Here is a 576,716-nt window from a genome sequence, read left to right on the forward strand (position 1 = left end):
CAAAGACAGATGGGCACATTTTTTTTTTAATGTTTTCATTGACATTAGAGAGAGAGAGGAAGGGAGAGGGAGAGAGAAATAATGAGAAAGAACCATCAATCAGCTGCCTCCTTCATATCCTCTACAGGGGACTGAGCCCAAAACCTGGGCATGTGCCCTGACATGGAATTGAACCGGTGACCTCACGGTGCATGGGATGGTGTTGAACCAACTGAGCCACACTGGCCAGGGCTGGGCACATTTTTTCTAACTTTAGATGTGTGAAACAGATAATTGCTCATGTCCTATCTGTTCTAAAGCTTAATATAAAGAGCACATTGAGGTAGGAATCCTGCTGACTATCCAGCCGTGGAACATATGCTTTGAAGTTTTCTGTAATAAAGGTGAGAGTTTGGCTGCAACCCAACTCTCACCAGGTCCTCCAGTGCAGGCTCATTTTCAAGATGGATCTGCCAGCATTAGCAGTTGCGGACTGTGGCTGCAAAAGAAAGTTCTTTGCGGTGCAAAGTAAACTGGATCCTATAGGGTCTAAATCCACGACCTTGGCCTCGTTAAGTGTGCTCCAACTAGGTAAGGCAATAGGCCCAGATGGTAACAAGATGTAGAACACTTTGCAGAAATCACTCTGTACTTTCATAGATCGGAGATGACTTCTGAAACGGAATCTTTGATGACATTTGTTATTTCACCCCTAGGTACTTAGTCCATGGTTCTACAGAAGCGAAAGTAGGGAGACAGATGGTCAAGCTGGAGGGAAGGAAAAGAGAACAAACATAAAGGGAAGGAAAAAATGTCAGGATTCTGGCCAATGCCCAGCTATGTGAAATATAATAGAAAGCTTATAAATCTCAAAGCTCGAGAAACGCAAGCATAGACATTAGTTGCTGCAGTGCAAAGTTTAGCCATCAAAATGAAATACCCTCCTTCAGAAGAACACATTGTCATAAAACAAAATACAGGATACAACTGGTTTGGTAAATATTCATGAGAGGTCTCCAGCCATGAATCACACTGTAAAAGAAAATGCGAAAACTGAACACTTAAGATGAATTCCAAAGTTACAGGCATCAGGGGCAAGGCCACTGATGGGCGAGCTGGGGATACCTCCAGCAGGGGACACGGAGCTCCGTCCAACCCCTGTTACTAAGGACATTTCGGGGCCAGTCTATAAATAGTTCCCTGCCATTGGCTCCATCAGAATGAGGCTCTGCAGCACTGCTGCGGCTGTGTGTGCAGCTGAGGACTCAATTCTAACCATGTCTGTCTTTCTGTCTTTTTGCAGAAAGCAAAACAGAAAAATAAACCCCACAGGACAGAAAACGGAATAAAAAGTTGATAGATGTGCAGCGCAGGACTGCAGTGCCTCTTTTTCACAGAAACAATCCTGAAACTTCTGCAGCTATGAAAATAATGCAGACATTATTCCTAAGCAAGACAGGGGGTCAGCTGTGATACTTTCAGCATTGGCATCTAGTGCCTCCTTTTCATGGGCCCATGGAGAAGGGATTCATATGGTAATCTAATATCTAGTATCTCCCCCTTTGTTGAATAAACTCTTAATTCCCTTGCAACTCTCTTTCATCCAAAACCTTCACTTAACAGAATTTTTGTCTTTGTCAATATTCTTAGTAAAATAAATTGTAAACTTCCTCTCCTACACACCACCATTTTGGTTTCCTTTCCCCCACTATCTGTTTCTGTTTTCTTTTGGATGTGCTCCCACCAAACAACTGAGTGATTTGAAAATATCAGTTTATTTCAATAGATGTAAACATCAGTTTGGGGGGAAAATAGCTGTGCTACAACTTACTGGACATCATTCCAGCAGGGAGTTTTGATCAAAATTGCTGCATTTAGAACCTTCTAGCCTAATCGTTAGTAAATGCATGGATGGCGTGAAATTCATTTCAAGGTATGTCCCCGGTCCTTCCTGCCTTTGGCACTCTCCTACCCAGAGGTCAGTGACCGCATCCTGAAACCCACAGGATCAGCTCACCTAAGCCTGCTTAGGGTATGTTGCTCTTGCCTTTTCCTCTTCTGAAGCAAAATTTAACTGTTTCCCCAAAGCTAGTCTGAAAATTCAATGCCAGCAAGGCCCATTGGGATTCCTAAGCAAATTATAAAATTTTCTGTAGGATTATATATGCAAGAACAGCCAACAAATGTTTTAGAGGAAGAATAATAAGGGAGGAACTTGCTCTACAGAACGTGGAAAAGAGGCACGCAGCTACGTTAGTTCAAACGGTACGCGGGTGTCGGCGAGCAAATCGACAGGCCAGAGAACAAAGTCCAGATATACAACTGCGTGGGTGTGTGTATGTATATATATATATTTAAAATATGAAAAGGTGACATTTTAAATCAGTGGGAAAAGTTATTGGACAATTGGCTATCCATCTATCAAAATAATAGCGTTGTATTCCTTACCACACACTGTATACAAAATTAAACTCAAATGATGTGATTAAATGATCAAACATAAAAATTTAAAATATACTGTAATAAAATATAGGAGACTAATTTTATAAACTTCAAGTGCAATAGAAGAAGACAAGACTAAGCAAATAACTTAATAGAAAAAACAGAAAGAATCTGAGCCTCTAGCTTATGACGGATAAGCACATGAAAAGATATTCAGTCTCACTAGAGGTCAGAGAAATGCAAGCTAAAATGAAAGGAGATTTTGTTTTTTAGCTACTATAGTGGCAAAATTAAAGACTGATAATCTCTAGAATTACTGATAGTTTGGAGAACACACACACACACACACACACACACACACACACACACACACACGCCCTCCTCACTGACCTATGCCTAAAGACTTTGTAATGGCTTTCCATTGAATTTAGAATGAAAAGGGTTTCCATTCACCTGGTCCCAGACCCCACACCTTCAAGTGTATAGCTATACAGATCTGTGTCTCCTTTGAATATACCAGTGTCTTACGACTGTCCATGTGCCATCCTGCTCCTATTCCTCTCGGCTCTCAGATCTGTACTTGGTTGGCTGTATTTTCATATGTCATCTCTAAACTTAATCATCACTATTCAGTAAAACATTTTCCTCCTCTTTTTCTGACTTCTCTGGCATTAATTAAGCATTTTATATTATTCCATTTTATCTCCTCTCTTAGTATATCACTTACCATTCTCTTAGTATAATCTTTCTTCTAGTGATGCTCTAGAATTCTTAATATAAATTTTTAATACTCTAGTTTCACCTTCATATAACACTATGCCACCTCACATGTAGAGTATGTGGAAGGAGTAATCCAAATTCCTCCTTCCTGTTCCTTGTAAAAATGTCATTTATGTCACTTATCAATATTATGTGATCATCCAATGCATTGCTACTCATTCATTTAAACAATTATCCTTCAGTTCAAGAGAGAATACGAAAGATAAAATATATTTTACCATCATTTATGTCTTCTCCGATGCTCTTTTTTTTTTTTTTTTTTTTTACATAGATCCAATTTCTGACCTATATATTTTTCTTCTACTTGAAGAACCTTTAACATTTCTTACAGGGGGTCTGTTGTTGATTAATTCTCTTAATTGTTTTTTGTTTGGTTGTTTTGTTGGCTGTTTTTCTGAGTCTTTATTTCTCCACTTTTAAAGGATAATTTTGTTGGATATAGAATTCTAGGTTTGTTGGTTTTTCTTCCAATGCTTTAAATATTTCACTCCACTTCCTTCTTGCTTTCATAGTTTCTGACACAAAGTAAAATGTAATTCTTACCCTTGCTCCTCTATAGGAAAGATATTTTACAACTCGAATTTCTTTTTAAGTTTTTACTTTGTCTTTCCTTTTCTGCAGTTTGAATGCGACATGTGTAGGTGTGGTTTCTCTTTGGTGTTTATCTTGCTTAGTGTACTTGGAGTTTCCTGGATCTGTGGTTTGTTGTCATTAATTTTGGGAAGCTTACTGCCATTGTTACTTCAAACATTTTTCTGTTCTTTTCTCCCTTTCTTTCCCTGCTGGTATTCCAATCATGCATAAGTTACACCTTTTGAAATTGTCTCACATTTTTTAATGTTCTATTCTATTTTTTCTTTGCTTTTCTCTTTGAATTTCAGTTTGGGAAGTTTTTAATGACCTATCTTTAAGATAATTAATTCTTTCCTCAGTTGTGCTGAATCTACTAATAAGGTCATGAAAGACTTCCTTGAATTATGTTACAATGTTTTTTATCTAACATTTTCTTTTGCTTTTTTCTTATATCTCTCTGTTTATATTACCCATCTGTTCTGATATGTTGTCCACTTTTACCAGTAACATCCTTAACATATTAACCATACTTATTTTAAATTTCCTTTCTTATAATTCCAACATCTTTGTTATCTGAGTCTGATGTGAATAAGTTCTTTTGTCTCTTGAGACTATTTTTCTTGCCTTTGTCATGCATTGTAATTTTCTATTGCAAGCTGAACTTATTGTACTAGGTAATAAGAACTGAGGTAAGTAGGTCTTTGGCGTGAGGATTTACATTAATTTGGCTAGGACCTTGATTGTGCTTAATGTTTTCCATGGTCAAAGGCATCAAGTTTCTCTAATGTCCTTGTTTTTGTCTCCTCTGTTGACTTTGGGCTTCTCCACAGGGAGAATTTATGTCTTGTGGCTCTTTCCACTGTATTTTATACTGTAATACTGGAGCTCTGTTACTGGGGGTGATAAGGTGTGAGGGAACAGAAACATTCTATAACCTTGTGATTAAATCTTAGTCTTTTAGTGGGCTTGTGTCTCTGGTCTGTGACCTTTACAAGTGACTCTCCAGTGGTATAGCTTTTACTCCTCCCTACCCCCCAATCCTTCCCCAGGCCACAGCACTCCTAATTTATTTCTTTAAGACCCTGATTCCTGTTTGCTATGTGTTTTTTCACCTTTAGCTGAGACACGAAAGCTAGAGGGCTCCAGAGTGTCAGGAATCTAAGATGCAGCACTAGCACAGCTGCTCCCTTGGAGGTTGGGCATTTGTTATGAAGAAGGCTGTGGGTGCATTTCACAAGGGTTATACTTCCCTTTCCCTAGGCAGAGCTTTGAGGAGACCTTTCTCAGATCTTCATTCAGGAGGAGAAAGAACCTGGTGGGATTCATGGAGAAGATGGCCAAAAACTGTGGGAGATCCTCTAAGAATGTTGCCCCCAGTAGAATTCTTCTCTCATGTTAGTCCACACTCAGCTTCCAGCAATTCATCAAAATAATCACCAGTTTATGGCTGCAGAAGATTCTGCAGGCAAAAGAGGTGAAGATGGCAGGGGCTCAGGGGTGTTGGGAAGAAATACAATAAAACTTCATTGAAAAATACCAACAGGAATGCTAAAATACTGACTATAGGTCAGAGACAAAAATGGATATGCCTACTGAAAATTTGAAAGAGGCTTTCCTATATATAACATTTTGTTTGATATGAGTGCAAAGTTACCAAAATATCAAAAAGAGTACAGGGTGCTCATATATATATATTCCTAAATTAATCAATTGTCCACATTTTGGTTGATACATATATGTGTGTATATATGTACATACACACATATATAGTTTTTTCTATATTGTTTGACAGAAAGTTGGAGAGCTGAAGCCTTTTTATCTCATACATCAGTGTATATCTCCTCACAAAAAAATAATCTTACATAACCACATTACAGTGTTCAAATTCAGGAGATTTAACAGCGATACACTATGCAATACTATTCTATAGTCCATTGTCCATAATCAAGTCTTGCCAATTGCCCCGATGACAATGTTTTAGGATTACCCATCGCATTTAGTTGCTATGTCTCTTTAATCACCTTAGGGAGGGAAGGGCTTCAAATACGTGGGACTAATGGCAAGCTGGGGGCGATGGGATTACTTTGGAGAAAAGTAACTAGGGATGGAGAAACACTGCTTGGAAGTTTAAAGATGAAGCAAAAGAAAGACAATAAAAGAAAATAGCAGTTGAAATGATTGACAATCATCAGAATCGCAAAATGAGAAAACATCGATTCATAACACTTATCACTGGTTAAGGAAACTGTACTATACCAACAGAAGATGCGTTTCATGTAAGAAACCTAGAATACAAGGAGCCCCCTAAATCCCACCTATATACACCTGATAGTGCTGATTCAGGAAAATATAAGATGAAGAGAAAGCTACTATAGGAAGAAACTTTAAATGAAAATAAAAATGTCATGGCTAATGGAAAGTCCCCATAAAAATCAACCAGAAAGCCGAGGAAAACTATAGTAAGTGCTCCAACTAAAACTACCTTTTTAAAAGACATCTGCAGGCGGGAGAAGCAGCAGCGGCCAGGCAGCCCAGGTTCACGAAGCCACTGGGCCAGTCGCCCTCTGGCAGGAGGAGCCCAAGAGGAGGTTGGCGAGGTTGTCAGCCAAACCTGCTCCTGCAAAAGTGGAAACGAAGCCCAAAAAGACGGCAGGGAAGGATAAATCTGCAGCCAAAAAAGTGCAAAGGAAGGGAAAGGGGAGCAAAGGGAACGCAGGCCCAAGTGGACAACCAGGAACCTCAAGAAGATCTACCTGCGGAAAACGGAGAAACTAAAAACGAGGAGCCCAGCCTCGGAAGGAGCAGGACAGAAAGGGGCCAAGTCTATTAATATCGGAAACCAAGTCTCATCCATGGTCCCTGTGTCCCTTCTTGTACAATCCAGAGGAATAGTTTTACCAGCTCTTTGTTAATGCAAGATTTTTAGTAGCTGTAGAAACATTTCTAAGAAGGAAGGAATTCTACCTCATCCCTTTTTTTTAAAGTGTAAATGCTTTTTTTAAGAGGTAGAATCATTGGCTGGTTGTTTCTTTTTTGGTACAACCGGAAAATAGTGGAATATTGAATGTGGGAGGCTGTGGGAGGCTGTGAATGGGTGTCAGCTTAACATTCCATAGATGGGTAGTTTTTAATATCCTGTAATAAAAATACTATGTGACAATTTGGAGTCAGTTGTGCGTTTACTATGTCTAGAACATTTTAAATTACTTCTATTCCCAGGTTTTTGGTAGAATTGTTTCTAAAGAAAACCACTCCTTGGTCTTGGCTCTCCCTGTGAGAATGTTGTGCATCTGTAACATCTTTGTCCAGTTTTCCTGGTAACTTTGTTAATGTGCTGTAAAAGATCGAAAACTTGATTATGTAGTGTATATATATATATATATATATATATATATATATATATATATATATATTAAATTGTGAAGTAGTGAGACTGATGTAACGGCCTATCAACATTTGAAGATATTGGTACTTGATACTCTATTAAGGGAAATTAGCCTCCAAATTTTAAGCTGGAAAGTCGCTGGAATAACTGTTTAGAAAAGACTCACAACTACATGACTTTGCATTTTTGGTACATATGTTAAGAATTGTGTACAAACTGAAATGTCTCTGTACTTATTCTCGAAACAAACAATAAAATCTCAATTATGAAAGAAAAAAAAGACATCTGCAAATTTAAAAAAAAAGTATTAACCAACTATTCAAAATCCCAGAACCGAAAGAAGCAAGACGATGGACAGAGTGGAAAGTCACCATCCAAATACTAAGAGGAAGGAAGCTTCAAAAGTGCCTGGGAAATGCGGCGAAAGTGCAAAGCGCCCACGGCTGCGCCTGGAGAAACGGGTCTGTTGGGGTTGACAGCAAAGTATATACTAGAAGCTCTTAGGCTTTGAAACTTTTAGAGTTAACACTTTAAAGATAACAAATACACAGTCAGGGCCTTCTGGTAAAAGACCAAGTTACTGATAAAATATTAAGACAACTTGCTAACACCACACAAATCAAGGCTAAGGTGAAAAAGCAGTTCTAAGTGTCAAGGGGAACATTGTCCCATCGTCACATGATACCTTCAAATATTTTCCAAGATTTTACATGTCCCCCTCGAAACTTGCTGTTCCCCATTCGAAGATAAGTGCAATCCCAATCCTTCCAGTCATTTATAAGATGACTTTGTTGAATCCCTTAATGCCCCTGACCCTCTCCAAAACTGCCGTCCAGCTACTCCACGCTCCTCAAGCCTGACACACAGGACAAACGCTGCCCTGCCCAGGTCCCGCCTGCCCCTCCCGAGAGGCTGCCTGATCTCAGACACAGCTCCTCGGCCCCTGGCCCCCGCGTCGCCTGCCCCCTGCTGCCCCGGCGTCCTTCTGCCCTTGCCTGCCCACCCTTCCCCGGAGCCTGCCACTGCTTCGCCTGCCTGGGTGGTGGCAACGCACTGAGGCTGCTGGAAAGAGCTGCTCTTCCCTTCGAGGAGCCTCAGTGCTCCAGCGCCTGCCCTCTGTCCTTCCCTGTGGGAGGAGGCGGGTCGCTCTGGTTCTCCCCGTGACCCTGCGATGAGAAGTGTTTCTCAGGCCTCCTGGGCGCAGCGGCCAGCCTGCCGTCTACACGTACGCGGTTGATGCCTGTCTAGGGCAAGAGGACAAGGATATCCTACCTCCCGAAAGCCCCGCAGGCTCCATTACTCGAGGATTACAAGCTGCACTCCAGGGTTTTCTCCAAAACTAGGATCTGCCCGAATTGCCCATATCGCCTCCTGTCCGCACCTGTCCGTCCTGACCATACATCAGAATTACGTGTGAAATGTCTTAACACTAAAGACGGCCTTGCTCCAAGGATTCTGATTCAGTAAGTCTTTGTTGTTGTTTTTCAGCTCACGAGTGACTTTTTATCCAATGCCTGAACCGAGAACAATGCCCCAGGCCCTGGAGTCTTGCTCGGCCCTCTGTTGGCTGTGCCATATGGGAAAGCTGCTTAAGGAACGTGAGCTTCAGGTTCTCACCTGTGAAATGAACTATGAACAACACCTCTGCTGTAGGGGGTCTTAACAGAGTGTACGTAAAGCAATTAGCACTATATTTCACATAAAATTAATATTTAATTCACGGTAGCTACCTCTCAGCATATCATACCATGCAAATAAATGACTACTTAATCCTATCTGGTCTTCCTTAAAGACTTGCCCCACTCAAAGGCAGAGCTAAAGGCTCTCAAATCTAGGTTCTAATAGTACTTCATACTCTTGATTACTGTGCTTTTCATAGAATTGTATTATAAAAACCTAGCAAACAGCCCGGCCGGGTGTGGCTCAGCGGTTGAGCGTTGACCTAGGATCCAGGCTATCAGGGTTCGATTCCTGGTCAGGGCACATGCCCGGGTTGCGGGCTGCAGCTGATCAATGACTCTCTCATCATTGATGTTTCTCTCTCTCTCTCTCCCTCTCCCTTCCTCTCTCTGAAATCAATAAAGATATATTAAAAATAAATAAATTAATAAATAAAAACACCAAAAAAAAACAAACCTAGCAAACAAATATTTCTCTGAAAATTTTAAGTGAAACTAGTATTCCTGAAATTTTTAGCTCAGACAACTGTGTTTTTTTTAAATTTATCTTGATTGCTAAAAGTATTACAGATACCCCCCTTTCCCCCCATTGACCCCCCTCCACCCTACCCCCTCCTCCTCCTCAGGCCTTCCTTTTACAATTGTCTGTCCATGGGTTATGCATATATGCATATAAATTCAATGACTAATCTCTTCCCACCCACCCCCTTCCCTCTGAAACACATCAGTCTGTTTTTAATATCTATTCAAACTTATCTGTGATCTTTACTAAGAACTCTTAGAAGATTATATAAAATGACCAAAAAATATCATTCCCTAAAATATTCTTTACTTAAGAGGCCAAATCAATAGCTAGAGAATGAAACTCTATTTAAACATAATTGGTAAGCTGTTTGAAATTTTAATTCCTTGTTCGGTTTTTCTTTTTGTTTCTGTACCAAAAAGACAAAGAAGAAAGAAGACCTCTTTATTTTAATTGCAAATCCATCAAATAAATTATTGGCAGATTCACTTTTGTTGGATGAGCTAATGTAATTTTCAAAACTCCCAACTGAGCTAATGTGATTACTCTCAGTTCCCATTAACTAGGGGTCAGGCTGGGCCAAGCTTCTGCCCCTGACCTCCCATAAGCTGGGGTCGATACTGGAAGAAGGGTTGGCAGCTGCTCAATAATGGAAGTGTCCCAGTCATCAGAGTATATGAAGAAAGGCAAAACTGTGTTGACCCGGCTCTCCCATCATTTACAGAATATCCCAAGGGACATACATCAACATCCCAAAGAGAGTAAACCTCTAATACCAGAGCTAGAAAAACTTTCAAGTTCAACTCTCTTTTGTACACATGAGGGAGTTGGGGCCTAGAGAGGGCAGACCACTTGCCTTAGGTCCAGACTGTGGCATGACTTCCTCCAAACACCCTGCCAGAAGGAGGACTTTCTGGCAAGAATGCAGCTGGGCCTGGTGTGGGCTCCCTTGAAGGTGCTCTGCCTAGGAAACACACTGTGAACTTAAAGACATGTTTCTTCTGTCCTCTCTCCAAAAGGCTAAGAATGATGAAAAACTTCAAAGGAAGATTTGCCCTGGCTGGTGTGGCTCAGCTGGTTGGTGTTCATCCCATACACCAAAAGGTGGCGGCTTTGATTCCTGGTCAGGGCGCCTAAACCTAGGTTTCAGGTTCGATCCCCTGGGTGGGGCACATGCTGGAGGCCACTGATCACTGTTTCTCACATTGATGTTTTCCATCTCTCTCTCCCTTCTTCTCTCTAAATCCGATTTAAAAATTAAGATTTATTTGCAATGGTTTTTAAACGATTAATATGTTCATTTTCTGGATTATTATGTACCATGCAATATTCTCATGTCTTTCGAGAACAGAAAAGTATTCTACACCACAGAATATATTTGCTCCTAAACCGAGATGGGTAAGCCCAGTTCACTCTTCCCTAGTTCTAAGCTTCTGTGAATAAAGGAGCTCCAAAGATGATCTTTACAAAAATGGTTGGCTTTGACAGGTTAAATATGTGAAAACACTTAGCCCCAAGGGTAATTTGAACACCTCACTCTGCATACGTACCACTCTCACAGTCATTGCTTAGCACTCAGAACACCAAAATAACTTCTCCCACACCTATTTTTTTCTCTCCCTCTGCCCTGGATGCCACTTTCTTGTCTCTCTTCCCACCCTTCTCCCTCTCCTAGTCTTCCCCATATCTCCGTGTGTGTTTCTCTATTACAAAATTTGTCCCAATTTTGTCAGAGATTAGCTAATATATGCCTACCTATAAGTCATTCTCATACGTAATTTATGGTGAGCACAAGTACAAAATAAATTTATTAACTGTTAAAACTTAAATGTTGAGTTTTAAGTAAAATTATCAAAGAATTGTATTTTATTGATGAATTTATATCCACAGAATTTGACCAAAGAGTATTGGACTTAGAGGGAATGATTGCCACGTAGGAAACCCCCAGCGGCAGAAAGCCAGGATCGTAACATTTGATTGATGAGTCCAATATTAGTTTTAAAATTTAAATCAGAAAGAATTGATCTTGATGAAATTAATTCTGAGAAATAAAAATGAAAATGGCTTAACTGCTCTTTTTTGAAAATCAGCCATGGAATTAAGTTGATTTAACACAATTTACTACTGTCTTAAAATGTATCCGTGGAATCGTGACTAAAATGCTTGCATTAAAGTGGGTAAGTCATTTTATTCTGTACCCCATGAGCAAATAGCAATGACAGTCAACTTGAAGACTTATCTAATAGTAACTCCACAGCTTCTAGTTGGGGTAGGTATTACCATCTTCAGTAATAAGGATATTCCGTTTTTAAAAGTACCCCATGCACGCTGTGTTCTAGAAGCATGTGGCAGCCCTGAATGAAAGATTTCATTCATGACTGAGGGACACAAGCAGGTCCTCAGATCGCAGTGCATAACTTAGCCTTACACACTTTACATGCCCCTTATAAAGTGAAACTGTCGTTTCTTCCCCTACGTTGTGGTTAGTACATAAGCTAGTGTCTCCGCATTCTCCCTGGCTTTTCACTGAGTTACTGAGAAGGCCCCAAATAACTTCATCAAAACCACAACAAAACTGAAAGGACCTGCATCTGTAAGGAGGCTCCCAGGGAACAGTTTGCTGGGGTCTCCGTCAGCTGCGGCTGCTGTGGAAAATGGCCTAGGTCAGTTGACAGGTGATGCATACGGTGAGTGTGTGCATGTATGTAAATGTGTGTGCATTATATTTAAATGTGGGAAAATACAGGGAAACAACAGTGTGCATGTGTATATGTGTAAGCGTGTGTGTGACATGTACCATAATGTATGTAACTGACATGCACATAGATCTGCAGAAACGTACACACTTGGCAGTGGGGTCAGGCAGCCAAAGGTGACTCTGAGAGAGGGGGCTTTGGGGCAGGGCAGGGGCAGAAGCGACGCCCAGGGTAACAGGGGGGAGGCAGCTCCGAGGGGTATGAGCGCCGGGACGAAGCTAGCGATGTCTACGTATCGAAGTGAACATGGTAAGTCTCAGTGAATAACTTGCTGATTATTTGCCTCCTGATCTTATAAGCTCAGAGCCTGACATAAAAGCAGCCACTTTATCCTAGGCAAAAATGGAATATTGGAAATTTTCTACTCAATTATGCAAAGGATCCAATAGCAATGCAGGCAGAGATAACAAAGGGGAAACAAGTGTATGAAGATGAATGGCTGAGCCTGGGGGAGAAAAGCCACCCACCCATGGAAGGCCCCAGGCAAAGCTGTCAAGGTTAAGAATTTTGTTTCCAGTTGCCTTTCATCTCTCTCTTTTTTTAAGGAGTACTACTTTTTTTCCCTCCGGTTTTATTAAGAAATAAGTGGCATGCGTCACTGTATGTTTTAGGCACACAGCACGATGATTTGATTTCCATGTATTGTGAAATGATTACCACGGCAGGTCCAGGGAACATCTCATAGAGATGCAATAAAATGAAAATTGGAAAACTGTTCTCCTTTGATGAGAACTTTCAGGATTCACTCTCTGTTACCAGACAGCAGCATCAGCTGTGGTCACGGTGTACATCGCATCCCTAAGACTCATTTATCTTGTAGCTGGAAGCTTGGGAGATTCCTCTTCCTTGCTTCCCCAATTCCACCTTAGTGCTCTCAGCCTGTCACCAGGGCCACCTTTGTATTTTATTTCCAGTTTTATATTTTTTTCCTTTTTATTGAATTTATTGGCGGTGACACTGGTTAACAAAATTATATACAGGTGCACAATTCCACAACATATCATCTCGACACTGTGTGGTGTGTTCACCGCCCTAAGCCAAGACTCCTTTTATCACCATTTATCCCCCTTATACCCTCCTCCACCATCCCCCAACCCCTTCCCACTGGCAGTCACCACCACACTGCTGTCTGTGTCCATGAGATTTTCTCTTTATTTTTCTTTTATGCTCAATCCCCCCACCCTCTCCCCAAACCCAACCCCCCAACCACCAACAGATCAGAAGCCCTGGCTGAGTGGCTCAGTTGATTGGAGGGTCACTCAGTATACCAAAAAGGTTGTGGGTTCCATCCCCGGTCAGGGTGCATATGAGAGGCAACTGATCAATGTTTCTCTCTCACATCTCTCCCCCCCTCCCTCCCTCCCTCCCTCCTTCCCTGCCTCCCTCCCTCTCCTCTCTCTCCCTTCCACCCTCTCTCAAAAAAAATAAAAATAAAAAACTCAATAAACATATTCTTGGGTGAGGATAACAAATAAATAATAAAAAATAAATCAACAAACAAGTGCTGGAGAGGATGTTGAGGAAAGGGAATCCTCATGCTTTGTTGGTGGGAATGCAGACCTGTGCAGCCACTGTGGAAAGCAGTATGGAGTTTCCTCAAAACACTAAAAATGGAACTGCCTTCTGGGAATTTATCCAAAGAAACCCAAAACACTAATTTGAAAGAATATATGCACCCCTATGTTCATTTTTACAAAAGCCAAGATTTGGAAGCAGCCCAAGTACCCATCAGTAGGTGAGTGGATAAAAAAGCTCTGGTACCTTTACACTATGGAATATTACTTAGCCATAAAAAAGAAGAAAATGTTACCCTTTATAACAGCATGGATGGACCTGGAGAGTATTATGCTAAGTGAAGTAAGCAAGAGAAAGACAAATACCATATGATTTCACTCATATGTGGAACCTAAATGAACAAAGTGTACTAACAAGTAAAACCCAGGTTTACATTTTAGAAGTGGGATGTTTGCATGCTAGAATAAGAAAAAGGGTACTTATGGCTGTAATTTATTTTGAAATGCATCCAAAAAATAAGATAGCCCTGGCCAGTGTGGTTCAGTTAGCTGGAGTGTCATCACATACACCAAAAGTTTATGGGTTCAATTCCTGGTCATAGCACAGGCCCAGGTTTGGGTTTGATCACCAGAGGCTCGTGAGGGAGGCAACAAATCAATGTTTCACTCTCATATCAATGTTTTTCTCTCTCTAAAATCAATTTTAAAAGTAAATAAAAAATAAGATGGATTAATGGATTGATTAAGAGATAGGTAGCTGTATAGATGTGTGATAGAGTCAGTATAGCAAAATGTTAACTTCTAGGGGTGGGGAAAAATGTATATACACTATGCTTTATATATGAAACATTTCCTAATAAAATGTTGAAAAATTGTGGGCATTTTGCTCCAACTTTGGCCATGGAAGCCTCCTTAATTTTGGTCCTGAGTCCATTTGACATGAACCTAGTGCCTTCAATAGCTTGTTTGTTATTTGATATGACAAGATGTTCCAGGCTCATCTTGTTTATTTCCTGTCCCAACCCAGAAGCAGACAATTCAGTGGGAAATAGTATTTCAAGACAACCTTGGTGCTAGGGATACTCATTTGACTTGGCTGAACATTGTTTTATGGACCCTTTCAGAGGACAGAGTTAAGACAGAGATAGATGGAGAAAGAGAAGGGAGGCAGGGAGGGAGGGAGAGAGAGAGGGAATGAGAGAGAAAGAGAGAGAGACAGAGGGAGAGAGAGAGAAGGGGTGGAAGATTGAGTTTTTTCATGTTACGTTGTGTAAGTTCTATATAAATTTTGGGTATTAACCCCTTATCAGATGTATCATTGGTGAGTATATTCTCCCATGCAGTGGGTTGTCTTTTCATTGTAATATGGAGTCTGTCCTAGAAAATGTTCCGTTAGCACTTGAAAAGAATGTATATTCTGCCACTTTGGGATGAAATGCTCTGAAGATATCAATTAAATCTATGTGATCTAGTGTGTCATTTAAGACCACTGTTTCCTTGTTGATTTTCTGTATGGACCATCTATCCACAGATGCCAATGGGCTGTTAAAACCCCCTGCTATGGCTGTATTACTGTCTGTCTCTCCCTTTATGTCCATCAAGGTTTGCTTCACATACTCAGGTGCTCCTATGTTGGGTGCATAAATGTTTACAAGAGTTATGTTCTCTTGTTGGATTGCTCTCTTCATTATCATTTAGTGTCCTCCTTTGTCTCTTATTATAGCCTTTGTTTTATAGTCTATTTTGTCTGATATAAATACTGCTATAGGGTCCACTTTTCTGTGAACAGTGTTGAAAAGCAGAAAGAAATATAAAATATATATTTTGCCCAAGATTGAAGCCCTTGTGGGCCTACTGTTCATACGTCATCATGTCCTCAGAACTAGAAAGTGTTCAAATTTCATGTAACCTATTCATTTACAAGGTTAATAATTAATGGGAAAGATGTTATCTGAATATACATTTTAAAATGCAACAGATGCTTTAAAAGGGTATTATTTCCTGCACCAAAGATATAGTCTGACTTAAAAATTCATGTATTAAATGTCAGCTTTAAAGTGTCAGGACAGCTGTACACACTATTAAATGCTGTCAGAAGTAAAAACAATCCACAGTGTGCACAGAATTCAATAGGGACCAAAAAACAAAAGAGGAATGGAGGGGTGGGAGGAGGCACTTTTGACATTAATTTCCGGAAATATAAGAAACAGCTCTTTTGCAGTAACGTGAAAAAGTAGGCTTTTCTTTAAAATAGAGCTAATTTATGTTTGTTATAGAAAAAAAAAAAATGAGAAAAGTAAGAAAATTTAAGTCACAAACAATCACATGAGATAGCAACTATACTTATTAACGTTTTTATAATTCTCCTTTCACACGTAATTCTATGCATCTAGAAACCCCACAGTATCATATATTTTATAGCGTGATTTGTACATTATAAAATATCATAAACATTTTCTGAATTATTCTTCTAAAACGTATTTTTTGAGTACAGCCTTCAGTTAAATAGATGCAGCATGCTTTATTTACACAGTACCTATTCTTAAACGTATATTGAATATTAACTACTTTTCTGTTATATTTAATGTTACTCTGAACATCTTTTCAGATCAGTTTTACAGGCTTTCATAATAATGCCATTAAGCCGTATCTTTCAATCCATATTGTATGGTGACCTAATCCTTTGATGTACTCAGGCCAGTAGTGATTCTATGGTCAAATCAGTTTAGACAAGAACTTTTTAAAAATATATTCTCTTGAAGATCACAACGTACCTTAGCACATTTAAAATTCTGACAAATTCTCTTGCTTAAAAGCCTTACTTATTTGGCCAAATTTTTTAAACCGCAGAAAATCCTTCAAATTCATGTGCACCCATTAATATGCCTCAGAAATGCATATCTTAGACTTCTTAAAAGTGAATAGTAGAACTTTTTTGTAGAAGATTCTTTAATAATAGATATCATGAGCCTTCAAATGGTCCTACATTTTGACCCAGCAATTTCGCTTTTAAGAATTTGGGGTCTGGATGGAGGTGGGTTACAATAAAAATAGAGTTATAAAAATAAGAAAGGGTCTACAGTATAAAAGAAGGCCTCTTTGTCCAAACTAATGATAGCAATGAGAATTATCACTTGTTTGCCTTTGTCAGTTTGATAGGTGGCAAATTGTAATGTTTTCATTGGTACTTCCTGTTTATTAATGAACCTGAATTGTTTCACATTAATTAAAGATGTATATTTCTTTTCCTTTGTGCAAATTACTTATGCATGACTTTTGCCTATTTTTATATTATGGAGATCACCTTTTCCTTTGCTTGTTTTAAAGTCCTTTGCATATAAGTAATATTACCATCCTTCTATCTTACGTATTTTAAATGTTGTCTCAGATTTTTATTTTTCAATTGTGTTTATGGTGTTTTATAATCATATTTATTTTTTTATAAAGAAAAAAAATAGGAAAATTTTTCATGTATGCTTTCTGCTTTACTGTCTCAGCAAAAGGATTTTCCCATCTAAAAATCATATAAAACTTTGACTGTTAAGCTAATATGGAAGATTTTCGCAAACAAATCAAGTACAAGAGGAATATACTGCAATTAATATGTTTTCTATAAAAAGAACTTATATGCCAAAAAAGAAGCAAATACTATAAAGTTTCTAGGAATGAACTCTATAAAAATTATGCAAGGCCTTTATGGAAAATACTATAAAACTTTATTGAAAGGCATAAAAGGACTCCTGAATAAATTAGAGATATTGTGTGCTATTGGATAAACAAACTCAATATCATAAAGGCCTCAAACTTTTTTATTAATCCATATAGTTAATTCAATTCTAATAAAAGTCTCAAAGGAACTTATTAATAGAACTTGACAAGCTAATTCTAAAATTAATTTAGAAAAGTAAATGTATAAGAAGAGCCAAGATAATTATGAAAAAGGAGGAATGATTTGCCCTACCAAATATTAAGATGAGTTATAATATTATTATAGTTAATGCATAGGACTAGGCAAATGAATTTTAATACGATAATAAGTTCAGAAACACGTATATATATACAAAATTGTAGATGTCAGCCATCGTCCTTTCCTGCCTTTGGAGCTTATGAACAAAGAAGTCATGATAGTGGGGGTAGAAGTCATATGCGATCAGTGACATATTCTCTCCAAAAGAGGCCATTCCAAATTATATTCTACTGAGGAGGATAATTTTTGAGTATTTTTAAAAATCAGATAAATTATTTCCAAAGTGATATTCTTCCTCTTCTTGGTGCTGTTTACATTCATTTACTTGAAATATTTTAATAAGTATTTAAGTTGTTGGTATCTTTTTCTTTATTCCCTCCCTCAAATAGAGGAGTATTCCAAATCACTGCTGACAACAGCAAAGCTATTTGAATTGGCCTTGTTGTCACTGTCTCTCTCTTTTTTTAATTGATTTCAGAGAGAGGAAGGGAGAGGGAGAGAGAGAGAGAAATATCAATGATGCGAGAGTCATTGATCGGCTGCCTCCTGCACGCCCACAACCTGGAATCGAAATGTGACCTCCTGGTTCATGGGTCAACACTCACCCACTGAGCCATGCCAGCCGGGCTGTTTTATTGTCTCTTAATGCACCAGTTGTTGAGAACCTTCATCAAATCATCACTGGAGGGCAAGTGAATGTGTTTCACTCCAAGTCAAGTTTCTGGTTCATATTAAAAGTCATTGTCATGGTCTCAGTTATCCTGAGGGGAATTTGGGATAGTATTATACCATCTTCATGGGGGAGAGAGAGAGAGAGAATGAACCAGAAGCTCAGCTACACTATAAGCTTCAGAATGTTGAAAAATTGAGGGAACCAGAAAGAGATATTTAAGGAATTTGTTTCCAGGATACACACCGAGTTGCAGAAATCACCAGGTTCAGGGAGGGGATAATTTCGAGCAAGTTGGTGGGGTTTTTTGCAGGACAAAAAGCTACACAAAGGAAGTATAACCTATTTCGTGTTCACAAAGTGGTAATGCAGGGGACTTATGAGTTACAATAAGAAACTGTATCCTTGTCCCACCTTAATTATTCAGGAAGCCACAAATGCCACAGAAGTGGTAAGATGCTCTCAGCAGAGTAAAACTATCATTTGTGCACTCAGCGGCTCAATTAGAGAAACCATTACACCAGATAAAAGCAGATTCTCATCAATACGAGGCTGCCGGTGAGGCCTCAAGCATCCCTATTTTCTTGGACCCACATAAATCTGATTAAATGCAGAAAACCTGGGTTACACCAGACTCTCTGCTTCCTACTAAAAAAAACACAGGCTGAAATTTTGCTCAAATAATAATCTGAATTAGAGGACAAAAGGAGAACAACTGGAGAAATAAAAAACCACTGAGCTCTTAGAAATCATGTCTTCAAACCACTTGCTCTTCATTTGAAGAAACTAAATTTTTTCACAGAATTAAAGCATTCTACCTCAGTATATCAACAAACAACAAGTACTGCCAGAGATGTGGAGGAAAGGGAACGCTCATGCACTGCTGTGGGAATGCAGACCTGGTGCAGCCACTGTGGAAAGTAGTATGGAGTTTCCTCAAAAAATTAAAAATGGAACTGCCTTGTCACCCAGGGATTCCACTTCTGGGAATATATCCAAAGAAACCCAAAACGCTAATTCAAAAGAATATATATGGACCCCTATGTTTATTGCAGCATTATATACAATAGCCAACATTTGGAAGCAGCCCAGGAGCCCATCAGTAGATGAGTGGATAAAAGCTGTGGTTCATTTACACAATGGAATACTACATGGCTATAAAAAAGGAGGAAATCTTACCCTTTGGGACAGCATGGATGGACCTGGAGTGTACTATGCTAAGTGAAATAAGCCAGGCAGAGAAAGACAAGTACCATATGATTTCACTTATATGTGGAATCTAATAAACAAACAAACAAAATAGAAACAGACTCATAGAGACAGAAAACAGATACTGACAGCTGTCAGAGGGGAGAGGGTTGGGGGGCTGTGTGAAAAAGATGAAGGGATTAAACAAACAAAACAAAAACTCATAGACACTGACAACAGCGTGGTGATTGCCAGAGGGGAAGGGAGGTAGGTGGGGGAGGTAGAAGAGGATAAAGGGGTAATAAATGGTGATGGGAGGAGATTTTACTTGGGGTGGTGAACACACAATACAAAATACAGATGATGTATGATAGAATTGTACACCTGAAACCTATATAATTTTATTAATCAATGTCACCCCAAGAAATTCCAAAAAACTAAAATTTTAAAAAGGAAAGACAATAAGGGATTTTAAGTCTTTAAAAATTAAAAAAATTCATTACAAATTAAAGAGAATTAAAGTGCTTTTCCTAAATATTGATAGTTAAGAAGTAGAAGCAATAAACAGTAATTATAGTTTTTAGATTATGCTCTTATTAGACCCACAGACAAAAAAAGGACATATAATCCTAAATGAACAAAAATCACTACATAAACCAAAATCAATTGGTACCCCCTCATCTGCTGACAAATAGATCCAGGGAACAGCAAAGAGAGTACAGAAATGCACCTACTTATAAAGACACCAAAGCAATTCATTGGAGAAAGAAAATTTTAACAAATGACACTGAAACAACTAGATATCTACATGATTGAACCCCAACCACTATCTCACACCATACACAAAAATTAATTTTAGGTTGTTCATAAACCAATGAAAAAGCAAAAACACTAAAGCTTCTATAAGAAAACGTGGAAGAATACCTTTGTGACCTTGGGATAAGCAAAGACATGGGTCCCCCAGGATAACCCAGGATCATCTCCCCATCTCAGGGTCATCTGATTGGCAACTTTAATTCCATCTGTCACCTCAATCCCCCCATCACAAAGATTAAGATTACAGAAAGCACAAATCATAAAAATATATTGATAAATTCAATTTCATCAAAATTAAATACTTCAGCTTAACAAAAAACTATAAGAATAAATAGGTAAACCACAGACAAAGGGGCAATTTTTATACTATGTATACCTAATAAAGAACTTTTTCCAGAATATATTAAGAATCTCTATACTTAATAGTGAAAAGACAACCCAATTTTTAAAATGGGCAAAAAACTTGAATAGACGTTTCCAAAATAAAGATTAAAATGGTCAATAAGCACATTAAAAAGGGCACATCATTCATTGTAAGAAAATTTCAAACTAAAGCCATGGTGAAAGAGCAGTACAAACTCAGCGGAAGGGCTAAAATTTTAAAAACTAACAGCAGTTGGTCTGAATGTTAGGTAATCATTGGATTTGGTTAACCAGTAGCAGTTGGTTAAATGTTGGCAGGGACATGGAACAACCTGAAATTTCATATTTACATTACTGTTGAGAATATAAAATGACATTCTGCAAAACTGTCAGTCAGCTTCTCATAAGTTTGAACATATACCTATCCTATGACTCAGCAATTCCAGGCCTGCCTATTTTCCCAAAGGACATAAATACAAATGATCGCAAAAATATCTGTATAAGAACACTCACAGCCGGTTCATACATCATACCCCCAAACTAGACATAGCCAAAATATCCATCAATAGGAGAAAGAAGAAACAAATTGTGATATATGTATTCAATAAAGTATTATCAAGAATAAAACTGAGCCCTGCTGGCATGGCTCAGTGGTTGAGCACTGTCCCATGAACCAGGAGGTCACAGTTCGATTCCTGGTCAGGGCGCTCGATCCCCAATAGGGGGCGTGCAGGAAGCAGCTGACCAATGACTCTCTCATTACTCATGTTTCTATCTCTCTCTCCCTCTCCCTTCCTCTCTCTGAAATCAATAAAGACATATTTTTTTAAAAAGAATAAAAATGAACAATGTGTGAATACTTGCAACAACATGCTTAAACCTCAAAAAAAATCATGCTGATCCAAATAAATGAACACAAAAGAGTGTAGAACCAGAGAAACTAATCTACAGTAAAAGAAACAAAACACTGGTAGCCTGTGAGCTCGGAGGGTAGCAGGGATTTTAGGAAAGGGGAATGAGGGAATTTCTGCAATGATGGAGTGTAGGTAGCACATGTGGATGCATCTGTCTGCTGAAGATCTATGCTTTTCAATTGTAAGCAAATTTTGCCTTACTAAAATAAACAAAATGTTAATATGGTTTCTCTTTTTATTCACATCATTAATTATTCTAAATCATGTGTCAGTTCATTCTTTGTCAAAGTTAGACCATGACTTTCTTGTACAGCCTTTTGATTTTTGATGCATTTCTCGTTGCCTTTTTTTTTCTCTTGAAGACAGAAAGACCTGTGCCTTCATCATATCCTTAAGATGGCCCACATTGAATATACAATATACTAAACTGACATTAGTGTTGCATGCATTCATCACAGGACTTTGTGTTGTAATTTCCTTCCATTGTATATCAGGCTTGCTGCACACCTGTCAAAGTATGATTTTTTTTTTTAATTGCACTACTGGTTCAGGCCAGGCCCACTGTGTCTTAGATGTGGCTTCACATTTCATAGACTCATTTTTCATTCATCTGGAGTACAATCTCAAGCAACATTTTAAAACTGTATGAGTAAAATCTTTTAAATAATTGCATTCTGAGGAAAAAAATCTACTTTGATCTTATAGTGGATTGATAATTTAGAAATGTATAGAATTTTACAAAAATATTTTCCTTTAAACCCTAAATATTTTTTCTTAATCTATGACAACCAATAAAATCTGATTTTCATTTGCATGTAGGTGAACTGATTTTTCTTTATTTTTTAAAGGGATTTCAGACAGCTTATTAACTTTAGTAATTTTAAAATTTCATTTATATAGGACTACATGTAGACTGAACTTCAAATTTGAGATTATAGTAAACAGATTTAGAAACTGAACACTTCCAGCCGCAGGATCCATCAGACTTTAAGGTCCTCAGAACATAAAGCATTTAATTTTGTGACATTTCTTTCTTTTTTTTCTTTTTTCTTAAAATATCTTTATTGATTTCAGAGAGAGGAAAGAAGAGGGAGAAAGAGAGACAGAAACATCAATGATGAGAGAAGCAGTGATCAAGCCCGCACCCCGGGCATGTGCCCTGACCAGGAATCGAACCCCGATCGCCTGGATCCCAGGTCGACGCTCAACCGCTGAGCTATGCCTGGCCGGGCTGTGACATTTATTTCAACAAAGAGTATTGAAAATGTATTACATCCCAGAAATTACTTGAGGAACTTGGGATATAAGAGTTACATGAATGAAAAGTTAAAAATGCTTGCTCTCCCTGTCTCCGAGTTTATATTCTCGTAGAAAGAAACAGACAATAATCCATAAATACAACTGAAACATAAATAAGCACATCAAAGATATAAATATATGAAATAAGTATAGAGCATATTAGAAGTTGATAAATGGTATGGAGAGCAATGGGCAGAATACAAAAAATTGGGAACATGAAAATCTGCAATGGCATAGATTGAACTTGCAAATAGGGAGCTCAGCACCATCTCTTTAAACAGTAAAATTTGAGCCAAGACGTGAAGAAGGTAAGGGGAGATCTAGAGGAAGAACATAATAGGCAGACTAAAGAGTTATTGCAAAATCCCGAAACAGTATAGACCTGGCATGTTTGAGAAGCAGCACGGAGGCCAGAATGGCTGGAAGGGGGCATGTAGAAGAAAAGGTAATAGGATCTAGTATGCCTGGAATGGGGCTTGGGGGGAGAGCAAAGCATTTAGGGCTTTTTTCGGCCTTGAAAGGTTTTTAGAATAAGAATGATATGAACTGGATTATGGGGGGTTTTTTAGGTTTTTTTAAAAAATATATCTTTATTGATTTCAGAGAGAGGAAGGGAGAGGGAGAGACAGAGATAGAGATAGAAACATCAATGATGAGAGAGTCATTGACTGAGCCCGCAAACCAGGGATGTGCCCTAACCGGGAATCGAACCCTGATCGCCTGGATCCTAGGTCAACGCTCAACAGCTGAGACACGCCCGGCCGGGCTGAATTATGTTTTTAAAGAGCCAACCTGGTTGATTGATCAATGAATTACAAATACAGGGTATCCCCCAAAAAATGTATACACACTTTAACAGCTGATAGCTCAGTTTTGAAAATGAAATGTATTTTAATCAACACTGCCTTTATAATTATTCAAAGTGTGCGTAGACATTTTTTGGGACACTCTATAAATCGATATCATATATATTATACACATATATCTGTTTTCTTCCCAAAAAGATACTTCTGATTATTTTCTGCCTTTCAGTGTAAATCCCCTATTTAATATAAATGAAAGGATACCTGTAATTTACTCACAAACATCTCGTGACTCTCTGAGGCGGGCACCACTGTTCCTGGTGTTGAAGGTGCTGGGGAAACAGATTGGAAAGGTTGCTTCTCTTCTGAGAAAATAAAGAAGTAATAAAACAGTAAATAAATCATAAAATCATCGGTTATAAAAAATATGGAGGTGGGGGGAGTAGAAGAGCTAGATGAGGTAGGAAAGGGACTTGACGGCCACTTTCGAGGGGATGGCTGGGAAAAGCCACTCTGAAAAAACAATTACGCTAAGACCTGAGAAGCTGTCCGTCTAATGGTCAAGGGAAGAGCAAAGGAAAGTGCTTGTGCACAGATTTTAAAGCAAGAAGAGTAAACTTTGGTGAAATAACTAAAAAATCGCAGTGTGCTAAATCACATGGGCTACCAGGAACCTGGCAACTCGGGTAGAGGCCAGATCGTGTGGCATTCTGAACTAGCGTCATAGTGAAAGATAGGGTGTGGGTAGACTGACTGCAGAACAGGCCCGGGAGGAACTGAGCAAGGGACGCCTAGGCTTTTACACTGAGTTAGTCACATACACCTTTCGTTCTGCGTCATGCTGGAGAGAAGGCGGCTTTCATGCCTGTGGAATCTATTTGGTAAAGATCTTTGCCTATGGCATGGTCTGAGATTCCATACAGTGGCCTATCATGAGCACTTAAAGCTCCCTAGAAAAACTCCAGACTTAGGATTTTTAAAGAAAGCAGCTTCTTTTTGTTCTTGCCTCAGAAACTGGGACAGCATGCCCTAGGTTTGTTTGCCAGGCCAGTGGCATCACAAGTGAAAAGGCGAAAAGTCCATGCAATCTAATGAAAAGAGAACAGGAGAAAAGCAGAGCGCAGCAAAGTCTCCATTTATCCAGTATCACTGAGGGACAAGTGACTCTGCGTAAACAATCTGTCCAGCTATCACTGAACTGGGCAAGCAAGACCTCCAGAGAAAGCGGCCCTTAGATTAGACGTAGTTCACCTCTTTTCTTAAACAAAGCATGATTTCAGAGTCAGACTGGTATACAGGCGACTGCTGTATCCATGAGCCAAGGCCCTTGACTTCTCAAAACCCCCATTTCCTCACTTACAAACAAAATAATGTATCTACCTCATGTGTTTGTTGTGCAAATTACATGAGCTAATCTGTAAAGAACCTGTGCATAAAATGTCAATACTCTCTGGTGGCCAATGGCTATTTCGTGATGTCATCTTTGGAGGAAAAAGGCATTGTCAAGTTGCACAGGTAATAAAAATTATGTGGCTAGAATATAATGTGATTAAGGAATCTTTCTTTAACAGCTGATGTGCTAAAGAAAATCACAGAAAATCCCCCTAATACCTTTTACCCCTTGCAACAGCACGGATGAACCTGGAAAACATTATACTAAGTGAAATACGCCAGTCAGAGAAAGACAAGTACCATATGATTTCACTCATATGTGGAATCTAATGAACAAGCTGAACTACCAAGCAAAATAGAGACAGGCTCATAGAGAGCAAACAGGCAGCTCTGGTGCTGGGGCGGTGGGGGGGATTGAGCAAAAAAGAAAAAAAGAGAGCGAGAACTCATGGACAACAGTGTGGTGATGGTGGGGGGGGGGGAGTAGAGGTGGAAGAGGGGATAGAGGGGATAAATGGTGATGAAAAATAAATTTTAATTTAAAAAATAAAATAAAAAATGAAAAAGGAAGTGAGCATTAGCTAAATAATTATTTTGTACAAGCCTTGTGTTTACTTTGTTGTATGGATTTTCTATTGTAGGTTGTATGGTCCAACTAGCATTGTCGCCCTCTGTTGCTGGGGGTCCTGAGTGGCTTAGCCCTGGGCTTCCCTCTAGGGGAGACCCTCAGCACCCAGTCTTTTCAAGGACTATCTACTTGAAATTCTTACTCTCCTTCTTGGCTATTCCAGTGTGACCATTAACTCTGACTCCCAAACCTTCAGCTGGAACAGAGTCCACTTTCATGAAATGCAGAATGGATGGCACCTTTTCCAAAGGAAACTCTCAGCAAAGGCCCCAGGAGAGCAAAGGACGTTTTCTCTTTGTCAAAAATCCTTAAACATTGATTGATGACATGCTGGGAGATACAGTCACCTTGTGACTTCCCTAATACCATAATGTATTTAGTTTGAACCATGTGGTAACCCTGTCTCTCTCCGTGAAAATCCTAAGACATATTACTACTCAATTTTCTCTCTCACAAAAGTTAGATTCATTTTCCAGGAAACTACACCTGTTATTATTATTGTTTGCTCATTTTAAAATTACCAAGGCTTATCTGAGGAAATTTAATTGGTGAAAAGGCCATCTGGGTGCTTCTTTAGACTAATCCATCACAGCTGCATCCAACCAAGGCTCTTAGTCACAATACCATGTGAAAGGGAACCAAGAAAGAAAAGAAGACTTCATTGTCTTTCATAATTTCCAGAGGTAATTCAGTTTAAAACAATTCTATTCTCTTTTAGAGAACACATTAAAAACAATAACACTGCCTTCTTTCCTAATAAGATCTTATATTTGAGTCATTGCTTTTAATTTTCCAAAGTGCTTCCCTACCCATTATATGAGTTTATGTTCAAAGCCATAGAATAGAAAAAGCAATATCACCCCTATTTTATAGATTAGAAAGTTGAAACAAGGGAACACTACAATAACCCTATGTTCACATGGACGGTTAGAACCAGGCTAGATAATTTATTAGAACTTCCAAAATAATTTTCTCTCTTAGACCACTTATTATTCCTGTCACATTTTTCTATTTATATAAAATAAACTATTCCGCCTGCATTCAACAAATATGTATTTGTTGAGCACCTATGATTTGACAGACACAGAGCTAGGAAACAGAGATACATTGGTGAAGACAGATAACTTCTCCACTTGCACGAAGCATACTCTTTGTGGGAAAGAAAAACAAGACAAAGTCCATTTTAAAAACAGAAAAAATATCAGAAAATACTAAGGGTATGTTGGCAAATAACTAGGCACCATTGCAGCCTCGGTGGTCAATGTACCACCATCTTCACAGTCCCCCGGGTTGGTAACCTCAAGCCCTTCATCCCTTGCAGTTCACATCTTGTCTGCTGTCATGTCATCTCCAGGCAGGACATGTAGCTGCTTGGCCTTGCTTACGTGTTCCTCCTCTCCTCCAGGCCCGTGGGCACCGCGTTGACTCAAAGACCCTCAGCCCTTATCAGGTGGACTCCCCAAAGCTTTCTCGGCTGGTGTCATGGCCTCCAATACAATAAATGGCCTCTCCCTTCCAATACAACTTTTTTATTTCTACCAAATTGATCTTTGCAAAACCCACAGAAAAGTCTTTATCCCAGAACTCAAGAACCTACCCAACCTGATGTAAACTTCTCTCCGAGATGTCTTTCATTCTAAGCGCAGGAAACCACTGGCCCTTTGCTACCCCCACACCATCGTTCCTGTCACTGCCTCCGTTAGGATTCCCCATCGCCTCCTAGCCCTTTTCTGAAGCCTGCTCTTCCAGGGCCAGCTCCAAAGACCCCGGCTCCATGAATGAGTGAGGAAATGCATGAATGAATGAAATGAACTCTGGTGACCCCTCTGCTCTGCTCTGGTCATTCAGTTAGACTGTGGCCAGTTAGCATCGCTTGGTTTCCCATGCTGCCTTTTGCCTAAGGGGACCTGATTTTCTCCTACTCCTCCATTGGCATGTAGGACATTTCGGTTCTATAATGTCCCTTCGTCATCTCAGCCTGTCAGCTGCCAACCTCTGCTGTCCTGCCTTCCCGTTCCCCGGTGCAAACCCGCTCGCCCCGACATCACCGGCCAGCTGATGGCACCTGCCCTCCAGGAGAAGGTCGGGCTCTGGATTCAGACCTTACCTGGCAATGCCGTGGGACTCCCATAAAACTCAAACAGATCTCTGTATTTGTGTCCTTTCAGAGCCTCCTGTACTTTTTATTCCTTTCAGGCTCAACAAAAATGCTTTCGAGAGCACATGAATGAAAGAAACAGGGGAGCGTGATGCATCGTTTCTACAGGAAATCAATGGCTACTAAAAATATCCCCCATGAAATACCCTGAATGAAGCACTTCTGGTCTCAGCAGAAGCCTTTGGGGAGCTCACGGGGCTTTGGCCGTGAAGCCTCATGGGGATCATTCCCAAAATAGAAAGGTATTTTTTCTCTCAGGCAGTGATTTTGCTTAAATTGTGTGCTGCAAAGAATACCTAGATTTTCTCTCAGACAGGAAGATTTATGGAGAATGTACAGTGTTAAGCTGAATCCTCTCCTGATGATGCTGCTGGTTTACCACAGTGGGCAGAAGGAGCTGGTGAATGTTATGCCCACAGATTCACAGACCCCTGTCCCCATCTCCTCGACCCCACTATTTCCCTAATTAACCCTCTCATTAAGTCTCCACAGTGGCTACCTCAAAAGTTATCAACTCTTGTTAAATCACCTGTCCACTTGGCTCTCAGAACCCATCTTCCACCTCACTGATAAAATAGGCAGAAATTCTCTCAAGTGTGCGCTGCCCCCCCTCTGGTTCGTGACCGGCCTCCACTGCCACCCTTCCCTTCCTACCCTTGCTACTGAGGAAGAGTTGCCCTGTCCTGTCTAGAGCTCACCCCCCTCCTGTTCTGCAGATCCTAGGCCCTCCTTTGGAGGATGTGCTTCATCAAATCTCTCCAAATCTTTCCTGTTCGCTGCTTCTATTAGCATGAGGAGCCCATGCTCAGCTCTCACACATACCGAAGGGAAAATTCTTTGCAACCCAGCTACTTGAAAGAGCTACCTCTATTCCGTCTCTCATCTTCTCCTTCCATCTCTCATCTCTGAAACCTGGCTTCTCCCCACTGCCCTCTGGAGTTGCTCATGCTAAGCACTGCACAGTAATATGTGGCTTGATACTAGAACACATCCCCGCAAGAAGTTGTTGAGTCAGGGTGACATGGCAGGGGAACACCACCAGGCAAGGGAATACCCCCGAGAGGGGAATGAAGGGAATTGACACCTGTGCCCAGCGGAAGTCCCTGGGAGGCGCTCGAGAACCGTTTGGATATCTTCCAGGGACACCCAGGATGACTTGGGAGAATGTGGACTTTTCAAGGCTGTACTGTACGAGCAGTTAGGCGTAACAGCCATGAGATCTGCCTCAAACCTGTTCACATGACCCAAGTAAGAGGACTCAAAGGACAGAAAGGACCCTATTTATGTACGTTCACCACAACTAATCACAGAACAGTTGTTTTTCAAAATACCTATTAACATCCTGTGGGAAAATGTTCCAAGATATACCAGTTCGTGAAACTGCTTGACTTTCAGCCATGCTATTTCCAGTATGCATCATTTTTGTAACTGAATTTATTGGGCTGACGTTGGTTGATAAAATTATATAGGTTTCATGTGTACAATTCTATATACATCAATTGTGTATTGTATTGTGAGTCCACCACCCAGAAAGTCTCCTTCCATCACATTTATCTCCCCTATGCTCTCTTCTACCTCCCCCCACCCCCTAGCCCTCTCATAATCACCATGCTGCTGACTGTGTCTATTCTGTATCTGTGAGGTTGTTTTTCCTGTTGTTCTTTGCTTTTTCACCCAGCCCCGCAAGCTCCCGCCCCTCTGAGAGCTATCAGCCTGCTCTCTATCTATGAGTCTGTTTCTGTTTTGTTTGTTAGTTTATTTTGCTCATTAGATTCCACATATGAGTGACATCATATGGTACTTGTCTTTCTCTGACTGGCTTATTTCACTTAGCATAGTACACTCCAGGTCTATCCATGCTGTCGCAAAGGGTAATCACTTTTATTTACACACTGGGTCTCCAACATGGTCACTTGCCCAGAAGACTGTTGGGTGGCACCATACACATAGATAAGCCCCATCCTTGCCCCACTGATGGGGGTCCCTAAATGACACTTCAAGTATGGCACTTCTTTTAGGGTGTCTTTTTACCCAGAAGGCACCTCGGGGCCTCATGCTAACTTGTAACTAGGAGGTACAGAACAGAAGCACAGTGGACCGAGACAAACCAGTTGTAGAGTGAACCCTTCTTAGGCCCGAACTGGGTGTCCTGCTATCCTTACAACAGGGACTGAGCTATTGATTGCAACTCTTATTTCCTGTTGGTTTCAGGAAGTCCTAACCCAAATTTACAGCTCAAATGCACCTTTGCTGTCCTTCATGGTTCAAAGTTATGTTTCTTTTTTTAAAAATGTGGTCATGGCTTTCCATTTTTATTCATATGTTCCTGATATTGTTTTCCCTTTTTTTGCATAGTTTACCCATTTTGTGGCACATGCTCTTACTGCACTCTGCCATAGACCAAGTGGCCAGGGTCCCCAGGACTAGAGGCCTTCTTTCAGTCCATTCATTGCATTCATCTCTTCCTTCCATAAAATAAATTCAGTCCCTTCTCACCTATTAAGGTCTTTGTTTATGTTATTGAAACTGATTGTTGTAAACACCCACTTCTCTTATATGCCATCGAGAATGATTTAAAAGGGAAAGTAAATTAATAAACCAATATATAACACAGTGTTGGGGATTTAATATACGAGTCCTTTCAGGAAGGCTAGCACACAAAAAAATTTTAGGAATTTTGTTAATGGAAGTTAAGTAATTGATGTAAGAGATTCAGGAAGCCAAGGCCTTCCCAAAACTCCTGAGAAAAAGTCTCCATCCAGTAGTTTTCTTAACTTGCTTCTAAATCCTAATGTAAAAGCCAGACCATATCAGCATGTTTAAAATTCTTTTAATAAATAGAATATTGCTTCATTCTTTTCCCTAATCCAGAGAAGTAATTACATGCTGCAGTTTATGAATCACACTTATGCGCATGAATTGAGAATGAGGGGAAAAATAACAGTTTTGCCAAATTAGCAGCATATGTATGCAAAGAAATTCACAAATTACAGTAATTATTCTGAACATCTGATTCCAGAGAGAGTCACATCCAAGTAATAGAAATAGTTGAAGATGAATAACTAAGAGTAAATCACATTGACTACAGCATATATATATTAAATTTTCCTTAATTCCATGTGCACTGCCATCACCCCATCCCAATGACCATGAGCATTTGCTGGGTTATGCAATTGCCCATATTTAGACTCTTTTCTTCCTTGCAGGTTCCTTACAATCCATTCTCCAGAGAGAATGCAGAGTAAATTTTCCAACATGAATTGTATTACATCACTCCCCGGCTTAAAATTCCACAGTGGCTTTCTACTGCACTTAGATTTAAACCCAGACTCCTGCATATAAATTATACTTTAATTTTAAAATTGAATATGTTCCTGTGAATACCAATACAGCTGGAATTTTCAATTTTTGAAAGATATTTGAAATAACAACAAAAATTCAAAGCAAGCACTGCCAACTGCACCCTCCTCATTTATTTTTTCTTTTCTTCCTCAGTAAGAGAATTCTGATTTTACTCAGGGTGGCTATATCTGGCTGAAAGACTCCATTTTCCAGCTTTTCTTGAATCTAGAGATTGCCAATTATTTGTGAACAAAAAATGCTGGGCAGGAACTTTAGAAATCTGTTTGTCCTTGTGTATTTCCTCCTTTTAGCTGCATGGAATCTGATGCTTTAGCTGAAGCTCAAGAAACCATTTTGGGGCCATGAAAGAAAGAGTAGAGAATTTCAAAGACCTCGAGCTTGACATTTTGAGTCATTAAAGAGTGAGCAACTACCTACCTCTGGGCTTCTTTTATTTAAGAGGTTAAGCCCATATGTTTAAGACACTGGAACAGGGTCTTTTCAGGCATCTAGGCAATTTGAAACTAATATAGGTACATAGAAATGTGTCTAAAAAATAGTGACCCTGTGTCTCTGAACTGTGAACTTCACATGTGCTTCTCTGCGCCTTTACCCCCTTATTTGGAACAGAATGACTACAGTGAGCTAGAGTTGATTATTTCCTTTTTTTCACAGAGAAGACTAGATTCTCCACCACTGGAAATATGAGGGGATTTTTCTCTGGTATTTACTATGAGAACTTGGTAGAGCTCCAGGAGGTAAAACTCATAAGTGTAGAGCGCCCCCCTCCCCCCCAATGACTGGGTCCACACTGAGCCTCCAAAAACTTGTTCATTACATTTCAGATTTCCTAACCTGACTCTGGTTTCTGTGGAGTTTGATGCCTATGGGCTTCTGCTCAGGTAAGCTGTGATTTTTCTGGAGTCTCCTGTCAGTCTCTCCAATTTGGAGGGCAGCAATTTGTCCTGTGACTTCACTTCTCTTATGCTTCTAAGAATAGTTGTTGATTTTTCAGCTTATTTAGCTCTTTACCTGTAGGACAGAGTAACAAGTAAGCCCCCATCCTAGTTAATGTAAGTGCCGTGGCAGCTCAACCAGTTTCAACTCTAGTGTTGTTCTGGGCTTCCTTCCTTCTCCGTGAGATTTACTAAGATATAATCACAGAATTACTCCCATGTCCTGACAGCATCCAACCCAGAGCAAAGCCTGTGTAATTAAACCCTTCCCAGGATCACCTAATACAGAACTAAATCTTATATTAAGTCCTTTCTATCACCATCCTACTGAGACATCCCATGGCTCTCCATGGTGTGCACTCAACCACAGTTGTGTTCCTCGTGGTCTTGGAAGGAGGGCATTGGCAGTAGCAAAAGTATTTTTTAAATGCATAAGAATAATGCACTGAAACTTTAGGGTAGTTCTTACATCTAAAGAGGGAGAAAAGTCTCTAAGGAAGAGACTTTAGGTGTATTTCAATGTTTTATTTCTTTTAAGAGAGAAATCTAAAAGGTACATGACAAAACAAATGTATCTCTTTCTCGGTGGAGGAAAACTAGTAATCTCTTCTATTAGTTTCTCTGTTTCTTTTACTTTAATTGTGGTGAAATACACATATCATAAAATTTACCATCTTAACCATTGTTAAGTGTATAATTAGTTCAGTGACATTACTTACACACATTCACATAGTTGGCTACTATCACCACCATTTACCCACCACAAAAAAGTTATGGTACATATACACAATAAAATACTACTCAGTCATGAAAAATGATGATATCTTACCTTTTGTGACATCATGGATGAACCTAGAGGGCATTATGCTAAGTGAAATAAGTCAGACAGAGAAACACAAATACCATATGATTTCACTTATATGTGGAATCTAAAGAACAAGATAGCCAGGCCGGGCGTGGCTCAGCAGTTGAGCATCGACCTAGGACCCAGGCGATCGGGGTTTGATTCCCGGTCAGGGCACATGCCTGGGTTGCGGGCTCGATCCCCAGTCGGGGGCGTGCAGGAGGCAGCCAGTCAATGACTCTCTCATCATTGATGTTTCTATTTCTCTCTCCCCCTCTCCTTTCCTCTCTCTGAAATCAATAAAGATATATTTAAAAAACAACAACAACAAAAACCAATGAGATAAATGAAATAGAAACAAACTCACACAGAGAAAAGACTGATGTTTAGCAGAGGAGAGCAGTGTTGGGTGAAAAAGGTGAAGGGATTAAGAAGTACAAATTGGTAGTTACAGAATAGTCACGGGGATTTAAATTACAGCATAGGGAATATAGTCAATAATACTGCAGTAACTATGTATGGGACCAGGTGGGTACTTGAAATACCAGGGGAACCACTTTGTGAAGTAGATGATGGCCTAACCACTATGCTGTACACCTGAAACTAATACAGAATAATACTGAATGTCAACTGTAGTTGAAAAATAAAAAAATTAAAATAAACTGGGGAAAAGATCTGAAAAGACATTTCTCTAAGTAAAATATTAAATGGCCAATAAACAACAACAAAATATTCTTTTCATCTTGTAAAACTGAAGCTCTGTACTTATTAAACAAGAACTCCCCATTTCCCTCTCCCTTGCAGTGCCTGGCATCCACCATTCTACTTTCTGTATCTATGAATTTGACTAATCTAGGTATCTCATGTAAGAGGAATCATACAGTATTTGTCCTACTTCTTGACATGATTGAAGTATATCATTATTTAAATTAAAGTTTTGAGAAATAGAGTAAAAGCAAAGGTCTCCCCAATAACACCCTAGAAGAAATCAGTTTTAAGAGGTTTTTAAAAAATATTTAAGTGTTTGTATTTAATACATATCCTTCCAGACTACACATAGAGGGCTCTGATGGGACAGATGCTTCTATTGGCTTTTGTATCTTATCTTCACGTTATAATTATCTAGCCGCCTCACTAGCAGACTCTGCCCTTGATTACGGAGATGGTGCCTTTATTTCCCTTTTTCCTTCCAACGTCAAGCACGGTAATTATCACATTACATTTATTTGTGTATTGAATAATTGATTGAACTGTTCTAAGATGTTTGTGCTTCGAAACAAACTTCAAATTATTTTTGAAGTATATGATTTGTTGCAAATCATCCGTTTCAAGTCATCCTGTTTCATTTTCTTTGTTGCCTTTACAATAACTTCAACTATTCTTGAAGCTTCATTGGCACCAGAAAATTCCTCCTACCTACAAAGACAAGCGTTCATAATGCTCTCCCTTCTCCACAGCCTTATTTTGCTGCATCAAGCATTTGAAACGTGAAGCAGTTTTCAGGCAGCTGTAATTGAGGAGATGCATGGCTGTTGAAGTTGGGCCAGTGACCACATTACCGTAGTCATAACTCAGGCAAAGCACAGACAAGAACGACTTCTTAGACAAAAGGCTTATCATTCACTAACTATTTAAGGCAATTACTTCCTTTATGCTTCCAACCTGCCATTGCTCAGGATGCCAAGGAAAAAGAAGTTATTATAATGGATTACAAACTCAAACTCAAGGGAAAACGTTAAATTAAAAAAATAAAAAAGAAATTAAATTTTTGACTACTTAAATACATCAGTAAAAATAAGTCCAAATCTAGTTTGTATCTGAGATCCAGTCAATGTGGACCAGTGAAAGGCCACGTGCTTTGAATGGAGAAGACTTGAGCCCATGTCCCTGGTTTGGCATGGGACCAGGGGCCATTCCCATAACTTTGTGAACACTTGTTTTCCTCAAGTGAGAATAGTATCGACCTCAGAAGGATGTTAGAGGATTAAATGAGAAAAGGTAATGTCAACATTTTTCATATACTGTCATTTAGTCTACAAATAAGAGTTCATATTCATTATAAGAATTTATCAAAGAAATGTCCTGAACACCAGGAAGTGGGGGTGTCCGAGGGTAAAGGGATGTGTGTCGAACTCAGATTTCTGTATGTTTAGGAACATCAACTTCTGTGGTGACAAAGCACTTTCACCTCTTATATAATCAGGAGGGACAATATGGTGACATTTTTAATGATGTGCCCCTAAATTTATAAATGCCCAATAGATACCTCATTGAGATAACAAGTCTAACATTCAGAATTTCAACTGGGCTCTCAACGCTGTTCTACAATCCTACTCCAGTTCTTTAGTTGGTGACTGTAGTAAACCTTCTGCATTCTCTTCAACCAACCTTCCCCCCCCCCCCGAAAACTGCGTCAATCTCTGCAGATGACCTCACGTCAACTTCACAGAGAAACTGGAAATCCATCAGAAAAGAGCTCTCAGCTTCCCACCACCTGCTTGCAAACATACGCCCTATCTACATCTGTCCCCATCCTTCTCGATTCCGAGCAAAGCCAGCTCCCTCTTCCCAGGTAAGGCTAGACCCTCTGTGAGTGCTCTCGGCCCATTTCCTGAGAAATCACACCCTCAGTCATCTCCTCTGCCCGCGTCCTAACTCGTCTCTGCTTCTTCCCTGCTGGTCATTGGAATAGGCCCAGTCCTACCTCCCACCTTACTCCCCCTTCCATCACCACTCTCTCTCCCCTCTCATTTCCTCAGCCACATCTCTGAAGAGAGTTACCTGTGCTCACCGCCTCAGTTTCCTCACTTCTCCACCCTTCCACAGCCCCCCAAAGCCCGGCTTCTGCTCTCCACAGCTCCCCACACTGCTGAGCTGGCAGGGCCCCTGACCTCAGCTCAACTCCTCGGAGCCAACCCTTTACTGCCCTGCCTCCTGTGAGAAGTTCCACTCCCGGGGAACCTCTGCCTGTCTGCACAGTCTTTTAGTTTGTCCTTTCCAGGTCCATATTTTAAACTTGGAGTTTGTCAAGACTCAGCTGCAGGGCTCCTTCCTTCTCTTCTCTGCGTTACTTCCACACAAAGCCAGCCCCTCCCGTATCTCTGTCGGCACCCACATCTCGACCACCTGGGAACATGCATCGCTGGATCCCATCCATGTGTCTGGCTGCATGTAGCCGCCCGGTGATCTGCACATATCTGCCCGGTGATCTGCACATAGCCGCCCGGTGATCTGCACATAGCCCCCCGGTTATCTGCTGCAGGTTGGAGTCCGCAGAAGCACACACTGAGGGAGAGCTTGGGGTGTGAGATGGTCTTTAGAGATCAGTCCCCTGTGAAGGGAAGGGGGAGGAGGGAAGGCTGATCTGAGAAAGAAGTCGAACATTTAGGTTCCCCTCAGTCATGTCAACAAGCATTGCCCATGAGAGCGTCCCATCTCGCTGAGTCACCCGGTGTGACTTTAGTGAGGCAGTTCTCAGGGGTCAGGCACACCCTGAAGTTGCTGACAGCTGATGGCTCTCTGCTGATGCCTTGCTCCCCCTGGAAGCATGCCCTACCACAGTATCCTACAGACATTTTAACCCCAGAACAAAAACTGGGCTCGTCCCCCCAAAACTTGTTCCCTCTCTAGCGAGCCTGCGCTCTGGAAACAGCACCCCCATCCATGCAACTGCACACACCGGAAGCCCGCTAGTGACCCTAATACTGCTTCACCCTAATCCTAGTCCTGTGTCTCCTTAACTAGTGAAACAAGCTTGGAACTGGCCTCCCCACATCCCTCTAAGCCCCTCTAGCCCTTTCTTTATACTGAACCAGAGACAGTAACCTTTTTTAATTAATCTTCGCCCAAGGAGTGAGGATATGTTTTCTTGTTGATTTTTAGAGAGAGTGGAAGGGAAGGGGGAGGGAGGGAGAGAGAGAGAGAGACGCTGATGTAAGAGAGACACATTGATTGGTTGCCTCCGCCACATGCCTGGACCAGGGCCAGGGATGGAACTTGTAACCCAGGTTCATGCCCTTGGCCGGAAATCGAACCCACGACACCTCAATGGGCAGGCCAACACTCTAACTGCTGAGCCAGACTAGCTGGGGCACAATTGTTTCTTTAAATCTCTCTCCCTACAGAATGTAGGTTCCAAACATGTAGGAACAACTTGTCTTTTTTTAAATTTTTCAATTACAGCTGATATTCAATATTATATTAATTTCAGGTGTACAGCATTGTGGTTCAATATTTATATAACTTACAAAATGATAACCCAGTAAGCCCAGTACCCACCTGGCATCACACTGCCAATTTGTACTTCTTAATCCCTTCACCTTTTTCAGTCAGCCCCCAAACCCCCTCCCATCTGGCGAGCATCAGTTTGTTCTCTGTACCTGTTTTGTTTATTTTGTTTAGATTCCACATATAAGTGAAAGCGTATGGTATCTGTTTTCCTCCGTCTGACTACTTAGCATAATACCCTCTAGGTCCATCCATGTTGTCAAAAGCAGTAAGATTTCATTTTTTAATAGCCAAATAATATTCCAATTTGTCTTCATTACAGCTGTTTTATCAATAGGACTTTGTACACAGCAGACATTGGATAAATATTTGATTTGAATGACTAAAAATAAATAGCATCTTCTAGTAGTAAGTATACATTTTTAATGACATTTTACTGCAAAACCAGGACTATGGATCTCTGTGACACACAAACCTCACCTTATAAATATTCCTTATTCTTAGAAAATGCTAATTACTATGGTCTGAATATTTGTGTCCCACGAAGTTCATAAATTGAAAACCTAATGGCCAAGGTGATGGTATTAGGGGGTGGGGTCCTTGGAGATGATTAGGTCGCAAGGGTGGAACTCTCACGATTGGCATTAGGGGTCTAATCAAAGACACCCACTGAGCTCCCTGGCCTCTCCACCGGGGAGGGAACAATAAGAAACCTGTCACCTGGAAAAGGGCCTCACCGAACCATGCTGGCATCCTGACCCCAGACTTCCAGCCTCCAGGGCTGTGAGAAATGAAGTCCTATTGTTTATTCGCCACCCAGCATATGGTACTGTGTTATAGCAGCCTCAACAGACTGAGACACTAGAACATGACTGGAGGAGGAAATATATTTATGTCCCAAGAATGTTAAACCTGCATCCCAGTCCCACTTTCGTGGCAACTAAGTTCAAGGGGAAGGAGCCCCAGCACCTGAGTCCTTGTTTTCTCGTCTGTAAATTAAAGTAGACTCTGAGTCTTCTACAGCTTTGAGATTTAAGCTTCTATGTGATCTTGGCCCATCAATTCAATCACTTTTTCTGGGCTGAATTCTACTACCAGAAGGAGCCTCTGATCTAATATGAAATCCCCAAGAGCAGGGACTTTTGAGGCTTTTCTGTGTGGCATCGCCAGTATCTAAAAAGTGTCCAGAGCACAATATATATTCATGGAATGTATGAATGGATCTGGCCCTGAGAATCCAGACTTCTAGCTCAGAATATTAAACCAGCCCCTTTTCTATTTTTAGACTTTTTGAGAGCAGCTTGAAAGGTGTGTCACTGTATTTAGATACTAGTTAGGTATGTTAGTAACAGGAAACTAAAAAACAAGATTTTTCATTACTTAAGCTTTTTTTCTAAAGGTATAAGTACTACATGTTTTCTAGAAAATTTGGCAAATGCTTAAGGGAAAACACAGAGGTCATTTAATAAGTTATCGCACAGACATAACAAGCATTAGCATTTCAATGAGTATTCTGTATTTTCTTTTCTAGTATTTTTAGCTCTATTCTATTTTCCAATCCTTCAGGCATCCATTTTTATATTTGTTCAATAAATTCTTTCAGATGGTTAACCAGCAGCATTTACTGAATAATAAAATACATAAATGTCACCCTGGCTGGGTGGCTCAGTTGGTTGGAGCATCATCTGGTACACCAAAGGGCTGCGGGTTCAATCCCCGGTCAGGGTGCATACGGGTGGCAACCAATCGATGTTTCTCTCTCTCTCTCTCCCTTCCTTTCTAAAAATCAATGAAAACATATCCAAGGGTGAGGGTTTAAAAAACAACAACACAAAAACACAAATGCGGGTTAATTCATCACCTCCTCCTGCCCACACATGCTCCTCCCCATCACCATTCCCCCTGCGACCCAAGACAGAATCCCAGGAATGAGCCTTACGTTTCCCACTGCTTCTTACTACATCCAGTCGATCTCCGGGTCCTCTTCAACATCACCAGGGCAAGCCAAACAGCCTGCCGGGGGCCCTGCCCAAATCCCCAAGCCCGTCTCTCCACATTCTCCCCCCTTTCTCTCCAGCACCGCTTGGGCCAGATTGGACTCCTCTGCCCTGCCCTCCCTGGGCCCTGAGCCTCTGCCCCTGTGGCTCGTTCATTCGGGAATGCCCTCCACCTGGCTGCCTCCCGCTTGCCCTTCAGGCCCCAGCTCAGATATCACTTCCACAAAGGAAGCTTCCTTAACCCTCCAGGCTGGGTTAAGAATCCCATCTGTTCCTTGTGATGACTTCATTATACCACTAACGGGATTCATGTTTTCTCAGTTTATCTTGTCTGTCCACCCTGGAGGTTGTATCTTGACATCATTGGATTCCTCATATTCATGATTAATATCTCCTAAACTTAGCGCAATGTCAAACACAAGGAAGTTGTTCAGAAAAGCCCGTTGGAATGAATGAAACTTTCTTTCCTCCGCTGATTTGTAATTCTACCTTTCGGGTAGACTTGAAATGGTATGCACGAAGACCTGTTTCCTGATCCTGTTTTGTTTAAGCTATGCCTGCTTATCCTTGCACCAGCATCGTGTTATTTTAATGAATTATGGCTTTATGATGCATTTTAATGTCTAATAGACAGCCCTCCCACACATTACTCCCATTTTCTTGCCTGTTTAGTCTGTTAGATGACCTTGAGAGCTACACATTAGATTTTTTAACTCTTGTAAATTTCCTTTGGTCTTTTAACGGTGTTGCATTAGACCTAGGAGAAAAACAGTATCATCTGCAAACAATACTTTTATGTCTTCCTCTGAAAATTTTATAGTTCTTGTAAGAACAGAAGAAGGCCTTTCGCTTTCTTTGCTAGGGACTTCAACAATTTATGAGAAGCACCTGGTTAATTAAACGACAAGATTGTTGGCTCCCCTGATTAAAACAGCTCCTCTGTTCAAACTGCAGGACAACATACGCTACTCTCAAGGCTACACTCCTGCACCCCCTCCTCCCTGCTGTTTTCACAGCTCAGGGATAATTCGCACCAAGGAGCCTCTAGTTAACAGAAAGTTCCCTCCCCACTCCCTTTCACACAAGCCCCTTTTGAACTCCTCATAACTTTTGCTCTAAGCTTGTTTTACAGGGTTGGAAAAAAATACAGATAAGGCACCTCCTTAGGACATCTGCCAGACTGTCCCTTGGAAAGCAAACAAACTATAACTTTTCAAACCCCCCCCCCCCCCCCCCCCCCCCCCCCCCGTGTCTGCTCAGCTTCAACACAGCAACACAGTCCCCCTCCTTCCTTGTTGCTTAGCAACAGCCACTGCTTAAAAGAGAGGCCACCATTCCTTCCCCGCCCTATGTTGACTAGCAATACACTGGCCCCTTCCTCCCTTGGAAAGGAAAATAAACTTCCTCTCGGCATCTCTTCTTTTTTTTAATATGTCCTTATTGATTTCAGAGAGAGGAAGGAAGAGGGAGAGAGAAACATCAATGATGACAGAGTCATTGATCAGCTGCCTCCTGCATGGCCCAGACTGGGGATGGAGCCGGCAACCGGGGCATGTGCCCTGACCGGGAATCGAGCCACATCTCCTGGGTCCTGGGTTGATGCTCAACTGCTGAGCCACGCCCGGCCGGGCTGCATCTCTTCTTTTAGTTGTGAATTCTTTCACAGCCCACATCACCGGCCAAACCCTAGCAGTTCTCATTTCTCTTACTAGGGCTACTGCACTGGCTATAGCTTCAGGGAATGATAAAAGCAGTGGTGATGGTGGGTATCTCTGGGAAAGTCTCTAACTACCTAGATTGTATTAATATCATAGGGTAAAAATACTTAAGTAGAACTAATTATTACAGTTCTACATTAAATAACAAAACTATTTAAGAGAAAATAAACAGGAACCTAATCTATCTAAACGGTCTTTTTATTCTAAGGGCTCTGCTCTTCCCTGAGAAGCATAAAAGAATGAGCTAGTGTTCCGAAGTAAAATAGCTGAGGGCAGCTAAGCTTCTCACCCAGCTTCAGATTTATCTTCCTTTCCACCGCTGACCTATAGGAAGAAAACGTTTGATGACCTTGACAAGAATGGTTAATAGACATTGCAGAGTTTTTGTGTGTTTTGTTTATTTTGTTTCTGAGAATGAAGGTTGCAGTTCAATTTGTCCACAGCCTCCTAGAAAGTTGGAGGCCAATCCCCAGTCTTTGTTTTAGAATAACTTACAAAGTCAAACTATCATTTACTGAGCTCTTAGTTCAGGAACCATGCTTAGTTGTTCTGCATCTATTGCATCATTTAACATTTTATTAATCAGGAATTTTCAGAGAATACAACCAATAAGATATAAAGGATATATATATATACTTATGCATATATATTACATACATGTGTGTTTAGGTTAGATATGTGTGTATAGGATATGTGTATGCATATATATGTATATATACACACATACCCTATTTCTATATAAACAAATCTATATATACTCATATATCCCTAACACAGACACATAATAAAGAGATTAACTTTTAAGAAATTGGCTTTTACATGATTGTGGTGACTGGCAAGTCCAAAGTTTGTAGGGCAGCCCAGCTGGCTGGAAGCTGAGGCAGAATTTCTATGTTACAGCCTTGAGGCAGAATTCCTTCTTCAGTGTATGTTTTTTCCTCTCTTATTTTACTCTGAGCAGCAGGACAAATCAGGCCACACCTTCCATGTTTTGTCTGAAAATTTCCTCAGTTAAATATCAAGATTCATCACTTACAAGTTCTAGTTTCCACCTAACAATAGAACATAATTTCGACAAGTTTTCTGTCAATTTATAACAAGGATCACCTTTCCTCTGGTGTCCAATAACAGGTTTCTCATTCCCACTGAGACCTCATCAGAAGCACTTTAATGTGCATATTTCTAGCAACATTCTCTTCACAATTACATGAATATTTTTTTCCTAAGATCGTAGAAACTTTGTCGATAGCTTTCCTCTCTTCTTTTTGAGCCCATGCCAGAATTGCCTTTAATGGCCATATTTTCACCAATAATCTCTTCAAGGTAATCTTGATTTTTACTATGGAATGCCTCCAAATTCTTTCAACCAATACCCATTACCCAATTCCAAAGCTGAGATGTCACAAGAAAGCTGGGAGAGGGCCCCTGCTAATAGCAAGACCAGGATTCATTCTGTGCTAATGAAGAAGACACTGACCCATCCTGAGAGGGCATTTGGGCTGCTCATTTGACGTCTGAAAAAGGGACCAGATAAGTTGCCTCCCAACTCTGATATGTGAAGATTTGATGGTGCTCCAATGAACAAAATCACACAAATTGTATGCTTAGTACCATCGTTGACAGCATCTTCCCTGCCCCCATATTCTTTTGGTTTTTCAATTATGAGTAGATTTCCTCCAGACTCTATTTCCAAGGTAGGGGGAGAAGAGAGCTAACATGGTCCAAACACCTGCTAGAGAAAGAAGGTAGAGCAGCAAGGGCCTGGCGAGGGTTATCTCATTAATTCTCACCACAACCCTATGAGGTAAGTGGCATCTCTCCCATTTAATGGACAAGGAACTGAGGCTCAGGGACATTAGGTAACTTAGTCAAATTCTCAAGGTAAGTGGAGGAATCCAGATTTTATCACCGGGCTGCGTTACTCTGAACTCCAGGGGCTTTCCATTTACTGTGTTGCTTACCAAAAATATGAACTCAAGCTGATCTGGAAGGGAGAGCAAGTAGCTGATAATAGCAGACCGTGTGACCTCTTCTGAAGACATTTTCACTTTCAGCAGCCTTCATTAAAAATGATAGCTAGTGACTTGAATGGTCAGAGAGGCAATGAGAGACCCTGAGCCAGAGCCAGCCAGCAAAGCTGCCTCAAGATTCCTAACCCTCAGAGATTAGGTGAGACAATAAACATTTGTGTTTTTAGCTGCTAAAATTTGGGACAACCTGTCACCCAGCAGTAGATAAATAGAAGGGACCTATGGAGAGTAAGTGACTGGCCCAGTGCAACCCACAGATTAGCAACAAAATAAGGACCGAAGGCCAGACCCCTTCACTCCCGGTGCAGTGCCCCTTTTATTTCCCCCAGTTGGCTCAGCAGAAGGCCCAGGCCCCAGCCCGCAGACAGCATTTCCACTCACTCACATTTTCCCCAAGCGAAGGGAAAAGATGGCTCACGATGCACAGTCGAGTCAGGATTAGGGGAGAGATGGGGCTGCGGGAGATGGGTGTTGGCAAATGAGAGGCACCCCTGCTTTAGCTCACCTCTAATTTGCATCCCCTGAAGCTGAGTCCGTTTCTCAGGGGGATGAGCAGATGGAGCGTCATTACCTAAGATGCTCCAAGGAGAAGGGAGGAGCCCCTGGCTGCAGGGAAACAATGGCTGCTAATGAACTTAATTATTCAACACCGCTCACAAAAGAGCAGCATTCCTAGAAAACCTGTCTTCTGATCATCACGGTCTCCAGGTCCTTGGAATTTTATGTATCTTTATTGCAGACCAACTAGTCAAGCCTCAGTTAGATCTAGAGCTATTCACATTCAGTACTGCTTAATTGGTCAGGGTCTTTAAAATAATAATTCTAGTAGATATTCCATTTATAAATCACAGGGGGTGGAATTTATTTGCAGTCGCCAAAGGCAGCTAGATGCCACTGACGCCATAAAACAACCCTTTGCAAATAGCTGTTACCATGAGCATTTCTTTCTTTCATCGTATGCACATCAGGAAGTACAAACCAATATTCGTCTTTACAAAATGCAACATTACTGTGTGGCTATCTTTAAGAGGAGATGGGCTAGTAAACCAGGAGTTTGGGGATGATATAAATTCACATCTGCAAAATGTCTGCCTGGAAACTATTGATTTTGCCTTCCCTGAACAGCCTATTAATGGAAACATTGTTCTGATGCTTCCCAGGGGGGCTGCAGGAAATCATTACTGGTGGGGCCTGCTGCTTTATGGGTCTTTGGAACGGGAGCTTTAAATACAAACATAAAATGTGAAAAGGAAGGATGTGACATGCGACTCCAGCCTACCTGGGAGCTGCTTTTAATCACTGCCTATCCCCCGGTTGATTTCTCCAGGCAATTAGCCCAGGGTGTCATTCTGAGAATCTTTAAATGGCTCCTCCTTCTGAGGGACATTTTTGCAAAGTCAAATGCTGGATTTAATTTCTTTTTATCTGGGCTCCACCCCACCCTACCCTTTCCTCCTCTCTCCATAAGCCCACTTTCCCTCCTTCACCAGCTTCTCCCAGGGTTTCTGCTCTCATGGCACACGCTGGGCCTGGGCGGCCGCACAGAGCTCTCAGGGTGAGACCAGAGCCAAGGCCAGACTAGCGGGACCCTCTGCTACAGAGACCACCTGCATGGGACAGGTGGGTGGGACAAGGTGCCATGACCAAGGCGTGGCATAATCAGAAGGGGTTCAGGTAGGCCCAGCCCAACCATACCCACTACAAGGGATTCCCCAGGACCTTCCCAAACCTTCGGGTCTGAAAACACCATCGCAGCAACGAGGGTGTTGATGACAAGGCCAGGAGGGTACAAGCAGCACATTTTGTTGAGCACTTGCTCCCTCGCTTACTCCTTACAACTCGGGGAGGGAGGGTCTGCTGCCCGCAGTGTACCAAGTGGGATACAAGTTTCCTTGGTCACGTCCATTTGAATAGCAGAGCTGAGATTCAAATCCAAATACAATGTCTCCACACCCTGGCCCTAAGCCACTAATCTCCTCTGAGGGGTCACAGCTCACCTGCTTTGCTTTTGTTCACCGTCAAGTTCACAGGAGCACAGGCGTCCTTAGGAGCCTTGAGGCCTGAAGGAGCGTTTGGATGGTTAGGCGTTGTCTCCTACTGAGCCCTCTCTGTAAGCCTGAGCCGCAGCCGGAGGGAACAGGCGTCATTCAGTATTTAATTACAAAGCATCTACTTTGTGTCCGGAGCTGTGCTGTGGCATGTGAAATGGAAATGAAGAGCAAGGACACCGGGGCAGTGGAGAGATGGGCAATAAATCTGCTGTCCCAAAAGTAAAGGCCTAATGCACCCTGGGCAAGGCCGTGGAGGACAGGTGTCAATGCCGTGAGGGACCCCAAAGGGGATATGATTGCTATGAGGGGGGCGGAGAGGCCTCCCTGAGAACTGAAGGATGAGCAGGAGTTAGGAGTTAACCAGGAAGGGTAGGAGAAAGGGAACAGCATGACCGAAGACCCCGAGGACAGTGGGGATTAAGGTATTTGAAGAAGAGCCCTGTAGCTGATGCTTAATGAGCAAGTGGGTCGAGCAGCAGGAGGTCACTTGGGGTCTTAGGGGATTCTTGGTATCCTCCTAGGTGACATTAAGAAGCCAGTGAGACATCCTGGTGTGGGAGACTGTTACTATTTGTACTGTTAAAAGCTCACAGGGGTGGCCATAAGGGGATTGGGGGAGGGGGTGTGGAAATGGGGAGAGCTAATCCTACTTTATTTGATTCCATGAAGGAAGGGAAGGGCTGCCCTACAAATTACCACAGGCTTGGTGGCTTAAAATAACCACAGAAATGTAACCTTTCAGAGCTCCGAAGGCCAGAAGTACAAGACCGAGTGTCAGGAGGGCTGTGCTCCCTCCAAAGGCTCTAGGGAAGCGTCCTGCCCCTGCCTAGCTGCCGCTGGCTCCTGGCAATCCCTGGCCTTCCTTGGTTCGTAGCTGCATCGCTCCATCCTGTCTCTACCCTCACTTGGCAATCTTCCCTGTGTGTCTCCTCTGTGTCTCTGTGCGCAAATCTCCTTCTCTTTTCCCTTATAAAGACCCCAGTCATTGCATTTAGGGCCACCCTAATCGGTTATGACCTCATCTTAACCTGGTTAAGTAGAGAAGCCTGAGCAAGCAATAAATATTTAAGTTCAAGGGCACCAGTGAGATTGGCAAGGAGAACATATAACAATGCAATACTATCATCAAAAAAACTCTTTCAACACATTTTGACACCATCAGAAAACATGCTTGTTGAGTGAAAGAAAAAATGTACAGAAACTATATATACTGTAAGAGGCCAATTATGTTGGATGTAATATATATTAATATAAATATATAAGCAACTTCATTTTTATCTACATGAGAAGAAAGAATATTGACAATTACTGATAGTGGCTATCTGACAGCCACTTTTGTTTCTTGTTTATGCTTTGCAGATTTTTTCAAATTTTCAACAATTGAGTATGTATTTTTTAATAAAAAAATTTTAAGACAAGTGGTAATTTAGACACAATGTGGCTGGAATGTGAGGTGTGGAAAAGAGAAGAGCACAGAAAGATAAAGCCCAGCCAGCGTAGTTCAGTGGTTGAGCGTCTCCCTGTGACCCAGGAGGTCATGGTTCGATTCCCGGTCAGGGCACATGCGCGGGTTGCAGGCTTGATCCTCAGTGGGGGGCATGTAAGGGGCAGCCAATGACTCTCTCATCATTGATGTTTCTATCTCTCTCTTGCTCTCCCTTTCTCTGTCTGAAATCAATAGACATATTTTTTTAAAGAAAGAAGGAAGGAAGGGAGGGAGGGAGGGAGGGAGGGAGGGAGGGAGGAAGGAAGGAAGGAAGGAAGGAAGGAAGGAAGGAAGGAAGGAAGGAAGGAAGGAAGGAAGGAAGGAAGGAAGGAAGGAAGGAAGGAAGGAAGGAAGGAAGGAAGGAAAAGAGAGAGAGGAAGCTAAGTGGTAGCACTGAGCCTGGGCTAATTGCCAAACAAGGCAATGTACCCTTCATCTTGTGTGCAACAGGGAATTCTAATGGCCTTGAAAACTTGAAGTGGAAGGTTTCTATCTTGGAATTTAGTTAGCTATTTTTCTGACTGTAGAAGTAATATATTCTTGCCCTAGAGAAAAATAGACCTACAGGAAATGACATATCCACTGTTAACATTTTCCAGTATTTCCTCCAGTACTGTTTTCTGGACCTATTTTTTGCAGATTAGATAAAATTTTAAACAGTTCCCTTTTTTAAATTTGCCATAATATGATAAATCTTTCAAAATGAATTCGAAAGCCCCTGAAAGAATAATTTTATTGACTCTGCAACTGGCTAAACTGTGGAGATAACCTGATTTACGTATTCTCATTTTCATTTTTAAATAAAATCTAAGTAGTGCTGCAAGAAACATCTTAGTCTATAAATTTCTATCAGAACATTCCTTAAGCACCCAGTATATGCAGACACCGCGCTTTCTAAGGGAACCAAGTGGAATGCTCCGGTTTCCACCTGGCAGCAGGCCTGCTGGGCTCCTGTTAGGCAATAATGGCATCTGCCCAGCAGAGGGAACTCTCTGCACACTTAAGCCTTAGTCTCCTTGGCGCGGAGCTAAAACAGCAAACTGGCCAAGCTACCCACAGAAATGTTATCTTAGCTCCGCATTAGCTAGAAGTTGGCAGGCCCTGGGAGCCATTTGCAAGAACTCAAGTGCCCTCTGCAGCATTCCCTGTCTAGGACACTGGAGCTTTCTGGAACCACAAGTTAACATTCATCTGTTTTGCTCGCCCCTTCCTCCTCGGTGTCTGTCTACCCAGGCGCCTGGCACACGCTGGACCTGTTATAAATATTATTGTGTAAATGACAGAACCAGACAATCTCCCTGAAAGGCTTTGGGAACCAGAATGACTTGACGAGAAGAACCGCTCTTCAGCTCCTGAAGGCTCGTCCCTGGAGCCTAGTCTCCCCGCGGGATCCGCTGCGCTGGTCCTTCTGCCCCGACAGTGGGCAGCGTTCCTCTCTGCAGCCTCTTTCCCTCGGCTCTCGCGGTGGGCAGCGCTGCCTGCTTCGAGCTCTTGGGCCATGTGAACAAAGTCAGCCGGCTTATGGATTAGCGATCATGTTCCTATAGCCTGAAAAGCTATTTATATAATGCAGAAGACACACAGCTAGCAAAACCATCGAGGAATATTATATAAATTTCTATCCCCTGCTCTCTCCCTTCCCTTCTCTCCCTACAACATCCTAACAAACAAAGACAATCTCTCTGATACACACAGGGGAGTGAGGCTTGTTTAGAGCATTTAGAAGACCTGCAGGTGCTAAAGCTATTGAAGCTCTTTATTCTAATAGGAGGCTTTGGAAGACCCAAAGTAAAGGGTCTTTTCTGGTATAATTTCAGGCATCACTGACAAGCCTGTCAGGGAGCTGTTTGTGAGAGAGGAGCTGCTCTTGGCTGGGGGTAGCAGACCACACGTGGACTTGCCAGATTAAAGAACTCTGAGCAGCACAGACTTATTGCCACGGAGCCCGCAGGCCAGCTTTGTCTTAAACAGGTCAACTAGATTTAATTTCGAGGCTTGCAATTCATCCAGGAATTAATGATACCAGCATTGCAAATGCTCATGTCACACAGGTTTTTATTGTTAAATTGTGCCTGTTAGTAACTTTTTCTACCCTGGTTTAATTGGGGCTCAAATACTAAAAGGCAAAGTAACTTTCAGAAAGCCAGAACTTGCTATGCCCCATTTCCTTATCTCTGAATTTTACAGGGTTTTTCTAAACGATATATATTAAGACCTCTTTCTCGGCATCAAGGCAGATTTGGGACCAGCACACTGTGTAGGACACTCCACCCCACAGCATCTATGGCAACAAGGACAGAGTGACCTGCCACATTAGTTTCCTCAGGCAAAAGGGAGCCCGAGCGATAGACTTCTTGACATTCTTTCACATTTGCCTAGTCTGTTGTTTGTTTTATTGCTTATTTAAAAAACTAAAAAACTCTCCTTGGTGTTAGCATGGCTTCTTCTGTGTATGTATTTTTGGGCCTGCTGTTAATTTTTTTCCAGTTACGGTTAACATACAATATTATATTAGTTCCAGGTGTACAATATTGTGATTAGTCACCTACATAACTTATAGAGTGATCACCCTGGTAAGCCTAGTATCTATCTGACTCCATACACGTTTATTACAATACCATTGCCAGTTATAAATATTGTCACGGGGATGTAAAGCACAGCATTTACGTCTTTGATCTCCACAGAATGCCAGCTGCCAGATGTGAAAATGTTTAACAGAAAGTTGTGGCTAGCTTTAAGCTGCCTGTTCCCCAAATCATAGGTTCCTGGCACTGCAAAAAGGTAGATTCAAGACCACCTGATCTGAGTTTTCATGTGAGAAAATGGAGAAGTTAAATGACTTGTCCCAGGTGATTCAACTAGAAAGCAGTTTCTGTAGGCATCCAAATAGCTGTCTTCTAATTCCAGAGGCAGGGCTTTATTTCACACACCACTTCTGTCTTCTAAGTTGTGGTGTGGGGAGCACACAGTGTGACTGAAGAGCGCCTGCATGTGTGCTGTAGGGTAAAAGGCAGAAAGAAGACACCACATGGAACATGCATGGAATTACACTCACCTACTTATCTCTGTTCATCTATGACACAGGTAAGTACAGCCGTCAATACCCACTTTGTTCATTTGTTAAAAAAAAAACACAAGGGGGGATGGCGGGGTAGGAGCCAGACTTCCTCAGTTTTCTTTTTACTTATAAATACCAGATACATAGTAATCCCTCCAGCCATAAATATTTATTGGATCAGCTCAGTACCAGGCTGAATATGTCTTTTGTGAGGTCCTGGAAGAAATCTTGTCTACATGAAGGCAGGACTAGACCACAGACTTAGTATTAGAAAAAAAAAATAGGACTCGAAGCATGAAATAGGACACTCAGATTCTAAGCAAGGTGATTAGAAAAATGATGGTGACATTAACAGATAAGGGAGCATTTGCTTCCAGGTATTGGAGTGTTACTGGCCAGCCGATCACCCAGAGGAGTCTTAAGCAGCTGAAGGTCAAGATTAATTGCTGAAGGTCTATCCATGTATCTATAAACACGTAAAAACTATTTTATAACTTATATTTTACTTCACAGTCTTAAGCCAATAAAAGTAGGTTTTGAACTAGCAAACTGGGTTCCAGAGTGTAAGCCAAGCTGTTCCCCTATAAACCCAGATATATCTAGGTAGAGGAACACATTTTTTTCCTTTTGGATATTCTCTCTTCCCTCAGCTCCCTAACCCAAACCGCCTAGGAGAGGAGAAGTCAGGTGTGTAAGTCTTATAATATTCAGGGTTCATTCTAATCAAATGATCATTAAGGGTCTCCTGTTCCAGGAATTCTCAGATGACCACCCAGTCTAGGGACCTTTAGGCTGGTGGAATAATTCTAGAACAAGAGAAGTAGCAGATAAAAGACTGCACCACCGTATTTCCAGAACAAAACTGAGCATACAAAGCAACGTGGGTCTGGGGCCCATTCACACCTGAGCTGCTTACCCCGCAAGGCATGGTGTGCTTCTACCCACCTACCTCGGCACAGGAGGAAAGGGTGTTTGGTCTCTAATAAATGAGCGAGTGAGGTAGCAAGTCACAAGCCAGGTAAAATCCCCACACGTCTTCCCAGCCCCCCCTCACATCCACCCTTCCCCAGGCGCAGACACTCCCATACTTGATGGTGTCATTTGACCCATGTAGAAGGACCTAGAAGGAGGCTGAGGGTCCAGCCGTATAGGAATGAGCCGGGAAAATACCACCTGTCTTCTTTCTGTTGTTCTAACTCTATAGTACTACTCAGATCACTGTGGCCTGAGGAATCGGCATGGAGAACAGCTTGTTCTGGAAACACCCTGTGTTCCAATTCCAGCTCCTTGGCTTACTAGTTGCAACATACTTCTTGGAAGCTCAGTTTTCTAATCTATAAAATGGGAACAATACTGACCTTATAGTGTCATTTGGAGGATTAAAGCTAATATGCGTAATACACACAATACAACTGAGCATCCTATATGATTGCTGCCAGCTACAGAGTACTCCAGCTGCCATCCCAATGTCCACCTTCTCGTGGTTTCTCCAGACACAGGCCTGGTCTTACTTGTTTCTGACTTTCCAAGGGAGACCATCATGTCTGGCATATCAGTGGCTTTAAATTGTAGGGATGTTCTATATTTAGTCTCTTTTACTTTCTGAGGCAAGCCTTCATTTATCATCAGAAACGTGTCTGGCAATATTCATATCTATGCTGGACACATTGCTAGCGTTAAGCTCGGAGGCTTATGGGAAAAGCTCACAGCTCCTGGCCCAACATTTTAATCATTGTGGGACCCCAGTGAACAGTAACTGACTGGTTGAATGAGTGAATGAATGAACACATCTCTGTGAGGCTGTTTGTGAAGATGAAATTTATAAAAATCATCTAAGAAATGATTCAAGCAATTATGTGGCTAAAATTACCAATAGCCGTGAGTTGAAGAGTTTTTTTTTTTTTGGTTTTTTTTTAGTTTTAGTGACTTAAATCAGCACCAGGCAAAGAAAGAGCTACAGAACAAACTGAGTACATTTTCCTTGTGAGAACTGCAAGCTATCGCAGAATATGGTGGACAATTACCAAAAGTGGAACCAGAGGAGCAGGACACTAAATGAAGTAACCCTCTTACAAGAGAATTATTATTATAAACTGGGGTGGAAAAACGGGATAAGTAAAAAATAACTCAGTGTTTCCCGACTTTTCATTAGAGTCCAGGGAGAAAGAAAGATACCAGTATTTCTGGGCCTGACTGTCCCACACTGCGATGTGTAATGAGGTAGGTAGTGTGACCCCAAGAGACGCGCCTGCATCTTTAGTAGTTTTTTATTCATTCACTTAAGAAAATAGTTTTTTTTAGCTCAAATGTAGACTCTCCTGTCGGCAGGGGTTTTTAGAGTGAGCTAATGGCCTATCTAAGGCCATTTTATTGTAATTATGCCAAAATTCAATTAATCTCTCAAAGAACTGTTCTCTACCATGTCATTCCAGGAAGGAGACCGCTATAAACCAGGGGCTAACCAAAGGTGGGGCCCAGGGATGGTCAGATTGCACTCTTGTTCACCAACACTGTCAAACCCTGTTCAACTGTTCCCCCACCCCAAGGCGAAGTTAAATCCTTTCACAAGTGTGGCTCACAAAGTGTTGTCACTGACAGAGTCTGAGTGCTTCCAAATCACTTTGGAAATATAAAATGTGATATAAATGCTTAATTTAAAAGAATGACATGTGACACGGTTGCTATTTTCACTACCTGTCTAACAAGAACCCACACACATTTTTTTTTAAACGACTGAGTTAGGAGCCAAGAAGGACTCTGAGCCAAGATACCAAATGCTGCACTTTGCTTTCAAAGGCAGAACATATCAGGACCCGTCGCAATCGTCCTTGCCACCCAGGAATGGAGCAGCTTCCTTGAAGAAGAAAAAACAAAATATGAGAGGAGAGGAATGCCTCTCCTCTTAAACCTCTTCTGGAAACAGAGGTTCCAGCTCCCAGCAACTACCTCCAACAAGTGTCATCAACAGTCACTGAAGGGCTCAGCTCCCCTCTGCACAAATCTCTTTAAAGTAGATCCAACGCCTGACTTTAATGGAAGCTCAGCAGAAATGAAAATCAAGGGGGCAATCAATGAAATTAATGATGGAAGGATTTTCCTTTGGGACCCACATGGTCAAAATCAGCTGTTTTCTACATATTGATTAAAAGAGATCAATGGAGGGATCTCATTTTTTTCTCCCCTAGCTTCCCAGTTTACCACATGATCACCAAACATTAATTGGCCATTGATTGTGTATATCAAATGCTGAAATCCATAAACATCCCTGTCATTGTTTCCAGCTTACTTTAAATCATGACTCTGACCCTCTCTCTGATTTTGTTTAACTCAGTACAGTATGTCTATTTATAAAGAATTTTCTGTGGGGGGCGGGGGAGGGAGGAAGATACAGCAGGTTAAGGAGAGATCTTCCACTGCAGTACCGAGGTTTGTTCACATGTGGGATATAAAACAGGAGCCAGGATAACCACCGAGTCCTCTGATGTCAGCAACAGTGCTGCAAGAACATACAGAAGAGGGGAGAGGGGGCAGCACAGTCTTCACGATGAGGCAGAAACTGAGCTGCGGGCCAGTGGCAGAGTCGGGCGAGAGCTGAGTCGTGGGGGAAGCATTCAGGGAGAACAGAAGGCCTCCTATGAAAACTTAAGCACCGCGCCCTCTGTCCACCCAGTTCATCAGCACCTCACTTTTGGGACCTGCTGTGATGGGGAGCACCTTGCTTTGGCACCCGGCAGATGTATTTCCAGTCGCAGCTCTGCCGCTCTGAGCCCTTTGAACTTGGCTGACCGCTTGGCAGAGCATGTGTGGGGCCCTCTTTTCCTATGCGGGGCTCTGATATCTACCTTGTAGGCCTATTGAGATCGTAAAACAAGGCGCGCGCACAGCTAGGAAGCTCAAATAACATTAGTTCACCTTCACCTTAGGAGCACATCAGCAGTCACATCTGTAGCAGAGACTGTTATTTATCCGCCGGCGCCGAGCCCCTCCGGCCCCTGCAGCAGCAGAGGTGTCGCTGGGCCTGCGGCGGCCGAGCCAGAGGCCGCACTTGCCAGCAGCCCCGGCAGCTGCTTGGCCTGTGTGACTGCGCCTGCCACTGGCACGCAAGCAGAAGTGGTGCACGCCTCTCCCAGAGCTGGGTTTAGGAGAGCCTGCCTCTTTGGCCTCTCCCTGTGAGGTAGGACGTGGATTTGCCTGAAACCCACCTCTGGCCATTGCAGGGGAGGACACTGCCTCAGCAGGCAGCAAGGAAACAAGTTGCAAGGAACCGAGAACTCCCCGAAATGACCGTGCGGAGAAGAGCAGGCTACCTACCCTCCAGAATCAGCACAGCGAGGAGGAGTGAGTTTCTTTGTTCTGTTAGTCACTCTCATATTGAGCTCTTTTTTTTTTTTTAATGTTTTTATTGATTTCAAAGAAAGGAAGGGAGAGGGAGAGAGAGAGAAACATCGATGATGAGAGAGAATCATCGATTGGCTGCCTCCTGCACGCGCCCTGCTGGGGATCGAGCCCGCCGGTAACCCGGGCATGTGCTCTGACCGGGAATCAAACCCGTGACTTCCAGGTGCAGGGGCCGACGCTCAACCACTGAGCCACACTGGTTGGGCTCATATTGGGCTTCTTGATACATCAGCTTAGCCTTTTCATTTACCCTTGGAAAAGGTAGTCAGTCTCTTTCAATTAGCCCCACTTGACAGATGAGCAAACAAAAGCCAAGGGAAGCTCAAGGTCACCTGACCTGGCAATGCTATCCCGTCACCGATTCCCAGAGCCTTAGTCTTCGCCTGTGACGACGTTGTCACTTCTTATTCCTGAAGCTGTGAACAGAAGAACCGCTTAGATTTGGGTGTTGATGAAAGTTTGACAGGGTTGAGTATTACATTTCAAATATAGAATCATGAAACTAGATTTTAAATTAAGCTGCGCATTGAAAGTGGCTTTCATAATTGTTGCTATTATATATTTGTTGCCGCTGTAAAATTTCAAGGCGCACCACGGCTCTGAAACACGGGGCAGAAATGTTTGGCGCTGGGGGTAATTTACACCCATGATGTAATTAAATGGGAGGCAATTTGCACGTTACAGTATTTTTTCTGATAATAAAAATTACCAAAAAAAGGAAAATGAAAAGCTCTGGCAGGCCTAGGAGGTTTCTGAGTGTTCTGGAAATAAATATTTTAGACAAATGACATTGGGAAAGAGGACTTTCTAATCCCTTTCTGGAGTCTTAGCAGTTTGCCGAGAAAATAATAAGCTGTCTGTCTGATATTTTCATATGAAGCATGCTGTGATAACTGTTTTCACCCCCGTATTATTTTTGTTCATACGTATTTATAAGTTTTCTCTGATTCTCACCTATTGATAGGATCTGCCTATAAATAAAAGATCTGAAAGGCATAACTTAAGCACATAAACAAGAATCCAGGTGTTATTTTAGCAAGAAAATTAGGATTTATAGTTATTTAAAAAATTTATTGGTCATATTCAACACCTGTATTGTGGAGAAAGAGCACTAGACACAGGGTGGCACCCTTTTCACCATCTAAACACGTCAGTCAGGTATTTCAGTTCTCTGTGTCTCGGTCTCCTCTTTAAAAAAAAGAGACGTATAACATCATCTCACTTGGCTGATGGGAATCTTGAGCAAGATGTTTATGGAAATGGGCCCAGCATACAGCAGGAGCTCAATAAACACTTGCTTAGTTGTTGAAGCCTAAATATAAAGAAAGGGCTAATCTAATGACGGCTGCCATTCATTGAGCATTGCTCTACAATAGCTCTAAGAGAAAATACTGATATTATCCCCATCATAGTACTTTCATCATAAAGATGAAGAAACTGATGAATGGAAGGAATTGGTGGCTGTGTCTAAATGTGTCTAAATTCACAGTCAGGAATTGGTGACGGTGGGATTTGAACTCGGGGATCCAGTAGGTTTTGTAGGTAAGCCCCAGGCTATTCTACTTCATGCCACCCAGAGGCTTCCTCTCCTGCATCTCAGCCAGTGGAACTTCTGCTTTGTGCTTTGCCAGACACATGGCTGGTGGCCCTGAGATCAAAGATTTGATCTATGTTCAATGCTGAGTGCACATTTACAAAGGTACATGTTCTTTTCATTATAAGTCAACATTTTAGCTCCTGAAACTGGTACAAAGAGAAGGCATGAAAATCAGAAAAAAGACAAAATGGGAGTAGCCTGCCCTGTATAATCCATTACATGTGTTACCCCCACCAGGCAACTTTCTCTTTCTGTTTCTGTATGCGTGAAATTTGGGGGGTGAGGGAAGGGAGCGTGTGTCCTGTTAAATACATTCACGTACTGCAGCATTTGAAAAAACAAATTTTTCTGTTGTAGTGACATTGAAGTATTTGGCTGAAATCAAGCATCCAACAGCATTCTGATTGAATAGGTTTATAACCATCTGGTGAGTTAAAGCACATCCATGTACTTCTCTTTAATCAAGGACAAGTTCCTGTCTCTCTGACAAGTCTAAAACTCTTCATGGAAGGGTCACCAGATATCCATGTCTTTAATCTGTCCTGGTACAGGGGGAGCGCCTACCCTGCCCAGCGCTATGCCAAGAGCTGTGGAGGGGAAGAGAGTCCTCATCATAATAACAGTAGCAACAGCTGTCATTTATTGAGCACTGTCCAAGGCACTAGCACTTTACATACAGTATGTCATTTAATCCACAAAACCCTGTTGTGAAGTAGGTACTATTATTATTGCTGCTGTACAAATGAAAGGAATGAAACGTGGATGGTCGAGCTGTCCTTTAGAGTGGAAAGTAGGGCCATCCCTACTGGGCAAGGAAATCAACCACCTGGAAGACTCCCCAGATGCAGGGTGTTCGGTGTGGGCCAACTCCCTCTGCCTCTAACCACTAAACTTAGTTTCCCTCCCATAATTTACAGAGTGGGGGGATGCATTACGTTGAAAAATGGTCCCTCACCAAATATGTCCATATCTTATTCCCCATGCCTGTGACTATGCTACTTACATGGCAAGAGAGATAATGGAGATATAATTAACTTAAGGATCCTGTTATAAGCTAAATCATGACCCCCTAAATGAAGCCCTCTGAACCCGAGTACCACAGAATATGACTGTATTTGAAGATAAGGTCTTTAAATTGGTAATTAAGTTAAAGGGGGTTATTAAGATGGGCCCTAATCCAATCAGGCTGGTGTCCTTATAATAAAAAGAGGGGAGAGGAGAGAGAAAACATGGAAAAAAGAGACACCAGACACCAGACATCAGACATGGACATGGACACAGGACAACCATATGAAGACCCAGGGAGAAGGCAGCCATCCACAAGCCAAAGAGAAAGGCCTCAGGAGAAGCCAAACCTATAGACATTTTGATCTCAGACTTCCAGCCTCCAGAACTGCGAGAAAATCAATGTCTGTTGTTTAAGCCACACACACACACCCCAGTCCGTGGTTTTTGTTAGGGCAGCCCTAGCAAACTAAAACAGATCCTAAAATGGGGAGATTATTCTGGATTATCGAGGGGGGCAATGCAACCACAAGGGTCTTACAAGAAGAGAGCAGGAGAGTCAGAGTGTGAGAAAAAAATATGACACAGAGCAGAGGCCAGAGAAAAGAGATGATGCCACATTGCTGACTTTGAAAATAAAGGAAGGGGCCGGGAGTCTGGGAATGCAGACAACCTCTAGACGCTGGAAAAGGCAGCCCTGCCAACACCTTGATTTTAGCACAAGACTGATTTTGGACTTCTGGCTTCCAGAGCTGTAAGATAATAAATTTGTGTTCTTTTCCGATACCAAATTTGTGACAATTTGTTACAGCAGCCACAGAAGAGGAACACAGGGAATGACATCACATCTACCTGTTCCTCCAACCCTGCCCTTCCTATGGCAGCCCCTGCCTCTGCTCACCCATCTTTCTTCATTTACACCTCCCTCCAGTCTCGTTTCCTGACCGCTTCACTGCCTCCAATCAGCTAGAAGATAAATCTCAGAGTCCTGGTGACACAGGAAGCCTTCCATGGTCTCTCTTCTGCTTCTGTCTCCAGCCTGAGCTACATGCCCCCTACCTTGTCAACCTTGGCTCTATGCCCTTTCCATCCTGGGCTGCAGGTCCCCTCTCTCCCACCTGGACTGTGTGTCTCCCCTTCTCCAACCAGCGCTACACGACCCCATCTCTCTGTCCTGGGTTACACAGGCTCCTTTCCAGCTGAGGCCACATCACCCCCACCCCGCCTCCTTCTTAGTCACCTGCTGTGCTTTGAGCAAAGTGTGTTTGCCTTGGCCTCGCCTTGATGCCTTTGACGGCTTCCCCCTCTTTCCTTCACCTAGCACTTCCTACGAACCCCTCAGGTGTCACCTCCTCCAGAAAGCTCTCCCTGAAGTTCTCCCACCCTTCTCACCAGTTGGTTTAGCTGCTCACCCCCCCATGCTCCACGATGACACTCGGTCTGTCCCTAGCATAGCTAGAGGTAGCAGCCCCATAGGCCCTGCATGGAAACTCTGACTTTATTTGCCTGGACCCCCCATGAGAATGTGCTCCTCCAAGCGAGGAGCCCGCCTTTCATGTAATCCCTCAGTAGCCAACACAGCGCCTGATACGGAAAAGGCTAGTGTTTGTTGAAAGTGGTAGGGGAAAAAGTAGGGCTCCATCGACTTTGTCACACAGCAGATATGGATTGGCACTCACGGTCCACAGGCCGCTGTGCCGCTCACAAGCGCATGAAGGCCTGGTATCTGCCACTGAGAATTTGAAGTTTAGTCAGACTATTGTGATGTTATTTCAACGTGCAGTATATGGTAGCACCTAATTAGACACGAGCACTGAGCTTCAGGAACTGCGGGGAAGAGATGGGAAGGAGAGAGGAGTGGGGTTTTCCTGGGACCAGGTCATGAAAGTGTAAAGGAGGCTGGAGACCCCGAAGCAGAAGCTCTCGTCGATGTGACGTGGGATCTTCACAAAAACCTAATGACTTGATCATGATATGAACACGCCCTTCATTCAAGCAGGCCCACGGATGTCAATGTTACGAGTTTCCAAGGAGGCATCCCATTTCTAAGGTATACGGAGCATGACAGAAAGATAGGGTCCTGTAGGCTAACAGGAGGCAAGAGAAATCATAGCAAACTCTATTAAATGAGTCACAGTGGCTAAGGAAGGGTTTTCATCATTAGGCATTCAGTTCCTAATAATTTTATGTAAGTCAAATCCAAAAGCCGATTGTTATCATGACTAATAATATAGGACACATGCTATTTCTTTTCAAGGTCAACTTTGTTCAGGAAAACAAAATGAGGAATTCTCTTCCTTGACCCTATCTAATAAAGCAGAAGCCAAAGCAGATTTATACGAATGAAAATAAAGGTGAGTCAGAGCACTTTATCTGATAAATGGCAAAAAGGACTTGTCTCCAAGTAATCTATATACATATGGTCACCTAACCCTGATTTCAGCATATAAATACAGGATCAAGAGATTCACTTAAAATTATTCACGGCTGTCTCTTCACTGTTTTAATAGATTTTAAAAGCTGCTTCCTTGCCAGCCATCCTATTGTAAACCTCCCCCCACGAATACTGTGGGCTGCCAGGAGCCATGGTTTATCATTGGATCTCTCAAAGTAGATTTAGTTAGAAGAATTTCACATGTACCCAAAATTGTGAACATATAATGATTAAAAGATTTTCTTTTAAATTTAAATGTATATAAATATTTGGATGTATTAGTATGAATGCTATGATGATAAATGAAGGTATAGTACAAATTAAAATCTAAAAACTAAACCAAAAGTACCTGTAAACATGAATAATAGATACCAGATAAAATAATAGATAAATGATTAGAGATATTATCCACAAATCAAGAGCTAGAATGAATGAGTTAGATGTCCTTCAAATTACATAGAACATTAATTTGGGTTGAAAAAATAAGAAAGACGCCTAATTCCAAGTTTTAATTTTTAAGTATCTTTAATAAATGAACAAGCCAAGAAATAATGTTCATCTGAGGAAATATTAAAATGTTTTCTTTTTTATATAACTAGAAAAAAGGCAGCAAAAAGATTGCATAGTGTATATCCTGGATTTTTTTTACATGACCTAACAGTTGAACAATTAGCTTTTAAATAACATTTTTAAGACTGATGGCATGGCCTTCAAGGCCATGTTCCACCACGGGGAGGGCCATCCTCCCTCCAGAGCCTGGATTCATATCCCAACTTCACCATTTCCCAGCTGTGTGCAGTGCTTTGCCTCTCTGTGCCTGCATAATCCATTGCTTATTCCTCAAAATGGGGACACTAATAGTGTCACCTTACAAGACTGTGATGGTTAAATGAGATAATCCAGTAAAGTCTTGGCATAGTGATAGGCATCTAGTAAGCACTTAATAAATACCAGTTATTGTTATATTACTAAAATCTGCCACTGTTTAAAATCATGCTGATTGAGACTGGCTTTGCTGCCTTACTAAAAGAATTTTTTAAAATATTAGTACTAGTGTCAGAAGACGAGTTCTGGTCCTGTCATCACCACTTACCCAATGGGTGGCCATGGACAGAGCTTTCAATTTCATCAACTGTAAAATGAGAATAATAATTTGCGCTCTACCCTGTCTACCACCAGCGCTCGGGCCAGATCACAAGTGGGGCTTTTTCTGTTTGCTTTGCTTCTTAGATGTAAAGTGTTATGAATGTGTAAAATCTGATGGTGGTGGCGATGATGATGGCCTTTGGATTAAGAGTACCCATTAAATGTAAAGGAATGCAGAATTCAGGCCTGGCGAGGCCAGCTTGCAGGTCACCACTTCTGACTGTCACATCACCACCTTCAACTTCACAATGACACTGCTCTCCGTAACACAAGGAAAGAGAGGCATGGCAGAAAGACAGAAATTAATACACAGACCCAATCAGGCTTCCTTAATCCACTATCATTACCATTATATTATTGTTATTATTACTTCACCATTCTTGATCTAAAGGGCCCTTAAAAAATCTTTTCTTAAACAGGAAAATGAAAATCAAGCAGTTGGCTACAACCCAGGTCTGATGGCATACAATACCGCGTTCCTTCCTCTAACATAGCAAGCTGCATACTCAGATATATTTACTTTACGAAGCAGGGTATGGAATTATATAAGAAGAAAGATCCATCTATATTTAAATTACAGAGAAAAAAACAGAAGAAAATACTTAGTTTCTCTGCATTTTGTAAATTTCCACACTAAGCGTATGTTAGTTTTAACCAAAAAATAAGTGAGCAAAAGGATTCTAAATTATATGATGTTTGTGGCAATCTAAGTAAAAAGAGAATGTTCTGACAGCGAGCCCATTTTCAGAGGATTCTGAAGAACACTGCTTTTCCGAATTGCTGAGATCAGAAGAAAGAACCAGTCCTGGGACACTGAGACTTCATCATTAGGTGGGGCTTTTATTCTGACTTTATGTCCTTGGGTTTAGCTTTCTTCAAAAACTTGGTCCAAAGATACTAGATCATTGATCTGCTCCAGTTTTACAAAGCTCATTTTAATTAAGAGTTTCTAATAAAATCATTGTGTCCCTTGCTAAGCCAGGCCTTGGTCAGCTTGGGGTAAAATATGCTGTAAATATCCTAGGGCTGCACTGGTGCAGTTATGAGCAACGCAGGGTTTTAGGAATCCAGGCATTTATCATCCAGATCTGCCCCTTTACAGATAAAGCCAACGTGTCCCATTAAAATCATGCTGAAAACTAATACAGCAGAACTGTTTTGTTACGCACCTACTGAATTTTATTTATAGAGTCACTTTTAGAAAGGCTATCTTAAATACTTTTTTAAAAAACTAAGTGTCCTCTCCCTCTGGCTTTTACAGAACTGATTCGAGGTGGTGGGGTGAAGGCATTACACAGCAAAAAAAAACCAAAAAAATCGTCAAGCTATGTTAAAGCTAAAAACGAAAACTTTCCTCCTTAAAACACAAAACTTCCAGATATAGGATTTCAAAGCTGACTAAGCTTATGTTTGGAACAGTATAAAGATATGAAATGTTTTTAATTTTTTAAATACTTCAATTAACTTTTCATAAAAACAGTCACGGACAGCAATAAAGGGCAATATTTAATGAACAAAAATGTTGGCAAGGGAAACAAACACCATTTCATTGGTTAATATTAGAAAAAGAACACTGAGGTTCAGACGGACTTGGTTTAATTAAAGACAACAAGGACACGTACATCCCAATTTGCCTGACAAAAACCAGCCTTTCCTCCCTGAGGATATTGCTATTTTGCTTTCAACATCTCAAATCCAAAAGAACAAAAGTCAAAGCTGCTTTCAAAGTTTGACATCCCTCAGCTTAGGTAGAAATAAGTATTTTAGTTTCCATTTCCCTCATGTTCCCACTCCAGGGGGCAAAGTCCCTAGCTCCCTGCATCAACAGCCCCTTAACTAATTAGCAAAGGGCGGTTTCTAAATAATTGTTTATCATGCGTTCTAACTTCAGATCCCAGGCACAGGGATCAGGTTTAAGACATCAGAGTAAGTTGAGAGAAAGTAAGATCATCTACTCTTAGATTCAACCTACCAGAGCTTCTTGCTTGCTGCCTGGTTCCCACATCCCATTTTTGCATTTTTGTGTATCAAACACGCATTCTTTAAAATGTAAGGAAATATTGAAGAAGGAAGAAAATGCCCAACTCTTTATCTTTCTAACCTTACTTTTTGGCCAAATAAACCCCTATAAGATAAATATGAATAAGTCCCTTATACAAAAGATATTATCCTTAGATAAGACCTGGGAAAAGCTATCTCTTCACTACAAAGTTAACCTTCTCACTTTACTGAAGGAACACATAGTATGCTCTGGGTTTCCCTATAAAGTGATTCAAAACACACTGCAACTTGGGGTACAACAATCGAGAGATAATTTTCATTATAAATGTACAATTCTAAATTGACATCTAAATCGTATGTGTAACTTACCTATTTAAAATAAATTATAAAAGTATCAGAGTCAAACTCAACAGTGCTGTAAATTCAGATAAATCCTTAGGCTTGTTTCCTTTCCTAATCCTTTCAGAAGATCCCATAGCCTTATTGCCATCAAGGTAAAAAAATGCAAAGCTTTGTATTTCTTTCTATGGAAAATATTAGCATGATAAATGTTCTTCAAAATTATGAGACAAAGAGGGAAAGATGTTATAGATTTTTTTAAAAGTTTTCATACTACATTCACTGATGAGCATAACCTTCAAGTCACCTTCCAAAATCATGATTAAAGTGCAAAGTCTAATACAAAAGAAAACATTTTGATAAATGTGGAACTGGATCAATCATTTTTTAAGCCATGAGAACTTTTGTTTCTTTAATAAGGTGCCTGTCATAACTCTGCATTACCCTGTTGTGGTCAGACTGAACAATACACTGCATGTGACATTGAAGCTACGATTTCAAGCTATAGAGTCTAGACACTCACTGAATTTAGTTTGAGCAATTGGCTGTTATTTTGTTTGTACACAATGCTTTCCTCCTTCTGTAACCAGATGGAAGCTTAACAATTTCTGAGCTAGTTGAGATACAAGGCAAAGCAGGCTCATTGTGAAGTTAGACATGTGTTTCCTTGTAAATGTCTCTCTGCAGAGTCATTTCATTTTCAAAGACCTGAAGAAGACTAACTGCAGCAGCCTGCCTGTTAACCATTTGCTCTTTTTACCGAAAGTACTGTAAGTGTGTATGCAACATGAAATTGCCAAAAGGTTTTTATGTTTTTTAAATAAAAGTAGAAAGTAATAAGTGACTTAAGCATAATTACTGCATAATTAGCATGTTGGCCTTGTCTGATCACATCTTTCTCAGAGTCCAACCTGGAGACTGGCAGTACTTAACAAAAGGGCAGGGCAATTCCCTCCGCCCCCCCTTTTCTTTTCTTTTTCCATCTGAAACCAGAAAATCCTGTTTGCACGATATTCACAGGTCAGTCCCCTCACTCTGTCATCTGTCTCTCCCAACAGCTTGAGACACGGGTTCTCTTTGCCTGAAAGATAACCAACCCGTCACACAGCAAACTAGAACAGCCTTCCCCCACACAACCTGCAATGCTGCAGTTTGACATTAACAAACCAAAAGTAACTCCCTAAATTAACCCCTGCTATTTTAAAATACAAGTGGGCCAAGAGACCTTATAAAAATAAAATCTAAAAATAAAAATCTCTAGAAACCCAGGCTTTTTCTGATCACTTACTGATTGACATGATCTCATCACTTAATAAAACAGGGACTAGAGAAAGCATGCTGTGAAAAGAAAACATGAAGTCTGGGGTCTCTGCTTCTCAGAAGCAGTGGTTCCTTCTCAGCCACAGTAAGCATTTTGCCATCACCGTGCCTGTGGCCCCAGCAAACATGGTCATGAGTCCTGCATGCTGCTCCTCACTTGGTCTTACAGTATCCTGAACTTTTTTACCCTGAATTCCCCCAAAAGACATTTTAACAGTTAACATTGCACCATATAGCAGGATGTCTGATGTAGATTCCTCGTTTAAATAAACATGCTGAAAGATATGGAAAATCTATTCCAGATTAGTCATTAAAATCTAAATAGGGAAATATATTACACTTTAAATGGAGAAAAAATATTTGGTTTTACTCAAGGTTGTGGTGAATCTGTGTGACAACTTTTAAATTAATTTTAAATTAATTCAGACGCTTTTCAATCATCGCAGTCGCCCCCAGGGAGCACTGAACAGAAAGATGACAAGGCAATGGGTTGTGTTCAAACTTATCAACTCTATTTCCCTGGACTTTTCATCTCAGCAGATTTCAAATTCCCCTTCCCAAGGAACATTTGACCTTCAAATGTCAGGCCCTGTATCTCTTGATTCCGCGCATCCGTCATGTTAGAAAACTCAAACTGGGCTACAAGTTGAATGAATTTTAGGTGTTTTCAAAATCTGCAATCTAATCATGGTGCCAACCCTGCATTGCAGAGAAATCTTAGTGTGCGATTCCAGCTTGACTCCTGCAAACAAAGTCACTACCAATAGGCTTTCGTTGTCTTCGCCCGGGGACGAGAGGAAGGAAGCCCCCAGGGCCGCCCCCGGCAGCCCCGCGGGCGCCGAGCCGGGGCGGGGAGCCGGCGCCCGGGCGCTGTCCGAGGTGCTGCCGGCGCCACAGCGAGCCCGAGCCCGGGCGCCTTACCTTCTGCCCCCGCGGAAGCTGCGGACGTCCCCCGAGCGCTAAGCCACACAGAGCGTCCTACCCCACTTTTCACACAACCCCCGCCCCGGCCCACCCGTCCTCTTTGTTCCCTGCCCGAAGCCTTCAGGCCGATCCTTTCTCAGCGTCTTTTTGTCTTTTTCTTCTAGTCCCAACTCGCTCCCGGAGGTCTGCTTTAAGACGAAGGTGGGGGAAGGGAAGGAGGCGCGGGGAGGGGGGAGGGGAGGCTGTTGGGGGAGGGGAGGAGGGGAGCCCGGCAAGAAAAAGGTCCAGGAGGAAAGGGCTCGGAGGAGGGCAGGGAGAGTGGGGCTAAGGGAGGCTGAAAGTGGGAGGGCGAGGAGATGCCCAGGAGCAGGAAAAGTGATGACGCATGGAAAATGGGTAACGGGGAAAGTAGCGGAGGAAAGGCAACAGAAGAGAAAGCCGTGGGGTGCGGCGTGCAGAGAGCTAGGGGAGAAGCAAGGTGGCCAGGGGGTGGGGAGAAGAGCTGCCCGACCCGCGGGGAAAGAAAAGACAAAGGAAGGGCGTGGCGCGGATCCTGGCGCCCGGGGTGAGAAATGCAACCCGAAAGTGGAGAGAAACGGAGAGAGGGGCTGGGGGGGGGGGGCAAGTGGTCTAGGAGTAAAGGAGAACCGGGGGAGGGGCCAGGGCCGAGGCTGCAAAGTCGGGGTGCGGGGTGGCGGGGGCCCACGCGGGGCCGGGCGCTGAATCACCGCTGGGCCGTCCGTACCCCCTTCCTCCCCACCCCCCTCGGCCCGGCACCCGCAGTCCCCGCCCCCTCGGCCGCCGCCTCCGCGGGGCGGGGCCGCAGCCCGGGACCCGCCGCCGCGGCTATAAATGGGCTGCGCCGAGGCCGGCAGCCGCTGTGACAGCCACACACCCCGAGGCCTCCGCCATGAGCTACACGCTGGACTCGCTGGGCAACCCGTCCGTCTACCGGCGGGTCACCGAGACCCGCTCGGGCTTCAGCCGCCTGAGCGGCTCCCCGTCGAGCGGCTTCCGCTCGCAGTCGTGGTCGCGGAGCTCGCCCAGCACCGTGTCCTCCTCGTACAAGCGCAGCGCGCTCGGGCCGCGCCTCGCCTACAGCGCCGCCGTGCTCAGCTCGGCCGAGAGCAGCCTCGACTTCAGCCAATCGTCGTCCCTGCTCAACGGCGTCTCGGCGGCGGGCGGCGACTACAAGCTGTCCCGCTCCAACGAGAAGGAGCAGCTGCAGGGGCTGAACGACCGCTTCGCCGGCTACATCGAGAAGGTGCACTACCTGGAGCAGCAGAACAAGGAGATCGAGGCGGAGATCCAGGCGCTGCGGCAGAAGCAAGCCTCGCACGCCCAGCTGGGCGACGCGTACGACCAGGAGATCCGCGAGCTGCGCGCCACCCTCGAGATGGTGAACCACGAGAAGGCTCAGGTACAGCTGGACTCGGACCACCTGGAGGAAGACATCCACCGGCTCAAGGAGCGCTTCGAGGAGGAAGCGCGGCTGCGCGACGACACCGAGGCGGCCATCCGAGCGCTGCGCAAAGACATCGAGGAGGCGTCGCTGGTGAAGGTGGAGCTGGACAAGAAGGTGCAGTCCCTGCAGGACGAGGTGGCCTTCCTACGGAGCAATCACGAGGAAGAGGTGGCCGACCTGCTGGCCCAGATCCAGGCGTCGCACATCACCGTGGAGCGCAAAGACTACCTGAAGACGGACATCTCGTCGGCGCTGAAGGAAATCCGCTCCCAGCTCGAGTGCCACTCCGACCAGAACATGCACCAGGCAGAAGAGTGGTTTAAGTGCCGCTACGCCAAGCTCACCGAGGCGGCCGAGCAGAACAAGGAGGCCATCCGCTCCGCCAAGGAAGAGATTGCCGAGTACCGGCGCCAGCTGCAGTCCAAGAGCATCGAGCTCGAGTCGGTGCGCGGCACCAAGGAGTCCCTGGAGCGGCAGCTCAGCGACATCGAGGAGCGCCACAACCACGACCTCAGCAGCTACCAGGTAGGAACCGAGGCTGCGCCGCCCGCCTGCGCCAGCGCCAGCGCCGCGCGCCCCCGACCCTCAGGCGCGCGCCCCGGCGCCTGCTCCGCAGCGCTCCCTGGTGACTGCGGGCCAGGGCTCGGGAGCGCGACGCACGCCCGAGTTAGACGCGCAAAGCGCCCTCGCCCCTACCCAGCACCCCCACCCTCCTCCCCGGCTCGCCCTCTCCAGCTTCTAAGGGCCCTGACCTTTTTTCCAAACGCGCTTCTTGTCCCCGGGAGTTCTAGTGTTTGCATGCTTGCGCATTTCAAGTAGGAAGTTTGCCTTCGGGTAGTTGACAGAGCAGCAACTTTCAGACGGCTCCTGCGGAAACGCGTGTATTCTCCGCTTTTCCAGCCGCGAGCGGAGGAACCCTCAAAATTAGCTTCAGTCCAAAGGGCTCAGATGGGCAGGGCCAGGTCAGGCGTGCGGTTTCCCCACGCACGTTTGTTTCCTGCCGAGATGCGTTCTAGATCCCCTGGGCTCAGCGAATGGTGTGCTCAGGAAATGCCTTATTGACCCTAGTTTGTATATTTAAGAATCCCTTACATTTTGTTAACAGGGGGAGGGGGAGGGGTGCAATATTGGAGGGGTAGCGAGTGGTTTGCGAAAGAAATTGCCGTTTGGGCGGGGGAGTCGATGAAGACCCTCTGTCTGTTTCAGGACACCATCCAGCAGTTGGAGAATGAGCTTCGGGGCACCAAGTGGGAGATGGCTCGTCATTTGCGAGAGTACCAGGATCTCCTCAACGTGAAGATGGCCCTGGATATCGAGATCGCCGCGTACAGGTACGGGGCTGCTGCGGACGTGACCGAAATGCCGCACTGCGGAGGCTGTTCCCACAGCGCCTCCTCACTCCCGCGTAGCCAGCAGGTTTCAGAGGCTTCAGTCAGCGTCTGTTTTCCTTTCTCATTAGGAAGAAATTATTCGAAAGAATTGCAAATGTGCTTCTACCGCTTTTTATGCAGCTTTAAAAGAGGAAGCATTAGTTGAAATTGTTATGAATTACACGAGGGGGTTGGGGAGGAGCTCAGGTAAATTTAAATGCTTACGCTTAAACTTTTTACTTTCGTGAAAAGTGTTTTCCGAATGTCTGAAGGAAAAACGGAGTTTGAGGATTTAATATTTCATCTGTGGCTTCGGCTTCTCAGTTTGACAATGTCAAGGACAAACACCCAGACATTCAATTTCTCTCTTTCTCTGTTACAGCTTACTATTGCCATCGTCTGGCTGAGAATAGATATAGATTGAGATATTAGAATATATATGTGCATATATAGCTATATAGATAATTTAGATGTATTATGTTTTACCTTAGACTGTATAATATAGATTATATGTCTTTATATAGGTCATGTATGATATGTATCCACATATATTTAGATCTAGAGATATAAATCTATAGATCTAAATCTTAATGTAAGTAGATTTACATCTATAGATGTCGATATACAGCCAGAGAGAGAGAGGAGATTATAGGTCTACTAACTGATGTCACCTTGCTGTTGACTAAGTTCACAGGACAAAATAATTGACTAAACAGTTTTTCTACCACCCATAAGGTCATTATAATTTTATAAGAATAAAGTGAACTCACAGAGTTATCTTACTTTTCAGGAAAGCTGAATAATTGAAAAGCCCTTTATGATTAACATTGCAGATCAATTTATAACTTGATACACCCATATTAGCACCTAGCTGTTTATAGGCTGAGATAGAGAGAGGTTTGGATATGGGTGTATAAAGAGCCTGAGTTCTGATATATGCTCAATACATTTTTTAACATTATATTTGCTGAAGGAAATTTAGTGTATATACATCCCGAAAGTTCCAGTTCTCAGGAAGATCACTAAGGTTTTTTTGGCCACCACGGAGCTTTTCAATATACTCATGTGGCACCAAAGGGACTGACGCAGCGAGGGGGACTTGCTGGCTGGGCCTGATGAATGGGCCATTGGCAGTGGTTAGTTACTGCAGCAGGGGCTTGGCTAAGTGGCCCCAGAGTATCTGTCACGGAATATGACACAATATACCAGTGAAATGATAATAAGATATGACACGCCGCCTTGATGGAATCCTTGATGGGATTCTACTTATTCAAAGGTACCTACTGCATCCCCCGTTATGTGATGAAGCCCAGGAGGCCCCATGAGGTTTTAACTCCGTCTTGTCTTCCTTGATGATCTCCTTAGGAAACTCCTGGAAGGCGAAGAGACCAGGTTTAGCACCTTTTCAGGAAGCATCGCAGGGCCGCTGTACACACACCGGCAGCCCTCGGTCACCATATCCAGTAAGATTCAGAAAACCAAGGTAGAGGCTCCCAAGCTGAAGGTGCAGCACAAATTCGTGGAGGAGATCATAGAGGAGACCAAAGTGGAAGACGAGAAGTCGGAGATGGAAGAGGCCCTGACGGCCATTGCCGAGGAGCTGGCAGTTTCCAGGCAGGCAGGGAAGGAGGAAGAGCCCCGGGAAGCCGAGGCGGTGGCGGCCACCACGAAGTCTCCAGAGAAGGGCACGGCGCCTGCCCTGGAAGGGGAGGAAGGCGGAGAGCAGGAGGAAGAAGAGGAGGAGGAGGAGGAGGAGGGGGCCAAGTCAGACCAAGCCGAGGAAGGGGGATCCGAGAAGGAAGGTTCCAGCGAGAAAGAGGAGGGTGAGCATGAAGGGGAGACTGAGGAGGAAGGCGAAGGAGAGGAAGCTGAGACTAAGGAAGAGAAGCCAAGCGAGGGGAAGAGGGAGGGCGTGGTGGCCAAGGTGGACACGCCCGAGAAGGCCAAGTCCCCCGTCCCAAAGTCGCCAGTGGAAGAGGGGAGGCCAAAGGCATCCCCAGGAGCTGGGAAAGGTGAGCAGATAGAGGAGGCAGGGCAGGTGCAGGGGGCAAAGAAAGCAGCAGCCACGGAGGCCGCCAAGGAGACGAAGGCCGAGAGCAAGGACGCGCCGGAGAAGAAGGCGGCGTCCCCAGGCAAGGAAGAGGCCACGCGGGAGGTGGTGACCATCACCAAGGCCGTCAAGGTGAGCGTGGAGACGGGCGCCAAGGAGGAGAGGCCTCAGCAGCCCCAGAAGGAGAGAGCCGAAGAGGAGGGGGGGAGCGAGGAGGAAGGCGGGGACGCAGGGGCACAGGCGTCCAGGAAGGAAGACATAGCCATCAACGGGGAGGTGGCAGGGGAGGCGCCGGGGCAGGAGCCCCAGGAGAAGGGCAGCCAGGGAGAAGACATGGGCGTTGTCACCAACGGGCTAGACCTGAGCCCAGCAGATGAGAAGAAGGCGGGTGACAAGAGTGAGGGGAAAGTGGTGGTGACCAAAAAGATAGAAAAAATCACCGAAGGGGGAGACGGTGCTACCAAATACATCACTAAATCTGTCACTGTCACTCAAAAGGTCGAAGAGCATGAGGAGACCTTTGAGGAGAAGCTAGTGTCTACTAAAAAGGTAGAGAAGGTCACTTCACACGCCATAGTGAAGGAAATGGCCCAGAACGACTGATAACTTGAGGCCGTTCAAAAGGTTAAGCCATATGACAATTTCAAAATGCATGTGATTGACAGCTTCAGCGTAGAACGGGTTCTCCCATGGGGGCTCCAGACATTGTATTTTACCTTGTGCAATATGAGGGAACTGCATGCAAGCTCAGGTCGCTCCCTCCTCCGTCTTTTGGGGGGTTCAAATGCATGATATTGTATGTACCCGGGGAATCGGCCAATTTCCTAAGCTGCCGGAAGGGGGGCACTCAGAGGGGGGATGTCTTGAGATGTATTATGCAAAGAACCAACTGAGCCAAAAATAAATGAAACACAGAACTCTCCTAGCCTTAAGAAAGCTATATATGAATAATTATGTTTACCTCACTGGTGCATTTAAAATGGACTTTCTTTCATGGGAGAACCTCGTTGACATGCACAGTCTGCAACCTCTCGTTGATTGATGTTAAACGTCACAGCAGTACTTGCTCAATAAAGGTCATACTGGAAACATAGTCGATGGCTTGGTGTTAAAGTCATTTCAAAGGGAAATCTTCACTACCTGACCCTTTCTTTCCTAGGAGTACATTATTTGGGAGATTATAGGCAACCTGTATTTCTTTTCAGTATTTCCCTGAGAGTGAATTCTGGGAAAACATAATCACTGAAAGCATTTTCAGGTGTCAGAATCTTTACTTAGCCTAACCTTCGTCCCAAAATTTCAAAATCATGTTTTTTGGAATAAAAAAACACATCAGATCAAAAGGTAAAGATGGTGGGATAGAAGTCTTCAGTCTCCAGGTGTTTCCATCACAAGCCAAAACACGGAGAACTTCAAGGTAAGAGGGACATATAAAGGAGTCGTTACACAAAGGGCCTTGTGGCATTTATAACAATGTCCAGAAGAAGCAAGATTGAAACCATAATATGAGTACTAACAAAAAATATCCAGGCTCAGATGTTTGGTTCTGATACACACGCACACGCACATGCACACCAGCAGCACTGATTCTTTTTTTAATTTTTATTGATTTTAGAGAAAGAGAGGAATGGGGGAGAGAGAGACATGGATTTGCTGTTCCACTTATTTATGCATTCATTGGTTGATTCTTGTATGTGCCCAGACCCAAGACCAAACCCATAGCTTGGTGTATCGGGATGATGCTATAAACAACTGAGCTACCCAACCAGATTCTTGATATGGTTGATGGAGATTTATACTTTAAGTATTTTATCAATTGGGAAAATAATGTCAAAAATAAATAAAATACCTCACTTAGAAAGAAAAAAATAGATTTTCTGATATTAGCACTCTAAGTGCTTTTAAAAAAAATTTTTTTTGAAGCCTGATCTTGACCAAGGAAATAATGCAGATCCCTTTTCAACGTATATCTGTTCTAGACCTTGAAAACTACTAATTTATTAATACATTATTTGTTCCAAGTTCATATTTTTTTCCTTATCAATAGGATTACTCTAGTAATATAATCCTGGATATTCTTCTTAATGGCTTTTTAAAAAACTTTTGTTTCTAAATATACCCAGGAAGCTCGTTGCTAATGTCAATATTTGTAATTTTCTCCCAACCTTCAGCCAGTTGCCCACCCTCATCACTTTTGATATCTGCATATCACTTGTACTTACGTTTTATGTTACAATACTAATTTTTATGAAGCAATAATATCCATGACAACCAAGGTGAAACATGATTTTTAATTATCATCAGCAAAAACTTACTCTAGCTATGTAGAATTAAAAAGTTACAAGGAGAATACGTATTGGAAGAATACAGGATAGCTCTCAGGATGGAGGGGTGACTCAAAGAGGCAGATGTTGGGAAAGACCTACCGGGACAGCCCCAGGCACTGGGGTAGCAGGAAGCAGCGTGCGGTCGAGGGGCTCACTGAGCTCAACACTTTGAATCACTTCCTTGGAAGTTCTGAAGCAGAGCATACACTTGCCCGACACCTGGGCCAGCAAAGGAAGAAGCCCTCTGACTGCCAGTCCCGCTCAGACTAACACCAAGGATGCAGCAGTATCTCCCCACAGAAAAAACGGAACTGTTATCTGACGTGGAAGCAGGAGCTGGATCTATATGATAAGTTAGTTGAATTTTTAAATACCTACTAATAATATGTAGCCATTACTATAAAAATACTCATCTGTCTACTACTAAAATCATCTCATTTACCAGTGCCAGCTGCTGAGTTTTCAGAGTTTAGAAACCCCTTCGAGTAGCATACATTATTTAAAAATGACAGGATCAATCAGCAGCCCCCCCCACCAAGGTCAGCACTAGAGACTTGTTCCTTTAGCTCCTAACTCTGTTTTCAACCATCTCACCTTTTTTCCATGAAAGAAAGAATCTAATAATACTTCTACTGTTCTTCCTTCTTGCAATATAATAGAACAACCTATCTTTGATAGGCCATGCAGGCATTTATAAATGCATCAAATCACTTGGTTGATTCATTAACTTAAATATTGATTGTAGACTTGGGCCTGGGAATACAATGATCTTTTCTTCTGGAATTCATTAATTGTGTTGTCAATGCCAACTGTTATACTACTGTGTAAAGATGAAGCAATTTGAAATTCATATTTCCAAATATATTCAGTGAGAGAGAGAGACTATATTTAAAACTAAGCACAAACCTGCAAGTGTTTAGGAAACTAGAACACCTTTTCTCTGACTACCATCAGCCCCTGGCTATGATGACATTAAGCCTTTGAAAAATACAATCTACATTTCCAGTAGATTGCCTTAGAGATGTTATTTCATTTTAAATATTGTAAGAAGTACCAAAGCTAATTAGTTCTCAGTTTTTAAACATAAGAAAATTGAAGCACAGAACATTTAAAAGAAAATAAAATAATAAAGTAAAGTAAAGTAAAGTAAAGTAAAATAAAATAAAATAAAATAAAATAAAATAAAATAAAATAAAAAACTTTCTCTGGGTCACACAACTAGTAGATAATACAGTCGGGATTTAACCCAGACTTCCCAGCTCTAAAGCATGTACTTTTAACCCCATATAACTACACTGCCCCTCAAACCCATGCACTGTGGCCCTCTCACTTTATAAGGAGGGTCTGCTGTGTTCCCTTCCTCCTCTCCAGGCTGCGAGAAGTAAAACAGAGTTATGCCACGAGTCTCTCATTTAATATGCTTACAACTCTCTTCACATGTTAAAAATTATGCAATGGCTCTGTCTGAACCATAGAATAAAATACCCAGACACAAAATAAGTGATTTCTTCTACTACAATAGCTTGCGATGTACAGAAATGCAGCAAACGCTTTTCTCATGGTAACTTTAATAATCAATGGGAAAGAAAAGTTATTTTGGGCACACTGCCTTCTATTGCCAATCAGTGTTCTAAAACATTGGGATATTCGTTTCCACAACAAATAGGTTGGTTGTTCCAGTTTGGCTCAAGTTATTTTTTCCTGGTGGTTTATGTAACTTGCTTGAAGGGAAACAGAAACTATTTCAAGTGAATTATTTTGATTAAATCTATACAAGATTTGCCCACTTCCAGGGCTCCTCAGAAGTGTAGAGCTTTGGCAAAAGCACTGGATTTGAGTCCAAGTTCCAAGTCTCAGGTCTATAGACAGTAAAAGTGTGTGTCTTAGGTCCATTATATTATTCCTCAAAGCTCCTGCTATAGACTGAATGTTTGTCTTCCTCAGATTCATATATTAAATCTTAATGCCAAATGTGATGGTATTTGGACTTTGGAATTTTAGGAGGTGCTTAGGTTTTGAGGGTGGGGCCCTCATGAATGAGGTTACTGCCTTCAAAAAGGAGACCCCAGAGAGCTCCCTTGCCCCTTCCACCAGGTAAAGACACTGAGAAGATAGCCACCTATGAACCAGAAAGTGGGCTCTCACCAGACACTGAATCGTGGTACCTTGATCTTGGACTTCCACCCTTCAGAACTGTGATAAATAAATGTGTGTTGTTAATAAGCTACCCAGTCTATGGTATTTTGTTACAGCAGCCCAAACTCTCTAAGAAAGCTTCCACTTTCTTATCTGTAAAATAGGAGTGTTAACACACTCTTCAAAGGGCAATTAGACACGTTTGGGCAGTTCTAATAAAGCATGCCTTGAACATAACACGTTAGAAGTTTGGAGAAATTTGGATATGTCTCTTCCACATGCCACTCACGGTAATCTATTACTATCATAGCTTGAGGTGCAGTTTCCTTCGCTGGGCGTTATTGTCCAGCTTAATGGCCATGCGCCTGTGAACGCAGTTACCCGTGTCAACCCATTGAGTTCGCTCCTGTGGCATTTAGAATGAGCATTATAAATGGAATCAAATCATGTGTCATGACACTTGGAGAGCAGATATCCAGCTCCACTCTTCATCAGCTGCCCATGAAATAGCCACCAATGTTTATAAAGTTTCTCACTTTCTTACTGACAATTAGAAGACTGCTTCGCCCTAGATTCCTTGTGAGAAATTGCTTTTCATTCTCAGGAAGACACATGGATCTCAATACCCTCATTAAGGGATGCAAAAAATAAGGCCGAGAAAGAAGCGAAAGAGATCTTCCAAAGTACCTACCTTCTCCTTGAACTGGTGGACAGAAGGGAACTCTTACTGGAGAGAGAAGAAAAACTTGTCAAAGAACAGGAATAGTTAATAATGCTAAAGATTTGTGCCTCACCCACATTGACATTCTCTGAAAACTTGAAATTTCTTTCCATTTCCATCCTTTTGCATGGCACTGGTCAGGCAGAGCCTTGGTTTCATATTATCTACTTGGTTCTTCTACCAGCTCTTCGCAGACAACCACAACAACCTAGGAAGCACAATGTATCTTTTAAGAATGCACATTTTGGTGTGTGATCAGTCTCTGTTTTTAATCTTAGTTCCAAACTTTTTAGCTGAGTTACTAAGTCAGGAGCCAGTCAGGAGAAAGAAAACATAAAAACATTCTAGAGTTTTCAAACAGAATGGAATTTAATGGAGGGAAATGTCATGACAAAGTTAAGGAAAATTGCGAAGCCAAAAGGAAATGCCCAAGAGGCAAATGAGGCATGGCTGAGTGTTTATACCCCAAAAGCCAGAAAGCCAGGAGATATGTTGAGGAAGAACCATATCAAAGATAGCTAGCTGGTCACATCCATCTCTATGGCAATGACAATAATTAAAACACCTAAAATTTGTATATTTCTTTACAGTTTAGAAAGTAGCTTCAGATACATCATCCTGCTTAAGCGTCACAATATGTAGAAGAGATATTGTGATTTCTTTTCAATTTGCAGAAATGGAAGTTCAGAGAAACAGTTTATCTACATGAGAGGAAAGTCATGCGTTACTGAACCTTTTTAAAAAGAAAAAATATTCTAATTTTTAAATTCTAAGTGTAACATATAGTCATTGTTGAATATTGGTGGCATTGTAGAATATTCACCCATGTCCCCACTATCTTAGATAATAATTATATTGCAGCATATTTCCAACTTTTTCTATGCATGAATTTGATATGGCTGTGACCATTCTGAAAATATCATTTAGCGACTCACTTTTTTGGTAACAACATATTATAAATGTTTTCCCACTTTATTTCAAGGTCATCACCATGATGAGGTATAACATGGGCGCTATGGACACTTGGCATTTTTTATATTGCATCATCTTTCTGCAAACAGCTCCCCCTTGTCTATGGTTACCATAATCCATTTACTCTGCTTGATTCAGTAGCTTCAAAACCAGAAAACTACAGCCCCAAGCCATTGACATTATGAAAATAAATATATTGGGTTGACAATAATAATCTTTATTATTATTATTATTATTACCCTTTGCCCTTTCTTGAAGATCAAACCACCAAAGCATAATCAACAGATGCTTGTTGAGCACCCAGTTCATGCAGGAGCCATGTCAGCTATAGGACCCAATGAGTTAATATCTGATTCTTCCCACTTAAATCTGAGTCAGTGGAAGCAATCTGTGGGGAGGTTGCTTTTGGTTTAAAAGTTGGCATTAGGCAAAGGTCATGATGTAGGCGAGATAGGCTTGAGAAAAAAATTCAGAACAGAAAACGGTCTAAGAGACCAAGGAAGGATCAGAAGAGGCAGGAATTGTACCATCACTAAAGAAGGAAGCCTGAAGGGAAAGAACCGGCAATGGAATTTGGTGGGAGAAGCAGGATCTTACTGATAGTCAAAAGTACACTCATCCCTGTGTGGCCTCAGGCATGTCCCTTCACAGATTTTCAGAATTCTGAGGCTGGAAGGGATACTATTCTCATCATAGTTACGTTTGCTGCATATTTATTGTCAAGAACCAGGCTAAATGCACTTCATGGGTTATCTTATTAAATTTCATTGTCATATAAATAGAAGGTGAAAAAATCTCTCCTAACATAAGAAAATGGAGGTAAGGAGAAATTATGTCATTTATCCAATGTCTCAGAACCAGTGTCAGAGACAAAAATCATACCAGTTCTCTCTGACACATGCTCTTGACCCTACACATCTAGTTTAGTCCAACTCCTGTGATCCTTAGGTCCATTTAATAACAATCTGCCAATATTGGAAAACCTCCAGTGATGGGGTCTACTGTCTCCCAAGGCAGACCTTTGAACAGCTCTGAATTCATTAACTCGTTCACCCATCCAGCAAGTATTTTTAAGCGCAAATAATTTATGGGACAGTCCCTGGGAATGCAGCAGTGAACAAACTCAGTTCCCATCTTTATGGAGTTTACATTCCTGTTGGAGAAAGAAAAGAAAAAACAAAAGAGAAAATATAAAGGATTCAGAGAGTGATAACCGCTTTGCAGAAAAATAGAGTAAGGAAGGTAGGAAGCGCTGGGTGGGGAGAAAGGAGTTGTTATTTCCTGTAGGGTACTTAAGGATGGCCTCCGTAATAAATATATGAGGTATTTTATATATACGCAGGTATCTATGAGAGATACACAGATACATGAGAGAGAATCCATTGAAGATGGAAAGAACAGCAAGTACAAAGGCTCTAAGGCAAACCCTTGTTCAACATGTTTGTAGAAACACAAGGCGAGCGTGGTGGGAAGAGAATGGACTAGAGGGAGGCAAGGCTCAGAAAGAGGTGGGATCTGATCAAGGAGGCCCTTGTAGGCCACAGGAAGTGGAAAGCTTTGGAGGGTTTTGAGTAAAAGAGTAGCACAGATGTATCTAGAAAAAAATCACTCTCACTACTATGTTGAGCATAGGTTGGACAGGAGGAGTTAAAGACAAGAGGCCCAGTTAGGAAGCTATTGTAATAATCGGGGCATGAGATCTGGGTGCCTAGAATCCAAAAGGCAGCACTGTTGATGGTGAGAAGTGCTAGGCCTCTGGCCATAGTCTGAGAGTAAAATCCCTGAGATTTGCTGATGGAGAACTGTAGAGAGTAGGAGGCAAGAGAAATCAAAGATGACTCCAGAGCGCTTGGTCTGAGAATCAGGAAAGATGGAGTTTCCATCTATTAATCTCTGGGCAAGACCTTAGAAGAGGGCAGGTTCAAGGATGGCGTGGGGAAATGGGAAATTGCCTACCCATGAGACATTAAGGTGGAGATGGCATCTCAAGGGAAACCAATTGTCATTAACCCTATGCTCTTATTTTACCTGTAAAATATGTGGATGCATGTTCTCCTAGCTCTCAGCATTGTGAGAAAAGTAAAACACACTATCGAATTTTTATAATCATTGCAATGACAAACTCAACTACGAAGAATGAAAGGAAGGCACAGATGGGGAATTTGTCCCCATATGGATGGTGGGATGGGGACAGAGGAGAAACAAGCCTGATCACATAGATGAAAAGCGAATGTGAGGACTTGAAGGGCGTAATGTGGCCGCGGAGATGATGACACACTTGGGCTGCTTGCGATCTCCATGGGATTACTCAAGTCTTTCAAAGCAATTTTCTTACTCTGATGTTTCACAATCAAGTACTTCCTGGCTGGAAAGATCTGCTTTTATTCCTTAGGAGTAACGATTGATAATTTGCTTGCTCTAGAGCAGTGATTTTCAACATTTTTAATCTCATGGCACACAAAAACTACTAAAATTCTGCAGCACAACAAAAAATATATTTTTTGCCAATCTGACAAAAAATAGGTATGATTTTGATCGATTTACAAATAATAATAATAATAATTACCTACTCTTTTTGCTCCAAAGTGACTTTTTTAAAAATCAGGTGCCTATACTTGTACATAAAGATTTCTGGTACCAAGACTTAACCAACCAGATGCAACCTTATTATGCAACATGGCCAATAAGATGCACCTCTGTTATATGACCTATATATTTATGGTTCAAGACAGGGCATTCACATTGGATGGCTATTGTTGTGTTGGCTGTTGTCATTTTTTATTTGACACCCTAAAGGAAAAGAGATCAGTGCCCCTGAGTAAATAGTCAGGTATTGCATGTTTTAAAATTTTTTGTGGCTCACCGGTTGAAAATTGCTGCTCTAGGTGGAAGCATCTGACTCTTATTTCATGGTCCTCTAGCCTTATGCTTCAAATCGATGTCCTACATGGGTGTCTTGGGAGAAGGGGACTATTACAATAGACAGAGCTCTGGACTCCGTGTTGCTGGAGTGACAGCTCATCCCACCAAGACGACAGCAGTGCATGGCTGTCATCAGATTGCTCTCCACGCTGGAATGGCAGCTTCCCCTCTTCTAGGGGAAAGAGCACAATGTGAATTCTCGAGATATAAAGACAGATTTACTCCATTAGTTCACCAAAACTGAAAACTAGGCAGTTAAATTCAGCTTGCTTATTTCAAAGGCAAGTATATTAAGAGGAAGAAAATTTCGAGTGGTTTCTCAAACTGTGCATTTTTTTTTACATGAACAATTTATTGTTGATCTAAAAAGCAAAAGACGACGGATGAGGTTCACAGTGCTTGGAGCTTCCCTGATGCAGTCACTTCCTTCCAAAGCAATGGGGGACCCCTGATAGAACTATTTTATGTGTTAGCTATTAAATCTTCAGTAATAAAGCTGAAAATCCCAGAAAAGGGGGAAGAAAAGGAGAGACGGAAAAAGAATTCCACGGTGAATGATACTGACCTGTCCACAGTTGGACCACTGCTGCTGTAACTGAACACGACTATTATTCACTAACCTGCACAGTCTACCGAAATCTGGGCCATCGAAGTAGAACGGAAATAATAATATTATTCCTGAGGAGGCAGTACTATATAACGCAGGTAAAATACCTGGAGTCTTAGAATTTAGTTCCAGCTCTGCTACAACCAACTACATCAAGTTCCTGTACCCTCTGAATCTCAGGGGCCTTGTATATAAAATAAATTTCTTAGCTAGCTTCTGGCTTTGGAATTCCATCACCCTACATTTTGCAGTCACGGAGACCTTTCTTATAAGGGCTTAGAGGATTGCAGCAGAGAACTTCAAGGCACTAGCAAGGTTTGTGTGTCAAGGACTGAACTTCAGACACACACATCTGACCACCGCCTCAAGTAGACCACAAAACCTACCCTTGGTGTTGCCCTGGCTCCAAAGCCTGTTGCATCTTCAATCTCCCCCATCTTACTAAACGAGAACTTCACTCTCCCCATTTCTCAGATTAAAAACTTTGGAGTCATCCTTGACTCCACCCATTCTCCCACATCCAGGCTTTCAGCAAATTCCATCAGCTCTACCTTCAAAATATATGCAAACTCTACTCCCCCCCCCCCCCAGCGTAATCAGCCAAGAACAAATCCTGGTCACTACCCACACACCTTATGTCAATAACCTCCACACTTGCCACCTTCAGTTATTCTCAACACAACAGCCAGAGTTATTCTTTACAACCCAAGTCCCATGTGCCGGGGCTCTGCTGGGAGCCCATTAACCACCAGGTAAAACTGAAAAGTCCTCCCAGGTCCGCAGGACCCGGTCCTCAGCCACCCACCGCCTCTCTGACCTCCACTTCGCACCCGGTCCTTTTTGTTCCGGCCAAACCAGCCTCTTCATTCGTATTCCAACCTTCCAAGGGTGCCCCCACCTCAGGGCCCCTGGATCGCACGTTACCCATTCATTGTCTGCATGGTTTCCCCCCTCACTTGTTTCAGGTCTCTGCCCAAATGTTACCTTAACAGAGAAATCTTCGCCGCCCAATTAACATCAAATTGCATACTCCTGACCAAGGTGGCTGGGCTGGGCCGCTTGCTGAGGAATCAACGCGAGGCCAGTGCAGGCCGGCCTGGGGCTGCGCTGGCCCTCCCCCTCCCCCTCCCCCTCCCCCTCCCCCTCCCCTCCCCCTCCCCTCCCCTCCCCTCCCCCTCCCTCTCCTTTCTCTCCAGCTACCACCCCCACCAGGGCATCGCCACAGCCTCAGAGTCCGGCTTCTTCGCTTTAAAACCGAACACAGCGCTGCTTGGTCTCCAGGCCAGGCCTCGGGGGGGGGGCACTGCTTAGACTGACTGCGGGTGCCCCCTTCCCTTTTCCAGCCTGGTCTCCAGCGCCCACCCCGGCCCTGGCTGAGACGCCTCTAGGCTTGCAGAAAAGCCCTACAGCGACCTTAGTTTCCTGGAGAGGACCGCCCCCCCCCCAGCGCGCGCCCCCTCTTTCCGCGGCCAGGACAGGAGCCCAGAGCCGCGCGCGCTGCGCCCCCGACGAGGGCTCCGCGCGGCGCCTGCCCGGGGACGGCGAGGGCGCAACGCTGCGCGTTCCGGGGCGCGGAGACCCCGAGAAAGATCCCGCGAAGGGAGGATTCCGGGCGCCTGCCCCTTTTCCTTCTGCACTCGCTCCCCAAATTACTGGGCTTCCGGGGGAAAGTGTGTGTCACCCCACCTGCTCTAGTATTTTAAGTCTTGGAACTTGGCCCTTTGCGGGGCTGCTGTCTTAATCGCCACGGAATTTGCAATCGCCGCGTTCTGGATTTTGCAAAGACCGCTGGGGGGTGAGGGGGCTGGTGCTGGGGGGGGGGCGCTGTCCGACGCGGGGGGCCCGAGGGCTGAGCGTGACCGGGGCTTTCCCTTCCCAGGAAGCACCCTCGGGCTCCGCCTACTCCCCGCCGCCCACCCCGCGCTCTCCGCCGCTCCCGGTCGGACGGAGAGGGAAAGACAAGGGCTCGGAGCTGCGGGGCGGCCGGGGCGGGGCGGCGCCGAGCGCGCGGAAACCCGGGGGCGCCTGTCGGTGGAGTCGCTGCCGTAGGGAAAAAAAAGAAACGCGGCAGCAGCCGTTTCTAGAGCGTTTTTGGTATTTCAAAGACTTTCCTCTCAGCTCATTAGATTCGCACAGGTTTGGGGGGCTTGTTGTTTAAATTACACGAAATTAGGACGATCCCTCTCCCCGGCGTCACCCTCCGCACCGCCCAGCGCGCTCGGCCTTTGGAAACCCCGCAGAGGCGCGCGCGGGCCCGGGGTCGCGGCTCTCAGACCTGGAGACAGACGCCTTCATCTACAAACAGAGCTTCGTCTCCTCAGGAAATGTGCCCTGGGGTGGGTGAAAGGAAACACTCTTCTCTACTCATTTTGCTTAAATTCTTCCCGAGTTTGAGCCACGCGTTGTTTGGCCAGCGGGCCGGGGGCGGGCGCAGGGCTGCCCCTCTCCACCAGCACGGGGCCCGTCCCGCCCCCTCTCCGAGTTACCAAGCTGGGGACAGGGTGTCCGTCGCCCCCCAAGCACGCCCAGGGTGACTGCTCTGCCTGAGGAGTGGCCATGTGTTTGAGGGCGCTGGGTCACCCCAGGAAAAGCGCCCGGGTGCTGCAGAAGCTGGAAGCAGCCTCCGCGCCCTGGTGCCTGGGGACTGACTGCCGAGCTGGGCCGGGGGGCGGGATAAAGCGGTTCCAGAAGCGCTGCTTGTTTTCTAACGTCCACTGTCAGGCGGGGCTGGGAGGAGGCCCGAGCTTGAACAGAGGGCAAATCGGGCACGCTGGGTCCCGGGTCGTTTCTCCATCTCAGGTGCTCCTGGCAAGTCACGAAAGTGTCCCTCCGGAGGCTTGGCTCGCGCCCTTGGGTGGCTCCCCCCCGACACTTCCTTCTCCCATTAAGTGCGTGGGGAAGGGGGCGCTTTCATTCCCGCTGAGCCGCCCTCAGATCTCACACTTCTGACACCAGACTTTCCGTCTGAAACTGTGAATCATTGGTGGCTTACAGGTGAGATTTTCTGCCACACATCCTCGTGTGTGTGTGTGTGTGTGTGTGTGTGTGTGTGTGTGTGAACCTCTGCAGTAAAAAGCCAGGGTTCTCCTGTAAATAAACTGTTAGAAACAACCAACGAGTCAGAACGAGCAGGTCGTTCCTTCCTCTCAGAGATGACTGAGTAAAACACACCCAGGTTTTTAACACAAGGTTTCTGTTTTTAACAGTGGGCTAGATACAGAGTCAAAGGGGTGATTAGTTTTGCCGCATCCAAGCGGCCCTGCCAGTTTTTGTTTTAATGGTCACATCAGGAAATGGCCTATACTCCGCATGAAATTATGAGGATGTAGGGTGGTTATAGATGGAAAGAATGGTATTTTGCTACTAGCAAAGGGACTGATGGCCACTGATACACAAATGAAAATGTCTTTAATAGCTAGCTACAAGAAACTCGAGCCTCTCAGGTACTTTTTATAAAGCCGCTACTTGGAATCAGCATAGCTTTTGTTTATGAGAAGTTTCCCACTTAAATTCACGTGTGCACTCTATCAGAACCTAAGGTATTAAAAAAATCTAAGGTGTCAACTGTGATGGGACTGACCACCTCACAAAGCAGTAAACACTTTTATTTTTCTCTCACAACTTACCATAAGTGATATACTAGCTGCTACAATATTTATCCCAATTAATAAAATAATTCATCTCGAATGAATTAATGCAGGAAAACTAAGGTCTTGAAGTATAGCTGTCAAGCTTTATAGGAAAAAAATGGGGATTTATATCAGGAGATATTAAAATGTACATAATACCCTTTGAACATGTAATTCTATTAGAGGAGTTACTAAAGACATACTTCCATAGAAGGACAAACACGAAGCTATCCATGGATAAAGATATTCATTGCCAAACTGTTTATAATTGTCATGAACATTTTAAAACTTACATTGGGACACCTAAGCAAGCAAACGTGAGTACACTGGTTAGAACAAGGAATATATTTGAAGCTGGAATTGTTTCCGAATCTCTTGAACAGATAATTGTTGTTCATAAGAAAATAAAAAAGAATCACATGCTCACTATCTTCTGGTAGTCACCAGTGATCTTCGCCTTTTGATATGTATGTCCTTTTGTAGTTTCCTCTCACACTGAATCAGCCAGGCTGGTCTCTGTGACCAAGAGAATATAGTGGTGATGATGCTGTGTGACTTTCAAGGCTAGGTCATAAATGACATTGCAACTTCTGCCTTGGTTTTTTGGAGGCCTTGCTCTGGAAAAGGCCAGCCGCCATGTTGTAAGGATCCTCAAGCAGCTCCGTGGAAAGGCCCATATGGTGAATAAACTGCCATCCAAGGAGGTGAGCCACCTTGAAAGTAGATTCTGCAGGGCTAGTCAAGCCTTTAGATAACAGTAACTTCAGCCAACATCTGACTGCAACCTCATCACAGACCCAGAGCCAGACCATTCCAACTGAGCCACTCACAAATTTCTGATCTGCAGAAACTAAGAAACAATGAGTGATTGGGTCGTTTTATGTCACTAAGCTTTGGAGTGATTTGTTATGTAACAATCAAAGACTAATACATACTGCATATTAATTTGTTGAAATATTATGTAGTTACCAAAAATAAGATACTGTTTACAACTTTCCCTCTTCACGAATTTACTCTGTTAGTAAAAAAAAATGACCTCAAAGTCCTAGCTGGTGTGTCTTAGTGTTTAGAGCATCCACCTATGCACAGAAGGGTCTCAGGTTCGATTCCCAGTCAAGGGCATGTACCTGGGTTGCAGATTCCATCCCTGGTCCCAGTTGGGGTGCATGTGGGAGGCAGCCAATCAATGTGTCTCTCTCACATGGATGTTTCTCTCTCTCCTTCTCCTCCCCCCCTCCCACTCTCCCTAAAAATTGTAACCAGATAGAAGAATAAAACCATGGGAACCAACATCCTGAAACTGGATAATCCTTGAATAGAAACTTTAAATTCAGCTCTGTTTATAAAACTGGCTCCTGCTTTCCAACAGCTTAAAATGAAACAAAAGGGATTAAGATATAGACATAAATAATCAAAAGGCTTAAAGAAAGGCTGGGGCATCCCAAGTAACTACAAAGGAACATTGTGAATGTAAATATACCCCTTGAATGATACAAGGACTGTTGTAAAAATTCCAATTGTGTGAAAACTCCCAGGCCAATATCGCAACACATACCTGTGAAAATAAGCTTTGATTTCATGAAGACACCACCCAAGGTGGACTGCAAAGGAGACAGTGGGCTGTTCCAGTGAAGGGCATGGACTGCTACAAACTATCTGTGTGACCTTGGTCAAGTTACCTAACCTTAATTCCTCATCTATAAAATGGAGGTGATAGTCATACTGGACCGATAGCAGTGTTATAAGAGAGGAATTGATGTGTTAATACACTTAGATCAGTACCTGGGACATAGCAACTATTCTGACAGCACTAGAATTTTCGTGTGGGGGAAAAATGAACCAAGTTAGTTGCTTATCAATGTACTGCTAGGAATGAAACTTGACACTAAGTTTAATAATTCCCTTTAAGTGATGGATTTTCGTGTGAACGTAATAGTTATATGCATGTTTCCCATTCAACCATTTACTCTCAGCTTGTAAAAGATTTTTAGATTTTGAATCATGAATCTAGAAAGGATCTGAGACATCAACTGCTGAACCCTTTATGTAGCCGAGACGGTCAAAGTCAGAGTGGGCATCCAGGCCAAAGTGGTAGGGGTGGGAGTGGGAACGGCTGTGCTCCATAACACACAATGCTAGAACCCAGGAGAGACACTTGAATCTTTGCTCTCTGCTCCTTTCACAAGGTATTGACTGGACTGCAACTGATTATTGACTACTCTTGGCTTTCTAGTCATCTCAAAGGCATTTTCATCTACCAAGAATTTTTAATTCAATCAATACTTATTGTGCTCTCCTGTGGTAGGAACTGTGCTAGACGCTAGCTAGGGGTTAGATTGTGAGCATGAGGTCAGACTGCCATACTTCTGAAGATCACACGATAGCAGGGGATGCAGACATTTATCAGCCGATCATAAAAATAGACGCTGATTGCAGGTGTGTAAAAATCTACAAAGTCTACACGATCTTGGGGACATATTTAATAGAAGAATTTGGCCCAGTCAGGAAAGGCTTCCCCAAGAGAATGACAATTAAACCTAAATATGGGCAAGGTTGAGGGAAGGAAAGAATAACCGAGTGCTCCCGACAGATAAATCAGCACAAATCCTGTGGTTGGTGAGAGAGCAGAGGGCCAGGGTGCAGGAGCTGCGGAGGTGAGGGGAACAAATGCACGTAGGAGGGGGTCAGAGAAGTAGTTCAGGGTCAGGGTATGGCAGGCCTTGAATATCACCTTAAAGAATTTAGTTTTTTATTAAAATAAATGGGAAACTATTGGTGGGGATGGCATGGTCAAAATTTTCTTTTCAAAAGATTATCTTACTGTAGAGTGCTGATTGAAAGAGGCCAAGCCGAGGGAGAAATTTAGATGGATTCAGGATATGTAGGCAGTAGAGTCAATAGAACCCTGCTACACAAAGGAACTGGAGGACAGAGGTCATGATGTCACGCCCAGCCTCTGGTTTGCAGAATTGGATGACTGGGGACTAGTGTCATCAACTGGAAATACTGAAAGAGAACTGGAGCTTAGGAGGGAGCAGAAGGAAGAGGGGTAGTAACCAAGGTACCAAATTTGAGGGGAAAAAATTAAAGACTTCACAGCCATTTAGTTTAGGTTTTTTTTCAGTATTTTATTATGGCACACAGGATAGATTATGGTAGTGTTCTCACTTCACGTAATTCTCAAACCAACCAGCTGTTTCCATTTGGCTCAAGTTACTTTTTTACATGTAATTTGCATCTCTCCAAGATTTACCATGTGCAGCATCTCATGTTTAATGAACATAAATGTGAAAAGCTTGGTTTCTGAGGTGACTCCTAGTCTTTACAGAAGCCAATGTACTGAGCATTCTCATAGGTTCAAATCCATAGCATCATGGTAGATAAAGCAATATTTTATTTATTTACGTGGTGAGAGGTATGTAACTAGAAATAGGTAATGTGAAGGGATCAGATAACTTTAAATGGAGACTTTACTTCCAGGTTAAATTCATTACTTTTAAAAGTTGTCTAAGGAACAAATATTAAACAAAATCAGCTGACAAAGCAATTGTGTAAGAACAGAAGCAGAACAGCAGGTAGTCAATCATTTCATCAACATTCCACATCAAGTACAAGTGCAAGAGCTCTCATGACTGTAAGGTGGACAGAGGGGACCAGTGGGGGTGTATCTGATGCAATGCCCAACCAGTTAGAGCTATCGCTGAAATAGTGACTCATAACAATTTCATTATCTGTATCTGTAGTTTCTTAAAGTTTTAAAACGGGTGGCATTCGATGCTATTTACTTGAGGCAACAGAGTTAAGCTAGCAACACACTGAATCATGAGCTCAGGATTGCAGGCAACATGTTTGCAATGACAATATCGAAATAACTTTTGATATTCCTATTCTCTCTGTCCAAAATTATACATTGATAAAAAAAATTATCTTTTTTTTTATTATATCATTTGCTTGGTTTTCAACTTCTGCCCATGATATTTAGACAATATAGTTTAATGTGGCTATAATGCTGGACAGGCAGGACTCATATCTAAATTGCATTCTTTTATTATATAGTATTGTTTAAGTCACCTGTTTACCATAGAGTATACTTATCACATAATTTCAGAATTGCCTCCAAGAAAGTCATTCCCAACATTATATAGTACATTTTATGTGGGCAAAGTAGTTATTTATAAAAGAAAAAGAATCCTAGAGATTCCCATTTTACTCAACTTTATTATCAGTAAAATTTTTGAGGGGAGAGATTTCATGAATGATCATGACCTAACTGTATCCCTCAGAATTACCAATTAAGGGGCAAGAAATACATTGTCATTGTTAAATTTTTGACTTAAAAAATTGGACGTCAATAGTCCACTTGTATATGACTTATACTGATGCCTTCTTTAAGGTAGTTTAATTAAGTCAACAACCACAGCAAAAAAAAAAAGTCATTCGGTATAACTTTATTTACTATTTATTGCACATAACTCGAGGTCTTCCATTTCTAACCACCAAAGGTTCAGAGGACTATTTTTTCCCCATGAAGTTTAACATTAATATCAGTGAATTCCTTTATTCATGTGTTTTTATTGTAAACATCTGAACAATTCACATTGCCACAGATCCTGAACTCATAAGCGTGGACCATGCACAGGCCGGCAGCAAGCCAGGAAGCCTCTCTGCAAGCAAACAGGTACTCGGCATAAGGAGCTAAGTCACAGCACAACATTGAATGTCCAACCTGAGTCATCTCAGAATTTTACATATATTGACTTCTTAATTCCTATAGTATCGGGAACTCAACTGCTTGGTTGGTGATGGGGTTGACCTGGTTTCGGGAGGGTTCTTCCTGAAATAATTAAGGAAAGGGGGGGCTCAATCTTTCTTCTTGGTGGCCTGCTCCTCCCCGGCACCTTCATCTTTTTTCTCAGCCTCTGCTTCTTTGGCATCTTCTTCACCTTCACCTTCACCTTCACCTTCTTCACCTTCACCTTCACCCTCCTTTGCGTCCTCATATTCTTCCTTGGCACCTTTAACACAAAAAGCAAGCACAAACTCCAAATCCAGGGTCGGTTCTGTCCCAATACACCCGCTTAGGCTTTGGGGGGAGATCAATCACCAACAGAAGGCTCCCCAATAACCTCTCGGCTCTCCTCTCCCCAAACACGTGCAGCTGAGGGCGTCTCGGCCATTGCTTCTCGGCACTGGAAGCCCCCTCCAGGACCTCGGGATTTCTTTTTTATTATATGCTTGGTATTTATTTTTGCTCTTTAGGGCACCAGGCCCCTGTGGTCAGTGAATACGTTTCCACACATTTAGTAGGAGTGAGGAGAGTGGAAGGAGGGTGTTTCTAGATGCACGTCTCAAAAAGCCACCAATTGGGGAGAAAAAGGGACACCTGTAATATTTTAAACAAAAATAAAATTAAAAAAAAAAAGCCACCAAGCTAAGCAGAGATGTGTCCTTCCGGGTGGACAGCCAGTTTGAGAAATTACTAAAGGACACATGGGTCATTTAACATCCTGGACTCACATCTGAATGGAGCTGCCTTGGTGCAAGCAAGGCCTCAGCCACCAAGCGCCCAGGCTGAGCGCCCGCGACGCTGAGGGCCTCTGCTTTTCCTCCTACCTTCTTCCTCTTCCGTCCCCTCCTCTTCCTCAGCCTCCTCCTTCTCCTTCTCCTCCTCTTCAGCGTCCCCTTCAGAGGGGGGCTCGTCCTTCGCTTCCTCGGCTTTGGAGGCCTCGAGGGTCTCCTCCACCTCGATCTGCTCCTCCTGCACGTGGCTGGTGTAGTAGGAGGGGAAGGAGCGCGCCGACATCAGGTAGGAGCTGCTCTGCAGCCCCCCGTAGGCGGAGCGGCCGAAGACCTGGGAGCTCTGCGAGTAGCCGCTGGCTATGCTCCCCACGCTGGTGAAGCTGAGGCGGGTCTCCTCGCCTTCCAGGAGCTTCCTAGGGAGGCAGGGGCAGGGGGCGGTTAACAAACACGAGCCCGGGAAGTGTGCTGAGTGACCGGCTCTGAGCCCGCCACTCACCCCCTTCCCCTAATGCCACCCTCAAAGGCGAGCACAAGCAAGAGCAGGGCTGTGGGGTTATCAAAACCTAATGATGGGAGATGTGGCAGAGACCAGGACAAAAACAGCACCACCAATAAATAGTCCTATTAAATTTAAAATGTAATGGGAGGCTGGAAAACAGGACTCATTCTTACAGGGATACATTCTTATATACTTGTCTAAGCACGTTCTTGGCAAAAGCGAAAAAGCAAATAGTTACCTCAAAGGGTTATTCTTGAAGGTTTCTAATTCAACAGAAGTGGAATCTGATCTTCCTGAGCCGGAATGACCGCGGCCTTTGTCCCTCAGTGTTCACCTACCTGTAAGCTGCAATCTCAATGTCCAAGGCCATCTTCACGTTGAGGAGGTCTTGGTACTCTTTCAAATACCGTGCCATTTCGCTCTTTGTAGTCCTCAGTTCATTTTCTAATTTGTTGATTGTGTCCTGTTGGAAGACAGAAAAGAAATCCAAGCATATGCTCCTGCTGCTATCATTTTACTTGTAGTGTAGCTGCAAAGGCCTGAGCTTAATTAAACTCAGAGTGCACACCCTAAGAAAAATCTCCCCCAAATCAACTGCCTTTTCTCTTTTTTAACCTTTCCTTCCTTGCTTAAAAAAAATAAAAAATAAAAATATATCAGCTTCATGAAACATGAGATGACAAAAAAAATTTTTTAATGATGCAAAAATTATATGAAAAAAATATTTTTGTTTCATTTAATTAAGTCTAATGACCATCATAAAATGCCTTGAAGGAACTAAACTGATTTTTTAAAAAACTGTCTCACATTCATTGGTTAACTTTATCCAGGTCACATGCAACAAATGCATTTCTTTATAGGAGAAGGAAGTAGGTTGACAGAAAATATATATATTTTCTTTAAAATATTTTCTATGTAGCTACATAATTTTTTTCTTCCTTCCCAGAAGATGGAGATCCTCAAAAAAATAAAAGTCTTACTGTGACTACCATTACCTACTACGGTTCTGAGTATTCCTGTCTACCTGCTAAGGTAAAGGAGTGGTTGGTAAAACTAATCAGAAAGCACGCTGGTTGGTCACAGGTAGCCGGCAAAACTAATGAGAGCTCTTCGCTGTATTCATCCATCAAATGGTTCAATCCACGCTGCAGAGCAACTGGTGGCTAACGCAGGACAATAGAGAGCCAGGCCAGAGGCAACGCCCAGCTGCCACCCCACGCCTGCCCCACCCCACCCAACATCCTGCAGGGCTGGGCAGCTCTAATGCGGAACATGGATTTCATTGCACCAAGCACAACTTCCCAGACTGCAGGCGCGCCTCCAACCCCCCCCCGCCCCCCCCAAGTGCCCCACCCCTCCCAGGCAGCCCAAGAAACCAAGTCCTACCCCTCTAACAGCTGGGTGCAGAGGCCTCAGCTCTGGTCTCCACTTTCCGGGCGCCCCCTCCCCCGCCCCCACCCCTCGAGGCTGCCGCCCCTCCCCCCCCACTGGGCTCTGCCTAGGGCCGCACCTGCATAGCACTAATGTCGGCGTTCTGCTTATCTTCCAGCTCCTGCAGCTGCTTCTCCAGCGCTTCGTTCATGCCCCGGCACGCTTCGATCTCCAGGGTCTTGGCCTTGAGCAGGCGGCGGCTCTCGGACACCTCGTCCTTGGCGGCGCGCACCGCGTCGGTGTTCTTGGCCGCGCTCTCGGTGAGCACGGTGAAGCGGCTCTTGAACCACTCCTCGGCATTCTGCATGTTCTTGGCAGCCAGTTTCTCATACTGGGCGCGGATGTCCTTGAGCGCGGCGGAGAGGTCGGGCTTGGAGGACACGTCCATCTCCACGGAGATCTGCGCGTACTGGATCTGAGCCTGCAGCTCGGCGATCTCCTCTTCGTGCACCTTCTTCAGGAAGGCGATTTCGTCCATCAGGCTGTCGATGCGCTTCTCGAGCTCGGCGCGGGCGAGAGCCGCCTCGTCGGCGCCTTTGCGCGCTTCCATCAGCCGGCCCTCGGCGTCCTCGCGGTTCAGCACCTCTTCCTCGTAGCGCGCCTGCAGGTTGCGCAGAGTCTCCTCCAGCCCCTCTCGCTCGCCCTGCAGCGCCTGCTTCTCGTTGGTGGCGTCTTCCGCCGCCAGGCGCAGGTCGCGGATCTCCTGCTCGTACAGCGCCCGGAAGCGCGACGGCTCCGAGTGCTTCTGCCGCAGCACCAGCAGCTCGGCCTCCAGGACCTTGTTCTGCTGCTCCAGCTCGTGCACGCGCTCGATGAAGCTGGCGAAGCGGTCGTTGAGGTCCTGCAGCTGCGCCTTCTCCTGGGTGCGGATCGACTTGAGGTCGTTGCTGATCGCGGCTACCTGGCTCAGGTCGAGGTTCTCGAGGCTGGGCATCAAGGAGCTGGAGCTGGACGAGTAGCTGCGGCGCACGGACAGCGAGGAGGAGACGGGCGCCGAGTAGCTGGAGTACGCGGAGCGCGCGGTGCTGTAGCCGCTGCGCACGCTGGAGATGTGCACCCGGGGCGTCTCCACGTAGCGCCGCTTGTAGGAGGTCGAGTAGTACGGCTCGTAGCTGAAGGAGCTCATGATGGCGGTCGGTGCCCCTCCGGCTGGCAGCAGAGACGGGGGCCTACGGAGAAAGAAGAACGGGGGGTGGAAGGGAGAAGGGAGAATGGATGGCTGTGTGCGGCTCGGCGCGCTCCTGCCGCCCCTATTTATACGCGCGGAGAGTTCTGACGCAGCCGGCGATCGATCACGGCGCGCCGGCCAGTGGGGGCAGCGCTGCTGCAGCCGCGGCGGATTCTGCGCAAAAGGAAGGCGGGGCGAGCGACCGCCGCCGGGGTGCGGCTGCTCTCGGCCACTTTTCTCTGAGAGAGACCCCGCACCCCCTCACTCATTTCCTTTCCTTTCCCTTCCCCCACCCCAGCCTCCTTGCTCCCTTGACCTCGTATCACCTAGATTCTCATGTGTCCCCAATAACAAGTTCTCACTTCCTGCTGACATTTTAGTTTTCCAGATCCCGGGGCCGGGGAGACATCCTCTCCCCCCTAACGCGCCCCTTCCCCACCGGGAGCCTCTGTCATCACCCCCCTCCCCCCCCCGCCGTGCTTATGGTGACAGTGCAGTGCCTCTCTCGGGCCCTGGAGATACAGATGACCGTCTAAGGCGGCAGGTCTGCGGCAAGTATGGAGGAAAGTTTTCTATGTCTTTGTAGCTGTTTCTGGCACTTTCTTTAATACTCTTCCTTTCTCCCGGTTATTATTATTATTTTTTACTTTAACGCGCTGCTTACACACACACGAAACTGCGGCACTGCAATTGTTGACCCGAGCATTTCTAAACCTTTAGAGCAGTTAGCATCCGCCTTTCGGTGCTCCGAGATTTTTCTCATTTATGAAGCCTCCAGTGCGCGCAGCGTGGTGAAGCGAGTAGGCAAAAGGAGAGCCGGCCGAGAATGAGTTGGAAACCTACCGGGGAGGAAACTGCGGAGGCAGCGGGGAGCTCCCCAGCAGGGACTTCACACTGGAAACACAGCCTGCCTCTCCATGGAGCTGAGTCCCTGCCTGACACTCCCAGCCCCGGCGCATGCAAGGCCCCTGTCCTTCTTTTTACACCTGTGCAGCACCCAACCTGAGGATTTCACCCAGCCGTGCAGGTGGCTGGCTGCGAGGCGAGCGGCTGCTGCCAGCCGGGGGCCCGAGGGACAACTCAGAGCCGAGATGTCTCGTTCTGGGGAGGACAGGAAACAGCTGCGTGATCCTTTCCCCGGGTTAGCTCCTATACACAGGGAACAGGTACAGTCAGGAATCCATGGAATTTCTTTAAGAAACACCCAGAGACCTGAAACGCTGCGCAGGGCGGCATGCACCGTGACACTGCCCTGCAGTTTGCAGAGCACGTTACGCGTTAGGTTACGCGATCCGCCTTCCTGAGCGGATCGAAGACGTTTGCACAGGCTACCTAACCATTTTCTAAGCAAGCGGTTAGTGTTCGTTTTATTTGTATAAGCGTGGCATTTGACATGTAACTTACTGTTGTTGTTTTTTAAGAGGCAAACTGAGGAGAAACATGGTAACAGTTTTCAAATAGAGAAGCCGGAATTGCTTTCGTGGTGATGCTGGGAAGATGAAGTGCTTGCAGCAGCCAGCACCACAGTTGCACCGGAGGTACTGCACTGCTCCCCGGACAGGACAGGACAGGACAGGACAGGACAGGACAGGACAGGACAGGACAGGACAGGACAGGAGCGGGGAGGGCTTCACCTCTGGGCTTCTCTGCAACTCTAAAAAAAACCTGTAATTCGTATACCACACCCTCTTCATGGTAGAGGGAAAGACTGCAGCCCAGAACTTTCCGGAGGTGGGGCTTCTGAACCATCTCTACTGTCTGAATAATGCAACTTTAGAAACAATAACTTTGCTAGCTTATATCTATCAAGAGGTCCATCCACAGTCACTCTGGGGTGTCACGCCTAAGCCATCAGGCGGTCCTGAATTTTGCTCAGCCCTTGCAGATGAGATAGGGCACTTATCCTGATGACTTTTCATAGCCCAGATGTCCTTGGTCTCCCCACTCATCAGTGATTAAACAGTGGGAAAGGCTTCTCTGGGGAGGCTAAGGGAGGTGGGAGAGAACCTAGATAAGCCATATTTTTGTGTCTCCCAATTACTTACATGTGGATGAAAAGTGGCAGAATGTATTTTTTTTTAACCTGCTCTATGTGAACCACATAGTTTCACACTCACTGCATGTGAGTCTGTCCACACCACACTCTCAGGTATTCATGAATTCCTTTCCTTTGTGCCAGCTCCCTTCCTTCGGAGTTTCAGGTCACCCTCAGGAATCTTAAGTCCATCAGCGATTTTTTTTTTTTTTTTGGCCAGGGCTCCTGGTTAAAGTCTTTGACTGCAGAGAAGGCTGCCCAGGAAGAGGGAGGGGCTGATGGATGCTGCAGGGGCGGTGAAATGCTGCAGAGGAAGAAACCTGTAGGGCACCTGCTGCCGTCCTTGGGTAGCTGAAAAGGGAGGCACACAGGAGTGAGGAAGGGTGGGAATGGGGCTCCGAGCCCTTGGATTTTGGGAACTTGATGAACAGGGAGCAGAGAGAGGGGCAGATGACCCGTATTTAGGAAAGTAGATCTCTGGCTGGCTTTGGCATGGCCACCTCAGCCTAGCTTTCGAAGGGCCCCTGAACCCCTCCCGTGCCTGAGTTTTGGTGACTGTCTTCAGCCTTCTTCTGCTAGGTGCCTGCCTCTTTTAAAAAATACTCTGTCCATCATTCTCCCTTTTAAATCCTCTTTGCAGAACTTTGCTCTGAATGCCCACGTGGCATTTACTCTGTGTCAAAGCAAAGTTAAAATGAGCAGCTTTTAAAAAATCTTGACTTTTCCTTCCGCCGAACCATCAGTGTTATCTGCAGTGGCGTTGCTCTTTCTTTGGAAGGGTGTTGGTACACACTTGTGCGTTTATCCTGCTGTGAGCATCCTCTTTACTAACAGGAAATCGCTCGAGGGCTGCCAACAAAACATACTCCTAGGAGACAAAGATTATTTAGAACACAAATATGGAAGTATATTGATGAAATTTATTAATAAAATTTCTCCCAACCTGGTTATCCCTGATATCTCTATAATCCCCTGTGGGACTGTGTGAGATAGGTTTGTTTAAAAGTTACATATTACCCCAAAGCTCATGAAATGTAACTCTTAAAACCACTGAAAAAGTTTTCCATCTTCTCCAGTGCCAAGAGTCAGAAAGCTTCGTTCAGAGGGATGGGGCCCGGTGCCTTCTCATTATTCTAAAATGCTCTGGCACCGCAGGGAGCTCTGCATTGGCATTTGCTGTCGAAAGCTCAACTTCAGGGTGAAATTCTTATGAGGCAGGCCTCATGGAAAGCACTTGTCCAAAGAACAGGAGAGCAAGGTCCCCCTCAACCAGTGAGCTGTGGGAACAGTCCTGGTCCAGAACAGCAGGTGGGTCTCCATTCAACTCACCATCAGGATACATCAGTGTGAGCAAGGCTGCCATCAGTTTGTGGATGCAAGGAGGGATGAAGGGTATAAATATATGCAGGACACCTACCCTGTGATGGGTGTTTATTATTTAATAATTACAAAATCCCCATGATGGTTATTATTCAGAGCAAATAGCTGAGGCCCAGGGAGGTCAAGTAACTTGCCAACTCACACAGGTCCTTCAAACCTAAGCTGTATCTGCTTCCAGTCTGGGTAGTGCCCCCTGATTACACATACGGCAGCCACTGGCGTTTGCCGCTTCCGTAGGCCTCTGTGGAATTTGATAACTGCGCGCCACAGTCTGCAGAGTCTGGTGTGTGAGTGGTAATCCTCTCACATTTGGGGGACACTGATATGAACCGATTTATGCCGCGAGAAAATTATTGATGACCATGTTCAATTTGCACAGCCAGTGGTGGCAATAAACTGTATATTTGTAGGTGTCTGAAATGTCCCAAAGTAAAATTAAAAGGAGCCTACCAGTGGACATGTCATGTTTTCAACATTGCTCTAAACATTGGTTTGCAAAACACCTTTTCTAGAATTAGTGACCTAAAGTGCAACTTAGCTGATCTAAACTCTTTCAAATAACTGTATCATGACGTCCACCTTTTTTTCCTAAGTAAAATACCTTCATTTACCACTCTTATAAATAGACTTTTTTTTGAAAAAAGTGACCTTAAAATTGCCATAAAGAATAAAAGATAAAATGCTGGCACTCACCATCTCATTATTAGAGTTTATCATGCTTTGTACAAATCCTTAACTTTTTAAAAAGAAACATGAGTAAAAGCAACAGAAAATGTATAGTATATGGAAGCCGGAAATATACTTCCTCTCTGTTTCATGTAACCGGTTTATTATTTCTTTGTGTATTATCTTCACCATAGGAATCCTCATCAGGCATGAATCTCCCATCCCTTGGTGATATGTCTGAAAGAAAACTTTCCCCATCGTAATGTAAAATATGGCTGATCTTACAGGTTCATGTTGTGAAATAATGCACCACAAAGTGTGCTATGAGGCTATATGAAATTTAGATTGCAGCAGGAAGGAGGATGTCATCTGAATAGATTCAAATTGAAAAGCATATTTATATTCAGAGCACGTGTACAGTATTAGAAATGACGGAGACTTGCTGCTGTCCAAGCAGAATGATGTTGGCAGGTTCCGACCCCTAAATGCCTGCTCCACGGCACTAGCCAAGGTGATGCATTTCCCCCAGAGGCCTGCTCCACAGTGCCTTGCCCTTAATCACAGCCATGAGTCGCAGAGGTAAGAGAGTATGCTGGGGATATTAAAGGGCCCAGTTCGAAGTCATTTCAGGCAGGTCACCGCCAACCAGTCAGAACCAACAGTACTAATCCTGTTTACTGAACTGTGCTTTCCTGACTGCAAGGCGACACAGGCTGCTTCTGCAATTTGGGGACTAACTGGCCTCAAAAGCATCCCACGCGGCACCTGGGTTTCTCTGCTGACCTTTACAGTGGTTTAATACATCAGTCGGAGGAATGCGAGGTTGACCGTTTGCAAAAAGAGAGGAAAAGCATTTCCGTCTGCAAGAGACAGCCTCGCAGCCTTGGGGAGCCCTCCGGGCCGCAGTGCGCTGTCTCGCCAGTGCTTCGCTGCTGCACGCATGCAGCAGACGCGGCTGCAGAATTGCAAATGGGCGGATCCCTGGATTCCGGCAGTAAACCAGGCAGGCTTCTGGCAACAGCGTATAGAACACTGGCTTTGGTAAGTTGAACACGTAAGAGACTGCGGGGATTAGAAAAGTGAAACCTGATTGTGTGTGTCTAAACGGCTCGTTGATTGATTAAATAACTCATACGTTCATTCATCCGTGGAGTCACCACCTGCCAGCGGAACCCTTCTGATGTGTACAATTGCTGTGCAAGCGCCATGGGGTGGGGGTGGGGCGGGGAGGGTGCAGTGCAGGGAGCCCTAGCACAGTCCTTGTCTCCAGAGGGCTTGCAAAATACCTGAGCACTATAGAAAGACCAGCTACTGATGCACACAGCAACATGGACGACTCTCAGCAACAGCATGCTGATAGTGAAAGACGTATTAGGTAAAGGTTTCCTACTGTATAATTCCACTTATATGAAATTCTAGAACAAGTGGACTAATCTGTGATGGAAAAAAATCAGAACAGTGGTTGCTTCAGGAAGTGTGAGGTGGGGGAGGACGGAGGAGGCACAAGATAAGGGAACTTAGTGTGGCGAGGGTGTTGCTCTAGCTCTCGAGAAGCTCGGATTGGGTCGGTGTATGCATCTGTCAAAGTCAAATGTAACAGGAGCTGTGCGTTTCATTGCATGTAAATTTCACATCAACAGAAAAAACTGTAAACCACACACACACTTATAAAAATAAATTAACAACATAAAAAATAATAAATTGCACAAGTTTAAAATGTATAATAAAATGATTACAGGGGTACAGAGGACTTTGTAAATGTCCATTCCTTCTGGCTATCACTGTCATCTTCACGATGATCATCACAGTGATCATCACCATGATAAGCAGGGATCGAGTTTAAATTTTTTGTTTTTAAAAATAGGTAAGCAGGCAAACATACAGGCGGTATTTCAAAGAATTATGCAAAAGTTAACTACTAAAAGGCACGATCCTGAGAGCTGTCTCAAAGAAGAGAAAGATGATAAAAGCAGTAATTGCTGAGATGCGAGAAAATGAAGAGGTGAAGCGAATGAAATGAATCAGCATTCCCGAGGCCGGCTACTATGCCACACGCCCTGCGCGGGTATTGTGTTTAATCCTAACAGCGGCTCTCTGAAGTGGATGTCCTCCTTGTTCTGAAGATGAGGAGCTGTTGCCTTCCTCTTAGTCTATTCCAATTTTGCACTAAGGGTAGTTTTTAGCAATTTTACATTGTTGCCTCATATTGAATTTGTATCAACTTAACAAAAAACTTTGAAAGTTAAAGGCTATTAATTTATACTGTGGCTTAAAAAAAACAAAACACACATAGAAATACAACTTTCTTTTATTCCCATTAAATCTAATCTTTAATATAGATACTTTTGGTCCATTGTTCAAATCTGTTGTAATAGTTTTAAAACCTTGCAACTTTATGTCAAATTAAATAATGAATGAATGTCCCAATTTAAAAAAATAATAATAACACCATTAGAAATGTGCTTTATATGCTATGCTTCCTAGACTCTTGGGATTGGAAAGTAGTATACATGTTTTCTACCCACGTCCACAGGCTTTTTCATCTTTAACAGCTCTTGACCTTAGCTTTGGTTACCCCCTTTTGTGGAGTGGATTCTCCCTTGCTCTCTCTCCACACTGCAGCCACTGGGCATAACTGCCAACCAGAGCAGGAATTCCTAGGGAGGCAGAGGCATTAGTGCCCCAAAATGAGCTTTGGTTTGTCAATTTCTGAATCTCACTACTCTCAGATTGCTTGTCCACGTGATCCTTATGGCATTGTCACATAACAGAGATGATAGTGGTGACATTTACAAGGAGAGCTAAAGATTCCTGCATGTTTCTGCATTATATGGCTCGCTCCCCGCAGCAGTCCTGTGTTACAGACCTTGCTTTCTAGATAAAGATGCTGAAAGGTCTGCAGAAGTAAAGGGATTGGTTCCCAACCACGTCTCCTGTAACAGTGGGGCCAGGGCTCTCAGCCAGGTTTCCTGCCATCAAAGTCACTGGGCATCTTCCCTCTAAATCAGACAGCGTCGCATGTACAGCTCTATCCGTTTTCAGATACTTTCATGTGCCCTTCCTCGGATTAGGAGAGCCCCAGTTGCTTCCACTTTCAGATTGGATACTTGATGCATTACTACTCAAAGAGCCTCATCTCTTAGCTTTGACTACTGTTAAAATGCCAAGGAAAGAGGTAAGGGTTAAAGCTGGTATCAGTCCTTCATACCTAAGATTAAATATGATGTTGATAATAGCTTTTGAAATAATAATATTAATAATAATAAAAACAGAGAGAGAAAGCTTGAGGACCTTGAGCAGTGAGCATGGGGTAGAAAGGGGGAAAGGATAGAAATGCTACTGGAATGAGGTGGATGGTTAGAGAATAAACCAGAATGGTGGCAGGGCTGGAAGCAAAATACTCCTCGCAGACTTCCAGTTCACCATGCCTTTAAAAGTAAAGGCCTCTATTTCCTTCCACACATCCACGGTATAATTTGGCTGGGATATCATCCATAGTAGTTACAACCAATTAATCGGAGGATCGCCAAGACGTATTTAAATCAGGAGAAAGGCCCAAAGCTTTATTTTGGGGTGTCTCCTTTCAACTGGACTTTGACCGAAGAAATCCTGTGTGTTGATAGGCATTCATCTGAGCGTCTCAGCTCTCACATACTCCAGGAAGATGCCAACCGACCAGGGAAAGGACAAACGAAATAGCGCAGAGAGGTAACCAAATACCAGGTAACCAAACCAGAAAATGACTGATGGGAAATGAGATCGCAACCCTATCACTTAAGAGGGAAAGGAAAATTTGCATTTACTAAGCATAATTGTGTGCAATAATATTAATGATAGCTTTGTGTTAGGGACGGTGCTATGTCACTTACTGGGAGAATTTCATTTAATTCTCAAGAAATCCTGATGAGTTGGCTGTTAAAGTCATCCTCATTTTAAAGATGTGGAAACTGAGGTTTAGTTAGACTGGAGCCTCAACCATATACCTAAAGAACTCAGCTGTATTATACCAGTGAATCCTCACAGAACTCCAATGAGGTATTATTTGCGTGCTATGAGGAGGAAATGAGGTTCTGGGAAAGAATATTGGTCAAGGTCATACAGCGGGGTCAAGGTCTGTCTGAATTCTCACACTTCTCATGATGACCAAAGTGAAAGAATGTTTTTGAGAAATGCAGTGCAAATAAGAGCTCTCACTCCTTTTTTTTTTTTTCTACAAAGTTTAAATTACTATAGTAGTGCAAGAAAATGCTACAATAATCAGCGTTGGGGATGCTCAAATCACATACAAGTAAAGTAATCCATATAATGATCTATTAAGCAGAGTACTACAGACACAAACCAAGTCAACACTCTGCTTTATTAGCAGCCTCCAAAAACAGACATCCATCACTGCAAAATGTTGTAAGAACCAAATTGCATTTGGGCGTCTCTCTCCAGATACAGGCTGGATGTCGTACTGCTAACTAGCAATTCCTTCTATTATTATATTATCTGGAGAGGGAAAAAAAGCACACTGAAAAAGATTCCCGCCTCTTTCAATGTCACTCTGTCTTACAGATTCAATAAACTATGCTGCCAAATCACATTAGAGTAACAGCTGTGCTTTAGAGTAGGCCTGAGATATTTCAATTGGCAAAGTGTTGTCTCTTTCTTATGCCAAGAAAGCCTTTGCCCATTACCCTGATTAATACTTACTTTAGAAGTTATCCAAATGAAAATTTCCTTCCAGATTCGTTTCCAAATTTAGAAAGATTAATTAAGTAAAGAACACAGCTCTGTCCTAATGTACAGATGAGCGGGAGGCTTGGCTCCCTATAAAATTCAGAGCTGTCCAAAGGTGAGAGAGACGGCTCTCGGCACAAAGCAGTAGCAGTTCAGAAGGAAATCACTCCACTTCTAAGCTGGCCTTCACCCTGCATGGCCTATTAGGTCCTCTGCTAACCGGGTATTTTCTGATTCAAAAGTATTGAAAGGGTGAGAAGCACCAGCTGAGCTCTGACGGGGGAGCACTCGCACTCGGACCTTAACAGTGATCAGCGGTCCTGGAAGAGAGCTCCAGGGCGCAGCAATACTCCCCAAACCCGGACTTGCTCATACCTCAGTTCAGGCATGAACCAAAGACAGAATATAAGCAAAAGCCAGCACAGGGGGATTTTTTGAGGGAAGAAAGGAAGAGTTACTAACTGAAGTTTGCGGGGGAATACGTATCCGCTTATTTGCATTAAACGCACTTTTCTTACAGAATAGAGGTAATAGTCACAGCTGAACAGCTCAGTGTTTTTTTTCAATTGAATTAGTTCCCACTCACCTCACACGACAGAATCCCTTTTCTCTCTTCTGACTTTTTCTTTTCATAGGCTGATTGTGAAAGAAGGGAGAAAAAAGGCAGATACTTCTCTTATTCTGGCTCCAGAATTAGGTGTTGAAACAGGGCAAGTATTAGGTCTATTTACATTTCACTTCTAGGACCCAAACCCCAGCCTGAAGGATAGAGTCAGTCCCTCGCCGCCCCCACCCCTCTCTTGTCTTTGGTTCCTTATGTCCTTTTAAAATTTGTGTACTGCTGGTTTCCGTTTGAAGAACCTAAAATTTTGAATTCAGTGGCCAAGGAAGAGTAGCTGGGGTTTAGGGGTAGAGAGAGGGCATGCAAACAATCTCAGGGTATCACTCTGGTCACCATCCTGGACGGGTGCGTGGGGCCAGCTGTTACTTCCAAAAAAGGGGGGTGGGGGGAGGGAGAGTCATCTAAGTCAGCAAAATGTAGCAAGTATCATTTTTTTCCATAAAACTAAATTTTCTGGACGTGATGTTGTTCTGTGGATAACTTTGAAAGTCCACAGAGCTTTGGGAAACAACACAGAAAGGTGGGGAAAGCGCTGGATTGAGGTTGAGGTGTCCAACCCTAGATCTAGCTCCGCCACTCACCGAGTGCCACTGTCAGCAAACTGGGCCACGTGTTCCCCTGGGGGGGCTGGAGGAGTTTCCAAGGGGCTCACAGGCAGTGCTGAGGGACTCGGTTTCACATCCCGATGGCCATAGGTAGTCTTCGGTGAAATCTAGCTGCTTGAGAACTTGTGCAAATTCTCCTGTCCCACCTTCACCATAAATGGAATGAGTTAAATCTGCAGCAAGAGAGTTTTTACAAAAATGCATTTAAATCACATAGGAAGATAATTTTACTGTTAACATTGTGTGGATACGGATGCATTGAAATGAAAAGTATTCCTATTCTAGCCCTTTCTAAGTATAATGAGGTATATATCAAGGTGCCCTAAGTGAAAAATAAAGAGGTATAATTTATAGTCATTTGATAAGACTTGGTGAAGCCCTTTTGGTATACTTCCAGGAATGGAGGGAATAAATTTCTTTAATCACCCAGAGGTACACCCTTATGCAAGCTAGGTGCTTTCCAAGACTTTGCTTTTAACGAAATTAAAGGAGTACTTAATAGATTGATTAACTGATTGATCATTAAAATATTTTTTTACAATAGGTCAATAGGTGCTTTCTGGGTTAAAATTTGGAAAGATTTCAGTTATTGAGTGACTTTGCTAAAACAACATAAAAACTTCTATTCCTGTATACTTATATTCTTATAATATATTTATACACACACAATTGTATACATTTATTCTTATTTAGGTAAACAAGATTTCTCAGCAAATTTTTATTTTTTTAATGTTTTAATTTAACTTTATTGTTGAAAGTATTACAAATGGCCCCTTTTTCCCCCATTGATCCCTTTTACCCTGCACCCCCCATCCAGGCCTTTACTACACTATTATCTGTGTCCATGGGTGATGCATATATGCATCTAAATTCTTAGGTTAATCTCTCCCCTCCCACCCACCCCTGCCTTCCCTCCGAGACCCCTCAGTCTGTTCCATGCTTTTATGTCTCTGGGTCTATTTTGTTCATTGGTTTCTTTTGGTCATTAGATTCCACATATGAGTGAGATCATGTGATACTTGTCTTTCTCTGACTGGCTTATTTCACTCAGCATAACACTCTCCAGGTCCCACCATGCTGTCTCAAAGAGTGAGGGATCCTTTGTTTTTACAGCTGCATAGTATTCCATGGTGTAAATGTCCTAGGAGACGTTTGATATGATTTCAGTCTTCTTGAACTTGTAGAGACTTGTTTTGTGTGCTAACATGTGGTCCATCTTTGAGAATGTCCCAAGTGCACTTGAGGAGAATGTATATTCTGCAGATTTGGGGTGAAACGTTCTGTAACTGTCATTAAATCCATCTAATCTAGTGTGTCATTTAGAGTCGCTCTTTCCTTGTTGATTTTTTTGTCTGGAAGACCTATCCAGTAAAGTCAGTGGGGTGTTAAAGTCCCCTACGATGATTGCATTGCTGTCGATCTCTCCTTTTAAGTCCTCCAGAAGTTTATTGTTTTTTTAGCTTGTGTGAGTCTTGGCTGCCTGTTTGAGTTTGTTTCTATGTATTAGGTAGATCTGCTAGGACCCCCAGCCTTTTGGATGGCCTGGTGCAGGCCAACGTCAGACGCTCTTGGTGACTGGCCTTGAGTACCCTATTTGAAGGTTTCCACACTCCACTGCTTGGGGTTCCCTCTGCTGGGGCTTGGTGCATTTGGAAAGGACCAAGATGCACACCACTTTCTGCTTTTCCAAGCCCTGGGTCCAGAATCAAATCAAGCACCCAGAGGCTGTTATTCAGACTCTTGATGAGCCTCAGGCTGTAGAGACTCCACAGGGTGGGGCAGCTGATTATTATCGAGTCTCTTAATGAGCCTCAGGCTGTAGAAACTCCACAGGATGCACCAAGAGGTTTTCCAACAGGGTGAGGCAATTGCTTCCCTCCGCCACAGAAAGCTGCTTGGACAGTAAATGTCCCCTTGAGAAAGAGGTCCTCTGCTGTATGAAGGAATGACTCAGCACAGGAATCCAGAAGGCTGTCCTCTGAGCACTGTCCCCCGAGCCAGCACCCCTGTCTACTGTCACGAAGCTCCAGCCCACACTGCCCTCCCTCCGCCGGAGCCCAAGGTGAGCAGCTGCACAGGAAACCTCGGCCCTGTAAGAGGGTGCGGGCATTTCCAGTGTCTCCCCCTGGCAGACAGAAACCCGGCTGCTTTTCACAGCCAGATGATGTGGGCACCTTGCTCAGTCCTGGCTCTCTGGGCTGGGAAGCCCCGCCTGGGGTGTAGGCCCAGAGTCCTCAGTGGGAACCCCCAGCTGAGCTCTCCCTCCGGCCCTTCAGCTCCTGCCTGTGGGAGCCCCGCCTGGGGTGTAGGCCCAGAGTCCTCATGGGAAGCCCAGCTGAGCTCTCCCTCCGGCCCTTCAGCGGCTGCCCGTGGGAGCCCCGCCAGCCCTCTCAGGCCTCCGCACTTCCTCCCAGCCTCTGTGTGGTCTCCGCTTTATGTCCCTGGTTATGAGGGTGCCTCCAGCTCGGCTTCAGTTGGTTTTCAGGGTGGTTTTTCTATATTTTAGTTGTAATCCCAGTTTGGTCCCGGGAGAGTGTCAGTGTAGCTTCCACTCAGTCTGCTGCTGTCTTGTAATCTCTCAATTTTTTTATTTTATATGTGTGTGCCTGTGTGTGTATTTTTTTGAGAAGAAGGAATAGAATTATTTCATTATTCATTCTAGCAATCAGTACCGTTCATTCATGGGTGGATGGGTTAATTAAGAGGCCCATTGCAAATAGAAGTTCATTCTTTGTTTTACTGATTACTTATTAAAACTTAGAAGCCCATTTTGAGTAATGGGGCACTAATATTACTTGTAATCATAATTTGACCCAGAAAACTTTGTAATGCTTAGATGCTTACGATTACATGAAATGATATTTAATTTAAAATTCTCATGCCTGTTTTTGTGTGGAGAAGAATGGTAGAATTATATATAGTACACGCTTTACAAGCATTAAGTATACTATGTTAGGGATACACTAACGTGGAAAAGAGTAGTGGAAATGCGAGTTCAAGGAGAAGAAAGGAACCATAAAATTGGTGAAGGGTAGTCCTGGCCAGTGTGGTGTGGCTGGCTGGAGCATCATGGTGTGCACCAGGAGGTCTCGGGTTCGGGTTCAGATTCCGGTCAGGGCACACACCTAGGTCGCTGGTTGGATTCCCTGGTTGGGTGCGTACAGGAGGCAACCGACCGATGTCTCTCTCTCTCTCTCTCTCTCTCTTTCTCTCCTCCCCCCCTTACTCCCTTCCCCTGTCTCTAAATTGGTCAAAGGTAAAGAAGAGCTTGATGACGCCTTTTTTAAATGCATGGTAATGGCCCGGCTGGGTGTGGCTCAGCGGTTGTGCATCCACCTAGGATCCAGGAGATCGAGGTTTGATTCCCAGTCAGGGCACATGCCCGGGCTGCGGGCTCCATCCCCAGTGACTCTCTTGTCATTGATGTTTCTGTCTGTCTCTCTCTCCCTCTCCTTTCCTCTCTCTGAAATCAATAAAGATATATTTTAAAAAATAAAAATAAATAAATGAATGGTAATGGGTAACATGCTGGTTTTGTGTTTAGATTCCATTGGATATATTTAAGAGTGTAACTTATTAAGCTGTATCATTCAAGGTGAGTTCTGTGGAATTTCAGCCCAAATGCGTTCTAAGTGCGTCATTCAGCTCACGTGCGTCCTAAGTGCCAATGAGATTATTATTCCTTGACCAAAAGACGCGATAGGACTGTATCTTTAAATCACTGGGCATATGGATTTTTTCATTTACCTTTTGGCCAGTGATTTCTAACTTACCCGTTGGACAGGGGATGTGGTTCTGTGTGGTGTTTTGGGCAGTTATATCATTTGTTAACAACTGATTTATGACACAGCGTTTGGTCAATGTTATAAATGTTGCATTGACCCTTGAAAAGCGTGAATATCCTCTGTTTGGTGGGTATAGCATTGTGCATTTATCCATTCGACCCATGCTGGCAATTGGATTTTCAAATCAAACCAATAACAACAGCAAAAAAAAACAAGTGTTAAAAATTTGGGCTGTCAGGTTCTTTTTATATACTTCCAATGTTTGCCTATGCTAATAAGCGCATACAGGTGTAGAGCTGTTACATCTTTCTGGAAAACAGCTGCTTTTTTTCGTTGTGTATTTATAGTCTTGACTCCTTACTAATCTCTCCTAACCAGCAGACAGCCTGATTGTGTTCTTTTTATTCCCTCTGACAATCTTTGGCTTTTAGTTGGTAGGTAAATTAAGTCTATTCACGTTTATTATCATTGCTGATATACTTGATTTGTTCTTACATCCTATTTCATGCCTCCTGTTTACCCTGCTTCGTCTCTGCTCTTTTTGTCCTGCCTGCACTTGGAGTGGGTCAAGTTTTCTTTATTTTCTTTTTCTCTCTTTTCCGTTTTGAAAATCTGAAACCCTGCATCTTTCTCATCGGGTGGCTGAGGTCTCCCAGCAGTAGAGCTCCTGCGGTCTAAGCTTAGTGGGTGCGAGGTACCTGCGCTGCCACTGATGCCCACTTTCCAGCATCCCTGCGCTGCCCACTGATGCCCACTTTCCAGCATCCCTCGCGGACGGCTGCAGATGGCTTTCTGTTCCCAGCTGCATCGTTTCCTCCGTGAAAATGCCCGTGCAGTGCGGGGAAGGGACCCTGGATTTCAAGTGCAAAGCCTTGTGTTCACACCCCAGTGCCACAGGTTACTAAGTGGGGGGTCTTGAACAAATAGCCTTCCTGAGTTTTTAACTTTCTTATCTGTACACAGGGTCAAGTACCCATATAGATGTGTTGAGAGGGTCAAATAGGATCCTGTATATAAACGATCTGTTCCATTACTTGGGTAATAATAGTCAGATAAATCATATTTGAGTTTTCCTGTTGGTTTGTTTTATTTTCAAAGTCTTAATATTGAGTCCCAAAAGGTCCATTAAGAATCGGTGACTTTATATCCTGATTCTTTTGTAGGGAAGGGTATATTGTTGCTTATTTTGTGTACTACCTATCATTTCATTTTGGTTTTAAGAAACTAGTTTCCAAGCTACAAACTTGTCTATCATCTGCTACAGGGACTGAGGTGTATGCTTAATTGATGCTTCCTTCTTCCAGACCAGACTACAAACATTTCCCCAGCTATTTATGAAGAACTCGTTCAGACCAGTGGGATCTTTTTAAGACGTTTGCTATATCTCAAAAAGTACCTTAAACATTCTTTCTGATGGGCACAACTTCTCAAAATGATTAAAGCAACAAGACCAACATCTAGTGGTGAAATAAGTACACTGCAGGATGAATTCCTGCCTGTAAATGTTAGCAATCGTCCCAAACCTTCCGGAGGGAGGTATTTGCTTACAAAATCCAGGATTCCTGGAGTTACCCCACAGCGTTAGATTGTTAATGATAGAATTCCAGGTTTTTTACTATTAAATAGAGGACACTTGGAGGGGGTGGAGGGAATAAGGGTGCTTTTTAGTGCTACTTACATATATGATAAAACATATGATTATCCAGCTTATTTTTAAGAGATCTCCAGAGTGAGAGCTGCTATACCAAATTTTAGGGGAATTTTATATCCAGTGTAGAAGATCCGGTTTGAATATCATTTATAACTTTACTGATGCTCCCAGCATGCAGCAGAATCGTTACTGCTGCAAATAAATTTCCAATGTAAAAGTGAGCTTCTAATCAGGTAGTTAATGGCTTCATATATTATTTTTACAAGGCTGCCTCAGCAAATAAATCTGTTTCTTCTGAATCTATAAAACTCATTAGGAGCACTTAGTGGCACATTCTTTATCATTTACATCTCAGGATGCATGCAATTGCTCCACAGAAGCCATGGAAGGTTAAGCGTAAGACAGTAACTCTGAGACCGTCTGAGGGGCCCCGGTCACGCCAGCATGTCCTCAGTGACCCTCGCCTATCTTCTCTCTCACCCTGGATTTTCAGAATCCTTCTCAGATACGGTTTGAGGATCATTGTGCGGGAGTATTGGGAGCAGGGGGGGAGTGGAGATGAAGCCCTCCATATATTCCTGTGAAAGCCCTCATATATTCCTCTTTAAATCTCTGAACCCTGACCTTTCTGAAGGCCCATGTACAGTGTCCCAGGTTCTCAAGGAGAAATGAGATGAGTTAGATGACTCTAGTCCTTTGATAGATAAGTCAACAGACTTGCTCACAAAAAGGTGGCAGGATCCCTGAACAGAAAAGAATTAGCAGGCCTCCTGGCGTATTTTTCTCCTCCTGTGCCTGAAAACATTAAAGCAGCCACTTGAACTAATTATGGTGTGATTTGAAGCCAAACACACAATTTGTGAAATTGCAGGCATGGTAATAAAATGAAGTATTGGGTTACTGAAGCATTGGATTACTGGAGCATTAATTTTGGGAACAGAACTTTTGACAGGTTTCTCTGTTAATGCATTTTTTTCAATCTCCAGTCAAGCTGCGAGACACCAGTGTCCCCACCCTCAGTCTAGGGCTTTGGGTGACTGGGAGTGTAGCTAATGAAAAAGAAGCCTGGGCTTCAGAGCCAGCCAGGCTGGCTCACAGCCAGTCTCTCCTGCTGCCCTCCCTGTGACCCGAACCGGGGCACTTAACCACCCTAAGCCTTTGTTTCAAGCCCATGACTGGAGCTGACTATAGCACCTCCTTCAGACGGGGATCGGGAGAGCCAGCCATGCATAGAATGCCCAGCACAGTACCTAAGCCTATTGAAGGCCTCAATAAATGACAAACATGATGATGATAAAACCATGAGGCTTCAGTTACAATCTGGATTCCCAACCCCCACCGAACACACCATGACCGTGAAATATCAGCTCCATAAAAGAGGAGTCCAAAATAGGGTGCCATTCTCAAACCTACAATTTGTAGGCACAAGGCACTTCTGTGGAGGACAGGGACAGCATTATTGTCACTCCCCCAACCCCACCCCCCAGCTATAATCAGTCTGTTACGTGCTGAGTTCAGTGACTCAAGGGTGTGCTGTGATCTGCACTGCAGCTTCTTTCCATTGCACCAGTAGTTCTGTTTTTGACAGTCCTGGCCATAGTTCCTGCGCCATATCTCAAGTTGGGCTCTCACTGCTACCCTCTCAAGTCAACAGTGGTGGTCGTTGAGGGTGGGTCTAAGGTAGGAGTCATTCCTCAAAGGTATAGGAAAATGCCGACAGAGTGAAATGACGAAGCATTCTGCTCTTCAAAAAAAGTATGTACTTGCAGCCAAGGATTTAAATTGAGCATATACTCTACGAGCCTCTAGAAATGAGACATTAGATCTTGGCACATTTCTGTTCAATATTCACTCAACATCCATCAGCATCTACCATGTGCCTGGCTCTCTGAAAAATACAGATTTTTTTTTTTATTGATCTTAGAGAGAGGAGTGGAGGGAAGGAGGGAGGAAGGGAGAGAAACATTGATGTGAGAGAGAAACATCTATCGGTTGCTTCCCACACTCGCCCCAAGATACAGACTTAGTTTGGACTGTTATTATAGAATACCATAAACTGAGTGGCTTAAGCAATAAACATGTATTTCACAATTCATTTTACAGTTCTGGAGGCTGGGAAATGCAAGATCAAGGTACCAGCAGACTTGGTGTCTGGCCAAACTTACTTCTTGGTTTGCAGATGACTCTTATTGCTGTGCCCTATGACAGAGATGGAGAGATAGAGAGAGAGAGAGAATCCTCTCATGTCTCTTCTTTTTTTAATTCTTTGAGCATAATTTTTTATTGAATTTATTGGGGTAACAATGATTAATGAAATTATATAGGTTTCAGGTGTACAATTCTATAATGCATCATCTGTATATTGTATTGTGTGTTCACCATCCAACTTTAGTCTCCTTCCCACACTATTGGTCCCCTCTTTACCGTCTTATACCTGCCCCCGCCATCCTTTCCCGCTGGCAATCCTCATAATGTTGTCTGTGTCTCATAGATGAGGTGTGTTTTTTTCCCTTAGTCCCTTCACCTATTTTACCCCCCCCCCCGCCCCGACAGCTGTCAGTTCTCTGTATCTATGAGTCTGTTTCCATTTTGTTAGTTTATTTTGTTCATTAGATTCCTCATGTAGGGGAAATCATATGCTATGTGTCTTTCTCTGACTGGCTTATTTCACTCAGCATAATGCCCTCTAGGTCCATCCAGGCTGTCTTACATTTAAGTCTTTCATCCATTTTGAGTTTATTCTTGCATATGGTGTAAGGACGTGATCTAGTTTCATTTCTTGGCACGTGTTTGTCCAATTTTCCCAACGCCGCTTATTGAAGAGACTGTCTTGACTCATGTCCCGCCTGGCCAACCCCATATCCAGGCACTGCCGACTTAGCTTTCTGCTCTGCTCTGCGTCTGTGAGGAGTAAAAGAAAGGAAACAGAGAGTAAGAAATTATAATCCTCAGGTAGCTGCGCGTGGTGAGGTAGGAGGAGGATTTGGAGACCAAGAGAAAGAGATAGGTAGGGCCCTGGATGGTTTGGCTCCGTGGTTAGAGCGTCGGCCCGAGGACTGAAGGGTCCCGGGTTCGATTCCGGCCAAGGGCATGTACCTCGGTTGCAGGCTCCATCCCGGGCCTCAGTCGAAGTGTGTGCGGGAGGCAGCCAGTTGATGTGTGTCTCTCACATCGACGTTTCTCTCTCTCCCTCTCTCCCTTCCACTCTTTCTGAAAAGCAAGGGAAAAATATCCTCAGATGAGGGTTTAAAATAAAGAAGGTAGGAAAATAATAGGCTCCTAGGAACTTGTGGGTACTAGAGAAATGCAGTGGGTAAGGTCTGTCGATATTTATTTTATAAGAATTGTGCGCACTGAAACCTCTCCTGTTTGTAAGAAACAAAACAAATATGACTGTTCTAGTTTGGACCGTTTTCATGCTATTTATTTATTTAATCATCACCCGAGGATATTTTTTCCATTGCTTTTCCGAGAGAGTGGAAGGGAGGGAGGGGGAGAGAGAGGAGAGAGAGAGAAACATCGATGTGAGAGAGACACATGGATTGGTTGCCTCCAGCATGCACCCCAACTGGGGCAGGGGATTGACCCTGCAACCAAGGGACGTGCCCTTGACTGAGAATCGAACCCAAGACCCTCTGTGCTGAGCCACATCAGCCAGGGCTATTTTCATGCTCTTTAAAAAAAATCTCCAACCCAAACCTGAGGAACCACACAGATGGTTCAATCTCCAGAAATAGTTTACTTAGAGTTGTTCATTTTGTTGGTGATTTGAGCAGTTCGACCATGTCGTAAAGATGCTAAATTGCTCCGTGTCTCTGCTCTGCCAACCTCAGTGCTGAATTCACCCTTCACTGGCAGCCTTACAGCAGAAACAATAACCACCCAAGAAAATAAGACCGTCTCTGCCTGCGGCTCCCTTTTAGGGAAGAGCAAATTGTCCCAGTTGTGCCCCAACAGACTTCTCTTCATATTTCACTTGCCAAAACTGGATGACCTGCCTAGGAGAGGATAGGGGCTAAGAGCATAATGCCTTGGTTCAAATGCTAGTTCTACCACTCGAGATCTTGACAAATCACCTAACAAAGCTGTGTCTCAGTTTCTCCATCTGTAAAATGGGGGTAGGAATAGTACCTACGTCATAAGGTTGGTGGTGGCATGTACCCAGCTTAAAAATGATGTTACAAGGCCTTCTTTGTAAATAGGGATACTCATGGGACAAAGTCAAACGAAAGAGGTATACTTGGAATTTGTAGGCTTAAGTGAGGCTTTTGGGACAGTTCCTTAGAGATGGGGAGGAAGCTCAGGGAGCATATGCTCCCTCCTCTCCCAGCTTGAAATACGGACACAGTGCTGACGATGAAGCAGCCCCTTGTGACCACGAGGGTAAGGCCGAGGTAACAGCAGAAAACTCAGATCTGACATCTTCAGCTGCTGAAAGTGTCAGCAACCACCACCCATCAGACTTTTCATTACAAGGGACAATTAAACCCTTACCTTGTTTGTCATTGTTATTTGGATTTCTGCTACATGCAGCAGAATTTAATCCCTAACTAATGCAATGTCCTGTGTTATTTTCTATTTTTTGTTTTACCTTATTGATGTGTTAAAGTTCTTCATGCATTTTGTTTTAAAAAATACGCAGAGTAACTTTTTGTCCATAATACGTGTTGCAAATCTTTGTTCAGTTTGTTCTTGTTTTATGATGGAATTCTTTTATTATTTTCCCAGTTTTACTGAGATATAATTGACATATAAAATTGTATAAGTTTAAGATACACAACACAGGGATTTGTTGTATATGTATATATTGTGAGATAATTACCATAATATATTTAGCTAACATCCATCACTTTTTGTAGTTACAGTTTTTCTTGTGATAAGAACTTTTAATGATCTCATTTATATGTGGAATCCAATGAACAAAATAAACTGAACAAAATGAGACAGGGGCATGGATACGTGGAGCAGACTGACAGCTGTCAGAGGGGAGGGAAAGTCGAGGACTGGATGGAAGGAGGTGAAGGGATTAGCCAAAGAACATACACGCGTAAGCCAGAGACAGGCCACAGTGGTGATGGCCCGAGGGAGGGGGGGAGGGCTGCGTGGAGGGGGAATGGGGACATCTGTAAAAGTGTCAACAATCAAAATAAAGTTTAAAAAACTTTTAAGATCGACTCTCTTAGCAACTTCTAAATATACAATGTGGTATCGTTAACTACAGTCACCATGCTGTACATTGCATCCCCAGAACTTACTTATAACTGACAGTTTGTACTTTTTGACCACCTTTACCCATTTCTCCCACCCCTCACCTCCTGCCTCTGGCAACTATCAATCTGGTTGTTGTATCTGTAAGTTTGGTTTTCTTAGATTTCACATAAAAGTGAGCTGCTATAGTATTTGTCTTTCTCTGACTTATTTCACTTAGTGTAATGCCCTCGAGGGCCATCGCGTTGTCACAAATGGCAAGATTTCCTTCTTTTTATGGCTGAGTAACATTCCATTGTGTATTTGTACCACTTTTTATCCATTTATCCATCAATGAACACTTAGGTTCTTTCCGAGTCTTGGCTATTGTAAATAATGCTTCAGTGAACATTGGAGTGCAGATATTTTTTGGAGGTAGTGATTTTATTTCCTTTAGATAGATATATACCCAGCAATGGAATTGCTGGATCATCTGGTCGTTCTATTTTTAATTTCTTTAGGAACCTCCATACTGTTTTCCATAATGGTTGCACCAACTAAAATTTCCACTAATAGTGCACAAGGGTTCCCTTTTCTCCACAACCTCGACGACATTTGTTACTTTTGTCTGTTTGATGAGAGCTATCCTAACTGGTGTAAGGTGATAGCTCACTGGTTTTGATTTGCTTCCCCTGGTGATTAACGATGTTGAGCACCTTTTCATGTACCTAAAGGTCCCAAGGGATTTGCTCCTGGTCCTATGGCTCTAATGTCCAAGAATGCTCACACCATGAGTGCCCAGGAGCCATCTGAGCTAAGAGTCTGGTGGCATTTTATCTAAACCAGGTTACTGCTCTGTGGCTGCAACCACATTCGAGGGTGGTAGAGTCCACTTCTAGGGCTTCTGCTTTCAAATTGATGGGCAGCATGGAAACAGAACCTTGGTATTTCTCACCAGAAGGGTTTACTGTCTCCAGAGTAAATCCTGAAGATGCTTCTGAGAAAAACTGAAAGCTTTGGTGTTATTTATTTAGACTCAAGTGAATTGTGCATCTTCTGGCTGGGTTGATGTTATGTACGCTCTTGCTCACAGTGTAATGAGCCTTATAGAGCACCTGGGATCAGAATATTGGGTGCCCTCTAATTACCTAAGGATCAGTTTTCCTGCTGTGAACCGCAGATGCTAGGATAGCGGTAATAAAGCTCCAAGGATTGCATTTTCAGTCAATTATTTTTGATGATATGCTAGGAGCTAGGTCATCAAATTGAAATCCCCCTGGACGCAGTGGAAATTTCTCATAATGCATTCTGTGAGATCAGGGCAAAGGCCTCAAAAGGATATGCTGTTTTTTGTATCCAACTCTTTTTTTCTGGTTATAAAAATTATGCATGCCTATTGTAGACATTATGGAAATGTATATAGAAGAGAATATTATGGTTAATAGATCTTCACTCAAATAATCACAGTTAATTTCAGTAGGTTTTCTTTAAATGCATATATGTTATAATCAACTGGGGATATAACAGCGAATTCTATACTAACTATAAATCTATGTGGTACTTTCACTTAATTTCATATCAAAAGTGTTAAAAACAGTTTATTTAGAATTTGAACTCAACAAAGAGCAGATAGCATTGAAATGAATTACATAGACTCTACTATGGATACCTGGACAATATGATATTAAACTAATTTTACCACTACTATCATTGGAAAGTAATAAACCCAGATATGTCACTGACATACTAAGAAAGTGGTCTCAGAAAGAGTGATAGATTGGGACTGTCTCAGTACATCTGGAAGTATCTTCTGAGCCTAAAAATAATGGGCCACATTAGCGAATGCAGAACAGTTATTTGGCTAAATTAAACTTCAGCTACTATCAAGAGACTCATTCCAAAATGGGAATTTTTAAAGTAATAATAATAGTACCTTATTAATTATTTATAAAGTAATTATATTTGAGCCCCTGCTGTTTCCATCCATCCAAATGATACCGATACTGAGGGTGAGGGAAGGAGAAAGTCGCTATTATAATCTCACTTTTCCATCAAAGATAGTGTTTTTCTAGGCTGAGAGTTGTTCTCAGCAAAAGGTATAGCCCAAGATTTTTGTATCTCTTATGTAGATGTGCTTTGTATAGACTGTGTTTCATCACATGTACTTTGCCAGTTTCTGACATTCTACTACGATGTTGCAAGCCTTTCTTTAAATCCACAGCCAAAGCATACACAGAGCAGATGGGGCTGAAGGAAGCGAGAAAACCACACACGTCTAATCAAGGATGACATTAGTGAAGACCAGTGGCAGCAGGCATTAGGTGTGAGTGCTGTGGATGAAATTACCATTTACTTTCTGTCAGCTGAGACAAGCCGAGTAAATGAAGACTCCAGTAGGCCTCTTGCCTAGAAAGCCCAATATGAATAATCCGGAGTACATAACTGCCCACTGAGGCACCAAACCACCACCACCAACGAAAACAGGCAGCCAGCTCTCTGATACAGAAAAGAGGCCCAGGAGTCAGAAGCTGATTTTGGTGTCACACGCATGCACATACTTGATAAATTCTAAGTAAATGATCATAATGATCCTTCCAGACTCTCTTAAATTTACAATGAGTGGGAGGGGAGTGAGGAGGGGATGGGGCTGAATGGTAATATACACCTAGTTCAGAAACTTCAAAACATATACAAGTAAAAAATCTTACTGCCTAAAGGAAATCAATGTTAATAGCTCAGCATAATCCCTTCCAGATTTTTTAATCATACATAAATGTTTAAATGAAATTTTACCCACATTCGGATTATGCTTTCTATAATTTCATATCCTGCACTTTAAAATTTCATATTATATATATTGAAAAGTATATCTCCAAGTAATTAAATATTCCATGACTCATTTGAAACACTTCTTAATATTCTTCCACATGTATGAATTATAATGTGTTTAATGTATCTCATCTTGTTGGACATGCAGATAGATTCCAGGTTTCTTATTAGTATTAACAATGTGGCAATAAATATCCCTAGACATTGTCAAAGGTTCAGAAATAGCTAAAGTAAAACCAATGAATCACTGAAGTGGTAATTGGTAAAAATTTATTGTGCACACACCAAAAAGACAGTTTGCAACTGGGAGTATTCAGCCAAAACACGGAATGAGGCTCAGGGGTATACCTCACAGAGCAGTTTATATAATAGTAGTGAGGAAGCAGTTCCTTCCCCATGATTGGTAATTAAGCTAAATTAATGACTAAACTGGTTTTGTCTGTTCTGGGAACCTTCAAGGCTAGTCTCCATTTGCTTTTAACAACATCAGTGTTTGTACTGTCCTTAGGATATGTCCCTAGACCTTTTTTGTTCAGTGTATATGAATAATTTTTAAGTTCACATTCCCTCCAGCAGATTATAAAAACACCCAGTTCTCCAAATTTGCACTAATATTGCACATAATAATTATTTAAATCTTTGTTATTTGATAGGCAGTGTACATAGTATCGCTGCTTTACCTTGTAGTTGTCTGAATATAGGGTGTTAAACCGTTGTTTTTGCTTTCATTCGTTGGTCGTTGTACCCTTTTCTTCCTGGAAATAGTGCATGTATGCCCTTCCCTTCTCTTTTGGGTCGTTAGTTTACATCTTACCAATTTCTAATCAAATCTGTCTCTTCTATGTGTGGCAAATAACCTATAAATGGACAAGGGTTTCCCCTTTGTAATTCACTTTATCGCTTTTGCATGCAGGAGGTAAGATAGATCTCATCTTTTACTAGGTGGTTACCTATTAAAATAAATATACACTCACACACACAGGCACACAGTGCCCGAATTCAAGGAACCCTGCCCTTTCGTGTCAGCTCCTGCTTGGCTCTGTCGCATCTGGAAGCCTCAGATTCTGCACCCAGAGCAAGCCCTGATCAAGTCCTTTCCCTAAAGCCTGAGCCTGAGGCCTGAGCCTGAGGCCTGCGCCCCGCACCTCGGCCCCTCCCCGCTGCTAACCACGCGCAGGCTTCAGGCAGGTTCACGCTATTAAACCATCTGGGGTTAAACTAATCTGACGCCGCGTTCTGCCAGCGATGCTCTCCTCTGCCTGCTTGAGATATAATAGGAGGAGAGCTCCTGTTTTATTCTCTTGAAAATTTAGACAGTAAGAAACACTCGTTCTAAACTCTGGCCTTCCAAGGGAAGCCTAAAAATAAACACCCAGATTTCAATCTCAATAAAACTATCCCTAAGTCATGTTTTAAGCAAATACAACTGTGTGGTTTAAGATAAGGTCTTACCTCTTTCAGCTTTATTTTCCTCGTTTTTATAGTGCAGACGATAAACCCTGCTTTCCACGACAGTGGTGATGGTTAAAGGGCCTCAGTAAGTAAGTAGGTGCTGAATTTGAATTTAAGGGAGGCTGAGGAAAAGCAATGGCAGCTACGACGCTTTAAATTCTAGCCTGGCAAGATTGAGGCCCTTTGTTCTTTCCCGAGTCTCAAGGCCCTTCCCCGGAGTGTAAAGCACTGGGACAAGAACCGAGGACTCTGGAATGATGTGCTTGCCAAATGACTTGAAAACTTCCAAAGAAGAAAATTCTTAGAGAAATAAAAAAAAAAAAACAGGCAAAATTGGTATATAAACAGGAAGTCTGGTCTCCTAACTCCTAAATCTGCATTCACTTGTCACAGAAAATAATAGTAGTTAAGATTTATCCAGGACTACAGAGAAGATTTTTATGGTTGCCAGATGGGAGGGGGGTGGGGAGGTGAAAATGGGAAGGGATTAAAATGTACAAATTTCCAGTTAGAAAAACAGTTACAGAGAAGTACAGCATAGGGAATATAGTTAATAATATTGTAATAACTATTTATGGTGTCAGATGGGTACTGGACTTATGGAGACATCACTGTGTAAGTTATATAAACATCTAATCGCTATGTTGTACACCTGCAACTAATATAATATTGTATGCCAACTGTAACTGAAATCTTAAAAATATATATTTTTAAAAGATTTATCGAGGGCTGACCCTGTACTGGACACTGTGCTAAGCATGCAGGATACGCTCTCATCCTCCCACCAGCCTGCATGGGGTCAGTCTGGTTATGAACACTATATTACAGGTGAGAAGACAAAGACTTGCCCAAATGCAGATTACCAGCAGGTGATGGAAGGGGACTCGATGCAGGCCTGACACCGGTATCCAATCTCCTAGCAGCTACACAGGCACAGCTGTGCGTCCTGAAAGGCGTATGGGAGCCATACTAGCTGTCATCAGACAAGACCACACCTCCCTAACTTGCCCAGCCATCCATGAGCCAAGCCTCAGCAGGATTATTTACAAGATGTTCCAGCAGGAATTTCTGCCTCCCAAATACCTTCTCCATTTCATCTTAACGATTCAGAATATTTCATATTCTGGGATCCAAACCTTTTTAGTTCAAACTCAGATATATCTTAAAATATTACTGGCCCTGTTAGAGTTTCTATTTTGATGTAGGTTCCCATGAAGGGGTAAGGGACTGGTATCAGATTTTTTTCTTGAGGAAGAGTCTGACTGTGTGATGGGAAGAGTCTCTGAGGGAATAAAGGGCAGATTAGAGGAGCCAGGGATCTCCAAACATAAAGATAAAAATAATTTAAAGATACCACAAGCTTGCTTTGAACTGTCCTGAATAGGACATATCATTTTGTAAAATTATTAGAACCAATTGGCAATTTTCTGTATAAGAATTAATAGAGAAGAGAAACGTATTTCTACCTTACTTGAATGGCTTTCATTTTTCCTCTTAATATGGGATATCCAAACTCCTTAATTAAACTTCTTCATTAAAATCTTTGGTTGAGCCCTGGCCGCTTTTGCTCAGTGGTTAGAGCATTAGGCTGTGGACTGAAGGGTCTCAGGTTTGATTCCAGTCAAGAGCACACACCTTGGTTGCAGGCTCAATCCCCAGGGGGAAAAATCTTTAGCTGATTTGTGGTGTTTTTACGAAAATGGAAATATATAGGAAAAGGAATTTTTTGACTACTCCCTCTTTGTGTTGCTACTGATCCCAGATAATCTTTATTTCTTAATACTCTTTCTGGAAAGTGTCACAACTGAGTATATTAAGACCTCGTTCTATGCTTGAAAACACAAAATCATCAAAAGGCCTTTCTATTTAACCTCATCTCTAGTGCAAACCAAATCTGAACAACCTCAGTGGCCATATTATGCATTAAACTCGGTTTATCTGTTTGCCCCCCCTCCCACACTAGCACCCATGTATTACAGAGCACAGAATTACAGTAAAATTTAGGACATTGCTCAGGGCCAAATGCATTATTTTAGCCAGAAGGTCGACATTACAAGACCCAAAGGAGTGATGACTATGGGAAAAATATCTTTCAATTATTGGTGTACTGTCTTTATGCTTATTACCAAAAAATAAAGAAAAAGTAGGCCATGGTCAGGGTTCCCATATTTCTTAAAGTATGTACATGCTTCTCCTAATCTCTGTTTGATTCCATAAAGCCGTGTGGCTGACAGAAGCACAGCATCATTGCCTCTAAAACTCTGACTCATCAAAACAATGTAAGAATACAGAAAGGAGTAGGTCAATTGACGAGCAAAAAGTCAGTATGAAAACTTAGAACTTGAAGCCCAAATGCCACGTCCCTCATCAGCCCACTACAGCTGAACAGCACAGCTCCCACTTTCCAAACCTGGACGCCACTGCATTTACTCTGGCAGCGCCTCTCAGCTGAGCTCACCCTCTTATCGCTGACAAGCGACCGCCTGCAGCCGGCTCATTTAAGAAGAAAGCTTTTAGATGGATTAAAATGTCAGACACCCGGACAGTTTAAATTGAGAGCCAGGGATGTTTTTCTAAGTGGGCAGCTCCCTGCCGCATAATGACGCCCCCCGCCCCCACTCCACTCTCTCCTCAGTGGCAAGAAGAGAGACGAAGTGGCTGAAGGATCATAAACAATACATCTCAGCCTGTCAAAAGCAATTGTCTGAGCGGCACCCAGGCTCGCAGGAGGAGCACTGCGTCTGTCTTCATCCAGACTGCACATTAGGCAGGATGCTCTTTTCCAGCTGCTCTTGCCTTCCTGCCCCTCAGCCTACCTGTGGGCCCCCATGGCCCCCATGTGCCAGCTGGATACCCGAGACACTCTGCTGCAGCAGTTTCACCGCCCACTTCCCTGTGCCACTCCTTTCTTCCTCCCAGACACCTCCCCATGACACGGTGTGCAGCACAGGGAAAATAGTCAATAATACTGTAATAACTTAGCACGGTGACAAATGGTTATTTATCATGGTGATCACATTATAAGGCATATAAATGTCAAAACACTATGTTGTACATCTGAAGCAATTATAATATTTCATGCCAACTATACTTTAAAAAAATAAATTTTAAATGCACTAACCCCCCCCCAAAGACATTTCCTCGTGATTAACTTACCTGTAATACTAAAAGTGTTCACATTCTTTTACTATTAAAAGCTAGTATTGCAAAATATTAGTTCATCCTTCCTCCCAAAGGGATGTGTGTGTATGTGATAAAAGAATATCCCAGGCCATAATTAGAAAAGAAAAAAACTGAATAGAAGAAAAGACACAGCATGGGGAATCCAGGGTCTTGTGTGCTCAAGTTAGCCCCTTAACTTGGCACAAATGTCAAATCATAATGTTGTATACCTCAAACTAATAAAATGTTATAATGTCAATTAGATCTCAATGAAAATTTAATTAATAAATTTAGCAAGCCCCCTAACTTCTCTGGGCCTCAGTTTCCTATTCAGGAAAGGAGGCGATTGGATCAGTCTCCAAGGTCTTCAGGCGTATTTCGGGCTAAGGGAGGAGTATCAGAAGTACAGTGTCCTTTCTGCAGTTCCTTTGTCTTTACCGTGTAACAGTGGCAAATGACTTCCATGCCTGCCCATAACACAGGGGACTGGTCTCTTTTGAAATGTACATACTCAGGTGGGTCCAATTTGCAACCTGACTATGCTATCCTCTGGTGACACACCTTTTGATTAGAAATGTGGCAGAGGAAAGCAGACATCAGCTTGCCTCCACGTTGTGCCAGGGAGAGCCCACAAAGAGATCTGAGATTGGGCAGGCCATTAACAGGCTACAGCCCAAGTTCATCTTTTCCTCCAGAGACATTATCTCATTGGCAGGTCTCGCCAGAGGCTGAAGTTATGTCTCATTAAGAGTCTCCCTGGCACTGAGATTCTGCTTTGTCACTGACACCCATTTAGTTTATAGTTCTGCTATGTCATTGGGCAACCTTTTCGTAGGGACACAGAAAAGGGGAGGCTGCGATGAACAATTCAAGGCAGAAAGGAATGAAAAGAATCGTGGGGCCTCAGAATGTCCAAGTTAGTGACAGAAAAGGAAAAATCCAAACTTCTGTATTTAAAAAGGTGTGAGGGTCTGGGGCTGCAAAGGCAGGGCCTGGGGCCTGTAACAATGAGGGAGTGAGTCACCCTTTCTGGGCAGGGCATAGGAGGAAAGAGGTGATACAAAGCATTAAAAGACAAGTGGGGGAGGTTGGGCAGGGATGTCACAAAGCCCGGGACCCCACCCTTATGGAAATAAAGAACAGCCAGAGGAATCCTTTGGTGGTGACATACATCTGGATAGGAAAGGAGGTAATCGATTTTTTCTCCCCCCTACAAATTCTTGGCACCAAAAGCAGGCCCTGGGGATAAATGTTTAAGCAGGCTGGGCTAGACAGTGGCATAACTTAGAACTGGCCCTTTCTTATATATAACCTTTTCTATTCACTGGATTGACAATGAGACCTGCAGCCTGACAACCAGTGGCAGACAAACGGAAAGTTAGCTACGTGTCTCCACAGCCTTTCTTTTGGAAAAGTTTCTCGGGTTCTGTCTTCCCTGAACGCGTGAAGCTGTGTTAAGGGCGTTCTCCAAAGGCCGGGCGTCTCCCCCCTGGATGCGGGCGCGCAGCCGGGCTGCAGGCGCGGGCTCGGCCCCGGGCCCTCGCGCTCCGACGGCGCCTCTGCCGGTGGGACGGCGTAGGGCGCGGAGCCCCGAGCGCAGGTGCCGGCAGGGACCGGCTCTAGGGCGTCGCCTGCGGTTTACCGGAGTCGGAGTCACCCGAATGGCGCTGTTTGATGCAAAGTACATGCGGGAAGCCTTTGTTTCACATTCTTTCTCCCCTCCCCGCGGTGCGGGGGCCTGCGCCGGCCCCCAAGCTTTCTCCCCCTGCGCGGGCTCGGGGGCGCTGCGGACAGAAGGTCAATACGGCTGTGACTTTCCCCGAAGGGGTGCGGGGCGGAGAACTGAGCCCAGGCGGGAGGGGGGAGGGAGGCCGAGCCAGGGGCGTGGCGGAGGGTGAAGGGCAGTCCCGCGGGCCGGAGGGGCCGCTCTCTTTGCAGCCTTCTCATGACCCGGGGGATGGGCTGCTGCCAGGCGGGACGAGCCAGCTGCGGGGCGGAAGGGTGCCCTGACCTACGCGCGCCCAGGGGCGCAGCGAGGATGGCCGGGCAGCTGCGCCCGGAGCCCGCGGCGCGCTGGGCCAAAGAGAGAAGGGGTGTTCCTTGGTCGCAGGAGGCGTCAGCGCGCGAGTGACACGTCTAACTCCGGGGAGCCGGGGCTCCGCGCCCTGCCGGTTCCCCTACCCCGTTCCCTGCCACGGAGAGATGCTAAGTCATCCTGTCCCCTCCGCAGCGCCGGCACCCCGCTGCTCTGGGGACGTGAGGAAGGAGAGGGAAGGCCCCCAGCAATCGGAGGCCCCGACTGCACCTGAAGTCATTCGCGCGCCTGGGCAGGGCTTAGAGTTACCCCTGGGGAACAATCTCGTCGTTTGACTGTCGGAAACGGTGCGCAGAGGGGAAGGGCTCCCCGAAGGGCCGGCCCCCTTACCCTAGCTAACCTTGCTGCGCTCAGTTTGCATTTCAACCTCGAGATAGTCCCTGGGCTTCTGCCCCTCTCCCCATCCATGGTTTAGCCCAAAGCATCTTTTCTGACCATCCTTTATTATTATTTTTTATCTTCACCCCAGGGTATTTTTTCCATCGCTTTTCAGAGAGAGTGGAGAGACATCCCCGTGCCCTTAGCCGGATGGAACCAGGGACCCTTCTGACGCTCTAACCATTGAGCAAACCGGCTAGGGCTCCCTGACTACTTTAGAAGTCGTTCCGCGGTTTCCCTGGGTTGAATTCCTCTGCCTCTTCTCAGTTCTCCCCTATTTTCTCCTTCCCGTCACCCCACCCTTCACCATGCAGGGTCAGGCCCTTGGTTACTGGTGCAGGCTCCGGCTACACCCTGGAAAATGTGTGCTCTTTTGTGCAAAAGGCTGCAGGAAGGGCCCGCATTCTGCATTCACTTCCCAGCGCGCGCGCGCACACACACACACACACACACACACACACACACACACACAACCCCCCCCCCCCCCCTTCTTAAACCTCACAGTGCTTTGGCTTTGAGGAGCGTTGTGGAGTGTCTACTCTTGAGGTTGGCAGCTCCCCAGGGCTGACCAGCGAGGTGACCGACGCCGGCTTGGGGCCGGAGGAAGGAGCCGTCGGGCCTGCGCTCCAGCCCCTCCTCGCGGGGACCCCGGCCTGGGCGCCTCTCTGTGCGCCGGGTCACCCTGGCCTTTCCGAGCGGGGCGTGGGTCAAGGCTCTCCTGCGGTACCCACGGGCGACCTAGGCCCTTCTCACCGCATCCTGAACTATCCAGACCCCCCCCCCCCATTAGCCTGACCCTTTTAAACCAAGGAAGAGTGGGAAGAGCGCAAGCCGCTGGCGCAGGAGTGGCCGCTGGGGTGGGAATGGGGGGGGGGGTAGGCTGGAGCAGGCAGCCCCCGCGTTTCCAGCCCCCGGCCCCTTCCTCCGCTTTCTCACTTCCACTGAGTTGGCGGGTCCTTTCAGGCTCCCGAGCCTGCGCATCAGTTTTTGCGGGCGGATCGAACAGTTTGAAATGCACGGCTGGTCCTCACAGCTCTGCGGAGAACAGTCCACACTGTGGCTGTTTAAAGCTCTTCTGTCTGCCCCAGGATTCAGAGCACTCTTCTGCTTTTCTTACACATTTTCACAAATGACTTTACATTTTTCCCCTGGATTGTTAGGGATTATTTATAATTCCAGGAATTCTAGGACTGCGGAATCAATTTTATTTATTTTTTTAGAAAGTCTGTTCCTTAGAAATGAGTACAGCGTAGTGGTTGGAAGCACAGACTAAAACCCCATGGTCTGGACAGGCTCTGACTGCAGATTACCATCTACTGGAAACTACTTACCCTCCCTAGACTTTATTTATTGTTTTAGTCAGAAGGTGAGACCTAACAATAGCACGCACCTCACATTCCACTGAGGGGTTGAACTAGATGTGTTCAAAATGCTTAGCACAGGGGCAGACAGAAGGTGCTTAATCAACGTTAGCTCTTATAAATATTAAGATTAAAGCCCTGGCCCGGTGGCTCAGTTGGTCGGAGTGTCATCCGGTGCACCAAAATGTTGCGGGTTCGATTCTCCAACAGGGCACATACCTAGGCTGCAGGTTTGATCCCCAGTTGGTTGCCTAGGGGAAGCAACTGATCAATGTGAGATCGGTGTTTCTCTGTCTCCCTTCCACTCTCTTTAAAAATCAATTAAAAAAAAACATATCCTCAGTGAGGATTAAAAAAAAAAAAGGAAGGGTGAGTGAAAATTTGACTTCCTGAACTAACACCACCATTTCATTCTTAGCTTCTCCTCGTGGATGCTAATTTCAGTCTAGGGAAAATCGTACCGTGTACTGTTTCTCCCACTGGGGCCTGTGGGAAGAGGGGGAGAAGAGAGATGACCCTGAAATTTCCCCCATTAGAAGAGTCCACAGGGGCTCAACCTAGGAGAGTTTCGTTGGCTGAACCTTTGGTCACTTGTGATGCCAGCTCTTTGAATCATGACTTGAGCCCTCAGGATGGCACTGCAGTTAGCAACACACACTTCCCAGGTTGCATCTCGTACTGATTGTTCGGCTGGAAAGGGTCCGCTTCCACTGGCTGAGTATCCTCCAGCGCGCTTCACGCTCCTCTTGGTTAAGAATTCTCTGTCCAAACATTGGCAAAAAACGTGTCAGTTGTTGCTGTCTAATGTGGGGAAATGTGTGTGTTAGACAAGGGGCATAGCAGAGCCCCTCCATCCTACCCAGTGCCCTGGAGATATAAAATTGAAGAACACAACATACCTGCTCTCGAGGAGCACATAATCATTCAGGAAGGCCAGGCATGTGCGAGTGAAAAGAAAATACGCCTTCGAGGACAACATAAGAGAGCGGTGCAGGTGGTAAGAGCTCTAGGTGTTTAGATGGGAGGAGCTACGGAAGATTTCATGGAGAAGGCGAGATTAAGCAGAGGGATGGGTAAGCTTGACAGGTGGACTTCGGGAGATCTGTGGAACACCTGACTTGCGAACAAACTTCCGTGTATTTGCGTATTTTTCTGGAAAGAGGGACCACAGATTGCACAAGGTTTTTCAAAGCGGCCTTTAACAATCTCAAAGTCAGAACCAGTACTGTAAGGGCTAGAGAATCATCAGCTTTATGATCAGTCTTATAGCAAGACACCAGCTGTCTTGAGTTCTTTTTTTATGAATTATGTATAAATAATTCAAATGCAGTTAATTTCAACACTCTGGGGAGAGTGCCACTGTCAGCGGTGGGGCAGACACTGGGGACAGAAAGGTCTTTGGGCACTTCTGACACTGGGGGCAGGTGGCTGCCTCATTCTGAGCCAGATATGCTCATGAATCCAGGAACCTGGGGACTCCACTAGGGAGCCATGTCTCTTGATTTGGGAAGCGGTTGTGGTAGTTCCCTGGTAGATGTAAGTGAGTAATAGTTGACCTATGTGTGGAAATTGAGAGGTTTTCACCTTGCTCTCTTCCTTTCACTCAGGGCACTTTCTGGGGGACTGCAGTGATCTGTAGCTCCTGAACCTTCTAAAATACCTTATTTAATATCATTACCTTCCCTTCCCCTGCGCACAGCACTCCCATCTCCCGATTTCAAACTTCTGTTCCTAGGAGCATCCTGGGATGCTGCAGTTACTCTCCAGCTTTCCAGGATAGTGTCTATTACCTGAAACCCGAGAAAGCCTTTTCTTTAAATCCAGATCAAAGCAGAGAGAAACCGATTTGTAAATTCCTTTACCGAACTTGATGTGTTATTTTGAGCTGGGAACCGATGGATGGGAATTGACTTTTGTAGTGAAAATGAGACTGGAGTATTTAATATTGTTCCAATTTTCTGGTTACACTCAAGAATGAATCCTGACACACTTCAATGACTCATCACCTCAGAGAGAAAGAATAAATTTCAATTCCAGGAAAGTTTTGCTTCACTAGGAATTTTATAGAAAAGTTCTGTTTGTTCCCGTTTAAACACTGACGCAGGCAACCTGGGTTTGCACAGGTGCCCATTTTTATTAAATTAAAATCACATGAAGCAAGTCTACTTTGATTTCCAGGGTTGGCTTTTTTCTTCTCTCCTCTGCCTCCTTCCGAGAGAAAGTATCTTCCGACAGGAAGCCTTGAGCTGCTTATAAATTCTCACTACCACACAGGAACACATTTCACTACCGAACAGCGGGGAGAGTAGCGAGAGCCTCTCGGTTGAAGGGCAAAGCAGAGACATCTCAAATGGTTTAGGAATTTAATCTTCTGCCCTGATACAATCCCAAGAATACTGTACTCCTGAGGTTTTCTTTATAGCCAGCTACTGCTTACTGCGGGAACAAAAAGAATGATGCCAAGGCAAGCAAGGGCAGCACGGTCTGTTCCTAGCGTCTTTAAGTTTCTTTCTGTTTTGCTTTGGTTTTTTATTTTTTATTTTATTTTTTATGTTTATTGTTGAAAGTATTACAGGTGTCCTCTTTTTTTCCCATTGACCCCTTCTACCCCGCACCCACCCCCACCACACTATTGTCTGTGTCCATGGGTTGTGCATATATGCATATAAATTCTTTGGTTAATCTCTCCCCACCCACCCCTCCGCCCCCACCTTCCCTCTGAGATCCCTCAGTCTGTTCCATGCTTCTATGTCATCAAATCTATTCTATCCATCAGTTTATTATGTTCATTAGATTCTATATGTAAGTGAGATCATGTGATATTTGTCTTTTTCTGCCTGGCTTATTTCACTTAGCATAATTTCCTCCAGGTCCCTCCATGCTGTCCCAAAGGGTCCGAGATCCTTCTTTTTGACAGCTGCATAGTATTCCATGGTGTAAATGTCCCACCGCTTTTTTATCCACTGGTCAACTGATGGGTTGCTTTGGTTTTTAAATGGAAGAATGTATCTGGTGCATAATGGAAGCTATTTACTTAGCAGGCCCTGCAGTATTGAAGGTGGCCTGGATTGAAGGAGCTCTCTGCTTCTTAGGTAATTAACAAAACCATAAAGGGGCCCTGCCTGGGACATTGGGTTAGTTTGCCCTCAGGAATGGAACATACATTATTCTTAATGGCTGAGCTATGGTTCTGTTAGAACTAAAGTTTGTCACTAGGGGGGAAAAATGACACTGAGGGAATAAGAAATGGACAACCTGCCTAAAAGGGACTGTGTCTGGATCTGAACTTGAGCCCAACTGTGAAGCAGCAAAATGTTAGCTTTCTACCTCCAGCCAGTGTTTCTTCTTCCATCCTTGCTATTGGGAAATCTTACCCGCTCCACTCTTGACACAAGCTTGCTCCTTTCTCTAAACTTTCCTGTGTCTAGGTCACATTCTGTCAGTGGAGAGAGAGAGACAGAGTCTCTTTCCTTTTGGGTGGAACCTGAACTCTGACAGGGGTAGAAAATTCCTAAAACATATTGATAGCAAATTGGCTTAATTTTCAACCCACTGTGACCTCAAAAGGAAAAATAAAATTGAAGGGGAGTTATGTGGTCATTTAAGGTTAGTAGAAAGGCCAATGAAGGAATTTGTTTGGGTGAGCTAGAAAAAACTTTTAGGGCCCCTTGGCATCAAATGACCCAGCTAGTTGACTGCATTTCCGAATAAAGTATGTGTGTCTGTGTCCAAAAATATACCCATAACAGCCGTTTAGCATGTAGGTTACACACAGGGACTTTGAAGCCAAATAGCCGAGGGGTCCAATCTGCCCCCATCACTTGAGCAGATGATATAGGACAAATCACTGAATCTCTCTGAGCCTTACTGTCCTCTTCTATAAAATAAGACAAAATGAGAGAAAATTTGTGCCAAAAAATTTAAAAGGCACTTCATAGTGCTTTTAACTTGTAGATGTTCAATAATTGGTAGCTATTATTATTATATTCAACACAAACTATCAGACAACTGGTCCATGCTCTGGTTGTCCCATCTGCCTCTCACCTCATTTCACATGCCCATCCCACTGCGGTCTTCATTCTGTCCACACCGGCACCTTGCTGCTCCTCAAACTCGTTCCCACCTCAAAGCCTTTGCCTTTGCTATTCCTTCTGCCTGAAATGTTCTTCTCTTGAATATCTATGTGATTGGCTCTCCCATTGCCTTTGGGTTGGATCAGTGATTTTCTCCCTGACCATCCTTTGAAAACAACATGTCTCCCTAGCCTCTATGCTCCCCAAACACCTTCCCCTGCTTTATTTTTCTCCTTAGTACTTATCACAATCTATACTGTTATAAGTTGAATTATGACCTCCCTAAACTACCTCAAAATGTGACCTTATTTGAAAATAGTTTCATTAAAGATGTAATAAGTTAAGATAATGACATATTTAAATAGGGTTGGCCTCTAATCCAATATGACTGTCATCCTTATAAAAAGGGAAACTTGGACTCAGAGACATGCACACAAGGAAAATGCACATAAAGATTGGGGTGATGCTCCTATAGGCCAAGAAACACCAAAGATTGACAGCAAACCACCGGAGGCTGAGGGAGATAAGTATGGAACAGATAGATCCTTCTCTCATAGCTCTCAGAAAGACCTAACCCTTCCACACCTTCATCTCAGGCTTCTAGCCTCCAGAACTATGAGAAAAATAAATCTCTGTTGTTTAAACCACCCAGTCTGTGGTACTTTGGTATAGCAGCCTGAGCAAACTAATGCATATACTATTTTCTCCTTTGTTGTGTTTCTCCCCTGATTATATTGTAAGACCCCTGAGGCCAGGATCTCCAAGGAAGTAAGAATATAAGAGAGATGAGGTTCGAGAGTTGGTATCACACACCTGTAAGGTGACACCTACTTAGACTGAAGAAATAGCTTAGAAGAAAAGATAGCAAGCAGAATTTCATTAGAAGGTGGAGTCAAGATTAGTGACTGAAAAATAAATAAGCTTTAGGCTAATATAACAAGTTGGAAAAATATGGTTCATTGGGCAAGGTTAGAAGTGTTTGGGTCTTTCTCAGACCCAAGTCTTGGAAAGGCTGATCCCCCAGGAGGAAATAAAGGACTTGACTGTACTTCCAATTCACAAAGCCAAGCTGGGGGAAGAGAAGCTCTACACTGAGAAAGAAGACTAAGGAGCTGGTTCTGGTTGGCACTGAGGGTCTTAATGTACCTCTGATAGTGCTGGCATGCATCAGCACTCTTCAACCTCAATGCCACTGGTATTTTAGGCAAGACAAATTGGTTAACATCCCTGCCTCTTATCATCTAAACACTAGCAGTGCCCTTCAGTCATTGTGACAATCAAAAATACATGCCCCTTCTGTTGCCCTCCCCACCAATATGCATTTCCAAATGCTGCCCCCTGTTGAGAACCAATGGGCTAAAGTGAGAAGTCTTCAGTGTACCAGACACTAGCTATTAGGTTGGGGAAAGGAACAGCAAACGCAAGGCAGGACTCTTCCAAGGAGAGGAATGTGGCACTCAGCAGACTGTTCAACTAGGAATATGGGGGCAGAAATGACAGTAGAAGTCATTCACCTCTCATTGGGTCCAAGGTTAGAGCATAGCAGATGTGAGTCCTAGACATGGAGCTAGAGCTGAAATACCCTGGACTTTAAGTTAGGTCCAGATTTGTTCCAGAAACTGAAGGTGGGGGAGAACCTGTAAGTGGTGAGCAGGTGAGGAAAGAGAAGGGACCCAAAAGCCGAGTACAGCAGGCAGGTAGAGAATTTAGGAAGCTGAATCTCCCTGGTTGCAGCCAAGAACAGAGTGAGAAGATCAGATCATCTTGTTCCTGTAGGCAACAGGAATCCTCCTCCCCCTACCTTCTCAATCCTGGCCCCATTCTCTTATTCATGCAGAAGAGATCAGGTCTTTACGAGCAGGGGGAAACAAATCACAAAAGGGCCATGTGCTGGTGGGTGGGTACATGGCCCACCCCCTTTGCCTGGGTGGAGCAGGTTTGCTGGCAGACTGCACATGTATGTGCCATTGGTGTGCTTCAGCTGCAGCAGGCAGTACTAGGTGGTTCTCTCCATCATCTCCCAGAGCCACTATCCAGCTACTGAAGTCTCACCAAAACATGGGCCCTAGAGCAATTCCCCAGCTTGTTAAACCCCAGGAACAGGTGCTGGGAAGACCACCAAGGACTTGAGAAAAAGAATACTGGACCCCAGACTGAAACCAAGGTCACTAGTTCAGAGGCCAACTTTGCTGTTCTTCCACCCAGTCCCATGAAGAGATGCTGGTGGGAGGAAGGGTAGATATATACTTCCTCAGTCAGGAGAAGAGACAGCACAGCACAGGCCAAGGCCAACGACTTCTGGGTTACATTTTGAGCTCTTATAGAAGATCCTTTCTAATTAAAAGACTCTTTGCAGGATATCCTAAAATTAAAAGGCCCTTCGTGTAGTAGATGCAGGGCCCTGCTTACCTTATACACAGGACCGTTTCTGGCTGTTGATTTCCATTTAATATTCCTCATACGCACTGAGCTGTTGTGTAACACACTCCAATGGGCTATTCTCCACCCCCCATGTCTTTTTATTCAAAACTACTCAGTGAGCGAGAAAAACAGAACATAAAATTCTCCCAGTGTTCCTTTGGTCAATGACTATGCATTTATATCAGTGCTTTATGATGGGGACAGAATGTCCTTTAATACTTCCTGTCTTCTCTTTGAAAGAATCTTATCAGAGAATATGCATTTACCAGAATTTGGGGGGAAATTCCAGATGAAAATCCTGATCATGTTTCCGAGAAGAGCAGAATTATACCTTAATATTCAGCCCATACCCTGAGAGAGCATTACATTAAGGCAGACCTTCATGCAACTAATAAGTAGTCTTGTTTTTAAATTAGGGAGCCATGTAGTAGTGCGCAGGGCCAAGCATGCCTCAGCCTCCATCATCTGTTCTGATTTGCAAAGTGATTAAAGAGAAATTTAGAGACGAGACCAAAGATTTTTTTTCTTGGACTCTGCAGGATGTACAGCATGTCTCCTTAGTACAATTTTTCTTCTCATCGATCATAAAGATTCAATATTGTTTTGCAGAGAAGAAATCTTAACACTTCAGTTTCTAGCAGAAAAAAAAAGTCCAAAGTCTTAGTTATCTCTGATTTCTCTCTCCCCTCTCCCTCCTCCTCACTGCATGGGACTTCCCTTTGGGAGTGGGTGGCAGTGGCAGGAAGGGCAGCTGGGGAGTGTGAGAAGGAATGGCCATGGGAAGTGCTGCTTGCTGATGCTTTGCAAAGTAGGCATCGGGCTGGCTTCTAGAATCTCAGACTGGTTCCTAGTGTGGGCTACAGGACTCTCACTCTCGCTCACAGCCTTCCCATCTTTACGTGAGGGAGTTAGTAGAAAATCACTCAGTCGCTGCATTCTGTGAGTCTAAAAGCCTCAAACTTTCTCTCCAACTTATGCTGCAAGTAGGGTTCTGTGTGTGGGGGGGGGGGTTCCCACACCAAAAAACCCCACAAAAACGAAAAGCACTGTTCCCTACTGATTTGCTGTGCATGGGAGAAACAGGATCTGGTTTACTTAGGGGTCAGAGCCACAGTGGGAGCTGGCATCTCTGTGCTGTCCATCTGGAGGCTGCCTGCCTTGCCCAGGCCTCTGAGTCCTGAGCCCTGTGGAGGGTGACTCAGGCGTTTCTGTGGCTCTCAGTGTTCACTGCAGCGCCTCTGCCGCATCCTCAGGAGCAATAATGAGCAGGGCTGAGCTGGTAGCTGGCGGTGAGATACACAGGCCATCAAGCAAACCATTAGCTCTGCAAGAGCAGCCGCCTCCCTGATTATGTAAATGACCCACCTCATTAGGGTAATTTACAAGGTACCTTAGCAATCACCAAAAATGTTAGAGCTGGTGGAAGTCTTGGGAACCAAGCCAAGAGATTTACTCATTTGGCTGTTGAGAAAACAGAGGCCCAGAGAGAGAGAGTGATGTCCATGCTCCAGATCCTACTCCTGGCTAGTAGCAGGGCCTGGGCAGAGCCGAGGGGTCTGCATTCTGGCCCCTCTAGTGGCTCCTTCCATTATAGGTGACGCCTGCCGATGAAATTCGGAGCATGGCTAGAGCATTAAAAGGACAGAAGACGGAGAAGAGGGGAAGTTGCCAAACTGCGACAGGGCGACAATCTGTACAGCGGTGGCCTTTTCAGCACACTCCTGTCAGGGTACAGGAGATAGATAGAGGTGCTGTAGGAGGACTTTGGAAGTACACAGACCTGGTGTCTCAGCCAAGCTAAGCTCTGTCCTTTCAGCTTCTTTTGTGACTTTGGCCAATTCCCTTTCTGAGTCTCAATCTGAGTCTCAATTTTTGAGTCTAGAATTTCCTCACAACCCAGAATTATTGAAAAGATTAAAAAAATAATTTGTGTGAAAATTATCTGACAGGTAGATGATAAACATTGGTTCTCCTCTCCTTTCTTTGTAACTTCCTGTCCTCTCTCCTTTTTCTGTTTTAAAAGAAAAGGGTGATACGATGCTACTTATGTATTTTTCTACTGTGGGACAGTAGCAAAAATTATATGGGTGTGTGTCCTTTATCTGATTTTGGGGTTCCCCCAAATGGGTCCTAACATTTAGAACAGACTTTCTATGCCAAAATAATAGCACTGCTCTCTATTAAATTAATAGGACGTTTGTATACAAATCTGTCATTATCATGAAGTATTTATGATGGAGTACTGGATGATGTCTCTTACATGGGATTATCAGCATCATCAATGTAGTCATGATCATAGAGAACATTTATTAAAATCATAACTGCAGGCAGATATAAACAGAGAGCCACACAGATAAAGATTAGGCCTATTGCCCAAAATATCCCAAGCAGATATGGTCACTGGCCTCTGTGATCGCTCCACATGGTCACTGACAAATCACAGCGTAAGCCTTAGGCGCCCTTTTAGGACATTGACATAGTGTAGGGATCAGTCATTTTAAGTGACACTGCATGAAGGTGGACATCCTATCACTGCTATTTCATTGACTGGAACCATAATGACACATAGTGACATACTCACAATATTTTCTCATAGAATAAAATGGACTGTTTGCCAAAAGGAAGCATGCTCTGCACTCATGGATGCTTCAGGGCCTTGCATGGGAAAGTAGACAAGGCTGTTTCATTAAAATCGAGCACCGAGTATGGAGGCGGCAGCCACTAGCCGCCAGCACTATTTTAAGTGCAGCGAGGAGTATGGAACAAGCAGGAGACAGTTCTACTCACCCTGGACGATCCTGGTGATTTCCTACTGTGCAAAAGTAACAGCTGCTCTTCAAAAAACGCCTCTCACAGCCTCAGGCGGAGGCCTGGCTATGATATCTTGATTCGCTTATTTCCTTCCCTCGGGCTCCACGACCCCTTGAACGAGAGCCTGCTGTGGACATGAGCCTATTGGATTAGTGTGATTGCTTACGTGTCTTCCTCATTAGAGGGGCAGAAAGCACGTCTAACTCCTGTAGTGAAGGCACCACTTGAACCTACCATTTCAGCGAAGGAGCAGGGGCCCCGGGGAGATTAAGGTGTGGGAAAACACACTAAATTTTCAATAGGAAATTAAAGTATGGGGAAAATGTCAATGTTTGGTATGATCGAAACATAAATTGCAAAGGAGGCAATAATGAGAGGGAAGAATGGAGAAATAAACAGGGATCAGAGCAGGAAGGCCCCTATATGTCTTGCTAAGAAATTTGGATTTTATCCTGAAATAACTGAGATTGAGGGACACATTTTAAGCAGGGGAATGACATGGTCATGCTTGTATTTTTAGAAGAATGGCTCTGACGGGAAGGGGAGGAATGAATGAGGGGGAGGGGGGTAAAAGTAAAGACAAGGAGAAATCATAGCGATCATTGAGGCAAGAAATGATGAGACCCTAAAGTGAAATTGGGAATATTGAGGTAGGAAAGTATTCTACATATATTAAGGAGGTAGGCTAGCCAGGCCTTTATTACTTTTTTGATGGTGTCTTAGTCTGCTGGAGCTGCCATAACAAAACACAGTAGACTGGGGGGCTTAAACAACAAATTTATTTTCTTACAGTTCTGGAGGCTGGAAATCCAAGATCGGGGCATGAGCATGGTCAGGTTCTGGTTTGTAGTCAGCAGCCTTCTTGCTATGTCCTCACATGGACTTTCTCTCTCTTCTTTTTTTTTAAAGTGTGGCCTAATTTACTTTTTTATTTTATTTTATTTTTTAAAAATATTTTTAAAATTGATTTTAGAGAGAGAGGAAGGGAGAGGGATAGAGAGACAGAAACATCAGTGAGAGAGAACCATTCATCGATCGGCTGCCTCCTGCACGCCCCCTACTAGGGATTGAGCCGGAAACCGGGGCATGTGCCCTGGCCGGGAATCGAACTGGTGACTTCTTTGTTGATGGGGCCATGTTCAACCCCTGAGCAACACTGCCAGGCACTCTTTTCTCTTCTCTGATAAGGCGATCAACCCTATCAGAGTAGGGTCTAACCCGTATGACTTCATTTAACCTTAGTTACTTCCTAAAGAGCTCTATGTCCAAATATAGTCACATTGGGGTTTGGGGCTTGGGACTTTAACATATGAATTTGGGGGGACACAATTCAATTCCTAGAAGATGACAAGGAGTCAAGGATGGCTTCTAGTTTTCTGGCCTGGGTACCTACATGGACAGGTGCTATTCACCGCTACAGGGAACACAAGAAGAGAAACAGTGACTGGTTTTGATGGGAACGGCAACAAGTTCAGCCTGGAACACAATGAACTCGAACCATCTGTGGGACATCCAAGTGGAGACGTCAAAGGCAGCTGCGTGAATGCGTCTGGCTCTGAGACAGAGGTGGGCTGGAGACCCAAACCTGAGCAGTCAGGGCGAATCCATGGGAACAAAGAAGGAAACCAAGGAAAGCGATCGGAAGAAACAAAGCAGTGCGAACACCAGCCCTTAGGGTTTCTAGGTGACTGACGCAGGCAAAGCACAGAAAGAAAACCAAGTGAGTGTGGTGACTTCAAAGTCAAGTTTGGGAGATTTCAAGAAGAATTGTGCGTTCAAGAGGGCCGAATGCCCCAGAGAAGGCAAGCGAAAGACACGTCCATTAGGTTTAGAAATGACTGAGTCATTGGGGGCCTTAGCAAGTTCTGTTTCCTTTGAGTAATGGGCAGAATCTGGGTAAAGACACACTGAGAGCAGAGAAAGGGGAGTGACTGAGACATCTGTCCATGCCGGTTAACATCTGTCCAAATACCAGCCCATTCGGAAAACGGCTCTATGACCAGTGATTAGCCTGCCTTTTAGTTCTTACACTGATCCTTCATTTCTCTAACTTCCCACAAAGACCTTAGGAAAGACTTCATCAAATACTTGGCCGAGCTCCAGCTGCTCGCAACAGCTCTGCTCCAAACTGTTCCTTTTTTCCACTCTCCTCCAAAAAGAAATGTTCACCTAGCATTACGGTTTTAATTAAGCACACGGCCCCCCAGTAAGGACAGATGATTGCATAAGTAATTCCACGTGTCAGCTCACACAGGGCCCATGTCAAGACTACCAGCCTAACGTTTTAAGAACCCGCAGGATTGACCCTTTCAAAAAGCAGAACAAATTTTGTTCATCTCTAATATTCTGTACCTCCACTGATTCCAAGACTAATGAAGAACACTGGAAGTGCACATATATTCTTGCAAAGATAGCAGTTTATTTGCAAGTCCTCTTAGTACTCTAAGAAATAATACTTTTTTTGGCAAAAAACAAAACAAAAAAACTTGGGACTTTAATTTAATTAGAAGCAAATTTGGTAAACATGTTGGGGTTTTTTCCGATTCTTTTTTCTTTTTCTGCTTCAGTGTGGATAATTTCTATTTGTGACTTTACTTCAAGTTCACTGATTTGTTCTGCCGTAGCATACAATGTGCTCTTCAACCCATCCAACGATTTTTTTTAATTTCAGATTTTATATTTTTCAGTTCTACGGGACCCATTTGGCTCTTTTCCAAAGTTTCTCTTCTGAAATGCACCTCTTTACCCATTATATGTATTCTTTCCTATAAGTTCTTTCACATATTTTTAATAGTTATTTTAACGTTTAAAGTCATTGCTAATTCTAATGACTGGATTTGCTTCTAATGACTGCTCTTGTCTTGGTGAAAGTTTACATTTTCTTTATGTGTGTCTCAAAATTTTTTTTTTACTCCTGTGGTGTGTTAAAAAGAATGAACACTGTAATATTATACCTTTCTATTATATTTTTGTTTTGTTTTCCAGGGAGTGAGAATATTTTTCTCTCTCTGCTGGTAAGTTTGGGGGAAAAGGGATGCTGATAGCTCCCATCCCTCCTAGACCAAGATTGGCCTGGAGCTGGACCATAGTTTTAACTAGATTGAGTCAGCCTCTGATCAGCCCGACCTCCAGCACTACACCCACAGTCCAGGGGCTGATCATTTGGGATATTATCAGTACAGTATTTGAGCTGGGAGTGGGTTGGGCTTCCATTTCAGATAGTTTGGGTTGATCTTTGGAATTCAGCTCCAACAGAGCTCCAGAATAGTGTTTGAAAAAGAAACTGGTCAAAATGGAGTTACTTGTGCTAAATTGATTCACCAAATCAAAACTTTATAACTAACCTAATTGCAGTTTCAACCTCTCCCAGGAGTGGAATTTTAAACCAATCAGTCTGGAATTTCTTGATCAATCCTAGTGAGGCAATCTGCACGGTAAAACCCCTGCCATTCCCTGCCCCCCAAAAGATGATCTGGCCTAGAGGTAATTATTTTCTTTTGCTAACAACTCCCTTGCCTCAACCTTCTGCTTATAAAAAACTTGCATTTTGTACAACCTGGAATGGCCCTTCTCGTTGCTGGATGGGATGCTGACTAATTCATGAATCACTTAATCCAATTAGATCTTCAAATTTACTTGGCCGAATTTTGTTCTTTAACAATACAAACCAATTTCTGAAAATGCAGTCTCTCTGCTTTTCATCTTTTCACCACTGTTGCTTTTCTTGTAAAATTTAGGGTGAACATATGAGGGGGAGGAGAGGGGAATATTTATGGACCAGGTGGCTTGATTTGTTTGGTGCTCTTTCAAAGTCCAACTCATCCAAGGAGCCCTCGCTGTCACCGAGGCTTGGGTGCTTCCTTCCCATCCATGCAAAGATTCCCCATCCATGGCTGGCTCGTTCTTGCCTCCACTAAACTGGGGTGTCTACACCAAGGCTGGAAGCACCTTCAACCCCTCTCATTGAGAAAGGAGTGGATTTTCTCTGCACATTAGTTCACCGAGGTGTCCTGGCATGCATTGCCCTTCACTGGTTCCATAAAAAACTATGGTTTTTCTTTCATCTGCTTTTCTTTTTCTCTTTCTTGTACTTGTAACCGAAAAGGAATGTCATTTCTTTAATATGACATTTTCCTTAATTGGAGCTAATAGCACCATGACATGCTATGTGTCCACTCCCTTAATCAGGAAGCCCTTAGGACATCAGGTTCTGGTCAGAGTCAAACTGTCTTTACCATAAAGTCTCGGGTCTGTTGATCAAGGGAACAGAGTGTCTGTCAAACTAAAGGTAATATCTTGACCTCAGGTGTGTTTCGGGCCTAGGTCCATGAAAGCAGAACAGCCCGACCAACCACCCCCACGAAACCAGACAGAACAAGGCCGTGGCTGAGTTAGGACCTGACACAATAATTAACTGCTCCCTACACTCGCCCCAACCAATCAGCAGAGCCCACAACCCCAAATCCCTCAGTCACCAAGATTAATGATTTTTCACCCATATAATCGATCCCCTATTGGCCATCAAGGAGCCAGGTTTTAGAGCAGTAGCTCGCCTGTGTCTCTGGGCTTGGCACCATTTCCTTAAATAAACTTTGACTTTCTTTGCAGCGAGCTCCTGTTGACCTTTTTTCTGGGCTTCGATGCACCTCGGCAAACACACCCCTTCAGTTCAGTAACATACTTACCTTAAGAGTGGAGGTCTCTCACATCCTTCATCGGAACTGGAAGCGAACCTGACTTTGATCTTTAATCAGATAAAATTATTTGCAAGTCATGTAAGAAACTGGAGGCACTCCACGAGTATTAGATTCAGATACAAAAAGTCTTTTTCCCTCACCCCACCAGCCATCAGTATTAATGAATGTTTTCGCGTGTTTTTTAAGATTCCTTTCATTGATTGTTCGAGAGAGGAAGGGGAATGAGAGGAAAACATCCGTGTGAGAGTGAAACATTGATCGGCTGCCTCCTGCACGCCCCCAACTGGGGATCAGACCGAAACCTGGGCATGTGGCCTGACCAGGAATTTAACCAGCAACCCTTTGGTGCACGAGACGACGCCCAGCCAAGTGAGCCACACGAGCCAGGGCTTGTGTTTTATGATCTCTAGCCTTAGGCACTGCTCGTTAGCTGACTGTCTGCATTTGGGACCTGGGTCTAGGAAGTTGGAGGCTGGTGGAGTAAGAGCTGAATGCAGCCAGCGCATCTGTGCTGCCAGGAACGTGCGGTATGGACCAGAGCAGAATGCTGTGGGTTTAAATTAGGTGCAGAAGATGTATTACCTTAACTGGGCTTTTGAAGTGCTTTCCCAGTAACTTAGTATGGAGGGGCTGGCAAGGAACAGCAGAATCAGAGTATAATTGAACACACATATTCTTAGTAATTTCCTTTGTCCGCATGGATACATTGAATAGATTATTTATATTTCACTCTATATTGTAGGTTATCTTTCTGGTCTATATACTATTAGGTTTTAAAAACTTGATATTAATTTTTTAAAAGACACTAGAACCCATTAGGCAGACAGAAATATCCTGACACCTGGTTGAAGTGAGTAGCTCTAAATAGGAATTCGTCTCAGTTGGTGCAACCCTATGATAATAGCTACAGCATATTTTTCCATTTAAGCAATTTAACCACATGCCGGGTACTGTACCGACTGTTTAGCATCTTGAGTACCCATGTGACCTCGCCAGATTGGTAAGTTTCATCGTCATTTTACATTTGAGGAAACTGGCTCAGAGAAGTTCAATAATTCATACGCTTGATAAATATTTATGGAACACTCACTATTTGCAGGTTACATTTGATGAGTAAGACAAGTTTATAATCTAATGGGATTTTTAACATGCCTTTCTTCCCCTTTTGAGTTTTGTACTCTATGAAAAATTAAACACAGCAAACAGAGAAAGATCAAAATGCCAGCAATATTATCAATTAATCCTATTGGGTTTTCTGTCACCTGGTCACTGGCCCTGCTGGACAAGTGCAGGCCTTTCTTCCTTAGGGACGTGCCTCTTACCCCAGGCACAGAGCAGTTGCAGGACCCTGTTCCTGCCAGCAAAACAGCAACAGAGAAGAGAAGGTCACTAAGGACTAAGCCACACACACTCAGTTCTTCCTTCCCTCCTCTCCAAGCTGACGAGTCACTAACTCAGAAGGGAAAGAGAGAGGAGCATGAAGATTGCTCCACAGAAGTACCTCCGGGGGAAAACAGGGAAGGATATTGCCTCCGAACATAATCTAGTGTGAAAGACAGACATGAAACAAACAAAAAATGATATGTGCGCTTAATTCTGAGTTTGATTTCCTCTGGGAAGCAGAAGAACAGGGTACTATAGGGGTGTATAATAGGAAAACTTCTCAAGACTTCCCAAGGAAGCAATATGAAGGTATAAGAAGCATCTAGGCAAAAAGGGGGAGAGTGCTCCAGGCAGAAGGGAAATGCATGTGCTAAGGCCCTGAGGCAGGAAGCAATGTGTGGTGTTTAGAGAACCAAAAAACCAGTGAGCTAGAGGGAAGTTGTCAGAAGAGACTTGCTATGATCTGAATGTCTGTATCCTTCCAAAATTCACATGTTCAAATCCTAACCGCCAACGGTGATGGTGCTAGTAGGTTGGGCCTTTGGGGGGTGCTTACACCATGAAGGTGGAGCTCTTATCAGTGGAATTTGTGCTTTTATAAAAAGGGCTCCATTGAGCTCCCAAGTCCCCTTCCATCATGTGGGGACACAGCAAGAAGGCGCCAGCTCTGAGGTCCTCATTCAACTATACTGACACCTTGATCCTGAACTCACAGCCTCCAGAACTGTGAGCACTAAATTTCTGTTCTTTATTAGCCACCCAGGTGTTTTGTTAGAGCAGCCCAAACAGACTAAGGTGAGGCCGCAGAGGTAGACAGAAGCCCTACTATCCTGCAGAGCTTTATGGAGTGTCAAGGATTTTGAATTTTATATTAAGGGCCACGGAAAGTCATTAAAATGTTATAAGCAGAGAATCGACATCATTAAAGTGCCCAAAATTATGCAGCCTCTGCCTACGTAGTGCTTATTGACTGTTACTAGATTAGAATTTTAAAAGAGCTTCAAATTTTCTTTGTAATCAGGTACTAATTCTTTCCTCTCGAACCTTCTAACTCAGGCTCTGTAAACTCACAAGTGAGCTGAGAGCTTGGAGGATAATTTAGTTTCCTGATTAAGTGCTGTCCGAAGTGGCTTCTGTGTGTTCTGGAGCTTCCACAGATTCATTTTCATTTAACAGGCTAGCCTTCAACTAGCTATTTTATTTATTCATGCCTTCCTTTTTAAACTTTAATTTAGCCAAGCATTCTGGAAGCCAGATGTGCTTGTGCTTCTCAGTCTGTGATTTAGCTGGTCTGCCTTTGCTGATAACATGCTCCAGTCCATCAACATCAGGGGAAATCTGGACCTGAGATTCGCTGCTACAGCGTCCCTGACTTCACATGAAAACAGTTCCTTCCAGCAAATATGCCCTCCTTTGGGAAATTGCCTTTGTGCAAGTTTGATGCCTCTTTTTTTCAACATGATATAATTCTAAAATGTGGGTAGTATCTAGTATCCGAAGGATCCTTTTTAACCTGGATGAATCAATCAGTTAACCATCTAGGATTTGTGGGACATCTATTAAAAATAACACATCTGGATGCTGTGGGAAATGTAGGGGAAAAGGTATACATTGTAAGGTTTGCTTTAATCCTGCTCACATTCTAGCTGCGGGAGAACACACATACATAAAATGATAACTGATAACACAAGGCAATAGGAGATACTTGCCAAATAAATGACAATAACCCCAAGTGCTGGAGGAGTGCAGGGGACTGAGAAAGCCTAGAAAGGGAATCTTTATCGGGGAAATGGGCCGAGAGGGTGGGTAGGAGTCAAGGGGCAGCGAAGGTGGCTCACAGTCTAGACAGAAACAAATTCTTAATCAGAGGAAACGGTGGCCTAGGAGGGCTCAGGGAAACAGGTTTGAGTGAGGCTGCGGTTGTCTGGAGAAGAAATAGGATTTAAATGGCAAGGGGTCTTGAGGTCAGATTATAAAGGACGCTCCCTGTCAGAACATGATTAGATTAATTCGCAAATCACGTTTTAATTGTGATGCTCTTAGAAGTGGAAGCGGCCTTAGAGATGATGTCGAATCTCACTTTTTAAAATGAGAAAATGAAAACCCAAGATGGATGTTTTACATCAGTTCTTATCGCTCCATATTTTATATTTCCATTCCTCCCAAAAAGCTTTGAGTTATTTCTAGTTTTCTAACTCATTACTTTGGGTATGGTTCAACCAAGCAGAAAAATAATTTCAGAATAAGCTCAGAACTTCATAAAATGTTGAACATGAATGTGGCAAATGCCGAAGTTATTTGGTTGGCCCGAAGTTTTTAGTATGCTTTATCAATCTTTCATCCCTAGGTAAGCTGCAAAAAAAGAGATCTTCTGTTGAAGCATACGCTGATGACTCTGACTCATGAAGGGCTGCAGGGCTAATGGGAGCCCCCAGATTTTTCCTGTGTCGGTCTAGGCAGATCCACCCCCACAGTCATTTCATCCCTTCCCCTGGGAGCACCAGCCGTCCTACAGGGTTCTGTTTCTTTCCCGCCTACCCTTTGAAGACTTAGTCATCCATTCTTCCTAAGTGTATAACTTAATACATTTTGAAAAGTGTATCATTATTTTGATCACGATTAAGAACATGTACATCATGCTAGTAAGTTTCCTCCTGCCCCTCCCCAGGGTGGTCCCAAGGTCGTTTTGATTCTAATCACTATCCATTTATTGACTATTTTTAAATCCATATAAAGAGATTCATATATTGAAATGGAATCCGATGCCCTGGCTGGTGTGGTTAAGTGGTTAGAGCGTTGGCCTGTGCACCAGAGGGTCTCGGATTCAACTCCAGGGCAAGGGCATGTACCTCTGATGCAGGTTCGATCCCCAACCCTACTCAGGGAAGCATGAGGACTGAGTTTCATGACTCTCAGGTGTCAGTGATGTATTTGTTTTAGCCCTATAGGATGGCATCCTGACATCAATCATGACTCATAATTGGTATGGACCTAATCACATTATAGAGACCCTCACTACTTCAGCTATACTCCTGGGAATTTTCTGTTTTCAATAAGATTATAAAGGGCTTGACATCTCTCCTTTCAAGTTACAGATCCATGGAGCCATTGCTCCTGCTTGCATTAGAGAAGTTCTATCTTACACATGGGACTGTGGATTATATCCCAGTTGTCAGCACTTCCTGGAAATGGGGGACCCCAGGGCCATTATTCTACATCATTGGCTCAGATGCTATTGCTATGAAATACATTACTTATTAATATCTCCATCACTGGGTTTTAAATATTTGGAAAGCATGTAGCATACATCCAATAGAGTCTTAAAAGCATGCCTCATAGCTCATAGTCCTGGGCTGAGTGTGGGCTGAGAGGAATGTTTGTTCTCACGTAGTTGGCTTCCAGAGTTCTGCTTTCTTTATGAGGTAATCTTGACATTTCTGTTTCTATTGTAAAAAAAAAAAAAAAAAATTACTGAAGAGAATATTGGAAGGGGGAGTGAAGAGGAGATCATAGAGGTTTTTCACAATGCAATTTTGAAGAAAAGAAAAGAGATTGAGCAGAACGCTGGGACGGTATTCCAATGGAGAATACAGACAGGTCTGACACCTGCACAAAAGGGTCTGATGTAATCAGGGAAGAACATTCTGGTATGTTTAGGTGGGTATGATGCAGCGTTCTCGTGAGTTAACAGAGCTAGCCCGGTGTATGAGGCTTTGAGAACTGCTGATTTCCTTCTCTGTGTGCAAGCATGGAGGACCTCCTCTTAGAAGCTACATGCAAGAAAGGAAGACATTGCACGCTATTGCATACTGAGACCAAGTTTCTTCAGATCTGGGGGTGAGAGTAGAGGTGAGGCAAGAGCTAACAATTTCCACCTCATCAGAGCAGCCTTCGACCGTGGATCATGAGACGGGCTGTTGTGGGACTGCTGTTTGGGTTCTTGCCATCTGACTGAACTTCTAGCAGAAGGTCTTGACTGCATCCCAGAAAGCATTTGCTATTTTCCGCTCTTTTCAATTAAGCTTTTCTGGGAACCTCTCTCAGTTTCTTTCCAAGTCTTATACCAACTCTTATTAGCCTGTGACCTTTCCCCCTGTTGGCTTCAACCTCCCAATGCTACCTCACCCCAAGAATCAGCTTTTTTATATAACACCCCACCTTGGATCAGCACCAATAGTAGTTGTCCACTGATGTCTGAGCCTTGGTCCAGCCCCAGAAAAAATCATTTAGAGTCATAAGAGGTCCCATTCTGGGGTGGAAGTTGAAATGGAAATCCTAGAGATGGAGATGATGGCTGGAAAAGCCGTTGAGCATAATTAAGAGCAAGGCAGATATGTTAGGGTAAAGAAATCCTGGAAGTCTACAGTTCGCATCATTAAGTGCATGGACTTCTGATGGTCTATGTCAGAGATCAGCAAACTTTCTGTCTGCATAAAATTGTAGATATTTCAGTGTGTGGGCCATATGGTCTCTATCACAGCTATTCAGCTCTGCCAAGGTAAAATGAAAGCAGCCATGGACAACGTAAACAGATGGCTGTGGCCATGTCCCAGTAAAGCTTTTTTTATAAATACGTATCACATGCTCTGCCATTTATTAGTTATATGACCTTGACCAAGATAATCTCTCTATACCTTAATTTCCTCATCTGTAAAGAAGGATACTAATACCTACTGCTCATATTTGTTTAAGGGACTAACGTAGATATGAAACACTTTGTGCAATGCTTTGGCACACAAGCAAAGTATAAATGGTAGCTGTCACTATCATGATTATAATCATTTAACCATTCTTGTGATCACCATCAGATCCAGAAGAGGCCAGTTGTACCAATTTCTCTAATTGCTTGAGCATTTCTTTTGCCTTTTACTTCAGGTACCTTATGTCTCGTCCTTTCTGGCTAGCCCCAGTCTCTAACCAGATAATGCCTTGGTCAAAATTAGCCAGAAATGTGTTGTCCTTGGACAGTTCTAGAAAGCCTGGCTATGCCATGGGACACCACCTGGTGGCTATAAAGACATTGTTATTAGCATTGAAAATGGGTGCTTCTGCTTATCAGTGACACACTTGCTGACTTTCTACTTCCCAGGAACTGGAACCTTCAGCCTATGTTAGTTGCCCACTCTCAGAGTTGGCCTTTCACAATCCTCTGAATTCCTAGACCTATAATGCCATCTAATCTTCCCTCAGCCTTTAGACATTGGGTCCTTGCCTGGGTGTATACTTAGATTTTCTACTCCTGTAGTGTCCTAGACCAGGGCAGGCACTTACTACCAGTCTGGATCCATCAGCCGGAAGGTGGTGTCCATTCTGCTCTAAGTGAGCTCTCACACCCACCTAGTTGCAACTTTGTTCTCAACCTCACTGCTGTTCGTCCCACTTTCACCTGGGTTTTGGCCTGTTTCTCTACCTACTCTCTAATTTCTCACTTATGTTGAAGGTCTGCTACCTTGAACCCAAGGAACCTGTCTGCTGCCCTCACCGGCCACAGAAGTTTGAATTATGCGCCCCTATGCTAGTCTTGGCTGGAAGAGATCAATCTCCTGACCCCATCCAGTGGGAGGACAGATGGGGATGGGAGTAGTTATTCCAGGTTACATCCCTTTATCATCTCCTCTTCACAAGGACACAAGATGAAGTGGAGATGGCCCACCAAGCTTTCTTAGCTGGTGAAGATGCTAGAAATGGAATCCAAGCCTTTTCCTTTCATTAAAGCCATCAGTTTAAACTCATGGTTATAGAAGGGAACTGCTACAAGCATGGAGAACCTAGCTCTTCTATACCAAAGGGGTTTCCAAGTCATGGAATGTTTCTGTCCCAGAGGCATCGTTCAGGAAATTGTCCAGCTGGCATCTCTTAGATCCTCATGGAAAGTGGGGGTAGTTTTCCGTTCCAGGATCAGGCCCCCAGTTCTATATGCTTGAAAATTTGATGTTTAGCACACCAGAGGCCCTGGAACTCCAGGGTTCTGTATAATCAAAATCACAAGAAATGTGTATATAAAAACTAGATTGTTCATGCATTCATTTGCACTAAAACATGTAATTCTTTTTTTTTTTAATATATCTTTATTGATTTCAGAAAGAGGAAAGGAGAGGGAGAGAGAGAGATAGAAACATCAATGATGAGGGAGTCATTGATTGAGCCCACAACCCGGGCATGTGCCCTGACCGGGAATCGAACCCCGATCGCCTGGATCCTAGGTCAATGCTCAACCGCTGAGCCACGCCTGGCTGGGCTAAAACATGTAATTCTTAAATTCCAAACAAGTGATAGGAGTATCTTTTCTCTGATAACAAATCTGCATGATGAGCCAAAAGTATAATCAGAAGAAGGAGGGTGGTGTCAATGGGATGATTCCCAGGTAATGATGCTGAGATGGCCTGAGGGAAGGAATAGCTCCCTGTACAGACTGGATATTCTTGTTATCCTCTGGATTCCACGGCTAGAGACCTACCACCCATGTTTGCTTCTCAGATTCAGCCTTCTTTATGCTCTCATTAATGTCACCCCAACACCCCCCCCCCAACTTGCCTTTGACATATCCATTTAGTCAATAATTAACCATTGGTGGTGGTGCTATTGTTGTTGGTTGTGTGTGTGTGTGTGTGTGTGTGTGTGTGTGTGTGTAAGGGGGGTGGGTGCTATCATTACTGTTAATTGGATACCAGACATAGGGCCTTGGAGGTAAAGAACCGGGGTTTGGGTAAGAAAACTAACTTGGAGATAAAAGCATTTCAATCAGGACCTTCTGCAGGTAGGTATTTAATACGTTACTTTTTGATGGGATATACTGCAGATATAAATTTGAAGCACAACTTATGCATTTTGAGATCAATGGAGTAGCAATGTCAACTAAAGTCATGAGAATGGCACGAGCCAAAGGAAGAGCAAAGATTCGGTCCAGGAAACCGAGGTGCCATGAGAATAGTAGTAGGAGAATCAGAAGAGTCAAGTGTAATGAGAACCAGGGGAGAGAGTTTCACAGAGACTAGGCGGGGCTAGAGGTGTGGGAGGGATGTGGGAAAGGAGAGTGAAACAATAGTCAACTCAGCAGAGTCCAGGATAATAAGAGCTAAGCATCGATCGTGTGATTTATAGCACCCCTGGTGTCCTCAAAAAAGAGCTGCTTTAATAAAGTAACAAAACCATTGGTAACCCAGAGGCCAAGGGCTAAAGATTAAGAGTGAGACAGGGAGGGACAGATGCTTGTCCTTTCACAGAAGCCTCGATAATCAAGTAGGGTGGGAATGGGGGTGCAGAGGCCGCCTTCCTTGGGGCCTTGTGGGGCGTGGGACACATACCCGGCTATTGCCCCGCAAGGAGACATTTCCATCCGGGGCTGGTAGGTGTGGTAACGATCTAAGTTGGTGGGACCAAGAGTCCGAACACGCAGCATTAGGTCTCCGCAGGAGGAAAAGTGAAGCCAATAACCCGAATGATAAACACTGAACAAGTAAAGTGCTGCTTAGCTGTTTACAAAGTAATTTAAGGACTTCGAGAAATAAGTACTGTAATTGTCTCTGTGAAACAAGTTCGATAGAACAAGCAGGCAGAACAATTAGCAGATCATAACACAAGCGCTTGCGTCTCTAGTGCAATTTGTTTTACGTGTCGCCAATTTATTGTTTTACCTGTCGCCACTACCTTGATTAAAACACTCGGGGGCGCCCCTGAGTGGCGTGGAAGCTGACACTCGAGATCAATCCCTGCCGTTTCACTGAAATGATGAAATCAAGGTTAACACGCCGGCTTCGCTCCCGCGCCCTTGCTGATGAGTTGGCTGTGGCTGCTAAGCACGCAGGGCTCAGAAAGCTCCTGAGGATTGTCAGGGAAGCGTGTCGCCGGGTTAACAGCTTTTGACCTTGGAAGTATAGGGGGATGTGACGATTCCCATCTTCTATTTTCCTGCTGAATAATTCTCTTTCACAATAGAGGATTCGTGAAAACCCTACACTTTACAATGGGCTCTTTGTTTTTCCTGCATATTAAGTTGAGTTGAGGCAAAAACCCGGTGTTGGACATGCAAAGCGGCCCACGGTAGAGAGCAGGGGAGTGAGAGCCTGGGGGGAAAGCTGGGGGTGCACAGGGAGAACGGAGGGCAGGGCAGAGGGACCCAGGAGGGAGAGAGAGAGGGGCCAGCGGATCTACACAAAGTGCAGAATTAGAAAGGGAGCAGGACGGTGGATCTCCGCCCTCTTCCCACGCTTTTCTCCCGCAAGCCTTCTTGTATTTTCCTCTTCTGTTCTCCATCTGGACTTTGCAGCCTGGGGTCCTCAAGACATGTGCCAGGCCGTCCCCCGTGACCTGCAGAACTCCCTAAGTCTCGGATGACATCAAAGTCACAGGAGAACTGCATGAGAAAGAAATCCTCTAGCCCTGGCCGGTTGGTTGGAGCGTCCTTCTGTGCACCGAAAGGTTGTGGGTTCGATTCCTGGTCAGGGCGCATAGCTAGGTTTTTGGATTCGATCCCCAGTCGGGGTGCGTATGGGAGGCAACCGATCAATGTTTCTCTCTCTCTCTCCCTTTCTCTCTCTTTCAAATCTTTTTTTAAAAAATGAGAATAAAAAAAAAAACGAGGAAAAAAAAAAGAAATCCTCCAGTCAGTGACTAAAATCTGCTTCAATATTAAATGTCTAAAACTTGTGCTTTTCACAGAAGACAGATACACCACCAATCGAACCATATGTGTGGTCCTTTAGGCTGATCTGGGCTTTTTATTCAAAACCAGCCGAGGATCATCATTTCAATTCCAGTCTTAGCCCTTGAAAATGTCTCCAAACATCCAACTAGAGGCACCGTAAAGTATTTATTTAACCTTCCAGCTAGGACTTTGCAGCAAATTGACTAGTTTTTTTCTGTACTAAAAGGTACTAAATGCTCCCACCAGTCATCAGTGGCCTTTTTAATTTAATTCAGTGTCACCAGAGCAATTCAGGCCAGGAACACAACACTTTCCAAACCACTGCTTGCCTTGGTGTCTCTGTGTAAATTATTCATACGCTCCTGACCCGGAGCTGGCGAGGAGGGGAACAGAATGGGTCAGCAGTTTTTCCCGGCGAAGCTGTGCAGAGAAGAAAAAGCACCAGTGGAGAAGCGCGAGGCGGAAAGATCCGTATTCTTTACTGAAGTACTTCATTTGAAACCACAGATTGGCCGACCAACTTCTGGAATTTCCCTTTAGAATGGCCAGACCACAGCCCAGAATAGGTGCCCTTCTGTTGCTGCAGGAGACAAAACAATGCCCTGAGTGGCGTCAGACCCAGGTGAGCCCTGTGCAGGCTCCTTCCCAAAAGGAGCCTCCTGCTTTTCCTGAGAAGCGTTGCCTCCTGTGCAAAATTGACTGTCTCTAGGATCCATACACGGGGCCCAAACGAGAGTAAGAGAACAGCACAATGGGACTAAACATGGCCAGCAGGTCTCAGGAAAAATGAAGGATGTGTGATGGACGCCTGGGGCCTGGTTTATTTGCATATAAGAGCCTCGTTCTGGAGCTATAATACAAAATTTCTCGGAGCTTCTGAGCTGGGTTCATTTAGGGTTCTCTTAGGGATGATCAGGGTGCCATGAGGAATATCCCCGGCTAAAGACAGAGCAAGGCAAAAGGTCTACCTTATGCTAATAGGAGTCCAGGGACACGTGCCCCTTCCAGGGAAACAAGAACGAGTGATAATGGCCTTCAGAGAGAGGCTCTTCTCATGCTCCTTAGAGCATCTTCTTCAAGGGGTCCGGTCCTTATTCCCATTAGAGGTGATTATGAACACAAAGCCGCCTCCCAGCTGGAGCAGGGGCTCTGAGGAGGAAGGCAAGAGCCTCCAGAGCAGCAGTGGGAGTGGCAAGTGAGAACACACAGTTTCGTGAGATGACATTTATTCATGAGTTCTTTCAGTGACTCATTCAACAAACCTGCTTCACAGGCCTCCTCTCGTGTAGGAGGATGCATTCTCCCAGGAGGATGCAAAGAAGCTTAAGGAGATGTGGCCCCTGTCCTCTGTGAGCCCACAGCCCAGCGAGACAGACGCTGTAGAGTGGTTCTCAAACACTGGGAGGTGTGTGAGCCACACACCGGGTGCCAGCGCAGCCACCAGGCAGACCCGCCGAGGGGCCAGGGAGGACTCCCCAGTGGGAAGGGTGCTTGAGATCATGTCATTGTAAGTTTTCTTTTGAGTTCTCAAAATTATACTTTCATTATCAAAATCTTCGGTACAGAATAGCACCATGAAAAGTGAAAAAAAATCACTTGCACCTAGAGACAACACCTTATTTGGTGTAAATCCCTTTACTCCAGTATGTGCCTGCACACGTATTACTCTACATGCTGGTTTCAGTATTAAAGTCAGAGGCACCAAGTGACACATGCTGAGCTGGGGGTGGGACACTAGAGGCAATCTGATATGTAACTGTGGGTTAGTCATTTAAGCGATCTGGCCTCAATTCCCTCCTCTCTGCAATTCAAATGTGTGCTCCCCGGTCCCCCTTGTCCCTGTCCACTCTCCGAGTTTTAGATCCCTATAGTCAAGTGTAGTCCATTTAAAAGTGGCATTGTCCAGGCAGGTAAAAGGGAACTTATAACTCAGTATCCGTACATGACATATTAAAATACAGGCATTATGTATATAAAGATGAAGGGGACTATATTTTATTTAACTGTTTCTCTTAGACTTAATCCTCTGTAAATAGCAACCTGAGCAAAGTGCCATTTAGATAGAAATGAACTACTATTGTGTTCGGATGAGATAACTTCTAGGGCAGGGCTCCTCTGAATTGTGTGCTGAACAAAGTTCACTGTTCGGAGCAATCTCCCTGCTTCTGCCTGACAACCTCGGACAGCCTCCGACAACCTCCAGCCTGCTGCAGCGCTCGGCTGCATGTCATTAGATTAGGTATCAGATCTCCTGCAGGCTGGGTCCTGCACGCAGCAGTGGCCACTTTGAAATTTCAAGTTGTTAAGAGGAATTGACTTCAGCTTGAAGAAGGTGATGGATCACTGGAGCTATTAGCTAATCACATAAACACAGGCCGCCATCTGTGCCCAGTTTCTTGGTCTTAGCAGACAAGAAGTAGTGAAAACAAGGGTGCGCGTCCATGGACACATTTCTGTTTGCCCTTTGCTTCAAACCTTGTGGGTATGAGGATAGATAAAAGGATACAGGTTCATGGCACATGGGAGCGAGCCTAGGCCTCCATTTGGCCTTTTGCTTGGGTTCCTACCAGCTTAATCTTGATGATCAATCAACTCCTTTCTATTTTCGGTACTTAGGAAGCAGAATTGATAAAAGAGACTTTGATGTAATAAGCCTGGGCCTACACAGCATGAAGTCAAGTTAATCTAGGTGATTTGATGAGCAGCAATGAATTGCTTAAGAAACGTAGTGCACAGTCTTCCGAATTTCTTGGGAAACTGAACGTTCGGATATGGCTACCTCTGGTTTATTCATCGCCTCCAGTGACGCTGCAGAAAAGCCCTTTACAACGCTCACCACTAACAAATGCAGATGGTTTTCCTCTGCGCTCAGCTGCATCTGGAAATCCTTGGCAATTAATCCCGCCAAACAATGCTGGTTTTTTTTCCCTTAGGTCTAATGGGATTTACTGTCTTTTACATACATCGTTTTTTATGGAGGATGGCCCTCTTTTAAAACAGGCAGCTGTAGGCTAATTTATTATACTGGTATTAACTTGATCATCTCACTAACAATTTTTATAAAGCTACCCAGATGCTTCTTAGAGCCTTTTGAATATGTATGAGTTGAAGAGTAATTATGTTTATGTAGGCCAACTGGTCACCTCCCCACATTTGGTTAACAGCTACGTGGGCCTAACAGGAGACTGGATATTCGATTATTTCTTTGTAGAGGAGAAAGGAAAAGAGACAGAGTCTGATGGATTTGTAGGGCTCTCTATAGAAGACATATTATGGCCTGAAAGCACTTAGAGGCCATGAAGTAAGGGAGCCTTCTGGAAAAACCCATCAAGTTGTTTTTTTATCCATGTAGTCCCAAACCTTTTTATTCTGAACATGGTAAATTGAAGACCCTAATGGGACGAACCACTGCCTGTCTCCCGCTGGCCAGTTCAGTTTTAAACACAGGTCGCCATCTGTGCCCAGTGCCTCTGATCCAGAGATGAGTTTCTTTACTGTGGAGCTAATATTTTTCTCTTATATTTCCGGCCATCTTAAGTAAAGGTAATTAAAAATCTGAAGGGATGGGGTGCCATTCTCAGGTCATCAATATCTTCAGGCAGAATTAGACTAATGGCCTTGAACAAATCGATTAACTCCATCATTCTGAAGTACAGCATTCACCAACTTGTAGAGGTCTTCTCCTGGGAATTCAGTCTGCAGGCAGAATCAGCTGCCCTTTCCAGGTGAATCACTTGGCTTCATCAGTGGCTCTGAAGACATTCCTTGAGGAGGACATCTGGGGACATCCACGATGCCTAATGCGGTGAACTGGAACTCACAGCATCTTGCTGCTTGTAGGTAGTGCCTTGAGTGCTCACTTCTGGATGGTAGATGAAAGTTAGCAGAACACCCAACCCCATGAAAAGTGTGTTCATGATAGAATATCCACAGGAGGCAGTGGCAGAAATTCCCAGCATTTTTCAGATAATAAGTCACTCTGCATTGCCTAGAAGCCTTGAGTATAAAGGGTTTAGGAGGACTGCCCTAGCAATATAGTCCTTTATTGGAGTAGAAAATCTTCATAAGCTAAAGAGAGGGAGCTAGGGTAGGACATGGGACAGTGGAAGAGCTAGGGGCTAGCAGCTTGGAGTCCCAGCTGACTGGGCTTTAGATCAACCAGTGAATCAAAGACTAGAAGCAGAAGCAAGGGCTAGAACCCATATTTTCTAAAACTAGGCTTTATTTTTTTTATTTTATTTTTTAATTTAAATTTAATTTAATTTTTTAAAATTTTATTATTGTTTAAAATATTACAGATGTCCCTTTTTCTCCCCAATTACCCGTAGGCTTTATTTTTTAGAGCAGTTGTGGGTTCATAGCAAAATCGACAAGTATAGAGGTTTCCCATATACCACCTGCCCCCACACAGGCATAGCCTCCCTCACCAGAGCTGTATATTTGTTACAAGTGATGAACCTACATAGACACGTCATTATCACCCAAAGTCCATACTTTACATTAGGGTCCGCTCTTGGTGTTGTGCATTCTATGGGTTTGGACAAATGTCTAACGACATGTACCCCATTGTAGTATCATGCAGAATATTTTCACTGCCCTAAGAATTTCCTGTGCCCTTCCTATCTGTCCTTTCCTCCCCACATCCCTCGCAACCACTGGTCTTTTTGCTGTTTACATAATTTTGTCTTTTCCAGAATGTAATGTAGTTGGAATTATATAGTATGTAGCCTTTTTCAATTGGCTTCTTTCACTTAACAATATGCATTGTCTCCTCTATGTCTTTTCATGACTCTATGGGCCATTTCGATTTAGCACTGAAATTGTCTGTTCGCACCAGACTCCAAGTTTTGGAGATTATGAGTAAAGCTGCTGTACATTTGTGTGCAAGTTTTTGTGTGGAGATTGTTTTTCAGCTCCTTTGAGAACTCAAATTTCTTGACTCCCAGTTGAGTTCTCTGTTCATAATGACTTGGATTTCCTCTTATATCACTTCCCTATGGAAGCCCATGACTTCCAATTTCACTCCCTTTGGGTCTATGACATCTTAAATTCAATAGGTCTAAAGGGTCAGAAGAGAACTTCTGGTCACCCATTCTAGATCCTTTATTTTACAGAAATGAAAACCAGACCAGAGAGATTAAAGTGTTTGCCCAGGAGACATAGCTGGAAACTGGGCCTCTGACTCCTGGGCTGATGTTATCCCCCACACAGTGCTGCCTGCATCCTCTGCAAAAGGAGTTACAGTTGTCTGTCTTAGGGGCTTTTAAATAAAGTTACCTGTGTGGGATGCTGCAAATGTGTTCCTGTATGAAGCTAAGGGGAAGGGCCAAGTGTGGAGGATCTCACCCAACAAAGGCAATTTTTGTTACCTCTTTCTTGAATGCTATGATAGTATCTCATTTTATTCTTATGGAGGCAGATAAGACAAAGACTTCACTCTTATTTTATGAATGAAGAATCCAAGTCATAGAAAGCGACATAGCAGAACCAGGGCCAGAGTCTTCTGCCCCCTGGTGCAATGAATGGGGCAACACCTGCTCCTTCCTAAAGGGTGAAAGGAAGAAACTTCTTCCCTGAACCTGATAAGCTAAAGTGTTCTCTCTGTGCATTTGCTGGAAGGGGACCTCTTCCATGGAGGAATCACAGCTCTGCAGATCCCCTCCCTTCCCCTAGCTGCCAGCTAACTGGATAAACATGCTGTATATGTTGGTGTTCAAGTACCTAACCCATGGTACTGAAATCATTTGTTTATAGGTCTTCTCTTAATTAGACTCTAAGACCCATAAGGACAAAGCCACAAAGTAATCTATCAGTAAATATGTGCTGAATGACATATATGTAAGATCTAGAAACTAATGTTTTTGAAAAGTGCTAACTGCTAGAGAATTAGGATAAAAATGGGATTATTTTATAACTGTGTTTCTTCCAGTTATTTTGTGTGTGTGTGTGTGTGTGTGTGTGTGTGTGTGTGTGTGTGTTTGTAGCCCACATGAGTTCGGAGGTATCTGGAGAATCATAATAGCAAATCAACGAGCTTTGTGTATTGGAAGTTCAGTCCTCTGAAGTGACTCATTTCTTCCAGAAGAATCTTCTTTTTGTGATTGACAGGTAGTGAATTCCTGTGAGCTAATGCACACATTCCCCCATGGTCTAAGGAGATAAAGAGGTTCTCTCTGAGGGAGGACGTTAACAATGGCTCTTTCATGAGTAAATGCAGAGAGAAGACAGAAATAGGATTTGGACTTGTGAAAGGTGGTAAAGGGAGAAACAATCAACAAGCATTGAATTTGTTAGAAAACTTTCAGTCCCCCCTCTATTGTTAGCTGACTATGTGACCTTGGGCTCTAAGTGGTCTTTAATATCCATTCTAAGTACATTAGCTTAGAGCAACAATGCATTTCTTCTCATAAATTACTATCTGAAATTCTCTAATAGGATTTTTTTCTGTTGTACTCAGCGATAGCATTTGGTCCTTGATCCAACAAATATTTCCTGAACACCTGTTATATGCCAGGCCTTGTAATATCACCATATTGTAACCTCCCCAAAGGCAGGTTCATCTTCATATTTTCTGCTGTCTAATCCAGTGTCACTGAGGGCTTAGTAACAATTTGTTGGGGTGAGGTGAATGGGCTAAGCTTAGATATGCTGTGACACTTTGCTGCATTAAGACACAGCACAATTCTTAGAGACAAACAGGCCAGAGTTCAAATCCCAACTCTGTCACTTACCAGCTTGGAGACCTTGGGCAAGTTACTCGACTCCAAGGTGCCTTCGTTTTCTCCATTGCAAAGTGGGATTGATCATTCCTATCCCATAGGGAAGTTGTTGGGATTACACTGTGAGATGGTCCTCACAGTATCTAAAACAGTAGGCTCTTAGTAAATGGTGATTTTTTTTTTTTTCTAAATTCATCAAGGTTTCTGGGGTCCTACCTTATAATTACAGCGTTTATCTTGCAACTTTCCTCTGAACTACTGTTGCTCTGGTGCTCTGAAGGGTTAGCCCAATTCTTAGAGGCTAATTCAACGGGAAATATGCCTCAGACATTTCACTGCTAAGGTAGCATAAAAAGTACCCCGGTGCGAGGGAATTGCACTAACCTGGGAGTCAGGGAACTGCATTGAATCCTAGATCTGCCACTGCTAGCGAGCTATTATTAGTAAGTTACTTAAAATTCTCTGAAACTTGGCTTTACCGTCTGTAAATACGGTAATCCACAGCATTTATTACTCACTTTTCATTCAACAAACATTGACTGAGAGTCTTTTTGAGCGGCAGGCATGGGAATGCAGACGAGACTGAGGTGGTTACTGTCTCTTCGAGCCCATCGCCTAGGGACACCGTAAGGCCCAGGTCACCAGGTGTTACACGGCAAACACCTGGCGCGGCTCTGTGTCTCATACACACCCGCTGAGCGCGATCTGCGGGACGGAGGCTCCTTCAGGCCGGCCTGCCTCCCAGGCTCGCCTGCCGCCTCAGTTCCAGGAGGGGAACCTACTGTGCCTCCTCCCACGCTCAGAAAGAACAGAAAGCGCGGGGTAGAGACGCCCTCAGCTTTCTGTCTTCTCTAGTCAGCCTCTCGGCTTCAAGTCAGGCAAGTGATCACATAATTCACAGGAGAGGGCAATCCCATGGAAACCCAGGACACTTAGCCTAGTTTATGGTAAGGTCGGGGACCGCAGTGAACCTGAGCTGCTGGAGAAACAGGGGCTGCAGGGCTGGGCCTTTGAATCTTGCTTCTCAGGCTGGGCCAGCGGGACTGGTACCCTTCAGGCAGAGAGGCAGGAGCACCCGCCAGGGAAGGGCCTGGGTCCGAGCCACTGCAGGTGAGGAGTCTGCAGATGGCAGACACTAGAACGCTAATCTGTTTAGTGGGGCTTGGGGGGGAATGGGTACAGTGCTGGGGACGATGCTGATTTCTTAAAACACAGTCACCGTATCAGTTGATCATATTAGTTGCTATTGTGTAGGCACCCTTGGTAATTTCCAGCCTCCTTAATGAAAATCAAATCCTGATCCTTCAAGATTGCAAATGCGAAGGAACTCTATATGGAGTGCAGGTGGGGCCTAGGCCTCAGAGCCCCTATCCCTGCCACCGGAGATTTACTTGCCCGCGGGGGCTTTCTCGATAATTGCCCATCTTGGAAGATTGACGCAAACCTCGTGCGTTCCATAGAAACCTAACATACTGATGACAGATTCAATAAGTATTTATCTGTTCAATCAATTAAATTTGGGAGATAGAGGATCTTTATGGGAGTCCAAAAATGTCGAGCAATTCTGGTTTTTATTGACCTTAGGGAACCCTGTAAATCAGTAGTAAATTAGTACCTCAGCTCTCAGCTCCAACTGACCGTCTTCATCACCCTCATTTGTCACAGAATCCTCTATCTCTGAGGAGACAGGACAATGCTTCAGTTGCTCTGTCAGCATCAATCTTTCTCCTCTGAGTGCTTTGAGCCTGAAATAAGAATCGGTGGAAGCAAGTTTCAATCCAGAAGACATGGGGTTTGAAGGTTATTTATATTTCATATTATAGAAGTTAAACCCTATTAAAGGCTTGAAGTGGTAAATAAGTATTTATGTTTACACTTTTTCTGGGGGGGGAACTAGTCAATATACAGTCATAATATTCATAAGTTTTGTATCACATTTCCCCCCACAGCTTCTCATAACACCTAATTTTCTCCCTTGGAAATTTTTTATTAGAAGCTTTTTATTTTTTTATTTTTTAGCGCGGCATACCAGTGCACTTCAGATTTCTAGAAAATGTTTAAACTCCCACTCTTATGATACTATTGTTTAAACTGTCCTTTATTTTTCTTTTACCATCCAATTCCATGGAGTTCCCCCAGTGGTGTCTCTAATTCTTTCTGAAAGGTTCACTTCTAGGTCGTCTTTTCATGGGTGCTTCAAAGCAAGAGGTCTTTTCCCATCAGCTTCCGAGCTGTTGGCATTTGAGTACCTTTTGGACCCACCCTCTTTCCTCGGTTCCACAGCGGAAACCTTTTCCTCTCTCAGCTCAATATGGACATTGAGTTCCCAATCCTTAAAATAATTATATACTTTTTTTTTAGTCCCTCCCTCACCTGCAACAGAATCTTCTAAGAGAAAAGTCAACTTTCATGTAACATAGAAAACACTAGGCCAGAAATACTGGACCCAACGTCCAATCCCCCGCCTGCCATTTGTAAGCTGTAAGAACCTTCGCAAGTTATGTAAACTCTTTGAGGCCAGATTTTTTTCACATGTAACAGAGGGGAAATACTCTTCCTTGCAGTTGTTGAATTTAGAAAGATACCTGTGCCAAAGTACCTAAATGTGGTTCAGGGGACACAGTGGTCAGAAAGTGGACTAAGGTTGAGCACACGCAGTCGGATTTCAGGACCCACACGTCTCATGTCAGGAAGACCCTGGGCCAACGCTGCTCCCAGCTCTGCGTGCCCCTGGCCTAGGGCAGGGAAGGAAGAGGGCTGGTCTGCACTGACTTCTTTATGAGCGCCTGGCCCCATGCTGAAACTTCTAACCATGTTGCTTTAGTTAATTCTCACAATAATACTGCCAGAGGAGTGTCTTTACCCTCTTGGTGCATGTGAGGTAAATTAGGTGGCTCATAAACTCCCGCAGGGCAGGGGTTCAGGAGGCCGGTGCGCTGCATCGACTCAGAGTTTGTCTTTACTGGAGCGCAGGGGTACGTGGGAGGCAAGATGCTAGGTTAAGAGAAGGTTGAACTCAGCTCCCTTCATCTCTCCCTTTAATAAAATCCCTCCTCTAGCCTTTCTATCGGATCACACATATTGAGGGCTCGCTGGGTGCCAGGCACCGTGCAAAGCACTTCCCTGGATCATCCCATTTGGCTCACGAAACAGTGCTATGAACATGCGCATTGTTACCCCATTTTACAGGAGAGGCAACTGAGGCACACGGGCGGTGTGCTTGCCAGTAAATGAAGGCAGAGTCACACACTCATTCCAGATCATTGCATTTCAAAACAACATCAACCTCTAGCTGGTTTTGCTCAGTGGTTAGAGCGTCAGCCTGCACACTGAAGGGTCCCTGGCCTTGATTCCTGGCTAAGGGCATGTACCTGGGTTGCAGGTTGATCCATCCCGGGCCCTGGTGGGGGCACATGCGGAAGGCAACCAATTGATGTGTCTCTCTCACATCGATCTTTCTCTCTCCCTCTCTCCCTTTCTCCCTCTCTCCCTTCCACTCTCTCTTAAAAAAATCAATGGAAAAAATATCCTCGGTGAGAATTAACAAACAAAAAAGCCAGGGTCTTATCAACCTCTGTGGAATTATTATACTGGGACCTGTATTAGTGTACAGGATCTACAGCCCTTTTCAAAGGTTCTCAGAGAGGTTAGAATGAGCTTGAATACTGGTGGAAATATGGGAAGCATTTCCCCCTGTAAATAAAACTGGCTCTTTATTAGCTCATTCAGGCCAGTCAGGGAAACGTAACCTAAAAACACCACCTTTTGGCCTTATACAGATTGTGGCCCTGGAGGCCGAGCCCCTCCTGGACCCCCACTGAAAACCTGCTCTGGGTTGATGCCAGACTCTTCCAGGCGCAGCTGGAAAAGGAGCTTGGCCCGAGGAAATTAAACGCTGGGCCCTCAACAGGGCGTGTCTGCTGCAGTCTCCACTGCAGTAAGCTCTGGATGCAACAGCCCCGGACGGGCCAGTGCTGCCCCAGTGCCTAGGCTGAGCCCAGTGCCCACAGGTGACACCCCTACAGCCAGCAGCCAGCAGGGCCACCCCTGCGCCGCTTAACTCTGGTTATGCCATGAGCTCCTGGTACCTATAAATCAATCCATGGACAAACTCTGCTTTCCTTAAACAAGACTTCAGACACTAAGCAATTAATCAGAGGGCAAGTTCCAATGAAGAACAAGGTTATGACATGGAAAGGGCCTTCTAGAGTCAGGGTCTTGTTCAAAACGTCCCAGCGATGTTGGCTGTCGTTCCTCACACAGTTGTGTGCACAGGGAGGATTTGCCTGTACCCTCTCCCCCTCCTTTATTTTTTTGACCCAGGGATATGTTTTTACTGATTCTAGAAAGAGGGTAAGGGGTGGGGGAGAGAGAGAGAGAGATCAGTTGCCTCCAGGATGTACCCCTATGGGGATCGAATCCACAGCCTTTTTCGTGCACAGGATATGCTCCAACCAACTAAGCCACATCAGCCAGGGCCCTGTACCGTCTCTTGATCAGTGCCCTCTATGTTCTTTACATACAGTTCCCCCCTTTTCAAGAGCCTGCTGTCACATAAAGATAAACAGACCACAACACCAATGACGTGCTTTCCTTCCACCTTGAAATTCCCCCCACCTCCCAGGTCTAACAAAGGTGACAAACACAGTGGAGTGATTTAAAATAGCAGGTCTCTACGACAGCCCCATGTAAGCTGCTAAATATTACTCTACTGCATATCACACCCTAAAAGAACATCCGAAAGAGGAACCAGAGCTGCCAACATGTCCCTGTTCCATTGGCTCTCACGTTAGCTCGTCAAGCACTCGTCACAGGAGAGCTGAATGTTCCTGTCGGTCCCAGGAGGCCCTAACATAGAGTTCCTCCCCACTTATTCCTTTATGATGGAGGCAAAACATGGGGCAGAAAGGGAAAAGGTGAGGCTCTCACACGCTTTTGCTTTATTGGGGCGTTTGCTTTCAGAGGATTCATTCTGCAGGTGGCTAGAGCGCCCTTAGAAAAAGGGGCAGAAGATCGTGGGGCCTCGGTATGTTTGCCCGTAAGCACAGTATTTGCACAAACGTTGCCAATGCCTCCTTTTCAACTTAGGTTTACTATTTGGAGGCTTCTGCCACCTTATGGTCAAATCGCACCAAGCACAAAGCCTGGGTTCGCTCTCCTTTTAAAACCTGCCGGACTTGGCTCTTGAAGCAAAGCTGCGATATTCCTCCGGCGAGCTCCCATGCCGAGGAGCTATGAGAAAATATGGTATGTCTTGTTTGGCTTGAAGAATAAAATTTACAAAAAGAGCACGGATTGTTCGAAGATGTGTTTTCCAAGTCTTTTGAGGAAAGACTACTGGTTTCTTCAGTACTTTGTAAAAATAAAATAAAAAGGAAAGTGAAGACAGCAGGATAGTACAGTGATGTTCCTGTAGACAAGCTGCGTGGTGTAGACGGTCTCAAGTCTCAGATGTAAGGACTTGCCAGAAAATCGAGCGGGATCTTTGAAGCTATAGGAATTTGAATTGCTCAGGAATTCACTCGAATTCCCTGTTTCCCCACCCCCTGGGTCCTCTGCGATGTAGGCCAGTCTAATCCCACTCGTAGGCTATATAATCAGAACTAGACCCCGGGCACCAAGAGCTACCAGGTTGCTTTCTGCTGTTCAGTCCTTGAGGCCCTAATCTGCATACATTTGCAGTGCTGACTTCAAGACACCCTATTTGTGAATCAAAAGAACAAAAGTTTTTGCAGACTGCTGCGATTCTCAAACCAAGCATTCACAGCCAGAAAAGTCAAAAAGAGGATTTTTAAATCGCCACAGAGAGTGAAGAGGAGCCCTTGGCCCCTCGCATTTGGAGCACTTATAGGGCTCTGAAGTGACAGAGTGAGGGAGGAAGCTGACCCGTGCCCCTTCCCTCTTACCCTTGGCCTTTTGTTCTCTCTTCACCTGCTCACTGTTGGTTACCGTGGCAGGAAGCAGCTATCTAAAAATACACCCACCCCATTCCCTGAAACCAGAAATCTCAGGAGTCTTCATTCATCTCCATCATTGGCTTGTATCTGCATTTCCTCCAGGATACAAACAAAATGCACCCACCATGAGGCTAAGCAAATATATCACAGCATCTGTGATCATTACAGAAATATTTGTTTCTCACAGAGATTTTCTTCTCTTAGAATTTCTGTCCGAAAGATGAAAGCCCTGCCCTGCTAAAGCTTGTTCATGTCACCAAGCAGTGACTCTTGTGTGTTCTGCTGGCCGTTCCCAGGTGGGGGGTCAGGGCACTAGCTCAGATACACACATCTCCACAAAAACCCTCAGCTTCCTGATCTTGAGCTTAGGGGTGTCCTAAACATCTGTGTTAAAAGATTTTTTTTTCTCTGCATCAGTTTCTGCCTCAGAAAAACAGCTGCGATTGAAAGAGAAAATTGCACCGTGAGTCAGCTAAAAAGTATGTGGGGAACCCAGGGCCTCTGCAGTTCATTTGGATCCATCTAACTCACGATCCGAGAGTGACATCTAGAGTTGACAAGGTAAAGACCAGCTCTATTCCCTGGTGATGGCACCAACATGTGTTCATACTCATAATGACTTCAGTTGTGTTGCTTTACGCGTGTACACATAAGTTACAGTCCACAACATCAGTGTACAACAAATGTCCCACTCCCCCCCCCGCCAATCCCAAATAATTTGATGTGATCCACCATCCCATTAGGTTGTCAGGAAAATTCTGTGTCGGGCATCATATGGGTTCCCCTGTACAACTCTCAAACCCGTTGCTTGAGGAGGGCTCAAGAGCCTTAAACAGTACACGACATTTAGGAAAGTGCCCTCCACCTTCAGCCCAAACAGTCGCCTCTGATTTGTTCATAGTCCAGGATACAGACAGACGAGGGTTTGAATCCCACCTCTGTCAGCTGGGTGTTAATCTTCCTTAATCTCAGTTTCTTTTTCTATAACATCATTGCATCTACCTCTTATGAGGACTGAATGAGGGAAGGGAAGGGAAGGGGGGGAGGGGAGGGGAGGGGAGGGGAGGGGAGGGGAGGGAAGGGAAGGGAAGGGAAGGGAAGGGAAGGGAAGGGAAGGGAAGGGAAGGGAAGGGAAGGGAAGGGAAGGGAAGGGAAGGGAAGGGAAGGGAAGGGATGTAACTGACACAGAGTAGGTGCTCAAGGGGTCTTTTCTTTCCACATTTCCCCTCATAAAACATCTGCCTCCAATCATACTGTGCTTATTTTTTCCTGCCTGGTTCCCAGCACTCTGCTGGGGGTACTGCCAAAGACCTTCCACTTGATCAAACTCTACAGCAGCTCCTCTGAGCCCCTTTTCCACTGGGCCCTGTCCTTGAGCATGTTCTCAAAATCTCAATTATTGTAGGAATCCTGCTGAAAGTTAGTTTGGCCAGAATCCCCCACCCTCAATATCTGGTCACCCTCATCCTCCACCATCCCCACAGCGATACCTGACCACCCTGGCCTGCCTTCAGCAAGAATCCTATTAGCTCAGTTTAGCAAAGAATGACCCTGCCCTCTTAGTAATGTCCTACCCACTGACTGACCCCTCTCCCCAGATCCTTGTCTAGGAATTCCCACTTCACCTTGGCATAGTTGGAGTGGAGCCCAGTCTCTCCCCTATTGCAAAACCCCCTTTGCGGTGGTCCCCGCACCTACCATGGCAGTCCTAAATAAAGGCTGCCTTCCTATTTTAATCCCAGGATAATTTTTATTTAACAACACCCCAGAGAGAAAAGTCACAAACTCTTGAAGTACTTGTAACATTTACACACAGAAAGGACAGTTATTAAAGCTCAATTTTATCTTCAAAATATCCTGGCCCACCGTGTCTGCTTCTGTGCCGTTGGAACACAGACTCGACACATCCAGGGTGAGCCTGTGAGTGATGAAGTTCGAAGAAAAATTGCTTTAAACTGCCGGATGCTTGGGGACCTGAGACGACCGGGAAGTATAAATGACTGTGGAGCAAGAATCTGTGCCTGCTCCTGCCTCCAGATGACGTAGTCGGTATAGAAGTGAGCGTTCCTCATCCAGAAAATGTGAGTCTGGCCCTGGGCAGGCATTTCAGCAAATCACCAAGGCAGCACCAGCAGGCACCAGCAGAGTATTTAGGAAGGGGGTTTATTTATCTCCATCAAAGCTGGGTGCCTGGTTTTCTTTTCCGACAGTCTGAACATGTTCTCTGACACTGCAAGTCATTTTGCAAACCCAGAAAACAGTGAACATGGCCAATGAGATGTATCAAAACCGAAGCAGTGGAAGGGAGGGGGTGGAGGAAACCCCTCCCGTTTCACTTGGCAGTCTTCTCTCTCGCCTAGCTCCCCCTGACTCATTCCCCTAGAAGAAATTAAGTCTTTGACAGAGAACTACAGAAATTTTGGCCAGGGAAATTGTTAGAAATATGTCATGCATTGGACTAAAACTGGATGCCTATAGCCATGAAATCAGTACCAATTAATTATATAATGTATTATATTGTTTGCTAATTGTTACCTGAGGTCTTTTCATTAGTCTTAAAGGATCGTGTTTTCTGTATCTTATAACATCCATAATACCTACAGCAACACTAGCTGCACAATAGGTGTTTGGTACTTGTTGACTGGTGAGTCCCACCGGCGACATGATGCATGGGAAGGGGAGCCCTGAGGAGCACCGCTGTGCGAAACAGCCCCCTGAAGGCAGCGCAGGACACCAGTTTGTGGTCTGTTTGATAGCAGGGCCTTTGCCTTGTTTTTGCCACAGCATCTAGCAAGCTGGGTATATAGTAGCTTTTCAGTAAATGTCTGGCTAGTTGAACTTAAGTCATGAGTGACATGGAGATAGGAATGACAACTCAGGTTTGTCACACCTCCTAAGTGTTCTTTAGTTCCTCTGAAAATTGGGCTGAGAAACTAAAGAATTCATCTACTGCAAAACCAGTATGTCAAACCCACCTTGAACTCTGAAGAGACAAGCTATAAAAGAAAATGATGTAAATGAATTCTTCCAGTAGGCTTCCCATGCCCGGCCAGTGTGACTCAGTTGGTTGAGCCTCTTGGTTGAGCACCTTCCCATGCACCAAACGTCACCTATTCGATTCCCTGTCAGGTCACATGCCCTGGTTGCAGGCTAGATCCCCAATAGGGGGCGTGCAGGAGGCAGCCAATGGATGTTTCTCTCTCATCCATGTTTGCATCTCTCTCCCTCTCCCTTCCTCTCTCTCTTTAAAAAAGAAAAAAAAATCAATAAAAACATATTTTTTTAAAAAGTAGTCTTATCAAAGCCTCAGGAGGAAGATAAGTCTCAACTAATATGCATACTGTTTACAAGAAAAACATCCCTCCAGCTCCTTCACCAGCAAACTAGAGCTGTTCCAAGTATGCACAGCACCCAGGGTCGTCGTACTCTCTACATGTTCCTTATTGCCCCGATCCATATACTCATATGGATATAAACTCAGTTGCTATAACAAAGACTCCACAACTTAAAAAACGGCTTGAGCCACATTAAAGTTTATTTCTCTTTCATGTAAAACACCAGGAAGGTACTCCAGGGAAGATATAGTGGCTCCACAGTCACGAGAGTCTCAGGCTATTTCTATCATCTTTCTCTACTATCCTCAATCTGAGGCTTTCATCTTCAATCCCAATATAGCTGCTCCAACTCCTGCCATCACAGTTGCATTCCAGGCAGTGAAAAGAGGAAAAGGAGACATTGAAAACATGCCCTTTTCCTTTGGGAGCACAACACACAGATTTCTCCCATCAGTTCCTCCAGAATGCAGTCAGCATTCTCACCTAGTACAAAGGAGGCTCGAAAGGCTGACTTTTTCTTCTGCTCTGGGCACAGTTAAAATTTAGGGGTTCTATTATCAGAGGAGGGAGGTAGGAATGCATACTGGGGAACAATCATTAATTTTTGCCATATTAGGTCTATTGTTTAATAATCTAGCTTTTCCTGGGTGATATAAAAAAGTGATTCTTAAACTTGTCTAGGAGGTAAAGTACCCGGGACCCATGGATCAAACATGAGATGCTCGATATCAATGTTTCAAAAATTGTCTTCCAAGAAACATTGGTCCCACAGGACAGATTGAAGAAAAATATGAGGATAGAGTCAGATAACTTTAGAAATGCTGTAACTCCATTTTTTCCCCTGGAGCTATGTGGATATATTCTCATTTTATAGACTGAGAAAACAACTTAACTTTGTTTAATCTGGCCTTCCCGAAATGTATTTGACTGAAGTCTTCTTCGTGTAAGCCAAAAATCCCGCAGAATTAGTATGCTGCAAAATACACATTGGAAGACAGATTTAATTTCATCTTCTAAACTAGGAGCGACTTTACCAGCAAGAAATATGACTGTTAATTATAATGATTTTAAAAGGACAACTATAAACTCTAGTGTCCCAAAACAGAAACACTCCCTCAAAGGAAGAATGATTGTGTTTCTGAGTCTCTTTCTCTGTATTATATATACTGTGTGTGCATGTTGCGTTTTCACCCATTGTATCCCACACGGGTAGTGGGTACAAAAGGTTTTAGTAAAAGTACAAGAGAAAAACTTACAAAAACTCTACTGATTGGTTCAGTTCTTCCAGGAATTAAAACATTTCCCCACTAACGTGTGAATGAAACAGCTGAGCCCATGCCATGGAATAGTCTGTGGGAGACTAGCTTGAAAATCAACAGGCTTTTAAGACAACTTCTGTATTCAAACACATGTAACCTGTCTGGGGAGCCCACAATGGCTAACCCACAAAATACAGCAACTTTGAGGGGGTTTTCACCCGATGTGCTGGTACTTCACATATGTACCTACTTGCGATTGACTCTTGCCTCTCAATAAATAGCCGCCCATTTTGCTGACTCATTCGATAGGGACAGAAATTTCAGAGGCTGACTCAAGTGACCCCCCACTAAGAACTCCAAGTGTTTGCATGCTTCATTCACTGAGACATGGTTCCCCCCACCTCTCTCTCTCCCCCCCCTTTCTCCCTCTCCTGCCCTCTCGCTCTCTCCCTCTCTCCAATGTATCAGAAGTAGCAATATTTTCAATATTCAGATTGCATGGGCCCTGACCACTCTTGGTTTTGGAGACCTGTTGACAACTGTCCTCATTAAATGGCTCAGTCCCTATATGATTCATTTCAGTGAATATTTTCTGCTTGTATAAGAGTCAGCCCCCCCCCACCCTGGGGGAGAAGACAAAGGTTTCCCGGGCTGGGAGGCAGGAAGACGGAAGGAGCCAGAGGAGGGGGGCTGGAGCCTCCTGAGCTGTGAGCACCATGTGGAGAGGCGGCCTCAACGTCAAGAGAGGTGGACGCCACTCAGACAGGTGGACACCCCCAGCTGGCAGCACCAGGAGGCTCAGGTCTCTGTCTCCGAGACCACGACCAACCCAGGGAGACCGGCCTGAGTCCTGTGCGAGCAGCACTGTCCTTTTAGGCCAGACAGGGCACCATCCTGTCCACAGCAGCCTGCACGGGGCCTTCACGTTGTCTAACAGAAGGGGCACCTCCTCAGATTTCAGCCACCCATGTAAACCTTACTTTAGGGCAATGCCCATTTCAGGGTCACTTTAATCACCCAAAACAGAGGGTGACGCCTTGGACACTCACAGAAGGCGGAGGAGTTGGGGGAGGGAGAGTCCCGGCGCCTATATTTTCATGAGACTAAACAGAGCTAGCTAGAGCGAGCCGTCACCCTCACCAAACCCCTTCCTAGGTACACTCCACTACCCACACACCATTACATGTCCTGATAAACTTGGGACAGGTCTTCTGCTCCGCTGACCCTTTTTCCAGAGTGGGGAACAGACCCCCCAAGTGCACAGACCAAAGACAAGGGGAATCCCCAGCATAAATGGGAGGACTGAGGTAAGGTGAGTGGCTACTTGAGCAGGAATGTAGGTTTAGGCGGCCAAAACAGAGTCATCCGCTATAGCCTGTCACATCTTGTTCTTATACTTTAGATTTGCCCAGAAGAGAGGAACTTTTTTTCCTCTCAAATTCATATTCACTGCCCAGAAGCTCTTGACCTTCCTGAAATCTTTGGTAAACAGCTATAGTCAGTGAACAGTAATGGCAGGACACAAAGAAGATGCATCCCATAATTGGATGACAAGGTCAGGAAGGGTCCTCTCACAGAAATAATTGGAATTCATACAGAGAAAAGGAATTAGCGATTTGTATAAATATTTCCAGTGTGTCAGCCTCATTAAGTGATATTTTGCAAATGTGCTGGGGAAAGGAATGTGTCTCCCACAGATCTTCAAAATACCAATGGTGCCTGCCCCGGGCCTTGCCAAGAAGGCAAAGATAAGATACATTGTGGGTGGTGCCTGGAAGAAGGCAGGAGGAGAACTTATGGGGTGCTGGCAGTGTTCTGGTTTTTGATCTGGGTGTTAGTTTTCAGATGTATCCAATTTGTGAACAACCGTTGAGTTGTACACTTAGAATGAGGGTCCTTTCCCACATCTCAAGACAAAGTTTTAGAAAGAAGAGCTAGAGAGAGACACTCTTGTAAATAAAGCAACAATTCAGTGTCTAAATATCTTGAAGCAGTCCTTCAATGCTAGACGTTGCTGATCATTGATAGGGAATGTGGACATGTGTTCATTTGGTAGTAGGGAAGCTTTGGGTTCATCCAAGGCTTTGTGGGGAAAACAGACCAACAAATGAGTGATCTGGCTATAAAGTGGGCTTCGCTCAGACAAGTAAGGATGGTTTTCTCAGGTTCCTCACACGCCAGGTACACTTCTGGCTTCTTCTGATCAGGTGCCACCCTCCCCTGCTGGCTTCAGGTCCTGACTGTTTCCCGGGCACTTTGATACCATTGCCCGAGGGCTGAGTTGGAAGGCCTTCATGATCTGGCAGCACAGATCCACAGTCCTTCACTCAAAATCCTCAGGGCCAGATATGCTTCAGAACTCAGACATTTTCAAATTTTAGAAAGCTAAGACAGAGTCCATCTCAACTTTTCTGAAACCAGGAGATGTTTCCTGCCCTATTGTTTGGGGAAGAGTTGGGACTCGGTTAGGAGGGCGTTTGAATTAAGAATTACAGCCCTTTCCTGCTCAGGAATGAAGAGTTGGGGAGAATGTGGAGCTCAATTGCTCTGTCTTCACGTGTGCAGAATTGCATTTTTTCAGGTTATTATCGGACTGGCTGGGAGGAGGCTCTGAGAGGGGAAAGTCTGTTTCCCTCTCTTCAGGCCACAGAAACAAAACGAGCCTGAAGAGGTGGGCATGGTCAAGGCCATCCCATTGGCGATCCCTGGGGCATAGTGCCTGGCCAAGGGCTAAGGACAGAGCTGGTCAGGGGAAGCCCCTGGGAGAGGCATGGCCTGAAAACTGTCAGGAATGATGTCATTTTAGATTGTTTGGGGGTTTGGGTTTGGTTTGGGTTTGGTCTGTACAGCTTAGTAATTCCCTGAGCTATCTCTTCTCATTTTCGGAGGAGAACACTGAATCTGCCAAGAGAATACAACTAGAAACCTAAGTGCTGGAGCCTGAGCCTGAGCCTGAGCCTGAGCCTGAGCCTGAGCCCGAGCCTGAGGTGAGAGAGGGTCCGATGGCTGCCGTCCAGCCCCTCCTATCTACTGACTGGAACAGGCAGCCAACAGTTTGCAGGGGATTTTAAAGGGAAAGATAAATTCCTGTTAAAAAGAAAATAAAAAATCAGTGGATAATGACTTGGCACTTATAGCAACGGGGCAGCATGTAAACCAGAAGAGAAGTGAGAATCACAGAACAAGAGGTCTAACTTCTGCCTGGGAGACAGCGCAGGGAGACAGTGTGACGGCACCGGGAGGCTCCAGCTGCAGGACCCCGAGGATGGGTTTCAAATCGGCCTCCACCGCCTAGCATCTCTGGTGTGGAAGAGCCCTAGAAAACTCGCTTAGCCTGTTTCCCCACCTAATATAAATACACTTACCCCTGTTTCATGGGGCTCCTGCAAAGGCCAAGATTGCTTATGTAAGGTTTTTATGAAATACCCAGTTGAATTATTATCTTTTAATATATACCATGTATTAATATTACATACTAATATAATGCATAATATCATATTAATAAATCATCATTGCTATCATTTACACACTAATTAAGATTTATGAGAGAGCAATAGGAACGCAAGCATCCAGGGCTAGATGACAGCCAGGCGACCCTCTGGTCATCAGGAGGAAATGAAGGCAGAGTAACAAGAGGTGGCAATAGGGGAGGTCCAGAACAGGGCTTGCTTTTTTCAGTCTTCTAGATCTACCGTGATGTATGGGCCTGGATTAAATGTTTAGGGCAAAACAGGTGAGTGCAAAGGAAAAGCTGGCAAGTTCATTTCAAATTCACTTGCTGCCTCTCCTTCATCCTAAAATCATGACATTTCTCTGCAAGAATCAGATTTCACCCAGTCACAATGAGTTTGCATAGAGAGAAGAAACCAGGTGAGCTAGTCGTAGTGAATGAACTTCCAAACTGGCTTTACAGTTGAGTGACACTGCTCGGATGGGACAGACCAGGGGCCTCTGGGCAAAATCACTTCCACTGTGCACTACACAGCAGGCATTTGTCACGAGACCTCAATGCGAATGGCCCCCCAGCCCTGATGAGGCTATGTCCCTGTTAACAAGAGCACATCCCGCTGCTCTGAGAACTAGAAACAGCATATGCTTCACGACAGCATCATTTTGGGGTAAAGGAGGCACCGTTCTGACTTTTGTTTGTCCTGCTCAGTCCTGGAAATCATCCCCCCAAACTCAGGCCTCCTCTGGTAAATCTTTACTCTTATGAATATTTGCTTTAAAATTTCTTTGGGTGGCAAAGAAAAGGTCACACTTTCCCTAATTTTTAGCTGTTGCTGTCTCTGTGCTTAGAAGGATGACATTTTTACATTCACCAAAGTGTCATTTAATGAGAATGGCAAGATGGGCTCCAGAAAATAAATTATTAATGAGAACTTTTTCTTCTCCAAGGAAATTAAATGAATAGCAAGTAGTCCTGTTATTAGATTTTAATGACTTTAATTTCTTAACACCAACTGGAAAGAAAATAACCAGTGTTATATTGTGTAATTTCTGCTAATAGTAATAATAAAGATTTCATCTATAATCTTATTATTCAGTGAGTACATTACTAAGCAATTTACCAGAGTGTGGGCTGAGGATCGCGAAGTCCCATTTGCTGCAAATGATACAATGCGTTGCCATGGTGAAGAACTGGTCAAAACAGGATGATGTTCTGACTCATTTGATTATCTGATATAAAGGAAGTAACTTCATTTTTATAGTCCAGGAACTTTCGGGGAGGAAAAACACAAAGAATATCTGTAAACTAAAAATTCTAAAGCTCCGTTCCTCAAACTTGGCTGCAGACTGATGTCATCTGGAAAGTTTTAAAATATCCTGAAACCTGAGGCCCATCCCCAGAGATCCTGATTTAATGGGTGTGCAGTGCAGGCTGGAATTTGGGACCTTAAAGATCTCCAGGTGATTCCAATGTGCAGCCAAGCTGGAAAAACTCATTCTAGATGGTGTCACATCCTCCCATCCAAACAGTACAGTAAAAATGAAGCTTATTTATCACATATTTGTGATTCAATATATTTTTTTAAGTTTATCTTTATTGTTGAAAATATTACAGATGTCCCCTTTTTACACCCATTGATCCCCTCCACCCCACATACATCCCACTCCTACGCCCTCCCCAGACCAGTGTCTTTGTCCATGGGTTATGCTTATAAACACATAAGTTCTTAGGTTAATCTCTCCCCACCCACTGCCCCCCTCCCCACCTTCCCTCTGAGATCCCTCAGTCTGTTCCATGCCTCTATGTTTCTGGATCCATTTTGTTCATCAGTTTATTTTGTTTATTATATTCCACATATAAGTGTGACCATGTGGTACTTGTCTTTCTCTGACTGGCTTATTTCACTCAGCATAATACTCTCCAGTTCCCTCCATGCTGTCCCAAAGGATAAGAGATCCTTTTTTACAGCTGCATAGTATTCCATGGTATAAATGTGCCACAGCTTTTTTATCCACTCATCTACTGATGGGCACTTGGGTTGTTTCCAGATCTTAGCTATTGTAAACTGTGCTGCTATGAACATAGGGGTGCATAAGTTCTGTGTGATTGGTGTTTTGGGTTTCTTAGGATATATTCCTAGAAGTAGGATCACTGGGTCAAACAGCAGGTCAATTTTTAATCTTTTGAGGAACCTCCACACTGCTTTCCATAGTGGTCGCCCCAGTCTGCATCCCCACCAGCAGTGTACCAGGGTTCCCCTTTCTCCACACCCTCGCCAGCACAGGTTGTTTGTTGATTTGTTGATGGTGCCATTCTGACAGGTGTGAAGTGAAACCTCATTGTGGCTTTAATTTGCATCTCTCTGATGATCAGCGACGTTGAACATTTTTTCATATGTCTCTTGGCCATCTGTACGTGTTCTTTGGAGAAGTATCTATTTAGGTCCTTTGCCCATTTTTTAATTGGATTGTTTTTCTTCCTTTTGTTAAGTTGTATGAGTTCCGTATATATTTTGGATATTAACCCTTTATCCGATGTGTCATTGGCAAATATGTTCTCCCATATGTTCTCTCCCTTTTCATTTTGTTGATGTTTTCCTTTGCTGTGCAGAAGCTTTTCATTTTGATGCAGTCCCATTTGTTTATTTTCTCCTTAGTTTCTCTTGCCCTAGGAGATGTACCAGCAAACATAATTCTATGAGAGATGTTTGAGATTTTGCTGTCTATGTTTTCCTCTAGGAATTTTATGGTTTCATGTCTTACATTTAAGTCTTTTATCCATTCTGAATTTACTTTTGTGTATGGTGTAAGTTGGTGATCTAGTTTCATTTTTTTGCATGTACCTGTCCAATTTTCCCAACACCATTTATTGAAGAGACTGTCTTTACTCCATTGTATGTTCTTGCCACTTTGTCAAGTATTAATTGACCATAATGGCATAGGTCAATTTCTGGGTTCTCTATTCTGTTCCATATTAATGAGGGCTTTGTTTTAGAGTAATTATATTAGTGTGTCTAAAGACAAGATAAAAATAGAGAAGTAGAATAGAAATAGAACAGTTAATAGAATACATCACTTGTTAACATTAAACTATTAACTTGTTTTATATTATATATACCTACTACTATGATATATGCATGTAATAATAGAAATATAGAAAGACATATAATTCCAGAGTTGGTAAATATTTACATTCAAATAAACTTTATGAGAACTTTATGAGAATGTCTGGTACTTATGCACTTTGGAGAAAACCAATTGCCCTCAGCTACAAAATCAGGCTGTGGCCAGGGAGTACATGTGGTCTTGAGACCAGTGGAGGCAATTAATGTGTCTTTCAATCAAGTCTGAGTTATTTAGCGTCTTTGCATTTCATGGGTGCAAACTATGATATAGATGTTAGCAAATGACCCCAGAAATACAGAGATTTGGTCACAAAGAACATAAAATTTAAATCAGTTATCATCAATGAGAAAACAACACACTGGTGTCAAATTTCATACATTCATTCATAAAGCATTTTTTGAATACCTAGTACTTGCAAAGCAATGAGATTTATGAAAGTGGAGGAGTGAGAATTTGAATTGTATGTGTAAAGTTTTATGACTTAAGAAGGCTCTGAGGCAAATATGGGTAAGTTATAACATTTGTTCAATATGACTGGTTAACATATATCTGCTATATTATTCTTTATACTTTTCATATACAGTTGACCCTTGAATAACACAAATTTGAACTGCGTGGGTCCACTTAAACGTGAATTGTTTTCAATATATATATACTGTCTGCCCTCTGTATCCTTGGGTTTCATATCAGCAGATTTAACCAATCACAGATCAAACATAGTATTTTTGATCTGAGGTTGGAAATCTGCAGATGAGGAGGACTGTCTGTGTGCATTGTTCTACGCTATTTTATATGAGGGACTTGACCATCTGCAGATTTTGCTATCCTGGAACCAATCCCCCATGGATACCAAGTTAAGTTTTGGGAGATGTGAATTTTTGATTGTGTAGGCGTCATCACCCCTACTCCACTCAGGTTCCATATTCTTATGGCCCTGCCATTTCCTCCAGCCTCTTGGTCCCTCACTGGATCCCCAGCATCCAGCTGGCATTCTGGGGAACAGAGTGGAGGATTGCATGGGGTTTTCCTGAGCCAGACTTTGGACTGGCACACAATGTCTGCCTGTATTCCATTGTCTAGAACCCAGTTATATGATCAACCCTTAGTATAGACTGGAAAATGTGATCTGGCTCTTTGTCCAGGAAGAACAGGAAAAGGGATTGGTGAGTATCTGCACACAAAGGCAAGAAAACAGAAAATAACATTCCATGTAAGGAAAAGAGAACAAATACAGAAGGGTGGAACTTAGGTAGGCTGGAGGTGTTCAGCTGACATGTACAGAAAGGATATGCAAGCTGATAAAACAATGAAATACTTCTGAACTAGTTGTAGAGGGCCCCAGCCCCAGCCCCTGGTATCCACACGGCCATCCCTGCTGAAGACTGGCTACCTGGACCTCCCTGACACAGCAGTGCTCCTGCAGGACCCTCCTCCAGCACTGTGGTCCCATCTGTTTTGACTGATTGGTGCCCAGGCTTTCCTAGCTGTTACACATTTTGAGCAACATCTCTAAACATAAGATTCTGAGAGGGACTTGGAGGGGTGGGCTGGAGTCAGTTCACGGGTGTCCTCAAATATCATGCTTTCAAGTTTGGATTTTATTCATTAAGAGGGAGGAGAGTATTCACAGATTTTTTTGAGTAGCCAACTAATATGATCAGAACTCTGTTTAGAAAGATGACTCTGGCAACAGCTAATTTAGGGAGATATGAAGAGAGAGCAACGAGAGGCAGGGATTAAATGGTCTTTGTAAATGAATGACACCCTGTTATTAAAACAGCAGGGAGGCCGTGTCTAATTAGTTATTACCATTATCAAGCTTTGGGAAATAGGGCCAGCAAACTATATCAAACCAGACCTTATTACTTTGTTCTAATTATCAATGTTTATAGCTGCAATGGCTATTGCTATGTGTGAGTGGAAAAATTATTCTGATATATGTCCGAGGGCTCTCGGGCCAGGACTTGGGGGTCGTGGTTGGGTCACCAGCTCCTATGCATTGCCTCAGTTATCTCTGGAAGGGTAAGAGCCAGCTCTGTCCTGCCTATTATTTGATGGCAGCATCTGGAATGTCCCCATCCCCATATTTTCCCTACATACCCACACCCAAAAGCTAAGCAAACGTATATATGCACACTCACACAAAGCTACTTGCTCCATTTTTTGCCAGCCTCCCTACCCCAGAGAACGGACATGGTTTTCACTCTTTCTAGCTTTCAGGCTGCTTGCCTTTGACTTAATCAAGGCCAGATCCTGCTTACTGGGCACTCCTGAGGCCATATTCCACCCCGCTCGCCCCAGACCTTCCCATCCTTCCCAGGCCCTGGAAATGAACTGTGCCTTCCACCTTCACCTGGGCTTCATCTCGAAGGTCAGCCCCTCCTGGGGCTGCGCGCTACCCCCAGGGCCCTGCTGGCATCGTGCTAGTGTCCCCCGCCTAGGTCAGCACTGACCCTTCACTCTGCGTGTCCGTGTGATCCGTGCTGCATGCTGAGGTTTGCTTCGTCTTGTGCCCTTTTCGTCTGAAGCTGACAGGAACTACCTGTGGGCGAAACACCTAGGTTCTCACCAAGGACTCTGGTTGGAGAGAAAGATGCGCTGGCAGAGCCCTGGACTGACAGTATGGACTCTAGGGACCTGTCCCGGCTCTCTCCACCTCACAGTCTGAGTTCCTCTGCCTCGGTTTCCTTCTCTGTCAGTGTTTCCTCCGACTCTGTCCTGTGGGACATAGTTCTACAGGGAAATCATAGGTGACAGGGGGGTGCAAAAGTGTATGAGGAACATGGGGGTGCTTTGTAGATATATAGACTTAGGAGACAAGTTAAACAACAGTAGGCTTCTCTACTGCAGGAATTATCAGAGCCTTTAATATGCAAAGAAGCTCTGTAATAATCTGAAGAAAGATAGGATACATAACATTAATCCAAATTATTTGGCCATGAAGTACTTTTTGTTTTACGCATTTTGACAGACCAATGTTCCAAAGAACCCAGATTTTGCCTAAATTGATCTCTGGTCCCCCTTCATCTCTTAAGAACCCCTCAGGCAACGTGACCTCTGGAAAACCTGTTGCTAGTCTTCTTCTGATTTTCTATATCATGTCATCTCTAGCACCTGTGGCTCGTCCCAGCACTCATCTTGAACTTGGGTATGAGTCATCTCTGCAGGGTGCACGGGCTGAAATATCACTGCACCTGCAGCTTGGAGCCCACCACTTCCCAGAGTCAGAGCAACACTCCATTCATCCATCTTAGATGTAGCGCTTTGCTCTCTGAGCCGTCTCCTTGTAGCCTTCCAGCTGTCACATCGCCCCGCTCCCCGCACCCCCACAAATTTCCTTGCCACCATTCTGATCTCCCTGTAGCCTCCCCGTGGCCACAGAGTGACCTGATGAAATACAGTTCTTATCACAGCACTCTCCAGCTTCAATCCCTTCCACAGCTCGCTCTTATCTACAGGATGAAGGCCAGACCTGTCCTAGGACGAGACATACATTTTGGGGCCCCTCCCTCCCCCTGTACTCTCATCCTGCAGCAACACTAAACTATATCACACACACACACACACACACTTAGGGCCGTTTCTTGCCTGCAAGGATCGCCCCTTTGCCTGGAAGGGTGCCTCTCCTTTCCTCCTGGATAAACCTTCCTTTTCATCCTTGAATTTAGCTCATGCCCTCCCTCAGGAGGCCTCCTCCATCACCCTCTTCAGACCAGTGGGGTTCTATTACCACATTATATTGCAATTACCTGTTTACATTTCTGTCTTCCCTCTTCCCCCCAGACTGTCTCGCCCTATGTTTGTATCCAAAGCATTAGCACTGTAGCCAGCACACAGGAAGCCCTGCTTTAAAAGCTTGTTGAACAATCTCATGAATGTTTTCACTCCGTCAGTTAATTGAAAGAATTGGTGGTTGAGAGCCTCTAACGTCTAACCGACTTCCCTATTCCTAGGCAACCCCTGATCTCTTCAGTGCTGACTGTCTCTCCAGTCTCATCTGCTACCCCAAGCTGAGCCGCAATCATGTTGGCCTCTTGGCTGCTCCTCTAACATTTCAATCTTCCCCACCGCAGGACCTTTGCATGTACTGCTCAGACTGCTCCTGCCCCAGGTCCCTGCGGAAGTCACTGAGCAGACATTGCAGTGTTATTTGTTTATTGTCCTGTTATCTGCCTCTCACCTCCTCCATTGGAATGCAAGCTCTCGAGGGCAAACACTTGGTTTTATTAACTATTGTATCCCAGTGCCTAGAAGGGCATCCAGCACTTAACAGATGCTTGTAGAAGAAGAGGACTTCCTCTTCTATCACACAGTCTGGCCCAGGCTGCCAACTGTTCCCCCGTTACCCTGTCTCTTATTATTTTACTTAGAGGGTCCCAGATTTTTAGCCAGACACCTGAATATCTGGATTAGAAACCACATACAGCTTCCATTTCAGTTGCGTGTGACCACTGGGCTAAATTCTGGCCTGTGAGGTGTAAGAGGAAGAAACGTGCGTGAGGCCTAGGATGTGCGCCTCAGGGGAGCTGCCGTGGTCCCTCTTCCCTCTGTTCTCCAACCTGCTAGTGGGAACACAGACGTGAGGACCAGGGCTCCGTCTCCAGTAATGAGCACACAAGGTTCTTAGACCTATAAACGTATGATGTATGTTACCGTCGTAATATCCTTGCCTGCCCATTTAAACCAGTGGCCCATGAAAGCCGGGACGTTTATTTGAATGAGGTTCCAAGATAGTTTTAAAATCTAGGCTTTACTGCCGGCAGGGCCAGGAGGTTTCCGAAGCCTAATTCCCAGTGACTGCTAGAGACCCTGCGTTCTCAGTTGCCTTCACCCCTAATGCTCCTGACATCAAGTAGCGCAGGAAAATTCTCTCTCCCTTCTTGTTCGTGAACGTGTCCTGAAGCCATAGCTGCGCTCATTTCCAGAGAATCTGTGCTTGGGTGAAATAATAGCATCATTGTCAGAGTCCAGTGAGAACTAGAAACCACAGTGGGCTTTTCCAACAGAGGGGATTTAATACAGGAAATCGGTTACACAGGCGTTGGAGGGTTGAGGCATTTGTAACTGCAGGAAGCAGGTGCCACCTCCAGCGCTGAGGGAAGACGAATGACAAGGCGCGATACCAAAACTTAGCAGCTCGGAGGGTGGCTGGCTAGGCGCTGGTTAGACTGGCGGGCGCTTCGGTTTCGGAGGGGCCGCGCGCAGCTGCTGCAAAGGCCTCCAAGGCTGAGCGCGATGCAGCGGGCCCCAGGAGTACTGAACGGAGCTGGGGCTGGGGCTGGCGTTGCTGCTGGGGACATGCTGATGGCAGCTGGAAGCAGGAAGGAAACCTCCCTCCTCCTGCTTCCCATCCCCGCTGGAGCCCCACGTGGTGACATGGCCTCAGGCAACAGGATGCGGGAACCTAACAGGGTCCAGGGCGTCTAGTTTGCACAGTCCCAGCCCTAACATCGGGGGGGGCACCGTGGGGTGGGCTCAGGGCCAGGAGTCCATAAGTGGACAAGCAGCACAAGTGCTCCTGTCACATGAGTACCCAGTGGACTCATCACACCCACCGATGATTGAGGCTCAACTCCAGGTGACGGATGTGAACAGTCATTGAAACTATTGAAGGGGAGACCCGCAAAGGTTGACATCCAGCACACCTTTTAATGCTCATAATGAGGCCTCCTAGCCTGTGTTTTCAGTTTAATATTATGATTTTCTTACCCTAAAGTAGAAGCTGATTTATATATAAACCTATTCTTGGACTCACTTTTCTTATGCCCTTATTAGTGATGATCACATAAAATTATTTCAGACTATAAAACTAAATATGCAACTTTTGCAACACTGAATATATTCAGGGAAAATGTGTAATTTCAGTTACTATGTTAGACTATCAGACATAATGTGATTTCTGTTCCAACCCTTTGCTTTATAAACGTGCAATCTTGTGATTTCAAAGACCATTCTGGTGCAAAGATTCGAGCATGTGAAAACCCGTAATAAATCCAGGTTGATTCTTTTAAAAGAGTTTATCACTGTGACTAAAAAATGAAAAGCAGATGGTAAATATTTGCCTGAATTGGAAAAAGAGTCTGAGTCCAAGAGCCCAAGGCCCAGTTCTTTTTGCTTTGAATCACCAAGCAGTGCCTCTCAAAAGTGTTCTTAGTTCAATGCCTCAATTACACAGGAAGAAAGTGACTTCAACCTTAAAAGTTTCTTTGGATTTGATGAGAAATGAAATTCCTCTGGGCCTGGATCCACCCGCCCGCTCTCTGTACTTCTAGAGCACTGTAATGGATCTACATGCATTGATTCTAGGATTTACCGTTAGTTCCTGGGCTCTGAGGGGTCATGGTATAGAGAAAAGTTCATAAATTTTGCTCATCATAAAAGCTTTATATAAATCAGGGCATCTTTTTTTTTTTTTTTTACCAGTATCAGCAGCCATTCTGACAGGTATGCATTTTAAAAGCCTTCTTTAAAATACATACATATATATGTGTGTGTGTTTTATTGATTTTAGAGAGAGAGGAAGGGAGAGGGAGAGAAAGAAACATTGATAGGCTGCCTCCTGCCCGCCCCCTACTGGGGATCCAGCCAGAAACCTGGGCATGTGCCCTGACCGGTAGTAGAGCCCGTGACCTTTCTTTCGGTGCACTGCACAATATGCAACCAACTGAGCCACACCATAATAGCCTTCTTGCCGCTATTACTAACTCAGGGAAATGAGTATATAAAATGAAGAAAACCCTAAAATGGTCAAAGACAGCTCAGAAGGAGTGCAAATAAAATAACAAGACAAACACACGTTGTCCTTCAAAACAGTCCCTGTGGGAGAGCATGCACATACGTGAGCAATGCTGCCATTTGCAAGTGTTTGGGTGACCATCCTGAATCTTTTTTGAGCCACTTTGAGACCTGTAAAAAAAATCATTTTAATCATTTTCTTCTCAATCCTTGTTTTTTTGTGACCAAAGAGCATTTACTTAGCTCAGTGTGTTACCAGGTTTGGTTCCAGTAACTTTGGGATATTCCCCATTTTTAACAGCTATCTTAGAAGACACACATTGTACAGTTGATCCTTGAACAACACGGGTTTGAACTGTGCAGGTCCACTTATACATGCTTTTTTTTTTCAGTTGGCCCTCTGTATCTCTGGTTTTCCCCTCAGCAGATTCAACCAAGTGTGGGTAGAAAATAATATTTTTGATCCGCCGTCTAGAATCCAGGATTTGAGGGCTGACAGTACGCATTGTTCTACATCATTTTATATAACAGGCTTGAGCATCTGTGGATTTGGGTATCCTTGGGGTATCCTGAAACAGAGGGATGACTGTAGTTAAGTTTTGGGGGAGTCAGAAGTTATACATGATTTTCAACTGTGTGGGAAGGTAGTGCCTGTAACCCCCAAGTTGTTTGAGGGTCAGTGGTATATCTATTGTGAATGCTTGTAAAAATGGGCTTCTTGACTAAAACAATTCCAGAACAGAAGTTCCAAGGTATTTTGCATCTTGCCTATGATCCATGTGTTAGTTCCTTGTACTCCTGCTCTGAAAACAAAGGCAATCTGAAGGTTCAGATCCTGGGATTTTGTTAAGGAATTGGTCACAGTGTTTTACAGATCACATACTTCAGCAGTGCCTTTAAAAGTGGAATAACTTCAACAGTCTTCCTTGGCATTTTGCTTTCATTACATAATTTCAATTTTCATTTAAATGAGATGTTTCTCCAGGATGAGTTTCCCGATGATAGTATGACATCCAGTTACACTCCAGAAGGTTCATAATGAAGGCTTGCAAACTTAGAAAGCCTTTTGTTATTGCTAAACAAACACTGGAAGGTAACCAGAGATGGCAGTGGAATAATCTCTCAACAAGTCAAGCAACTACCAGGAAACCAACAGGCCAACAGAGGGAAATGCTTCCTAAAAGTAAATCTTGGATGCTGATGGCATCTATTCTATCCCTTTGTATTAGTCTGCTCAGTCTGTCATGACAAAATACCACTGGCTGCATGGCCTAAACAACAGGAGTTCATTTTCTTACAGCTCTGGAGGCTGGAAGGTCCAAGATCAAGGCTCCAGCAGAGTTCGGTTTCTGGTGAGGGCTCTCTTCCTGGCCTGCAGAGGACCACGTTGGCTTCCCGTGGTCTTTCCTCTAAGTGCACGTGGAGACAGTGAGCCCGGGTATCTCTTCCTCTTCTTACGAGGGCACCAGTCCTCTCTGATTAGGGCCCCACCCCTATGACCTCATTTAACTTTTATCAACTCCTCACAGACCCTGTCTCCAAATAGTCACATTGGGGGTTGGGGCTTCAACATATGAATTTCTATTTCAAACACAAGTCCATTTCGGAAAGTATTTACGAAGTTAGTATTGTGAGCTACCTGGATCCTCCAGGTCCCCTGTCAGAACTGAAGACCTAGTTTCAACCTCCCTGCCATTCCACCTCCCCCATTGCCCATGGAAACACCCTTCCTGTGACTGAGGTATCTGCCATTGTGGTTCCTGGTGGTTGGTAAGAGGCCAGCTCATGATCGGAGGCCCACATTTGGGCAATTGTTTTCCCCGGGCTCTGGCAGCTATTGCTTGGACGTGGGAGTAAGCTTTAGCCAATTAAATGATTTCCCCAGAATTACGCTCTGGAGTAAGTGAGGCAAGGAATCTGGACCCCCAAGGGAGACTCCCTGGTGGTGGTGTCAGCAATGGCCTGGCTGCAGTGGTGCTTGCTGTAGGGGCCCCAGCTGGCTTCCCCAGGACATGCTCTGGGGCTCAAAACCCTGCTCTCCTTTGCTATTATATCATTTCCATTTTCTCCAGCCTCCCTGTCCTTTCTGTGCCCTCTCTAATACCCTTGTAATGAATTTCATTTCTGCTTAAACTAACCAGAGGGGAGATCTGTTTGCATCTAAGAAGACCCAACAGCACACACCTCTGGTTCTGATCACTGGAATGGAAGTGGGATTCTGTGCCAGAAGAATTATCAAACAAACAGCAAACATCAAATAAAGAAGTTGGACACAAACTTGATTGGGAACCAATTAAAATATAAATGCAAAACAATCCCCAAGCGATTTTTTCTTTTGTCCTTGAGGCTTTGTGAAGGTCAGAGAGACTTTTCAACAATTTTCAACAGTCAACTTGAACCGCTCCCTGCATCCGAATCTCCTGGGCTAAGAAAGGCGTATGTTTTGATTTGCTTGGCTAGTTCTTGGAGCCAGTCTCTGCCATGTCTCACAGAGGCCAAGTACCTTAAAAACAAGCACAGGTTGCTTCTAGAGTGCAAAACTCAGCCAAGTTCTGAGAAGTAATTTCTTCACAACCTGGTGTGTTCCATCAAGTAGATGCCCAGGGGTCCCCTTCATACCATGTGTGTCAGGAACAAACAGGCTTCAGTGGATGCCAGAAAACAAAGACATTTTGGGAACAATTTTAGGGGAACATTCCGAACTTTCTAGCACCACAGGGCCTAATTTGCTACTATATCAAATTTCAGCAATGCTAACTTCAGAGTTTTCCAACACCTGCTGGTACAGCCTTCCAACTTTCTCTAACTGAGTGGATAAGCAGGGAAAAGATAATGTACTGACAGCTGGGTCTTCAGGAAACAGGGAAAAAGATGTATTGTTCTCTTTCTCAGAGATGAGCCCACGAGAAACTGCATGAAATCTCTACATTTTCACACAAACTAATTAAAACCACTTGAATCTTACCTCATTAGACTGATTTCATCTGAGCTAAACATATGCAGAGACTCCTACAGTCAACACGATTAAAATAACACAGGATATGAGGCTAGTGTCATTGCCAACTTAGTAGTTGGGCCCCTCTTTAGCAAATATGAGTGTTTCCTGCCTCACTTGACCCCTGATTTAAATGAAGGGCTTATACCAAAAGGTAAATAGAAAGAATTGCATTGCAGGTAGTGAGTTGACCACAGTGGATAAACAGGTGCTGACTACTTTGATCATAAAAACAAATTATTCAGCCCAGCCAGCATGGCTCAGCAGCTGAGCATCAACCATGAACCAGGAGATCCAGGTTCGATTCCCCGTCAGGGCACATGCCTGGGTTTCGGGCTCGATGCCCCGTTGGGGGTGTGCAGGAGGCAGCCGATCAATGACACTCTCATCATTGATGTTTCTATCTCTCTCTCCCTCTCCCTTCCTCTCTGAAATCAATTTAAAAAAACCCAGCATATTAAAATAAATACATAAATAAATAAAGTCAGCGATGTGTTCCCAAGGCCTCAGGCTTTCACCACTTCCTTTTAATCATGATTTTCCATTTCATTCATTTTGTATACTAGCAATTTAAAATCACCAAGCTCCCCCTGAGGATTTCTGAATGCTCCTGACAGTGTAGCTGGCATTTAGCCCCTGGTGCGTGGGATTGGGATTTGACCTCTGTCCCGCGCTCTGCCTCCCATGGACACTCTGCCTTCTCCATCCCTTTTGTCCCCTTGCCTGCGAGAAGGTTTCCCGTTCGTGCTCACTGAATAACCCGACGAAAATCACCACTGTCATCTTCTGCTCCTGGCTTTGACCTTGTTCTGTTTCCTGTCTCCAAGGATAGGCCTTTGTCACAGTAGGAAGCACAAGGGGGGATTCTGGCCAGGACAAGCCTGTGCCTCAGAATCAAGGTCACCACTCACCCACCCACATGCGTGGGGTGGGGGTGGGGTGAGGTGGGGTGGGGCCCGCTGCTGGGGGGCAGCATGGCTGAGAACACGGAGAGGGGGGCTTGCATGAGACAACAGTGAGGCGGGGGACAAGGGCAGGACTGGGTCTGTCTGGAGGAGGGACAGAGAACCGACGGCCTTTCACCCCGACTCGCTTTGCCTCACTGCTCTGGTTCCACGGCTCCCCCCGTGTCCCAATGCCTACCAGGTCTTCACGATGTCCAGGTCCTCGTGGACATCGTGGCAGTTTCACTGCCAACTCCCCGATCCCAGCCCATTTCTCCCCTCTAATTTCTGGCATCTGGCTCTGGCACCTTGCTTCCCTCGTTGCTCAGAACATTTCTCATTCTCAAATTCTGGCCTCTGAAGCTGTCTGATGGCCCCGTCACTGCAAATGGTTCTGACACTCTTCTGAGCGGCGACCACGCAGTCCTTCGCGATAAAGCCTTCTACCGCGCCTTAGGACCGTGGCTCTGTGAAGTCGCATTATAAAACCCTGTAGGTAGTTAGATGCCCTTGGATGGGGCTGTGATGTATGTGATTCATGCCAAACCTCGCATCTCAGTGGATTGTGTTAAGCTAACTTTACTGTATCATTTGAGGGATCTTTTCGCTGACGTGCAGTAATAGGCTCCCCAACCAATCATCCTCCTGGAGCATATCTGAATTTTCAATAACTGGGTTAAAATATTACTTTAAAATGCATGTCTCTTGAGGCTCTTTCACAATAACAGCCATAAATCTCACAAGAAGTTTGCGGGAAGAGCAAGTGGCCCCTCAGCAGCTCTGCAATACACCCCCGGTGTTCCTGCCACGGCTCCTTATTTGCCATGTCTGTAGGCGTAGTCTTAGCTGCCCTGTGGCTAAATTTCTTCAACTGCGAGGTACTTAAAAATTCCTCAGGGCACACTTATAACCCTGTTAGAAGAGATCATTCAAAAATATTTGAAAAGCACTTTTGCAAAATGAAATGCTGAGTACTAAACTGGGAAGCATGACACCACTCCGAAGGCAAATAGACAAAGGAGCAGTAATTACATTAGGACGAGTTGTGTGCTTTCCATCCAAGATCAAGTACAGCATCTGATACGCAATGCAGCAGCCTTCCATCCCGAAGAGTCCTGGAGTTGAGCAAGGACTTAGATTCCTGGGAAGTTAAAAACCATGGAATGAAAGAAGCAGCCTCTGCTCAGAACTAAATAACCCATCTCCCGGGGAACGTTACGTAGCAGTCGCCCTCATCGGCCCTGACTGCAGCAGGACCGTCCCCTGTGGACTTGGACGCATGAGCCTGTCTCCCTGTGTGCTAAGCTTCCTGTGTGCTGTCTCTGATGCTGCTGGACCACAGCCACGCTGGGATTGAGGAAATCGGCTTTGTGTAGTCTACTGCCTTCAGTGTGCTTGGCAGCCCACAGAACACTCCCACATCCATTCTTTCCTCTGACTCTCAGGGCAGCTCAGCAGCTAAACAGAAGAGATTGAAGTCACAGGGACTCCAAGCCGAGGCACAGGGCCCCCACTTTCCTAGCATGTCACAGAGTCAGCAATGGTGGGTCTGGGTCCCTAATTTTAAGTTCACTGCCCTTTCCCCCAGGCCTCCCTTGTTTCAAGTTAAATATCTTCTCTCCTCCAAGGGGTCCAGAGAAGGGACTTTCCTTCCCTATTTTTCAAGGAGACATGAGCTGTTTTTCTTCTCGGCATCTCTTCCCTTTGGGGAACTACCCCTTCTCTGTTTTTGATGGCCCTGATGTCAGTGTCACTAAGAGGGGGGTCTCAGAGTCTCCACAGCTGAGCCAGAGCCTCCCAACACATGGTGTATCTTGAATCGGTGACTTGCCTGTGGAAACTGAGAGATGACAGACTTTCCACTATTCACTGGAAAGGGAGAGTCAGCTTGTTTCTGATTTTGAGATCTCCAAAAAGTCCTGGTGCTGTCCTTCTTGAGGCTAGGAATTCATATTTCGCTTAAATCACTAGACTACACTGACCTCACTGATTCACCTCCATTAATGCCATTTGTCAATTGCACTGGGGAAGGAAAATCCTTGAATTTTAAGTCCTAGAATGGCAAACAAAACAACTTTAGTTTCTGGGAAACATGTCAGAAATCATTTTTCTTGCAGGCAGGAATTGGCCTGGCATCAGTAATCAAAGTTTATGTCTGTCCTATAGCATCAGCAGAAAAGTCCTCACCAATCTCTCAGGAAATGGTAACACTTTTCGGACCGGCACTTGTGGAAGTGCAAATACTCATTAAACATCTCTTTGTCTTGACTGGACAGATCTAAACAGGTTTCCAAGCCTAGACTGACCAGTACCCCACGGGATCTTAAATTACTACCTTGCCAAGCATTTTCAAAAACACATCATGTTCTCCAAATTTTATTTGGCCCAAAGGGTTGGCATACATTCAGTTTCTCTTCCATTGCTCTTGGAAATCTTCCCCCTTCCTGCCAGTGCCAGTCTTGAGCAAAAAATGAGAACCCAAGAAAATGAACATTTGTTTTCTCCAAACTCAGTCCCTCGCTAAGGCCATCACCTGTTCCTACCACCACTCCCCCATATCAGAGCTTGCTTCCAGCAGAGAAGGCAATATCTATTATTTATTCCACAGCACATTTAAGGTTACCTATCCGGAATATTAACAGGCTCACTTTCAGCTGTCAGCTGGCAAGTAAAGAAAACATTGTGAGGGGTGGTGCTGGCCCCAAAGAAGTCATACTTCTTTATTTACAGACCAAGGCTGATGTCACCTTCAAAACTAGCCTGAGAACACAGCATCTGAGTGAAGCCATCATGATCTCTTTACATGCAAGGATCCTTATCACTCCCCCCAAAACATAGAAAAATCCAGAAGCATGTTAGATTAGGTCTTCTCTAGGTCAACTCTTGTTTCTTTTGTGCAAAAGGACAAAGTTGTTTTCACAGTAAAAGCAGAGAGACTCAAATAACAAATAGAAAGGGAGGCAGAGATTGGGTTCTAGCCTTCGCTTCTGTCCATGTAAGCAAACCACTTATGCTGCTGAGCCCCATGCCCCTCACCCTTCAGAGGCATATCCATGTGTGTTATTACCGGCCTAAAGAAGTAGGGTGGTCATCAAATGATTCCAGGAGCATTTTCCATTTTGGTTCATTACTCTAGGTTCTGATCACTGTAGGGGAAGAAAATTAATTGTCCTCTACCCTCCTAGGTTCTTGGCTGAGACACCCCTGTCATAAAAAGACAGATTAACAGGCCCTGGCCAACGTGCCAAGAGGTTGCCAGTTCTATTCCCAGTTAGGGGACATGCCCAGGTTGGGAGGCTCCATCCCCAGGAGGCAACTGATAGATGTTTCTCTCTTTCCCTCCCCTTCCTCTCTCTCTAAAATCAATTTTAAAAAGTGTTGTGTTTAAAAAAAAAAAAAAAGATTAACAGAGAAAAACAAATTTAATTACATATGGATGTATAGGAGCCCCATAAAGATATGAAACCCAAAGAAGCGACCAGAGCAGGAAGCTCTGACACAATGAATTTGTGAAGAATTGACAAGACAAAGGGGTGTGGGCTAGAGGTTGTAAAATCATGAAGAAGTAACAAGATTTGTTTATACAGCCTCCCTCAATCCTAAATTTCTTCTCTAGTGATAGGGATGCCTTTTACCCTCCTGGTACAGGGAGGATACCTTTCACTTGGGAGATTTACTTCCTGCTTTTGGGGGGGGGGGGGGAGAATCATAGTATCCTTCTTGCACTGGCTATTTCTTAAGTACAAATTTTTAATTCAAAATAATCAATATTCCAAGTGGCATATTTTGGGTGACATATTCTGAAACCCTACATCACCAATTCCAATGCATGAGGGGTTTTTCTTCACACCAAGCAATTCTCAGACACTAGCTATGTGTTCTGCAATTCAAAGCAATTCTGACACTATCTACCTGGAGATAGCATCAGATTCCATAGCTTAAGGGTTCAGACCTACAAGGCTGTCCCCCTTCCCCATTTCAGAGGCAATTGCCAGTTTAGGTTGATAACTGTGCTTCTGTCTATGGGCTATAAATTAGAGGTTCCCACAAATCCCTTTTTGAGTTCAATTAATTCACTAGAGCAGCTCACAGGACTCAGAGGAACATTTTACTCACTAGATCATGGGTTTATTATAAAAGGACATAACTCAGGAACAACCAGATGGAAGATATTCATAGGCCTAGGTATGGGGAAAGGGCTCAGAGCTTCCACACCCTGTCCCAGTGAATCACCACGTCTGCTCACCAGAGGCTTCATTACATGGGCACGATTGATTAAATCATTGGCTATTGGAGATTAAACTCAATCTCCAGACTGTCTCCCCTCCCTAGAGGTTGTAGGTTGGGGGCACTGACAATCCCAACCCTCTAATTACATGATTGGTTCTCCTGGCAACCAGTCCCGTCTAGAGTTTCTTTCCAAAAATCACCTCATAACAAAGACACATTGATTTCTTTCTACACTTAGGAAATTATAAGAGTTTCAGGAGCTCTGTGCCAGAAACTGGAAGAAGGCCACATATATATTTCTTATTATAAATCACTATATCGCAGGGACTGACTCATCAAAATCACCATCTTGAGAAAAAATTTTAAAAGTACAAATTTTTACTTTGGTTCTCCTGCAATGGTCTTAAGAGTCCCAGAATCACCAAACTGTGTCCCCATAACTGTATACTAAACTGAAGCTCAAGAATTTTTATAGGAATGCATATATATTCAGCATGAAGTGAGGTAAAATTCACTTGTTCGATATCCAGTGAAAATTTACCGAGTAGGCAAAGACAGCAAAATATGGCCAATAATGAGAAGGAAAATTGTAACCCAGCCTACACTTGTAGCCTAGCAGGTTGCCTAGCATAGATTAACCTTTGTTTAGAGTCTGTAACTTTGCCTCGATTATCCTATAACCCCACTTGATTGCTCTAAAATTTCTAAGATCTGTGTAATGCTATCTTATAATTTGCTGAAAGTCTCAAGGAAAGACCAAGACGTAGTCCGATTTTGCCCACCCCTGTGCCACCCCTGACCTTGATGATTGCTGGAATTGCTTTTCGGGGACATGCCCAGAATATTTTGCAGAACCAGGGGGTGAACCAGCTGACACCACCTGAGACCAGCTGGAGCAGCCTGAAGGACCCTCCTGTGACCCCCTCATAAACTTTCCTCAATGTACCCCCATTATAATACTGACGTCTCCCCCGGGGCCGAGATTCCCAGCCTTCTGAACACGCAGCGTATGCATCGCCGAGCCTCCTGACTGTGCCCGCTCTGAATGTCCCCACCTACACAGGGAGTGATGAAGGCTACCTGATGTTTGCGCATGATTTCCCCTAATAAAGATGGGTAGATGCTTCGGTCAGAGACATACTGCTCCGGGAATAATCCCCGCTGTGCCCTTGCTTGCTGGCTTGCCATAAAGTTGCTTCTCATAAAATCATCTTGGAGTTGTCTTTTGGCTGGCAACTGCTGAGCATTCAGACCCAGTTCTGTCCGGTAACAAAATAAACCAACTAAAGCCAACACAGAATTGATACAGATATTAGAATTAGTAGACAAGGCCATGAGATTATGACTGTATTCCATATGTTCCAAGAGTTAGAGGAAAGAATGAACTTATTAAGTAGAGATGCAGAGACAGAGAAAACAATCTTCATTAAGGAAGTAAAAAACTGGTCTTTTGTAAAGATCAATAAAAATGATAAACCTCTAACCTAGTGATTCTCATCTGGGGGTAATTCTGCCCTTCAGGGGACATTTGGTGGGTCTGGAAACATTACTGGGTGTCACAACTTGGGGTGTTGCTGGTACATGACAGATCGAGGCCAGGAATGCTGCTAAACATCCTGCAGAGAAGTCTCCCCAACAAAAAAACTATCCAGCTCAAAATGTCAAGACTGCTGAGGTCGAGACTGATCAGAGTAAAAAAGAGAGACCACGCAAATTTCCAAGATCAGATATGAGAGAGATGACATCAGTACAGATTTTACAAATATTAAAAGTACGGTAAGCCAATGTTATAGAAACTGTATGCAAATAAGTTTGAATTTTACGTACATTAGAAGGAGATGCAATCCCGCAACACGCGGTGACTTTTCGGTCAACAGATGGAACACACATACAGTGGTCCCATGAGGTTACAATGCAGCTGAAAAATTCTACTGCCGACTAATGTAGCATCCCTTTTCTTTCATAGCTATCTTAACATAGTAACACAAAGCACTGCACAAATACTTACTGTTGTATCACAATTGCAGACAGTATTCCGTATAGTAACATAATGTACAGGTTTGCAGCCTAGGAGCTATAAAGGAAGAGAATTTGTCGTCCCCAAATATGTCTCTTTGGCGTGAAGATTATTTCAGGCTGGTTAATTTTAAGAAACAGCACACATGTGAAAAGCTCTGAAAACCAAGTAGAAGTTACCTTTTGTAAGAGACATTCACATTTGTAAGGGAAACCTTCATTTGTAAGGATGTCTCCCTCACGGTACCACAAAGGGGGGGGGGGGTGACCTTATCTCTAGAGACTCTTATCAGTGCAGAAGAGTTTCAGTGACTTGAATCTGCTTAACAACCTTAACAACCCTACCCTGGTTTACTCTGCTTTTCCTGGCAACCTCCCGTAACTGACTCTCTCCATCCCAAATGTTTTCTTTTGTCTCCAGTTGAAGACAGCAGTTAAGGTGGTCGCTTCAACCATTTTGGCAAGTTATTTAGTTTCCCTGAGTTTTTCCCATGTATATAGAAAGTATACATGTTAATAAACTTTTGTCTGTTTTCCTTCTGCTAATCTGTTTTTTATCATAGGGATGTCTCAGCCAAGACCTCAGAAGGGTAGAGGGGAAATTGATTTCCCTTCCCCACAGAGCAATAGGCCATGCCCCATACTCTGGGTGTGCACAGGCTATAGAAACCATCTAGGTTTCTAAAGGTGCACTCTGATGTTCCCATAAGGATGAGATCACCTAAGGACACATTTCTCATACTGTATTCTGGTCTTTAAGCAGCACATCACTGTATTCATTACCAAAAAAACCCTATATTTATACTATCTTTTCATTTAGATGTGTAATACCTTTGCTAGTAGTTTTTATTTCTTTGTGCATATTTGAGCTACTGTCTAGTTTCTTTTCATTTCAGCCTAAAGGGCTTATTTATTTATTTATTTTAAGGCACATCTGCAAGTGATTAATTCTTTAGTTTTTGTTTATCTGGCATTGTCTTAAATTCTTCTTCATTTTGAAGCATAATTTTGCTGGATGTAGAATTATCAGTTGATAATCATTCTTTTACTTTCAATATGCCACCTACTCCGTGGATTTTTTTTGGCTGTTAATATTGTTGTAGTCGTTGTTGTTTTTCCAGTGTTCTCATTGCTTTTATGGAGAAGCAGACTTTCAGAGGCCGTATTTTGCCATTTCCAAATTTTTTTCCACTTGATTGTTAATCTAATTGTCAAAATTAACAATAAAATTCTTATAAGAAATTTTACTATTTGAGTAGTCAAACATTTCTTTAATAAGACGTATACGCACACACACACACACACACACACCATAAAGGAAAAGTTTAACAAATTCAGCTACATGAAAATTAAATTATTCTCTTCACCAAAGACACTGAGAGTAATGTAGAAAAGCAAGTTTTTCACTAAGGGTGAAAAAAGGTATTTGCAATGCATGTAAACAGCCTCTTGTCCAGATTACGTATAGAAATCTTACAAATACATAGAAAAATGCAAACAATACAATAAAAAGGGGGGCAAAAAGCTTGAACATGAATGCCATTTTAAAAAGATATTCAACTGACTGATAAACATACGAAAGACACTAGATTTAATTTGTCATCAAGGAAATGAAAATCGATACTACAATAATTTCCTCCTACACAAAGAGCAGAATATCTAAAACTAAAAGGACTGACAATGCTAATAGTTGAGGAAGATATGGAACAATTACAACTCTCACACACCGTTGATGGGAATTAAATTGATCCGCCACTTTCGGAGGGTTTTGGGCAGTACCCAGTAAATCTGAGCACATGCCCACCTCACGGCTCAGCAGTTCTCGCTTCCGAGTACATAACCGCAGAAATGCACATATGCGAACAAAAGTCATCACCTGGGAAGGGCATACACTGTACGTGAGAAAATAATCTCAGAATGACCAATACCAACATTCACTCTAGTAAAATTACTGAATTTTATAGGGGGGAGAAATCCTTTGGACATCCAAGCAAAAGACTGAGTTGCTTAAAGGGGAAAAGCTATCTGATTCTCATCAGATGTTTCAACAGTGATACTTTATGCTAGAAGATGCAGTAACATATGAAGACATTCAAGGGGGAAAAAATGTAAAGAATGAGAAGATGTGAAGAATTTTACTTCTAGCCAAGCTAATATAAAGGACAAAAAATTCTTATCAATATTCAAGAACTCGGGAAATAACTGTGCTAATGAGTAGATTCTTTTTAAAAATATATATATATCTTTATTGATTTCAGAGAGAGGAAGGAGAGGGAGAGAGAGATAGAAACATCAATGATGAGAGTTATTGATAAGCTGCCCCCCCACATGCCCCCTGCTGGAGATCCAGCCCGAAACCCTCCCCCCACACTCCCACCCCCCCACCTCCCCACCCCCACCCCAGGTTCCTAGGTCAATGCTCAACTGCTGAGCCACGCCCCACCAGGCATGGGTAGATTCTTGAGGAATCTGCTAGGGAGTGAATTTCCAACCATCCAATGACCTGGGAGATTTGGATGTAAAGACTATGGTTGAACGTTAAATACATAGTTACACAGGGGACTAAGACCAGGTGAGGGTTATAAGGAAGTAAATACAGTAGTCATGGCTATAGGTACTACAATTGTTTTTTACTTAGGAGGAAATTGGGGAGAGCAAATACACAAAAATAGTTTTAATCTCATTGGCCTTAGTCCACTGCTGCTTTATCCTGGGACTTTTACATGCATGATGTAGGATAAAGCAAGTAAATGCTCATGCGATAGTCTAGTTCTGCTCTTCTCTATAAGCCTTGAGAATTATTCTGTGCGGAAGAAAAGATTTAGGACAGAAGAGGCTAAATAAAAATCTTACAGTCTTGAATTTGAATCGAAAGCATTAATTTGGGCTCACGAGGTTTTTCTTAATGTATTTTTCCTAATTCTGTCTACTGACAAGGCATAGGAACAGTGACCGAGCCGGTAGCAATGAGCGCCCCAGCCCTGAGGGCGGCCTTGGGTGACAGTTACATGTGTTTGCCTTATAATAATTCTTTACTGTAAGCCTAAGTTTTATGTGGTTTCTATATCTGTGTTATATATAACATATAAAGTAAAAATTAAAAAGAAGCCAGGGTAGCGATTAATTTTAGAGAGAGGAGTTCAAAGAAGGCATGAAGGTGGCCTTGTCCTTTTTGGCCTAAGTGGTGAGTGTATGCGTGTGTGTAAAAACGTGCCAGAATAAACATCCATGACTTGTTCACTCTTCTGTTTGTATGTTTTACTTCAGTAATAAAAGTTATTTTAAAAATAAAAGGAAGAAAGCATAAGCGAGTCTTCCTTAGCCACTGCCTAATTTACCCTTCATTTATTATTTTAGGAAATGTTGCCTTTTGGTCTCATCTGTGTGGTGGGAGAAATACATAGTTTCATACTCGATTTAGAAAGAGTCCAGATGCTGTTACATTATTTAGTTGGCGCTGTGGGGAAGTGTTGCTTAACGAGAGGCCTTCAGTGCCAGAAATTTCTTTGCAATCTATCATGTTAAACGGCGATGATTTGTGTTTTAAATTTTGCTGAATGCTTTCTGTGGTACTATCTGCATTCTCATTGCAAACCATGAGAGCTATCTGCAGGGAATCTGGGCCTTTCCTGTTTCTCGTTTCCTTCATTTGGGCAGATAACATCACAGTGTATAGAGAGAGGACCCAGTTATTTCCAAATCCATAGATTTATCGGGGCTGGGAAATGTCAAATCAGCACCTGAATAAATAAAACACGAGCCCATTAGTGCAAGCTTATGTGACCTGTCAGCATCATTAGGCTTTGCTGCGCACAGAAAGCCAGCTGGTGTGAGGCCCTTAATAATGATGGCATCTCTCGAGAGAGCCTAACAAATCCAGGCTTTGCTTTTTGAATAAGCATTCTGGTGTTTATTTTCCAGGCAAGGGTCTCACTTCGTTTTCAGTTTGCTGTAATTCAAACCCTCCCCTCCTCGGAGTCTTCCCGTCCTGCTGTGAATGGGTACACCCAGCTAGGTTCCACGGTGGAACTCAATCCCTCGGACCTAACACATGTAACGACTCAGAAGTCACAGCATCTTCACCAGACCTCACATCCCTGAGGTTGGTGTTCTCAAAGGTAACCTCTGCAGGGACCCCCTTAATATTTACTACCTGAGCTTGTGTTGTAAAGCTAACTGTGGACGAAAAGGGGCCACATGCTGAACCTGACTAGCTCAGGGAAGGCCTGCATGCATGGTGGCCTTGCAAACTCAGACACCTACAATAACCACAAAGGATGGTCTGAAATTAAAACCTTTTAACTAAAAAAGCAGTTTATGGTGGGTAGTCATGTCCTAGGCTGGTATCTTCCCTGACAAAGGTCAATCTTTACCTAAACTGAGCCTGTCTATTGCCTTTTTGCAACGATAACATGTCGTTGGACTGTCAAGGTAATTTTCCTTTTTCTGGACCCCTCAAAGCACAGGCACTGCTCTGCAGAGACCACGAATCCCCTCATTTGATTGAGTTAGTTGCTGACTGTTAACTGTCCTGCACCCACCTAAGTAAAAGAAATGTGTCTATCATTTTACTTTTTATCCAATCCCAGAGATTTCCCTGCCCTGCTTTCTCCCACCTCCCTCATCTGTCACCAGAGAATTTCTTGTAACACACTTACAACTCCTCTTTTGATTGTAATGTATAAAACAAAGTGTAAAACTGCCATTCTTCGGAGCATTAGTTCAATTCGTTGAGGTTTTGGCTTCCAGGCAATTGTAGACAGTTTGGCTCAAATAAACTCACAAAATTCTTCACAGATTTGAATGATTTCTTACGTTAACATAACGAGTTTATTCTCTCAAACAAAGCGGTCCAGGTCAGGGCACATACCCAGGCCGCAGGTTCGATCCCCAGTCGGGGTGAGTGTGGGAGGCAACCGATCAATGTTTCTCTCTTACATCAATGTCTCTCTCTCCCTCTCCCTTCCTCTCTATCTAAAATCAATAAAAACATTTAAAAGAAATAAATAAATTAAAATTTAAAAAATTTTAAAACCAATGTACATACAGCAAAATAGAGGCAGACTCATAGAGAACAGGCTGACAGCTGTCAGGGGAGGGGGACAGGGTAGAGAAATTGAGCAAAAAATGAAAAAAACAACAACAAAACCTCATAGACATGGACAACAATGTGGTGGTTATCAGGGGGAGGGGAGATGGGGGAAGGTTGAGGAGGGTACAGAGGGGATAAATGGTGATAGAAGGAGACTTGCCTTGGGGTGGTGAGCACACAATACAGTGTACAGATGATGTGTTGTGGAATTGTGTACCTGAAACCGGTATAATTTTGTTAACCAGTATCACCCCAATCAATTCAATAAAAAGAAAATAATAATAAAAATATAAAAATAAAATAAAATAAAAATACTTTATTGCTAAAAAATGCTAACCATCACCTGAGCCCTCGTGAGTAGCAATCTCTTTGCTGCCGGAGGATCTTGCTTCCATGCTGATGGCTGCTGTCTGATCAGGGTGGGGGCTGCTGAAGGTTGGGTGGCTGTGACAATGTCTTAAAATAAGACAACATTGAAGTAGATTGTATCAATTGGCAATTTCTTTGTAGCATGTGATGCTGCTTGATAGCATGTTACCCACCATACAACTTGTTTCAACGTTGGGGTCAGTCCTCTCAAACTCTGCCACCACTTTATCGACTAAGTGTGTGCAATGTTCTAAATCCTTTGTTGTCGTTTCAACTCTTCACAGCATTGCCACCAGGAGTGGAGTCCATCTCCAAAAACCACTTTCTTTGTTCATCTCTAAGAAGCAGCCCCTCAACTGTTTATGTTTGATCATGAGATTTCAGCAATTCAGTCACATCCTCAGGCTCCATTTCTAATTCTCATTCTCTTGCGATTTCTACCACGTCCGCAGTTACTTCCCCCACTGAAGTCTCGCCCCTCTCAAAGTCATCCAGGAGGTTTGGAACCAATTTCTTTTAAACTCCTATTAATGTTGATATTTTGACCCTTTCATGAATCACAAGTGTTCTTAATGGCATCTATAATGGTGAATCCTCTCCAGAAGGTTTCAATTTACTCTGCCTAGATCCATCAGAGGAATCACTATCTATGGCAGCTATAGCCTTATGAAATGCATTTCTTAAATAATAAAACCTGAAAGTCGAAATTATTCCTTGATCCATGAGCTAAAGAATGGATATTGCACTAGCCTGCATGAAAACAATATCAATCTTGTCGTATGTCTCCATCAGAGAGCTCTTGGATGACAAGGAGCGTTGTTAGTGAGCTGTAATATTGTGAAAGGAATCTTTTTTTCTGAGCAGTAGGTCTCAACAGTGGGCTTAAAATAGTCAGTAAATCATGTTCTAACAGATGTGCTGTCATCCAGGCTTTGTTGTTTCATCTACAGTATAAGGCAAAGGCAGAGTAGATTTTGCATAATTTAAGGGCCCTAGGATTTTTGGAATGGTAAATGAGCATTGGCTTCAACTTAAGGTCACCAGCTGCATTAGCCCCTAACAAGAGAGTCAGCCTGTCCACTGAAACTTTGAAGCCAGGCACTGACTTCTCTCTAGCTATGAGAGTCCTGGATGGCATCTTCTTCCAATTTAATGCTGTTTTATCTACACTGGAAATCTGTTGTTTAGTATAGTCACCTTCATTAATTGTCTTAGATAGATCTAGGTAACTTGCTGCAGCTTCTATATCAGCACTTGCTGCTTCACCTTGCAGTTTTATGTTGTGGAAATAGCTTATTTCCCTAAACTTCACTCTTCTGAAAGAATATATGCACAAAATTTTTCATTGCAAGGTTGTTTGTAATAGGAAAGAACTGAAATTGACTCAAATATCCATCAGTAGAGTACAGTGATTAAATTACAATAATCCAATAAAATATTGTGTGGCATTTTTTACAAAAGGAAAGTTTCTGTGTACTGCTTCAGAAAAATCTCTGATATATTAAGTTCACTAGGGCTACTATACCAAAGTACCACAAGCTACGTGTCTTAAAACGATAGAAACTTATTGTCTTACAGCTTTGGAGGCTAGAAGTCCAATATCAAGGTGTTGGCAGGGCCATGCCTCCTCTAAAGCCTCAGGGAGAGGCTTGCTTCCTCCAGCTCCTGTTGGTGGTCAGCAGTCCTTGGCATTCCTTGGCTTGCAGCTGTATCATTTCAAATTGTTTGTCACCACAAGGCGTTATCTCTATATGTCTCTGTCCAAATTTCCCTCTTCTTATAAGGACACCAGTCATATTGGATTAGAGTGAACTCTCATAACCTCATCTTAACTGGATTACATCTTCAAGCACCTTATTTCCAAATGAGGTCCCATTCACAGGCCCTGGGGTTTAGGGCTGGCTTCAACATATCTTTTGGGAGGACACATTTCAACCTAGAATAGTGCAGAATAGTATAGTACGCTGCCTTTTGTGTAAGAAAAAGGGGTAAAATACATTGCTAATATTTGTAGAGAAACTCTAGAATAAATCACAAGAAAACAATATACAGTTTCATTCTGATAAGTGGGACTAGGGCAGGTATAGGCACAAATAGAAGTAAGATTATATGCTTTCTCACATTGTTATTTTTTAACTAGTGCATATTTGCCTATTTAAAACATAAAACAGTAATTCAAAAAGTCACCGTGAGGTACTGACCTAGTGTGACTTCAGGGGCGCCAACTGCCATGGCCAAGCACACACACCGGTGTCCCGGAGCCAAAGTCGTGCCAGCAGCACCCTTCACAAGTCCCCAGGTTCATCGTTCTGATGGGCCCAGCAGCCTCCACACCAGTTCATCAGCAGCAAGAGAGTCTGAATAGGTGGCGATTCAATATCAGAAGGACATGACAACTGGAGGTATCTTTATGTGGCTTTTCACACTGCAGAGACCTCACCTATTGGTAAGGCTCAGAGGACTTGTTTGTGAGCCCACATCAGATACTCCTGGAAAACTTCTAGAGATCATTGGAAAGGACTTTGAAAGGAAAACGGCTTACAACAGAGAAATGCTGTTTATTACTGTGAATGTGATCCCTGGGGTTGAGTCCTATCACTTCCTAGCTGTGTCACCTTGGGCCGGTGGCTTAACCTCTCTGTTTCTCTTTCATCAGCTATAAAACAGGGATTCCTTCATATTTCCATTTCTGTACTCCTTCTATAGGCGAGTACGCTTCCCCCACTTCATGTCAGGCTCAACGGTAGGAGCTGTCTGAGGAACTGGAGAGGAAGCGACGGGCAACATGTCTGAGCAGAACTTTGAAGAACCGTTGTACAGTGCAGCCACCGCCCTTCTGTGCTGAGACCAAAGTAGAGGCTGCTCCCTGCCCTTGAAAGCCGGAGTGGGGAAGAGCTGCAGGGCCAGAGCCGCCCACACCCAACAGAAATGTGAGTCAGAAATGAACCTTTGTTACTGAAAGCAGGAAAGCGAAAATGTGGGGGCTGCTTGTTATCACAGCCCTACCTCGCCCAAACTGATTGACGTGTAGTACTAACGCAGAGGGTCGTCGTGAAAACCAAATGAGTTAATTTGTAAGCAATTAGAAGAGTGTCTGGCACAGAGTTAGCACCACAGGCCACCTCATTTCATTGTGCTTCGCAGACACTGCGTTTTTCACAAATCGAAGGTAAGACCCTCCACCAGTAAAAGGATTACAACTCACTAAAGGCTCAGGTGATGGTTAGCATTTTTTAGCAATAAAGTATTTTTCAACTAAGATATGCACATTAATTTTTTTAGACATGCTCTTGCACACTTAATAGAATACAGTATGGTGTGAACAGAACTTTTATATGTACTGGGAAACCAAAACCTATTAGAGGGTAATGGAGGGGAGCCCCCACCTGCCCTGGTCAAGGCCATTTGTTTAGAAATCAGTGTGACCACTAGTCAGCAAGATTGGTAAGAGGTCACAGGACAGTGCCTAGGAAATATAGGGCATAGCCCTACTTCAGCCAGGCAGGTAGAAGGCCTCTCTTTCTTTATCAAAGCTCTGGGTGGTCTCCTCCCAACCCCCCACCTCCAAAGCCAGGACTTCTGCTAAGCACATCACTGACTTACAGGGACACTGGATACTATGACCCGATGACCCAGGAAGCACCACAACTCTTGGTCTTACTGGCGGTCATTTAAAAGAGGCACTCCTGACCCCAACCCCTCACCTCATCACAACTGTGTGTAACTCAAGTGACCTGCGACCTTCCTCCCACTGAAGCAGGGGTAAGGAGGCAGTGACGGGGCAGGTGCCGAGCCCAGCTGGGAGCTCTGAGGCGTGGTCTGAGCAGGGGACAGGGACCTGAAAGAGTGCATTACAGCTGCTTTTTCCAAATTTCTCTACAGAGACCCTTAACAGCACTTGAGGACCTGCATCTGTTCTAGGCCTCTACGTGTTGCTGTTTCTCCTGCACCTGCTGTCTCACCCCAAAAACTACCCCTTTTCCAGCCAGTGGAATTGCCCTGTTAAGAACTGGAGTGAGTAGACTTTGCACTGCTTTGTTCATGGAAGAAACACTCATTCTTAGGAGGAAAAAAAAAAACCACCCACCCACTTGGTAAATAAATACCAGGCCAAAGCCAGTGTTTAGTCAAAGGGATATGACCAGGAAAGAAAAGCCCTTGATCTAGGGACAAGATGTTCCCCTTTACAGAAGCGTTATTGGCCCTGACTACTTTGGCTCAGTGATTAGAGCATCGCCCTGGGGACTGAAGGGTCCCTGGATTTGATTCCGGCCAAGGACGCGTGCTTCGGTTACAGACTTCATCTGGCACCCCAACCCGCGTGGGGGAGGCGACCAACCCATGTGTCTCTCTTACATAGATGTTTCTCTCTCTCTCTTCCACTCTCTCTGAAAAGCAACGGAAAAAATATCCTTAGGTGAGGGTTAAATAAATAAGTAAATGCCCTTTGAGGTGAAATCATGGACATGATCATCCTGTGTCAGACGGGATTTGGTTCCATCCTGAAGGAAAGAAAATCCATAGCAACAGTGGCATAAACAAGAAAGCACTGTTTCCCTTGTACATAAACCATGCCTAGGAAACGTGGCCCACGCGTCCAATTCAACGACTCTAGACATCAGAGACCCGAGATGGTCACTTGGCTTCTGCTTCAAGCTTGAAGATGACCTGCAGTGACGACGAAGTGTTCTGGAGCTCAGTAGTCCACCCGCAGCCTCCTGCCAGCCCCTCCTTCAGTTATTTTGATAGGGCCGATTGCCTGTATTAACTGTTTTTTTCCCTTAAAAAATATGTCGACTGATACGATTTTGATTGTCCAGAACTCAGCACCTAACCACAAGCATTTTCCCATTAGGTCTGAGTGGTAAGAACTCACTTTTCAGCCCGGCTGGCATGGCTCAGTGGGTGAGTGTCGACCCATGAACTAGGAGGTCACGGTTTGATTCCCAGGCAGGGCACGTGCCCGGGTTGCAGGTTTGATCCCCAGTCGGGGGCGTGCAAGAGGCAGCCCATCAATGCTGCTCATCACTGATGTTTCTCTCTCTCTCTCTCCCTCTCCCTTCCCCTCTCTCAAATCAATAAAAACATTTTTTTTAAAAAAATTCACTTATGAGAACCCAGAAGATCCAATAACCTTTGTCTCTTCAGAGTCAGAAAGAGAAAGGAAGCAGCTAAAAGACAAACTGAAACGCCAACTTGCTAAAAGTGCTGTTATAATGATATTCATAAAAAGTAATGTAGTCAATGTTTATATAACTTATTTTAATTTTACAGTTACTCTCATTAAATCCTCACCAAATATTTTTGGCCTGTATTACTGTGTTTGACAAACCAAAAAGATAAACTTTAAAGAATTTAAGAGATTTACCCAAGCTTAACAACAATGGATTAAAACCAGCGTCCTCAGGGGCTGGAGCCCAGAATCTGCCCTCCTCCTGCCCCCAGCATCCCTCGCTTCCTGGAGTTTCACGAGGCACCTGTCTCAGTGTTGGAAATAGACCGTAAGGACCCCATAAAATCTCAGGGTGACATACGAGGGCACGGAAGATCTGAGCTGCGTGACATGGTTGGATCACTGAAGAAAAATCTAGCCTTTGGTTGCAAGTTTGCCTTTTTCTAAACCAAAGAGGTTCTGCCGAAAGCCACAGTCTTGTTTTCTAAGTGAGGTGTGCAGGCCGCTGGGCATAGAGGCCAAGAATTCTCCAGATGCTCTGTTTCCTGAGATATTTCGCCTGCGGCTGGTGCTCTTTCTGCCTCAGTTTCCATCAGCATCTCCTAGGATGCTAGGCCTGTAGTCATTATGACAGTTTTGTTTTTAAAAAACAAGCAGCAGCCCACCCAAGTCAGCACGGCATTGCTCACGACAGCTAAGAGGTGGGATCGATGGGTGAATGGATAAAAAATGTGGACCATCCATACAACGGCATATTCTACAGCCTTAAAAAAGAAGGCAGTGCAGTCACACGCTACACCATGGATGAAACTTGAGGACATCATGCTCAGTGAAATAAGCCAGTCACAAATAAGCCATTCGCTGCAGAATTCCACTCATCTGACGTAGTCAAAATCATAGAGATAGAAGATAGAAAGGGCTGGAGGGAGGAGGAATTCGTTTCAGTGGTGCAAGTGAAAGTTCTAGAAATATTTACAGCAATGTAAATATAGTTAACACCATTGAACTGTATACTTCAAAATGATTAAGAAGGTAAATGTTATGTTGTTTTTTTAACCACAATTTTTAAAAAAGGAAAACGATTAGCATCCCCCCCCCCCCCCACACACACACACACACACGAAGCGAATTCTGCAGGCGAGAGGCGGGATGCTGGCCCCGAAGTCCGTTTCCCAGCTTTGAGATGCCAATCTAAGCTGTAACTAGGTAACTAAGCCGTAGCTTTTGTGTGCACATGCTTAATCCTTTCGGAACCCACTGTTGAGGTTTCCAACTCTTTACAGCTGGATTGAATTAAGCGCTGTGGTTGCCAAATCTGCGGAGGAGAAGAGAGGAAAGGAGAGGAGCCCGAGCAGATTGCTGGTGGCTCACAGCGCACAGCGGGCGCAGCCCCAGAGCTCTTCCCGGCAAAGGCGCCGGATGAATCTTTATCCGATTGAATCGACTGGACCCTCATCGTCTCTCGGCTTGACTCTCGATTTCACAGATGTTCTCCTAAGAACCAGCCACGCTGCCCTGGAGTCCCCAGCTGCTTGACTGTCATCGGCTTCGACTCCGTGTGACGCCAGCTGCCCGCGCTGCTCCTGGGTGCGTGCTGGGCCTGGATCTCCAACCTCAGCTTCTCCAGTAACTGGCTCCTGGGTGCATGTTCCGAATGTTGCTTCTCTCCTTCGCGTGGATTTGCTCCCCTGCCCGGGTCTCCATCCACTGGCCCCCCTCCCCTACTGGAACCCATCGACTGCGATACTGTTCTATTTCCTACACTCCTTCTCTGTTTTTGTTTTCAAACCTTGGACACAAAATTCCATTACATTTAGCAATAGGCCCTGGGATTCATCAAAATACAGTGCTAGGGGTTCTTAGCATCCGCATAGGATAACCAAGAAAGGTTTGATAAGCCATCTATACAAATTAAGGACTAATAAGCCTTTCTTGTCCCCTTGATAGAAATGCATGGTTTTGGAATCCTCAGCCTAAAGGGATGCCTTTCAGGGGAAACCTGACCCATTTTCCTAGTTCTAAGCCGAGGTATGCTGAAAATATTCAAGTACAAGTCTTTACTGCCAGGCGTGCAAAATAACATAAAGGCACATAAATGCCCCAAACTCGACAAGCATTATTAAAATCAGAAAGGCCACCCAAAATAACCGTGAGACCCTCCTCTTTGCTCTAATAATTTCTCCTAACAGTAAACTGAGGCTGAAGTGTTGGAAATAGCTATTCTGAATCATCCTCCAAAAGGTAGATCCCAACAAACATAGCATAAAAATGCAGAACAGCGGCCTGAGGCTGGCTTCCGGCCTGACAGCCCATGTTCTAAGCTGCCTCTCAAGCTCTGTCCTGTTCATCTATATGATGGGGATAAAAATGCTTCCTACCTGGTAGAGTTAGGACATGTACATGAGAGGACCTACGTGAAGCTCTCGACACAGTAATTCTCAGCCCATACAGTAAGTCCTCACTTAACATTGTTGATAAGATACTGGAAACTTTGGCTTTAAGCAAATGACATGTAACAAAATCAATTTTACCAGAGGCTAAATGATATAAACAAGCGTTAAATTCCTACATTATATTTCTGGTCATCAAAATAGCACCATAGCCCTGGCCAATGTGGCTCGGTTGGTTGGAGCACCATCCTGTGCACTGGAAGGTTGAGAGTTCGATTACCAGTCAGGGCACATACCTGGGTTGCAGGTTGGATCCCCCATCCGGGTGCATATGGGAGGCAACCACTTGATGTTTTCTCTCATATCGACGTACGCCCCTCCCTCTGTAAGAATCAATTTTAAAAAGTTAAAAAACAAAGCAAAACAAAAAAACCCAGCAAACTTCTAAATAAAGACCCAAAACACTTCTAATAGTTATAAATGTGAAATAAATGTGAGTTATACACACATACAATACAGATTAATACCAACAAGTAAGATAATGAATTTTCAACCCACTGATTCTAGTTCAGGATCAAGAGCAGCCAGAGCCTGTTCCAGCAGCAGCTGTGCGATGTGGGACCCCACCCTGGATGGAACCCCCTTCCGTCGCAGGATGCATCACTCACACCCACACTCGCTCAGACTGGGGCGATTCAGGCACCCCAATTCACCTCGCGGGCACATCATTGCAGTGCAGGAGGAAACCAAGTCCTAGGAGAGAGCCCACGCAGACATGGGGAGAACCCGCACGCTGCGCACAGACTGTGGCCCCAGCCCAGAATGATTCATTTTTTCTAATTAACATTATAACGAAACGATGTTATTTGAGTACCTGCTGTAGTAAGACCTGGGTATGTGGAAATAGTGAAAGCAACATGAAACACATGCTCCTGCCATGAGAGGCCAAGTTTTAAAAGACTCAGAATAGTATTGTCATTGGATAGCTGCAACTTGTATTTATAACAGCAGGTGGCACTAGTACCATATTTATCAATCTTGACCCTGAAAAATTTTTTTTTTTAAGCATTCCTTTTCAGTTTTCTTTTCCAGGAATAGCAGCATTTCCCCCTTAATCTTTTAAGGTTTTGCTATTCTTATAGTCTTACGCTATTTGCAGTAGCATAGCATGCATAGTAAATTATTTCTATTAAAAATGCAGACACAAATTGCCATGGGCTGATTTTATTAAATTTTAAAATTTACAGTCGACTCTCAAACAACACAGGCCTACTTATACAGACTTTTTTCAATAGATACTTGTGAGTGCTTTCAATCCACAGTTGGGAGTCTGTCGATCCAGAGAATCAACTGTATACATTGTTTTATATCATTTTACAGAGAGGACTTCAGCATCGGTGGATTTTGGTATCTCCAGAGGGTCCTGGAAGGAAGCAATCCCCTGCCCACACTCAGGGACAACTAAGTTTCTGGGGAGTTAAAAGTTATACACTGATTTTCAACAGCGCGGGGATTGGCACCCCTAAGCCTGCATTGTCCAAGTATTTTGAAGTTTTGCCCTCTCTCTAATGTATTATCTAAATTTGATTGTATTTTTCTACTATGAGCATTGAAACAAGAATATTTTACATCTGTGTTCTTCTTTAATCCTAAAATAGGCTCAAACCCCTTTTTCTAGGATACCATAAAATAATGCATTTATTAGAAGGAATGTTTGAAGAAAAGACTTTGAGCTCAGCAAAAGGAAAACTACCAATGGGTCGTTCCTAAATTGCTTGATGGATATGTTCATGGTTAACTTTGCAGCAATTATAATTATGTTTCCCAATTCAATTTGTGTTGCTCTCACCAGTATGTGTATTTCCCATTGCCACTGCCATTGCAACTAATGGCAGGTCATTCTCCAGCCCAGCAAGGGAAGCTACAGTGTGACCTTGTTTGGGTGCCTGGGGCTTGAACTGTAACCTGGCTCAGGGCTCCTTTGCATCCCAGGGTTTGGAGATTCTCTAAGAGTTAACCCACTTCCCAAAGGAAAGATGCTGGCTGACCCAGAGCCAGCTTCAGGCAAACACGGGCTCTGTGCGAAATGTGTAGGTGTAACCACACCCCAAAGTCTCTCTTTCAACCATGATTCTGTGATCAGCACACGAAGGGTGGTGTTGACCGCGACCCACCACAGGGGCGGGGCTGTCAGCTCACCCCGGGCTGGGAGGTGAACTCTGAGAGTCCTCGGCCTTTTAGGGGAAGCAGCAGCAGCAGCAGCCTCAGGGAGGGACTCAGAGCGACATGCGCACCCACTGCAAAGGCCCATCTCACCCGGGAGAGTACAGTCCGCTACTGAGAATTAGGACGATCGGTCGATCTATTAAAACTTTTCTGTAGCCAATGAAATAATTTTAAAGCTCAATTCTCCTCTGTATTTAAAGATAGATGGGTTTAGAGAGGAAACTGAGCTTTGCAGACACTGAAATATCATGCATTACAGTATAGCAGTGAATTCGATGACAAGGTCCTGATATATTTTTTTGGCCTATGACATCCCCTTACGTGTACATCAGAATAAGGGGAAAGACTTTGAGTCTTAAGTATATTGATAGCATTCTGATCGATTTGAAAATCTTCGTTGTTGATCCTGTTAGCTGGATAAATCATCAGCAGATAATGACAGTTTGGTCTCCTCCCATTCACGCCCTGCATTTCCTTGCATTGGAAAAAGCAGTCTCTGAGTACTGCTCTCACTCCGGTGTCAGAGGATTTCACTTTTTATTTCCGGGGAAGGGAATGCGGGACAATTCCTGCTGAAGTGTGATGCTAACAGCTGGTTTCCAAAATATCCTCACCATATTGAGGACATGCACCCTCTGCTCAGTTCACTGAGAGGCGGAATCAAGAACAAATATTAATTGTATCAAATACCTTTTGTGCATCTCTCCAGAAGACCATTTAGTTTTCCTCTGAGAACTTTCGATGAAATAAATTCTCTTGATAAATTTGCTATTATTCTAAAAGCCCTTGTACTTTTAGAATAAGACTCAGTCAGTCATTCTGTATTGTTCTTGTTTACATTTTTATTTATTTATTTTTAGTTTTTCCTTTTAAATTTTTATTTATTTTTCTTTTATTATTATTATTTTTAATCACCTAAGGCTATTTTTTCCATTGCTTTTCAGAGAATAGAAGGGGGGGGGGGAGAGAGAGAGAGAGAAACATCGATGTGAGAGAGACACATCGATTGGTTGCCTCCCACACGCACCCCAACTAGGGCCAAGCATCGAGCCTGCAGCCGAGGTACAAGCCCTCGGCCAGAATCGAACCTGGGACCCTTCAGTCCGCCAGCCAACGCTCTAACCACTGACCCACACCAGTTAGGGCTAATTTTATTTATGGATTTTTAGAGAGAGAGAGGAAGAAAAAGAGAGAGATCAATTGGTTGTTCCACTTATTTATGGTTGCTTCTTGCATGTGCCCTGACCAGAGGTGGAACCCGCAACCTTGGTGTATCAGGAGGATGCTCTGACCAAATGAGCTACCCGGCTAAGGCTTATTTTTAGCTTTTCAATCGCAGTTGACATACACAGTATAGACCTGGCTCCTTTATATCCTTAGATACAGGGATTCTATTTGGCTAGTCTTTAGGCAGTTCTCAGTGATGGTTGTTCTGTAATTTACTTGCAATTAATTGTAATTTTTGTTTTGTTTCGCCATCATTGCCCTCTCCAATTTAGTTGCAATGTTTTGTTATTTTGAGAGAGAGGAAGGGAGAGGGGGAGAGTGTGAGAGTGAAGCATCTATGGGCTGCCTCCCACAAGCCCCCCAAGGGATCAAGCCCTCAACCCAGGCCTGTGCCCTGACCAGGACTTGAACCAGCGCCGGTTTTGGGTATGGGGTGATGCCCGACCAACCGAGCCACACCAGCCAGGGCTGGTTGTCATTTTAATGTGGTTGTGAGAGTGGGTGAACACAGCTTCTCACCTCCTCAGTGATCTTGCCCAGTCATCCATTCGGTATTGCTCTTGAAGAATTCAATAATATTTTATTTTGCATCTCTATTCAAAACTGTATTTCTATAAATACAAACTTGTATTCATAATTTTCTTCTGTATTTTAGTGGGGATTTCTGCCAAGGCTATGTGGTTTCAGAAAATAAATTAGAAGGCATTCCATCTTCTTCTATGGAATCGTTTATATGACAGTCAATGGATCTGTTCTGTGAATATACAGAAGTATTTGCCTTTCTATCTAGGCCTGGCATGTTTTTTGAATGTAATATTTCCACCATATTTTCCATTTCTTCTATGCTGTTTGGTCGGCACAGGTTTTCTATTTTGGCTCAGTTATCTTCATTTACATTTTCCTAGTGAATGCCGTCTTTTGTTGTGGTTTTTACAACTTATTAAGTAAGGACTGCACAGCACAGTCTTACGTAAATTTGCCTCTCTACCTCTGTGGTCCTGTATCCTTTGGCGTTCCTAACTGCGCGTATTTGTATTTTTCTCTTATTCTTAAGTAGATGCCCTGCAGATGTACTCATTTTATCGGTGTGCTTTTACCCCAAATGCCTTGCAAAATATTAAGTAATATATGCTGTTCGAATCCTCCTGTTGTTCACGTTCTAGGTAAACAGGATTTTCCTGTCTACAGATAATGCTCCATTCTGATGAATTCTAACATTTGTGCCCAGACAGTGAATTACAACAACAATTTTACAAACAGAAAGACTGAAGTGAAGTGAGGCCTTTTTAGCAAATCCCAGGGTTTCAAAATCGATGCCAAGAGCCAGCGCTCACTCGGTGCTTGAAGTGTGGGCCATGCCCCAAGTTGTCCTGGGCAGACTTAATGGTCAGATGATTTTTAAATGGAGCTTTCCTTCAGAAGGAACATAAGTGAGTTTATTTCTCCTTCTAGACTTGCTGCTCTGTGGTGTGAGTTGTTTTGTGAAACAAACCCCGAGGCATAGTTTTATGGCAGGGAAGGGCTTGTTTAAATAAGAACATTATGTCACAGGAGCATGACTCAAGAAACTCACTCTGTAGGATCCCCGGGGCACTGTCCTCCGAATGCAGCTGAGCCAGGTGATTTCTACAAAGTATTTAAAGATACCTTGTTAGCTTCATGAAGTGAGTTTAGGAATACTGCCCAAATGTGACCCCAAACAATCCTGGATGAATCTGTACCTTGAGACTGAAGACCATTCAAAAAGAATTACTTTAATTTTGTACCCTTTGACTAACACCTCACCATGGATCCCATGCCTCAGGCCCTGGCAACCACCATTCTCCTCTTTGTTTCTATAAGTTATAGGCATTTTTACAATTCTATGTATGAGATCACACAGTATTTGTCTCTCTCTGTCTTATTTCACTTGTAAGTGAAATAAGGCACTGCATAATGCCCTCAAGGTCCACCCATGTTGTTGCAAATGGCAGAATCTCCTTCATTTTCATGGCTGAATAATATTCCATTTAGAAGTCTTCTTGTTCAATGGGCACTGAAGCAAATGTTTGTGTGCTATTGTCTTACAATGGTTTACTTAAGGTTTTTATTTATAGTTTCTATCACTCAGAATAGAGTTCAGAGGGGCTATGCCAGTATATAATTCCCCCAAACAGGCACTCACTGTTCTCAGGAGTGCCCTGTCCTCTGATTTCTAGGCAACCTTTAGGACTTGGTGTCCTCTTCCGATGACTTTTCTTCCCGGAGCTGCTCCAAAACTGCTATGTAACAGGCTTCTGGTGGGAAGGCCCCATGTCAGTGCCTCCCTTAGTATCTCGCTCCTTCTCCCGGGGGCCCCCAGCCTTCCCATCCACCTCAAAAGGTGGCAGTCATGGTCTAGAGTAGGGGTTGGTGAACTATGGCTCTCAAGCCAAATCCTACCCACCACCTGTTTTTGTACAGCCTGCAAGAATGGTTTTTACATATTTTAATGGGTGAAAAAAAAATTTTAAATAATAATATTTCTGCCCCGCCGGGCGTGGCTCAGTGGTTGAGCATCGACCTAGGATCCAGGAGGTCATGGTTCGATTCCGGGTCAGGGCACATGCCTGGGTTGCGGGCTCGATCCCCAGTTGGGAGTGTGCAGGAGGCAGCCGATCAATGACTCTCTCATCATTGATGTTTCCGTCTCTCTCTCTATCCCTCCCTCCCTCTGAAATCAATACAAATATAAAATAATAATAATAATAACAACATTTCTCCTGACTGGCATGGCTCAGTGGTTGAGCGTCGACCTCTGAACCAGAAGGTCATAGTTCGATTCCCCATCAGGGTACATGACCCTGATGTGCTCAATCCCCAGTAGGGGTTGTGCAGGAGGCAGCTGTTCAATGGCTATCTCATCATTGATGTTTCTATCTCTCCCTCTCCCTTCTTCTCTCTGAAATCAATATAAATAAATAAATAAATAAATAAATAAATAAATAAATAAAACATTTCATGACCTATGAAAGTTACATGAGCTCTGGCCAGGTTGCTCAGATGGCTGGGCGTCGTCCTGTGCACCAAATGGTTACTGGTTCAATCCCGGGTCAGGGCACATACTTAGGTTGCAGGTTCAATCCCCGGTCAGGGCATGTACAGGAGGCAACCGATTTATGTTTCTCTCTCTCTCTCTCCCTTCCTCTCTTTCTAAAATCAATAAACATATCATCAGATGAGGATTAAAGAAAGATAATTACATGAAAGTCAAATTTCATGTCTACAAATAAAGTTTTATTGGGACACAGCCACACTCACTTGTTTACATAGTGTCTAAGGCTGCTTTCCTGCTACAATTGCAGAGGTCAGTGGTTGTAACAGAGACCGTATGGCTGCAAAGTCTAGACCCCTTAAGTTGAAAGTCCACTGACCTCTGGTTTAGGGTATGAATCCTGAAGCCAGTCTGCCTAGGGTTTGAGTTGATTTCTGCCACCAACTAATTATGTGGGCAGTATGGTAACATGTTCTGAGCCCCAATTTCCCCATTTATACGGTGGGGATGACAGTAGTTCTATTTACCTCATTAGGTTGTATGGGGATCAAACAAGTTGATTTAGATTAGTGCCGGACTCAGGCCCAAATTACAGGCCATAAATGTCCGTTATTATTGGTACATGACAGCTGGTGACCATGGAAAATCTGTCTGGTATCAAATTAAAGTTCTGGATCAAATGTTAGTTTCTTAACTGACCTCAAAGTAATAGAAAGAAGAGTCTGCTGAATATGACAGTCATCTAAACAATATATAATAATGTCACTGTTATGAAAGGGCTGTAGAATGAAACTTCTCTCCGTCAAATTTAGGCATTTAACTTCCTGCCTTTCTATGTAGTTCAGGAATCTCAGCAACCAAGTTGCTTTATTTTGTTTTGAAGGTTGAAGAACATTTTCTAATTTTTCATGTTCCTGTTTGGTCATTTCCCATGTAAATATATAATTTTATATGGTCTTAATCATATTATGGCATATAGGGTTTAAAAATTTTCACTATGCTTACATCATAATTTTTCCACATTGCTGCCCAGTTCTCATCATTTCTTGGTTTAAAGGTTTATGATGATAATTTTTCAACATATATAGAAAATTTTCAAAATATGTAGTTTTTAATATATATTTTTTACTTTAAAAAATATTTTAAAAAATAGTTTATTGGGTTTTAGAAAGAGAAAGGGAAAGAGAAAGAAACATCTATGGGCTGCCTCCTGCACACCCCCTACTGGGGATTCCTCCACTGGGGATCAAGCCCTGGGCATGCGCCCCAATGGAGAGTTGAACAGGTAGACCCTTGGGCACGTGGGAAAGTGTTCAACCAACTGAGCCACACCAGCCAGGGCTACAAATACAGTTTTTAAAAAATCCAGTCATTTTCAGTCCTTCTCACCTGAGCATCAATCCAGTTTTCATCCAACTAATGACTTCATATCGCTCATGTTATCAGCGTCTCCCAAAGGTGGTGTTGGAGCACATTTAGGTATTTGCAGCAAAGAGCATTCTAGAAACAAAACAAAAGCTTTTTGCTGTGTTCATGGAAAGGGTGAAAGTGCTTACGAAGCACGAATCTCACGGTGTTGGGGATGAGGGTGTGAATAGCTTTAGAGCCCTGACCATCTGCTCCCTCCCCACTCATCAGAGAAACTGCACATCCCAAGCCACATGGCAGAGCCAAGGGCAGACCCAGAGATGCTCACCACCCAAGTCATTTCTGGGGCAGAGAGTAGACAGTGACATGAGTTCTTGACATACATAAAACAGTGTTTCTAAGGCTGTAGAGATCTTTGTCAGTCTACAGTCTACACAAATTACAATGTGTCACTGGCTCCTGACTTACATAGAACCACCCCGTCCCAAAGCATCGCCCTTAGGAGATTGCAATAACACTTTTTGTGTGTGTGTAGTTTTAGCAACTACACTCACTCATATGTAGGATCAAAGAATGAGCCTCCTTTATCTAGGAAAAAAAATAAAGACCCTCTTTAACAGAACCCATAGCTCCTCTCAGAGAAGCCATCTAGTCACCCAGACTTGGCAAACAAAAGTCCTGGTAATCAGTGGAGGAAGTGAAGCGCTTGGCAGCTGTGCCCCCTTCCATCCATTCTCTTAGAAACCATTGTGAGGGACAGTCACAATATTCATGTCAAATGAATATCTCTCCATTTCCTTCTCCCAGGCGCCTCCAAGCAGAGCTCACAAGTGCTGGTGGATGCATAAGTGTGTTTATATCTGGGTGGGTTTTGGAGTCTGAATATCTCTGGTCATAAATACTCTTAATGTTTCTTCTGAAAATAAATCAGAGGAAAGGATGTTTCTGGGAATCAAGCTGTTATTCCACCTACCCATCTGATTGACTCTCTAATTTTAAGCCTCATTTTAATAAAAGACTTTGAATAGCTCTGCTTTTATGAGTTTAATGGACTTTCCTATTGGGATTTAACCGTCTGATATAACAAAGTGGGTGGACTTCAGTCTTCAGAGGAAAAAGAATAAACATACTGAAAGCTGTAATTTGAATTTTCCATTTTCCTCCAGCCCTCTTAATGCAATTATTGTCAAACTTGAAACAGCCAGTGCCCAAATATAAACCTCAAGTTTTGCAAAAAAACAACCACCCTACAATGTGAGGGTGGGGTGAATTGCTGAAATCATTTTGGTAGAAATCCAGTTCCACTGGATGAGCATTAACACTCTGATATGTATTAAATTTAAACTGTACCAGTGGTTAAAGAACAACGGACATCCAATTTTCTTGAACACAGATGAAGGAAGTTTGTGAAGCCCCTATCCCATAATGCAAATGCTTCAGCCCCCAGAGGTATGAAGAAGTGAGTCCTGAAGAAATACCGAAGGAAAACTTCAGTACAGAACAAATTAGATATAAAGGGTGAAGACAAGGTAGATATCACAGATGACAGAGAAAATGGCAACTCTATCAGTAGCTCAAGTCCAAAATTTTAGAGTCATCTTTGACCCATCTTGTGTCTGGACCCAAGGATAAGATCCAAGGTTTGTGGGCCCAGAAATATATACAGTGTGGTTCTTTTTTTAAAAAAGCATTATTTTGGGGACAAACTTTCCAAAAACAAATGCTGAGGAAAGTACCCCGAGGGGTCCAGAAGCCTCAGTAAATTCCCCTCTGCCCACACAGCCTTCCTGTCGGTTCTACCTTCAGTGTTTGTCAAGAATCCAAACTCTTCCACCTCCCCATCCTGAACCCAACTACCTTCATTTCTTGCCTGAACTACTGAAATAGCCTTCCACCCGTCTGCTCTTCCTGCACCTTCCCTTGTGTTTTTAGTCTGTTCATGCCAAAGCAGGCAGATTAGAACATGTCCTTGGTTGGCTCGAAACCCTCCAAACTTCTCCTAGTAACAGAGACAGGTCCTTACCGTGCCTTTCACAGTAGTCCTGCTTCACCTGGTCCCACCCCACCTCTGGGACCAAGTTTCCTTCCACTCTGCCACTTACTCACCTCTCACCAAGGATTTCTTTAATGTTTTTGGAACCTGCAAAACATGCCTCCAAGCCTTTGTATTTGTGTCTCCCGAGCTCAGAGTACTTTCCCTGAGATCCTCTCTTCCTTCAGGTCTGTACCCTTCTATGTCACTTTACCAGAGAGGCCTTCCCAGACCCTCGGAATCCCTCTTCCATCACTTCCTCTCCTTGCTGTGGAACTTTCTCTTCAGGCCTAGCCTCTGTGGGCATGCCCTAGACTGCAGCTCATTGAAGATAAGGGATTTTACTTTATTCACTGCTGTGCCCTGATCTCAAAACAACGCTTCACATTTCATAGGCACTTCATAAATATTTGTGGAAAGAAGAAATTACCTAATGTGGGGAATTAGGTTAATTGTGATAACACAGAAAGAGAAACCATTTTGGGGGAGATGGTGGGATTCCTTTTGGATGTTGTCTAAAGTGACAGATTTTTACTAATGAAATCTTTGAGAATAAAAACCTATTTGTGGATGAATAAGTGAGCCTAGGAGTTACCCACCAGGATCAGGGCTTTTTTTTTAAAATTTCAGACCTGGTTCTGCAAAATGTTACCAATGTTAAAATGCACGAACTCTTCAATCGAGTTTCACTCTATTTTACTACATGTTTATCTTCCTTCCTTTTCATGTTCCAAATCCTTCCATTAATTTTTTGGTTTTTTTTAGAAAGAGTGGAAGGAAGGAGAGACATAGAAACATGATGCGAGAGAAACGCATCCATCGGTTGCCGCCCGCACGCGCCCCCACGGGGCGGGGGTCGAACCTGCAACCGAGGCAGGTACTGTCCTTGACCGGGAATCGAACCCGCGATCCTTCAGTCCGGGATTCTAACCACTAGCCAAACCGGCCGGGGCAGATTTTCCTTCGTGTGTGCAGTAACAGCGTCTCCCCCGCCCCCATCCAATCTTCATTCCTGAGGTCTCTCCAGGAGGAAGTGCGCTTCAGGAGGGCACTTTCAGAGGTCGCCGACGGGAGCCTAGGGCCGTTCAGAAGAGCAGTCCCTTTGTCCCCAAACCGTGCAGTCGGTGCGCGAGGACACTGGGGTGCGCCGGGCCCCCTTCTCCGCTGGGTGGTCCTTGGGCGGCTGCAAAGGGGAGGTGTTGGCGCGAACTCTTCCCTTGAGCACGAGGGCCCGAGTTTCTTCAGCTGGGGGGGGGGGGGTCCCGATGTTTTGGGGATACAGGATTTCCAAGTTAGGGCTCTCCACATGCTCTCCCCCCACGGCTCCCCCGGGCAGCCATCCGATGCTTCTCAGGAGCCCGCGTCCCCGGCCCGGGTCCTCCGTTTCCCAGAAGACGCGCTCCGGCCCTGAGGCTGTGGGGGCGGCCGCAGGAGACCCGCTCCGCCCTGGCGTCCCGCTCCCGCTCCCGCTCCCGCTCCCGCTCCCGGGACGTGCGAGTTCCCGGGGTGGGCGCCGCGCTCATCTGCTCATTCATTCAACAAGTATTTATAGAGCGCCGCCGAGCGCGGGCGCTGGGGTGCGGGGCCGGGGCGAGAAGCTGCTCTCACTAACTCGCTCCGTGTCCCCCGAACGCGCGCGCCCGGGGAGCGGACCCCGCTGCCCTCGCCCACCCGCCGCTCGGCCGCCGGGCCCCGGGGTGCCCAGCGCCCCCGGCGCAGCCCTCCCGACGGCCGCGCGGTGAACCCGCCCCGCGGACCCAGCCTCCGGGTGGAGAAGGCGGGCGGGGTGTGGGGGGAAGCAACCCCCCCCCCCCCCCCGGCGAGCCAGACCCCAGTCTGCCCCGGGAAGCCGCCTAGGGAAGCGCGCCAGGCGCAGCCGGAGCCCGAGCCGGCCCCGGGCGGGCAGAGCTGGCGGGAGAGGCTGGTCCAGGCGCGGAGGCGGGCGGAGGGCGCGGCCGCGGGAGGGGCCGGGGCGGCGCCGGGAGGGGTGCGCACGGCGGCGCGGGTGTCCGGCCCAGCAGGTGACCGCGGGCCGGGCCCGAGCCGGAGCGAGTCCCGGGCGGGAGGCGCGGAGCAGGGCGGCGCGGGGCGGCCGGAGTCGCCGGCGGGGCGGGCGAAGTTTGCTGGAAATGGCGGAGGAGCCCGGGGCGCGCAGGAGCGCGGCGGCGCGGCGGCTGGCGCCCGGGGAGTTGTAGCTGCGGTCGCCGCCGCCGCCGCGGGGCGAGGTCGCCGCCATGGCCCGCTGGATCCCGACCAAGCGGCAGAAGTACGGCGTCGGTGAGTGCTCGCCGAGGGCGCGGGGGCGGCCCTGCCCCGCGCGAAGTTGCGCAGCGGACTCAGGGCGCAGGGGGCGCGCGCCGGGCGGGGACCGGGTCCGGCTGCCGCTGCCCCCGCGGCGCAGCCCGACTCCCCTCCCGCGGCAGCCGTGCGGGGCGGGCGGGCAGCGGAGCCCTCCGAGCCCGCGGGAGCGGTTACTCCGGGTTTGGGGAAGCCGCGCAGCTAGAAGTGCATTTGGCATCTGGGCTCCGGGACGGGACAAGTTGCTCGCGAACCCGAAGCTCCAGCGCTTTGCACAGTGGAAACGTCAGAGGCGAGGGCGCCCCGCGGTCACCCCGAGGGCTCCCGGCGCCGGTGCTCGCCCCGCTCCTGCCCAGCGCGCCGTGCGCTTCAGGAGTTGAACCGGCCGCGTTGGGCGGTGCTGCTCGGGGTCCCAGTGCTTCTCTGAAGCTCCAAAGTGAGGAGCTGGGGATGGAAAGCCCCCTCCCTTCGCCGAGGGCCTGGGGTGCTGATTGCAGCTGTAAAGTGAGTGGGAAACTCAGGTCGTGGTGCGGACGTGGTGGGAGAGACAGGAAGCGCGCCTCAGGCTTGGGAACCGGGGTGGGGACCCCTAGGGCTCACCTCCTGACGGAGTGTAAGGAGAGGGTCTAAGACTGCCTTCTGAACCCCGAGTTCCGCCGTGCGATCGGCCGAGGACATTTTATATTTTAAATATGGTTGATTGATTTTAGAGAGAGAGAAACATCGATTTTGTTGTTTCACTTGTTTCACTTGCTTCTGCGCTCATTGGTTGATTCTTGTATGTGCCCTGCCCTGTCTGGAGATCAGACCTGCAACCTTGGTGTCTCCCCCCCAACGCCCTAACGAGCTGAGCCACCTGGCCGCAGCTCAGTGAACATTTTATTCAGGAAATTGTGACAGGTCCCCTGCTGGGCGCCTGGCGTTCATCGCGGCGGTGCTGGAGGGTCCGGGTGACTAGCGGAAGGGTTGCTGCTGTGTCGGTTGGGGGGGGTGGGGTTGGTCCAGGTGAAAACCATGGCCCTCGTTTTCATCAAGGATTGAGGTGGTTCAGGTCTTGTGGGAAGACTGCCATTAGCTGGGGACTTTATGGTGGCAATTAGATTTCGGAGGGATTCCCTAGTATAAACACAGAATTGAATCATCACTTCCTCCCAGGGTCATTCATTTGGCCTGTTCATAATCTAATCTTTGATTTTACTCCCTTCCCTGCCCCATTTTTCCTCACCTCACTCCTTTCTAGGGAGAGGTCCTGAACCTAGCCTGTGTTTTCTGATGGCAAAGTCACTTTCAGAGATAACTCTTAACATCTCTAGGTTCTTTTCAACTCTCTAGCCCTGAGTCAGTTAATAAAAACAAACAAAGCCTCTCATATTTGCTGTTATTCTTAGCTTGTGATCGTTTATGTATTATGCATGTGTGTGTATGTATAACTACAACTATAACTATAACAACTATAACTATATAACTATATAACTAACTCTATGTGTGTGTATGTGTGTGTGTGTGTGTGTGTATATATATATATATATATATATATATATATATATATATATATTAGTCATTGTGTTCCCCTATTCCAAAACCTTTTTTATCTTTGAATTTTTTTTAGAATCCTTGCACTCTCCTTGGCTACAACTCAGAAATGGCTAGGTGTTGTTTGTCCTGCCCCAGACCACGAGGTCATGACTTGGTCATGAGGCTTCAGACAGGGACTCATAGTCAGGTGACAGTAAGTAGCCAGTAGTAATGGAAGTAAAATACTCTATAGTGGATGGGATTCGTTTAAAGCATATTGAACAGTGCCTAATTGTTACTTAGTACTTACAAAAAGGTTATCTATTCTAACTTTAACAGGATAAAAGCTGTTTCCAAAACTGCTAGGACTTTGGCGTAGTTAATGCAAACATAGCTCCACAATGTGATTTTTATTGAGACAGTCATAGGAGCAAATATGATATGTTCTCCTTTTCTCTTTATTTCCCTGTCATGGAGTCAGGTTACCTTATTTTTAAAATTGTATTGATTGATTGATTTTACAAAGAGAGGAAGGGAGAGAAAGGAAGAGAGAAATACCAATTTGTTGTTTGACTAGCTTATGCACTCACTGGTTGATTCTTGTATGTGCCCTGACTGGGGATGGAACCTGCCACCTTGGTGTTTCCCCCAACGCTCTAACCAGCTGAGCTACCTGGCTCAAGAAAAGTATTTGAATTGCGTTTCCAGGGCATAGGTGGTGGCAAAATTGGCCCTGGACATCATTTGGGGCACTCATTTCACTGGCCACAATAGATTCTGATTAATCTGTGTTTGACAAAAGGACCCACTGTTAGGACAGATAATCTGAGAATAAATCTCTATTGTTTATTCGGAAAGCACATTGTTGTTCATATCACCTCCGTGCGTAGAAGCCTTCCTTGGCCTACAGGGTAAAGTCTAAACCGAGCCCAGCTTTCAAGGTTCAGTATATCTTCGCCAACCTTATCTCCCCCGGCTTCTCTCATTAACCCTCCCGTGCAGACACTGCCCTCCTCACTCTTGTGCAACATTCCATGGAAAGTCCCTCCTTTGTGACTTTGCTCCCATGTGCTTGTCCCCTGTCCAGGGTGCCCTCCTACCTTCTGCATCCCACAATCCAGACTTTTCCTCAGGGCTCACACCTTCACACCTCTTCATCACAGTTCCATACCGTATTCATTACATACCCTCTTATCCTTGGGTTCAGTGAACCAGAAGGTTATGGTTTTCTGTCCCTGTCACTCACAGGGTAGACTAGGTATAGAGTGCGTTTAGTAACTGCTTGTCCTTGGTGGTGCGATGATGCCCTAAAGCACTAGCCAAGCTTCTGTGATGATTTAAAGCAGTTTTCCCCCATTAGGTTTTAGCATCTCATTTTCTCCAGTATGAATTTTATTTTGTTCTGTTGTATGGTTGACAAAGTGACAGCCTTCTGTCTGTCTTTATTTTTGCAAGTAGACACACGAGGTATGCTGCTGAGAAACAAGGAAGCATAGAATAGACGGACTCGTTTAAGTATAATCGGAAAAATTGGCTTGTTGGTCTTTTGGGGGGGGGGGGCTGTTGTCACTTCTGAGTGTCTGCGAAACAGATTTCATTTCCAGGTGAAGGGAACCATGTGCTGGTCATTTTGAAGCATTTGGATGACTCAGGGCTGCTCTGTGTGAGAGTAGCACTTTGCTCTTGCTTTGAATTATGGGCAGTGAAGCCAGCAGTCTCTACTGCCCTGTGTCATCTTGGTGCCACTGTTGGCTGTCCCTGACATAGCCTACAGGGACTGAAATGCAACCTGTCTGGACTTTCTTAGTTCTTAGACATGGCATTGTTGGCTCAATCTTTAGCAGTAGGTGGGACTAAATGACCTATGTGTGCTGTTTTATCAAGTGAGAGGACCAGAGGGCCTGCTCCTTTAAACGTCTGGTCCCTGCCCGGCCGGGCGTGGCTCAGCAGGTGAGCATCGACCTAGGATCCAGGCGATCAGGGTTCGATTCCTGGTCAGGGCACGATTCCTGGTCAGGGCACATGCCCGGGTTGCGGACTCGATCAATGACTCTCTCATCATTGATGTTTCTAGCTCTCTCTCTCCCTCTCCTTTCCTCTCTCTGAAATCAATAAAGATGTATTTAAAAAATAAATAAATAAATAAACGTCTGGTCCCTTAGTACCCAGGTGTGCAGTGCTCAGTGCTGAGAGTTTAGGAAAAGGCGCTCTTCCCCTCAGCCATGGGCAACTCTTTTCTTCCTTCCTTTTTCTTTCTTGCTTTCTCTTCTGTTATTCTTTCTTTCTTTGTTTCATTTGTTCTGTTTGAGGATACGAGGCTATAAACACTTTCACTTAGATTTTAAGCAAAGATTAATGATACATATTCAGATTAGTCAGCTGATTATTGGCACATTTACTTTTAAGTCCGTTATTTCTCTCAAGAACAGGCCCAGATTATGTTGATGATGGATTCTTTGCAAAGTAATTCATTGTTGTTTGCTAGGATTTGTAATACGTAGTTTTATAATGTGACAAAAGGTAGCTTGGGGGAGTATTGGCTCTCACTGTGAGCTTTTCAACCCTTTAGCTGTACTAGGCCCCAGGAGTCCAAATGTATTTGACTTTGTAGATTCTCAAATGCTGGTGTAAAAACTGAAAGCAGACTCTTGGCTAATTCTCTCAAGTGTATGTGGGTTTCCTCTCATTTCCTCCCCACCAGGGGTACCACTGTTTGGTGTACTCTAGCTGGAGGGTTAGAGCTGGGAGGGGTCTCAGAAGGTAATTAGTCCAGTTCCCTTTTAAAGAGAGGAACTTGGTGCCTAAAGAGATAACTGAACACCAGGAGTCCTTACCTTTTTGGTTGCCTGAACCCTCTTGGCCATCTGGTTAAGCCGATTGACCTCTTTGTCAGAATAATACTTTTAAGGGCACAAAGTCAAATATGCAGGATTAAAAATGAATCAAGTTGTGTTGAAATACAGTTGTCAAGATATTTGCAAGTGTGATATGGATATATATGTGCTTCCCCATTAATCTATTAAATAACAAAATCTAGTGGTAGGTCTAATAACTACCATACTTTTGAATTAGTGCTGAGCATAAATGATTTTTCAAGATATCTGCAGTAACCATAATGTGATATGAAATTACCTGGGATCTACTGGTGACAGTATCGCTGGTACTGCTGGTACAGCTGTGGTTTTATTGCCTCTAGTTGTAATTGAAGTACATGCTGAGTGTCAGAAAATAGAGATGTACTTTTCTGCCTTTTCAAGTCCATGAGCCTCTGAATTGGAGCACAGATTAAGAATCCTTGGCTGAAGATCACACAGCTAATTAGTTACAGAACCAGAACAACCAACAACAGTAGCACTTGTTGATCACCTGTCTACAGGAGACACTGTGCTGGATATACAGTTGTCGTGAGTTGAAGAAATCCTTGCACTAGTATATTTATGTTCTGACAACATGAGGCTAAAAATGAAGGCCTAGAGAATTAATATTTATTAAGAATTTACCTAGTGACAGGCACTGTTCTGAACCCTTTATTTCATTATCTTCCAGGGACATGTGGGGGTCTCAGAGACACTTTCAGGGGTCCATGAGATTAAAACATTTTTCACAACAATACTAAGATGTTATGGATCTGTTTTTACTCTGTTCTCTCATGTAGCCTCCCAGAGGCTACATGGAGTGTGATATTGCAACAGATTAAATGCAGAAGTAGGCATGAGACTCTAACAGCCTTTGTGAAACCAGACGTTAAAGAGATTTACAAATATGCAAAACAGTGCTACACCTCTATGTGTCTTGTTTGGAAATTTTTTAAAAAAATTTTAATTACAGTTGACATAAAATATTATAGTGGTTAGCCATGTATATACCTTACAAAGTGATCACCCAGTAAGTCTAGGACCCATCTGACACCATACATAGTTATTGGGAAAGTAGTTTTGATATTAAAAAAAATACGTATTTTTTTGCTAACATGGATTGGGTTTATTGTGGTTACTTTAACAAATAAGTACTTTTAAAATGTCTCACTTGAATTTTTAATGTGGTAAATAATCACAGATGTAACCCACATAAACAAAAGCTCTTTGGGGTTCTCAATAATTTTTAATAGCGGAAAGGAGTTCTGATACCAAAAAGTTTCAGTGTTGCTGTTTTGCACGTTATCTCATTAAATCATTGAGATAAAGCTGTAATTCTCACAGATTGTCCCATTTTCCAGATTAAAAAAAACTGAGGTTCATAGAAGATACATTTCTCACCCATGGGCGTATCCATGGCCATATAAAATCTCACTCCTAAGCCAAACTCTTCACCATATGTGTTTCCCAAACTTCAGTTGTTTATCTGTCCCCTTGCTCTCTACCTGTCCAGGTACCTTGTGTGGCAGCTTTGTGCCCACTGCCATACCCAGTTGTCTTCTGTATTATTTTCTACTTACTATTTTCTTTATATTGTCTTTTCTTTTCTCTTTTCTTTTTTTTCTTCTTAAAACAGTTATTGAAAAAGAAAACCTTACATTCCTACCACAAAAGGAGGGTGAGCATCACTTGCCATAGAGAGAAGCAACTGTAAAAATGAAGGCAGCAGGAACACACCAGCAGGATGCCGAATTCTGGCCGGGTACTCTTGCCTGTCAAGGTTTGGAGGCTGGTGTCCGGCTGAAACTTTCTCTCAGTGTACTGCAGAGTCTCCTTGTTTATGGCAGGCAGTTCATGTTCTAGAAGTCACCACAGCTCTGAATTAGTGACTTCGGAGTTACTGCTCCTGGGGAAATGCAAGGTCAGTTCCTGTGAGGCTCTGGTCACATCTTCATCAGCTGATCAGCCCATAACGTGTTTTATGTGTGTTGCGGTTAAGGTTTACAGACCTTATTTCATATGCACCATTGGTTGGCTCACTAACGTTGGACCCATGGCCCACAGCACTGTAACTCTTGCTTGAACAGAACTTATCTAACACACGTGTGCTCTCCGTAAGGCACCTCACGGCCTTCTTGTACTTAGAGCCACTAGACAGCACCTCAGCGCTCTGCTTGGGGGCCATTTAAACAGCAAAATCAACAAAAAGCACAAAAGTAACAAAAACGTGTTATTAAATTGATCACAAAAAGGACACTTGAATACAGTATGAGAACTGAAACGAGAAGAGGACACAGCATCACCTGGCTCGGCCCTCCGCATGCGTCTCTGGTGACCGCAGAAGCACCAGGAGTGTCCACTGGGGGTTGCAAATACAGTTTAGCAACTGAGAGAATCCACACATACAGGATCTGTGAGGATCAACTGTAGCTGGAGAAGAAGAGAATTGAAAAGAGAATCATTTTCTTGTATTGTTCAGGTCTCTGTTTGAATAAGCTCTCCTTAGAGAAATCCCTTTTTTTTCTTTTAAATATATCTTCATAAATATATCTTTATTGATTTCGGAGAGAGGAAGGGAGAGGGAGAGGGAGAGAAACATCAACGATGAGAGAGTCATTGATCGGCCGCCTCCTGCACGCCCCCAACTGGGGATTGAGCCCGCAACCCGGGCATGTGCCCTGACCAGGAATCGAACCCCGATCGCCTGGATCTAGGTCGATGCTTAACCACTGAGCCATGCCCACTGGGGCAAGAGATCCTTTCGAGAGCCCTCAGAATAGCACCACTGTCTGGGTCCTGCCTGCCCACACCTCTCCGTGTTTATCCTCTGTCTACTTCCTTCATGTGGTCTGTAATTGTCCTGTTCATTTCTTGGCTAGTGTTCACTGTCTGTCCCCCATATTAGATGTGAAGCTGTGAGGACAGGAGCGTCATCGTTGTCATCACTGTGCCCCAGCCCTCGGAACTGCATCCAGCTCATGGCCAGCACCCAGTAAATAAACGAAGGCATGCCCAAGCGCTGCACCTATCCCCTGCCCAAATTCTCAGTAAGAGGGAATTTTCCCCACACCCTGAAGAGCAAGCTTCTAGTGAGACACAATCAAAAGCAGTAAGGAAAAGAAACAGGTGATAGGTAAAACAGATTTAATGAATTGTTTACACAAAGGATTGTGTGAACATGGAGCTCCTAAATGTTGGGTTGTTACCTAGGACGGGAACAATAGGAATTGGCTTTTCCCTGCTCCGTGATCTGTGGAGGCCGCATGGAGGAAGGGGCATTGTAGGATCGGCTCAGCGGAAAGAAAAGCTTGACCACAGTGGCGCGTGGGCTTTAGGAGGTCTGAGTCACTGGGTTAATGCTGTGTGGAGCGCGTGAGTTGCAAAGGAAAGAAGGTGCAGTGTCACCAAGAAGCAAGGCATTTCCATTTGTTTGCTATTCCCTGTTACCGAAAAGTTGTGATACCTTACAGTAAACACAGGGCAGTTACGGAAAAAAGGTAAAAAGATCACAAGGAATGTGGAGAAGGAACAGTAATTTAGAGGACTGGTGAGGGGCTTTGAAACACAGGTCGTAGTTACTCACACTTTAGTTTGTCCAGATTTCCAGAAGGCTTGTGGTCAGTCTGCCATCCTGTTTGCTGAAAGTTAAATTAACTGTGGTGTGTCCTCGCCTGTGTTTTAAGAGACAAACCTGTAGGGTCTGGGAGCAAGGAATCTAGTCTCATAGCCATGAATTTTTACATAAAGCAATTTTTTTCAACTGCTAGTTTATAAGCAGCAATGTTATTAAATATAATAACATTATAATTATAACTCTGTACATGTACGGCATTTTAGTACTGTCAAAAGAATTTAAAAAGGAATATTGGTCAAATTCTGTTACAACTCCTTTCAGTTCTTTGGAAGGAGTTGTAATAGAGTTGTAATAAAACTTGACCCCTAATGACTCTATCCATGACCCAGGAACTTGACAAAGGTCACATGGTTTGTCTTTAACGAAATAATTCAATGGAGGGAAATAGTTTTCTCCCTGATCAAATAGGTAAAATCACCTATGATATGCTTACTCTCTGGGACATTAAAGGATGTATGAAATCCTTTGACAGTGGTTTATAAGTAGTCTCTAGCATACCTCAGGGTTTTATTTTTAAGCTTAAAAAAGTGCTTTTGAAATCGGGCTAAGAAATGATTTGGAGGCAGAGATTTGGGCGCGTAAGGAAAAGCAGAGGACAGTCGTGTTAATTTTATTTTTCCAAGTGATGTTCAGGCCATGTCCTCTTGGAGCCTGGGCTGGAGTCAGGGCTCCCTCAAAGGGTTGTCTGAATCGCTGGCAGCCAGTTCCAGAGCAAGAGACAAAAGTGGTCTTTGTCTTTGACACAAAGCTCTGTGTCATCGCAAAGCTGCTGTTGTTCATGACTTTATATTCCTGGGCCCACCTTTCCCGTTTGTGCCATTTTCTCTTACATTTTCACATCTCGTTCAACTATGGAACTGTCGATGTCAGAGGAAGTAGTTGGACCCCTAGGATTCCCTCTCTAGAGTCCTGGGCGTTTATTCTTTGTTTTTTTTTAAAACAACTCTAGGGAAGGAAATTGCAGCGGATATGAATTCTTCTTTGAAAATAGCCCTTTGCTGACTCACCCAAGGTGAGTAAGAAGGCCTCCCGCTGACTAGCTTGTTGCCCCTGTACCTGCGGCTGGATGTGGTTCTTTTTCTGTGAGCCTGGAACTATATAGGGCTCTCACTCCCCAGCCTTTCCTTCCAGAGACCACTTTAAGGGTAAGTCATAAGGCTCAGTTATGGAAACCCTTCTGTGTACCGAATCGTGAAATAGCAACAGCTAGATTCTGTAAGCATCACCTTTTGGCTCACATCCCCACTCTATTGGGAAAATATGCCCTGGAGATAGAAGGGAACTTACCAAAATCACACAGCCAGGTAGCGGATTTGTGTTTCAACTTGCGTCCCAGCTGCTTCATTTCTCATTATAACTCGGGAGAGAGCAAGTTCCTGTATCACATCTGCTTGAGGGTCTGCACAGTGAGCTCTTGCACACAATCCTGAGGGGACAGGGCCTGTGTCTTCCCTGAGTTTTTTCCTTATGGAGGTTTGGTTATAAATAAGATTCAGCTATTAAATCATCTTCCCTCTCTCTTTAATTGGGGCTTAATTGACATATAACATTATATTAGTTTCAGGTGTACAACATAAGGATTCTTTGTATACATAGTGAAATGATCACAACAGTAAGTCCAGTTAACATCAATAGCCACACATAGTTACAATAGTTTCCTTTCAGTGAGAACTTTAATGACATTCACTGTCTTAGCAATTTCGGATATACACTGTAGTACTGTTAACTATAGTTTGGATAAACACCCAAAAGTGGAATGGCTGGATCATATGGTAACTCAGTTTTTAATTTTTTGAGGAACCTCCATACTGTTCTGCCTAGCGGCTGCACCAATTTACATTCCCACCAATAGTGCACAGGGTTCCCGTTTCTCCACTTCCTCACCAGACTTGTTATCTCTTGCCTTTTTTATGATAGACACTCTAGTAGGTGTGATATGTCATTGTGGTTTTGTTACCGGAAAGGGGACCGGCCCAGAGCCAGGAGCGAGTCTGCCTTGGGTGGCTGTAGTGTGTGGGTTCTTGACTTCATGCAGGAAAGATTTCATAATGCCAGTCCAGGTGACTTTTAGAGGACGTTTATTAAAGCTGGGGACAGTGAAACAAGGACAGGCTTAGCATAGAAGCAGCAGCAGGAGGGAGCCTAGTGGGACTGCTTTGGCTCTCTCAAAATGTTAGGGGAGAGAAATGAGCCTAGGCAGGGCTGCTGTCAGCTCCCTGCAAAGTCAGAGGAAAGGGGGCCTTGGAGACAGGTTTGGGGGGTTGGCCTAGGATGAGCTGCTGCAGCCCATTGCTCCCCTGGGGACCCTTAGAGTTTAAGAGATGCATGCCTGGGAGGGAAGAAAAGGGGGAAGGGAAAGGCCCAGGAGCCCAGGAGGGAGAGTACACCCTCGCACTTTCGTTTTGAGGGGTTTTAAAGGCTGGGAGTTTAGGCGAGTCTTATGGGAGGATCTATTCATCAGCTTTCCCAGGTGTGTCCTTTCAGGATCCTGGTCTCCCCTGATGGTCAGCCCAGGGCAGGGGGTCATTAGTCATTGCAGCTGGTCGTGGCCTCGCCCGCCTGGTTTTGCTGCTTTTCTGGGCCTGGAGCTGAAATACAACCGAGGCCTAGATGTTATCTCTAGGGAGGTAAGGTCAGGGGGAGTCTAAGACCAGCCACCAGCGTTATGCCCAGGGAGGAAAGGCCCCCCTAGGGGTGAGGTCTAGGGCCAGTTTTGCCCCTTGCTAGGCACCTGGGGCTTTTAACCCTGGTGACCGTCTGTATCTGGCTATTAATTGCTTGGCCAGTTTGTTCAGCTAGCCATCCGTTTCCCCATTTTACTTGCCAAGGAATTTCCCTAGCCTACTACCCTGCCTGTTTTGATTTGCATCTCCCTGATCGTTAGTGATGTTGAGCGTCTTCTCCTGTACCTCTTGGCCATCTGTATGTCCTCTTTGGGAAAATGTCTTTCGATCATCCGCTCATTTTTTTATTGGGTTGTTTGTTTTTTTGCCATTGAATTGTGTGAGTTCTTACGTATTTTGGATATTAACCCTTGATCAGATATATGATTTCTAAATATCTTCTTTTTGGTAGGCTGCCTTTTCATTTCGTCGATGGTTTCCTTTGCTGTTCATCTTCCCCTTTTTAAGAGTTCTGGAAAGGAAGTTTGTTTTGGAGGTTTGAGCCTGCAAAGTGGAAGTCACGCTGTGGATTCCACGGTGGTTACATGGTTTCAGGCCTGCTGGGGGGCCCAGTGGTCGCCGGGTATTGACATGGTGTCAGCTGCAAAATTAACAAGTAGTGAGACATTCTTACGATATCACAGGCATGTTTGAGGACGAATGTCACTATGGTTCACAGAGTGCTGAGGGGTGAAGGAAGGATTGTAATACTTACTGAGAAGTGAGGGAACATTGGTTTGTTTTTAGACCTGTATTTTGAACAAAATGGTGATGCCATGTTCTGAAGACTTGACCTAGAAGTCTGAGGAAGGCTTCTTATTCCCAAGGCAGATCCAACTTCTGCTCTCTTCTCCCTGACACAGACAGCTTAGTCCTAGGGAGGAGATGCATCTTCGTCTGCTGAGACAGCCGCTGTCACTCTTGTGGGCAGACCCCTCCTGGAACAGGGACAGTGTCTCTCCACCTGGTTTCCGGATGCTCCAGCTGGGCTTCGAGCTTCTTTCCGAGCAGGAGCAGGTGTCTTTGCTCTTCTTGTGGAGCAGGAAGGCCTGCCCCTCGAATCGTGACAGCGTGATTCATTTTAATTTCCATCTCACAGGGTTCTACGGCACAGTTTCCGTGAACTTGCATGGTTTTATATATTTTGTCAATCTGTGGATTCTAGAAGCATAGTTATGCATTTATTGTTTTTGAAAAGGGGATTCTAAGGCTCAGAAATGTTAGAAACTTTGGTGTAGTTGAAATTCTAGTGTGCCGTGCCTTATAAAAATACCGCGTGTACAGTTTGTTATGGTTTGAAAAATCCAATTAAAATTGGAACAACCTTTATCAAATATTGATTAAAATTTAAAATGCTCATACCTTTGACTTAGCAATTCCATTTTTATGAGTTTGTCCTACGACGTGCTAACACATTTGAGGAAGGACATATGATTATTTATTACAGCATTATTTATAGCAAAGACATGAAAATGACTTAAATGTCAATCAGTTGGAAATCGGTTTAGTAATGTATGGCACATACATACAGTGGAGTACTATACAGCCATTAAAAAGAATCAGGTTCCGGGTAGACAAAGTGTCTGACAAAGACGGCACTGATGTACAGTGGTTAAAGGATGACCTCTTCAAAAAAAATGGTGTTCGGTCAATTGGTTATCTGTTTTGAAAAATGTCGCCCAGCCACAGTGGCTCAGTTGGTTGGGTGTTGCTCATTGCACCGAAAGGTTGCAGGTTCCATTCCTGGTCAGGGCATATACCTGGATTGCAGGTTTGGCCCCAGGTCAGGGCATGTATGGAAGGCAACCGATCAGTGTTCCCCACTTCCCCTTCTCTTCTTCTCTCTAAAAATCTATAAAAACATATCCTCAGGCAAGGATTAAAAAAAATAAATTCCAAATGTATGAAAGGTAAACAGTGGAAGCTTAAAAGAAATAAAAAGGCTAAAAAAAAGAAAGCACAAGAGAATATCCCTTTGACTATGCAGTAGGCAGAGATCTCTTAAGAGGGCCAAAAAAAGCTAACTTAAAAAATATATATATACTGAGTTATATTAAAATTAAGAATTTCTTTTCACCAAAAGACACCCTTAAGACATTAAAAAGAGTGGAACAAGACATTCTCAGTACATCATCTTGTGAATATGTAAAGAATTACTTACAAATTAATAAGAGAAAACAATAACCCAATAGAAAAATGGGCAAAATATTTGAATAGACACTTGACGAATCAGTGATACCCAAGTGTGTGATAAACATATGGAAGGGCGCTGGTCTATATCTGTCATTCAGGAGATGCAAACACAATGCCAGACAACGCTAACCCCACCCAAAGGGCCACATTGATTAAAAAAATTAAAAAGGAAAGAAAAGAAATACCAAGTGTTGCCCTGGTGGGAGTGTAAATTATTGCAACCACTTTGGAAAACTGTTTAGCAGCCCTGCCGGGTGTGGCTCAGCGGTTGAGCCTCCGCCTAGGATCCAGGCGATCGGGGTTCGATTCCCGGTCAGGGCACATGCCTGGGTTGCAGGCTTGATCAATGACTCTCTCATCATTGATGTTTCTATCTCTCTCTCCCTCTCCTTTCCTCTCTCTGAAATCAATAAAGATATATTTTAAAAAAAAACAAAAAAAACCTGTTTAGCAGTTCCTAGTGAAGTTAGATGTACATCTACCCTGTGACCTAGCGGTTCCACTCACAGAGAAATAAAAATACGTTTCCAGGAAAAGACTTGTGCAAAATGTTCACCATCCACTCTTCAGCATAGCCCCCAATTGGAAAAATGTATATGCCTGACCACAGGTGAACTGATGTGTACATTGTGGTATCCTCACACAGTGAAATGCCGTAGGGCAGTGAGAATGAATGAGTTACATGTACACACAAAACTATGGATAACTGTCACAGACATGGCGATGTGAAAGAAGGCACACCCCAAGGAGTACATACTGTGCTATCACTCTGTGTCAGTACCAACACAGGCAAAGCTACTGCATTTGTGGAAGTGAGGAGAGTGCGCGATGTCTGCAGGGTAAGGGGTAAGAGGTGTGCTGGGGCATTTGCATTTAGATTATTTATTAGTAATGCTCGTTCTGTTTCTCGATCTGGGTAATGGTTAGGTGGGTGCATGCAGTTTATGAAAATTCGGTGAAATGCACTTCTCTGTGTATATTGTACTTCACGTTTTTAGAGATAAAAAGAGTGAGGCAGCTTTAAATACACTGACATGGGCTATTTCAAATATATAGTTGAGTAAAAGCACGATGCAAGAAGTGTACGCATATAGTATTCATTTCACCCATTCAACAAATGTTTGTGCAGGACCCATGCTTCAGGCACTGTTCTAGGCACAATACAAAAGTCAAAGACAAGTGTGTGTTTGTGGGTACTTGTGAATGCTAGACCATTCTGAAAGTGAGACAAAAAATTGTTTATTAATTGTTTTTTGGAAGGGAATGGGTGACTAGATTTCAGAAGCAGAGAGTTTTTGCCCTTGGACACAGACAGTAGTGGGATGATGGCTGGTGGGGGGGGCTGGGTGGAGGTAGACAAAGGAGGGAAATGGGGAACACCTATAATAGTGTCAATATAAAAATAAATTTAAAAAAAAGGCGAGTGTTTTTATTGAATATTTTTGTGCCTTTTAAAGTTTGTGCACTGTGAATGGATTACCAATCTAAACAAATAAATTAATTAAACCTAACCGTCCTGTTATTATTAATTACTATTATTAATGCAGTTTCAGTTTCAGACTTAAAGGCAGCAACTGTTGTCACCTCTGCTTTGGAGGTCCAGCAACTGAAACAGACTATTTTGGGGGTTTCACCCAAACCACACAGGGTGTGTTGGTTGCGTTTGGCAAGTAGGTCTTCTACTCTGTCACTCAAACTATGCTGACTCTTGAGTCTTCTAGCAAAAATCAAACTTCATATGTCCCTGTATTCTTGATGACCTGCAATTTCATACACTTTGCTTTCTACCCTTCAGTTAATCACTTATGACACTCTGTCTCTTTGTTTGTAATCAGAAACCAAATCCTAGCTTTTGCTTCAGTGAAGTGCAGAATGGAATTTTCTTGTTTATACTAGTCTTACCTCTTTATGATCCTAAAGTTTAAAACTCGTAGAGTCACGTCTCATTAACTGTAATTTGTTGGTCATTTTCCTGATCTACTTGGCTGTTTTATGATGGATCCACCATTCATCTCAGGCTTTGTCTTTCCTATCTGAAGACATTAAAGTATGATGTAACTGTCCTATTTTGATAAACTAGTCAACAGTCCAATGGCATACACAACACTTGGTCTTACATTATATAAAATAAAGTATTTCAGTGATGATACAAAACATTTATATATATTTATTCCTGTAGTCCAATGGCATCTCTGATATGATACCCATTTTAAAAAATAAGTCACCTTCTGAGTTACTGAAGAAGACTGAGACACAGGTGGTGGTTTGCCCAGTGCCACATGGCACGCTAACTGCAGAACCATGGTTAGACTTGTAGTCCTGCAGAATGGAGTTAGAGCCCATGGCCAAGCTGTGCTTGAAATCGGATTGTCATGGTGGATGCCAAAGCCATGTCCTACGGAGCTAAGTTTTGGAGAGCAGCTTCTTGTGAAGTCCAAGTGTGCTAACGTTTATTACTCTTTGCCTTTCGGAAGTCACATAAGGCTCTAAGCCAAGCGAGGAGGTGGGAATAAGATGAGTCCACTTCCTGGTACTGTGGGCTGTACATGGTTATTATCTGAACTATAATAATGATTATATTTATTTATGTGAGGTGGGAGCCTGCCTGGCAGCACACGAAGCCTGGCAATCGGGCACCCTCATTTGCAGAATAGAGTTGACTCTTAAGTAGTTAATATTGGTTAGCCCTGAGCCTGTCCTCAAAGGGTCAGACTAGAGTCTAGTACATTTTCATTTTCAAAGCCTTTATGGCCAGAAGTGACCTGGACTTGCAAGAATCCCCCTGGAAGATATTTGAGCTCCTAAGGGTCTCTGGGTGATGGGACTTGTGTCGTCTGTTCCTATGGTTTTTGGGGTGGCACTCACTGACTGACTCAGGATAGTCTGGGATCCTAACAGGTATAATAAATAATAAACCCACACCTAACTATTTAATTCACAGGATGTTCTGAGTCAGTGGCTCATGGGGTGGCTGTGAGGATTATGTAAGAGAAGTAATGTACAGAAAAAACATAGAGCAGAGTAGGCAGGGCTTTATAAAGAAAGGTTCCTTCCCTTTGGTCTGATAGGGTGCCACAAGATAATCACCTCTGGCCTCATGAACTCAGGGACATTTGTGACCAGTAGTCCTAGGCCAGCCACTTTGGGTCCTACCACACAGAGTGTCATAGAACCTGAAAGTAGGAATCCATTGAGGACAAATAGTAGATGATTATCGTATGGGCCTATAAGCCTTCCTTAAGGAAGACCGATGCCTACTTGAGTTAAAGAGCTGTCTGCCTACAGAATCCTCTGCAATCATTTTTTCTGAAGAAGCTTTTATGTCTGGGGAGAGGTGGGTACCCAGTTCATTTTCGGCAATGTGAGGATTGCCACTCAAGCTTGTTTCCAAATTGTTTGATAGCTTCAGGGATGTCTCCTCACAGCTCACACATTCAGAAATGGTTTGAGTCTGCGGAAGAATTCTTTTCATGTTTAAGCTCTGATCTCAGCCAAGAGCCTGGAAAATTTGAATCCCTTACATTTCCTCTCCTGAATTAGATATGAGTCTGCTTGCTCAGTTCTGATTTTGACAACATGACTTATTTCAGAAGCAAAAGACTCACGCCATGAAACGAACCATAGTCCCATCCCTTTTCCCCTTTGATGGCATTTTGATTCTGATTTAACTCAGTGGCACGAGGACAGATTTTAGACCAGGAAATCAGAGAGCCCCTCATTTGATGCCCAAAGGACTAAATTTTTAAGGAACAGGTCAGGGTGTGTTAGGGAGTACATAGGGAATTGTGAATTTTTGCTTTCATTTGTTTACTTATTTCCCTTCTTTACTTCTGGTTTGGTTTTTTTAAGATCCCAGGGGACAAAATTCCATATTGAGGAGGTTTTAGCTCACAACTATAAACCTCAGAGAAAGGTGGTATCACCTGGGTGGTCCTGTCTTTCTAAAACAGCTCCGATCAAGAAAGGATAGACGGAGGAAATAGAAACAATATCTAAAATTAAACGTGTCCCACTGTAATATGTCTTTATTTTCTTGCATCTATCAGCAGCCTTGAGTTGACGGTTTTATACTGTTGGAAGATTACAGGGCTTGCTTTCTTGCTGAAATAGTCACCCTGCTCCGGTCTTTTGTCTGCCTTAGTTCTGAGAATAATTTTTTACTGGTTTTTAACACCCCGGATTAAGCTTCAGGAATTGCTCATTTCATAAAGGTTACTTGTTTTTAATATTCCTGGTCATTTAGGGTTTGGATGGATAGTGCGTGGAATGAAACCAACAGAGAAGTATTAAAGCCAGGATTACGAAGCCAGGCTTATATTTCCATCTCTGTTACAGACACAATCAGGTGGCTGACTCTCTTTCCCTTAGTTTTTCCATCTGCAAAAGAGAGAGAACATTTTCTACTACCTGTCTTTCAGATTCTCAGGATGGGAAGGATTTTCAGTTTTTGAAAGTATTTGCAAATTAATTAAGCAGTGCCAGTAAGGCCACATTCATTGGCCAAAAAAATTTCATCATCTGAGGTGGACATGCCATTGAACTTTGTGCTTGAAGACTTAGGAGGTTTTGTCTAGAAAAAGCTTTGGGGGCAAAGAGGCCCATTTCTTCATGGCCCTTTTCTTTGCATGCCTGTCGTAATCTTACAGCGTTCCTTCTAACTTCTTGGCGACTTATTATAACTCTTAAGGCTGGTTAAGTAATTTATAACATGAAGAGCTAATTTTCCACGCTTCACACTGAACTTGTGATCTTGTTAGTCTGGTTTCCAGTTCTGAGATTTCCCCTAGTGCTCCAAGTCATCTTTCCCAAAGTATTAAAAGGAGATCGGTTTTAACAGGGGTTTGAGTGTGATTTGAAGTATGAGTCTGCTGTTGCTAGATCGAAGATTAGTCCCTCTAGTTTAATCCCTGACTCTTTCCCCTTCTCTTATAGGTGTTTGGATCTAGTGAAAGGAATTCACACACACACACACACACACACACACACACACACACACACACACGATACATGCCTCTGGCAGCCTTCCAGTCTTCATTTCTGTTGTTGCTGATTTGGTGGCCAGGACTCGGATCTGTTAGGGAACTCATGAGCTAGCAGGTCTAGTGTTGTAGGTGCATGAAGGCAAGGGAGAGGTATGTTATTGGCAGACGTTTATTGTGAAAATAAACGTTCTGTATTCATTCACCATGTGCTCACCAGGTATCTCACTGAGGAGCAGGTATATGCTCAGCGCTTGGAAGGATCCAGAGAAGGAGTGGACATAGATCCCATTCATGGGAAGTTCATGATGAGTGAAAGGACCCCAAAGTAGGAAGAAGCCACAGTCACTCGCAGAAGGCTGAGCACAAAAGGTGGTGCCGAGAAGTACACTTTGGGTTCGAGGATTGAGAGAAGCAGAGGCTGTTCTGAGGGAACTGGGGAGGCTTCAGGGGAGAAGTTGAACTTTTGTAGAGATGGGCCTTCAAGGCTGGGAAGGCTGAGGACATGGCTCGGTATCAGCATTGGCTAAAATGCAGGCATTCCTGGAAAGTGGAGGAGGAGGACCTTGTCTGTTCTGGCTGGACCACAGGCTGGGTGGAGGAGAGAAGAGGGAAGGGACATAGATAATGTCCGGTTGTTGGGGAGCCTTGTTTACCTTGATTTTTTTTCTTTTTTCTTTTTTTTTTAAAGAAAAGTTTATTGATTCTTAGAGAGGAAGGGAGAGGGAAAGAGAGAGAAACATCGATGTGAGAGCACAACATCGATCTGCTGCCTCCTGCACGCCCCAGGCATGTGCCCCGACTGGAATCGAACTGGCAACCTCCTGGTGCATTGGATGATCCCCAACCAACCGAGCCACACCAGCCAGGGCTTTCCTTTCTCTTCAGCCATTATTAATGCTGCCGTGATGTGCTGGCAAACTGGCTGTCCAGGAAGAACAAAAAAGCCCTTTTTTTGTAGCCTTTGCCCATGTCAGTGGTGTCAATACTTCCAACTTTGGCCAATTTCAAACTACCTGTCGATGACCAAATGGTTCACAAAATCCCTGAAAATGGAACAGCGCTTACATGCCAGTGCAAGCCTGCTCCAGGACACTGGACAGCTGGTCAGCGCCTGTGTGACAGATAGTCACGGTTGTACCTCTGGGTACAGCCTGTGCAGAAGACCAAGGGAAGGCCCAGGGAGCCATGTTTGGCACCCTGTCCGGCTCCTGTGACCATCACTGATGGGTGTATGGGTGGGTCCACCACCCCAGGGAGGCCATTCCATAGTCTGGACAATGACATAAGTCTTGGCACACAAAGAATAAGTAGGGTTGATCGGGATTCCTGTCGGGAGTTTGGATGAAGGAATCCCAAATATGTTTTGCCACAGAGGCAGAAGCTAAAAGGGTGCCATTTGAGAGCTGTCTCCATGGCAGACTGGAGTCACACAGCAGCCAAAGTCATGAATGAAACATCCACGTGGAAACGGAGGAAGCCGATGGTCAGAGAGAAGGGAGCAGAAACCCTACATCCTGTGAGGGGGCATCCAGCCCTGGAGCTGTCCTTGCTCTCAGCAGCTCCCCAGTCCCCAGCTCCAGGCGTCCCTTTTCTTGAGGTGGCTTGAGTGGGCCTCTGTTCCTTTACAATGTCACAGCCCAACTGAAAAAGTGGACACGGTGCCTCAGCACCTCGCAGAGCTTTCCGAGAATGCAGCAACTTTCTCGACGGGAGGGCGGGTCCTGTGCTTCTGACTGAGGCTCCACAGGCCCCTGCCCTTTATTTCCTGGCATGCCCCCCCCCCCCAAGTGGCTGGTGAATGCTCTGTTTCTTTCATCAGGGCTGCTTTGGAATCCACGATGTTGAAAGAGAAGCCAGTGGGACATGTGGTGGGTGATATTTCCTTGGCACTGACCATTAGAGAGAGTCATGAGAAAATTGGAGCCATTAGCAGCGGGGACGGAAAAGGAGTTCTTTATGCGCCAGGGCATCTGGAGAGCGAGTGCCTGTGAAGCCGGCCTGTGCTGCGCTGCCATGTGGTGCCACAGGGCACAGCTGAGCCTGCACCCCTCTTGTGGTCTCACCACGTGCAACTGGGAGGAAATTAAGTTGCCAGGAAGGGGCAAGTCAAGCCTCACTGTTTTTGCCCAGGGCTTAGTCATGCACAAATGAAGTAGGTACCCTGGGAGTCCAGGGGCCCAGGGTGGCAATGGGGCCTTGCGAGGGGACATTGGAGGCTGGGGAAGGGTAAAGAGAATGCCTGGGAATCAGCGAATGGGGTTCTGCTCAGAACTCCGTCCCTAAGCAGCTGTTTGACCTCCCCTGAGCTGCTTCTTTGGAGGCCTCAGTTTTCTCATCCATAGTGAAGGATTTGGCTGACAGAGTTTTAACTTTCTGTTGAGAAAGAAAGCTCCTTTGAGACTCCAGTGAGAGCTGTGGGTTCTTGCCACAGAAGCTGTGCATATGCACGCTGGCAAGATGTCACATAGAAGTTTAAGGAGGCTTATAAATCTTCAGAGACTGATGGACCCCAGATTAAGAAGTACCCCTATAGCCCTGGCCGGTGTGGCGCAGTGGTTAGAGCGTCGGCCCGCGCACTGAAGGGCCACCGGTTCCATTACCCCTCAAGGGCACGTACCCGGGTGGCAGGTTCCATCCCCAGTCCTGGTCTGGGTGCGTGTGGGTGGGGGTCAATTGATGTGTCTCTCTCACACTGATCTCTCTCTCTCTCTCTCTCTCTCTCTTTCTCTCTCTCTCTCTGTGTCTCTCCCCCTCCCTCCCTTCCTTCTACTCTCTCTTAAAAAAATAATCAATGGAAAAAATATCCTCCGGGGAGGATTAACAACCACCACCAAACAAACAGAAGAAGAACCCGTCCATTAGACGGCATCTCAGCTTTAGCTATTTTTGCTCCGTAAAATTTCATTCTTCTGAAACTCTGGACCCTGGGAGGAACCTGACACGTCAGCGAGGGCCTCCTCCCTGTCACAGTGAGAGCAAGACTCCGCTGAGACACCTCAGAGGCAGGAAGGCGCAAACAGCAGGGTGGCTTGTCTGCCTCCCACAGAGAATCCATAACCTCCTCCAGGGTGCATTCTAAGTGGAAAGAATCAGACTAAATTTAAAGCATACATAAGATAATATCTATTCATGTTACGGGCTCTGAGACTATTGATGAGAGAGTATAACATAGAGAGAGCGATGCGGTGACTGCTGTAGTTTAGTTAGGGTGGAGATCACTTCTTGGAGGTGATGACATTTGGGGAAATATCTGAATAAAAGAAGGAACGAGCCATGCCTAGGGTAAGAGCATTCCAGGCAGAGGGCTTGGCATCATTGAGGGGCAGTGAGTAGGGCCCGTGTGGCTGGACCTGAGTGAGGGAAGGGAGTGGAGGGGCCGTGGTAGGAGATAGGTTCAGGGGTTGGCAGAATTCTGGTGGGGGTAGTTTTCTGCGCCCACATGAAAATTAATTGTATATCTATCTTGACTGACATCTTGTAATAATGGTTATTCGTTAAGCCACCCATTCATTTGGTAAATTTTGTTTGTTACCCACAGTGTGCGCAGAGGCAGTGAGCTCGTTGGGTAAGACAGTCGACTCGGATCTGGTGTGAGTCAGTAGCATCTGGACAGCTCTCAGAAGGTAAAGGTCTGACAGCGCCAACCAAGACCAGAATCTGCCTCTAGGATACGAGGCCCAGGCCACTGCTGTGTTTTGGTTCAGAAACTTCCCAGGTGGTTCTGATATGCCGTTGCTGGACCTGCCCTGGGAGCACTGTCTGAGTGAGATAGTTCATCTTCAGGGAGTGTACCAGGAACTGCCCGGATTGTTGCACATACATGGGAAAATAGGATTTCTTTCATAAGAGAACCACAAAACGTGCTAAAGAGTGTTTCAGAAGGGGAAGGGAGCACTTTCCATTGGAGAGGTCAGGGAGGCCCAAGGAACAACTAAGCCAGTTTCCTCACTCATGAAGTGGGGATGATCTCAGAACCTACCAGAGTGTTGTAAAGGCGAAGTGAGTAAGTGCCTGAGAGATTTGCATACAGGGCCTGGTGCCTAGTAAGTACTCAATAAATGTGACCAGTCATTTCAGCTGTGTCTTTAAGAATGGTTAGAATTTCTGAACTATAACATGCTATCTATGTAGTTTGTCATCTAAGAAGAGTTTTTTTTGTGTGTGTTTTTTTTTATAAAGCTTCCATGTGAAGACCATTTAAATTGAAATAGCTATTACACACACATGCAAAATCTGGTGGTTAGCTCGATATCTTAAACCAGGTGATCCAGATTTTCCAAATAAATCCGCCTGTAAAACTTTGTATAGGAAACATTTTGTTCCTGCCGTTCATTGGTGCTTAATCCGATACATTTGGGCCTTCTTCGTTGTACTTATTTATTGGAATAGCTTTTAAGGACCAGCTGTGGGCCAAGCACTGTGCTCCCCACAGTGGGCAGGTATACTGTGTGCCCACAGCCTGGAGCAGGAGCACAAGGAAATAAGTACACATAAAGTCAGAATCCATCGAGTCTTCATTACCTTGGTACCACCTAGGAAGTAGACTGGATATGCATTTGCCTACAACATCTGGATCCCATTTCAGTTGGAAAGTCTGTTTTAAAAGGAAATACCCAGATGTGTCATGTGACTGTGACCAATTCATTCTAAGTAGTTCAGAGAGTGTCTGAATCATTTTGCTTTTGTTGAAGCTTGCAAGTGGGAGGGCTGAGGACCACCCCCCCTAGTCCCCCCCCCCCCATCTCTGGGGTGGATTGTAGGAAAATCTAGGAGAAGGAAGGGCCTCTAAGGCCAGTGTGCTTTCCAGCAGTATCACCTAGATGGAGTGAGTCCTCTCCCTCTTCAGGCCTGCATGTAAACGCTCAGGAAACAGATTAAGGCATTATGGCTGGGCTATAATTGACCCCTGAATTTTGACTGCTAGAACTGAAAAAAAGATTAATCTGCTGTTTAGAGAATATTCCCTGGTGGTTCAAAGGATAATTGCTTGATTCCAAGAAAAAGGCTCGGTTGGCTCTTAGCATGAGCTTGTAGATTGCCCACAGTGGTTGTGGGTGGGCGAGTTTGTTTGAAAAGGCCCCCTGCCTCTCTTCTCTTGGTGGAGTAGCCGGGTGTGTGGGTTGGAATAAAAGATGGAAAGTTAAACCCTGGGCTCAGTGGGAGTCTAATCAAGAGAAAAGTTTCCTGTGGATCAGGCCCAGACCCTAGCTGGCAGGGGAGGCTTCTCTGTTTCCTGCCTGAAATGAACCGGCAATATGAAAAGGCGGGGTGCGTTACAGCAGCTCCCCTGGGGTCCCCCTCCTGTCCAGAGCCCTCCTCACCTAGAGGGGGTTGTTCGTTTCACACAGAAGTCTGAGCCACCTGAAAAACTCGCGAATGTAGCCAAACACCTGCTGATCTCCAGGATTCTCCGCCTCTGCCTGGGAAAGCTGCTTGGGGCTTTTCTTTTGTGCCTTTTCTGAAGCCTTGCAAGATGTGAGAAACTGGAGACCTGGGAGCTCTGCAGAGCTCGATTTTACCCTAGTTTGGGTTTTCCTCATGTTGGTCAGGGCTTAATTAGAACTGCCTTTCAAGTCGCCTTCCCAGAGGAATAAACTTTCATTGGAAATACCTCCCTACACCCCAAGGAAAAGTAGTAACCCCAGTGAAATGCCTGCCCACAGTCACAGTCATTCTAATCCTGCCGTCGTAAACACAGTTCTCCTTGAAAGCGACAGGCAGTGGAGCCGGGCAACGTCCCGCTTCTCACTGTGGCCGTGGCAGGATGTTCAGAGAGGGTGGGAGGTTGTTGGTTTGATGAGCAAACCTACTACCAGGGTCCCTTTGCACCCCCACTGCCCCTCTGCTTTAGGGAACTAATTCCCGCCTTCGTTTAGCTTGTTCCCCTTTTGATTGTAACGTGGGCACCCTGCCTGCGCTCCCAGGGGGTTCGTTGTGCAGGTGGGCGGGCGCAGATGAGCTGTGTCCCGCAGTGGGAAGTGGTCTGGGGGGTGAGTGATCCGGGTGTGAGTGGGTAGAGGGCGAACACCTCCACCAAGGGGAAGTGGCGTTTCCTCCAGCTGCAGCGTAGGTTACATCTGATCCAGTGGTTCCAGCCTTCCGTCTCATGTGCCTCTCCTGCCGCCATATGGGTGACAGGCACTGTCAGTATCTCTGATTTTGCACGGCGATTCTCACTGCAGGAGTGTCTGAGGAAAGCCTTCACCCCGGCTCTGTCAACCCCCGGCCACTGCCTCCCGTATGCCTGGTCTCAGGGCTTTGCCATGTGGTTCTGGGCTCCCCTGTAGCTCCCTAAATGCCAGCCCCTCTCTGCTCTTCTCCTGTCAGTTCAGTGGACATTGCTTGGTGATTCTCCTTCCACAAGCTGTGCCCTGTGTCAATATGAAGGCGACAGGTGACTGGGGCCTTGGGTGGTGACATATGGGAGAGACCCTTTCCGTCACTGGCCATTGGCTGAGGTGATGACAGGGCCCAGAGGACCAGAAGAGGTGCCTTGGATCAGTGTCCCTACCCCACCTTTGCTCCTATCCTGCCCTGGCCAACTCCAAATCTCTTCTTACCAACAGGAAGCTAGTGACCAGAACGAAAGACTTCGGATCATTCAGGCTGGGCCTGTTTCTCCTGTGCATCACCAGACAAGTCTTCCGAAGGCAGGGGCGTCATCTGGAAATGGGGGTGTGGGGAAATGTGCAGGGCATCGAGCCGGGGAATCCTGAACTCTGCTTCCAAGCGGGAGCCGTCCTCTCCACCGCTGGGACCTGGCTCTCCAGGCCAGGGATTCCCTAACAATGGTCCAGCTGGACTCTTTGTGTCCGTTTGAAAAGCGTGGGGGAATTGGGTGACCAGTTTGATTTCAGCTTTAAAACATGGATAAGCTAGAGTGACATGGCAGTCAACGTATTCTGTGGGAACAGAGCAGCTTTGAACAAAGCGGAGTCGCTGCGTGGGGGTGGGGTGGGCTTCCTTTCTTCCGTGGCCTGGATCCACAGACAGTCAGGAGAGAGAGGTGCGTGACTTCTAGTTTTTCAGGTGCAGGAATTGCTTCTTCCATGCCCCTGTACCCCAGGGCCAGCCCATTATCAGGTGCAGAGTAAGGGCTCCAAGGTGACTTTTGTGATGTATTTGAGGGAGGGACAGCGAATCTGCAGGAGGGCCAAGGTGGGGGAGAAAGGAATTACTTTTTGCAAACAGGGCAGGAGAGAATTTGCAACCTACTCAGTCTTTGGGCTTTATGTTATTTCTGTTTCTGCCAATAATGTTTCTGACTAAGACGTGTATCATTGGGACACTTTTTCTTTTTTAACCATAAAAAGACCATTTATTAAAGCAGTGTTGTGCTATTGTTAAAGAATTTACCATAAAAGAAAATGACAGCTATTCACTTTGATATCATTTCCCCCAAATTGATTAGAGTAAACGTTTACTGGAATTTCTATATTCAGTTATCAAATAACAAATCTTCTGTTGTTCTTAATCTTTTCAAACCCTGTGAACACTATACACACGTGATTTCACATAATAATTGGAAGGAAATTTAAGAAATATTTTGTGTCGAAACAGGTAATTGTATTGATGATCTCTGGACACCTTAATAATGGACATCTTACAAAGGAGCAATTAAAGTTGGCTGTTTTGAGCCGCCATCAGTAACTGAATTTACTACTCGTGGGACTAGTCTTGATCACTGGGATTAGCTTGTTTGAAAATTTTGGGTTTTTCTTTCTATACTCGTTTATATCAGCATCAAATATGCTAGATGTCCAGCATAGAGTATAGCTCTAGTGTCTTTTATTTATTTTTTTGCATTAAATCATTTCTGGGTTTTATTATTTTATTTTTCAATTACAGTTGACATTCAGTATTATTTTATATTAGTTTTGGGTGTACAGCGTAGTGGTTAGATGTTTATATAATTCACAAAGTGATCCCCCGATAATCTCAGTACCCATCTGGACCACACTTAGTTATTACAATATCATTGACTATATTCCCTAGGCTGTATTTCAGTGCTTTAGTTCCAGTTACCCGGAACACAGAAATCAAGCTTGAGCCCTTGGATGGGATGTGTTGGTGGAGGACAGTGGCTCACGTTTGGCCATGAGAACGTGTTACTGCCCAGGCCAGGGCTTGCAAAAAGGGGGGCCATACCTGTCATTTCAGAGAGCCGTGAGATCATTCTAGATGGTGCAGCAATACATGGTACTAATTTAACACTGAATCATGTAGTGAGGGAATAATTCCTTTTCATTTCTCTCTCATCACTAGCAAGTCTCAGTGTAGTGCTAGCCGCTCCTTGCTAACATTGTCCTCTCAATCCTTAGGCCCCCGTAGCTGCCGAGACCGTCGGTACTTCTGACATTCGCAGTGCTTCTCTTTCTGCAGGATTACTTGTCTTTCTCTTTTCTTCTTTTGTCTCTTATTTCCTTCCCTTTTCTGTGCTACAGTCTTCACGTGGGAGAATTTCCCTCAGATGTTTGCAGATCCTTGACTTTATTCATACATAAGAACAAGAAACTCTGGACTTCCTCTTTTATTTTTTAAGACCTTCAAATGCCTCGAAGAGTAGAATTTGCTCCAGGTGGGTCAGATTCTACCAGAAAAGACTTTCCAAGGCCCTGTGTGGGCAGAACAAGTCTGGCTGCTGGAGCTCCTGGTTGTCAGTGGGAGAAGAGGGCTGGGGTCATCAGCACAACTTAATACGGCAGCCTCTTTGTCCCGTTTCATTCCAGCACCTTTCCCTTGCCTGGTGTCCCTGAGTTCGGTTTTTACAGAGGACAGACTTCCTGTCTCCTGCAGGAGTGGAAAAGGGATTGCTACCTGGAAGTGTGTGTGGGTGGGGGTGTCTGGTAGGCATATCGTTCACTTATCCAGCCTCCCAAATTTCCCCATCTTGAGGGCACCCTTCTGCAGTCTCTCCTTAGTCGGGGACAATGTTTCCATATCACTTTATTTTTAAAGATTATTTTTCAAAACCTCTACTCTCGTTAGGTGTTTAGCTTGCTTACTGTTTTTCCAATTACAAATCAACTTTATATTGAAATTCTTGTCTATGTCTCCCTATTTGCAAAAGGATATTTCTGATAAGTGGAATGACTGGATCAAAGAGTAAGAATATATAAAATACGTGAACCTGCCCTGGCTGGTGTGGCTCAGTTGGTTGGAGCATCGTCCTGAACACCAGAAGGTGGCTGGTTCGATTCCCAGTTTGGGCTTATGCTGGAGGCAACCAATGGATGTGTTTCTCTCACCTCTCTCTCTGTCTCTCCCCCTCCCTCCCTAAAATGAATTTTAAAAATGTGTAAGATAAAATACATGAAGCTTTTCAAAAGCTTTAGTTGTATTTTGCTAAATCTTAAATTCCATTTGCACTCCTAGTCACCATCATTATATTCATCACTATCATCACCGTCATATCTGTCACCATCATCATCATATTCAGCACCATCACTGTCATACCCGTCACCATCACCACCACATCTGTCACCATCACCACCACATCTATCACCATCACATCATATCTATCACCATCATATCCTTCACCGTCACCACATCATGATCTTCAGATGAGCATTTGCAGGGACTTTAAAAAAAATTATTGATTGATTTGAGAGAGAGAGAGGGAAAGAGAAAATTCTAGAGAAGCATCAGTTCGTTGTCCCACACACTTATGCACTCATTGGTTGATTCTTGTATGTGCCCTGACCAGGGATGGAACCTACAGCCTTAGCACACTGAGATGATGCTCTAACCAACTGAGCTACCTGGCCAGAGCTCAGGGACTATTGTAAGCATTATACATTCTCATCTCATGTGACCCTCAGAGCCATCCTGTGCAAAGACACACGTGTTAGCCAGCTTGGCAGAGGAAAAAGTGGAAGCTTCGAGAAGATTAATAACTCATCCAGGGTTCCAAAGGGGGTAGGCGGTGGAGCTGCGATTCATATCCAGACCCTCCTGACTGCAGAGGCTCCTCTGTGCTCCTGCTTATCAGGGCTCATCCTCAGGGCATTTGGCAGTGAAGAAATGTACTCAGTCTCGCATTCTCCTCCCCTCATCCTTCCAAGTGAGCAAGGAGTGCTGGCTTTTGCTAGGCGTCTTTGCTGTGCCTGGGGACACTGTCTTTTCGAGTTGGTCTCGCTTTCTGCGTGCTGCTCCAGCCTGCACTGTGGCGTACGAAGAATCTCTCTAAGGCGCTGGCATGGGGATAGTGCTTTTGTTTGGTTTCCAGGGTGGATGCAGACTTTTCTTTTTTATAATAATTCCAATATTATTTCAAAGGGGATCTGAGTGGCAGACCATACCCCTGAGGGCTTCTACTTTATCACTTATGAGTTGTTCCCAAACTCCATCTTTACGGTAAAGGGAAATATAATTCAATTGGTCATCTCATGTTCACTTCTGGATAGTGGATGTGATAACTCCTAGGAGACAGGTAGCCGAAGTCTCCCCTGACTCAGACAGTCCTTTATTTTCTCAAATATAAATAAAAGAATGATATGCTCTGTCTCTAGCTGTTTCACAGAAGGTCCATGAGAGCAAGTAAGAGGAGCTCTGTAAATTTGTTTTTCTTTCCCCCCTCTAATCAGATAGGATGAAGCCCAGGAATCATAATTATTGCCACATTACCACACCGAGTAGAATTCATTAGAAATCAGTCCTTTCTATCTGATCTTTTTGTTCACCTTTTCCTGCCTTTCAGCAGAGGCTCCTGCTGAACCCTGGGCTGTCCTTGCTTGTTCTCTTAGCAAGTGCATAGCCCATCCGGCTAAAGAAGACTGGTATTGAGGTCATGAGGCATCAGTGTTTCCATTAGAGTAAGCAGGCTTCTCATCTGCAGGAAGGGCGAAGAGTCTGAGGAAATTTGCTTTCCCTAATCCTGAACACGTTCACAATTTATTGTACAAACTTCCAGAAGTTTTTCTGTGCTTTCAAACACATACTTAATTATTTACTTAACAACAGTGGAACATAATATGCATGGATATTACAGCATACTTCTTTTTCCCCACTTAGAAAAAATTATGGACATCTCAGTAACTCCTATTCAATGCCCATACATATATACACTTCATTCTTCATGTAGACCCTATAGTATTTCATGGTGTGGATATATTGTAATTAAAACATTTTTCCTGGTAGATATATGCATTGTTTCCGGTTCTTTCTCTTTCATGAATGTATTAGTTTGCGAGGACTGCCATCCCTAATAAAGTACCAATGCCCGGGTGGCTTAAACAACAGAAATTTATTTTCCCAGTTCTAAAGTCTGGAAGCTTGAGGTCAAGGTATCAGCAGGGCTGGTTCCTTCTGAGAGCCGTGAAGGAAGGACCTGTTCAAGCTTTTCTCCTTGGCTTCTGGGTGCCTGTGTTGTCCCTGTTTCTATACATCATCCTCCCTCTGTGTGTGTCATTGTCCAAATTTTCTCTTCTTATAAGGATGCCAGTCATTTTAGTGGGATTCAGACCCACTCTAGTGACCTTATTTTAACTTAATTATTTTGTAAAGATCTTATCTCCAAATAGGGTTAAATTCTGAGGTTCTGGGGGTTAGGACTTAAACATAAGAATTCTAGAGGGACACAGTTCACCCATTACAATGAATAGTACGACAGTGGTCATCCCTGCATATTTTTGTGCATTTAAATATACCATAAAATAAATTCCTATAAGTGGGATTGCTATGTCAGAATTTATGTACATTTCCAAAATTTATGCATAAAAAGAGTTATCAAGCATTCTCTTTTTTTCTCTCATTGTTTAAGATTGGTAATACTTCTTCCTTAACGATTAGGTATTGTGCTTTTAATTTCAAATTCCACTTATTAATTTCTGGTACATGAGAAAGTGAATGACTTTGGCATATTGACCTTGTCTCCTACACCCTTGCTGTGTAGCTGTGTGCTGTGTCACGACGTTTCGGTCAACAACAGGCCGCGTGTACAGTGGTGGTCCCATAAGGTTAAATGGAGCTGAACAATTTCTGTCGCCTAGTGACATGGCGATTTCCCAGAATTTCTATAGCTGTCATCATATTGCATGCAGTACAGTGCACTGCTCACATGTTTGTGGGGATGCCGTTGTACACAAACCCCCTGCACTGACAGCCATGTGAAAGAATAGCCCAGTTACAGTGGTAGGCTCTGCCTTCTAGATTTGTGTAAGTGCACCCCACGATGCTCACACAACAGTGGAATCACCCAGTGACACATTTCTCAGAACGTATCCCCTGTCCTGAAGCCCTGCATAACTATAACTGCTTATTAGCTCCGGGAGCTTTAAAAAAATATTCTTTGGATTTCCTACATAGATGATCACGTCATCTGCGAGCAAAGGCAGTTTTATTTCTTCCTTTCCAATTTGTATATCGTTCATGTTCTTTTCTTGTCTCACTGCCTTAGTGAGGACTTCCAGTGTGATCTTGAAAAGGAGTGGTAACAGGAGTCATCCTGATCTTAGTGGGGAAGCTTCTAGTAGTTTCTCAGCATTAAGTATGATGTCATCTATCTGTAGGGTTTTTTGTAGATATTCTTTATCAAGTAGAGGAAGTTCCCTCCTATTCCGAGATTACGCAAGAGTTTTTATCGTGCCTGGGTATTGGGTTTTGTCACATGCTTTTCTCTGTACCTATTGATATGAGCATGTCAATGTTTTGTCATTTTCCCCCTGTTTGAGATTCATTTTCCATGTCATTTGTAGGCTTTTGTTCAACAAAAGTTTTCATTTTTATCTGACCAAAGCTGTAGTCCTTTTGTTCTCTGGTTTGGTCATAAGCTAAGAAAGGCTCCCCCCCCCCCGCCCCAAAGTCGTAAGTATATTTTCCCCTATCATTCTTTTGGTTCTTTTATGATTTTGTGTTTTACCTTAAATCCTTTATCTAGAATTTGTTTTCATATATGGTATGAGAGCACATCAAACTTATTTTTTCTCTACCCTGTAAAGCAATTATTTTGACATTTATTGACTGCATTATTTCTACTTTATCTTATTTGGATTGCCAGTTTTATCATATATTATTTTCCTAGATTCAGTTCTATTTCTGAGTTTTTAAAATTCTGTTCAGCTGATCTGTCTATTCCAAACAATCTCCTTGGTTTCATTACTGAAAATTTAGCGTAATTTTTAAATGTGTTAGAGCAAATTTCCCTTTGTTAATTCTTCGTTTTCAAAACATTCTTAATTTTTTTACATATTTATTTTTCCAGATGAACTTCATTATCATTTATGTATCAAACTATTTAAACATCTATTGGTATTTTAATTATAATCTAATTTAGCATATGTTTCATTTAGAGCATTGAAATTATTATTGAGATTTAACATTATATCTTTTCTTATAGGAACATCATGTGTTTCTATTTACTTAGATCTTTGTGTCCTCCAGTCTTTTGAACAAAAACATTTTTGACGCGAGAATTCTAAACTCAGCTGAACTTGAAGGCAACAAAGATTCACAGACATAAGAGCCAAGAAAGAGTGCCAAACATATGCTCAACTTAAACAAATTACTTTGAGATTGTCTTAGTCCCTTCAGGCTGCTATAACAAAATACCACAGAATGTGGCTTATAACCAGCAGAAGTATATTGCTCACAGTTCTGGACGCTGGATGTCTGAGATTAGGGTGCCAGCATGGTCTAGTGAGGGATCTCTTCCAGGTCTCTCAGACTTGTGGTTGTATCATTATAGGGTGGGAGAGGTTAGGGAGCTCAGTGGGGTCTCATTTATAAGAGCACTGATTCTATTGATAAGGGCTCTGCACTCATAGCTTAATCATCTCCCAGAGGCCCTACCTACCAATACTATCACCTTCGGGGGTTAGGATTTCCACATATGAATTTGGGGTTGGGGACACAAACATTCAGACCATAGAAGAAATTTACTCAACCTTTAAAGATCAGTCTAAATAATGTAAAAATGAGGAAGTAATGCTATAAAAAGATTAGTAGTAGACCAATTAGACATAAAGCTATACACAACTAATTATTTTAAATATAGCTACAAAATAGCATAGCAGTACTTTTTGGAAAAGCAGATAAATATTGTAAAAATAACCAATTAAGCCCTGACTGGTGTGGTTCAGTGGTTAGAGTGTGACTCACTCACTGAAGAGTCTCAGGTTCGATTCCTGGTCAAGGGCACATACCTGGGTTGCAGGTTTGATCCCTGGCCCAGTTGGGGCATGTGCAAGAGGCAACTTATCGATGTGTCTCTCCCACATTGATCTTTCTCTCTCTCTTTCTCCTCTCTCCCTCCCTCCCTTCTACTCTTTATAAAAATCAATGGAAAAAATATCCTCTAGTGAGGATTAACAAAAAAACAAAGTAAAATAACCAATTAAGTATAATCTCATGCAATGAAACTGCCAGGTTATGTGAACAAAAAATAAGTAGTGGTTTGAGGAATGGTCTGAGGATTTAAAGGTGTCCTGATTTTCTCTCACATCAGTTGGTTAATGTTTAATTAAAGGTATTGATAATTAAGATGAATGTAGGTTCAAGAGATTTCTTAAAGTAGCGAAGCAATCAGAAGTACAACGAACATTTTTGTGGTTTAAAAATTTTTTTAAAAAAATCAATGTCTAATTTATAGTAAAACTTACCCTTTTTAATGCATAGACCTGTGAATTGTGACAAACACATTCAATTGTGCAACTACCACTCAGAATTTTTCCTGTACCCCTTTCCAGTCAGCTGCCTTTCCAACCCCAGCGCATGGGAGCCATTGGTCTGTTCCTGCTCTATCGTTTCAACTTTCCCAGAATGTTGCATAAGTAGAATCATACAGTATCTGTGTCTCCTGTTGAGTCTGGCTCCTTTCATGTAATATAATGCATTTGAGATTCATTCATGTTGTCTAAGTAGTTGTTCCTTTTAGTGCTGAGTAGAATGCTACTGTATGGATTCATTCTCTTACTACAGAAGATTCAGTTGTTTCCGATTTTTGACACATACATATAAAGCCTCTCTATAGAGAATTACCGAGGTGTAAGGGTGAGTGGCCGAGGGCTTGTCCTGGGACAGGCCCTGCTGATGGTTTTAAATTAATGGCTTTTGCAGCTCTGTTGGGGATCATTCCCTTTCTCAGTGTGTTTTGTCTCAAATTTATGTATGCACAGAAGAAAATAGTCACTGTCATTTCCAATTGTGGTTCTAGGTTCCACAGTAATCTGTGGCCTTTAGCGTCAGACTCCCTGTGATGATTTCTCTCCGTAAGTTAGACTCAGTAACCTTGACACAGCCTTAGGTGTGACCGATTTTATCTTAGATCTGGTCATTCATTTTCAATAAGATTGTATACCAAGAAGACCCTGGTAATAATCTCTTATGTGATTGGGGAAGGTCTTCTGAGCTTGTTAGGAAGTTTGATTTTTTACATCATTGTTAAAACCCTGCTTTACTTGCCCTCTGATTTTTTTCTCCTATTTTTTCTTAACAAGAAAAAGAATGGACGCAATGAGAACTTTAGGCATGAATAGCACCAGAACATGTGCCTTTAATGTCTGTGCAGATTGACGGTGCCGCAGTGAGTTCTGACTGAGGCACCGCCAGGATTCTGGGCGACAGCCTGGTACCGCGGTGGCATCACTGCGGTAATGCGCGGTTCAGGGCAGGAAGAAAATGGTTCAAATAGTAAAATGGTCCCCTGCCCTCTTGCTGCTTCTTAGGGCAGCTCTGCACTGAGGTTTCTACCCTGGAGTGGCTTTGCTGTCCTTGAGGACACCTGCATTGTATTGTCCAACAGCCTTTACCTTTAAAGAACTGCTGCAACTGGCCTGCCCTGTCACCTCTGCAGACCCGCCTGGGGCCCGGTTTTCATCGCCCCGTGGGGAGGGGGTGGTGTCAGTCTCCGGGGATGCTCAAGAGGGAAGTTGGACAGGACAGGAAAGGGGAAGGGGGAAAAGGGAAGGTGACTGCTGTTGACTCAGTGTCTACCAGGTGTTAGTCATCACCCTGGGCACTGTTTATTTTCTTCTCTTTGGCATCACAGACTGTGTGAAGAATTTACTGTTGCCCCATCTTTTAGAAGGGGAAGCCGTCTGTATTTGTTCTGTAACCTTCAATTGCCATGTTTCTGCCTGTCTCCTTTAAGTATTTCCTGTAAATTTAATTCAATATTAATATAAATGACATGGCTTAATTACTTGGTACCAGTGATGAAATAAACTGTAGTTGAGTTTGTATCTGTGAAATCATCTCTCTAGTTAAAGATACTTATGGATTCCATCCACAGATAGATGCAATCCTCAAACTAGAGATTTCTAAAGCAGCAATTTTCAACCGGGCTGTCCCAAGAATTTTTAAAACCTGCATTACCTGACTATTTAGTCAGGGGCACTGACCTCTTTTAACCTTAGATGGTCAGATAAAAAAATGACAACAGCCAACCCAGCAATAGCCATGGCGGTGTGAATGCCCTGTCTTGACCCATAAATATATAGGTCATATAAAAGAGATGCACCTTATTGTCATCACATAATAAGGTTGCCTCTGATTGGTTAAGTCTTGGTACCAGAAATCTTTATATACAAGTATAGGCACCTGATTTTTAAAAAGTCACTTTGGCCCGGCTGGGCGTGGCTCAGCGGTTGAGCGTCGACCTAGGATTCCGGTGATCAGGGTTCGATTCCCGGTCAGGGCACATGCCCGGGTTGCGGGCTCGATCAATGACTTTTTCATCATTGATGTTTCTATCTCTCTCTCTCCCTCTCCTTTCCTCTCTCTGAGATCAATAAAGATATATTTAAAATAAAAAATAAAAATTAAAAAGTCACTTTGGAGCAAAAAGGATAGGTAATTATTATTATTTTTTAAAAACCAATCAAAATTACACCTTTTTTTTTGTCAGATCGGCAAAAAATACATGTTTTAGTGTGCTGCATCGTTTTAGCAATTAGTTTATGTGTGACATGAGATGAAAAAGGTTGAACATCGCTGATCTAAAGAAAGGTCAATAAAGTGGTCATTAAATCGTCTGATCTCCTAAAGGGCCTAGGTTACGAAGTTAAGAATCCTGTGTGAACTGCATTTGTGGAGCATGGTGATGAAACGTGCTAGCCCAAGGCTTTATCTGATAGCCCCTGGCCTGGAGGGTTCTGAGTAGCCACACAACTTATTGATGGTCATCTTATCCTAAAAAGATTCTTTCGGAGCCTAATTGAAACAACCAGTATAAAACCTTAGATTTTCACTTCTTGGGGTCAGACCTGCTGTTGAATGGGATGAAATCAGAAGAAAAAAGTCTGCTTGTCCTTCTAGGAAGACATCATTGCATGCAGTCTAGGGAGGAGATCAAAGATGAGATGTGCCCTTTTAATTTTCGTAGTTCCACTCACTGAAAGGTTGGCTGATTATGAGAATAATGAAAAAGATGAAGTCGGATGATCTTTTTAATATTCTGAATAGTATACAACTCAGATTGGGACCTCGTTCTGTTCACTGAATCTTTCTCTTGTAGATTCTGCCAAAAGACTAATAGAAAATGTCATATTTTAGTTATTCTTCAAGGGGTTGTAATTTGAGGATTCACGAAAGAACCTAACTTATTGGAAAGATTAAATGCCAGTAACCCACAGACTTTTCATCATCAAATCTGATCCTCATTTGGGGGCCTGTAAGTCTATTCTGTTGGATTTTGCTTGCATAATTTTAAAACCTCAAATTTCTTTTTTCCTCTCTCATAAAAGCCTGGTTTAAAAGGAAAAGCCAAGTCAAAGATTTGGTAAAATGCAAACTGTTTTACATTTGTAGGCATACTGTCTTGTCTTCTTGGTTCTGCCAGATTACACTTTCGGAATATAAACAGTAAGCTGCTCAGGGAAGAACTCCAGCAATGAGTCTTTCCCAACCTTGCACATAGCAGCCAGCACCGAGATAGACAGCAACTCCCCATTCTTGTTTAATTTCCTCAGACAAAACAAGAGATTGTGGTGGTGCCTGCCAGCTCAGAACGGCGTAACTTGTTGCTCTTGGTTCTTATCATTGCCTCATGAATCAGAGGATGTTGGAACTGCAGAGGCTCTTGGAGTCATCTGGGCCAGTGCCTAGTTTACAGATGGGAAACTGAGGCCCAGACTGAGGGACTCATCCAAGGTCATGCACGTGTAAGTGGCAGAGTTGATCTTCAATTCTGTTTTGTTGAACTCTAAGGGTCTCCTTTGTTTCCCTTTTCTCTGCCTCTGTAACAGCGATGCACATTCCGGGGAGAAAGCATGATCCCCGCTGAGTGCATTAGCTGATGCCTGTTTCTGAAAGAGCACCGGACTCGTGGACAGCGTGACCACCAGTCACAGATTTCTATTGTAAAGCTTGTTTTTGGAAGTTGGATGCTCATTTAATGAGAGAAACTGAAGGCAGACAACATGTTGAGTAGCAGGCTTTTTCTCTTTGTTTCCAGGCTATATTCCAGGACATACCTTCACCATGACTGTGATGAGTGGGTCATCGCAGGACCAGTTCTGGTAGCAGCTTTGCAGCTTGTAAAGCTGGGTTCCTTGGGGAAGGCGCTTACCCCTTCTGAGTCTCCATTTCCTCATTAAATAGCGTGGTATGTGGCATCCACTATATAGGGTTACTATATTATATATGGAAGGGAAATTACAAGATACAATGGAAATGAGATGTCGTAAGGAGGGGTCTAAGGAGGGGATGGTTCTAAAGTGCATAGTTGGAAGGAATATATGGCAGCTATAACTGATTGGAAGTCTTGTTGGTTCTGCTGCCCAAACACATGAAACGGATAGGAGCATCCTCTAACTTTTCACTGCAGTGAAAGGCATTGTTGAAGGGATGTATGCTTCCCATGGGAATCTCTCCAGAAACTTCAGTTGGAAAGGCAGATTCTGTGTAATAAGCAAAAAGTGGCAGGAGAGGAGATTTTGATCCCTTTGTTGAGAGGTGGGGAACCACAGCTCCTGCTTCTGTAGCAAGCAGAAGTGTCCTAGATTTTGGGAAGTGATGAATTACTGAATTCATTGGTGGACTTTTAAAAAGTCACCATTGTGCCTTGAGCACCTTCTCTGTGTCTAATCCAGGGTCATGAAATGTGAAAGACACAAAAGTCATGTGTAACCGGCTCCCCATCTGTGATGGGTTTCCCTTCTCATTGTTGGCGGATGATAACACATGATGATCTGTGATTAAAAACCCAAACTGTGTTGGAAGAAAAAGCCATTGTGAGACATCAGAGGGAAAAAAAAGATGCATGCAGGCCAATAGGGAGTCAGTAGTCATTTGTGGAACTGAACTGTCAGTGCGGACTTTGGACTGTTAGGAAGGAAAAGGTAAGCTGTTGTTTCAGGCAGGGATGAAACGTGGGCTGAGCACAGAATTTAGGAAAGACTATGAGTTGACTGGAGCAGAGGGAGGTATTTGACTGATAATGGAGGCAAAGCAAAGGTGGACAGTTAAGGCTGGGATAATTTTTGGAACATTTTCATTGTCAGGCTTGGGATGTAGGATTTAAAGAAACTTAATGGTCTGTGGTCTGTGGGATGTGTGTGTGTGTGTACAGTTCACGTGCAACAGTGCTTGGGAGGTATTTGTGCCAGGAGCTGCCAGTCTGTGTGCTGCCCTTGAGTGCTTCTGCTTGCTTTCCTGATGACTAATAACAAGGAAGAGGTAACGCCGTGGTCATTGCACAACACACCGTGACACTGCAGCCGCACTGCTTCCTGTTTCTGCCCGAGAGCAGGGTGGTGGAAGGAGCCAGTTCAGCAGGAGGCAGTGAACGGGGACTGGGGGAGTCAAGGATGTCAGAACTGTATTTTCTGTGCAAAACCAGCCATGCAGTGGGCAGATGAACATTTGAGTCAAATGAAGCAGTCAGATGAAGGAGGTGACCTTCAGTGGAACAGCAGCTGTGGCCTGGTGGCCCACGGAGAGGCCTAGGGAGGGAAACTAACTCCTACTTCTGAATTTTGGCCCGTTTCTCCTAACCTCCCTCATCAGCTCAGCCTTGTTCTGGTTCACAGTCTAGTCCAAAAGCTCAGTAGGAAATAAATTCTCACATAATTTGTCCAGGCTTCTGTGCCTAGACTGCAGGAGAACACCACTTGGGTGGTTCCCTTAGAAAAGAGAGGCCGCTTGAAGCAGATGTGCTGGAGGTGAGCTCCTCCCACGCACCCACTGATAGAGTGACTGTGACCTAAGGGAAAGCCCACGCCAAGCGGGAGACACGTGATGCATTGCGGGCTCAGCAAAGAGCAGTGAGTACCCACAGTTGGCAATGACAGGGGTAGTGGAGCGGATGCCATGTGCTACATTATTTAATAAGGAAACTGAGGCCCAGAAGGGGTAAGCACCTTGCCCCAAGTAACCTTTGTAATCACCTTCCTGGGATCTGGCAGACGGATCAGTGACTCCCTCATGTGCTCATGAGAGCTCCAAGATGGGGGATATTGTAGGTTCCTTGAGTCACTGGGTAAATGGTTAGAACTGAATCTCCAAGTTGGTTGTTATTCCCTGGAAGGATGCAGATCACTCATCAAGAGAGTGAGGACAAGACTTAATTCTACTTAAAAAAACAACAGCTTTATTGAGGTCTCATTTACATACCATAAAAGCCACCCATTTGAAGTATGCAATTCAATGAATTCTAGTAAACTTACACGGTTGAGTAACTATCACCACAATCCATTATTAGGGGGTGATGTGCCCATCACCCCCTGAGGTCCCTTTTGAACTCAATCATCCTTCCCACCCCAGCCCCAGGCAATCAATAACTTACTCTACTGTCTGATAGGTTTGCCTGTTCTGGACCTTGCAAATAGATGGAAGCCTAAAATGTGTTTTTTTATATGGTTTTCATTTATTTATGTATAACTTTCTAAGATGCTGCCACACTTTTCTGAAGAGGCTGTGCCATTTTACATTTCTACCAGCAATGCATGAAGACTTCAGTTTCTTCACATTCTTGCCAGTTGTCAGTCTTTAAAAATTCTAGCCATTCTGGTGGGTGTGAAGTGGGAGCTGATTGTGGTTTTGATTTGCATTTCCCTGATGACTAATGCTGTTGAGCACTTTTTGATACGTTCATTGGTCATCATATATGATTCTTGGTCAGATGTCCATTCAGAGCGTTACCCATCTGAAAACTGGGTTGTCTTTTTCTCTCTGAGTTATGAGAGTTAGTCTGCTATTTTCACAGTCTGGCCTAGCAATTGCCAGTCCTAAGGACCTTGGTGATTGAGGTCACCTCGTTGAGGGAGTGCTGGGACAACCCAGTTCCCCAGGGTGCCTAGAACTGGGGCAAGGCTGCCATCCCCACATTGCACCCTATGTCAGTCTGTTACTGGAGGGTATATTGGACTCACAAGTAGCCCTTGGTCACCAGTCACTGTCAGGGAAGCTGGGAGATGGATCACCCTATCTATGCCCTAGACATCATAGCTCAGGGGTGTCATAGGCTGGCTGTTGTCTGATGAACAAGGGGACTGACTAGTAAAACCCCACAATATATTCTCATTGTAGCTTAGTTTTTTCTTTCATAACTCTTATCATTTTAATTAAGTAGTTATTTCTGTAATAGTATGTTCAATATCTTTCTTCCCCTAGAAGACTATAAAAATTGCCGGGACAGGGACCATGTCTGTGTGTTTTGTCACTCAACCCCTGGTCTCTAACACAATATGTGGTGCATAGTAGGCAACCAGCCAGTATTGGTTGGGTGGAGGAATCTCAGTAAAACACCAGTAATGGGGGTCCAAGAGGGTGTTCTCTGCTTTTCGGTGGGTACCTCACCTGAAATCATTAAGTAGAGGGTAATTTGTTGATTAAGTGGTTCACTCACCACTGAATGTGCTCCTGAGTGATTTGAGTTTTAACTGCCACTGACGCCCTCTCCCCCTTCCTTCTCATTGCAGCGATCTATAACTACAACGCCTCTCAAGATGTGGAGCTGTCCCTGCAGATCGGAGACTCGGTTCACATCCTGGAGATGTATGAGGGTGAGTCCGGTGGCCTCCTGCCAGACAGGGCGAAAGGCAGAAGCGGTGGAAGTTACTTATTAATGAGGCACTCAGAGCAAACATCAACATGTTTCACTTCCTGGAGGGTGCTGGTGAAAATCCAGGAAGCCCTTAGGTTATACGATTTCATACTGAGGGTGATTTCAAAACAGCCGGCTGAATACATGCGTGCGAACCCGCCCCATCGCCAGAGTCAAAGTATGTGGCTGTGTGGGGATCGACTACTGGTCGCGGAAGGACCCAGTGCTTTGCTGGCTTGAGAGGGACACGTGGGACACTGGGCTGGTGGGGGCTCCAAGGGGCACTACTGATTAAGTGGCTCGTTCTATTCGGCACTGAATGTTGCCAGACTGGGGTGAGAAGTGAAGGAGACTTCCTGGGGTTGCTGAGATTCTTGCAGAGAATTAGGTCAGGACTACAGCCAGTCTCGAAAGCCTTGTAGTGTATTTCCCGCAACTAGGTTGGCCTAGGGAGGTGGTTCCAGTTAATCAGTGAGTGGGCTGTAGGACAGGACTCACTCAGGACTCCCTGTTTGTCTAATAAGCACAGATCATGTCAGCACCCACCCCACCCCCAACTTCTAGCTCCAACTCTAGTTCTCTAAATCCTAGCAGGACGCCTGCATCCACATGTCTAACCCAAACCCCCAGAGGACAATAAACGTGTATGTATCCAGGCCACTGAAGTTGAGGGTCAAAGCAGAGAACCACTTTTCGGACCCATTTATTCTCTGAAGATTGGGGCAGGAACGAGGTGGGAAACTACACAGATTTTTGTCATAGGGTGAGCCTTGTTAGAGCAGGCACTCCGGATTTGCAGGGTCCGGCCCCCTTGTAAAGGCTGTGATGGCTGAGTGGCAAAGGTGCTCATCTAGAATCCAGATGCAGCTTCCTGGGGCGTGATAACACTGCAGGATGGGGAAGAGGAGACGGGAGGCAGCCAGGAGCTAAGGAAGCAGGCTTCGGCTGTAAAAAAAAGCTGTCGTCTGCCTGATTGCACAGAAGACTCGCTGTTACTGCTGCCTCCCTTTGGTTTTCGGCAGAGGGCTGGGGTTTGGCATTGTCCTCTCTTTCACACACTTGCAAATGTTCTGCAGCTCCCAGGGGCGGGGAGAGAGAAGGAGGGCTATGTGGACTTTCCCCACTCCACCCTCTTGTCATCCTCACCGTCTCAGGTCGAGCCAAACATCAATTCCGTGCTGTCCCCAGGTCACCAAGACACTAAGGACTCCTTTGCATAGTGAAAGCACAGCCCTCTTCAGACCTTACTAGGTCACATACCTCATTGTCAGGGGCCAGATGAAACCACTCTCATTTCTGTGAACACACATTTTCCATTGTACAGGAAAAGGCACATGTTTGGTTTTTGTAACTCTTCCTGTAGGCTTGAAAAGAAGGCATATTTTAAGATCATTGGGTGCAAAGTTCTATAGATGACAAATAGATTCTGATATATTTGTCATTATTTGTTTTCAAATCTACTACATGCTGCCTTTTTTCTGTTGCTTCTGTTACTGAGAGAACTGTGTTAAATCTTCCACCACGATTGCAGTTTGTGTCAGTTTATAGTGATGTCTGTCTTTTGCTTTACATATTCTCAGGCTTGTTTTTAGGTGCATACAATTTTAACATTGTAACGTTAAACAATTTCAACTTTTAATTTCTGTTTGTTAAACCTTTTTTTCATTATCTTTGTCTGTAGTAATCTTTTTTTCCTTAGTGTATCTTGTCTGAAATTATAGCCAACTCATTGGCAGTCCCAGGGCTCCAGTTTGCCCTCCTGGCCCCACAAACCGTCAGAAATGCTGCTCAGTCACTCAGGAACCTTTTCTTAACTCAGCAGATGCTCCAAGATAAACGCAGCCCCAAATTCTGGCCTCATATCTCTGAGTTGGTCTTTTTAAGATCTTGACCTGGCAATTGTTCACTTTGCCATGTTAGCTCTTCAGTGTGTGTGCATGTGTGTGTGTTGTCCAGCTTTTCTATTTGTCCTGTTGAGTGTGGGAGGAGAGTAGAGAGTTGATCTGAAATAAAGCAGATGATGTCTTTTAAATACATTTTCAAAATTCTTTTTTCATTGTTATATGACCCCAACATATTTTCTGAAAGAGCTAATGGAAGCACTTTATAAGATTCATATTTATGGTAATTTTAAGAGTGCATACTACTTATACTTTACAGATAGCTTCCCAATTGACTGGTGAACATTGCTTAAAGGTAGCAGTTCTAGGGACAAGCTGAGGTGGTCACTGAGCTTGTTTGACTATAAATATAAACACAGGCACAGACACACACACACACACACGCATCCATTTCACATACGTTCCAAGCTTTTGTTCAGAAGCCTCAGTGTTCCTTGTGTATTGCAGCTCACACAGCAGGATGCTTGCTCGAAGTGCTGGCCCATCAATAGGCAATCATAAAAAAACTGGTGCTTTATCAATGCTGCATCTTTAATATGATGATCCAGGTTCTGTCTCCTGACAGCAGGAAACTGATTTTTCCTGTTAATTGCTGTTATAAAATATTTGGTGTGTCAGCCATAGGCCTCTATCATCTCAGAGAAGGACATCAGCGCCCATCCTGTAAAAGCGGGTGTGTGTCAAGGTGTGAATGAGCAGCTTTAGAACATGAGTTTAGTGAGTTCATTCATTGCCCAATGGCATGTCAGCTTTACAGAGATTATTATTTTGGATTAATTTGAAAAATAGTATTCATTTTATTGGATTAATTTTTTTAATAGTGCTTGCCCTACCAGATGCAGTGATAGGTTGTTATATCTGCTAAGTACTTAGGAGTTTTTGGCTGGGTTCTCAAATTCCTTTATTATTTCAGGCAGTTCAGGACTAAGTGAGGACAGGAGTGCTTTGCAAACATTAAACACGATGGAAATGCTGAGTAATAACTTGTGTTCTCTCCCTTCTCCCCCATCTCCTCTTCCCTTTAAAAAAATAAACAAAATGGAAACGCCCACAGCCTGCCAGATGGAATTTAAGGGTAGTGCTGGCACCGATTCACAGCCCTGGGTGTTTTGTGCCTTCAGCTTTCTGTCAGATCTGACTCCTGGGGCTCCCCCACACCCCCACGCCTTTGAGATATTTGCATACCAGACCTGTCTGTGTGTGTGCTATTTCCGTGTGGACGTGAGTCCACCCTTCTGGAACCCAGACATGAAAAATTCTTTTCTGCCCACAACCCACAACAGAATACCACTTAGGACTCTCCTTTTGCTCTTTCCTGCCCTGTGGTTGAGTAAATAATTATGAAAGTGATAGCTCCTTCAAGGCCAAGCCTGCTCCCCCTTCACCTGCAGGTCCTGTGCCTAGCAGAGATCCTGGCATGCAGTAGGTACTCAGCAAAAGTTATGCTAAGCAAAAAAACCCAGTCAGAGAAAGAAATATCATATGATCTCACTTGTATGAAGTGAGATCTAAGGAACAAAATAAATTGACAAACAAGATAGGACCACAGACCCATGAAACAGGCTGACAGATCTCAGAGGGAAGGTGGGAAGGAGGGTGGGAAGAGATTAACCTAAGAACTTATGAGCATATATGAATAGTCCATAGATATAGACAATAGACAGGTGAAGGCCTGGGGTGGGGTGGGAGATGGATAGAGGTGGGCCAAGGGGGAGGAAATGGGGGAGCATCTGTAATACTCTCAATAATAAAGTAAATTAAAAAAAAATAAGTCTGCTGAATGAGTGAAGATAAAATCAGGGCCCAAGGCAAGCTTTTTGGAGCAAGGTAGGCTAGTGTGGAAAGCAAAGGGGGCAGAGGTCACTTCCACAAAACCCCAGATGTTACAGGGCAGGCCTGCCTTTCTCTTTCTGTGAGGGAAATACAGGGCTCCAGCATTTCTCCGTTCTCTGCAAGCTGCAGAAGAATTTGGTTATTGCATGAGCTTTTTTTTTTTTTTTTTTTTTTGTAATTGAGATGTATTTCAAATATCATACAGTTTCCCAGTTTAAAATATATAATTTAATAGGTACTTACAAAGTACACTATTCACAGATTTGGGTAACCATTATCACTATCTACTTTCAGAACATTTTCGTTACCCCCAAAAGAAACCCTGTACCCATTAGTGGTCATTACTCCTCAGCTCTAGGCAACCGCCAACCTAATTTCTATCTCCATAGAGTTGCCTGTTATAGACATTTCATGTAAATGGAGTCATATATAATATGTGGTCCCTGGTGACTGATTTCTACATAGCGTAAAATTTTGGAGGCTCATCCATGCTGTAGCCTGTGTCAGTACTTCGTATCTCTTTATTGCTGAATAATATTCATTGTATGCATGTATCATTTTGTTTATGCATTCATCAGTTGATGAACATTTGGGTGGTTTCCACTTTTTAGCTATTATGAATAATGCTGCTCTGGACACTTGTGTACACATTTTTGTGCGGGTATGCATTTTCATTTCTCTTGGGTATGTGCCTATGAGTGGAATTGCTGGGTCATATGGTAACCCTGTGTTTGATCCTTTGGGGAACTCCCAGAATGATTGTTTGAGCTTTGGCTCCAAAACGAGACCACAGCCCAAACGAGAGAGCTATCGCTCACCCCTTATCATCTGTTTCTTTCTGTGACTTTCCCCTGAACTTCATTTGTTACTAAAAATGACAGAGGGAGTAGAATTGTGACTGAGAAGCTATATACTGCTCATCTTTTATAGGCCCTAAAGAATTATTTGCCTTTAAAGACTTTTTCAGGGAACTAAAGTCCACAAGGACTGAAGCAAGGATCCTTGCCTCGCTTCACCTTTGGCACTGGCCTGCCTCTAGTCATTGCCACGCCTTTGCTTCTTTAACCAGACGAGGGACTTGGCAGCAAGACAGCTGTTTTCCATCTTGTGTGTCCTTTAAAAGCATTGCCACCTGGAGAGCTCAATGTGGTCATTTATCACTCAACACTCGCTGAGCAAGCACTATGCGCTTAGGTTGTGCCCAGTGCATTTATCGAGCACAGGAGATGTTCTAGGCACTGCGGTCACTTGAGTCACAAAACAACAAGGCTCCTGCTCTAGTACAGTTTTCATTCAAGAGATAGACAAAAACAAATGAATAAAGTAAGTAAGCAAAAAAAAAAAAAAAAAAGTCAGATATTTGTAAGTGCTGTGGGGAAAAAGGTTGGTATTGCAGGGATAGATGAGGTGATGGCGAGGGAGAAGGAGATGGAAGACTTGAAGTTAGATGGCTTTGCCCCATCCAGGTTTGCTGTCCCAGGGCAAGACACTTTAACTCTCCCTGTGTCATGGCTATTTCATCTGAAATTGGGTCAGTGTTGAATTGAAAATGATTAAAGTGCTTTGAAAAGTAAGGTCCCAGCATCCTTGCTCCTGCGATGCTTTCCTCTCCTGTGATTAACCAAAGTCTAGGTGCAGTGATTTCACAGTCAGGGTCTGTTCTTCCACCAGCGGGTACTGGTTTCCTGCATTTGACCCAGAGCCATTGGTTAATTCATTTTCAGCACCATAAACCACTCACAAGTTAAGAGAGTGGCTGATGTTAACAGTGATGTCGGGGTGTAAACACAACACATTTGGCCCCTACTGGAAATAGCAAAATGAGATGTCTCAAAGGCATTCCAAGCTCTACAGAGACAGGCACAGCGTAACATTTTATATGATTGCCAAGGATAGCGCAAATGATTGGGTTGGAACCACAGGAAATGGGCAAACCCGAAAGTTGAAAGAAACAAAAAGAAGCACTTGTGTGTATATTTAGGAGGTGCCCAGTATACCCAAGTTCTTCTGTATGGAGTGAGGCCAGTTTTAAAAGACACCTTAATCAAGAAATCCACCCCCCTTATAACATGCAAAGGAATAGAAATGGATTATGACTTGGGCTGTATGTGTTTTAACTCTCATCTTGATAAAGCAAGAAGTTTTGAGTGAGTGTAGAGGGCAGTCTTATGACGGATAAGTAATGTCATATCGAATTTTGGCCCCATGGCTGACAAAACTTTATGACAGAGGCATAAAAAAAAAGAGAGTGAATTTAAAGGTTTTTCTTCAAGCAGTGGCTTAATAAGCATCCTTCTGAGATGTGGTCATAGGAACCCTACACAGGGCCATATGATACAAAACAGAAACAAACTCCTAGACACAGAGATACGGTCCAGTCTCATCAAACCCTTGGAGGTCCCATTCGAGAAGCCGGATTGTCACATCCTGCCATACCCTGTACAATCATTAGTCAACCCGGCAGCCTTGACATCCTTTATTGCTCTTCTTTTCTATGCATTTCCTTCTCTATTGGGTCAGCCACGCCCATTGGTCCTAGGTGAGTGAAACAAAAAAGTCAATAGGTTTTTAAAAATCAGTTCTTAACAGCATGTGTAAACTAAGGCCTTGGAAGTATTTGTCACCCTCATTGACTTTTCTTACACCACTAGTCAAGATGATTGGAAGTTGACTGTGATTCAGAATCTGGTCTCACCATTCTCTAGTAATAAAAACAGCCGCCTTTCACAAACATGAATGGCAGTGAGCCCGGCAGCTTGGTGTTTATGATGAGGGCTGCGTGCGAACATTTTGGCACTAACCTAGAAAGCAGATGAGGCCAGGTGGCATTTTGTTGAGTGTGCCGGTCACTTCCCACATCTGTTTGACCTTTAAGTACAGCTTGTCAGTGACTACTGCTGGGGACATACGTTCCTGAGATGTGCTCTTTTAAAAGCTGTATGTGGCAGTAGGAGTGTTTTCGCAAGGAAAGCTAGTTAAAAGGTAGAGTCTATGAAGAGTGTCATCTCAGATTTAATTTTATCAAGAAGAGAATGCCTCCTGTTTTTCCTTTTGGGATACATTTGAACGTGCTTCTAAAATTCCATCTTCAAATTTTATGTTACTCACCCATAGGCGGATATGGGATCTTGTAGGATAGGAATAAGAGCCCTTTCTGAGTGGTGCCTTCATTCAGTGACTTTGTCATGAGCTGCTCCTTGTACTTGGCCCCTTTGGGCAGCTGCCCAGGCACCTAAGGAGGCAAGCTCAGCCCAAAAGCAAAGGTGCACTTGAGGTGTGCTGGAGAAATGTTCTCTTGAGCTTATGGTGTCCTATAAGTTTTGGTCTCCAAGGGATCAAGGGTTTGGAAGGGAGCAAAGTGGTGGGCAGGCTCCTTCCATGCCAGGGACATCCACGCCCACTCATGACTGTGCTCACCCCGGGATGCTGGGCCATTCACATAATTTGGTGTGTAACTTCTATCAAAAACGTCTTCAGTGTCTTCTCCCCATTGCGAAACATAGTACATCAAATCATTGCAGGGCTGGGTAAGACTCAGTTAAGAATTAATGTAAGGAGAAAGTTCTAGAGGAAAGTTCAAAATTGATTGAGGGCAGATCTGAATTAGCTACTTCTCTTGCTTATAACTAGAGAGAGAAAGCTAAATGTATGCCTGTGCTTTGCTCATAGTAGTATAAGTCCCTTATGATCTTTAAAAGCATATAAAGATGCTTATACATCATAAATATTAACTGTGCTAGAGTGCCTCCATTTTATTCAGCCCATGGAGCCAAATCATTCCACGGAAAGTGTTACAGGAGCAGAAAACATGCTGCCAGGAAAGCTTAGGTGCCGCAAATGAGTCTTAGGAGCACACGAGAACTTCAGCTCTTTCCTGCCTCACCTCCACGTGTAACTCGGGCGACAGAGAGGTACGCACAGGGCAAGGGAGGAAAATTCTAGTTAACGAAGGGCTATTAGTCTAACCCTTATTTTCTGTGTACTGTCCCCAGTGTTTGTCATTCGAACAAGAACATTAAATGTGTGTGCATTTAACTTTGACAGGAGCGTAAGATTGTCAATCCAGTCCATCTTCTAAATGGCAGGAAGTTACCACTAAACCCTAACCTTGAATACTTGTTTCAGTTTTTCACCGATGCAGGTTTAAGGCTCTGAAATTGTAGTTGGAACTGAAGGAATGGGAAGGGGTGGGGGAAATTTTTTTTAAAATTAGCCTTACTTTCAGATTCACTGCCCACTGAATGTTAAATCAGGCCTCAGAATAACCTATAACCTATTTTGGTAACTTTTGAGGTCTTTTGGGGCTGCATTCTGTCTCCTCTCAGGCCCTGGGTTATTCACCACCATGTTTCTCAATTTTTCCAGCCACTGTCATATGGTTTTTCTGTCACCCAAGTTCATTCTTCTACTTTTTTGGGTTCTCTTTGCTGTCATTTTCTTGGGTCATGGAACTTACTCTGTTGGAAAATAAACGTACCTCTTATCAGGTGATCCCACTTTGGAGTGAAGCTGCCCCCGCATGCTATGCCAGCTGCTTTTGTAGCTTCAGCTTTGGTGATCACCTGCAATTCAAGAATAATTTAGCCCAGCCGGGCGTGGCTCAGCGGTTGAGCATCGACCTAGGATCTAGGAGATCCCCTGTCAGGGCACATGCCCGGGTTGTGGCTGGATCCCCAGGCGGGGGCGTGCAGGAGGCAGCCGATCAATGACTCTCTCATCATTGATGTTTCAATTCTTTCTCTCCCTCTCCCTGAAATCAATAAAGACATTTTAAAAAAGTAACTTAGAGAGGTTCTGCTCCTTCCAGAGGGCAGACACATTCCTTAGAAAGTAAATGAGAGAATCCAAATACAGTCTCCTGCCGTCACCAGCATAGGAACCAGGTGATGGCCCTGGAGGAGGAGCTAGTCCCCAGTTGTCATTGGGCACCCTAGTTTCCCAATTTGTCTGGTGTTTTATACTCCTGAATGTGGCAGGCACTGAGCTCAGGGCTTTTGTGTACTTGGTCTCAGCTCTTAAAATCCCAGGAAATCAGAGTTCCCGATGCTTGTTTGAAGATACGAAAATCAGGCTTTGAAACTCGAAGACGTCCACGTGGCTGTTAAATGCAGAGCTGCGATTCCCACCAGGGTCCCATGGAATCCAAGCAGACCATACTTTCCACATTGCGAGGCCTTTGAGGAAATGACACTTCTATCTGGACGTGGCATCCAGTTTTTCAAAGGGGGTGAGGCTCTGTTGCATTTTAAACAGCTGTCAGACAAGTTTAAATGCGTCTCTCTCAGGGCAAGCTCTTTCTGAAGTCACCCCCTTCACTCCCCCGCCCAGCTCTTCCACGCAAGCTGGTCGCCCTGGCCAGTTGGCTCCTCGCTGCCCCCCGCTGGGCATGCTTGGGCTCACTTCACCCCCAGGTGCCTCACCTGCCCCACACACACACCTGCCTATTTTCAGGAGCTGACCTTGTCCAAGCAGGTGGGCATGTCTGTTCTAGGGGAGCGTAGCAGAGTCACTCCCCGCACCCAGGGATACTGGTCCCTCCCCCAGCCCACGCACTCCAGGTAAGAATTACTGAGGCAGTGGGCTACTGTTTCCAATAGTTTGTCCAACTCCCTTAGGTTTGGCAGGAGGTCAGAGGGGACACAATAAACAGAAGGATTCTGGTGGGGACTCTGACTTCCCCAACCTGAGCACTCTTCCTACCCTGCGTGTGTGTGGAGCGAATGTACAATTCGTGTCCCTGATTGTGCCCTCCTGCCTGTGTTGGGAAAGGTGGCTCTAGACTTGAACCCAGTGGTCTTTGGCTCTGACACTCTTGAAAGGTCCCAGGTGGTTCATATTAGTACTCTTGCTTCCCCTCTTTTGCCACCGGGACTCTTAATGCTGTCACCACTATTGGGCTCCACCTCTGCTTCTGCCACTGCTAATCTTGTCACATCCCTGACAGCATCTCTTCACCCCTGGCTGTCTGGGTCCTCAAAGAGGGGGGGCAGTGGTTCATGTTTCGAGTCCTGAAATATAGCTTCGCCCTTTTATTTTGAGGATGCATTCCATTGAGGCACTTGGAGCAAGTTTCTAAGTGACCCAGGCCGAAGGGGCCTTGGGGACAGTGCTGAGTGTCGCATTGGGGTACATTCTTCACCTCGCTTATCCTTTTAGCTAAGGTACACAGATCTCTACACATGGTGGGCTCCTTATAGGGGCCTCCATTCCCCCTTCCCAAATGAAGGCTGCCTTGACTTCTCTCTAACCTCAGGGTCCTCAGGAGGCTTAGGTGGGTTTATGAAAAGAGCAGCCTGTACTGGAATTCCAGGGATCCTGGTAAGCGAGACGTGCAAGCTTGTGTCTCCCCACCTCTGCCTGTGTCTCTCTGTTCCACTAGCAATTCAATTACAAATTCTTCAAGGCCAGGACTTGGGGTGTATGATACTCTCAAACTCATTGAGGCCCCACACAGCTCCTTATAAAAGTGACCTTAACTCTGTCATGCTTGGCTCATTGATTCCTCGCTCGTGGACCTGTACCCTGTTCTCGTACATCTTGCAAGTTGGTGCTGATGACAGCAAACCCTACAGAAGGGTGAGGGGCAGGCTGATGACACCACGTGTTGCATTTGATCATTTCGACTTTCTAGACCTTGTTGGGTAAGTTTGTGAAAGGGATCACAGAACAGGGAAATCAGAGCCAGTAGCAAGAAGGACTGATTTTTTAAAAAAACCAGATTACTTTGCTTTAAAAAAGAAAGAGCCACATGCAGAAAATATAAAGGGAATTGGCCAACAGGAGTCACGATGCTGATTAGACAAGAGGGGGTTATATTTCCTTCTCACTGAGCTTGCAAGTGTCTGTGAAGTCAGAGAGGTTCCCTGGTTTTGCGGGCGGCATTTAGATGTGTCAGTGGATCTACACCTCCCTGCACCCCATCTGGACCAGCTCCCTCTGCCTGTCTGAGGAGGCCTCCGACATTGCCATCTATGGTAGGCCACCAGAAGGAACCTCGGCCTTTTAGCTATGGAGTTGGATGTTAGGAGGCAGTGAGTTGGAAAAAAAAAAGAATAGACTGTTTATGTGGAAGGAAGTTGAAGAGATGAGAGCCTTCGTTTCTCTAACAGCTGAAGAAACGGAGTCCTACCGAGCTGGTTAGCACGGAATCAGAATGGAGACCCAGGTCTTTAGGTCTCAGACAAGTCCGTTTGAGCAGTGCCTCCTCTTTTCTGGACATTTTGGCCTCATAGGTGGGGTGCTTGGACCCTGCCCAGCTCTGCCCACTGGGCCTGGGATCCCAGGGAGAGAGAAGGAGGGTCCTCTGGCATCAGGTTTCACCTTATAGGTGGAGATTTTATTGCACATTTCTTGCATCAGTGCATTCTGTCCATGGCCACTGGCTCAGGGACACCTTCTCTTTCTCACTAATACATTCATCAAAAGCTTATTGAGTGCCTGCTGTGTGCCAGGTACTGCAAAAGCACATCTTTCTCTTGTTTGTCCAAGAAGAAAGTCAAAGATAGAAACCACATCTCTTTTTCCCCCACTGACTTGGTGCGCTGGGGCCTGTGGTTTTTTATTGATGGATTCCATGGCCACGCTTTCCTGCCCCTGAGGCAGTGCACGCATCCTAGCCACTGTCCGCTAGCGTGGTCCTGGCGGCGGCCTGGGCCAGGAAGAGAGAGAGGAGCTGGCTGCTAGGAGACCTGCATTTGCATCCCGGGCTTTGATAGTAGGTCGCTCTGATTGACTTTGGACAGCACTTTCATTTCCTTGCCTATATTTCCTCTTTTTAAAGTAAGGGTGTTGAATTTCAGTGAACAGTGAGTTTCTTTGGAGCTCAGACTTCCAATATCTATCTGCCTCTCTCAAAGACAAAGCTGAGCTAAGATAACTAACCAGGAGGACTGGTTTGTCCCCCCAAAAAGGTACAAGAGAATAGAACCATCTTTGCGTATTTTACATTCTGCCTTAGAGCTTCTTTTCAAGACCCAGTGAGCTGCTCAGTGCATTTGGAAAGTGAGCATCCTGAAGCCCGAGGCTCTAGAAGGCAGTGAGTGTGCCGCCCATGGGCAAGGATCCAACAGCTGAGCCCTGCCTTTGTCCTGCGTGCTGTTTCTGCTCACACTTTCCCCACAGGGACCTCAGGAATGGCTTGGAGGGTTGGAGGGACACTCACTGGGGATAGGAGAACAGGCTATGACCATGGAAACCTGACAGGTTACCTGACCCCCAGGGGATAGAACCTTTGACCTTGACCTAATTAACTGAGCTTCACCTAGCCAGCTACCAGACCAGTGACACTGAAAGGCAAAAACAACAGGATTTAGCACCTGCTCCTTCCCAGCCCCTCCCCCTCCCCCGCGTCATGGGTGCCTGAAAACGGTATCTTTAATTCCTAGGAGACCAAAAAAAAATTGTGGCTGTGCAAATACTGTGAATATACGTCATGCTGCTGAGTTGTACACTTAAGAATGGTTAAAATGGTTAACTGTTATGTATTTTCACCACAATAAAAAACTAATTTATTGATTAGAGGGAAGAGAAAACCAATTTATCCCGGAACTGCAATACACTATAAGGAGGGATTTTACAAACCCCACTCCTTGACTTACATATCTAAGTGATGCTTTTGTGGTTCAAAAGTCTTCAGAGTCCCCTCAGTAATGGCCTGACCAGCCTTTAGCATATTCACGATTCTCTCCTTGTATGATGCTATTTCCAAGCATTATCGTTAAAAGCCCTTTTGTATTTAATTGTTTACAGATCCGTTTTCTTTCTCCTCGAAGACAGTGTCCAGCATACTGGTGTTCAGTTAAGTGCTTTTATGTATAATGAATGAATGACCACATCAGTGATGTGAGTCCTTAGCTCCCAGGTACCTTCTCAGAGAGACGTAGTCACCCCGTCCCCACCTGTCCCGCTCTCCCACGTTACCCTTTCATTTCTTCACAACTTTTAGCCCTGCATGAAATTGCTTTATTTGTGTCTTTGCGGATGCGCTAACATGAGTATGTGTTCTTCTCTTCCCTTTGGAGAGTAAGACTCAGACAGATGAAGGCGGTGCATGTGTTGTCCCCCTGGCATCTCCTCTGTTGAATGAGTGAGTGAAACTCCACTATGAGACTGACCCTTTGGGAGTAGCAAAGCTCCCTCAGAGCCAGTTTGGGAGGGCGGAAGGGTTCGTTCAGGGCTCAGTGCGAAGGAAAAGTAATGAAGAAATGGTTCACGCGTGACTCCAACTGGTGTCAGAGGCAGTTTCAAGCTTAATCCCTGAGCAAGCCATTATCATTTAATTCCATGCACTTCGAGGTGGTGACTTCGTAATGTTCAGCTGAGAGCATACATTTTTGTATGGTTTTTAAAAATTGCAATAAAAGTTATATACAGTGAAATATCCTCATCTTAGGTTTACAGTCCCATGAGTTTTAACAAATGAATGCACCCTGTGTAACCCATACTCCAATCAAGATAAAAGAACGTTTCCCTTGCCCCAGAGAGTTCCTTGTTGTTTTCTTCCACCCAATTAGAACCCTCCCCCCCCCCCAAAACCACTGCTATTCTCATTTAGATCACCATGGATTTGTTTGCCTTGGTTCTCTGTGGCCCTACCTCTATTTCCTATCCAGTCCTTCGGACAGACGTGTTTCTCTCCTCCCACTGTGTCAGACAAATGAGATGGTGTCTCAGTTTCTTTTTTTCCTTGGACTCATGCCCCATGAATCCTCTGTCCCACTTCATTTTGGACTGGTTGCTCTCTAGGCCAGGTGCGTGGACAGCTTCTTTTCTGAGGGATTCATCGTCTGTGTGTCAGGGTCAGAAAAATAAGAACTAAAAGGTGTTTCAGCAGAGCCAGGAATAATAGGCATGTGTGTACAAACAGAATAACACTTCTACGAATTTTGACCTAAGCATATTGAAAGTCCTGAGTACACAGGGACACCTTCACTCCATTCCAGCATCACAGGGTTCATTCTGGGTTTTTCCCTTTCTGTGCTTGTCACTCCCTTCTGTTACAGTAGGGAAACTGGCCCTCAATATTCCTAATGTATTTCCTTATTCAGTCCATCCCCAATTATGTAACCAGTCTCGATCTTCATTACCACACCTTCTCCCATGTGGACATCCTCCACAGCTGTTCCCGCTCTGATAGCCATGTCAGGCCACTGTCCCGTCCCTCCCCCCCAAGTCCTGTGTGTGGAAACCGTCCTCTTCCCTTTTGGGCTCCGATGCCCCATATGGGCCCCCCACCCCGTATGGATACATGCCCACTTGCTCTGCCTGGGCTTCAACGTGCCATGCTAGCCTGGCCCCCGTGTGGGCGCTCTCCCCATCGTCTATGCAGACAGCTCAGCTGCCCTGTCCCACCTAATGGCTCAGGGCTCAAGTTGCTCAGGACCAGAAGCAGAGGGGCCAAGATACATCTCTTGATTCTGTCACCCAATCCCCAACATTTTCCTTTTTTCAAGCTTCCTATACTACTCATTTACCTAACACTAAGCTCAAGATCTATATGCCCTTGAATATTTGCCTACCTTCCTCTCTTCACGGCTATTCCCAGCTAAATCAAGAGCAACTACATTTGATTCAAAATCTGTCTCATGTCTTTTTATTTCTCTTCATTTTCACTGCACCGATTAATCTCCTTACTGATGTTCCTCTTTCTGTGTCTCACTTCCCATGATTTATTCTTATAGAGCATCTGGCATGATCTTTTAAAAGTGTAAGGCATGATGTCCTTTTGAACCCTCCACAGTAGCTAAGATCTGGAAACAGCTCCAAGTGCCCATCAGTAGCTGAGTGGATAAAAAAGCTATGGGACATTTACACCATGGAATACTATGTGGCTGCGAAAAAGGGAGCTCTTACGCTTTGAAACAGTATGGATGGGCCCGGAGAGTATTATGCTGAGTGAAATCAGCTACTCGGGGAGAGACAATATCACATGATCTCACTTATTTGTGAAATCTAAAGGACAAAATAAACTAATGAACAAAATAGGTCCAGAGGTATGGGTGCATGGAACATAACAAATCTTAGTGCAAAGGGGGTGTTGTCGGGGAGGGGACAGGAAGAGATTAACCAGAGATCATATATGCATAACCCATGGACACAGACAATAGCATTGAGAAGACCTGGGGTGAGGGGGCAAAAAGGGAGAAAATGGGAGACATCTGTAATACTGTCAACAATAAAATATATACATTTTTAAAAAGCGTAAGGCATGATGTCCTTTTGAACCCTCCACTGGCTTCCCATGGTACTTAGAATAAAATCCATATCCCACCTGTATATATGGTAATCAATCCTGGCTGCATGTTAGCATCACCAGGAAAACATTTAGAAACGCTAAGCCTGGGTCCCACTTAAGTCCAATTAAATCAGAATATGTGGGGATATGGCCCAGGCATCATTGTTTTTCCAAGTCCCCTGGTAAATCTGATGGGGATCAGGCTTGAGAATCATGCCTCCCTCTCACCAACTCCATACTTTGTTTTTCCCTTTCATGACTGGTTCCTTTTAGCTTCCCAGAGTGACCTGTCCCTGACCCCCTCATCTAAACTAATGTCCCGTGTCACCATTCTCTGCCATGTTACTCTTGTTGAGCACTTCTTGGCACTGTCGTTATCTGAGATCATCTAATTTATGTATTCTTTTTTTAACATCAGAGTGTAATCTTCATGATAACTCTTGTTCTCCACGACACCTTGGTGCCTAAATTAGTGCTTAATAAGTATTCGTTGAATGACTGTATACAGAGGATAGAAGAGCCAAGTGAGGGACCTGTCATGTGGGAGCTGGGAAGAGAGAGAGACATTTGGGCCGGAGGTGAAATCGAGCAGATGATGGAGTCTTGACGGATGGAGATGATCTGAGAGACCAGATAAACTAAGCAACTTTGACAATGGAATTAGGAACTCTCTGATAGCTCAGATCAGAGGGGACAGATTTTTTTCTGGATTGGGACAATCCCAGGAAAACAGAAATGACTTTTCTCACATGGAAGAACAACCCATAGGATAGAATCACTTTTGACGCTCACCATGGTTGCTATAAACTTCCTCTGTGAGACTGTCATTTCACCTAAATGTTGGTAAGAGTAGCCCTCTGGACTCAGCCATCCCCAAAACCATCCCCTTTATTTCAATAATGTACTAAAGGGAGGATCTGAGATTCCTACCAGTTCACATCACTCATTTTGTTATAGCTGCTTGTTGCTATACATTTGCTACCTCTTTGCATCATGATATCCATTCAGAGACCTAATCACATAACCATATTTAACTGTGATCATCTCACTTTAAATATTGGGATTAATTAAAAAATTGTGTTCTTGCTTATATCACAACCCAGATTGAGGAAATGAGCAAGCAGTCTCTTGGCAAAACTTCAGTACTGCTGTGTGCACATCATTAGAAGACAGGGCTCTTTGGAAAAGACAGTAATGCTGGGGGGAGGGGGCAGCAGGAAGACTGCAGGAATAGAGGAAGACCAAATATGAGATGGGTTGACTCCATGAAAAAGCCATAGGCGTGAGTCCACAGGAGCTGAGCAGGGCTGCTGAGAACAGAACCGTGTAGGCATTGCTCGTGCACAGGATCACCACGAGTCGAAGCTGACTCCGCAGCATGTAGTAACTCTTGGCTATTACCATATCCCTTGCAGTTGTTAGCAATTGAATTTATGGAGTCTTGATAGTATATGATTAAAACTCTAGGTATGTACTATGTTCTGCTCCTGCCTGATGCCAAGCAAAATGTCCACTTTTACAAATTCAGCGTGGTAATTTTGTGTGTTTAGATAGAGGTTTTACATATACCATGATTCTAGAGGAGACTTAAGAGGCTAAAAAAGGTTTTCAAAAATGACAGGTTGAGGAAGCATACTTCTGTGATGAATGGCTGTGCAAAAATACTGTTTACAGAAGTGCAGGTAAATTCCTCTCTGAGACTGAAGCAAAGTCTACACTGTAACAGCTTGGTTTTATAGGACACTGAGAGATGAAACTGGTTGGAAGAGACTCAAGTATTGTCTCTCAGCTTGCCTCCCCCCCACCCCAGGGTGAAGTTGGAGCCATTCACTCAGGCAACAGCCGTTTTCATGTGTCAGCAGGCCAAGTGTGTGCCAATGCTAAAGACATGAGACCCGGGAGAGGTATTTAGTGTGAGTTACCTCTGGAACTCGCCCACACTTTGGCATTCTAAATTGGGAGCAGTGTTTCCTGTTCCAGTATCTTTCTCTTAACCCTGGGCCTGATGCAAACACATAATGATTCCACAGGACAATGCCCCATTTCTCCATTTAAAACACAATAGTGAGCCTGGCTGGCATGGCTCAGTGGTTGAGCATTGACCTATGAACCAGGAGGTCACAGTTTGGGCTGCGGGCTATCGATCCCCAGTGGGGGGGGGGGTGCAGGAGGCAGCTGATCAATGACTCTCATCATTGATGTTTCTATCTCTCTCTCCCTCTCCCTTTCTCTCTCTAATCATTAAAAACATTTTTTAAAAACCCCCAAAAACAACAGTGAAATTTGTGAATACTGACAGTTTAAAATTTTCGAAAATTTATTAAATCTATGTGCAAAGAAGGTAAATTCAACTTTCCACTTGTAGCATGTCCAAAGTAGATTGTGTGTTTATTTTCTGGGTGATTTTACGTAGAACAAATTACGAGAAAGATCTATTAGCAATTGCCTAACATTTTAATTGCAGCTTGTATCTATCCCTTGTGTGTTTATGGCTGCTTTACACATATGTGCCTCTTACAGCAGGATGCCTTTTGGGTGTGGGGAATGAGGAAGATTATTACAGTGAATTACCTATAGTAGGTGCTTAGTAAATATTTAATATAAAATATGTGTTCACGGGCAGATTAAATTGTATACACTCTCTACAAGATAGAGGGCGGGGAAACATCCATAGGTATGTGTATATTTCTTGGAATTTTGAAAAGCAAGTTAAAGCCTTTTCTTAAAGCCTCATCAAGCAAACACATACAATCTTTTTACAATGCTTATAGCATTGCCAAGAATTATTTGAAATGTTACTTCATTATTTATTTCATTTGTTAGGTGCAAATATTTGTATACATAAGATTTGCTACTCCAGATTAAAGTTGTTCCAGAGTAGTGGTTCTTATGCTTGGAACTTAAAAGAGAGACAGAAGAGGGAGAGAGGGGAAAGAGAGGCAAAAGGGGAGAGAGAAATGATGTAAATTATTTTAAATATCTGTTTTAATAGTATAAGGTGACTTGTAGAATGTATATATATATATATATATATATATATATATATATATATATATGGGTGGAAGTCCAGATTCATTTATGAGAAAACACTTACTTAGTGACTGTAGGGCACTAATGAAAGTGTTAAGAGGTTGGGTTGCCTTTTTTTTTTAATCTATCCTTTCTCCAAAGGATCAGAGATGAAGCATGATTCTAAATGAATTTTAAATCCTTCGGTTATTAAGAGAATAGAGCTCTAAAATTGATCTAGATTTTTATTGTATAATAAACCGAAATGTGCATATTCTAACATATTGCCTCCTAATTGTCTCTTGGATTCCACTCTAGTATTCTAACAGAATATGAGGATGTATATTGCTAATGCCTTTATATTATACCAGATAACGTAAAAGATTGTGTGTTCTTATACCTTGACAGGCTGGTACAGAGGATATACCCTCCAAAACAAAGCTAAAAAGGTATGACTTATTCCATTTCTGAGTAAGTCTGTCTGCTAGTTTTGTGTTGTGCTATCTGATCCCCTCCCTGCGCTTTGCTATCTCTAGACTGTTTGCTTTCTCTTTGATGGCTCTTCTTTAGATGTGAAAGCAAATCCTCTGACCTCAATGCTCCTGTAAAATAATGCAAATACTATCAACCATTTTTTCCTACCAGCCAACTCAGGATAAAGGCTCAGAGGTGAATTCACAGACCAGCTGGGCCTTTGCAGGCTTCTTGCTCCCTTGTCCCTCGAGCTAAGCAGTGTGGCAATGCAGCGACATTATTATGGTTGGCTCTGTCTCTCCGGGTGGGACTCATGCTCCTTTAACCCTTAGTTGCAATGCTGAACTCCCAGAACTAAAGCGTCTCCCCATTTCTACTTGATTCTCTCCTTCATTATAAAATGCACCACCAGAGCAGTAGTTTTCAAATTGTGAACCCCATAACCCCAAATAACACATCACAAAATCAATATAGTGGGTTTCAACCACTATTTTCCCAAAAAAAAGAAACTGAAAAATAGAATAGAAAGTAGAATGCCAATGATAAGTATTATTTCATGAAACTTTTGTTTTGACCCATATTTTTACATTATATATTTTAAATTGTATTTTATGTGTAGTAAGTACTGGGTTACTATAAAAGTGTATCTCCTCATGGGCAAAGAGTGGGAAAGTACTGACCCTAGTGGGTTTCTTCTCCCAGTGCCAATACTACCAATACTACTAATCATCAAGCTAAAGAAATCTGCTGATTATGTTAATGTCCTCAGTGTGTTGAGGTCAGGTCAGCTCTTTTCCTGACACTGCACTCAGGACAGCTCAGCATGTCAGCATTTTCTTCCCAAAGAGCCAAGTGGATAGGGCTGCACTATTTTACAGTCAGGTCACATGTGAAATCAAGAATTAGGAAAGGGGTGAGGGCAACATTTTAGAATTTATCAAGAGGTAAATTAAATTTAAAAACCCCACAAACCCATAGCTCTTATCTTGAGATTGACATAATCCTTGCCCACAACTCTCAGAAGAGCTCAGGGCCCAGGAAAACACCTTTCTTCAAGCTACAGGCCGTCAAAAACCAGGACTGACCTGGCCAAGCTCTCCCCCTTGTTGACTCCTCAGTCACACTCAGCATTTGCGCCTATGTACATGCACACGCTTTGTTAACTTTGACAATTTAATAATCTTACTAAAATAAAGGAGTGCTCACTTGTAATATGAATATCAACTCCCACAATTCTGCTCCTTTGACTCCTCCCCACATCCTGATGCTGAATTTTTTCTACCCACAGATTGTTGCTTGTACCACATGCCTTCATTTCCAGCTTAATTATTTTCATGTAATGTCTAGCTGACTTGAATTTCCCCAGGCCTTGAAATAGGGACCTAAGGTGGCATGACCTAAAGCGAAGACCTTTCTTTCAGGATGCAGGTTACACAAGAGTACCTGGTGTTGACAGCCACTTCCGCTTCTTGGTTTGGGTTTAACCCTACCAGTGTTTATTTTGCTCATAATTATGGAAGTGTTAGTTATTTCAAAGCATAAGTAGAGTTAATCATTTTGAGGTTCTAAATTTATTAAAGAGCAAGAACACTTATGCCACTTTATTCCCTATCCTTTAAAAAAGTTAATTTTAAAAAGTGAACTAAACAAAAAAATCTACTCTCAGATAAAATCATAGGAACTTAAAGAACAAACAAAATTCTTGATTTTTAACTGGTGACTGCGAATCATGTTGAAACTAGGTCCCAGACCTCAGCCTCCCTGTTCACAGAGTCTGTAGTGTGCAAGGATCCCATATAAGGACCCTTTAGGAGCATAACCGACTTTGGTTTTTAAGGCATCCTCTGACTCCCTAGTAGATCAGAACACATCTAGCTGGTGCCTTTGCTCCCTGCTTTGAAAAGTGGATAGACACGGTGCCACACTGGGATCTAAAGGACAAGTTCTGAATGTGGTTTTAATTTTTTTATTTTGTATTTTCTTAAAACCCTATTTACACTTTATATCTCACCCTGTAGAATTATTTCAGGAAGAGCTTCTCTTAGTTCTTGATCATTAAACTTTATGATTAACAAAATAATAGTACAAACAGGGGCCATGCATTTACTCCGTGGTTTTCTTTCTTATGGGGAGATCCAGGAAAAACAGAGGGAATTTAAAATCAGTTGTCATGAATTATGCTCAACTTCTGACACCTCTTCATTAAGACATCTATTTGAAATGCTCTCCTAACGTTTTCTTTGTTTGCCAATCTTTAGGGGAAGAGCTATTTGAGAGGCCTGTTATTTTAATGGAATTTTTTGGTGTCATTTATAAGAGAGACATAGCCATTTAGAGTGGTGATAAAATGAGCTAGTGGTTTTACAAATTGAAGAAGCCAGGAGCTTTGCAGAAACCCATATTGATCTCTGGCAGGGTTGTGGAAGTGTGGATAAGGGCAATATCTAGAAAATCTTTAGTTTATTGTTTTTACTCAAGTGAGTTGGTTACCTTGAGAAAGGAAAAACGAAATTAAGAGGTAGGCTGTAAATCAGAACTATTTCCCAGGGTTGCCCTGGCTTTCTGTGTGTCATAATGGCATAGGACAGCTTCTCCAAGCCCCTGGTTTCCCAGAGCAATTAACTTGTGCTGTCGTGGAAGGAGGATGCCTACAAGTAGCAGAGTGGTTACACAACAAAAGAAATATTCTCTTAATGTGAAAACCGTCATATCTGTTGACCCAATATAACGTGTCTGCTTAGATGTCACAAAATAAGTCCCCTTTTGTTTATATTACAAATGCTTCTACTTGGATTTCTCCCAGTTATTGAGAGGAGACCAGTTATCAGATTATGAATGCATGAACATTTTAACTGGTCCTTGACTCTCTTGATTTGAAAAATCTTCTGCAAGAAGAGCCCTTGGGACTAGCAGTGTTATATCTTATTTTAGCCTCTAAACATGGCTCTTTGTGACTGCTACTTCAAGTGGTTCATCCTTACCCAGTATTTTACTTTTTTTTAATGAGTTCTGGACATGTTTTTATTGGAAAATATACATAACATAAAGTTACTATTTTGATCATTCTAAAATGCCCAGTTCAGGGTTAATAAGTACATTCACATTGTTGTAACACCGTCTCCACCGCCCGTGTCCAGAACTGTTCCATCTTCCAAAACGAAAACTCTGTACCCGTTAAACACTAACTCCCCTCTCCTCCCTCCCCTCCCTCCCCTCCGCCCCTGGCAAACCCCATTCTGTTTTCTGTTTGTATGCATTTGACTTCTCTAGACATCTCATGTAGGTGGAATTGTACAGCGTCCCTTCTTCTGTGTCTGGCTTATTTTACTTAGCATCGTGTCTTCGGGTTGAGTTTTGGACACCCGAGCCTGGTTCTCCACAAAGATGGTAGTCGATACAGCATTTACGTTAGCATCTCAGAAAGAAACACCCGGAGTTCCTTAGGCCTCCTGGGGACAGATATGAAGCTTCAGAACCCTAGAAGTCAGGCCCAAAATGAATTATACACACATTGTATCCCGGTTTGTTTTTAACTGATCATTTTTCCAAAATCACTCTGAATTCTGTCCCTATAATAAAAGAAGTCATGTTACCTTGCCTATGGGTGTGTCCTTGGTCTTATTAATAGCCAAGGACTGGGATAGTGATTTCGTACTCGTATACCCTGCTCCCGCCCCTTCTCAAAGCGAGGAGGGGACAACATGCATATTTCTGTGGTTCTTGTTGCCTAATGGGAAGGATTGACCTTTTGCTTTGACTCAGCAGTGACAGGATCCACCCATGTCACCACCAATGCTGGGAGCTGCTCTTTCTCAAATTTTCTTGCCGTTTCCTATTTTATTGGCATTGGGTTAAAAAAGAGAAAGAAGAATATTGTACAGATCAGTAGAGCACATGAAGCTAGACACACAACCGACCCCGGCTGATGTTCACTCGTTTTCTGTCTCTGAATGGATTGAGGATCCTGGATACCTAGGAATCTTTAGCCCAATCCTCCCAGGCAGCGGGGTGCCCCTCTCCCACCCTTGTAGTGAGCCACCCCTGACATGGAATGTCCCCAGAGCTGCACTGACTTTTTTAGGCACAGGCCTCAGAGCAGTTGATCCAATGGTACCTGTTAAACAGGTTCTTCTCTTACCTGCCCTGGCCCGGCTTGCAAAGTACCATAAATGAAGAACCACAGTGCCGTTTCCAGATGGCAGTTCCTCTGTTTATTGATGAGCATGTCTCACAGTTAAACAACAGAAGCTTTTGGCATGGAAGAAAACTGACATCATTGGCTTACTTCCTGTTGGTTAGATCTGATCTTCATTTCTTTGGTTTCTCCTGACCAGCTTCCAGGCTTTCTTTTATGTCTTTGTGGGCTTTAGTTTTCCCCTGGGCAGTGCCTCAATGCTGATGTAGATTTGCCTCTTAAGTGTATAGAATGGAGAGCAATTTGAGACTGGGAAGTGCTAAAAATAACCAGATAACCAGCACTAATTGATTTGGGGCACATTTGGTTAAAGTGAAAGTACTGAGAGGAAATGCTTTAGAAAATCACTATGGTTTTATGGGCCACTAAGTACAAAGTCGTGCATCTCGCTAATTATGTGAAATCCTTTAAAGGGAATCATCTCATGGCAGGTGGGGTCTGGAGGGGTTTAGATCTCACTACTGAACTCCTCATCACTACTGCAGCTCCAGGCTGACCTGGGTGTGTTTGCCTGTTCATTTAGGAAGCATTTATTTCAAGCTCTCTGAACCCAAATCTTAATTTACAGCTTTTCAGTGTTTCAGCCACGATTTCATTTAGGCAGCCTCAGTGTGATTGCTATCCTGCAAGTCCAACTGCAAACTGCAGCTTCTGTCCAGGCTTCCATCTTCCCCTCCATTCACTCTTGCAGCTGTCTGGGCTTTCCTCTGGGCTGGGATTTCTATGGCCATATAACCAAAGTTCTTCTCTCTGTAGGGTATTTTCCCTGAAACGTATATCCATTTGAAAGAGGCAACTGTGGAAGACCGAGGGTAAGTGCCTCCTTTGGGGAAGACTCCTAAAAAAATGATGAAGATGTAAAATTATCACTGAGGAATACCTTACATACATTATGTCTCTCGACTCATTCACTCCACTTCTCATATGAGAGAGAAATCAATAAAAATGTTTTCCTGGCACAGTTCCTTACTCTGTCTTCTCTTTTATAATTGTTCTTCCCTGGCATCCTTCCCCAGGACAGAAAAGACAGACGATGGAAAAACAGGGGGTCCTTTACCTTCCTCTTGCACTACCTGCTCACCGATTGCATGCACACGTGTGCACACACATGAACGCCTGGCACTTTTGCTGATAAGACCTGAGACCCCCTGTTTGGGAACTCTGAGAGACAGATGAACAAGCTCTCTCCTGCACTAATCAGCTCTGAATCTTGGACAAGTCACCTAGCCTCAGGCCACCTAGGGCTTGGAAAACAAATCTGACCCTATGAGTGTCACGAGCTTGATGAGAAATTGTGAAATAATGTGTGTGAACATCTACAGTAAATTTCATTATGTTTTGGGTATTTTCTTGTTCACCTTCCCATTTGTCCTGGAAAGTACTGCCCCTATGGCAGTTAGGAGGAGTGACACTCAGCCTGAAGTAGGGGAGAGAGGCCACTTAGTCGGTGAGCCCGTGGGCAGGGGAGTTAAAAGAGGGACTAAAGAGTGCCCGGCGCCAGACTGGAGTCCCAGGGCTGATACCAAGTGGAGTGGGTCATAGACCCAAAGCTGCCAAGAACGTTTTCAGTCATAAATTCTGCCTCCTTGTTTTAGAGACTCCTTAGAAGCAGAGTCAGACTGGATTACCTGCCCTCCTGGAGTATCTTCCTCGCAGTGGGCCACTCCCAGGCCACCTCCAGTGTCACTAGCCACAGCCACGTGGGTGGAAAGGAAGGGTGGGAGGCGTATTCCCTCTGATTGGAGTTGCCACATAAAATGCAGGGTGTCCAGTTAAATGTGTGATTTGGGTAAGAACAAGTAATTTTTTATAGTATGTCTCAGATGTTTGAATCTATCTGAAATGCAGACTTAACTGAGCATGCTGTATTTTTATTTAAGTCCGACAAACCTACTGCAAACCCCCGTTCATTTGCTTGCTCTCACTCTCTCCTTCTCTCCGTTTGCTAGTCATGAAAGTATCAGAGAGGATTTACCTGACTAAATGTCATAAGTCTCCTGTGAGTAAGAGGAGTTTGGTATGCATACAGTTTCTGGGCTATAAGGCAGCAGATGAAGGGGAAACCTGGTAGCACTGCCTCGATCCCCGCCAGCAGTGCGAGGTTATAGGCCCCAGGACCCTGTGCACGCACGCTTCCCCACCCATTCTCCCTAAAGAAGCGGATGCTTGGCAGACTCAGCTAAAATATCGGATTTTGGCTTCCATCCCTGGGAATCACGGAAGCCAGCTTGGCTCAGTAATTGAGGCTCCCAGAGAGATACAAAGTGGAGAGGTTGAGGCTGGGTGATGAGTCCATCGCTTTGCAGAAAATGAGCTCATTTTGAGAACTCTGGTGTTCTCAGCGCCTCCTCTTTTCTCAGATGCTTAGATTTGATAAAGTCTCCTACACAGACCTCCCCCCAATGGGCAAGTTTTGCTCTGTTGCAAGCCCAACCAGCACATTCCCATCTTTGAGCTTTGGGGAATCTGACCTCTGTCCAGACGAGCAGTGACGACTGACTTGGAGTAATGCGGGCACCTGTCTGGTTCTCTTTAGGCAGAATGAGACCGTGATTCCCGGCGAGCTCCCGCTGGTGCAGGAGCTCACGGCCACGCTGCGAGAATGGGCTGTCATCTGGCGCAAGCTCTACGTGGTGAGTTTCCCCTGGCGCCTGGGGCCAGTGGCATCATTCCTGGGCTCTCAGCCTGTCTGTTGGGCTGCAAAGCCATCCTCTGCAGGGGGTCAGCACTTACTAGTCTGTGGGGAGTGGGTGCATCTTACCTGGACCATGCAGTGGCTGATAACCAGCAGGTTCTCATTCCCCAGGGTAGGGTCATTGGTGATATGGGCAGTGGAGGAAGTAGATATAATAATTAGTTCAGTCTTTTCTCAACTGACAGCATGCTGATTGTAAAGTAATAAAGGTAATAACAACTGTAAACACTTGCAAGTCCTGACTAAGTGCCAGAAACTATTATTAATCCTATGATACTCCTGTAAAGCAGGTGCAGTTATTACCAGTTTATCAGTGAGGAACCGAGACATCCTGTTAACTCTGTATGTATTGAACATGGGGGCAGCTGTCTTGCAAGAGGCCAAGAATGCCCAAAGTCCATCGGCAGCAAGTTTGTACCCGTGTCCACTTTAGGAAGCTCTTTTTCATGACATCGGAATATACAGACACTGTTTTCTGAAGTTCCTTCTTTCCCGGAGACCGTGAGGATAAGCATCGCTAGGTCTTGTCTCTGGAAGCATCTCCCAGCTTTCGTGGTTGGCCAGGAATTCCTGTGAACGTGCCTCCTCTTGCCGCCTGTGTGAATGAGTTCAGTGAGGGCACAGACTCCAGTCGAAGGCCTGGGAGCCCTTCTCCTTCCTTCACGTGGCTCTGTTTATCTAGATTGTTTTTCAGTCGTGTGCCGAGTCTTCATTTTAACTCCCCAAAGCCGATCTTAATAAGTTGTTGGGGGCACATCACTCTAGACCCTAAGTATGAAAAGACAGTAATCGAAAGCACATTCTGCCATAATGCTAAGTGTTCACATAAGAGATTTCGTTCCCACCCAGGGCTGTTGTTTCCAGGATGGAGCACAGTGGTAGACATCACCAGCCCCTTTGGTGGAAAAGGGCAAGGTTTTTGTCGGCCTGCCCATCCTTCAAGGCCAAGTTTAAGCTCTTTCTTCTTCGTAATATGTCTTCTAAAGACACTGATCCATAACGTTTCCTTTGGGACCATAGGAGCACTTATAGCTGAACCCATCATCTGGTCCTTGGGGCATTACTGCCCTGTAATGCGAGTGATCTTTTGATCTCTTTATGTTTAATTGAGGAGAGAGCTAACCTGTAAGTTCTTAAATCACAAGAGAAGGGACATGCTGTTTCAAACCCTTTGGCCTCTGTCCACCATCTTATATTTCTATTGAAAGCACTCTCTGGTTCTGGTTAATTGATTGGTTAGTGGGGGGTGGAAGAAGTTTGATGGATGAGGAATGACGTGTGCATGAGTTAGCTCCTTAGCGTAGAGTTTCTGGGACTCAGTGGGTGGTGAAATGTATTAGGTAATAAGTACTGGAGAGATGTTTTTATTGTAAGGTGTAATGTAGAAGGGTGGAGAGAATGAATGAGACTGCCTTTTCCTCTTGCTAAGACACAACTCCTGTGCTGAGTTTATTGTCTCTGACCTCCACATGTCCACAGGTAATTGTACCAAGTCTACTATTGAGCAGAAATGAGAAATAAGGGATCCAGGGAGGGGAGAAGTATGATTTGGATATTTGGGCTTCCAAATCCCTTAGCAGTTAAATGGCAATGAACTCAGGTTTGGGGTTTTTAATGTGGGTGTTTCACTATTTAATAACAGAATTGGGTTCTAAGTTTAAAAAAAATCTATCCCCTCTCAGAGGGTAGCACATTTTTCATCTTAATTTTGATATCTAATAAGATAATTATATTGCTCTTTGTGAATAATTTTAAAATGTCTTATAGCTGCTGTTGGTTGACTAAAATATATTTGTTGTGGAAACCTTAATCAGTTGATAGGGCTGAGCTGTCTGCCTCTGCTTTTGATTCATGATTACCATTAAGAAATAATCCACTTCAAATGGGCTTGTTATAAATTGTGGTTTCTCTGTCTTTTCCCCGCTGTCCCTTCGTAAACCACTGATGCTTCACTTCAGACAGAATTTCTAAGCTTATTTCTCAAAAATTGTGTGTCAAAAGAGCAAACCTCATATATTATGCTTCACTGGGAAAAAAGTAAAAGAACCAAAATCCGTAGTTTTTACCACCACCAAGCCCCCGCCACGCACACTTTTTCCAGTGTTTTTGTTTTCTAGTTCTGCGTGTAAGTACCTTTAGTCTATGTGACGATAAATACAGGTTTTTGTCATCTACATCAACACTCATAGTATTTCTCTTGCGTATTTCCTGCCTACCCATTCTGTTTAGTGTCTTCAATGACCCCCGTGGTGTCTTAGAATCTCACATTTCCTAGTTTCTCTTCCAAGACCAAGTGCATGAGGAATTTGTGTTGTAGACCCAGAGTCTTACGTGAGAGGAAAATACAGTCCACTCACCAGACTCAGCCTAGCCGTGTAAACACAGGCAGTTATGCTGGACAGGAGAGGTAACTGTATGGCTATGATTTACTTTTAGCAGTTATGCTGTAATCTTATGAAATAACCATAAATGCTTTGAAAGGGAAGGGAGTTCCTTATGCTGAAGAGGAGAGCGACTCACTCATCCAAAATAGAAAGTTCCATCCACCACTAACCAAGGAACCCCATATTCCTCTTTGTTATATTAGTATTATTTTCTCCATTGAATTATCTTTCCTGGTGGATGTTGGCCAAGCTGTAGGATACAGACACTGGACTAGGAAATTAGGAAGCTTAATTTCTGGTCCGGGCCCTGCCCTAACTGGCTTTGTGGTATTGGGCAAGCCACTCGAGGTCTTCAGGTGTCTGCTGGATTTTGCTCTTCTGTAAAAGTGATATAAAATCCGCCTTGTTTACTCCATAGAGTTTAAGGGTATGAAAAGAGGTGGTGGCTGTGAAATCACTTTAGAGGCAGGTCAAGGACTCTGCAGATGTGAACGTGTGACCCTCGATGCTGTCTTAGCTGGAAACAGTAGCCGCTCTGCCGTCCTCCCTTGGCTCTGCGTCCCTCTGATCTGACTTGGAGACTCTGAAGCTCCCTTGTGTGCACCCCCCTTATCCAAGGCCACCTCCTCTCCATGTGTTATCTTCTTCGGTGGAGTGACCTTGAGCACTCAGTAACTAGGCTAAGTGTTCCTCACCATAGATAGTGAGCCTCCTTGGTTTAGGTTCAAGTCCAGGAGGCATGGGTCATTGCAGAGAGGAATGCAGAGTACAGATTCACAGCGCTTTCTGAGGAGCCTGGCCTGCACTGCCCATCCTCAGTTGGATCCTGTTTACTGTGCGTGTTTTTAGTGGTTGATCAGGAAAGGAGGAAACTTTGTGAATGAGGAGGTGATTGCCTGTGAAATGGCACGACTGTGGACATTGGGTCAGACAGGCGGCCAGTTCTTAATTCTGGCTCGCTCCCTTGCTTGGCATATACTTTTATATTCACTAGAAGGAATGAACCTTGGTTTCTCGTCCGGGCCCTGCCCTAACTGGCTTTGTAATCATAGCTATACAGATACCTCTCCTGTCCAGCATAACTTTTTGCAGGATCAGTTACTGCAAACAAACCAACAGCAACCGAAAGAACACAGGTTCTGAAGGCAGGGGCTTGGGTTCAGGGTCTGTCGCTGGATGAGTCCATAGCCTGAGATGAGTCCTTTGACCTTCTGAGTTAATCTCCTCACTTCAGGTGGTAGTTACATACTGTATATGTCTTGCGAATTTGCTATAAGAATTCAATAGGATAATGTTTGTAAAACTATTGGGATAGTGCCTGGCAACTGTCTTTAAAATGTGACAGCCCCTGGTTATCCCTGTTGCAGCTCTGCTTCACAATAGCATTGGTTAGTGATGACAAGCGTTAGGAGAACTAGGTGGCACTGTGGAATTTGGCCCCGAAGTCAGTTAAGGGTGGGCCCTCCAGCTTGCGGCTGAGGAGGTGGGCTCTCTTCCAGCCCTATAGGGACGTAACTAGTCCAGGTGGATGGTTTGAAGTAGGCGATTCATTTTTCTCTGCTGCCTCTGGGGATTTTTTAGTTTTCCCTGTCTCGGAAAGGAGATCCAGTGAGCTGAACTTGGCTGCTTTTCTTTCTAGCAGCGCATCCCTTCTTCATGTGAGTTTCCCCCTCTAGAAAGGCAGACTCCTTGATTTAGACACGATTGGACTGATGCAATACCTAAGTTTACCTTTTCAGTAACAACCCAGTTATACTTTCTGAATATGCACAAACCTACATCCTACCTCATAACATCATATTTTCTCAACTAACAATCAGGTCTTGAAAACTGACAAGTTAGAGTTTACTTTGGGGGACATTGGGACAAGAATTTTTAAAAGAGGGACTCTCCTGGAAATTTGAGATGTTTTAGATGTCATAAACATACTTTCAAACATCTCACCCTGGGATTTAGTTCAGCGCTGTTCCGGACTTGCAGTTGGAGAGATGGTTTATTGAGTTTGGGTCAGCCAGGCCGTTTTGTCCATATAAGATTGGGAGACAGAATGTAATCCTATCTCCTTAAGGCAAAGAGATACGAGAAGAGCCTGGTAGTAGGTGGTTAATACATATTTTGAATTAAGTGAATGTAACTGCTAAAATGTCGTTCATACAAAGGACTGAGCTCCTTTGATATAAAATGTACCAGCAAAATAAAACCTTGTGCTAGTCTGTGGTTCTGTAAAAATCTGGAGCAGAACAAGTGCCCATAATTGAGGTGGGGGTGGGGGGACTTGCCCAACACAATGAATCGCCCTTTCTTCTCATCAGTGTATATCCTGGCAGATTAAAGCTACTCAGGTCTAATCTTTTTGAACTGGTAGTTATTACTGGCTGCTGGAACATAGGCTCTGAAGTGTAATTAAGCTGATCTCATGGTTTGAAACCAGCGTCTGATCGCTTGTTCCCAAGGACAGAAATTTCCCATAGCCGACCCCGTCCTGTTGTCAGGGCGTTTTATCTGCGAGTTGCAAGCCCTGGGTCAGCGTAGCCCTCAGGAGAGGCACGAGATGAGGCAGTGACTGGGACAGGGCAGGGGTGGCGCCTTGGGTGTTTTTCTAGTTGTGTTTGTCTCTGACTCTGGTGCCTGGCTTTCAGGATTTTTTGTACCTCTTCCAGAGGTACAAAACATGTCTTTTACTGGAATCTTTTCTTTTAAAATCAAGCCTTTGCTAGTCAGGCAAAGCCTTTTGCTGACAGAGAGGAAGGCACTAGAATGAATAGCAAAAGTGTGACAGGGGCCATGTGGGTTCCCTTCTTAGAGGAAGAGTCAGTGCAGCCGAGGACACGGGAACCAGGACAGCGTCAGACCCCAGGAGCGCAGATCTCAGAAGTGACATGAGGTTAATTGCAGAGCGCTCTGTGCAGGTGAGATTGGGTGCGGAGCCCGCTGAGTGTGCGAGGACGTCGGCGGGGAGACGGCCTGGCAGACGCAGGTCATCGGGAAGTTAAGCGGCCCGGAGGAGTGAATGAGTTTAATGTCTCAATCTTAGACTTGAACACACTGCGCCTTGGGAACAAATGGATCTTAGTGCCTGTCCCTTTGTTTTACAGATGGATGTATTCAGAGAGAATAATTTGCCCAAAGTCACTTAGCAAGTTAATGATAAAATTAGAGATAGAAATCAGGTCCCCATACGTTCAGTTAAGTACTTTGCTTTTAAATCCTAAAATTCACATGGAGGAGGAAAGGTTGGTGAACAGAGGAAATAGTGATTCTCTTGCAAAGGGAGTGGGGAGGAACAGAGAAGTTTTTCTACCGTGGTCTGTGTTGTTTGGGAAAATGAAGAATTGAATCTAGGTTTCTGACCCCCAGTGAGGCAGTGCTGTGTCTCAGTGACCCCCCTAGAAGTTCCAAAATACTCAATGGATGGCTTCCATATTCCTGCCATCACTGAAGGCAAAGCTGTTTTTTTCTGGTGAATTTATCACTACGAAGTCTTTTTTTGTACTTGAAATGTACATTTTTAATAACTCTATCTACATAAAAGTTAAAAATAAATACATTTGATATCCCTAGGCTGATGCCAATTTTAATATCATTAACTATTTACACAATATGGTTCTCTAAAGAAAGTTTGCTGTTAAATAGCCTGTAAAATCATTCTAGCATTTTGAATATACCCCTTCATTTAAGAGAAGCTTCAGTTTTTCTATTTACAGCAATTTAACAAAAATAGTCAATTATCACTAATTTCTAACCATATATGTAATGTGCATTTTCATGCTATAATTATTTAATTTTACATTAAAATAATTTTTAAAGTTTTTTTAAAATAAATAATTATGGCATTGATGTCCAGTAAACTATGTACATAGCAAACAGAATTCTTTGCAGCTCATAGGAATCAAGGTTTAAGAATACAATTTAATATATGATCATTAAGTAAAATTGACACAAACATCAAATTTTGCAAAATGAGATTTAGGTATATCATTGTCCTACAAAGCAATAAATCTTTCTTTTTTAAAAAATTTTATTTTATTTTATTTATTATTTATTATTTTATTTTATTTTCTATTTTATTTTATTTTTTCCATCACCATTCAATTCCCTTATACCCTTTTCCACCTCCACCTCTCTCCCCCAACACAAAAATTAGGCAGACATCCAGAATTGAAATGTAAACGTAAGACCTCAGAGATCTCCAGATGGAAACGAGGGTCAAACTTGAAACAAATGCAGGAATATCTTACTGCCTAGTAGAAAAAAATATATAGAAATCTCGGTTGGGTAGAGGTGCTCCTCAAATTGAAACTGGAGTGGAATTTCACACTTGAGCTATCCATATTTGTCTTTGAGTCCCTCCTGCGTCCCAGGATTGTGCTGACGTTCGTAGAGAGGATCAGAGAAATTAGTAAATAAATTTCCTGCCCTCTTAAATTTTGTGAATGGCTGCCAGTGCAAAAAGAGCTGAGGCGAGAGGGGGCTAGAGATACTAGAAAAGGCACTGTGCACAGGCAGCCTGGGCTGTGTAGGATTTAGAAAAGGGCAGGAGAGGGAGGGCAGGACTGGAAAACATGTGGAGGCTCTCAGGTCCTTGGCTCATGGTCTTGGGGGCAGGGGCACCTGATTTTCTCCTGCCTGTCCTCCTAGGCTGCCCCAGGAGTGTCAGGGGCCAGCTGTGGCACAGGACAGCCTACGTAGAACAATCAGAGAAGTGTGACAGAAAAATTCGTTTCCTTCAAGGAAAGGGGGAAATTGCTTGCTTCCTTTGGTGTGTTCCAGCCTGCCTGCTCCGAATTAATTTGGCAGAGTGAATCAGAGGACAAGGGCTGTCTCCATCCTTTGCGGGGAGAACTTGGCAAACAAGGCTGCCACGGACAGGCAATAATTAAATTGCCTTGGATAATGTCTAATATAATTGAGACCAAGGCTTGTGAGCATGTGTCGCAAAGAGCTGTCTCTCCTAGAGGCTCCCCTGGGTCTTCGAGCCCTTTCTGGACCACATTATGAGACCTAATAGCTTAATTAAAATGAGAAAACATTTTTTAGAAACCTGACTAGGAATAGACAAATTGCAAAAAAGAAAAGGGAAAGAGATCCCCTTTCTGTCCAGCAGCTTTGGAAAAGCAAATTTTATGGGCTTCATTTCTCCCTCCAGCTTCTAGTTTGAAGGACAGTGAAATGGAAACCTTTTTCATAGAACTGAATGAAAAAAGCAGGGTTTTCACCTATGCTCATTACAAATGGAACTTACAAGTCTCATTTTTATGCTTTTCAAAAGGCTACCTGATGAGAAAGAGGCAATTCGGAAAATGCCAAAAGCCTAAAATGTAGGGAGTATGAAAATTTTAAGCAGGCTTTGCTATCTATGTCTTGCAGATCAACGGTGTTAATGGAGCATGTCACAGCCACCAAGAAACGTTCTTGTCTCTTTCCCGTGTGCTCTTGCACAACTTCGCGTGTCTTTTCAGGCCTGTCTCATACTCTGCCAATCTCACCGCTGGCTCTCGCTGGCCCCGCTTCTAGGCTGAGGCCTCTTCCCTCCTCGTTTACTCTTTGTTCAGGGGTAGCCTGAATGTTTTCAGCCCTAATTCTAGTTGCTACCTTGTGTGGCAGTCTGTCCCCCAGATTATTATGGAAAAATGTCACTGCAGAACAGAATGTGCTGTACAGCTGGCAGCAACTGCCTTGTGTGTGTGCGTTGGCATTGTTTTTATAGCAGATAATATTTCCTATAATTTTAGAAGTGTATGGTTATATAAACATAAGACTTTTCAACCAATAAATAAGAAAAAAGTGGCCTTACAGCATGCATGGGTATGTGGAATTGTACAGGTTTTTATTTAAAAAACACATTTCAAAAGTGATACACAAAACAGTTTTTCCTAACTCTTCCCCCATGTATATCCTATTACATAGCTCTCTTTATTTATTTTCCTTTTTTTTATATGTCTTTATTGATTTCAGAGAGAGGAAGGGAGAGGGAGAGATAGAAACATCCATGATGAGAGAGCCATTGATCGGCTGCCTCCCGCACGCCCCCTACCAGGGATCAAGCCCGCAACCTGGGCATGTGCCCTGACCGGGAATCGAACTGTGACCTCCTGGATCCTAGGTCGATGCTCAACCGCTGAGCCACGCTGGCCAGGCTTATTTTCCTTCTTGCACCTTTTAAAATTACTTTATTGGGGTGACATTGGTAAATAACATTATGTAAGTTTCAGGTATACAATTCTGTAATAATCACCTGTAGATTGCATTGTGTGTTTACCACCCGAAGTCTAGTCTTCTTCTGTCGCCATATATCTAACCCCCTTTACCCTCTTTTTCCTCTCCCCACCCCCCGCTTCCCCTCTGGTAGCCACCATTCTGTTGTCTGTGTCTATGAATTTGTTCCTTTGTTGCTTTCTGTTTTATATACCACATATGAGAGAAATTATATGGTTCTTTTCCTTTTCTGACTTATTTCACTTAGCATGATGCCTCTTGCACTTTTCATAATCTGAAATTCTCTTGTGTGTGTATATGTACATATATAAGTATTATATATACATTACATGTGTAAATATTATATATAAATATATATATTTTACTTATGTATTGCTGTCTTTTCCCCTCTAGAATAAGGCTAGAACTTCATATCCAGCACATAGTAGATGCTCTTGACTTTTAAAAAATACAGTGAATCAACCAATCATTTAGATAGAACCAAGGTCCTCTGGCTCAGACATCAAGTATTTGACTCTTAAAATGATTGAAGCACAAATAATCAGTTGGCCGTAAATTAATTTAGTTCAGTTATAGGAAGTTCTGACTGATGCCCAGGATAATGGTTTAATTTTTCTAGATCTAACAGTTTTTTCTGGATGGCCTAACAGTTTTATGAGGATTTAAAAATAACATTTTATATTTTATTTTTCGTTATCCCTTATCTCTGAAATGACAGTTCTTTCTCCATCTGTAATTCACTCCTGCAGTGCCCTTTAGAGAGCGCCTGCTCTGTGCCAGCTCCTAGGGATGCAAAAATGGACAAGCTCCCTGCCCTGTAGCCACTTACCATTCAAGTGGAGAGCAAGACAAGCCCGCCAAGGCTGGGGTTTCTGATGCTGTGACAGGACTTAACCGCAGGAGCTGGGAGAGGGACATGGACTCAGAGTTAGGGTTTAGAGCAAAAGACTTCTAAGCTAAGGCTGAAGAGGAAGACTTAGCGGTTGGTGGAGGGCGCGGTGCGGGAGTGAGCAGGGGATGCGTGTGGGAGCAAGTTCAGGGCGAGAGGAGCAAAGTGGGTCCAAGCAGAAGCATCACATTCAAGGGTCAGGGCACTCAGGACAAACGGACGCGGCTTTGCATGGGAGGAGCGTAGATTTTTGAGGTAGAGATTGGTATAAAATGCGGCTGGGAATGGGGGCAGGAGCAAAGATAGGAAGGGAATTGCGGTGTGATCTACTGTGTCTCATGGACAGTGGGAATCCCTGGAGGGTTTCAGACATAGGAGTGTCACGTTCAGAATCTCAGGGTGCATGGGTGGTTGGATCTACTTGTGAGTTAGGACCACCCGGTGATCCTACAGTTGCCTATCTGTTCTTAAAGCTGTACCAGGGGAGAGGGTGGGCGAGGCTCAGGGCAGAGCCATCCCCTCAAGCGCACGGCTTACTGCATGGCACAGCTACTTGGTTAAATGACACCTTATCAAGATTCTAGTCAAAAGGTCAAGAGACGTTTCATACCCCATTACACCTTCTTTCAGGGGGTTTCTCCTCTTCATTTGCCCCCCCAGAACAACAAGGTCACACTCTTCCGCCGGCTGCAGCAGATGACATACAGCCTGATCGAGTGGCGGTCCCAAATCCTGTCCGGAACACTCCCCAAGGACGAACTGGCAGAGCTCAAGAAGAAGGTCACAGCCAAAATCGATCACGGGAACAGGTAAACCAGGGATGACTTTTCACTGAGAACCTGGAAAAAGACGGACACGTTCATGCTAAAGACACAGCTCACCCCGAGCTTTTGACCTTGGAGCTGCCAAAGAATAATGCTTACGGCTCTCTTTTTGCCTTGGAAAACATCTAATTTTGTGGGGGGAAAAAAATTGGCAGTGCTCTTCCTGGGCCAGACCCTATGCTGGATCTCTGATCTCAGGGAGATGAAGGAGGGGCAGGGAAGGGGGGCTCGGATCTTAGTGACTCCACTACCAGACAAACTGAATGGATTAAATCCAACATTTTTGGAGATCTGGAACTGTCTCAGTTTTTATTTTAACACTGGATTTTAAGTCAGTGTCATTCGGACTCGATCTTTCTCTCCACCTTCCCCTAACTGGAAGTGCAGTGTGTGAAAACCAGGTTTGCCAGAATAATAAAGCATATTTTTAGCCTGTTGATTATGTCTCCAATAACTTCTAAAGAGTTCATTACTTCACTAATTGTCTGATTAGCTCAGGCAGATATATAGTTTCTAGAGATCACTGCCTTTTAGAAAGTGAGAAATTTAATCAATTCATCAATGTTTATGGGACCTAGGTGTTGTTTCTCCAGACCAGCTCTTTTTAAAAGACTAGGTTGGTTCTTCTTCATTTTGTTTTTGTTGATGATTGACTTGCTATTTAGTCTCATTTTCTAAATTTGTTCAACTTGTGCATATGTGTTTTTTGCCCTACTTCTTCAACCTCATGAACTCTTGGAAATGCTTCAGACACCTGTTTAAAACAGCTCATTGTCTTACTCATTTAAAGGTTGTAGACTTTGACAACTGGGTTCAGAAATTGCTAGGGTAAACATAGCATACAAGATTCAGATTCAACCATTACTTATGAAATCTCTCCTATGTACATTTTGCATATAGTCCCTGATTATAACCCTAAGAGGTAGCTGCTATTCCCATTTTATGGTTAAAGAAACAGACCAAGTGAGCTTAAGTGATTTGCTTCCAAGTTACAGAGATCATAAGTGGGAAAGCTAAAATTGAACCCACGAATTTTCGATTCCATGTCTAATGCTCCTTTCTTAGACTTAACAATGAACAGTTCCCTCCCTTGTCCCTTGCCCATTCATAGGACTATAACCACAGGGGTTTTATTACCAATCATGTAGTGCTGGAGGACTCTTAAAAATCAGCAAAGGTGGGATAAGGCAGTTCCCCCCTTGCACATTTGCTACCTCTGTAATTTGGGGCATTGGCCTGGGAGACCCTGATCTCTGGCGTAGGATATTAACATCCCACAAACAGCAGAACATGCCTGCCTTCCCATGGCAGCCCTGGCAAGCAGCTCAAGAAAGTAAGCTGCTCCATCAGTGCCTCAGCGATCCAGTTTCTGAGTAGCCACCAAGAGCCCTTGCTTATGAGTCTGGGTGGCCTGTGGGTCTGGCTGCCATGGAAAGGAACCTGCCATATTAAATCAGTTGATGGAGATGCTATAAAACACGAAGGAGGAAAATTAGGTTTCTGCTTTCTTCCCAAAGATTTGGCATATTTCACTGTTATCCCTGAGCTTTCTTGCTCTTTGGACACTCCTATTCCCAGATTGCCCATGCCTGGAATGTACATTGGGCATGCAGATAGCAGTATCCTATTTCCACCACAGCCCCCCACTTCTTGGAACTAAGTAAAATTTTTTTCTATTTCTGTGTGCACATTGGACACGAAAGCCTTGTTGGGGATTGTGCCACGCAGACCATGTAGCTCTGACTTTTCTGTGCATTACTCAGAATTACATCTTAACACAGTCAGGTGTTTTCTTGTGCCAGTTACTGCAATAAAAGATAAAATTTATTGAGTGCACACTATATGCTAGATACTGTATTTCATGCTTTACATGCATTATTTCATTAAATTCTCCCAAGAACCCTGAAGGGTGGGGAATATTTACAGGAAATCAGAGCTTTGCAAAATTAACTCAATTACCCAGAGTCACCCCGCTAGCAAGTATGAAAGCCAAGATTCAAATCCTGGTCTGATTGATGGGTTAGGAGATACCAATAGCCAGCATTTACTTCATTGATCTCCTTTAAGACAGGCTTGAATTAGTACGGCCTCCCAAGCCGGTACCTTGAAGGGTAACAGGGCAAGACCCCAGTACTTGTGAAGTGACCTTTCATGATTCCTATGCCAAACAACAGAAGACTCAGGGAAAGTGGCGTTGGTCAGAGAAACTTGATCAGAATCAGTGCCAATTTTGCCTTTCCTGGTGAGGTTCTGTGGACCAAATTATTTTGCATATCATTATATGAGTTTGGTTTATATTATCATAAGTATACTGACATTATTGTGATATGGAAAGGAGACAGAACTTGAAAGGAGAAAAGCCAGTGAGCTGTTCCTGACTTGTCCAGCACCCACACTTTCACTCTGTGCACCTCTGGGCTCTCTCATGAGGGCTCTTCACTAAAGAGTCTGTTTCTGTTGAGGACCAGCTGACCTCTCCTTTCTTTCTAGAATGCTTGGGTTAGATTTGGTGGTGCGAGATGACAACGGAAACATCTTGGACCCAGATGAGACCAGCACGATCGCCCTCTTCAGGGTCCATGAAATAGCCTCAAAAAGGATTGAGGAAAGGATTCAAGAAGAAAAGGTACCCTTCCTCAGATACGCCGATTTTGGCCACTGAGGTTCCATTTTTGCTTTTGTTTTTAATGAGAGAAGGGGGGGTCGTTGACCACAGAGGTAGAAATGTTTAGAAAACCATTCATGCCCTCATTTTTTTGTAATCCTCACCCGAGGATATTTTTTCCATTGCTTTTCAGAGAGAGTGGAAGGGAGAGAGAAAGACATTGAACCCAGGACCCTTCAGTCTGCGGGCCAGTGCTCTAACTACTGAGCCAAACCAGCTAGGGCTTCATGCCCTCATATGAAAAGCAAAATGTGTCCGGCCAGCATGGCTCAGCGGTTGAGCATCGACCTAGGATCCAGGAGATCGAGGTTCGATTCCCAGTCAGGGCACATGCCGGAGTTTCGGGCTCGATCCCCAGTCGGGGGCATGCAGGTGGCAGCCGATCAATGACTCTCATCATTGATGCTTCTCTCTCTCCCTCTCCCTTCCTGTCTCTGAAATCAATAAAAATATATTTAAAAAATAAAAATAAAATAAAAGCAAAGCGTAACAGAAAGAATGAGGTGGTTATATGTATGTTCTGGTAAGGAAAGATTGCAGATATATAAAAAAGAGCAAGATGCAGAACTGTGTATGAAATACTATTATTTGTTTATTTCAAAAAAGTGTATGCAGCCCTGGCCAGTGTGGCTCAGTTGGTTGGAGCATTGTCCTGTATGCCGAAAGGTCTCGGGTTCAATTCCTGGTTAGGTCACTTTCCCAGGTTGCGGGTTCGATCCTCTGTCGGGGCACATGCAGGAGGCAACCAATTGATGTTTCTCTCTCTCCCTCTTCCTTCTTTTCTCTCCAAAGTCGATTTGAAAAAAGAATATACATATATCTGTGCTTGTTTATGTGTGGACTAACTCTGGAATGATAGACAAGAAATTGGTAATTAATGGATGCCTCTGGGAAGGAGAGCAGGGTGGAAGGGAGCCTTTTTACCTTGTAACCTTCTGTATTTAGTGCATATATTACAATTTCCAAAATAAATTAAATAATATTAGGAAATAAAGTATTTGAAAGATTTTGAAACTAGTAACTGGACATTAAATAAAAATTAGAAAGGTATAGAAAGAGAAAAAATATTCACCTAGCCCTAGCTGGTTTTGCTCAGTGGTTAGAGCATCAGCCCATAGACTGAAGGGTCCTGGGTTCAATTCTAGCCAAGGGCATGTGCCTCGGTTGCAGGCTCAATCCCGGGCCCTGGTCGGGAATGTGGCGGGAGGCAACCAATTGGTTTGTCTCTATCACATCAGTGTTTCTCTCACTCTCTCTCCCTTCCACTCTCTCTGAAAAGTAATAGAAAAAATATCCTCACGTGAGGATTGAAAAAAAGAAATATATCCACCCATATTATGACTGCCTAACCATATTGATATTTTGGTATATGGTCTTCCAGTCTTTCTGTTCTATTGAGTAAAAGTTTCTGTTTTGCTTTTATTTTCTTAGTTTGTAGGTTTTATTTCTTTAGCATAGTTGTGATAATACTTAATTGTATTTCTGGATTTAATGGCTAACCATGCCTGAGGGTGAAGCCTTCCCAGTGGAATCTCTTGTTTGCAGTGAGAGTTATTTCCCCAAATAGGGTAAAGAATTGTGATTTTTTTGCTTTTGAGGTTCATCCAGAAGCGATTGTGAAAGATGAGAACTTCTTGAAGCTACTAAAATCATGAATAGTCACCTTTGGGCAGCTATTGAATTACTTGGGTTGAAGGCTCTGAACAGGACACTCTTGATTATGTAAATAGTGATTATATTGTATTTTTGCTCATTCAGTTATTTGTCCACTTTCATACAGTTTCTTCTAAGTGCTTCCTCTTGGGTATTACTTATATTTGTCCCCCATTTACCAATATTTTCCATTTGCTGAAAACAAGATGCTTCTCTCTCTTGTCGTCTGTGTTCAGTCAATGCTGCAGAACGTGGACTTGCGGGGCCAGTCCATCTTCAGTGCCTTCCATACCTACGGCCTCTATGTCAACTTCAAGAACTTTGTCTGCAACATCGGTGAAGATGCAGAGTTGTTCATGGCCCTCTATGACCCAGACCAGTCCACTTTCATCAGGTAATGGAGACCAGGTCATCTGCTGACCGCCTCGCAAAAATACCCAGCCTTCACCTACCCCCTACCTGAAGTTAGGTTGGAGAGGGGAAGACAGAGAAGATGGTGAGGATTTCTAGGCAGGAGAAAATAAAATACTTTGGGCTACTAAGCCTTTTGTCTGGCTGCTGAAACTGTGCAGTAACAGTTTGTGGACTCCCTGGGTCTTAGAAATCATGTAAAACTCAACAGAACATAGAGACAGGAACCAAGAGTTCAAAAAAAATAGGGGAGCGGTAGTGGAGGGTGAATCTGCAGAATACAGAGGATTTTAGGGCACCGAAACTATTCTGTGTGATACTGTATGGTGGATACATGTCATGATACATTCGTCCAAACCCATAGTGTACGGCACCAAGAGTGAACCCTAATGTGAACTATGGACTTTGGGTGATAATGGGCAGCCAGTGTAGGTTCATTGACTGTAACACTGCACCACTCTGGTGGGGCATGTGGATGGTGGGGAGGCTGTGCATGTGTAAGGCGGGGCTATATGGAAAATCTCTGTACTTTCTGCTCACCTTTGCTGTGAGCCTAAAACTGCTCTAAAATGCAAAGTCTTTAAAACATTTTTAAATGACTATAGGGGATGATAATAGGCTTTGTTTAGCCCTACAGTGGCATGACTTCTGAGCAGCTAAGAGAACAGATATATTTTGGAGAAGATGGTTCAAAGTAATTAGTGACAGATTGTTTATTTCTAAAATAGAAACTTTATTTGACTGTGGTGATGTGTATTCCAGGGGATGGATTTAGAATGATTATTATAAAATTATAGTCTTGATTCAGCAAAGCTGAATTGTTTAGACAAAGAATTTGAGATGGGAGAAAGACCCCAGATGGCACCTGGCAGAATCTGCTGTTTCTGTGTCCACCTTGAGCACTGTTTGTCATGGGTGCACATGGGGTGTGCCTTGTGGAGCTGGGCTATCGCAGGTACACGTCCAAAACCAGGCGACCAGAGTGCCTGACGTGTGCTCCATTCGCTGACGAATGTGACAGCTGTTCTGGGCCTTCCTTTTACCCTTTCAGTCTATACTGTGGGCAACTCCAACCCCAGCTAACCTCTCCTTAAGAATCATATTTTCTCCTTCACCAGTGAGAACTACCTGATTCGTTGGGGCAGTAATGGGATGCCCAAGGAAATCGAGAAGCTCAATAACCTTCAGGCAGTCTTCACCGTAAGTCCTACCTTAAGTTTAATCATTTTCTTTGTTTATGATATTAGTGGATGCACATGATAAGTCTATGAAAAACATAAAAAATGAAACAATGAAAATACAAGTTATAAAAAAAAAGTCATCATACTCCCTCTAGCAGGAATAACTCACTCATTTATTCAGCAAATATTTGTCAAGCACCTACTAGATGCTGGGCACTGATCTGGGCACTTGAGATACATCAGAGAACACATCAGAAAAAAACACATTGGTTTGCTTCAGGTGCTTTTGTCCAAATGGGCAAGACAGTAATAGACAATAATAAAAATAAATGAATAAATTGTGTAGAATTTTAGAAATCATAAGTGCTTGGGGGGATTGGGTGTTTCTGGGCTCGGGGAGGGTTGTCATTTTAAATAGGTGGATCAGGGCAGAACTCTGTGGGATGGAACCTTTGAGCAAGAACTTGACGCTGAGGGAGTGGGCTCCGCAGACTAAAGGGGAGCAGCATTTCAGAGCCAGGTTGCAGCTCCGGCAAAGATGGGATCCAGACTTTTTTGTTTGCTTATATTTTAATGGCCTTTTCCCTTGCTGCCACCTTCTTTCAAGGTAAGAGAAGTGATGCTATAGATGCATCATGAGCAAGGACATTTATTGGGCGATAGCTTGGGGCCTGATGACTCTCTTTCACTTGGGCTAAGAAAGTTCTTGGGATTCTCTCACTTTTTTATGACATCAGTGCTTGAAATATCCTAGAGCTGCTGCCACTTGCTCTGAGAAGACTGAGAAGGCAGCTCCCATTGGGCCTAAAGGAGCTACTCCCTTCCTTTTATCCTTAAGCCAGACCCCTATTTTATCTCTGTGCCTTCCCTTATGGCGAGGAAAGCAGCGTCTGAGGTAGAGCACCAAGTGAAGAGATAGGAAGGAGCAGTGGTCCCGATGTGAGCTTGTCCATTCATTCATTCATTTCTCCTTATTGCTATTCATTTCTCCTACTAACGCCCCACCCCTAGGACAGGCGTGATTTGATGACTGTCCCTGCACTGACCATTCTAGATCTTCACCACCTGGTAACATAGACAAAAAAGCACCTAGAATTAGTTCTTCCCGAAACCTGACCCCAACCCATAGGGTATTTCCTCATTTCTGAGAAATGTGAGTTTTTCTCCTAGAATCAGAAGGCATTTATCAGTCAATGTGTACATTAAAAAGAAAGTGCATTTTAAAAAGTCATTATTGAGCCCTGGCTGGTGTGGCTTAGTTGGTTTGGAGCATCACCCTGCATACCGAAAGGCCTCAGGTTTGATTCCCGGTCAGGGCACACACCCAGGTTGCGGGTTCGATCCCTGGTCTAGATGCATATAGGAGGCAACCAATGGATGTTTCTCTCTCACATCGATGTTTCTTTCTCTCTCTCCCTCTTCCTGTCTCTCTAAAATGAATTTTAAGACTATATCCTCAAGTGAGGATTAAAAAAAAAAGAATACAAACAAGTATAGAACATGAGCCACAAAAAAAACAGATATTTCATCTACACATCACTTATTAATCAACATACACCCAGGAGCTCTGAATGGATGCCTCATAAAGCAGATGGATGATTACAGAAAGCAGTACATGTAAATTTGTGTTATAATCGCCTCACAGGATTACTTGGAAGATGAAATGAAACCAGCATGTGTGGATACCCAATAAATGTCAATATCACACGAGTTTTAATTTCATTTGACACTGAAATGCATCCTGTACTCAGATATATCTTGGCAATATATAAAGTAGCAATGACAAGTGTCCTGATTTTTAAATACCCTGCTTAAATGGATGAACTAGAGACTTTAGATTAAATATGATCTGATTTATAAATTTGAAGTAGGAACTGGGGAATAAATTTCTTGCCGTTTTTTAATACAGTCACTTTTCTCTGATGCCATGATAGCTCTTGGGTGCTTAGGGAGAAGAGGGGAGCCATTCTGATCTTTCAGCATCAGGAAATGTGCTCGGAATGGTGTTCTGTTGTAGAGTGAAAATAAAAAGAGGAACAAAGGTGCCAGGATGACTCAGTGTGGCGGCCTCTGACGTGCTCTCTGCTTCTCTAGGACCTCAGCAGCACCGACCTCATCCGGCCCCGCATCAGCCTCGTGTGCCAGATTGTCCGGGTGGGCCACATGGAGCTGAAGGAGGGCAAAAAGCATACCTGTGGACTCCGAAGGCCCTTTGGAGTAGCAGGTATGGAAAGACCCGGAGACAAATGTCGAGTGGTGCAACCACTGTGAAAAACAGTGTGGCAGGCCCTCAAAAAATTAAATGTAGAACTTATGAGCCAGCAATCCCACTTAGGGTTGTATACCCCACAGAATTAAAATCAGGGTCTCAAGGAAATAATTGTACATCCCATGTTCACTGCAGCATTATTTACAAATAGCCAAAAGGTAGAAGCAACCCAGGTGTCCAGAAGTGGATGAATAGGATAAACAAAATGTGGTGTGTCCATACAATGGACTATCATTCAGCCTTAAAAGGAAGGAAGTTCTGACACCTGCTGCAACTTGGATGATCCATGAGGATATTATATTAAGTGAAATATGCCACTCACAGAAAGATAAATACTATATGATTCCACTTAAATGAAGTACATATAGAATGGTTAAATTCATAGAAACAGAAAGTGGAATGGTAGTTGCCAGGGGCTGGAGGAAGACAGGACTGGGGAGTTAGTGTTTAATGGATACAGAGTTTTAGTTTGGGAGGGTGAAAACATTGTGGAGGTGGATGGTGGCGATGGCTGCACAGCAACATGAATGTACTTATTGCCACAGAACTGCCCACTTAAATTGGCTCTGGCCAGTGTGGCTCAGTCGGTGGGAGCACCCTCCCATACACTGAAAGGTCATGGATTCAATTCCTGGTCAGGGCACATACCCAGGTTTTGGGTTTGATCCCTGGTAGGGTCCTGTGTGGGAGGCAACTGATTGATACAATAGTTATCTCTCTCCCTCTCCCTTCCCCTCTCTGTAAAATCAATAAAAAAAACACATGTCCTCAGGTAAGGATTAAAAAAATGGTTAAAATGGTAAATTTATGTTATGTATATTTTATCACAGTAAAAAAAATTAAAGAAAAATAGAGGAGATAGGAGGGAGATAGACCCAGAAACCGTGGGAGGTAGGCCGGTTGTCAGTTGTTAGTATCAGACGCAGCATTTACTGCCTGGGACAACCAGTTATCTTTTCTCGGGCTCTGTGTCTTCACCTAGACCCACCTCCTTGCTTTCCCTCCAGTGCCTAGCAGTGTCTTGCACACAGCAGGCCCTCAGCCATGCCTCCGTTTTGATTTTTGGAATTTATTCCCTGCCTGTGGCCACACATTAATTACTGATTTTAGTCAAGTAAAATTCTCCCTGGAAAGCACCTGTCTAGGAAATTTACTTTTCAGAGGCAACATTGTGTTTGTAAATGCTTTCAAGGAGGATCCTTGGCTTAAATCAAATCTTTCAACCTTCCAAGAAGCCCTTCCTTTTGTCTGTAGTTTGTTGAGGAAATATATGTTCAATCTTACGTTGAAATTTTGATCACTAAGTAGTTTTGAAAGCCGTCAGTGAAATACCATAATTTTGCTCCTGGAACAAGGGCCCGGAAACTCCGTGTTATCAGGGCGGCCTCTGTATCTCCTGAGACTGTATATGGGCATCCCTTGAACAGCCCTGCCCTCCAACTGCTGCTCAAGGGCAGACAGTCTGTGACCGGAGGGCACAGCGTCACTTCCTGATAGAGAACTTAAGTGAAATCTCAGAAAAAGCAAGAGGCCTGGTCCAGGACTATTTAGCCACCTACACGACCGTCTCCCGATATAAGGAGTTACGGCATATTAGAGGTTATTGGCATTCAGAATGAGCCAAAGAAATCAGAGGGACATCAAGCTCGAACTTTCGCTTGCTTTTCTATATCAGGGTGTGTATGTGTGTGCATGTGCGTGTGTGTGTGTGTGTGTGTGTGTGTTCAGGGAATGGGGTGCGATGGGAAAGGAGAAGACTTCTTTACTCTGACCCTTGATGCTGGGCATCAGCAGAGCTTAGCAGTAACTAGATGTGGCAAAGACAAATGAACTGCCTATTGGTGTTTTTTTTGAGGGGGGGTGGGTGTCACATATAAGTTTTGTGGGTGTTTTTTTGGGTGTTTTTTGTACAAATTTCTTTGCAGACTTCCATGAAAGGCTAACAGCAAGTTGATGCCATGCCCTACTTTCTACAGCCTTCTTCCACCAACATTTTTATTTTCCAAGCCTGACACTGCGTCGTGTGGGATACTTTAAGGAGGCATTTCGTTAGTTTTTCGTATGAGAATTGTCTCGTATCTCGGTATTTCTTTTATCTGGGGAGTGGATTGTGGAGCTAGTGTTTATGGCCAGATTGTAATTAGTTAACCGAGGACTGCCTCTTGCCATGGGCCCTGCCTAATTTCAGCAGCTGGAGAGAGGCCCATTTACTACTGCAGACAGCAGGGGATAGTTAGGTGAAATGATTTGGCCCTCTTTTGGTTCATACCCTGGCTTTCACGCTTAAAATTTCTGACCTAGGGCAAGTTACTTACCTTGGCTGTGCGCAGTTTCTCATCTTTTAAAGTAGAGCTAATGATATCTGTATAAATAATGTATATGCAAGAGGCTTAGAACAGTACTTTATTTATTTATTTTAAATATGTCTTTATTAGTTTCAGAGAGAGGAAGGGAGAGGGAGAGAGAGCTATAAACATCAATGATGAGTCATTGATCGGCTGCCTCCTGCACGCCCCTAGTGGGGATCGAGCCCGCAACCCGGGCATGTGCCCTGACCAGGAATTGAACCGTGACCTCCTGGTTCATAGGTCAACACTCAACCACTGAGCCACGCTGGCCAGGCAGAACAGTACTTTATTTATTGCTCTTCTTGCCCATAAAGAAGCAGACCACTCTAGGAGCATCCAGGTGCTGTGGCTTCCCTTTATTCATGTGTAAATCAGGTGAGAAAATGTCAGATCAAAGGCACAGCTGACCCTGTTTCTCTCCCAGGCCTGTTCTGTTGTCACTTGTGCCAAAAATGTGTGTTTTCTGGGCCTTTGAATGCAGGCTCACTCAGAAGTTATCAGGGGGTCAGATCTCTCAAGAATGTAGCAACTGGGCCCTGTGGAACTTTGAAAAGGGAGTAGCCTGCAGGGTTATCTGAGAAAATCTAAGCCCCTGCAGGAGGGAGCTCCTGTAATTGCTCTTCTACGGGGCTGCCACACTGGGAATCCTTGTTGGCAAAGAAATCAACGTCCCTTACGTGGAATCTGCCTTCCCCCGGTGCTCTGTGTTGCCGATACTCCACAGTGGCCCACTGAGGCCTGAAGTAATTAGTTTCTTTAATTAAGTTTATCTTCTTCCTAGTGATGGATATTACCGACATCATACACGGGAAGGTGGATGATGAAGAAAAGCAGCACTTCATTCCCTGTCAGCAGTAAGTCCTGTGGCATTTACCCCGGGTGACTTGAGGCCTGGGTCAGCGCTTTGAACGGCGCGTTAGCGCAGAAGCGGGTGCGGGAAGCACTGGCTTAGTTGGAGAAGGAGGATTGTCAGAGAGGAGCCGGCAGAGGCTGCATTCGAAGCCCGCGATGCTGGGCTCCAGTTACAGAGCGTAAACTGAACTCCCCTGATCCTCCCGAGGTGACCAAGGAACATGAGGGCAAATCTGTGTCCGTGCCAGGAACCAGGGAGGAGAGGCGCCCTTCTAAGTGTCAGCCGCACCAAAGACACCTGTACTTTGTCACCTGGAACAGGTGTCACAGAAGTCAGGGCATCCAGTAGGACAGCACAGGTTTTGCAAACGGGCACATGCGCTTGGGCCACCTGAGACCTTGCTAGAGTGCAGGTGTGGCCCAGCAGGTCTGGTGTCCATCTGACAAGCGTCCAGGCGGTGCCAATGCTGCCAGTGTGGGGACCACACCTGGAGTGGCGAGGTTCAGGAGGTGAGAGAGCGAGGGCGGACTAATCCGTTTTCCTGCAAAGGGAGGGAAGGCCAGCCAGGGAGGACGCGCAGGGATGCCCTGAGAGCTGCCCCGCAGCCGCCTCCTGCTGCGCTCAGGAGCCGGCGCCCGCGTGGGCCACTGCGGGGCTGCTGGGAGCACATCTCAGTCCCCATATCTCTGAAGAAGTGCGTGTGTGAGTGGGGGGACTGCCCCAGCAGCCGTGCTCTGCTGGCCCCGTGCTCAGGTGGTGGTGGCCTAGTGAGGCTGGGACGTTGCTGGGACTGACTCCTAACAGAAGGTGATTGTCTAAGCTAGCTTGTAGCTGTCACAACACATCAGTATGGCAACCTGAGAATCCTGGAAACCAGCCCAAGGATATTTGAATTAATATATATTTTATTAGTAATAAATAACATGATTATATTATTTTAAAATTGTTTGGGAATAATAATAACAAATCAGCAGAGATAAAAACAAACTATGCAAAAAAAATGAGAAAATCAGCTAACCATTTAAGAAACATAAATTAGAACCTTGTCTCACAGCTTACACCATTGTAAACCCTGATGATGAAGCATATACATAAGCCAGAATCTTAAAATACTCAGTTTTATATAATAATGATGTTTGAGTCCACCACCAAAGATTTGACTAAAAAAGAAAATTGATACGTTTAGCCACACAAAAATTTTAAACAACTTGTACATAGAAAAAATTTTACAAAATCTTTTTAATGTGTATGAAGTATGAATATTTTTAATACATAAAGAATTAATAGAAGTTCTTAAGGACATAAGAAGGACATAGACACACAAAGAAAATGGCCTATAAGTTCATTGAGAATCAATGAAATGCAAATTATACAGTGAGGTTTAGTTTTTGGCTTGACCAAATTTTAAAAATATATAAGATATCCAGTGTTGGGTGGGTGTAAGGAAACATATGTTACTTATATGAATACTGTATTCGGTTATCTGGTATCATACCACTTCCATACTGACCCACCAGAAACGTGGTGAGGTGAAACTTATCTGTAGCTTAGTGCTCATTTGAATTATGAGATAACTTTCAAATTCATGATAGCTGCTCCCAATATAATTATCTACATGTATTTAAATACATTAAATAGATATATATTACATGTAATAAATGCATGTATATTAAAATATATTACAATTTTATATTAATATATTAAATTAAATGTATTACTATAGTAAATCAAATATGTTAATGTATCTTACATAATCACTAAATATTAAAAAATAAAATATAGAATAAACATGTTTAAATAAAAAATATATTAAGAGATAATATATTACTATATTAAATATGTACAAATATATCATTATATTTATGATAAATATAACTTTCTACCCATGAATGTTTTTATTGTACAAATATTAATATACATTATTATATATGTTATGTATATAATATATATAAGTACTAATAGGAGCAGCATTCATGGCTATGAAAGTTATATGAAATATATGATATATATATATGTGCATGTGTAAGTAAAAGGGGCAGCATTCATGGATATGAAAGTTATTCTGCTCCATATATGATATAAATATATCTAAAATAGGTATGGCATTATGGATATGAAAGTTATCGCAGATGTATTTCTGTATATTTGCTTCACCTGTAAGGGGGTTTCTTTCTTTGGTTGTGTGTCCCCTGCTGAATTTCTGCACCAGCTCTCGTCGAGCAGCTGTAGTGAAACAATTGCCTGAGACCGTCCCCACCGTATCATAATGCCCGCTTTGAGTGTCGGAGGTGACCAGCCCTAATTTGATTACCGCTCATTGTAGGGCCAAAAGCCACTGTAAAGCTTTCACAATGTAAATTGCAGCCTCTGGCATTTAACTCCTAAGATTTATGGCAGCTGCTTTTATAACTTACCTCAAAAGCTGCAGAGTGTATTATAAGAGTTTTATACGTGTATCCTGCTAGTCCATCTAAGAGAGTGTCATTTGAAAATGACTCAGATGACAGCAAGTCCACTTTTGAGCAACATATTGCATGTTTCCGCCTATTGTCAGCATACAGGTCCGAAGCCTGCGGAGAAAGCCTGCCGGCGCAGTGCGCAGGAGCGCAAAACCCAGCCAAGGAGACTGGGGACCACTGTGCAGCCAGGCGACGTGTAGTTACTGATAGCGCGGTGCTGTCAGGCCAGTGGGGGCTGTTTGCCTCTTCGATCGCCCGGCCTGAGCCTCGGCCCGATGTGACCGTTGAAGTGAAGCTTGTTCGCTGGTGCCTGCACTGTTGCAACCCTAACTATAGTTTGTCGTCACATGGGAATCTAAGAGCACCCCCAAAGCCTCTGCATACACACTGCTCTTGTACGTTGCGTGTTGGCACTAGATGGGGCCTTCAAGGCATGTGATCAGGTCCATCTCCTTACAGATGACACTGAGGCCCAGGGGGAGACTGGTGGAGCTCACTGCCGAGTAGAACCAGAACTGGAGGCCAGGTCTCCTGCCCCGTCCCCGGTGCTTCTCTAATTCCATTGCAGCGGCCTCTCCCACTCATAAAGAGCATCAGGATTGCTTTAGATTTTACGTGTTAATATTTGGCCATCAGTTTTGTTTCTTCTTGGGTGTGTTTTTTCCTTCTTTGCCCCACGTCGTTTGCAAGATGAATTTGGTATCTAAGATAGGCACCCAATGGAAAAATAAGAAAAGATAGAAAGAGTCCTCTGTTTGCTGTGTTTAGTGCTACAGCGCCGTCCTCTTGTTTACTTACCTCTCACTTCTGACTTTCCCAGAATCGCCATGGAAACCTACATCCGGCAGAGGCAGCTAATCATGTCGCCTCTGATAACATCCCATGTGATTGGGGAAAATGAGCCGCTCACTTCAGTCCTGAATAAAGTGATAGCAGCGAAGGAAGTGAACCACAAAGGGCAAGGTACACAGCTATGTACTGAGCTGGGAGGGGCCGGGGGTAGGCACGCAGAGCTGGGGCCCTGGACTCCTGCCCTTTCATTGTCTTCCTCTGGTGTAAAACAGACCCTGCTGGGGACTGCCCGCCTCAGCTTCCCGCTGAAGGCAGTTAAGACTGAAGAGCACCCAGACTGACTCACACTGACTTGGATCACAGCTCTATTTTGTAAATTCTAAGGAACAAATTTTTATCCTATGACTTTCCTCACTTTTGTCCACCCTGCAATCCTTGGCTCTAGGTAAATGCACAGAGAATTTTGAGGATAATTATCTTCCACTCTCTGAATATGTTTATCTCATTATGTTTTCTAAAATTGAGAGGAAGGAGATCAAAGCAATACAGAAGAATATGTATTAATATAAAATAATGGGCTATCTAGCAAAACGTTTTTAGTCGTTTTTAGTACTTCGTATGGCATGCTATTGACATCACTTTAACCTAGAGAAATTCTGCTTATTGAAAGTGCATTTTAAGTTCAAAGTAATAAGGAAAAATAGTTAAAAATTTTAAATTTAAATACCAAGATGGTGATGGTTTTGGGTGAGATAATTTTGAAGATTGGGTTACTTTTTTTTTAACCACCCTATACCTGCCTTCCAAAGTGGAGGCAATCAAAAGACACATTATTTTCAGCTTATTTAGTTTCCCATGTGTTAACAATTATCCTGAGTGGGAAAGACATGTGAGGAATCATTAAAGAATTAAAACAAATAACTAAATATATTTCTGTTGCTTTGGAATTTCTAACCTTAGGATATAATTTGTTAGAGTGGAAAACACTTATACTAAATAGATTGCTCTGTATGTATAATTTCTTTTAACAAAACTGAAAAAAAAGATAATTTCTTCTTTTGCTGCTTAACAAAACAAGCACTTTTCAAATGTTTTTATGCTCTTCACAAATATTTTTTGTGGCTGCATAATATTCCATTGCTTGGATTTCAGAAAATGAAATCCCCTAGGAAAACACTTGTGTTCTCTAATTTGTCACCATTATAAATTTAAATAACTCTATTACGACTATCTTTATACATGCAGCTTTTTCCATATTCAGGATTGCCTCCCTCAAAACTTCCCAGAAGTAGGATTTCTGGGTCGAGTGATGGCAACAACCTTAAACCTGGAAACAGAAAGCTATAGATTTCTACCAGTGGCACTAATTACCATCTTGCGTGCTTTGCAAACTGATACTTAAAAAATGTTTCCTGTTTGAAAGGTAAAAAGTACGCTTCCATATAGTTCTCTTGAATTAAAAAAACCAACAACATGCCTCTTCATGGATTATCTAGCCTTCATGTGTATGTGAGTTTTCTAAAGTTTTCCCTCTCAGTTTTTATGAGCACTTTATATAATAAAGATAATCTGTCTTATTTAGGACATATATTTTCCAATTTTTGGTTTGCCAAATAGTTATAAAATTCTTGTACTTCCTTGTGAATTGTCTATTCATGCCTTATGTATTTGTGAGGATGTTAATGTTTTTTCTCCTAATGAGTGGTATAAATTCATAATTATTTATAAGTATTTCACCACTTTATAGTATACTTTTTAAGAATATAAAAACTTTCAGTTTATACATAGATAATTCTTTTTGCTTTTGTGACTTCGTTTCTCTACTTAGAAAAATGGTTCATTCTCAGACATTTAATAACTATACATTTATTTTTTTCTCTTAATTCCCTGTCTTTTTTCAATATTAGGAATTTATCTTAATGAAAATGTGAGGTGAGATATTAGATTCTGTTCTCAGTAGCAGCACATTTTTGAAATTGTGTTTTTTTCGTGATTTGTTGTGCCTCTTTTGCTATATGTTATAGTACTGTTATAGTATCTCACCATTTCCATTGATTCACCTAACTTTTTACCACTAGTATCATACATTACTAGGGCTTTACAGCATTTTGGTGTCTGATAGGGGCTGTCTTCATTCTCTTTCCCCCCAAAGTAAACATATGTTCACTTCTCTGTCAGATTCTCAAGAAGTCCTCATGGAGTGTCATTAAACTGCTAAGTTAACTGGGGGAGAATTTTCATCCAGCAATACTGTGTCTGTATATCATTACAACATATTTTTCTCAGTGTTGATGTGTGTGTATTATATAGATCATGCAGGGAACTAAAAGCCTATCTTTTATTTCTTTGAAGGACTTTGGGTGTCCTTGAAGCTATTGCCGGGTGACCTCACACAAGTTCAGAAGAATTTCTCACACTTGGTGGATAGATCCACAGCAATCGCCCGAAAAATGGGCTTTCCTGAAATAATACTTCCAGGTAAACACTTTGTCTGCTTCAGGCCCCTGTTCTGCTCCCTCTAGGATTTCCTTCCACGGAGTAGGTACTCCTAACAGCACAGGTGAAACCACACGATTTAGGTACCTGCTTTCAGTGGTACCCGGACAGGGGAGATACAAACAGGGCTTCAGGCAGCACCTCAGAGAGCTGCCCGGTTGCCAAGGCCAAGACCAGCTTCTGAGCGAACTCAGAATGTTCTGTCCGCTCTCTTCCTTTATGTTCCGCACAAGCCCGTCCGCAGTGCTTCCCGAGACTGTCGTTAGGTTGAACTAAGTGGCACAGGTTCTCTGCTCCGAGAATAATCTGCGTCATTTGCACGGACCTCTCCCGCGGTGATGTCACCAGCATCCTGGGCTCCTGGCTGGGAAACTCCAGCGAGGTGCCCACTCAGCGAGGTCACCCTCTGCTTCAGTTGCTTCAGCTCCAACTGTGTTGCTGGCAGTCCCCATACTCGTGGTGACAAGAACGTAAACCGTCTGCAGTTTCTTTAGTTTCACCTTATTTGCCACCATGTGTTGGTGATTTGCATCAGTATTCACTGATTTAACCCATTTAATGTCCTAATCTTCATATTAGTAAAAGGCAGTCAGTCATTCCCTCAAGGAACTTTATATAATATAATAAAGTTACCATTTTATTATATTATATCAATATTGTGTATAAAGTGTATAGTTATGAATAAATAGTAAAATATGAATATATGTATTTTATAGGTAGAACATATAAGTTAATAATCTTAGGCATCTTAGAAAAATTCTAGAAAACTAAGCTCTTACCTATAACATGAAAATTCAGGTTCTTTTAAAGTAACACAAGGTCTTATTTCTCCTTTGTGAGATTAATGAGCAGTCATAATTTGTTGCCACGCACACTGTCTGCATATAGTAGATATTAAAAGAATATTTGTGGAGTGAATGAATAGAAGAGCTATAAAGTGGAAATTTCCTGTTCTTATGAAAGAGGGTAGTTTTTCATCTGGGGTCCAGAGCCATTTCAGCCTGATGCATATTCATCAGCATTCTGGCGAAAATGCTGTCTTCCTGGTTGTTTTAAAAAATAAGTATTGGGCTTGGCCGGGCTTGGCTCAGCGGTTGAGCATCGACCTAGGATCCAGGTGATCGGGTTCAATTCCCGGCCAGGGTACATGCCCTGGTTGTGGGCTCAATCCCCAGTCAGGGTCGTGCAGGAGGCAGCCAATCAATGACTCTCTCATCATTGATGTCCCCCCCCCTTTTCCTCTCTATGAAATCAATAAAAATATATTAAAAAAAAAAAAAGTATTGGGCCCTGCTGGTGTGGCTCAGCGGTTGAGCATTGACCTATGAACCAGGAGGTCACGGTTCAATTCTGCGTCAGGGTTGCGGCTGGATCCCCAGCAGGGGGCGTGCAGGAGGCAGCCGATCAATGACTCATCATTGATGTTTCTGTCTCTCTATCTCTCTTCCTCTCTCTGAAATCAATAAATATATATATATATTTTTAATATATCTTTATTGATTTCAGAGAGAGGAAGGGAGAGGGAGAGAGATAGAAACATCAATGATGAGTCATTGATCGGCTGCAGCCCACACCCCAGGCATGTGCCCTGACTGGGAATCGAACCCCGATCGCCTGGATCCCAGGTCGACGCTCAACCACTGAGCCACGCCCGGCCGGGCAATAAAAATATATTTTAAAAAATAAAAAGCACTGGTAAAATTCCTACAATTGAAGATAGTTTTATTGCTACAGCAATACAGAAATCTGAAAAAAATAAAGTAGAGTTGTTTATTTTTTGGACAAAGTGAATTTATCTTTGAAATCCCGCTGGAAAGATTCTTTATATCAGTAGGATTGGGTCATAGACTGCCAGACGGCAGTAGACTTTAAAAATCATCTCGGCGGATGGTTCCCAGATGCTAGTCTTTGGATCACCTGGGAAACATTAGAATACAGATTTCCAGATTTTTCCAGAAACTTTGATTCCGTTCGTAAGCTCAGGGCTCCCCGGGTGATTCTGGTGATGGGCCAGGTTTGAGAAATACAGACGTAGACCTAAGTCCCTCACCTGGGAGCTTCCTCTCATCGCCGTTTAAACAGGCTCTTTGCTGTACCCCGCTTTCCCCTCCAGGTGAGGCGCTCTTCCTTTGGGCTCCATCTTCACAGCTAGATCCCTGGAAGCGATTATGCTCCCTGCCTCTGTTTTCATACCCTCCAGTCACTCTGTGGCTGTCACTAGAGTCAGGACAAAGGATATTTTTTAACATAATGATTGGTTCTGGTATTTCTGCGGCATGTGACACTTGGTCACTCCCTTCTTGAAATCCTCCCCCTGCGTCAGTGGGGACCCACCTCTCCCCCCCCCCCCCCGCGGCCTCTCCTAGGACTCCCCCACCTTACCGCCTCCTGCCTCACCTTTCAGTGTCAGCTTTCCGCAGTATTTGGCCCTTACGCCCTGTATTAGTTTGCTGGGGCCACCACAACAAAGGACCACGGACGGGGTGGCTTAAACGACAGAAGTTCGTTTTCTCACTGTCCTAGAGGCTGGAGTCCAAGATGAAAGTGTCAGCAGGTTTGGTTTCTTCTGAGGCCTCTCTCCGTGGCTTCTGTATGCTCCCTTCTCTCGGCGTCCTTGTATGGTCACCTTTTAGTCTTCACGCCGTCTGTGTCCTGATCTCTTCTTATAAGGACACCAGTCGTATTGGATTAGGGCCCAACACATGACCTTATTTTACCTTAATCACATTTTTAAAGGGCCTATCTCCAAACACAGTCACATTTTGAGGTACTGAGGGTAGAGGCTTCAACATAAGAATTTAGGGGGACACAATTCAGCCCATAACAGGCCCCCTTTGCGTCTCATCTGCATTCTCTCCCTAGGTGCTCTCATCTCCTCACTGGCCTCTGTGTGTTAGTTGCCTCCAAATCCATCTCTCTCACCCCAGGACCACTCCCTTGAACTCTGTCACCATCGATCCCACTACTTCCTGCCTCAGGACGTACGGTCCCCTGACTGGATCACTCTTTCTAACTCAGAATTCCCATTTGGAACTTGTAACCTTGCGCATCTACGCCTGGATCTTCGCTTGAGTTTTATCTAAGAGAATGGCACAGAGAAAAAGCCTGAAAGTCACCCTTGACCCCTCCCTTTCCTTTACACCTCACTGGGAATTTCTGGGTAAGACCTGCCAGTTTTACCTTTAAAAGGCCTCATATAGCCGCAGCCTTCTCTCCGTCTCCATTGCGCCACCCGAGCTGTAGCTGCTCTCATCTCTTCCCTGCACAGCTGCCGTCTCTTCCTAACTGGCTTCCCTGTTTTGCTTGCTTGGTCTTACCTCGTTTTCTCTGCTCCACGCTGCAGCGTGAGTGAGCTTTTACGAAAACCCACCTAATTTTGTCCCACGCCTCCCATGTTGAAAATATTTTGATGACTTCTGTTTTCTATTTAGGATTCGGCACGAATTCCTAGCTTGGCCTCTAAGCTTAGGGAGACTCATCTCTTGTCTGCTCCGTAGCCTCCTCTCACGCCAGACCCCGCCCCGCACTGTGAGCACTTCCATCATTGGTCGTAGACCCCTGGGCCTTTGCACATGCTGCTGTCACTCTCTCTTGCTCTCAGCCCTCCAATAGCAGCTCAAAGGAAAGGTGCCCCTGTGTTCCAGACAAGGTTGGAACTTAGGGTTATGCTTTCACAGAGCCTGGCCTATTCCTGGTACGTGATGATGCATTGCATTGTGTGATTTTCTGATAAGGCCTCTGTCCCCACTAGACTGTGAGCTGCAGGAGAGTGAGGCTGGTGTGTGTGGCTCACATCATATCCCACACACTCAGGACAGTGCTTGGTACAGAGTAGGTGCTCAATCGGTGTTTCAAATGAATATTATCTTATCTGATTGTATCATCGTTTATTCTACCAGCTGTTTATGGTTGGAAACTGAGGGACTTTCCCAGTTTTCACTTTCACGAACAGTATCATAATGAATAGCCTTATGGATAATCATGACCCACACTTTTACTTGGAAACAAAATTACCTGTGAAGTTGTGGTGTCAATTAAGGCTTTTGACACAAACTGTAACTTCCCCATTGACAAAGAATATATCAGGATTTATGTTAAGATTTTATTTTATTTACTTTTTAAATATATCTTGATTGATTTCAGACAGAGGAAGGGAGAGGGAGAGAGAGAGAGGTAGAAACATCAATGATGAGAGAGTCATTGATCGGCTACCCCGCAACCCTGGCATGTGCCCTGACCGGGAATCGAACCCCGATCACCTGGATCCTAGGTCGACGCTCAACCGCTGAGCCACGCCCGGCTGGGCTCTGTTAAGATTTTAAACTATAATATATAAATAAGCCCCTTTCCTTCACCTTACCAGTTGTGAGCAATATCTTAACTTTTCCCTAGTCGGATAAGCAATGGAAATGATGTGTTGTAAATGTGCACCTTGATTTCCTTGTGGTGCTCTTAGGATTTTATTTCTCACCCTGGGAGGCAGTTTAATACAGTACAGATTTTGGAGTCATTTTTACAGTATCGAGTCTTTCCACTAGGAACTTGGCTTGCCTTTCATGCAGTCCAGGTTTCATTTATGTGTCTCAATAACATTTAGGTTTTTCTTCACTATGGGGTGGTGGCTACACATTTACTAATTAATTCATTTTTAAAAGTTTGTGCTGGTTAATCAAAAATATGACAAGCAGAAATTATTCTGATATTGGTAAAAACAATGAAACTGATTTGAATAAACGTCATGTATTTCATAGTCTTTTAGAAGTAGTGTCAATCTCATCAGGTTGTTTTATGGATTAAATAAATTCTTGCATATAAGACACTTTGAGAAGTGCCTAGCACATAGTAAGCACTCGATAAATAGTAGCCTTCATTATTTTCAGATGCATTAAAATACCACACTTTTGAAGGCATTATTGAAAAAAAAATGCCACTATCACCTAATAAAATACATCATGTACTTTAGTAGACAGCAATTATTAAATAGAGGAAAGACTACTATTGAAAAGAGTTTATTTTTTAAAAACTGCATGTCAGAGGAACTCGAGTCTGTATGGAAAGGTAGAGCGAGTCATCGGGAGAGAACTACACATGTAAAAAGTGCTGTATGAATGTTTCACTACAAAATCAGACCTGGCAACCCCTAGTTTACTTACAGTTTATCTTATTACATCCTAAAAATTAAAAGTGACTTCCCTCAGCACCATTCACAGGACGGGTTGTCATGTTACAGGAGATGTTCGAAACGATATTTATGTCACCCTGATCCACGGGGAGTTTGACAAAGGGAAAAAGAAGACACCCAAGAATGTGGAGGTGACCATGTCTGTATGTGATGACGAGGGCAACACCTTGGAGGTATGACCATGGCCCAGGAATGCCGCGGCCACCCTGCCCCTCTTCACAACACCCCGGGACTCCTGGCCTGGTGGGGATCGTGCCCCACAGGTGTGCGCATTTGGCTTTTCATAAGGAATACATGTGAAACCTGTTAAAATTTGTAATTAGCCATGACCAGTTTTAGTAAGAAACCCATTTAGACTCTTATTTTTCTACTTCTCCTGGGCTAAGAAATGTCTCAAGCCAGTATGAGGAAGCTGCAGCTCAGAAACAGCAAGTTGTTTTCTCAGGGAAGCACAGGAGGTGCGGCGGAGCTAGGAATGGCTCCGGGGTGCCTCCAGCTCTCCATATGGAGCAGCACGTCGTGATTCTGACCTCAGGGGGACTGACAGGCAGGTGGCTTTATCTCGGCCCACATCTGGCTCCACGTGTATGAGCCATGGTCACCTGCTTTGGAATCTAAGAATCAGCTGCTCCTCACTCAGCTCACCTCGTGCCTCCTCACGCAGTCACGGGGGAGGACGGAGGGGGGACAGCAAGGCACACGGCCTGCCACTCCCCTTGGATATTCAAGCCTTCCAAGGAAACAGTTGACTAAGTCACGTAGCACCCTGTGGTATGGGACAAGCAGAATGCTGTGCGCCATGGCGCAGGGGTGATTTGTCTGTGCTATTGATAGAGCCCCTTTGCCCATGAGTTCAGGTGTCCAAGTCAGTCATTTCACAGCTCTGCTAACCAGCTGGGACGCGTCCCCTTGAAGCCTGGTTTTACTGAACTGCATGGTTCGTTCCTAGGAAAAGACACAGCCCTGAGTTTCAGTGAACAGGCTGTACCTGTGTGTCCTCCAAGCAGGGTGCACACAGGCCCTTGCACAGCGGTGGGCCTGGGCCTGGGCCTGAGCCTGAGCCTGAGCCTGGGCCTAGGCCTGAGCCTGAGCCTGAGCCTGAGCCTGAGCCTGTGCTGGCGCCTCAGCTGCTGCTCACTCTTGCTGGGCCCTGGGGAGGGGAGAGAGAATAAAAGTGCCAGCAAAGAGGAGTGTTGGGCGGGTGCTGGGCCCCTTAGCGATGACCACACTTAGACCCTCAGGGGAAGTCATAGAAACTCATTCGTACTCTGCTGTTCATTCCCAGATGTGATCAGTGTGTGCATGCCAGTGCCAGGCGTGTGCCGGCCATGTGGGGCACATAAGGTCATGCATGGCATGCAGGGCACTCTTACTGTTCTAGATAACATTGTCCCCTCCTGATTTTTTCTCTCCATCTGCAGAAAGCCATTCACCCCGGCGCTGGCTACGAAGGCATTTCAGAGTACAAGTCGGTAGTCTATTACCAAGTCAAACAGCCCTGTTGGTATGAGACTGTCAAGGTGAGAATGAGACTCCTCTCAGACATTAAACCTCCTTTGCACGCCTGCCTTCCTTTCACCTACAAATCATCCCTACGTTATCGGGAAGTGTTCGATAGGCTGTGCTGTGCAGTAAGAAAGGAACTGGTCATTACCATCCTGTACGAGAGCATTTGTCTTTAAGAGACTCAGATTTCTTAAACCACATGCTCCTTCATGGATGTGTAGAAACGTGACTAGAGAGACTGGTTGTAATGACGTAATGGCTGCCAAGGTGGTCCAGACCCCAAAGGAGATTTTCTTCTTGGCCTCTAACCTGGTTTTCTGGGCCTCTTTTCAGTGTAAATATGTATATTATGAACTCCAAAGTGCTTTTCCGAGCATCGTCTCATGCGAGCTCTCAGTAGCCCTGTGGCTAAAACATCCCCTGCTGTAGGCCCTTCTGATGAGACTCAGAGAAGGTGAGTGGCTTCCCAGGTCCCGTCGCCTCCTCGTGTCCGAGCCTAAACCGGAGCCCACTTCTGAAGCCCAGGCGCCATCAGCTCTTTCTGACTGTCCAGGGCTTCTGAGCTCTCCGTAGAAAACTCAGAAAATACACATTTGCGTTACTATCTCAATTCAGAAGTAACTGTTGTCCACAGTTCCGTATACTTCAGGTGTTTTCAATTATGCTGTTTATACAAATTTATATTGTGCTTTTAAGAACTTCTTATCTTGAAGCCTTAGTTACTCAGAAGTGTATCTTTAGACACTGGCATAGTATTGCATCATATAGTCATTCCAGGATTGATTGAACCGTTTGCCATAAGTTCTCTGCTCTTCTCATTGCCTCGTACACCTGTTTTTCCTGCCTCCCATCTTTAAGCAGCAGAAGTCTCCCTTGTCCCTAGTAGATACCTTTTCCTTCTATTTATAGACCGGAATCATTACCATATAAATAAACACCTTGCGGCCTGAAAGGTCCTGTATGAACCTCAGAGTGCTGGTGTTTTCTCTCTGAAGTATTTCCTGTTTCAAACTTGAGGAAATACTAGAAACTTGTAATATCTCCATTCTCAGAATCTATGATAAACAGCAAAGGTGGTCTTCTCCTGAGAGACTTTTGGCTTGAAAGTAGCTAAATCTCCTTTGAATGAAACCTTCCGCCAGATCTCACTTTACAGGAATTAGTGCTGTGACAGGATGCTAAAAATGAGCCTCGTTCTGTAAAATGAGCTATGAATACAAAGTAACGTGTGTAAACTCCCCGTTTCTTGTGATGCAGGTGTCCATTGCTATAGAAGAGGTCACTCGCTGCCACATAAGGTTTACCTTCCGACACCGATCGTCTCAAGAGTGTAAGTGCCGGGAGGTCCGCGACATTTCCCTAAGAAGCTTACTCTTGCTTGGCAGTGCTTTCATGGGTCTGGAGAGCAAGATACTTGCAAACGAGATACTTGGCATCTTCATTTCAGAACCCACTGGTGCTAAGGAAATGAGGGGAAAAAATGCATTTTTCTGGGCTTCTAAGATCTGTGGTATTATTCTGTATCTGAATTTCCCCAAATGTGTTCCGTGAACACTAAATTTTATAAGATGCTAATAGATGCTCTACGACAAAAAGGGTTTCACAGGGATGCTATCTATCTTAGCTCCCTTTTAAACACACTGTGTGCTGCCATATTGCTGAAAAGTCCCACAGCAACAAAACTATTTCATAGGAAACTGTTTAATCTGTTGTCTCCCGAAATTACTATTTTTCTCATTTTAAGTCTTAGAGTACAGATAATGAAGTGGCTGCCCTAAAGTGTGAATGGAGAAGAAATTTGATTGCTTTCAGATTGATCACAAAATTCTTGCAATTGTCTTGTTCTCATTAAGCGCTGCACAAAAATGCAATTCTTTATTTCAAACTGGAGGTGGTCGCCCCATGTAAGTGCCAGACTGCAGGCCAGGCCCTGGGTACATATCAGGTCATGAGACACGACCACTGCTCTGAAGAGCCTCTGTGGTCCTGTTTGGAGGTGAGCAGGGAAGCATGTGATTAAGTTCAGAGCAGTGATACGGGCTCCAGCAGCAGACAGCTGTCAGGGAACACGGAGCTTAGCACCTCACCTCGCCTGGGGATTCGTGTGTAGATTTCCTACATCTTAGGTGAGACTTGAAGGTGGCGAGAAGTTAGCCCAACAAAGGGTGACAGTGGAGAAAACTGTTTGAGAACCAAAGCCAGCTCAGTAGAGCTGAAGTGGGAGCAGGGGTACAATCATAATTTCAGGTTGAGCCCACATGAAATACTTTGTCAGCCAATTCCAAGGGGTCAAATGCCAGCAATTTCTTATGGCTCTATACAGTACGAAGCTAGCATTTATCAAGCCTCAGTTTGTACCCGATACTCAGTAAAGCTCTATTTACAAACCACCTGGTTTACATCCATGATAATCTGATAAAGTATATACTACTTCTATTCACATTTATATATAAAGAAATGGAGCACGGAGAGGTTAAGTACTTGGCCAAGTTCACACCGCCAAGAATCATTAGAGCCTGGGTTGGCAACCACAGTCTGCTTCCAGGTGGGCTGGAGCCAGATCCTCAAAGAGGAAGGCTCTTTCGAGCCATGTATGGAGGAGCCTTGAAAGGGTGTTTGATGGGTGGTGGTTTGGTATATATATATATAGCAGGTTTATTCATAATATCCTTATATTGCACATAGCCCAGATGGTCATCAAAAGGAGAATGGAACCCTAGCTGGTTTGGCTTTGTGGTTAGAGCCTCAGACTGTGGACTGAAGGGTCCCCTGTTCGATTTCAGCCAAGGGTGCCATCCCTCAGTTGAAGGATCCCCGGCCCTGATTGGGATGCCTGTGGGAGGCAACCATTCGGTGTGTCTCTCTCACATCGATGTTTCTCTCTCTCCCCCTTCCACTGTCTCTGAAAAGCAATGGAAAAAAATACTCTCAGGTGAGGATTTAAAAAAAATAAGAAGAGAGAAGAGTGGATAACCAGGTTGTAGCCTAATCACACAGTGCATTGCTGCTTAGCCAGCCTGGGGATGCAGGAGTCCCAGCAGACCTGGAGCTGTGCCTGTGGTGAGAACAGGCCGGAGTTACCCCAGCTGTCGCATCAGGTCAGGGATGCAGTGAGCTCAGACCTACAGGCCAGGAAGGAGGTGCCCTGCTTCCTTGGGAGGCTCGACCCTCCTCGCCAAATGCCTCAGTGCACACATACCCACATCTCCTGGCACTCGGGCTGCTGTTGCGGAGGGAAGAGTTGAGTAGAAACCTCATGAAAGTTTTGGAGCGGGGTCATTGACTGATTAGGTTTGATTGTGTAGATCTCACTCCGGCTGCAGTGGAGAGAAAGTGATGGGTGGGTAAGAGCTAGAGACAGAGACACTGGTGAGGAAGGTCTTGTGGAAAGAGAGGGAAGAGGTTGAGGTGGCCTGGCCTTGGGTAGGAACTGAAGGGAGGGAGAGACAAGGCACAGGCTCCAGAGGTGTTCAGTACATGGGGATGACACAGGGCGGAGTCGGTGTCAGCACTCACATTTCTGGTTTAGATCATCGAAGGGTTGCTGGGCTCATTCATCTGTAAACCTAGGGAGAGGAACATATTGGAGGAACCAGAAGATTTCGGTTTGGGAAGTATTTCCTTTGAGGAGCCTGTGGCACACGCAGCACGCGTGACTTATCGTAACTTGCTGAACGGTGCTGGTTATGGTGCAACTGAATAGCCTACTGCAGAGCAAAATGTGGAATTGGCCATCATAGCCATCGCTTTCTGATCAGCTTTCTGCACTGCTCAAACCCGGTTTTTCTGTCTTTTCAGCCAGAGATAAATCGGAGCGAGCATTCGGGGTGGCCTTCGTGAAGCTGATGAACCCAGATGGCACCACCCTGCAGGATGGGAGGCATGACCTGGTGGTTTATAAGGTGGTGCTAACAGAATGAGGCTCAGAAAATTGCTGAGGAAATATTTACTCCTGAAATCGGTCCTGAAGGTTCCTTTCAGACTTATGTGTATAAACATCAAAAATTTCTCTAGAGCTACCTGTCTCTGCCCCCTTTAAGTGTAGAACCCCAGAGGGCTACATCCCACAGGCTGTGTGGTCTCCCACCCCCTTTTCTGGAGAGTAGGTTGATTTATTAGTTCGTCTCCCTCCCCTGCACATGGCGCCTGGGGCTCCCCTCTTGCCGTCTCCCCTCTGTGTCACCCTGCGTGGAGTGTAGACGGTTGCACTGTTGGGCTTGGTTAGAGTGTGGTGGGTGTGGTAGGATGTGGTTTTCATATCAGCCTGAGCCAGGTACCCCTTCTCGGCTGTCGGGCCTCGCTTCCTTCCCTGACAGTTTTGGCCTCTAACTGCCGCAGGGCTATCCTATCTACTGAGATTTTAGAGTAGGGTGTAGATGCTGGAAGATCTCATCCATCCAACAGTATCATGAAGTTGGCAGCTCTTTTGAGGCGTATATACCTGATCTGTATTTTATAAGCTACTATTAGCCCATAAGTAGTTTCGGAAGGCAGGGCAAGCTAGTTCTTCCCAGCGACCCCAGTCTACCCAATGACGCATAATCGTGACCATTTAGAGGTTCAAGAAATGAAATCCAACCTTATTGTTTAGTAGTATTTCGTTATAGCAGAGACCTAGGCTGTTCTTAGTCTAGCTCACAACTTACTCCCATGTTTATTCAGTTTGGAAATTGTTTCTGGGCCCCCACTCTGGGAGGGTATCGCAGTGTGTCAGCGCGGGAAGGGACCTCATTTCTTACGCTGGGAAGGCACTGTTTTCCCTGGCATGGAAGAGGCTTTGCCCATTGTTTGGCATTCCTGACATGCTGCCTTTTCAGGGAGATAACAAGAAAATGGAAGATGCTAAGTTCTACCTGACCCTGCCTGGAACCAAAGCAGAGATGGAAGAAAAAGAGCTCCAAGCATCCAAAACCCTGACCAGCTTTACTGCAACCAAGGAGAGTACGAAAGATAGTTTTCAGGTTGCCACCCTCATCTGCTCCACAAAGCTCACCCAGAACGGTAGGTGTGGGGACCACGGTGACAGCAACGTGAGTTTTCTGCTTGGTCTTCCTGGGACCTCGGGTCAGCTTCAGGGGCTGGACCACGTGGGGCCACATCTTCTGAAGTGGGATGCTGGGCGCTTCGGCTTCTGCTCTCTGCTCTTCAAGTGAAGCTCTGGGTCTACAAGGTGTCCCCACCACCCAGCTGAAGCTCCTTCTCCGGTTTTGTTGTTCATCTTTCAAACGGGATGAAAAGCATTTGGGCATTTTTTAAATATTGTCAAACCTCTAAATGTATTTATTAACAGGGCCCACTCAGGTTTCTTTTCTGGATTTTATGACAGTATTTACTAAATGAAGTCTGAGCATATGGGAGAGTCAGGTTAGTCCTGACCTCTACTGTAGCAACCTTTAGACTTCTGTGCAAGTCTGTTGACAGTTGTTGTAAATTGGCATTTGTCATGCTACAAATTCTTTATAACTGACTTAATCATTTGCCATTTTTCAGCTTATGTACTGAAATGAACACATCCTATGGGGGGGGGAAACGCTTTAAATTACGAACTCTATTCAAATTATGGCTTAAAGTGGGTCCTATTCTGTACAAAAGAAATTAAGAATTTAATTTATGTAAAATTAGAAAGTCTTATGTTTCTTTCCTTCAAGGCTGCAAAGAACTCTGATAATGTGTCCTGTGTAATATATGTAACAAGCGATGTTGGTAGTAAGGGGGAGGACACTGGCAGAGAAGTAGAATCAGTCTCTTGCCCACACAGGTATGGCCGAGAGGGGGGAGGGTTCCCTGTTAGAGTTCCGTCTTTCCCCCAGATAGTCCTCTCTTTCCCATTTTCCCCTAAGCAGTCTTTTTTTTTTTTTTTCTTCTTTTTTTCTTTAATATGTCTTTATTGATTTCGGAGAGAGGAAGAGAGAGATAAAAACATCAGTGATGAGAAGGTCACTGATCTGCTGCCTCCTGCACACCCCACACTGGGGATCGAGCCCGCAACCTGGGCATGTGACCTGACCGGGAATCGAACCCTGATTTCCTGGATCATAGGCCGATGCTCAGCCGCTGAGCCACGCCCGGCCAGGCACCCAAGCAGTCTTAAATAATATCCTCCCACAAGAAGGTTTAAGGAGGCAAGCTGATCTAAACCAGAGAGAAGCGAACTCCTTCAGCGTGGATGTAAAAGATAAAGAACCAATGTAATTTGTTCTGAGAAAGAAGAAGCTGGGGAATATTAATAAGCCATCCATCTCTGGGGGCATTTCCTGATCAAGAGGGAGTCATTCTCTGACATAGACCATGACCAAAGGCATTTCTTCTTGCCTTAGAAGGACTATTCAGACTCAAAGGTTAAAAGCCACTGGCCCTTGTAGACTCTTTATTAATTTTTTCAAAACAAGAACAGACCAGTGTACATGGAATTATTTGTTGCTGGGCCCAGATGGAGGGTGAGGAAAGATTTGTTGTTCCAGGAAGGGAGAAGGGATTCGAGTTCCTGCAGGTGTGGGGCCTGGTGCCAGGTTGTGCACAGTCATGCAAACCCTAGCACAGGGAGACGCCAGCATTGTCATTATTAACCTCAGCTTACTGCCCAGAAAGTTGAGTTAAAATGCTAAAATATTTTGCCTAAGATCATAAGTGGTGGTCTTGGGTGTGAAACTAGATATATAACTTTAAAGCATATGGTTTTTGTTTCTTTTCTTTATTAAATGTTATGGTTTCTAATCCTTTCCCCAGGATATTCACTATTCTAAATTTGAGGATTGTCATTTAGAGTATCCTGAATTCTTACATACTTCCCTTGGGGATAGAAATTAGGGCAACTTTGGATAGCATTTGATAATACCTAGTACAGTCGAAGATGATCATTCCTGACGATCCAGAAATTCTAGTCCCGTCTTAGAGCTCAGAGAAGTTACTGCACCTAGATACCAGAAGACACATGGGAATATTCATAGCAGAATTTTTTGTGACTGCAAAAAATTAGAAGCAACCCAAATGTTTGTTGACAGAATGAATAAAAAATCATGGTACATTTATACAAGGGGATAGATATTATGCAGCAATGAAAGTTAGCTAGAGCTGTAGGCATCAACCTGTGTGGATCGCAGAAACGCAGTTAGTCCAGGGCTGTCTCCAAACACTGTGCTACCACTTTTCTGGCCCCAAGACCTGTGATTCACCAGATGCCAACTGGTTCCTAATGTGAGTAGTGATGTGGTGTGCAGACATCCTCAGGGAGCACACTTCGGGCTGATCGATGGGCTCTTTGCAAATGCTTTAAGCTGCTGGGTGACTGGAGTGTGTAAATTTTTCTCAGGCAGCAGTGAATGGAGTGAGGTATAGATGCTGTGGGACCATTGACTAGCCTGTGATAGAAGTAGAGATGGGAAGGTGGAAGTTTACAGTGCTGAGCGGACAGGCCTAGCATGATGCCTGTTATTAAGTACGGGAGGGAGGGAGGGAGGGAGGGAGGGAGGGAGGGAGGGAGGGAGGGAGGGAGGGAGGGAGGGAGGGAGGGAGGGAGGGAGGGAGGAATTGAAGAATTGCACTGAGCACGACAGCTTCCTCAGGGCTACCAGTTCTCTTTTCAGCCACCCATTCATTCAGTCTTTCATCAAACATGTATTGAATACCTAGTAGTACCTAGCAGCGTGGCAGAGTATAAGAACGAAAGCAATATGATTCCTCAAGTGGCTCAAATCCACGGGAAGAGAGAAAGAGATACCAAGTGTGTCTTTATTATTTGTTATTTTATGGATATGGATATGTGGGAAGGAGTGCCCACTGCAGAGAATGACTGGGAAGTTCTTCCCAGAGGGAATGAAGTTTGAGATGGGTCTTGAAATTTAAGTACGGGCTTACAAATACATAGTAGTTGGGTGCATTTCAGACAAAGAGAAGACTGTATGCAAAGACCTGGGGCTATTTGAGAGCATGCCATAGTGTGGGGGGTAGGGGACTGATCTGTCTGACTGCTGAGGGGTGAGAAGAGAACGGCAGGTGATGTGCTGGCAGGAGGGCCATCGGTGGGGCCTTACTGCTGTGGGTAGTATTGGGACTTCATTCTGTTGACAGTGGAGAGTCTCTAGGCACTGGGTTTTGGAGACTTCCAAGGGACTAAGCAATATGCAAGCCAGTGGAACAAACACCTGTGAGGCAGAGGGACTATTCTAATGAACAGTGTATGTTTTCAACTACATGTATATATATAGATATATAGATTATATAGATATAGATATATTTCTAAACTCCATTGATTAAAAAGTATTTGTTGCTGCTTTTACTAGATACAGTTCTGTTAATAGTAATAGTAATGTGATGTTTTAAACAAAATGGTAAAATAGTAACCGTCCAGATGCCTGTTATATTTCCATGGGACACTTAAGTGGCTCAACATTCATTAAAGCTGAAAGCGGCTTAAAGATTCAAAAGCCTACATTTTAAATGCACAGTCATCTCAAGACTTTTGTCCCGGATTCACCCCAAGGGCCATGAATCTCATCTGCCCTCCTTTGAAATAGCAGCTCATCTGATTTGCTTGTCTGTTTCTTTGCAGAACTTGGGAATCAGTATGTCAGAGTAGCAATGACATGATTTTTGGGAATCAGATGAATCTATAATTAGATTCCGTTCCTGCCACTTCCTGGCAGTTGTGTGACCTAAGGCAAGGACCTCAGTGTCACAAAGCCTCAGTTTCCTTGTCTCAAAAGTGGTGGTGGGGGGGGGGAATCCGCTCTGCAGTATGGATATGATGTTTAAATGAATTAATGTATGCATATAAGTTCCCTTTTCCCTTTGAATCCACCGAGACACACATAGTGAAAACGGAGAAGTTAAGCAGTGCAGCAAATTAGAGGTAGGGAGGCTACTTAAAAATAAAAATAAAAAACAAATAAAACTTTTAAGGAGGAGTGTTTAAGGTGTCAACTATGTGGCTGTGAGGTCATTATTTGCAAAATGTGAATTCTGTGCATGTATCATTTTATGTTTGTGAACGTTAGTGGTTAATTCTTTTTGTCTTTGAAAACTGAAAGAAGACCCCAAGGTTTTTCTCTGATTTAGATGAGATGCAGTAAATTAACAGAATACCTAAGGTATTGGCCACCTTAACTAAGAGCCATTGTCTTTTCTAGAGAGTTCTGTAGCTGGATCCTGCTCTTTCTAATTGGGGTCTAATGTTTATGGTTTGTGGTCATTTCTCCTAGTCGACCTGTTAGGCCTGCTGAATTGGCGCTCGAACTTCCAGAACATTAAACACAACCTAAAGAAGTTAATGGAGGTAGATGGAGGAGAGATTGTCAAGGTATGTTTGTAGATGCACACTTAGAAATGTACCCACTGTGTCATTACTTCAGCACTTTTAATTCAGCCTGTCCTTGTAAATGCAAAACTTGTTGTCTACATTGGGAAGCAAGTGCAGGATTTTTTTAAGAAAATGCTGTTTTAAAACCTATGCTAATGAAACCTAATTATCCCCGAATTTCTGCAGCGTGGAGCTGAGCCGAAAGAACCAAATAACCTCTCTGTTTTCCTTCCTTCAGTTTTTGCAAGATACACTAGATGCACTTTTTAACATAATGATGGAAATGTCAGGCAATGAAACATACGACTTCCTTGTGTTTGACGCACTGGTAAGCAGTTAAACATGTTCACTAGGTGGTTATTCTCTGAACCATTAATTTTCATTATTTCACTATTATAAATGATCGTGTTGCAGAGCCTCCTTCATAAATATTTGTGTACATCTGTCTTGACTGTTTTTTGAGGCTAAATTTCTGGAAGTAAAGTCAGAAACATTTGATTTAGATTCAAAGCCTTGCTTTTCTCTATTTCCTGTTGGATGTGCTTTCCCTTTTTCAGGAGGGAAAACAGGGTTGGAGCACATTAGAAATCAGGAATCACTTTAAGTCACTTAGAAGTTATCTAGTTCTAAACCAGGAGAGACCACTCACAGAGATGCTTGTGGCTTGTAGCATATGTGTGTGTGTTCATGCAAGGCAGACTGACCTCGCAGGTCAGAGATGAGTCTTAGTCCCATGTACGTACAATACCCGGTCCTGCAGACAATTCAGTCTGTCACACAAAGCACCTGAACACACAGTCCGTTCCCGGAACTGAAATCTAGACCAGGAGAGGTGATCTGGGAAGGCCAGAGCGGCGGAGTGGAAGGGGCCCTGACACATCCAAGCAAAGCATTATTCTCATCGCCGGGGTTTAAGTTCAGTGCAGAATTTTTCTTGAATGTTGCAGCAAACAAGGAAGGTAAATTGCAGCTTTAGGTCATTCACCAGCTTGGAGAAACTGGTGACTTCAAGGAGTGGTCGGGGTGTGGATGATAAGGGTGTCAGATAAAGGCAGGTGGTGCCTCCAGCTGAGGTCACACCTGGTCAGGCTACCAGGGGACACTGTGGCTCTGAGCTCTGTGCCTGAGGTCTGGAGACACATTCCCCGGGACAGAGCAGAGGGCAGCGGACACACCCGAAAGTCTCAATGCTCCTTCTTTTGTACTCTTTTATCATGAGCAGGTGCAAAGAGGTCATTTGTAGATTATGTGCCTGGTAGTGATAGGAGAGTGAAATTGGGAGGCAAATATCCGCTGAGGTTGTTACTGGGGCATTCGGACCACACTCAGGAGAAGGGAATTTTTCATGAGCTGCATCCTTGGGTCAGAGCTTATTCCTCCCCCAGGAAACCCCTGTCCTATGGTCCCCTCTCCTGTCCTACTGTCTTCCCCGACTTTGTTGGCTGTGCGCTGTGCTCTTTGCGACAGTAAGCTCCCTGAGGCCAGGGGTGCTTTCATGGGTTTCCGCATAGCATCTAGCACAGTGCCTGACAGGGAATAATCTTTCTGCTCCTGTCAAATAAAAAGGAACCCCAAGACTTCACCTGGGCTTTGGAATTGTAAAGCGAGAATGCTACAAACATAGTGAAGAAAGAAAAGACAGCAACTGATGTTAGACCCAGTTTGTTGATGGAATGCCTCGGGCTGTCCAGTGCTGCTATTTATGTGTTTCTCCTTTGGCAGGTATTTATTATTTCCCTGATAGGAGACATCAAGTTCCAGCATTTCAACCCTGTCCTGGAAACCTACATTTACAAGCACTTCAGCGCCACCTTGGCATATGTGTAAGTAGGATTTGGGGGAGCTACCTGTTGCTGGGTTATCAAATTTGCTCTCTTAGGGCTGGTTGTTGAGAAACAAGGGGGTCATAGGCTGAGTAAGTGTGGCTCCAAGGGCAGAAACTTGTCCTAAGCTTCCTGGTGGAAGGGAGGGGGCATCTAATATTCTAACCCTAGAGAATGGGTGAAGTTCAGGCTCTTCCATCTGGGAAATGACAGAAGAGATAAGGCCATATAGCTTTAAGAATCCAGAATATATAGGTGAGGAGTTGAAGCCGTTAGGAGCATGAGCCAGGACAGGTGACCACACTCAGGATCTTTGGGATTGGGTGTCAGTGAGGTTACCAGACAGTGGATTAAGCAAAACCGCGTCTGAGAGGACAGCAGGTCAGGCTGTCAGCCCCTCGCCACAGTGCTGTGTAGAATTATTATTCGTAAGATATGAGAAGACGTCCTTTCCCCTTCCTTTGCATAAGAGGGAGCGGTCTCTCCCTCTTCTGGGTGCAGCCTTCTTTCTCTTTGGTATATGGGCCCTGACTCAGGAGCGATGTCCACTCTGCGCTTCACCTGGGAGCGCCTAGTCCATCGTGTCTTCTGCTCGGCCTGTCACTGCAGTTACTGGGCAGAGCAGTGCGATAAATAACAACGGGAGTGTCGTAGGGATCGGCACAGATCTTTCTGACAGTGGCTTTTGCCAGGTCATGCCAGCTGCAACCGGCTGATCTCTTGGGGTAGCTGCTCCTTAGGTCAAATCATTGTGGTCTTTTCTGAATTATACAAGTTCTTGGTTTTATTTGCATGAAAGTCCAGAAATGTAGTAAAACATAAGTGAATAAAAGAAGTGCCCTGTGGCATAGTCACCAACTAGCACAGTTGGCTGCATGCCCACTGGATGGGGGGAAGCAGGACAGACACCAGGGACGGGCTGTTTTCCACCGAGCGGCTTTACTGTCCATGTGGCAGTAGCCACAGGTGAGGAGCTCCTGTCACGGGGCCTTCAGTACATGGAGCCAAATGCAGCGTTCCGGATGAGAGGCGTCTGGATTTGGTCAGTTCTACATGTTTCCTGTGGATTTTCACTTAGAAAAAACAGATTCCCAGAAGGAAAGTTTAAAATATCAGTGCCCTCAAAAGTGTGAATTAGCAGAAGGTTAAGACAGTGCCTCATCAGAAGGCTCTAGAAGGAGCCATCTGCAGCCTCAGAGCAGGACTGTCTGTCGGGATTCGGACCCATGGGTGCTCTCCCCTTCCCACACTTGGGATGTTTCCGTCTGGCTCCATATTTACAGATTCCCACAGGTCTGGGCAGATCGGAGGGAATTAGACATCTTTTATGGTGACTACCTCCGATGGGCGGTCTCTCCCTCACAAGGAACATGTAAAAATGTCTATATAACATACAAGAGACTAAAATATCTCCAGGATTTGAATCTTCCAATCTTTCATTTCTCCATCCTACAAAGGGAAAGAAACCAGCAGAAGGAAAGCTCGGAATCTAGACGGCAGTGAGGAAACTAAATTGCACAGGAGTTCAATTCCCTGTTCAGGACACGGCCTAGAAGCGAAAATGATCATTATGATTTCTAGTTCCCCGCTTTGCCAGGTTCCCTCTCTGTAGAGCACACCCCAAACCTCTGAGTACCATCTGCCCCGTTGACAGTTTTCTTTTCACCCTTTTAAGGAAACTCTCCAAGGTCCTGAACTTCTATGTGGCTAATGCGGATGACTCCAGCAAGACCGAGCTGCTGTTCGCTGCTTTGAAAGCCTTGAAGTACTTGTTCAGATTCATCATCCAGTCTAGAGTACTCTACTTGAGGTAATGGTCACTGTAAAAAGATGTTGGTGCTCTCCACTCTCTCTTCATGTAGTTTCCCTTAGTCCTCTTGCTCACGCTCAGCTCTGTGAGCTCCGGGCCCTGGAGTTGCCAGGTTTCAGAACTTCAGGGCTGAAGATAGAAGGGGACTGTGAAGCCATCAGAGAAGGTCCAGGCGGAGTCCTTTTGGATCAGCAGAACTGCTAGGGCAGCAATGACAGAAGGACCTAGGGATGCAGGTGGCTAAAGTGTGCAGTTTGCTGGAAGCCTGTGTGGGGGAAGCAGCTCTAGGAAGGCAAGATTACAGTTCACACAGCCAGGGGCTTCATGGCAGCGTTGGGGGCACAAAGCTAGGACCGTGCGCTGTTGTTGGTATACAGGGAGAATGGCCGCAGCTGTTTGGGGCGATGTTTCCTGAGGTGTGTGCTTCTTTGCTGACACCATGCGCAGCTACCTGGTGAAACGAAGCCACAGCGATAGGATACTTCCCACTTCGGATTCCTAGAATAACAGCTCCCTCAAAAAGAAAAGAAATCAAGAAAGAGGAAGTACGTTTTCTGGGAATGCCCACAATCCAGTGCCATCCCTGCCCTTCAAGAATAATAGGTGGATTAACAGACTATTAAATGTATTTATAAGACAGAAGGAAAAGGTCTGTAGACTCCAGCACATGTACTTTTAAAATTTGTGTATTTAAAACCTGTAAGCAGAGGCAAACAAGTTACCTGAAAAAGAATCTTGTAACATATAGTACAGATCAAAGGTGGCTAGCTTTACTGATTAAAGGCCCTTATTAATCAAGAAGTGAATGACAAATACCTTTAAACAATAGAAAACAAAAATATAATTTACAAAAGAAAATTCAAGTCGTTGATTAATTTTTTAAAAATTTATACTCACTATCAAAATGCCATACACACATCCTATCTCACCTATATATTTGATAAAGATTAAAATAAGAGTGTAAATTCTTAAGGGCAGAAATTTGTCACTATGAATAAAAAGTTAAAAAAAAAGAAAATGTCATGTTTGTCCAGTAATAGTTATTGACATGGAAGAGCCAACTTTTCATTCAATGGATGAATCCTTCATTTTTTAATTACGTTTTTATTGATTTGACGGAGAGAGAAACATCAGTCGGCTGCCTCCTGCACGCCCCCTATTGGGGATCAAGCCCGCAGCTGGGGCATGCGCCCTGACTGGGCGTGAACCGGGGACCTCTCGGTGCATGGGACAGCATTCAGCCAACTGAGCCACACCGGCCAGGGCTCGATGGACAGATCTTGAAGACATTGGTATTTTAATCAAACAGGCATGAATCAACAAAGACTTAGGTGTCTCGTGTCCCAGGAGAGCTCCTCTTGGAGAGCAGGTCATCACCAGCGTGGCCCGTTCAATGGATAGAGTGACACCACTGGACTTGCAGACTGGGTTGGGTTCAGAACGTGTCTGGGTTGAGGAGCTTTTCTGCCCATTGTCTGAAACTTCATCTCAGATGGTTAGGACTTGATTAGATATGAGACAAAATGATTAGAGCGACGCTGAGGAATAGAACTCGGCAGGTGTGGTGTGTCAGGGAAGCGAGCTGGGGTCGTCCCTAGCTTACTGGACATTCTGCTAATGAGCTGAGGGAGGCAGGCAGGCATGCTGAACTCACCTGCTACTTCAGACCAAGCAGCTTGTGCTGGAAATGCCCAGAGACCACTGGCACGGAGGCCTCAACAAGGCGGCCTTCAGGCAGCGTGGGGGAGTCCCTCTGATGGGCTGACCATAGTGGACCCCAGTTGGAGAGCTCCGTGGGAGGACGGTATATTCATATAAGTTATATTACCTGATGGTAATAGCAGGTGGTAGGATCTTCTCAGCCTCCTGGGCTTCTCCCTGAAACTATCTCAGAGCAGCCTGCGACTTCTCCTTGTATAGTTCGAAGCGGTGAGCAGGGGGGCTGGGCCCCCAGCATTCTGTAGGCAACAGATGTATCTGAACATCTCTTTTAAAGATGGAAAATCTGACTGCCTTTCTCTTTTTCCGATTAAGATTTTATGGCCAAAGTGAAGACGGAGATGAATTTAATGACTCCATCCGCCAGCTCTTTCTCGCTTTCAACACGCTGATGGACAGGCCCCTGGAGGAAGCTGTCAAGATCAAGGTGAGCGTGGCTCCGCGGGCACCCCTGCGCTGTCAGTGAGGATGTCCTGGGCGGCACAGAGCTAGTCCTGGTGGGAGTCAGACCATGATTCATGGAGAGCTTGTGAGGTTTAGTATGACTTACAGAAAGTACAGGGGAAAACCTTGTTTTACGTTTATTGTGCTTTTGTATCCTTGAGTGTCTGCGAAAAACAAGCTGCCCCTTTAGACATCCCTTGAGTGGCCTGTGTGGCCGCTGTGAATTCGACCCATTGACTCTGCTGTTACAGGCCACAGGTGTTTATGCTCACTTCTCTCATTCTTTCCAGAAGCCCAAAGTCACAATTATTTTCATCGTTATCATTTTTTTTTAAATGTAAAATACGAAGTCTCTAAAGACTCAAATTCAAACTTTATTATTTATTCTTTGCTCTTTATGGCAACGTTGTGATGGAGGGGTCAAGATTTTAACTACCCCCTTGGGTAGAAAAATGAACCCCACGTGGGCAGTGCCTGTTGGTAGTGAAGACAGAAAGCTGCTCCTCCTGACTTCTCAGGAAAAAAATTTTAGGAGATTTTGAATTACATCGGCTTTCCTCTTCGTGGCAAGAGCATCAGTGCCCTGTTACCTGTTTCAGATCCAAGCCTTTTCTTCCTGGGATCAAGCAGTAAATTCTCTATTTGTCCTGGTTGGCCACTGAGTGTGCCTTTGGTGTTTTTCTCACAGGGGGCAGCTCTGAAGTACCTTCCTAGCATAATTAACGACGTCAAACTTGTGTTTGATCCTGTCGAGCTCAGGTAAATAGCAAAACACATTTGTTTCTTGACATTAACAGAAAAGCAGCCCCCTGCTCGGCTGGGGCCTGGGCTGCCCCACATACTGTTATTCTTCTAACATGTGTTGATGTAACGTGTGATGATCCTAACACATGTTGATGTAACGTGTGATGATTGTAACACGTATTGATACAATGTATAATGAACACCGTTTTGTGCTCAGTTATGAGAGGATACAAAAGAAGACACAGAGCCTGCTTCTCAAGAGGTCTGCGCTTTGTCCAGGGAAATGGGACGCGTACACCTAAAATTACCTATAGGAGAAAGTACATAGTGATATGCCTCCAGCCCTATACCTAAGTACCCAGGAATGCAAAGTCAGGTGGCGATTGACACTGGGGTGGAGTTAGCAGAAAGGGATTCTACAGAAGTAGAGTGTTAGGGCATTTACGGGACTGGGTGCACTTTGCAAGTTTGAGCAGAGTCAGCTCTAAGGTTGGGCCCTGTAGTGAGCAAGGAGTAGTCTCCTTTGCTTCCCAGAGACAGGCTCTCAGGTATCTGGGAGAGATTTCCAGGTGTAAACCTCTCCACGCCCTGATCTCAGAGCAGAGGAGAAACGTGTAATGACACCTTGAACCTGGCACAGTGGAAACGCTAGCCCCCGGGGGCTTCTCTTCCAGTGTGCTCTTCTGCAAGTTCATTCAGAGCATTCCTGACAACCAGCTAGTTCGCCAGAAGCTTAACTGCATGACCAAGATAGTAGAGAGCAATCTTTTTCGGCAGTCGGGTAAGTTTCCACCCAAAACAGCTGCCTACTGAAATTCTAGTCCTGCTTCTTCAGTCAACCCTGGACCCTTTTTAAATGTCACTAATGTCCTTGCCAGTTTTTTGCTGGCACTTGAGAACCCACTGGCACCATACATAGTCATTAGAATATTATGGACTGTATTCCCTATGCTGTAGTTTATATCCCCACGACTTTTGTAACTACCCATCTGTACTTCTCAATCTCTTCCCCTTTTTCACCCAGTTCCCCAACCCCCTCCTCTCGGGCAGCCGCCAGTCGGTTCTCTTTATCTATGAATCTGTTTCTGTCAAAACAACATTTTTTAAACTATATAACTTGCTTCATTTATTAGTTTCATATGACTTTGCTTTCAGGTATCAAGTTGGCATTTTTTAAAAACGGCTGAAGAAACTGTTGAATACTTTAAACATTTTGCTACCGTTACCTACGACAGGGATACTTTTCTTAGTTTTAAAAATCCAGTTTCAGGGCTGAAGGTCCACGCCTGTGCTTCTGGAGGGAGTCCAGCGCTGTAGGGCAGAGTCTGGGCCCGGGGCTGTGGGAACAGGCCGAGGGGGTGCAGGAAGGAGCGGCCGGCTCAGGATGTGACCCTGCAGCTGGTGAGCTGTCCTCGTTTTCTGTCTCAGAGTGCAGAGACGTGCTCCTGCCGCTGCTGACTGACCAGCTCAGCGGCCAGTTAGATGACAACTCCAGCAAGCCTGACCACGAGGCAAGCTCGCAGCTTCTGAGCAACATCCTGGACGTGCTGGACAGGAAAGATGTGGTGAGTCAGATTGTCACTGATGGAGACCGCAGCACACACTGGTCCCATTGCCTAGGGCGAGAGGAATGCCTTGGCCTTTCCAGTCCCGGGGCTCGGCTCAGGCAGTTGAGAATCTGGGTACTGGGGCAGGTTGTACCCATCGTAGAGACGATTAGAGGGGCTTCTCCTTGCTCAAGGCTGCTCTGCAAATCGAGGTCCAGCAGAGGTCTGCTTGCTGCCGAGCCTGGCACTGCCTGTGTTTCCTGGCTTGTCCGTCTTTGAGATCCCTTTGAGTACTTTTCAGAACCATGTTTGCATGTTTTCTTGCAGAAACCTTGACCTTCTTTTACCTCTGATACCTTGACAACACCATTGTCAATGTTCCTGGCTTCCTGGAAGTTCTCATTTTTACAGTCTCTCTGACATTGATCCTTTGGAGCCTAGTAGAAATTGTTTTTTTTGTTTTTTAATTTTTCTATCTGTTTTTATTGATTTCAGAGAGAAGAAGGGAGAGGGAGAGGGAGAGAGAGAGAGAAACATCAATGATGGGAGAGTCATTGATCAGCTGCCTCCTGCACACCCCTTACTGGGGATGGAGCCTGCAACCCGGGCAATGTGCCCTGACTGGGAATTGAACCCTGACCTCCTGATTCATAGGTCAGTGCTCAACCACTGAACCACGCCAGCCAGGTGAAAATTTTGTGTTCTTGTCGGGCCTCGTCTCTGTGATCTAGGCACCTGTGCCCCCTGAAAACCAGGGACTGAATCAGCCTGGATTTGCCACGTCCTAGGCCTAGCACAGCCCACAGATCTAGGCGTAGCCTCCACTCAGGAGGCTGGAGAACTTTGCAGAAGGTGCTCAGTTGAGCACAAAGCGTGGTCACCACCTCCTGTGGTGGCTACGTGGCACTAACGATCTTTCAGAGCAGGGAAATCACTGTTGGCCTTGCCTGAGCCCATTCTCTTACCAATATCTTTAGATTCAGTTTTGCTGAAGGAGAGGAAAAACACTGACCCTTTTCCATAGGTAAATCCTTTGTTCACCTTTCACAGTCCACCCCAGTTTGGCCACAGCCCACCTCATCTTCTGCTTGTCATCACGTGGGCATGTCTGCATTTCTGATAGTTCACACCTCAGCCCCTGAGGGACAGGGGAACACACTGCTTTCTACCTGCCTGTCTCTTCTTTTCCCTGAGTCCCTGGAACCTACTATTTATTTGATAGTTATTAATTATAGGCCACCCCCCCTTTTTTTGCTTAAATTTGTTCTTAGAAACAGCATTATAAAATGGAATAACTTTTCCCCAGGAATTTTGTGGTTGGGGATTTGATTCCTAACCAAGGACTTTGCAACGAATAAATTAATGTGATCAATCATGTCAGAATGACAGTAACATTTTAAAAATGTAACTCTTACTGCTCAGTAATTAAAATACTAAAATGAAGCTCAGAACCCCATAAAGTTGGCAACAATGTACTAGGCACACTGGCTTAGTCAGGGCTACAGGGTTCTAAAAGCACCTATGTGTATTATCTCTCACATCAATGTTTCTCTCTCTCTCTCTCTCTCTCTCTCTAAAAATCAGTAAGAACATATCCTCAGGTGAGGATTTAAATAAATAAGAAATGGCAAAGGACCTGAATAGACACTTCTCCAAAGGGGACATACAGATGTCCAATAGACATATGAAAAGATGCTCAGCGTCACTAATCATCAGAGAGATGCAAATTAAATCCACAGTGAGGTATCACCTCACACCTGTCAGAATGGCTACCCCAATAAATCAACAAACTACAAATGTTGGTAAGGATATTGGTAGGAATGCAGACTGGTGCAGCCACTGTGGAAAACAGTATGGTTTCCTCAAAAAATTAAAAATGGAGCTGCCATTTGACCCAGTGATTCCACTTCTGGGAATGTATCCTAAGACTCTCGAAACACTAATCAGAAAGAATATATGCACCTCTGTGTTATAGCAGTGCCATTTATAATAGCTAAGATCTGGAAGTGGCCCAGTGCCCATCAGTAGGTGAGTGGATAAAAAAGCTGTGGGACATCTACACCATGGAATACTATGCAGCTGTAAAAAAGAAGGAAATCTTACCCTTTGCAACAGCATGGATGGACTTGGAGTGTACTATGCTAAGTGAAATAAGCCAGTCAGAGAAAGACAAGTAGCATATGATTTCACTTGTCTGTGGAATGTAATGAGCATAATAAACTAACAAACAAAATAGAAACAGACTCATAGAGACAGGGAACAGACTGACAGCTCTCAGAGGGGAGGAGGTTTGGGGGGGTGGGTAAAAAGGGTGAAGGGATTAAGAAAAAACCCCTCATAAACGCAGACAAGAATATGGTGACTACCAGAGGGAAAGGGGGCTGAGGGGAGGTAGAAGAGGGAAAAGGGGAACAAGTGGTGACAGAGGAGGCTTGACTTTGGGTGGTGAACACATAATACGGTATACAGATCATGTCTCATAGAAATGTACACGTGAAACCAACTATATAATTTTATTAATCAATGTCACCCCAGGGGGTTCAACAAAAATTTTTATAAAGTCAGTCCTCACTTAATGTCATTGATAGGTTCTGTGACTTTAAGTGAAACCACATAGAATGAGACCAGTTTTACCATGGGCTAATTGAGGTAAACAAGAGTTAAATTTCTATGACATCTCATCAATATTATAGTGAAATGACATTATTTGAGAACCTGCAGTACAGTAGACGAGGTGTCTTAATACAAATTGTTTAAGTTGGGCTGGAGGCCGGAGGTCCAAGGCCAAGGTGCTGGCATGAGCAGGTGTGTGGTGAGGGCTCTCCTAGCTCCCAGGTGGCTCTGCTTGCACATGGCCTTTCCTCAGGGTGTGTGAGCAGAGCAAGAGGAAAGGCACACTCTGTTGTCTCTTATATGGACACTAATCCCATCAAGCCAGAGCCTTGCCTTCCTGACCTGAGTGCCCCCAAAGTCCCCATGTCCAGATACCATCACAGTAGGGCTTAGAGTGTGGACATAAGAATTTTGAACACATCTCCTTGACTTGAATTTCTTGGGGGTTTTTCCTCCTATACAGAAGGACTTTGTATTATTGCCTTTCGCGTCCTGTGCAGGTGCCTGATTGTCCTGGGCAGCCCGACCTGCTCAGAATCAGTACCGAGTACCTCGTGCGAGTGCATGTCCTCCCCAAACTATGCTGGGTCAGTGGCCCCCGTGAGCTCTCCGGGCACCCGAGGACCCGGCTTGTTAGGGCAGTGTCCTTCCCTGGCAGCCCAGGCTCACCTTTCAAGTGTTATAACTGATTCCTTTCAGCGGATTCCTTAGTGTCACCATTATGTATTAGCCTGGGAATCTGCGTTTTCCTTTTGGATGAGAGATTGCTTGGGAGGGAAGAGCCGGAATGAGAGTGAAAGGGCAACCTCATCTGTCCAAAGTTTCCCGCAGAAAAGTGAAGCTGAGTCATCGGAGTGTGTCGGTTGCTGTGCTTCCCCCTCAGGGCCCCACCGCGATGCACATCCAGCTGATCATGGAGCGGCTGCTGCGAAGGATCAACCGGACGGTGATCGGGATGAACCGGCAGTCTCCCCACATCGTGAGTGTCGCTTCAGGGGACCCGCGCCACTGCTGCTGCTCAGCGTCCCCTCTGCCCTGATGGGCGGCTTTCGGGACCCGTGTCCTGAGAGCAGATTCACAGGGGCCCCTCCCACCAGGCCGCTCTGCCTGCACCCCCTGCTCCCTCGGAGTGAGTGCGTGGGGCCTAGAACTTTACAGCCCCCGGGGGCGAGCCCCTTACACCGCCAGCGGATCTTAACTCTCACCCTGGTTGTCTCTTGCGGGAAGAGGAGCCAGCAGGGTGGGGAGGTGAAGGGGAGCGTCATGCAGGATTCGTAATGTAAGGCGGGCGGATCCATACTTGAGTCCTGCTCACACTGAGGGTTGGACACAAGCCCCTTCTAGCACAGCAAAGCAGAGACCCACCGAGACACGCGGGCACCCTGGGAAGACGGTGTTTCCAGTCTGAATATTCTCTAAGTATTTGTCTAATATTCTACTCAAGGAAAATATGAGTCTTGGTGAGCAGACAATAAGAGATTTTGGTAGCTGCATTCGGCATTTCCTCTATCATCTCAAATAATTCAGTTCAAAATCTCAATTTATGCACACTCTGACTGGATAATCATAATAGTAATAGTACTTCCAGCTGTAGTGAGATAGTTGTAGGCATTAGCTGGTTATTTTTGTGTGCCAGAACTGTGTTAAGCACTTTACATTTCATTGAAAGCTCGCACCCATCCTGTTAGAAAGCTCTTTCATTAGTCTGTTTTTCAAATGAGGAAACATGCAAAGAGTGGTTAAGAAACCTGCTGAAGTTACATACCTACCAGAATTAGGGTTGAATTATGGTTTGGACTTGGGCAGCCAGCCTGGCTGCAGAGTGTGTGCATGTTGTCAACCATGTTTGACTTTATTTCATGTTAGACCCACAAAATAAATTTCAAATAGAATGAAGGGTTTAATGTAAAAAAATTAAATCCTAAGGCAGCTAAAAGAAAAGATAAATGAATATATACCTATTTTTAAGAGAAAAGAGAGCCACGAATTTTAAAAATTAAAAGGATACAATAAAAGAAAACAATAGGTTTCACTAGGTAAAAAATTTTAACTCTAGGTGAAAAAAATGTATATAAGCAAATTAAACTTCAAGCACCAAACTGTAAAAATTATTTGTAAAATATGTCACAATAAGTGGCCGACAAACATATGGATAGAATGTGTAATTCAAAACAAGAAATGCAAATTAACTGAAAATGAGATTAAATAAAATTTCAATACCCAGAATAGGCAAAAGCCTTGAAAAACAACAGTGTTAGACACCGATGGGAATGCAAACTCTATGCTAGGTTGCAATTTATATCAAAAGCCTCGGTATAATAAATTTACATTGTGTTATAATTAGAAAAATACACTTTTTAAAATAAGGATATTGAGACAGACATTAAGAGAGAGGTGTACATAAATAGACTTTCATTGTTTTTGTGTTTAGGAAGTCATTCCCTCCATCCCAAGAACAGCTGTACATTCATCTGCTCTGTGCCAAAGTCACTTAAATTTATGTTGTTTTCATCGTGATATGAATACAGGAGGATATTTACTTCTAGATATTTGCCCTCTGGCTAGAAAATTATTATTCCAATACAGGTAGATGAGGGGAAGGCACATTGACTATGTAATTCGTGACCTCAAAAATAGAAATGATGGTAATCATCTAATTATTATTATAATTTTTTAATCTTCACCTGAGGAGTGAGGATATTTTTTCCATAGAGAGTAGAAGGGAGGGGGAAGAGGGAGAGAGAGATGGATGTGCCTCCCACATGTTCCCAACCAGAGGCAGGGAGCAGACCTGCATGCCCTTGACCGGGAATTGAACCCATGACCCTCCGGTGTGCAGGCCGATTCTCTAACCACTGAGCCATGCTGGCCAGCGCTCATCTAATTATTCAATCCCTTTCTTCAAAGCAGGTCCACAGTTACACATGTAGCATACTGTATTCCTCCAAACCATATTTGTATAAACAATCTAACTATTCCAGCCACTTCTGTATGGACTTTTATCCTACAACTCTGTCTCAGCAAGAAACTTAAAAGCCCACAAGTTGTTAGTTTCACTAGTAATCTAGCCGAGATCTTGAAGTCAGCGTCCCTTGACCTACAGGACTGCACAAACCTTAGCTGCTCAGGGCATGAGGAAAGTCCGCCACCTTCCTTACCTCAAAGTCGAAAGGAGGGCGTTTCACCCATCTGGCGTGGCACAGTGGTTGAGCATCGGCCTATGACCCAGGAGATCACGGTTCGATTCCCGGTCAGGGCACATGCCCAGGTTGCCGGCTCGATCCCCAGTAGGGGGCGTGCAGGAGGCAGCCGATCAGTGACTCTCATCATCGATGTTCCTATCTCTCCCTTCCTTTCTCTGAAATCAATAAAAGCATTTCTTAAAAAAGTTAAAAGAAAGGAGGTCGTTTCAGGCAGAAACAGCAAAGTGTGTGCCCTTTGAACCTTTGGAATGCAACGTGTTTCTGGTGTGGTAGGTCCCTGCTTGGGCGATTGGGTGGGGAAAGCCACAGTTCATGTGCCCAAGTCTTGTTCTGTCTGGTGGTCTAAGGAGCTCGGGGTCTGTGTCTTTTCTCCTGCAGGGCAGCTTTGTCGCGTGCATGATTGCCATCCTGCGGCAAATGGACGACAGCCACTATACCTACTACATCGACACTTTCAAGACCCCACAGGACATCACTGTAAGTCGCCTTCACTCAGTCCTGGTGACCCTAAGGATGCTTATATTCAGCAAAAAGAGTAACCAAAACTGAGCCTTGGGAGTGCAGGGGTCTCTCCCCTCCACCCTCATGCCACATGGCTGTCCCCAGTGATGAAGAAAAGGGAAGTGTTCATACTCTCTCTCTGGCATAGAGTTGGAAGAAGAGTATAATTTGTATACCAGGGGGCCTCACTCAAACCCCCGAGTTTCTTGGGTTTCGAGAGAGCCTTATTTAGAAACATTTGGGAGACTTTTCTGCTCTCAAAAGAGGATAGTGTCTGGTTCTCAGGGACGGTAGTCGCTCATGCTGTCGAGGGTTTTAGGAGGCAGAGGTGTGCACAGTCTTCTAGATGCGGAGGAGGCCATCGTTTTCAATAGTTCCTGGGAAGGGAAACAAAAAGGGGCAACACCTCCCCTTACAACCTTATCTATCTTCAGTTGAAAACATTCCGTTCCCTTGTTTTAGACAAAAGAATTGTTCTCCCAGTTGCTATTCAGCGAACAAGCAAAGGTTGCCTGAGGGACTAAGCCAGGCCCCTGGCTGCTCCCCAGGATTCTGCCCTTCAGGGAGATTTTAGTGGCTGTTACATGTCCCTGATGGTATCATCTTATTTTGCTAAGCAGTGGGCTGGACATGGATCTGGATTAGCAATTCGATGGCCCATGGCACTAGTCTTGCCCTCGATAACTTGCCATCATCCCTGCGTGTTTCAGTCTTTATGCTCTAGATTTTCTACTTCCTGCCTCTGTTATTCTGATAGTCTGTGGCCAGTGCACCCAAGAATATCCAGCTCCTTTTATGACCATCACCCTTCTCTTGGTGAAGTCCCATGATGGAAAACAAGGAATTGGAGAGAAACTACTGTTTATTATTAGTAGTAGTAGGTCCAGTAATGAACTCTCCAAATGCTATATTGGACCGTGTGGCTTAATCTGAAGGCCTACTCACGCCTCCGCCCGGGCCATGCTCTGGCAGGCAGCAGGGCACAGGAGCCCACAGCAGTAAGGAGGTGTGCTTGCAGAGAGCAGTGCACGAGAATTAGGAGGGGGGGCGATGGAAGCTTAGGGTAGGGCAGCAATGTCTCTCCTCCATAGGCAGAGGGTGGAGTGGGTTTAAGGACACAGGCTTCAGAACACCCAGATCTGGGTTTGAATCCTGGCTCTTCCACTTCCTTCTAGGAAATGTTGGGCAAGCTATTTAACTTCACTAAACCTCAGTTTTCTCACCTGTAGGACAGTACCTACCTTGAGGGTTGATGTGAGTATTGATTGAATCGGTGCATAGGAAACGACTAGCTTTGTGCTTGGCATGTAGTTAATGCGTATGAAGACTAGCTATTTATAATAATAATCTTATTACTCTAATGATGTAATATATAATTAATATAAAAATAATTTAGTGACTTTTTTCCAAATTTTTTTCAGAAAGCAGGTAGAATAGTGGAAGTTATACTAAATTCAAACTCTTGACAATTTGGTTCCATTATGTAAGCAAAAAAAAAAAAAAAAAAAAGCGGGTTTTAATTTGTATTTTCCAAAACATGATGAACTCTTCCCCCTCTATTATTTAATTAAAAAGATTATTATCCCCAAGGAGGAACTGTAGTCATCAGTGGCAGGGCTCCATTGTATAGCTAGACCTTCTGACGTTTAGTCCATTGGCCTTGCCCTCTCTCCTGCTGCCTTCTGAATGGATCACTTGAAAGACTTTGGGAAGCAGTGGATGAAGGGAGGGGTTATCTGTGAATTGCCTGTATTGTGCCATTGCTGTTTACAGTGAACTTAGATCACCAAGAGATCAATGTAGAGTTGGTGTCAGAAGTGAGTAACTGGCACCTAAATCCAATCCTTGCTTCCCAGACCATAATTCTTGTTGAATTGAGGGAAAAGGCTAATAGAATAGTTTATAAACTGGTGGGAACACTTAAAATATGATGAAAAAATTTTGAAGGTGTGAAATATGTCTGTGATTTCAGAAGTAAGGATAGCAAAGCTTGAGTCTCCATCGAACCAAAAGGAAGCTCCAAGGACAGCACAGATTTGAGAGCCAGAGTTACTCCCATTCATTCCTATGCTGTGTGGCATCCAAAGTGCAGGACGCTAACCAGTCTGACCAGTGTCTCGGAGGAGTCCAGTTAGAAACAGAACCCAGGCCTCCTGCCTCATGCACTGTGTTCTTTCTGCCACATGACGTAATTCATAAGCTAGAACTGTGTTGGTTTGGGGCCAGAGAAATTGGACAGGGTTTCTATTTCAGGAACCTGAGTGGAAAATATCTAAATTTAACTAGCTAATAAATAAAAAAGCTTTTCAGAGTTTTTAGCTTTGATTTTTAGTTCAGTTGTTCTGAGTTCCTTTTTGCTCACAGTCCCCTTTTGAGTAAAATAGCTATTTTGCCCATAATGGACTTTCATTATCAGTTAATTGCAATTGTTACGATCCACTGCTGTAATCTCTTTTAAAGACCAGTTAGTTCCCTTCTCCCAGGCTTCACATGGCTGCCTTCCTGGTATAGGAAGAATCCTGACTTAGCTTCTTATTAATAGCATGTTTGTTCTGTTCTAACAATAATAAAGGAGAATTGGACTCAGTCGTTTGAAGTGTCAGTTCTCCAACAATTGTTGGTGAATTTGTTTTAAGTGCAGTAGATATATTCAGACAACACTTGTCTCTAAATGTAGGGTTCAGAACCCCAAGTTTTCCCCCAGCTCTTCTGCTTCCTAGTTTCTACAACCTTAAGCAAGTTTAATTTTTCGCAGCCTCAGTTTTATCATCTGTAAAATGTGGACAGTCTTTCATCCTGTCTTCCTCATCAGAGTATGTGATGTAAAAAAATCAAATCATGTGATAACTGTAAAAATGCTTTGATATCCCCCAAAATCTTATTAAACAGCTAGGCTGCTAGCATGGGCCTAGGGTCATCTTACTCTGATGTAGTTTCTTTTTGTGCACATGCCAGGGAAGGCTTGTGATATGTAACCCAGTTTTTCTCCAGGCATTGCTTTGTTCTCTGCAGGACTTCCTCATGGAAACTTTTATCATGTTTAAGGATCTGATTGGAAAGAATGTCTATGCCAAAGACTGGATGGTCATGAACATGACCCAGAGCAGGTAGGACCGCCCATAGCAGGCCCGCAGGCATGTGACTCTGAATTCTGCTGACCTTCAAACAACATGGGTTTGAACTGCGTCGATCCATGTATACGTGATTTTTTTTCCCAATAAATGCAGTAAATGTATTTTCTCTTCCTATGACTCTTTTAATTACATTTTCTTGCTCTAGCAAACTTTATTGTAAGAATACAGTATATGATACATGTAACATACAAAATATGAGTTAATAGATTATTTATGTTATCAGTAAGGTTTCTGGTCAACAGTAGACTATTAGTATAATCAGCCCTCTATATCCACAATTCCCAACTTCAGATTGAAAATACTATTTTTGATCCACAGTTAGTTGAATCTGATGATGTGAAACCCGAGGGAACAAAGGCTAACTGTAGTTAAGTTTTGGGGGAGTCAAAAGTTATATGTGGATTTTTTACTGTGCAGGGGGGTCAGTGCCCCTAACCCCTGCATTTTTCAGGGGTCACTGCACTTGGGCCTGGTAATTAGCTCTGTCTCTCTCTGACTTTTGTGAAGGGCTGTGAAATCTTTGCCTCAAATCCATCATCTGTAAAGCAAGGATCCGCCCACTTCCAGGAGCCTGGTTTATGTGCTCGTGTTCTTGGTTTCATCTAGGCTCCTGCAGTTGCTCTGACCCTGGCTCTTCACCCCCTTCTCTCTACTATAGTGTCCTCATTGAACTGTCAGCATCAACTCTCCAAGGCATCTGTCAATGGCTCCATATGATCTTTGTCATGCTGATAGTCAAAGACTTGTGATCCTAGCCCACCCTGCCTTTCCAGCCTTGCCTTCCACTCTTCCCCTCTGTGTCCAACCTGCATTCCAACCAAACTGGCCGGTTCCCGGGCCCTGAACATGTTCTCTGCTTCCCTTCACGCTGCTTCTGCCACCTGCCACCTGCCGCGCCTTCCCCTCATCTCTGGCTGTCACCCTGCCACTTCAGGTCCTTCTCAGATGATAACTCCAAAGGAAGCCTTTCTGACCTGGATGTCTTCTCTGCCTTTGATTTCCCAGATCTCTTTACCCCCTCATTGAATTTTCCATATTTTTTCTTGGGTCATTGTTGCAAATGGCTCCCACCAAGTTGTAAATGTCATAAGACCAGGAACAGTCTCTTTCAAGGCCAAACCTAAGCCAGTGCTTTGTAGTTTCTGGCCCACAACAAATACTTGTTGAATGGAAGTGCAATGAACTAAATATATATGTTCTATTAAAAGAGCTTCAGAATGTTTAACGAGCTAACTAAAGTAAATCATTATTCTCACCATCACTGTTAACTCCACATGGTCCCGATACTTGATTAGAAAAACCCTTGCCAACTATGTACCGATTAGAGGGGAAGTTGCACACTTTGAAAGAAGCATCTTGCCAGGGTGCCGAGAGCCCTGGTCTGCGTCTCAGGAGACCTGGCTTGTCGCAGCCCTGCCCTCTCTGGCTAAACTGAGAAGCAGCCTTGAGTGGTGCTTGTAGTCAGTTCTAGAAACTGACCTTCAGTGCCCTCTGCACACTGTGCTATCTCATTGGTCCCTAACGACGTTGGTTGGTCTAAAGGTTTAGTCTGTTGCCAAGTGCAGGTTTGGTTTGCTTTGGTTTTTAACATAGATGGGAAGTGTCTCAGTGAGCACGAAGCTGCCTTTTTCATCCTGTGTTTTCCTCTCCAAGGGTCTTCCTCCGCGCCATAAATCAGTTTGCTGAGGTCCTCACACGGCACTTTATGTCTCAGGCAAAGTTTGAACTGCAGGTAAGCATGCTGCCCCCCAGGAGCTCCCTGCATCGTCAGCCAAAGCAAGAGAACCAGCTCATTCTGGAAAACATCGCCTCAGATTTTATCATTTTCAAATGAAAAAAATTTTCTCGTGTTTTCTGCTTTCCTAAAGCACATCCTTATTACTCTGTCCTTCACACATAATAAAACAGGTTTTTCTTCTTTCTGTTAAACCAATACATGTAAAAAAAAAAAGGAATGGTAGAAAATATAACTAAGGGAAAAGAGGAAAATGGAAAGACAGGTGGTCTTATCTTCTGCTGTTACCATAACCCGAATACAGATGCACACACGTGCTTGCAGGCAGACACACGGATACTCCTCGACCTGCAACTGGTTTCGTTTCTAAAGAGTGGTTTGATTACACACTTGCTTGAAAGTGCAAAGTGATCATCAAACCGGCGGTCACAAGCTCCACCTTCATTCATTCATTCATGCAACAAATATTAGAATATCTGTATGTGCAGTGCCCTATTCTAGGCCCTGGTGAAGGAGACAGGGCCCTGCTCTCCTGCAGCTGATGTGCCAGCGTACGCTCTGTGGGCGATGTGCTCCGCTGTGTCGTGTCCCTTCTGTTTGTATCTGGAATGTTCAAAGTGGAGAGTCATACAAGCAGAGGAGATTATGAATAGATAGAGTCATATACACATATATGTGTGTACATATGTGTGTATCTGTGTGTGTGTTTGTGTATGTATATGCTTATGTATATTTGTATATTTGTGTGTTTATATGTATGTGCCAAAATGGAATCTAGCTATACAGTTCTTTGATAAACTCTATTAATCTACTTTACTTACTTCTTCTGTGATCTTCTCAATGATATGAAATAATTTTCACCGTATTTTTAATGGCTGAGTACAGTCTGTTGTCTGGCTTGGCCATGATTTATTTATTTAGTCATATTCTCATGAACATTTAGAATGTTTCCATTTTTTCCTAGGTTAAATAGCACTGGGAGGGCCTTCCTTGTTTTTAGTATTTTTAAATCCCCATGATTTATTTTGCCAGGATAAAGTCCTAAAGTATTTACTAGTTCAAAAGTTTGGCAGAATTTTAGGGCTCTTGATATATATTGCCAGACTATTTACTATAAATAGGTATGCTTCTTGGCAGCAGTTTGCCTTTATCTCAGGAGTAAAGACAAATATAATAGTTTGGGTTTTTTTATAAAAAGCATAATATTAATATTGTGTTAAAACTTTCAGGACTAAATAATTGAAACCCAAGAAAGAAAAAGAAGCCTGTGGATTTTTTTCCGCATTAATCCCCAGCAAGTGACTTGCACCATATGCACTGTTTTACGATGACCCTTATTAATGTTACTTTTCATTTTTCTTCACCCACACAATTAATTTTGAACAGCTCTGGAACAATTACTTCCATTTGGCAGTAGCATTTCTCACCCACGAGTCCCTTCAGCTTGAAACCTTCTCTCAAGCCAAGCGCACCAAAATTGTAAAAAAGTAAGTGTCCTCTCAGAGTTGCTTAAGTTTAGGTAGGTGATTTTTTCTGTTTCAGAGCAAGATTTTGGGTATCACAGACATTACTGTTCACTGGCTACCATGTTGTTAGTGAGATAGTCTTATAATTATTTCATAGATCGCAGATTTCCCTAGATACAAATCTCTTTTTTCAAGGCCCCATTCACTTTCCCATCGCCCATCTCATTATTTTCGTAGAATCTGTACAAGGAGAGGAAAGTAGACCGGCTGGTAGAATGGCAGACACCCCAGAGGGGATGCTTCACCTGCTTTGTGAAGCACCAGCAAGAGGCGCTATGCCTGCAATTCGGACAGGCTGCCAGAGAGGGCCAGCTGTTCGCGGAGATGGGATTTTATTACAAATACCCATTTGCACTGCAGATCATTCTCTTGGTTTATGATCTTCCTAGATACGGGGACATGAGAAAGGAGATCGGCTTTAGGATCCGGGACATGTGGTACAACCTGGGTGAGTGTATGACCTTGGACGAGCCCACGCACAACTGTGCGATAAACATACCACGATGGGCTCTTCCTATTTTAATTCCAGTAACCCTAAGATTCATTTGTCTGTGTGTCTGGACGTGAACGTTGACTTCTGGGTCTCTTGCTATGACATCCACTTGTTATCAGAATACAGTATTTAGTCCCTTGGTTTTCTGGATTGAGTTGATTTACCTACATAAACTTATTCTTTTCTTACGGGCCCTGTGGAGGAAGATTGTAACACTTCACGTCCAGTGAAGTTATTTTTTAATTTCTTACTTTCATTTCAGGTCCCCACAAAATCAAATTCATCCCGTCCATGGTGGGTCCCATTCTGGAGGTCACGCTGACCCCTGAAGTAGAGCTTCGCAAAGCCACCATCCCCATTTTCTTTGATATGATGCAGTGTGAGTTCAATTTCAGTGGAAATGGCAATTTCCATATGGTAAGAGGCGGTAGACCTGTGATCTTACTAATGAACATATAGTCAACTCTTATTTATTTTCTTTCTACATAGAGAAGCCATAGCCTACATAATACAAATCAAAGTTGGTCTAAAAATATTCTTTTGCATTTCATTTTGGAAAGCATTTAGAAATAGAAGCAGATATTCCAACCCAGGGTGGCCTCCAAGCAATCTTTTTGTTACACGTGTTTCCTAAAGCAGCCCTCTCTCTGGATAATTAAAATATGACTTCGTGCATGTTAATCGTATTTGTTGCAATGCAGCTGAGAGAGTAAGGCAGAGACTCGAGGTAATGATGCAGAGGTCTCTCATCTAGCGACCTCGATGTGCCTGATACATATTTTCTCTCTTTTATTTTCCTTATCTATACAGTGTGGTAGTATTGAAAGGGAGATGTTGCAGCTCTGCGGCTCTGCAAAATCAGGAAAAAAGCAATCCCATTGCTGAGACTGAGACAAGAACCCAAAATGAAATAGAAAATTAGAATCATTAAGCTATTTTTATATGCATAGTTGTAATAGGAAAGTAATGTTTTGGGTCATTTTTCTCTGCAAATGCAAAGCACAGGATAAACTAACATGAGACGACATTAGAAAGTTTTGGGAGGGCCCCGGTGTGCCGTTAATGGATGAGGTGACGTGTTATCTTCCTCTGTATATGCTGGAAATAATTCACAATTTAAAAAGGGGTCGGGCAAGTCTACAAAGGATGGCCGGGCATCTCTCATGTCCTCTTCTGAGGATATAACTTTCTGTGAAATTCTGCCTCTGCTTTCAGTTTGAGAATGAGTTGATCACAAAGCTGGACCAAGAGGTGGAAGGGGGCAGAGGAGACGAACAGTACAAGGTCCTTCTGGAAAAACTGTGAGTATTTCAGACACAAATCCTCAAGTTGATGACATCATTTAGAGATGGACAAAAACAGGGTTCCAGTGCAGGCCCACCGAGCAGTTGCAGAATCATTGGGGTGACCACTGCAGATGGTTCTTGGTGGGGTCAGTGGAGTACGTTCCGTCCTCTGCCGATACTTGTTTATCTGACGTGAGCCCAATGTCCATGTTTCCCTGGCCAGCCTGCCCATCGAGAGCAGAGCAGGTGGAGAGAGGGAGAGATGGACAGAGCATTTTGCGCACTGTTTGAACTGATGAACACCCAAAGTGATAACACCTCTAATTATGGCTTCAAAGCAACAATGTCAAGAATAAAGGGAAGAAAAGCATTTCAAGGTCCACTTTACATTTTAAAATACACTCATTTCAGCCACATGTCTGGGTGCATTATAGATTCCTAGGTCCCTCTAGGCTGGGCATTCGTGCCAGGCCTTCCAGAATGCCCACAGGGTGCCCTGAAGTGCTAGGCTTTAGGGAGATTAACGACCTAGAAAACATGGTCTCTTTCAACTTCAGTAGAGTGATCAGAAAGCATATGCAGACCTTTTGGGCAAAGGTTTCTGTTTTGAAAACAAAAACCAACTGAAAAAATACAGTTACAAGTTCAAAGAAGGGCATTGTGGGCTGGGATTCTAGGTGATGGGGAGGACTTGAGCTAAAGCTCTAAAGGAAACGTGGAACTTGAGCAACTGTGTTAAGTGAAGGGTGCGTGTCTCCTCACCTGGTGCCACTTGCTGCTGGGGCCTCGGACGGTGCTCATAGACGGTGCTAGAATGGCAGTGTGGGACATGGGCATTTGTGTCTGCCTCCACCCTCCAGGCTCCTGGAACATTTCCGGAAACATAAATACCTCTCCAGCTCTGGAGAAAGATTTGCGCTCCTAGTCAGCAGCCTCCTAGAGAATCTTCTGGACTATAGGACGATCATCATGCATGACGAGAGCAAGGAGAACCGGATGAGCTGCACTGTTAATGTGCTGGTAGGTGCCAAGCCTCTGGGATGGCGGGAGGGCACTGCAGGCTCCCCCGCACCCACTCGGATAGCTCCAAGGAGATCTCACAGACACAAAGGGATCCTGGGGCCATCTTTATGGGGTCTCTCCTGCTGAGTCTAATGGGAACAGCCACCCAATCGTCGGACTTGCAGATACCAGCAGCCACAGACCTTGAGGATAAACTTGGAAATAGGGATGGAAAGTGCAACATGATCTCTTAACTCAGCTCCCTAAAGGCCATCCTCAATCTGTTTCTCTGCCTTGTTTACATGTAGTTGCTTCACTGTTGGAATTATTGGGTACATATGAACATGTGTGAGAAACATTATACCGTGAGTAGAATATTAGTGCCTCAAATCCTCATGATGCTAGAACTCTTCAGTCTTGCCTTTCCCTAGACATAGGTGTCTGAGACCACAGACCTCAGAGGTTCAGGCTGCCATTCCTCTGCTCACTGTAAACCAAGACCTACCACCCTGTTTCCCTGGGAAAGCAGAGCACCAGGTGACAAGGACAAGCCAGCTGTCTGTCCCCTTAGAAGGCCCCCCTGAAATTGCTCAGAAGCATGGTCCTAAGAAATTCTTCAATTCGTCGTCTTTATAAATTGTCACATCCTTTCCTTTATGGGGATATTTGTTAAAGGGAAATAATGAACTCTTTGGAGAGGTAACAGTGTTGAAAAGCAAAAGTAGCTATTTGGCCATTTTCATGGCAAACGATTCAATAACTCTTGATTTACATGGGTATTTTGGACTTTTTTATAGAATTTTTATAAAGAAAAGAAACGAGAGGACATATACATAAGGTAAGCTGAAGGGAATGTCTGCGTTTGCTATTTGTCATGGCTGTTGTATTTATTTTTTCAACCAACAAATACTAAGCCTCAACCCCATGCTTGCCGCTTTGAGAGACACCAAAAACTATGTGGTATTCCCCCTTCCCCCTAAAGGGTAAACTCTTTAGACAAATACACACTAAGTACAGCCCGAGGGAGTGTACAGGGAGGATAATGTTGGGATCGCTAGGAAGGGTGGGAGATGCTGGCAGGACGATCAGGAAAGTCTGCCCAGGGAGAGGCATGAAAATTCGCCTGGAACCCAGGGAGCCCTGCACGTGGAACACACTTGGACATAATCTATACTCCTTTTCTTGGGGAGAGAGTCCATAGCTCTTATTAGCTTCTCAAGGGGTCCGTGGCATAAAAATAAATAAATGAGCATCACTGCCTTCAGTGAGGAACGTGGAGTGGAGTAGATGGAGCTGGAAAGGCCCACAGGCAGGAAGCAGCACCAAGAAATAGGAAGGCGGGGAGCCAGGACCCCTTTGCCCTGGAGAAGGGAGTAGGGGGAGACGAGACGGGGCAGCAGGCTGGGCTGGGCTGTGGAATGAGCTGAATGCTGGAGCAGCTCCCCAGCGGCAGAAGGCCCCCCTCATTCTTACCAGGTACTTGTACAAGCTGCGGGATCTGCACCGAGACTGTGAGAACTACACGGAGGCCGCCTACACGCTGCTCTTACACGCTGAGCTGCTGCAGGTGAGTGGGTCAGGGCTGCTCATTTCCAGAAAATGCAAAAATACTTGTAAACCTTCTAAGCAGGCGCAGCCAGTTTTCAGATCCAGGTCAGGAAAATGTCAGTTATCGTTGGATGAATGGATAAAGAAATTCCATTGACTTTAAAATCCTTAGGAAGCAGAGTACAACTTACAAGCCCCTAGTAATTGACACTAATTGAAGAAACAAATATCTGTCGATTAGTATATGTGAAAATTTGTAAAACTGCAGAGACATGAGTTGTAAGTAAATATAGCGCCACAGAAGCAGCTTCCTATTTATACTCGCTCAGTAAGTAAAATTATAGTGTGCTGTGGATATAAATACATCTGTAGGTCATGGATCTCAAATAATTATTTCTGGCTCTGACCACTCCTCCAAGTTCAGACGCAGGAATAAACTGTTCTTTCAGCCTCAGTGTCGCAGTGGCTGTTAGGCAGCACAAACTTCGCATGTCAGTAGCAGGAGCTCTAATTTCCCACTGTTCCTGGATCCGTTCCTGGACCCATTTCTTCCCATTTCACTAAAGGGCACCACCATCTGCCCAGTTGCTCAGGCAAATACCTGTCATCTTTTATTCACCCTCTCCCACATTTTGCAGCAGCAAGAATTGTGCACCCTCTGTCCAAAACTTGCCCTTAAGCTCTCCACTTTTTAAAAAGTTGTGATGTAATTGACATACAACACTGTGTACATTAAGGTGCACACATGTTGACTTGATACATTTATGTATTGCAGTGAATGTGGGAGGGCAAATCTCTCATCAATATCCTGTTTTCATTTCTTTTCGATCCACTTTTTAAAAATTCTCCATTGTGGCCACCCTGGTCCGTGCTACTGTTTTCTCTCCCTTAGAGAACTACAGTAGCCTCCTGTTACATCTCCCTGTCCCCAGTCTTTCCCCCAGCAATTAATTTTCTTGTCTAATTTATTTTTATTTTAAGCTAAAGTAATACATGTGCATTGTTCTAAGCTTTATAATTAAAAAAATGGAGTCTGCTGACTCCCCACTTCCCCAAGGCAGCCTTTCACAACTCATATTCAAGTTTGAGGCACTGAAAACTTACTGTATGTGGGTTAGAGAGGAAGCCCTGTTGACAGTGAAGTGATCAGAAAGAAACTCTGGTGAACGTAACTGTATTTGTGCTGCTCAGAAAATTAAATTCTATCCTGGCATAGTAAGGTATGAGATGTGGATACAACTTTTTCCCCCAGATCGCTACTCAATAGGGATGTGTAATATAGTTCATAGTTTCCTCCTTGGTACGAGATCCCTTCTTTATCATGTATTAAATCCCAATATGGGGCGAGGAGAGTCTCTTTTTTGATTTTTTATACTTTTGCCTCTGTGTCTGTCTCTTCATGTACCAGTACCACACTCTTAATTACTAATTCTTTATACTATGTTTTATTACCTGGTAGTTAGTAAAAACTGTCTTCCTTGCTCTTCTTTTTCAGAGTTTCCCACCTATTTCTTTTTGTTTATTTTTCCATATGGACTTTGGAATCATATATTTAAAATATTAATTTAGGGAGAATTTCCATGTTTATGAAATAGCATTTTCTTACCCAAAAGTATGGTATGACTTCCCGTTTGTTCACGTCTGCTTTTATGCCCTTCACCGGTGGGTTACATTTTCTGTATAGAATCTTGCATGTTCCTTGTTATGTTGATCCCTAGATGCATTTTCTTTTTAATTTAATATGGTAACAATACACATAACATAAAATGTACCATCTTAACCATTTTTAAGTGTACCTCTCAGTGGCATTAAGTGCATTCACATTGCTGTGCCTGGATGTCTTATCATTTGGGATTTATTCTTGTTGGACTCTTCTATTATCTTCAGCATGATCATCCCTTTATGTGAAATCTACCTCTAAATTATCTCTAAATATGTCAGTTTTTTAACCCTCTGATTTACTTAGTTTTCTGTACTCGTGGTAGTTTCCCCGTTGGCGCCCTTCGCAAAAGCCTCGAATGTGAAGAATAGTCATTGTACACGGTGTAGTCTTACCTCTTCCTTCCACCTTTACACTTCCCGTCTCTTCCTTTTGGCTGACTGTGTGCTGGACACTTCAGTACGAGCTCGCCTGGCCCCTGACTCTCATAGTTTGCATGGTGCCTGGTTTGAAGCTGGCATGTATTATGCCTGTGAATGCAGGTTTTGGTTTCACAAATAATCTAAAACAATGTGGATGAGTCACAGATACATGCAATACTTCTGCAACCTTTTTAAACTAATTATCTGTTCATCTCCTTTAATTAGTGGATATGTCGCCTTAATCTCTCGTTTGCTTTTCAGTGGTCTGACAAGCCCTGTGTACCCCACCTGCTTCAGAGGGACAGTTACTATGTTTATACCCAGCAAGAGCTTAAGGAGAAGCTGTATCAGGAAATCATATCCTATTTTGACAAAGGCAAAGTGAGTGTTGGGTCGCTTGTTTTATATCAGGGGAAAGAGGAAAAGGGCAGCAAGACTGCAGTGCACGCCTGACGCTAACCAGCGGAGTTAGCACAGAACCACAGGGGAAGGGCACAGTCCCCAGCAAGACAGCCCTCACTTCAGACACCAGCCACAAGCTCAGGAGTCTCCAGGCTGCCCCCGCTTCTGACCAATTGACTGTAAATTTTGGGGAGAGTCCTATGATGCCTGCAGGTCTGATAATATGCTAGGACCACTAACAAAACTTGGTAAAATGCTGTACTTGCAATTACAGTTTTATCTTCAAGGACACAAATCAGGGCGAGCTGAATGAAGAAATACATCGGGCAGGGTCCAGGAGGGTCCCCAGTGCAGAGCTTCTGTTTCCTCTCTTCGTGGATTCAGAGCACGTCACCCTCCAGGAGAATCACTTGAGCCGCTCTATGGAGTTTTTATTGGGGTTTTATTATGGAGACTTGATTGATTGTATCATTGACCACGTGCGTGAACTCAGTCTCCGGCTCACCCTTCTCCCTTTAGATCTGGTTAGCGTCATGGAGCTCGAGGCCTCAGCCCTCTCATCACATGGGTGGTTTTTTGGCAAGGGGCCCACCATGATTCATCTCAGTAGCATAAAGTCAGGTGTGGCTGGAGGGTCCACCAGGAGTAACAAGACACTCCTGTCACTGGGGAAATTCCAAGGGTTTAGAAGCTTCCTCCTAGGACTCAGGACAGAAACCAGACAAAATTCCTCATTATACATTAACGACTCATGACTTATTCTTTATTTTTCCCATATGTGCCTTTGAATCCTGGTATTTTTAATGGGAGAGAAAATGAATAGATAAACTAATGTAAGAAAGGCGATCAGGATCATTTATCTTGATGACACATAACCCAATGGAGAATACCATGGGCAGCCTTCACAATCGTAATTTCCCTTTTAAATATTGCTGAGGGCCAGGAACTAGGACTGTCACTTTCAGTGCCTTCTCTGGAGATTGTTGGCTAACACCTGGTGCACATCCCATTCCCAGATCACTACCCGCTGACACCATAGGCTGTTAAGTAACGAGCAACTTAGATGCTGACACAGGGACTCGGCCGGGAAATTGTGGAGTCTTTGGTCAACTGGAGAAAGCATGTCCACCTGAAAGGCTTTTAAATTTAAAATTAAAAAAAATTTTAATGGAAAAAAAAAAATACATAGATAGGGTTGGGGGAGAAAGGAAAAAAATTCATCTGCCATCCAGACTAAATAGATCCCAGATTTGACCAGTTTCAGAGAGTTCTTATGGACTGCCATGTTTAGCCACCATTCCTTTCTTTATCAGGGGAACCTGTTGGTTAAATAAATAACTAAGCCACATAATCATCATGACAAAATAGCTGCCATCTATTTAGTGCCAGTTTCTGTTGGGTGATTTTTTCCCCTAATTTAACTCTCCCAATAACCTACACGGTAGATTTTATCTCTGTTTTACAGATGAAGAAATAAAGGCTCAGAAAGCAAGTATATTTGCTCAAACATTTTGGTCTCTGCACCCCTTTCCTATTAAAAATCACTGAGGACCCTAAAGAGCTTCTGTTTACATGGACTGTATCTATTGCCACTTATAGTCTTAGAAACTAAAACAATTTTTAAATATTTACTTATTTGTTCTTTTAACAGTGATAGTAAGCCTATTGCCAGTTAAGATAAATCATACCTATTTTTAAAAAATTACTATATGTCTCCCAAAATTAGTGATTTGAGTGGCCTTTGACATTTTTGCACATCTCTTCAACACCTGGCTTAATAGCAGACAGCAGGGTTCTCATATTTGCTTCTACATTCATTCTATGGTGGCATCACATAGCCTTAACCTCTGGGAAACTCTGCCGTATACTCATGAGAGAATGAGCATTGAAAAAAGGCAAATAATATCAGTATTATTAATAAGATAATTTGACCTCATGGACCCCTGAAAGGGTCTTGGGGACTCTCAGAGACCAGGGACCAAACTTTGAGAACCGCTGTGCTAGGCTGTCTTACTGTCCCTTACATAACTTGGCATTTGGTGAAAGGAGGAGAGAATTCGACCCATTGACTCTGTTGACTGGCTTCCTGTACCAGGCCCAGCCGATCTGGAATAATTCCAGAGCTTTATCAGTGACCAAGGCCCTGAAACTTCAGAGGGACATTTTGGCAAATGATGATTTTAAAATATTTCATTTTAAATGTTTTACAACTGTATGCGAACTGCACACACATTTCTTCATCAGCCAGAAACAATGGAACATGGCACCTGGTTGACAAGAATGAAGTAGGAAATTACCAGATGCTGTGTTACTAATAGTGTCCACTTGAGACACATGTTATGAAAAACCAAAATGACCAGAGGGATCAATCTGGGATGCTAATCTCGGGTACCAGATATGTACATTAGGCTGTAACTTACAAGGCCATAAATGCTCCAAAGCATTTCCTAAAACTCTCTTTGACTAAGTAGATAGTTTAGTTAGAAATAGAAAATCAATGCCCTAGAGATTGTTGGCTAACACTGGATGCACAGTTTCCCAGATTCCATACAACAGAACAGTTAGCCTTTCTTCCATTGCTTCTGTCCTCCCCACAATCTAACTTAACACATACACACACAACTGGAGCCCACACCAACTTTCCCCTCCAACAAGGCTTCACACTCTCAAAACCTAGGCTTCAGAAGTCCCCCCCCCCCCAATTTCAGTGGTACTTTGCCCTTTAAGCTCAGTATTGCTCAGTTTGGGGACACATGGTGTTTGTTCTTCACAGTCTTGCAAACAGAATTACAAAAGATATCCCCTGGCAAAGCAGCCAAGATAGGGTAGCTCTATGATGCCAATAACAAGGTTTAGTTGAGCCAGGAAATGAGGCATGTCGGGAATACCTGCAGAGACTCAACCCTCCTGGCTCCTTACTCATTGCCCGTGACTTTCAAGTGACTTTTGCAGCTGGATCAATGACTACTTTGTTTCTCCACTTTTCTCCTTCTGAAGATGTGGGAGAAGGCGATCAAACTGAGCAAAGAGCTGGCTGAGACCTATGAGAGCAAAGTGTTTGACTACGAGGGCCTTGGCAACCTCCTGGTGAGTCGGGGTCACGCTATGTCAAGCGTCCACCGGGGTGCCAAAGTGAGCGTTCATGAAAATGTTTTGGAAGCTTAAGAAAGTCAGGATAAATGATGTTCTTGACATTGGAAAAGTAAACCTTGCTTGAAATAAAATGGAAGAAAGATGAGGCCCCAAAGCTGTTACCATAATTTCTCCAGATTATGCCTGATAAAGGGTGCAGGACCCCTGTCTGACGCCCTTTCTTCCACCCTGTGCCTTTTGTTTCTCTGTGGACCCTCCAGATCTCCATACTCTTTACCCTTGCAATGACTTTGCCTTCAGTGAACACCACCCATATTTCAGATGTTTTCTGACATCTGTTCATCAAAATTACATGCTCTGTGGCCCTCATTCTCGGGTCCCTGCTGAATGACTGAACTACTCATCTTGGAGCCTTGTTTTATTTTCTCAAGAGTGCCACTGTGTGCCCTAGCCGATTTTGCTCAGTTGTTAGAGAGTCGGCCCTCCGACTGAAGGGTCCTGGGTTCAATTCCAGCCAACGGCGCATACCTTGGTTGCAGGCTCGATCCCTAGGCATGTGCAGGAGGCACCGAATTGATGTGGGTCTCTCACATCGCTGTTTCTCTCTCTCTCCCTTCCACTCACTCTGAAAAGCAACTGAAAAAAATATCCTCAGGCTGGGATTTAAAAAAAAATTAAGAGTGCCATTGTGCACATTTTGGTTAAGATGTAAAATGCTTCTGCCAGAACTTGATTCTCAAATTCTACCTCTCCCCGCCTCCCAAATGTTACTGGAGTACTCTACTTTTACAGTTCCCTGAACTGTGTATTACACCTGGCTGTTGGCACAGGTCAGTGATTTAAAACAATGAAGCAAAACAAAAATAGTCTTCTGAATGCCCAATGGGAGGCCAGCACAGTATAATTTGATAATTTTTGGTAGAGGAGTCACAAAAGGTCCGGTCACCCATTGTCATGCACTAATAACTTATTTGAGGAAATAGTCGTCAAGATCACTTTGAAAAGTATTTGCCGGTGTATTGTACCAGCCCCTGCCACTATGCAAAAAAATCACTCACTAATCTCATAAACTAAATTGAACTGTGTTAGTAATGAACATGTTACCCTTCCAGGAAAACACTGTAGTAGTCCCCACTTACCTGCATTTTCACTCTCCGTGGTTTCAGTTACCCTCAATCAACTGCAGTGTGAAAATATCAAATGGAAAATTTCTGAAAAAAAAACAACTTATAAATTTTAAATTGCACACCATTCTGAGTATGGTGATGAAATCCTGCATCGTGCCAACTGTATCCCACCGGAGACGGGAATCCTCCCCTTTGCCCAGCGTAGCCACGCTGTAGATGCCACCTGCCCGTGGGTCACTTAGCAGCCACCTGGGTTATGAGATCTACTCTCAAGGTAGCACAGTGCTTGTGTTCAAATAACCCTTATTTTACTTAATAATGGCCCCCAAGTGCAAGAGTAGTGATCTGGCAATTCGGACATGCCGAAGAGAAGCCATAAAGTGCTTCCTTTAAGTGAAAAGGTGAGTAGAGACAGTATAGGGTGGCTTTAGAGAGCGAGAGAAAGACACACACAGAGATCAGATTCCTGTAACTTTCATTACAGTGTATTGTTATAACTGTTCTCTCTTTTTTTTTAATTCTCACCTGAGACTATGTTTTTCATTGGTTCTAGAGAGAGTGGTAGGGCGAGAGAGAGAGAGCAAGAGACAGACATTCATCGGTTGCCTCCCTCCCGCATGTGCCCTGACCGTGGATAGAATCCAAAACCTGGGTATGTGCCCTGATTGGGAATCAAACCCGGGACCCTTCGGTGCGTGGGACGACCCACCAACCAACTGAGCCACACCAGCCAGGGCTTAATTGTTCTATTTTGTTGTTAGTTATTGTTGTTAATTTCTTACTGTATCTAATTTACAGATTAAACTTTATCATAGCTATGTATGTGTAGGGTAAAACCTAGTACACACAGGCTTCAGTCCTATCTGTGGTTTCAGGCGTCCATGGGGGGTCTTGGAATGTGCCACCAATGTAGTCATGGTGGGAGGGGCTTAGGGACACCCCTCAGAGCCCCTGGGTCTCCCTGCCTACTTTGCTTTCTTTAAGGCTGAGTCTCTGAGCTCTGGCTGGGAAGCCTCTCCCGATGGGAAGAATTAAAGAGAGGGGTGGTGCCAGATACTGAAAAACAGAACATTACCTTCACCTCTGGGCACTTGTAGCTGAACCAAGGGCTTTAATCGAAACCACTTGCACGAGCTGGAAAGTTCTTTATCTTCTTTTCTCATATATCTCCATTTAAATGCAACCACCCTTCACTAATCTCAGGCAGTGCTTTTTTAACTTGTTAGGGGTCCTGAGCCCCCTTCAAGAAACTGATGAAAACCAAGCAGTGCCTCTGACCAGAGCAGAACGCACACGTTGGCATGTTTCTACAGACAACTTCAGGGAATCCCAGGCCCTCCACAGCCCATTCGTGGGCTCGGGTCCAAACCTGCCTGTCCAACGAGAGGATAACTCTTTGGCCAGCAAGTTATTTTCCAAAGACCTTTCATTTCTCTGTGTTACATGGGAAACAACAAAGCAAATAGTCAGATCTTTCCCTCTCCCACAACTGTGCCCTTGTAACCCCCCTATGGAATGTCTTGTTTTGTTTTCTAGAAAAAAAGAGCCTCGTTTTATGAGAACATCATTAAGGCCATGAGGCCTCAGCCTGAATACTTTGCTGTTGGATACTACGGACAGGGCTTTCCTTCTTTTTTACGGGTAAGAAACCTGAGGGTGGTCTCCCAAGCCATTAAGCCATGCAGTGTGAAGGAGGGAAGGTCTTCATCTCTTTTCCAGATGGGCCTGGGGTATCAGCAGCTGGAGGCCCACATTCTCGCAGTGGGAGGTCGGGCAGGGAAACCGCTTCCTGAGTGGCCGGCCTCTTCACCCCACACCCCCGGCCACCTCTGGGATTCTGGCAGCTCTTTTGTAAAATGACTTTTCCCAGGTGGAATGAAAAAGGGGAAAACAGAACCATCCCCTCCACATCTCTGCTGCTGCAGGGCAGGCCAGGGAAAAGCGTGGATTGATGTATTTGGTTGTTTATTTTATTTCCAGCCTGCGCAAGTTTGAAAGCAAATATCCCAAGGATAAGACTGCAGAAGTTTTGCGAAAATAAAAGCAATTTTGTTGTAATGGTGAGAAGGACTATGTTTTTCTCCCATCTCAACATTTTTATAACGTGATGCTTTTTACAGTCTAAAAAATAAACAAAACCCCCCTATTTTCTCCCACAAAAAAACGAAGCTTGTTTCAGGAGCACTTAGTGATGTTTAAGCATATATCATCCATCTTCCTTCCCCTAATTAAAAAAAGAAACAGAAAAATGGGAAAGTACTTTACATTCCTTATGGTGCCTGATGAGGAGGTAGTTTATTCATTCATTCAATAACTACGTACTGAGCACCTACTGTGTGCCAGGCACATACTAAGCACCAGAGAGTCAGTGCTGATCATAATCGATATGGTCCTAGCTCTCTTAGAATTTGACAACCTAATGGGTGAGATGTTAATTAAATAATCACACAAATAAATATAAAATTGAAACTGACCAAGACAGGTATTCTGTGCTGTAAGACTCGGTTAAACAGCGAGTAGTTACCCAAATGAAATAAAAACCTACATTCACATAAAAATTGTTCATAATCACCAAAGACTGGGTAGAAGCCCGATGTCCCTCAGCTGGTGAGGGAGTAAGCACCCTCTGACGCAGCGTACCCTGGAACACTGCTCAGTAATAGGAAGGAATAAATTGAGGCACACCCCCATGTGGCTGACTCTCAGGGGCATGGTGCTAAGTAGAAGTTAGACTTTAAAGTCCATGTACACTGTGATTTTATTTATATGACGTTCTGGCCAAGCGGGCACTTTCTCTAGGGATGGACAACAGATCAGTGGTTATCTGATAGCTGGGGTGGGGGGAAGGCTGGGCTACAAAGAGGCATGGGGACATTTTTGGTGGGGATAAACTGTTCTGTATGTTGATTGTGGTCATAGTTATATCTCTCAGAACTCACAGAATTTTATCCTGAAGAGGGTAGATTTTACTCTATGTCTATTATACCGGAATTGTTTCTTTTTTTAAGAGTCAGGAACAACTTCCCAGGGAATGTCAGCTTCAGCTGCACTTTGAGAGGTGAGCTGGGCATTAAGGAGGGAGAGAGGACAGGAAAGAGCGTTCTGCGCTGGGAGCAGAGGGAGCCGGGGGAGCAGGGGGACGAGGCAGGCAGCGGGGAGAGCACGCAGGCCTGGTTGCCGGGTGCTCTCGGCGTCCTGAGAGCAGTGGGCCGCGCTGCAGACTCGCTGCAGCATTGGCAAGGTTACCCGGCTTTGGTATGGAGAGCGGGTGGGAGGTGCGTGGAGGTAAGCCACTGGAGACTATTGCAGATGTCAAGGCCTAGAGAAGGTGGCTTAGGACAGAAATGGAAAGATTAGAATCATGGACGTGAAGTAACAAGATTTGACAATGGGCGGGATATGTTTCTGAGGAAGAGAGGGGTGTCAGGAATGATTCCTAGGTTTCTGGCCTGCGTTATTGGAGGGGCAGTGGAGCCACCCGCTTAGGTGGGACCAGTCGAAAGGACAGAGTCTCAGAGGAGGGAATTAATCCATCGTTGAATGACTATCTATGCAACTCGTACAGTGTGCCTTGCTGTAATACAAGCATGGGGATATAACCTAAATGCCCTGTGAATCATGGGCAGGTTCCCCAAAATTAGAATGTGTAAATTACATTATCTTCTCCTTGCCCCATCCCAAGCAGGTCTCCTCTTTTCTTTCTGGCGGCGGCACTTCTGCTCTTCCTGCCAGTAATCTCAGAATCCTTGTTGACTCCCATCTCAGTTGTCCTTCACCAAACACCGGGGTCAAACACCAGATCTGGTAGCTTCTCCTTCCCTACTGAGTCCTGACTCAGATTCCTACAGTTGGGTGTACACTCCACCATCAGATTCGGTTGTCTTTATTACTGCTTCCATCTTGTTGCTTTCTCCTTCCAGAACTTCCAGCGATTTCCCTGGGATTTCTGCCTGCCGTTCACGGCCTTGCATGTTCTGGCTGGTCCAAGCTCTTCCTTCTACCTGAACTCTGTACTTCCTATCCTTGGCCTTATCCCTCTTGTCACTTAGCATTCCTGGCTGTCCTCTCCCCTTGTGTTTCCTCCCCTTACCCTGTCCGCCCACCTAGGCCCAAACAAGTCCTGTGTCTTCCTTGAAGGCCTGTCTTTCACGTTGAGCTAGTTTGTGCCGACCTTCTACTTGTCTGATTCCTTTCACAGCTATCGTCCACATCATACAATTAGTGTTTTATTGTATTCTGACCCTTTGCCCACATAGTTTTGCCTGAATGAGAGAATTTAATAATGCATGAATCAGTCACATAAATTTTTTCCAGGTTAGACAAATTCTATCATCTATTCCAAAAGTTCTGACAGTTTTTACTGCCTTCGGTGTTTGGTCTAGAAGGAGTATTGCCTTTACGTTATTTATACTATCTAGAATTATCGTATTTACTTATTTGTTGTTCATTTTCTATTTCTCTCCACTGGAAGGTAAGATTTGTGAGAGCAGGGTCACTGTTGTATCCCTGGTGTCTAGCATATTTACTTTTTGCTCAGTACATATTTGTTACATGAATGGATGAGCAATTTTAAAAAACATTTTAAAGAACAGTACATGCCCAAGTTTCAGTTTAAAATGGATCATGAGCGGGCTGCCAGTCAGTACTAAATACTCATCGAAGTGAAGATCAGATAAGTAGAAGCCTTCAAAACATGGCTACACTTGAACTTGCACTGGCAGCAACCATTATGAGACAAGCCACTCCTATTCCTGCAGCCCAGGAAATTTCTTGTTTAAAAATAAAATCACAGTGATTTTTCAGGATTGGCTAGGGACTGCTGTAGCTGATTCCTGCTTGCTGGTGCTGTATCACTGTGTCGAAGGACATGCTGTCCTGATTCTGTTTGTACTTTCATGTTCCCTGTGGCTGTGCCACTCAGAGTGCTGGTCCACAGACTGTCCCTGGATCTTGATGAGATAAGGGGCTTGCTGAATATCAATTAGTGCGCGTCCTTCATTGAGAATGTCTTACTATGAAAAATATCAGCTAAACTGAACAGCATTGCTGACGGTCATGGATCTACACGAGGCCACAAGCTCCTTATTGTTTTATGGATCAGCGTAGACTGTACCGGCTGTGGCCACTGGGCCAACACTATCAAGCACTGCCTAAGACTAACTCCCCAAATAAACCAGCAACTCTGTACAGATATGATGGTTGCTGGGAGGCACGTAGTAGGTATTCAATGAGAACTTGATGGTAGGTTGCACTTTGGCTGGGAGCACGGTGTCTTCCTCAATACCAAGATCTCCAGTTGTCCCTTCACTCTTCATATTTAATTATTCCGCTTGCTATCTCTTGACCTGCAGAACAAAATCTTCATCTACCGGGGGAAGGAGTATGAAAGGCGAGAAGACTTCAGCCTGAGGTTGCTGACCCAGTTCCCCAATGCTGAGAAGATGACCAGCACCACGCCCCCGGGAGAGGAGATCAAGGGCTCCCCAAAGCAGTGTATCCTTGCCACGGACACCTGGCCTAGAGGCTCCGTAACCTGCTACAGCCCAGCCCAGCCAGGGAAGCTAAGGGTTCAATCCTGTCTCTAAAAACAGAATGTCTTACACTCAGACCACTCATTTAACCACTCAGACTCCGTGTCCCAGTCTGTATAAATGCTTTGAGACCTTAATGTCTTCATCTTGTGGGTATATAGTAATTAAAGGAGAGAGATGACAAGCAGATCTTGAATATGAAAGGACATATTTTAGATCCATATGGGAAACTTAAAAGAGAACATAGACTTCCTGTTCTGAATTCTGGATAAAGATGTAGAGCTCTTCTTTGTAACATACCATGACTTACTGAAAAATCAGTTACACACACTATCGAGAGAAAAAAAGAACTGGCACTAAGGGCTCTGTAATAAAGTTACTTTCTCATGGGTCTTATGCCCAAATAAAGATGCTATAAGACTGAACAGTATTCTAAGAGAGGTTGGTAAGACAGAGCCAGTGCGACATCGCAGATGAGAAAATGGGCTCTGAAGGCAAACTGCCTGGGTTCAAGTCCCAGCTCTATCACTAATTATGTCACTTTGGTCAAGTTACTTAAGTTCCCTGTGCTCAGTTTTCTCATCAATAAAGTGGGGATGAATATCATTCTTCCTCTTGGAGTTCTTATAAAGATTGAGTACATGAGTATATGTAAAATACTAGGAACAGTGCCTGATACATAATAAAAATTCAATATATAGTAGCTATTACTATAGACATAGATTGGTAAATGGCTATAGAAAAGTAGATAATAGGCCACTAGACAAACATACCTTTAGGAGAAGAGTAGTAGTGACCTGTTAACACATAGTGGATGCTTGGAAAAGAAAGGTTTCCAGGATAAATCCTTGGGTTATGGGGGTTCAGAAAACAACAGAGGTGCCTTCCTGGTGTGGCAAGGAAAGAGGGCTTCAAGAATGGGATTTAGAAACAGGAGTCCTAGTGCTCTGCCTTCAGTAATGTCTGCAGAGCCATTTGGCCTTGCCCAAGTTGCTTCAATTGTCCAGGCCTTGGTTTTCTCATCTACAAAGCATGAGGGTAAATGTATTTTCCATAAATACCTAATGGCACTTCTGTGAGGATCAAAATAAAAAGGAGGTAATTTATGTGAAAATGCTTTATAAACTCTAACAGCATAAGGCATAGCCCAGTGGTTCTCTGATTTTATTATACAGAAAAATGAACATGGAGAGATTCTAATTCAGCTGTGAATTCCAATTCTGTATTTTGATTTTGAATAAGTTTCCAGGTGACTGTGGGATGGGTGGACTGCACACTTCACCTGGAGAAATACTGGTAGTTCTAGACGCAAGTGCCTCAAACTGCAGTTTAAATGCTGTAGGCAGCGAAACTGTTTATCTGCCCTGGTGAGGATAACAGAAATCATGGCCAAGGTCAGGTCATTCAGTCACAGAAGGAGGCCTTACCCCCAGCCGACTTTGAAGCCCAACTTGATTTCCCAGTTGTGTGGTCTGGGTTTTCGCAGATCCCCAGATTCTTCATTGGTAAAAGGAGATTAATAACCTGGTAGTCATTGTGTTTACTGGAGATAACACTTTCAGAACACCTCATACAGTGCCCGGCCATGGCCCTCAATAATCAAATGGTGTCCAGAGGTACAAGAACTTTCTATTGTCCGGGCTCCAAAGTCTGGCTACTTCTGAGGAATGTTGTCCAAAAGAAATGACCTAAAGCAATTTCTAATCACTTTTTAAGAATATTTCATTAATATCTATATACCTCTGTTTTCCTCTGGGAAGGTTGTTTGTCAAGTATCTAACCAAAAAAATGCCCTAGCATGATGACTAAATGAGACATTTGGGTCATATGAAAGGGAGCCGCCCTTTCAGTGTCCCGGTGGTCCTGGTGTTTGGTAAAGGGAAATGGTCAGTGCAGATGCCATTTCCATCCGTAAAGCAGGAGGGACAGGCGGGCTTTCTGCCTGTGACAGCTTCGCGGCCTAGTCCCCTACCCTTCCTTAGCGAGCTCCTCAGACATGCAGTGTTTCACCGTCAAGCCAGTGATGAGCCTGCCACCCAACTATAAGGACAAACCGGTTCCAGAGCAGATCTTAAAGTAAGTGTGTCTTCTTGTTTTTTAAAACACTTGTCTTTCTCAGACCTTTTATGTAGAAGCACATCAAAACCAAAGTCTTCAGTTCATCACAGTTTGAAAGACCTTCTGCTGTCTTAGTGCATTCAGGCTGCTGTAACAGGATTCCATGGACTGGGTGGCTGAGCAACAGAAATTGATTTCTCACTGTCCTGGGAGCTGGGAAGCCCAGGATCAAGGCGCTGGCACGTTTGGTGTCTGGGGGGCCTGCTTTCTGGTTCATGGATCTCCATGCGTTCTCACAGGGAGGAAGGGCCAAGGGAGCTGTCTGGGCCTCTATAAAGGCACTAATCCCATTCAGGAGGGCTCCGCCCTAATACCATCACACTGGGGCTTAGGATTTCAACAGGAATTTTGGGGAATGATGAACATTTGGACCATAGTAACTGTCCATTCTATTTCCAGAATAAGACAAGACCTTGATAACTCGAAGGGATGTGAGGGTTTTGTTTTCTGAGCAGATGGAGGGAACTCAGGAACTTCACTCTCAGGTTTTGGATCCCCCATCTCTTACTCTGCTCAGAGGGCTCACTGGTCAGTAGTGGCTTACTTCCCCTTGCCCGGTGAGTTCCCCAGTGACTGAAGGTCTCATTCCTTCTGAGAAGCTAAAATGCTAGTAGGGTTGATAGAACTTTTATAAAACTATACGAATGAGATTACAAACATGGCCATAAATATGTACCTTTTTAAATTGTGAGCTGTGAAGTAGATTCATAATAGCATTAAGGTGTACAGTAAAATCAAATTGTCCACCAACTTCAGCCTTCATTGTGGAGACTAGCGGTTTTGAGAGGTTAGTGGACAAGACTCGGTTTGTGGGAGATCATGTCATTTCCGCATGTCTTGCTGCAGTCAGATCACGGAGTTCTTTTTCTAAGAGAGATGACAACCTTGTGGCTGTGTCTCCCCCCAGCTACTACAGAGCCAATGAAGTGCAGCAGTTCCAATATTCCCGGCCATTCCGGAAAGGAGAAAAGGACCCGGACAATGAATTTGCTGTGAGTTCCACAGTTTGGGCCTCTAGAGCAAGGTAAAATTGACATCCAGAATGGTGGCCTTGCAGCCAACCAGCTCATCCAGCAGAAATGATGGCAGCCCCAGGATAGAGGCTTTGCGTGCTTATTACCAAGACAGCAGGCTGTCCTCTAAGTGGAAAACTCTAGGCTAGGGGTCCAGAAACTGGGCTCTCCTCCTGAACCTGCCACCACAATGACTTTGAGCAAGTCACACCTCTGTGGACCGCAAACTTCCCATCCCGCGGGTGGAAGGGCCCAAGGAGATGACCCTTTCAGCTGTTAACATCCAGAATTCTTAGATTTTTAGAGAAAATATGGCCCATTCTCTAAGAGGCATTTGAGAATGGAATCTCATTTAACAGAATCAGGGAGTTTTGCTTTCCTAACAGCCTGGGAACTGACCGACATTTCCTCTCCTTCTTTCCACCAGACCATGTGGATTGAAAGGACCACGTATACGACCGCATATACCTTTCCTGGGATTCTCAAGTGGTTTGAAGCCAAACAGATTACAACAGTGAGTCATTTGAAACTACAACTCAGAAAAATCTTTCTGTCTCCAAATATAATAAGGGCCTTTGTTAAGCCCCGCTCCGGTTCCCACTAGCTCGGCCAGCCTCCTCTGGCCAGCTTCGCTTTCCAGAAGAGACATAAAGGACATGCTTGTCTGGGAGAACGCCTTTGTCAAACTGATGTTACAACACCAGCCCTAAAGGTTACGCACAGTGAAGGACTCTTTTATGGCCAAAGGAGCGTCGTCCGCTCCATGATCCTGCCAGCACCCAAACACATTTTTGGAATGCCTCCTTGAGTTTCCTGTCAGTCCCCTTCTCAGAACTTTTCCTCCTTTGTTCTCAGCTAATCACAGCAGCAGGCCTCCCTGACCCTCCCCTCCCCAAAGCTGCCTGTTCTTAATACTTACCAAATCTGTTTCCTTTATTTCCAGCCCCTGTACTATTATATCCTGTTCCTAGTCCCTCATTCGCCTCTAGGTTGATGGCCACTGGGGAAAAAACCTTTAATCGGCCTCCCCGCCTTGGCCTCCTGAGCTCCCTTTTCCTTGGTGCTGCGTGTGAATTCCACAGTGAAAACCTGATCGCATCATTTTCATAGTTAAAACCGTTCTGGGGCTCCCCGGTGCCTAGAGTGTAAAGTCCATACTCCTTCGCACATTAATACAGGGTCTTTGCGACTCAGCTCTTCCACCGCATCTCCCATGGAATCGACTGGAACTAAACTGCTATTTCAGTTTTCCATGAAATTGGGTCATTTTCTCTACCCAGAATGCCCTCTTGCCGCTTCTCAACCTCACTCCCTCCCACTCAGATTCAGTTTAGGTACCAGCTTCTCTGGGAAGCCGTCTCTGAAACCCCCAGGCTGGCTTACGTGCTCTCTTTCCCTGTGCCCATCGCCTCCTGTGGTTATTCCTAATCAGTTTCCTACCGTGTTCATGTGTTTTGAGACCCCACTGAAACCCTGGGTTCCTCCCAGCTGTGTGTTGTATCTTAGTCACTTTGTAACTGTGGCGCATAACCCAGTGCATGGCATCAATAAGCATTCAAGAAACATGCCTTGAGCAGATCTGATCTGAAGTGTGACACTTCTCATTCCACTAGTGTAAATTCTTCTTCTTCAAGGGTGAATGTGACTTTTGGACAGAGAACCTTAGATCAAGTCTGGAGTAGGGGGTAGTTACCCGTGATAGTGGGTAAAACAAGGAAGCAGACCATTTTTCTTGAAGCCTGGTTTTGAAGACATTTCCACAGAGCGGCTCTCTCTGAATCTGTGTTGCCTCTTGTTTCATTTTCATCCAAAATTCAGCCTGAATATTCTAATGCATCCCACTGTTTCTGACTTCTCTTAACCACAGAACCCACATTAAGGTGACTTATGTATAGTCTGAATGTCTGACTTCCAAAATCATTTACCTTTTCTCATGGAGGAAGCACGACCCTCTCACCCATGAACGTTTTGGGTGGTGCTTCTGTCTTGGATCAGATATCCTGTTACTCTATTGCCGCTGATCGTCTCAAAAATTGCTGAGGAAGCTTTGCCTAAGAAACAGTCATTATTACAGCTCCATTTTTTTGTTCTCAAAATTTCTGTGGATGCTTTGCCCCAAGAAATGATCATTACTGTAGCTCTAATTTTTAAACCATCCTTATACTTTCTAGGGAGGTTTTTAAAAGCTTATTTTGCAACTTACCTACACCATTTCAAATACATGTGATATCCTAAGAAACATAACCTTGACCAGCAAGTGCTCAGTCTTCTATGGGTTGGTGGGAATTTTATACCTTTTGAAGGGAATAGCTGGGCTTTTTTCAGTGTCTGCTGTGGAGCTCACAGAGCGCCCTCCCCTCCCGTGCTCTCTGTCACAGGAGGAAATCAGCCCTCTGGAGAATGCCATCGAAACCATGGAACTCACCAATGAGAAGATCAGCAACTGTGTTCAGCAGCATGCCTGGGACCGCTCCCTCTCTGTGCATCCTCTCTCCATGCTGCTCAATGGCATCGTAGACCCTGCCGTCATGGGGGGATACTCCAACTATGAAAAGGTGGGCTGGGTCCCTGGGACCCCACAGGACTTAAAGGCCTGGGTGTGTCCGTGCCTCTCTGTGGCATTGTTCAGCTGGTGAATTCGTTTCTTACCACTTCTCTGAGAGATTTTTTTCACTCCCCCTTTCTTTATGAGTGGGCAAATGAAATTAAGGAAAAGCTTGTCCCCAAACTCACAGCCCCTAGAGACCCTTAGCAACCCACCCCAGGGCTAGGCTACTACCTGGAAAAGAGTCACTAAAAGGTTAATCAGACATACCGTATCTGCTGCTCTCCCACTCACCCATCCCTGAGAGGTAGGAAGCGTACAGGTGGGCCCCACAACTGAGGACGCTGTGGATGTGAAGCGATGTGGGTGGGAAAGGCAGAGCCACACTTTGTTCAGAATTAGCCTCTGGCAACCCCACCCAGATTTGGTGCTGGCCCTGGCTCTACAGTTAAATTAGTTCAACTAAGTGTCGTATCTGCTACTCTGGGGAAACATGAAGGGAGTGCTCACCACCTGTGACTCCATCCCATAGGGTTTGGGTGTGGCACCATTTAAAATGGAGGTGATACATTCAGTAAGTAAAGTCCAGTTAAGGATACAGTTGACCCTAGAGTAGCACAGGCTTGAACTAAGCAGGTCCACTTATAAATGGATTTTTTTCATTAAGTACAGCTGGCCCTTCATATCCCTGGCTTTTGCATCCATGGATTCAGTCAACTATGGATGGAAAGCAGTCTTTTCACATTCCCAGCCGCAGATCAAAAATACTGTTTCCCCCCTGCAGTTGGTTGAATCTGTGGATGGGAAGGGCCCATTGTAGAGTTTAAAATGTTAGTGGATTTTCGACTGTGGGCAGCCAGAGGGGGCTCAGCGCCCCCAATGCCTATGTTGCTCAAGGGTCAACTGTAGTTAATAGAGGCAGGATTTTTAATTGGTAGGTTCATTTTTAGTGGCGAAATAATTTTGGAGTCCTCTTGAAGAACAAACATTTGGCTAGCACAACCCTGTGGAGTAAGTAGCCTAGAGAATGATGGGGGAGGAAAGGAGATGGACAGGAGCGGCCAGTGGACTTTAAGTGGGCTGATTCTCACCACCAGAGATAAATTCCACTTTGCCCTTGTTATATTTCAGTAATAATTCCCGGTGTTACAGTGGAGTTAAGTACAATACTGAGATCTAAAATATACTTTTTTAAATGTGATAATTTCGGTGTATATGTTTTCCTATTAGCTATCTGATAGCAGTTTTGATGTGTTTTTCCAAGTGTTAATATTTCAGAATGCCCCTAAAAATCAGATTCATGTATGCCAATATTATATAACTTTGAAGGTTGGTCTTTGAAAGCATGCTCAGAAATGAAGGTTAAGGTACAGGGAGAAAATATATAACTCCCATTGTGAACTCTTGTTGGAAATCTTCACTGCAGAATTCTGTTTTCTTTCCTATTGAATTCTGTCTTAAAAATTATCTCCTGTGTAACATGTATATTTACAGTTTGAGTTTTATTTCCCTATTACAGGGCCTTAGCCATGGGGACCGTGAATGTTTATTGATGTTATAGGTGGTGTGGTCTTGACATATAATAAAAGCAACCTGCATTTAATATTTTCAAAACATTTTTGCATCTATGTCCCATGTTGTCCTCAAAACAGCTTTTTGGATAGGTGATTAGTAAGAACGTACAGGTATTAATCTTCCCTTAATATGGGGAAAAAATGTGATATAGCCTGTATCACATGGTAGAACAGAAAACCTATCCGCCAACTCCCCAGCCTGTTAATTTTTTGCTCTCTTCTTTATAATATCTATGTACTTAATCTAATGAGTGACTTTTCAATATTGTCTGGGATAGCTATTTTAAGGGATGACATTCTGCTCTGCTCCTGATTTTTATTTGGGGTGTGTGTGTGGTTGTTGAGAATGTACTCTTGATAGGAACTGCATGATTCCAGAAAGACCACAAAATAGCACCTGCCTTTTTAAATTGTTCACTGTAGAGAGGGCTATGCTATTACTTCGTCGTTCCTGGTTTATCACATAGGACAGAAGACATGTTTCAGCCTCCCAGGCTTCCCTCCCCTTCCTTTAGGGCCAGATACACAGATAAGTATGTGTTCTCATTAACACTCCCATGTGCTCTGCTTTTAGGCTTTTTTTACAGAAAAGTACTTGCAGGAGCATCCAGAAGACCAGGAGAAGATTGAGCTGCTAAAGAGACTGATAGCGTTACAGGTATGCCTCGCGGGGGGCGCGGCTGGACAGCCTCCCGTTGTACTCTGTGGGGGGCCGCAGAGCACAGTGAGATATTCTCTAGGGCTCAAATCTACAAACCCACTTTTAGGGTTACTTTTCCTTTTTTTTAAAAAAAACCACACCATTGGAATCACAACCTATTTGTTTGTTTGTTTGGCAAAGCAACCTAGGAATAGCATATAGCATCCATTAGACTGCACGGTGTTGAGAGGGACCTTTAAGAGATGAGACTCAGGTCCCCCAATTGGTTTCCTGGCCTGTGTCAGCTGAGAGATGTCGGCCTGTTTTCCTTCCTCCGTACTTCAATGAACAGTGGGAGGAAATGCAGCCATCTACTCCATCGAAGGCTTAAACCTATCGGTTGCTCATCCACAGAAATGGCCCTGGGCTCAGGTGGCTTTTCCTTGTCTGGCAGCCCCCTCCCCCAGCTTAGAGCTTGCCCGTGTCCTTGGTGTGTGTAATTCTCTGCCTTGATCACCCAAGGCGTTCAGCTCCCAGGCGCTACACTGACAGGTAGCTTTCTCATTTGATGTGTGCTGTGTCTGCCTGTTTACCTAGCTGTCCGTCCCCACCCCCATCTGTCCCCACCCTCCAGATCGGGACCGTCCCTCTTCCTCAGCCACATCGCGTTCTTCCCGCGCCCTGTTTTGCAGATGCCTCTGCTGACGGAGGGGATCCGCATCCACGGGGAGAAACTCACGGAGCAGCTCAGGCCGCTGCACGACCGCCTGTCGTCCTGCTTCCGGGAGCTCAAGGAGAAAGTGGAGCGACTCTACGGGGTGATCACGCTGGTGCGTGTGGCCTAAGTAGCCCTTAAGCTTTTTCTAGGCTCTGTGGCCTTTTATGATATTGACCAGTTTTTCAGATGCCAGATGAGTCCAAATAGCGTAGGTAGGGCATGAAAATCGAGGGGCGGATCGGAGAAGCCGTGGTCTACTGCCCATGACCTTCAACCGTCCTTGTGCTAGCGAGGGCTTCTCCAACTTGAACGACCCTCTGGAAGGTTTGTGAAAACACACATTGCTGGGCCACATCCCCAGGGTTTCTGACTCAATAGTTCTGGGGTGGTGCCCGAGAATGTACATTTCTAACTCGCTCCAGGTGCTACTGATGCTGCTGTTCAGGGCCCACACTTTGAGAACGACTCTGTTAGAAGTTGGGGTGTTCCTAATCCCAGACACTGGTTGTCCCTCTCCTGTCTAGCCCAATTCTTACAGGTGTTTCTAATGCTTTTTATTTTGATGATAAGTTTACACTCTTCACACCTTTGAAGTGAGAAGGAATTGTGAGGGACATTTTACAACGCACGTAGCCAATTTCATAATTTTTTTGACCGTTCTAACACATTTCTCACAGCTACAATTTTCTGTTTTTCCTTCTGAGAAGTGGGGTGGGGGGATGCAACTTCAGCAGTTGATTGTGTGCTTGGTCCCAGCTATATTTATCTGCTCTTAACATGAGTTCACCTGCTCTATTTAACTACTTTATTCTTGAACCCCACATTTTCAGTTTTTCCACTCCTCTCTCCTCTTCCCATTCCTCCATCTCCACTACCTTTCTCTCCAGAGAATCTTTTTTGATCACCTCTCTCCATCATCTAAGTGTTCAATCATGAATTCCTGAAAATTTACCTCCTACCCTACCACCAGTTATGAGTTTTCTTCTAGGAAAATTTGTCCTTTACACAAATACCTAGATGGCAGGCAGAGACTGTGACTTTCATCTCACGAGTTTGGTTTTTATTAGACCCAGGTAACATTAGTGTGTAAATTTGAAATGCTGGTGTGTTTCAGATGATCCCACTGAAGACATTTCTCATGAAAGTAGATCAGTGTTCCCTTACTTCCTGAGATTCTCCAGGGTGGGTGTCAGGTCCACAGTTTCAGTCTAAATCTTTTCTATTTGGCCAATATTCCATTTTTTAAAATGCCCGAAAGAAGCAAAGCTGAAAAAGCAGGGAGAGGATTTTGCTATTTTATTGGTGGCGAACATATTGGTTATTTCTCATGTGGCTGGCAGCAGATCATGGTGAATTTTTCTCTAGTCTTAGAAACAAAGTAGGTTTAACCTAACTTGTATCTGTAAGTAAGAATATAAATATTTCGTTATTTAACGACTGAGGCAGCGCAGCCACCAACCAATCAGAGTGGGGTGCCAGCCAATATAAATGAGCACCTGCCACAAACGGGGGCCCGCCCTCATTCGTGTGGACGGGATTCGGGGCCAGCTAACCGTGAGGGCGCGTGTTCCCCAGCCACCCACCCTGACGGAGAGGAAGCAGAGCCGCACGGGGTCCATGGTCCTGCCCTACATCATGTCATCGACGCTGCGGAGATTGTCCGTCACGTCGGTGACGTCCTCGGTGATTTCCACCTCTTCTAACTCATCTGATAACGCTCCTTCCAGGCCAGGATCTGACGGGTAAGGGTTTGATCTTTAATTGCCAGGAGGGGCCGGATAATTCCTTTCTAACATTTGCCTTTGGTACCAGAGTGAGACTTGGCCAAAGTAGATACATTATCCTCATGAGGGAAATTATACAAAGTTATTAGCCTTTGGGTCATTCTTATTTTCTCCTCCACGAGCAATATCATTGTTTACATAAGGATAACAACAGTTATAAAAATGGGGGGAATATCACCCATAATCCCATCACATCCTGTCACCCACCCAATCACATTCTGATTTATTTTTTTACAGTAATTTATAGTCATTGCTTGTTTTTTTCCACCATTTTATTTCAAAAATAATTTTTAAATTTATACCTATTTTATAAATAGTTAATGTAATCCAAGATAAGTTCCAAAGGTACCAAAAGCTATATCACACATGACACGACTCCCGTCAGTCGCCGACTCTCAGCTTGCCAGTACCCCTCTGCAGAGGCTGGTGATGTCGGCCTCAGGGTCTCGGTGCCCTTCCAGCAGCTCTCCAGAGGTGCGCAAGAAGTGCCTCAGCAGACATTTCCCCCCACACTTTCTTATATGAATGGCAGCATAAATACTCTGTTTACCTTGCTTTTTTCTCTTACTAGGTCTTTAAAATTGTTCCATTTCAGAACACAAAGAGCCTCCACATTTCTTTGAGCATTGCAGATACATGTCACCAGTACCTGTTGGTGGATATGTAATTGATGTGGCAATGAAGAGCCTTAATAATTGATCCAGTAGTCTTGGGTGGTGGTGGTTGTTTTTTCTCTGTGACCAGTTACTGATTTTTTTGTTTGTTTGTTTGATTTGGCTTGGTTGGTTTTAAGAATAATTAGGGTCCTTTTTGAAATTTATTTATATGATTTTTATTAAATTAGTATAGATTTAAGATAAATAATAGTGAGTGGCTCCCTCTTAAATATACTAACAATTGGAATATACCAAAAAATAAAAAATTCAGACATAATATATTTTTTAAAAAAATAATAGAGGATGATTCAGAAAAGGAGAGAATAATTTGAAATAAGAAAAAGAAATTGCATTCTAAAAGCATTTCCCATTGTGGCTCTAGTGGTTCCTTAACAGACTTCTCTGGAACTTTCTCACCCTGTATCCTCACAGAAATAAGCAAGAATATATTTTGTAGAAAGGGCACTGAAAGTATTAAAAGGCTTAAAATGACTTCAGAAGCATATCAACCAAATACACTGAGTAAATTTTGTTTGGATCCTGGTTCAAACAAACCACTTACAAAAACAGTTATGAGACAGTTAAGAAATTTGAACATTGACGGGATATTTGATGAAATTCATTATTCATTTTTTAGGAATGATGGTGGGACTGTTTTTATGTTGTGAAGATAGGTCCTTGTCTTATAGAGATACGCACTGAAATATTTATAGATGAAATGATATGACATCTAGGAATCACTTCCAACTAATCCACTGGGGGGCGAAAATGGAACAGGGTGTATAGAAGAAACAAGGTTGGCCGTAGTGATCATTGTTGATACTGAGTGATGTATGTAGAGAAGTTTATTATATTATCTTCCACTTTTTTATTTGTTTGAAATTTTTCAAAATAAAACGTAAAAAATTCAGATTTCGAACCTGAGAGGGAAGTCAGAGGTCAAGATTAGGCTGAGGAATCATCACCTCTGGTCTTTTTGGAGTAAATTTTGATTGTCAGGTGACCAGTGTTTTGTGATTTGGCCATGTTGTCGGCTTTAGGTCAGTCCTGGAGCCACTTCTGGAGCGCAGGGCCTCGTCAGGTGCCAGAGTAGAAGACGTGCCCCTCAAAGAGGACAGTGAGAACCGGACCAGCAAGTTCAAGAGAAAAGAACGGAGCCTGAGCAAGTCCCAGGTCATTGCAGAGAAAGCGCCAGAGCCTGACCTTACGGTAAAAAAGAAAAAAAAAAATGCACCAGAGGTTTTCCAGTGCCTTCCCGGTAGCCAGGCACATCCCCATTCACTTCAGCTCTGAGTCAGCAGAGAGAAGCCTCGCCCTGGCTCTCTCAGGACCAGCAGCTTCAGTAGCGTCAGATCCAGGCTGTGCTAAGAAAAGCATGTACGGAGAACCTGAGTCTCTAAATCTATGACGGCCCAAGATCTTGTACCCACAGTATAAACATGTGGGTTGACGCTTGGAGCTGTGGCTCCTGCTACCACGTTCATGAGTCAGTCCAAACGTTGACATGTCTCTTCTTTTACTTAAAAAAACAAAAAGTACTTTTCCTTCCTAAGCCAAATCAAGTGGGGCAAGGCCAGCTTTCTCTGAGAATGAGGGTGGCTCATTTCCAACCTAAATGACACAATCCAACTGTGGTCAAAATCAAGTCCACAGCTGGCCAGAAATACGCTATGATTCAGGGGTTGCCTGTGTCTTTGCCAGGGTGCCCGCCGCATGGTAATGTGCTAAGCTTAAAAATGGCTCCTGGAATTATGCCCTCTAACAAGTTTCTGCTCAGCAGAAAAAGCTCAGCCATCCCCACCATGAGAGTGTTTTCCGTTCCCCCCCCCCCCCCATACTAGAGTCCAACCAGGAAAGCACAAAGGCCGAAGAGTCTCCAGTTGTTGGACAGTCGGCTGACACCGTTTCAGGGTTCTTCACCTCCTCCGTCAACACCCTTGAGCCCGCCTCCACTCACTCCTAAAGCTACCAGAACCCTAAGTAAGTTCTCCTGTATATAAATCCGTTACATTCATTTTGCTAGGAATGGAGTATGTTTATGATCTGGGCAATTTTTTACCGAAACAGCCACAAGGTATATGCATATTGTAAAGTTGGTTCAGTTCAGTGGGAGTGGGTGTAATACAGTTAAATTAGTCCTTGCCATACTACAGGGCCCTCAGGTTGCTAGGATGCACTAAATTTTTCTCTATAGTGCTCCAAAGGGTCTCACTTTCTCTTTTCTAATTATGAAAGTATAAATAAGGTAGATCCAGGAAGGGACCAGAGAGGAAGCAAGTACCTTATGAACTACTGAGTAGACAGTCCTGTGCATTATATAGGGAAGGGTCCAAAATAAGGCCAAGAAATAGACCCAGCCCGTAAACTGCTTATGGCCCAGCTTGGGGAATTGGCAGTACGCACTGCCTGGGAAGAATCACAAAGTGCCCTTGGTACAAAGGAAAACGAGGGGTAAGCCATTGTGCCAAACAGGAGACAACAGTCAACCAAAAGTTAGAGGTAAGCAGGTAAGGTTTCCTGGAGGAAGTGGATATCGCACCCTTTAAATGATAAAGACAGTTCGGTTAAACTTAACCAGTATTTATGGACCGTCTGTTATGTGACTTTTTTTAAGCGCTTGGGAAATGTTAGAGATCAGAGTAATACCCTAATTTCTAGAAAATATTTTCATCTTCAGCTTAATAGTAAAAACCCTGAACCAAAAAAAATGGAATTTTTACTTCAGTAGTTCTTGTGACACCTTCTGGTGAATGAAGGGTGCTACATCTGTCACGAGGGGTAAGAAGGCCTTCATTCCATCCACGGACATTGTGGAGTATGACCTTAGCAACTTGATTGGCCGGTTGGCTCAGGTGTTACCATGGCCACCAGAAGTTCCATGAGATTCTTTGATGAATTCTTTCTGCCTTCACCTCCTTTGTATCATTTCCAGGCTCCCCATCTTTGCAGACAGATGCGCTGATGACTGCTACTGTGCCACCTCCTCCACCCCCCAAAAGCAAGCCCTATGAGAGCAGCCAGAGGAACTCCACCGAGGTAGGCGAAGGATGACCGACACTGGGGCCAGAGAGTACCACTCGTGGGAATGCAGCCGTGGCTTTCCCCGGCTTTTGAGTGGGCAGGTTTTCCCATAGGATCTGTCACTCTAATCAGTTCTTGGTTCATTCCTGAAACATCATAGATAGGGCAGCTTTCAGTGGGAAGGAACAGTGTGCAGATAGGCCTTCGCACCTGACCGAAGGCAGAGCTTTTCTCTGTACCTCACCCAGGGTGCAGGTGGGGGAAATAGGCAGAGTTCTTGCTTATATTTGAAGAGTTTACTTCTGAGAGAGTGACAGTCATTCTGGAACGGCCTCTGACAGGCTTCCTTCATTTAACAAATGTTTATTGAGTGCGTACTTTAGGCATGCCAAGTACCCAAGTGTTGGTGTATATCAGACCAACTCCGGGTGTACAAGGGAGGCTACATCAGTCTTAACTTCTCTTTCTACTTGGCAAAGGCTGTGTGGACAAACTCAGATTAGTGAGAAGCTAAAGCAGAGTTGGAAATGTGGCGAAGGCAGAATTGGGAGAAAGATAAGACTCCTTTCTACTCTCGTTTGCTCCCTCAGATTGCTCCCCCACTGCCTGTGCGAAGAGAAGCCAAAGTCCCACCCCCACCGCCTCCCAAAGCTCGGAAACCTGGCATCCTTTCTTCCGAGCCTGGGTCCCAATAAGGATCATGTCCCCTCTGAAACTCAGAGCGCCTTGGACAGCTGATGCCGGAGAACTGGCCTCCAGGAGGCAGTGCTGTCGTGGTGCCAGGCCTTCGCTGACTGCCTTGCCTTTTCCGGGGTGAGGCTCACCGGCTCGGAAGTGGTTCTTTCCTCCCTTCTGTTTGATCGATGCCTGAGGCCGTGTGACATCTTTAATCCACGTGGAATTCCAGACCATGTCATGTGCATTTCTCAAGGGAGAGATCTCCCTCGCCATTATTAAATTTCAGCCTCCGGCACAGAGCCCCTGGGGCCTACGGAAGCCTGGATAAGTTGTTCTGCAGTGCTGGTTGTAGAGCAACCCCAGTAACCCACTCCTGGGACGGGTTTCCTGCTTTGCTTCTGAAAAGTTGTGCCTGAGGCTTAGTTTTCTCACGTTGGACATATGCGATCCCTTATAACATCGGGAGAGACTGATACCAAGTACTTTGGTAGCTGAAATAATCATAACTTTCTAAGGTCTACTGTGTTGTTTTTGAGGAAAAGAACATCTTTTTAATGAAGACTGGCTGCTTTCACGTATGAATGGCTGTCATTGAAAAACCATGGACTCCCGTGAGCCCTGAGCTCCTGTGTCCCCCCACCCGCACCCACTTATGTAACGGGGAAGCTGTCTGTGCCGCTCCTGGGAGCCCCTCACACTCCCCGCTAATGGCCTTCACTGCGCAGCGGTCGCTCCTTCCTACTGTGGACTCCTTTGAGCTTCTCTCTTTTGCACAAACAATTTCTTGTCCTGTTACCTCTTCTGAGCTCAAATCACTGGATATAAGGGATGTAGAAGCTCGGGTTCAACAGTTTCTCTTCCAGCCCCCATTTGGATGGCTCGGCAGCCCCACCTGCAGCCTGATTTTACCCTGGAGAATACAGTGCAATACTGCCTTTTGATTATTTATCCCTCGTGGTTGTGGATTTAATTTGATTACGTGTTTATGGTACTAATGTGATTTAGGTGATCAAATATTGCCTACACACATCAACAGCCACACAGAGTTAAAGATGTTTTGAGCTAGAAGGGCCCTAAAAGCCATACAAACAACCCCCTTATTTTATAGGTAAGGAAACTGAGGTTGAACATGAATAATCCTACTACAGACGCTTACTAATAACCCAGCTTGCTAATTGAGGCCATACCCAGATAACACATATCTAGAAGACAACGCTGACAAACTCTTTAACTCGTACACTTAGTTGGATCAACAATGGAACTGGCCCAGATATTTCCATTCTACTTCAGGGTCTGTGGCCAAGTAGACAACCTGTTGACTATGGATCCCCTCGATTAACACGTGGGGCACTCAACAGAGTCTCTTCTACACATGGCAGAGTCCCCTTTCCTTCAAGAAGTGGAAAGCAGAGGGAGAATTTCACCTCCGAGAGTTTGGGTTTGCTGGCCTGCGTCTGTGTCTGTGCGCTTGTCTGACCAGCCCTCTTTTAGGAGAGACACAGTATTTGCAGCACACGGTCAGGGAAGTGAACCTCTGGGACATGTCCCGCATGCCTCAAGAAATGAGTCCGTGTATTTAAAAGTGGTGGGAAAGGGTTAGTCTTCACTCACCCAGGAGAACCTACAATGTGGTATCATGGAAAGAGCCTGGGTTTTGGAAGCAAACCCATTTGGTGTCAAATCATCTAATTATTTGAAATTTTCCGAGCTTTCATTTCCTCACCTCTCAAAAAGGGGATAATACTTGCTACACAGGTTGTTGGGAGGCTTAAGCGAGATGGAATATATGAAGTAGCAGGGACTCACCAAGTGGTCCTTTCTTTTCTCTGCTCAACCAGAGTGAAGGTCTGAGACTCCAGGAGCATTATTGATATTTTCCTTAAAAATTTTTAAGATAATTTGGAACGTGAGTGCAGGTTAGTTCTGCACATATAGTCCCTCTCATCTTTTGGAGCCTTTTACATAATTATTTATGACTTAGAGACGCAGTGTTAGTAAGAACTAAAGAGGTTTTTAAGTGGAAAGAAGTCAAGAGAAGGACCAGAAAGGCCACGCAGGGCTCACGCAGAGCTGAAGCCACTTCTGAGAAACTGCCCCGCACACTGGCTGGAGGCGATTCGTGCGTTTCACCCACTTTTCAGGCTGCCATTAAAATAAAAAGACGTAAACTAAAGGTCACAAAAGAAAGAAATCCTCCAGCATGTTCCTTCAGAGTGGTGGAAGCGAGTCCTGCAGTCTGGTCTTCGATCGAGCCTGGGGAAACCTGGTGCCCACATGCAATATAACATTTTCCCTTATGATTCCCTTCTCACATTAATGGAAACACTGGTTCTCTCCTGCCTGAACAGAAAGGATTCCAGGTAATGTCATGAATAATAGCTTACAGGGGGCACTGGAAGGTTCATCTCCTTGGGGAGCCATTGGGTAGGTAAGAGTCAGATTTGACAAAAGGTCATGAATAACGTGTGTCCTGAAGTCACAGGAAGGCTGCAAAGAAATGCTTTGATTCTATAGAAAAATCTAGGAGAGATGAGAGGCAGGGATAAAAAGAGAAGGAACTGGTCTTTATGTTCCCCGAGAAGAACTCTGGAGTATTGAAAGACATTGAAATTAGCCCCAAATTGTCACACCTTTGCGAATATTGGTTTATGGGATATTTTTTTAATCTCTTCTTTCTCTGTCTTTGGTGACTTGCTTTGAGATTCCCCCTCCCCCCCCAAGAATTGTTTTATTCAACACATATTAGGCTCTTATTAAATACCAGGCACTGTACTAGACCCTCGGGATATGGCAGTTCAGTGTCTTCAGGGGCAAAGATTGTGGTGTGTTTTGGGATGGGAAGTGAGTGGTAGGAAAGGAAAGTGAATCCTAATTAAGTAAGGCTCCTGGGCCATGCTGGCCTCGCCCTCCACCCTCACAGTTGACTCTAGAATTGCAGTCCCTCTCACCTATCAGGGCGACCCTTCAAGACGCTTGCTGTCACACTGCAAATCCCTAAGAAAACAAGAGCTAAAGCAGGATTTGAGATTATCTACCTTTGTTGGCTCTTTCCAAATGCACGAGTCCTTCCACTCTAGCTACCCCCAGTTCATGGGGTCATTTCTTATTTTAAAATCGAGACATAACTTCCATACAGTTAAGTGCACAGATCTTAGTGTACAGATGGATGACATTTAACAGTGGTGTACACCCACGTCACCACCTCTCGGATCCAGGCATAACCAACTTCAACTTTGTCCCTTCTCTCACTCGGGTGTAATGAAAAGGAAAGAAAAAGCCCACCATCAACACAGAGCAATAGCTTGCTTTTTGGCAAGTCAATATACAGTGAACATGTAGATTTGGCAATTTCTTCATGTAAACCAAAATCAGATATTTTTTTTTTGCAGTTCCATGATTTTTAGAATCCTTTCAGTCCCAGCTTTCTTTTATTCTAAGTGAACAAAAAGAGTCAGAAAGAAACAAAGTTTCTGTAGGCTTTTAGGTCTGTGCACCATGACCAAGTGGGATTTTAAAATTAAGTTGGAAAAGGTAAGTTCCTCTGTGGGTGGGCTGAGAGTGGAACATCACTTTTAATCTACAAAAAGGAAAGTTTTCCTTCCGTGTTGATGATTTCAGACTGATTCTTAATAATCCAGCAAAGCTGCCCTCCTGTCGTCCTGCCCGGACTCCCCCATTGGTCATGTTTTGACTGGTTCATTTCAACTTTGTCAAAAGCGCTGTTGCCATGATTTTGTAAACTTCTAGGGTTTCCAACGTGGACAGTTAGGAAGCTGTGTATGGAAGGAGAAAAATTTTGTTCAGATTTGCTGTTATTTATTTTTTAAATTAAAAATGGAAATGTATTTTAAAGTTCATTGTGTGTTTAGTTTATTTTTACCCATATATTAATGAACTGAAATCATTTCTGAACTCCTTTTTATCAAAGCCTCTTTTATGACACGTCACACCCAGAGTCCCTTCTGGCCTCCTTTTAGTATGAGTCCTATTAATTTAAACTTGTACTGGGGGGGGGGGGGGGGGAGATAACTGTCTTTGCCTAGAAGCAATAAAAACTGCAATTTATTTGGTTCTTTCTCTGCCCTCACCCCTCACCTCTCCATCCATCCCTTTGGCATCTGAGCTGACCAGTTCATTTAATACAATAGGTTCTATTTCTTTATTCATTCACCACAGACAGTTAGGCAGAGGTAAATGGAAATAAAGACGTTAAAAGGAGTGTGTAATAACTTGCATGGAAAGGATGGGGACCGATTCTCAAACTAGGTTGGACAGTAGTATCACCTGGGAAGAGGTGACACACCCCAGACCAATGCAATCAGCATTTCCGAGGGCGGGGGGTGGGACCCGGGCATCAGTGTTTCTTTTAAATCTCCCCATGTTATTCCAATATCTGGGCAAGGTTGAGAACCACTACCTTTGAGGAAGTAACAACTTTAGAAAATTCGTGTCAAAATTGCCCTGCCAAAACTTGTAAGTGCTGCTATCACATGCAGAAATTCTTGGTTTTTCTCTAGCATACTACAACTTATGCTAAAATGGTCTATTTTCAATGCTTTCTTTTTGATACTTTCTCGTTTAAAACCATATATATTTGAGAACTCACCTAATTCTATCATGTTTTATGTTTCCCCACCTTTTATTTTGAAAGGATGCAGCATTTTATTATAAAGCTGCATTGATGAGGTAGAGAGTTCCTCAGATTCAGGAAAATGCTCAAAATTTTCATAAAGGGATCATTTTTACTCTCCTTCCCCTCAGTCACTTGGGCATTTGAGAATCAAATATCCAATATGTTCATGTTGCAAACCATTGGATGCCATCCCAAGCCTCTAACATCAGCATCAGCATATGTCCCATTCAGGGAGGCCCATAGCGGGCTCCAAAGAAATGGGCCCAAAGACAGGCTTTGGTAAAGGAAACCTGAGACCCCAAACAGGATGTACAAAAAAAGTGAGTATGTTGCCTTTTTATAATATGTAAACTAATACAAAGATTGTAAATGATTTTTTTGTGTGAAAAAAGAAGTAATTACTGAATGATTGACAGCTAGGAGCCTCTCATCCTGCCTGGTGTGTATTGATTGATAAAATTATGCAGTTTTACCTTTTGTTCTGTAAAGTAGGTTTTAGACCACGTGACTGCCTAATTTTATTAAAGTGGGAATGAAGAGTTTCTTTGATTCAGTTTTAGAGATTCCCCAAATGGTGATATTTGGGAAATCTAGCATTGTACAGTAATAAATATTTGTACTAAAAAGGGAGGGTTTTCTCCCCCGTAGAATATTTCTGACCTCTATTCAAATTCCTTAAAACAGGGCCTTCTTGCCCTTTTTAGAGGTATAGGGTCAGGGAGGGGAGGAAGAAGGTTTCATCTCTTTGATTAAACAGGATAAAAGGTCTTTGCCATGTGACCACAGGCACAGTTTGTTGCTGTGACACCAAACGCGTTACCTGAAATTGGAGCTCTCCAAGTGGTCTCAGAGGCTCCTGGAAGTTATAGGGATAAATGAGAATGTTAGTGTTACGGTGTCTGGGACCTCATGGAGAAATGGTCACCAGTAAAACGAAGTTGACACAGGAGCCTCAGTATCCTGTCTTCAGCTCCAGTTAACAAAATAACTGAGCTTCCAGGTCCAAGTCCACTGGCTGCTCATCACAGGGCAACAGAATCACTGACACGGAACCTGACACAGCTGAGTGGGCCTGTCTCAAACTGCTGGAGCCCCAGTTTCTTCATTTCAAAGGGAAGACAATAATACCAACCTTCCTTGGTCATTATGAAGCGTAATGAAAATACGCATGTATCTAGCACAAAATCTGACACTCTGTAGAGAATGAATGGTGGCAAATGCTATTTGACCAAGGGATACGGGAACACCTGTCTACACTCCATAGTGTTTCTCAAGAGAAGTAACAAAAAGATCAGGCAGGTGAAAACTATTATTTTTAGGTCTTGGTCCCCAAACTCAAAGTATACCACTTGCTCTAGTGAACTTGGAGAGACCGCATGGGTCCAGAAGAAGCAATGGACTAGGAGCCCAGTGAGGCCTTCCCCATAGGCCTCCCTCAGGTTCCAGTTTACTTTCAAAAGGATTAGACACAATCTGGGGAGGAAGCCTTGGCCATGGCCCCATCTAACTTCTGTAGAGTATGGTCAAAAATAAAACTACAATCCCATAGAACACTGTAGCTGAATCAACTCTTTTGGCCCAGACCAAATGTGACTGACTATTGCCCTTGTGGGTACAGGGTGGTGGTGGAGGAGACCATGAGATTCCTGGCCAACAATAGTGGTGACTTTGTGTTATCTCTCCTCTCATCTGTCCCTGTAACACATTTGGAGGACTCCCCATTGTGGGCTTACAATGTCCCTCCCCCACCAGAGGTTTGAGTTAGAGAAAGACTTAGTTAATTAACATTGATGCCACTTTATTGACACTACTTCATTATGAAATACGTGCAACTTGCTCGTAAGAATTTCTGAAATTCACACAATTTACAGATATTAAATGGGTCACAAATTTCAAAGTCAGAATGATACTTAGGTGTTGTCACTCCTTCTGGACCAGTGGATTGAAATTCTTCTGCCCAGTTTCCTCTTCAATCAGACTCTCCTGAAAAATATGTAACAGATATATATCAAGGTTGATTTTACTGGCTGAATTTTTTTTTTTTTTTTAGTGTTTTTTGTTTTGTTTTGAAATCCTCACCCAAGGATTTTTCCCGATATTTTTTCCATTGCTTTTTAGATCGAGTGGGCTAAGAGAGAAACGTCAATGTGAGCAAGACACATCAGGATCCTACAACTGAGGTTGTGCCCTTGACCGGAATCGAACCCCAGACCCTTCAATCCACGGACCAACGCTGTAACCACTGAGGCAAACCAGTTAGGGCTTTATTATGTTTTTGATACACTATTTCTAAAATATTGATATAGAAATAAAAGATTCACTTGTTTTATGCACTAGAAAATGCTAAAGAGGGATACAGTCGTGTCTTTGAAAGTTGTTTATAATAAAATCTACATGAACCATTTAAGGACGGGGCGTGAGGAAGAGAGCAGCAGAAAGGCCGACCCGTCAGTGTGTGTCAGCCTCGCCGCTGCTTCCATTCCTTCTCTCGAATGTCATGTTCGGGAGGTTTTAGTGCTTGCTGTATTTTTATCATGCGGTGAGCAGGGTTAGAAAAAGAGAGGAAGTAAAGAGGCCTGTCTGCTTTTTTCTTTTTCCTGTGGGTGTGGAAGTTCAATTCAACGGAGAAACAAAAACTATAGCTAAATGTCACATGTGATTTGTTCAGGCGTTCCCTGCTCCTGGGCGTAATGTCGTTAACTGGCGGACCATGGTGCTCAGAGAACACCAACACGGACTTCAAGAGTCAATTTCTATATTCAATTCTCTATACTTTTTTGAAAATCTAAAGCCTACATTGGGTTACTATAGTTCCATTCTCTCTTTTTTTTTAACCCTCACCTGTGGATATCCTTATTGATGAGAGAGAGAGAGAGAGAGAGAGAGAGAGAGAGAAACATAGATGTGAGAGAGATCAATTGGTTGCCCTCTGTACGTGCCCAGACCAGGGATCGAACCCACAACCCAGGTATGTGCCCTGACCAGGAACTGAACCGGCGGCCTCCTGGCGCATGGGACAACGCTTAGCCAACTGGGACACAGCGTCGGGGCTACAGCACCATTTTGAATTTCTGCATTTCCGAGGGAAAACAATGCCAAACCAAGAACAACTGAAACATCGGTGGAGAGGTGTGAGTACCTAGAGAAGATGCCTGGGGTGTGCATTTGAAGAATATATGGACACACTGAAGAACTGACATGGAGCGAGCAGTGGGGAGAAATTTGTTTTGTCATCCCAAAGGCCAAAGCCAGCCTTAGCAGATAAAGGTCACAGGGTGATTTCAGTTCATGAAAGGAAAAAAAAGGCTCCAACCATTGTGCTGTCTAACCGCTGGAAGGGGTGGCCCTGAGACAGCGAGGGCCCTGCCACGGGAGGAGGTCAGGCGCTCGGGAAGGGAGGCCTCGCAGCCGCCCAAAGGTGGTTGCCCTAAGTGGACAACCTACAGGGTGGTCCCCAAGGCCTGTTCCATCTCTGGGGCCCCGGGCTCTTGTCGTGGACACTCACCAGCGCTCCTTCCAGCTCCCCGAGGGCAGAACGTGGCTTGTGGAGGATGCATTTGAAGCGCTGAGGTTCTGCTAGTTGATCCACCGCTTTGGCTCTCTGAAGACAAATAATGAGATTTTTGGAGATGGAGATAAAGAAATGAAATGGTATCTTCCCTCTCCACTAAAAACTGCAAAATCAAGGTGGATGCAGGACTGGGGAGGTCGTAGGATTGGGATGGGGACTTGAACATCCATCCGCCTGTGGGTGGAGGTGATGGTGATGGCAAGGAGAGAGAATATTTTCGTTCTAGAGATGACATGGGAAGACAGTATACAAAATATACAAGAACTTATAGTTATGAACAGGGTTGGTTTTATTTTCTAGTTTTTACTAGTATGTCATAGTTAAGTGAGAGTTGCTTCGCATACAATCTGTGTAAAGGAGACCTCAAATTCTGGGGCTTCTATATTTTGTGCTAACTTATTTTTATTATTTCTCAAAAAAAAGAGATTTCTTTCCAATGATTGTACATTTTTCTAGCTAAGTTTCCCATTCTCAGGCTTATATTAAGTGTCCGAGCCCCGAATCACTCATAGCCTAGTTTGTTTCCCATTAATTAAAAACAAACAAAAAAAAATAACAAGAACTGTTTTTTATTAATCCACTGACATTTTTTGGATTAACCAGCTAACATATATGGCCTCTCTCATGTAATCCTCACACGACCCCGAAGAAGTCGCAGTTTATAGATGAGAAAAACCAGACCAACCAAGTACTCTGTTAGTGCTAGCATGAGTACTGAAATCTAATTTATATGAAATTCAATCCAGCATATTTTCCAGTATATATTTTGTCTCGTTGAGCTTGCTAACTCCTCTGCTCTAGCAGCCTCTGACTTCTATTTTTAAATACCCATATCAGTAAAAAGAAATGATAGAGCATGAGGATATGTATTTATAAGTTATAAAAATGTGCCGCTGACCTAAATCATAGGTATTTTTAAAAGATGAAATAAGAAAGAAAAAGTTCTAAGATACTCTTTCCAAATCTCAAAGAATCATCTTGCCCTAGAGACCTTGGCTCCATCGTTTCTAATTCCTTTGGCAATTCTGTGGGCCCTGGGTACCACACACTGTGCACTTATTGCTGCCTTCTCTGAAGCTGTTCCTTTTCTGTGTCTTACTAGTCTCATCTGAACTGGAAGCAGGAGCGGGGCTTGACTTTGAAAGCATCTTGTCACCCCTGGGATACTAGGATGGAGTCTAGAGCAGCACTATTGGGCCACACACAGAATGTCTGTATAGTTACTGACTATATTTGGTTATTGAGCCAAATAAGCCAGGTCTCATTTTGAAGGTGAGAGAGACTTACCTCTTGGAAAGAATCAATCAAATTTTCTGCATTTCTTTTTCCCCCAGGGCGCAACCCATAGGACCAGTGCTGGCCGGAGCAGCCCACCACACACCAAGTCAACAGAATAAGTCCAGCAAGAAGTTTTGGAATTGGCTCCATTCTAAGGAACATCAATGAAACAATGAAAATAGACCCAGCCTGGGATGAGCAAAAGGTAAAGAGCTCTTTGGTGAAAAGCCTAATACTTGTGTCACTGACGCTATGGAAGAAGGGGGTAGGAGCCATCTACAATTTTCACGCACAGACATGGAAACACACATACCCGCGTGCTTGTCTTGAGTTTCCTAGCCACTGGGGACAAAATCAGTTCTTTAAACTAGTCTGTTTTTATTTTCATTATTTATTATCCAAATTCATGATTCATCTCTTATGAAGTTCACCTTTTTGTCTTAACCTTTTGCCCTGTGTATCGGTTTTCAATTGTATCATTCCTGAGGGGAAAGGGAATTGGGCCATCTGCTCTGATAAGTGGGTCCTACTAAAAATTTCTGGCTAAAAGAACGTTTTTTGACATCAAATGGCTATACTAGGTACTAATTACATTCTGCTGACTATCTGTCTCTAGTCTTCCTTGCATTGGTGCTGGCTGGACCATCTGTGAGAAAGAGGGAGGACTCACTCAGCACTTTTCAAAGCCCTGAGTTCCACACCAGATGCCTCCCTGGCCAAGGTGGTCTCAAATTATCTAATGATATATGGAGTTTTCACAGAGAGTCTTCAGATTAATTTTCAGTTGATGGGAAGAGGCTTAAAGATAAAATAAAATATTGGTCAATGAGCTGTTGCAATTCCCCAAAGGCTAGCTCTCTGTGGCCTGGGGTGATAATGACCATGAAGGTCAATGTTTCTTTAGACATTGTCACACTTGGACTTAGCCTATAACTTAGGGTGTCAAAGCCCTATAGACAGACAATAAATAGCATGCAGTCTTTAAAAAGTGCTAGAAATACAAAGCATTTTACCTGAGAGCAAAGAGCCAAAGAACGCGAGCTTCCTTTGGAGTGTGTTGAATACTATGCCTTTCATTTTCCTAAGCTTCCTTTTTATATGAAACTTGTCCAGGATACTGAAATCTTCCCCGCTGGTAAATTGTACTGCACGTGGACTATTTTTTAAGAGTATTTTTTTAATCCTCACATAAAGCCCTCTAATGGTGTATGTAATTGGAACACCCACTGGTATATCTGTTAGATTTACTTAAATCTTGGCCATTAAAACCTCAGCTAAGCCTTTTATAGCTGAGGCCACAATTCAAAGAGATTAAAATCTAGCGAGGATGGCTTCCCTTGAAGAAACTGACAGACCTATCAAGAGTTCAAGGAAAATGGCTGTCTTGGATTAAGTGATGTCAAATGCATACATAACCACCTTCACAAAGGAGGCCATGTAATAATTATAGAAAGAAGCTGATGTGAGGATGCCTGGGAGCTGGTCTCAGCGCTTAGATTCCTCATCTGTAAAGGAACTGATTCATAAATAACAATAAGTGATTATAGGCACTACACCAAGCCCATATAAAACCTGACAGTATGAGTGTGAAAGTCCCCCAGTCTCCTACCCACCAGGCTCCCACCTTATCTTGAAAGCCTTCTATGGCATCAAAAAGGTAAGCTGAGACATTGTAGTTAGAATATACTCATCGCAGGACCATCTGGAGTAGACTTAGGTCAATAATTCGACTCATTCCAGTAGCTTATGATCCAATTAAAATATGCAAGTCACTGTGCTAAAGGCATCGGGAGCACAAAGGTGAGAAATAATGGTTTCCTGGTATGTCAGTAAGACCAACCTCACTCATTATCAACCGTCCTGCAAAGTGGATATCATTAACCAAATTTTATAGATGTTTCAACCCAGCAGTGAGCCCTTGGATATGTTTTTTATACAGTACAGTTATTTAAATGAGAGCGAACCATTCATCTTTATTACATTTATTTGAATACATAATTGTCTTTCTCTAATTCACCACTGGGCTGTAACTCATGATAGATAGTCAAGGACCCCATCTTACTTAAACTTCTGTTAATAAGTTTGTAGCTAGCATTCAATAAGTATATCTTTGAATAAATGAAAGTAAGGATTTTTTAACCGGATTAAGCCCAGTGTTTCCTCTACTACTGCAACAAAGATGTTTAGTCTGACATAGAATTAAATTTTCATGTACAGTTGGCTGTAAGGACTGTTATATTAGATACATAGTAAAATGGTTAAAAATAACTGGATAGTATTTTGTCATTATAGAGCCAGGATTGGCAGCTTCTCCTTGGGTAGGATACTAAATCAATCAGTCATTGCCCGGTGTCCTCGGGAACAATTACATTTGCAAGGATTTCAGAGTAAAGAGCGATGGTGTCCTGCCCAAATAAACCCCCTTGCTGTGCTCATCCCTCTCTCTGGAGGCTGTCACATCCCCAGGGCAAGTTAGCGAAGGGGATAAACTTTATAATTACAAATGGAAATTTTAAAAGACATGATTAAATTGTTTTAATTATTTTTTATACACTTTGAATAATTTAAGGGCCATTCTGACATGAAAGAGTGGAATCTCATCTCACTATAATAGAAGGGTAATGAGAGGCTGTTTTTCAACAGAAGTTCATTATGTTTGCACAGTGTTTGTTTAAATTGTCCAATTGATTTCCTGTTTGCTGGAAGAGATTCGCTCCTAACAGTGTTGCATAAGCAGATGCGGTCTTTGGTTAGGACGAATGGAATGACCCTTATTACCAGGTTCATCCCTTACCTCCGGGTTTCTCATTATTTCTATCAGTTGGTGTTCAAGTTTTGAATAATGCTTTGGAGTTTTTAGATGAATACAGCCACGTGCCCGTGAATTCATCCAGTCTGCTCTCTGCCCTCTAAGTCGGCATTTGTATTGTTGTAGGTCACAGATATCAAGGGCAAAGGCCCAATTTGTTTAATTTTCTACAGCATCAACTAGGGTATCAAATATGCAGTTAACAAAAGTTTGATGTTTAGGAACAAACTCTGAACCTTTCCATAGTTCCAAGGACAGAGCAATTTACCATGAAGCTGAGTATAGTAAACTGGGTTAAAATAATTGGATTTTATAGTTACCAATTTTTTTCTAAATTTAGAGATTTCCTAAATGTTAAAGTATGGCTTTAGAGGGAAAATGGCTTCATTACCTGAATGAAAAGAAACACCTTAACATTATTAAAATGCAACAATAATGATTTAGTAATCTTGCTGAGTGACAGATGCATGTTAGCCCTAATGCGAAATCTCAGCAGGAAGAACTCCCGACCGCCTGCTGACATGTCTAAGGTTGGGGAAGGATTTCAGAAAATTAATCCTTGAATAAGGTGCTCTGTACAGGAAATAAAGTAACCGCTCTCCTTTGCAGAGATGTACCTTTTAATTTTAAAAATAATGCTTCCTTGGAGATTTAATACCATTCTAGGGCTTTTCATATATTAAAGATGGTTTAGCTCTGGCCGGTGGCTCAGTTGGTTGGAGCGAAGTCCTGTGCACCAAAAGGTGGAGGGTTCAATTCCTGGTCAGGGCTCATACCTAGGTTGCAGGTTCGATCCCCGGTTGGGATAAGTACAGGAGACAACCGATAGATGTTTCTCACATCCATGTTTCTCTTCCTCTCTCTCTAAAATCAGTAAGCATATCCTCGGGTGGATTAAAAAAATACATGACTTAAAGTTGACCTGAGGGTAGATATACAGTATAAACAACCAATTCATAAAATGAACTGGAGAAAGCACTGATTTATGACGGTAATATGACGGTAACCTTTGTAAGAAAAGGAATTGACATTATTTCCTAAAATTTCTTTGAAACTAGTTGAAAAAACTAGACTAGGCTATATTACAGCACAACATAAAATATTGCTCTGAACAGTTACACAGCAGAGTACTAAATTTTATCAATGTATATAATCTAGCTAATTTAGGTTTAAAACATTATCTGTCCCTCCTTCCCAACAACTGTATTTTTGCCTGTGTACAGACATGTTTTATCACTAGGGCTAATGGAAGTTTTACTATTTTGAAACATTTCTCCCTCCTTAAAATTCTCTCTCTAGTTATCAGGCAAGAATGTTTGAGGTTGAGGGGGGGCAGTGTATTTAAACAACCTAATAAAGCTAACTGGTAATGTTCATGAACTAAAGAGGGACATAAATTAAATGAATTTTGGAAGGCAGTCTTTTTTTTTTTGAAATTTCTTCATGTTGTGAGCATGGTGGATTTTAACGGGATCATCAAATAATACTTAAACAAATACATTTTCTTTGAAAGGGCCACTAAAGTAAATTAATGAGATACCTGGAGGGGTAGCTCGGTTGGTTAGAGCATCGTCCCAATACCCCAAGATTGTGGGTTTGATCCTGGGTCAGGGCACATACAAGAATCAACCAATGAATGCATAAATAAGTGGAACGACCAATCAATGTTTCTCTCTCAAATCAGTTTTTAAAAATTAAATTAAAAAAATGAATCCATCATAAATGTTATGCTATATTTCTTTTTCTACCCAGATCCTCAGGGCTAGTCATCAATATATATTGAAGAAATGTAAGCAAAATAGAGAAAGTGCTACTTTTCAAAAGCAAGACAAGAAACTCCTTTCCAACATTTCACATTGTTTATTAATGCAGGATACATTAGACCCGAACTCTGCAGGTTCTAGGAATATCATGTTTCATCTTTCAGATTCTTCTGCACTCTTAGGCTATGTCTACAGAGGTACCCTTAAGTGGATGAAGAACAGTCTATAATTATTGAAAATATAGTACAGAGTGAAATGATTTAAATATAATTTAGGCACATATTGATTATGAAAATAGATCTCTCTCAATACAATATTTTCCTTTCTTGGTAAAAATAATAAAGCAAAGAAAATAATTCATTTCTGAAGTTGCTTTCCTTTACCTGTAAAGGTCTGGTCTCCTCCCACTGTGCATATATACCCTTTACTGGGAGGAAAGCTTTGCATATGTTTATATAGAAGAATAAGCTATGTAAATATTCAAGACATGTCATCTGCCCAAAGGAGACCAAGTGGTTTCTAATGATTCACTGCCCAACCTGATGGGTCTGGAGAATTCAGAATCCATTTGGACACAGCTTATACCCTGCTCCTGGGCAGACGTAAGGACACCGCTTACTGGCAGGAAGTACAGGCCCTACCTCTGCTGCTGCAGAGAGATAATGACTCCAGAAAATCAGACTAAAACTTATTAAAACAAAACCAAACCAGAAAATAGAAGTTAAAGAACCACAGGTGCTGGGCAACTGGTATTACATTTTGGACCAGCCAAATGCTTTTATTTTTATTTACGTTTTTTTGGTGGCTATAATCGAATAGTCAGTTTTAAACCCCTCATTCCCCACTGTAGGGTTTCAGCTGCAGTTACACTGTGCTGCCTTCTAGAGGAGGACTTGGCCATATCCATCCATATTTTGTAGCCTGGATTGTAGTGGACTGAGACTTAGTATCGGTTTCTAAGCTGGCCCTGTTTAAACTGTTTGGCCACTGAATTAAACAGTAACACACCTTGGTTTTTTGGTTTTGAAGTATCTTCCTATGCTTGTTTGGACTGTCCAGGAGGAAACTAGTGTGGTAGTGTAAATACATACAATGGCCTGGTCTGGCGCTGAGTGGAACCTGCTGAGAATGAAATCTGGAAGAAGGCTCCTTCAAAAGTTGTTGCTCTAGGTGGATTCTTCCTCCATCTACAGAGCTCCACTGTAACTTCAGCTGACAGTGATGTCTTTCCTTCAGCTTTGTCTCCACCAGTAAGAATGGAGGATTTCTTTAACTCAGCTACTATTTTGTTCTAAAAAAATAAACATTATAAAAATGATCCTGAAAAGAGCCTTGGGGAGTCTGACCTCACCACATTCACACAGTGTGATAGGTAAAGTAGGGAGGCATCACTAAAGCTTTTTATAAACCTGAACAACCTCTTGACATTTTTAAAAAAGTTTTAACAATTTAAATATCCATATGCATCTAGAGACTCAATAAATACAATTGCCTATGTTGTGCTTCTCATAAATTAAAATCCTCAAATGCATATTAAACCAAGATGATATTTCCACATCATGCCTATTTAAAAGCAAATGTAATAGATACTATTCCTGGTCATAAAGCCAGGCATACCCCCTACTCCACTCAAAAGGCAGCAGTCTAACCTAGCTTCCCTACCTCTAGTAAATGAGTGCTTCTTGGTTAAAACCAGAATGTGGGAAAAAGTCACTTTTTTCCCTTATGCACCACTGAGAACAAGCATGATCCTCTAAATGTTTGTTTAAATTTCCTTACAGTGTTATTTCTTCTAGACATCTGAGTGAGTGGAGACATAAAAGTGATAAGGAAAACATTTTTCATCTTGAGCGTCTTCCTCGGGCCCTAAAAGTCTCATCTGACACTTTGTGACATATGTAGTGGTGTCAGCATTTCTTCAAATATAGCTCCCTTCACGTTGGAACCTCTCAGGTTGGCTTCTTGAAGGTCACACCCAGAAAGGTCACAGTTCTGCAAGACAAATCAATAACCGTGTAACTAATATAGAGATTTAAGGTTTTATCTGTTCCTTCTGAAAAATGATTCCTGGCCATGTTAGGAAAATGCTGCTATATCATAAAATTCAGTTATTTCTGGAAAACATCTGTTTTAGAAGAAAGTCAGATTTTCTGCTATTTCTATTTATTCTGTCTAGTTCATGCTCTGGCTGACCACTACAAACACACACACACACACACACACACACACATGCACGTGCACACACACACAGGTTAACAAGGAAGCATGTCCCTCCTGATCACATATTTTACCATCAGTCATTTAAAATCCAGAATCGGCTCCAAGGTAGTAAATATTATCTAAACAATTTTACCGCAATCCAAGAACAACAACAATGAAAGGCATAAGGTGGGGGGAGAGGGGTTATTTTTAAAACTCTGAGAGAAAAAGATTTTGCTTAATAATTAAATTGTGTAATAGATTTTTCCATTCCTCAACCCCAACATTTTTATAGCAAAGAATTGCCTTTTTTAACCCCCTAAATTATGTGTACAATTCAATGAGTTTTAACACATGTATACAACAATGTAACCACCACCATCATTGCAAACTGCTTTTAATTTCTCTTGAGATTAAAGAGTAACAGATGAGACAGAGATTCTGAATAAATCCCTGGAGATGGTGGGGACAGAATGTCAGCAGCTGCCCCTCAAGAGTCAACCTGATTAGTCTTTGGAATCAGTTGGACAGAGGGAGGCTTCTGCTGTTTAACCACTGACTACATGGCATCTAAAATCAAGGAAAAAATCATCATCTTAGGTGAGAGTAACAAATAATAAAAAATTAAATAATGGTGCTTATATCTTTATTAAAATTAAATACGTTTATATCTTCAGCCTTAGGCTGGTTCTTTTGCTTGTAAGTTTAATAGGACCTGCTATTCTGCTGCTTAGAGCTATTAAGAGAACAAGGCAAAACATTTTTTAAAACATTAACAGCAAGCAAAGTTTTGATGTACTGTTCTCTACAATCCAATCTATGCCAGATTTTCTTGTAGAGGGCTGTATACTGGTCAGTATACCAGCCACATGTGGGCAATATATTTAAATGAATTAAAATTTAATTTAAAATTTAAGAGAAACATCAATGTGTGAGAGAAACAGCAATGGGTTGCCTCCTGTAAGTGCCCTGACTGGAGATAGAACCCGCAACTTGGGTATGTGTCCTGACCGGGAATCGAACCTGCAACCTTTTGGTATATGGGAGGAAACTCCAAGCAACTGAGCCACCGACCAGTGCTAACAGAAAGAAACTCTTTAAAAACTGGTGACTCACCTCTAAATCAGTTCCTGCCAGAGTTGCTCCTCTGAGGTTACAGTTCTTCAACTTCGCATTTTTTAAGGTAGCGACCCTCAGGTTAATTCCTGTCATTTGACTTCCTTCCATGTCCACGCCCTTTAGATTAGCACCTGGAGTGAACATATTTGGGCATTAGTTGAACTTGAAAATATTTATAGTCACCCACCTTCAATGAAACCACAAGATCTAAATGGAAAAGAATGATGACAGGCCTCTTTACCTTCTGAAAATGATTCTGAATTATAAATCTTAGCGTCTCGACCAACTTACATACACAGAGTCCTCTGTTAATGATGTGTTAGCTCGTACTGTGAATTAAGAATGTTTTAGTCTTCGTTTTTGAGGGAGGGATTCAATTCGCTCAGGATAATTAGCACTTCTATAATATGCCTCCATAAGTTTATGACAAGGGAGATAAGTACTGTGTCTTCTAAATACACACATAAACAAGTGACCAGTGCATAGATACAAGAAAGCAGTAAGAAATTCATAAACAAAACATTAAACCTAAAAATGACAAAAACTACCTGGCTTTGTGCAAACTGAAATGCTTAATTTTGGTCAGTATAAAAATATGCTGTTCTGTTTGAAAGTTTAAGATGTTGATATTTAATTCTCCAGCTGGGGCCTCATTAAGTGTTAGAGGCTGGATCTCCCCCTGCAGTCTCAATGTTGGTTAGCATATGACTGAGACCAAGGTATGACTGACTGATCCCTGTGCAAATGCTGCAAGCATGGTGACAGAGGAAACCTACCCCCTATGGTTATGTTTTATCTGTAACAATTACTTTGCTGGGCTTTTTACTTAATGGTATGTTTTCCCCTTAGAAAAAGTAATTATAGACAGAATCTCACCTTCTAAATTGGCTTTAAGACCCGAAGGATCTTCAAAATTACACTGTTTCAGGGATGCCCCTTCTGCATTAGAACACAGCATCTTGACTCCCTGGAGATTAGCACACTGGCAAAGAAAAAAGTCCATGTCTTAAAGTTCAGAATTTTGTTTAGAAGAGAAAAAATTGGCTCAAACAGTTGTTAACCAAAAAATTTTTAACTTCCATAGCTGAAAGTCTTTTTATGTTATTTTTTCATTGATTTAGGGAGAGGAAGGGAGGGTAAGAGAAAGAGAAACATAGATGTGAGAGAGAAACATCGATTAGTCACCCCTGCACACACCCTGACCCGGGATCAAACCTGCTAACTCAATACAAACTAAGAACTGTGTTAAGAGATAATTCTCCTAAAAGAACAATTTTTAAAGAAACAAAAGTCACGATAACAACAGCATGCACACTTTCCATGATACTTAAGAGTTTAGATGAAGTTGGGGAGTCAGAACTGTGATATACCTATTTGTTTTTTTATAAACAGCCCTGGGAATGCCAATCAGCAGTGTAAATGTATGGATAGGAAAGCATAAACTTGTTGGGAGTATGGATTTTTCTCTTCCTTATTACAGTAGCAATCAATCAATGATATTCTAGATGTTCAATCATGCTATTACTACCTTCATTTCAATGGTCAGAACACTAAAGTCAGCAATTAAAGGCATCCTCTAGCTACAAATAAGTAACAAGTTGTAAATCAGGTCTTTTTGTACCAAACATTGCTACACAACATTGCTAACCTTAAGCACCCAAATCACAATGTAAAATACAGAGTAAAAAGCTAGAAAGTGGATGTTAGAATTTTAAATTATGTCAATTTATCTCAAAGGGGTCAGTGCCATCAGATCTGAACTTTGACAACTACCAGATAAGGGAGGAAGCTATTTATAAGGGTGACATCTTAACATTAGGCCTTCACAAAATTATCACCATCAAAGTAGATATGTTAAAGTGTTTAAAATTGGTTAAGGTACTATATAAATAATTGTAGTTGTTATAGGTAGAGCAGTGAAGAAATCTAAAACCCTAAGGGTGATCGAGTTATCTTATAGCCATACCTACCAAGAAAAATCCTAGTTTCCTAAGTGCAATTTTATTTACCCTGTAGTCAGTTTTAGTGGAAGGAAGCTAAGCTACAGATTATTTAAAACCTCAGGTAATTGACAAATGCACAAGCATTCCCATCTCTACCTGCACATTAACACAAGTGAGCACAGAGCTCCAACTGACAGACAGGACAACGAGCACCCAGAAGGATGCAAATAACTAAAAGATAACTGGATTTTTTCGTATTTAAAAATATAACAAGACGAGAAGCTGATACATGAAAATAAATGTGTCTCTGGCTCTCTTTGTAATGCTCCCAGGTAAAACAGAATGTAAATATTATCAAAAGTTCCCAAGGTAACTATGTAAATATAGTTCCATGATCATCAAGGTTCCTCCCAGCTCTTATGGTTCTGTAAGTCTTGGACTGGGAATATGGAATAGATACCTAACAGCTGGATCATTATACCAGCTTCTCTTCAGCTAAAGGCAGTAATGGCAGGTGGAGCAGGTAGGAGAAACAATCTAAAGCATGCTGACAGAGCAGGTGGTGTGGCCCACGTGTGGACTGCTTAACAGTGATGGCAGCTGACATCACCCTGGTGGCAGCAGAGCTGGATGGTTCCTATGAAATGTTTCACCACCCATAAGGGAGAAACTGGGTGAGAAGTTTAGTAAGAGTGGTGGAACCATTAGGTGCGACTTGTGTTGTGTAGTAAAGTGCTTAGCACACATTGTATTTTGTGGACACGTCAATCCATGAGCTATTTATCAGCAGTCATCTTCAAATGCTAAGGACAATTAACAATTAGTTGTGACTTTCACAGCCTACACACTCTGGGCAGTGACTGTTCAACATAAGCCATTTTCATCATTAATAATTAAATTTACAATTTTAGAGCACATCAGTTTATTGAATATATATATATTTTTGATCTTCACATCAGTTATACCATATGGGTAGAAGTATTCGCAGATAAGAAAGTATGGATCAGTTTCATAGTTAGAAATACTGTAATTAAATAGAACTCAAAACAAATTGCACTGAATGATCCGAACTGTTTTATCTTGTTCTTGTTTTTAAAAACCAACCACGCTGCCTCTTCACATTTCACTAGTTAAGGACTAGGTCCTTCAAACCTTTCCTTTGTGCTGTTTGTCGTTTGCTTATTTTGCTACCAGTTTGATCCTTCAGCATAAAACGAAACAAGGTAAGAAAAACTCCACAAATGTATGTTGGCAGACTCTGCTACTAGATCTGAAATAAGCTTCATGGAAAAATAGGTTGAAATTAAGGATTAAAACCAAAATTATAAAATTTAATAAACATTTATTCAGTGGCTACTAAAAGCAAGTTCTACATTAGGTACTGTTAATTCAAAAGACATATATAGACATGGGCCTTGGTATTAAGGAACTTAAAGTTGTTAGAAGTTAGTAAATTTCACTGTTGGTTCTACATGTATCATCTAACCCCAAATTAACACAGGTAATTTTTCCATACATACATGTATATACATACGCGCACACACACATCTACACATGACTACATGTAAATACATATACAAATATATGTAGAGAGAGCCAAAGTTATAAAACCAACCCATTTCATTTTCAGAGCCTTCAGTTTTATCAGTGTTTAAGTAAAAGCTTCAGTAAGAGACAGATGTAATTTCTGCTCTCTGAGCATGCTCAACAGACTAATAATTTAATTTTCTCTTGTAACCAAAAATGATTCTTACGTCAAGCACTGATCCAGAGAGATCAGCTCGTTCAAGATTTGCACAGCAGAGATTAGCATGTGCAAGATTGCAGCGGCTTAAATTGGCCATCTTGAAGTTAATGTATCGAAGGTCCAAACGAGAAAGATCAGCACCACTAAAGTTTAAACCCTGAAATTAAAAAACACAAATTGTCATCATATTTAAACCATCTGTTGCATTAAACTTAATTACTCTAGCTAACCATCAAGTTTTTTAGAACCAACTGGTGGTTCAGTTATTTGGAGTTTATTACAAAACACAATCAAATGGAACTTGGATATATAAAATCAGTGTCCAGAATGGGTTCTGGTAAAAGAAACTGTTTACATTTAAATTAGAATGCAGTCTGGCTATTCCTCCTTTATGTGCAGAAGTTTCTAAAGAGGGACCTCTGTTAGCCTCATACCTGTTGACAAGTATTATTATTGTTAAACCTAATTATATTTAAATTATTTTATTAATTCAATAATTCAAGATAGTTTCATTTTTGAAAAGCGAACATTATGGTTTTTTAAACTTTAATGCTACAAAACATAAATGTAAAAGTATCTGCCACTGACTAGCCATATATAACTGTACAAACAATTGACATTTTATTTTAACTGCTGAAATATCTATGCATTACTCAAAAACTTCTATGTGAGGTATAATTGGACAATAAAAAAGGCTATTCCACATCTCTTTTTTGCTACTTTGGGATTACATCAATGCTGTGGCCCATAATTAAATTATATCTTGCATGAAAAAGAAAATGAAGCAAAAAAAAATTCTGGAAGAATGTAAAATGTCACTCACAGATGTGCTGACACAAATAACTTATTTAAAAAGTCTGTTTTAATTACCTGGCAACGCAATTCTGATTTGGTTGGAGTGGCTAGCAGAAATCGGACAAATTCCTTTCGAGAAATTGGTGAATGATCCTCTGGTGGTTGAGAATTCTTGAAAAGAGATATTAAGAAATTAGTGGAGCATTCTGGGAGACAGCTATCACAAATGAAATACTGGCTAGTATTAAAAAAAGCCTTACCTTTATTGCCACTTCTAGCTGTTCAATCAGTGAGTCAATACCGAAAAATCTGGCTTCTTCTAACACACCTATCATAATAAAAATGATTTGACTTTGACAGAAAACTTCATTTTAATATTTACACAATTCTTTATGTTAAATTCTCACAAAAGAAGTGAAATTCAACAAGTAGGTTATCAATCAATATAGAAAAAAATAACTCTTGTTTAAAACATAATAGGATATTTAAAAATATTTGTAAAACAAAGTAGTTTACATTCAGCAAAAGAAAAAAGAAAGAAAAACTATGAAAGAGAATGAAAGGCTTCCATATTTCAAAATCATTTCTAAAAATTACTTTAAAGAAGCCACAGGCAAAAAATCCTAATACCACATATTCCTCAAATAATTGATAAGTGGTTTGATTGTGAATCCAATGAAAAATAATTAGTTCACCTAATCTTAACATTTCATTGACCCTTTCCAGTGGAGCAGATCCGAATGGGTTTGTCACAAATATCTTATACTTGATGAATTAGGAAATTATAAAAAGTAAACTTCAAAGCAAAAGTCAAAAGTATAAGTCAGAAACTTTTCTTATAGGAGAATCAATTTTTAAAAAGATTTTTAAAAGATAAAAGGGGTTTGATCTATCATTTTTTTTTTACTTTGGTAAAAAAAATTTGTACATTCTCTTAGTGACTTATTATATACTTTCTCACATCTGTTAATAAACATTTTCATCAGAGTTTGTGGGAATAAACTGGGATCCACTGTCCTTAAAATGAAGACTTCTGTAGGCTGAGCTTACTTTTTAAAAAAGGAGCCAGGAATTACAAAGGTAGTAAGAGGTGTAATCCCTCTCTTCAAATGGTTCTAAGCTGAGAAGGGTGACTATATGTAGATATAGAAAACCACAGCAGTTTTCTGGGAAAAGATTACAATCTTTTCTGGGAAAACCCAATTCCACCTCCAGTATTCCAATTCAAAACAAAGGCCATCTGAGGACCAGCACAGAGCTCAGGCAGCCGCTCTGGCACATTTTCTGTCCACACCAGAGCTGCTTCGTCTCTAGATTCCTCATGAAGGGCCAGCCACACTTCAATGTCTATCCCTTGGTAGACACCCAGCAAAAGAGACTCTGTGGGGACTCACTCTCAGTTTGTCAAGATTTTATGAGTAAATCAGAGCCTCCCAGGGAGTGTGGTAAGAATGTTTTTCTAATTCTAGGTTCAGAACTAACCCTTAAAAACTTCCAGAAAAACCTTAGAAAATATAAGACACCACGAGGGAAGGTCGAGGGAAAGGACATAATATTTAGTGTGTTTTCTGTTAGCACCAATAAGACCCTGATTTGATCCCAGCTCTGTCACTATGACTTTTGTCTTGGAGAAGCTACTTAATCTTTCTTAACTAAAGCTTCCACATTTGTGAAATGGGGAAAGTTGTCAGAAATATTAAAAGAGATAATGCACACTTATTATCTGGTATAATGCCTGGCACCTACCTGGCAGGCAAGTCCTCAATAAATGATTATTTATGATTAAATTATGTTTTAAATTATTATTAAATTATAGGTTTTATAATATTGAAGACCATTCTTTTTTTCTATATCAAACTGGGTTTCAGAAAATTCATGTTAGCTTTAGGGAAATAGATAATGAAATGCTAGAAAGATCTCAAGTTAGAATAACTGAGGTGAGATTTAGCGAAGAAGATTATTAAGTCAGGGAAAGAGTGTTTTGAAGACAAATGAAAGAAGGAAAAGGAAGACATGATTCACTGGAAAAAGTGAAGATCATTAAAGGCAGGGAACAAAAGGAAATGATGAAGGTAAACAAAGAAACTACTGATGAGAGCATAAATTAAGAGCAAGAAATAGGTTCTTAAGTGGGAATAAGATGAATAAGTCATTATAGGTTATTTTAACGCATGTAATTACTCGCGGGGCAACTTGTAGCCAACGTAAAGAGTTTGGAGGGAAATTGTACTAAATAAAAACAATGCTACATAAAATGAGTCAGGAGGGAGCTCTGTTTTCTGAAAAACTAAATTAAAAAGAGCATTGGCAGAGAAACATGAAAGAGGAGAAACAAGCACAGCTTGGTAATAGCCTACGTTGCTGAAATCAGAGACAGCAGGAAGAATATGAAATGCTATCAATGATACAAGGAGAAATTAAAACGGGAAGCTTAAAAGAGCCCATAGAACATCTAAAGCTGAGGTTTAAAATGTAATCAGGAGAGGGTGGCCGTTAGAGTGAAAAGCAGCAGAGTGGCACAGTTGCTAAAAGGGAAAGGTTTGGTAAAAAAGTGGATCACTGGTTATTTTTATAATAATAATAATTTTTGCAGACTGGCTAAAATAAAAACATTTTACAACACGAATTGTAAGCTAGCGGCCTCTCCCACCCCCCAGGCTGATTCTGATGGGTTTAACATGCAGTGTTTTAAAAATCAGGTTTTACATAAAATTTTACATTTCCAGGTTTTCTTTAGAAAATCAAGTAACAAGTTACCAAGCAAGTGAAAACATAATAAAAATGATAAACTTACAAAACTGTGAGGAATTATATTGAGAACTCACCCAGTAAGTTAATGCCATCATTTACAATGAGCTGTCCGTGACGCAAGTAGTTCAAAATGGGTTCAAAGTACTCAGGACTTCGGTCAATTAAGAAAGCTCCTCTATGATCTTGCTTGTTTCCCCAGACACCTATTTCCATTAAAATGAAGAAAGTCCCCCATAATAAAAAAACAGAGTTAGAAATTTATGGAAGAAAAATTTTGTAACATACCAGTAAGTTTTCTCTTTTGTAAAAATTGGTATCATTAAAAAGTAAAGAAGAACAAAAGCTATAAAGTCAATACAGCTCCAAATAGATCACACAAAGTGTGAAAACCATGAGTGGCACTCACCTTTGTCCTTAAACATGTGGGCCAGCATACTGTCAGGCTCTTTATTCACTAAAGTGCTCCTAAGAATTCAGGGAAAAAAATTGATTTCTCCATTTGTCTTATAAACAAACATATTTAAGTCAAGAGTATACTCGATCCCAGCTGCTCTCTCAAAAAGATGCATGCTATAACCTGGTAGGGGTGATGCTGGGAAACAAAAACGTGCAATAAGTTGCCATTTATCAAAATCCCTTCTAATCTGGCACTTCCTTTGATTTACATATTGTTTTAGTTTCCTTTATTTAAAAACTATCCATCTAGCAAGATATATCACAATATCCTTGATCTAAATATATTTTCCTATGCCTTTAATATAAGCAGTTATAATCTCTATAAGTTTCAATATTAATTTTTACTTGCAGTGCATATGTATTATTGAATATCTAAAAAGCATGTTCTAAAACACTAAATTCATGCTTTTTCATGCTTTCCTGGAATGACCTGTGGATCATTTTCCTTCTCTTTTCTTTAAAAGAAGCTTTCTAAAATATGGTTTCTGATAAGAGTATATTTATTTAAGCAGCATTTCAGTATCTTCTAAGGAAATCAGCAAACTGAAGAAAAGAACAAATGATATACAGTGCCCCCTGACACACAGGTACAAACATGCACACGCACCTACCGTGTAGTTGTGAAGTACCGCCCTCCAACGTTTAATGTAAGCCAGTCTGTGTGAGATCCTGACAACCCTTCAGGTAGCTTGGAATCTGTCTGAGGATCTAGAGAGGACATGTAGAAAATAATAAATATATTTAACTGGGGATTTGGGGAAGAAGGCAATAGCATGATTTTTAAAACTTTCTGAAATGTGCCAGAAAGAAATGCCCATAGAATAGATTGAAAAATACAACCTAATATTCCAAAACACGATAAAAGAAATGAATAATACAAGGTATAAAAGAATAACATAAACCAGAATTAAAATTCAGAAATAAGGTGAGAGAACTCAGGAGACAATTGGAAATAAAAATAAAAATTTTAGAAATGAAGATTAAACTAGAAGACACACAGGAGTAAATAAACACACAGATAATGCCTTAAGGAAAATAAAAGATGCAAAAGAGGAAAGCTTAAAAATAAAAAATAAATAAAGAAATGAAAAAGATTTAATAAAAAATTTCAAATATATTAGGTAAATGGCATGGCCAGTGTTGCTAAGTGGGTGAACATTGGCCCATGAACCTGGAGATCAGCGTTCGATTCCCGGTCAGGGTACATGATTAGTGGGGGACATGTAGGAGGCAGCAGATCAATGACTCTCTCATCATTGATGTTTATATCTCTCTCTTCCTCTCCCTTACTCTCTCTGAAATCAATAAAAAACATGTAAAAATAAATAAATAAGATCTGAATATTACCACAAAATACTTTTTAATGTTAAGCCATGTACAATATGTCATTTCACCTTTTTTATTTTGGCAGACAAACTTGGCTTTTAAGGAAGTCACTTACCAATGAATGGTTCTCCTTCACACACAAATAAAACATCATCGTCCCTGGGGGATATAAAAATTTAAAAAGGCACCATCAAAATCCAGAAATCACATTAATTATCTGTTGAATATAGGAACTGTTCCTTAGAATTGTGTAGAAGACAGGTTTTGCTATCAATCTATATTGCAAAATTGACTATATAAGTTTCCAGTGCTTTCTTTGCTTAACATCCCCTCTCTCCTCCAACTTAACTGTCCTTGGATTTAAATTCAAGTATGATCAGACACATGAAAGTACTTTTGAAATGGAAAGCAAACAAATAAAACAAAACCCACTATACAGATTATTAAAATAAGATTTTTTTTCAACTGAAGAATGTACTGTTACATTCAAAGGATATGATTAAAGGCATAGCCAACTCTTTTTTTTTTTTTTACTTTAATTCTGTAACCCTAAATAAATTACTGGGTTTTCTCCCATTTCATTAGCTGAGTTGTGCTTTGGCAATGAAAATAAATGTTCATATTGAGTTTAGGAAGACTATAATGGGAAGTAACTGCAGTAAACACTCACCTACTATGCACCCAGCACCCTCCCAAACGTAAACGACTGCACATAATTCACAGTCCTGGATTTTCAGTGATACCCTCCTCCCCTGTCCGACCCATCCCACATTCCTGGAGGTAATTATCAGGCTGTTCTGTGAAGCACCTATTATTAACAGGTATACACTGCACAGTTCAGATGGCCTCTGACCTTCTATGTTGCAGAAGTTTTTATTTCCTGTAAAACATCACAGGGACACACTGAATTTTTCTTAGAAGCAAAGTCTGTGCTTTTTAAGAAATTTAGGTTGATGTAAATCATTCAACAGTGTGACTCATTTATGCATAAAAACTGAAAGAATCTGGAAGATATTGAAAAACTAAGAAATTCTCCTACTTTATTTGGATTTTAAATCTGTATCTTTTAAATTTATCATTTCTTCTACTTGCTCACCATGCCAGTAAACAAATTATGAAAATTTGTTTTCTTATCTTTAACAAAAATCAACCAGTAACTGTATGACCTGGATAAGTTATTTTTCTCAGATGTTTAGTTTCTTCATTTATAAAATGACGGGACTATAAGTTTTTGACTTCAAAGGCAGTATATTATATTGAAAGGTCATTCTGGCCTGGACTTAAATGAAAATTAAGCCTTGTACACTATTATAATATAGAGCATCATTATTTTCACTCCATCAATTTTTTTTTTTTTAATCTTCACCGGAGGATATGCTTATTGACTTGAGACAGAGAAAAAGGGAGAAAGAGAGCGAGAGAAACATCTATGTGACAGAGAACATGGACTGGGTGCCTTCCGTATGTGCCCTGACTGGGGATTGAACTCACAACCCAGGTATGGGCCCAGGAATTGAATCTACAACCTTTTGGTGTATAGGATGACGCTCCAACCAACTGAGCCACACCGGCCAGGGCTCACTCCATCAATTGTTTAAAAAACCTCATGCTTTGCCAGTGAAATGAGATAACATGGGTAAAGCAAATACAACATAACGGGCACATTGTCGGTAATTTTTGTTCCCTTTCCATCTTTGTTAAGTCTCAAAATTCTATGATCCTATGAGGATTGGATGAGGTAAACTAGATACTTGTTTTAGAGAGATAATTCTGCCAGGGATATTTAAAAAACAAAACCAAACAACAAACAAACCAAAAACCACTATTGTGGTGGATCACTGATGAGTTAACTCTGCTTAGCAAGTTTTCACCAAAGTAGTGAATATTTATAATTTGTAAATATTTGTAATATATATAAAACTCAAAGCATTCTTAGAAAAATCAATTGAACAATAAGCAATAGCATATAAAATTAAAGAGATCAATTAGATTTCTAACACTAAAAAATGCATGTCTTATTAGATCCATTTCTAGTACATAAAGAAATTCCTCATAGCCATATATGAATCATGCAGAAAGACTATTAATATATTGGAAGGTACTGAGGATTTTCTATCTGATCAATACATCCTAAGTTCAAATGATTTAAATTCCAAAGAGCAAATACTAGGCAATCATTTGCCAAAATCCTGAACTCTTTAACAGTGATTAAACCATTGCGTCAGGGAAATAGCATAGCACCAAGAAACTAAGAGCTCAGAGTGGAAAGCTTATAAAAAGGTGAAACTTACCTGATCAAAGCAATATCATCAATCAGTCCACCTTTCCCATTATACACACTAGTGGCTTTTATGCCGAGTTTACTGCTGGCCACAGAAAGCAAATCAGATAAAGTGCCATATACAGCAACCACCTGTAAAACACACCAGATTAATGAGATAATGAATTTGCATAATAAATTTCATCACTCATAAATTATAAATCATCACACTATAAACAGGACTAAAAATTAGATTATCATGTAAAAGGAGATTTTGAGAGGTTCTTAAGAGTGTTCCTTTTTCTTCTATGACTCAATTATTTACTTAGTGCCTAATATTGCTGAAATCTAAAACTAGAGTATCAGAAATTGTCTCTGACTAAAAACAATCTACAATCTTAAGGTATGTTGAATAATGCTCCAGTTCTGCAGACCCCCACTTGAATTTAGATTCTGACATTTCCAGCTGCCTGTCGACTTGAGACAAATTATTTAACCTCTTTATGCTTCTGATGCTTTACCTAGAAGTGAAGAAAATTGTCGCATGCACACCAGAAGGTTGTCATGAGTGTGAAACGAGCTAATGAATGGTAAGAGCTTAGCAAAGCGTCTGAGACTTACTCAGTCTTTATGATGTTTTTACATTATTCTTGTGTTATAGGCATGGTTTATTTTTAAAATAGGAAAGATTTACTGCTGTTTATTATAACATTTATTACATCAACTACCATATGAAAGGTAACAACTTCCCACCTCATTTAATTCTTCAATAACTACTTACTTTATAAAAGCCAGACTCTAGCCAACATTCTAAATATGGCAAGCAGCTGGGTTTGATCTATCCAGCTGAACCGACCTGTCCTGCTTTCAATCAGGCAGTCTGATGCGTGTGCGAGGTATATGCCATTGCTTAGGTAGGCGGTTGAAAATCTCTACATGAAGTGCATTTCTTGCTCTAGTCTTAATTGTAACTCTGGGTTCCCAGTGGCTGAGTTGTACATTATCAGTTAGGATCTCTGAACGTTACGAATAAAAAGTAGGTAAGGAGCTGAACGTGAAGCATTTACGGCCAGTCGATTTCCCACAGGATATTGGATACATGTGCCATGTGAAATGCAACCCGGGCTGGTCCTTTGTTCACCAGTGACTGGAGTATAGTACACACTGAATTTTTGGTTACATAAATGGAGTGCCCAGCAGGGTGTAGAGGGAGTTGTTTGCTAATCTAGGAGAGTGTGATCTCCCAATAGCAGAGCGCTCAGATTCCAGCTGCTTTCTCTTGTATCATAAGGATAAAAAGCCAGAGAAGTGTTGCAAGCTGAGGCGTTTTGGGGAAGGGTTGTAGGCAAGCACTATTTAAAGGGGACTAGGTGGATTATTAAAATAATGCACAACCCAAGTGTCCATAAACAGGTGAATGGGTAAAGAGCATGTGGTATATACATACTGTGGAACATCATTCAGCCATAAACAGCAATGATATTCTGGTAATACTACAACATGGGTCAATCTTGAAAACATTATGCTAAGTGAAATAAACCAGACAGTAAAAGGACAAACACTGTATGATTCCACTTATATGAGGTAATTAGAACAGGCAAATTCATAGAGACAAAGTAGAATACAGGTTACCAGGGCGGAGAGGGAAATGGAGAGTCACTGCTTAATCGGTACAGAGCTTCTGCTTGGGGTGATGAAAATAAATAGTGGACGGAAATAAATAGTGGTGAGGCTATACACATTGTGAATGTACTTAATACTGATGAATTATACACCTAAAAATGGCCAAAATGTTAGCTTTTGTATTATATTTTTCCACAATAAAAAATAATCCAAAGCACTTGGCAGTGTCTTGCACATAGCAGACATACCATAAATATGAAAGCTTGAATGAAATGTGTCCCCCATATTTCCTATCATTTTTCACATCTGTAACTGAGCCTGGAAATCTAATCTTTACTGCAGATACATGTTCCTGGGAGAAAAGGAAGAGAAATAAAGTGCATAAGGCATGTGTGCAGGGTGTGAAGAAAGAAAACAGAAAAAATAGTAAAAAAATGCAAAGGAGCAAGAGATTGACCAAAGGAAATGCAAACCAACTTTTACAGTTTGGAAAGTGCTATGGGTGGGAGGTAAGAAAATCCTTTTAACATTAACATCCTGTCTTAGCTGGTATTATAATACTAAGAATTTTCTAGATAGGAGAAAGAGAAAGACCTATTTATCTCTGCTTCTTGTACATTTCTGCATGGCTTTATTCAGCCTGACATTATCCCCTCCTTACCCTAACATCAACTTTCTCTTCAAGCATTTCTTTTCTCTTCTTTCTCAAAAGGCCATATCACAACATGGATGCAAATTTCATGCATCTGTATATATAAATGCACTTGCATTTAATTTAAATATTAGAACATATATTTTATATGACTTATTTTTCAAAACTACAAAATTGTTTTCTATTTCTATATGATTGATTTATTTTTTCCTGTGGGTCAGTTGTCTCCTAATGAGAATAAAGGCCACCTACCTGCTCTAAAAATTTGGAAGCCACTAGCTACAAGAGGCTATTTAAATTTTAACCTATTAAAATTAATTAAAAGTTAAAAGTCAGTTGATTTGTTACACTAGCCATATTTCAGTGCTCAAAAGCCACATTAGCTAGTGGTTATTATGTTAAGCAGCGCAGATATGGAATCTTTCCACCATCACAGAGACTTCTATTGGACAGTGCTATTCCAAAGAGCAGAGTAAAATGAACAGAGAAATACCTATTTTAATTCTGTTAGGCTTGACCATGCCATAGCAGTGCACAGCACCAAAGTGGTAGAACCTGTTTGTTTTATATTGGAGGGCTGAGTAACTGCCATCTTTCCTTCCTTCCCCACTGAAGTCAAATTTAATTATAAGATAGGAAAAAACCATATACAGAGTTCTGCGATTCTCAGGGCAATCAAAGCACAATAGGAGTTTCCTTGTAGGTTGCAAAACTACTCAGGAACACATTCTAGGTATCAACTGAGTTTAACTTTTATTTCATTATCACTTAAATCAGCTCTACTATATTATCAAACACAGTTTAGCATTTGACTAAAATATTTTCTGATCTGACTTTCTGTCTGTACGTATGTACATATGTATGAATATTCATGGAGCACCGTTAATTTAATAGCAAGCTATAAAGAAAATAAACAACTCAAATGTGCATTGATAGGATAATGGATAAACTGTGGCAGTATATTTATATACATTTATACAAAGAAGTGAAATGAGTAAACTATCACTACATGGGGCACTATGGATGGAATCGTAGAAACATTATATTGGCCCAGCCAGTGTGGCTCAGCTATTGAGCATTGACCCAGGACCCAGGAGATTGGGGTTCGATTCCCAGTCAGGGCACGTGCCCAGGTTTTGGGCTGGATCTCCAGCACTGGGCGTGCAGCAGGCAGCGGATCAATGACTCTCTCATTATTGATGTTTCTCTCTCCCCCCCTCCCTTCCTCTCTCTGAAATCAATACAAATATATTTTTTAAAAAAGGAAACATTGAATGAAAAAAGCAAGTCCAAAAAGACTACATGCAATGAAATACCAATTTAGAATATATGTCACAAAGATGATGAACAAAAAATATATAGTTTAGTTATATATACGTAAGTGGCAAAACTATTTAAAAAAACATGGCAAAGAGAAATATAAAATTCATGAAAATGGGAGAGGCAGCGGGGAAGGAAAGTGGATGAGCACATTAAGTTATTGGTAAAAAGCTATTTCCTGGATTGTGTGGCAGGCTTACTGAAATTTGTTATATATTGGCCTTTTCATTTTTATGCATATTAATATTCTTTATTATTATTTTACACGTATTGAATATATTTTAAAACCATTTAACTTGAAGAGCAAGCCCTCACAAGTTTCTTATTAATGTTTAGACTTCAGTAGGCAAAGGTTCACATAGATTTTCACCTTTCTTCAACTCTAACAATGGGTTCAAATCTGGGTATTTCATATCAGCAACATACTTATGACCTAATAACAAAGCCAGAAGACAATTATTTCCCGGACCAAGACTGTAAACATCAGTACAGAATTAAGATCTGTTTCATATCCCACTAAGCCTGCAGCCTGGCACGGTTCCTCATACAAAGAGGGCACTCCATTAGTGTCGGCTGAATGAATGTCTCCAAAAGGCCTGTGCTCATGACTGAATATTCTGCACTTATGCTCAAGATATACAGAAGCTCTGAACTGACACCAGCTTGCTCAGAAGCCACTTGCTACATTCAGACAAGTAAGTCCTCATTTCAATTTCCTTAATGCCAACTATTAGAGGGAATATTAAAAAGAGGACAGTGGGAATTCTGAGCAAATGGAGAAAGGATGAGAGGCTCAAGTATAACTGACTCTTGGAGCAATTTAAAAAAATTCAAATAATATGATTTCTAAACAACACGAGGACTCTTTATTGACTGCAGACTCTAGTCAGCCAGTAAAAGTCTAAATATCAATAAATTTAGTGAAATTTTGCCAAATACAAAATTGACTTTAAATATATATTTTTAAAAAAGAAATAAAGAAGTTCTGAAATTGTCTGTCTTCATGTGCTGGAAAATATTTTTAAATGTCTTGCTAATTGGGATGACCTCATCCTATCACTGGATAATAATTTCAAAGAAAAATAGTATAAACTTAGAGAGCATTTATTATTAATAGCGGTTATTAAATAAGAGTTTACATAGTCTTCTTCAAAATTTGGCACTTTTTGACTTCTCAGATCCAAAGAGATCCACTATTTTGTAAAAATCTCATAGTTTATATCAGAACAAGGGGCAACTCAGCCATTTTCTCATTGCTTATTTGTGCTTGCAGGATTGGTATACTCTTCAATCTGCAGCTTCTCTGAAGAAATTTTTTAAAGCCACTTGGCATTTTGGTATGGGTTAATTTAGTTAAAAATTAATGTGAATCTTAACCTGGTCCTTGTAAGCTTCCACACATCACAACATGCTAAAGTGAACCAACCCAGTGAAGAAGTTGCCCATGTGAACACACCCCCATCTCCCAGAAGGCTTGGGACTAGCTGAGACATTTGGTGGCTGAAAGCATCTGTGTCTTTTTGGAATGGGAAAGACACACACCAAGTTTTAGCATTACTTTATCTTTTTAAGAAAAAATAAATCGAAGGTATAACATTTCTCCTTGAACTCCACTGGATTGTCTTGTATGTCTGTCGCATACCATCTCATCGGGGGAAAGCACTGTTTTAGAGATTACACAGCCTTCCTTCCCTTCCACATCAAAACGTCCACTAGTTACACTTGTTTATTCACTAATTACACAGGAAAGTCATGTGAGCACATGTGTCCCCTGCAGTGACTCTGTACTTTCCAACCCCAGGCTTCATGGCCCTCTCTGGCAACCACTGAAAAAGTTTTACAGGGCATTAACTTATTTGAAAAAAATACACATTCTTATGAGCAGGAAACAAAAATACGAGCTAGGTAAATAAGGAGATCATGGGAGTAACACAGACATCCCAACTGGTGGATGGGAAAATCAAACTCTATTTTGTAGTAATGCTTTTTTCCCAGCATGTTCATGAACATTATGTCATTGTTATGCCATTCTGGCTAAATACAGTCACTTTATTTATATAAAAATTAAAAATGCAATCTGTTGTGTACTATTCTGCTCTTTTGTCAAATAAAGTAATTTTAATACTATTTTTTAATCAGCTTAAGTGAGAGGAGAGGAAACCCTGACAAGTTTGGCATAGAGTATGTTTTCCAGTTGAGTAGTAAAGATTATGGCATGATTTATTTTTAATATTGACTCATACTAATATTTTCCAGTTTGGGTTTCTATGATCTTTTTTAACATAAACATTTATCTTTAATTATCTGAGATGTGTTTTTCCAATCTTCTGAGATTCTCTAGCAAAATCTTTTTAAAGCAAATAAAATTTAAATCCAAAATCTAATGCAGTCAAAACTAGACAGCTTAAAATTTTTATTAAAGATAATATGGCAAGACTAACACAGCCAATCTTTGACAAGAACAAAATTCAGTGGTTTCAGAAGAAATTTACGGCATAGTTAAATATTTATGCCTGATTCTAAACATCTTGTCTTTCATGGAATAACACAGCAGATATTGGATGAAAAGGTCAGTCAGAGGTCTGCTTTTGAGAACATACAACTGTAACTTTGGATATACTAAATCTTTCTCCCAGTAACCATGTAAGTTTTAGAATGTAGCTAGTAACAGACAAAACAGGTTGAGAAAAAGTTAATGGTCAGAAATAATGTAAATCTTGGGAAGCATCTTTTGAGGCAGCATTCATGAAAACTCAGAAACTTGAACTTATGCCAGTTCCGTATTATATATGGGTATTAAATCTCTAAGACCAGAACACAAAATTAGAGTCAACAAACCACACTGTGGTTCAGACTTTTAGAGCACACTTACTCAAAACTGCAGAATATGTTGGAAAATCATCTTTTATACCGTGGCACAATTACACTATTTAGAAATTGACAGTGTTTCCAAAATACGCAGCAAAGTATTCTGGCAACTAATACAGTGAGGCCAGTTTACCTTTACCTTTGATTCTAAGGCTTAGTCACTTCTAAATGTCATTTAGCCACATGAATGTCTGCCTTGAACAGTCAAATTTTCCAAAGCAGTCGAACAACTTTCACGGGTGGGGCAAGAGCTGAGAAGGAAAAAGATTCATTTTGGCTTGCTCTGGCGTTGGAAAAATATTTAGTACCACACCCTCAACAAAGGCCTAACACAGAAAGGAGTAAGGGTCAAATCAGTCCCTTTTGGGCCTATTGTCACAGTCCCCTAAGGAACTAAAATCAGGAGATAAAAGAGTACAGAACTTTGGCGGGGGGTGGGACTTGGGGCACCTAAGAGAGGGAACCATCAAGAAAATGCCCCTGATTTTCGGTCCTCTATTCGGCCTAGGATAGAAGACTATTTCACTTATCCGCTGATAGAGTTTACATTTTTTTCATCCGATCAACCTTGCATGCCTTAGTTGTTACCACCACTGTCTGGAGCGGACCATCAGTGAGGACGGAGGTGGAAAGACGCGCCTTCTCTAGCCAGGGGTGGTGGGCAGGGGGTCCCCCGGGAGGAGGTGGGAAGAGGAGCGTCTGTACCTAGCGCTCAGGTGACAGCGGCCCTCCCATGCCCTCCGTTCTCCCCGCCCCACACCTGGACTTGGGAACGATTCAGCACAAACCGAACCTGCGCTAGTCCCCAGGACGGCTGGGGAGTCCAAGGGCAGGCTCGAGGTAGGAATCTGGAGGCCGCGGGGACCCGACCTTCACGTCCCGGGCACCCCCCATCCGGGTGCACGCCCACCTCCCAGCCCCGGTCCCCAAACTTCAGCCCCCTGCCCTGCGAGCCCGCTCCGCACTCCGCTGCCCTCGCCGCCCGCAGCCCGGCCCGCCTCGCCTCCTCCCGACCCCCTTACCTTTCCATTCTTGGGGCTGCCGTTAAGGAACAGGGTCACCCGCCTCATCGCGCTGCCCCCACTGGGTCCTGATCCTGAGTGAGTCGCCACCCTCCCACCTGGCTCTCCTCCCACCTTCTTCTTCTCCCGCCCTTCCCCTCCCTCCACCCACTCGGACTCTCCTCCCTTCGCCACCTTCCTTCCCGTAGAGACACACACACGCACACTCTGGATCCCGCACCCCACGGTTGGCCGGTCCTCCTGCCCACCCCGCCCCGCGGCTCCGCAGCCAGTCTGGGGCCCTTCCCCCAACCTCCCCCAGAGTGACTCTAAGCTGGACCAATTATCCGGCAGCGCCGGTCAGCACTCCGCCAATCATCACCCTGTATTGGGTGGGCTCATACTAACTCCGCCCCGGTGATGGGAGGAAAGAGAGGCTGCTGTGTGGCAGGGAAAGGTTATCAGCCAATCAGAGCAGAACTTGGAGCCCAACCGCGGCTCTAAGCGTTATTGAGCAGGCGCAAACCCAGCACCAGGTAGATCTCATCTGCATACGGAGGTGGGGTTTGAGGGAAGCCGAGCGCCAGAAGTGACTCCGGTCAGTCAGCACCTCCGGCTCTAACCCCTCCCATCGCTCAACCCGCAGAGGAAACGGCTGCCGTCGGAGCTGGCTGATTGGGTTAGAACCAGCCCGTCTTTCTGTCTTGATTGGTCCAGTCGTTCTTTTCGAAGTTTACAGCATCCAATCGAAAGGCCGGGGGGGCGGATCGAAGAGCTAACCGAAGGATTCCTCCGCGAGACTCTCAGGGTAAGTAGTCCCCACGGACGCGGGTTAGCCGCATTCTCCTCAGCGAGTCGCCCGCAGCGAGCGGTCGCTTCTCTCCGACCTCACGAACCACTCGTGTTCCTGGGACGGCGAGGTAGAGGCCTGGGAGGTTTCGGGGTGCGCGCGGACACGTGCGGGTGGCGGCGTAGAGATTCGTAGAGCCACGTCGGTGTGCTGAGGCCGCGGGCGATTTGAATCCGACGGCGGGCGGCGGCCGCGCGGAGCTGAAGTGGAGGCTCCGCGGGCGGCGTGTCGGGGTAATCGGTGGCCGGGACCAGGCAGTTCCCCCGGCTCCTGGCTCTCGAGCGAACCCTTCAGGAGGAAAGAGCCGAGGTTTAGAAGGCAAGACAGCCACGACACTCGTGTGCGGCGGGGCGGAGCGTTGCGTTCAAAATAAACCGAAGCGGGAGGAGAGCCAGGCTGCGGGAGCGCGAGGTAGGGCAGGTGTCCTGGTTTGGATTTCGGGTCGATCACGGAAGTGCTGTTTCTCATAAGTGTCTTCTGCTTATCCTGCCCCACGGAGATCGTGGCTCTCCTGCGACCTGGGCTGGATCACCCGCGTGCTGTTCAAAATGCAGATTCCCGGGGCCCAGCCCCACCTCCTGAATTAGACTTCCTGGGAATCCGCAAGCTAGGCCTTTAGCAGGGTACCCAGGTGATGCAGGTGTTTGCTAAGATTGAAAAGCCATGGCTCATAGCAGCGCTTTTCCAACTTTTTCATCTCACGGCACACAAATTAATGACTAAAATTCTACAGCACACCACGAAATATATTTTTTGCTGATCTGACCAAAAAAGGTATAATTTTGATTCATTCACACCGGACGGCTATGGTTGTGTTGGCTGTTGTCATTTTTTTAAACTTGACAATCTAAGGGAAAAGAGGTCAGTGCCCCTGACTAAATTGTCAGGTACTGCATGTTTTAAAAATTCTTGGCAGCACACTGGTTGAAAATCGCTGGCTTTGTAGTATGGGGCCTGGCTTTGTTTTATCTCGAACAGCAGCGTCTTCCATTTCCCTCTAATTTGAGTTCCAAAAGTACTCTCCCTACCGATTTCCTTACCAGTGTAGATTGTGTCAGAATTCAGTCTTGAAGGAGGGTCTTCATCGAATCACATTAATCTGGAGAATGGGGTTATTTTTCTTTTTCCTTTCCTCTCTTTTTTAGATGGATACCAATTCAAAAGACCCCGAGTCCCCTGAAACCAAAGAGTCTGCTATTAATGCTGGTATGTAGTGATCTGTGGCCTCCTTGTGAAATTTAAGATTTAGGTATTTGTCTTCATAATGATGCTTAGCCTCCTCAACGTGTTGTCTGTTTCAGAAAACCCCTCTTTCACTTTGGGAAGTGAGAATCTTGTAACATCTCAGAAGCATGCAGCTGAAGTGACTCCTAATCCTTCCACGCCAGAGAATTTTAAGTCACCTTTGGACTTTTCCACAGTAACTGTAGAGCAGTTGGGAATTACATCTGAAAGCTTTGTAAAGAACTCTTCAGGTAAGAGAAGTTGTTACTCTACTGCAGTGCTTTTAACGTTTAAAAATAGCTTTAATATAACTCAACTTTGTTCACCTATCCTGTGTATCTTATTACTTTACATATCTAAATTGATTGACTCTGAAAACTTGCTTGATCAGAGAAAGTTCTGTGAACATGCACAGTTCATCCAGCAGAGCGGGAGACCAGGGTCCCAGGCCACCCAGCGTGATGATGTTCCTAAGTCGGAGTTGTCCTTCATGCCCAAACTGGAAAAGACTGTGTGTGTGAATCACTTTTTGACCCAACACATGGGATACAGGAGTGTGTGTACTATAAATAGTAAGATGTTTTGTGGTCACATGGCAAAAATAAGAAATTTGAAGAGCAATTAAAAAAATATTACATTGAAGGATTGGAGTTTGCTTCTTTCAAAACCACAAACAGAAAATTGGCTCAAACTAATCTTCAAGGAGTAGAAATGAAATTCCACTGTGAAGTCTGACTTAGATGAAGGAGAAATATGGGAGAGGTATTAGATTTGAGAACAGCATTTAGAAATGGAAGGTAATGGGGGAGGTGAAAGTCAAATGGGGAGGCCACAGATCACTACATACCAGCATTAATAGCAGACTCTTTGGTTTCAGGGGACTCGGGGTCTTTTGAATTGGTATCCATCTAAAAAAGAGAGGAAAGGAAAAAGAAAAATAACCCCATTCCCCAGATTAATGTGATTCTAGTGCCCTTACCTGATGGAGGAAAGACTAAAGTGGCAGGCTAGTCCATGTTTTCTTCTCAAGAACATCACTTTTAGACCTGTAAAAATCTAGATTTATTTTGTGTGCTTAGGCATATGGCCAGAATTCAGGGTAGTGTGCCAAAAGTAGATAGGTATCTAAGAGAAACACCTTACCTTGAAGAATTGAGAATAGGAAAGTACCTGTGGCTAGGTGGAGATCTTTCCTTTCAGTCCATGGGGATTAAACTGGCAAATTCAGAAAAAAGTCTTATTCCAAAGCAAGTCATCACCCCCTCTGTGTGCAGAAAATAGGAAACAAAACTGAGAACTATTATAAATATGTTCATACGTTCATTCCACACAACTATATTTAATAAATACCTTTTGTATACCAGGTACTGTTCCAGGAACATGGAATAAATCAATGGACAAAACAAAGATTTCTATCCAACTGATCATGTATGAGCAATTTTGCCTGTAATTCTCTACTTAGATTTCTGTACCATGTGTCTGTCATGACTCTCAGATTGGTACATCACAGATCTTCAGGACGTGATTACTGATGATTGCCTTGTTTTGTTCCAATTTAAAAGAGAGTTTTCATTATAGGAAAGTCATCATCCTACCTTAAAAAATCCAGACGACGCTCTACAGTTGGTGTTCGGGGCTCTCCTGAAACAAACAATCTGATTCGGTTCATTGCTCAGCAACGGAATTTAAAGAATGCAGAGAACTGTCCTTTGACACAGAATTTCCCTTTTCTGGTATGATTTTTCTTTTAAGTTCTGACATGAATTCTAGGGAGAATGTTTTGCTGATTTACAAAGCTTTTGTAAAGTGTTTCTCCCTATTTTGGATATAGAGAGGTGGTATTTTCTCTGTCAGAGTGTGCAGTTAGTGTAAATGATGATGTTGAGCATGGATATACGGGGGGGGGAAGCAAAGATAGGTTTATAGTTCATATGGAAAATAATACAATAATTAATTAATAATGATATAAGAAGAAAACTGTTTCTCAACTGTAAATTACTTTTGCCCACCCCTGTATTAAGTTATATGATTTGAGATAGAAATGGCTTTCTATTTTATTTTGCAAATTCTTTTCTAGTTAATGTCTTTTTCTGTAGTGAAGTGAGGCAGTGTTTTCCAACCCTTTTCTTTTGATAGCTTATCTCTAAGTATGTATTTTTTTGTGACTGCTATGTGTTGGCATATAGGGCAAGAGTTCCCCCAGGACAAAATGTATTTGGGATAGCCTGTGGAAGGGAACAACTTATTTGTCTGCTGATAGGGAACTTTTTAGGTATTTTTGCATATTTTTAGTAGAATAATACAGGCCCCTGTAAGTCAAATAGTAGTACAAGTCTTGCTGTGAAAGACACAGTCCCCAGTTATCCTTCTTGAAGAACAGCTGCTTTTGACTCGTGTGGTATTGGCCTTCCTATTTTAAAATGTACTTCCATTGCCATTTATTTTTCAGTGTTAGACAGTGTGTATGCATGAGGCCATATAGTGCAGTGCAGTGGTTCTCAAAGGTTACCTGCATATCCCTGGGGATCCCTGAGTTCCATTCAAGATGTCAAAACTATTTTTTCCTGTTATCCCTAAGATGCTATTTGCCTTTTTCACTGTGTTGATGTTTATGTCTATGGTGTAAAAACAGTGCTGGGTAAAACTGATGTCACCAAGCCATCATTTTATTCATCACTGACGAGCATTCACAAGAAATGGTAATAATGCCAGTTTCACTTAACATACTTGATGAAGCAATACAAATTATACATTTTATTAATTCTCAACCCTTGAATATTACGGGCAGTGAAATGGGAAGTATGCATCAAGTACTTCCAAAGTACATACAGAAGTGTGAATGTTTTGAGAAAAACTGAGTGTGATTGTTTGAGCTGCGAGCTGAATTAACCATTTTTCACAGAACGTAATTTTTACTTGAAAGAATGACTGATAGGCATCATCAGAGCAGGAAATGTGGCTGACATTTTTTCAAAAATGAGTGTGCCAAATAAAGGAAAAAATGAGATATTTCTTACCAATAAAAATTTTTAAGTTTTCAAGACGAAATTAGAATTTCAGAAAAAAATTCACCACCATTAGCTTGATAACTTCCCGGTAGGTATAATTTTCTGATAGATCAATGAGGATATTAATGAAGGTGATGTTTTGATATTGCATAGCAAAAGGTGTCAACATTTGGAAATCTGCATAGGTGAAGAACCCGTATTTTTTAAATGACCAGTGCATGCAAAATATACCCTCAAATTGCAAGATAGACCCATGGAAATTTTTTTAAGATTTTTTATTGATTTTCAGAAAGAGAGGAAGGAACAGGGAGGGAGGTAAGGAGGGACACAGAGAGAGAGAGAGAGAGAGAGAGAGAGAGAGAGAGAGAGAGAGAGAGAGAAAGGGAAACAAACAAAACATGGACGTGAAAGTGAAATGTGGATTGGCTGCCTACTGCAAGCCCCCCACCAGGGATGGAGCCCGCAACCCAGACATCTGCCCTGGCGGGAAATCAAACCAGCAACCTCATGAAGCCCAACCAACTAAGTCACACTGGCCAGGTTGACCCAGGGATTTTAACATAAGAGAATATGAGAAGTTTATTGATAATGATTTTATATTTGACATTGCAACAAACCTTTAAGAAATCTTTGTTAAGTTTTGGGTTGCATTAAAGAAGAATATCCACAATTCTGGAAAGGCTATTAAAATACTCTTGATAGGTACAACCAACATGAACTGTGTTTTGGACTGCATTAAAGAAGAATATCCACAATTCTTGAAAGGCGATTAAAATACTCTTGACAGATACAACCAACATGAACTAAGTTTTTGGTGTTTTCAATCATTTTTAAGAGTGTAAAGACTTCTGAGAACTACTGTTAGAATAGATACGAATGTGTGCTGTGGAGCTACAGTGTGGGGTTTGGTTCTTGGCTTTATTATTGTGACTTTTAAATTTTCTGTGTCAGTTTCCTCATGTATAAAATTATTTTCTGTTGTTACTGTTATAATAGTAGGTTTTTATGAGGATGAATAAATTAATAGGTATGAAATACTTACAACTGTGCCTGGAATATGGTGTGCTTTAGATTTACTATCGTTATTTCTGTGAGAAATGAAGATTTTGCTTTCTCACATTTCCTAACCATAGCTGTCCCATTTCTTCCAATATAGTTAATTACAATTTTTTTGTTTAAATTAGGGTTTATCATGCATATTTAACCATGTAGACGTTTTTTACAGGCTGCTATGTAGTATGTTATGGTCATAGTCCTGTTTTGCATAATTTTTAATTTTTGTTTTTCCTGTAGGTTACTATTTACTTTGTTCTTTTTTTTTTTTTTAAATATATCTTTTGATTTCAGAGAGAGGAAGGGAGGGGGAGAGAGAGAAACATCAGTGATGAGAGAGTCGTCATTGATTGGCTGCTTCCTGCACGCCCCCGATTGGGGATTGAGCTGGCAACCCAGGCATGTGCTCTGACTGGGAATCGAACCACGATCTCCTGGATCCTAGGTCAATGCTCAACTGCTGAGCCATGCCCAGTTGGGCTGTTTAGTCTTTTAATTTATCCCCAATTAAATCCCCGTGACTTATAACTGGAAATTTGGACCTCTTAACTCTTCTTCACTTTTTTTGCCCTTCCCACAAACCCTTCCCTTCTGGCAACCATGAGTTTGATCTCAGCTTCCATGAGTCTGTTTCTGCTTTGTTTTGTTTGTTTGTTTGCTTTTTTTTTTAAATTCCACTTATAGGTGAAATAATACGGTATTTGTTCTTCTCTTAATTCATTTAACATAATACTCTCTAGGTCCATCCGTGCTGTTCCAAATGACAAGGTTTCATTCTTTTTTATGGCTGAATAACATTCCACTGTGCGTGCGTGCGTGCGTGCGTGTGTGTGTGTGTGTGTGTGTGTGTGTAGGTTGTTCACATATTTGGCTATTGTAACTAATACTTCAATGAACATAGGGGTGTGTATATCTTTCGAATTAGTGTTTTTGTTTTCTTTGATAAACGCAAAAGTGGAATTGTGGGTTTATATGGTAGCTCTGTTTCTATTAATTTTTTGAGGAAACTCCGTAGCGTTTCCAGAGTGGCTGTGCCAACTTGCCATTTCGCCAACAGTGCAAGATGGTTTTTCCCTTCTCTCTACATCCTCATCAACACTTGTTATTTGTTGTCTTTTTAATAATAGACAGGTGTGAGGTGATATCTCATTATGGTTTTGATTTGCATTTCCCTGATGATTAGTCATGCTGAATGCCTTTTTGTGTATCTGTTTATTTTCTTTGGAAAACTATCTATTGAGATCTTCCGCCCATTTTTTTGTTTGTTGTTTTGCAATTGAGTTGTATGAGTTTTTTATATATTTTTGATGTTAACCTCTTATCACATATAGATTTGCAAATATTTTCTCCCATTTGGTAGGTTGCCTTTTCATTTCACTGATGTGTATTTGCTTTGTGGAACCTTTTTTAGTTTGATGTAGTCCCACTTGTTTATTTTTTATGTTGTTGCCAAATCAAAAATGTCTGCCAAGACTGATGTCAAGGAGCTCACCGCCTATATTTTCTCTAGGAGTTTTATGGTTTCACGTTTTACATTCAAGCCTTTAATCCATTTTGAGTTAAGTTTTGTGTATGGTGGAAGATAGTGGTCCATTTTCATTCTTTTGCATGTGGCCGTTCATTTTTCCCAGCACCTTTTATTGAAGAAACTGTCCTTTCTCCTTTGTATGTTCTTTGCTTCATTGTCATAAATTGACCATATATCCCTGGGTTTACTTCTGGGTTCTCTGTTCTTGTTTTATTGATCTTTGTGTTTGTTTTTGTGCCAGTATCATACTGTTTTAATTACTATAGCTTTGTAATATAGTTTGAAGTTAGGGAGTATGATGCCTCCAGCTTTCTTCTCTCTTAAGATTACTTTGACTATTCAAGATCTTTTGTAGTTTCATACAAATTTTATGAATGTTCTATTTCTGTAGTGAATGCAATTGGAATCTTGATGGGGATCGTATTGAATCTATAGATTGCTTTGGGTACTACGGACATTTTAGCAGTATTAATTCTCTCAATCCATGGGCACAAAATATCTTTCCACTTATTTGTGTCTTCATCAATTTCTTAAAATTTTCAGTGTACAGGTCTTTCATGTCCTTGGTTAAATTTGTTCCTAGGTTTTTGTATGTTTTTTTGATGCAATTGTAAATGCAATTGTTTTTTAATTTCTCTTTCAGAAAGTTTGTTGTTATATAGAAATGCAACAGATTTTTGTTTAATATGCCATTTGCAAATAGGGACAGTTTTATTTCTTCCTTTCTAATTGCTTCAGCAAATGAAGCACAGAAAGAATGACCAGTGGCACAGGAAGAAAATCAGGTTAGTGGGGCAGTCCAGAAACCAAGTGAAGAGAGTGTTTCAAAGAGGGAGTGGTCAAATGCATCAAAAACTGAGGAAAAGGGAAAAAACCTGAGGAAAGGTTGGGTAAGATGCAAATTTAGATTTTATCTTTGTCTTGGACATTTGGGATGAACGATGACAAGAATATTTTCAATGGAGTGGTAAAAACAAAAGTCTAATTGGAATAGCTAGCAGTAGTGGAGAGGATAGGAGGGAAGAAGTGGAGACAGGGCAAACTATTCAAGTTTTGCTAGATGAATAGGCACAGAAAAGGGTCACCATGTAGGTCTAAGAAGAGTTAGAGATATCAAGGTTTGTTTGTGCTAACAGAAAATAATGCCAAAGGAAAGGAGCATAAGATAACTGCAGAAGAAAAACCAGATCACAACAACATACATGGTCATAATAATGTGAACATTTGAATACTGATGTAACCAATCTACTGGGAAGTTGTACAGGATCGAAGTACATATGTGTATGTATGATAATAGGTATGAGGAAAAAAGAGGGCTAGATTTGCATCATCCATAGTGGGAAGTCAATAGCTAATGCTTCAACACTGAAAGATTAAGAAGTAGCAATTAAGCAAGAAAAATATTGGCTGGTTCCAGCTCTTTCTTAGTTTTCCCCTCAAAAATACTTAATTGTCCCAGGGTTCTACTCTGCCCCCTTTTCTTTGGTTTCCTTATGCAGTCTAATTTATGGCTTTGAACGTCTATAGACACATGACTCTAAAATGTCCAGTGTTGACCCAGAGCTCCCTAGAGCTCCAGGCCTAGATACCCAGTTGCTGTTCAACTTCTCTACTTGGGTTTTATAAATAAGATTTCAAGCATTACATGGTCCCAACCAAATTACAGATTTCTATTCCTTATCAGATCCTCCCCTTCCCCATGTCACTATGTCTATCATTATCCAGTTACTTAGTCCCAGTTACCTGTCAATATTCCTTGGTTCCTTTTTTCTTCATCTTACATATCCAGCCCATCATTATTATATGTCAAAAATCTATCTGCAGTTCCTCATGTCCCCACAGCTCACTTCATGCCTGCCTAGATCACCAACTACTTTCCTAATTGCTAATTTCACTCTAACTTGTCCCTAATTCATTCACCATTTCACAGAGCAGTCAGGTCGTTCCCTCTGCTGCTTAAAATGGCTTCCTGTTATAACTTGACTGAAACCCAAACCCCTCTTGAAGCCTTTATCACATCACGCCTCTGATCGGAGCCTTGCCCACCACTAGCCTCATCTCCCTATCTCCTTTCGTCTCTGAGCACCCTTGGTCTTCTTTCTGCTACATCCTATTTCAGTCTGGGCCTTTGCTTTTGTTCTACCTTGTTCTTGTAGAATGTCTCCCTCCCCCAATATCTTCCCTTAACTACCACTTTCTCATTGTTTTGGTTTCAACTCAAATATTCCTTCAGATAGAGGACTGTTCTGATTCAAGCTAGGAAGCCCTTTTAGTTACTGAATCACCATTCCTTTTTATCTTCTCAATAGCACCACTTGTACTTAAAACTAAATGTGTTTTCAGAATTTTACTCTAGAACGTAACGTCCCCCCTTCACCCTCAGCCCCTGGAACAGTTTCCGGCATGTGGAAAAGGTTGTTCACTGACATAATTTATAAGACAAAAGCATCAAAAAAGAAGTCCATTTTGAATGTTTCATTTACTTTGTAAGTTATTCTCCATCAGAAAAAAGCAGTTTTGACTGAGGGAACCTAAAATTTGTTTTAAGCAGCATTTCAAAGTGCTCCAGATTCCTAGGATACTGAACCTACCCCTACCATGCTCAAATATGAGTACCAAAAAAGCATATTTGAGGTAAATTTAGGACTGTGGGATAACCCCTTTCTCTATATCTCATATAGATTAGAGTTGACCACCAGCTTTTCATGAATGCTGTTTATGTCATAAGGGTTTATGTCATCAGTCATTGGAATATTTAAATGTTCTGTTATTATGTAACAGAGTTTGCTTTCTGAATGTATTTAACTGGGAATAGAATCAAGTGTGTGAGCAGATTCACCATCAAACATGGCTTCAAGATTTTAACTGATTCTCCTCCATACAATATCTTAAAGGGAGTTATTTTTTTACTTTAACTTTTGCCTATTGGTATAATTTTGTTAATTGCCACAAGCTCCAAAGCAGTGGAAATATGTTGTTAGTCTAAAAAAGAGGGGGGACGACGGGGTGGAGATCCTGCATAGAGAACATAACCAGTAGTTTGTTTTATGGGTAAACAGAACTCTTAAATTGTACATTACTTGCATTTATCTGGGACTTCTGTCTCTGCTTGTATCAGTTTCATTTTGTGCATCTTTGGCTGAAACCCTGTTAGAGTTTGCAGAGAATTGTGCGTAGACCGTCTAACTATTTGGCTTTGTATTTTAAGTCAGTGGCTGGCTTTCAGCTCTAAGGAGGTAGGGTCCATGAAATGAAAAAAAGTTAGCTGGGGAAGCCATAGAAGAGGGTCAATTTGAGAGTGGGTATCTGAGCTACTTGGGAAAACCTGTGTGTTGTTCTGGCCTACTAGGGAGAGGGTGTGTATGAATGAAAATGAGTAATGGGACTAGTTTGGATTGAACCAGGTACCCTGAGACTTGCCTGTGGCAAAGGCATCATGCAGATGATTTTTGATGGATGTTTTAAGTAATTAGTTAGCCCTTAAATAATTGGTGATATGTTTTGTCTGGGTTCCTCTTTAAAGCATTTTCTGCCTACTCCAGACTTCTCTTACCTGATCCATAGACTCGTTAGTATCATTATTGACCAGCCCATAGCTACACATGTATACATACCACACAGCTATTCCTCTTTGTGCAGGTTTTGCTAAAAACTGGGGGAGGAGCAGAGGGAGAAACTAAGATGATGGCAGCACACTGAATATTCAGACTGAAAATGTGTGATTTAAGGGAGAAGATGCCCTGCTACACTAATTTATTACCTCTGGTCTTCCAAAAGCCTTTGTATTTAGTTTTAGATTTAATAATTTTTTGGCCTAAAATATAGAAACTATGTTTGATTTGATTTATAATACCCTATATGTCTCTGTATTTTAACAGGGCAGCCCTGTACTGTATCGAAATGTCAGTTCCTTAAGAGAGCGAATTTCTGCCTTCCAGTCAGCTTTTCAATCTGTAAAGGAAAAGGAAAAAATTACTGACCGTCCTGAATTCTCAGAGGCAGAGGGAGAGTTCGAGACAACAGGCTTGAGTGAGTAGAAAAAATTCAATCAGCTTGGACTTCTGTATGTATTCAGACAAGCCTCTGAGATATAAAAAAAGATTTAGTTCCACAGTGCAAAAGCGGTCTTTCTGAGCAGAGTTGTATTTTTAAATGGAGCCTAACATTTAAAATTTGGGACGTTTCACGCAAAAACCTGAATTTCTGGTTTTTCTTGAAAAAACCTGATGCCAAGCATTTCTGAGCCTCCATTTCCACATGGTCACAGTTAAGTTTTAGGTAAAACTGTCAGAGCTGATTAGCTCATTTCATCTTGAGGATAGTCCATGTGGCAAATTTGAGTGTACAAATCTTGATTTTTAGAGGATTATTATTAAGTTTGGCAAGCATTTATATGAATACCAAACACCCATCCCCGATTTTTTTTTTTCACTTTTGATTTTTCCAATCATTAAGCATTTCAAATACCAGAATTAGATGAATCAATCTCTGCCTGATCTGTAATCATCATAATCATACCTCTAGTGCTCTGCACCCTAAGTAAGGTTCCAGATGATTTTGTTTTGGCTTCTTGAACCATCCTTCAAGTAATTTCAACACCTCCTTGCGTGAGTGCACTCAAGACAAGTTTAATTCATCTATCTCTGTTAGTGCATGACCCACTTTCATCTACTCATTTGTATTTGTAGTTTGTAACTTATAAACTATAAATTTTTGTAATTTTTATCTGGATCTTAAAATGTTTTATTAACATGATTATTATATTTCTGCAAAGAATAAAATGTATTTTTTCATAGCTAAGAACTGGGGCACATTGTGGCTGTATTTTTCATAAAATCATACACAGAGCAGAATCAATATTAGAACATAACCACATCCTTTGAAATGTTCTAAAGAATAAGTTTCAATATAAATTTAAAAATAGAATGAGATACTTTATCACCAATGCAAATGTATTTTAGCATATCTTTCTACATTTTATAGTCTGAAAAAACTTAATTCTAAGTAAATTTGCATTATCTTTTTAGTAGTCATGTTCTCTTGCCTTTCCATTAGCATTTCTTTTTTGAATTAAAAATTGTACTAGATTTTCCTTTTCATTGCTAAAGTCTTTAGACTCGAGCATTAATTAAACTGTACTAAAATTATGGTGTACATAATTATAAAATGATATTGTAAAATAAAATACTCATGCCTGTTACTTTGTTTTTATTTTGTTTTGTATATATAGCCAAGAAGGAAAGCCTTGGTGAATGTCAGCAGTCTGCGTTTCCTGCACAGTTATCCAAACGTCGGAGAATATCTTCTCAGAGCAACTCTGATGAAAATATAACTAATGCAATTGACCTCCAGATGTTCAATGTTGCTGCTCCTTCCAGTACAGACAGAACATGCGCTGTTGAAACTTCTCTTGTAGATCTTTCTGAGGTAGTTCACATATTGGAAACAAGAAAATGAAGCTTTGATTTCCTGGCAAGGCAGTTTTAAGACTGTTGTGATCCTTTTTTTCAATTAGAGTACCTAGTACTGCTTGCTATATTGTAGCTGCGTTTCAGATTATGTACGGGTGTATATTTCGTACTTAATAATTTGTGTTGTTAGTTGGCTTATTAGTTGTTAGAGACAGGTTTTTTTAAAAGCCTTTTGAAAAAGTCTTTATAAAAAGATTAAGCAGTGTGGTCTAATGCTTGTGAGGCATTGTTGAAGATGTTGATGGTACAACAGAATCACAGTCCCGTCCTTAAGCAGCTTTTTGTCTGCCAAAGGAGGCTGGCATTTGAGTGTATTACTTACACATCAATCACTGGTACTCCTCAGGTCTGTGGGTCTTGGCACTTCTGCCTTGCTGCTTCTGTTTTGCAAGGAATGATTTTATTTTATTTATTTATTTTTTAATTGAATTTATTGGGGTGATATTGGTGTTGCTAGAAAGGGGATCTGGTCCTGAGCTGGTCTGCTTAGGACAGGGTAGTGTGTGGATTTTTTTTTTAATCCTCACCCAAGGATTTTTTTCCCATTGCTTTTCAGAGAGAGTGGAAGGGAGAGAGAGAAAAACATCGATGTGAGAGAGACACATTGATTGGTTGCCTCCCACACATGCCCTGACCACGGCCGGGGATCGAGTCTGCAACTGAGGTATTGTGCCCTTGGCCAGAATCGAACTCGTAATCCTTCATTCCACAGGCCGACGCTCTAACCAGTGAGCCAGACCAGCTAGGGCAGTGTGTGGGTTCTTGACTTCATGCAGGAAAGATTTTACAATACAAGTCCAGGTGATTTTTAAAGGGTGTTTACTAAAGCTGGCAACAGAAAAACAAGGAAGAGCCTAGGACAGAAGAAGCAGCAGGAGAAGGGACTAGGTGGGGAAATGAGCCTAGGCTGAGCTGCTTTGGCTCATTAAGAAGTCAGAGAAAAGAGGACCTTGATCACAGGGTCAGGGGTTTAGCCCCGAACACTACCCATTGCTCCCTGGTTGCAGGTCTCTTGGAGACCCTTAGAGTTTAGCAGTACGTACCTGTGGGGGAAGAAGGAAGGGAGAGGGAAAGGTGTGGGGTGTGCTCCTGGGAGGGACAGCACACACTCTAAATAATTGCTATTTAGCAATTGCTCCTTTGCTCTGCTTACTTGCCTCAAAGAACTATAGGGATTTTTGTTGCTGGTTACTTAAGCCTGTTAAGATTATCAAAAAAGTAACCTGAATTGAATAATACTATCGAATGTCCTTGACCTTCACACAGATGTAAACAGGGAGCTAGTTCTCTCCTGAGTGACTTCCTGTTTCATACTGTTAGTTTTGGTTTGATACAACAGGTTCCCATTTCTTCAGTGAGAAGAGACACCTAACGCTATTAGAATTGAAACCTTTTTTCTGTCCTAGTGATTTTATTTAGACTGGTATAAATGTTTGATAGCCAATTAAAGATTCTTCAGGATCCAGTAGGTTTCATTTGTATCTCAGAATCACTTATAATCTCTACTCCCTCCACCTTATTCTAATATGAAATCATTGTCTGACAAAATGGATAATAATTGTTTCTTATCAAAACTTTGATTGATTGTACACACGCTGTGATTGAGAAATGGCTTCTACATCAATATGAGTGTGTTTTGTATCCTAACCGTTAATGCTTTTCTTATCCTAGCTGTTGATACTTTTGTTGTATCAATACAACAAAACATTAGTAATTATAAAACATTTAGTAATTATAAAACATTTTAATTAGTAATTATAAAACATTTTCTGTTGTTTGGAGAATTTCCTCTTTAATGAATATAGTTAGCATAGTTTCTAGACTTCAAACAACAAGGCAACAAAAATGTGTCCTGTAAAGTTTTCCTAGGAAACTAAATATTGTTTGGTAGGATATTTAGGATGCATTTAGAATGAATATTCTGCTTTTAGTTAGATTTTCCTATACTTTTGTGACTAAATAATGAAGGTGATAAAATCGATAGATAAAATTGCCTATTGATTAATTTAACATTAGATTTCTAGGTACTGCTTATTCAAACATTATGAAGATAACAGTAATTCTGTATTTAATAAGATTTGGTACTTTTTCATTTTAAACTTTTTCCCCCAAGAAATTTTCTGGACCTGGTTTGACACAGTCTGAATGTTTAGTTGAAGAATCTATTCCATTTTCTGAGTGCACAAGGGCTTCAGCTGGTAAGTGCTTAATTTTTCCTTAGTATACATGCCAGTTCACCCATTGAAACATCTGATCAGTACACATTTATAGTTGGTTTACCTACATGCTAAAACAGTGCCCTACATTTTAAGAGCTCTTAGTCTAGTAGAAATGTTTCAGAATTCTTTTTATTTGAGAGAGGACCTTGTCGTCTTTGAATTAGTGAAATATTTCCAAGCTGATAAAATGTATTATAAAGACTAGGATCTCTAAACATAGTAACAGGTATATTTTGTTAGAGAAAACACTATATGATTTTTTTGTTTTGTTTTGTTTTAAGGTTCTGGGAAAAGGGACCAGGATTCAAAATTTATTTAGCCTTTTCCAAAATCATTGTGCTTGTATTGAATGAAAGTCACCAGTAAAATATTAGGTTTACTTTCAACCTACCTGTGTCTCTCTTTAAAGTAAAACTCTTGCATTGTTGTTTGGTGTGTTTTTTTTAATCCATTTGAGATTCTCTTCCTTTTAATTGGAATATTTGGCACATTAACCTCAGGTCATTAGTGATATGACTTGATTTAAATCTACCATTTTATCATACGTTTTCTGTTCTCTTCATCTTTTTTTCCTTTGTTTCCCTCTTCATGTCTTTTTTAGGTTTATTTGAATTTTTTTTGTTTTTAAGAAATCTACTTTCTTGCTGCCTTTTAAACTATACTTTATTGCATCATTTTTTAAAACTTGACTTTAGAGATTGCAACATGCATCCTTTCACAGCCTCCTTGGAGTTAATATACGATTTAATGTAAAATGTAGAAACTTTGCAAACTGTATAGATCTAGTTTTTCTCTACCAACTCATGTCTTTTATGGTCCTTTACACTATTGATATCTTCTATATTACATTTATACTCATTTTAAACCCCATAAGATATTTTTTCCTTCTAGCAATCATGTATTTGGGGGATATAGCCTTTTATAGCCATCTAGACACAATTTCTGATACTCTTCATTCCTTCCAGTATTATTTCCCTTCAACATGAAAAGCCTTTAGCCTTTTTTATAGCATACATCTGCTCTGACTTCTTGATTTTAATCATACAGTAGACGGATGAGACACAGAGCTGGGTTATGAGCTTGTTACCTACGTGAAATAAGATGCCTTTGTCTTCAGCATTTTGTACCAATATTTTTGCTGCACTCTCATAGGACTTTGTCTTAGGAGTGACATATTCTTTGACAGTAGTTATAGAATGTATGAAGTATGGTCATTAAAAACTATCATCATACCAGACACCTCCCTATACAGCAGGAGCCCAACATACTCCACTTTAGCAACTCACTAGGCCCTAAACAGAAATACTATATAAGATAGAGAAAGAAGTCTACCACAGATGTGGGGCCTTGATTAAAAGAGCCTACTTCTGATTTCAGTGTTTTAAACTGGTTATTTGGTGGCATCCCAGAGGTTATTATGTTTCAGACATACAGCTTTAGGAAGACTGAAAAGATCTTGTAAAGTGGGATAAAATGTGCTTTGTTCAGGGAGAGCTTGGAGAGGAGAGAGCCCACATGATATCACCATTATCTCCCTTGTCCTCTCCACTTTGCCCTTTTTACCTATTGAGCCAGAAATCCAACTCTCCTCCTCTGTTCCTCTCCTAGATATATATCTGTGCTTAATATTTTGCATGTTGATATCCTCACCAAATTTATCAAATCATGTGGGCCTTTAGCACTTCTTGTTAGTTTCCTTGCCTTTTTTCTTTTTTTTTTTTTAATTCAGTTTGTATTTATAAGATAAATCAGGTAGGTCCCCCTACTCATTTCCATCAGATAATGCCTAGATTATTTCCTGAAGTTAGAGTCATCTGGAAAAACAAGATTGTCAAGTTAAATCACAAGTCATTTTCCATAAAAAGATTTTCACCAGCAGTCTACCAGTTGGATTTGCACAAAGCACCCTGGAGTTAGAAAAGAAAAAAAAGACCTGGCTCAGTTGGTTAGAGTGTTAGCCAAGGTGTGAGTTCGATACCCAGTCAGGACACATATAAGAAACATGCAATGAATGCATAAATAAGTTGTACAACAAATCAGTGCCTGGTTCTCTGTCTCTCTCTCTCTGTCTAAAAAAAACCAATAAGTAAAAATTTAAAAAGAGTGGGGTTTTTTGGCTCCACAGTCAACTCCTTGACCAAGAATGCCTCGATCTTTTGTGTGGATAGGTGAAGTACCCCTGTGTGCATTTTAATTTGGTAGCCACTCAGATTATCTTCTGACCTAACTCCATTCAATCAAATGCCAGAATCCAAGTGAAAGAGAGGTTATTATAAAGAACAAGGCAAACCGAAGCTGCATCACTGCTTTGTGTAGACAAGAGGCATTTCCACATTGTGACCTTAGTGCAGCAGCAAGTTGTAACAAAGGGAAAATGAAGGGTGACAAGACAGATGCACCTTAAAATACTTTGGGGGTGAAACCATTCACTTGGTTGCAGCATTGGTCAGGTGATGTCAGCTTCTAATACACCTGAAGACGTCAGTCAGGGTCACATATGTTGGCAACATATGAGCCAGGAAGCCATGTAAAGGGTAGGAAGAACAGTGAAGTTGTGAGACTTCTCAGGATTTATCCAATTGAGCAAATTGGGAATATATGAACAAGTGTCAGTTCCAGCAGTCTAGCTATGGAGTGGAAGAGCTGGTTAGCTCATAAATTCCTGTCTGTTTGATGTTCGTAATCTATTTTTACCCTCAGACTGCTGGCTTAGGTGAGACCCGTTACAACCATGTGGTGTTTTAGCACTTTCATTTGAAGTGTTCAGAGCCAGTAATTTACTTAGTCCTAAATAATATCTTTTGCATGTAGAATTGTTTATTTAGAAACTAGTTTCTATTTTATTTTTTTTGCATAACATATCAGCGATGCTCACCAGTCCATGGGTGAAGCAATATTTGAAGTAATGGTCTATATGCAGTATCCACAGATAGAAGGATAGATTTTTTTTAAATGTGGCACATCAGTATCCTCCTACTGAGGCATTTCACTTCTGGATATTATCCACATAAGAAGCATCCAAACCATTCAAGTTTAGGAATCTCTCGTCAATCACATTGCTGTGTTATCTCTACAGAAGAGATGCAGTCTTTCTGCTGCAGCCTCTAGCACAGTGCCTTCATGGAGCAGTAATTCTGTAGTTACCAGTCTTCCTCATGCTTCTGTGATAGTGATGTCTTCCATTTCTTTTCTCTCTCATGACTGATTGTTCTTTTTCAGTTTATTTCCATTTTCTTTACTTCATAAAAATTGGGTTTTAGATGACCAGGTTATTATAAAAGGATGTAACTCAGGAGCAGCTAGATGGAAGAGGTGTGTACAAAGAAGGGGCTCAGAGCTTCATGCCCTCTCCAAGTGCTCCACTCTTTCTGAATGTCCACCTGTTCACCCACCCAGAAGCTGCTCCTCCCATTCTTGCTTGGTCCAGCTCCAAACAGGCCTCTGTAACAGCCTCCTCACTGCCATCCCAGGTGTCATTCTCAATACATTCCTCCTCTTGAGGCCTCACAAGCATTACAGGCAGAGCTGGTCGTGTCCTTTGAGAGGCGGTTCCTTCACTGGGCATCAGGACATCATCATCTCGTGTTTTCCCCTATTTCACGGACCATTTCTTTGTGTATTTTCCTTGTTCCTCCTCTTCCATTCTGACCTTTAAAACATTTGAATGCCCTGGGTTCAGTGCTTGGATTTTTTTTCTTTCTAAACTCACTCCCTAAGTGATTGCAGGCATTTTCACGACATTAAATACTGCCTATGTGCTCTTGACTTCAAATTCTAACTATCTCCCCTTGGCCTCTTCCCAGAACTCTAAACTTAAGTGCCCAGCTGCCTTTCCTGATCTCCACATGGGTGTCTAATAAACATCAGACTTAATGTACTCAAATGGGTCTTGATTATTTTTCTTCCCCCAGCCTGCTCATCTCTATTTTCTTCATCTCAGTAAATGATACTACCATTCACCCAATTGCTTGTGCCAAAAACCTTGCAGTTGTCTTGACACTTCCCTTTTTCAAGTTCAACTTCCAGCCCCACTGGCAAATGCTGTTTGGCCTTCAACATATTTCAGATGTCTAACCACTTCTCACCTCCTAACTACTGTCAGTGTGTATCCGGCTACATCTTCTCTTGCCTGGAAATCTTAAGTGATTTCCCTGTTTCTACCGTCACTCTGCCCTTTTCTTAGTCTTGTTCACTGTGGCCAGGGTGCTACTTTAAAATGCAAGCCACACTATGTCATTCCCATTTCTTAAAACCTTTCACTGGCTTCCCAGCCTACTTAGAATAGTAACTAGTGTACTTTCTGTTAGACCTCACCTGACCTAGTCCTTATAAGCTCTTCTGGTTCATTCTGTTGCAGTCACACTGGCCTTGCCCCTCCCTCTAATACGCCAGATATTCCTATCTCAGGTCTTTGCACTTGGCTTTGTGCGTGTGATGCTTCTCCCTAGATGTGTGCACGGCTCACTTGCACTTTATTTAGATGCCTGCCCAGGAAGTTTCCCTTCATACTCCAAAACAGCAACACCCTCCTCCCATCTAATTGTACCTTATCCCCATATCTCAACATTATTTTCCTTAATGGCATGTATTACTACTTGTTATATATACTCTTCAACTTCTTACTTGGAGGTAACTATAGGTTCACATGCAGTTGTAAGAAATAATCTAAAGACGTACAGTGTACCCTAGCTCCCCTCAGCAGCTTGACCCTGATACAATTCACTGACTTTCACATTTCACCAGTTTACATGACTTCTTTGTGTGTATATTCAACTCCATGTGGACTCGTGACCACACTACAGTCAACAAAGAGAACAGTTTAACCACAGGGATCCCTCATGCTACACTTCAGAAGCACAGATACCTGCCTCCTTCCACCCCTCCATTATTGTATTTTGTCCTTTGAAGGTATGGGGGCTTTGTATGTTTGTTCATCATTGTCTCTAGAGTGCCTGTCATATAAGAAATGAGTAATATGTATTTGTTAAATGTCAGTCATAAGGCAGTGCTCTCTCATGAGAAAGAATTTGTGGCAGGAGCCTTGCTTTATTTGAGGACACAGTGCGTTAGTTTCTTTAATTTTATAATCTTTCTCAGCATTCTGTCCTCTCCCCCCCACCACCTTTACATGCTGGAATGCCTCTGGCTGCAGCAGTAAGATTGTTTATTATTCATGGTTCAGCTCAGGTTAGTTTTATGGTGCAAGTAGAGGTGTCATGAGTAGAGGCATTAACAGTTAATAACTGGTTCATGGATACTTACTTAGATTTCCATGGGAGCCAAAACTCCTTATTGCCTTTACCCTCAGTAGTTAGTTGGAATTAAAAGCTGTGACCACGGCCACTTCTCTGTCTTCTTTTTCTGTTTCCAAATGAAATCTCATATTATTCCCTAAGCAGGATATACTGGGGTTGAATTTCTTCAGAGCCTGTTACTCCTTTTGAAAATTGCATATTTTTGGTGTAGAACAAACTGATGGAGATGTCTTCCACCTCTCATGTTTACATGTTTACTTTGAAGGAATCAAAGTTGCTGACCGAGTGGGGGGCAAAGGATCAGGTGATGCTGTTTCACTTGACAAATTTGCAGAAGTGAGCACAGGCACAGCTCCCGAAGTCAGGGCACTGGTCACTCCACTGTGCAAGAGGGATATTCCACCCTCTGGGACCTCTGTACTTCGTTCTGTGCTGAAGAAACCCTCTGCGAAGCTGTGTCTAGAAAGCCTGCAGGTGAGTGTAGAGCTACATTTCCTAAAGCAAATTGAATGAAAATTCATTTAGTCAGAGCAATACCTCTGAAATGTTAAATGTCATACTGGCTTAAAAGGAAATGTCTCAGCCTGGTTTTCCCCCTCCTTTTATCACTTACGGCACTGTGCAGTTAGTTTGGTTTTTTGTTCTCTTTTAAAAGAACTCAGTGTGGAATATAGCATGTAAGAATTTAATGCTATTTCATAAGAGTTTCAAACTATTTGGTCTTAGAGATACCTCTTTTACAAGCATGCACCTTTCTCAGCTCAGTTGGTGTGAGAAAAGGATAGGTTAAGGGAACTAGCTGGCATTTATTGAGTACTTTCTAGACTGCTTCTTGTACGTGCAGCCTAAGTCCTCTAAGAAAGGTATTAGCCCCATTTTACATAAACTTAGGCTTGAGGTTAAATGAGCCCAGACAAATCTGATGCTAGAATCCATGAGGGACTGTCAGTGCTGTGAGAGATTGAGAGGATAGGCTCTGTAGTAAAGTGCCTGGCTTCAAATCTGGACTCAGAGGTTTAAGAGCTGGGCAAAATACTTAACCTTTTTGTACCCTAGGTTTGTTTGTTTTTTAATCTGTAAAAAGGATAATATTCGTAACTACCTTACAGGGTAATCTGAGCATTAAGTGGGATAACAGTGTGAAGTTATCACCAGTGCCTGGCAAATGAGAGGTACAATTTTTTTTTCAATCTGTAGGCATTTTAACATACAACTATGCCTACAAATCTGTTTTTAAAGCTAAAATGAACTAGACTGCCTTCTATCTACATGGCTAGATGTTCAGTTATTATTTTAAATGTTTTAATAGTTTTCCTGGTTAAGAGCTGATTTGGGTCTCTCTGCAGCACTGCTCATTCATGTCTTCTGTTTGTTTTATCTCCTCAAAGAGATTTGGTATCGTAATGATTTGTATAACTTTTGCATAGCAAACATCAAGCTGCCCAAAATTTGGAGATGTCTGCAGCTGAAGTTTTTTGCTAACTTTTATAGTTGTTTTCATTAAAAATAAGTCTAAAAGTTAACATGAACTTCATTTTATAAGTTCACTTGATTCACAAATATTGATTTGGGCATTTTCCTGTTTAGGAAAATGACACTGACTCAGGAGGTAGTTGGTCAAGGAGGTTTGTTCGGGGCAGGACTGTTTCTTAGAGATGGTGCTGCTCTTGGAATGGGTGTACTGGAGAGGAAGACCAGCAGTAGAGAACAAGGGCTGGCCTGGGTAGGGTGAGACTGGACAGGCAGGTGGTGACTGGGAGGCGATGCTCATTCAGCACCCAGCCCTGGCTCCTGCTCTGCTCCAGTGTTTAGGCTGCTCCATCTTGTTCTTCAGAGGCCACACTGTGCTGTCTTCACCAACTCGCCTACTCTACAGTCTTCCTTTGGGAAAGCACAGAGGGACAAATACTGTCCTCTTTCCTTATTTCTAACTCAAGAATGTACTAATGTAGACAGGAGATTTATACACTTATAGTACATGGTGTGGTTCCTGTGTTTAAAAGACAGAATGCCCTATTACTTGCCTATTCGTTCATTTTTTGTTTTTGTGCAGTTCTTATACCTCAGGCCATTTATATAGTCTGCCTTATCTGCCACCATCTGTAGCACACTGTCAGTCTAGCCACACACAGTTTTCTTAATTTCGCTTGCCAAATCAAAAATGAGGGAATGAATTTAGCCCACATTATGAATTTATCTTCTTTGATTTTGACCTAAAATACTACTGTTTATTAAAGTTATTTCTAAGGAACCTAGTTTTTCTTTGTGGCTAATATTGTGATGGTTTAGCGAGAATAATTATTGAAGTAAAGGTCATCTGCAATACTATAGTCTCTACCCTTGGCTGCAAAAAATTCAGTTGTCATTTTTAGTGATTGTGTATATGTGTTTATATATGTAAAATTCACTGATGTTCACTTTGTTTAGGAACACTGTGATAACCTCTGTGATAATGGGAGTCATCCAAGCTTAATCTCAGCTCTTGCAAACTGTTGCAAAGAACAAAAAGCAGGTAAGAAATTCATGTTTATTTTGAAGACTAAGGATATCATTGTCTTGTTATAAAAAATCTAATAGAGGATATGGTATTTTCAATGACCTGCTAAAGCCTTGACGCTTCTGAAATTATATGGGAATGATGGGAGAGATGGAATCTCTTTGGAGGGTCTCAGAATTGATCTGTCCATTTAATCTATCCATTTTTGCTTGATGGTGAAACTTGATATTCCAATATTGTAAACTTCTAAGATACTCATGCAAAATTTACTTTAAAATCTGTTACCGTATTTTAATTAGAAGTACTACTTTTTCATTTTGAATTTTTTCTCTACAAATTTTTATACAAATAATAACAGAATCTAATCTTGTTAAAAGATTCTAGAATATGCTTTTTAGATAAGAAATTGATCTTAATTTTTTAAATATATTTTTATTTATTATCTATAGAAGGTCAAGAAAATTATAAGGTACCAGCCTTTGTAAATATGAGGAAGAGGAAGAGAGTTACTTTTGGAGAGGACCTAAGCCCTGAAGTATTCGATGAATCTTTGCCAGCAAATACTCCATTGCGCAAAGGACAAACACCTGTTCGTAAAAAGGATTTAAGTACTGTCACTCCTTTGCTACTTGAGCAGTCACCAGTTCCCGAGCAGTTGCCTCAACCAAATTTTGATGACAAGGGAGAAAATCTTGTAAGTGTGAAAAATGTGGAATGGAACAAAGTTGTTTGTATTTTAATCAGACCTCACCTATTTAGCATGAGCAGTAATTATGCTTTGAAATCATGAAATAGACCAAGTGATGTGTCATGGTATAAATCAATATATTTTTTTAGGTAGGTTATCAGTTTTCTCCTATTAAAGACAATACTTTGGTGATTCATTTTACATAGCATATTTAATGGAACCAAAGTGCTATGGATCGTATGATGTTTTATGTATCACTAAGAAAAATGCTGAAAGTTAAACTATGACACCATGAACTAGAAGATGTACAGTGGCCCCCCCATCCATGGTTTCACTTACCCATGGACAACTGCAGTCTGAAAATATTAAAAGGAAAAATCCAGAAGTAATTCATAAGTTTTAAATTGCATGCCATTATGAGTACCTCATGTCATCTCATCACGTAGGCATTTTGGCATCTTACATCATCACAAGAAGAGGGAGGGTGAGTACAATAAGATATTTTGAGAGAGACTGTGTTTTATATAACTTCTATTACAGTGTATTATTTTATTATTAGTTATTGTTAATTTCTCACTGTGCCTAGTTTATAAATTAAACTTTAACACAGTATATGTAGAGTTTGGTATTACCTGTGGTTTTAGGCATCCAGTGGGGGTCTTTGAACCTACCCCCCTCTGGACAAGGGGGACTACTGTAATCAGATTTCAGAGGTGTTAAAATATGAAAGAACAACAGACTAAGAATTGATATACTGTAAAGATAATGTTTTTCCCCTAAGGTGAATTTTTACAGGTAGAATTACTAAAGAAGATGAATAGGAACTTTTTGATGAATATTGCTAAATTTTCATCCAAAATGTATGTACAAATTTGGAATCCCTGTAATATAAAATGGTTTTATTTTACCATACCTTTGTAAGTCCTAAGTATTAACCATAGTTATTTAAAACAGCCTAATAGGAGAAAAAGATGACTTGAAATTTTTTAGTTTATTAGTGAGATTTGAACATTTTTCACGTTTATAGGCCGTTTGAATTTCTTCTCCTGAGAACTGCCTATTAATCTTCCTTACTTTTGTTTATTTAGTTTTTTAAATTTAAGTTCTTTAAACATTTATTTTTTATTTATTTAATTATTTATTTATTTTTTTTAAAGAGGGAGGAAGAGAGAGAGAGAGAGACAGAGACATCAATGTGAGAGAGATACGTCAATCGGTTGCTTCCTGTTCGCTCCCGACCAGGAATCAAACCTGCATTCTAGCTCTGTGCCCTGACCAGTAATCGAACCTGCAGCGTTCTGCTGCCTGGGGCGGTGCCCCAATCAACAGAGCCACACCAGCCAGGGCTCCTTTCCTATTTTTATATTGGGACCATCATTCATTCTCTCTCTTGCTATTACACTTTGATATATTTTGCTTTCGGCTAGGATGGAGTAAGAGGGACCTAATTTTACTCCCATGAGAAACAACTAAAAAACTAGAGAAAATACACAGAACAGTGGTTCTCAGATATTTAACGTCAGGCAGCTCAGGATGGTAATTTCTGATGGGGGTAACAAATGAGGTGAGCTTATGAGAGGCCCAACTACTGCCTGGGCTGAATTTCTAGGCTGCAGCACAGGGGGGGTTACCTCAGTGGAGTCTGGCTGTCTCATGAGTTGAGAAGATGGAGTTGGGGTTTGGGAAAGCAAAAGCCAGAGTTCACAGGACAGTACCAGAGAGGAGGTGGCTGCATAGAGAGCTCTGGAGATCTGCAGAGGGTCCCATTTTATTCCTCTGCTTAGTGCTGGTCAGCACATGCTTGGGAGTAAACTGCCGGAGGCCAGGGAAGAACTGCCCAAATGGAGCAGAGGGAACAGTGCCTAGAGCTCACACACGGGCAGGATCAGTGTTCCCGCCAACCTGGGTAGAAGTGCCTTGTCATTCAAGAGGGCATCGGCTATTCAGGAGAGTGGTGCTTATTAGTGGAGCAGTTACACTAAAAGTCTGGCAACACTTAAAAGCTAGCCAAGAAGGGATCAGACCGGTATCCAGCTACCCAACTGCATCGAAGAGCAAAGCTCAAGGAGAGCACAACAAAACTATAGCACCGAGCAATGTTAAACTCAGAGTCTGACAGTCCAGTAAAAGGCTGTAGGTGTGCAGCAAAGGATGCCCGTGTGAGATTAGTGAACCTGAAGATGTTGCAATGGAAGTTATTCTCAATGAAACAAGAAAAAAAAACGAAACAAGAAGGAGCAAACAGTCACGAGCTGGGACAACGTCAGCTGGCATAATATGCATGTAATTAGAGACCCCCAAAGAGGATCAACCAGAAGGAACAGAAATAATATGTGAAAAATAATAACTGAAAAAGTTCCCAATGTGATAAAATTATAAACATGACATAAAGAAGAACAAATAGAAGACATTGAAACATCTAATGGTGTACTCCGAGGAGGGGAGAAAGAAAATCCTATCACCTAGAATTCTATATACAGTGAAACTTACCTTTCATCAAAACAAAGGTGAATTAGCCCAGCCAGTGTGGCTTAGAGGTTGGAGTATTGTCCCAGCACCAAAGGGTTGTGGGTTTGATTCCCAGTCAGGGCACATACCCAGGTTGTGGATTCAAATGCCCATCAGGGCACAAGCATGAGGCAATCGATCGATGTTTCTCTCCTTCCTTCCTCTCTCTCTGTCTAGAATCAATGAAAACATATCCTTGAGTGAGGATTAAAAAAAAAAAAGCGGGTGAATTAAAGGCTTTCTCAGATGTGAAAACTGGAAGAATTTATAGCAGGTTAGCATTGCAAGAAATGTTAAAGGAAGTCACTTAGTCAAAAGGAAAATGGTTCCAGATGGAAATCTGCATTTAACAAAGGAATGAAGAGCACTGAAAATGCTAAATATGTGGGCAAGTATAGCAGACCTTTTCCTCTCCTTAATCTCTATAAAAGATAATCACTCAAAGTAAGAGTAACAACAATCTGTTGTTTGGTTTGTAACCTATGTAAATAAAATATACAATAAAAATAATATGGCATAAAGGTTGGGAGGCATTCTTAGGCTATACACAAAGTGGTATAAGTTAAAGATGCATACTATCAATCATAAACCACTTTAAAAGGACAGCACAAATGTGTGGAATGCAGCTAAAGCAATGCTTAGAGGGAAATTTTTAAAAATTAAAGCCTGTATTTCAAAATAAGAGATGTCTCAAATTGATCCCAACTTCTACTTTAAGAAATTAGAAAAAGAAAAAGCAAAGTAAGGAGAAGAAGGGAAGTGATAAAGATAAATGCAGAAATCCGTGGAATAGAAAACAAAAACAATAGAGAAAAATTATTGAAATCAAAAGATTGTGCTTAAAATAATAATGTTGGTAAGCTACTAATTAGACTATTCAGGGAAAGGGAGACGACTCAAGTTACCAGTATAAGGAGTGTGAGAGGTGATATAATATATGCTCACATTAAAAGTATGATAAGGGATATTATGAACAACTTTATGCCAATAAATTCAACAATTTAGATAAACCATACACATTTCTTAAAAGACACTATGTCAACTAAAGAAATTTAAGTTATAATTAAACCTCGGAAAGAAAGCTGTATGTCCAGATGATTTTACTAATGAATTTACCAAACATAGAAGGAAAATATAGTACTAATCCTAAATACACTCATCCAAACAAATTAAGGAAATGGAAATACTTCCCAATTCATTAGTGTCATCATTACGAGATGCCATGATCAGACAAACAGACATAAGGAAACTACAGCCCAGTATCTTCATGAACATAAGAATATATAGAAAGAAGCCATCATGACCAAATGAGATGTAATATTTTAAAATCAATCTGTATAATTCACCATTTTAACACACTAAGACTGAAAAACCTTATGTTCATCTCAGTAAATATAGAAAAAAATTTGACAATGTTTTCAGGATTCATTTTTGATAAGAACTCTGAGCAAACTAGTGAAAAAAGAATCTTCAACCTGACAAATTTTATCTAAAAAATCAGTTACCATCATAATGGCAATTACTTGGGAAATAAGAGATTTAACAGCTATGTTGGTATTGCCATTTTACCCTGAAGTTCCCCTGAATAATGTTGTAATGGTAGGTTGTGTTTATTAATGGGTTCTTATTTACTTTTATAGGAGTTAGGACATGGGATTTTAAATAAACTAAAAAGTAACTTACTAGTGGATCATTATGGCCAGTTTCACTTACAGGGGTTTTGTGTTGTTTTTTGGTGGATTGTAGTTAGTAAACAGTTTCATTCAAGATAATTGGTAAATACAAATATTTTTATATCCAATATCTTTTGTTTTACCATGATTACTTTCTTTTTCAACCTTTTATTGATTTCCCATCTCTATGCGTTTTACAGTTCCACCTACAAAAATACATGTTTTCTTTGGGGCCTATTACTTACATGTCCACTGAATTTAAGGATGTCTAATTTCTATTTTTATTTTCTTTGTTTAGGAAAACATAGAACCTCTTCAGGTATCATTTGCTGTTGCAAGCCCTCTTAGTAAGTCTTCAGTCTCTGAGAATCTTTCAGGTAGTAACATTTGCTTATCTTATATTCATAAATGTCATTTGTAATGTCTGTGTATGTGGAACTTAATTTCCTTATTTTCTTTTTAAAATTTTATTTTTATTACAACAATACTTACTTGGTATAAGAAAAAACAAATAGTGTAGAAAAGCTTATAAGTCTCTTATTCATCCATTTCCATTTCAGTCCCACACTTCATAATCACCCTCATTTAAATTCCTTAGGTGGGAGCTCCTTTTCCCAGTTAGCACAGTTGAAATGATACGGACTGTAAGGGTCATTCCGAAATATCCATAATTGTTCATCAACATTAACATGGCATCTTGGGCACATGTACTTTCCAAGGTCTCTGGCCTATTTATGATCATGACAAGGTGACAAGGCAACAAACATCACTGCACTTCCCTGACAAACCAGAACTTGGCTGGCAAGCATGACATGGGGAAAAACACGTAGGATGGGAACCATTATTCATGCCTTTCCCTTGGTTGAAATCTTTTGATGGCTTATCATTGGCTATAGGACAAACCGAGTTCATTGGCACAGAATCCAAGACATGCAGTAGAGCTAAAATTTGAAGGATAGTTCATCACGTTCAAAAACATATGCTTTTTAACACATTATACTGCCTTTCATTTATACCATTAAAAGTAATTGAATTAAAATTTTCCTGAACTCTGTAAAATAAAATATTTTCATGGTCAGCTTAATGCTCTTTATTGCAATTAATTTCATTTTACAAAATGTAGCTTGGAATAAATGGACGTGTGAAAATATGGATGTTTATTATAATATGATTTAGTCTGTTATCTGAGCAAGGTAACATGTTATGCAGTCTCTATGGAAAGTGTGAAGACTTCCTGAGTATTCAATAAACTTAAAGTTTTCATATTTCTGAATCTCAAAATGTATTCCTAATGGTAATTCTGTTTAGATATGATAAGATAGTGAAAGCAAAGGTGGGTATTCAAAAGAGTATCCAGTGTATCTGAAAGATGGCGGGTCTTACACCTATTAGTGACCCTCATTTTGCTGGTGTTTTGCTCTTCAGGCACGGATACGTTTAGCTCTGCAAATAACCAGGAGAAAATTTCTCCCTGTAAAGATGGTAGAAGAACACGGACCTCTAACAGAAGAAGAGTAAGTGTTTATATTTGGCACAATGTATTTGTTTTTAAATCTTGCAGTAGATTTTTTCTTTTTTCATGATTAAATGGTTATGGGTAAAGTCTTGGCTTAAACAGTGTTATTAAAAGCTAATACCTTGTCCTACCTAGCATGTCACCCAGGGTAATGATGTTTCCTGCTTTGGTTTTAATTCTGTTAGAAGAAAAATCCAATAAAGCACGAAGCTTTCAGAGTTTGTGTTAATGTAGAAGATAATCTGTTTGAAATCTATGTGGTTTTATGAATTTTGTCGAGGTACAAAGTAGAGAAGAGTAGCATATAATTAGAGCCAGAAAATGGCATAATTATGATCTTTTTTTAAAACTATACTTTGTTTTGTGTTGTGTTTTAACACAGGGTTTCAACTATTTTCAGTATGAGCCTAATTTTAATTGAATGCATGTCTTTTACTATTTTATTCAATTAGATAAAATTGGATTTTTGTCTATAGCATCATAGTGCATAAACATATGCACTGTGTTATATGTTACAGGGTTTTAGCTGATACCGTTAGATGATAAACCCAGAATAGTCTAGTAGTTTATGATTATTTTTTCACATAGCTCAACAGCAAGCAGTTAGGTGCTGAGTTGTAGATGTTCAATAAATATTTTGGTGAATAAATAAATCAACTAATTTTTAAGGTTTTTTTTTTTTCTTTTCTCCTCTTATAATAATTGGACAGAGTGCATATGCTTCTGGGTCCATGTTTGATAGATCAGAAATTAATAATTACTGTTTCCCCCAGTTGAGGTTAAGTGGGAAAAACACATCTAATGGAATTTGTGATTTTAGAGGGGAAAAAAGAATAGAAGCAGCATGGGAAAGAAAACAAGTGTGAGAGAACATGCATTAAATGTAACATTGCATTGTATGGTCTTCCTACTTTAAATTTTCTTTATAGCAGTTGACCAGTTGTGCAGAAGACAGTGTTTGCAGCTTATTTAATACAGAAACTCAGCCTTGCAAAGAAAAGAAAGTTAGGAGGAGGAAATCTCAAGAAAGCAAGCGTGCAGACAGAGTACTTCCTAAAAAGAATCCGGTGAGTATGTGTCCAAAGATATATTGCAAAGTAGAAGTGGTGCATTTCTTTTTTGTATGGTTAGGGATACATGGGAACAATTTTTGTTTTTTTTAGTTAACATTAGACCAAGAGTGTTAAAATCATCTTATCCTAGAATAGAAAGGGCCATAAGAGATTATATACTCATTCTTAATTGCCCGAAGGCCTTTTTGCATCTTTATTGTGTTAGGTATATCCAGCACAGAAAGTCATTGGCACTTAAATGTTAAATCGATTCTTATCTCTGAATCTAATCTAACCTCACCCTGTTTGGGAAATCCTTATTTCCTAGACAGGGATGAATGCACCATCTGCTACTCGTTTGACTTTGCTTCTGCCAGTGGCTGGATCACTTCCCCATATTTAAGGAACAGTTTAGAAACTAGCTCTCAGTCAGTGTGTGAAGGCCTGTCCTAGCTCAGGTGCCTTCACCATCTTTTGTGAATAACTGATCCTAGCACCTTAACCCAGTTACTGGTCCCTCTCCCTTTCACTGATCTGGACCTTCCTCTGCAATATTCCACAGCTTGTTAATACCCAAACCCCTCCCACTTTTAATAATATACATTTGTATGTCCCCCTCTCAGACCCCCAGCCTTCTCCATCAGCACTCACACTCTCTTACTCGTATTCCTCTGCTCATACTAATGATCTTCTGGTTCCTCTGTTTACTCTCAAGCTTTCAGATATCCCTTAATTTACCATGTTTCCTTATAGATCCTAAACCACATGAGCTGTTTTCAACCACTCTAGTCAGTAATCTCAGTTCTGCATCCCTTTCATCCCACTTCCACTCTGGACTAACCTAGCTACGATCCCCTCTCCCATCTAACATCGATCCTGGAGAGACTCACACAGATGCTTCTGCAAATCCAGTTCCACATACTATCTGGCCAGTTCCACATACTATCTGGCGTTTGGTCCCATTCTCCACTTCACTTTAATTATTTTTCCAAGTTATTTAGTAACTTAGTGATCAAAGTCTAGTGCATCCTTTGAGGTCTTGTTCTCACCATCTCAGCACCATTTGACATCACTGAGAACACTCTTAGAGTCTCTGTTAAAGGTTATTTTCTTCCCCCATCCTTAGATGTGTGTATTACCCAAATTCTACTTTTGCCCTTCCAAATTGTGTATTTTCTGGGTGATTTCATATGCAGCATGGTTGATGACTTCTAAGTCTTTATGATCTATAAACATTATGTTCAACTACCTACTAGACATCTCTTGTTAAACCATCTTACAAACACCTAAAAAAATCAACATTTTCAAAACTACACTCTTAATTTCACCCCAACACACACCCAAAACAGTCAGTAAACTTTTTTATGCTTCATAAAACAAAAAATGTTGTCTTTCATGGTTTAAGCAGGGCACAATCACCCCCAAGTTGGTAGAACTAGAAGAAACTGAATGTTTTCCTGGTTCAGTCCCCATTTTAGGTCATGTACTCCTTTGAAAGATCTCTTTGCTGAAAAAAATACACGTAAGTTTAAAAAAATGCATTCATCTTACTTTATTGCTTTAGAAATTGGTTTTCCTCATACTCTTTAAAAAACACTGTTCCAAAGAATGTATATCTACTTATTTAATAAAATCAATAGCCAGATAGTTCAGGAAGGGTTGAGCATTAAGTTTTGTTCCAATCCCTCGCAGGACCCCACTGCATCAAAATATTGATGTAATAGGAGGGATAGACTTAGAATAGCAATGAGAAAAGGAAGGAAATGAGGAGGGGTATTAAGCAACAGATGACAGCCTTCAATGAATTTCTGGAAGACAAAGCAGATGGGAGCATGTTGACAGATAAAAGAGGTGGAAAGATTTACAGCTCAGAATGTGCTAGGAGGGAGCTAGAGAGGCGCTGGGAGCCAGCCTGTCTTTTGGATCCCAAGAGACTGGGCCCAGTATTGGCAGGTACAATGGATGGTGAGAGAGAAGTGGTAGAGAAAAACAGATTAATTGAAGTTCTGTATGCGAAACAATTTGCACCAGTTGGCACCCCACCCCCATCTTCCACCCTGAAGCTCAGAACAGATGTTGTCATCTAGGTTAAAGCCTTCATTCTGGCATTTGGAAAATCCCACAGTCTCAACAGCCAGCTCTTGCCCTAAGTAAAAGTCTGCAATTGACATTTCTTATTCTCCCTGTCCCACACAGAGTTCCTAGTAGAATTGCCACGCAGGAAGGAGACTGAGCTGGAAAGCAGAGGAAACCTGTACCAATTTCCAAACTTTTCTTAAGTAAGACTCAGATAACTGAGTAGAACCAAGAACATGAAAGACCAGTATTAAAAAGTTGAAAGAAATGTTATTCAGAGAATGGAAGGAAATATTGTTTAAAAAGTAAATACTCTGATATACTCAAATTTAAGAAAGTATATACTCAAATTTAAGGAAGTAAAAAATTACGAAGGGGGATGCTATGAAAAAGGAACAGAAAAAGAGTATTTGCAAAAATATAAAATTTAGTGGTTCCATTAGAGAATGAAATTAAGGAAAGTCTCCCAGAGGTAGAGCAAGAGAGAGAGAGACTAGTAATGAGGTGGAAGACCAGTCTAGGAGACTACATGGGAATCTCAGGAACAAGAAAGTAGCATGGAAGAAATTGTCAAAATAAAAGAAGAGGATTTCTTAGAACTGAAGAAAGGCATGAAAAAAGGTCAGCACGTCAACAAATCGTTGTGAAATTGAACAATAAAAATAAGGAGAAAAGTGGACTTTTCCTACCAGGAAACAATAATCAGAGTGATATCAAGTTCCACAGCACTCTGAATGCTGAAAGATAATTCAACAGGACATTTAAAGCTTTGAAAGAAACTTAATTTCAGCCCAATATTCTAACCCCAGCCAAATTTAATTAAGTGTGAAAGAAAAAATACATTTGACATTTCAAGAACTTTCAGTTTTTCTTTGGGTATTACTAGAGATGCTCCTTGAGCAAAATGAATTAAGCTTGAGAATTCAGGACCCAGTGGATCTAATAATACAGGAGAGTGATGCAAGGAAAGTCTCTGATTATAGCTATTCAGCCAGCCCAAGTAAGTGCAAGAGAAAAGGGTATTCTAGGAAGAAGGTCTCTAGGGAAAAACAAAAAGACCTGTGATTGAGAAAATGGAAGGTGTGCCATATAAGAAAAAGAAAGGTAGTTATATGTCGTTTCAAATAAAAGTTTGTATACAAAAGTTTTGTAGCAAATATGATTTCAAGACATAAGGAAGTGTAGGAAAAGTATGTTTGGTAGTGCTAGAAATCACCTACAGGGGGCGACAGAGGAAAGGAATAGGATACCTGCCCTTGGCAGAGCAATGGCAAAGTTTTATACAGTCTTAATAATGTAAATGCTGTTTGTTTTCCACTAAGGGCAAAGTTTTAACAGCTTGATTATGTACAAGGTGATCTAAAAGGAGCTAAGAGCAGAAGGCGAAAGTGGGTAGGAAAGAGGGCAGTGAGGATATTACCACTGACAGTATAGTGGTTGAGAGTGCAGGTTCTGGAGCCAGGTAACCTGGGTTCTGAATCCTGCCACTTCCTAGCACTGGCATGGTGGAAAGATTCTTGATTCTTCTATTGGTTTTAAAATGGAGGTGTTAACGGTACTTATTTTATAGGCTCATGGCGAATAGTAAATGAGTTAATACATGTAAAACACTTAGAACAATGCCTGGCCATAGTAAGCATTATGGCTGTTGTCACAATTATCATCTTACAAATTAGGGGTTTAAGTTCTATTTTAAAAGATGCAAAGAAATACAAATGTAAATTCAAAGGTAACCAATGAAAGAACCAAAATAACAAGGATGTGGAAGGTTTAGTTTAAGTGAAAAAGAGCCTCATCTTTCATGGCAGGGATTAGTGGAGATTTACACTGTGTTTTATGCTCAGAGTCTTCTAAGAGAATAGATCTTACTTAACAGTGGTAACTGGTCACTGTGTGAGGTGATGGATGTGTTTATTAACTTGATTATGGTAATCATGTTATAGTGTATATGTGTATTAAATCACTGTTGTATACCTTTTAAAAATGTACAACATATATATATAATTTTTGTCTATCGTACCTCAATAAAGCTGGAAAATTTTAAAAAATAAATAAAAAGAATTTCTAACATGGAAGTAGCTTTAGAATTCATAAGATTGAATTCTTTTATAACCTAGAAATGGAGAAAGTTTCCAAAATAAGACTCAAAACCCAGAAACTGAGGTCAAAGACTGGTAAATCTCATTCCATTTGACCCAAACAACATGTAGCATGCATGGAGAAAAAACACTCTATAAGAAAATTTAAAAGACAAAGAAATGTGGAAAAAGTATATCCAATTTATATCACACACAAAGGAGTAAGATCTCTAATAATAAAAAAGCTTCTAAATTGAGTAAAAAGTGAACTAATAGAGAAAAATATCTAAGAGATATTTTTAAATGTTCACAAAATTGAAATGAAAATGGCCCTTAACCATGAAAAATATGTTCAGAGTTTCTCATCATAAGAACTACAGTGAGGTGCCATTTCTTAGCATTTTAGATTAGGAAAAATGCAACTGTTTGGCAGCATCTTCTGTTGGTAAGGCTAGGTGGTAAACAGGCGCACTCATACATTTTCTGGTAATTCAGATCTCTGTGGAGGGCAATTTGGCAATATCAAGCCAAAATAAAGATTCATTTACCTTTTGACCCAGCAGTCCCATTTCTAGGAGTTCGTCACAAAAATCCAGTAACAAAAAGGCATTTTACAAAGTTATTTATTGCAACACAATATAATGTCAAAGACAAACCAAAATGTCTGTCTTTATAAGACTGGTGAATAAACTATGGTGTGTTCACAAAGTGAGTATTTTGTAGCTATAGAAACTAGTGAAGAAAAATTCCAAATACTGCTATGGATTGATGTCAGGAATTATTTACTGTTAAGTGAAAAAAAACTGTAAAGTGATGTGTATAGTAAGCTGCTTGTTAGGGGATGAACTATGTCCCCCCCAAGAATTCTTATGTTGAAGCCCTAACCCCCACTACCTCAGAATGTGGCTATATTTGGAAATAGGTCGTTTTTAGGAGTAATTATGTAAAAATGAGGCCCATAGTACGGCCCTTACCCAATCTGACTGGTGTCACTTTAAGAAGACATAAAAGACACCAAGGGCAGCGAACAGGTAGAAGACCCTGTGAAGGGACGGCGGGGGGCAGCCATCTGTACACTAACGAGAGGCCTCAGAGGAAACCACCTCTGCCACCACCTTGATCTTGGGCTTTCAGCTTCCAGAATTGTGAGAAAATAGTCTATGCTATTTTGTTATGGCACCGAATATGACAAACTAATATTTGAAAGTGGGGCACGTTTAATAATAATTTAAGTATGTGTATATACACAAACACATAAAGTCTTTTCATTAAGAAGGTTGGAGAGTAAGGCAAAGACCAGAACTGGTTCCCTGCAGGAGAGGTGACGTGAGGGGCAGGAAAGAGTGAGGGCTAGACTTCCTCGAATGTTTCACCTTCTCACGTTGAACCGTGAATATGTTTTAATGACTACTAATCAAAATTAAATCAAATTTAGGAAAAAGACCAGTGCTTAAAATTTGAAAACAAAATGAAACAAATCATCTAACTGTATGTATCAAGTTGGTAGCTTAATCTTATAAAGAATTTTTTTGAACTTAGAAATTTGAAAAATCCCAGTGGGATATATCCTAAGTACAAAAATAACTGCAAAGAAGGCCTAAATAGTATGAAGCACTTATTGACAGAGGAATTAAGTCTAGAATTTAAAAAAATAAGCAGCTTTTTAACTGTCATTAGGAATCAAGACTTCACTATGAGATAAAAACAATTCAAAACATTGCTAGACAAAATTTGAGAAATATCAGAATGAACTCATGTTTTTTCCTTTAAAATAAATTTCTCACTCTGGTGTTTTTTCGTTTTTTGTTTGTTGTTTTTTATGTATTGGGTTTGGGTGTACAGCTTAGTGGTTAGGCAATCACATACTTTCCATAGTCTTCCCCTCGATATTTCCAGCACCCCAACTGGTACCATTTTCTCACTGTTAAGGAAGTTTAGAAGTGAGCATCTCTGGTACCTAGATTGCTATGTCTAAATACCATTTTCAACTAAAAGGGATCAGAGTTCCGTAGTGAAGTGACTGCTTTCAGATTTACAACAGCACATGTAGGAAATAAACTCAGGTCTGTCCCAGTGTGCAAGCAAGGAAGCTTAAGAAACTGCTGCGCCCTGCTAGAGGACACAGAACCATCAAGGAGGGGCTGCCACTGACCAGACGTGCAGCAGTGTGACCATCAGGAATCTTAAGTGTAATAGATTGAAACACAGACATCAAATACGAAAAAACATGTTCATAATAATTAAAAATAATAACAATACTTGAAGGTCACCTTAGCTGTCTCAGACATCAACTAATTTTTTTAAAAATTAGAAGATAAAGTTTGAGCTCCATTTCAAATAAATAATTGATGAGGAATTCCCACTAATAAGTTAAAAAGACATGTTCGTGAAAGCTGTTGAATGTTAGGTGGAAGGTAATAGGGAAGCATGATGGATGGGTCAGACCGAAAACCCAAGCCCACTGGTCTCATTCGTAATGCCACAGGAGGACTAAAAGCAGGTCTGATGCAGTAAGGAAGTATACAGTCACCCGTGAAATGCTCTTTCCAAAAAAGAATTAGTTGGTCTTGTTCTATGGGATAAATGCCTCAGTTTATTCATGAAATAAATGGCAAGAGGAAAAAGTGAAGGAACCATATCTTTGAAGAGATCTATCAACCAAGTGGAATGTGTGGAGATCTTATTGGGGTGCTGATTTGAATAATTCTAAAAAGACGGTTATGGACCAACTGGAGTACTTTGAACTCTGATGAAATATTAAGGAAAATTGCTGTCATTATGGGGTTATTGTTTTTTAAATGTTTCCTTTTGAGATAATTTTAGAAATGCATGCTGTTTTAAGAATTAGATCCCAAGAAGTATTGTACAATATCACAGTAGTACAATATCAAAATACAGTCAAGATACAGGACATTTTGTTGTGGGAAAGCTCTCTTCTTGTCCTTTTATAGCTATATTCACTTCCCATCCCTACCTCCCCCGACCCCCCAAACCCTTGGCAACCACTAATCTGTTATCCATTTATTTAATTTTGTTATTTTAAGAATATTATGTAAATGAAACCACACACTATATAACCTTTCGGGACTGGCTTTTTTCCACTCAGCATAATTAGCTGAAAATTGGTCCACGTTTTTGTGTGTGTCTATAGTTCTTTTTATTGCTGAGTAGTATTTGTTGTTATAAAAAAGGGTAATTTTCCAATCTATCTATAACAAGTGATTACATTGTATACTTTAAACTTGCATGGTGTTATATGTCATTTATACCTCAACAAAGCTGGAAAAAATAAAACTCCATTGTAAAAGGAAAAAAATCAATAGAATACAATGTCAGGTAATAAAATGTTTCATTTTATTGCAGGGTAGGGGGGAAGCCCTTGCTGCTTAGAGATACTACAGAATTTTCAGATACAATGGTGTAATGTCTGGGATTTTCTTTAATCGGGTGGGAGGTGTTTATAAATGAATTTTCATTTCTATACGTTAGTGATTGTTGAAGATAGTTGATGGGTACTTGGGGTTCAATATACTATTGTACTTTCTTGTGTGTTTGACATTTTCCATTATAAAAAGTTAAAAATATAACAATATGAGCTCCTTAGTTAAGGGATGGAGCTACCTACAAAACTAAAAATGGAACTAAATAAACAGCAAGGGTCAAGAAGCATATGCTTTTCATCATAAGCGTTCCTGTACAATTTGATTTGTTGCCATGTAAATAAGTCTTAGTGGTGCCAATAAAAGATAAGCATTTACTTCGTTGCCTCACCTCCTTCACTGTCTGAGAAGAAATATCGATGAGGTGATTCTGCAGGAAATGGAATCACTTTAGGGATCACCTTTGTTTGTCCTTTGTCTGGTCCAAGTCATGAACCAACCCAACCATTTCTAGATCACGTGACTTCCCTAGGATTCCAGTCACATGTGGCTTCTTTTGTGTCTATTGGCTTGAATTAAAATTTTGCCTTTGCAGATGAAACCTCGTGGATAATATAGGTGTATTTTCATGGCAGACCACAGGTGCTTTCATCTTTTCTTTTTGGGTCATGTACTTCTGTTGGCCCATGACCATGAAAAAACAATGCTCATCTTTCACCATGTTTAGCAAATTTCATGAAATATAATTAATTGTACTTCTTTTTCTCTGCTTTTTTTTTTTTTTTTTTAATCTTTATTAATTTCAGAGAAAGGAAGGGAGAGAGAGAGTTGAAACATCAATGCTACAAGCTTCACCATTGATCTGCTGCCTCCTGCATGCCCCTGACTGGGGATCGAACCTGCAACCCTGGCATGTGCCCTGACCGGGAATTGAACCACAATCTCCTGCATCCTAGGTCGATGCTCAACTGCTGAACCATGCCCAGCTGGGCTGTACTTCTTTTTCTTTTACATTTATTCATTCATTTGTTCATTCATGTTTGTTGAGTAGCCACTGTGTGCCAAGCACTGTTGCAGGTGCTAGGGACATTTCATATAAACAGATTTTTAAAATCCTGCTAAAAGGGGATTTTTCCCTCCATAAAAATCAGAAACGATTCTGGAGGTTATAACATTGACCATAGCATATGAACTAGACATGTCGGGCCTATGTAATAGAACCTCACAGTAATACTAAGAGCATAATTTTTGATGTTAAAAGTATTTCCCCCATATCATTCCTCATAGTAGTAGGAAAGAATTTAAAAGAACCGGAATAGCTAACACATAGTTCTTACTATGATCAAGCCCTATTTTAACCATCTCACTTAAGTTAACTTAAGGTTATAAAGCAGTTAAGTGGCAGAGTCAGGATTTGAACAGAAGACTTCTGGCACCAGAGGCCAAATTCTTCTACTTTGCAGTTCACCTGTGGAGCCCACATCCATTGACCAAGCTACCATTTCCCCAGCTGTCCCATGGAAGTGAACAGAAATTCCATGGGGAAAAAATGTTTCATAAAATAAATATGTAACCCAACATTTTCCTAATGTATATAGACATCGTTTATACTGAGGACTTCTCAGACAATTTAGTGTTAAATGTATATTGTAAATCACCAAGAGGAACATTTATCTTGTGCTGTTCTAAAATCATTTTTCTATGGAATGTTTTGTTTTACAGGATATCTGTAGATATCAAGGAACATACAGTTCTGGAACCACTTATGTACTCTTGAAAACCACTCACTGTTTCACACCATTTGTTTCTGTGCTGTCCCCAAATGATCTTCCTTAAATGCACCGTCCAATGTTACTCCCTGAATGACGGTGCAGTGAGCCCTCGTTGCTCTCAGGCTCATGCTCAGTGTGTACAAGAGCCCTGCTTGCTTTGTTAGCTTCATCTGCCCTCTCTGCGTGGGCCCACCCACCATACACTGCTGCTTGCAGCTCTTGGTCTGTGCTGCCTCGTGTAGAGCTCCTGCGAGTGCTCTTCTCTTTGAAAAGCCTTTCTGCACCACTCCCATAATTGGCCAAAACAATTCTCGCTTGTTTAAAACTTAACCTCAACATTACCTTGTCTGTAGAGCCTGCCTTGAACACCTCCCGTAGGCCCGGTACCCATCTTCTCGGTCTATGCAGAGTTTGTCATGATCGTACACATTATGATTGCTTGTTAGACCCCGAGCTCCTTAAAGGCCACACCCGGTGTGCTTTGTCTCATACCTATCCAGTTATCACCTGCATGTAGTATCTCTGTGATGTTTGCATGGATTCCACTTTCTAAGAAGCATTGTTAAAAACATGTTCCTTGTGTTGACCTGAAGTCTGGTTCTCTCCAATATTATCACACTGAGTATATTTCTTTTTACTCATAATGTATTATTACAATACAGAGTTTGAGTTTCCCTCAAGTCTTTTCCATATGAAACTTTTTTTAACATAGAACATGAGTTCTCAGTTACTGAAATGGCAGTCAGAATTAAATTTAATATTGCTTTCCAGATACTATTCAAGCAGTTTTTCATTTTTATAGAAACCCACATGTTTTTTTATTAATTACTACCAACCTTTGCCTCTTCTACTTGTGCTTGTTAAAAATCCATTTTAACCCGACTGGTGTGGCTCGGTGGTTGAACATCGGCCCATGAACCACGAAATCCCTGTTTCTTGGTCAGGGCACATGCCTGGGCTGCAGGCTTGATCCTAAGTAGGGGGTGTGCGGGAGGCAGCCAATCGATTCTCTCTCATCGATGTTTCTATCCCTCTCCTTTCCTCTCTCTGAAATCAATAAAAATTTTAAAAATCCATTGTATTTTGACCTGTTCATTTTAATGTTGATTAAATCTGTCGTTTGCATCAGCTCAGCCAGCTTCCTATTCTCTTCAAACTTTATGTCTGCACCTCGTGTTTCCCCATCCAGATCTATGGACAGAAGGATCTCCCGTGACTTCCAGTAGATAACTCCTAGATTAATCCTGAGCCATCCTGACTACGTCATAGTTACAAATACCCCTTAAGCCTCACCAGTCTCCCTCTGTTATCTATTTTCAACTTACCCTGAGCTTATTTGGGCAAATGCTTTGTGGCAATACAGAATGTTTTGCTACCATCTTTCGATTGAGTTCTGCTTTATATTTTATTTGACTTTGAGAAAGGTAGCAAGCCCCCTACCCCTGCTCAGATTTCTGAAATTTTAAATGAGATAACTGGTCTTAAGTGTTTCTATAGAAATTAAAGGGTCAAAATTGTACATGGTGCTACATCTTTCTCAGTTACGGTGTTTTAATACATTTTTTCAGGTTTTAAAAAGTTGCCGAAAGAAGAAAGGCAGGAGGAAGAAAGGCGTTGAGAAGTCTTTGTATGGGGAGAGAGACATTGCCTCTAAGAAGCCACTTCTCAGTCCCATTCCTGAGCTGCCTGAGGTCTCTGAGGTGTCGCCTTCCGTTCCGGTCGTCCGCAGGGTGTACGCAGGTATTCTGTCCCTTTTGTTTATTCTGTCTCTTCTCTTTACCCTCTTTGTTGCTATTTCTCTTTTTTTTCCCTTTTCCCCATTCATCATGTAAATTGTAAATACATAAAAAATAACAACTTTCCCTGTTACCATGAGAATGTTAAGGAGGCAGTAGCTGGTACCTTTTAGGTCACCTAGAGCCTTTTCAGACTCTGATGGAAGCCCTGGGTCCCCCGTCCCCCCCCCCGCAGAGAAACTCAGACACAAGCTATTGCATATAATTTTAGGGGAAATGGGTTTTTTTCACCCTGTTTCTTTTGCCTTTTTAAAGCATTTTGTTAAATGAATTCTGTTTGGTGGCATAGTCATTAAAAGTGACAGGTAATGGCTCAACACTAGATACATGTAATGAATTAAGGACAACAATTAAAATAATACTTGCCCTCTGTTTCAGTAGGGTTGGCACTACTAAGCGTCTTCTAGAAGTGGCGTTTGTGAATTAAACTTGATTACCTTGAAAGCTTTGTTTAAAAAGTTGCTTGATGTCCTGGTTAGGTAAAAATTGGATTGGAGTTGCATCTGGTTTGTGATGCTGGGGTTTTAAATTGACTAAACATTGCCACAGATAGTAAGAGTATGTGTTCACTCGGTGTGTTAATTTTGTATAGAATCCTTTTTAAAATAGCTGCCTTTGTCAGTCATCCAATATTTTATAGCCTGCATTCCCTTTGTAACATACTATATAGGATTTATAATAGAGCAAGGATGGATATGGTACGTGCCACTGTCAACTCTTGGCTTCTGCCTACTTCTTAATTTTGGGAAAGCACAAAAGTTGAAACAAACACAGGACCACCCCACAGTCGTACACACGCTCCTCCAGCCCGCGGGCACCAGCAGGGGCGGCGCTCCCCTGCCCCAGCCTTTCATGCGGCTGTCTTGAGATGGGGGTGGCCTCATGCTGCCGCTGTCCATCCTTTAAGATTTATCTGTGCAGGCTGCCTTTTCAGGATCAGTCTGTTCGCATTACACCCTTACTGCCTGGTTTACAGTGATCTGTCTGCCTCCGTTCCCTGCAAATTGTGGTCCCATTGAGACTGGAAACTAAACTCTTCATTACATGCTCAGTTCCTAATGAGTTTTTTTCAAGATGTTTAAATAACGTTAGTACGTTTTCCATCTTGCATCTTATTAGAGAATTTGTTTTTTAAAATACCTGAAGCATTTTTTATCTATAACCAGCTGTTACAGCGGTTAAAGCAGTTCCCTCCCCCTCCCTTCTTTCCTCTCCGTGCTCTGCTGTCTGTCTCTCTTCCTGCCTCTATCCCTCTCCCCTGCTTTTCTTCTTTAATATGTTAATTTCATGAACAATACATGAATGTCCATTGTTAAAGTTGTATAAAGAACCCAAGTGACATATTAGTGGGTGGCACTGAGTGGACTCTGCCTTGTGTTAGTCTCTAGCTTTACACGATATGATTTTAAGTACCCGAAACATGGATATATATACCTTTCAAATTGAAACACTGCTTTTTAGGTTTTTTTGTTCAGCTTATGTTTTATATGTCTGCCAGTGATTTTGTTTAGGACATTTTTTTATACTCATTTGACTGACTAATTAAAGACTTTCTTATATGAGATAACAAGAGAGATTATATTTAATAGTGCTCAGATTTAGAACGCATAAGGCCTGAACTTATTTAGGCTGTGTTACGTAACTTGAAAACCATAATGAGGTTCTTTTACCTGTGATTTTGTTCGCCTGTGATTTTCTCCACCTGTGGTATCACACATTGTGCTGAAAACACACGACAGGCTCTGCATGGCACGAATTTCCTGGAGGAGGAATTTTAGCAATTGAGGCAGAGGGGAGAAATTTGGAATATTGAAACAAACATGGCTCTATTTAAGAGTACAGTGTAGTTTATTTTTTTATTTTTTAACCCAAGGCATAAGACCTGAGTGTCTTTAGGAAGTACCCTTTCAGCGAAGCCCTTAAGTTCCCCAGAATTCCAAGTTTTCTTTCCTCAAAGTGATCCCCAATTTCTTCTGCTAAAAGGTGGATTGTTAAAAAAATTCTTTTATCTTTACACGTAAATTACTCGGGATACATTGATAGAAGGGTTTCAGAAGCATGAAGTTGCCCATTTTCAGTAATTCATTGGTAGGGAAAGGGAAAATGTAGCTTCCTCATGCTAATTGGCCTTGTAGTGTGGGAAGTACATTAGAATAGAGGGAGCAGTTTAAGATCCAGTTCTCATTTTCCTGGCCTGAGGTTATGTACTTTATTAATTCATGCATTAACTACGTATTTTCTTAACAGGCGAGTTGGGGAAGAACTGAAAGAGAAAGGACGATGACCAATGGGGCGGGTTCAGTGTAACATTTTGTACTTTTTGGTATTTTTCAAAGCTTAAAACAGACTACAATATGGCACCTGTTTGATCTGTTGAAGTTTATGTTTATGGTTACTTTTTAATGAGATTCAAACTTATTTCCATGCCCGTAGGTGATTTCAACTCACATGGTGAGCTTGAAGAAATGAAACCTCCTGGAAGAAGGAACCCTCTCCCGCAGCACTCAGATTTGCAGATGAATCAAGAGTTTAATAAATACAGTGTGTCTGAATTCTGCAGCTCTTACATAAAAAGCTCCTTGTCGCTTATTAATGCCACTTTTGATCAAGATTCAAATATAAATACTGCAAGAATCCATGCAAGAAAAATTATTCCAAAAGCAGAAATTAAGTTGGAAGGTGACCTAGAGACTGGTACCAAGAATGAAAACAGTCGTGTTTCTTGTGCTTCTGTGACTGAAACACCCATCGTGTCAGATGGCCCACAGTCTGACTTTGTCATGCAGTCCAAAGAATTTGCTGCTGCCGGTCAAAATGTGGAAAACCCTTTTCAAAGCTTTAAAGTTTCAGGGGATACAAAGCGTGAACAACAGGATGACTTAGTAGCTACTGATGGAAAACTGCAGACCAAGCCTTTCCTGTCCGGCTCAGAAAAAGAACGTGGTGATTCAGATGATGTCTTCATTGACAACAGAAGAGGGGGAAAAAGTCAAAGTGGGGATTTGCGAAGAAACTCGGCAGCAAGTAGCAGTGGCGTGAGTTGTGAAAGGAAACATAGAAGACGCTCTGTGTGTGATCCTGATGGTCACAGCTTACATTTGGAAAAAGATGGAATTCACAGACCTTCCTGCAGCATGGGCAGCTCTGTCGAAATGAGTTTGGAAACTTCTGAACTGTGTAAAGATTTATCTGACTCCATAGAGCAAACCTTTCTGAGAACAAATCGGGAAACAAAAGTCAGACGAAGCACAAGGCTACAGAAAGATCTGGAAAGTGAGGGACTTATATGGATTTCACTTCCATTTTCTTCCACTTCCTGCCCTTCCCAGAGAACCAAAAGGAGAACAGTGCATACATTTGACAGCAGAGGACTTGAAAGTGTGTCTCCCAGAAAAAACACCGTGTCCTTCAGACGAAAACCTCCACTCTGCTCCACATCAGATCAGGAAAACAGTGAGGGCTTTGCAGCCAGTTCTTCCAGTTTACCTGGGAATAGGAGGAAGAGCTTTTGTACATCTGCACTTGCGAACACTGAAAATACTCCGTCAGAGTGCTAAAAAGGAAGAACCTTCCTCAGCCAGAAGGGAGAAAGCTCTCCAAGGGACATCGGGAGCACTGGCCTTGTCGGAGAACTGCCGCAGGAACTGACATCTCCTGCAGAACATTTGGCAGAGAAGGTAACTGTCCATGCTTAAAAGATTCTTTCATCCTACTTCCTGTTATTTGGTCAACTTCAGTGTTTTAAAAGTTTCAAATAAAATCATTTGAGTAGAAATAAGTGAATTTTTTTATCATTCAAAAAGAAAACATTCTATTAAATATGTCCTCCTGCCCCCCCAACATAGTAAATGCTGTATTGGTATTTTGTAAAAAAGGATTGTTTTTAGAGCCAATAATATGTCTCTTAAGCTTTACATCAGTACATGTTTTCCACCTCATTACCTCTAGATGAGAAGAGGTGTTTTTTTTAAAAAAACAAAAACAAAAAAAAAACCAACAAACAAAATTGACATAATTAATGTAACCGAGAATTGGAGGTTAATACAAGGTGGGAAGCTGTTAGTGTTTTTATTTAAAAATACTGCAAAAGAATTAAAAGTTTTAACAGTTAGGACGTGGTTTCTCTTTCGATGGAAGTTAAGCTGAAATGGCTCTCTTTATCTGTCTCATGACATTTTTAATACTTAGATTAAAATAAAATTTTAAACATCAAATTTTGGAAAAGTCTGTCAATGACCAGAATACAAGGTGGGGTAAAAGTAGGTTTACAGTTGTTAATATAGAAAATAATACAATAGTTAATAAATAATAATACAAGAATAAGCTGTTTTATGTACTCACAACTGTAAACCTACTTTTGCCCCACCCTGAATGATAAGTCTATCATCATAAAATGAAAATATAATTTATAAATAACTAATGTGATAGCATTTTGTTCTTCAAACAGTATTCTTATGTGCTTGGTGGGGTGAGAGGTGGATGATTGGTTTTTGGTGAAAATATAGCAGTTTTGTTGACTCATTTCCCAGATTATTCAAATTAGTCATTGGTAATTCGGGATTTATTTCATGGTTCTTAAAAAAAGAAAATTTTTTTAATCCAAAAACCTCATTTAAAGCGGCCCTATGAAATGAGCTTACTAACATGAAGTGTGGTAGGTCGCTGATTTCTTTTTTAACAAGGCATTTTCCAGCCCTTCTAACTTTGTTTCACAATGTCAAGTACTGTCACTCGTTTCCGATTTTCTAGTTATCCCTCAGCCATATAGCGATAGATCCTGCGTCCTATCGCCACTTTGGTTATAGCAGTTTGAAAATCTAAATTTATATATCTGGAATTTGTGAATGTGCAGAAATCATTGTATCATTAAACAGTTGTCTTTGGAACCCTTTAACTCATTAAACTCCCCCTCTGCATGATGGCAGAAACCTGTTAACAAATAGAGTCTCTATAAATAACACAACAGGGGAGAAAGCTCCTGCTGAGCGCCCATTTCCCCTCCTCGGATAGACACTATTTGTTACCTTCTTGGCACCAATAGGTCTGGAACTCCTGCTGGTCAAGACTAATGTATTTTACATTAACACTCAAAGCGATCCCCAATTTCTTCTGCTAAAGGGTAGATTGTTTTAAAAATTCTTTTTATCTTCACACGTAAATTATTTATGGACTTTCCCCCCCTTTTACAGTTTAGCGTGTTTGGCAAATGGATACCACTGAAAACAAACCACAGAAAAAGAAAGAACTAAACTTCTTATGAAGCTTTTTGGTTTTGGTAATTTAGAAAGGCAAAAAGCCTTTCAGAAATGTAAGATGTTAGAGGGTTTTGTGTTTTGTTAAATTTTTGTATTTCTCCTTTAACACGAAGGTTAAAAAGATGATTGTTATTTTCTCCCCTTTTAATTGTATGGTGATCTATGATCTCAATTGTCTGTATTTTTAAAATTTCACGTGCTTTGTTTCATTCCTCAAGAAATGCTAATGAGAATGAGGGAAACGTTTTGGTGTGTGATTTTTTATTTTTTTTTTAACTTGGTTTTACAAATGTAAATTTGTTCTCATTCTCTGGCATCTGCGGTTAAAAATACAAAGACACTTTACCAGTTGTGTTGGTTTCAAAATGTTTCAATGTGAATATTTTGTTGATGTTTCTAAAGAACCAACAGGCATTTTTCCTAAGAAGATCAGCTCTGAGAAATGAAAGGAACAGGCACAGTGTTATCCTTTACGTCTCATTTGCATCATAACATTTGTAAAAAGTTAATGACGTGCTTGCTTGCTTTTAATGGTTTCTTTTCACTTGTGGTTCAATCAGAAACTTGGCTCCAAAGTAGTTTTTTCTGACCTTATCTTTTTTACTGCTGTAGCGTTAGGCTGGCGGTTGGCCTCAGAACCTCTTCTCATCTTTTCCCTCTTCCGTAGATTCTTGCTCGTTCCAGAAGGTGGCAGCATGACATCTGAAGTTTCCCCGGTGCCCCTTACCCGAAGCCTGGGCGGCTCTTGCTGCTGCGGGTACCTCCCTTTAACTTTTATTTTTACTCATTTTTATTACAAAAGTTACATGCAGCTATCGAAAAAAGTAGAAAACTGTACAGAATAAAAGCTGTCTTGTGAACCCCATGCAAGCATACTACGTCCTCACCTTCCTCTCCTCTCGCCAGCTTTCTTCAATATAAACGCCGTCACCAACCCTCGCCCAGCCTCGGGACCGTCGCCTGCCTGTGTAAACGCGAATGTGGGTTTGTTGTTTTCTGATGGGATCACTGTACGTGCCATTCTGCAACTTGAATTTTTATTCAACAAGATACCATGGGTATCCTCAGTCTTAACATGGGGAGCCCTAGTGCTCTTCAGTATTTTAAACCCTTTGCGTAGAATTACATGGCTTTGATATTTATAATTTAGTCATTTCCTTCCTAATGCTTGCTACTTGTCTTGTTTTGTGATTGAAAATTATTAAAACTGGGCTTGTGTGAAAATGTAAGATAAATTCCCTGACGTTAAAATGGTTATTAAGTTCTCTTTTATAAATCACACCTGGCAAAGTCCCATCATAAAGATTTTGGCGTCTTTGCCTTCTTTCTGTCTCTCATATTGTCCTGCCGCTTGGCTTCCATTTTCTCTCCTGCTCCCACAGGCACTTAAGTCATAGAATTAAGGGTAAGGTTTAGATTTGGCCTAACAAGAAAAAATGATTAATAATACCTGATTCATGCTTTATATTAAAAGAGCTTTTTCTTTTTTTATGTCAGGTTTCTTGAGGTATAATTAACCTACAATAAAGTTCACCCCTTTTAGTGTACAGTTTGTTGGCAAATTCATAAAGTTTTGTAACCGCTACCACAGTCAAATAATAGAACATATTTATCATCCCAAAAGAAGGTTTCTCCTACCTCTTTGCAGTCAGCCCCCTCTCCCTGAACCCAGGCCCGTCAGAGCCACTCACCTGATAACTGTCCTTATAGTTTACCCTTTTCCTGAATATCATATAAATGGGATCATATAGTATAGATCCTTTTTAAACCTAGCGTAATGCTTTTGAGATTCATCAACGTCACATGTCATAAGTAGTTGATTTCTGTTTATTGCTAAGTAGTATTCCTTTTTATGGATGTACCAATTTATTTATTCACCAATTGATGGATATTTGGATTGTTTCTAGAGGATTTTTTGGCTGTTACAAATAAAGCTCCTATAAACAGCCACATAAGGATATTTTTTATAGACGCGTGTTTTCATTTATCTTGGGGTAAATGCTTAGGAGTGGGATTCCTGGGATGTACTGTTGGGATATGTTTAAACTGTTTGAGAACTGCCAGGCTTTCCCAAGGGGCTGTACCATTTTGCATTACTGCCTGCAGCAAAGTTGTTCCGGCCGCCTCACGTTTTCACTAGCACCTGGCACTGTCAGTCTTTTTCATGACAGGCATTCTGGTTGGTGTGCGGAGCTGCAGTATCTCGCTGCGGTGTTGATCTGTATTTCCCTAATGAGCATCTTTTCCTGTGTTTGTTTGCCATCCTTATATCCTCTTTATTTTTTATTTTATTTTAAATATGTCTTTATTGATTTCAGAGAGAGGAAGGGAAAGGGGGAGGGAGAGACAGAAACATCAATGATTAGAGTCATTGATCGGCTGCCTCCTGCGCGCCCCCCACCGAGGATCGAGCCCGCAACCCGGGCATGTGCCCTGACCGGGAATCGAACCGAGATCTCCTGGATCCTAGGTCGACGCTCAACCGCTGAGCTGCGCCTGCCAGGCTGTATCCTGTTTACTGAAGGGTCAATTCCACTCTCTTGCTCCTGGTTTCTTTTTATTGTCTCATTATCAAGTTGAAAGAGTTCTGTGTATATTTGGATGCAAGACCTTTATATGTCTGCAAATATTTTTTCCCAGTCAGTGGCTAGTCTTTTTATTTTCATAGCAGTGTCTTTTGAAGAGCGGATATAAATTTTGATTGAATTTATCTTTTATTCTTTAATGATTCGTGCTTTTGTGTCCTATCCAAGAAATCTTTGCATAACTCAGGGCACTAAGTTTTCCCTATGTTTTCTTCTAAAAGTTTTATAGTTTTAGGTGTCAGGTGTTAGATCTACGTTGAGTTAATTTTTGTATATTGTGTAAGGTGAAGGGTGTGTGGGGTTTTTTTAATGGAAATAATTGTTTGAAAAGATGATTAATTTCCTATTGAATTACAATGGCACCTTTGTTGAAATCAGCTGATCCTTTATGTGTGGGTCTATTTCTGGACTTTATGCTGTTCCATTGATCTGTGTGTCTGTAGGCCAACATCACACCATCTTGATTACTATAAGAAAGCTTTTTAAAAAAATTTACTGTGAATCTGGATCATAGTAAATGTTTAAAGTTCTTTTTGTGAGGGAAGAGGCCAGTAGAAGCAAAAGATTGACTAATTCTATGTGGAGCCTACAGTTATACTCTGATCTGCATTACCATGTAGGGCAAAAAGTCAGTAAATACTGTGCTATCAGAAATATGGTAAGGAAACCAGCTGCCTTGGGGTACCTATAATTCAGCCTAATCTTCTGGTGAACTGATTTGTTCATCATTTAAAATTGTCATCCTGAGTCACTGTGAGATTAGTCACGGAGAAAGAATTCTCTTTTTGAACACTGTTCAATATTATCAGTAAGAAAATGAAATGAGCTGAATTAAAATAAGGTTCAAAATTAAGTTTGCTAAAGAAATAAATTATCTAATAAGTCTGATTCATTTCTTCTCATAAGTTAAGGTTTTATTATAGTTTAGTTTGGTATAAAAATTGTCACATAAAACAATACCAGAAAGTAGCCTTAGCATTTGAGAATTATTTCTTAACATGGGAAAATTCCCCTGCACCGGGTCATCCTAGGCAGACAGCTTGTAGATTTGTTCATATGTGCGCCTTCAGGAGACACAGTCTCTCTAAGGGGGCAGAATTATAATATAGGGTATGATTATAAAGGAATGCCCTGGACCTCTCAGCCTTGGAGGTGGCACCAACTTCAGGTCAGGTAAGTTTGTATGTTTTCTGGAAAAAGTGATGAAATGATGCATGAACAAAGTCCACTGATAGGAGTTTTAAGAGAGTGGGGATCCAAAGGCACCTTCTATTCCAAACATCCTTTCATGATTACTTATTGAGACTGACTACGTAAATTGGCTTCATCTCATACACGTATCTGTTCTTAAGTATTTTTTCTTAACTTCCCATTATATTCAATCCTATTAATACATCTGGACGAAGCATGGACTCGAAACTAGAGATTGTAGATTTCTTTAAAACTGTTGGGGATTTCTTTAACCCTGTTAAACCTAACAGGGTTAAAGAAATCCCCGCTCTTGCATGCTGATGGCTTTCTGTGTTGTACTACCAGGTTTTGTGTGTCGGAAGGGTCGAATCTGGGCTTGGACTCCTAGATCACGTGAGCAGTACTGGGATGAAATTAAGTTACAGTAAAAAAAAAAAAAAAAAGGTGGTTTTGTCTTAAAGTTATTTGAAGATTATTTCATAGCCTTGACTTGGCTCTAGAATGGACTAATTATTGATGTACTGTGGCCTGGAGATTTTGTTGTGTCTAATACTGTACCGGTATGCTCATTCTTATATACCCGTTGGTGCTTTTCTGCTTTTTGTGAAATCGAGATACAGACTATGAGTAACATAATAGCTTTAGTGAGAAGATGAATGACTACTGCCATTCTCCTGGTACATGCTTCTGTCCCACACCTTCAACCAAGATTACACTTAGCCCAATGTGACCTTAATTTTAAGATTTATTAGAAAGGTTTTAGAGAATTTTAGGATATTGGGAAGCAAGAATTTTCTGGAACTGCTTCTATATCACTTACATGAAAAGGGAAAATAAATGACCAGGCACATTAAAGAAAAATACAAGTTTGCATTTTCTAAGGGGTAGGTCGGGATTTCCAAAAATTTCCAAAGACCAGTGGAGACCAGCTTTTCTTAAGCCTTCCTTCTTCTCGTTTGTCCATGCGCACACATTGTCTAATTCAGTGGTTTAATGTACGTTCTCTATGATAAAAGTGGCCAGCTCTGGGGATGCCACCCACAGGCATTTTGGATTTAGATGTAATGCAAGAAACAAATTACGTAATTTTCTGAAGTTTAAGATTCCTAAAAGTGTATTTGTGTGTGATTTTTAAAGCGTGGACATGGAAAGGTAACTGTTAACATTTATTTAGTGCATCTAATGTTCTCACAGCTTTATTCACCCACTTAAAATGTGCTTTTTTTAAAAAAAAAAAAAAAGTGATTTGTTAGTGGCATTTCTATGTTTGCCATTAAAATCAACCTGCATGTCCAGCGTTCTGATATCCTGGGGGCTCATGGCGAACACGAAGGAAACAGCACTGTTTCCTCTGCGGAGGGAGGCCCATCAAACAGCTGCTACGTAGCATCAGGTGCTCGCAGAAATCGATTCTTCCGGATGCATGGCCCAACCAGTGAAAGAATCTTTTTTCCCAGCGTAAAATCGGCGTCAAACTGTTTCATCTTCATAGAGAAAGTGAGCAGAAGAAGGCCCTTGCAGCTGGAGAAAGGTTGGCTCCGACGCCGGCGCTTGGAGGTGCGCGCGTGGCTTTGCGCGTAGCCTGTGACTCGGGCGTGTCGGGGCTGCAGTGTCCCCGGCGCAGCTGTCACCCGGCGCGGCCAGCCCGTCCTTGCTTTAAGTACACGTTGGGAATGAAGATTTCAGAAGTATTCCCTCACTCGGACCTGAAAACCCTGGTGTTAGTCTTGGGTGATTTCCAGTGACCCCGCGACTCCCTCTTCCTGCCCCCTGTGTGGATTTGGAACCGGGCTGCCATTTTTGTTTTTGGAAGGGAAAGGAGACAGATATAATGAATGACTTTTATTGTGCAATATTTCAAACTCTCCTGAATGCGTTCGAACGGGATGGAAACTGTTCTGCCCTGTGTCGCAGCCAAAACAAACAACACATATTCCCTAAACCTGCATGTGTGTTTCTCTCAAACTGGCGGCAGCTAGAGCTCAGCTCTCAAGCAGGAATCTGGTTTGACAGTTTTTAGCCCTTGTTCAGCTGAATATTAGGATAGGTCACGGCCAAAGCAAATACTGTGGGGAAAATCAGTACACATATTTACAGCTTGCAGGTGGCATCTGAAAAACACACAACAGATACTTGTCTTAAGGAATTGCATTTGTGGTGCTACTTTTAAATGGACTACTTTTTATGCTGATATTTTTTAAATGAGCCCTTCAATAATAGTAACTCCAAATGTAAATAAATTCTACAGAAGTCTCAGAAGAGTGATAAATGCTTCAATATAAGTATTTAAACATTTAGAAAGACCACTAAGAATCGGAGAATTCTAGGAATATCAGACCCTGCAAATAGGCAATAAAACCCCTTGATGGGAGCCTCCTATGGCCCCCAAAGAATCCGCTCTCCTGAGCATCCGCGACTCCAGAGTTGTTTACCGACTCCGGCTACCCCCTGAGGTTGTTAAGTATTCCCACCCTTTGGGTCCCTGGGGAGAAAGTACTCTGCACAATCAAGATAATTCATTTCGTAATGCGCCACTGTGCTTCATGACCCTGGCAAAATATGTTTTTTAAATTGGTCACAATCACAACTTGAAATTTATGGCCACCTATGACCAATAGGTGCCTTAAACAAGAAATACTGGAAACGTGCGTTTTTAAGCCCAGCAGTCAGTCTCTAAAAGCGGTAGCAAAGGGCTTAACTCACCTTTTAAATAGAAAATTCTAATTTTCTTGGATTTTGGTGTGTGACTGGAAATAAGCCCTTGGATCAGTTCGTTGGCCCTCAACTTCGCATAGAATTAAACACTGCATCGTGCATTTCGGTTAGAAACACTGCAGACTCACGCAAAGATTTCTACGGAGTCCAGCTGTGTTCCCATCACCTGGCCTGACCGGCATGTTCTGAGCATAAGTCATCTGAAGGAGTGGGTGCTTGGTTTGCATGCCTGACTGGCGGGAAACAGACCTCCCTGGGGGCGTGGGGGGTGAGGCCCAGGGCTCCCAGGCTGCTGGGAGCTAACTGTGAGGGTAAGTAGGATTCAAGTGGGAGGGGAGGGGAGCAGAATACAAACTTTGTAGTAAAAAGCTAGCTCTTTTCTATTTTAAGTGTTCCTTTTAGCCTTCACATTTAAATGGGGTTCTTTCATTGGGTAGCGTAGGAACCGTTGGACACACTGGTTTATCTAAGTTCTTTTTTTTAACCCTGTGAGGGCTGAAGGGTACCTTTTTTGCCAAAGTAAACTTACTTTTAGATTAAAAGTAATATGCCTTTTGCAGGTAACCTAGGCCCACCGACTTGATCTAGGCTTCGACTTCTGTTTTAATCTTTTGGCAACCGGCACACATGTTTCGTGCAGTAAAACATAACAGAACACCCTTCTAATGTTCTTGGCCTGTGTTCTGTCTCTGGAAGGACATAGTAAGACATTCTGTTGTTCCCTTCTTATGAGAGGGACAAAGGGGAGTGGTTTCCTCTAGGGCAGCAAGCAGTGAGGAAGCCTGGGGAGAGATGGGGGGCTCCTGCTAGCCGCTGCTGTGGGTTCCCTTCTTTCAGCCGCCGCGTCTGTCCTCCAGCACCTGGGTGCTTAGGGAGACAGGCCATTCGGGCACTTGCTGGCTGTTCCCGTGGAAGCTGAGTGGGAGGAGCCCTTGAAATCAATAGCTACAGTGGGGTTTTGAAGCCCTCCAGAACCTCTCACAGATCATCAGAGCTGCATCTGTTTTCTTCAAGCAAAGGATGAGTGTTGATTTACCTTTTCTTCTCTAATATTTCTTGGGGGAGAGAGGGTTGGGAGCAGGAAAGAAGCCAGAAAAATACTGTTTAAACTAGAAATCAAGACTGCATCTGCATTTAGATGCCGGCACTCTGAACAAGCACCATCGCCAACTCCGTCCCTGAAGGACGTGCCCAGTTGTCCTGCAGCTGTCCTCTAAAAGTCCGAGTGGATTTACATCCTGTGCTTCTCCATGAGAGGAAAACCTCTCTAGGCCCATCCCGAACACTTGGGAGGTGCGTGTCCTTTGACATCTCACTGCCTCCTGGCGCTCACTCTGCCATCTCCGCAAGTTAAGAGCTGTTACCACCAGGCCAAAGCTGTAACCGTATTAAGATGTTTTCCTCAACCTTGTCCCCAGAAAGATACTCGGTTTCCAGAAGACTGTTCTCCCTTGGGCATTACATCATGAATTGATTCAGTTCTTGGAGGAAGAAATTGGACAAAATATAATAGATTACCTCCTGGGGAAACATACTTAAGTTGTTAAGTATTCCCACCAGAAAACTAAGAAACTGCTTATATATTACTACTCTGTCCACATTTAACCTTTCACCTTATTGCAGCTGAGCAGGGCGCTTTTTTCTCTAAAAGTTTTTGTTGTAGTGGGGGTCAGAGAGAACATTTCTCCTTTGTTTTGTTTTTTTAAGGAGTACAAGTATTCTTTGTTTTCGCCATTACCCAGACTTCCCCGGTCTCATGAGCCAGGGTGTGCCACCAGCCTGCACCAGGTTAGGAGGCAGCAGCCACAAAAAGGTGGCCTTTCGGTGTATAGGCATTGTCTTCCCAGGAGGTGGTGAGAAGAGGGGGACAGCTGGGGTGGGGGGTGCTGCTTCCTACATTTAATTTTTCCTTAAGGATTTTTTGACCTGCAGGCATCATGGTCATTAGAAAAGAAGGCCACGGCCGTCAAGCACTTGGGAGTCTTCACCACGGTCATGAGGACAGTGTGGCCCTGCAAGCAGTATCCGAGCTGAAGGAAAAGAGCCAAGTTTCGTCTTTCCTGGGAACCCGTTGTCTGAGAAGGATGTTAATGATTGATGAAATAGCTCCCCTCCAATAAATACTGCGGTAAGAAATGTGGAAGCGATTTTCTTTTCCAAGTTCACGAGTTGGAGTAGGGAAGGGGCGGGTAGAATTGGCCATATACATCTGCTGGCTGCCGATAGTGTGAACTTGGAATGGTAAACAGAATGGAGGGGAGATCTGATGAACCAGAGGGACTGTAATAAAACAGCCGGCCTTTCATCACCAAGTGCCCAGCTGCAAGCCGGGCGGTATCCAGAGCCTAGTTAACACATTAGAGGACCATGTACTGAGTTGGCGGGACCACTGACAAGGGGATTCCTGGGCCAGTTTCCTCTTCAGAGGCAGAAACATTCTAACCACGTCCGTGAACCTCCATTATTGTCTTGTCTCATAAGTCTGCGATCAGACCCTTAGCACAGGCTCCCCAGGCACTGGAATCCGTTCCTTTATCCCAATAAAAGCCCTGCAGGGGTCCCCATCATGCCCCGCCTGGCAGCCTCAGGTTCAGCTCCCCCTCAAGCGTGCACCTGAGGAAAGGGCCGTAGCCTCGGTGGGACCGCAATTAGGTAAGATGCCAGCGTGGGGAAAGTTGGGTGAAGGGGACACGGGACCTCTCTACTATTTTTGCGACTTCCTGTGATTCCATAATTATTTCGAAATGAAATTTCAAACGGTGAAGTGGCGTCCACCTCCACACCACCCGGAGCAGGCCCTGTCTTGTCTGATCTCAGAGGCTCAGCAAGGTCAGGCCTGGTCAGGACTTGGATGGGAGACCGCCTGGGAATACCAGATACTGTAGGCGTTTGCCTCCCTCTCCTGCTGCCGCCCCAGCGAGGCTACGCACAGGAAGACACACACAAGCATACACACATTAATAAAAAACGAACTGCTTAGAAAACAACAGACGTCTGTTAGTTACCTCGTCTGTAAAATGAAAACACTGGTGATACCTACTTTGTGCAGCTGCAGTGGAAATCAGATGTTGCAGATGGGGTGCCTCTTGCTGTCATCAGCCCAGCTTGCTTCTGCCCTTTTTTGTTACAGCAGAGGACAATCGAAGAAGAAAAGTGCTCCCACGCATTGTTTATCTACATTGTAGTCACCGTGGCAGGTGTCCTCCCGTGTGCCCTCATTTTAAGTGGTCTCATTATTACATCCATATGAGAGAAGGAAACTGCGACTCGGAGAGGTTAATGTGCCCTGGCCTGTTTGGCTCGGTGGTTAGAACATCAGCCCACGGATTGAAGGGTCCAGGGTTCGATTCCGGCCAAGGGCAGGTACCTCGGTTGCAGGCTCGATCCCCGGCCCCGGTCACGGCACAGAGGGAGGCAACCAATCGATGTGTGTCTCTCACATCGATGTTTCTCTCTCTCGCACACTCTCTGAAAAGCAGTGGGGAAAGTGTCCTCGGGTGAAGATTAAAAAAAAAAAAAGAGGTTAATGTGACATGATCACACACAGCTAGCTGGAATTAGGAGTCTGTTTTCATCGCAAGTCCATTCTCTGATGAAGATGCTGTAACTAGAGAGGCGAGGATTCGGGGGCTGTGAAAGGGGAGGAGAGTTAGGCCGGGAAGGTGAGAATTTTCTCTGCGCTGGCCTTGCTGTGGGGTCAGAAATGCCCGTGATGGAAAGCTGCCGCCCTCTACCCCATAATTTCAGACACAACAGCCCCTTTGCTCCATTTTGGGGGCACCTTCCACTCCAGTCTTCCTCTCCTGTCCTTAGCTCGGAGCCACGTCCTACATGTCTTCAGAAGGAAATTGGTCCCATTGGTGCCTAAATCTCGACCCCTGCGCTCCTCACTCCTAATTTAGATCGTTCTGTATTAAATTTGGGGGCGAGCAAGGGAGTATCTGTAACCAGCAAGGTGGTTGGTTGTGTAATCCTGTGCCGAATGCACCCGTTTTTGCTAAAATTTTATACATCTTATTGAAAATTCTTCGCCTGTGGTAGCCATGGATACCACACGCACGGATATTTCCACCACCCAAAATGCATCCACCTCTGGTTTCACAGTGTGGGGTCAGGTGTGCATTTTAGCCAAGGACCAAAGAAGCTTGCCAGAGCTTTTTGCTAGAGCCTGGCGAAGAAACCGGGTTTCCACTGGGGGTCTTGCCCATCCTAAACCAGTTCCTGGGTGATTCAAGTTACTCCACCCTGCAGGACACTTCAACCCCAGGAAGAAATCTGTCTGAGCTATGGGGGGCTCCTGCCATGTCTGTCCAGAGGTCCAGGAGGAGGAATGGCACAGGTCGCGTATTGAAGGCCTGGGACAGCAAATGCCAAAAGGAATGTTTATTAAATGATAATAATTTGTGAGAGGAGCATAAATTTAGTTGCACGCTAGCATTAAGTTGAGAAGGTTATTAAAGCAAAGGGGTCCCTCCAGCTCCTTGCTCTATGTAGCTAAGACAGTGGTACCAAGAAATTTACAGGCAAGAATGGAAGTTCCCTTCTAAAGGAGTTAGCCTCCAATTTTGGGGCAGCTGACCCACTTTCTCCAACAGCCTCTGCCAAGGGCATTGGGAATCTATCTTTTAAAAAATGTATCTTATATTTCGTGTTCACTCTATTTCACCTGTAACATGTTCCCATATCGTGGGCATGGACACCATAAAATGTCAATTATGAAATTTCAGGATGTACTCTCCTGTGCTTGTAGTTTGAAAGACTTGCAATATCTAACTCTCTAAAAACAACTTTCTAACATCACAGAATAACAGATGAAAAATTCAGGGGCTATTTTCCAACCTTCTCACTTTGCAGATGAGGAAACTGACGGCCACAGAGTTGAAGTAACTTGCCCACAGTGTCTGACGACAGGCCTAGATCTGGAGCAGTTCCAGTTTGTTTTTTTTTCTGACCCGCATTCAGATCATGATCCAACCAACTTTTACTGAGCACATACTATGTCCAGACATGGTGCTGGATGCTTTGAGAAATATTCCATGGAATTCTCTCAACAGCATCATCAAGCAGACATCATTCACAACATTTTGCAGATCACAGCAACTAAGGAGACTCAAGGAGTTAGTAGATTGCCCGGTTAGTAACTAAGACTCCAGCTGGTTAGTAAGTTGCCCAAAGGACCTTAGTAAGTGGTAGAACTGGGATTTGAACCCAGTCCTTAGGACTCTACATCCTGTGTTTCTTCCAAACCAACACTCTTAACAAAAATGGTATTCTTTGTTCTAGACAGATGACCACGTTCTGTTATAAAAATGAGAAATGTAAAGAAAACAAGAAGCGACTTGACTGGGGCCCCTCAGGTCAGTGTTTGCTAATCTCCACTAAACGGTGACACGCTTCTGTGGCCTGAGCTGTAGGGGTTTTGTTTTCACAGCGCTAATTCTGATGAGCTCTCCAGAACTTTGATTCAAAATAATTGTAATCCTTTTGCACAGCTTTGCTGCTGGCTGGAAACCAATTCTTTTATCTTTGGATACCTTTAGCCAGGTTTATTTTTGCAATGAAGGTTTATTTTCCCAGGAGTGCTGGTGATAGTTAACATTTGGGGTGGTTAGGACTTGAGAAGCTGGAGGTGTCATCTATCGGCATGCCTTTGGCTCTGGTCAGAGACTCTAGGAGCAATGGAGAGCTGTTAATTTGCTCTTTCATTTCCCAGCTAACTGTAGCTGATTGACCTGGCTCAATCTGCTCCTGGCTAAACATAGAGAACAACCTTGTTCGTTGGGGTGACGTAGCCTTTAGAGATTTTTAGTACAGAGGAATTCTGGCAGGACCCTTTTGGTACCAGCATTAATTCTACTTCCAATAAAATCCTGTGTTTTAATCAACAGTCCTGACTCTTGGTTGCATTAAAAATTCAATGGGAAAAGAATCTTAATTCACAGACCATGAGCTTTAATAGGTAAAGATCTCCAAGTAGCTTGGGAACCAGCGGTTAGCCATTGTTTGGCCAAGTTGAGAAGGAGCATTGGGAATATTTGGGGTCCCTGCCTATAGAGCTTAGGAATGGGAAACGGTTCTCTCATGAGGCTGAGAACTCAGACGCTGGAGTCAGATTGACCTGGGTTCAGATCCCAGCTTCTCCACTTAGCTGCGTGACCCTGAGAATGTTAATCTCAAATTCACTGTCTAAAATAATGGCAATGTCTACCTTTCAAGTGTTTTTTTGTGAGACTTAATACACGCAAAACACCTCTTATAGACCCTGGCCCTTAGAAAATTCTCAAAAATTATGGTTAATTATAATAACAACAAACTTGAGTAGGGCAAAAAACATGACTTTTTTCTGTATTTTTTCCTTTGTTCTTTCCTGTTTTTCCCTTTCTTCCCACACCGTCCTTACCACCCACTCCTATTCTGGATGGTCTGAAGGAAGACATTAATTATTCAAGAACGTCCGGTTCTTGGCATTCTATGTAGAAGAAATCAATGATTTTATAAAGGCTTAATACCAAGTCAACAATCAAACAAGAGCTTTTCCCCCTCTGAATCATTGCATTCTGCTGTCTGAACATCTGGACAGAGGGGAAGGCTGCCTTCATTCAGGCTTCCTCAAAACACTGCTTCTTGGTCTATGTTTATGCCTCATTTGGAACACAAGCCATCAGCGCAGGCTTCTCTTTCTGGAGCTGCCACTAACTATGGGGGTGAATTCTTTTCCAACTTTGAACTTCAGTTTTTAAATGGAGCAAGTCAGGCGAGACCTGCTATAATTGATGAAAGACGGTGAAAATACCACTCAGGTTTAATGCTTCATCGTAAACTCTTAGGTCGTTTCCTGTGTATCCGTCTCATCTTGACAGGATGCTCTTCAAGCCTGGGGACAGTGTCACACTCCATAGGAAAGAGCATAAGATTTGGAAGTAGAGGCCCTGGGCCCAAGCCCCAGCTCTGTTCCCTGCCAGCCCAGGTGACCATCAGTGAGTTGCCGTTATCCATGCCATCCTTCACTGTGCAGCACTTGGTGAACGTTTTTTAATTGTTCATTACTGTTAACTGTAGTGCTTACAGAACCTAGGACTGGGCAGGGTTAAATATGTTTTTGTTTAATGTCATCTGTTTTAAGAACAAAACTAAGACATTTGCCATTATTGATTTAAAAATCACTGAAGAAGGGTATTGTTGGCATAGAATTATAAACTGATTTCACTTCCAATGCAAAAAAACCAAAAAACTACACTTTCAAAACCAGTAAAGGCTTTGAGTCATGTTAAGTAAATAACATTGATGTTAATACTTTCTAGGTGCCTTAAGACTTAGGTGATAGGAATAAATATCAAAATTAAACCTGAAATGAAATACTAATTCTCTCTCAGCAGGATTAATCCTGTTAGGCTGTCTTTGCATAAGTACATAGTTCTTCTTAAATTTGCATAGATGAATTTTAAAAGTTATTTTTTAATTATAGAGATAATATTGTAGAAGACAGTAAAAGTATAACTGCAAAACTAGTTGTATTCGAGTTCTCCAGAGAAACAGAACTAACAAGATATTGGCTCACACAATTAGGAATTGGCTCACACAATTCTGGAGACTGAGAAGTCCCACGATCTGTAGTTGGCAAGCTGGAGACCCCGGAGGGCTGATGGTGTAGTTCAGTCCAAGTCTGTGTCTGAAGGCTGGAGAAGACCGATGTCCCAGCTCAAAGATAGCTCTCCAGAGAGGTTCTCTCTTACCCAGCCTTAATTCCATTCAGGTCTTCAACTGATTAAACGAGGCTCACCCACATTCGAGAGGGCAATCTGCTTTACTCAGGCTACTGATTCAAATACCGGTCTCATCCAAAACACCTTCACAGAAACACCCAGAATAATTTTTGACCCAAATCTGGCCACCCTATGGTGCATCACTGTGACCCAGTCACACCGATACATGCTAATATTATAGACTATTTGGAAAATACAGGAAAGAAAAAAAAACTCTCCAAATTCTGCCACCCGAGGATAACCATTATTAGGGTTTTGATGGTTCTTTTTTTCAATATTTTTTTTGACACACCACAAATCAGTTTTTAATCACCTGTTCTACTTGACTAGAGATTTCATGTTGTCTTAGGAAAGTCTCTAAAATTTCCATTATGCCTCTGATTTTGTGCTTATAAAACGATTATTATTAAAAAACCTGCCTCGAAATAGAAAAGGCACTGTTATAACCAAATAAAATGAGCACGGCCCACAACCTCATGTCTCACTCGAAGGAAAGCAAAGTGACAACTAAGTAAGGGGACAGGGTGGAGTGAGGAGAAGGACACTAGAGAATTCCATCTGCGCTCTCCAAGCTGATGCCCACTTCAGGAGCCCACCTCAGTGAAGTGACCCCAGATGTCCAGTCGATTGCTTTCCCCCCGCTTCAGCATTGAAGGTGTTAATAACCCATCTCACCTCCCTGTGCCCCAAGGCTGAGGTGTGACTAGGGAAGCCCCCAATAAATTAAGGGTGGCAGCCTCTCTGAGGAAGGAGAGGTGGCTTGTTCAGCATTTTAAGCCTTTTAGCTAGTGTCCTTTATCATTGATTGATTTATTGGATATTTGTGCAGTGGGCAGGGGGATTTGAAATATAACATAAGCACTTCCTGAGATGTCAGTCCTCTAATGTTAGTGGTCTGAACAAGGCTGTAATTCATATCTGCAGGTGCTTACTCTAGTATCAAGTACTTCAATAACATCATGCCTGCGGAATCCACTGCTCCCAAGTGCCCTATTTGTATTCTGATATGCCCATGTCTTTTCCTATGTGTGTTTTCCTTTCTTAAGGAGCTCTCATTTCCTTCAATAGGATATGTTTTATTTCATCTCTTTTCCTGCATTTACTCATATTAATGTCACCGCATTCACTGGTAATAGCCGGGCCTGGAAATAGCCCGCATAACCACGTAAATACTAGCCTGAAACGCAACGCCTGGGATGCATTATCGTGAAAGAATGGACTGGAACGGATTGGAGGTAACAGCTTCTTTTGGAGTCCTACCTAAATGTTGGCCAGTGAGAGAACACTTGAGGGGACACGTCAAGAGAACACGGTGGCCTCCCCTTGGAGCTGGCTGGGTTGGGAGCCAGGCCAGGAGATTTAGGGTTGTGGATACTTCATTTCCACCTAGGAAGTTCTTGGTTGATGGATGGAAGCACAGCACAGTCAAAGCATCCCTTGGGGGTTTGCATTCCTCTGTCTTGGTGCAATAACTGAAGGTTTGCAATTGGCCAAAGCGGAAGACTTCTGAGAGTTAAGATTCCTAGGCCTGCAGGGCTCAGCTATGGTGATAAAATGCTGTCTCTGGGGCGAGGTTCACTCGTCTTTTCTCTCTGTTTTTCTGATTCTTCACTTATGTATCTGGGAGATTGGTTTGTGCTGGCAAGAAGTCTTGTGCTTAGTAGAAGGTATCTGATCTGGCCCACAGGCAAATTTGTTTTGTTTTATCTGCTCTCCAGGCTCCAAATCTTCCATCTGTAAAATGGAGCTAGCAAGTTGCCTGCTATTGATATCACAGGAAGGTATAGAGAGAAACCATTTTTGGGGGGATGTTACAGGATATAGTATGTTTTGGGGGGTGTTACAGGATGTGGTATGATATAAGTGTGTGTGTAAAGGAACAAAGGGTTGTGTTCAAAGTTGCTTGTTTAGAATGCAACATGAGTTTTGCTCCAGAAATGATTTATCAATATGGGGGGCAAATAATCACTGCCCTCTTCTAGGATTAATGTGCTTTTAGATATGTAGATGTTTCAATCCAAATGGTATTGGTTCACTCTTCCCTCTATCTGTGAAATTCCTACTGCATCTGCTAGCATAAATATAGGGTAAAGGGACCCTGTCTCATTGTTAGGAACAGAGACTCTGGAGGGAGGTCTTGAGGGTACCGAGAGACAGGCAGGGGCAGCCATTCCTAGGCATGGGCTGTTGGAGGTCAGCGAACATGATACTCAGTGTGTCATGTTATGTTATATATTACCTGTGATGTATGCATTTCGTATTATAGTAGATGAATGTCTGTGTGTCTTCTAAGTACAGACCTGGATCCCTGGGGTCTGCTGTGGGTGGCCAGCTTCCCTCTGGGGCTGCTGGTTTAGAAATATTCCCTTCTTGCATGAACTTCTGGGGTGTCAGTTGGGAAAAAAACAAGTCAGACTATAGTGAACTTGAGCTCTGCCAAACTACTACTGAGGCCTTGGAAATTTGGGGAACAAAATACATTTAAAAGATGGGGTCTTAAGGAACTTTAGGACAAATATTTCTTGTTTGCAGAAAGTCCAGCTCAGTGGAACCTTGGTTTTGCAAACTTAAAGAGCCTCTCTTTCTCGGAAAGGATAGATTTCAAATAAATTAGAGTCTCTAAGAAGACTAAGCTGCTCTGCAGAATAATGTAAAAGGCTGTCTTTGAAATCCACAGGTTTTCTTTTTTTGGAAATTTTTTCCCCCTCTACATGGATTTAAATAGCCTTGCTGAAAACGGTTGTTGGTTCTTGATAAAGCCATTCCTCAGCCAGATCAGGGACAAGACCTTCCAGGCACTGCTGACGGAGGGACCCTGAGGTGAGGCCACACTGGAGGCTGGAACTCCATGGGGATGTTCTAAGCTAAACAGAGTGACCCAGGCAGCATGCGGATGGCGGATTACTGGGCACCGACGGATGGGAGATTTAGGGTAAGCCACCTTGAGACCAGGGGACTGAGTTTTCCTTGGGAGTGAAAATCCCTGTCGTCAATCACCCAGCAAAGAGACAGACCCAGGGGTGGGAAAGGAAGATGGATGGTGCTGGGGTGCAAAGGAGATGGGGTATTAAAGACACGAGCTTTCATGGAAAGGGGGGAATGCTAGAGGCCCCTCTAGCTCTAGTGGTGGGAGAAGACTCAGAAGGAGGTGGGACCTTGGGACAGGCTTCAGGCTGGGGCACAAAATGTGGGGTGTGGGGAAGTGTGAGGCCTACATTAGCACCTATTTTCGCTAACAGAAAGAAACCCAAAGAGGATTTCGCTTTCATGAAAAAAAAAAGTGAAAAGCGAAAACAGCATTCAGCATTTGTTTTGCAGCAGCCGTTATAGAGGCATCTGCACCCTGAGCGGCGAGAGTGGCCCCACCGGCTCCTTTGCTGGGAACCACACTCCCCATCTCAGCATCGAGCCCGGTGGCTCTGAACTGTGTCTGTGAGCATCTGTGCTTTCTCTCAGTTGATTCTGTGCATCCGTTAGCAAGATGTGACCTAAGAGAGCTCAAAGGGGTCCTACAGTTAGTATCAAACTGCACATAATTAGGCATTTTTATCACGGTGAATGAAATAAGGCCATTGTGCATGGGTAGGATTTTGGGTCTGGGAATGCTCCAAAGTTTTTTCATATAAATGAATGGTGGTTGCTTCTCTTTACCCCATTTTGGCTTACTAAAGGTCCCGTGGGGCGGGGTGGAACCTACAGGGGCAGGGGGGAGTCGAAAGAGAGAATTTGTCCAGGGGAGATGTTCTCTGTGGTGTGAGTTGGTCGTTGGGTATATCCTGAGAGTTGCTTTCAGTGTGCAAGTATTATATATCTTTTGTTAGGTTCATCCCTAAATATTTCAGATTTTTTGTTGCTATTATAAATGGTATGTTAAATTGTATTTTCTGATTGTTCCTTGCTACTCTATAAACATACAATTGGTTTTTGTATGTTAATTTTTCATCCTGAAACTTTGCCAAAATCACTTATTAGTTCTAGTGGTTTTGTATTTGTTCTAAAACCTTTCTTGCTTCGGTTCTTTTTAAGTATCTTTCATGTCTCTGTTTACCATGTTTCTACTGATGTTATCATCAGTGCAGTTTCTGGTCAGTCTCAGTTGACATTTTCTTCTCATATGGACTGTATATTTCTTCTTCTTTGTGTGCCTGGAGATTTTTTGTTGGATGCCAGACATTGTGAATTTACATTATTTGATGCTGGATGTGTTTGTATTCCAACAGATAGTCTTAAGTTTTGTTCTGGGATGCAGTTGAGTTGCTTAAAAATGGTTCCATCTTGCCTTTAAGCCTTTTTTGGGTGAGGTCAGAGCATGTTTATTCTGAGATGAGCCTCCCTCCAGAAGGGAGGCGGGACTCTTCAGTGCTCTGATGCCTCACGTCTCTAAGACTTTCCCCTGCGGCTCCTGGGACAGGCACTGTTCCTGGCCCTGTGTGTGCTCTGGACAGTGCTCCCTCTAATCCTTTCGTGTGGTGCTTTTGCTGCCCCCAGGAGTAATATCCAACTGAATACTCAATGGAGACCCCTACAGAGCCCCAGAGCTCTCCCTGTGTGTGGCGCCCTCTCTCTCCTACCGGTACTCTGGCCTGTGAACTCAAACTGCCTGGGCTCCCCCAGACTCCCCGCTCCATTTCCCCAATTCAGGGAGACTGCAGGGCTCTGCCTCGATTTCTCCTCCCTGTGCCGCAGGCAAGAAGCTTTCTCCAAGCAATACATTTGGGCGATCGTTGCGGCTTACCTCGTTTGTTTCCCATCACTCAGGGACACTACCCTTTTTTTTCTGACGTCTTATGTCTTGAGAACCATTGCTTTCCATATATTGTCTGGTGTTTTAGGTAAATCTAGTCCCTGGTACTCTGTGTTAGCCAGAAACCAGAGTGCATGCCACTCCTTAAAATCCTCCACCTACACACCTGCTTTGACTTTTTAAAAAATGACAAAGACAGTTTTAATTCTAAAGGATATAAGTCAGGACCACCCAAATGAAGACACATATGAGATGAGGGCCAGGAGGCTTCTGGACACAGTGCTCCAGTGTCCTCTCCTGGTGGACTCAGGACACATCACGTCGCCCGCCCGGCATTTGCAGTGTTCATCAGCCAGGAAGCTCCCCTGAGCTTTGGTGTCAGACTCACCTAGGCGGGACTGAGTGAATCATTGGCAGGTGACTGAACTTCATCTCCAGCCCCTCTCCTCTCTGGAGGTGAGGCTGAATCTTCTGCTGCCCAGCCTCCGTGCTGAGTCATCGCCCCTCTAAGCATAAACTCAGGGTGTTCCAAGAGGCTCATCAATAACAGAGACACTCCCTTACTCAGGATATCCGAGGATATGGAGTATCTGTCTTAAGAACCAGGGACACCATGCCCATTGACTTTCTGTTGGTGACCACTAATCATGTACTCCATTTGGTTACAGTGGAGGTGGGGAAATGTACTTTCTGGCTCAGTGGTTGCTTCCGAGCGATGACTCTGCACCAGGAGAGGGGAAGTACAGCCTGGCCAGCTGACTGTCTCTACCACGCTGCTCTTATCCCCACCTGACAGATGAGCAAACTGAGGCGCAGTAGAATGAAAGAAAGCTTCAAGCAGGGAACGTTAGCGTGGTGCCGGTGGGCATGGCAGCATTTGCACTTGCAACTCCTACAGGCCTCTGTGTCCCAAATCTTGTTTCTGCTCAGGCGATTCTGAAAGCCATACAATCAGCTGCCCTCACCAACTCTCAGGGAGGCCAGGAGGACTGAGGGCGAGGACCTTCCCTCGGCCTTCAGAGTGGGACTGCCTGTGTGGCAAAAGAAATACTTACGGCAAAACGGAGTTCAATTTCTGGGGAGCCTCGCTTTGTTTTCTTTGTTCGACTAAAACCTCATGTAAGAGAAGGGAATGTAGTGGGAGTAATTAGCCGCAGCGGGTGGTATAAATCCAAAGAGAAAAATAATTCATCAACTTTAAAGCAACTCATTTAAAACCGCGAGTGTGGTTTATTTGACCTGCATGTGGGAGCAAATATTAATGAAGAGGTAAAGGCAGCTTATGGCTTTTTCAGTTCTTTCATTTCCCACTAGATGTCTTGGATAGAAACTAATTATCAATGCTCTTGATTTAATTTGGAAAAAAATTGGATGAAGGTTTTTCTTAAGTCCCATGTCAATGTTCATAACCCAGGAGAACGGAAATTAACCCCGATCCTCCCTCAGTAACTGCTCTCGTCGGTGGGGTCCAAGTTGCTCACTTCGGAAAACAAGAAAAATTATTATGATGGTGGTGATTATTATTTTTTAAATAAAAATTTCTTGCGGGAATGCAGGAAGGCCAGAGGAAATGTTTCCAGCGCTAAAGTTGCTTTTATTAAGCCGCTAAGCAGATACCACAAAACTTCCATTAATTGAAAGCCAACTTAATTGAATTCATTTTTTCCCCTCTACATTCCATTTTCAAGAAGAGTCAAAGGCAAGAAATCAAGGTATCATCGGGAACTTATCTTAAAATCAACTTTTGATATCACATTAAGATCCCTTTATAAGTATCTTAACCATGTATACTTCCTCTGCTTTCCCTGTAGTGTATTCTTTTTTTTTAAAAGAATGTATCTTTATTGATTTCAGAGAGAGGAAGGAAGAGGGAGAGAGAGAGTTGTCATTGATCGGCTGCCTCCTGCACGCCCCCGACTGGGGGTCAAGCCCGCAACCGGGAATTGAACCATGATCTCCTGGATCCTAAGTTGATGCTCAACGGCTGAGCCACGCCTGGCCGGGCTGTAGTGTGTTCTTAATTATTGATGTTCTCCAAGGTTATGTCTTCAGTTCTTGCTCTCTCTTTTTGTAGTGTAAGATTGGGATTAAGAGTGTGGGTTCTGGGTTTGAATCCTGGTATTATTATTATTATAATTATTATAAATTTTGTGACATTACCCATAGAATGGGAAAAGTATTAATACCCACTCGTAAGGTTGTCTAGATGATTAGCTGAGTTAATACATGTCATGTGCTAGAGTAGTGGCTGGTGTGGGGAAAGTGCTCAGTAAATGTTTGCTTTTATCATCATCATCATCGTCATCGTCATCATCATTAATGATGGCCCTAGATGGCACTTTTGCTCCTCTATATCCACAGTTTCAACTTTCATTTATAAGCTAATATTGATAGCAAAGAGCAATATAAAAATGTATGTGTGTATTTATAACTATGATTCTTTGTCCCATGGTTAAAGGTTAAACTGTCTGCTGGACTTTTCTTTCCATTGACCTTCACCTTTGAGGGGTTCACCGTGTCACCTTCAGGTGGTCGGTCATATATAGATAGGGTTCTGCATCTCCTCAAGTTCCACCACCGCAGGACAGTGTAATGCTGCCCCCCACGAGCCCACGGCATCAGTCTTGACTATTGCTGCCTTCTTGCAGCGAGGCCAGAATCGACTCGCACAGCAGCTTAGGCCTCCTTGCCAGTGGAATCCTCCCAGGCCTGGCTGACTCAGGGTCTCAGTGTCCCTCTCTCATCCACCAGGCGATTGCCGTGACTTACTCCTTCAGAAAGCTCACCACCAGTAAATCCATCGTGCCTTCTCTCTCTGTTATTCTTGATGACCATCCAAGATCCTCCGACTTGCTCTCATTTTCATAGTTCTCTGCTCCCTGAATCCGCCTGCCTTCCTACTGCTCTCCTCCCAAGCCTCCCGTGGTCCCACCTGAGCAATTCCCTGCAGCCTCAGCCTTTTCACTCAAGGTTCCCTCTACTCCCCGGCCTTCATGGAAGTTGATTCTGAATTTCTGCTTCCAGAACTGTAAGAGAACAACTTTGTGTTGTTTTAAATCATGTTTTATGGTGATTTGTTACAACAGCAGTAGGAAACTTATACCATAGTCTCTGACACGCTCCCGCTTTATACCTTTTGCACTGGCTGTTCCTTCCTCCTCAAATGCTGTTTTCCCCGATGCCCACCTGACTCCCTCATCACGTTCAGATATTTGCTCACACATTCTGTTCCCAGCGAAGGCTGCCTTGACCTCTCTGCGTCACTCCGAAAGCTGCTCTCTGCCTCCCCCTGCACAGCACTCTTCTTCTCCCCTGCCCTGTTCTATTTTCTCACAGTACTTATAACTTTCTAACACACTGTATAACTTATTTACCATGTTCATTTTGCTTATTACTGATTCCACAATGGCAGGAATCTTTGTTTTGTTCATTAATGGATTTCTATTACCCAAGACAGTGCCTGGCCCAATAAACCTTCATTAAGTAAATAAATAAAATGCCCTGCCTGATCACTTCGCTGCTCACTCTCAGCCAATGATCTCACCTCCAATTTCACAGAAAAGATAAAAACCATCAGAGAGGGCACCATCCATTCTCCACCATCACACCTATTTACTGCCCCCACTCCCCGTTTCCTACCATTTACAGTAGACCAGGATCTTCTCTGCCTGTTCAGGGCCAAGCCCTCCACCAGGGCTCTGGTGGTCACTCATTCCCACCTATTCAGAAATATCGGACATAAATTACCCCCTTCCTTACATTATCATCCTTTATCTCCCTCTTTTTCTTGGCCTTCCCCCATCAGTATTTAAGCACATAAGGTCTCTCCCAATCTAAAGACAACAATATTTTCTCGAATCTTTGACTTCTCTAGACATTTCTTTATATTGCATCTTCTTCGCTGCCAAACATCTTGAGGAGTCATCATTGTTATCTCTGCCTCCATACTACCCATTCATTCCTCGGTCCCCTGCCATCTGGCTTCCACCCACGATTCCTCACTGAGTCTGCTGATGCTAAAGGGGAGGATGACGTCTGTTGCTAAATTCATGAGACGTTCTGTGGTCCTTATTAGATGAACTCTTGGCAGCATTAGGCAATGAGTGCCCCCCCCCCCGAAAGCCCCTTCCTTTGCTTTTTGCGAGAACTACTTTTCAGATTCTCACTGCTTCTCTGTACTTTATCAGTTAACTCTTTTTTTTAAAAAATTCTCACCAGAGGATATGTTTTTATTGATTTTTAGAGAGAGAGGAAAGGAGAGAAACATCAGTGTGAGAGAGAGTCCAAATCTAGATTTGAAAAGATCTTTCCCCCCTAATTTTTATTATGCTACAATACACACTTAAAATTTACTACCTTAACCATTTTTCAGTGTACAGTTCAGCGGCATTAAGTGCATTCACATTGTTGGGCAACTAGCACCACCGTCGATCTGCAGAACTCTTTCATCTTCTCAATCTGAAACTCTGTACCCATCAAACAATAATTCCCCACCTGTAACTAATATATATTAAATGTCATGTATAATTGGGGGAAAAAAATTCAAAATTGAAAAATAACTCCCCATGACTCCCTGCCCCCCAGCTCCTGGCTACTACCATTCTACTTTCTTTTTAAAAATTTCCTCTTCTTTTTAAAAATTTTTAGGTTTGAAAGGACCTCTATTGCCACCCGGTTACACCTCCCATCCACATTATTATAGGTTCCCTCTAGAGCATGCTCTGAGACTAGTCAGTTATTCAGTATTCCTCATCATGGCTTGTTTCCTCTTTTATCTATTCCAGGAAGCACCTTCCAGCATTGACATTGTAAGTTTTTAGGAAATAAGGGTGAAGCAGTAACAATGAACGTAATCATACCTTCCCTCTGCGAAGGCAGTGCCTGAACCAGGTGAAATATGTGTGGTTTTGGACAGAGATCGCTAACGATGCAGACAGGATGCCCTTCTGGGAAGGGTGGCTCAGGGAAAACAGCAGGGAGTCACCTCGAGGTTGTATAGCCAGAGAGACGAGCCCAGGGATGGAAGGAGGCCCAGAAGTGGGATGGCCACGGGCTGACTCAAGAAGATGGATGAGCCTGGTCAGCATCTTCCTCGTTATCATTGCCTCCTTCCTCTGTTCCTCTCTCATCCTGGCATAGTGAGCAGCCAGGCAGGTTGTTGTGCGGGTTTCAGTGACTGAGTAATCAGGGCCCCCTCCACCAAGCTTGGCCGCAGTGTCCTGGAGTGGGTCCCATCTGTGAAGAGGAAGGCTTGGGAGGGAAGCTGACGTGTTGTCCAGAGTCTGATAACAGGACAGGACTGAAATCATAGTTCAAAACACCCAAGGGAGTTAGGGGAAGGGCAAGGACTGTTACAAATGATGATAAGAATTTTGGAGACCCCAGCAGATATTTACCAGCTGTATCTTCAAAGAAAGATTAATCTTGGGCTTCCCCAAATTTCCTCTGCTGCCTTGAAAACTTAAAAAGAGAGGCCGTATTATCTTCTCTGAAATATATTCTTAGAATAGTAGACAAGGAGAGTTAAGAAAAAATAGCCCAGGTTAAATCAGGCGTATAGGTATAAGCCTAGGTTGTAAAGAGCCTTAAAGATTTTCTAGTTAACTACATGCTGGCTCATGCATTCCAACTGTGACATTACAGATAACACATTGTCTCTTTTTGAGCATTCAGAAAATCCTGAGGGAACCAAGGCCAGTCTCGGACAGTTCTAATTGTTAGAGATTGTTTAAGAAACCTGATTGTTCTGTAGTTTTCACCCATTGATACTTGCTTGTGTCTAGTAGAATAACTCCAATCTTTATTTACATGCCAAATCTAAAATCTGTGGGCAACTCTTATAGTTTTTTCAGAGCTGAACATCCTGAGCTTTCAACTTTTTTGTTATTTAGTTGATGTCAAGTCTCTTAGCTCTTCTAGCCATTCTTCTCTGGGGAAGTTTCAGCCTGTTGATGTTACTCCATGTGGTCTCCAGCGTGGTCTAATCCGCACAAAGAGGAGCAATGTAATCACCTCCCTTACGATGAATTCATTCTCTCTGACAGCAGAGCTCAGGATCACATCGGCTTTGGGTTCTGAACACAAGCTGCTGCTGCCCAGTGCTTGTGTTACGGGGTTTTTTAACATAACCAAGTACAATTGTCTATCATGTGTCACAGAGGCCTTCTCCCAAAGTGTTAAGGGGCAAAACAGGGTTGGCTGAGGCTTTTAGATGACATCAGAGATCAAGCAGGGCCTACTGGCCAGAACATAGTGCAACTTCACACCAGCCCAGCTGGTCACCCAGGACAGAAGCCTTCTTCGGCCCCATCACAAGGCAAATAGCAAGAACTGTTTTTGAGAGTTCCTCACCAGAAAGGGCTGTCACTGTAGGCTGAAACTTGAAACCTCTTCCTGGGGAGCAGGGCACCAAGGTAAGAGACTGAGGAGCCATCCTGAGGGTCAGTCCTAACAAGAGCCAAGGGATGAGATAATAGACGTTGTGCATGTTATACTGACCACAAAACAAAGCAGGTCAAGAGGCTGGAAGGTAGATTGTTTCCGGTGGTCAGATCATGGAAAATTGTGGAAACTGGGTTTTAATTACTCAGGCAAAGTTTTCCTGGCTTCACCCCATCTGGTCTTTCAAGGAGCTAATGGGGGTGTTCATCAGTGTGGACAAGGGCAGATCCTCACATTGAAAATTTATTAAAGTTGGCCCATTGTCTCAGACTGAAAAGACTTGGGGCCTGAAATGTGTTATCTACCCCTCCTAGTTTCCTGTCATCCACTGATTTAATAAACATACCATCACTGTCCTCATCTAAGTCATGCAAATGTTTAGCAGAGCAGGCCAAGGACAGCTCGTTCAGGCCATAGCACGATATAAAAACCTCCCTTCAGGTTGACAGCCATGTATTAATCACAGCTCTTTGAGGGAAGCTATCCAGTGCTTGCCCATCTATCTAATGGTACCAGCATTTGGCTCAAATTTCTAAATCTTGTCCATAAAGATGGTCTCTAATGAGAGACCCTGTTAAATGCCACGCTGAGGTATAATTTAGTATATGGGTTGCAATTCTCTGCTAGAATGGAGGGTAGACTGGCATGATTTATTCTTAGTGATAAGAATAAAGTCTGACTCTTGGTGATCACTGCTTCCTTTCACAGTATATCCACAAGCCCTTTCCTTTAAAACCCACTTTGATTGTGCTGGAGATGATCAGCCTGTTGGTCTTTAGTTTATAGGATGTTTTTTCTGCCCTTCCTTGAAATCGGGGAAAATGTTCAGTCCTCTCCAGCCTGCTGGGTCTTCTCTCATTCTCCATAATTGTTCAGAAAGTATCTAAAGCATTTCAGCTTTCATTATTCTACAAGACCCTGCTGGTATAATTCGTGTAGACCTGGAGACTTGAACTTGCTGAGAGCAACGACATGTATCATAAACAGCTCTGACTTTTCTTTTCCAGTGTTTGCGTTATCTTTTCTGTTAGGAAGATTGATCTCCTTGAGATAAAAAAGGAGGAAAAAAATAAACTGGAGCCAAATAGTCCTGTTTCTATCTGCGATGAATTCGTATCAGCCTTTGCCCCAAGCCTGAAGACACCTTTGTTCTTCTTGCCTGTGATTTACTCTTTAAAAGCCCCTTTAAAATCATTTTATCTTTGGTACTATCAGGGCTAAAAAATCCAGAAAAGTGCTTACACAGTTTGTACTGGTATCTGACATCATGTTATTTTTACAAAATAATTGTTGAAATTTACTCCAGAGCCTTCCAACCACCATGAGTTTTAGCTCTATTTAGCTCTTGATTTTGGAGGTCCGAAAGATCCTAACCCCCGTCTGGAACAAGTACAGCTTCTCCACAACTACTGCCATCATTTGCTTAAGCTAATGCAGGTGGGTCTCTGTTCTTCATAATGAACAGAGAAGCCTAGACAGACCAGTAGCAACCATCCACCCATCCAATGAAGTTTTGGAGAGTTAGGGCGAGCCAGGGACATCTGAAACTGTCCAAGAGTAAGATCCTTCTCTTTCCCTTGCTTTGGCATTTTCCCTCACGATTCAGGATGTGATCACCCTTAACATCCTCACTGTCGTATACAATGCCCCGCCTTCCCTTTTACATAAGCTTCCCTAGGCTGCCTAGGATTCCTCTGTTCTTTCATATGAGCCTCTAATGTTCTATATCTGCTCTGCCCCATGTGCTAGCCACTAGCCACACGTGACTATTTAAATTTAAATAATTAAGATAGATTAGAATTAAAAGTATAGCCCGGCCAATAGGGGTCAGTGGTTGATCGTCAACTCATGAACCAAGAGGTCACCGGTTTGATTCCCCGATCAGGACACAGGCCCCGGTTGCAGCCTTGATCCCCAGTAGGGAGCGTGCAGGAGGCAGCCGATCGATGATGTTTCTCTCTCATTGATGTTTCTATCTCTCTCTCCCTCTCCCTTCCTCTCTCTCTAAAAATCAATAATAAGAAACATAAAAAAATACATTTAAAATTAAAAGTATAGTTCCTCAGTCACACTGGCGACATTTCATGTGCTCAGTAGCCATGCGGCTGTTGGCTTCCCTGTTAGACGACGCAGACATAGGACATTTCCGTACTCGCACAAAGTTCTATTGGGCAGTGCTGGTCCCGCTGTTCCCTGAGCCCTTTGAAGTTCCCCTCCAGCAGGAAGGCTGGATGCAGTCAACACATACACTTGACTGTCCTTGAAGGCCACTGGAATCACGTCTCTCCTGAAGGCTGCATTACAGTGGACCCCTGCAACTGTCACTTTGAATGTAGCCCAGGTGCTTGGTTTAGGCACTTCTTGCAGAGGGAAGTGACTGCAGTGCACATCGGCTCCTTTGTTCCCCTGAGGAGCCACCATTTACAAACCAAGGTGAGCAAATGTTTCCCAGATCCCATTGGTGGCATCGTAATTACCATGCCTAACAAAATGCTGGCACTTGCAGATGCTCGAAATGTTTGCCTGGATGAGGAAATGAATTGATAGCGGACTCTTTATTCTCAGAAATGCTCTCTTGAAAAGCAAAAGAAAATTACCATGAGGGAGGGAGGGAGGGAGGGAGGGAGGGAGGGAGGGAGGGAGGGAGGGAGGGAGGGAGGGAGGAATTGATTTTAAGAAAGAAAGGTCCCGCTCACCTAGGAATTTCTCTCCTTTCCATCTTTACTTCTCTGCTTCCCTTCAGACTCAGAGGTGGGCTGGCACGCAGGGTGCCAAGGAAAGAGACAGGGAGGGAAGACATGAGAAAGGAAGGGAAAGGGGCATCACTGAAGGGGCAGAGAGGCCCAGCATTTTAAACCGAGAAAGGACTGCAGACTCCATTTGGCCTAACTCCTCATGTCACCGATGAAATATGAACATTTCATTTGGCATTTAAGACAGATCTGCTGGAAAAAAAAAAATGAAGCAATTGAGGTCGAAAGACATAGGTTAAGCGACTTGTCTAGAGTTACAAAGCTAGTGAGTGTCGGAGCAGAGGCTAGAAGCCAGCCCACCTATCCAGTCATTTCCCACCGCCCGCTCTCTCCTTCCCACCCCAGGGTGGCCCAGTGAGGGGGGAGAAGAAAGGGGGTGAGGGTGAGGAAGGGGAATGGGGGGGTGAGCCCAGGGGAAGGAGAGAGTAAATTTGCATGTCAGCTGTCCCTCCCTTGTGACTTTCTTTTCTCTAAGCAGAAGAAAGGTTCACAGCCACTTCACCTACTCAGCCTGAACTTCACGGTTTCCCCATCCCAACGGAGACTTCTGGTTGGCAGGACACCTTGGCTGCACTGCCCTGGGCCACCGGGGACTACGTGACCCAGGCAAGGTACGGCTTGCTTGGCGAACTTACACGAACAGGTTGCTTTTAGCATAGTGACTGCGTGTCCCTCATAAGCTTGGTCCAGATTTTGATTTTCGAAGCAGTTTGGCGCTCCTAAAATTCCACCAACACTAGAACATGAGAACACACTGAAACAGAATTTGACAAGGATTTTAAACAGAACTCTCAGATGACTTTATCACATTCCCTCCCCCGTTCATCCCAGACAAGCAAGACCTGGAGCAGGTTTTTAAAAACGTTTCCCATTCCCTTTACTTCTCAATTCTAGAAAACTCCCAGGTCAAGAACTTTGGCCTCCAAGTACGGAGTTGGAGGTCACACAGATCTGGTTTCAAACGCAGGCTGTCACACGGTTGCGTTGCCATGCCAAGGCGACTTACTCTCTCTGACACAATTTAGATAGTAATAGCAACGTATAAGGACTGTGAAGACGGCCCTTACTATTCTGTGGGACCACAGTGCCCAGGAAACACCCGCTGATGGACACAGGTTGATTATGTGTGTGGCTCAGGGCGATGAGACCTGGTGCGAATCCTGGGACCCTCGCTTTCCAGCAGTGTGACCTTGGGGCAAAGTAACTCGATTTCTTTCTATCTAAATTTTCTTATCTGGGTTCCTACTGATGTCCTCCCAGATGTGATGACAAATTGAGATAATGCATGTAGACTGCTTTCGCACAGATCCGGGCACATGATAAACATTAGCTACTGTTATTATTTCCTAATGTGGTATAATTTTGTTATGTGCACTTCACTGTCCTTGGGGACAGCAGGCAAGCTGGCTTTAAAATCCTCGCTCCAAAACATCTGCCAAGTGGCAGTATTCACACCACACTTGCGATAAATGTCCTAACTCCAACGCCGCCTCGGCTGGGCTCAGGGAGGCAGCGAGCCTCAGGTTTTATGGGTCTGACGGAGATGTTTGAAATATTGTAGGAGACTGTCAAAGAATACTTAGGCCCACTCCGCAAAAAGGCCGTTCTTAATTTTCATCTTTCCTGCAAGTCAGAAAGATATATACTCTCCAAATAATGGCAGTTTCCTCATCCTGAAGCTATGGCAGCTTGCTGATACAATAAACAGCACCCTGTCATAAGGACCGCATAAAACATGGTCTGACATTTCTTTAAAAGTAAAAAGAAACACGGCTGCAGCAGATGACCTTTCTCTCAAGGGCACAGCTGTTTTGTGTGGTTAGAGGGACCCGTGGTTTCGTACTTAGGGGCTACGATATATGACTGGCTTTTCACAAAGTGTTTCCATGAGGAATTACAGTATGTTCTAAAAGGGATCACTAATTCTGCTGCCTTCCCATCAGGCAGGAGGGCTTCCCCCACCCCCCTTGATGTTTTCCAAATGATACTGTGCCCAATACTTGCGATTAGAAATTTCTTTAGTATAGAACGTGTGAGCAGAATCAGGAATACTGAGGTATCTTCTGTTTCCTGGGGGGTTTTAATTGTGGGCCGTCTGCCGAGTTGGTGGGCCAGTGGCTTTGAGGACCTCTGCATTTATGAGGACTGGGAGTCTATGGGGGAAATGTGAAATAGTCACTTTATTAGAGATGGATGGTGATTTTTTGTTTGTTTGTTTTCTTTAGAAATGTTGATTCCTCCTGTAAAATTTTATTTGCACAATGCATTAAAATGGTAATGAAAAGTTGAGTCTAAATTTTCTAACTGTGCCAGTGTTGTGTTGGTGAGGATGGTTTTTCAAATTTAACATGTTCCTTGCTGGTTTTTCAAATTTAACATGTTTGATTTACTTCATAATGAAATTATAAAGAAGGGTTATAGCGCTATTTAACTTTTTGAGTTTCCCCTAGGCAGCAATGGTTACTGAAAACATTCCCGATGAAGCACCAGAACCCCCCCCCCTTCTCCCACCCCACCCATCTCTGTCCTCTGAATTAGAATGGTAGGTGAGTCCTTTGAGAGGGAGTTTGGCGCCCCCCCCCCCCCCCGCGGGATGGGGTGGAGTATATCCCAATTACTGATGGCCATTGTTCCAATATAAAAATGCACTCTCCTTGCTCATACCCCAAACCCTGCTACTGACCCGCCAACAGCAGGGCACTGAGTGCACGTCCGGTATGGTGGGAAATTTGTTCTTATTTATCTCTGCTCTCTCACCTTGTGCCTTGTGCGACCAAAGCTGGGCATATGCAGAATGGCTGGCTTGGTTTAGAAATACAAGCTGAGGCCCTGAAACCATTGACGTATTGGTAATTAGACCACACTGGTATTGAACCCATGACCTCAGCCTCATTAGAGCTCCATTCGGGCCAACTGGGTTGACCAGAAACAGATTCAAAGCAGTGAGTGATCGAGGTCTTGGGGGCAGGGTCAAAGGCCTATTTACACGACCCAGTATCATAAGTGGCTTCTTACTCTACCATGTTAAAGGGGCAGCAAGAGGCGAGAAGGGCCATGTGGATAGGTCACTGCTCCCTGCTTCACATATGTGGAGTGGATGGCACTGCTCTCCTCTCCAGCTCCCACCTCTCCATGCAACTCAATAAAGGGAGCGACAAGTATTTTAACAGGACTTTTTTTCTTTTTTCTGTTTCAGTTGCTCATGGCTCATAGTGACAAAACCACTAGGATCGAGGCCCATTATTTTAGGAATGCTTTTCTTTGAAATGACACTCTTCAATTTAAAATATCCATGGCTAATTATTATTTCCACTCTTTGTTTCTCAAGGAGGTCTAAAAATATTTTGTGTAGAAAAAGGAATCTTTGCCCTAGTGGTAGAGCAGCATAGCGGAAAAGGCAAAGGCAGGCCACCAGAGTGGTGACGGACTGTGGGCTGAATCAGCGACATGGAATAGAAACAGGCTTGAAATATAACAGAATCTTTTATGTGATGACTGTGCCATTTCAAGTCAGTGGGAAGAGAATGGATTATCTAATAATGAATAGCCATTTAATCAAGGTAGGGTTCTGCTTCAGACCACACCCCAAGTAAAGATTCAAATGTGAAAATAAAACCACAGTTCTAAATAATAAGGAAGTAATTTTTAAAAATAATCTTTGGAGACCTTTCTAAGTGTGTTTGAAAGTACAAAAACCATTAAAAATATGGAATAATATGACGCCATAAAATAAAAACTTACATATGTTAAGTACTAAATAATATTAAAGGCAAACTAGGAGATAATATTTTGGGTACCCATGGAAGAGTTAATCAGAAGATATTTATGATGCATATGGGAGATTTATTAAAAAGCATTTCTAGCCTGGACAGATGGCTCTGTTGGTTGGAGTGTTGCAGGTTCGATCCCTGGTCTGCTGTGTACAGGAGGCAACCGATGGATGTTTCTCTCTCACATCGATGTTTCTCTCTCTCCCTTCCTCTCTCTCTGAAAAAATCAATAAAAACATGTCCTCTGGTGACAGTTTTTTAAAAACAGCATTTCTAAATCAACAAGAAAAAGAAGAGCAAGTTAATAGAAAGGAGTCAAAAAGGTGAACATCACTTTACGTAAGAAGAAAATTAAATGACCAGTAAACCTATGAAAAAGATAACCTGTTGGTAAATGTCAAAAATTGCACATTTTAGACAACTGAAAGTTAATTTTTCTTCCAAACAGTTAGCAAAGATAAAAGTAAACATCCCAGCAGTGCTGCAGGGAAATTAGTCCTGTTTCATACCATTTGTGACCATATAAATTGCTATAGCTTTTCTATATGGGTATTTGACAATACAGAAGAAAAGTCTTAAATTTTTTCATGTGCTATGACCAGAAATTCTACTTGTAGGGATAAATCTGAAAGAAATAAACATGGTTATGGACAAAGATTTCACTATTAGAATGTTGATCAAAGCATATAATAACTAAAAATTGGAAACAGCTTAAGTCTTCAACAATAGGGGAGCTGCTAATTATATCACGGTGTACGATATATGATAGAATTTTATGTAACCTTAATGTGTTACAGAAAAAATTATATTTCTTTTAAAAAATTTTTTTAAATTTATTGATTTTTAGAGAGAGAAAAGAAGGGAGAAAGAGAGACATAAATGTGTTGTTCCACTTATTTATACATTCATTGGTTGCTTCTTGTATGTGCCCTGACTGGAGATCGAACCCCCAACCTTGGCATATCAGAAAAAAATTATATTTCATGACCTAGAAAAATAGTAACTATTATCTTGTTCAGAAAAATATAGCTTTAAAATTGTAATATTATAAATTATATGTTATATATGCACAGAAAAATATGGTAGAATAATATATATCACATTTATCAAAATGTTAAAATACTTTTCTCTAGGTACAGAAATTATAAATGATTCTTAAACATCTCCTCTACCAGATTTTTTTCTTTTAGAGTGAACATGTATTACTTGGAGAACAGAAGGTAAAACAGTATACTTCTTTTCAAATATCATAGCTGGCATAGTTTAATCATGGAGATTAAACGGGATAATGTATAATTAAGTCCCCAACACAGGACTGGGAAGACAAGGGGGCCTGGTATCTAAGGTCTGAATTTGAATCTAAAAAGCTGCCACGTGGTGCAGGAACCTGCAGCGCTCTTTATTAAAGATCGACTTCCCTGGTTGGGGGATTGCCTGAATCCCAACCCACTACCGCTTTCTTTTGCTTTGCAGCTAGACTTTCTATTTAATGTCCCTATGTGTCGCCCTAAGATGGCTGTCAAGGAGCAGAGAAAAATAAATTCTAGTCTGTCATTTTAGATGATTCTTATGGCACTGATCTTCCTCACTATACTGTGAAGAACAGTCGAGTGTGAGCCCATTGTTTAAGGCAAGATGAGGCAAGGAATCTTCCTTCTCAGCGACTGGATGCAGCAGCACTTGCTGTGTTATATATTTATGCTATGCAAAACAGAAATTGTGTGCATGCAACCAAAACATCAGAGTGAAGCACAGGGCTTGTGACCTACGGATGGATTATGGAACCCAGGGACATTCTGATGGCAGGGAAGGGAGGAGTGTTTGGCGGGTGAAGTGCGTGCTCCTGCAGTGGGAGGTGCTGGACTGGTGGACAGAGTTGGGTTCGGTGTGGAGCGTGGTTCCCCACTAGCACTATGGAGTCACATCTGGGTCCACGGGAAATACGAGAAAAGGAGCTACATATGGGAATGGAAAAGAGTACTCTGTCCAAAGCATCCCTTACAATTTGGGGTGTAACACACCCCTTCCTTCAGATCACTGTGACTGATCTTTCTAGTAAGGGGGGGTGTGTGTTTTCACAAGGTGCAATGCTAGGAGTCAGTGGTTCCTGTAGGTGGATGTCAGGAGTCAGAGGAAGATTATCCCTTACTTCCGTGGAGTATGGTGTTGGTGCATTGCATCTGAAGGACACAACAGCAGTCCTTGTTGGTGACATTACAGGGGAAGAAGAAGAGAGGGTGGAAAAGAGAATGGAGGTGGTCTCCATACTTTAGCTTGTTTTTGTGGACGGTAGAATCCCCTCAGAGGTCCCAAGACATAGTTTTAGGGAACTTGTTGGGGAATGGATGTTCTATTATAGCAAGCAGGGTAGGAAGACTCAGTAAAACGTGGATTGCTTCTATTAATGTAACTTCCCTTTAAACCCAGAGCTTAAGTACCCTGGGAAAAATGTGTGTTACAGAGACAAGCGCTGGTTTCCATGATTAATTCATCTGGCTAGAGCTTAGTTCTAATGAGACCAAGGCCAAGGCTATGGGCTCTATCCCCTGAGGAGTCATTAGAGACTGGGCTCCAACACGGAGGCGACACCCTTCACCCTTGCACATAGTGGGGATTAGGTGAGAGAGTATAAAGTCTGGCTCCACTCTTCATGCTTCCCAACACCCATCTTTCCCCTCTAACACAATGCCACTGCTCCGAGTACCCTTGCAGTTGGAATTTTGTAACATAACAATCTCATCAATGACATTGTCTCCAGAGCCACATTACACTTACGAAGCAGAGGCTGCCCGCCTTCGGGACAGCACAGGTTGCTCATTGGGCCTTTCAGTGGATACCAGTTGCTCTAACAACTGGTTTGAATGGACAAATACAGCTTGAAAGAAACCATGCCCGGGATACCCTGTTAACCTGAGAGTTTGACAAGGATCTTGCATAAAACTAACCTCTGTTCTTTCTTCACCTCCTAAGAACTAACTGGCGATCTGCAGCCATGTACATCTGGGAGGGATCAAGTTGGGTATTTTGCCCGAGCTCCCTGGATCCTACGCCTTGAACTGTCCCATCGCTCCAGTCTGAAGCCTTTTGTTTTGTTCTCCATCCTATAGGACTCGTTTTAATTACCTCCAAATCCTCTCAATCTCTTGTATTTATAAGGATTGTTTGAGTCAGACCAGCCTTATTTATGGACTCATACCCGAGAAGGATCCTAGATTTGCTCACAGATGCTTATAAAGAACTGCAGGATCAGAGGCTTAGAAATTGGACCTGGGACACACCCTCCCAGAGCCCTGTCCCTCTTTCTCTCCCCTGTCCTTGTCTTGGCTTCATTCTGCAGCAAGGTTCTCTCCATGTGGTAGCCAGCATTCCCAAATGCATTTTCTCCTGGCTTAGCAAATAGCTGGAAAACTATCTTCTCCAGAATCTTTGCAGGCATCCAAGAGAAGGGCTCTCGCTTGTTCATTTCTCAGACCAGACATTGTCTACTGAGGGTGAAAGTACAGCTGACCCTTGCACAGCACAGGTTTGAACTGCATGGGGCCACTTATACGCAGGTTATTTTCAATAAATGCTGTAAACGCATTTTCTCTTCCTTATGACTTTATAACACTTTTTTTTCTGTAGCTCACTTGATTGTAAGAATACAGGCATAATACATATAACATACAAAACAGGTGTTAATCGACTCTTATGTCATTGGTAAAGCATCTGGTCAACAGTAGGCTATTAGTAGTTAAGTTTTTAGACTGCAGGGAGGGGGGAGCCCCTAACCCCTACATTGTTCAAGGGCCAATTGTAGTAAGTAATCAGGTGGGTCTAGGTCACGTGTTCACTCCTGTAGCTTATGTGTCGGTGTCGGGGGTGGGGGAAGCAGGAAAATTGTGTGAAAGAAAAAATAGTTACTGTATTTTTCCTTTACCTTCCTGAAGACTTAACTGGTCAATCACACTGCTTAGAGCCCAATGTAAAAATGGGATCTTCTGAAGGAGCCCAGAGTAGTGCAAATGAGAGGAGGAAAGGAGACTCCGGTAAACTTGGAATTTAGTTTTATACTGTCCTAAGGGATATCACTCAGGGCCTTCTTTAATAGGTAAGGCCACTGATGCACACATCATTGAATTGAACTGCCCAAGACAAATTGCCCAGTTGGTGGGTAACTGAACAGAAACCCAAATATCCTACACCCATGTTTACTGTTTTTCCCTGCGCTGGCCCAAACTCAACTGATGTGTTATCAAACTCATTACTGACTTTATTGGTGGGAATTTCAAGCAGCGAGTGAAGGTCAGCCTTGCTGGTCTTCCAATCCCATTGCTAAGGCAATCCTCTCCTCTTGCCTTTGATCAATAAGTCTACCTGCTTTCGTAGGTCAGTGAAATGTGTCGGGCCAGTCAGCTGTAGACCTAGGACTGAAAGGATAAATCCAGGCCTCCTTGTCTTGATTATGTGGGTTTTCTGGGGCCTGTGTCACAGCATCTGGTCAGAGGAAAGGAAGGGAGAGATCAAAATTCAAACCCAGTGTGGGGTTCCAGTCCTACTTAAGATGTGGAAAGCCACGAGAGAATACTTCTTCTGCCCTTACAAAGAGGAAAAACTAGATGATCTGTAAAAGCATAACATTTTTTTTTTTTTTTGCACACATTAGAGAGCTGAGGTCACAAGGCAACCAAACTGAATTCCCTTGTAGGAGGGGTAGTGAGTCCTTCCCAGGAGATATGGGACGAATGAATTGCTGTGAGTTTTCAGAGCATGGGAAGAAGAGGTAGCAGCCATAAGCAACTAAAATTTTAGCAAATTCTTAAAGGCCAAGCGTGGGCTGATGCTACTCATCAGTTATTTGATCCCTGACAATGTGTTGGGCACTGAGCAGGGGAGGGCCCTTTCCAAAGCTGTCAGCCTGATTTTCACCCTTTTACTTCTAGGGTACTAGCAGGTGGGTGTATTGGTTATTTATTGCTGTGTAACAAATTATCCATTAAATTACCCCTTTAAGCAGTTTGAAACACCAAACATTTATTATCTGTTTCTTTGAGTCAGGAATCTTGGAGAAGCTTAGCTGGGGACCTCTGGCTGAGGGTCCCTCATAAGGCCACAGAGGAGGTGTGGCTGTGGTCATCTGGAGGCTAGACTGGGGAGGGATCTGCGTCCAAGTTCACGCACATGGCTGCTGGCAGGGCTCAGGCCCCCGTGGCTGCTGTCCTGAAGCTCCCATGGCTGCTTCCCTCAGAGTGAATGGGTAAATGGGAGAGACAGGAGAGGATGCCCATGAGGAAAGCCACAGGCTCTTTGTCACCTAATCTCAGAAGCAACTTCCCATCATTTTTGCTGTAATCTGATCATTTGGTTCATCTAAAACTCAAGGGAAGAGAATTACACGAGAACACGAATACCAGGAGGCAGGGATCCTTGGCAGCCATATGACTCGCTGCCCACCACACCCGGGAAGACTGGATTTGGGGACTCAAAGCTAACGACTGCATCCTCGGGGCACAGGTGGTCAGTAGGAGTAGACAGTGCCCATGTGCCAAGTTTTGCAAGGACTGGAGCCCTGACAGGAAACATGGAGCTGGTGAGCATCAAGGATTTTAGACTCGGTTGGGTGAGAATGGAAGGGCACCACATCCTAAGGATAACTGAAGAACGAAAGAAAGAAACAAACACATACGCCACACGTTTTTGTAATGTAATTAAATTCTCAAAACAAGCACATGTTTTCTTTCTTAAGATCACATAGGTATCGATGTGATGGTTACAAAATTCTGGAAATATACTAAAAACCATTGAATTTTACATTTAAAATAGACACATACTATGATATGTAAATTACATTTCAATAAACTATTTAAAAAACACACAAAACCATGCAGGTAGCATGTGGTAGAGTAGGAAATATCAGACCTATTTGTTTTCGACCCTGTATTTGTCAGCTCAGGCTGCCATAATGAAATACCACACACTGGGTGGCTTAAGGAACAGACATTTATTTCCCCACAGTTCTGGAGGTTTAGAAGTCTGAGATCAAGGTGTTGGCAGATTTGGTTTCTTCTGAGGCCTCCCTCCTTGGCTTGCAAGTGGCTCCTTCTCCCTGTGTCCTCACAGTTTCTCATCTGCGTGTACACACCCCTAGAGTCTCTCTGTGAGTCCAAATTCCCTCTCCTTTATAAGGACACCAGTCCTACTGGATTAGGACCCACCTTAATGCTTCATTTTAACTTAATCACCTCTTTAAAGAATTTATTTCCAAATATGGTTATATCCTAAGTTACTGGACATTAGGACTTCAACATATCAATTTTGGGGGGACACCATTCAGCCCGTAACAGACTCCAAAACTTATATTTTTTAATACATACTTTTTCAGACAATAGAAGTCTATAGTTGTATTTGTTAATGCAATTTGCTGATAAACATTATTCTGGCTTTATTAGTATAGTATTTGTTTTGTTTGGGTAGAACAGTATTGTGAAAATTCTAATTCATGCAGATAAGTATTTGCAAATGGCAACCGTTTTAAATGAGCTCATATTGCACTCTCTAGATGCTCTTCAAATAAATTGATGCAAAGCCCAAAAGAGGAATAGTTGGATTCTTAAAAATAATTTAAGTTGAATTATTTCCAGTATTTAACATCTGTTAATATCATTTATCACAGAGACAAGTTAAATAAAAAGCATCCAAAATGTGTAATAAATGCTAAAATTATTTGTAATGTGATGTTCTCACGAGTCTTGCCATCTCTTCACCGGTTGCTCTACAGCGAATGATGCGCTGGGATAGCACAGCCTCGGAGCGGACGAGCTTGCCCGGGCCTGGCTCACCCGGCACAGCCACCGCGCACTCAGAGAGCCCGCGCGGACGACACTGCACGAGGGGGCATGCACAGGCCTAGGTTTTTAAAAAGTGGAGACACGCAAATTAACTAACTGGTGACCTGATGTGTTAAAATTTTATGTGTAAGACATTCAATAGTGCATTTTACTTAAAAAAAAGAATTTTTTTTTTAAATCCTCACCCTCAGTAATTTTTTTTTTCCATTGCTTTTCAGAGAGTGAAAAGGGGGGAGAGGGGGGAACATTGATGTGTGAGAGACAGATGGATTGTTGCCTCCCGCACCTGACCCGACCAGTTGGATTCAAACCCAGGACCCTTCAGTTCGCAGGCTGACACTCTAACCACTGAGTCAAACTGGCTAGGGCATGCATTTTATTTTTTAAAAAAAATAAAGTAATTTTTAAAGATAATTGAGCCATACATTTGTGGGATCTGAGTACACCCTAGAGTTCGTGGGTATGCGATCTGAAACTACCTGCAATACATGCTGAGGTTCCTCATGCCTCCTGGGCCAGTGGACAACCTACCTGGGGACCTGCCCGGTGCAGACACCGTGGACAGATGGCCACAGCTTAGAAAGACAGGACTCCGGCTCCTGGGCTCATACAGCTGTGTCAGAGCATAAACCAGAGGATGGGAGACACACCGAGGGACAAGCCAGGCGTGTGTTTGAAACTGACATTCCAGGTCAATTTGAACAAAACACTTCATTTTGGGTTAACTAACCCATAGGTTTAAAAAAGTGGCTGGTGAATCCCTATTATCTGCTCTCCAGATCAACTACAACCTTTCGAGTGCTCAGGAGGAATGAAAAGTCACGTGAAACTGCCTGTTTTTGTCTGCTGCCTCCCTCAGCTGGAGGAGCCAAGACCAAATGAGTCCATAAAAAGGGCTTGTTCACCATTTGGCTCTCAGATGAAGCGAGGCTCTCCCCCTCTCCCCGGTTCTCACGGGTTCGCCACATCCCTCTCCCTGTCTTTTAAACCAATCACAGGAACTGCAGACTTGGTTCAAGTGCCGCAAAGCTGGTGGTGGTGGCGGTGGTGGCGGTGGTGGTGGTGGTTTAGTACTGAGTTTTCCAGTCACCGGGGCGAGGCCAGCCAAGATCCCTTCATCTCGAAGACAAACCAAGGCAGCTAATGGGGAGGTGGGAGGACAGGGGGAGGCAGAGGGGGCGTTCTGGAAGCTTCAGTAATTCCTTGGAGGAGAGAACATGACCTTATGCATTGAGTCGGTTCAGGGAGGAATCTGGCACCACGCAGCACTTACCCACTGGATGGCAACAGAGAGCCATCTATGCCTCTGTCCCGGCTCCTGGAACCCCTTCACCTCTATGTTGCTGAAGTTTAAAACCCCCTCTGTTTATTGAATGGAAATATACCGAGAATTTTGCTTAAGAGATGTCTAATTCTTGGCTTTTTTCTATGCTACCTTCCCGCCCTTTGCCCTTTATCTTCAAGTCCAACTGTACCCGCAAATGTAGTTTTCAGTGTTAGAAATACAGATTTGGTTATATTCTGTCACTCACGTTTTAGCCTCGGGGGTGGGGGGGCGGGACTGCCAAGCAACATTTTCCTCTTTCTCTCTTTTTATAAAAATCCTCACCCGATGATATGTTTATTGATTTTAGAAAAAAAGAAGGAAGAGAGGGAGGGAGAGAGGCTCCCACAAGCACCCCAACCCAGGACCCAACCCCTTACCTGACCAGAAATCGAACCCAAGACCTCGAACCCGGGACCTTTCTGTGTATAGGACAATGCTCCAATCCACTGAGCCCCCCCGCCCAGGGCCTTCTTTCTCTTTTATGCAGGAGAATTTGTTGCTCTTTGACAATCTTCTTTTGTTGTTGGTTTGTTTCAAATTGAGAACTAAGTAGCCCACCTTACTGTGTATGACATTCTTTGCCTCCTACCTGCAGACAGGCTCCAGGCTCAGGTCCCCTGCCTTAGGAAAGTCACTGCCTCCTGGTCTGACCGCTGAGGGGGCAACGGGAGGTTTTGTGGGAGGTGGGAGAAGAGGGAGGAAGGTCAAGTGGCTTCCTGCTCGTGGGAGAGAAAATCCTGGGTTATGTGGGGAACACCAGGGCCTGTGGGGCCTGATGCTCTCCTGGAGCTTAATTGATGGTGTTGTCCTAAAAGCAAAAACTGCTGTGGAGCTGCTGAAGCAAGATGGGGAGAGAGAGAAAACAGGCTTCTTGTAAGCATTTTGCAAGTGTGAGATGGCCAGAAATCTCTTTGTTTCCGAGTGCAGGTGCCACTGGCTTGCCTATCACTCAGGAAAGGAGAGACGGAAAAAAGAATTTAAAAAGAAAGAGGGAGAAAGAGAGAGTAGAAGAACCTGGAACGTTCTTATAATGTAGGTTCCAATGCTTTTCAGACAACCCTTGCCTGAACCCCAGAGCCTCTGCCCTGAGGTCGGCAGCTACCCTCCTGGCTCTCTGCCCAGGTTGTGTGTAGGGCACACCAATGGCCAGATGCTCACCACTGGGAAGTCAAGACGACCAAGGGCAAGCTGAGGGCTCCCAGTGGCGATGGATGAGCCACCGAGAATCCCCAGCCCGAGGCTCAGCACAGGAGTCCAGAAAATGCCCAGAGCAGAGTCTGTTTAGCTGAGAACTGGAGCAGGATTGTGCAGGTTCCACCGGGCTCCTGCAACCACCTTGCACGCAGTGTCAGCCGCTGATGGTCCCTTTAGCCTGGAGGCCCAGGGGAAGGGAGGTCCGAGGAAAGGCAGGTGGCCGAAGAGCCATGCATGAAACACAGAAGTAAAAGAGAGCCCTGGCTGCTGTGGCTCAGGTCGTTGAGCTTTGTCCAGTGCACTGAAAGGTCGCCGGTTCAATTCCTGGTCGGGGCACATGCCCGGGTCGTGGGTTTGATCCCCAGTTAGTGTGCATGTGGGAGGCAATCGACTGATGTTTCTCTCCCTTTCTCTCTCCCTAAAAATCAATAAACACATCTTAGTCTGAATGAGGCTGTCGAAATGCCAGAGTGCGGATATTCAGGAGACTCTTCGGTGGGGAGGCCCAGATTGTTCACGACAGGGACTTCTCAGCGGACAGCTGTTGGATCAAATTGAATATAATCTTGTATTGAATCAAATAACACTACTTTGTATTTGTATAACCTTATAAACCTTATACGGGGCGGGTCAAAAGTAGGTTTGCAGTTTTAAGTACACAAAACAGAGTTTATTCTTGCATTATTATTTATTATTGTATTAATTTCCACATGAACAATTGTGGTTGGCAATGCATAAAACTATGGACTGATTCCATCTTCTAAGTTCTGGAGCAGGCCACCTAATAGTCACAGTCCTGGCCAGTACTTACTGCTTTCCTTCTCTGACATTGTTTCATTTATCTCAGACACGGCTTTTGTGTATCTTTCAAAAAAGTAGACAGTAAACTGAAAGAGCTTCTGCTTTTTACCTGATTAGGAGAAGAGGGAGTCTTTTTTTTTAATTTTTTTTTTTTTTAGGTGAACACATATAAGGTATTATTATCCTGAAGGATTCTTTGAATACGTCTTGGTAATTTTCAGTGTAATGAGTTCAGGAACTCTCTGAAGCCGTGGAACTACATTGGCAGGCAGTAAAATGGTTTTAAAACTCTTCTTCAGGTTAGCCACTTTTTGGTTGCTCTCCTAATTCTAAATCACCCAGAGATCCAGCGGGACTTAGACCTGGCCCTGATGGAACCTCTAGCAGCAAGACTTCATTAGACTATCTCTCATTTAATCTTCTCTTGTAAGATATTCTTAACACCGGGTCCCTTGGCAAACGCCCTAAAGAAGTTTCATTTCAATAACATTGCTTTGTATTTATATAACCTCTATATCTAAGGAGCTTAAAAACACTTATGGCCCATGCTTCATTACTTAGTTTAACCAAAGAGAAAGTCAACCCATTTCATATGAACAAATTTAATCTCTCCCCTTGGAGATAGGTAGTAATAATAATAATAATAACATTTGTCTGTATCACACATTTCTGTTCCAAGAAGTTCAAAGTAATTTGAACTGAACTACCAGAGAAAATAAAAGAACAGAAAAGGCAAGGGCTTGGTCTAAGGTAGCCCAGTAAAATGAGGGCAGAGTGGAAACTGGAAACTGAATTTCCCAGTCTCCGGTCACCCTTCCATTAACACTGGTTACAAGTGTGGTGACAGCAAATTTTTTAAAAAGCTGAAGGTGACCTCCTTTTTTATACCTTGTTATAAATCTGTGCAGTTTCTTTTTTGTCTTGACTAAAAAGGAAAAGTCTCTAAATCCTGCCTCTGCTTCTGCAGGTAAGTCTGAATTCCTTATCTTTATGTCCGGTTCGTTCTCCGAAGATGATGGCACAGAGAGCGCAGGGCGTGAGGTCGGTCCCAGTGAACGTCAGGATTCACTGTGGCTTTACCTCGCTGAAGGCAGCCAGGCGGTTTGTTTTTTTAAACCAAGCAGTTAAATGAATGTTATATAATAAGCCTTCTCCTTTCAATGCTTGTTATTTGTCCTTCTCGAGTCTGGAGCCCTGACTGAACCTCTCCATGGCGGTTCAGGCTCTGAGGGCTCTCCGTGGCTCTTCATGGTCAGACCTGCTGAGATCATCAGACATGAGAAACTTTAGATAGGACAAGGGTCTCAGGTCTGCGCAGTTCTTACCAAATGTTACCTTGCTCAGTGTTAAAACCCAGCGCACAGTATTTTGCAGACTAGCTGTAAACAGGATGAGCTCCGCAGGGACCCAACCCAATCAGTGTAGCCAACTGAACCCAACCTGTTACTGACCAAAACGTGCCCATAAGCAGTGGCTGAGCTCCCTTCCAGGAGGCAGAGCAGGGGTATCGATCCCACGGCATGTACTTGTTGCAAGTAAATAAAACTACCTTGCAACAACCACCTCTGGTTTTTTAATAGAACACCCCAAGTGGGGAACCCCTTGAGTTCATTAACAAAATGAGACCAACTGTGTTTTGATCTCTAGGTGTACCCCCAATATTGAAGAACCTCTTTGTTCCTGACATTTACCTCCACTCTCCTTCTCCCTTCCCCTGAATCCAGTCTTCCAAAGGGTTGGCTGGGTGACTTCTCCAAGGCTTTGCCGCAGCGAAAGGGCACTAGGGTGTGAGGACTGTGTCTGTGGGTGCCATGGACACTGCAAGTTGCCACTCTGGGATTTCTGGCCTTCCTACCTCACCACTTTGATTCATTTACACATTGCAATATGGTTGCCCTTGTAGCCTTAGCTGGCACCTCTATCACCTCTATTATGTTACATAATTATTATTATTTTTTTTGTAGAGGGAACAATTAAGATCTAGTCTCTTAGCAAGTTTTAAATTTTATATAGAGAGAAGTGGGAGGAGGGAGGGAGAGAAAGAAAAAAACATTGATTTTTTGTTCCACTTATTTATGCACTCATTGGTTGATTCTTGTATGTGCCCTGACCTAGGACTGAACCCAAAACCTTGGTGTATCTGGAAGATGCTCTAACCGACTGAGCTACCTGGACAGGGCTTGAGTAAGTTTGATGTTTATATCCATACATCCATGTTGTATTTTTTTAAACCACCCTCAGTGCCTGATCTCGTAACCTGTGCCCTGTAGAAGCACAATTCCTGTATTTGTCATTGAAGCTGGAGGGAAAATAATATATTTTCAGTGTCCAATAAAGAACATTTCAGAGCCCCCTAAGAGAAATCTATCTTCCCGGTTCCCTTCAACAACATGAGCTGGTGCCTCAAATATAGCCCAACCGGGAACTCCTCAGGGCCAGCACAGTGTCACTGGCCACTCCTGGACTCTTAGGGTGGGTTTTCCTGCCCCCAAAGAAGTCTGATTTAAGCTAAAGGGTAATAGACGCTGAGAGATCAATTGTCTGGAGACTCCAGGCTTCTTTGAGCAAGTACTCCATCGCAGAGACCTCTGGGCTGCTTGGCATAGACATGGCAACCCGAACTTGGCCCCATCTCAGAGCGCATATGGCGTTCCAGGTCGGGATCACACGCAGCAGTGTACCATACTGCACACGGGGAAAATATTTATGGGATAATAAATGTGAGCAAAGCATGTTTGTGCCCTGTGCATAATTGACAATAGAATATGCAGATGAACTGATTTCTTATTTTCCCCTTTCAGGAGCTGTGGCCAGATGCCCCCTTAGATGTGCCTAGAAGCACATGCCAGGGCAAAGGATGAGACTGGGGGACAGGACACTGTTAGCTGGCTTAGGACTAATGCTTGTAAAAGACACGAGGACTTCCACGTGTGCTCTGGCTGAACCAGGAACACAGAATTTTTTTCCCCTCTCAAAATGGATTATGTATTTTTTATATGTAGAGTGTGGATCAGCCCCGTGAAACAGGCTTTACGTGTACACCCTCGCAAGCACGAAGAAGAAAGTTAATATGCTATGACCATTGTCTTGGCAAATATGGCCAAAATCCAGGAAAAAGTTGCCTAACTCAGATACACTCTGAGGCGCAAATCTCATTGTTCTGGGATTTTTAGACAAAGAATTCAGAAAGTACGGTTTTCAGCCACACAACTGCATTAGCGACTATGTATTATTCCAACACTGCTGCAATGTTATCAAAGAGTTATTGCACCTTTATTTTTAAAGACCCATAGACGGAACAATAAAAAGTCTCAAAAAACAAATTCCAAAGGTTAGATTGTTAAAAATTCCACTTTTAGTAACCATTGTACACGTATATTAGCAGAGGGGGAAGGTTTATGGGATAAAAAAAAAACAAAAAACACATTAGTGTGCAAGTATAGTTTGCACAATAGTCGTGTATATTTGAAAATGAAATTTAAAACGGAGGTTGCATTTCTTTTTGTGAAAGAAATCTCTTGCAGTTTTCCCTGCCCACTTGCTATTGTTATGTAGCGGGTAGATTTCTCTTCACATTCTTTTTGCGTTATTGTAACAGACAAGTCTAAGACACTGTCTAATGTTAATTCTACACACTGCTGCCAATTATAATCAGAGCTAGTCAAAATAAACAAATTAAACAAATAAACATGTCAAAACATCTCGAAGTTAGGGAAAATACGCCAAGTCTGAGCTCTCCCAGTGTTTAGGCATAAATGATGGGCTGTGGGTTGTAAAACTCTCCATAACATTTTTTCACCTTTGCTAGGGGGAAGGTGGGTCAGTTTAGAATTACAGCGCAGCTCCACTTGGAGAAAAAGGGGCCTGCGACAGAAACCAAATCAAACCCAAATGTTGCTGGCTTCACCCGGGGTAGTAACGATCTGCCGCGTGCTCCAAATGCTTCAGACAAGAAAGAGGGAGAGAAAGGAAAAGCGGTTGATGGTTTGCTGACGTGATGCCAGAACCCCTAAATCACCGCAGAGGCCGAACGCAACGCAGGTGAAAACACACCAAAGGCGGATGCACGTTTCAATAGGAAACATACCGTCACTGAGACGTTTCCCAATCAGCACATTTAAAATACTGGGCAATTAAGTTAGAAAGGTCTATTGGCCCCAAGAAGGAATATAAAACATGAATCTGCTACCCAGGTAGGATGTCTTGGCCAGGGCTTGTAATAAAGAGAGGGGGACGAGGTAGAAGTCGCACACGTGTGTGTGTGCGTGCGTGTGTGTGTGTGTGCGTGTCTGTGTGTGTGTGTGTGTGTGCGTGTGTAGTGCTCTGTTAACCTCTAAAAATATGGAGAGAGGCTAGGGGAGAAGGCTGTCACTCTGGCAGGTGGTTCTCGTAAAAAGGTGATCTCTTGAAGTTCAAGACGTTTCTAAATATCTGCACCCATTCCTGGGCAGCGTGCCACAAGGCAGGTGACTCGGGCAAACGTCGCAGGGATCTTCGATCAGCAGACGCTGATCGATCGCCGGCTCCGCACGAGGCACAGGGCGGCAGGCGAGCAGGGCCCCGTTCGCGCCTTCGAGGAATTTCCCTCGGTTCTCAGCGAGAAGCTGAAATGCGGGGTTTCAGAGGCAAGGAGGTGGGCCGCAAGGAAGAGCTAGGGCGACGGGGCCTGGACTTCTCCTGCCGATCAGCTTCGCCTCCCACTTGTCAGGGGAGGACCTGGGTACGGTTCTACTCCAAGGAGAGGGCTTTGGAGGAGCGACATTCGCTACCTCCACGAGACAAGGACTTGATGACTTCTGTCCGTCTCCCACGGCTTTTATTTTGAATGTGCCCTGCATTTGGAAGGCAAGGGGCCGGGGGTGTGGAAATCACTGCGCCTTTGAAATGTTTTCTGAGGACAGTATATAGAATCGTGGTTATTAACAACCTCTCACAAGACAGTTATTTTTGGAGTGGCCTCTTAGGAGGCAACCTCTTGGAAGTGAACTCATTTATTTTGCGTCTCACTGTCCTGCCATTTCCTGCAGAGAGAGGGGAAAAGTGAAACCACATGTTTTGAGGAGCGAATGGAGGAAATCCCTCCGAAGACAAATGACGACTCCTCTCCCCTGGCAATTAGTCAAACCTGGGCTTCAGGCCAGCCCAGGTGTTCCCGACTGTGTATAAATTTGCCACAGAACAATGAAAATAGCAGCTGATTGTGCTGACAGATTCTTCTGGTAATTTCCTGTTGTTTGGCATCTTCAGGTTACTTTCCCACAATTATGGCTGCTGATGAAGTCCCGGGCCCTTCAAAGTCATTTTCTAACTCTCTCCTTGCCCCTTTCTGTCTTCCCACCAGTAAAGCAAGAGCCTCTCACCCCCCCCCCCAAAAGAAACGAAACAATCAAAACCTGAAACCGAGTTTAAAACTATTTCGAGAGTTGTGGATACTTTTTCCCCCCCTCTCCCAGATGTTTGAATTTAATCCCCTTGCAAAATACATATTTTAATGAGTCTGAATTTAAAAGAGGGGGGAAAATGATTTGCACCTGCATCATATAGAGTTTCTTGGCAACCGTGAGCTAGGATTTAGGTTCCTTCTGATTCTCCGTCGTCCAAGTTGGAAGGTTTCCTCGTGTTGTCCATGAATAGCTAATGTCAAGGAGGCTGGGTCAGCGGTGCCGTTGCTGGAAGAGATTGGGCCGCGGCCGCCCCGAACAGGCTCGGTGTCATTGTGACGCCCCCCTGGCTGAACGAGTGCCTCTTCCCAACTACTGCGCCCCATTCCCACTCGCCCGTCTAAGGAAATGAAACTACTATTATGTGTGGGTGGAAGTTACACTTGCACCCAAAGCATTTGGGGGTGAAATGAAAATAAAGGGAACTGCACAATTTTCTCAAATCTCCACATTATCCAATCTGTCAGGAAACTATGCATATTTTCTTGGTTAGAGCAACTATGTAAAAGATTTTTTTATTTTTTTTTTTTCCGAAGGGGCCGAGGAGCTGGAGCCATTGTTGAGAAGCTGCCAAGAAGCTGGTTTCTTTCTCTCCACTTCTCCCTTTCCTGGCCCCTCAAACCCCCAGAGGAGAGAGCGAATGGGAATGCTACGACGTGGGTTTGCAGGAGAGCTGCTGAGGATATATTAGACTAGAGCATAATGTATTGAATTTTTCTAAACAGGGCTCTGTGTGCCTTATTAATCAGGACTTCTAGTCAGGAAAATTGCAAACCAAATAAAAAAAAATTCCAGGATAATCCACCGCATTTGAGAAGAGGGTAAGTCTCAGAGCCTATCACGCCTGAAAAATGTTTCGAGATCGGCTTTGGAACAACTGTCAGTCTACTCCGCTCTGAATGTACTTTTGGTGGACAGGCTACATTTCTTTTTGTGCTAAGATGAGAACTATGGGAAAAAACTCGAATATATATGTGGTTCAAGTCCAGAAGCAACTGGAAGACATTTTCCTAGATTCCTTGTAAAAATAATAACAAAACATCCAGGTGGAGGTAGGGTTGGAGAATGTCAGAAATGACATGGGCCAAGGAAAACACTGGTTATTTGTGACCTCTCGGTAACATTGCCACTGCCGTCCACGACTTTATTACCTTACGCTTGGGGGTGCTGATAAAGGGCACAAGGTATGTTTTTAGAAAAATGCCTTTAATTCGTGTAATCATTCCCTTCCTCATGAAAGCCAGTCACTCATTCATTTTATATTAATGTTCGTTCATTAGTTTACAGCTAGTTGAACACCCTTCACGTGTTGGATATAGTTCAAACTATTTCATCCATACTATTGGCCATAACTTAACCTCTCTCCCTTTTCGAAATCCTATGCACCGCAAAGGTCCAAGTCGAATAGTCCCTCCTTCATGCCATCATCCTTTCTTTGCATTCTGGTTCTTATTAATCTTCATTTTCTCTATCCACGGCGCGCACTCATTCATTCAAACATACTGAATGAGCACTTAAATTGTGCACCGAGTCCGGGGAGGAAATACCGTGTTAAGATAATTATGGTTCCTGGCCTCACAGATCTTAAAGTAGAATAGAGGCAACAGCCAGCTAAACAACCACTTACAATAGGGGGTACGAGAGGCCGTGATGTGGAAGGGCAGGAGGCTATGGGCGCAAGGAAAGAGGCCCCAAAGGCTCCAGATGCTGAAGCTGAGACTGGAAGCATGAGCAGTTGTCAGCGAGGGGGGAGGCGGGGTGTATGTTCCAGGCAGAGGGAACAGCATGAGCAGCCGGGCACGCTGGGAACGGAGCGCGGGAGCCCGGGTGGCCGTCTCACCCCACAACGTTGGGGACCGGTGCAAACTTCCAGGCCCACGTGGAGAGCCAGGGAGGAAGGAGAGTGACGTTTAATGAGGCCCGAGAGGCAAACAGAGGCCCATCCTAGGTGGCCTTTAAAACCATGGTGAGGAATGAACTTTATCTGGAGGTGGAGCTGTTGAAATGCTTTAAGCAGGGCGGTGGCACCACTAGCTCTCTGTTTGGAAAGATACCTCTGCCTGAGGGGCGCACAGCCGATGGGGCGGGGTGCGGGGTGAGGCAGTGAAAGTGAGGTTGTCTTAAATGGAAGTCACCCAGTTTTGTGCTCAATGATATGCTGCGTTCTCTCTTTCATTGCTCTGTGGGTATCAGCCTTCACTTTTTAGCCTGATTACGAGCATCTTGAGACAAGGAATAGTATTTTCTCTCCCTGCGCACAATGATAGTAGATGCTCAGTAAATACTAAGAAGTAGCTTGGTTTTCTTCCGCTGCTGCTCCCTTTTCAGTTTGCCATCTGACACTTTGGCAGCGCAATAGCTCTTCAGTGGGTGATAAATGGAAGAGAGCGTTTCTGGGTGAGTCTCAGGAAAGCCATGTCTGAACCTCAACTTACCAAGAAAAAAGTCCACCCTGTGCCTTCCTGCTTTCTTAATTCCCAAGGGAGGAGTGTTGTGATTTTAAGTGCCATGTGCACTTCGCAACGTGAAAACTGATTTGCTAAAAGGCTGGGCAAATACCAGCTGAAAGCGGGTGGGACTCGTCCAGTCCAGCGGAAGGAGCGCTGGTGTCTGAAAGGCCACGGAGGAATAGATGGCTGGTTAACTCCCCTCTGCTTCCCTGGAAACGTGGCTCCCCTCCACCACCCACCAGGCACATTCCTCAATGTCCACCGGGGAATCTGACCCCGTTAGCACTGAGTATTTATGGCCAACATTTGCCAGTGATTATATTAACAGTCAAATGATTATAACTCTAACTGCAGTTGTGTGTGTGTGTGTGTGTGTGTGTGCGTGTGTGTGTGTGTGTGTGCATGCACGCGCACATCGGGGGGAGATTGGTTAGGGAAGAGAAAGTATTCTTGAAGCAAATATATTGTCTCTTTTAAATTGTGCCCCTTACCAAATTGGAAATTTTGGTAATGTATGCATGTGTTAAAGGACATGCAGAGCCAGAGAACGGAGTAACTGGAAGGGACGTTTCACAGGCAAGGACGCTGAGGCCCAGAAGCAGTGCTTGTCTTGGGCCACACAGTTAGAGGCAAAGGAGTGGGAACGCAAACCAGGTCTCTTGGTTCCCGAGTCAGTGGTCTCTCCACGGTGCCCTGGGACTTTCCTCTAGGTGTTTATTACCTTCACACAGTGCTGGTCTGAATTGGAGCCCCAGGGTTTTTATACTTGTCCAGATGTTTCATCTTTCGCCCACTTCCTTGCCATCTCCTCGGGCACCCGAGGCCGCCGTCTCGGGAGGGCTGCAGGTCATGCTCACATTCTGTGCATTCTGCGGTCACCCCTCCTGCAACCTCCTGGCTAGGGGCTTAGCCCCAGGAGCCCAAATCATGGTCCTGGAACATTTGTTCCCTCCACTAATCCTCAGAGCTCTTCTGACTCTTCCCCGCTCTCTGTAGCTCCTGGAGTCACCTGTATTAACCTCTGCGCTGCTCACAGGCCGTTAGCTGTGGTTCCTCATTTTCATTCACTGATTTGCCACATTCGCATTTTTTGCAATAGCCATACACAGACTATGAGCAATATTTGTCTTTAGGTTGACTAATTTTTTTTAACTTAAATACATTTATTTAAAACTTTATAGCACTACCATAAATCGATAAACAATATAATTGGCCAATAATTTCCCTTTTGATTTATTTAGAATTATTAAAAGGCCAAATGAGATGAAAATTTTCCTGCCCTGTGAATCTGTGTTTTTTTTTTAAATTGTTGACACTATTACAGATGTCCCCCATTCCCCCCATTCTTTGCCCACCTTCACCCAGCCCCGCCACCCCTCACCTGGCCTTCACCACTCTGTTGTCTGTGTTCATGGGCTATGCATGTATGTTCTTTGGCTACTCTCTTCAAGAATCTGTGTTTTTCAACCACTTGAGCATTGCCTAAAACCTTCTCACTGATAGTCCCATAACTGGGCTCACCTGACCCACAAAGTTAAGTTGGTATTTGGGGAAAATCATGAGCTCTGTGGTTATACTCAGAGGCTTAGGCCAGTTGTGTGACATGATCTACCTGTCCTGTGTCCCTGCCCTTGGGGCATGCTGGCAAACCCTACAGACCAGGTAGGCTGTATAGCTGTGATCCTGATGTAAGCTGTCAATTGTACTGGTACTAAGATGATGACCTATTTAGATGCGTTTGATGTGAATAAATACAAATTCACGATCAAGCATTCCTGAACAGTGTAGAGTTTATATTTATCGCAGGAGAAAGCATTCAGGGCTATAAACATTCCCCATCACAGGTCAAACTTTTTTTTTTTTGGTATAGAAAATGAGAAATAGGAATGACACAGACATTCTCTTTTCTTTTTGTACAGTACGTTTTCACTGAATGTGTTTTGCATGCAGGGCATTGAAATATAAAAGATATACAAGTTGACCCTTGAACAAAATGGGTTTGAACTTTGAGGGCCCACTTATATGTGGATTTTTTTCAATAAATATAGCAATTGTATTTTCTCTTCCTTATGATTTTCTTAATAACATTTTCTTTTCTCTAGCTTACTTTATTGTACGAATATAGTACATAATACGTATAACAGACAAAATATGTGTTAATCGGTTGTTTTTGTTATCGGTTAAGGTTTCTGGTCAACTCCAGGCTATTAGCACAGTAGGCCAACTGTAAGTTAAGTTTTGGGGAGTACAAAGTTATATGTGGATATTTTATTGTGTGGGGGTTGGTGCCCCTAGCCCCCAGGTTGTTCAAGGGTCACTTCCCAGTGTCTAAATGTTCCTCTTTGGGAGGGGAGATGAGTCTGGGTGGAGAGCACTGAAGAGGGCTTGAGAAATGGTTCTGGTTTGAAATGGCAAGAGGCAAATGGCTCTGTATAGTTCCAGCAGGTTCTTTTGTATTGTGGCCGTCGTGAAGGGCGCCCCCTGGGGTTGTGCGGGCTTGGCCAGTGTGGTTGTATACAGTGGTCCTGGACGGTGAAGTGTGCATGCTGAAGGCTTATAGTGGCGGCCTGCGAATGCCTCTGTTTGAATTCAACTGGCTAATCATCCACTCAGCACGTTTTAATTCTGTGCTACTCTAGGAAATATGGGAGGCAGATTCGGTGGAAGATGTGCCCTTGGCCCTTGAGAAGCCTGCACTTGGGTGATGAAGGGCATGTGCTCTGGAATCAGACTGTCTGGCTTCAACTCTTATCTGTGCCACTGTGAACGGTGTGACATTGGACAAGCTTCTTAACCTTTTGGGACCTCAGCCCTTGCCCGTGAAATGAGGATAACAGTAGTGCCGATTCAGAGGACTGCTGTGAGAATTAAGACGGAGGGAAGCCTGGCAGAGTGAGTGCCTAATCAACGATAACTCTTATTATTGCTGCTAGGAAATTACAAGGTGCAAAGATTTCAAGGTGTTTGATAATCCATTCGGTAACGATGTCCTACAGATTGCAAACCCAGTGCTAAAGGAATTCAGACCAAGGAAAAGCTCAGCGAAGACTGGTATTGTCAGGAAAAAATCGGTCAGAATGTCCACGCATTCTCACCTGCCTCATTTCCCCCCCAGTCTGTGAAATTATGTCCCACTTAGGGTTTGGGGAACTACGAGCAGAATTCATCCCTGGAAGAAGGAGACGTTGGAAGAATACGAGCATCTCCATCTTGTTGAATTATTTATCGAGTCTCGCCGAGGTGCAGGCTGATTACTTCTTGCCCTGCCGTAGAAGGATTGGATTTGAGTGTGTCCCCATGCAGTCTGCTGAGCTTATTTTAATAAGAACAACTTAATATGGCAACTATGCAGCAAAGCTGTCGCGTCCCTCTAGGACATTCTGCCCTCTCACTCTGAGCTGGCACAGCTCTTCTGATTATTTCGGATGAGGAAACTAAGTTATCCTTCCTGGGAGGGCTTATGCAAATAATCTTAGGATTGACATTTAAATTCAATTGACTTTTTTTTTTTTTTTTTTGGCATTTGTCAAGTGCCAGACCCTGTGTCCATTGGATACCTTTGTGTCCATTATTGTATGGAGTCCTCAAAATAATCTTATGAGGTAGGCATAATTATTATTATAAACCTATGTAAAAAATAGGAAACTTGAAGAGAGGCTAAGTAACTTGCCCAAGGTCTCCAAGGGAGCAGATGTTAGGAAGCAAGATTTCCAGCTCTGTTTCCAGTCTCCATGGCCATTTCTAGCATGTTACCCTGCACGAGACTGCATTGCCTGGCAGCCATCCCCCCTCCCTCCCTCCCTTCCTTCCCTCTTTCTTTTTTCGTAATTTTATTTTTGTAGAATACTGTTTCTTAGCTGTTAGTATCAGCTACAGGGTAAAGTAACAGGGACACTGGATAAAGTTAATCAAGTTTGGTTCAGTGAAACGTGAACAATAGAAACTCTGAGGCCCTGTCCTGTGCCAGGCGTGTGGCAGCCACTCTACACATCCCTTCCAGCCCCTATTTCACAGAGCGAGTCTCTGTGCTTGGCACCATCACCCCCACGCGGCAGGCAGGGACGCGGGTCTCCCAGAGGCCCTATGACTTGCCCTCTAGTTGTATCTCTACAGCGAGCAGAGGAATCAGAGTTTCATACAGCTCTGCCTGACTCCAACTCCTATCTTTTCTTGAACTGCATTATTTTGTTCCTAATTAAACATCAGCTTTGGCCAGAATTTGGGGTGTAGGACCCAGGTATTTAAGAAGAGGCATAGGGATATGTGCCCAGTGGCAAGAATGAGGATTCTTAAAGCGTTGGGGTCTGAGCAGTCCCTCCCTCAGTGGCACCAGGAGACGAGCCAGGTGACGGAGAGATCGGCCAGGACATCTCAGACCAGACGCCCAGGCTGAGCCCCGCTGCCCGGCCGCCGAGAGCCACCGCGGTTCCCCGCCCTGCTCCCCTCCCGTCTCCCCTTATGAGAATAAGTGGCTGTTCACTTTCCATCCTGAATGGCTGTGGTTCCCTGAGCTGTTAAGAAGCCAACATGTTCCAGGCTCCCACGTTAATGGCGTGGGGATTAAAACGAAACAAAGCAAGCAAGCATTTGACAGTAAGCGAGCCTGTTGGAAGTGAGTCTCGGGTGCAGAAGGCAGGGTGCGTTTCTTGCTTGTTTATTGACTCTGGTATTTGGGGCAAGTCTTTAAACTCTGGTCTGCCTCTGTTGTGCTCGCTATAAAATGGGAGATAAGGGCAGCACGCGTCTCTTAACACTCGGAGGTGGTGAGAGGTTAATTACTTAATGCCTGGAGAATTCTTCAGGCTCCACGGCCAGGACCAGGAGGTGGAAAGCTTTTCTTCCCGAACTTTATTAGAGTTCTCTCCCATTCTCTGAGGCTCACATGTGAGAGGGGAGTTGGAAAAAGAGTAAAAGAAGACAGGAAAAAGGAGAGTGAGAAAGAGAAAGGACTGGGAGGTGAAGAGGGACCCGGGAAGATGCCTTCAGGAAAGTTTTGCATTCCCTTAGGTGAGGAGGAGTATCCAAAAGGAGATGCAAGGAGTCCACTCACTCTTACTTAGTAAACTTCTACACTTGGGTTACTGCCCTGGGGTGAGAAATAGGTAAATTGTGTCGATCTCCACGGTCTGGGGTGCACGGTGGATTTATTTCTGCAAATCTGTGAGTCTTCAGGCTAGACCCTGGGGCTGCCCTTGGGTGTCCCTCCCTCTCCCTTCTCTTATGCCACCTCCGGCCAGAGCTATGATACAGGGCCACACCTGAAGGGTAGAACATCGCCAGTTCCCTGGGGAAATGCTTAAGTACAACGGGGAGAGTTTGACCTTGTTCTGTGGGAGTCCCGGAGCCACGGTCCAGCGCTGCACGGCCCTCCGCGTGTGTCCAGAGATTTGTATCCTGCCCGGCAACTGCAGAGCAACTGAGCCAGGAAGGAGAGCTGGACACACTAGCCTTTCCTAATCAGAGGGAGACTTTTTTACTTTTAAGTTTAACAGTTTTTCAAATGGAATCAGCACTATTTTTTATCACAGGACCTTAGGAAGTCCCTGTCGTTGCCCCCTTCCCCCCCATCATAATCTCTTTTACGTAAGGGAGCCTATTCAACCTTTGCTTTATAGTAGGATTCCAGACCACACAGCAAGGGCACTCAGGCACCTTTTCTCAGTGACAGTTTACCGAGGTGGTAAATGTCTTAGGGGTTAGGGAAGTATTGGCAAAATAATTTTATATCTCCATTATTTGTTTCATAGGAAAACTGGAGTCTCCTGTGGCCAGATTTTTCCATATGACCAAGAGCACTTCTTTGATGGCCCTCTGTGCCTCCATGGGCGGTGTGTAGAGGGTGGAGGAGTGTGACGTGTGGGAGTGGTGGGGACGAGGGATTCTGTGGGGCTGACCCCGATAACATTTCTGGGTTCCCGTCATACAACCTGAAATATGCCTTCTTTCTGACAGCCACAGACTAAAAGGGTTTTCTCCCTGGCAGAACAGGTTCCTTAAGCTGCCATTCTTTAAAGTAACAAAAACCTTCTTAAAACTCCCTTCTGGGAGTTTGCTGCTTACAACACCCACCTCAGAAGTTCCCCCTCATCCAAAGCCTTGGGGGCAAAGGCTGGCCCCCAGCATCTGTGTGCTGAGGTTGCCAGAGAAAGGAGCTCTTGACCTCTGGCATTTGTTTTGCAACTAACGAAGAAGCAGAGGGAACTTTCTGAAATGTTTGCTTTAGGGTGCAGTGATGAAACTGCTCTTGGCTTCCCCCAGAAAATCCGTTACTTCTGACGGCGGCAAAATAGCTCCTTTTGATTATAAAACGAAATGAAGGAAGACTTTTATAATGTCACATATAGGCAAGGTCACTTGCAGGAGGGGGCAGCTCCCCTGGCAGGCATGGCAAGCCAGTCCGGCCCTGGCTCTCAGACAAACCAGACTTTCCCCACAGCCAGGCGGGTCAGCGGTGGGGCAGAGGACAGCGTGGACAGTTGCGATCATATGCTGAGTGGCTTGAATGGCAATGGGCCTGACACATCTCTTTCCTACAAATGATTTCATTAGAAGAGAACATTTTATAGCACGACAGCAAATAAGCATTTCAAGGGAGACTGAAGATAAATTAAGGTTAGATTAAGTCACCGAGAATGATTAAGGAACAGAGAGAAAGGACCCACATCACACCAAGGTGGTCACTACTTTATGCACTTTTGACGTCCGTTTAACACATCATGATCCTTGCATGGCTGCACCGAAGAGCACTGGCCACAGATGGGAAGCAGCGTCCAGTGTGGATGTGCGTGCTGATATCTTCACACCACGTGACACACGCTTAAAGTAAGTCTGCTGCTCAGATTATGGGGTAACAACAGGAACCCCCGCTAACTCGATGGCATGTACCCTAATTGCAGGCAATACGCGGAGAAGGAAATAAATGGCTCCTTGACTTCCAAACCCAAACTGATCCCTTGCCCTGCCAAAGGCCAGCGGCACATCCAGAATCAGAGCAGTAAAGTGCTCGGGCGTTTCTCAAGGCTGCAGCCGGGCCCGTGTCTCCCCTGCCCGGCTGCCACGGCCTGCGAAGCCTGACGATAGGGGGTGAGCGGAGGCAGCCACGCCTCGCTGGAAATGCTGCGTAGGTTGGCATGAGCACCGAGGACGCTCGCCGAGGAAGGAAGGGTGAAATAATTAGAAACGGGGCATTGTCCCACGTGCATCCAGGGAACTGTGCTGTTTGCACCTTGGGACATAGGTTAATGCATTTTCCAACCAGCTGCACAGCGCACCCCACACCCCGGCCTTTGAAGTCCTCAGTGCTCATAGACAGTAGATCTCTGCATCTCGGGAAATACCTCGAGGTAATAGACCTCATTTAGGAACAAAATTGAGAGAACATCTAACTATCTCTGAAGTGTTGATATGGAAATCCCAGTGTAATGTTTCAGGACTTTTTATTCCTGATTCCTATTTGGAGAGACTCCAGTGACAGGCAGCAAGAGTACAGTCCTACTTTACATTCACTGGAGACATCAGGAGCCCTGAAGACAGAGTCCCTACTTGGGGACCGTGTCTTTTGGGCGGCCCACTGGATTGAGGTCAGTTGTCATGAAGGAGACCAGTGAGGCAGGGCGGGGTGGTGCTGTGGAGAGTAAAACAGTTTACTCTGCTGCATTGTATAACGTGAGTTCTCCTCTCTGGGTCTCTGTGTACGCTATGTATTTGTGATTTTATGCTTATTTCTTTAATTTGGAAAAACGGCGAATGCAACTTGACATAGGAAGCCCCCAAACCTTGGGTTCTGTTTCTAGCTCTTTTTGACTTTATGGAATGAGCTTGTGCTGGATGTTGACACGTGCTGTTTGCCGGCTGCCCAGGTATGTTATGACGAAATCTAATAGGGCATCATCACAATGTCCTAAAAACGTCGAGTTGCTGCCCCTCGGGCCTCCCCTAACCATTCTCATCTGCAGAGTGGAGCGGGTAACTCTGCACCCTGCCTTCCCTGCACAGATGTTGGGAAGCTCGGCCTCAGGAACATCTGTAAAGCAGTTTCAGATTTGGAAACAGGGGAACCATAAATGACCATAACAGCTATTTATCATGGAAGAGGAGATGACGATATATTCTGTGTTTCAAACCCCACTTCTCTCACTTACTTGAAACTAGTTCTGCCTGTGATGGAGCCATTAGTTGGGGAGGAATGGGTGTTCACCATGCAGCCTAAGGGGGGAGATTACGGCCTAAAACGCTGCCATCCTGGGTGAAAAGTAACTCTGAAAGAATGTGGAAGTGTGTATCCGTGAGCGGAAAGGATCAATGTGTTTTATAAAGAAGAGAAGACTGCTGTTGAGTCTGCTGCAGGGTACTGGAGGAGCGGCAGGTGCCAGGAGCCTGAGGCCTGGTCTTTGCAGTGACTGAGGCATCCTAAGCGTCTCTGCTCGGGGCCTTCCCTAGGTCAGGGTGACTCAGCAGGGAAGTCTGAAGGACACAGAAAGTATGCCCTGGGTGGACATCACAGAATTCAACAAAGGCTACGTCCCAGAGGATCATGGGAAATACCTGCGTAGACCACTGTCTAATATCTTGATTCCACACTTTTTCTTCTGGTGTTCATTCAAGGGAAAGCAAATCTCACTTCCAAGCAAGTGAACAACACCTGGGGAGAGCCCAGGCTGAAAATAGTGAAACCATTTATTTCATGGGGTTCATGGTCTCATTTTATATAGTCCTCAAATAAACGCAAAGTAAAAATATTTATATCTAATGTACTCAACTCAGTGCCTTGTCCCACCCAAGGCACCGAGATGAAAATGGTGTCTGTGCTTAAGTAGCTTGCCATTTAGTAGGGGATTTAAGACTCTCCCATAATCTGTTAATTTCTCTAATGAAATTAATATTGTCTCCAGTCCTATCCCCGAACCCCACCAACTTGACTGGAAGTTCAGTAGCATCCTCTTAAGCTTCCTGCCCACATCCCTAGAACCACCTGAAACTTCTCCCAGGAAGGAGGCCCTCTGACGCCCACTGCGCGCAGCTGAGAATCCTGGGCCTGTCCCTTGGCTGCCACTGTCCCTGCTCCTGCCATAGCTCTTCACTGCCACATGGTGCCACTGTTGAATGCTGCCATGGGCCAGAGTGGCTTTTTTGGGAGGGTAATTTCCAGCTGATCCCACTTCTTCAGTCACGTCTGCGGCCTGTTCTCCTCACCGGGTTTCTAGGTGGCAGGCCTTAGTGCCAAGTCTGCTGGGTTATTTACACAGCCTTTCTTCCATCATCCTACGGCAGGAAAGTTCAGGAGTCAGCCCGCTGCTGAGCTGACAGACACTTCCTTTCCCAGCCCTGGGAACCCATTCCAGAGGTGGGTTGCTATGCCTTTTAACGCCAGAAACACCATGCGTTCTTAAGGGCCTCTCCCTCCACTCCTTACCTCCTTTTCGTGAACTCCTTGCCTCTAAGGTGTTCCTAGACCTCAGAACCACAAAAGGACTGCTTTCTTTCACTTAAGGGAAATGCCTTTTTTCTCAGGATGAGTCACCCTCCAAAGAATGAGCAGTTAAAGCAGTCAAAAGCAAAGCATGGGTTATATCTGCAGTAGGACGCTCTGCTACACACATAGAGAAATAATGAAAACTAGGCAGAACACCAAAACTGATAGGAACGTTACAAAGAAAAGGATTAGGGAACATTGGTGTTAATCTGGAGTAATCTGGGAAGACCAGGTGTGGGAGGCACCTTTGTTGCTGGCCTTTTATATGCAATAGGAGTTGGACAGGTGAATGTGGCAGGGAAGGGTTTTGCAAGCAGAGTGGGGAGCATAAGCTAACAACGCACAGAGGCAGAGAAAACGTGTCACGGTGACCGGTGGCAGGGTGGTGGTGGGGGTGGGCCGCTTTGTGTGTTGCAGTGCGGGGGCCACAAACGGGAGAGGTGGGAGGCTGAGGTGTGGGGCTTGGAATGCCCTGCTGAAGAACACAAACCGCAGCCCTGTTTTCGTTTCACATTGCCGCCTCTCTTGATCAGCTCAAGTCACTGCCAATCAAAAAGTAAACAAAGAGCCCTGGCTGGTTTGGCTCAGTGGTTAGAGCACTGGCCTGTGGACTGAAGGGCTGCGGGTTCCATACACGGTCAAGGGCACGTACCTTGGTTGCAGGTTTGATCCCCAGCTCTGGTTGGGGCTCATGTGGGAGGCAACTAATCGATGTGTGTCACATCGATGTTTCTCTCTCTCTCTCTGTCTCTCTCTCTCCCTTCCACTCTCTCTAAAAATCAATGGAAAAAATATCCTCGGGTGAGGATTGGAAAAAAAAAAAAATCAGTAAAAAACTAGAACAGACAAAAACAAAAGTTGAAATTGAGTTGTCTCGATGTAGCCAGCTCCTCCTTTTTTTTTTTCTTTTTCTTTTTTTTTTTTATTAAAAACAACAACAAAATCCCCAAAGAATAAAGTTGAACTTGTAGACTTAGGTAAGATGAAATAGAATGTTTGGGGAATTTCAATCAGCCACTGAATTATAAGTCTCCTCTTCTCCATTTTCAAACCATTTTTGAGTTGTGTAAACAGTCAATACTTCGCTGTTATGTCCTTGAACCGAGTCCTTCAGTTTTCAGAAAGAAATGTCTAGGAAAAAAATCACAAAAATTTCTTCCTCAAACCACCTTGTTGAAGTTTCTCCAGGGGCCAAAGTAGATGATTTGTAAGTTCCTTTACTCTGAAAATAAAAGGCATTTTTATCAAAGACAAGGTGATGGACACATGGGCACCTGCTCAGGAGGGGAAATAGTCTCAGGTACAATGTCATTCATGCTCTTCCTCGCGGTGAGAAACTGTCTCACACCCACAAGCACCCTAAGAGGAGACGGCACCCACGCGCACAAGGAAAAGGCCCTTCGTGCATCTCTTAGGTGTTGTAAGAACCCAGACTGCACAGGGGAGGTGTCACCATCCTGTATTTTCTAGCTGTGCACACTCTCCCTTCTCAGGCCACTTCCCCGCCCGCTCTCACGCGTTTCCCCTCGCGCGCTGTGGAAGGAGGCAGGGCCGGAGTGTCCCCTGTTCTGCACCAAGGCCTGGGGTGCCAACAGGGCTGGCCGGCGTCTCTCGGGGAGGGGACGGGAGGGACACACCTGGAGATCAGACCTCTCCAAGCTCACCTGGGCGCACTCTCCTCTCCTCCTGGCTGTCCTACGAATCTGTCGGCCTAGTGGGCCAAACAATTCCTTGAGGTTGGGGACTGCGTCTTAACCATCTCTTTCTCCGTCCACAGTGCCTTCCACATAATAGGTGTTCAATAAATGGTAATTAAATAAGTGCTCAAAATCTTGAAGTCTAAATGCTCCAAATTAGGTTTCCAAAGCTTTCTGTGCCCTCATACATTTTTATTAAAAAAAGAAAGAAAAGAAAAACCTTTGAATCCTTAATGTGGCAATTAAGGAAGAGACTATCCATTTATTTTGTTCCCTGGGATATTCAGAAATACTGAGGGCTTCGAGGAGGCTGAGGGTTACTTGTAGGATAAACAGCAGTAATGAATAGGTCTAGAATACAATTCAGCCTCTTGTTTACATAGGTCTGTTCCTCTGGCTCCTGGGTTTTAAAGTGACCTTTCCTAGCAAGATCTGGAAATGAATAGTCTTTTCTTTTTCTCCACCAGTTCCTGTATTTCCTGAAGTCAGTTACCATGTGTCCTTTGACAAATGAGTTGCGGGAGTGTTGACCTTACCTTGGAGAACATGTTCTCCTGTATTTTTCACTCTCACCCATATGACACTTTTTCGCCTTTGCAGAGTTGGATGTAAATAAGACCCATCCCCTGAATAATTGTGAACTGGACGGTTTTTTTGCAGGATGTGTTTTTCTTTCCTTTGAGTGGTTGCGGGTAAGGGGAGAGGAGATTTGGTGAGGAAGGAGCCTGTCCCAGTGGACGAGATAAGCCATGTCTGGGAGGCAAGACACCAGCAGCCCAGGTTTGGGTCAGCAACAGTGATGGGTGTTGCAAAGCTGCCACTATTTGAGGCCCTAACTAGCATTACCCTTTTACAGCTGCCCCGGACATCCATCTACTGCTGTAGCCTTAAACCAAGCATCGGCAAGGATTCTACAATTTCCATATTTGTTTATTTTTTAAAATAGAGTTTATCATGAACATTATAGAAAATTTGGAAGGAGCAGTAAGAAGAAAACATTTGTGCCAACCTCACCACCCCAAATTACCATCCGTAAACACTCTTTGTTCTTTTTTTTCTTTTTTTCTAGGTGTAGCTATTGAAGGATTTAACACAAGGCTGTTATCATACTGTGTAAATCATTTAGTTAACTGCTGAGAGAGACCTGCAACTGGTCACAGAGCCCCATACAAAATAAAGTCCTTGCCCTCCCTGCTCTGAGAGCATAGATCTGGTTGCTCCTCTTAGAATATATTTCTAGGAAGCTAAAAGTTACGGGTATGTTTTAAAGGAGAGATCATTTTAAGCTAGGGTGCAGGAAGGAAGATATATTTTGTACCCTCCTACCCTCCACTTAGTGTATCAGTTAATTATTTGGTTTTGGGCAACCAGCACGCGATAGACACCTATGGGAAGCCTGGGTGCAGTTGGGAGGAGGGTTGACATGCATCAGAGGAGCCCTAGACCTGCAGAGCTGAGCTGGAGTCGATTCTTGCCCTGGTGAAAGTCAGGAGAGCAGAGGAGATGACAGGGGCGCAGGCAGCCCTGGCTGTCAGGGTTCGATTTGGAGATTTAAACAGTCTGATCTTGGGAACTCTTTCCCATGACGAAGCCCAGTGTCCCTCCTTCTGTTAGTTTTCGTTTGGGCAGACATGGGTCACCAAGAGAATCTGATTTCCTGAACTCCTTCATGCCACAGTCCACCAAGGACTTGGTATTCTCATTGTCCCTGTCTTTGTAGAGTTTATAGTCCGGTGGGGAAACCATTTCTGAAATAATCACAAACAAATAAAAAATATATTTCTCTAAGCTGTTATTACAGTTTAGCTGTTAGAGAGGAAAGTACAGGGTAACCTGAAAACATATAATGAGCTTTCATTTAGCCTGGGGGGTGGGGGGAGTGGGCTGGAAAGGTTACCCCAAGGAAGTTACCCCTGGGCTGTAGTCTAAGGACAAGGAGGAGCTCGTGGGTGGAGGCGGTGTGGGAAGGAGGGTGTAGAGATGTTCCTGGCAGGTTAAACAGCGGCTGTGCACACCAGACCACAAAGCAGTGGGTTGTCACCTCTGCTGGTCACCCAGGCAAGGTTGGTTTCGTCAGTGGGCAGAGGGTAGGCCAGGGAAGTAGGATGACCGAGTCTTTGGTTTTAGCATGGACAGTCACGTGTGCCAGGCACCTCCTCTGTCCCACGTAAACTCAGGTGGTTGGTTACCTTGAAAGTACCTTCTGCCGAACCAGCAAAACTCTGAGCGACAGAGCTTGTTTGGTTCAGCACTGCCCTGCTCTGTCTGCGGGCCTCTAACAGGATATAAATACTTTTGGGAAAAGGCCATGCAGTCATAACCACTCACTTTTTAGAATTAAAAAAAAAAAAAGGCTGAAAGTCTCAATTCTTTACCAGTTAGCCTCTGGCCAGAGAAGTTAACACCCAGAGGAAAAAATAAGGAACCGATGAAAACATGCTTGGCCTGAGGTTCCTTTAGGTCTGTAGTCACTGGGCCTCGACTCTTACCTGTGAAATGAGAATAACAATAAATCTTGTTTAGACAAGAAATTATGAAAGTGATGGGTCCATGATACTTTTGGTTAATGCCACATGGCAGCAAAAACCTTTGTTTCCTGTTTTCAGCTCTGGGGAAAGTCTCTCCTCAAAGGCATCTTGATATCTCCTGTGAGAAGCAAGTCAGGGGTGAAACAGTGACAGGGAGGGTCTCTTTGCATTTTTCAAGAACCTGTGGCTGAATCTCACATTAAGCTTCAAGGAGTAGAGTACAGAGGGCCTGTTTCAGTATAGGACTCCTGAAACACTGCACTCATACTATCTTTTTAGAGTTCTGCAAAAATCCAAGGAAAAATGAATGGCTGACATCTATTTAGCACTTAATTTGTGACAAATTCTATCCTAAGTGCTTTCCTTGAACCATGTCATTTAAGCCTCACCATTAGACAACGCGGCAGGTATGGTTACTGCTGCATTTTACGTGTGAGAAGGCTAAGGCTCACAAGCTTGAGCAACTCGTCCAAGGTCATACGGCTATTACCTGTAGCCTTCAGGAGCTGAACCCAGTCTCAGTGCTGCTGAAGCAGCTACAGCTGGGGCGAGGGGGTCGCGCTCACTCCCATTTGACAGTGGCGGGACCCAAGGCTCACTTTATATGGGGCCTGTGGAAACCCTTGGCGTTATAGAGCGTTCAGACCTCGGGAAACTCAGGGCCCCTCATGTTAGAAGGAAACTCTGATTTCCCTACCAGCGTTCTGTACAGGATGACATGTGCTCTGTTTTATATAAAGCAGCCAGCTGTCTTGTGTAGGGGAAATCAATCCAAGATTGGTTGGAAGAGGGAAGGTTCTGGAAACAGAATGAGGGGAGAGAATAGCTCCTGCATTTGCCACCAGGATATTATAGACCCAAGAGACGGTGGGCAAAGCAAGGCCCGTGGCTCCTGCACAGCAGAGAGAATGTGCCCTGGGGTGGGAGACAATCGGCTGGAGGAAAAATACCAAGGTAGGATACATGATCAACACTTTGACTCCATATCTTGGGTTTGGTTTGGACAAACATAGCTCCCCTTCTTCCCCTTGGTTGATCAGTAGAGGAGGAAGGGACCTTGGTAGAGCTGAATTAGAAAGGAGCTTGATTCTGGAACTCTGGAGTCCACGAGCACATTGAGTGACTCTGTTCCCGAGTTTTGGCAACACTTGATTCTGCAAATCTGGTAGGTTGGTTGCAGGCAATCCCCTACCCAATGAAATCTCTCTGGCAATTCACTGAGCAGGCCCGGCTTCCCCTCACAGTAAAGCCCTCTGCCGCCCTTTCCAGCCCTGGCATTCGGTTTCCATGCCTAGACTGAGAGTCTTTAATATTAGCCCGCCTAAATTTAATGAAGGAGGTAAACCTTGAGAAAGAGAAGATGTTTTGCGATGAATTCTCTAATATACTGGGTATAATTTGAAGGCTATGTACTATCCAGACCATTTCCAGGGAAAATTGAGAGTTGGGTGTGTAGCCATTTAGAAAGTCCCAAGGGATAAATATTTGGGTTGCTTTCTGTGGCTATCTTCTGGTTTCTGATTCCAATCAATAAAAGGTATGTGAGTGAATTAATGCCTAACCTCTGCTCAGTTTATTTGTTAGTAGACTGGATACTATAGTACTATGTTTTCAGGTGAATACAGTCCCCCTACCCCCACGGAGTTAACTTATTTGTCCAAAGAGAACTCTCAGAAGCATAATAAAAGGCTGTGCCACAGGTTTACAGACTCCAGGTCCTGAGGACTTCAGAGAGTGTTTGATGACCGCCAGGAGACGCCCACTAAAAGTTTCCCAAGTGTTCTCTAGGAAGAAATGCCTCATCATTTGGGGGGATGCCTCATTAGACCCTTTGCCCTTTGCTCCTTTCATTCATTTTTCTTTGCTCCCTTTCTGGGAAAGAGGCTAATGAAGTTTTTCACAGTGTCGTGTACCTGCACGCTAGTGGGGAGGAAGGCGAGAGAGGCGGCGAAACTTAAGTGGAAACAAATGTGAAGGTGACCGTTTGCTGGGGCCGGGGAAAGGAATTCCAGGAGGCAGACAGGCCCGTCCAGGGACAGCGGAATCAGTTGAGAACAAGCATTAACTCTGACATTTGGGTAAAGAATTGGAAGGATTCGCTTTTCTATTTTTCACCCCTCTGCCAGAGGTGTGCCCTTAAACGCCTACTGTGTGCAACGCAGTGCAGAGTTCCAGGCACTGCAGGGGACCTTGTTACTACCCAACAGAAGCTTTAGTATAGTTCAGGGTTTTATTTTCTCTTTTTAAAACACTGTTGTGTGGTCTTGAGACAGAACAAATAGCTCTGCTAATAAATTCCTGAGACCCTTCAGCACAGAGGTGAGGGCTCCATCACTCACATGTGTCTCCAACTCTTGACCTGTGTAGCCCTTTGCCACACTGTAGCAGAGCCTCTTCATATTAATACCAATTTATCATTATTCCATTTAAATGCTCATGTGGGTTTTTTTTTTGGTCCAAGAGAAAGAGACAGAAAACATCTGCATATCGAGTAATATTAGCTACAGTTGGTGTCTCAAGTGAGAATCCGTCTGACAGCCCCATTTATTATATCTGGGTAGGCTTTATTATGGAGACGCCCGCATTTGAACTTTCCCTCTGCAAGGTATGAAAACGTCTCTGATGTATTCGTATCTCGCCTTAAAAACAACATTTTGAAATACGGGGGGAGATTGCAACTATAGATAACATTTCAGTTATAATAAGAGAGGCCAAATGTTAGCCAGATTTAAAGCAATAACAGCAATAAAGATACTTAGAAGTGTTATTAGTTATTAAGCCATATGGTTCATGTTCCAGCGCTGTTCTTTTGTTCCCTGCCTGTGTTGTCAGCGTACATGCGGTTGTTGTGATTTGTTGTGTCTAGTGCATCACCCGTTTCAATATATTAAGCTAATAACTCTGGTTCTTTTAAGAACAGTGACATGATCTGTTTCCCTTTGGGTAGGGCAGGCCATCGACGTTAAAACATGTCATTGTTAAACCAAATTACCACTACCAGTAACCCTCCCACCTCCCACCAAGACTCCTTTCTACCTATTTAGAAATCAACCATTTGAGACTTAGTAAGGTACACTGGGGTGGTTATGGGAAATATTCGAAGAATTGACCTATCTGTTAACTTCGTTCGTTGTAAGCTAATGAGGAATTGAGTTGTTACCCATCAGAGATGCTCCTGTTGGCATATGTGTTACATGCGTGTGTCTTCAGCAGCAATGATGTTTAGTAACTATTGTTTCTACACATCTATTTCTTGGGTAAAGAAAAGGGTGAATCTGTTTTTCTCTCACTCCATTGAATCAGATGGCTTTGGGGGTGTTCTCGGTCACCCCGAATCCTGGGACACGAGCCCTCAGCTGAGTCCTGACAGCCAAGCAAGGGTCACAATAGGTATTTTCTCCTTGCTTTTCCTACTCACTAGCACTGTTTCTTAAATGGGTCCCAGCACTCAACACCAAGAACTAAAACAGGGCTCCTGTTCAGTGGACTGGTGGTCAGCATGCAACTGCTTTTGTAAATCTGTGAAAGGCCAATATGTTTATTTTTTCATGTCAACGTGTCTTAACATTTCCTGTGTGAGAAAATGTTTTAAGCAAACCATTTGCATGCTATAAACTTGATGTTTAAGACATTCGAGAGCTGTAGGCCTCATATTTCTAAGTGAATTAAAATAAAAATATGTAGAGAACATTTATGAGCATTCCAATACCCACGGGCCTCTGTTAGTTGCAAACTAAGATGAGGGTTTTTTCCCTTCTCCTTTGTGGATTTCTGCCAGATTTCTCTGGGTCTTCAGTTACCTTCCTGGAGCTCCCTCTGAGTTACCCATTCTCAACCGCCAGCTCCTTTATTCTTTGGTTATGCTCTTTCTGTGTCTGGAGCACTTACTTTTCCCCAATCCACCCACTACCTTTCTTGACTCGTGTTATTTGAAGACCTTTCATGTTGTTAATTTCGATTTTTTTTTTTTCCAGTTAAAACACACCAGCCCACAACACGGACACACACACACACAATTCAGGTTACCCCTTAATCTAGAGAGATTCAATACATGTCAAAGACAACCATAAGGCAATATGTGATCAATAATGTGGAAAGATGAAAACCACATGCTGTGGGTTATAAAGGTGGAGAGACATCTGTTTAATGAGGAAAGGCTTCTTTTAGAAAATATGATTCTTTATTCTTGCTAAAAAAAAAAAAAAATAGCACATATTTAGAGTGATGTCAGCAAGATGGCTGAATAAGAAGCATTAGGTCTTCGTTCTGCCACAGGGAGACCCACTTATCAACAGTCTACGGACCAGAATACTTTTGTGAGCACTCTAGAGACCAGTTGAGACGTTTCAACACTCAGATCAATGTAAAACCAAGACGGATTCTAATGAAAGTGGGAGGAAAGGTCTCTGTATTTTGTGCTCTCATCTGTGCCCCTCCTCCTTTCTGACCTAGTGGCTGCATCCAGAAGGCAGCCTTGCTTGGAAGCTGCAGGTAACAGGTATGGTTACCACAGCACATTAGAGCTGCAGTTTTGTAGGCAGTCACCAGGGGAGGAAGAGATTATGGACTTCTGAGAAGAAGCAGGGACAAGCTGCTTAGGGAATTTCAGAGGATTAAAAGCACATCCACATACCCAGAGATGTTACATCTTCAGAAAATTTTGAGAGATCCTAGAATCTCTAGATTGGTAAAGGTCTTCTGCATAAAGCCAGTCTAAAAAGTTTCGAAGAGGTGATTCTTCAAATGCCCAAGCCTCAATAAAAAACCCTAAGTCACACAAAGATACAAGGAAATAGAGCCAAATCAAAGAAGCAAAATAGAACTCGAGAAATGACCCTAAGGAAGCACAAATCCATAAGCTGCCTGACAAAGAATTTTATTTATTTATTTATTTATTTATTTATTTATTTATTTATTTATTTTATTTATTTTTAAATACATCTTTATTGATTTCAGAGAGAGGAAAGGAGAGAGAGAGACACACACACATCAATGATGAGGGAGCCATTGATCGAGCCCACAACCCAGGCATATGCCCTGACCGGGAATCAAACCCCGATCGCCTGGATCCTAGGTCAGCGCTCAACCGCTGAGCCATGCCCAGCCAGGCTAGAATTTTAAATAACTCTCATAAAGATGCTCAGTGAGCTAAATGATAACATAAATAGACAATTAAAAAGTCAGGTAAATGAGGCATGAGCAAAATGAGAATGCCAACAAAGAAAAACTATTAGAAAGAACCAAACAGATTCTGGAGCTGAAAAATATAATCACTGAACCAAAAAAATTTACTAGAGGGGTTCAACAACTGACTTAAACAGGCAGAAGAAAGAACCAGTGAACTTGAAGACAAGTAATTTGAAATCACTGAGTCAGAGTAGCAAAATGAAAAAAAAGCAAAGAAAAGTGATGATAGCCTAAGGAACTTAGAGGTTCCAACAGAATTCCAATATATGAATTATGGGAATTCCAGAAGGTGAAGTAAAAAGAGAGCTAATTTATAGAAATAATGGTCAGAACTTCCCAAGTTGGAAGGGAAAATGCACAATCAAATTCAAGAAGCTAAAGCCTCTAATCAGGATAAATCTAAAAAGCTCACATCCAGGTACATTACATATCCCTCTCATGCTGCAGTGGATCAACCCTGTCACCTCCCACATGGAGTCTGAAATACTCAAAGTTGATGGTGTGCCTGAGGGTCATTGATGTGTACTATTAACCAGAGCAAAGGGATATTAATAGTGCTGGAAACAAGGAAAGATATTCCCACACAAGTCGACAAGCCTTGAACAGCTTTTGTGTGCTCTTTATCCCTTGGTAAAAAAAAGCCTTCCAGGTGCATGACCCATTCTTATGTGGCTGAGTGAGAGTTGAATAACTGTATGAATGAGACTGCCTTTCCCAACAACATATACAGATGTAATTTATGACACTGATAACATAAAGTAGAGCAAGGAGAATAACCGAGTAAACTTTTCATATGGGATTGCAATTAAGTTGTGGTCAGTTTAAAATAGAATGTTATAACTTAAAGATGTCTTGTGTAATTGAGACGGTATCCACAAAGAAAACATCTGTAGAATGTGTACACACACACACAAAAAAGAGAAGAGAATCAAAGTATGTCACTATACACAAAAAAATCAAAACACAAAGGAAAGCAGTAAGGGGTAAAAGGAGGGACAAAAAGCTACAATACATAAGAAAATGATTAACAAAATGGAAATAGTAAGTTTTTTCATATAAATACTTTATTTTTTAAAATTTATCTTTATTGTTGAAAGTATTACAAATGTCCCTCTTTCCTCCCATTCACCACCTCCCCCCTGCACCCTTCTCCCCTCTGCTCCAGGCCTTCACCACACTATTTATTGTCTGTGTCCATGGGTTATGCATATATGCATTTAAGTTCTTAGGTTAATCTCTCCCCACCCACCCCTGCCTTCCCTCTGAGATTTGTCAGTCTGTTCCATGCTTCTATGTCTCTGGATCTATTTTGTTCATCGGTTTATTTTGTTCATTAGATTCCACATATGAGTAAGATCATGTAATACTTGTCTTTCTCTGATTGACTTATTTTGCTTAGCATAACACTCTCCAGGTCCCACCATGCTGCCTCAAAGGGTAAGGGATCCTTCGTTTTTACAGCTGCATAGTATTCCATGGTGTAAATGTCCGAGAAGATGCTTGATATGATTTTAATCCACTTGAACATGTAGACCTACCATGTGTTCTGTCTTTGAGAATGTCCCAAGTGCACTTGAGGAGAATGTAGCTTTGGGGTGAAATGTTCTGTAAATGTCAATTAAAGCCATCTGGTCTAGTGTGTCATTTAGAGTCACCATTTCCTTGTTGATTTTTGTCTGGAAGGTCTATACAGTAAAGTCAGTGTTAAGTCCCCTACTATGACTATATTGCTGTCAATCTCTCCTTTTAAGTACTCAGAAGTTTGTTTGTTTTTCTTTTTAGCCTGTGTGAGTCTTTTGTTCTGAGGTGGGTTTCTTATAGATGGCATATATTTGGGTCATGTTTTCTTATCCATTCATCTACCTGATGTCTTTTGATTGGAGCATTTAATCCATTTATATTTAAGGTTATTATTGATAGATACTTATCTATTGCTATTTTATTTCTTTATGCCTATGTTTCTCTTTCTCTCTATTTCAGCTTTTTATTACAGCAGTCCCTTTAACATTTTTTGCAATGCTGGTTTGGTGGTGATAAACTCCTTTTGCCTTTTTTTGTCTGGGAAACTCTTTATTTCACCATCTATTTTGAATGATAGCCTTGCTGGATTGAGTAGTCTTGGTTTCAGATCCTTGCTTTCCATTACCTTGAATACTTCATGTCATTCCCTTTTGGCCTGTAAAGTTTCTGATGAGAAGTTAGCTGACAGCCTTATGGGAGCTCCTTCATAGGTAACAGATTGCTTTTCTCTTGCTGCTTTTAAGATTCTCTCTTTGTCTTGAATTTTCAGCATTTTAATTATGATGTGTCTGGGTGTGGGCCTTTTTGGACTCTTCTTGCTTGGGACTCTCTGTGCCTCCTGAACTTGTATGACTTTTTCCTTGATCAAGTTGGGGAAGTTTTCTACCATTATTTCTTCAAGCGGATTTTCTAATCCTTACTTACTTTTGACCTTCTCTGGCACTCCTGCGATGCAAATATTGTTATGTTTCATGTTGTCCCACAGCTCCCTTAGACTGTCCTCCTGTTTTTTAATTGTTTTTTCATTTTGGTTCTCTGATTGAGTGATTTTTTTCTACCCTGTCTTCTGATTCACTGATCTGATCCTCAGCTTCCCCTAATCTGCTGTTAATTTCTTCCAGTTTTATTATTATTATTATTATTATTATTATTATTATTATTATTATTATTTCTACTATGTCATTCTTAATTTCCTTTATAGTTTCTATATCTTTTCTCATACTGTTGAGCATCTTTATGATCAGTATTCTGAACTCTATATCTGATAGGTTGCTTATCTCCATTTCATTTAGCTCTTCTTCTGGAGAATTCTTTTATTCTTTCACTTGGGGCTTTTTTTTTTTTTTGGTCTTCTCATTTTGACCTCCCGTTTGGACTTGTTTCTATGTATTAGGTAGATCTGCTAGGAATCCAAGTCTTTTCGATGGTCCCTGGTGCAGGCCAATGTCAGACACTGTTTGTAACTGGCCTTGAGTGCCCTGTTTGAAGTTTTCCACACTCCACAGCTTGTAGTTCCCTCTGCTGGAGCTGGGTATGTTTGGAAAGGACCAAGATGCACACCAAGGTCTGCTTTTCCAAGCCCTGTGTCCAGAAGCAAATCAGGCAAAGATCCAAAGCACTTACAGGCTGATTGTTATTCAGTCTCTTAATGAGCCTCAGCCTGTAGAAACTCCACAAGGTAGGGTAGCTGATTGTTATTCAGTCTCTTAATGAGCTCAGGCTGTAGAAACTCCACAGGGTGGGGTGAGAGGTTTTCAATGGGTGGGGCAATTACTTCTCCTCACCCCAGGCCAAAGGTGCTTGGTTGGTAAGTGTCTGTCTGAGAAAGATGTCCTCTGCCATATGGGGGAATAACTCAGCACAGGAATCCAGATGACTGCCCTCTGAGCTCTATCCCAGAAGCCAGCATCCCTGGATTCTCCTCACACAGATCTAGTCCATTCTGCCCTTCCTCTGCCAGAGCTCAAGGTGAGTGACTGACCACAAAACTTTGTGCATTAGTCCCTTTAAGAGGATGCCTGCCTTTCCAGCCGTCTCTCCCTGGCAGACAGAAACCCTGCTGCTTTTTACAGCCAGATGTTATGTGGGCACCTTTCTCAGTTCTGGTGCTCTGGGCTGGGAAGCCCAGCTTGGGCTTTAGACCCCAGAGTTCTCAGTGGGAACCCCCCACAACTGAGATATCCCTCCAGAACTTCAGCTGCTGCCTGTGGGAGCCCGGCCAGTCCTCTCGCACTGCCGCACTTCCTACCAGTCTCTATGTGGTCTCTGCTTTATGTCCTTGGTTATGAGGGTGCTTTCCAGCTCGTCTTCAGTTGATATTCAGGATGGTTTTTCTGTATTTTAGTTGTAATTCCAGTTTGGTCCTGGGAGAGTGTTAGTGTAGCTTCCACTCAACCCATCACCATCTTGGAATCTCTGAACACTGTTTTTAGACATGCACAGTGTACAACTTGTGTGACCATACAGGGCAGCCCTGCCTGCAAGGGGAACCACGTGAGCAGGAATGAGCCAATTGTCTTTGCAGCAGAAGAAAGATTTGGTGGAGTGGGAAGTCCTGTGTGATAATAATCTGATTGTTTTAATGTTTGGATTATGTTGTTATATGCTGAGAATTCCTACAGTGGAAGGAGCTCCAGAATAGGAGACCTGTGATCTCTTGATTTGCGCCTCCCCCCCCCCCCCCCCCCCGTTAACCACATGACCCTGGGTATGTCATCCCCACTCTCTGGGCTTCAATTTACCCATCTGTGGGCTGAAAAGAATTGAGTTGGGTGACTCTAACATTCTGTTTTTATGTCTTAAGAAAACCAAAAATATTTTGCCACATGACTCTCCCTGCTCCCCTTTACTGAGAGACCAGGGGGGTTAGGAAGGGCTCCTTTACCAACTCACTTATTGACAGGGATGAAAGCTCTCCGAACCCTGTTCTCTCATGTACATTAGAGGAGGTAGTGTAAAAATGAGGCACTTTTGCCTGGCCAGGCATGGCTCAGCGGTTAAGCGTCGACCTAGGATCCAGGTGATCAGGGTTTGATTCCCGGTCAGGGCACATGCTCGGGTTGCGGGCTGCAGCCGATCAATGACTCTCTCATCATTGATGTTTCTGTCTCTCTCTCTCCCTCTCCTTTCCTCTCTCTGAAATCAATAAAGATATATTTTTTTAAAAAAAAATGAGGCACTTTAGGTATTTTTATTTTTTAAAAACTGGATGGGATAGATGTAGGCTTTTCTTCTCTGAGTAATCAGCCACTCTCCTTTCTTTCCCCTACATGGGGCAGCAGGCCTAAATACTTCACATTTCTCTTATCCAGTCATTTCCTTTAGAGCTCAGAGTTTTCTACTGACATTTCCTGGCCTGTCTTTGGAATCTGAAATGATAGGAACTCATCCATGCTTATTCTGCAGCCCCCACACCATTTGACAGCCCAAGGTAGGAGTGAAACAGTGTGTCCTTGGATGGGATTTAATCAAATGTGTAAGGAGCAAAGATACTTTTCCATCATCTCCAGGTAGAGAAACCAAGGTAAAAAATGGGAGAGGGACTTAAAGTGATGTGCACAATAAAGGCCAGGTATGCTAACAGAAAGCTTTCTGGGTCACAGCCCTCTCTGTGAACCAGGTGGCCATGGGAGAGTGGCTTTTGCAAGGAGGGAGGCTCGGGCTTTGCCAGGGCCACTGGATGGGTTTGGAAGCCAAGTTCAAGAGCAGCATTTCGCTCTCCACATGAAACTGGCATTTACCACCATTTGCCTACAACGAGGAACATTAAACAATTTTCCACATTTCCTCTAAATGAATGGGACTCTGCAGGAAAACCCTAAAGGGAAGTGTTTGAGAAATTGGTGGCAGAGGAATTTCGCTAGGAGGAGAGTGAGCCAGTTCGTTGTGTTTGCTTATTAATAGGTTCTGTGTCGCCAGCTCCGGGGGGACCGGCCTGAATAGCTGGCGGGGAAAAGCATTCAAGGGGTTGGCTTGATGGAAATAGGGAATAACTGGAAGGGAAAGGAAGGGAAATAACTTCAGAAAAGATTGGAGGGCTTGTCCTCTGGAATGAAAACAGGCTGCTGCTAATTTGACTGTCTGCGTCACTGCTGTGGCTGGTTAGAGCTGAGTTGTGGAGAAAGTTGGAGCCTCACTTCTTATGCGCCTCATTTGCAATTTCTCCGCAGTGTCTATTACATCTCATTCTTGGAGATGAGGGTGACTTTAAAATCTAGCAGATTTCAAAAAAAAACAGTCTGCTGGAGCTGGCGTGTGCATAACCTGGTTGGAGGGGTTGTTGGTACTGACTGTGGGTTAATAAACATGTGAGAAGTATATGTTTGTTTTTGTGAGGTATTATCTAGATGTAATTTACTGCAATGTCATCCTCCTTCAGGAACTTTCCTTTGGTCATCTGGTCCATAAATGTTTACTGATGCTTGAGCCAGGCCCCTGTGCTGTGCTGGGGGATGAAGCCCACTGGGCTGTGTGCCCTGCTCCCGAAGAGGCTGGTGGGGAAGAGAGAAAAGAAATAGACAGTCACAGTACAAAGTGACACAGCACGACAGGGTGCAGATTCGCACTGGGTCTTAATGAAGGGGTGTCTATTCCAGGCTGGAGAGGGCAGGAGAGAGCAAAAGCTGCCTGGAGGAAGAGGCTTCTGGAGTAGAATTAAGAACCTGTTGGCAAAGTCTGAATTTTAAATACTCTGGGACCCAGTGAACTGTCTGCAAATTCTTTTGCGTGTTGTGTGCACTTGGCTTTCTTCAGAGGGTATTTCGTCACATTCTTAGAAGCCTAAGACCTCTTTTTCCAGTTAAGTATTTCGATGAACATCACAGTACTTTTGAATATTATGTCCAACTAATAGATATTCTATTTCCCCATAGCGATGTATGTGTTTTTGTGTATATGTGCATGTCTGTATGGGACTGTAGCAAGCACCAGTATTGTTAAACTGTTGTGCACACACATGAGTGTTTTCCTAGAGTGAAGTCTCAGAAGAGTGGCTGCTTCAACCAAGAATGGGAGCGTTTTAAACACGTTTGCTCCATATTGTCAAAATTCCCCCTTCAAATTATACAGGTTTACATGTTTATTAGCAGGGGCTGGGGGTGCCATTTTCCCGAACTCTTGCCAATGCTATCTTTATAGTGCCTTTTCATTAAGAAAAGTATTAAACATAAAATGGGACAAAAGATAGACACCTATGAATTTATTTGCCAGGCTTAATAGAAGTAACAATTTGCCATCACATTAACGTGTGAGAGGTACAGCAGAAGCCCACCCCCATTTCTGCACCCCAGTCATCTCCTTCCCTCTCCCAATGTGTTTTTTATTATTAAGTCTATTGGGGTAACATTGGTTAATAACATTATGCAGTTTTCGGATGCACAACATTATAATGCAATGTCTGTGTACTCTATTGCGTGCTCAGCACCTGAAACCTAGTTTCCCTTTGTTACCATATCTTAGACCCCCGTTAGCCACTTTGCCGTCCCCCCACCCTGCTTCCCCTCTGGTAACCACCATCCTATTGTGTGTATCTATGAGATGTATACAATGGAATGCTACTCAGCCATAAAAAAAGATGAAGTATTGCCATTTGAGACAACATGGATGGATCTTGAGAGTGTTATGCTGAGTGAAGTAAGTCAGAGGGGAAAGGACCACGAGACAAGAAGGACATTATCACTCATCTCCTCATACCTGTTCTCTTCCCCTCCCCTCCCTTCCCCTCCCCTCCCCTCCCCCCTTCTCAACCACTATTTTCTGCCCTAAGGATTTGTATGATTTCACTCATATGTGGAATATAAGTAACAAACAAACTAACAAAACAAAGAAAATTATCTCCTGATATTTTTTAACTGGATGTTTTTACTATTCATTGATACTTCCAACACCACATGGTTATGCTCACGCTTCAAAAATACATACTAGTGGTATCCTACTGAATACAGTTATTTTAATTTTTTTACAATTTATTTAGACCCTCCATACTTCTTCAGTTTTTCTTTACTTCTTTGCTCTCCTTTCTCAGCGTCTCTTAAATTGAGCAATTGTTGTTAGTCTCCACTTTACCTCTACAGGTTTAGAAATTATACAGATAGCTCCTCTTCTAAGGGTTACACTTAAAATGTTTTAAACAGCTTTACTGAGATGTAACTCACTTGCTGTATAACTCATCCATTAACAATTCAGTGGTTTCTAATATATTCAGAGTGGTGCAACCAGCAGCACAACCTATGCTCACAACATTTTTATCACTCCAAAAAGAAATCCTATACCGGTAAACAGTCATATTATCCGCCATCCTCCCCTCTCCCCGTGACAACCACAAATCTATTTTCTGTGTCTAGGATTTGCCTATTAGGTGTGTGTATGCCATAGCTCCTTTCCCATCCATCCACCCACAGACACATAGGTGGCTTCCGTCTTAGCTGTTGCGAATGATGCTGCAATAAATACAGAAGTGCAGATGCCTCTTTAACATCTTGTTTCCATTTCCTTTGGGTATCTACCGGAAGTGCAATTGTTGGATCATGTGGTAGTTCTATTTCTGTTTTTTGAGGAACCTTCATATCATTTTCCATAGTGGCTGAACCAACTCACCATCCCGCTGAGAGTGTCAAGGGCTCCCTCTTCCCCACATCCTCGCCATTCTAACCCGAGTGAGGTGATCGGGTAAGGGGTTAATACTCAAAATAGATAGAGACCTCAAACTACTCAGTAACAAAACACTGAACAATCCTACTTAAAAATGGACAAAAGAACTAAAAAGACATTTTTCCAAAGAAGGCTTTCAAGTGGCCAACAGGCACGTGAAAAGATGCTCAACGTCACTAATCATCAGAGAAATGTGAATCAATGCGCTATCGCTCCTTCCCTTTCATTACTTTGAAGAACCGGCCGTGCTCCTGGCTCAGGCTGACCCCTCCACTTCCACACCAGATGTCGTCTTTTCTAGCCTACTCAAAGACACCCCTCCAGCATCTCCACCCAATCTCTCCTACATATCCATTTCCATCTCTCTACTGAATTTTTCTGTTTATTGTATATGTATGATTTTATTTATTCCACCTGGAAAATAATCTCTTTCTTGACTTCACTCCCCCTCCAGCTGGCACCCCATTCTCTTCTCTTCTTTCTCAGCAAAACTCCTTGAAAGACTTGTTCCTCACCTCATGGGGGTCCCGGTGGGCTCCTCGCTTGTCTCCAAACACACCAGGCCTGCCGCTGCTGACTTGGAGCCCTTGCACTTGCTGTTCCTCTGCCTGACACGTTCCTCTCCAAGATATCTGTGTGGTCCACCCCCTGACAGCCTTCAGGTCTGAATCGCAGATTATTTTTTGGGTGCCCTCCCTAAGCTGTCTGTTTAAAATTGCAATCTTCCTAATAATTCCTACCCCCTTGTCCTGTTTTGGTTTTCTCCATAGCAATTACCACCACTGAACATATTATGGTAGCTTATATTTTTGTTCATGACCGTTTATTCCACCCCCTGCAAGAGGATTATGTATGCCCACCCTTGCCATGCTCACCTCTGGCGCAGTCAGCTTCCGCATGCCTTTGTCAGGTCTGGGTACGTGATTTGTCTTTTACCAGTAGAATGTGAGCAAACATGCTACATGCCACCGCTAAGCAGAAGCTTTACATACAACAGCACGACTGGCTTGGTGTTTTACATTTTTGCCCTCTGCCACTATCAGACCTGTCCCAGATAGGGGCTCTTCATTGGCCTATGCCCTGGAAATGAAAGGGCCCATGGATTAGACCTGTAGTCAGCTCAGAGCCCGGAGCAGAGCTGCAGGCAACCTGCAACCTTCCTATAACATCAGCAACGTGTAAATGTCATTATAAGCCATTGTGATTATGAGATTGTTTGCTACCCCTGCAAAAATTTAATACAGGTGCTATATAGCGTATTGAGGAAAAATAATCTCTCTTTTCCTCTTGAAAGTATATGCCATGAAAGCGAGGATTTTTGTCTGTTTCACTCACTGCTCTCTCCCCAGTACCTAAGAGTACCCGGCCCATGGCGAGCTCCATGAATACATATATGGAATGCACTAATGCGTGCTGGAAAACTCCCAGCCATTTTCCCTTTACATGTTACCTGTCCCTATTCTACTTGCTTTCCCTGGAACTCCTCTTAAATGCATGTTGGATCTTTTCATTCTATCTTTCGTATCATTTAATCACTCTTATATTTTCCATTTCTTACCTCTCCGTGCTTCATGCTGGGTGATTGCCTCAGAATTCTCTTCCAACTCTTCAATACTCTTTTTATCTGGGACTCACCTGCTGCCTAATTTATTCTTTGAAGTTTTCATCTGATGACAGTATTTTTTTCTTTAAGTTCTATTTTATTCTTTTTTCAAATCTATCCTGTTTTCATTGTGCCTTTTTTTTCTTTTTCCCCTACATATGACTCTCATTAAGTTGTTCTTTTAAATATGTTTTTATTGATTTGAGAGAGAGGAAGAGGGAGAGACATTGATGAGAGAGAAACATCAACACCAGTTGGCTGCCTCCTATGTGGCGCCTGCTGGGAATCGAGCCCGAAACCCCGGGCATGGGCCCTGATGAGGAACCGAACCAGTGACCTCTGGGTTCATGGGTTGACACTCAACCACTGAGACACACCAGCCGGGCTCCTTTTCTTTCAATATGTTTTTTTATACCTCCTTTCATCATTTTGACAATTTAAAACATTTACTTTATCAGTCGAAAAAGCTTCTGTTCTCTGACTTTTTGGGGAATGGTAAATGTGTACCATTTCTGAGTTGTGATCTTGCTCATGAAAGATTATTTCCTCTTACAGTTTGTAATATTTTGGGGGGCTCATATCCAGGGAGCATTTTTTAAAAATTGTTATGAGATCCATATATGCTCTTAAAAAATCATTGGTATGGATTATTTTTTACCAAAAAGACAGCGCTCCTTTGTACACCACACCTGCACATGGCATACACTTGGGTTTTCACTTTCTTCCAGGAGATTTGGGTTTTTGCTCCCAAACCTAAGCAAATGCTTTTCCTTCCCTTAGCTGCTGGGTGGAGTTTTTAAGTCCCTTCCTTATGGAGGAAAAGTCTGTTCAGGATCCCTGGTATGTGCAGGAATCTTCATCAGTATGGGGCACCCCATGTAGTTCTTAGAGCTATGTCCTTCTTTAAGGGCCCAACCCCAGCTCTGAAGAACCAGCTTTCAGGCTCCTGCTCTATCTTTTTTTTGTTTTCCAGAAAATATGTAGAAAGGTCTTTCTTCCTCTGAGATTTCTTAAGTATCCACCTATTTTTCCCCCATTTTTTATTCATTTTTTTTTTTACAGAAAATAATTTAGCTCATATGAAATTTCTTTTGGTATATGGTGTAAGGTAGCTCTCTAAATTCTCTCCAAAGTGGTTAACAAATTATCTAAACATACCTTATTAAATATTCTTTCTAACTCCCTCTTTACCTTCATCATAAATTCTTATGTATTAGGGATGAGTTTTAGAGCTTTCTGTTTCACTTTAATAATCTGTCACCTGCTGTGCTATTATCATATTTTTTCAAGTAGCGTATCTTTCTAATACATTTTAATATTGGGTAATTCAAGCCACTTTGTAGTCTTATTTTATTTTGTCTAGTGACAGATGCTTATTTTTTTCAATGAACTGGATAATTATTTTATTTAGTCACAAGCTATGTGTTTGAGATTTGGTGGGAATGAACTCTATTTATAAATTAATTTAAAGATAATGGCATCTTTATGATGTTGAGCCACCTCATGAAGGAACAGTTCATCTTCCCATTCAAGAATTTTTTCTCTTGTGCAATTCAATAAATATGTCAAATGTTCCTCATGTAACATTTCTTGTAGAATTTGTTATGAGTATTTTTTAAAATTTTAATTGTGTAAAATGTACATAACAAAATTTGCCATCTTAACCATTTTTAAATGTATAGTTCAGGAGTGGTAAATACATTAACATTGTCATACAACCAATCTCCAGAACTCTTTTCATCTTGCTAAGCAGAAATGCTGTACCCGTTAAACAACTCTCCCCTCCCATCAGCCTCTGGCAACCACTAGCCTACTTTCTGTCTCTACGAATTTGGCAACTCTAAGTACCTCATATAAATGAAATCATGCAGTTTTGTCTTTTTTGACTGGTTTGTTTCACTTAGCATGAAGTCTTCAAGTTTCAAGCATGTGGTAGCATATGTCATAATTTCCTTCTTTTAAAAGTCTGGATAATATTCCATTGTATGTATAGACCACATTTTGTTTATCCATCCATCCACTGATGGACACTTGGGTTCTTTCCACCCTTTGGATATTGTGAGTAATGCTGCTAGAAACATGATATACAAATATATCCTTAGACCTTGCTTTCAGTTCTTCTGGTATATACCCAGAAGTGGAATTGCTGGGTCATGTGGCAATCTTATTATTATAAATATTTTATATTGTTGTTATTAGTAAGATTTTCTTAGAATTATGTTCTGTAATCAGTTCTTGATGGCATAACGGAAAATCTATTGGATTTTGTTTATTTCTTATGTTTGTATCAGTGGTTCTCAAGCTTGGATTCACATTAGAGTCATCTGGGGAGCTTTTTAAACATACACAGAGCCAGACCTCACTCAAGAACAATTAAATCGGAATTTCTGGGGTGAGTCATTCATAGTTCTTAAAAGCTTTCCAGGTGATTCTAAAGTGAAGTGAAGGTGGAAAAACTGGTCTAAACCAACATACTGAAGTCTTATTAGATTTAATCATTGTTTAATTGAGTCACATGGATACTTTAATAGACAATCATTTCACCTGCAAAGAATGATAATTTTCTACTTTTATATTATACCTCTCATTAATGTGTTTTTTGACTTATTAAGTTGATGAAAGCTTCCTCAACAATGTTAAATGCATCTTTATTTTTGTTCCTGATCTTAAAAGAATGTCTTTGCTTTAAGTATGATATTAGATGCTGTTTTCAAAGAGATATTGTTTTCTTCTTAATGAGCATTTCTTGGATAAGATATAAAAGTAGGGAGGATATGAAGAGTTTATATCCATGGCTGTATCTTTTGAAATTTTAGTATGTATTTTCCTGAAGTAAGCACAGGTGATTTTTTTAGAAAAAGAAATCAAATCATGAATGTTTTTCTCTTCATTTTACTAATAAATTTAACAAAAATGTATGATGACATCCATATATGATTATATATATATTTATATTTATATTTATATTTATGACTTTTCCTCCCTCCCCCCTCTTCCTTTCTTCCTATCTGCACAAGTGATATTTTGGAGCCTATTGATGGATGTGCTAGTACTGAAGCCGTGGGTTAGGGCTGCTGTATAAAGGTGCTGTCTTCCTTCCCTCCACTTGGATCTAAAGACCCTCCACACCGATGGTGTGTACACAGCTGCTCTGCTCCTAGAAGTCACAGCTACTTTGTTCCTTCCTGCCTCTGTTCCTACCTACAGGACCTTATTTGCTGGCAAGTGCCCTTCTAAGATGCAATATGTTTCCACCTTCTCCATATTTCCTTTCCAGATGTTTTCTGGGAATTGCTATATCTGAATGGATGTAAAACAAATGTTGGGTGAGAATATGTGACAGAGTTGAATGGAACTCGACCAAGACTAAAAGGCAGCACCCACCAGTTCTGGGGGTCTTACAACTTCTGAATCCCTGAGTCAGGAGGCAATGATGAGGGACAGGTGACTGGTCTTCCTTCCTCTCCTTTTCCTCTCTTCTCCCTCCCTCCCTCCCTCTCTCCCTCCCTCCCTCCCTCCCTCCCTCCCTCCCTCCCTCCCTCCCTCCCTCCCTCCCTCCCTCCCTCTCGTCCTCCCTTCCTTCTTTCTTTCCTTTTTTCTTTCTTTCCTCTAAATGGTCTCCTTTTTATGAGGCCAAGATGGCAAATCATGAAGCAATAATTGGGCAGATTTTATTTAACAAAACTCCATTTATCTGTAATTTTGAAGATTCCTTCCGCCTTGACATTGTTTTGTCTGGCAGATTTTCTTTGCTTCTGGTTGTGAGTTTCCACCCTCTCCCCCCTGCCCCCAGAAGAAACTGGGGAATAAAGGTCCAGATTCAAATATTACCTTGAAATGGAAGTCTAATATCATTTCACCTTTCTTGTGCATTTTAATCAGGAGAGTAATAGGCAGATTTGGATTAAAGGAGAGACAAGAGAGGAAGCATGGAGACTAGTAAGGAAGCTATGATGGCGCATTAAAATATTTGAAAATATTTGAGGACACTTTAATTCAGCATAAAACAAGGTAGCCATCTGAATGTGACTGCATATAACCAACCTTGTGTAGTAAAAAGATCACTGAATTTGATATCAAGAGATCCTAGCTTTAATCTGAGTTCTAACTCATCCTAACTACCTGTGTAAACTTGAGGAACTCTCATAACTTCTTTAAGTCTCAGTTTCCTTATGTGAGAAGAGCGAAGTAAGATTCTCGGCACTGTTCCAACATTTAAGGTTTGCTATTCCAGCTGTAAAAATGAATGCGGCAGATGCCCAGCAGTCCAAGACTGGCTAACGCTGACGGGACAGGTGATGGGCTTGGAAGAAGGTCTGGTTTGGACCCGAGGGCAATCAGCCTGGGAAGGGCTCCTGCTGGGTGCTGTGTGTGTCATTTCTGGGTCACATGCTAAGGTTGACAAACTGATTTGTTTACATAGGAAGGACAAAGGGAGGGACGTATTAGAGTGGGTTTTTAAATTTTGATCTAGGGTGTTGTTATCGGTATGGACGGTCTTTGCAATAATTCGTTGGAACTTTCTACATAAGGCACAGTCTTCACAATGGGGCGGTACCAACACTTTGCACACGCTAACCCATACAATCTTCACGGCAACTCAAGTGGGTAGGTACATACGCCTCCACGCGGTTGCGTAGTACAGGCAAGCCCACGTAGTTTGTGAATGGACAGACTTCGGATTCTTTATCTGCAGGGCTCCAAAGCCTGTGGTTTTCCCATTATGCTGAGCTGTCTTAACTCCTGGGTCCCGTAGATGTGGTTGTCTTGTTGATGGGAGAACCAAGGAAATGTGATCCGTTTTGTGGGCTGGAAACTGTGAGCTCCTTAGGTCAGTGACTGTGTTTTATCAACTTCCTAAACCCAATGACTAGCACAATTACCAGACCATATAGTAGACACGCAATAAATATAGTTGAGTGGAATTGAATTACACACAATATCAAACGGGGATCTGAACATGCTCACTCTGTCTTTCTGGACGTTCTGTCTGAATTTGTCTTGGAATCTTGGCCTGAATTTCTCCCTCCAGGTGCTTGTCAGCCAAGGAAGGGCATGGACTTGAAGTATTTGCTTACAAGTTAATTTGGAGATCAGCAAGACTGAGTCTCAGCGCTGAGGGGAAGGACAGTGATGCCTTCAGGCTGGCGTTTTGAAACCAAACAATTAAGTTCATTAACAGTAATGGAACTCGGGGAAGATGAGCGGCAGGGAAAGGCACAAGTGTAAAGTGAGCAACAGCTCTCCCCTCACCCCCCTCTCTCTCCTCTCACTCTCCTCTCAAAGTGAAAGTTGCTGACCCTCTGGGCTTTGTTTACCCCTGTGATCTGTGAAACTACTGCGTTCCTGAATAATAGCAACTAATCATGGGGAAAAGACCTTTTAAAAAAAGGCCTAATTTAAAGCAGCTTGGTACAAAAAGGCAGATCTTGCATTTTGAAAATATAAATGGATCAATGCAGACTCTAAGATCTCTGAGGACCTGTACCAAATCCTATTGCGTGTGTGTGTGTGTGTGTGTGTATGTGTGTGTATTTCTAGTGCAGTGCAACACTTGGCACAGAACAGGTGCCCAGATTATGTTTGCTGAATCGCACTGAAGAAACAAGCCTTGAACTACAATGTGAACCGACCCCCGTGTTGAAGCTCCCATTCTGTTCACTGTTGTTGGCTTGGGTTGGCTTGGCCTGATGGAGGGTCTGGACAGAAAGTGTCCCATGTCTCTCAACCAAAATAAACCCATGGAGGGTTCACCAGCAAAACAAATACAGAGCCATGGACAGGACCAGGAGGGTGAGTGGGGGAACGGGAGGTGCAAGAGGAAGGGAAGACAGTCCCGCATGGCTCGGGCATGCTGTGCCGTGCTTCTAACAGGCGAAATAAAATTGTAGTCACCCCTTTAAAAGACTTCTGCTGCAATTTATTAATCAGGGTCTGGGGAGATCGATGACACTGAATGATTATGTAGCATTAGGCCAGCCCCCTGGTCTTTTGGCAGAGCTGTTCTCGATGGGGTACAGATGCTCACATCTGCTTTTGTTCGAGACCCAAACCCCTGCGTCCTGGTGTGAAGTTAATGAAGGCCCCTGCGCTATCCGCCACATTCCTTCAGCAAAGTAAACCATATCTGGCCAACCTGGAAATGCAATGAGTTAATTAAGGGAGAATTGTCTCTGATTTCCTTTTACATTAGCACTGCCCCCTCAACCCTTACCCACCCCCACATGGACCTGGCCCCCCTCCCCCCTGCAAGCCTAAGCAGTGAAACTGCCTCTTGCCCCATGTGCCAGAATGATTAATGGCGGGACTACAATGAGGTCAATTAGGCAGGGTCGGCTCGAAGCTGAAAGGTGGAGTGTGTTTCTTTATTGAACACTGCATTCACACTCCAAACAGTGACCCGCGCTGTGGTGATTTATTACAAGGGCAGTCCTCTGATCACTTACCTTCGGTGCTTGTGCCTCCGCTTGGAAAACCAGGCTTTCACTGTCAATTAACGCCAGACAAAAAGATCCATTCAAAATCTGAAATGCATACCTAATACGGAGTGGGGGAAGGGGCTGAGCATGGAAGGAGGTGGCTGGGACAGTGGCTCTGCCCCTTGCAGGACACCCAAGCTCTGGAGGGGCTGGGGTTGGGCCCAAAGACGGTTGGGCTTTCATATGGGGACAGAAATGCTTCGGGTTTGAAAGCAGGTTACCTTGTCTAACAACAGAATCCCAACGGGCTGGCTCCATCAGCCCCACAGCACATACGCTCCCATCCAGTTCTCTAGACATCAGATAGCTGCAGGGAAAACTTAGCAGTTTCTGTGTATTTTTAAAGCAATGTTTATTTTTTGTACAGGCCTTTGAAATGGGATTCCAACGTGAGTCATTTGCATTTGGGGGACTTTCAAATAAGGACCATTAGCTTCTCCAGTAACACAATGGGTTGATATCTGTATTAAAAATGCTAGGGCAAGAAGAAAAAACTTTCCAGGGATGGTCCAGGCTTATTAGTGGACAAACTATGTTTCTTCCCGCTACTCCACTCGGCACCTTCCGAACACTCCAGCAGTGTGGACTCACCTTGAAACTGTCCCAGAACATCAAGTCAGTTGGGAAGAGCTGGGTCCTCATCTGTTGGTCAGCAGCGCTGCCCAAAAGTATCTCCCCTAATATCAGCACAGATAACCCCTCATTTACCTCAAGGTGACAAGTGTGGCACTTTCTTAAGGAGACCTCTCCTGACCACTTATTGAACTGGCAGCTCCCTTCTCCCCTTTCCTGCTGTTTTTCTCCTTAGCATTTGTCACCATTGGTCATACTCTGATTTTCACTCATGAATTTATTTCATTGACTGTGTCCATCTCAAGAATGTAGGCTCCATTAGGGCAGAGAGTTTGGGCCTTTTATGTTCACTATTGTACCCCAGTGCCAAGTATAACAGGATGAATGCAGGAAACCCCTCTTACCTCTGCACTGTTACCCCAAAGACTGTTTCATTGGTTCCCCAGACTAGTTTCATTTGTGTTTGAAAACTGTGTCTTATTCTATATTTAATTTGTGAATTTTAGACCGGTTTGTAGTTGACAGTGTTAATAATGGTGATGGTGGTGATGATGATGATAATGACAAGAGGAACAATTTCTTATATATTTGATTACAGCTCCCTGTACCTACCAAGGCACTTTGCATGCCTGTTTCCTTCTCCAAGCCTGTTTCACTCTGTAAAATAGGGTTAATGACCCCTTTCTGGTAGCACTTTTGTGCGCATTAACTGAGATGAGGTCTGTTTTGCACCCAGCTCAGAGTAGGTGCTTAATAACACCAGCTCTTAGTACTTTGCATCTGAGCATCAGAGCAATCCTCCCCGCAGCATCCACAGAGGGGACAACCAATTTCCACATCTTGTAGGTGAAATGCCTATGGTCAGAGGTAGGAAATGACGGGCTCAAAGTCACCCCATGAATCCAAGTAAGAAGTGGGTCTAAACCATCACCTTTATGCCTTTACATCTCTAGGCCATAGAAGGAAACACTTACTCTTGGGTTTTGGTTATTTAGAAATAAAGAAGTTGCACTAAAAAATAAATTCTATTCAGTCTTGGAGAACTAAAGAGAAGCTGCTAATGGTATTGAGGAAAGAGGTATTTTAAGACTATGTAGGCCTCAAATGTTTCCCCATCTGGATAGAAGTGGTATATTCACATTTCTAACACTGTCCCCTGAGCAAAGCTATTAGCTGCTCCCATGTCACTGACCTTGACTTCATTGTTCTGTCCTGCTCTCAAAAGGCTATTAGAGTGAGAATGATGGGGACATTTTGAATTTTCTCTGATGCACAGGAAAAATTATTTGCAAACTTTAGTATACATTAACAGAAAGAAATTGGTTTCCATACACCATGTGGCGGGGGGGCTAACCCTCTTCCCCTTCCCTGGGCTTAAAAAGTCATCCTCCCCTTGAGTTTCCTCTCAGAAGCTGGCTGGGGGGGGGGGGGGGCAGGACAGAGGTGAACAGGTTCCTCTACTAGCAATTAACAGTGGGATCTCTCCACTGACTCAGAACTAGACAACTGCTATAGTGAGGAAATAAAAAGAATTAGATCAGCCTTTCCCCAAATCTGTCCTGGTTTCTGCACCCTCGCCCCCAGGAGAAACTTAATGGCACACATGTGAGCTTGGAAAGACCACTTTGGTTGTTTCTTTCTTCCCCAATTACAGATTTGTTCCTGTGGAGTGTTCCTGGGGGTTTTATCCAAGCCCACTTTAAATGCGCGAAGCAGTGGGACTTCCCTGGGTTTCTCCCGGGAGGCCACTCTGCCAGCTTGAAAGTCTCTCATGATCAGCAGACAGGAGCTCCTTCTGCTTAGAATTAGCTTAGAAATAGGGAACATGCGTGGGGATGGCCTTCTGTATCCGGGATGTGTGCGGCACATGGGAACCCTGGCCTACAAGGCCCTGTCACCCGCAGTTGTCTCAGTGCCTCCAACTTAGCATCATGGAGCCAGCATGACACGTGGAGTGAGGGTACCTTGGCTTGAATGACAGTTCCACACTAACCACTCGTGTGCCCTTGGACACATTATGTTTTCCGTTTCCTTGTCTGTACAGCGAGATCAGTAAAACCCGTTTTGCAGGAGTGTTACAGGGAGTGAGGCGTCTTCCTCACAACATCTGGATCTTGCTGCGGGACATCAGAAAACATGTTGGAAGAGAGGCCCTTCTGACCTTTACCAAGTAGGAATCCCAGAAAGCCACCTCTGCTTTGTGAACCTCCAGATACAAGTGCCTCTGTAGCCAAGGAACAGGAGGGCCTCTGGTGAAGGAACAGGGGGCTGCGGGGTGCTGATGAGCCCAGATGTGCTGGGTTCTGGGTTCAAATGACGGCTCCTTGGCTGTGGTTCCACCTGTGCATGGACAGGAGAAGTGGGTGTGGACAAAAAATAGGGATTTATTGCCAGTTGTTGCCCTGTCAGCAGCCACTGTGGAGTGATGGGAGGTGAGCGTAAGTTGCCCAGGGATGTGAGTGCTCGGCCTGTGTTTCAGACCTTCCTTCAGAGGGCCAAGTAAGACCCAAGTCAGGGGAAAGTGAGTTTGAGTTTGTAGCTACATAAAAATTGACCAAACAATAGGGTCAAACAATGTAGTAGTAGGGGAAGACCATGCCAGGAGGGGCCCCAGGGATCCGGAGAGTGGGGAGGTAAGACTGGCCTATCCTTATGCTTGCCAGGTAGTGTACAGAGGAAATGGATTCTGCCTCCAGGAAAGGGGGACCCAGAAAGGTCTACAGCATCAAATCCCAGCAAGAAGGCTGAGAGCAGATGCAAAGGTAAGGGCCAGACAAGACAGAGAGAGCAGGGCTCTCAGGCAGAGGGTGAGGAGTTTGCTGGTGACAAGAAATGGGATTCAGGGGAACCCTTGAAACAGTCCACAAGGAAGGAAGGGGCCATGAAGACCACTGGCTGGCTCACAGGAGTAACAAGATTACAAGTGGATTGGACAGGGGTATTTCTCTTCTTTTGACCACTTTCCTCCCCATCTCTCTCTCCCTGCTCTCTTCTTCCATCAAAGCAGCAACTTAGGTCTAGGGGCAGCTTCTTTTGGCAAAATACCTTTAGAAAGCCATGTGACAACAATGATGAGGACTAGGGCAGTTTTTCTCCATTCGTGTCCATAAAATGTTAAGTAAAAAATGTTATGCATTCAAATAATTTGGAGAAATGCCGGATTACACAAAGTTGAGCACATTTTTTTAATGGGTGAATTTTGCAGAACCTTCTAGATACAGTACTGAAGGCTATTGTATGAGCTCCCTGCAGGCAGAGCCTTGGTCATATTCTGTGGCAAAATATGTAGACTAGGTCCTGACATCAAGCAGGAGACTAATAATATTTATTGAATAAATGAAAAAACTAAACAGAGCCCTGGCCAGCGTGGCTCAGTTGGTTGGGAGTTGTCCCGTGCACCGAAAGGTTGCCGGTGCCATTCCTGGTCAGGACACCTGCCCAGGTTGCAGGTTTGATCCCCAGTAAGGAGTATGCAAGAGGCAGCTGATTAATGACTCTCTCTCACATTGATGTTTCTCTCTCTCTCTCTCTCTCTCTCTTCCTTCTTCTCTCTCTAAAAAAAAATCAATAATATATATATTTTTAAAGTTAAATGGAAAAAACTTATTTTCCCAAACTTATTTGATCACAAAAGCATTTTTCCAGTAAAATTTCACAGAATGAGTGTTCCACAGAACATCCTTCAGTAAACGGCCGGCCTGATGGAATGGGGAACGTGGAGCCCTTCTTTAAAGTCTGTCTCTCATCAGTCTCCAATGGAGCCTCTCATGCTCAAAGTTAGTCCAGTTCACTGTGCCAGAATATAAGGAACTTGGGGTTAAAACCCTAGCTCTTAATAACTGAATATGTCATTAGTAAATCTTGTATGTTTCTGGAGAAGAAGCTAGGGAGGGAGCCACCATGAAAGGCATCTGATTGAGGGTTTGGAGATACTGCTCCTATTGGGCAATAACTGAGGGCTTTCACTGTCTTTTACAGTGTTTCTCAGTTTATCCTGGATTTTGGTGTAAGATATTGTAAGAGACCCATATATAAATCTATCTAGAGATGACCTAACTCACAAATATATTTCTGCTGAAATCTCCTCCTAAACAGATTTTCCTGATCTTTTCTGGCAGAATAGGAATAAAGCCAAGGCAGGGACCTATTTCTGAATGTCTAGAGTGTGACGGGCACTGATGTCACCCACTGATCCTAAGGCAGAGTCTCCCTATCTGTGTTCCATAGAGACCCAGGCGACAGGATGCTCCAAAAGAAGAGAGCATGTGGCCAAATATTCATTTTCACAAATGGGACCTTTGAACCTGAAAGGATTCCCCGAAGTAGGCAAAGCAGCAAGTCCTACTGTCACTGAGCACTGAGGGAAACTGAGGCTCTGAGAGGCTAAGTCAGTTCCTCAAATTCACTCAGCTGGTAAAAGTTACAATGCTGGCACCCAAAGACAGATCTGCTGGCTGTGGATCAATGAACTCTCCAGGAAACTGTCCACAGCTGGGCCTTCACCCAGGTATGCACAAGGTGATAGACGTAAATGTCTATCGGTCTGTCGAAAGTCATAGAAACATGAAAACATTAATATGTGTGGTTGGAGAAGGAAAAACAGCCTATACTGATATTTAAGAGCAATCCTATTAACATTTGGAACAAATTCTCTCCTCAGTTTTAAAAAATGAAATAGAATGATCACAGACAAAACGTGAACTTGTCTCAAAATCAAAGTCGATGTCAGCTGAGAGGAGGAAATCCACCGCTCATCACGGGACTGGTCGTAGATTGCTTCTTTTCTAATTTAAACCTAACTCTTAAAAGTTAAAAATGAGAAGTATGTGGAGGGACGAGAAGTGGATTAAGAGTCAAGAGACCTGCGTTTCCATCCCAGCTCTATGGCTAATTAGCTGTGTGACCTCATCAAGTGATTTAATGTCTCTGGATCTCCGGCTCCTCATTTGTAGAAAGAGAGGGTATGGCAGATAATCTCTAAGGTCCTTGTCAGTTCTAAAGGCTGCAAGTTTAATAACTAAATGAGCTCTTTAGGAGAACTCGATGGGCATCTAAAAACCTGTACTTGGATCTTTACTGTTATCACAAGCACTTACCAAGGGTCTATTTGCATATTAGGGCATACACATTAGCATATACACAGCCTTGGGAGGCTTGCTGTCACTAGGCATGCCTCGGACTCCTTCCTGGCTCCAACAGCTCCTTGCTTTTGCTAACTCCTTCCTCTCTTGGGACTGGAGTCCAGCCCAGAACCTCAGGCTTGCAGCGAGGGGGACCACAGAAACAGGACTAGTCCAGTCCTCACGGGATCCCAGTAAACTATAAGGATTTAGCAGGGCTTGTGCTTTACTGCCTTTGTACTCTACTGGCACAGTGCTTCCATCAGGAAAACTTTCCACACCCTCTCCCTTTCTACATCCGCGCATCCTCCAAGATCCATTTTGAATCTCATCTCAGACTTCCAGGACCAGGAGACTAGGTGATCTCCCTCTTCTGTAATCTCCAGCCTCCGTAACTCCCACAGAGCTGATTTAACTCCTACTTCTTCAGATCTCAGCTAAAAAGTGATTTTTCCTCCAGGAAGTCCTCACTGACCACCCAGACAGATGAGATCTCTTGATATATACACATAAGGCTCCTTTTCTCTTAACCCACTTAGCAGGTTGATAATTATGTATTTATTTGAGAGAAGGCTTGATTCCCAAAACTCTCTCCCATGAGGACAGGCTCCAGGCTCTTCTGCTCACCACTAGTATATTCCCCAAGGTCCAGCTGAGTGCCACCCATATATACACTGTGACCTTGCATGCTCTCTTGAATTCTGTAAATCCTAATTATTTAAGGTCTTCTCTATTCAGCTAGTCTGTAACCTCTTTGAAAGCAAGTTACAACAACTGTCTTTCTGTTGTAACTTCTAAGTCCCCAGCACTGCTCTTCATAAATATGTATTGATTTGATGTATCAGCTTTAGGAGACATGATTTGAACATTAATCTGAATTCACATCCTATGAACTGTGAAGGGGACTTCTTGAACTCCACATGCAGTAGAGAAAGTCATCATGGAAGGTCAGAGTTGTAGATCAATGTGACAGGAGAAATAAAAAGGCAGCAAATTCACCCTGGCATAAGACTATGGGAGGTCCTTGAAACAGGACCCTTGACCGGAGGCATGTTGGAGTGAAGGGGCAGGCGGAAGAAGGTTTGGTCTTGGACAGTGAGGCTCAATTCTGCACTGATGACATTCTGTGGGGAGTCACTCAATCTCCCCAAACTTTTTAGCCCTTTTCCATTTATTTATTTAAAAATTTTTAATTTTTGTTTCATTGTTTTTAATTGTTGTAAAATAACATAATATAAAATTTACCATCTTAACCATTTTTAAGTGTACAGCTCGGAAGTGTTAAGCGCATTCACGTGGTTGTGCAACCATCACCACCACCATCCATCTCCAGATCTCTTTTCATCCTGTAAAATGGAAACTCTGTACCCATTAGACATTAACTCTCCATTCTCACAGCCCCTGGCAATCATCCTTCTGCTCTCTGTCTCTATGCATTTGACTACTCTAGGTACCTTGTAGAGGTGGAATCTACAGTATTTGTCCTTTCATGTCTGGCGTATTTCACTTACCATGATGTCCTCAAGGGTCATTCATGTTGTAGCATGTATCAATGCTTCCTTCCTTTTGAAGGCTGCATAATATTCCGTTGTGTGAAGATACCACATTTTGTGTATCCATTCATCATCTGTCCATGGACACTCGGGTTGCTTCCACTTTTTGGCTACTGAGAATAATGCTGCTATGAACACAAATGCACAAATATCTCCTCGAGACTCTGTTTTCAATTATTTGGGGTATATACCCAGAACTGGAATTGTTGGACTGTATGGTAGTTCTATTTTTAATTTTTGAGGAACAGCATAATATTTTCCACAGCGACTGCACCATTTTACATTCCCACCAACAAACAGTGCACAAGGGTTCCAATTTTCCACATCCTCACCAACACTTCATTTCCTGTTTTCAGCTTGTTTGGTTTTATTTTTTTTGACAGTAGCCATCCTAGTGGATGTGAATCCTTCTCTTATATTGTGATGTGGTGGATGTGATAGTGCCTGGAGAACTGTGCAATAGTACACAGGTAGAGGGTGACCATTTCTGAGGAGTCACATGATATTCAGCACTTCCCAGGGTTCTGGACTCAGGCTTCCATTCCTTTTGTGGATTTTGACCAAGTAACTAAATCTCTTCTTGTCTCTTTTTTCTCTGCAAAGATGGTGGTGGAGCAGGAGCAGATGTGAATAAAAATAGCTGCCTTCTCTCCGCAGGGTTGATGAAGCATCTACTGGGATAATATATGTGAAAACACTCTAAATGAAACCATCTATTTAAATCCAGTAGGTTGTTGTTTACAGTCTTAAAATGATCTGCCCTGCTCTGCTTGCCTACCTTTAGCACATATTCCACAGGAGCTGTGGGGACAAGAAGAGCCACAGAATGTGATGATTAAATTCAGAAACTCAATCTGACCTGATCTGTTTGGGTTGGCAGTCTCCCGGTGCACTTGTCTTGTTTGGGGCTGAAGAAGCTTTATAGATGGTCTGTGAGCAGGAAGTCTGCTAGAGGCTGGTGGCAGGCTATGCCTTTGGAGAGGCAAGCTTAGCTTTTTTTAAGCCTGTTGACTGATTCCTTGTCAGTTTGAGATGATTTAATGGCCTTGCACTTGAACTGCCCCCAACCAAATATCAATCTGGGACTGTGTGGGAGAGAAACAGTAAACTATATTTTGGAGGATGGAAGAGAGCAGGACAGACAAGAAGAGAAATGTCCACCAAAGGCCATGGACTCGTTCTTAAGCATCTTTATTGATGTATCTTATGGGAAGCCCTAAGCATAGCAGTTACATGCGTGGACTTTGGAATCGGGCAGATTTGAGTTCAAATCCTGGCTCTACCCAAGAGCCAGCGCAAGCTACTTTTCCTCTCTCTGCGTCAGTTTCCTCGTCTGCATGGCATTAACCTCCAATGATTATTGGAAGGCTCAAAAGAAACATATAAGTGTTCAATAAGTGTTAGGTATTATTAGTCATATTATTAGGTACACAGTATCTGCTATATGAGCCAGCTCTTAGGTGCTTGAGATTATTGACACTTTCTAATCTCAGTGTTCTCAGAAGCAGCATGGCAAAGTGGGAATAGGCCATGGAAGTTGGTCAGGAACCAGGTTCTGGTGGATCTGCCACTAAACAGCTCTGTGACCTTGGGCAAAGTCACTTTCTTCTCCAGCTTTGCTTTCCTGGTCTATAAAACGAGGTTGCATGTTCTCAACCAAATATTTATGAACACCCAGTATGTTCAAGACGCTTAGATGATACAAAGAAGTGGCAGCTGCAGATGTGGGGGAGCCAATGTAGGGGAGAGGGTCTGGTAGGGAGACCTGCAGAAGTTGGGACTCCCCGTGTGTAAGACCCTCATGAAGGGCAGTGTGTCGGTAAGGCAGGATGGAAGGCTGTGGGCAGCCTCTTCAGGGCGTAGGAGTAGATGCAGGGTGCAAGGTAATAGCAGTTGGAAGGTCTGTGGGACAAGCGAGTACCTGAATGGTGAGTCCATGATAAAACAGATCGCTGCAAGCCAGAGCCTAGACCAAGTGGATTCTGTGGATGGTCCCAGGCTTCAGAAGGACACAAAGGTCACCTCCCCTTTGAATCCTCCAGCGTCTGCAGCTCCAGGAAGGGATACAGAGAAGGAGAAGATTGGGCAGCAGCTGCTCAGTGAGCCGGGACTCCCAGGACCCACGGATCCTGTGCGCTGGGGGCCAGCCGCAGCCAGCCACCATGGGAATGCACAGGCCCAGGCCGGAGGGTCACCCACGGTGCTTGCCCATTGGCCAGCTGGCGGCCCAGGTGCTGGATCCCACCCCACAGGGCGGCCCGGGCACCGCAGGCGGTTCGCGATTCTCAGGCTAATTTCCTCAGCAGAGAGCTGATAGCGATGGGGCCCAACCTCACGCTGAGAAATTCCAGCTGCTTGAATTTCTGGCTGGGAATCAGCTGTTAGACAACGCTTCCCACAAACTTGTTTTCTGGATGAAATGGGGCTGGGGATGCTGGCACTGCGCCCCCCCTTTACGTCCACCGTTCTCCCTTTTATACTCCTCCAGTCCTCTCACGGGCCACCTTTTACCCTTTCTTTTCACCCCATTCCCTCCCTGCCAGATACATCCTGGTTTTTAAAGAGACATTCTCTTAGGTCGGAGCCCTGGCACGGAGAGGCAGCATTTGACCTTCCCTGATTCCCATGCTGTCCGTTCTGCTGGTGCGGGGGGAATGTCTCTCTCACACTCCTTCTGTCTCTTAAAAAAAAAAAATTACCCACCTCCCCTTTCAAATTAAGAAAGGGGGAGAGAGAGAGAGAGAGCTAGAGACAGAGAGCGAGAGAGAATTTGACATTATTGTATAATTTAAAATTGCACAGCCTAGAGCCCACAAAACCGAGCATGTAATTACACACTTACTAGAGGTAACAGCAGTGCTGATAATTATTCTTTACACAGGAGAGCCCCTGCTGATATCCCACAGTCAGAAAGTGGGAACTACAATATCTTTAATACCATCCTCAGAGACCCTCATAAGCAGAAGAGAAGTATGAGAGGGCTCACAGGGTCCAGAGCAATATCTTCATCGCGCCAGAATGTCAGGGGCTTTAGCACAACAGAAATCAATAGTTTCTAGTACATTTTTTGGTACAAATTTTTTTTTATGACCCAACCTGAGAAAGTACAGGGAAGGCAGAGGTACTGAACAGTATGAAACAAAACCTTCTTAATGCAAGGCCTGTCGTTTAGACATGTCATGCAACGTCAGTTTATGAGACACACGTTCTTTATCAGAGCAAAAAACAACAACAAACAAACAAAAGGAAAAACAGAGCAGCTGGAGCAAGGTCCTTGACCTGGAATGCTTTCAGTTATCCGTAAAGCCTCTTCACTTAAATCATAAATGGTTTCCTCTCCCCTTGTCCCCTGATTAAGGAAAAATCTTTGCTTGGTATTGGCTATAAAGTTATGCAAGTTAAATCTCGAAAGAGAGGAGATAAACATATGGCTACTTGTTTGTAGGCACGTGACCCTTTCTTCTTTCTCCTTATGCATAGGAAATGAGTCAGTTGCATTTAAAAAATAAGGAAAAACCAAGCATTGGATGAAACACGGAGAAGATTTAAAGCAATAGAGAACTCAGCACAGTGAGGCGAAAGGTTTCCAGGTGGAGAAATCGAAGTAGAAAAATAATACTGTCCTTGTTTTCAAAAGGACATTGTTTTGATTTTAGCGTCTCTACACTAACCACAGGAGCTGTGACAGTGCTTACCGATTTCTACTCTATGACCAGAGCCAAGTTCTTAACTGTGTAGTTTGATCTTTAAAATATATATGCATAACCCATGGGCACAGGCAATGTGGTGAAGGCCTGGGGTGGGAAGGGAGCTGGGTGGAAGAGGGCAAGTGAGGAGGGGAAGGGGGATATCTCTAATGCTGTCAACAATTTTAAAAAAGCAGTTTTCCAAAAACAACAAAACACGCTGCTTTGGTTGTTTGCAGGTTGTGCTGACATTGTGACCTGAAAATGTACAGGATTTCAGTCGGGTTAATAACCCATTTAATTGGGCCCCTTGTTTATTAGGAATGACGGCCAATTTTTGCTTGAGGCTTTGGGAAGGACCCTCTGCTGATTCCCTACTGTGTGCCAAGTATTGAGTTCGATGCATGTTTCTGCATTTGTGATTTAAGACTCACACTCTGTGGACCACGCAGTGTCCTCCCCTTTTAAAGGTGAAAAGAAAAAGAGAGATTCAAACTCATTGCGTGGCTAAGGGAACACAACGAATAAAGACTGAAGAGCTAGGACTCAACTAAGCCTATTGACTGTTTGGTCTGGGTGTATTATGCCATTGCAATTTATGATTCAGGTAATAATGGCCCCTGAGTTTGAAGGGGTGTGCTGCTCAGATGAGGGAGCTCCTTACAGATGTCTTTGTAAGACGCCTTTTTAGTGAGGACCTCACAACAAATAATAAAGAAACACAGTGGCCAGAGACCCTTTGTTAATTTCTCAAAGAAACAGATTCCAGGGGAGGCCAACTCCAGGCTGGTTTGCACTTGATCTCAAAGAAACAGCAGCTAAGTGTTGGGTAACCTGAAGAGGGGGAGCTAAAGGACAGGCAGATGTTTATGGTAGGTCAACAAAAAGACACAATGACAGGAGTACAAAGCTGAAGTCCAAGAATCTGAGGCTATGAACTGGATTGCATCCATTGGAGTTTCAGGAGTTGGATACATAGGACCATTCCAGACATTTCTGCTGAGCAGTTGGCAAGCTAGTCAGCTGTGTTTACTGACTTTTTGGTAACATCCAAGTACGGGTGGGGTGTGATTACAGGGCCATAAGGTCTCTGTCACTGCTAAGTCAAAGGGGCTGTGTTGGCAGACCCAGGGAAACTGGCAGACACAGGTATGCCAAGGCCTCACCAGTGACAACCACAGACCATTGACTTGCACCTCCCACAGTGACCAGTTCTGGATACTCTGAAACTTGCTGTTATGAGAAGGGTGTGGGGATACGGATTAGGGCATGAACTGGAAACTCAAAGGACAGTAATTAGCAAGACCCCCATTGAGCATGTTTGTGAGGAAATGAGAACTTGTCTTTCAGTTGGTGTCTCTGCTTTCAGCCACTTCAGTGATCCCAGCTCAGTTCTGGTGAACCAAGAGCCTGGATGAAAACCTAAGGTGTGACATAGAAGCATGGAACAGATTGATGAATCTCAGAGGGAAGGCAGGGGTGGGGTGGGGTGGGGTGAGGGAGATTAACCAACCAAAGAATTTATATGCATAAATGCATAGCCCATGGACACAGGGGCAATAGTGTGGGGAAGGCCTTGGGCAGGGGGTGGGTGCGGAGTAGAAGGGGACAATGGGGGGTAAAAAGGGACATCTGAAATACTTACAGCAATAAAGAAAAATTAAAATTTTTTTAAAAAGTAAGAAAAAAAGAAAAGGAAACCTAAGGTGTGATCCATGTCACAGCTATATTTTTTTTTACTGGCAAAAGAGAATCTGGATACTACAAAAAAGTGTCTCATTTCAATCCTTTGGCAAGATGAGAGGACATGGTAGAGAGCATGATGGATGAATCAGGGGCCTTGGCCAGCATCCTCTCCACGCAAATGGGTGGTGCATGTTGCCCAGTCGGCCCTCTGTAAATTCACCTGTCTGCACCGACCCTGCACAGGGTTCTGGAGAAGGAATTCAAGAGGGTTGCCTGGTTGCTAAGGGAGGGAGCATATGTTAGGGCCTGGTACCAGCTAAAGGCCTGGCGCCCACAAGATCAGTAAAGCAGGAAGCTTGGCCTTTGCAAGCGGCACCATCTGGATGTCGCTGACCTGGAGGCCCTGGCTGTTTGGGTCTCGACTTTTCAAATGTTCTGCCCAAATAGGCAGTGGCCTTGGGAGCTGGTATGACAGGAGTTAAAGGAAGGGAGTAAGATGAGTTCCTGTGGGAGACCCATGCCGGGAGTTTCTTTAGGTTTCTGTGGGAGACAGCTCATTGGAGACAAGGGGATCCTCAATTTTGGCTGCTGACTTATATACACAGATCCTTTCTTTTAAACCATGTTCTCGAGTATCTATCTATGAGAATTAGCAGATCAAAAGCCCAAGATTGGAGTCAGACAAAGCTGCCTTTAAGTTCCAGTTGGGTGATTTATCAGCCCTGTGATTTGGGGCAAATGATTTTCTCTGAGCCTCAGTTTCTTTACCTGTAAAATGGGAGTCAAACTTTCTCCTTCAGAGTTGCCATGGGGATTAAATAAAATGTGTCATCACATCTAGCACAGTCAATTGGACATGGTAGAGACTCAGTAACTGTTAGTTCCTTTACCCCCTTTTTCCATGTCCATTTCCCACTCTCCCCTTCTCCCTCCCCAAATTCTGAAGCATCAAAGATTCAGGGGAAAGAATGGGTGAAGGTGAAATGACACACCCTGTGAAATTCTCCTTGGGGATAAGTCAACTTCAGAGCATCCTGGACAATTGCTTACCTCATGGATGGGATAATTCAATCCCACCAGAGTCCCTGTTAGCATGCCTGTTTCATTTCCAAACCTGTAGGCAAACTGAAGTCATTGTGAATGTGAGAAAGCAATGTGGGAATTTAACATGCATTCAAAGAACAAAAACTGCGAATACTTCTTTGCCACCTCCAAGATAGAGAAGGCATATGGGGAGGAGGGCAGGGAGAGGGTTATCTTAGAATAATTCATTGTTTTTGTTGTTGGTATTGGGTGTTGGTTGCTCAAATCTTTCGAGTATCTGAGGCTGCAAGACACTCATTCCGCATAAAGTGCAGGAAATGAAGGTTATTAATAACCAGCATTACCCTAGAGTGGAGGGCCCCCTTTTCACATTCAGAGTTCAAAGAAGTAATGCTTCTTCCAGCCCCATTTCTGCCGTCTGCTTCCCCGTGGCAGTGGGCAGCTTAGAGAACATGGTGAAACACTTGACATTGCTGCGTCTCAGGTCTTTCATCCTCTGTCCACCTCCTGCCCCCACACCCCCCAAACCTCCCCTCCTTTGTGCGAATCTGTTTTCACCACAGGAGCACATGCTGCCTCTTCCAGCTACAACACTACTTGCTAATTCAACGATTCATCTTTAATGAGGCCCCCTGCCAATGTTTAAATAGCATTCGGAACAAAGAAAAGGCAGTATTTCCAAAACAGCTGCTCTACTGCATCCTCATAGCTCATCTCTTCAGAAAAACCGAGACAAATACATGGATAGAGATAAATGATGGAAACATGCATGGTTATTATAGGTAGAGATATCTATCTATATACCTATAGATGGCTATAGGCATAGATAAAATACTTGCCCCTGTGATGCCGGAAATGTTAAATGTAAGCACCCTAAAAAGTTTTGTTGGTTTCAGATAGTACTGCGCTAGGCAGTTTTGCTTATATTGATTTATTGGTTCTCGTTCAGAATTGTTTGAGAAACAAGTAATAGTGGCTAAAGCATGGAATTTGGAGCTAGATAAATATAGGCCCACCTTTTGCTCTGTCACTTACTAGCTGTGTAAGTGGGTAGATCATGGAAGCTCTCTGCCCATGTATTGTTTTATTGGTAAAATGGAGATATATATCTTTTCTGGATATATATCAAGGTGACTAGTTAAATGTTGGGCAAATAGTAGACAAGTGATAAATACTAGTGTCATTTTTTGTTGTTGTTTAAATTCAGGCCCTCTAGAAGGCCTGAATGGGCAGAGTCTGAAGGGCTCTGTCTGTGTTTCCAAAAGCTGTTTCAGTGTCTTTTTTTACCGAGTCAGTATGTCTTTCATTACCTGTCACTTGCATGTACCGTTTCGGTCCCCTATCAGAATTATTCTTTGAATAAGACATTGGAAGATGGAATGTCATCTACAAAATGGTAGAAGTTCCCATGTGCCTTTTTAAAAAAAGAAGATAGAAAATGACTGAAGATAGAAGAAGTATAGCAAAATGAACCCAAGGAAACTAGAAGGAAAGAATAAATACATTCTAATAAGTTAATGAACTCTAAAACAGAAAGATAGTAGAATTTATTTAAAACAACCCAAGAAATGACTCTTTTAATTGGGGAAACAAGGCAAAGCTGTGTTTATTAGAAACTGTAAACAAATACGGCAAAGTTGCAGGATACAAAAATCAGAGTACAAAAATCCACCGCTTTTCTATATACTAAAAATGAAACTTCAAAAGAAGAAATGAAAAAAAAAAATCCTTTTGCAATTGCAACCAAAAGAACAAAATACCTAAGAATAAACTTAACAAAGGATGTGAAGGACCTATATACTGAAAATTACAAAGCATTATTAAAAGAGATTGGAAAAGACACAATGAAATGGAAAGATGTTCCATGTTCATGGACTGGAAGAATGAACACAGTTAAAATGACCATATTACCCAAAGAAATATACAGATTTAATGCAATCTCCATCAAAATCCCAGTGCCATTTTTTAAAGAAATAGAACAAAAAAAATCATCAGATTTGTATGAAATCAAAAAAGACCCAGAATAGCCAAAGCAATCCTTAGAAAAAAAGGAAGAAGCCAGGGATATCATACTACGTGACTGCAAATTATACTACTGAGCCTCGGTGAACAAAGCAGCATGGTACTGGCAGAAAAACACACACACAGACCAATGGAACAGAATTGAGAGCCCAGAGATAAAACCACATGTGTATGGGCAAATAACTTTTGACAAAGGAGCCAAAGCACACAATGGAGAAAAGAAAGCCTCTTCAATAAATGGTGCTGGGAAAACTGGAAAGCCACATGCAAAAGAATGAAACTAGATTACGCTCTGTCCCCATATGCAAAAATCAACTCAAAATGGTACAAAGACCTAAATATAAGATCTGAAATAATAAATTACATAGACGAAATCATACTAAACTTAAGAACCTCGGTCATAGAGAGCATTTTATGAATTTGATCCCAAAGGAAAGGGAAGTAAAGGCGGAAAAAAAAAAAAAAAAAGAATGAGATGATATCAAACTAAGAAGCTTCTACACAGCAAAAGAAATGGCCAAGAAAACAAAAATGCAGCCAACTGAATGGAAGATTATATTTGCAAACAACAGCTTCATCAAGGGGTTAATAGTCACAATATATAAAGAACTCAAACAACTCAACACCAACCAAACAATCCAATTAAAAAATGGACAGAGGACCTGAACAAACACTTCTCCCAAGAAAACATACAAATGGCCAGCACATACATGAAAAGATGCTCAACTTCACTAGCAATTAGGGAAATGCAAATCAAAAGTACAATGAGATACCACCTCACGCCTGTTAGAACGGCTGTTATCAACAAGACAGGTAACAAGTGTTGGAGAGGTTGTGGAGAAAAGGAACCCTCATTCACTGCTGGTGGGAATTTAAACTGGTACAACCACTGTGTATGGCATTTCCTCAGAAAATTAAGAATAGAGTTACCATATGACCCAGCAATCCCTCTTCTTGGTATCTACCCCCAAAATTTGAAAACATTTATTTGCAAAGACTTGTACTCTATGATCACTGCATTATTTACAGTGGTCAAGACATGCAGACAACCAAAGTGTCCTGTGATTGAGGACTCGGTAGAGAAGATGTGATACATATATACTACCGAATACTACTCAGCCATAAGAAAAGATGAAATACTGCCATTTGCGACAATATAGGTGGACCTTGAGAATATTATGCTAAGTGAAATAAGTCAGTCAGAAAAAGCTAAGAACCATATGAGTTCACTCATTTGTGGGATATAAAACTGAAACTCATAGACACAGACAACAGTCTGGTGGTTACCAGAGGGAGGGAGGTGGGGGCTAGTAAAGGGTGGAGGGGGCCAAATGTATGGCGACAGATGATTTGACTTCGGGTGGTGGGCACACACACAGAAAAAGAAAAAAAATTGAATTAAGGGGGGAAAAAAGAGAAATATTCAGCATTAGGCCAGAGATGGGAGATATAAACACAAATAAAGAAACTTTTTAGTTATTAGTAAAGGATGGAACAGGTGTTCAGAGAGATGTGGGGGGAAACCCAAGAAGACAAAGAAAGGGAGCGGGAAGGGGGAGGAAGTGAAGCCCTGTGTCCCCCACGCTGGCTGCCGGTATGTGACAATCTTCCTTGATTCACACCTGATGCCGACTTTTCCCCTTGTGCTTTAGCTGTTTTGAAATAGATTTCTATGACTTGCAATTAAGAGAGCAGTACTAACATAATTATAAAAATCACAAGCAGCAAAGCAGTTTGTGTAGCGAGATCCTATTTTTGTTAAGTAAACTATGTGTAGCCCTAGCCGGTTTGGCTCAGTGGTTAGAGCATTGGCCCGGGGACTGAAGGGTCCCTGGTTCGATTCCGGCCAAGGGCACGTACCTCGGTTGCAAGCTCCATCCCCAGCCCGGCCAGGGTGCGTGCAGGAGGCAACCAATCGATGTGTGTCTTTCTCACATCGTTGTCTCTCTCCCACTCCCCTTCCACTCTCTCTGAAAACGCAATGGAAAAAAATATCCTTGAGTGAAGATTAAAAAAAAAAAAAAGTAAACTGTGTGTAAATGTCTATAAAATGGATCCTGGAAATATATACCCTAAAAATGATGACTGGGTATACTTGGGGAATGGGATTATGGGTACATTTCATTTTCTGCTTTTTTGCTTGTATAATTAATTATACCTGTGCTATCCAGAAAAGAGGGCTGTTTGGCCTTCCATAACAGATTCCTATGGTCTAGCCCAATCAGGTTAGCTAGGTATCAGCTATCTCCCTGGGAGTCCAGAGCCTGGCCCTCAAGGAACAGGGCACAAGGCAGTGATGTTTCAACAGCAGGAGGATCCCATGGCTGCAGGAAGGACCAGAGTGATGCGGATGGAGACCATGGGTGACATAAATGGGCAAGGGGGAGGAGTTAAACAGGTGAACCAGTGTCACTAAGAAGTCCTGTGAGCATAAGGCCATTGTGTACGATTGCCAAAAAGTAGGGAATACCAGGACGGTGGGTAGAATCAGGAATCGCTTGGTTGCAAGGAACAGAAATTCCTTCACATTTAAAGTATAAAAGGGTTTGCCCGGCAGGGTGTGGCTCAGGGGTTGAGTGTCTACCTAGGATCCAAGTGATCAGGGTTCGATTCCCGGTCAGGGCACATGCCCAGGTTGTGGGCTCGATCAATGACTCTCTCATCATTGATGTTTCTACCTCTCTCTCCCCCTCTCCTTTCCTCTGTCTGAAATCAAGAAAGATATATTTTAAAAAAAAAAATTAAAGTATAAAAGGGTTTCATAAGGGGAATTAAGGACATCTTATTGACCCCTAAGTGCATAGCCACAGCCATGTCTCTCTCTCTCTCTCTCTGAGTCTATTAGCTTCTCCTCACTTCTCTCTCCTCTTCTGTCCGCAGCCCTGATGGGCCACGAGCTTCGAAGCCACCTCTTTGTGAAACCAGAGCCGGCCTCTGCCATTCTGAGCTTCTAGAGCACATTACATTGTGTTGCACTTTTCTGTATTTTTCATATCTCTATGAGTTCACTGACAGTAGGAATGAACTCTTTTTTCCTTTCTCTTTTGTCCATCACCAGAAAGCTGCTCCACAGATAAACATTTGTTTTGAGTCACAAATATGACAGTGTGAGTGGAGGTACCTTGAAAACTGAAGCATAATTATAAGATATTTTGCTGTGCTCATTGAAGGCAGCCTTTAATGCATTCTTACTCCAGGCCTGTTCTTAGTAGAATGTTCAGGCAGAACTAAGTGCAGCAAAACTAAAATTAATTTTACCAACTGATTTCCTGGCTCAGAAATCAGATGGACTGAGATATTTAAAAATGCCTATCACCATGCCTGGAACATATTAGCCTCTTAAGTTTTGTTAAATCCCTGAAGAGGGGTCTGTTCTCTCAAGGGGGGCCAGGGGAGCATGCACAAAAGAGGAGGGGCTCACAGTGTCTTCTTGTTGCTCCAGAGTTCATCAACGAAGAGACTCTTCCAGCAGCTCGACATAGGTTGGACCATAGCCCGTTAAGAAGCCTTAATGCTGACATCAGGCTCCATCACATGGTTTCATCGTATTTACTTGACCTCTGTCATCCTTTCCCATGATCACATCCCTTATGTTCAGAAACTACAGCTTTAAGTATCCTGCTCTGATGCTTGACCTTCCACTTGGCAGGGCTCAGACTCTATTTTTCTACACTAACTTGCAACGTGATTGCACTTCTCCCTAGCTGCTCTTAGATGACTCTACCTTGTGATTAGAGAAGGGAAGAATTAAGTTCTAAGTAGAGGAGCTAATGCATCGAAATGCACGTGGGTGGTGTGTCTATTAGAGTAGCGACATGGGGAAACGATGACAGGGCACCTGAGCATGAGGCTGGAAAGAGATGTTTAGGTTAGAATTTGAAGAAACGGAGACGTTTTGAAGGTTTTCTCAAGTGAAGAGTAGCCGGTCAAGGCCTGAGAAAAACTAGACATTGCATTAAGCAGGGGAGGAGGGAAGGATCTATGTTTAATAAATACCAGCAACTTGGCAGTCCTACCTTCTTTAAGCTCATAAACTAGTTTTCTTCCTACAGTAAGCCTGGGCAGCAGATATATCCCCAGTTTCATAGCTGAATAAAGAGAGGCCAGTCGGGTAGCTAGCTGAGGAAATAAGCCAAGCAGGAGATAATGGGGGCTTTGGACCAGGGCAGGACCAAAAAGAGTGGGGAAGAAGAGATGGTTGTGAGCGAGAGTCCAGGAATGGAGCCAATAACAGAAAGTCAGTGGGACATATAAGTGACATAGTGAGGACGGTAAGCGATGGACACAAGAAACATCTCAGTGATAGCAGCAATGGGACAGATGTTTTATAGATACAGCCCACAGGACCTGGAGAGAACCAACAGGGCGTGAAGCAGTCAGATTGCATAGGGTGGCTCCTGCTGGCGTATGTTGCAGTTGGTCAAGGAGGAGCAAGACATGGAAATCTGATGACGTCAGGGGACTTTTCTCTACTAGTGAAGGCAGAAGTTAAATAAAAGTGTCACGAAGAAGGAATAGAAAAGTAGAATGGGGACCAGACATGTGTGTAGTTTTGTTCTCAGGAAGTTTGGTGGCCAAAAAAAAGATTTTTGTGGGAAATTAAGTGGGGGTGTGGGTGGGCATAAAATTGAAGAAAGGTCTTTTGAAGGATGGGAGGTTTGAGCTTGTTCAAAAGCTGCAGGGAAGGCGGCAGGGGGGAGACCTTAGGGAAAAGAGGGAAGAGAGAATGATAATCCCTCTCTTTCATAGAGCAATTTACAATTTATTTAGTGCGTTGTACTGAGCATCACATGTAGGGTAAACAGGACCAGCTTCACTATTTGTTTGACAGATGGGTAAACTGAGGCTCAGAGAGATGTTTAGCAAAGCGGAGAGAACTAGGATTGAACTCAGCACACCTGAAACCGGGTTGGTGTTCGTGTTTCTGTTTGTTTTTATTTTTTGCCTGCTATGTGAGAGGAAAGATGAATTTAAAAGTAATCTTTAAAAAGTAGCAATTTTTTGTGTGGAGAAACACATTCACTACCTAATTTAAATTAACCATCACAATAACCCTGTGAAGCTGACCAAACCAGTATTCTCATTACACTGACAAACTGAGCACCAGTGAGGACAAGTGACTTCTGTAGGTCACATAACTAAGAAATGGCCGAGAAGAGTCTCAAACCCTTGTCTCTTGACTCCTAGTCCAGTGCTCTTTTTACTTTTTTATTTTAAAATTTTATTTTTCAATTACAGTTGACATTCAATATTATTTTGTATTAGTTTCAGGTGTACAGGTTAGACAATCATATGCTTTATTTACAAAGTACTCCCCCCTGATATTGCCAGTACCCACCCGGCACCATACATCGTGATTACAATATTATTGACTATATTTCCTCTACTGTACTTTACATTTCTGTGACTATTACGTAACTACCAATTTGTACTTCTTAATCCCTTCACCTCTTTTATCCAGTCTTCCAACTCCCCTCTTCTCTGGCAACCATCAGTCTGTTTTCTGTATCTATGAGTCCGTTTCAATCTTCTTTGTTTATTTTGATCTTTAGATTCCACATATAAGTGAAATCATATGGTATTTGTCTTTCTCTGTCTGACTTATTTCACTGAGCATAATGCCCTTTAGATTCATCCATGCTGTTGCAAATGGTAAGGTTGTTTTTTTTTTAGGCTGAGTAATAAATATTCCATTGTATATACGTACCACAGCTTTTTTATCCGCTCGTCTCTTGATGGACACTTGGGCTGCTTCCACATCTTGGCTATTGTAAATAATGCAGCAATGAACCTAGAGATGCACATCCTTTCGAATTAGTGTTTTGGATTCCTTCGGATCGGTGCTGTGTTCACTGAGCCTTCTTCTTGACAATGCTGCTTCCTCCCACACTTGTGGGTAAGGAAGCCCATGAGGGCTGTGGAAGACACCCAGTGCCTCTCCCTATATTTCTGACCCATTCTGGAACATGGGCAGATCGTACATTCCCACCCCCTTGCGTTAACCATAGCCATGAGTTGTTTTGGACAATGCAATATGAGCCAGTGTGCAGTTGGCCATGCTCTCTCTTCTACAACCTCGGCCATCGTGGAAGACCGAGGGCCGTGAGATGGAAGCTGCCCGAAAGCTGAGTCCGTACCTGGAGGCTAGCTGTCTGGAGAATCACATGAACCTGGAGCTGACTTCAAGAGAGAAATAAATTTACGTGCCTTGATGGGGTTTTGGGGATATACAGCGGCGTAATCTAGCCTATACGGTTGAGGACCAACAAAGTCTTCCCAATGGAAAAAAAAATATTTTGATGTCTCCCAGATAGCCCTATCCCAAAGAGGCAGAAGGCAAGCATTGTTTTCTCAAAATAACTAGGAAATAAACATCACTTAGTCCCACCAGTAGTTAAAATGCCATCAGGACTTTCTTTTTTAAAGGCTATACTGGATGGTGAGTTTTTATTATGAGGTTCAGTTGTAGGCTTGAGGAGAAATTGTTTTTACAGATGTTCTGGGTGTGTTATGAGGAAATGGCCTTTTACAGGGGTTCAGATTGATGGGATCTCTAGGGACCTCCTCTGGCTACATGCACAGAGGAAGTAGGGAGGGATGTGAACCGGCACAAAAAGGCACAGCGAAGTTTGAGGAAGACCATGAAAGGCAGGCAGCTGAGTCCATGAAACAGAAGAAGATTTGGAGTCATAGAGGCTTGGGCTTGAGTCCCGGCCCTGCCATTCATTAGCCAAGTTTTAATTAAACTCTGAGTCTTAGAATGATGGTCTGTAAAATGAGACTAATATACTTATCTCATAGAGTTATAAATCTAGATAGATTCAATACATCACAATTATTGTTGTTATTGTTACTCCCTTAACAGTGGGGACCCAATGGTCCAGCTCTTTTCTCCAGAAGCTTCAAGGGTTCAGGGAAAAGGGTGGCATCGGGAGAGGGGATCAGACACATCTTCGGCTCCCTTCCCACTCTTATGTCTGCCTTTGTGACAACGCTTTCAGGTGAGGAGACCCTGGGAAGAGCATTTTGGGGCTGGAGATGCCTCCCTTTTAGAGGTTGTTTTTGAGTCTTAAAAGCTAAGAAGAGCCAGAGTGAAGCTAAAGGGAAGGAGCGGATTGCTGGCTGCTCAGAGCTGGCTCTGGGACACTGTTCTAAGTGGGAGGACAGGGGCCTTTCAGGGGACTGGCCTTCGGCACTGCGCAGCCTCGCTGGCCAGGAGAGCTGACCCAGGGTAGGATCCCGGTCAGCACTAAATAGATGTCGATGAGCTGAGCTTCCCAGCTGACATGGCTCTCGGGAAACTCAGCGAAGCGCTGGGCAGTGGAACTAGGTCCAATCTAAGAGAGGCCAAGGGAACCCCCTAACACTGATGGGCCCCACTGGAGAATTTATGTGGTGGCCCCACCTTGTATCCTGTCATGTTAAGAATTCCTCTCTCCTTGCTTGGGAAGTTATCCAGTCCTGAGAGAGGACACTGGAATCTGTCCTTTAACTCAGGTTTCCCAAACTTTACTTATTGGCATACAATTTCCTTTTTTTTTTTTTCTTTTTGGTCATATGTATGAAAAACCTCCCCTACTATTGTTTACTGAATAATTCCTTAAAATGGTCTCACATTTTATTTAAATACCTATTTTATTTTCATGCTATGCCATAATATACATGAAATCATAGTTTTTTGTAAGTTCTCTAATACGCACTGCAACAAATATGTAACTCAACATTTTGAAAGAATGTTCATCACCTACGCCCTGCTTCGCGTCACCCTGCGAACCACTGGCAGTGCATGGGGCACGCTTCGGGGTGCTCGCTTTAGAGAAGAGGTGGGCAAGGGCGTCTCCCGCAGGGGTGGGTGGAAGGGGCGCCTGCACAGAGCAGGGGTGCTCTCTGGGTGCCAGCCCCCCGGGCGGCTCCCATCTTGGTTTAGGCGCTGCCATCTGCTCTGACCGAGCAGCCTTTTGTGAAAAGCTCTGGGAGGATCAGCCTGGCTGATTGGCTGGAGCCGTGCCCAGAGTGCCCAGATGTACATGTGCCCCAAAAGAGGGGGCACAGCTGGGGCTCGCGGCCTCCCCTGGGGTTTGGTTTCCCGGTGCCGCTCGGCTCTGCGTCCCACGGCCCCGCCGTGCATCCTGCTCCGTTTGGCGGCGGGCGAAGGCCCAGGGCGGCGGGCGAGCTCCCTACCGCCGGCTGCCTGCCATTTGCTGCCACTTGGGACATGCAGTTGCTTCCATGGAAACAGAACCATGGGTTGTTTTTCCAGAAAACATCTCAATCTAATTCGTGTGGAGCTGGGCTGTGTGTACGTGTGTGCGTGGTGTGGTTTAGTTACAGGAGAGAGAAGGGAGGGTTTGCACAGAGACCCCAGTTTTCCTGGACTTCCAGGGAGAGTTAGGTCAGGTGAGTGCTGGAAGGCATGGGGACTGGGTCTGATGAAGGGGCGGTGGCGCCGTTGTATTCGAGTAGGGTACTCAGAAATGTCTGAATCCTGTTGGTCCGACAGCTCTCCTCCTGGGGGGGGGGGCCCTCAAAGGAGGGAGGTGCACAGGGGAGGCCAGTAAAGCAGTGGAAGTGTTTCCTCTTAGCGTTTCCCCGCAGGCCCTGCTGTAGGACCCCAGCAATGGGGCTCACTTCTGTCACAGGCTCTTTTCCCCATATCAGGCAGGGCAGCATAGCCTCAAGTTTTGTGAACTCCTCTATTTTTCTTTTCAACATCCAAATATGAGCCTTGGGTCTTATGCCATGGCACAACATGTCTACTCCCAGCAAAGGGGAGCCAGAGAGGGTAGGTTACCTCAGGGGTGTGAGCAGAGTTGGCCTACACCCGAGGGCCTAGCCAGAGAGAGAGAAAGATCGAAATTTCATGGGGAGAGAAAGTAGCTGCTCAGAGCAGAGCAGAGCAGAGCAGGGATTCGCAGGACTCCAGCTTAGAGGCAGGAGGTGAGAGAAGAAGAGAAAGGAGGCAAGAGCCTTGAGCCTGGGTCTCTTCATGTCACTGCCGCACTGGTGTTCAAGTACAGCATTTATGTGTCCTGCGACTTTTTGTTTCATTAGAACAATGGTCCAAGAAAATGTTCTGAAATGTAAACAGTCCAGACGAGAATTGGTTCACCTTGGAGATGGACTGTCTTGCCCCTTCCAGAGAGAAGAGAGGGGTCTTAACTAGCCACCCCTTAGGGAAGGGAGATGCAAACCTTCTGCCAGAGAGAGGCTTGGCTGATGCCAGCGTCTCTTTCTTCTTTCTTCTTATGACAATGACTTTGAATTTGGCTAGTATGTAAAGGTTAGTAATGGTGCATCTGAGTCTCCGTGGGAACTAATAAAAATAAGTTCAGTTGACTATTAGGAGGTGCCGGGCACCTTCCCCGTGGCCCTCACTCTGTGTCTAGGCTAACAGGGCCAGCACACACCTGGGCTCTAAAGTGGTTAGGTAGGTGTCTCAGTCTGCAGTTCCAGGTTACCCTTTAAGAAACTGGAATCTTGTTGTTTTCTGATATATCCTCTCAGGCAAGGGAATCAGAAGAAAAAATAAACAAACAGGACTACATTAAACTGAGAAGTTTTTGCACAGCAAAGGAAATCATCAACAAAACGAAAAGACGACCCACTGATAGGGGAAAGATATTTACATCTATGAGGTTAATATCCAAAATTTATAAAGAACTCATACAACTCAATATCAAAACCCCCTCAAACAATTCAATTAAAAATGGGCAAAGGACCTGAATAGATACTTCCCCAGAGAGGACTTACAGATGGTCAATAGGTATATGAAAAAAATGCTTAATGTCACATCATCAGAAAGATGCAAATTAAAACCACAGTGAGATGTCACCTCCCACCTGTCAGAAGCTATCAATAAATCAACAGACAACAAGTGTTGTGAGGATGTGGGGAACAGGGAGCCCTCACGCACCGTTGGGAATGCAGATGGTGCAACCAGCATGGAAAGCAGTATGGAGTTTCCTCGGAAACTTAAAAACAGACCTGCCTTAAGACCCATTTCTGGGAATATATCTAAAGAAACCCAAATAACTAATTTGAAAGAATACATGCACCCCTATGTTCATTGCAGCATTCTTTACAATAGCCAAGCTGTGGAAGCAACCCAAGTCCCCATCAACAGACGAGTGCATTAAAAAGCTGTGGTACATATATGCGATAGAATAGTACTCAGCCTTAAAAAAGAATGAAATCTTATCATTTGTGAAAGCAGGGATGGACTAGAGGGTATTCTGCTAAGTGAGAAAAGTCAGACAAAGAAAGACAAATACCATATGATTTCACTTATATGTGGAATCTAAAGAACAAAATAAATAAACAAAATTGAATCAGATTCATAGATACAGAGAACAGACTGATGGTTTCCAGAAAGGAGGGGAGTTAGGGAACTGGGTGAAAAAAGTGAAGGGATTAAGCACAAATTGGTAGTTACAAAACAGTCATGGGGATGTAAAGTACAGCATAGGAAATATAGTCAATAATATTGTAATAACTATGTATGGTGCCAGGTGGGTACTGAAAATGTCAAGGGGGACCACTTTGTAAAGTGTATGATTCTCTAACCACTAGGCTGTATACCTGGAACTAATACAAAATAATACTGAATGTCAATTGTAATTGAAAAAAAGAGAGACAGGGATCGGAGGCTGAGCTCTTAGCAGTGTTCCAAGCCAGTGGATGTGCCTTGGGGTGCTTGGCCCAAAGCAAGCAAGCAAATAATTATTAAATGACCAAATACATTTCCTTATGATATTCTAGAATTAGAATTCCTTTAGGAATAAAAAAAAAAGATGTGAACAACCACTTTACAGTGCCAGCCTTTTAAATTCTAGATTATCACAATATCGTCAAAAAGATAAATCATGAATAGTCTCCATACCATTTAACAGACGCAATCTACCCTTTCTCATTTCAGTTCCTTTGTGCCAACTGCCCTCTTCACCCTTCAAACAAGGTTTTCTTTTAAGATCCTCCGTCCACACTACCTTGTGCATCTTCCTGGCCACTGAACCCCTGACTGGCCTCTCTCTATCCATAGTCAGACAGCTCTTCCTTTCTTCCCTACCCACTTGGCACTTAACAACAGCTGGATTAGATCGTCTTTCCCTTTGTGAATGTTGCTTTCCTGACTAGGTTATAATTTGGGACTGTGTCTTAAAGTTCTTTACCTCTTTCTTCGTGTTTTAGGTGAGTGCTTTACATAGAGTAGGGCTCAACTCATATTTTGAAATTGAACATTTCCACCCAAGTAAAATGAGGGCAATACTGAAATCTATTTCCAAATGGTGCTATGAGGACTAGATGAGATGAAGCATTAAAACACCTACACACTGGCACAAAGTAGCTCCTCAATAAGTGTTATTCTTTTCCCAGCTCTTCTGGGCAAGGAGTCTAGCTTTGACTTATTAATGACTTGTGAGGAAGTCATTTGTTAACACTTGTAAGAGAAAAAAATGGTATTCCTTTCCTCACTTTAATGTGGCTTTGGGGAAACGGAAAAGACGCATGTTTTGTTTTATAACATCTATACATTGAATTTCCCATCTTCTTTTGTGGTGGACCTTTGCGTTCCTCACCCCCACCCCTCATGCTGCACGGCATGCGTTTACTTTGAAAATAAAGCACATTTCAATTTTGCTTCAAGAATTTCAGCATGTCCCCGCGCATCTCTGGCTCCTAGCCCCACATCGCTGCTATCACTGTGTGGCATCAAGCAGCATTCAGTCCTAACTCCATGAAGCTGCCTGTGTGTATGGCGTCTGCGCTCCCCATTGACACTGCCCGCCTGGCACTCAGCCCGTCCGGTCTGACACTTGCTGCTAAGGATGGGGAGGGGACCCAGGCAGGCTTCCAGTTCTTTCATGAGCTGGGTGCTGTCTGCAGCCAGCAAACTGTGAAGCCCTGTTCTGAAGGCTTCAGAGGTCCCCAGCATGGTGGCGTGGGGCACTGAGCCACGAGAAGTGTGTAAGCAGAGAGCGCAGAGGAAAGTAAATTAGCTCCTGGCATTGAGTCCTGCTGATATAAGCTCTTGATTTTTTTCACCCCTCAAGTACCACTTAAGTCCCTCTGCTTGCTTCCCCACAGACAATGGAGCCGAATGTTCATTTGTTTGCTTGGACCGGGTTGGGCTCCCCCACCCCCTCCTCACTTCCAAAGGCTTGAAGTGCTCAGCTGTCCTCTTTCCAGAAGCCTGCCCCCCTTGGCTTTAGTGTCTTCTGTGTTTAATTGCAAATTATTGATTTGAAGGGAATTAATTTTTAGCTCTTGCCAGATTCAGTTGCTCCCGGGTTGGACTCCCCAGCAGGATACCCCAGGGATCTGAGCTGGGGGGGAGGACGGGACCATGGATCAGCAGGAGCTGCACTGGGCAGGAGGCCACACGCCTCTCCTCACAGGCTGATCCGGTGCCCTGGCTGACTTTCTCTCACTCAGCATCCTGTTTCGCCAGAGAGGAAACTGAGGCCTGGGGATTGCCAAAGCTTTTATAGCCAGGAGAGTAGAGCTTTTGATTCTTAGTGGGGGCATGTCTACAACAGTCCTTGACTCATTTAATCGTCACCCAAAAACCCAAGAGGTGGGGATCTTGTTCTAATGCAGATTTGATTTAGTCAATCTGGGTGCTGCCCAAGATTTGGATTTCTAACAAGCAGTTCCCCAGAGATGCTGGCATTGCCTGTCCCAGGCCACACTTTCAGAAGAGAGGATCTAAACTCCAGCACCAGGTCCTAACCTTGGCAGCCCATCAGAATGACCTGCGAGTTTCAAAAATGACTGAGGTTTGGGTCCCACCCCCAGGAATTCTGATTGACTTGTAGAGTGCCCCTGACAGTGGGAGTCTTAAAACCTTTCCAGCTGCTTCTTCTGTCCAGCACATCAGTTTTATTAGGGAATACCTCACAGCTGAAGCCCCCTGAGCCTTCCTAAATGGTGTACAAATATGCATTTCATTTGCATAGAGGTTTCCAAAACATACACATGTGTGTGGGCAGGCATGTCACAGCATCAGAGACTTTAGAACCAAAAGAATAAGATACTAATTACAAGGATATAATAGGTTTTTTTTCCTACGCACCTGCTTGTTAGCTGGCATTGTACATGATTTACTTGTTTATATGCCGCAAAAACCCTACAAGAAGGTGATGCTCTAATCCCTGGGAAAGGTCAGTGGATCCTGGTTCCCATTCTTCAGTCAGCTTTGGCACAATCCTGCCCACTCTATTCAAGAGGCATCTGAGACACAAAGGTCATCATTCCCAGGTGTCATGTGTGGCTGTCACTGTCCAGGCCTGGTGAGGAGGGGCTGGGGTCATTTTGTGAATTGCAAGATGGGGCAGGGACAGAGGCCGAGGCTGAAACATCTGGGACCAGAGGAAACAGCTGCAGCAGCAGAGAGCTGGAGAGCAGTAAGCAAGTCACGGGCTAATTCTGATCTGATCTGTGGGTATGAATTTCACAGTCCCGAACTCAGTTGTGCAACGTAGAACCTTTTTCTCTGTGATTGAGCTGAAGTGAGCTCCTAAGCTCTGTCTTGAGTCCTTAGCAAAAACTTACCTGATTACTTTCGGATCAATGCAGTCCCTTCCAGATTTTTTCCGCAGCATCTCTGGTGTAAATACTCCACTGATCCTTCCCTCTCCTTCCCCTTCCTAAAAGTGGGTTGGGTAGTGGGTGGCCCTATTGTCTCAGCGCTGTGTGATTGTGTGCGTGCGCATGTGTTGGTCCCATGTTGTGTCCCCTTCCAGGTCTCGGTGTCTCTGTATCATTCTTCTGTCATCTACAAGCCCCCTAGCCACTCCAAAGAAGATATGCACATAGGTAGCATTCCCCATATGAGTGCTTTACATGTATGAACTTATTTAGTGCTCATGGAAAATCTAAAAGGCAGTTACTCTTACCCCTATTTTACTGAAGAGGACACTGAAGCACAGAGAGGTTAAGTAACCTGCCCAAAGTCACATGGTAGAGCCACAGTTCGGATCTTACTCATCTTACAGATCTGAAATCATGGGTGTCCAGGAGGATTAGTGCTGTGGTGAAGGGATTTGGTTAGATGATTTGATAATAATTTCCAACTCCAACTCTGTCTCCTGACACTCTGGATTAATAGCGCTGTGGGTAAATCTTCCACCATCCACGGTCTGTCGCAGACACTGTGCTTCTTGGTTTCTTGCACATGGATCTGTCCATACCCATGACATGTGCCTGGCTGCCCCTATTGCCTCTTCTCTGAGGACAGACGACCCTATTGCACTTTGCAGATCTCCAGTACCTGATATATAGTGACTGCTCAGCAAGCTTGGAGGAATTTGAACGGTATTGAGCTGAACAGCAGACCAAAGACTCAAGTTTTCATGAGGGAAGGGAAGGGAGAGGAGGAGAAATGGAAAGGAGGCGACAGGCTACACAGAAGACAATTCCAGGATCAAGTGCAGTGTTTTTCTTCAATTTGACTCACAGTAACTTTGTGATCTGTGGTACTTTGGAAGTAGATTGCCAAAGGAGTGTACTTTAAATTTCTCTATTATAACAATGGCTGGAGTTCCCAAATCCAAACCACCACCCAGAGCCCTGCTCTTTTCCTTTCAGTTCCCCAAAGCGAGGATAAGAGGCTCTGGGCCCAGCAAGTCCTAAGCGAAGGAAAGATTCATTTTACACAGAGTTCTCTGTCTCTGCAGTCCCTCCCCGCCACAATTAACACCTCGGGGAGGGAGTTTAAAATCAAGTCCTTCTTTTTCAATTACCACGTAGAAAACTGTGTAATAAAACACCACAACAAGCCCGTTTGCTCTTTTTGAAAGTCTAATTAATTCATGTGCAGAGGTTGCATGTTGCCTGGCACTGTGTCACTTGCTCATTTAAAAAGGTGCTAAGGCTCGGAGTCTGTGGGTTACCCCTTGAACAAATCCATTTTCACGCCCCGTGTGTGGAGGCTGACAGAAGAGCAGTAGAGGCTGAGATAGCTAAGGGACCACATGAAAATCCCATGGCCCAACAGGGATTGGTTCTTCAAAGAATCAGTCACCAACCTCACCCTCTACCCTCAGAGGCAGGAGGCCTGAGTGTAGGCCTGGCTTGGCCACTGAATGGTTTTGTCCCTTTCAGCAGTCACCCCTTTCTAAAATTAATAAATAATTGACGTATAATATTTTATATATATATATATTTAATCCTTACCAGAGGATATTTTTTCCATTGATTTTAGAGAGAGTGGAGGGGAGGGAGGAGGGGGAGAGAGAGAGAAGCATTGATGTGAGAGAAACCCATGGATTGGTTGCCTCCCATGTGTGCCCTGACCGGGGCTGGGATTGAGCTTGCAACTGAGGTATATGACCTTGACTGGGAATCGAACCTGAGACCCTTATGTCCATGGACCTACACTCTAACCACTGAGTGAAACCGGCCAGGGAGACATATATTAGTTTCAGATGTACAGCATAATGATTCGATATTTGTATATATTGCAAAATGATCACCACAATAAGTCTAGATAACACCCATCCCCACACATAGTTACAATTTTTTTTCTTGTGATGAGTACTTTTATTTATTTTTTTAATCTTCACCCAAGGATATTTTTTCCATTGCTTTAAGAGAGAGAGAGAGGAACATCAATGTGAGAGAGACATCAATTGGTTGCCTCCAGCACCAGCCCCGATCAGGGCCAGGGATCGAGACTGCAACCCAGGTATGTTCCCTTGGCTGGACTCGAACCTGGGACCCTTCAGTCTGCAGGCCCACGCTCTAACCACTGAGCAAAAACGGCTAGGGTAATGATGAATACTTTTAAGATCTAGTTTCTTGGCAACTTTCAAGTCTACAATACAGTATTACTAGCCACAGTCACCATGCTTACCCTTTGGTTTCTGAGCCTCAGTTTCTGCCTCTGTAAACCTTTCTCCCTAACTCTAAGTCAGATCCATATCTGGCTATCACTTTGTTCACCAAATGTACTGGTATCTTCAGCTAATTAACCTGAAACCAGTTGGATTCCACGCATTTCATTTCTAATGTGCCTCCTTGACAAATTTTTGGTGAAAGAATTTGTAGGGAAGACAAAGATTAAAAGAAGTCGATTGGTTCACAAAGTTGTCTCTGCCCTTCCCCCAAATAGTTAGTGTATTGACAGAACATTAGCCCACACATTAGCTATTGTACAATCCCACACAACATGACTTAGACAAGTATTAGAATCAGATTTTGAGCTATTAAATGATGATTTCTAATTCTCTCTAAATCAACTTATTCCCTCAGCCCCTCTGCTATTAAAAAGACATCACTAAGGAAAGTAGACTTCAGAAAACAGAACCAAATTCCTGGCCTTTGTCATGCAAAATAGAATTTTTCATTGTAAGAAGCATGCTTTTTGAGATAAAGTAGGGTTATTGTTTCCAAACAGGCTAAAATCTCAAAGGACTTAGCATAAAATTTATCCATAACAGCAAATTTTTAAACTCTTTGGTTTTAGAACTCCTTTATGTTCATAAAAATCATTGAGGAACCAGAAGGTTTTTTGGGGGTGGGGGTAGGTTATTATTTATTAATAATTTATTATATTACATATTTACTTTATTAAAAATTAAAACTAATAAATTTAAAATATAAAATTGCAAAAGAATACAACAAAATATACTTCCTTCTTTTGATATATATATATATATATATATATATATATATATATATATAAGCATAAGGGCAACTTTGGAATTTCAAAATAATGATTTCTTGGATAATAATAAAATTTCAGAGATTATAGAAGATATAACTGAAGGTAGTGTGCAAAAGTTCAGTAGAAGTCCTGAGAAAAAAGGGAGTTAATCTCTGAAACATACATGTCCATACCAGAAACCTATAATCTTGGAAAGTTCTGGAAAACTCAAGAATAAAAAAGTATATATATATATATTAGCTATCAGAGCCATAACATCATATTCATGTGTTCTCTGGAAAAATTTATTGTACACATGAGAAAATGAGAGACTAAAAGGCAAACATTAGCTTTGTATTATTGTAAAAATACTTTTGATTTCATGGACCTCCTGAGAGAGTCTCAGGAACCCCCAGAGGTCCCCGGGCTGCCCTTTGAGAACTGCTGGTTTATAAATAGGGTGAACTGATATCTCATTTGCCTAGAATAGTCCCAGTTTATGCTTGTTGTCCCTGTTAATACAGTTATTACAGGCACCCCTCTTTCCTCTTACAAGTTTGAATAAAAAACGATGTAGACACTCTCAACAAGCAACAAGAGCATTTCTAGGCAGTTTTCTTCACGGATCTTAAGGAGGCTTTTCTCGAGAAGAACTGAGTCTAGACTGAATTCCTGATGTGTTTTCCAGGGAGAAAAAGCCAATGGCCTAACTCTGGGTTGAGCTCCATTAGGGTGGGAGAGAGATGATTAAAAAGTGCACGTTGTTTAGTGGGTTCAGAGTTTCATTTCGGGATGACAAAATCTAGAGATGAGTGAAGATGATAGTTGCACAACAGTGCGAATGTACTTAATGCCACTGAACTGTACACTTAAAAGTGATTAAGATGGTAAGTTGTATGTATAATTTACCACAATAATAAATGCACTTAAGTTTGGGGGTGTTGCTCAAGGAGACTGCCGGTCCTACAAAGAAGCCCTGAGTCCACCACAGTAAGAGAGCAAAGGACCATCCATTGCTGAGAAAGGCAGATGGACCTTAGATGGCCAGAGGACGAGCAGAGGCCTCTCAGTCTCATCAAGAGGACCTTGTCAGTGTCCACACATGGGCTGTATCAGCTGAAAGTCTTGCTAGAGGTACTGACCTCAGTTGGACGCAGTAGGTCTAGAAGCTGTTCGAGAAAGATCAGGTGGGATGAAGCCATCTTCAGGGACACTACAGAACAGAGGATAGCCTGGGCCAGATGAGCCCCACTCCGAGTGCCATGCACATTCAGCCCACCTGGAGCTGGCCCCTGAGAGAAGGGGAAGAACAGACTTTTGAATTAGCTGACAACATCCTGAATTGACGAGAAAAACACTAACCGGTAGAAATACAATGCAGGGCACATGGGAAATTTTACTTTTTCTAATAGTCCCATTAAATAAAGTAAAAGGAAACAGATAAAGTTAATTTTAATAATATATTTCATTTATCCCAACATATCTAAAATATCATTTCAACCTGCAATCCATATTAACAAAGATGAATGAGATAATTTTGCATTCTTACTTGTACTAAGTCTTAGAGAAATTCAGTGTGTAATTTGTACTTCTAGCCTACTTTAATTCAGACAGGCACATTTCAAGAGCTCATTGGCCACATGTGGCTAGTGATTGATGTATCAGACAGTGCAGGAATAGAGTGTAAGTGGGAAATAGCCAAATCAAAAAAGAAATAACTAATATGACAAGATTTACTTGGACACAATTTGGTTATAATTTTATCAGTTAAACAGAAGTGGAAGTGATATGTGCTTTTGCTAAAGGTGGAAGCATTTGGCTACAGCTCTCCCAGATTGAGTCCTGAAATGACCAAGAGAGCAGAGCCACCTGCCTTCCCACATTGGACAGGAAACAAGAGCAAGAAATAAACTGTCTGATATTTAGGAGGTATTTGTTACTGTAGTATAATTTAGCTTATTCTGACTAATACATGTGACTACATAGCATTTTAACTAAACTTCTAACTATAAGTTTGTAGTAAAAGTACACATCTTCTATTTCTAGGGTTTCCAATTAAAGGATATAGGAAATATGCCACTTATTAATGTCCCGTGAACCCATTTACC

At 43.2% G+C, this 576,716-nt stretch overlaps 6 protein-coding genes and 1 long non-coding RNA gene across 13 annotated transcripts; 3 read left to right on the top strand and 4 right to left on the bottom strand.

Moving 5' to 3' along the window:
- The first annotated feature begins 65,585 nt into the window (after window positions 1–65,585).
- Window positions 65,586–70,680, top strand: NEFM (neurofilament medium chain). Its single transcript, XM_081135200.1, has 3 exons — window positions 65,586–66,692; window positions 67,374–67,498; window positions 68,903–70,680. Exons 1-3 carry the CDS (start codon window positions 65,613–65,615, stop codon window positions 70,188–70,190), a joined length of 2,493 nt encoding a protein of 830 aa, XP_080991326.1. The 5' UTR covers window positions 65,586–65,612; the 3' UTR covers window positions 70,191–70,680.
- Window positions 70,681–86,015: 15,335 nt separating this feature from the next.
- NEFL (neurofilament light chain) lies at window positions 86,016–91,639 on the bottom strand. The gene is made up of 4 exons (XM_081135412.1): window positions 90,431–91,639; window positions 89,259–89,383; window positions 88,515–88,834; window positions 86,016–87,916 (listed from the first exon to the last, which is right to left on the bottom strand). The coding sequence occupies exons 1-4, from the start codon at window positions 91,475–91,477 to the stop codon at window positions 87,762–87,764; spliced, it is 1,647 nt and encodes a 548-aa protein (XP_080991538.1). The 5' UTR covers window positions 91,478–91,639; the 3' UTR covers window positions 86,016–87,761.
- A 121,643-nt stretch (window positions 91,640–213,282) lies between these two features.
- Window positions 213,283–375,077, top strand: DOCK5 (dedicator of cytokinesis 5). The gene is made up of 52 exons (XM_081135067.1): window positions 213,283–213,411; window positions 253,132–253,215; window positions 271,641–271,681; window positions 276,658–276,713; window positions 278,438–278,534; window positions 288,746–288,894; window positions 291,400–291,535; window positions 293,464–293,621; window positions 294,757–294,838; window positions 296,914–297,043; window positions 300,218–300,290; window positions 303,569–303,711; window positions 305,893–306,018; window positions 311,267–311,391; window positions 312,640–312,738; window positions 313,982–314,054; window positions 316,523–316,626; window positions 317,542–317,725; window positions 321,922–322,019; window positions 322,258–322,347; window positions 323,742–323,842; window positions 325,518–325,652; window positions 327,687–327,798; window positions 328,504–328,574; window positions 329,234–329,340; window positions 329,988–330,124; window positions 333,603–333,698; window positions 336,301–336,399; window positions 339,436–339,530; window positions 341,211–341,289; window positions 342,679–342,779; window positions 343,208–343,266; window positions 343,574–343,728; window positions 344,527–344,612; window positions 345,458–345,617; window positions 346,397–346,437; window positions 347,076–347,166; window positions 349,491–349,610; window positions 352,629–352,718; window positions 355,388–355,492; window positions 359,203–359,344; window positions 361,377–361,458; window positions 362,408–362,492; window positions 362,941–363,027; window positions 364,892–365,068; window positions 367,207–367,290; window positions 367,965–368,102; window positions 369,566–369,732; window positions 371,471–371,639; window positions 372,272–372,410; window positions 373,363–373,466; window positions 374,042–375,077. The coding sequence occupies exons 1-52, from the start codon at window positions 213,369–213,371 to the stop codon at window positions 374,144–374,146; spliced, it is 5,610 nt and encodes a 1,869-aa protein (XP_080991193.1). The 5' UTR covers window positions 213,283–213,368; the 3' UTR covers window positions 374,147–375,077.
- Window positions 343,756–347,481, bottom strand: LOC308556057. The gene is made up of 3 exons (XR_013998666.1): window positions 347,073–347,481; window positions 345,360–345,814; window positions 343,756–344,821 (listed from the first exon to the last, which is right to left on the bottom strand). It is a non-coding gene; the product is annotated as an uncharacterized lncRNA (long non-coding RNA).
- Window positions 375,078–380,682: 5,605 nt separating the features above from the next.
- On the bottom strand, window positions 380,683–383,773 carry GNRH1 (gonadotropin releasing hormone 1; the record flags this gene model as incomplete). Its single annotated transcript, XM_081135482.1, has 3 exons — window positions 380,683–380,745; window positions 382,268–382,363; window positions 383,621–383,773. The coding sequence occupies 3 exons, from the start codon at window positions 383,771–383,773 to the stop codon at window positions 380,683–380,685; spliced, it is 312 nt and encodes a 103-aa protein (XP_080991608.1).
- On the bottom strand, window positions 380,712–410,539 carry KCTD9 (potassium channel tetramerization domain containing 9). Of its 5 annotated transcripts, none has more exons than XM_081136260.1 (13): window positions 410,265–410,507; window positions 402,811–402,932; window positions 400,635–400,678; window positions 399,805–399,901; window positions 399,144–399,202; window positions 398,812–398,940; window positions 396,247–396,314; window positions 396,062–396,157; window positions 395,199–395,348; window positions 392,378–392,483; window positions 391,499–391,632; window positions 390,020–390,175; window positions 380,712–380,745 (listed from the first exon to the last, which is right to left on the bottom strand). In XM_081136260.1, exons 1-12 carry the CDS (start codon window positions 410,310–410,312, stop codon window positions 390,059–390,061), a joined length of 1,170 nt encoding a protein of 389 aa, XP_080992386.1. In that variant the 5' UTR covers window positions 410,313–410,507; the 3' UTR covers window positions 380,712–380,745; window positions 390,020–390,058. The 5 variants fall into 5 exon arrangements, with proteins under 5 accessions (XP_080992386.1, XP_080992387.1, XP_080992389.1 ...); XM_081136259.1 differs by lacking the exon at window positions 380,712–380,745 and adding an exon at window positions 388,270–389,474; XM_081136261.1 differs by lacking the exon at window positions 380,712–380,745 and having other exon boundaries at window positions 388,259–390,175; window positions 399,801–399,901; window positions 410,265–410,539.
- A 141-nt stretch (window positions 410,540–410,680) lies between these two features.
- CDCA2 (cell division cycle associated 2) lies at window positions 410,681–455,884 on the top strand. 3 transcript variants are annotated; one of them, XM_081135980.1, is made up of 15 exons: window positions 410,681–411,163; window positions 412,239–412,299; window positions 412,395–412,568; window positions 413,896–414,050; window positions 421,785–421,935; window positions 423,137–423,333; window positions 425,491–425,575; window positions 431,117–431,325; window positions 433,279–433,363; window positions 433,798–434,042; window positions 438,516–438,594; window positions 439,643–439,731; window positions 440,663–440,800; window positions 451,660–451,831; window positions 454,321–455,884. In XM_081135980.1, the coding sequence occupies exons 2-15, from the start codon at window positions 412,239–412,241 to the stop codon at window positions 455,442–455,444; spliced, it is 2,964 nt and encodes a 987-aa protein (XP_080992106.1). In that variant the 5' UTR covers window positions 410,681–411,163; the 3' UTR covers window positions 455,445–455,884. The 3 variants fall into 3 exon arrangements, with proteins under 3 accessions (XP_080992106.1, XP_080992105.1, XP_080992104.1); XM_081135979.1 differs by lacking the exon at window positions 410,681–411,163 and adding an exon at window positions 411,236–411,504; XM_081135978.1 differs by lacking the exon at window positions 410,681–411,163 and adding an exon at window positions 411,236–411,411.
- The last annotated feature ends 120,832 nt before the right edge of the window (window positions 455,885–576,716 follow it).

Source organism: Miniopterus schreibersii (genome assembly GCF_964146895.1).
Source record: "Miniopterus schreibersii genome assembly, chromosome: 4".
Taxonomy (NCBI): Eukaryota; Metazoa; Chordata; class Mammalia; order Chiroptera; family Miniopteridae; genus Miniopterus; species Miniopterus schreibersii.

What these genes read in the sequence shown, in the direction of transcription:
- NEFM (XM_081135200.1), top strand. Translation starts at nt 65,613, where the DNA reads ATGAGCTACACGCTGGACTCGCTGGGCAACCCGTCCGTCTACCGGCGG. An exon ending in ACGACCTCAGCAGCTACCAG is followed by an intron (nt 66,693 to 67,373) that starts GTAGGAACCGAG and finishes TGTCTGTTTCAG; the next exon opens with GACACCATCCAGCAGTTGGA. An exon ending in ATCGAGATCGCCGCGTACAG is followed by an intron (nt 67,499 to 68,902) that starts GTACGGGGCTGC and finishes TGATCTCCTTAG; the next exon opens with GAAACTCCTGGAAGGCGAAG.
- NEFL (XM_081135412.1), bottom strand. Translation starts at nt 91,477, where the DNA reads ATGAGCTCCTTCAGCTACGAGCCGTACTACTCGACCTCCTACAAGCGG. An exon ending in CCGACATTAGTGCTATGCAG is followed by an intron (nt 89,384 to 90,430) that starts GTGCGGCCCTAG and finishes GTCTTCCAACAG; the next exon opens with GACACAATCAACAAATTAGA. An exon ending in GGGGACGGAAGAGGAAGAAG is followed by an intron (nt 87,917 to 88,514) that starts GTAGGAGGAAAA and finishes TTTGTGTTAAAG; the next exon opens with GTGCCAAGGAAGAATATGAG.
- DOCK5 (XM_081135067.1), top strand. Translation starts at nt 213,369, where the DNA reads ATGGCCCGCTGGATCCCGACCAAGCGGCAGAAGTACGGCGTCG. An exon ending in TCCTGAAATAATACTTCCAG is followed by an intron (nt 306,019 to 311,266) that starts GTAAACACTTTG and finishes GTCATGTTACAG; the next exon opens with GAGATGTTCGAAACGATATT. An exon ending in AAGGTCCTTCTGGAAAAACT is followed by an intron (nt 344,613 to 345,457) that starts GTGAGTATTTCA and finishes TCCACCCTCCAG; the next exon opens with GCTCCTGGAACATTTCCGGA.
- KCTD9 (XM_081136260.1), bottom strand. Translation starts at nt 410,312, where the DNA reads ATGAGGCGGGTGACCCTGTTCCTTAACGGCAGCCCCAAGAATGGAAAG. An exon ending in AGCTAGAAGTGGCAATAAAG is followed by an intron (nt 396,158 to 396,246) that starts GTAAGGCTTTTT and finishes TCTCTTTTCAAG; the next exon opens with AATTCTCAACCACCAGAGGA. An exon ending in TCTTAAAGCCAATTTAGAAG is followed by an intron (nt 391,633 to 392,377) that starts GTGAGATTCTGT and finishes TGTTCACTCCAG; the next exon opens with GTGCTAATCTAAAGGGCGTG.
- CDCA2 (XM_081135980.1), top strand. Translation starts at nt 412,239, where the DNA reads ATGGATACCAATTCAAAAGACCCCGAGTCCCCTGAAACCAAAGAGTCT. An exon ending in AGAGTCTGCTATTAATGCTG is followed by an intron (nt 412,300 to 412,394) that starts GTATGTAGTGAT and finishes TGTCTGTTTCAG; the next exon opens with AAAACCCCTCTTTCACTTTG. An exon ending in AGTCTCTGAGAATCTTTCAG is followed by an intron (nt 438,595 to 439,642) that starts GTAGTAACATTT and finishes TTTGCTCTTCAG; the next exon opens with GCACGGATACGTTTAGCTCT.